General features: G+C 41.3%; 14 protein-coding genes across 29 annotated transcripts; 5 read left to right on the forward strand and 9 right to left on the reverse strand.

Moving 5' to 3' along the window:
* Window positions 1-3,072: 3,072 nt before the first annotated feature.
* Window positions 3,073-127,262, reverse strand: adgrv1 (adhesion G protein-coupled receptor V1). Its single transcript, XM_051950765.1, has 95 exons — window positions 126,795-127,262; window positions 114,419-114,603; window positions 113,561-113,710; window positions 110,563-110,658; window positions 109,181-109,285; window positions 108,852-108,965; window positions 108,327-108,557; window positions 107,818-108,167; window positions 107,426-107,696; window positions 105,985-106,311; window positions 105,303-105,479; window positions 104,717-104,940; window positions 103,227-103,353; window positions 102,527-102,712; window positions 101,962-102,142; window positions 101,314-101,477; window positions 100,533-100,656; window positions 100,152-100,412; window positions 99,096-99,222; window positions 98,739-98,962; window positions 97,877-98,611; window positions 95,902-96,275; window positions 94,981-95,160; window positions 94,367-94,547; window positions 93,966-94,162; window positions 93,709-93,838; window positions 93,300-93,380; window positions 92,233-92,372; window positions 91,779-92,144; window positions 91,416-91,659; window positions 91,092-91,307; window positions 90,784-90,999; window positions 90,439-90,683; window positions 90,152-90,333; window positions 89,529-90,027; window positions 89,140-89,446; window positions 88,756-88,965; window positions 87,886-88,016; window positions 87,462-87,561; window positions 87,169-87,342; window positions 86,877-87,040; window positions 86,506-86,593; window positions 85,444-85,522; window positions 85,208-85,346; window positions 84,793-84,934; window positions 83,750-84,015; window positions 83,368-83,543; window positions 83,072-83,199; window positions 82,754-82,935; window positions 82,475-82,621; window positions 82,282-82,362; window positions 81,871-82,135; window positions 81,090-81,212; window positions 79,609-79,831; window positions 79,268-79,472; window positions 78,927-79,073; window positions 78,438-78,693; window positions 77,649-77,851; window positions 76,880-77,056; window positions 76,463-76,645; window positions 76,177-76,356; window positions 74,647-74,811; window positions 74,367-74,487; window positions 74,101-74,224; window positions 73,866-74,004; window positions 73,541-73,726; window positions 73,173-73,408; window positions 72,796-72,944; window positions 71,965-72,163; window positions 71,638-71,857; window positions 71,301-71,540; window positions 71,050-71,199; window positions 70,715-70,935; window positions 70,341-70,620; window positions 70,084-70,227; window positions 69,277-69,448; window positions 68,793-68,934; window positions 68,109-68,677; window positions 67,728-67,991; window positions 66,286-66,403; window positions 65,987-66,158; window positions 65,551-65,793; window positions 63,827-64,234; window positions 61,701-61,873; window positions 61,293-61,539; window positions 60,954-61,093; window positions 59,925-60,085; window positions 59,580-59,680; window positions 38,605-38,721; window positions 33,294-33,472; window positions 29,726-29,883; window positions 16,923-17,044; window positions 9,951-10,136; window positions 6,743-6,920; window positions 3,073-3,565 (listed from the first exon to the last, which is right to left on the reverse strand). Exons 2-95 carry the CDS (start codon window positions 114,599-114,601, stop codon window positions 3,447-3,449), a joined length of 18,627 nt encoding a protein of 6,208 aa, XP_051806725.1. The 5' UTR covers window positions 114,602-114,603; window positions 126,795-127,262; the 3' UTR covers window positions 3,073-3,446.
* Window positions 127,263-128,536: 1,274 nt separating this feature from the next.
* lysmd3 (LysM, putative peptidoglycan-binding, domain containing 3) lies at window positions 128,537-132,443 on the forward strand. The gene is made up of 3 exons (XM_022200875.2): window positions 128,537-128,697; window positions 130,000-130,272; window positions 130,735-132,443. Exons 2-3 carry the CDS (start codon window positions 130,009-130,011, stop codon window positions 131,440-131,442), a joined length of 972 nt encoding a protein of 323 aa, XP_022056567.2. The 5' UTR covers window positions 128,537-128,697; window positions 130,000-130,008; the 3' UTR covers window positions 131,443-132,443.
* On the reverse strand, window positions 132,281-136,292 carry polr3g (polymerase (RNA) III (DNA directed) polypeptide G). 2 transcript variants are annotated; one of them, XM_022200877.2, is made up of 8 exons: window positions 135,911-136,292; window positions 135,608-135,739; window positions 134,028-134,157; window positions 133,488-133,553; window positions 133,350-133,409; window positions 133,206-133,270; window positions 132,874-132,996; window positions 132,281-132,749 (listed from the first exon to the last, which is right to left on the reverse strand). In XM_022200877.2, the coding sequence occupies exons 2-8, from the start codon at window positions 135,716-135,718 to the stop codon at window positions 132,660-132,662; spliced, it is 645 nt and encodes a 214-aa protein (XP_022056569.1). In that variant the 5' UTR covers window positions 135,719-135,739; window positions 135,911-136,292; the 3' UTR covers window positions 132,281-132,659. The 2 variants fall into 2 exon arrangements, with proteins under 2 accessions (XP_022056569.1, XP_051806735.1); XM_051950775.1 differs by having other exon boundaries at window positions 135,608-136,292.
* Window positions 136,293-136,322: 30 nt separating this feature from the next.
* mblac2 (metallo-beta-lactamase domain containing 2) lies at window positions 136,323-139,511 on the forward strand. The gene is made up of 3 exons (XM_022200876.2): window positions 136,323-136,891; window positions 138,188-138,402; window positions 138,774-139,511. The coding sequence occupies exons 1-3, from the start codon at window positions 136,450-136,452 to the stop codon at window positions 138,945-138,947; spliced, it is 831 nt and encodes a 276-aa protein (XP_022056568.1). The 5' UTR covers window positions 136,323-136,449; the 3' UTR covers window positions 138,948-139,511.
* Window positions 139,512-139,957: 446 nt separating this feature from the next.
* Window positions 139,958-196,016, reverse strand: rtkna (rhotekin a). 6 transcript variants are annotated; one of them, XM_022200874.2, is made up of 12 exons: window positions 195,467-195,944; window positions 149,864-150,125; window positions 149,208-149,261; window positions 147,400-147,517; window positions 146,567-146,791; window positions 146,320-146,414; window positions 145,638-145,744; window positions 145,349-145,480; window positions 144,121-144,286; window positions 143,856-143,960; window positions 143,106-143,202; window positions 142,334-142,450 (listed from the first exon to the last, which is right to left on the reverse strand). In XM_022200874.2, exons 1-12 carry the CDS (start codon window positions 195,575-195,577, stop codon window positions 142,444-142,446), a joined length of 1,479 nt encoding a protein of 492 aa, XP_022056566.1. In that variant the 5' UTR covers window positions 195,578-195,944; the 3' UTR covers window positions 142,334-142,443. The 6 variants fall into 6 exon arrangements, with proteins under 6 accessions (XP_022056563.1, XP_022056562.1, XP_022056564.1 ...); XM_022200871.2 differs by lacking the exon at window positions 143,106-143,202 and having other exon boundaries at window positions 139,958-142,450; window positions 145,349-145,477; window positions 195,467-195,993; XM_022200870.2 differs by lacking the exon at window positions 143,106-143,202 and having other exon boundaries at window positions 139,958-142,450; window positions 195,467-195,950.
* Window positions 196,017-200,297: 4,281 nt separating this feature from the next.
* Window positions 200,298-204,195, reverse strand: smn1 (survival of motor neuron 1, telomeric). Its single transcript, XM_022200868.2, has 8 exons — window positions 204,071-204,195; window positions 203,545-203,616; window positions 203,342-203,461; window positions 202,863-203,054; window positions 201,742-201,921; window positions 201,083-201,157; window positions 200,767-200,874; window positions 200,298-200,498 (listed from the first exon to the last, which is right to left on the reverse strand). The coding sequence occupies exons 1-8, from the start codon at window positions 204,116-204,118 to the stop codon at window positions 200,442-200,444; spliced, it is 852 nt and encodes a 283-aa protein (XP_022056560.1). The 5' UTR covers window positions 204,119-204,195; the 3' UTR covers window positions 200,298-200,441.
* Window positions 204,196-204,213: 18 nt separating this feature from the next.
* On the forward strand, window positions 204,214-207,130 carry hspb11 (heat shock protein, alpha-crystallin-related, b11). The gene is made up of 5 exons (XM_022200869.2): window positions 204,214-204,444; window positions 204,573-204,679; window positions 206,695-206,763; window positions 206,849-206,892; window positions 206,993-207,130. The coding sequence occupies exons 1-5, from the start codon at window positions 204,350-204,352 to the stop codon at window positions 207,083-207,085; spliced, it is 408 nt and encodes a 135-aa protein (XP_022056561.1). The 5' UTR covers window positions 204,214-204,349; the 3' UTR covers window positions 207,086-207,130.
* Window positions 207,131-209,024: 1,894 nt separating this feature from the next.
* lzts1 (leucine zipper, putative tumor suppressor 1) lies at window positions 209,025-226,839 on the reverse strand. Of its 3 annotated transcripts, none has more exons than XM_022200865.2 (9): window positions 226,493-226,839; window positions 217,131-217,468; window positions 216,892-217,020; window positions 214,734-214,893; window positions 214,239-214,630; window positions 213,949-214,122; window positions 213,661-213,792; window positions 212,257-212,451; window positions 209,025-211,989 (listed from the first exon to the last, which is right to left on the reverse strand). In XM_022200865.2, exons 2-9 carry the CDS (start codon window positions 217,350-217,352, stop codon window positions 211,441-211,443), a joined length of 1,953 nt encoding a protein of 650 aa, XP_022056557.2. In that variant the 5' UTR covers window positions 217,353-217,468; window positions 226,493-226,839; the 3' UTR covers window positions 209,025-211,440. The 3 variants fall into 3 exon arrangements, with proteins under 3 accessions (XP_022056557.2, XP_022056558.2, XP_051806734.1); XM_022200866.2 differs by lacking the exon at window positions 226,493-226,839 and adding an exon at window positions 219,449-219,691; XM_051950774.1 differs by lacking the exons at window positions 216,892-217,020; window positions 217,131-217,468; window positions 226,493-226,839 and adding an exon at window positions 215,336-216,855.
* A 20,178-nt stretch (window positions 226,840-247,017) lies between these two features.
* LOC110955749 (GDNF family receptor alpha-2-like) lies at window positions 247,018-295,814 on the reverse strand. The gene is made up of 9 exons (XM_022200864.2): window positions 295,432-295,814; window positions 295,095-295,252; window positions 293,367-293,723; window positions 283,507-283,593; window positions 270,624-271,002; window positions 258,460-258,572; window positions 257,277-257,417; window positions 253,372-253,514; window positions 247,018-248,237 (listed from the first exon to the last, which is right to left on the reverse strand). The coding sequence occupies exons 2-9, from the start codon at window positions 295,144-295,146 to the stop codon at window positions 248,112-248,114; spliced, it is 1,398 nt and encodes a 465-aa protein (XP_022056556.1). The 5' UTR covers window positions 295,147-295,252; window positions 295,432-295,814; the 3' UTR covers window positions 247,018-248,111.
* Window positions 295,815-299,270: 3,456 nt separating this feature from the next.
* Window positions 299,271-334,137, reverse strand: bco2l (beta-carotene 15, 15-dioxygenase 2, like). Of its 2 annotated transcripts, XM_022200862.2 has the most exons (13): window positions 333,902-334,137; window positions 332,981-333,082; window positions 306,998-307,175; window positions 306,591-306,802; window positions 305,990-306,105; window positions 305,743-305,845; window positions 304,498-304,638; window positions 302,630-302,790; window positions 302,048-302,218; window positions 301,326-301,463; window positions 300,429-300,611; window positions 300,126-300,236; window positions 299,271-299,866 (listed from the first exon to the last, which is right to left on the reverse strand). In XM_022200862.2, the coding sequence occupies exons 1-13, from the start codon at window positions 333,960-333,962 to the stop codon at window positions 299,750-299,752; spliced, it is 1,794 nt and encodes a 597-aa protein (XP_022056554.2). In that variant the 5' UTR covers window positions 333,963-334,137; the 3' UTR covers window positions 299,271-299,749. The 2 variants fall into 2 exon arrangements, with proteins under 2 accessions (XP_022056554.2, XP_022056553.2); XM_022200861.2 differs by lacking the exons at window positions 332,981-333,082; window positions 333,902-334,137 and adding an exon at window positions 309,390-309,460.
* Window positions 313,865-316,863, forward strand: ela3l (elastase 3 like). The gene is made up of 8 exons (XM_022200863.2): window positions 313,865-313,981; window positions 314,206-314,294; window positions 314,510-314,607; window positions 314,922-315,050; window positions 315,548-315,684; window positions 316,048-316,193; window positions 316,565-316,717; window positions 316,806-316,863. Exons 1-8 carry the CDS (start codon window positions 313,942-313,944, stop codon window positions 316,821-316,823), a joined length of 810 nt encoding a protein of 269 aa, XP_022056555.2. The 5' UTR covers window positions 313,865-313,941; the 3' UTR covers window positions 316,824-316,863.
* Window positions 334,138-335,211: 1,074 nt separating the features above from the next.
* fam219ab (family with sequence similarity 219 member Ab) lies at window positions 335,212-345,975 on the forward strand. Its single transcript, XM_022200860.2, has 6 exons — window positions 335,212-335,463; window positions 336,442-336,541; window positions 340,773-340,878; window positions 341,606-341,686; window positions 341,805-341,859; window positions 344,085-345,975. Exons 1-6 carry the CDS (start codon window positions 335,386-335,388, stop codon window positions 344,241-344,243), a joined length of 579 nt encoding a protein of 192 aa, XP_022056552.1. The 5' UTR covers window positions 335,212-335,385; the 3' UTR covers window positions 344,244-345,975.
* An 83-nt stretch (window positions 345,976-346,058) lies between these two features.
* On the reverse strand, window positions 346,059-351,256 carry klf9 (Kruppel-like factor 9). The gene is made up of 2 exons (XM_022200859.2): window positions 350,354-351,256; window positions 346,059-348,216 (listed from the first exon to the last, which is right to left on the reverse strand). Exons 1-2 carry the CDS (start codon window positions 350,733-350,735, stop codon window positions 347,936-347,938), a joined length of 663 nt encoding a protein of 220 aa, XP_022056551.1. The 5' UTR covers window positions 350,736-351,256; the 3' UTR covers window positions 346,059-347,935.
* Window positions 351,257-362,106: 10,850 nt separating this feature from the next.
* Window positions 362,107-509,515, reverse strand: trpm3 (transient receptor potential cation channel, subfamily M, member 3). 7 transcript variants are annotated; one of them, XM_051950767.1, is made up of 26 exons: window positions 508,934-509,515; window positions 436,607-436,686; window positions 434,164-434,365; window positions 431,722-431,935; window positions 429,137-429,261; window positions 426,043-426,214; window positions 412,681-412,855; window positions 411,996-412,119; window positions 401,329-401,401; window positions 396,079-396,179; window positions 395,607-395,741; window positions 395,469-395,519; window positions 391,187-391,327; window positions 389,232-389,261; window positions 386,514-386,806; window positions 384,396-384,624; window positions 378,747-378,914; window positions 376,358-376,498; window positions 374,765-374,893; window positions 373,850-374,101; window positions 372,637-372,811; window positions 371,969-372,097; window positions 370,186-370,336; window positions 369,254-369,447; window positions 368,379-368,511; window positions 362,107-367,822 (listed from the first exon to the last, which is right to left on the reverse strand). In XM_051950767.1, the coding sequence occupies exons 1-26, from the start codon at window positions 509,135-509,137 to the stop codon at window positions 366,199-366,201; spliced, it is 5,445 nt and encodes a 1,814-aa protein (XP_051806727.1). In that variant the 5' UTR covers window positions 509,138-509,515; the 3' UTR covers window positions 362,107-366,198. The 7 variants fall into 7 exon arrangements, with proteins under 7 accessions (XP_051806727.1, XP_051806726.1, XP_051806729.1 ...); XM_051950766.1 differs by having other exon boundaries at window positions 378,711-378,914; XM_051950769.1 differs by lacking the exon at window positions 508,934-509,515 and adding an exon at window positions 480,715-481,471.
* Window positions 509,516-526,286: the final 16,771 nt, after the last annotated feature.

Raw genomic sequence — 526,286 nt, forward strand, 5'->3', positions numbered from 1 at the left:
GGTGAGAAGAGACCAAGGACTCCAACATAAACATGTTTGTCTGCAGTCTGGTGTCTGGGAGTAAGGCTGGTGAGTTGGGACATCAAGCTGTTTACTGTAGCTGTTTAATTACTATCCCCCCTATGGCTAAGATAGGTGATTTAGATCATTTGAACACTTAAAAACAGTGGCGGATCTTCCGTGGGTGCACGGGCTGGCAGTGGCCCCCTCTGTGATCTGATTGGCCACCCCGTGAGCACCCCCAAAATTTTCATTGGAAATTTAAATTACTGATAGTCCAATTTCAGACGCTCCTGAACACAACTTCGTTGTCCGACTCCACCTGAATGCACCAATGACGTTAGTTTGATCTTTTCCTTGTATTTCGTTTGGATTTGAAGAAGCTTTGAAGACGTTTCCTGATGCCGGAGGAGAAGAGAGCAGCTTTGTACCTTTGCGAAAGAAGACTATGGCCGTTTCTCAGTGCGTAACTGTCCGTATCTGCTGCTGAGAACTAGTTGCTAAAAGTGCAGAATATTATTTCTAATTTCAGGTGTGATAATTGTCAGTAAACATTTTAAGAAGTGGAAATTGACAAGGATGTATATATGTAGTGCTGTTCTTGCACAATATTTGTCACTTAATTGCCCTCACGGATGCTGTTGTTGAGCTTACTAGTTTTACATAACAGGCAGATGCTGCAGCTAATGATGTTGTAATTCACATAAACAAGGAAATGAGTCCATCATAATTTGAATGTTAACAGTCCAAAAGGAAAAGGTTATGTACAGCTTTCCTGCTGGGTTAAAGCGCCAAAAAAAACAACATGAAAAATACTTTGTAAAAGCGAGAGGTCGGTAGCAGCTTTCAATTTTTCTTACAACTTTTTGGTGCCCCTTCCCCCCCAAAAATATCTGTTGTACCCCCTTGTGTCCCCCACTGAAATTAATCTGGATCTGCCCCTGCTTACAAAAGCTCTGTTCATCTGTTGTGAGAATCCATAAAGTACTGGAAGAAATCTCATTACTGTCTGTCACCCACCAAATCTCAAAATATCCCTTTGAGACATCCTGTTCTGAGGAAGAACCAATTTCACAGTAACCCATTATACATTTATTCATATCTAGTCCTTGACTTAAGGTTCATTCTTGACCTCTGTATGTGGAATCATCACACATCATAGCATCCCCACAATATGAGCAACAATCACCTGTGAGGCAATTTCATCAATCTGCAGTGCTTACAAAATGCATTTTACAACAAGCCTAGTTTCTTGGCAGACCCTTGGCCTCTGGCATAAGATAAGGCTGGGACAAGATGGGACAAGATGACATATATGTGGTTAATTACATAACTAAAATATGCCATAAGGGGCAATTAACTTAGATCTCTATCAGAAAGTGTTACTGCAGGTCATGGAGCATTGGTGCTTTTTTTTTTTGCTGCATATTCATTTTCCTTGTAGCTTCTAAAATTGAAGCTGGTGGTTGCACATATCTCATTAACATTAATGACAATACAGTTCACAGGCAATGCAGCAGACTAATGGAGACATAATGGAAATATGTAATGTCACATGGATGGCAGACTGCAGTAATGCTTGAAAATTAATTGCTTGCGACTTCACTGCCTTTCTTCAGTGGTAAACAGTTTAACAGGCCCCTTGGAAATGCTAGATGACAATTTAAAGTTCTTTGTGCTCTACTACAAGCTCAACCGCGGCTGGAAAAAACAAAACCAGAAGCTGCTGCCATTAAACTTTGGAGTGTTATCTTGTTAAATGAAGCAATGACTTCTTCTCCTTATTACGGCGATGTGTCTCTTTCAAATCCCTGAGGAAAGACTCCAACCGATGAGTCTCAAAGTTTCTAGGAGTGTCACACACAAAGCACACACACACAAAGCAGTTTATTATTCTTTTCTTTTTCTGTCTAAAACCCCCCCCAAACTTCTCAAAAACTTCTCCACTGTCCACAGTGGACAAAGTTTGCTCATTGTGTTTGCCTTGGGAGTCGAAAAGTGCCACAGAGGAGGTCAGAGAAATAGAAACAGGGAAAACAAAAAGTTCTGCACTTCCAGTCATGCTGTTTCTGCCACTATAATAAGCTGGATCAATTTGTGGTGTGGCTCTCAGCACACAAAAACTCCGATTCATATCCTCAATAAAATTAAACTGTGTTATGTGTAGAGAAAAATGTAATCTTTGTCTTCTCCACAGAGTCATCACCATTGCCCTGCAGGAAGGACAATCAAGCCAAGTGAGGGCTTACAGCTTTTTCTACCTAGTTCCTTTTTATCAGAAGTAGCACATTAACCTCTTGCTGCTACATCTCTCTCATTATCTTTTGGGATCATGACCTCAACCATCTTCCATGAACCTAGGAGAGTATCTGTAATGAGCAAGGTGCGGTTTCTGTTGCACCAGCGGGGATCGCTGAGGTCTGATTCCTCGACTCCAGTCTGTGTATGTTGTCCTTTCTGCGTTTCCTTCTACAAATCTCACACTCCTGCACTTTCCTAAGCAGTAAAAGTAGCAAACCCTTGTGCAGCTACGAACCAAGTTCAGAAGTTGAGTTCATGGAGGAATGAGGTTAAAGGGTTAAAGGCAAAGGTTAAGTAGACGATGGATTCCAGGAGGTTCAAAACTGCTGGCAAAGTTGAAAGTAGAATATTTGCTTGTACATTCACACCCATCAATTCTCTACAGAGTAGATCAAAGACAGCCTTTGCTTTAAAGTATGTTTTTAAAAGAAACTGATTCAAATGCCACTGAATAGCTAATAAAAGTCAACTTTTACAGTATTTGAATATTCTCTACAGCTCTGCATTTCCTAAAATTTTTCATTTCATACTCATTCTTTGCTCTGTGCAACCACCAGCACCCAGCAGACGTCTTCTGGCTGTGGGACCAGGTTGTGAAATTTCTTTGGGGCACCATCCTTCACACAGACCATCCCTCATGAGCCTGTGACCTCTGACCCCGACAAGTGACTTACAAAACCCTCAGAGAACCACCCCTTGCACCCGCCCCTTCACTTTAGGTAGTAAACTGCCTTATTTGGGCAGCAAAAATGGAAAAAGTGCATCCAAATCTAAGATATATGGTACATTATTTATTAACAATGTTACACAATCTCCATCCTCAGCAGCAGAAGTTGTGCTAAAAGGGCGCATCTTTCTATTTCTGGCTAGATCGCTACAGAAAAAAAAACTCAAAAATCCCCAAAATATACATTCAGAAAACAACTCCATCAAGAACTTTTAAAAATAAATTTAGTAAAACATATATGTATATAATGTGAACAGATGTACAGTAAAAATCACATACAGCATCAAACACCTATATGAAAACAACCTATTTAAAAAACTGTTTTAGTGCAAAGAATTGTACAATATAAAAATACTGCCACGTAATTTTTCTTTCCGATAGGAAGAACAGAGGACATGATCCGTGTGAGGTGAAAAGGTTAGAGGTGTGTGTCGGCGATGGGGATTCGTCTCAGCTCAACTATTTGCGAATTGGTTACACTTCCTCCGTCATGGCTTCCAGGGATGGATTCATTATCACTGACATTAAGGCCGGTCCCTGAAACACACACAAAAAGTTGCATTATAATTCAGTGTAAACATAACACAGGTTTCTTTGTATGCATATTTGCAAGAATTTCTGCTGTATATTTGGTGTAAGTTTCTTCATATATTATATAAAGTACACCCTACATGATAAGTTTTAGCGCCAAATGTCAAACAGCTTCATCAGTGTGTCCTTTTCATGCCAGTGTGGGACTCTGGAATCAGCCCTGCATGTCATGATGTCTGGGTAATGATACAGCACACTGAATCTGATCAGTCATGGTAATGAGATGTAAATGGAGTGGACTGACAGGCTCTAATGTAAGACAGGAACTAGGCAGTGAAACAAAGTCACTCTTTATATGTCAAAGATACAACAGGCCTGCTGGTAAAACACTGACGTACTGTTTGTACATTAAACACATGCTCAGTGATGATATGTAGTAAACATTCCAAATTACATTTCTACATTTGTGTGCAACCTCAGATTTTTCTATTTGTAAAGACTTGGGTCAATGTCAAACTCATTTTCAGTACATCATCTTTAAATGAATGTTCATGGATTTGCACTGCAACTCCCACTGGTTGACACTTTGCTGCGAATGCATTCTCAAAATGAAACATTGTGCTACAGAGTTCATGTGCACATTGATGTTGGTGCTCAGCATAAATATTGTTAAGTACACCAAGAAAGATAAGCAAGATTATCATTTTGTTTTATTATCTACAGGTTATTATCTAAAGCTCTCACTATTTTGGTGGCAACGGACCAAGAACATATGTTTATGTCGATCCAGCACCTGTTGTAAAAATCCGCTGTGATGTAACCAGAGGAGAATCCAGACCAATGATCCTTCACAGAATCACTTATGTCAAGTTCCCTCTGACACGCGTTAATGACTGACATGTTAATGATTGGCTCTCAGCGGTACTACACATGTGCTCAGAGTTCATGTATGCCTCTCTGTGTGTATCTGGTTAATGATTCACCACCAAATGAGGTGTGAAGACCCTCATTAGAGCACTACTTTATGACCATTGTCAGGTGGTGCTTTATTATGTAATTCTAATTAGCAAATTGTCTTTACCACTGACAGCACGGTTTAGATTAAACAGGGTTATGGGCTCAGTGGGACATGTATGACACAAAGAAGGTCGGAGGCCACCAGGGAAAGTGTGGAATGGAAGACTTGTGACTAATGGTGCAGAAATGCACTTTAACTGTAGAAAACAGAGGATTTTAATAGTAATATAAAATTTCAGAAGACTGTTAAGAAATGTTTGCGTTCTGTTTTCCACATTGCAAAGATCAAGCATTAGTGTGACAGTTATATTTTCTTGAGGCAATTCCAGAGACCTATGTGGAGCCAAATGCTTTGACTTAATTAAATCTTGCAAACATCTTCCGCTTTGCCACACAGAATGATCTGAATGATTACTTCATAGTGCTGAGTTTGCCGCTGAGGGTACCAATAAATTCCCAGGCTTGTTTACTTCACCCCAGAGGCTATTTAAGGTTGAACACCACACCCGCTCAGGACGGCAGGGACAAGAAAAGAGCAGATCAGAGACAACTGACCTGCTGCTACAACTGTCAGTTGACTTGGGAGGGACACACACATGTACATACACACACACACACACTCTGTCACTACACAATCAATAAGAGGGTAAGAGGCTGTCTCTGTTCAAGTTTTTCACTTGGTGCAACACTATCCCCTCAGTGTAATCCATTTATTAACACCCGGAAGTATCTTGAAGTCACACCTGCTTGGAAGGAGTTTTAATTTGACTGTCTCCATGGCAACGAGCTTTGTTTTTCTGGGATGCAAGGTTGAGTCTGATGTAGGTTTCAGGATTAAAAGCCTTCTGCGTTTGCAACATGACAACCTCCCGCGCAAAGTCAAATGAAACCCCAGGACTGTAGCTTTTAATGTGCTCAAAGTTATTAAAAACCCAACGGTGCTCAATGACTGCTAATGATTAATTCATTTTCCTTTCAAGTTATTTCTACTTCCCCAGAACCTCAGGAGGTTAACTGAGACACTCAGCGTGACCCGACACAGTCTCATTAAGTTCAGGATCTTATCAGGTTGGTCTATCTCCATTACATATTTCTTATCTCTCCCAGAGCGACCACCATTCAGAGGACCAGACGCTTGCTCTTTCCATGACGTGAGACTGAAGCAGAGTGGGACATACTTAATGCTCAAGTGGTAGCTGTTTGTGAAACAACTTAGGGGACTAACAGGGACTGACAATGATCTCTGCTGCAATAAATAACTAAAGAATAACAATCAGAAAAGATACGATTTAGATTTTAAATCCAGACCGTCTGCTTTTCTTTAAATGCAAAGGTTCACACAGTCAGACTGTGACTTCAGCGGATGACCTCCACTTCTTCACACTGCCTGTTTTTTAGGTGTGAGAAAATTACTCTGCATATTCAGACGGTGTGAAGCAACGAGTCAGTGTATAAAAGTGTGCATGTGTGTGTTTTTGTATCAGTATATCAATAAACAGTTTGGGCCCTCAGCTCATTAAACATTGATGGCAATAGAAGAAGAATGGTTTCCATGGCAGCACAGAGATTTAAGGCCCGCAGTAGAATAGCGAAACAGGGTTGATGCTAAGGGATTAATGGATGCAACAGATACTGTATATATGCATACTATGAAATAATTAAACACATGCACACATACAAAGACACATTTTGTCACTCTTTGTTAGAAGTCCCTCCTGGCCAAATTGGGTTTATATTAAACGCTTTGTTAGAAAACGTAATGACGTATTGGATTGTGGCCTTAGGTGTCATGTTTTTTGGAGCTGTCCTCACAGGATGTTTTGACAGAGAGTGTTGAAACAGGTTTGATATTGGTTTGGCCCAAACTGTAACACATTTATTTTGGTAAATGGTTTCACACATAAAAAAATGAAAGCTGAAAGTGAAGCTGTTAGAAAATCGCAGTGTCTGACTAACCATTTACCATTTCATGTGAAGTTTAATCCACAAAACGCTTACTTCAGAGACGCAACTGAATGGTCAGAACTACATTGTGTTCCTGTGCAATCCTCCGTAAAGCTCACGGAGACCTTTCTGCTTGAGCTAAATTAACGTGTTAGTGTGAGGACGCTGATGTGTGGGATACAGAAGGTTAGAAGGGAAGGTTTAGTAATTAAATCTCCTCACCAGTCTTTAAGGCAAATATGAGGTCGTCAAACTCCTGCGACTCCTCGTCTGTGGTGACCAGGTTGGTGTTGATGAAGCCTCCCTCGGTGGTGTATGACCCCATCACAGGACTGGGTTTAAACACACTGCTGGGCTGAACGGTGGGCCGCAGTGACGCTCGCTCCCAGTCTGCTGATATCTGACACACATATACAGTCCTATGAGCCCATGCACATCAGCAAATGCAACGGATACTATAAACATGAATTATTATCACTGTTGCAGACAAACATTGACTGAATGATTTTTTTTAAAACTTGACCATTATTCACATTCTTTATAACATTCTGACTGATATATTTCCTCTAAAACCTAAAAACTAACTTGGAGACACCTGATATGTGACATATTTGTAAAATATTTGATGGCATCAACATAATTTGATCCATATATTTATTTATACAGCAATTTACAAAGACAGCAATTGAATGTAAAGTATTGTGATCAACATGTAGCAAAAGTTCTAGGTAAAAGATGTGAATGGGACGCATTAGGGCTGTCTTCATCCATACTCATTAACTTTACATGAATGAAAGGCAAAAACAGGCCAAGCGCATTCTCCCGCTCTCACACACACACACACACACACACACACACACACACACACACACACACACACACACACACACACACACACACTCTTCAGGGGATGATTGTGTCTGTCAGCCATGTAATCATGTCTGTAATGGGTTGGGGTCAGGCAGAGTGTGTGTTGTCCAAGCACCCTGAAGGGTTAAGGCCAACCCACAGGGTCAGAGTGGGTCCACGGGGTGAGCGTGAGGTCAGGGTGTTTAGGGTTTCACACCGAATCTGCATCATGGAAATGATGCTGCTAGCAGAGTTAGACGGATGACTGAGTTTAATTTAGCATTTTTGGGGGGAGGAAAATCGTTTATTTAAGCTTGAACAGAGAAAAAAGACAGGGATGGTTGGACATGAAAAAAATGTCAGAAAATAGTGAAACAAAAGGAAAACTAGAGGGAACAAAAGCATACCACTGCATGTTCGTCTCTCTCTGATTTTGTCATCAGGAACCAGATGAATCCATCATCTCCTCTTGTTTTCCACAGAGTTCATTTATTATGAATGCCTCATCTGTCCATGTACACGCATAAATGTGCATGTGTTCATGTGTTGTACAAGCTTCTGAGACTTGCTGGGCTGTGACCGGTACAGAGTGTCCCAGTGAGGTGAATTAAGCACCACCAGGCACCTCAAATCTGTCACATCCACTTCGAAGGGAAGCAATGAGTAGATGACTCCAACGAGCAAGCCAACCTGTACGTCACATTTTCTGATACTATTCTAATCTCACTTCAGTCTCATTTCCACCAATCCACTCCACAAATAATCACTATCTTAACACCTCCCATTGCACTTTTTAGGGGTCTCAGTCTGCACTTTTATTTTTCTTACTAGGGCTGTAGCCGAATCTCAGAGAGGCAGGAGTGTGCTCTCATGAATAAAACAAGATTACTGGATTGCTACGTGTGGAGAGAGATTGAGAAAGAGAGAGGGAGGGAGGAGTTCCCAGGAGTAATGAAGTTAAACTGCCACCCACTCTTTTTTTCTTCTATTGCGCCCTCTCTCCAGCTCAATCCTTATAGGGCATTCTCCAGGGAAAAAGTTGCTGAGGCGACCGAGTTAGTACCAAACCACTGCGTGTGTGTGTGCACATGGTATGTTTCCAGTGCCTGCTTGCATGCTACGCACAGGAAGATCACAAGATGAGCTGATGTGGGTGATATTGGGAATTATGAAGACTGACTGTTTACACTTCCACATGATTTTACAGATGTTATTCAATGAGAATCAGTCTGACCTGAGAGTGAACGTGTATGAATGTTCTCGGAGGAATCAGCCGATGAGAGAAATGTGTGATGGGAATGAGGGCATGGGCAAAAAAGGGGGGGAGTGAAAGAAGGTAAAGCAGAGAAAAAGTTTCATATTTAAAGATGGATTCCTTTTTTACAATCTGGGTCAGTGCTCCTTTGAATAAGAATTTTTTCCTAACAGGGTTAAATGATAAACTCTCAGGGAAACAGTTATGAAAGTTCTACAAACTTGGGGTTGTGAATGAAATCCTAGTTTAGCCACATTATCCAAACCCTGTATTGTATTGCACTGGAAAAAAGTTGATGTCAGTTATAATTATTCATTGTACAGATCATCACAGGAATTGTAGGTTAGAGCTGAACCAGGAATCTACTTTGTTTTGGCAAGTCCAAATCTTCATAGTAAAAACTGTAAGCAAAATGTTTTCAAAACTTTATTTAATGAAGCAATGAAGATATGCTTAAGAACACATCGTAATTAAAATAAAAATGGAAATAAAATTAGAGCTGAAGAGCATGGAGAGGAGGGTATGGGCAATTAATGGGTCAGTCTGAATCATCAGGTATGTATGTGTACATTTGATTACACAAGTGCATCTGTTTATGTGATGGTTAGTTGTGTGTGTGTGTGTGTGTGTGTGTGTGTGTGTGTGTGGGGGGGTGATTATAGGGGTTGTGGGGACCTAATGTCCTCACAACCACAGGAAAACCAAAAGAAATGTCATTTGTGGGGACCTCATTTGGGTCCCCATGAGGGGAAACAGTGTTTTCTTGGCCATGTTGCTGTTACTGAAAAAGTAAAAGTGCAAAAACATTTCTTTAGGGTTAGGCATTGTTTTGGTCTGGGTTAAGGTTAGGGTTAGGGTAAGGGTTAGGGGTTAGATATGAATGGGAGTCAATGGTAGGTCCCCACAAGGATAGGAATACACAGTATGTGTGCGTGCGTGCGTGCGTGCGTGTGTGTGTACTTGTTTCTGCTATACTGGTGGGGACTTTGACCTGACTATTTGCTATAAAAGTGGGGACTTGTCTTACGGTGGGGACCTAAAATGAGGTCCCCACGGGTGGCAACACCGTTTTCTTGGCCATATTGTTGTTAATAAAAAATGTAAAAGTGCAAAAACGTTTGTTTAGGGTTAGGCATTGATTTGGTGATGGTTAAGGTTAGGGTTAGGGTAAGGGTTAGGAGTTAGATATGAATGGGAGTCAATGGTAAGTCCCCACCGGTATAGAAAAACAAGCGTGTGTGTGTGTGTGTGTGTGTGTGTGTGTGTGTGTGTGTGTGTGTGTGTGTGTGTGTGTGTGTGTGTGTGTGTGTGTGTGTGTGTATGTACCTCTTCCATGGCGCTGATGAGATTTTGAGTTGATTTGCTGATGTCACCCCCAACACTGGTGGGTCCTCCTCCTTGGTAGGTCGAATCGGGACCATCATGGTCGCTCATCTCCACTGTGTAAGTGGCTTTAGAGGGCCAGAAACACTGGTTGTGCATGATGAAATAAACTGCAAACACGTACAAACCCTGTAAAAAATAAAAAAGATAGAGAAAAAAGCAATAGGAAATACGTTTTACATTCTCCATGGCTCTACTTCACAATCTTAGATGATAATCAAAGCGCATTTCATACATGGAATCTGGAACACATCTGGCTCCATCTATCTGTAGCAGAAAACAGGTTCAGTGACCTATATTACAAATCAAAGAGTATTACAAGAATGCTTAAAATAGAGAAGTACATGTTTCACTTATAAATTCCTCCAAGTTATATTGAGTCACACTGTAATGTTTCATTACTAGCATGCACTGCAAAAGCTGAACTTCTTTCACATCATTAGAAGCAGCAGCATATCTTACAGCATGATTAATGATGAATTACATCATCACTAACCCATGACATCATTGGCACTCTGGTATTTCTGCTTCCTCCACTTCATCATTACCAAATCCTCTTGGTCAACAGCACTGGGCTGTGAATTACCCCAAAACACCAGAGTGTCAAATGCCACGAGGCCATCCTGTATTTCACAACACTCATCACAGAGTGGTGACGGCAGCCACAGACAAAGATGGAGCGCACAAGACAGCAAAGCATGACTGTGTGAATGTGCGTAGATACAGGTGCAGGCAAACGGAGAACCCACCTCACTCTGAAACACGTGAAAAGAGAGAATTTTTTGGGCTCCATGACAAGTTCAGTATGAATTACCAAACTTTGTTCAGACAGCAAATGTGACTAATTGACAGGCTGAATAATTAATCTACTAAATTTCCTTAAATGATCTACTTATGAACAATGGGGATTGGGCAGGAAGACGGTTCTTAAATGCCTAGCCATGAATTTTGTTTGTTCTCGGTAAGTGGCAGTAAGGACTTTCCAAGCTGGTCCAAAACTCAAATCCAACTTTTTGAAATGAAGTTTCTGTCCGTCATGAAAAACCACAGGTCGCACTACTGACAACAAATGCCAGTACTTGCCAGAAAAGGAAACAACATTACCCATATAGAAGAAGTTTACTGGCACACAAGGGGGATTTTACACAGTGCGGATGGTTACAATCAGCACTACCAGGAAGACAACAGGAACCATAACTATGTGTTTACGGGTGCACTGTAAAAGTGGAACATCCAGACTATGAGCAGGGAGAAAAGGGCTGCAAACAGATAAAAAACACGTGGAGCACCTCACAGGTCATTAGCTGTGCTTTATAGCCTGATGTTCTCTGAAAAACAAACTCTCTACGAGTGTGGTGCATCAACATAAATGCATCTACTATACAGTATGTTTCTTGCATTATTGTGCCTTTGAGGCCTATAAGTGTTCCTGAGCAGCTAAATAAAAACTTTACACCACTTCCCATAGGAAATGGGACATTTGAGCGTTAAAGGTTTGGTTTAGTGGTGTGCAAAGTGCTTGTGCCGTCATGACTTCTTGTTTGCATTTTATGTGCATCAAGATAAAGAAAAGAAAAAAAAAACGTTCCTTTGTGCTATCACATAAAACACTGAACAAGCAGCCAGTTGTGCACTCATCTCCGGGCGTGTGTGTTGCTATCCATAACTGCGGCTCCATCACGACAGTATTGTGGGTGATTAGCACAGATCATTAGCAAGCTGTGCAGCCTGAGGAACCGGCTTTACAACCGTAGGGCTGTTATGTAAGTGTTCCCTGATCACTAAAGAGGCCACGTCTTCATAGATGGAAGCACAGTGCTAAGGAGAGCACCAAAGGATGGAAGGAAGTCCATGAGAAGAAGCCTTTGGGGGCAAGAATATAAATTATATTGGATGAAATATATTTATTTAGAGAGAAAAGTAGAACACAAAAGGCAAATAAGTGTACTTGCAGTGAGACAAAGGGACAGAAACTAGAGTTGTTGATAGAAAAAAATTGAAGTAATTACAAACAATCTCTTCACTTCCTAGCTGGGAAAATAGTCCTGTGCTGCGTGCAGATAATTTTCCGTGCTCATAAAAGCAACAGTTCTATTTCCCTTAAACCTTAATTATTTCCAGGCTTCACACAGCTGAGTGCATGTGTGGACATGTGTAGACCAGGGTCTTCTTTTCCATAATAAAACCCAGATATCCTGTGTCCTATTTTTAGTTAAGTACCAAGGCCGAATGAGGAAGCAGAGGTGGAATTGAATTGTAATGAAGCATGGTGCTGCTTCACGGCTATGGATGTGACGTTACAATAAGGTAAGGCTTATCGGGAGAGGAGCCGCACAGGAGGAGATAATTAGGGGTGGTGCTGCGGTGATTCGATTATTGTCTTCTAATTCAGCCTGATGTGACACAGATGTGTAACGGAAAAAAGGAAGGATGGAAGGAGACATGGACAAACAAGAAAAAAACGGGTTTACAAGTCAGATTTTCCTCAAGATAACTCCAAATATGATCAGTTTCCCAGCTTGGTTCAGTCACATATCCTTCTGGGAACTACTGGTTGTTTTGACCATGCTCAATAGCCAAAGAGTAATGTGTGCTCTGCAACACAAACACCATCATGCACAGCTGTAACATCTGCAGCTGTTTAATGGCGTTCAGTAATCAGCAGTGGGGAGGTGTGCCACACAGCTACATCAACAACAACACCAAGGTAAATATGGAAAATTCTCCTAATGGAAAATTCACGGCATGCAGGAAACGAAAACCACTCGTTGAAGCAAAAACCTACAGTATAACAGCTTCCAGCCTCACGGCAATGAAACACAATGGAAAATGGCAGCACTGACCTGAATAAAGGATAAGATCAGATGTTTTCAAAAACAGCTAGTGGAATAACATTGATGCCACAGAGAGGTGGTAATGGAGCACCTCAGTGGGTGCCGTATGCAAGTTTAAACTTTGTTAAACTCTTTATTGACTGAATCTTTACATTCTGAGTGCAGCAATTCAAAACCTGAGATGAAAATAAAATTAGTCTGGCAGCAAAACCTGGTGATGTAAGAGACAATCCTCGCAACTTTTGGCTAAAATCTTCTTGTGCATCATTCTTAAAAAACAGAACACAAACAATCCTTCAATCACAGGTTCTTGCAGCGGTTCCAGTGTACATTAAGACAGAAATGACCTTCTTTTACATGTCTTCGAGAGCCTGCATCTGCTCATGAATCATAACGATATAATTGAGGTGTGCAGAGTGTCGGATGAGAACACCGTTTTCAGTCTTGTCTATTAGGCTCCCATTTGCTTTCATTAAACTTTCATTCAGTTTCTAATGGACGTCTCACAATAACACAAAATGTCATCCCTCTTACTGTTGCTCATTTCCCCCTCACAGCTAAATTAATTGAAGTTGCTCCATAAAAAAGTGACACATGCACGCACAAATGGAATTGCAACAATGCCTGGTACACGGCAACAGTAGCTCTATAAGATCCCTTTCGTTAGCTGTGTAAAAACTAGGTCAAAATGAGTTTGTTTACTGCTCATCAATGTCCTTGGACACAGTGTTGCTCTGGGACTCTTTACCTGTTCCACTCTGACGAATCTTTCCTCATTCCCACTGCAGACCCCAGAGGCTCCCACTTTAGGCAGAGCTTTGAGGTTGCAATGCGGGGGCCTGGATTGGAAATCAATCACCACAGTTCTTATAAAAACAACACTTTTCCTCTCTGTCACAGAACACAGAGAAGTTGTCTGTGGTTGTCAACTTATTGCCACAATGTGTCCTGACTGAAGCCAAGGACAAAGTGAATGCAATGGGAAGGAATCTATTAGGCTGGCATCAAGCCTTTTTTCACCGTATTCCCCACTCTCAGTAGAAGTGTAGCTGATTGCCATAAAACTGGCAGGAGAGATGGGCATTTCATGTGTTACTCTGTGTGTGTGTGTGTGTGTGTGTGTGTGTGTGTGTGTGTGTGTGTGTGTGTGTGTGTGTGTGTGTGTGTGTGTGTGTGTGTATGTGTGTGTGTGTGTGTGTGTGTGTATGCCTCTATGTTTGTGTTATTCGAGTCAAGGCAGACACAGGCAGCAAGAGGACTAGGAGGCCTTAGGGGCCAGAATCAAACATAAGAACAAATTAAGGAAGCTTCAGAGGGAACAAAGGACTTTTATCTGAAATGTTCCTCTGGGATTAAGGCAGGATTTTTTACCTCAGTCAGAAGAAAAAACATAAGCTCAAAAATGTGACATCAGTTGAGTTTAGTGGTGTAACACATAAATATCCTTTAAATCTCTTAGGATAAGTGTGTCACTGAAATGTAAACAGGTTTAAAAAGCTGTAATTGACATACTTGCTCATGTAACCAATGACTTTAAAAAGCACCACCACACCACCGGTCAGCTGAGGAAACTGACCACATGATGTCACCAAGTGGGACAAACTCTATTGGAGCTCATAAGCAAGTGCTAAGTGCGACATTGACCATCGGTGTTGACATCACTTCTCTTAATTAGTCACTGTACCAACAGGGGGAGTTTGCTTTGGTGCAGCACTGTTGTCTTTGGTGTGTGGATGCCACATATGACCACGGGTTACCACAGACCTCTTAGGACGCACTTTACAGGCAGATGGTGTCTCTCAGACGATGACAGAAGAGACCACAAACATTTACAGACTAGACATGAATAAAAAGAACCCATTGTGCCAAAAGAAAACAGACCTTTACGGTAACCTTTGAAAAGAAGACATTATTCAGTTGCTCAAGAAGCAAAACATTTTTAAAACTGCATCCTTGTGCCAGGAAGTTTAATTTAAAAGGCTGAGTGAAATGGAAAACTTTAAAAGTCCAGTACTAATGCTACTGTTGACATGGAGCCAAGCCAAAACATATTTCGATAGTGGAAGAGGCTCCAAAATGTAAATAGACCATTTTTATGACTGAAAGACACTGCAGTTGTCTTAAATTTTGTGAAATTCTCTCACATCATCCTGGAATCTTAAGCAATAAGCAGCCAATGAAAGAAATTCTTCTAACAAAAAATGGAAATGGCCATCAAAGGCAATGCTGATATGCACCAAATCTTTTTAAGTGTGAGGGAGTAAAATAAAAAACATCCAGTCCTGTAATTGATCATGATGTCAGTGCCACTTCAAGTCTAAAGATCAACAGACAACATACTGAGCAGTAAAATATCTCAGTCTTCTGTTGAACTTTTACCTAAAATGAGAGAAGCAAAGTTAAAATAGTCAGCAAGGTAGCAAAATCAATCTTTACATTTAGACTTTTGAAAAAAAGAAAGAACTATGTGCAACCATTTCAGGTTGCAAATAGATTCATGCATAGTAGGATCTTTTTTCACATTTAAATACTTCTGTAAGCTCTTGTTCACAACTACTATCCACAATAGAAAAACATCCTAGGGTGATGCATAAAATAATATGACAATTAAAATTTTTTGACAGTCAATAAGCCAAGAAGAGCACATCCCTGCCAAGATCTTGAGAAATTAAACATGTTAAGTTTTGTTCATTCCATTAACTTTGCTCATCTTAAACTCATCTATAAATACCTACATAATCAGGCTCCTCTGGTGCTCAGTGGTTCCTCTCAGAGTTCTTCACTCAGTAACACGAGGATCCAACGGGAATTAGGTAATGTGCCCTTACATAAATTCCATACAGCTTTTCCTGTTCAGGGAAAATAACTGGATCCTGACTGTGAACATTTTAAATTAAAACTGAGGCAGTTTTTAAAGAACGGTTTATTATGTGGTCATGAATGATCTGCCTGCTTTGTCTCGTAGTGTTCTGTAAGTGTTTTCTGTGTTTTTAATTTAAGTATTTATTGTTGAGTTTGTCTTTTGCACAGCCTCTTATGTGTTTTGTTGCTGAGTTTCATGCATTTCAAATGCCCATGTAGGGCACTGTGAAATAATCGCAGATATAAATGCCATGGTGTAGCATTGCTTTATGCTACATGCTTGTCCTGAAACAGTACAAACTATTATGTAACTCCTTCAAGTTACATACAGTAAGAATGTAAGTGATCGTGGGTTTCCAGCCATAAGGACCTGTTTAGTAACAATGTTATCTTGTGCCTCATTAACATCCTCGCTTCATCTTCACTGATACTTGGAGTTCAGGGTTAAAAAAAAAACCAAACAACTGAAGGTATTGAGAGTGACAGAGACACCAGAAACAAAAATCAAGTGGAAAGTGACGAGTGAGACAGAGAGGCTTCAGTGAGACGTGACACAGTGATAACCCTGCCTCTCTTCTACATCAAAGCTGGGCTTCAAAGTGGGATAAAGTGGCCTTGATCAAACCCCACATCTGCCCCCACTCCCAACTCAGTAAAACACCAACACACACACGTACCACTACAGGTGCCTAAATCCATGAATTTTGCAGCTGTGGTAAAGTATGGAAAGTCCTAGAATGCAATCTATAAAAGGTAAACACACTGAGCAGTGACCATACTAAAGATCATTTCAATGTTAATCCAAAAGTACACTCCTTGATGGTATTACTATGCCCCATAGCACCCTCTAATCCTCAAACTGTCAGAAAATCTAAGTTTCAGAACTGTGTGAGAACAGTGACATTTCTCTAGAGGTAAATTGAGATACGGGGCGCTTGTGGGGAGCTGCTGGGGAAAAAATGAGAGAATGTAACCTTAACGAAGATCATTCGAGTCAAACTTGGTAAATTAATACATCCAACACATTTCAAACTTGAGGGTAAATATCAAACAATTTCATAGATGAGTTTTTTTCTCCAAAACTCTGCACTGGTTACATTCAGTTCAGTCGCAGTCTGTGACTGCAAAGGAGCTGCAATATAAGAAACTTTGCAGTACAAAGTAAGTAGACAACTGAGCATGCACGAAGGCAAACAAATAAAAAGGTTAATGATCTTACCAGCAGGCAGTTAAAGATGACGTAGAGGATGAGCATCCACAGGTACCTGTAGCCCATATGGAGTCCTGCCCATAGCCAGACCAGAAAGATAAGCAGAAAGAGGTAGAGGACCAGCAGCACCTCTGGAACAGAAAGATAACAGAAGAGGATGAAAAAACAATGTCATATATACAAGTCTATAAAGTTTGCAGCACGACTGAAGTTTATTCATTTTATTATGACTGTAAAATTCAGCTACTATTCCTTTAGCTTATTTTTGAGTAAAATGCACATTTAGATTGACATTTGTTCCTCGATGGTATGACACAATAAATCCATTTATCCATCCATCATCTATACACTAAGCAGTTATGTACGCCAAGCGTACACTCAGAGCTGTACTGTCCACTCTGGGATTAAACTCTTGAGCATCTTGTTTGTGCGACTGGTGGTGATAGCTGATGTGCTAGAAAGTTTGACCTCATTTATGCATGCATACTTCAAGAGGTTACAATGGAAGGGTTTAAAATGAAACTGATTATCAAAATGGAGACACACTCTTTTCTTCTTCTCACTTTTTATCTAGAGGTGGAACATCAACATTCATCAATAAAAAAGCCATGACTACCAAGTTATCTATTCAAACTAAATATATACCGTATATATATATATATATATATATATATATATATATATATATATATATATATATATATATATATATATATATATTCTACATAATATACTGTATAATATGGTATCAGTGGTTTTGTTGGCTTCATTAGGCTGTGACCTTCACCTTGCAATGCGGTGGTTTGCAGCTGTGTGTGAAGTGACGGGGATGAGACTCAGCACCTCCGAGTTTAAGGCCATGGTTCTCTGGCAAGAAACTCGTGGATCGCTCTCTCTGGTTTGGGGGTGTTGCTGCCTCAAGCAAGAGAGCTTAAGTGTCCTGTAATAGTGTTCACAAGTGACGTAAAAATGAAGCCTGAGATGGAGATGGACAGATGGACTGGTGCTGAGCCAGAAGGTGAAGTTCTCAGTTTACCAGAGGCAGTAACTGAACGAATAAGATCGTGGATACAAGAAGCTAAAACCGGTTTCAGGTAGGGATGGGAATTTTCGACTAATTTAGGACTAGTCGCTAATTTTATTGGCGACTAGTCGGTTCGGAAAACTTGCAATTTAACCCTTTAAGCGCCAAAGTCGCAATATTGCGACAAGCAACATTGCTGAACATAACAAGCCATAGCTTCAAATATACTGCCTAGTGTGCCTCATGTACTTGTACACCAGGAGATGGCGGACATCTGGAACTTCAATCTGAGCATCAGTTGTGGACGTGTTTTCATTCAAAGTTTTGGAGTGTACAGAGTTTGAAAACCGAGGAGACGTGACTCGCCGTCGAAGCGTATCAGCGCGCAAGACGGCACATTTTAGAGTGAGAAAACTCACCATACCGAGAGGTCTGCTCAACGCTGACAAAGTACTTTGTCAAGTAATGGCCTACTCATATTCTGAAGAGGAATATTCACCCTCTGATGAAGATGTTCAGTCGTCCACTGAGACTGAAAGTGCCGCTGCGTCTGTGCGTAACGGCAGCGGGTCGGTGTGCCATGACAGTCCACGAGCAGCACATACTGGAGCCGATGCTTTGCTTCGGGGTGGCAGGAAGGGACGTGGTGGGTGTAGCTGGAGTGGTCAAAAAACCGCTAATGATGAGGGGGATAGCGGGGGTTGAAAAAAGAGACAAGCATATGCTACTGGCAGGATCAACCAGGTAGCCCAGACGGGACGAGCGTGCAGCGCACGAGCGTAGAGCGGCATGGCGGCGCCCGGTCGGGGACAAGGTGCATGATGCTTAATGCAGCATTAACCGACTAGTAAAATACTAAACATTTAATAAATGAGTAGGCGGTTAAACGATTAAACGACTAGTCGCGCACATCCCTAGTTTCTGGATTTCACAGCAGGTCCAACTGGGAGGAGACCCTGATATAAACCCAGAACTCACTGCAAGGATTAAATATCATCTGGCCTGGAAATGCACTGGGGTCCTCTAGGACGGAATGAAGAGCATTGCTGGGTTGAGGCATGCCCTGTTAAGTCTGCTATCACAACAACCCTACCCAGAACAAGAAGAAGAAAATGAAAGGATGGATCCATAGTATATTACAAATATTGATATTTGAAATGCTTAAAAAGGGGTCCCATTTTGACAAACCTTGTGGCATCTGTGGCAAGATGTCACCTCAACAATAGTCAAACAGAAAAAGCACAGCCTTTTGTAAATGCAGACCTAAAATATACTTTCACATGCATGTAACCCACTTTTGGTCACAATAGCATACAAATGTGATGTCACGATAGATTGCTTGCTCTTTTTTGTAGCTGCCCTTGTGCGCACTGTGGATACAGACCACACAGCATGCAGAGAAATGTTTGGGCATATCTTCTGTATTTGCACTGTGTCAGGAGTTACTAAGATAAGACGAACCCACCAAGAGGTCTTTCAGCACGTGTTTCTAAACTGAGCTCTACTAAAGCAACTGGTGTCACTGCTAACCTTTCTATGAGGGCTGCTTTCGGGCATACAGTACATCATGCTACACAAGCGGAGGTGAATGCTACATATTAGACTTGAGCTGTAAAAGTGAAATAGATATTCAAATTTCTTTCAGCCAGTGTCCTTCACATTACCCACAATTCATGATGAAAATCCAAAAGAACAACCACCCTGAAGCAGAGACAGACTTAACATCACAGGCCCTTCTTGATAGCACGGCTAGACAGCAGCAGACTGTGATGACTGTCAGAACCAGTCATCACAACAGAAAGAGAGGAATGCTAAATAAAACTGCTCGTTACCATCCAGATTGTTTCCTTCAGTAGGAAATAATGAGAACAAAATGGTAGCAGCTGCTGAAACAAAAAACTACTCAAAAATATATGGTGTGGCCCGTACAAAGAAAAGACTGGGAACTTTCTTTAAAAAGGTGACAAGGACAAAAACGAAGAGTTAAAACAGAAGAAGGATTGAATAAACAGTGTGAGAACTAAAAAATCTTAATCCTAGACGACATCACTTGCTATTTGTTGTTGGATCAAGAGAGAGTTTGGACCAAAGGTGTTGTTTTAAGGTTTAGTTTCAAGTTCTCTGCAAACAAACTGCATTTCTTTTTTTAAATTAAAATTGTAACACTATAAAGCGTAGACTCATCCATTAATTTACTCTATTACTGGTATGGTAATGCATTTTCCACCCTGAATAAATAACAAGATGATGTTATTAGGCAGTCAGTGCCTGTTGTGCTCTGTGTTTCCATATTTCTGTGTCTTGAGGTGTTGATCAAACTGCAGCAGAAAATGATTCCAACGTGAACGCTGAAGAACTGCAGTTCCTTAAACAGCCACTTGTGGCTCGCCATAAAAGCAAGTAAATCCCCATAAACCTCCATGTTTAAACGCCCAACTTTACAGCAGAAAAAAACATGTTTACAGCATGTTACAAAAAATAGCTTTAATCTCGAATTCCCAATTTATGACGACTGCACAAGGGGTGAACTCACACGTTTTATTGTATTCAGGCTTAAATTTATACGTATTTAAGGGAATATTCACTCAGAGGAAAACGTGGATCCTCTCATGCTCCACGTTTGTGCTCATTTTTTGAATGTCAGAGACAAACACCATAAGAGTTGGGTTTTAAATGTTTAAATCCAAAAGATACATTCTAAATTACACTGCTGAATCACTAGTTGTGGACGGCTGTTAGATGCTATGTAGGATGGAGTGTACAGTTCACTTCACAAGTAGGATGGAAACACAGGGCACAGGGCCCAAGTTTGCACAAAAATTCCTCACTTAGGTGCCATTTCCGCCACTCCATCTCTACTCTGCTCCAAGTTCTGCTCCTTATCACTAAACCCAGTTACACTTTCTTAGCAACGGTTCCTTCTGCTCCTTTTCTCGCCTTTCCCTTTCCCCTTGAAACCTACTTCCTGTAAGTTTTTATTCTTCCGACCAGTACTATGGTCATTGTTTTCCAATACTTCACTATCGTTAATTCACACTTCGTCTCAGTGTGCTTTACACCCACTGTGGGCATTCTGTCTCATGTTGGTGTATTTTTTGCTCATAATTGCAAATCTGTTTCATAAGGCCCATGTTTCTCACCATTTTACCTCTAATGTTCTTCTGCTTCTACCAGCACAAACCTTTTCTATGTACACACGTGGACAAAATTGTTGGTACCCCTCAGTTAAAGAAGGAAAAACCCACAATTCTCACTGAAATCACTTGAAACTCACAAAAGTAACAATAAATAAAAATTTATTGAAAATTAAATAATCAAAAACAGCCATTACTTTTGAATTGTTGATTAACATAATTATTTTAAAAAACAAACTAATGAAACAGGCCTGGACAAAAATGATGGTACCTCTATAAAAGATTGAAAACTATTTGACCAGAGTGACATGATTAACTCAGGTGTGTCATTTAATTGACATCACAGGTGTTTCCAAACTCATAATCAGTCAGTCTGCCTATTTAAAGGGAGACAAGTAGTCACCCTGCTGTTTGGTGAAAAGGTGTGTACCACACTGAACATGGACAACAGAAAGCGAAGGAGAGAATTGTCCCAGGACATCCGAAAAAAAATTATAGACAAACATCTTAAAGGTAAAGGCTATAAGACCATCTCTAAGCAGCTTGAAGTTCCTGTGACAACAGTGGCTCATATTATTCAGAAGTTCAAGACCCACGGGACAGTAGCCAACCTCCCTGGACGTGGCCGCAAGAGGAAAATTGATGACAAATTGAAGAGACGGATCGTTGGAATTGTATCCAAAGAGCCCAGAGCAACCTCCAAAGAAATTAAAGGTGAACTCCAAGGCCAAGGTACATCAGTGTCAGATCGCACCATTCGTCCTTGTTTGAGCCAAAGTGGACTTCATGGGAGACGACCGAGGAGGACACCACTGCTGAAAAAAACTCATAAAAAAGCCAGACTGGAATTTGCAAAAATGCATGTTGACAAACCACAAAGCTTCTGGGAGAATGTCCTTTGGACAGATGAGACCAAACTGGAGCTTTTTGGTAAGGCACATCAACTCTATGTTCATAGACTCAAAAACCAAGCATACGAAGAAAAGAACACTGTCCCTACGGTGAAACATGGAGGAGGCTCAGTAATGTTTTGGGGCTGCTTTGCTGCATCTGGCACAGGGTGTCTTGAAAGTGTGCAAGGTACGATGAAATCTGAAGACTATCAAGGCATTCTGGAGAGAAATGTGCTGCCTCGTGTCAAAGCTTGGTCTCAGTCGCAGGTCATGGGTCTTCCAACAGGACAACCATCCAAAACACACAGCCAAAAACACCCAAGAATGGCTGAGAGAAAAGCGTTGGACTATTCTAAAGTGGCCTTCTATGAGCCCAGATCTGAATCCCATTGAACATATGTGGAAGGAGCTGAAACATGCCATTTGGAGAAGACACCCATCAAACCTGAGACAACTGGAGCTGTTTGCTCATGAGGAGTGGGCCAAAATACCTGTTGACAGCTGCAGAACGCTCATTGACAAATACAGAAATCGTTTAATTGCAGTGATTGCCTCAAAAGGTTGTGCAACAAAATATTAAGTTATGGGTACCATCATTTTTGTCCAGCCCTATTTCATTAGTTTGTTTTTTTAAATAATTATGTTAATCAACAATTCAAAAGTGATGGCTGATTTTGATTATTTAATTTTCAATAAATTTTTATTTATTGTTACTTTTGTGAGTTTCAAATGATTTCAGTGAGAATTGTGGGTTTTTCCTTCTTTAACTGAGGGGTACCAACAATTTTGTCCACGTGTGTACAGTGGGTACGGAAAGTATTCAGACCCCTTGAAATTTTTCACACTGTGTCATTGCAGCCATTTGCCAAAATAAAAAAAGTTCATTTTATTTCGCATTAATGTACACTCAGCACTCCATCTTGACAGAGAAAAAAACAGAAATTTAGAAATTTTTGCAAATTTATTAAAAAAGAAAAACTGAAATATCACATGGTCAGAAGTATTCAGACCCTTTGCAGCGACATTCATATTTAACTCACATGCTGTCCATTTCTTCTGATCCTCCTCGAGATGGTTCTGCTTCTTTATTGGAGTCCAGCTGTGTTTAATTAAACTGACTGGACTTGATGAGGAAAGGCACACACCTGTCTATATAAGACCTTACAGCTCACAGTGCATGTCAGAGCAAATGAGAATCGTGAAGGAACTGCCCAAGGAGCTCAGAGACAGAATTGTGGCAAGGCACAGATCTGGCCAAGGTTACAAAAGAATTTCTGCAGCACTCAAGGTTCCTAAGAGCACAGCGGCCTCCATAATCCTCAAATGGAAGAAATTTGGGACGACCACAACTCTTCCTAGACCTGGCCGTCCAGCCAAACTGAGCAATGGTGGGAGAAGAGCCTTGGTGAGAGAGGTAAAGAAGAACCCAAAGATCACTGTGGCTGAGCTCCAGAGATGCAGTCGGGAGATAGGAGAAAGTTCCACAAAGTCAACTATCACTGCAGCCCTCCACCAGTCGGGGCTTTATGGCAGAGTGGCCCGACAGAAGCCTCTCCTCAGTGCAAGACACATGAAAGCCTGCATAGAGTTTGCCAAAAAACACATGAAGGACTCCCAGACTATGAGAAATAAGATTCTCTGGTCTGATGAGACCAAGATTAAACTTTTTGGTGTTAATTCTAAGCGGTATGTGTGGAGAAAAGCAGGCACTGCTCATCACCTGCCCAATACAATCCCTACAGTGAAACATGGTGGTGGGAGCATCATGTTGTGGGGGTGTTTTTCAGCTGCAGGGACAGGATGACTGGTTGCAACTGAAGGAAGGATGAATGCGTCCAAGTACAGAGAGATCCTGGAGGAAAACCTCTTCCAGAGTGCTCAGGACCTCAGACTGGGCCGAAGGTTCACCTTTCAACAGGACAATGACCCTAAGCACACAGCTAAAATAACAAAGGAGTGGCTTCAGAACAACTCTGTGACCGTTCTGGACTGGCCCAGTCAGAGCCCTGACCTAAACCCAATTGAGCATCTCTGGAGAGACCTCAAAATGGCTGTCCACCAACGTTCACCATCCAACCTGACAGAACTGGAGAGGATCTGCAAGGAAGAATGGCAGAGGATCCCCAAATCCAGGTGTGAAAAACTTGTTGCATCATTCCCAAAAAGACTCATGACTGTACTAGCTGAAAAGGGTGCTTCTACTCAATACTGAGCACAGTACTTATGACCATGTGATATTTCAGCTTTTCGTTTTAATAAATTTGCAAAAATTTCTACATTTCTGTTTTTTTCTGTCAAGATGGGGTGCTGAGTGTACATTAATGAGAAATAAAATGAACTTTTTTGATTTTGGCAAATGGCTGCAATGACACAGAGTGAAAAATTTCAAGGGGTCTGAATACTTTCCCTACTCACTGTATTTCTCCTTCTTCCCTTTATCTTGCACATCTGTCTACATCTCCTCCCTCCTTGGTTTGATTTTTCCAACCATGTAAGCACATTCCAGTCTGTGGACAGGGCAGAGCTCCCACAGTAAGAACAGGTTCCCAGAGCCAAATGGAGACTGGCTGCAAAATGCTGACTGACTGTTTGCTTGATAAGACCAAGAAGCAAAACGAAGCAGCACAAGTTTTCAGGAGTGACTGTATGTATGTGTGTGTGAACATGCATGGATGCATAAGCCTTTGCATAAGCATATGACAGGTTCTTAGCCTTTTTGCTGGTGGGTAGCTAAATGATGTCATGGGTATCTTTCTTTCTGGGGAAGCAAAGAAGTAAACATTTAAATCCCCAATAGTGCAATTTCTGACTCAAACAACTTTGAAGTAATTTTTAGTTTAGCATGGGGGAGCTTCTTTTCTACACAGGCAGGCAGACAGACTCCAGCTTATATTTGATCAGAGTGGGTTCTTGGAGTGAGAGGATAAACTGAGAGGAGAGCATGGGTTGAAGAAAAACAGCTGGGAAGAAACTCAAGACAGTGCTGACATGGCTGTGACAGGGAGGCCAGCAGCTGTAATAACAACAAGCTGTAATAACTGTGTGCCGAGTGCATCCACTTACAGTTGGAAGTTATGACCAAAGCAAACAAGTTACTCTCAAAATTAAAATCAAAATAATAAACTAACATTATGGGCACAGCCAAATACAGTGCCTACAAAAAATATTTACTCACCGTAAACGTTTTCTTTTTTTTAATTACTTTTCAACATTGAATTGTGATATTTTTAATTTGCCTGTTTTTTCAATAATTTACAAAACAATTGCAAAAAACCCTTCCATGTCAAAAATGAAAATTAATTTCTAGAAGGCATTGCCAATTAATCCAAAATGTTAGATGTAAACAAGCGATAAGTAAGTATTTAGCCAGTTCAAAGTGACACCTGATTCAACACAGGTGCAGCCAATCACGACTAGAAATCACAAAATCAGGGAAATGGAGATCATCTGAGTTCAGTGAATGTTTCTCAGCTGAATGTAGCATGAAGAAAGACACCTGGAAAGTCCAGTCACTGGTGAATCCGCACTCCTGACTATAACTACACCACAAAGACAAAAAGAAAACTCCAAGCAACACTATGAAAAATTATTCAACAGCATAAGTCAGGGGATGGATACAAGCAAGTTTCCAAGTCACTGAATATCCATTAGAGTACATTTTATTCAGTTCAGTCAACTGGAAGAAGATTCTTTGATCTGATGAGCATGAAATGGACCTTTTTGGCCATCGGGATTGACACTGTTAGACAGTGAATACTGCACATCCTCACAAACACATCATCCCCACTGAAGCATGGTGGTGGCAGTATGTGGGGATGCTTCTTGGCAGCAGGCCCTGAGGGGCTTGTAAGGGTAGAGGGTAAAATGAATGCAGCAAAGTGTCATAAAATCCTGAACAACAACCTGATGCAGTCTGCAAGAGAACTTAGATTTGGGAGAAAAATGTGTTTTCCAGCAAGACAATGAGCCAAAGCATACAACCAAAGCTACGCAGAATGATTTAAAGAGAACAAGACGAATGTTCTGGAGTGGCCGAGTCAGAGCCCAGACCTCAATCTAATTACAAATTTGTGGCTGGACTTGAAAAAGGCTGTTCATTCACGATCCACATGCAACCTGACAGAGCTTATAAAGTTTTGCAAAGAAGAATAAAGTAAAAGTGCAGTGTTCAGAAGTGGAAGGCTGACAGAGATCCATCTACACAGCCTCAGTGCAGTGATTGTGGCCAAAGGTGATAGTAAATACTGACTTCAAGGGAGTCAATCCTTATGCAGTTACTTATTTTATAATAAATTGACATTACTTTGTTTTCTATATTCATTAGGACACAAAAGAGTTTTTTTTCGTAAATGATTGTCAAAAAAAAAAAGCCTAATCAAATTGCTCATCATTTAATGCTGACCAGCAATAAAATGGGATAATTTCCAAAAGTGGCAAATGCCTTTAAGAGGACCTGTACATTAAATTTAATTCTTTGATGTGTGCTTCATCAACTCCATGACAACACATACAGTTTACTATATGTGAACCCGGCTCAGGAAAACTAAAGCAGGTCCAATCCACCGTAAAGAGCATCTATGCAAGAGCACCTGTGCAGGTACAAAAAACACAGAGGAAGTTATTTAGTTCCCGGCAATCAAATCTTATCAAGGACGTGCATTTGTTTATTTCTGAATTCCTTACCAATCAATGATCAAAGTGCAGTCAGGCAACATGTGGTGCCATAAAAACAGAACACTATTATTGTTGTTCATTCAGCTCTGAACTGTGGATAACAGGTGTCTGAACCTCAGGTGTCTGCAGGCTGGGAGGAACATGCACAAAGCACACACTGACACATTCGCGTGGTTTCATTGACATCAGAAGTCCTGGTATATTTCACACAGTCCTGTGAGTTTTACATGTGGGATTCCCACACACACAGACACACACACTAGACAGATTAGCCACTAGCTGTAGGGCAGAATTTAATATTCCAATATCCATTGTCAACATGGCATCAGATATCCAACAGGTTCTGTATGGAATCTAAGCTAGTTGGGAACATCAGGTTTTCACCCAGTCCCAACCCACTGTAAAGAACATCAACACAAAAGTTTGCACTTCAGTCTTTAAAGGAAGGCTATGAGATCCAATATAAACATATGCCTGTATCCAAATGAAGCAACGGCATCGGCTGAAACACAAAGCAAGTTATACAGTGCTCTACAATCAAACCTTGCCCATCTTAAATAAATATCATATTTGTTTATTTCCACATTCCTGCCCAGTCCACGATCAAAGTGCAGTCAGGCACCGAATGAAACAGAACAAGAATTTATTACTATTTGTTCAGTTCTCTGTTGAAAACTCAAAAGAACATGATGTTCTCAAAAGAACATGTCTCTCAAGGATTTACTGATGTGCTTAAGATATGCACTGTTTTAAGTTTTCTTCGTTATTTTTGTACTTTTTGCTGGCAGGCCTTATGTTGGGGCACAGCGGCAGAAGTCCAAGGTGTCTGTACCTCTGCTGTTGGCAGGTTGGGAGGAACGTGCACAAAGCACACACCGGCACACACACTCGATTTCACTGACAGCAGGTGTCCTGATATATTTCACACAGTCCTGTGAGTTTTACATGTGGGCTTCCCACACTTCTGCATGCAGCCACACACGCATACACAGATTAGCCCTTAGCTTATCATACCATTTGTCGGCTGTAGTGAGGAATTTGAAAATGTAACCTAAATATTCATTGTCCAAATGGCATCAGTTATCCCACAGGTATTGCTGATTCAATGTATAATAGTGATGGATAGCTGTTTAGCCTATTTAAAGGTATTGTGTAAAGCTGTAGAAAGTGCCTGCAAGACACATCTGATGATTAGAGCAAGGCTGATGAGACGATTTTATTTCCCAGTCATTTGTCAGGCAGCTGCATTCTCCAGGTCTGAAAACTGGTCAGGTTGAAGTGCCTGCTGCTTTTATGCCAGCTCTGACAAACTGTAGATAAGTGCAGCGAATGAGCACTAGTCTAGGTACGTGTTTAGGACAATAAAATATATTTAGTCTTCACAACCTCATTTGGACTTTGGACATATTGATACAAAGCCAATATTGACATACTGGAGAGAAGTGTACCCTGTGAACTCTGATAAAAACAACACTGAAGAAGAAAACAAGCAACTAAAGGCATGCCATACATTTTTGCGTACGTGTTCTCTGTGTTTGTACACTCAACATGAAAACCATCTGTCTAATATTGTGTATGTTTCCCTCGTGCTAAAACAGCTCTGGACCACTGGGGCATGCACACATGGCAGCGCATTCTTCACCTGTCCATAGCTGTAATGTTGTGGATGATTGGTCTCATCTGAGTACATGGATATGGGTTTGTATTCTGTCATTATGTGCCCAGACACAACACTGCAAGCAACACTGATAAATTGCTCCATGAACTTTTAAAAAGAATATTAATTTGAGCTCCAGTGCACTTTTTACAGAGCAGATGTTTTACTCAAAATTGGGCAAAAACATTCACACCTTAAGGGCCACCCACAGGTCTCAGTGGGACTTTAACCCCTGCTTTGTATAGAGAGTGTCGTGCTTACTTTGCCACTGCATTTGCTCCCTTGTTCTCTCTCTTTTCAGGTAAATAAGGAATCATAGAATATCCTGAACCCTTGTTTGTTTTCTCAATCAACATACAGTACAGTAACACGTCTTATATTTTTGTTTATCCCTCTAACTAACCCTGTCTACTCCTGAACTCTGCTTTCTACATTGTCCCCAAAGGAAAACTCCAACAAGCTAACCTTTAGCCTCAGTCTTGTTTGTGAGTGAGCAAGTGTTGCTCTCCTGTTAAAAATGTGCACCCACCTGCGGCTCAGCAAAGCACTGTTTTGGTTTCCTGTATTACTTCAGAGGCCAAACACAGTGTGTTGGGCAAACTCTCACCAGCCACAAGGCTGGCTCTAAATCAGGCTTTGCTTTGCCATTGGAGGGCCGTGACTGAGCAAAACAAGATAAAGCCTGCTGATTCTCACCGATGGCCACTGATTACAGCCATGATGATGAGGCACTAAAGTGGCTTGGCTCGGATCTACGTGTGTGGGCAAAGAGAGTGACTGCAGTGAATAAATAGCACTGACTCATTCTGGTCATAACTCAGTGATGGTTATTTCTGTGCAAACAAGAATACTGCATAGAGGAGTTGCATTCAGTGTATTCATTATTTTAGGTAAATTTAAATATGCATTCAAAGTTTAAATTGACATACATAAGATGTGGCTGAAAGGTTTTGATGTTGCTGTATAAACTCAAAGGACGCCTGAGTGTTTAGACTTTGCGCAGAGTTCAGTTCTTCTGTCTTTAAGGTCAAATAAGTGCCAGGGTCGAATAAAAGTAAAGCTGTCAGCATTATTTCATGAACAAAAGGTATTGAGAGTGTTTTGTTGCTGTTAAGTTTCTGTATCAAGGACATCAGACACAGACAGCAAGCTGAGAAAAATATGGGCAGAAGATTTTTGCCAGAAATGCAGGTGGAAGTGGTTTAGTTCCTGAGGGCATCATGGCAGCAGGTTATTTGTTTTTGTGGTGTTTGTGTGTGTGCATTAAGAAACTGTGTGATTGTGCACCTATCCTAAGCAATATTTAGTTCTTAAGTGTGTGTGCACATCTAATTATATATATTCATGTCCAAGCAAATGTGCAATGTATGAATTAATATATTTGTTTGTGCTTGTGCATTTATTCACATCCTTGGAGGTTTGTCGGTTACCTGTGCTGTTGGGCCGTCCTCGGTAAATGTCATCGTAGGCCGTCCACTGATCAGTAACTTGGTAGGCGTGGATGAATACAACCACCACTGCAACTAGACAGATGAGAGGCACTAACACCGCCGTGCACAGAGCAGCATAGATGTTTGGGATAAAGCACCTAAAGGAGGGATGGACAGAAATGTGAATGATTAGTTTATGTATATATTTAGATTACAAATAAAGCCCATAATAAAATAAAAGCCATGGTGAGATGACAAAATCAAGCTAAAAAGCATGAAATAAAGAGTGCTTCCCTCTCAGAGGTAAGCTCTACAAAACAGAAACATATTACATGCCTATACTGAACCGTATTTATTCCTAAGACTTTGTTTCTTCTCGTTTCACAAAGAGGATCTGCTCTGAGCCCGCTTAAGACTCACTGGATTGTTGCTGAACAGTCCCAGCTCAACATATATGTTTTTAACTCTTCTGCACAACCAGGTGACCCTGCAGCTTCAGCAGGATAATATCTGATAATATCCAAGGGCAAAGACGCTCAAAAATTGTTTCTCCTTTTTAAAGAGAACAAAAAGCATTTATCTCCCCCTTAGAAGGGGAGATGAGTGGGGAGTGGTTATGTGATTTATCTGCTGATCCATGCAGTCTGAGGAGAAATTTCTTTTGAAACAGATTAATACAAGTGATTAAAGGCCAAAAGGAAACTTTTTCCTTGAGAAAGTAGAATCTGTATTACAATTTTCTCATTACGATCTAATTGTTTCTCATTTGGCGCATGTTGGTGTGAGTCAGAAGTTCACCGTTTATCTGAGTTGTTTTTCTCGAGGAAATCTCTGCAGTTCTTTCCCAGCTTCCTCCAATCACACACGTTTATCTTTATTAAAGAAAACCAAGTGAAACATCTTCCTCTGGGAAAATCAACATGCCCATATGAACTGTAACTGCCAAAGAGCTAGAAAAACACTCATGTGACTGTGTCCTTTTCACAAAACAAGCTCAGGCCCTGGTTTGGTGGGAGCATCAAATACTGATAGGACCTCTGCAGGTTTGAGTAATTGCAGAAAAATAATTAGATCTTCGCTAGCCATAACACAGCAGGAAGTATGCCAAACAAAGCATTGCATCAATCTGTCCCACAAACAAAGCCAGACTATGAGACTAAATACACTGGAATATGGATATTTGTGCTGCTGTAGCCTTGTGAGCGGTTGAGATTCTACTGTACTGAAAAATCTCACAAGAAGGAGAAATCCCAGGGAGTCCTGAAGTGGAAGAAGAAAACATCCCCCAGGGGCATAATTGACTGACTTTATGGTTTGGCAGAGAAGAAATAAAGTGAGCAATTCCTTTTATGGTGGATTTTGACAGAAATGATGTCTTCTTTATATATATACAGCAGTGTGAGGCCATGAGTGACTTCAGCATGGATCTTTGTGGGCAAAACATTGAATTTCAGGTTAATGAAATAAATGAAATCTTTAAAAAGCAAACACTGAAGTCTCTGTGGTAACTCTTTGCTTACATAATATGATACAAGGTCATTCAAGTTGTCATTTTATATTTCCACAAGTGAGACTATAAAACTAGACAGAACAGTACATTTGCCAAACCAATCATGAAGCGGCGCACAGTCTGTCATTTCCAACTAAAATAAGAGCTTGTCAGACACAGCTCATTTAAATCCAGATGAGATTTGCTGCGGAACGAAAACCAACCGGGTGATGCATCTGTAGTGAAATTTTTATGACTGCTTCAGATGATCAGCTGTGCATGGGTAATGCAGTGAGTGAGAGAGGACTGTGATCTGCTTCGGTGTAAATGTTAAAATTTAACTTTTTCGTGTTTGCAATTAGAAACGTATTCTCACATCTCACAGTGGAATTGTCTAAGGTTTGAATGTTGCCAGTTTTTGTTTTACCAAAGCTTGAAATTAAGAAAAGTTTGATAAATTTAAGAGGTATGTCTACTTAATTTAAAGTTTGTACCACCAAGATGTCACTGTAAAGGTCAAAAGTCAAGGTTAGCACAAACTCTACATGAGACAGAGAATGTGAAAAATGTGGAATTAAGACAAACAGCAAGAGAAAAGGAGAAACTACGCTGTGATTAAATAGTACTATATTATTCTGCTCATCTATTTATTCTTCTTCATGAGCTTTTTGCACACTAAAAAGTAATTTAAGTGACCTTTTCCCAAAACTTAATTAAATGCACAGTTGCATGATAGAAATATTTTTAAAAAAAAAATCTAATTTACAGATTTAGATTAACTTTTTAAGTTGCTAACATTATTTTGATGGGTGTGCGTTGATATAATGATGTTGGTAATTGCATCAATTTAACAGTATGTGTCATGTAAGCTCAAATTTCTGCATTACTTGATTTTAACTAACTTGAGGTTGATGTAACCTCATAAAATTGGCTTGCTAAATTAATTTTTCTTCACAAGAGTTAAGGATCTTAAGTCCCAACTCAATTACAGATAGTTAAATAATTAACCAAAAACATGTTAAACTGTAGAGAAAAGCAAATTCTTCTACCTCAGTGTACTTTGCTGGTTGAACGGTTTCAGTAGAAGTGTTCATAATTCAAAGTGTTGCATTCATTTTTTTGTACAAAAAATATGTTGCACTTAATGAACCACTGTTTTTAAAATATAAATGATTCACATGGACACAATTACTGTCCAAACACAAAATTGCCCGATGACGTAAAGTCTGAGATAGACACTTGTTTGTGCGCAGGCAGAATGAAACTGAGACAAGAGTGGTGAGAAACAAGAAACTACCTGTTTACACTGATGAGGAGAGAGAAAGAGAGTGAAGGGAAATGAATTCAAAGGCTGCCTCATTCCCTCCAAGAGGAAGGCATGCTTCCCTGGAAACTGAATACTCCTCTGTGTCCTTAAATCTCTCATGTGTACACTGACTGTCCAACACTCGCCCACAGGAAACGCACATTCACTCTTCATCCCAAGGATAACAGCCACACCTAAGACCACTGACTAAATTTAGCTGTGATTTGGGGGGGTTAAACTTCGTCAGTGCTTGGCTTTGCTCGACACGCACACTTGTTGGAATACATGAAAGCGGGGCCTGCAGATATGCTTTTAAAGACACGCCTTTCTTTGTACCATTGTGCTGGTTTGAAAAATGATTACATCTGTTGTGTTCTAGGTTTCAGGTATTTTATATATAGATGCCAAACAGCTATATATAGCTCTGCATAGCACACTTTCTGAAAGACTCCACCCCTAAGGGAATGACTCCAGTTTCAGCGTGGGGAGATGCATGCACTACTACACTGAAAACCATTCATTCATTCATCTGATTGGGCAAGCTACCTCCTCATATGATGTCACTGCTTCAGGTGTTGTTTTTTATTTGCTCTCCTTTAGTCTGTTGTGGAATTTCCCAAAGCTTAAAAAAGAAACTAGTCACCACAAATGACCAGAGCAGTTTAAAAAAGCAGTATGAAAACAGATTACGTTAGAATCGGCTCGTTCCATATGACTGTCATCAGTTCTAAAAAGACCACTTGTGTGTGAAGTTTTGTGCACTGTACACTCACACGTCTCCTTGCACCTGTCCGTATACAGCGTATATGGTCCATCCATAGCCACCGAGCAACACGATGACCAGGATGATGATGACCAGACCGGGAAGACCCCAGCCCAGAACGAAGTACAGGAGATATAGACGGTCTGTGTGTTCGTCGTTCATCACCAGCACTTGCCAGAAGTTCGCCGCCTGAGGAGACAGTTTGAGAAAACAACTTTGTGTGAAGGAATGTGACCAGAAAGACAAAAGATACGCACAGAATGCAAACAACCACTATGGGCTTCATGGGAAATTTCTCTTAAATCTACCGCAGCCGGATGATGTTATCACAAAAGGCAAAAAGTCTAGACTTTAGAGGATTTTTTTCAGCTTTCTTTGCTTGCAAGGACATTTGGTCTTTATAGACAGTGAAAACAGAAATGAAAAGTCACACTTACAGCACACCCAAAATAGCTATGTTTGCTTTGTATTCCAGCAGGCTTTCATAGTCTCATCCATCTCACACACTAAGCCAGGCATTGTTACATAAGCGGCTTTTCTGAACACCTGTTGATTGCAACACACGCACAATGTCTCGTCTATGTATTAAGCCTGGGGAGAGCAAAGAGCAATAGTGAATTACACATTTTTCAAACCAACTGTCACTCTCCATTTTTTTAATGTATATAGGAGGGTGGGGTGGCACACTGCTTCTGTTTGCTCCATCTAACTGTTAAAACTTAACCTGAAAATCTATAGAGAATGTACTCTCCTTCATAAGGAAGAATTGCAATCCAAGTTTATGCAACAGGTCAGCAGCTATAATGAACAGCTGATGATGTTTCTGTCCATCTGTGCGCACTGAACAACACTCGTTTGCACAGGCAATGTGATGCAATTAATGACATGAGGTCAAAGGGTGCTGGCCTCTACCTCATAACTGTGTCTCAGCTATGACCATAACCATATTGTATAACCACTGACAAATGCACCACACTGCACAAACACACATATATGAGCAGAAACACACACAGGCACATACGTGCAGCACTGAAGGCTCTCAGTTGTGTAACGGCTTGACTGCACTATTCTGACACAATAAAGTGAAGGCACTCATATTCTGCTAGCCTAGCCGTGCTAGACCCAGCTCTGAAGACGCAAGGGTCTAGTTACCCTCGGTAAGCCTCGAGGCTGGATGCTCCTAAAACTGGCCGATGAATCACCATGAAGTGTAGAGTCAGAAGGCGGGCGTAACTAAGTGACGACAGAGGCGCGACGATTCTGACAGAAACAACCGGAAACAACTAGCCTAGTCGCGCTAGACAACCCACTGCAACGAATTTAATTCTCTGTCAGGGTCGACAACAAAAACGACAACAGTCGTTGAGCTCCATTAGCACTGACTCTGAATAATCTTTCTGTTAACATGTCTGTAATATACTTGAGCTTCACCCATTGACTGTATAAATAAGGCTTCACCGAACTCCCGCATCCTCTGATTTCCGGCGCTCTAGGAACTACGTCAGCCTATTCGTTGCGCTGATTGGTTGTATACCTACCCAATTGCTGCAGAGTGATTTGAAAGACAACCTTTTAGCCCGCCTCCCTCCCTGTCGAGAGTTCCTAGACCCTTGCGTCTTCAGAGCTGGGTCTAGCACGGCTAGGCTAATATTCTGCTGCTTCTTGGCTGTGAGCAGACTGGAGCGGTTATTATATTATGGGTAACTTTGTGCTGAGCTGTTCCCTCTGTAGTGGCTGCATCTCTCACCGAGTGTTGATACTAAAGCATTGTGTTTCCAGGCTAAAATGGCTGCACTACAGATTAGCATGCTTGGTGACTAGTACTGCTACCATTCTAAAGAATTGACTCAACAAAATTACAAAAGAATATAATATGTACTTTCTTTATGTAGTCTGTTGATATGAGATCATACATGCATGGGCTGACTATAATGCAGGTTTTGAAAGCCATCTTTTGACACATTAACTGAAAAAATGGTTTTCACAGCATTTCAATCATTACAGAATGCAAAAAATTTAGAACAATTTGCCTTCCCAGTAACGATGTTCTCAGTATTGTTAAGATTTGCCAGGCCTAGTATTAAATTAATATTTCAGCCATTCATGTTTGAATTGTAAATCAGTGTTGAAGGAGAATAAAATACATTAAGTTCTACCCTGAAAACAAACAGGGTTGGTTTCTTCGGTTTGTTACGTATAAAACCCCAGAAGTCAGAATCCATGTTTCTGAGACTGTCATCAGTACACCGTTTAAAAGTGGAACTGCTCAACCATGGCATTGACTCCTTATTTCACTCCTGATGTGTCCTACAGAATAATAATAAAAATAAAACCCACACGGACATGTCAACAAGCTATAAAATCAAGAACAAAACTTCTAAAATGGTTGATGATGTTGTGTTTGATGGATCAGAATGAAACTGAGAGGGAGCCAAAATCTCAAAATCTGGACCAATAAAACCAATAGTGTAAATTTTTTTTGTGGCTTGGAAAAAAAAGACTTTAAATGAGATAAAGCAGTTGCAGAGTCCGAAAGTCACCAACTGCCCGTCTGTCCACAGAACTGATTGACTGACCAATGGTGGTGTCTTGTCTGTCTGTATTCAGAATCAAACTCCATTTGTAAGCTTAAAAAATGCTGAGCAGGTAATACAGGTAATACAAAGCTGGGAATTCAGCACTCTGGCTGTTTGACCAGCAAGTAGAAACAGGGTAAAAACTCACCATAGGCCAGCACTGAGACTTTGGCAGAGAGCTGTATTGTTATGTAATACAATGTGGATTTAAAGTAAGCTGAGGTTGACTCTGCAAGCTTCTGCAGGCAAGAAATAGCCAGTCTGGACAGTGATTCAATTATTGGCTGTTTTTTTTTTTTTTTTTTGCATCATGTCAGTGCATATTCCCCTGACCAATTATTGGGCATACATACTCTCACATACACACACACTGCTGCTATTGATTGAAGTCTTCATCATGGTCTGAGACGGGCTGCTGGCGCCCACTCATATCAGCCACTTATCTGAGAGCAGCCACCTGATAGGAGGGAAAAATGAGCGGTGAGACATCAGTGGGGTCGATACGGAGACGGTGGTGAGGACAGGAGGGTTTTAGCGCCACACATCAATGAAAGCCACAGTGGCAGGAATATTTCCCTTGTCAGCTACTATAGTTGCTGACAATCAAGAAATGACCAGAGATGTTTTTTGGCAGGAGTGCTGAAGAACAAGGGCAATTTATGAAAAAGTAAGTCTCAGTGAGTGAGCGAATGAGTGTATGAAGAAAACAGCAAAATCCAAAGAGATTTTTCTTTCTCCCATCTGATTTGTATTCCTATTTGTGTTTCTTCCTGGATAAAGCATTGCTTAAGCTCAGTTCTGCTAGCACACTAACTACTACCATGTGTGTCTAAAGCCAGTTTTACGTCACAGCACATTTCATCTCGGTTCCAGTTCTCGTCATTCAAATTCTAACACTCCTTAAGCCACATGAAAGCCTTTGACCTGAGCCTTTATCCCCTAAGATATCTCAGAAGTTAGTCGGTAAACAGTCTCATAAGAAAAGCGCTGCATACTTTCAGCACGTAGAGGACTGTGTGGTTCAAGTATTACCCTATTGTGGTCAGTCTCCACTGGCTTATTCAAGAATTAATCTTATTATACTGCACCAACAGTATTGTATGTGCCAGGAGAGATTATAAACTATGATTACGTTCCTTGTAAATGTCACAGCAAATGTCAGAAAAACAACGTGAGGAAAAGATGGGAGACAGGATACAGGTGTAGCACAACACATATTTTTAGATGAGTGCCCTGTGTTTATGTGGTGGAACTCACATTTATTTCTCCCCGATTGTCTTGAGGGCATTCTTGTTAACTAATTCATAGTTGGGTGCAGAATAACAGACACAAGATAGTTTGATTTATGATGCAATAAATCACATTCTTTACTTTTTAAAGTAAAATATTATTTGGGTCAAACTTTCACTGCAGTTTCCATGTCAGTGATGATTCCCTGATTTGCTGAATTTCTACATTCAAGACATATGGCACAAACCACAAATATGATCCAAATAATAAAACATAAAACATTGTTATACTAGTCAAGGTCAATGGATCTTTTTCAACAATAAATGTTCTCATAGCTTCTCATACCATAGTTTAATCAGGCTTTTTTTATTTTTAAATCATCCTGAAAAAATAAGGAAACAAACAAGGAATTACTCTAAGTAAATACATTTGTTTTCCTGCAGTGCAGGATTTGGATGTAGGTGATCACCTGAGGTAAAAGGTCTATCCCTTGGGCAGCTGGTAAAGAACACTAGGTTACGTTCAACACATCCCTGTGCTCTCTGAGCAGGTCACAAGTCACGTATAGTCTCTCTGAAGGATTAAAATGGGCTTATATGAGATTTACACTGCCAAATTAAAACCATATTTTAGGCTTTAACGTAGAGCTAAGACAGCAAAAACTGGATTCTTTGGTGTTCAAAGTGAGTCTAGAAAAGATCAATCAGACTCTGGTTGTCAGGGAAAATGACGTCTTCATATCTTTAAGTTGCCTGAATGGCTTTGTTGTTCACAATTATGACGCAAAGTAGAGTGTAAAATGAAAGAGAGGCCAGATGGTCAAGTAAGAGGAGGTCAGGGCTGACTGGGGTGAGCTGTTACTAAGTAGTATAGTCTGAGGTCAAAGGTTTTGTCATGCAGCATTCTGGTACCTCGATCTTGGCCCTTAAAGTAAACTTACCTTGGCTCACGTGTTGTAGGAATGAAGTTTCACTACTTACATAATTACATAATAAAAAACACATGCTCAGAGTAAGGAGACCCTGTCTATGCCAAGTCACGTGGAAAATGAGAAGGAGAAGAAACATTTTATTTAGAAGGTGTCCTTCAATCAAAAAAAAAAAATGTTAAAAAAGTAACATCCTTGAAGAAGACCTATACCTGTGCAAGAAACGTCTTTGTTGGTAACCGCAGAAAACCACATTGAAAAACAAAATAATCATATTAAGTGTAGTGGACAGACACAGGTTTACACTCTGATATGGGAGAAGCAGTTAAGTCTTTCACTTTTATCAGGAAAATAGGTGGAAATAGAGAATTGTCTTAAAATATCAAAAGAAAGAAACATCTTTCATAATGTCTCACACAATGGGTACATTATAGTAAAACACTTTTTCTAACTGCCATCTGGTGTCCCTGTAGAAATCAAAAGGTAATGATAATGTCTGTACCCAAAAATGTTGCTATAATGATACAAAGGTCGAAATTTTTACTTTAAAGTCACGTGTCTCGTGCTGCTTGTCGACCTGGTCTTACCTGTACGAGCATCCAGAAGAACTGACTGAGATGGAAATAGTGCGAGAAGAGCGCCAGAGCAGCACAGCTGTCCTCTGAGAACATTCGGCCACGGAAAGCTGACACCAGGAAACAAATCTGTAGAGAGAGGGAAAAAAAAAGAGAAAATACAGATTTAGGATCATTTCCTATTGTGTGTAAATGAGTCTTTCATCTTTTACTGTAAGGAGAAGCAGCAGCAAGTTTTTACTGCAATTACTGTATGCACACCATTTATTCGATTCGGAGATCACATTGACACACACACAGGTGGCATACTTGCAGTGTCAGCAGGTCATATTGCGCATGAGGCCATGCATTTCTTATTTTATAGTTTATACATTTTTAACAGAGACAGCAGGATTCAGATACACCCCCCACCCCCCCGTCCAATGGAGAGCCATCCCATTCTGCAGACCTGTTACATCACCATGCAGCAAGCTATGCAGGCGGAAGCAAAAAAAAAACAAAACAACAAAAACATCAACAACATAAAAAACACTGACAAATATGTTCTTTCATATCGTCCTACACACACACAAAGATTTGCAGAAATGTGTGGGTGCTGCACTTTCCCTCCCCCCCCAAAAAAATAACCGAATAAAGGGCATTGCAGAATCAGAGCAGAAAACAGCTTATGGAAAGTGTGTGTGTGTGTGTGTGTGTGTGTGTGTGTGTGTGTGTGTGTGTGTGTGTGTGTGTGTGTGTGTGTGTGTGTGTGTGTGTGTGTGTGAGAGAGAGAGGTAGGGAGATGGCAAGAGAGAGATAGGAGAGAGAGTTTTGTCGTTGGAAATGCATCAGGGCCAAAATTCAATTTGTAACGGTGGACGCAGGATAGTGTGGAAAACCCATGAGGGCAGCAAAAATACTGCCGCTCTACTGTCCATCAGAGAGCTTCATTAACCTCTGGTGTCAATCCAGCCAGGCGGTTGTTGCATAACCTGCAGCTTTTGGGCCCGCTGCCAGCCAGAGGGAGGGTGAATGGAAGACAGCAGGCACTGAGGGACGTGGGAAGAATGATAAGCTGGTGTCAAATGCTACCGAAACTATACCCACTACAGTCAACAGTCAGGGGTGTACAGTAGAAGACACGGCTTCAGATTATAAAAGAAAGGTGCTCAAGAGTGAATATATTTTATTCTTAAGCAGCATCTCGACCCACATATGCTGTAATCAGGTCAGTCACATAATGCAGACAAGCAAATATCTTTTTCAGATAAGCTTTTTGTATAAAGTTTGCACTACAATACCCATTATACAGGCAGTATAATACCGGTAACAACTTGTGGTTACACCCATTTTCCTTAGCAAGAAAAGTCTCTGTAGCACCCAGGTAAGCAAGGTGAGCCGCTTTCCATATCCATACACGCAGCTTTTATTTGTTTGACATTTTTTGTGCTCCAGTAACTCTTCATAAAGAATGGTGGTAAGAGATAAACCAATCAGATGACACCGTAAACACTGCCTATTTGAGCAGGGTGATGTCAACATCATCGCTCCTCAAATGTCTTTTCGCTTATTTCGCTTTCATTTCCAGATTATTTTAAGCTTTCTTTTCTTCCTCTTTTGTTTTGTTTTCTTTTTGTTCTGTCTTATTTTCTAACGTTTTAAAAAACCTACCAGGGAAACCCAATACAGTCAATCCTGGATTTTCCAGCTCTCACTAACCTCGTCTGCTTCCTCTTGCTGAGTAAGGGGAAAAGTCAAGGCCTTTTTAGAAAAATAAGAATCATGAGTCAGTTCCCATCCATGCTCCAAGCCCTGGAGGGCGTGAGTGGGAGGAATGGCACAGGAGGAAAACTCGTGCCTGAGCAACCTGGACTTGTGCCAGATTCTGAAAGCATTTCAGGTGGCTTGTGGGAACAAGGATTATACATTGGGATTGTGTGTTTTGGGCAGAGTTAGCCTTATTTTGCCAAAGGTGCAGCATGATACACCATATATTGTCTCAAAAGCAAAACAGTGGGGATATTAGCAAGTGAGGGATGCTATACAATATATACTGCAGGACACTGAACACAGTCAAACACTACATAGACGTTTGTTTAACAGGCTCTAATTTTGTGAAATTAAACACAGGTTAAAGAATGTAACAATCACTGAATATCGTTGTAGCTCATCTAGTCCCCTTTAGTGATAATGTGTTTGATCTCATTTAGATTCTGACTGTATTTACCACACATGCAATTATACTGTCAAAGCTGAAACATTTGTCTGGATCTTGACATTGGACGGTTTTTGGCGGAAACATTTACTATAGCCTTCATGACAACCCTTAAGAGGGATTGGATCTACTGTCCCGTGGCGAGAAGCATCACCTGAGGGTAAAGAGGGCTGAAAGGAGATCGTGCAATGACTCCTCGGCAGCTGTCTTTCAGATGTGCATGAACCTGTGTGTTTGTGTCCTACAGCTTGCCCTCAGGTAAGTCTCAGGTGAAAGACACAAACCAGGCGAACCGGTCTGATGAACCATGCTAATAGGTAACAAGGTGGCTCTCGTAAAGATCTGTTTTGATTAGAACTTGTCTGGTCACCACCTGCCTTTTCAAACGGCTCTTAAACAGGCCGCCACATAGACAGGCACACACGCACACACACAGCCACACAGGCAGGAATTTAATAGTGCTTTTTGCCCATTACATAATACTCTATTGTCATTGCTCACTTAGGGCTGGTTAATGTATCACACTTCATGTCAAAGAACTGACATAACAGGGCAGGGCATGCAACTGTACACAAAACCAAAAGCTAGGTTAATTTCATTTTGAAATTTGTTTCAACATGTCATATTTGTCTGTACAGGGACAAACCGGCCCATGCTTCCTGTAACCAGAATTTGGAATCTGTTAATGAAACTACAGGCAATGCTCATTCTGAAACTAAAAGGTGAAATAGGGTGTTGTAAAGATAAGGGAGCTAATTACTGAAATGATAAACAAACTGGATGAAATTCACGAAACACGTGATGCTAACTTTAAGAGCAGAACATGAGGGAGGTGAGACATGGGCAGAGGAGGTTTTATGGCATTTTATGACAGAGGAGAAGGAAACTTCAGATATCTGTAAACAGTTGTTCATATTATTGGCTGATGCAGACTCCATGAGATCATTCTATTGTATGGGAGACGCCAGCGTGTCGTCATTTGCTATGGTCACGTGGTACAAGGCTGCTACTGGTTGGCAAGAACCGGCAGTAACATAACAGCTTGCTACGAGAACGGTATCGGGTTTGAAACAAATACGTAAAGTTATCGCTTTTCATGAATGAAATTGCACATGTATTTACCACAATGGTAATAGCGTGTGTAGTTGTTGGTTGTACGAAGCGTTTTGAGAAGGGATCAGGCTTGAAATTTCACCGAATACCGATGTCAGGAGAGAGAAGATGGCGGTGGCTTCAGCCATCAACAGGAAAAATTGTACCCCAGTAAGCAGCAGAGATCGTGTTTGTGGCTCCCACTTTCTTCAGGTAAACTATTCAACAGTTTAGCATGTTTAGTATGTCCAACTTTGAGCTTATTTACCAAAAGATATTGATTTAGTGTCGCATCCTTCGCGTAAAGCGATCTCTACACTTTCGGTTTGGTTCAGTGTTGTCATGTGTTACCGATCGCTTTTTAGGCGATGAAAGTATACTAAAGACAAATGAAGCATATTCAATAACATCTCCTTAAGCCAGCAGCCTCCTATTTGTAACCATATTTGTTTCTGTATGCGTCTAGCGATCGTTTTTTTAGAATTGTCCTATTTTCGATCACCAATGCTGTGGGTCTGTTACTGTTACATAGAAGCCATACTGCAGACAAAAAAATACAGCAACTTCTTGACGTTTCTTTGACATCTTGTTGAAGATTAACAGAAGATATTTTATTTTTAATTCATAATTTTATATTTTTGGGTGGGTGAACTGCCCAGCAGTGTCAATCAATTAAAAATAAATGCCGGTGAAGGAAATGTCCGGTCACAATGAAGGATCGTCAACCCACCCAGTCTTCAAATTGTAGGGATCTGGCAAGGTTTTACCGTTTCCCTGATATCTCAGCTTACTCATGTATATTTGTCGGGCCTCAGGTGATAAGGATTGAGCATAATCGGACAATTTCACGGAAGGATAGTTAGCATCAGCCATTGTTCCTCTGGTTCCTCTTGCCAACCAGCGCGGTAATCACGTGACTTCGTGACGTCACTGTTTGTAAACACTGGCATCTCCCATAGTCACCTATGGGAATGGAGGGCATCCTTTTATTAAATCAAACTATACCCATTTGTTATTTATTCGTGTTGATCTTGCACCCATTGCCAGATGACAATAGGTGGTTTTTCAGTGCAGAAAGTCATATCATGTGCAAAGTGGTGCCAACATTTACAGCAACAACCCCGTAACAGTGCCAAAACAACAACAAATATACATATAATAACACAACTATAGAGGGTTAGCCCACCTGTGACTGGTGATGTTTGAGTGGAGGCCGCTACTCAGTGAGGGCATTCAGAGGGGCAAAAATGGCATTTGTTGTCCTCTCCAAGTTTAATCTATCAGTATTATAACTTGCACAGCAGTTTTGTAAAGCCACTCAAAAGTATCTATCCAGCAGTAGACAGTTTTTCTCTCCCAGAAAGAGGTTCTACAGGTTTCTTGCAGACCATAACGTTACTGCAGTGGAAAACAGAATTATGATTAAAGCTATTTAAATCAAGCTCTGACACTAACATGGATATGGCTTTAGTGGAAGTTAAGTAGGTATGAGGGTCACTGTGGTTATTGTTAAATCCACTGTGAAAACAACACCAGTATATGCAACCTAGTACAGGACACATTTTAGGTGGCTAATTTGCACATTCCTTCACCCTGGAAATATTTCTGTTACTCTTTGTCACTGTTTCTTATTTATCTTGTTACACTTATTCGCTGCTTCTTATTTATCTTTTTACACTTGGAAACACTTTTAAATTACATGTCACTCTTTCACTGCACTAAAACACCAAAGTCACATTCCTTGTTTATCAAAACCTACTGGGCAATAAAAGCCTTTTTAATTCTGATTCTGATGTCAGCAGTGCAGTAATGGTGACTTGCCACAAGGGTGGTAAGTAGGGTGGGGAGTTGACAGGTGGAGTTTATCAGAGCTCCTGCTACTGCTTTGTCCTTTGTCCTCAGGCCTTTTTTCTTTTGAATAAGACACCAGGAGTCGACCTGTCTAGACCCTCAGGCTACAGACTTATTCAAAGCAGAGACTGGGAGGTGTTGCTGGGACGAGGTGCAGGATCTAAATACATCTCCTGTCTGTGAGGTGTGTGTGCTATGCCTGCTCTTGTATCTGGTAAAACAGGAATCACCAAAGCTCATATACATAATGTTTGGATGCCTGCAAATATAGTACCCCATTAATCAAAGATCAACAAGGTGCCTCATACCTACAAATTGTCCAAAACACCCAGGAAATTGCCACTAAGAAATGATAAACAAACATAGAAAGGACGATACGAAGATGTTGCTGTAGGAGACATAGGCTGTGAAAAGGCTTAGAAAGTTTGTATAAAAACAGAAGAAGAACAGATGTTCTTCCACAGACCTTACCATCAGGTCAAAGACCTTCAGCCTGAACTGTTGGTGCATCCCCTCAGCTCAAGGTCCAATCAGAGAGCTCCCCTTTGTTCAGTGGCCTTGAATCACCCAAGAGACAGTGCGTTCATTGTTGCTGTTGCTTTTGTTCCAGACATTTTGCTGCTTTGGGAATGACTTTACTTCTCTAACGACACGATGTTAGCTTCTTGTGGTATAATAAACAGATCTGAAAGACAGTCAATGCTTGTTTTTCAACCTTATCCCAACAATGGGAAATGATGCAGAAGCTGACAGGAAACAGTCTAATCTAATGGAAATGAAGAGTGTGAGCTCAAAAAAAATGTTTGAAACATGTTACAGTGAAAAACTCCACCAAACAACACGCTGCCATTGACTGTAAGGTCTAATGAAGGAGAGCAGGGAAATGCTGCAACAACAAGCTGCACAGAAGAAACCCTCTATTTTGGTGCAGCTACTTCGTGCTGCTGCTTCTGTTGCAGCTCTCATCCTCCCAGTGAGTTGTGCAGCTGATCGATAGCCCTGTGTGCTGATGCTAAGTGTACGAGTGTGGCTAAAAATAGCATCTGGCCGATGCATTACATCACTGGGGAAGTGGGGTCTGAGCTGTCCGCCTGCCAGACTATCATCTAAACTTGTGTCCAAAACACTTAACCTCCACATCCCCCCACCTCCCTCCCCCAGCCTCCATCATCCCATCTTTTTCGTCTACCCCCAACTCTCTCTCTCTCCATTCTCTGCTCCACCCTTCATCTCATCTCCCCTCCTCCTCTTTCTCCTTCCGTCTCCTTCACCTCCCCCCTTCTCTCCAACAGCTACCGGTCTGATCTAGCTTGCTCCAGCATCAGCCTGCACCCTGGGTGTTTCCTCATATGCCTTTGTTTCGAAAGAGATTGAGAGAAAAGAGAGGCAAAAAGACAAACATGAGGTTATCGTTGCACTGTTTCTTCCCTCAACATTTTCTCACTGAAGTATTGGCTCACAATGAAACCACTGCAGTTCTCCTTTCACTGCCAATCACACCACCTCTCCTCACCCAGAGCTGAGAAATTCAGGCTATTCTAGCAACGTGAGAGAAAAATGTCTAGAATCTCATATTTCTGCGTGTATAAAATACACTCATGACCACTTTTATATGAGTGACTGGCAACGGTATGCGTGTCAGTGTATGTGTGCAAGAATCCCCAGTCTCCTCACGTGTGTTATTTACGTGCTGAAGCACACGGTACAGCCAGTCGAGAGAAACGGGTCACATGGAAACGTCTGATAGCTGGGTTAGTGGGCCAGTGTGTGTGTGGAGACAAACTAGAAGTAAGCAATGTGACTTAACATTTTCTGACAAGACACATGGGGCTGTTAAAATAAATATAAGTGAAGACAAAAGCAGACGAGCCTTAAGCGAATGGAAAATGATTCATTTGTAATGGTGCCAAAAGTCACATTGTACAGTCACTTTGCTCCTGCCTCAACATTTTACAATATTTTCTACATTTTAAGCCGCACTGGACTATTCTCCAACGTAAAGAACATGGGTGATAATGAGCAGCTATCCCAAGCATTTTTATTAGCATGTCCAGTTGCGTAAGATCAGACTGTGGACGTAAAGTTCACTGGTGTTTTGGGTTGAATCTTGGGTTGAAGCAGATTTGCTGAGCCAGCTGTTGGCAAATAAACACCCACCACCCTTTGGTGTGTTATACGTTCAAACAACCACAACATTGCATCTACACTTGCTTACGTGAATACACACTGCAATACTGTAATAGCGTGTCTGTGTGCTTGGGCGAAACTGAGAGGGACGATACCAAGAGCTTTCACCACTATTCCGGGAACAATATTTCCGGAATAAACTATAAGTGGAGAGCTTGCTAGTTTCAGTGGTGTGATCTTGTATGACACGGCAATATGGGACTGTCAGTACTTTGAAGAGTTAGAGACATCAAAAACAAGCTCAAATGCTGTCAAAAACTTTACAGTGTCTTTAGATTTATTATTTTATGTTGACAAAATTTGAAAATCAATGGGGTTGTTTTGTGTACTTGGAACATTCAAACATTTCTGTGCAAATTCTGTATTCCTATTGCATTATATAGACAGGTTGCCAGATCAATGCAGAAATTCAAAAGCAATTGAAACTGTGTTTCAATGAACATCTTCTCATGTGTGCTTAAGTAGAAACCAAATCTAATGGTAATCAATGCTGAACACTCGTCTGTAACAACATTGTAACACATTACTGCTGCTAAAATCACTAATGGCATTACAGTTTCTAATCAGATACAGCTTTGCTTTTAATTTGAGGCAGTTTTGTTTACATTTAGCTTACATTACATTTACCTTAATTCTTTTTGACATTTAGTTCAGCTTTGTTTGTGGCACATTTTTGTGTAGGGCCGTTAACCCTAACAACAACCCTATCCTGTACAGTCATTGTACCTAACTAAAGAGCAAAAAAGAATATCTTGTGTATGTCCTCCATATAAAAACAAGGGTTAATGCTAATACTGTAAATGAGAATATGTAGGGTTATATATTAACTTTCCATTTAGTGACAAGAAGCACCACAGAAATAATGTAATGTAACGTTCCTTCTACAGGGAATAAATAAGTAATGCACTACTTTTTTGATGTGGAATACATGAAGTTTTTAGAGTAACAAAAAAAATCCAATGGTAATAAGGCTCACCGTAAACAGTTCCCATTTCTTTTTTGACAGTCCATTTTTATACTTGCTGTTGCTGCATCTTTTACATCTTTTCCTGCTCCACTCACACAGAGACCAGTGCTAATGCTAACTCCCCCATACAGACCATCTCAGCAGTACCACCTACATGAAGCACATTTAGCTGCATTCCAGCAGGCCTCCTTGTTCTCCCATTCAGACTTTAGTCAAAGGGTGTCAGTGCTGCTGGAAACTGGGAGCTGCTTTAGATCACAACGGGGCGACTTTCAAGAAGCCTCTTGAATTTCCTTCCTCAACATCTGGTGAGAATCAGTCTGCAGACACAGACAGAAAGACTTCTTGCAAGCCACCAGACACACGCGCATTCATGTGCACGCACACAGCTCTAAAAACATTGTAACCAGCTGTTCAGGGTCAGCTCCCTAAACTCACACACTCAATGGGCCTACTCTGCTCTGCCACAAACCGCCGTGTGTGTCCTGTGCTTTAGTGCATGCATGATGTGGGTGTGCTGCAACCCCTAAATAGACTTGTACAGTCTACTGCCGTGGTTTGACCATTAAATAGAGTTGCTTTATGCTGTGCCGGGTAAATAGATGAAATGATAAACAGCAAAACATCATAAAAAGTAGTTATGTTATTCAAAACTGTTGCTATCCAAACTGTTTCTGGTGAAATGAGCCCCATTATCAGATGCAGCTGACTCAATCAGATACCGACGGAGAGAAAGGAGGATTCTGTTCTATGCGATATGCAGCATGCCCAAGAATGCTGATATGAAAAAGATAGTGCCATATGTGTTACATCACAGGGAACCCCAGGCTAATCACAGATCTTTTTTATGGTGAACTGTTGCGTCACTTCCAGATCAGTAGAACTTTCACGGTTCAGCGATCATCAGGACGATAACGGCATGCCTAATCATACTGGTCACAAAGCCTACAGAAACCCACACCGACCTGTCTTAAGGAGCTTCACTCACTTCTGTCCAACAGCCCATCGATCCAGGAAAGCTCCTGTCTGTGAAAATTGGCTGATCTGCAGCAGCCTTCCATGTCTGTCAATAGGCGGCTGTCCGGTCAGTCAATTTGTGAGGAAGCTGCTTGAATTAAGTACATTTATGCTTCTCCTGTTAACACGATCAGCTGTACACTGTGCTTTGGGATCTCGCTGTGTAATTTAGCCTTAATCAGAACCACAGATGCAGTATCATGGATTTGATAATGCCTCGGTCGGCCTATTTATAGCAAACTTAGATGAAATAATCACAATGCTAGGAAGACACTGACGTAACCTTGTTCTTGTAATTCAGCTGTAAACTATTTTGCAATTTTTCCTCTTGCATTAATCTGCTATGGAGGCAGCGAGTTGCTCAAGCATCTCCACGTGTGAATTCATTCAGAGAAAAAGAGATGGAGGACTCAACTCTAACAATTTCCTCCTGTGCGGGAGTTTTTGGAGTGCAATCTAAAAAGGTCTAGTCATAAAAAGAGGTAGAGCTCTGGGGAGTCATTGATCAGGTACTTCATTCACAGCGACTGTTGAACTTGGCTCTGGCTGTGGAGCTACAGTGACCCCTACAGGCTTTTGAAATCGAGAACTGCAGACTCGGCCTGCGTCTGTGGTGCTACGTATGCTACATGGGGTGCAGTGAATTAAATGGGTAATTAAACATATGGACATGCATATTTGAGCATTTGATGCTTCAAACATATGCATGTGTTTCATAACGATGACATCAAGGAGCCGCCTCTGCTTCTTGACGATATCGCAAGGATATTCACAAAAATGTACACACGTGGACAAAATTGTTGGTACCCCTCAGTTAAAGAAGGAAAAACCCACAATTCTCACTGAAATCACTTGAAACTCACAAAAGTAACAATAAATAAAAATTTATTGAAAATTAAATAATCAAAATCAGCCATCACTTTTGAATTGTTGATTAACATAATTATTTAAAAAAACAAACTAATGAAATAGGGCTGGACAAAAATGATGGCACCCATAACTTAATATTTTGTTGCACAACCTTTTGAGGCAATCACTGCAATTAAACGATTTCTGTATTTGTCAATGAGCGTTCTGCAGCTGTCAACAGGTATTTTGGCCCACTCCTCATGAGCAAACAGCTCCAGTTGTCTCAGGTTTGATGGGTGTCTTCTCCAAATGGCATGTTTCAGCTCCTTCCACATATGTTCAACGGGATTCAGATCTGGGCTCATAGAAGGCCACTTCAGAATAGTCCAACGCTTTTCTCTCAGCCATTCTTGAGTGTTTTTGGCTGTGTGTTTTGGATGGTTGTCCTGTTGGAAGACCCATGACCTGCGACTGAGACCAAGCTTTCTGACACTCGGCAGCACATTTCTCTCCAGAATGCCTTGATAGTCTTCAGATTTCATCGTACCTTGCACACTTTCAAGACACCCTGTGCCAGATGCAGCAAAGCAGCCCCAAAACATTACTGAGCCTCCTCCATGTTTCACCGTAGGGACAGTGTTCTTTTCTTCGTATGCTTGGTTTTTGAGTCTATGAACATAGAGTTGATGTGCCTTACCAAAAAGCTCCAGTTTGGTCTCATCTGTCCAAAGGACATTCTCCCAGAAGCTTTGTGGCTTGTCAACATGCATTTTTGCAAATTCCAGTCTGGCTTTTTTATGAGTTTTTTTCAGCAGTGGTGTCCTCCTTGGTCGTCTCCCATGAAGTCCACTTTGGCTCAAACAACGACGAATGGTGCGATCTGACACTGATGTACCTTGGCCTTGGAGTTCACCTTTAATTTCTTTGGAGGTTGCTCTGGGCTCTTTGGATACAATTCCAACGATCCGTCTCTTCAATTTGTCATCAATTTTCCTCTTGCGGCCACGTCCAGGGAGGTTGGCTACTGTCCCGTGGGTCTTGAACTTCTGAATAATATGAGCCACTGTTGTCACAGGAACTTCAAGCTGTTTAGAGATGGTCTTATAGCCTTTACCTTTAAGATGTTTGTCTATCATTTTTTTTCGGATGTCCTGGGACAATTCTCTCCTTCGCTTTCTGTTGTCCATGTTCAGTGTGGTACACACCTTTTCACCAAACAGCAGGGTGACTACTTGTCTCCCTTTAAATAGGCAGACTGACTGATTATGAGTTTGGAAACACCTGTGATGTCAATTAAATGACACACCTGAGTTAATCATGTCACTCTGGTCAAATAGTTTTCAATCTTTTATAGAGGTACCATCATTTTTGTCCAGGCCTGTTTCATTAGTTTGTTTTTTTAAATAATTATGTTAATCAACAATTCAAAAGTAATGGCTGTTTTTGATTATTTAATTTTCAATACATTTTTATTTATTGTTACTTTTGTGAGTTTCAAGTGATTTCAGAGAGAATTGTGGGTTTTTCCTTCTTTAACTGAGGGGTACCAACAATTTTGTCCACGTGTGTATGTACGTGTCCATCTGGCCATTCCTGATTTATGTTCAATGGTTTTATAGCTTAAAAAATGATATTTTCCAGCAATCAGAATATAATCTGCTGTTGTCATCATCTTAAATTCTATTTAATAAAAATCACACTCAGGAAAAGACTGAGATTAAAGAAAAGCTAAAAACAAATTGACAAAGCAGACTGATTACAATTTGCTGATAAGAGCAGGGACAAAGGACCTTATTATAGCTGCAGCTCTCTTCAATTACACCATATGCCATTTCCTTCCTCCGTTCAACATTTCATGATTCACTGAGGAAGTTAGGCGGTTCTCATTTTCTATTTCAGGCCATTAAGCTAGCATCACAGAGCTTACTCTATCACACTTGCTCTCTCTTTCTCTATGATGGTGTGTTATCCAGCCATGAAGGAGGGCTTTAAATGGCTTTAACACTTAGTGCATACCATGTTTAAAACAGACAGCATTCACATTAATATTCTCTGTCAAAGCAAAACCTCATGATCAGTCCAACCTCGACAATCGGGGAAAACATCAGGATAGAATGGCAGCGTCACTGACCTCGACAGATTCAGGGTATGCACTTCTCCAAACCTCCGAGGTTCACTCAACTCTGCACATAAAGCTCTGCCAAGACACACTGTCAAGTTCCAAAAATAGAACAGGATACCGGGGACTTTGACAACTGTAGGCTCCCACTTTGTTTATCATTCACAATGTCAGCAGCCCTGTTTGATGAGTCCCAGATTACAAACGGAATGACCCCACAGAATTAGGTAAAAGGTAAATGTCAGTGCAGGGACAGTCTAGAAAGTACAGCACTAAGCCGATCACTAATGATTATCATGTCTTTGTAAATACTCTTTCATTTTGCCAGTTCTTTCACTACACTTTGGCCTTAAATATTTAATGACCTTGCATAATATTACAGGATTGACAGCAGCTGTTAAATGATACAGACTCTTGACTTAACTCGCTACAAGTGATTTCATACACAGATACTGACCCCTTGGTTGTATTATCTTTATCTGATGAAGCAGGCATTGAATGAAAAGTCAGTGTGTTGCAGCTCAACGGAATTAAAAGGTCATGAGTTACATTTTAATTTCTCTAATTTGAGATTAAAGATGAAATTAACTTTCTATATTACAGCGAATGAGTATTTATGACCTTTTCACAGTGACTTGTTGACTTGTGTCTCACAGCTTCTAACTATAGAGCCATGCTGTACTAGAACAGATGTTTGCTGTTATTTTTTTGGAAATACAGGGAAGTCCGAGTGTTTCTGGGGTCATCAGCTGTTAGGACAACTCACGCTTAAAAATTGTGCAACTTCCAGAGTCCACAAGGTCAGAGTCTGGGTGGCACAGCAGATGGGTAAAGGACCAGTAGCATTGCTGCATTTAACACCGCACTTGTAGACATAAAACACCAGCTATGACGGGTGCAGAAAGATACACAAACATAATTGCTTTAAACCAATGCAAAGGCATAGTGAGCTGTACTTAATGCAACATAATGCAACATGATCAAGCAGTAAGCCGTTTTCTGCAGACAGGTGGGAGTGTTCAGTCTGCACACAAGAAGATGAACAGGCTAACAACCGACGAGAGAACGTGTGCCATGTGAAATGGTATTATTGCCTGTGCAAAATGTCGACACCTTCAGAGGTTCTTGTAGTTAAAAGCCAGACTGCTTGGTGTTAAGTCAGAAGGCGTATTTACAGTAAACAAACTACAAACTGAGCAGGGCATAGACTATAACAAATCGAAAGTTGGCAAGTAGTTAGAGGTGAGTGCAAAAAATAAATGCATAAAAGAAAATACAAGCTGTCAAAATATTCCACTGTTGAAAAGAAGGCCCCACAGGGCAGCTTTAAAGATTAATTGTCATGTCATTGTTGATGATATTATTTAGTCTGTAACCAGTTTAGGGAAAAGCAGCCTTTGAAAACACTGTCTCGGGTCAAACTGATGAGTCACAGGATGTGCCGAGCCACTTTCACAGACAGAGAAGGAGAGGGAAAGGCAGAGTAGAAAAAGAGCCTTTTGTAATGTCCCAGCTCCCAGCTTAGCCAAGCAGCAGCCAGAATGATGAAGTGGACAGAGAACAGAAAGAGGGAAATTACTCGATAGTTTGAGGTTGAGAAGGAAAAAATCAGAAGAGCAGAAAAAAATGTGAAAGTAAAACATTCAAATGATGACATGAAAGAGCAAAAAATAAAAAAAATGGCAATCAGTGTGCATAGCTTAGCCTCCTTTTATAAGCAGGGAAGAGAGACAAGGTCATGATGAAAGAGAGAGAAAAGAAAGATGCTGAATTTAACAGAGGTGGATCGAATGAAGTGGAGGAGGAGGGCAACACTAGGCACTAGGTGTTGGACTGGCCAGCGGAGTGTAATGCGAGTCTCCCAAGTGGCCGTCTTCACCTCTCCACTGTGACGGCCCTGACTGCTATTTTATACCCCTCCATCACCTGCCTCCCATTAGCTCAGGCTGACAGACAGCAGAGAGATTAGAATTGCGTTAAAATCTGATCATGGATGTTCCGTATACTTTGTCTTGCTGTCCAGGCTATTTTTTGTACTTCTCTAATCCTGCATGTTATTGAAAATACTAACAGTCTGGCTACTTTTTATTCAATCTTGTTTCTTCAACCAGGATGATTTGCATGTTATCTATCTAATCTATCCAATAGTGGAAAGGGATTTTCTCCTTGGAATCTGTCAAAAAAAAACCTGTCGAGGAAGGCAAGACTTTTTGTAAGGAGCTGGTCCTCAGTTTATGTTTCTCTATGCAAAATATCAATGTCAACTGACTTCAATGACATCATATAACTTAAATGCAAAGAAAATACACTGATTAAAAAGCATTAAGAGAAGAAACCTTTAGCAGAGTGTTGATGGGCAGAGGAAAAAGCAAACACTATGTTTCCTTCTCATTCTTTCCCCTTTTTTTTCCCTTTTCTCATTTTGTTTTCAAACTCTTGTGGTCAGAAGCATAAAAAATGATAAGACAGGCATGCTGTGTGACGTCAACCAGAAACGTAGACACACGCACAGACACACACACACGAAACCTCTCTTTGTTTATTGATGTAACAACTGATTAGTCATGATGGGAACAGATAAACTTCCTCAGGATAAGCAGAGTCACTCGGTTGATTTAGGGGACTTGTGTTGATATTACGTTCTCAAGACAGGAACACGGTAATGTCTTGGATTGCACAATAACACATCTCCCCTCCTGGTGAGCTGAGAAACTTGCATGCGTGCGTTCAAAACCTAACCCCCACCCTTGTGCTTGTGCACGCTGACGACAGACGAGAACTTTTAGGAATCCTGACGGCAATCAGAAAGCTTCTGTATTCTGCCCAGAGACAGGAAGTGATGGTGGTGGGTGTTGTTTGAGGGGAAAAGAGGTTAGCGGCGTGTTTATGTGCAAGTGTTTGTGGATTTAAGAGCAGACCTCTGAATGCTGGATTTGGTCCCAGAGCTAACAGGAAATCCTTTATAACCAGGACTAAGAGTCACCTAAACACCTCCCAGACACTGAAATAAAACACTGGGACCACTTTACTGGGTGTGTGGGAATGGCTTTCTGGGACGTGGACGGTCATTTCATCACAATGGATGAGAAATTAAATTGTGTTTTGTTTGCAATAGAGAGGGAGATTAGCTTTTCCTTTCCCACATCGCTACCTGGATACGTGTGTTTGAGCACACACACATTTACTTCCCATTGTGTATTTGACAAGGCACAAGTTTTCTATAAGGAATATAACTCTTCTGTTGATAAAAAATTAGGGATACTAACATATTAATGATTACTTTCAATAGAGTAGATTTGCAATAACACATCTCTGATTATGTCAAACTGTCATTTCCAGTTTGCCAAATGATGCGACATCCACTGTAACTGCTTTGACACGTCTTCACCATCAGTTTGGAGTCATGTCCTGTTAGAAAATATTATTTCCTTCTCTTTCTGAAAGCTATTTGTCCATGGCCCAAGGTAGCCTCTACTTTTTTGTCTGAAATTTATGGCAAAGGGATGAATTTAAATGGGATGCTAAAGTCCCCGTGGAGCTAACGGATGAGAAAAAGAGAGGGCAGAGGCGAAATAAAAAGAGAAATGACACCATCAGCAATCTACTTGTGTTTTAAAGGCAGCATCTAAAAAAGTATTCATTGTGACCTTTTTCCAGCGTCATTGATTTATGTTTTAGTAATATTAATGCTGACTTGTGGAAAAAAAAAAATGGTGAAAAGATGAAATACACAAAAAGGTTTCTGAAGTTACACACTCCAATGACAGCAAGAAAACTGACAAGACATATTGGAGAAAGTTTGAAAAGTGTATTAAAGTGTATCATTTTTACTGTCTTCCATTGTTCGAGATACATATAGAAATATATCAGCAGCGACAGCATTATAATTTGCTTATATAAAGACTGCACTTTAATACTCAGTGATTTAATGCTAGTTATTCACTGAATTTATTGTCTGATCACCCAAAATAACAACAAGCACAAATTCCTAACCATAAGACCTGGAGTGACAGGACTTTCTCCTCTGTTGCCATCATCCTTTAAAATTCATCAAAATTCATTTGTCACTAACCTGTCCACATTTAAAAACTCAAAACTCACCTTTAAAGAACTGCTTTCAATGTTTGATTTTGTGCCTCTGTTTGTCTAATGCGCCGTTAGAGCGTTCTCTATTTTTAAAGTATTTACATTATTCTGCCCATCTTCAAGTGTTTTGAAAAGCGCTCTCCAAATTGAAAAAAACAAAAAGCAACTAGAAGTACCACTGTCCTTACTTGAGCTTTTACCTTTTGGATATAAATGTCAACACTTCATCATAATTCTTTTATTAGATGTTTGTGTCACAGTTAGCAATGGAATTTTTAGAGTTACCACCAAAAACTTTTCTGAGATTACAATGACCTCTGGCCACTGAATTCTAATCAGCTCATCCTTGGGTTCCAGTAATTCGGTGCCAGATGCAATGAAACTCCTTCCAGATGTTCCTCCGATGTTGTGCTTACAAGAATAGGACAATGGGAAGTCACGGTAACCTTGACCTTTGACCACCAAAATCTAATCTGCTTCAGTCCAAGGGCAGGCTAAAATTAGAGAAATTCCCTCAAGGTGTTTCCGATATATTGCCTTCACACGAATGTCTCCAGCTTTGCTTTTGTTGGCACGGAGACATACAAATTAAACATACTCATATGTGACCAATACTTTCATAATACATGAGTAAATTTCCACTCAGAGTCGAGTGGTCTTGCTTCTGGGAAGACAAAACTGCTGTTGGAGGTTGACACTGTACAACCTCTAATGTGACAAAGGACACGTGTACACACACACAAACAAGATTACAATTGTTCAGCATGAGTCCACTCTCCCTGGAGGTGGATAGGAAAAATCATTATTTTCTCTCAGTAGGAAGTCTGACGTCTGTATCCTCGGCAGTGGCCTTTGTCTGTCGCCTTGTGTATGTCTGGATACTGACACAGATCAGGTCCGTCCTGTCTGACCCTCCGACAACTTCAACAAGGTTCTAGTCTGAAATACAGTTCATATCTACCTAAAGTTATCGATATATATATCTAAGACGATGAAGTGAGTTTTACCCCCTGTTTAAGATGAATTTTAAACATTTGGACACACAGCACTCGCAATATGCTGAAGGAATTTATAGAAATATTACACTGACTTGATCTTTGGCTAACACAGGCATGTTGGAGTCTGTCCCAGCTGACTTAGGGCGAAGGCCGGGGACACCCTGGACAGGTCACCAGTCTATCACATGGCTACACGTAGAGACAAACAATCACACTCACACTTATGGACAGTTTAGAATTATCAATTAACCTCAGCATTTTTGTTGGACTGTACGAGGAAGTCAGAGTACCCGGAGAAAACCCACACATGCACAGGGAGAACATGCAAACTCCAGTCAGACCCAGGCGCACAGGCACGGATGCGGACCGGGATCTTCTAGCTGTAAGGTGATAGTGCTAACCACACATCCACTGTGCAGCCCAGAACAAGATAATGCTCAAACTATATGCACTTTACTTCCATTATGTACATGGAGCAAGTCTCTGTATTTTTCCCTCTTTCTGTCCTGTTAGTTCACTCATCGTCACTCCCACCCATGCTTCCTTCTTTCACGGTCATTTTATAACTAAATGTACTAATCTGAGTGCCCTCAAGTCTAACATTTTCAGCTTCAAAATTATAGACACAACAGTGATGGCAGTCAGAATATTGAGACAGTAATACAATCAAAAACTATGCAAACTCAACCAGAGGCCTCCACCCTCTCGTTCAACTCTTAGACTCTCTCAGAGGGGTGGGATATTATTCTAGTTCCTTTTAGTTGACTGTAGCTGCAGCAGACAGAAATTAATCAAAGTGGCAGCTTTAATTTTCTCCACACAGAAGGCAGAGTCAGTGATTAATTACAGCCACCACAGACGGAGTAGCCTCTCTGTCAGAGGTGGCTGGAGCTGGATCTGACACTCCAAATCAGGGGTGAGGCAAGAGCAAGTTTAGGAGACACTCCTACCACTAATTACTAATCTCAAAACAAAAGATACAACATTGTTTGCTTTCTCGATGAAAAATAACACTAATGGCTTCCCGGTGCCAACCTAATCTAAAAAGCTGAGGTGTGCTTCTAAATTGAAACAAGCAAAACAAGTAAAAGGTCATGCACAACTGAAAAGTGGCTTCTATCCACCAGCAACATTTCTTTTAACTGACTGTGCAGAGCTGTAGCAGCAGCCAGACGTACCAAGATGTGGATTCAGATAAATCCTCACTAACACTGAGTCTGCATGTCCTTCAACACAGTGCCGTTTTGGTTTTGTAGTTACGCATGGCTATGGGACTCTAAAGTAGAGGTATTCAAACTGATATCTGTGAATGCATCAAAAAACACAGACATTGACGCACATTGACTCTTTGTGCTGCTGATGTGCTGATGTCAAATGGAGAGAAAGCAAATGTTCGCTGCTTCCAGCACAAGGGCAACATTTATTTAAAATGTTATTTTTTTTTATTTAAAATGTTATTTTTTTACTTAAAATATGTCATTAAAAAAAGTCTGAATAATGAATTAACTTAACCACTGCCTACAAACACACTGGGTCTCAGTTTTCATTCAGTCATAAATGTAAATCATATACAGTACATTTATTAATACAGTGGTGTAGCAGAATTATGCAAATGTTTACTTAAGTAATATTTGAGAAATAAACATTAAAGCCTACAAAATTTGAATTACAAAGAGAACCTGACAAAAGCATAGTGAGAAATTTAAACTCTTCTTGCCCTCTGTGCCTAGAAATTACTGGATTCTCATTATGTACTTTATAAAATACTCCTGTTCCTTATCATACAACATTTTATGGATATGAGACAAATGATTTCCATGAAACTCAATGGCAAAAAAAAGACAAACAGCCACTAACTATACCTTCCAGTGTGGCTGTAGAGGTATTTTGTGAAACATTTTAGTTTTTTAAATCCTTTATACATCTATTGTTGTGCATCTAAGCTTCAACAATACAAAGTCAGACATTAAATAAAGCAAATTCAGTCCTTTTGATTGATGTTTTCATTGAAATGTCAATGAGACACTGAATAGTCAAACTGTTTACCACATTAATTTATGAGAATTATGAAAACTGAGCAAGAAGAAGATAGAGAAAAGAGGCTAAGGGAAATGGACTTCACAAATAAACCTGCTCCTAGAGGTTTGTATAAAGAAAGAAATTATGTTTTCCTGTTAGCCATTTCAGATAAAAGTGCACTTAAGGAAGCACAATGATGTCAATTGATCTATTTTAATAGATTTTAATACAGTGAACCCGTCATTACTTCCAAAATATTCCCAGAAGTAGCAGATGATCACTTAGAGGGAACATATTTAACTTTGCGTTTCCTTCCGTCTGTAGTTTCTGCCTTTTTCTCTCTGTCACCTCTCTGCTGCACCTTTCTGCAGGTATATCCTGCAGCATGTTTTGTGTTTGTTGCTCAGTGCTCATCTTTTCTCTCTCTGCTCTGCTCTCTCACCAACCAGTCGGGGCAGATGGCCGCCCACCCTGAGCCTGGTTCTGTCTGACGTTTCTTCCTGTAAAAGGGAGTTTTTCATCCTAACCACCGCCAATTGCTCACTCAATGGGAAAATGCTAGGTTTCTCTCTATAACACAGGAAAGCCTTGACCTTGCTGCGCAAAGTGCTCTTAGTTATGTTATGATTGTGCGATACATAAATAAGACTGAACTGAATCTTAATACCAGAGTGCAAAATCAGTTACGCCTTCAGTCAAACAGTCTGAAAATCAACCAGGCCTTCATCAAAAGGCCTTGACTAGAAGGCCAAAGAAAGACACAGAAAATGTCTAAACCACCGCACAATCTCACGAGGAAGAAGGGCTTATTATACAGTAAAGTATCAACAAGGAAAGAGAACAGGATGGAATTTTCCATCCAAAACCCTTTTAGGTTCAGGGGCTCTGCCTGGGCCATAAACAGGTTGAGTCGGAGGTGGCTAGCCCCCAAGGACTGCTTTAGAAAGGGCTCATGTTTGTCAACCAAAGAGAGGGGAGACCAGTGGAAAATTACCAGTCCCGCACTCAGTCACGCACGTGTATGTGCACACATACACACACATACACATGATCAGGACCGGTGGACAGACTAACCTGTACGCTCACCGGTTATGTGACAGCTTGCGTTTTTAATGGGCGAGGGTGCGGGGGGCATGGTTCCGTTGTCAGGACGCACCGGCCCGCAAACTACGCAACCGATGACATTCGGTGATGTGTGTTCACATCTATGCACATTTCCAAGAAAATACCTGTGACATGTCTGGCAGCTAGTGACCAAGGTTAGCAGCACATGTGCGTGTGTGTGCTGTTAAAAATGCTTTAATTAAATGTATCTAAGAGTGTTTGTTTCTTTGATATTTGAAAGTGAAGCTGCATACTGCACCCTGTACATTACATCTGTGTTGGTGTGTGTATGACACACACATCTTCTGGACTGGAGCTAGTGATCCATAGAGCACAGAGAGATGAATGCCTCTACAAAAGTTTCCAGGGCTTCTCTATCTATCTACATATAAGCCTAAACAGACAATCAATACATGCAAACTGATGAAAATGCCAGTGAAACTAATGGAGCACTTTGTTGAAACATTCTAGTATGATAGAAGAAGATCCAAACAAGTGTATTACCTGAGTTCCCAGGCAGCTCACCATCATATGAGTGAGCAGTTTGGCAGCAAACATGGGGAACCGGGAGCACAGCACATGGGCTATGATGGCCAATGCAAAGCCTGAGGAGGGAGGACATGAAACTAGAGTTAATGATAAATGAACAAAATGATTTATTTAGATCAGGGGGCTATTTATATGAATGTGGGAGAAATATGAATGAAAGGGCAAAATCTCAGGAGGGAAATGAAGCAAAGCTGAAGAAAAAAGGTAGTATTCAGTCGGTAAAAAAGGAAAACACAGCAAAGAAAGGGAAGACAGAGAAGAGAAGAAAAAGAGAAGACGTGGTGGGGAGTGAGTTTGTACCTGAGATGCAGATAAATCCTGAGGCATAGAAGGCCTCGTTGTAGGATGCAAGGATGGCGAACTCAGCGTGGGCTGCGTAGATGGACATGTGGGAGCACGCACAGTCCACATAATTCCCACTCTCTTTCACAACCCTGCAGTATTGACCATCTGATGACCAACTAGAGGAGAGAAAGAAGAAAGAGGAGACAAGCGGAGATGAGATTTTAGAAAACAACGGAACAGCACACTACAAGAGATTATATCAAATTGAAGGTGACGTAAATTTGCTCTGTGGTGTTTTGTTCTTTTAATGTTATCTACGGTGACCTTTATCCCTCAAAGATGCGGTGTGACAGACCAGAACAAAGTCACGTTTGTGTTGGATTCATTTTCACAGTTAAAAGGCTTCAACGTTCGTTCTCTCCCTACCTCTTGCCCTCTCTCCCTCAATATCACATCGATAATCTGTTTTGTTTCCTGTGATATATCGTCCAAGTGGCTGCTTTGGCCAAATCAAACCTGCCAGTTCTTAACTTGTAACAGCGTGTTCCAGCCAAGTCCCACTCCTCGCCCCAGGAATGTCCTCAACAAAATGACTCCAAGTGGGAGGATTCAGAGTGTAGCAGACTGAATGTGCAGATATTGAAAAGACGTGACTTCCCGCATGGCCACAGGGAGGCCTTACCGAGAGGGAGAACTTGGACTTTCACCCTTCACTTAGCAAACTGTTCTTAGTCACCCAGTTAAATGTGACAATGACAAATATGGGTTATCCAAGAGCTATAACTGCAGATGATGAATGTATTTACAGCATCAAAGAGAGGTAATAAATCTTTTAGCTGAGATACGTTACAGTTAGTAAAGAAAATGTAGCTGCAGAGTAGAAAAACATCATCCATTGACATTACCAGGTAACACCAAAGAATGGCTGGATTATTGAGAATAAAATTATTTTGAACATTTATATATACCTTGAGTGTGGATCATCTGTTCGTAGTTTATTTATGGAATGTTTGAGTATGACCTGGTGTATCCGTGGTGTAATACCTTGCAGTGGTCTGGTTCCACAGAAGGCACAGAGACTGTCCCGGTTTAACTTGCTGACCGGGGGTGTGGATACGATACACCACCTCATTGCCATCCTCTAGGGGTCGTGACCCTCTGCCCTGGAGGCTGGCTGAGAATACCTACATATAAACAGAGACAGCAGAAGAAGAGAGAGAGAGAGTTCAGTTACAGGGGGACTAAAAAATTCATGTCTGATTTATGTCAGGGCAATACTGCCACCTGCTGTTTCAATAAAGTTATTTTTCACAAGAATACAATGAACTCACTGTTACTGGATAAAATACCCATGCTCTGTAAATGTGCTCAGATAATCCCTACCTTCCCACTGATAGCAGTGTTTGTATCATTGGTGAGAAACCAGTGTTCTGTTCTGAACTCGGTCAGCTGAATCCTGCTGAGGTTGGCACAATCTGCGGTTGGGACTGCTGGTACGGCCAGCAGGGCATCCGGGAGCTGGAAGAAGTCTGCATTACGGCCCCTGAATTTGTATCCATTGATTTCCGTGGGGTACCGTTGGAGGGAAGAGATAGTCATAAACGGACAGGTTTCCAGGATTATGTCCTTTCTGGAGAAATCACAGAAAGAAAAACAGTTAAACTAACAAACTAACATACACTGTGAGGTAGAGTTTATCTGTAAAATACCACAGCATGTTCCACATTTTAAATCTTAAGAGAGTAACATCTCCTTATAGCTGTTCAGTCGTTTAGAAAAATTGACACTCACGTCTCACATTGGCTTCGTGGGAGGAGAGAAAAGGCAAATCTCTCAGCCACTTCAGCGAGGTGGCTGAGGCCCCGAGTGTCGATTCGGTTGGGATTGGCCAAGGCACACAATAGGTCGTAGGTTAAATTCCGGCTGTATTCCTGTAAAGGAGTCCTATTTGCCTCTGCAAGCACCTGGTCAAGTAGAAAGACAGGGTGAGAAGGACTGAGAAAGCAGCAGCACATACATGTATCTGTCACTGACATACAGTACATGTCATCTGTAAGCTTTAGTGTAATATTTATCTCTGCCAAAGCTCCCCTCAACACCACTTTCTTTAGTTTAGGCCTCAGTGCTATCAAGCTTCTGTACATTTCCTGTTGAATTAAGATCTTTCCTGTTGCAATCTGTATGCACTCCCATGTCTCCTCATGCTGTTTAACTCATTTCTACTCTGTCTGCCTCTTTAATATTAATATACAGTGGTGTCTGTGCTTGTCTGGAGGCTTAGCAAGTGAAGTATGCAGACTAACTTCAGTGACAGCACTGCTTACGATGAGTGGCAACAGAGACCTTTTCAGATGACAAACTGGTCCTTAGATCTGTCAGAGCAGTACATAAAAGATGATGTATGCCTCTTAGCATTGCTGTCTGACACACTACTACACTGACTCACTAACCTCAAGTGGTAAAAAAAAAAAAAAAAAGATCACACAGAACCAACATTTGCTATGTGTGACAATCGTGTAAAAATTCAAATAGAGATCAATCATCTGCTATTTGCACCAAGGTCTGGGAAAGACTGATAAAACGTAATAATCTCACTGATCTCATATGCTGATACAGTGTGTCAAATCTACAACATTCTAGTGATAATTGCTTTTGTTTTCCAAAAAAATCTCCTTGAAAGTTGAAACTATAACAAAATATTCCAACATTTAAAATTCCTACATGACATATTGTGATAGAACAGCTAGACAGATATTGTATCACACTTTTAAATCCACACCTTAAGCTTCAATTAAAACAAGCAAAACTGGTTTAAAACTGGCCTCCTTTACCACTCCGACATCCAAAATCTGCCAGTGGGTGTGAAAAGCATGTAGAAAAAAAATCTGATCTAGAAATTGTAAAAAGTGAAAGAATCATCACATTTTATCTTTCCAGTCATCCATGAATGCATCCTGTATGGTGCCTTCAGGAAAATTAAAGCTTAGAAGTGGGATAGTTCATCAAAATCACTTAATTTTATATGTCTCACTTACAAATTTGCTAAACTTAAACCTTTTCCGCGAGATCCAGTAAAAAACAACAACAAAACAAACAAAAAAAACTTCTAAGCTCAACTGAGACACAGTGACTGAGTTAGCTGTCACAGTCTTCTTATTTTCTTTTCATCTGTTTCCATCTCACCCTGTCCTCTGCAACCTCTTCTCTCACACCAATTAATTTAATGTCCTCTTTCACTGCATCCATAAACCTCCTCTTTGGTCTTCCTCTAGGCCTTATGCCTGGCAGTTCAAACCTCAGCATCCTTCTACTGATATATTCACTCTCTCTCCTCTGTACATGTGCAAACTCTCTCAGTCTGGCCTCTCTGGCTTTATCTCCAAAACATCTAACATGCCAGTGCATGCTTTGTCCTTCTGACCTTGATCCTGGTCACCTCCAAAGGGAAGTGTGAAAAAGGACTATTTTGTAGACGCTGTACAAATGTATGCAGTAAAATATCTGTAGCACGTAAAGCCACCATTTTGCTTCCAATACTAGCAACGCCTGTGGGAATTTGGAAACAGGTTGCACAAAGTTTTTTTTTTCAATTTTTGCAAAATAGACAATAGAAATTAAACTTTAGCTTATGTCTTGTTTTTAATGATTTACGGTGTTTTTATTTATATTTTACAAAAGACATTTTTAAATCCTCTTTGCTTTTAACTATGGCCACAGTGCTGTTTCCATAGAGGTGTGGGTTTTTTTTTTTAAATTAGCCCTTATTAATCCTTGGCAAATGAGTCTACTATTATAAGCAAAAATGTGATGGGAGCATAGAATTCCCAGAAATTGCTGGACATTCCAGTAATTGCTTAGATTTTACTGAATTTATGGAAACTATTTGTGTTCTTAATCTGCTTTTCTAACCCTCTTACCTTGCCAAGACCATCAAGCACAGCGATCATCTGCTCACGAGTGAGAGTTACAGTGACCGTATTCATCAGTCCTTGTAGGCCCTGGTTCAGTATCGTTGGGGTAAGAGGCTGATGTAATTGCTCCAGTAACACCCATACAGCTTGACTCGCTGCGTTTGACACCACAGTAACATTAGCCAGGCCAAACTGAGAGTGCACTGCAGCGCCCCCTGTGGGATTGTACAGCTCCACCTGGAAACGCTTGGGTGTGGGTAGGGATGAGGCGAGGTCAGGCGTCAGGTAAATGTCCAGAGACGTGTTATGATGACCCACATCAAAGGTTATTTGACCCTCCTGCCTAGGAAAGTCCATCCCTGCTTTAGCAGGCCAGATTATGGAAGGACCCAGCATTTCTTCTCTGCGAAGCTCCTAGAGGAAAAATCAGACATGTTTTGTGGTAAACACTGTTGGACTGATTAAAATAAGAAGCTGTGGAGTCAAAAAAATAAAAATGGAGTTACGTAACAAGCATTATATTACAAAGAAACAAAAACAAGCAAACAAAATTAACGAAGAGTAATAAACTTATCACATGAAACTGTTAAACGTCACATTTCGAAAAGCTACCATTCTCATTTGGTGTATTAGATTTACAAGGTTCATATTCAAGTTGCAGCACATGTAGATGAGTGAAGTGACAGCTGGGGTGAAACACAATGAAAACCAAATGAGGATGGGGCTTTAATCATGCAGCAATTCTATTGTCTCACAACATGCTGAGGGAGATGAAAGCAGATGACCTGAGCATGTGTCTCTGTGAAGTTTCAGATTTTGGTTGAGTGCACTAGACACTCCCTGACTTTCATCTCCAATACCAAAATGTGTGAGTGACAGAGGATACTTCATGCCCTTGACTTGGATGTAGATATCTTTAATCAGGATTCTTCAGAGAAATGGAGGGTGGCCATAAGATTAAAGAGGTGAGGAGCAAGAGGAAACTTTGCTGTCTTTGAAATTCACCAAAATTAATAAACCATTACTCTCACTATTCTATATATATATATGAAGACCATACCTGGAGGGGAGATTGAAATCAAGAGCCAACCATAAGATGAAAGCACACAAAACTATTACTAAATACAATTTTGTTTTGGGACCTCAGTTTTAAAATCTGAGTTTATGTTAGAAATGATAACTTTGGGTATTTTTGGTAAGCCTTTCTGAATTGCGCCAAAGAAGTTCACCAGTTTCGAATAACTAAATATAAAAGTTTTGACTCATAAAGTAACCGTTTATCCAAGACTGTCTAAATAAAACAATCTAATACCACGGTACAGTACATCCCATTCTGCTCAGCTGCAGCAGATGGAGCATTTAGTAGGTATTCTGAATTGCCCTAAATAAAACAGTAGCGCATCCCATCAGTATAACATTACAGTTATGCTCACTGAAGCCAATGAGCTAAATCAGGTCAAATAACAGCTTTTTTTTGTGACTGAGAAAAAAACAAAACAAAAATTCAGCTGGTAAATGATTGGAATCATCCAGGCCTAAAATGAAAATGAGATTTCATGTCACACAGAATGAAAACAGAACGATACCTCCAAGGTAAATACAACAGTGTTGGGCAAATACCAATTCAAACAACTACATATTTTAATCATTCATTTCCCAACTGTACGTATCTGTCTACAATCCTATCCATATAGTTGTGCATAATTATTGCACAATTGGTTGTTTCTTACCACTGTGTGATATTGAACAGACATGACTGAAGCTGTGCTTGCTCGTCTGTAGACCTGCAGACTGAGCCTTGTGGTCGTCAAGGTGACAACGGGCAATCTGTGGCCCACAGCGAAGTACACGAGGCCTTGTGGGTTGTCGCTCTCTGCCAAGGTGATGTTGGCAAAACGAGTGGTCTCATTAATGGCAGCTCCATCCCCCACTTGATAAATCTCCACCAGGAACCACGCCTGGTACTCTGGTTCCTACAGTAAAACAAATGAGCGATGCTGTCACTTTGTGCACCACAGCACTTCTTCTGAATATGTGGAGAAAAATCATTATTTCACTAAACTTATAATCCAGACTCGTATGAATGGGTACAGAACATTTCAAGGACAGACTGACAGCAAAATCATTTAGTGCTGCCTCTGCCAAGGTCCTCTGCCTCTCTCTAACCTCATCATCCTGGACCTCCAGAGTGAGAGCACAGATTATCTCTCCTCTCCTGCAGATCGCTGTTCCTGAGGTCTGTACCAGCTGTGTTGTTAGGTTGACTCCATTACTGACAAGACTTAGAGCTGCCTTGCTGAAGGTAGCTCTCCAGAAGACCTGCAAATCCTCAAAGGCTCTGAGTAGAGGGAGAAAGAGCACACTAAGCAATTACATACAAGCAGCAAACAAAGGAACTATTTCCAGATGACATCTTCGATTTTTAAACCAGAAAGTAATGAATAGAAAAATTATTATTATATCACCTGTTTTGTTGTCTCTGCAGGTAGAGCAGGGCGGTTCTGTTTTCTGAATCCTCATCCAGAACTTGGCCAGTTAGAGAATTAAGACTAAACCCCAGAATACCGTTATGGAGGTCACTTCCTAGTGTGGTTAGATGGAAGAATGAAGAAAGCAAAACAAAAATAAATTATAACAGAGCAGTTCTAACCAATACATAACCCACATAGTAATATATTTTACAATCAGCTGGGACTATACAGGAAGAATAGTCAAATAATTTCTGCACAGTAGTGATTATGGGAAAATACTTCCTGGAAAACCAAAAAATACAGCTGGAGACTACAGCAGCAGCAAATCAAATTAATAGTAAGATCTGAGAAGAACATTGAATCAGTGTTTAGTGTTTCCTGGAGCACAGCAGCCTTAAGACTGGACAAACTAAACATTTAGAACCACCAGGAAACTCAAACAACTAAGAGTCATCCAGAATAAGCAGGATGACTGACCAAACTGAGTAACAGACAGAGCCGGGCCTTGGATAGGGAGGTGAACAACAACCCAACAGTCGAACTAATAGAGCTTAAGACGTCCGATGCAAAGATGGAAGTACCTGCCAAAGGGACACACATCTCAGCAGCACTCCATCAATCAGGCCTTTATAGTTGGTTATGGCTCTACAATTCTACAGTTTCATTTAGCAAACGCTTTTATCCAAAGCAACATACATCTGAGAGTAGATACAGCACAAGCAAGGATCCAGTCAGGGGAAAACTACCTGGATAAGAGCCATAAAACAAGTTCAAGTGTGATAATAGGACTGTGGTGTCCACAGGCAGCACATGGTTAAATGGAGGTTCAAGGAAGTAAAAGTGTAAAACAGTTTAAAGTTTGCCAAATGGGGCGCAAAGGACACAGAGAACAAAAAAATTCTCTGGTCTCCTTGCACAGAAATCTAACTGTGGAGAACACCAGAAAATCTGCTCCAGAGTGCACATGGCCTGAGAATGGGGTGACAGAACACCTTTCAGCACAACAGTGACCCGCATAGCATAAACACAGAATAAGGACAACACCGGAGGAGCTTCAGGACAGTCTGAATGTCAGCCAAAGCCCAGATTTAAACCACACACAACTGTGGAGTGACCTAAAAATAACATTTCATGCACCCTTCTCATCAAATCATATGAAAATCTACAAGATTATATTAAAATGGGATGAATTGAGTAATGAGCTATTGGTTTATAAATTTGCAAAACTTGTTAAAGCATATTTTCACTCAGTGTTATTAGGGTGTCTCATTGGGTAAAAATCTATTTTTTTCAATGTCATACTACTAATAGTGGTGATTGTTAGAATCAACATATTTCACTATTTTTATTTGACAGAACAGAATGTGAGTAAAACAGTAATGCTGCTTATTTTTTTTTGCAGAATAAAATAAATATATCTTTTTTGAATATTTTACCAAGGATAGTGATTTTGGCAAACGGTCCAAAACCCTGGTGTGGGCTGTCGGTGATCTGTGCTCCACCTTCTGGATCACTGAGGTAGATGAAGAATACTTCCTGTCCTTCAGGCTCTGAGTCATCCAGGATGAGGAGGATGACCTCTGCCTCATTCTCACCAGCCTGCAGGGACACTAAAGTGGACTCCAAGCGGAAGTCCTGCTCCTCCTTTGCAAGCATCCCAGCAGGTTCTACAGTAAAAGGAGGAGCTGTTGTGCTTCCATCTGAAAAAAAAGCCACAGAGCAACACACATTAAAGTTAAATTGTAAACACTGTTGTAAATGAAACAATAAAATATGCTGCAATAGAGTAAAAAAGATAGACAACAACACAAACACACCTCCATATGCTTGGACGCGGACCCTCACAGCTCCAGCATTACTGTCAGACCTGCGCACCCTCAGAACCACCCTCCTCTCCTGCTGGGTTTGGTCATCTCCGTCCTCCTTTACTTGGACCATTGCAGGTCCAATACTTAGAACTCCACCAGTCACGTCGCTAGCCAGGATGGTGACAGTGGCCACGCTGTGCTGCGGGTTCAGACGAGGAGAGGTATCTGCCCAAGCTAAGTCTGGAGAGACGACTTGAACATCTGTTAGGTTGACATGAAAGTACTCATCGGGTTCTGAAAGGGAGTCGTCACGTATTGAAAGACTGAATGAAGAATTGGTTTGGTGAGGCAAACTGAAGACCAAAAGGCCATCAGGCACTGCAAAAAAGTCTTCTCCTGCTGCTGCACTGCCTGCTACTGTTGTATAGGACAGGCGGGTGGTATTGCTTCGAAAACCATAAAGTCTCTGAACATGAAGTTTTATTGCCTGGATTTCCTCTGCAATAATTAGCTGGCGGGAATCAGGGGCAAACTGGTAGATCCCCAGTGGCTCCACTTCTGCTACGGTGAAGCCTGACCTGTGCAGGTAGACAGAAAACAGAATGAGGCCATGTGATGTTAAAGAAGCAACTAGTGGTCTAAAATTCCATGTATTGACTTTGCTACAACTTACAACTAATGTACAACAACTACCTGAACTTGACAGCACCGGTTGCAGCAGAGCTGGAGGAGGCAGCAGTGAGGTGTATGGCATAGGAAGCTGGCTCTAATGGATCAGCAAGAGCTGTAAGAGATATGGCTTTAGTCCTCTCCCCATGGGCCAGGGTCAGTGAGCCTAAATATAAAGAAGGAGCACATTACAAACACAAGAGCAGGCTGCTATTAGTCCGTCATCTTAAGCCTAATACCCACATTATGAGTGTTTGTATACACACAGTAAGTGATCTATTTATTATATGGGATGAAAGAGGAAAGCTCAGACTAGCGCACTGGCATCCAAAGATAGATGATTAGGTTTCATGACTAATCAAACAAAGAAAAAAAAATAAGATAGGGACATATCAGATGATCAATTATTCAATGTTCAAATGTTGTGAAGAAAGTAGTACACATGGGTTGAGAAAATTTGAGTGTGTTCTGTCCTTTTCAGAGTTCAGTCCCTCTCTGACTGACTTACCTGAGTTTGGGATAATAACTCCACTGCTAAAGCCAGGCAGAGTTTGTCCTGAAGGATATCCAGCTTTCCATTGCACCCTGACGTCCCCAAACAGCCCCATTCGTGTCACCGTTGCCTCACATGTCCCCAGTTCTATACTTGAAACCCGCAGTGCCAGTGAGGCAAAACCAACCTGCATAACATAATTGAGAGGAAAGTTAACAACAGTGTCAACTTCTTGTTCACATACTGTATACAGTACAGCATAATATTCTGTAACCAGCTGAGAAGGGAATGAGTGACAGAGTGTAAGATCTGTCATGATAATTTTATTGATAGCAGCCAGATAAATGAATAAGGCTGTGCATAAGGCTTTGTGTCAAAAGACTTGGCAAGAATACAGTTGAACGTTCATAGAGCACTCAAGCACTCAAATTTAACTTGGTTTCCTGCGGGGAAATATCTCAAAGGCATAAAGTGCTGTGGTGCTACCAAGATTACCCTCGGATGATCGAGGAATAACTAATAATTGTTGTAGTTTGTGGATCGATTTTCTGTTAGTATGTGTGTGAATTATTCAACCCTGGCTGAAAGAAAATGGGTGCATTATACGTAATGTTTTTGCTTTCACATTTTTCATGAAAACAGGGAAAAGCAAACCAAACAAATTCTTCCTAAACTACCTGAAAAATACTGCGAGCATAACATATGCATGACTAACTTTGCTCTAATAACCAGCCCTGTAGAGGGGACTGTTAAGAAATAGCTTCTCCCCCGTAAGTAAATCCTTTACTGTATGTGTATAAAAAGTACACAACCACAACTCACCTCTGAGCTGGCAGCTTCTTCAGGTACAGTCACTGTAGCAATGCTGGCATCATGAAGGAGGCGAGGCGGAGAGCCAAGGATAGCACCGACTAGCCTCACATCAGTGAGCTCTGCTGTGAAGCCTGTACCCACGGACAAAAACACCTACAAGAAGAAATGTGGGAAGACACAGGCCAGCACACATGAGAGTGTAATCATTCAAAGTATTTTTAAGTATTTGTCTCTGTACTAGTGTCAGTAAGCGTCCTCTTTCTTACCTGGCTGCTGATGGGCACAGTGATGGTACCAAAGGTCTGTCCTTCTCTCAGGAGCAGCCTCCCCTCAGCTTGTCCTCCCAGCACCTCCCCGATGTCCATCACTTCATCTATCCCTCCTCTGATCCTGTAGCCCACACTAGCGTTGCCAAACAGTCCAGCAAGTCGTGTCACATTCACAACCAGAGCTCTGGTGACGTCAGATCCTGAACCCACAACCACTATAGACTGCTGCTCAGGGTTTAAGGAGAAGACACCGTGGGGCTCATCGTTAGCAGGCACCCTGAGGGCAATAAAGAAAGGTTAACTTCAAGTTAATTCAATCCTTGACTTTTTATTTCATTTATTTATTTTTTTAACAGAACCACAATGGCAACCTGATATTGGTTCTGATCAGGTTTGGGTTGGCATCCAGAGTAGCACCGCCCTCCACGGCTATGAGTCGGAGAACGTAGAGCTCCTCCAGCTCTGGCACTGTATCAGGCATCAAGCTAAGGACAATTTCTGCTTCTCTTTGGCCCTCCAGAATCATCACTGAGCCAGTTAAGGCCAGGAAGTCACCTGTTACATCTGAGTCACTCTGGATCTGCCAGTGCACCTGAGGCGAATGTAAGGTTGTGTTTACAAAGCAACTTTGACCACAAAGAATTAAATTCAACTAGAATGGATATGAATAATAAATGGTAAGTTTAATTTTATGATATAATCTTACCGTGATGTTACCCATGACACCCTCTCTGCGCATAACCAGCAGGGAAATATTTAATGGACCCTCTGCTTCTGTGGATTCATTGTAAACACGCTCTCCAAGTGCCTCCTCAGTAAACTGGACTATACCATTTGGGTCACCAAACTTCTCTATCTGAGACACAAACACATTAGATTTGTAATTTGCTTTGTCCAACATTCGTCACTCATTCATGATGGTAAAATCAACCTTGCAGTCATGATTCAATGAAATACCTTCAGTGTTATTGAACCAGCCTGAGGATCAACATCCATCTCTCCAGACAGAATACTGAGCTCTATAACAAATGTCTCTTCCACCTCCACTTCGCCGTGGGGGAGAATCCGCACTTCTATGCTACGACTACCTTCTTCTCCATCCGTGAAGAAGAAGGACCCGTTCACAGGCCCTTTAATGTCAGTGTTGAATGGAGGGAGGACTTCTCTGCTGTTAGGGCCACGGATGACCCAAGCAACCTGTCAAAGGGGAAACCAGTCAGAATGATAAAACACCATCAGTAAAACCGAGATCTGACGCTTATGTGGTTTACTTTTTTGGCACCACTGTCCATACCGTGGCATTGCCCACAAGGCCTCCTGCTCTCTCCAAAATAAAGCTGAGTTTCAGAGTCGAGTTGGGGTTGGCCACAGTGATCAGACTCTCGTTGAGGAAACGAACCACCCCACTGGGAGAGTCGCTCTTGGCAATGGTCACCCTTGAAACATGCTGGGGGCCCACCACTGCTCCCCCAGTAGCTCCAACCAGCAAGACCTCAAAAATCTCAGCATATTCACTGTGGGCGATGATTTTAGTTACTTTTGGTGAGAATTAAAAAAATATATTCACAGATATTGCATGCTTTTGTGTATGTATACATTTAATTTTTATTCCTCCTCTCACCTGTCCAGGTCATCTATAACAGTGACATTAATGTAGCTGGTATTCTGCCCATGGACAAACATCACTGAGCCGTTATACAGGATATAGTCCAGATCAGGGGTTGCACTCAAGCCTCTAGAAATGAACTGAGCTGAGACCAGTCCATATGAGCCCACTCTCCTTACAACTGGGATCAACACGTTTCCCACATCCTCCTCAACTGAAAGAAAGGCAGAAGAAAATAGGGATTGTGTAAGTAGTAAATAATCTTTTAATATCATATAGTCCCACAGCAAATCGCTCATCCCAGATAGCAAACTATGGGTGAATCAATGTTGAATCTATGTTGAGACCTAACGTAGAAATTATACAGAAAGTGCAAGGTTGATAAAATGTTGAGTCAATGTTTGCTTACATAGACTACATGTTTGCAAACATAGATTCAACATTAATTAAACATTGACCCGTCAAACATTTTAATGAAACCAAAATACAACGTAGATTCAATGGTATCTTTTAAACACAAACTTCAGTGTTAACAAAATGTTGTTGAATCAACGTTGATCCAACCATCAGTCTTCAACCGTAACCAAAATTCAACCTTCTTAACCCTAATTCAACATTGATTTAACATCTTTTGCTATCTGGGTAAAGTGTGATTTATGGTTGAAAAGCAAACATTGACTCAACATTTTATCAACCTTGCGCTTTCTGTATAATTTCTACGTTAGATCTCAATATAGATTCAACATTGATTCACCCATAGTTTGCTATCTGGGATAATAGCTGAGTGGCATTAATGTATGACTCAGTTGAACCTTTCCGAAGTAAAATTAGACTGTGACTGCTTACCTGTAATGTTAACATAGTCCTGCCTGAACTCCAGAATACCCTCAGCATTGTCATTCTTTAGTATGACCACAGCAAGAGATGAGATGTTGCCTATGGCTGGAGGCTGGTCCAGTTGAAGGCCTGACTCTCTCACTGTGTAGTCCACATCACTGACCAACAGAGGGAGCCACAGAATAAGGACTCACTGACTAGAACCATTTACAAGTCACATCAGTGCAGTATGTAAGTGTAGGATCTGCAGTGCCTATATTATGGATGACTACAGCCCTCTTGGCTCAGTTGCAGCCTCACTAGCTGCAGTCTTTTTGTAATAATGACACTCTCCACCAACTGAAGCCACAACTATCAAAGTTTGCACCTTATCAACTTTTCCTTACCTGATATTGACAAGCTCCACTTCCGTGATGTTGATGAAAAACATCTCAGGCCCCTCTGGAAGACTGTCGTCCAGGATACGCAGCGTCACTCGTTGTGTTGTCTGGCCTGGGGTAAATAGTATTCGTCCTGAAGCTGGAACAAAGTCCAGCCCACTGAGCGCTGTGTTGCTTGAGGTCTCATAGGTCAGCCACACACTGCCCAGACTGCCAAAGGAGCGATTAACTGTCACATTCGCCTGAAGAACAGAAAGAAAATTATACAGCTATGGGCTTTGTTTTGCAAATAATACACAGCCTCATTTGTTAATTTACCAACCCCATCTTTAAGCGGATCTACATATGCATCAGTCTCATTTCCATGACCTCACCATTCCCTCCTCTTCCGTTGCTCTGAGCTGGAGCTGGGTGAAAGAGAAAAGGCCATGAGGATTATCGCTAGCTGTCATAATGATTCTGGCATGGCTGGCTATGGGATTTATCTCCAGTCCTGAGGTAGCGGAGGTTAGAGTAAGCTGGTACTCTCGACGCTCTTCTGGAAGTTCATCATCCAACACCTAACATCAGAATAGATAGACACAAATTTAAGGAAAATAACTGGAAGCTCTTTACGATGATGCATTTTGTTCTGCAGTCCACAAAGACAGACAATGCTTTAATTTCCCAGTAAACTATAAAATCTACAATACGAAATACCTTTAGAGTAATGCTGGCAGCGGACTGTCCATCTCTCATAGTCACAGAGCCGGAGATCGCTGCAAACTCAGAAACCACAGCTGGAGTGATATTCCAGTTCACCCGGACCTCTCCAAACACACCCGGCCCTCGCACAAGGCTGAGAGGAAGCACACAAATACACATAATTCTCACATTACATTTGCAACTAATAAACTGAGGCACTGAAATGTGAAGCTCTTATTTGTGGTCTCACCTGACTGTGACACTCCCACTGTAATCTCCTTGAGGTTCTCCGATGAGAATGTTCCTGGAGGACTCTGCTATTCCAACCATACCCAGGGCGGCCTTGTCTGCTCTGATGGCGATGGTGGCCAAGCCTGAGCATGACGGATGAGGGAAGACAGGCCAGCAAAAGATAATGAATGACTATAAAATCCGTGAAAGACAATCCTGAAAATATTGGTCATTTCTTCAACTTATTGAAACATTGGCATCTTGACTTTTTCATAAAATACAAACCATTTAAAGGGTCAATGACAGCACCACTCCCAGCAGGGTACAAGCGTACAGTAAAGTGCTCGTCTCCCTCCAGTTCAGCGTCAGCAAGAGCTCTTATCATAAATGACTTCACAGACTCGGTCTTAAAAGAAGGAAGAGTACAGCAGACTTCATTAACTGTGCAATGCATAAAGTACAAATCACTCACTATTTTTTATCACATGCTGGCTGAGTCATTCAGTAAAAATGATTTAATAACAATATCTGGTGTAACAGTAATATCATGCTTTGTTTTTCGTACCTCAGTGAAGATGAGAGTTCCATTGAAAGGATAGAGGTCGTCTCTAGCTTCATCTTCCAGTTGCCACACTAGTGTCACTGCTCCCTGACCTCCTGCACTACGCAGCACTGTTAGTGTTGCCACAGCAGCAGGGTCATCCACAAACTCTGGTTCACCGACTGTAACCTTAAAGCAAAACAGTAACAAAATTGTTTTTAGACAATCATACTGAAAAAATGATCGAGTTTGTGCTTATTTTCACCACTGAATTTATTAGAGACACAATGTTTTGGAGATAATGGTAATCTGTCCCCTTTCTTTGTATCCTGAGCAGTTTTCTACACTCACTGGCCACTTTATTAGGTACAAGCTGCTAATAAAAGGTTTGACCCCTTTTGCCCTCAGAAATGCCTTAATTCTTTGTGGCATACTTTCAACAAGGTGTTGGAAACATTCCTGAGAGACTTTGATCCATATTGACATGATAGCATCACAGTTGCTGCAGATTTGTCGACTGCACATCTATGACGCCAGTCTCCTGTTCACATCAAAAAGGTTCTAATGGACTGAGATCAGGTGACTGTGGAGGCCACTGGAGTACACTGAACTCATTGTCATGTTCAAGAAACCAGTTTGAGATGATTTGAGCTCTGTGACATGGTCATGCTAGAAGTAACCATTAGAAGATGGGTACACTGTGGTCATAAAGGGATGGACATGGTTAGCAACAATACTCAGACTGTGGCGTTTAAACGATGCTCAGTTAGGGCCAAAGTGTGGCAAGAAAATATCCTCTACACCATTACAGCACCACCAACAGCCTGAACCGTTGATACGAGGCAGGATGGATACATGCTTTCATGTTGTTTATGCTAAATTCTGACCATCTGAATGTCGCAGCTGAAATGGAGACTCATCAGACCAGGTAACGTTTTTCCAATCTTCTATTGTCCAATTTTCGGTGAGCCTGTGTGAATTATAGCATCAGTTTCCTGTTTTTATCTGACAGGAAGTGGCACCCGGTGTGGTCTTCTGCTGCTGCATCGTCTTCAAGGTTGGATGTGTTCTGCGTTCAGAAATAGTATTCTGCAGTCCTTGGTTGTAACGAGTGGTTATTTGAGTTAATGTTGCCTTTCTATCATCTCCAATCAGTCCAGCCATTCTCCTCTGACCTCTCACATCAACAAGGCATTGTCCACACAGCTGCCGCTCACTGGATGTTCTCTCTTTTTTGGCCCATTCTCTGTAAACCCTAGAGATGGTTGTGCTTGAAGCTCTCAGTAGATCAGTAGTTTCTGAAATACTCTGACCAGCCCCAACAACCATGACATGTTCAAAGTCACTTAAATTCCCTTTCTTTACCATTCTGATACTCGGCTTGAACTTCAGCAAGTTGTGTTGACCATGTCTACATGCCTAAATGCACTGAGTTGTGACCATGTGACTGGCTGATTAGCTATTTGTCTTAACAAGCAGTTGAACAGGTGTACCTCATAAAGTGCCCGGTGAGTGTATATTACTGTGATGAAAAGAGTGGTATTTTAGATTCACCTCCAGGTCCTGAAATCCAAATCGTCCGAGCGGTGAGTCATTTGATGGAATACTGATGTTGACAGAGGTCACTTGTCCAAGACGAGCACCACCAATCACACGTAGCAAATTCACTCTGAAGGTTTCCAAAGACTCGACTTGTTCATCATCAAAGACGGAGATGGCAATTGTGGCTTCTCTCTAAAAACAGGTTTGAAGAAACACAAGCAAAGACTTTTTAAACTTTGTTTCTTGTTGTAATGTTGATGGCAGGTCCATTTTAACTCAGGACAATTCATCCATTTACCTGCCCGTCTTGGAAGGTGACGTTTCCAGATGTGGGGCTGAAGTCAGTGAGATCTGTAGTGAATAGCTGAGCCTCCCAGTAAACGACCAGCCTACCTATTGAACCAGCAAGTCGCACCACTGGCAGATGGACAATGTTGTCTGGTGGTGGGATCTCATAGGCAAGCACACTTCCAGGAATATCCTAGACAAGATATTCAGAAGTAATGTTTAATAATTGAACAGTATCACTTAGCAGCATAATGACGTTACATTATTCATTTAGTCTTTTCGTTGTGTCAATTTTGTAGCAGTTGAGAAACTGTTTGGAAAAACTTTCTGATGAAGCTCTTTGGGTATCAAGTTAGAGGTTTCCATGTGGCTTGATAAATTTTAATTCTGATATCACCATCAAGACTTCATCTGTATAAAGTCTCACCTCTGAAACATTGAACTGCAGAATCCCTCGGGGATCATCGTTCTCCTGGATTTTGATCTCTGCCACTTCCATTCCAGGCCTCTTCACACTGGGCTGCCCTGCTCCAACCGACCCACTGACCAGCTCCACTCTGGTGATATTTACCAAGAAACTTTCTTCCAGCTCTGGAATATCATCCTTAGAAAAAAACACAAGTACATGGAAAATAAATAATGGAAAAATCAATGATATCATGCACATACACAGATATTTTTCATATATCTAAAGGCTTACAACTGCAGTTAAATGAGAAAATAGTAATAATCTTGGATTCTGTAAGATTTATTTGCAATATATGATCTATACAATCATCAAAAAATGTCAAAGGTCACATTAATAAAGATTAAAAGGGGGAAACATAGAAGGCGAGGAAGAATGAAAGGATATATGAGAGAAGGGCAAGTTAAAGAAGGTTAAAGGCTATTTATACATCAATTGAATAAAGATGAGGCTGCAAAGTGTCGGTTTTATATCTCTACTGCCTGAGCGACTGCCTACATAAAATCTAGTCTTTGGACTGTCACAGTGCTAGTTTGTGTGTTCTGTCATGATGGCAAACACAGCAGAAAGAATACTGTCACTTGAATTCATTTCAGGTTTGCCTACACTTTGTCTTTTCCTTAGACAAGTGAATGTTAGTAGAAGCTAAAAATACATCCTCTTCCTAATGAGCTTTGCTTACCCAAGCAGATTTAATAAAGTTTGCCATGAACTAACAGCCCATCCTTACCGGTAGGATTGTGACATTGACCAGAGCCATTGTAGCACCATTTATCATAACGATGCTGCCGTCTTTGATCAGATAGTCCTCTCCTGCCGTGGCCTGGTTGGATGGAGGCTTATACAGGGTCGGCCTGGTCTCATAATAGATCGCCACCTCACCTGATGAGCCCTGCTCTCTTTCTATGGACAGAGTCACATTGACTGGAGTCCCTACAGGTTGGGATAAATGGGAATGAAGTAAAAATGTCTGCGTTAAAACACAGCAGTAAAGTGACATATCCACAATATATATGTCTATACATGTTTAAAGAACTGGACAGGGATAAAAGATGGCAATAAGAACTTGAATCAGGTAAAAGATTATCTGTAAGTAACAGAAATTTTTGAAGAACAGTGAGTGTGCGCATTGCTTTACTACTCTGACATCTCTAACACGGTTGGCCTCCAATACACATTTAAGACAAATCCTAAATACTTCACATCGTGGAAATGTCAGCAGAGCTCATTTTCAGTAAATCTCAAGGTGTGATTACTGTAAATTCTACTTAAGAACCACAAAAAAAAAGGATTGGTATTTTGTAATTTTAAAATAAAGTTCAGTATTCAGCACCAAGCTAAACTTACAGCAGCTGATTTTGGAACGAGTAAAAGCAGAACTGGGGAATGCATTTAAATAGATAAACATTACCTTTAACTAACTGCAGCACACCAGACTGCTTTGCACACCGATCCAGTAAAAACCCATATTCGCTAACTATTCATTCATTCCGCCATTTCTTTTCACAGAAATTCTTACTCTGCGGTTCTTGTGTTAGTGTAAACTGGGAGTCCAGATGCCATCCAATCACCCCATAGGGAGAACCATTTGGTAAGATGGTGAGTAGAGCTCGTGACAGCAGCTTGTCAATGACTGCAGCCTGTCGGAGGTCCTGAAGCCCCACAGTGGTGACATCCTGGAGGGTGATTGTGACACTCTCTCTCAGCTCTGGGAGATCATCTGCTACCACATCCAATGTGATGAACGCTAACGTTTGGCCCTCTGAAAATGTCACCTATGATGACAAACAACATTTGATACTGAGGCACTAATTTTTTGATGTTAATTACAGTTCTGTGTCATTTTATTTCAGTTTTCATTTCCAAACATGCTGTGAATACCTATTGAAATATGTCTCTGGTATGACAGCAGGGCAATCAATCAGTCAATCAAACTGTATTTATAGAGCACTTTTCATACAAAGAATGTAACGCAAAGTGCTGTACAACATGGGCAAGGGTCACTCACCACGCCTGAAGTGGGTTTAATATCTGGCAAACTGCCATTAGCATCCCAGTGTACATGCAGTGTGCCAAAAGTCCCTCTTCTCCTCTCCACACTGAGAGAAATCTTATTAGTTTGCTCCAACTCCTCTACTTCCATAGACAGAGAATTCTGTAGAAAAGTACCGGTAATGACAAATGATTCTAGGTTATAATAGCTTGTGTTAATGCTTAGAAGGTACATTTTAATGGTTCAGGATGTGGTAAATTAATAACTTAAGGTTCACACTGACAATAGAATGTTTGTAACATGACAACTATTTAACATGATGCAGAAATGGAGCAGCAAAAGGTTTATGTTCTCACCTGAGCAAAGCCGATGACTCCATGAGCGTCATCGTTAGTTGGGACAATTACTGTCACCTGGCCACCAAATCCAATCTCAGCTCCTCCCTTTGGATTCTTCAGGTGGACCTGGAAGTGCTCCTGCACCTCAGGGATGTCATCATCTATGATGTTCACTGCTATCTCCAGCTCACTGTCACCTGGTGCAAAATGCAGCTCTCCAAAACTGAATGTGACAAAGTGAAGAAAACACAACATGCATTAATTGCTATAATTAATTGTGCCTTGTTTCTTCTTTAAAAGAATTTTCTTCTCTGCACAAAAACTAGTTACTCTGTGAAATCTAAAAACAGCTTGGATACCTGGGGATGAAATCTGACTGATTGGAGACAGAGGTGAATTCATAAACAGCAGAGCTGTTCTCATCAGTAGCAGCCAAGAGGATCTTGGTGGTATTAAGGGATGGAACAATGAGAGAGAGGAAGCTAAGAGCTTGAGGAGCTTTTAGGATCATGGTGAAGAGGTTGACATCAGACCTCCAGGAGTAGAGTGATGAACCACTTCTTCCAGCGAGCAGGACATAAGCTATGCGAAAGAAAATGATTTAATCTACAACTGATTATAATAGCACAACAAACAAACACAGCTGGATAAATATGAAAAAACAAACATCTAAACTGCAACTTTAAGATCCATGTTTTGGCTTTGTGCTTCAGCTCGTTCAATTTGACATGAAAAAATTCCTACTACACTGAAGTACCATGTCTCAGCATTCATTTGAGCAGATTTACATCTTTCCCAGGGGTTAGGATTTTAAAAGTAACTGGACAGCTATGCATCAAGTTAAACAAAATCTTTATATCTAATATCCTGAGGAGATTTCATTGCAGTCAATGACTAAGAAACATCAGCAGATGCTTCACTGCAGACACCTCCGACTCTTTCTCATTGTTGTGTCTCACTGCTCTGGTCTGATAATGGAATCCATAGTCAGTGGAGATAAAGTGAATGATTCAGCCACTCAAGGATATTCCATCTCTTCACTTCGCTTTTATAGTTTGCTTAGAATTATTGTCCTTCTGAATGATGAAATATCATCCAAAGAGTTTTGATGTCATTTGTTTTAGTTCGAACAGAATGCTCCTGTATGTACTTTGATTCATTCTGTTGCCTCTGTCAGCAGTGAAACCAAGAAAAATCTTTCATCTTTCTTCTCAGTGCCATTCCAAATATTATATTACAGTTAAATTCTAAAATATTCATTACCGTGTCTTTGAGTTAGATTTCTAAATAGAAAAAGGAATCATTACAGTTAAGGCCTGCTTTCTTTATTTCACTCGTCCTTCTGTTTGCTTCTGCTCCGCCAAGGAATGCAGCAGACTTATGTGACGATCGGTGCTGGTTTGTCGGTCTGTTAACATTACTCAGAAACTGATTAATGGATTTGGATGAAATTTTCAGGGGAGAAATGACACAAGGCCCATCGGATTAGATTTTGACAGTGATGCGGCTTATTGTCTTGATCCACGGATTTTTAAAATATTTTTTGGAGCTGTAACCTGGTCTTTCTCCGATGTTACAGTCATGGAGTCTTTTGAAGTCATTCTCATCACTGTAAAGGAAACATGTATGCTGACATCCCGGGTTACTATATTTCACATCATTTTTTAAAATTATATTAATGCAAATCTGTACAAATTAAAGCTACTTAGCACACATGATTTCATTTCAAATTGAGAGCATGAAGAACACAAATGTGTCTGGCTAACACAAGAGGCAACTTTCCAAATCCTCATGGTCAGCACTGTATCTTTACAAAACAGTTCATGATGTTTGTGCTTACTGATCCCAGATGGAGCGGTGAAGGAGTGAATGGAGGTGAGGCCTGGGTGAGGAATGGACTGATTATGCTGTGGTGATAGCTGCCCTGCACTCCACTGAAACACCTCACAGGACGGAGAGAGACCTGGAGAAAAATACATGCGCGCAAAAACACACACGGGATTAAGTTCTTTCAGGCTGGAATAGCATGTTTATGTGAAGTAACCACCCGGCGGACTGACACACCCAGAACTGACAAATTACAACCTCCGAGTCCGTCTGTGGCTCTGCTCTGCTCCACGCTGAGCAGAGCCATAAACCCACAACAGGTCTGAACTAAAAAAACTCACCACTTGTGCAGACTCAGAGGGTTATGTCTCATCAAAATATACACAGCGTAGTATAAATATACGATCTGGCCTACATTGTAAATTTTGCTATGTTAGCTGGGACAACAGAACAAGGCTGTTTTGTACTATAATGGACACATGGATTCAGTGTGCCTTCTAAAGTATCACCAATTTATTTGTACTATCCTAACCAACATCTAACCATTGCACAACCCACTAGAAAGTACTCTGAGAATGCAGCCACAGAAAACAGTGTCTTGTTATTGCAAAAACACAGTCACCCTCTTAGCACACCAAGACCAAGTGCACTTGACTTCCATTTCATGTGTTCACTGCACCAGTCTGTTGAAAAAGCCGGTTTTCCATATTTTTAAATGCAGAAGGACTGAGACTAGTTATATGCAAAAACAAACAGCATTCAAAAATGTGCCATGTCAAAGCAAAACAGGTCACCTTCAACAGCAACCAACAGAAGAGTGTCTCCAGTTCTTGTCTTGATCGCCTCCACCTGATTGGCTGTGCCATTGAGTGGGAGGGGCTGCTTTTTATGAAATCCTCCATTGGTCCACTCAAGCAGGAAGCAGCTCTCAGTCTGTCTGTCTATACATGCCAGCAGGTAGGGAACATCTGCATGAGTGAATGGGGTAACTCCCAGGATGCCCTGTTTGAAGTCAAGAGTCTGCAGGAGTGTGAAGGAGCCTCCAGTCCGAACGAAAATCTGTGGCATCAAAGAAAGTCAATTAATAAAACAGTCAATAAAGGTTTAGAATTACTCCAGTGAGGAGCAACAGACATTTTTTTTAATGATTTTGACACAACTGTGAACAATTAAAAAGTCTGCCTAGACAGTGGAAAACTCATCACCTGGCTTGATGCTATGAGATAATCTCCGCCTTTCAAGGAGAAGTGTTTCACATCCAGAGTTTCCACACCTAAGGTTTGCTCCTGAAGAAATCAGACAGTCTCAAATCATATCCGTACAATACAAGGTAACACTATGGTGCTACAGTAGTGGAAAAAAACAGTAATGCTGTAAAATAACTGGGTTTATACTTACCAGTGTGATGTTAAGGTCCTTCTGCAGTTTGAAGATGCTGAGGTTGGCAGCAGGTGAGAAGGGAGGGCCGCTATGTGTAATGCCTATGTAGGTGGAACCATTCACTGCAAACCCAACACATGACCCTGGGTCCTGAATCCTCACAGACTGAAACCACAAAAAGACAGAGAGATTTTTTGGCTAACAACAGACTCGCTGCTAATAAGTTCCTACTGGATTTTACTCGCAAATTTATAGACATCATGCTCTGGTTCAGGAACAATGTTGTTGTTAACCTACCTCTACTGGCACGAACACACCCTGCCACCGATACAGAGTGGCCAAGGTGTGGGACGATCGAACAGCAGGTCTCCTATCCAGCCTCATGGCCAGAAAGGAAGACTCTTCAGGAAGGGAGCACCAAGCAGAGGTGGGATTGTCCACAAAGCTCTGATACACACCAATGACAGGGAGAGGACCATCTAGAAGACAAAAAGAATCACAGGTGAACTGCTTGTTTGGAGGAAGTGGAATTAAAGCAACAACCGAAGCAAAGAGGAAGATTTATGAGCATTCAGAGGGCTGACACGACTTTAAGTAAAACGTTGTTGGCCTAACCAGAGGCAATAGCTGTGTCAGACTGCATCTCCCATTCCACACTAACAGCTGACTCCAGACCATTACTGCGAGACACAGTGAGGAAGACTGCACCGCCACCTTCATCAGCAACAATTTCTGTGACAGTTCTGGACGGGAAACACACAACAAACACAGGTTTTTGCATGAGCATGTTTGTGCGCTTTCTTGTGAATTTGCATTGATCGGTCACAAATAGTATAAACATGAAGTTACATACAGAAAATGTTAATGGCATTTTAAGTTTCAGATATTTTTTAGCGCATCTGTATTGACACCTGTTGAGAGTAGGTTCAATTCGGAACAAGCCAGAGGGAGCTACGTTCTCCAGGACGGTGATGAGAGTTTCCAGCTGGTTGCCCAGCCGTGCACCTCCTGTTGGGCTGGACAGGACCAGTGTGAAGGTTTCATTCGCCTCTGGTTCAGCATCCAGTACCGCTCTGATTTCCAGCATCTGAAACAGCACAGATGTGACTAAAGAACTTCCAGTAAATCAGAAAATGTACATGCTGTTTCAGATACCAAGCTACTTTTAAAATTCATATTTATAAAAGTAGATCACTAAAATGAAATTAGTGTTAAAGCTTTAAGTGTCAAAAAAACTTTCACAAGATATGTTGCTAAATGTTTTCTGATGATATAAAATCTCCTTTCCCTCACCTTAAACCTGACTCCATTCTCTAGTACAACAATCCCGTGTGGTGGCATCAGATCGCCCTCTGCTGGGTTGCCGTTGGCATCAGTGATGGTAAACTGAACCGATACGGTGCCAAACGTGCCTTCTTCTGGGTTGCGAACCACATAGAGGATGGCCACGCTCTCACCCAGACCTGACACAGAAGTGGGCTCTTTCAAGAGGAAATGCTCGCTGGTGTTAAAGGAAATCACACCGTGCCCATCATCACTGGCCAGGATGGTCACAGTTACTATAAGAACATAGAGATGTAGATCAGGAAATAACCATGACATAGATACGTACAATATGAGTAGAACGAATTTGGCTATCAGTTCTGATTAATGTATTTCTTAATACTGATAGTGCTGTTCCAGTAAATGGAGCAGTGAAATAATTGTGACCTTTTCCAACGTAATACAATGTTTTCAATATAATATAATGTTGGAATTTCTTTCACTGACTTGACCCAAAATAAAACAGACAGGTGTCATACTTTTAGGATCAGTGCGGTAGATACCACATTTATTATTTTGTTGAAGCCAGATGAACGATAATAGTGTGTCCAAGGTGTCCTCATGGGATCCATATGCCATGAAAATCATACATAGAATGGATGCTGCATAACACAGAAAATAGCTGCTTGTGTTAAAATCCTCATTCACTTGTGAAGCGTGTTTGTGGTCAGTTTAACTCACAGCAACAGCAAGAGGAAAATGTGCAGCTGATTCAGTTACCAACAGTTTAGTTTAGCTTGTTCATTTGCTATATGTAGAAAAGGAATCCAACTGTCTGCTGGAACATTGTTTGAGGTGTCCTATACAGATCCTGTTAAACCTGCCAACTGATCACTACAAATAATTTATTTGCCACCCTTGATCCCACATGCTAATAATTCATTAAATTCTTAACCCTCTTAGGAGCTCAATGAATGGCACATTTTAACAGAATATGCCTGTCGAAGCTGATGCTTCATTCTCTGTTGATTTGAAATGTTCTAAAATCTAACTGTGTTTTTGTCTGTCCTTACCAGTCGTGTTGGTGCCCAGCTCCAGCCCAGGAGAAGGCTCAGACAGGATGAGTTGGAATCTCTCAGCTCCCTCCGGAATGGCATCATCAGTGATCTGCACTTCGACATACTTATGTGCCTCACCATCAACAAAATGGAGCATCTGGGTGGACAAAGCGGTTGTCATTTTTAGAAGTTCATGCAACTACATGTCTGGGAAGACTCACAGCTGTCCAGATCATGACAGAGGGTGAAAGTCAGAGGTATCTGAGCAAATTCTTTCAGCTTGCATTTAAAACTTCTTCTTTAGAACTGAAGAGTCCTATTGGATAATCTTGTATCACTGCCTTTGATTTTGTCCCTTTGGATAATTCTGCTATTAATTGCCTATGTCACTGAATGTGAGTGTAACATCTGAACACTGTGTATGGCTAACCGTTTCAGTGATATTGTAGTCCAGCCCCTGTTGAGCTTCCAGGTTCAGAGCACTAAAGAGAAGAGAGACATTTCCAAATGTCCCTTTGTTCCTGTAGGCCACAAGAGTCAGTGCCCCTATTGTTTCATTCACTTCAAACCTAGAAAACAAACCAACAAAAAGCATCTGGATAAGAAAGAAAATTTGATTTGTGCAACAATGTAACAAAATGTGTGATATCTGGGTGCTTTTCTTACATGGTGTTTGTCCATTCAATGACTCCTCTAACTCCATCATTTTCACCAATGGTGACTTCTGCCACCAAACCTTGGGTATCTGCAGAAAGGACCGCATGCACAGAGGAAATGTATGATAACTTCCAGGCTGTCAGTTCATCGTAACAACGGTAGTAAGTAGCAGTAATTTCTTCAGGCTGTGGCTACAGCTCAAGCACCAAGAACAAGCAGTGCAAGGGGAAACTGTTGCTGGTCTAACTTCCGTCACAGCACATTTGAGCGTAGGATTATAGCTAAGAAGCGTCTCCTGTAAGTGGCTTAGGAGGCCGGGAGCCAAGTCTTTTGGGTGGACTGATTTATAACCCCCTGAATAGTCTTCTACCATTGAATCTGTGGCCAAGACACTGGGAGGCCAGCTCCAGGTTTAGTTTGGCTTTCTCTCTCCTCACCACACAGTGCTACTCGGCTCCCACAAAATCCCCGAGCCTCCTCAGTCATGGAAAGCATCAATCTCACCATCCAAGCCACATAATGATTGCTGCCAAAAGAGCGGCCGTGTGTTTACTGTGTGTCCACAGGCAAAAGGCTGACAGTATTCTGGGAACCTCACAGTGCTGCTCTGCCTGTAGTATTCTGTCAACTCATCGCTTTCTAAAGTTACTCATTCATAAATTAGACTGTGGTTTGGATTATGCAAAAGCAGTAGCAACAACTACCAAGCCCTTTCATGGTGAATTTTGACAGTCAACTACAAGCTCGTAGTTTAATGTACCCGGACAGGGATATTTTAGGCAAAATCTGTGAGCATATGAACGCATAAATTACCTGGCAAAGTGCAATACACAACCTCTACTCATCAAACAGAGCAAATGGTGAGAAATTATAGAAAGAAAAGAGGGAAAGTGTTACATAAAAATGGCATAAAGCTTCAATAAGTATTAGTACAAGCAGATAAGAGCAATGATAGAAATCAGCCAACAATTTTACATGTGATTTGACACTGAAATTTCAAAAACGAGGTGAGTCAGGATAGAAAGATCTCAGTGATGACTGCAGTGCAGATGTTGTTAAATTTCTCCATACCGAGTTGGGGAACAGTGGCAAGGGTCGTGATGAGTACTGCTGACGTTATGTTGACCAGGAAGAACTCCTGCAACTCTGGAATGTCGTCCTAATAAAACAAGAAGCCTTAAATTCAATATTAAAACAAATCCACTTCAAGACAAAGAGAACATGACTTCATATTGGTTGACATTCTATATAACTTTGTCATCTTGGTGAATCTAGCTAACACTGCAATGCCAGAGAATGATGAAGATACACCTACTAGCAAAAAGAAGAAAGTAAAAAAACACAAATGATGATGCACCGTCACATAACGATGTGTGAAAAACAGTTTTATTGAGTTTGATGTACCCACAAATAGGAGCACAGAAGTCAGACATAGTTTTTACCTCTAGTATGGTGACAGGGATGGCAACTTTAGTCTGACCGTCCTGAAGGATCACAGAACCAGTACCAGAGATGAAGTCTAGTCCCGGCTCAGCAAGAGCTCCCTCGATCTGGGACAGGTTTTGCATAGAACCTCGTATCACCTCATAGGTGATATTCACCGCTCCTGTACACAAACATTTAGATATAATATCAGTTACAAAGTGAAGGACTACAATGTTTGCAAAGCGCAACAGAGGGAATCAAATAATCAAAAGGGAAGAGGGTTTTAGTATTCACACTTATCTTACTGACCGGAATCTCCAAACTCTCTTTTGACCCAGATGTTTATAATTTGGTTCCGTTCCTCCGTGGGCAGAGATGTCTGGTCAATTGTCAGCAGTCCGTGGGGCTCATCACTGGTGTCCACAGTCAGCACTGCTTCACTGCCTTCAACATCCAGGGCAGCATGGCCTGTCACCACAACCCCTGTGTGGAAGTCACAGAAATATTAATTACTTTAAGACTGCTAACAAGGGCTACTTTTATTTTTGTGATTTCTTTCTGCACAATAATCAACCAAAAAGTTACAAAGAGCAACTTATCACCGAAACTTTGTATGTTGGACAAGGTAACTTTATACTCTTCTCTGTCCTCTGGAGTGGCATCATTAAGAAGCTCCACGACTATGGTTTCATTTAATTTTCCCTGTAAGAGACACACCAGAATCAATAATCACTGGGAAAGATACAAAATTACAGATGTACCACTAAAACTACTCTATTTGCTAATTCTGTGAGTTTTGTATCTGATACCTTTAACCACACAGAAGAACAACAATAACTAACATGCTGATCTGTGCCAAAGCATGCATCTTCATAAAGTGCAACAAAAGAATTTAACCACCATCCCACAACAACTACTCAGTCTATTATGTGTATTTGCATCCTTAACTCATCTGCTTCAGCTTTAAAGCACTTTGGATAATCTTCTATTGCTTTCAAATATAAATAAAAGTGATTTGACATTCACCTCAGTGAAGAAAAGTGTCCCTGAGGTTTGGGTGAAGGTCCGATGTACAAGGGCTCCTTGTATAGTCCAGTCCACAGTGACATTACCCAGACCTGGAGCTGTTCTCAGCACTAATAAGGACACTCTCTCACCTGTGGTTTGAGTTGTAATGTAGAATCAGAACAACCAAAAAGAGCTGCCAGAATACATGAACTATACCTAAGCTTTCAAGGAGTCCAGTGTGTGTACGTAGATAAAAACTCAAACTCAAAATTCAAACATAGGTTTTGACAGATGGATATATTTATGGACTTGTAGTGTGAATCACTTTTCTTCTACAATAGATGACAGTAAAGGCGACTTAACATCTCTAGTTGTCTGCAGCATTCCACTGCTCATGCATATATAATTTCAAAATAATTACAACCACAGTGTCCACCTGTTGCTGCATGCTGCCAGTATTAGGAGTGCTATCCTGCATTCACGCAGAATTAGAACACTACTCCAGTGTTGGGAGGGTAGTGTCGCCAAAATTCTTCCTGAATGTTTGAGAGCTGCGAAGTCCCTGAAGAATAACAGACTCAGTGCGATGAGACAAATCTTTATACTTGCTGGCGTCATTTGTACTGAAACACTTACATCTATTCCTTTACCAAAGAGCAGCGAGAAGAAGTGTAACAAGACACAGATCATTGGCATGCCATCCACACATAGTCAGGAAACTCCAGACATAGCATTAGATTAGCCACATCAGAACAGATAATCAGACAGAGAAGATTTGATTAATCATACAGAGTCTACCATTTCTGCAGCAGTTGGAATGTATGAAATGGAGCTGACAAAGTGTTTTGGCCATATATTCACATGAAACCATCAAATACAGCTACCCACCTTCTCTGGCGACGACAGAACGTGATGCTGAATGGAATCCAATAATCCCAGCCACGTTATCGTTAGCCAGTATCACTATGGTTACAGTGTTTGAGCTGGGCAGGATTCGACTTCCTCCTTCTGTATGAACAAGACCGATCTTGAGGCTCTCATTATCCTCTGGTTCAGTATCATCTTTGATTACTATCTCTATTGTCTTCTTCAGGTCACCTGTAGACAGAGAGGAAAAAGTACAGGAACGCTATTTAAGTGCACATGTTCTTTTAATTCTCATCACAACTGGCTCATCAGAACAAGAACCCTAAGAAACTCTGGATCAATGATTACTCTAGATTAGGTGGTTGTCACATGTAATTATTTCTGATTATTAAGAACTGTACATACCATCAAAAACCAGTGTTCCTCCAGTCCCAGTAAAGTCAACATTTCGTGTGGCCATTCCTCCAACAAATCTCCACTCGACCGTGACAGTTCCCTGGTTCCCTCCTCTTCTCTCTATAACCAGGGGCACAACCATTGGCTCTTCTCGAACCTCCAGGTAGAGGCCGTCATTTGTAGCATTGGGACTCAGGCTGTAGATCAAAAAGATGCCAAATGCATCTCCATTCACCCCTATAGTGACAACAGCTGTGTCTGGCTGACCGACTGAAGGCAGGTTCTCCTGAGGCACGGTCAAATTTATCAGCTCTACCTTCAAACAACACACGATAAACCCAGTTCAATTATAAATGCCTCAGAGCAACACAAAGTATATATATATGATTGGATTTTACCTTTAATATCTGTATGGAGAAGTTCTCATTCAGTTCAGCAAATTCATCAGTTAAAATTGGGATGGTGAGGTTGGCAAACCCTGATCCATCATCCATGAAGGCACTTTGGGCACTCACAGGGGTATAATCACTTTCTGCCACAGCCAGGGCACTGTACAAGACAGCGGCTGCAGTGCTGTTTTTTACATAAGTCATAACCTGAGATGCAGAGGTCAGCTGATCAGCTGTTGAAGTCACCCAAGTGCAGGATGGTGGGGTGACACCTGATGATAGGGAGAAGGCCTGGCAGGCACGCTCCCTCAGACAAGCAGCAGCACATGCAGGCAGTGGGTCTCCCTGCCCGGTGATGTTAGCTGTAATAAGAGGGCCAGTGGCTGGAACACCTGGTTTTGGAAGGTTGTAGTACATCGACAGGTTCTGGTCATGAGCCTGTGCCCATTCTAAAATGTCAATCTCAGAGGTGCTGTATACGATCTCCAAACGACCAAAGTGACCCCCTCTGGAAAAACAATATATATAATAATGGAGACATTAGAGAAAAGACTGCAGGTAATGAAACAGGGTTTTATGTGAGCAAGACTATTATTAAAAATAGTATAATCATTACTAAAAACATTAACTACCTTCTGCGGACAGTAATATTCGCTAGATAAACTCCCTCCAGTGGCTCCTGGACGTGGTAAACAGGCTGTTCAAAGTAGACTGTCCCATATGGGTTATCATTGGCAGGCACTGTTATGTCAACAGATGTATCAGGTCCTAAGTTTCCTCCGTTACTGGCACCAGTTAGTTCCACTTTTATTATCTAGAAAGGACAGGAAGAGTGCAACAAACATTACAGCCAAAAATCACTTCAACAGATGTATCATTTCATACAATCACAATGACACTTACACCCTTAGTTTCTTACCTCAGTGATTTCAGGTACATCGTCAGCTAAAATCTCCACTTTGAGGGTTTTCGTTGTCTCTCCAGGTACAAATATCACTTCTCCTGATGTGGGTCTGATGTCCCCTTCTGCTAGCTTACCATTGACAGTGGCCTGCCATTGGACTGCCACTGTGCCAATAGTACCGGCATTACGCACAATAGGCAGTGAGACCTGAACAGAGTTAGATTCAGGCTCGTCTTTTGTCACTGGAAGAGCCTGAAACACTAGGTAGACATAAAACAAATGAAGAATTTACGACACAATTAGAAATAGATCAAAGTAGGATGGAAGGAGTAATAAATATGCTTGAAAAAGTCTCCTAACCAAAGGCACCAAAAGGGTCATCAGAGGGGAGTATGGTGATGATGGCACGTGTGAGCTCCCCCAGAAGAGCTCCTCCAGTCGTTTGGTTGATCAGCTCAATGCGAAAGGTCTCCTCCAGCTCAGGGACCATATCATTAATGACATAGATGGGCACAGATTTACTGGACTCCCCCTCCAGGAGGACCACATCAGTTGAGGCTACGCTGTAGTCTTCACCTAAAAAATTACGCACATGCACATATATACAGGGCCAGTCTCACAGACATGCCATAAAGAGAAAGATCATACTCCATATAAACAGTACTTACTGACTCTGGCAGTCAAAGGCACTGCTCTGAACTTGACGGATACATCAGCAAAAATCCCTCCTACACGTGTGACATTTATTATGGGACCCACATAGTGTTCTTCTACACTGACAGCTGCAGCCGACAGCTGGAGGACTCCAAAAGCATCGTCGCTGGCCTCCACTATCACCTGGGCTACAATGTCAGTCCTCAAGCCCAGAGAAGGGGAACTGGAAACTGCAGGGGACAGTAACAGCACAATTCAGCAAGTGCAGAATGGTTAAAGTATTATTACATCACAAATGTTTTTTAGGTAGTAACTTAGCGATAGTGTCAAAATCTTACTGATCCTCTGCTGCTCTCCTTGGATGAGTTGAGCACTGATCAGCTTAACAAACACCGACTCATCTCTTTCTGGATCCTCATCATCCAGCACTTTAAGGGTGATGTTTGCCTCAGTTTGATTGACCAAGAAGACAACAGAATTGAGGAGGGGAACAAAATCCCGCCCCTCGGTTGCTCGGCCCACTCCAGGAGTCCTGTAAGGTTCAGGATCTGCCTCATTTAGTGTCCCATACGTGACTTTTACCTAGATGAGTTTAAATATAAAAATATCATGTAATGTGATACATCCATCCCTGGAATCATAAATGACTAACATTTCCTCAGCCCCTATTAAGTTTCTAAATATTCTAAAGCTGTACTCACCTCTCCCATCAGGCCTTTCTGTCGCAGGACGGTCAGAGAGACAGTTGAGTTGGCTTCAGGAAGTCGAACAGACCTTGTTGCATTGGCGAATACAAAAACACCATAAGGATCATCACTGGCGAGTACAGTCAGAGTAGCAGATGTCTTGTTACCCAGACGACCGTGTGAGACGTTAACCAAAGACACAATGAATCTCTTGTCCAGCTCAGGGATCTCATCCTGGGCCACACTGATGATGATGTTCTCTGATGTCTGACCTACACCAAAGCTGATGTTTCCAGACCTGCTGAGGAGCTCCCCCTCAGAACTGGGATCAACCTCCCAGTACACAGTTACATTGGAGAGGTCACCAAAGGACCGATACACCTGAGAGAACAAGAAGTACATAGGAAGCAGCATGATGATGAACAATCACTTAGAATTTCCTGATATCAAAACTATATATTGCACTGACCTGCAGGACCACTGAGTCGTGTCCATCCTCAGGTTCTGTTCCATTAACAGACAAGGATTCAGGACTGAACTGAAAGACTCCATGAGCATCATCAGATGCAGCGATCGTTACTGTGATGCGGGATGCAGCCCCTAAGCTGGCTGCACAGAAAATTCCACATGTATGTTAGTATCAACCCTCGTGTCATCCTGCGGGTCAAAATTGACCCATTTTAAAGTTTGAAAATGTGGGGAAAAAGATATTTTCACAGTGAAACTTGTGATGTCCACATTTTCAACATTTTGGCAAAATCGTTTTTTTTTGTGAATGTTCTTAAATGAAATATTAGAAGTTTTACTAATATATATTTAATCACTTCAGATATTTTTAGGATTTTTTGGAAGATTTTTACTCATTTTTTGAAAATATTTACAAGGATTTTCTTGCCAAATTTGGGGGATTTAAAAAAATCTTAAAGGTAAACTTTTAAGGAATTATGGGAATTTTCTTCCTGAAAGTTTTGCAAATTTTCAGAAATTTGGGAAATTTTTTTGCTGAATTTTGTAATTTTTTTCAGACAAGGAAACCATATTTTTGGTGCCTGTACAAATGAGGACAACAGGAGGGTTAATCACAAAATCAATATGCTTCAGGTGCATTATTAGAGGTTTCGGTTTGAAGGAAACGAAAAGTACTCATTGGTCAGAGAAGAGGAAAATTGAAATTTGATCACCTTTGACTGAAATAGCCCAACAATATCACACACTTTCTTAGTAGAAATACGCAGTGTGTGGTGGTTATTTCCCAATAAGTGATAGCAGTACAATCCTAGAGTAAAATACTCTGGTATCTGAAAGTTCATGTCAACTGCTTTCCCTGTTCGGTCTCATGAAACTAGGTTTACTTTTCCCACATCCGTCTCTTTGAGCACTTCTCACGGGGGTCAGACTATAATGTAAATATCACACACATTAAAGCACACATGCATATGCACACACACACCAACAGATGTGTGAGTGTGTGTGCATATGTACTAAAGGTCAAGCGTGGGAATGGAGCAATGGGAAGTAAAGGAGGGGGATACTTACCATGGTGGTGATAGGATGGAAGGAGGAATTCATAGTCACTCTCCCCACTACCACTCCCTTCACTATGCAGAAAATGATCCACTGATGGATCACATATGAGGACCACAGAAGTGTCACCCCAAGTTAGAATCACACCAGGGGAGTGAAGATTGAAGGGCAAATGGGAAGGAGTGCAGGTAGGTAGTCACATTTGTAGGTGAGGGGAAGCACACAGGAGCACCACACACAAAACACAAAAACAGCAGCGCAGAATTCAGGGTCAGAGCAGCCAAATTAAAAACAGGTTTCTAAATACAGTTCTCTAATAAAATCTTAATAAAAAAAAAAAAAAAAGAAACTGCAGGGAAAAAAGTGCTGATCTCTGGCTTAAAATCAAAATGTGATTAAAACTGCAGCTTAAACTTCTCACCTCCACCATCAGCATTGTAGAGCTCCACTCTAAAAATCTTCTCCAGCTCAGGGACAGGATTGTCTACAATGGTCACATTGATGAACTGTAACCTGTCTTTTGGACCAAAATCCAACATTCCCTCTGAATCCTGCCAGTGTTAAACAATGAAGACATAGGTAAGTGTAGTTCATCTCTATCTACTTGTTTTTTTTATTATTACATCATCAGTGTCTATGCATGCATCAGTAAGATGACAGACATTACTGTAAACTAACCTCATAGTCTTCTGGACTGGATGCTGTGAAAGGGGTTGTCCTGTATCCTACCATAATCCTTCCAAACATGCCTTGTGCTCTGGCTACTAGCAGATGAATCTGCCCATCTTCCTCATTAACTGTGATGTGGGCCGGTTCTAATGCTGGAGAGATCATCACACCTTCTTCTGGAGGGCTCAGCTGAAACTGCAGCAGGCCTGGATCAGGGAAGGGTGTGTGTGTTTGTGTGGTGTGACAGAAATAAGAGGGAATGTAATGAGAAGGAAGTAGGAAGAGAGGGAAGGGGGAGGGGGTAATGAACGCATATGGAGATGGACAAGGAAAGCTGTCACAACAGAATTTGAAAAATAGATTACACTGAAAGTGCAACAATGCTGACTTTTAGGAATGTGAGTGAATACCATATGGATGGTCACTAGCAGTGACAGTGACAGTGTTTACAGAGTTACTGGGGTCGATGCTTGCTCCGCTGGTGGGAGTGGAGCCTGGCTTGCCATCACCAGACTCTGCTGACACAAGTGTGACCTGGAAAGATTCTGCTAACTCTGGGCAGTTATCATCCAACACCAACAAGTTCAGTACCTAACAGAAAGAAAGGCCAACATCAATTTAATTTTCTAATTCATGCTGTACCCTTGAAAAATAGTCCTCGTTCCAACCTGTATTCAGTAGCTCATTTATAATAGCTAATAATATTACAATTTGTTTTTGCTAAATGTGGTAATAGTGTCGATCTTGAGTTTCGCAGGAGTAAAGTAAACATCTGTTGACACCGGTTAATTTGTTAGAAAATTTGCTACCACTAGGTGGGGCTGGTTATCAAGAAAGATTACAACTGGGTGACTGCAAAACACTGCTGTTAAACTGGACATGTGGTATTTATTTCAAATCCATATACTGTTGTGTACAGCATGCAGTAGTTCCTACACACTTGTTTGTACACAAGGCGTGACTGCACTCTTTGGCATCCTTGTCATTCCCCAGCTTGTAAAACACTCCTCACTCTCACACACACCTCAGAGCGCTGTCCAGGCACGAACAGCACAGCTCCAGTTGCGTTAACGAAATCTTGATGGTCCGGTGTGTCACAGTCCGAGCTGTCTAGTTGGGTAACAGAGTAGTTGACATAAACATGGTCCAGAGATCCACGCATACGCTCAATCACACAAGAGATAGTGGAGCCTTCTTCAGCGGTCTATGAGGACATACAAGAGAATTAAAACATCAGTGAATTCATTGGAGGATGTGATCAATACTAAATGCATCAAGTGTAGTCACTAACTGCATTTTGTTGGCTTAATTGAGCGAGCCTGACCAAACAGCTTAATGACTGAATCGAATAACAACACAGTAATAATGTGATTTACAGAGATGAGCACTGGATAGCCCACATGTCTGTATGTTTTTTTATCCCCTGATGCTTGATGATGTGAAGAAGATCCACTTGTTCTGATGGAATGCCTTCGCCAGCCCTGCCACCTGCTGTACTGATGCAAACAAGGAACAAGATCTCCAGTTTCCAGTGATGGAACTCCTGATCCCCTTCTATAGGAATGCCCTCACTGACAGACCTGCTGCCGCCTCACCAGCTGTCGCTCTACCTGAGATGGGCCATGAGAGCCCACTCATCCAATCCATCTAAAAAGGGAGAGCATGCTGCCCCTGTTGCCAGCCACGGAGACTGATTAAATATGCAGCAGGACAGGGACTGACGAACCAATCGGCTTGAATTACACGTGTTTCAATGCATATGCTTACTGTGTAGACACAAGTGAGTGATGACAAAGGCGACATACTCTACTGTAATAAAGGTCATGTAGATCGGGGGTTATTCCAAGGATTACAGGATTATTTTTTGTTTTGTCAAAGCAATTGTGAGTGACAGGTTCCTGGAGCTGGTTTACCAAGTAAGTGCCACCAGCTTAAACACACTTACATCAGGTATGCAGGCACCGGTGAATCCAAAGAGCCCATTGGCATTGTCGCTCTTCATGACTCGTAAAATTGCAGTGGGTCTAGGGAGGGGGAGGCGAGCTCCACCGCGCACGGACACCAACTGTAGATAGAACACCTCCTCTCCCTCTTCCTCATTATCATCCCTGACCTCCACCACAAACGACTTCTTCCTCTCATCTTGCTGGTAGCGCAGGTAACCCGAGATGTTACGCAGGTCCGTTTTAGCAGGCTGAGTGTGGAGCTCGTGGATGTAGCTGCGGTTCAGCTTGGTGTGGTACAAGCGAACATCCTGGAGAAGGCCAGTGTAGCGCCGCTCGCCCTCAAGATCGGATCCAATAAACACTGTAGCAGGTCCTGGAGTATAAATGAAAACCATTGTGCACATGCAAGATAAATACAACTCAATAATAACTCATATATTAACATAAAGTAATAATTATTTTAACAACAAATAAACCAAAATAACATGCAATGTGTGAGCTATATAAATATGAAAGGCTCCAGCACAATGTAGAGGACAGGATTTAAAAATATGCAAGAAAGACTGACAGCAGATTAGTGTGGTGTTTGGTCACAAGTGGCCATACAAACTTAAAAGCTTTCATGTTTTTTTTTTAATTTCATTTTTTTTTCTGCTATGTAAATTTCCTCCAGTAAAAGGATGCATATTCTCTCTTTTAAACATTTGACAAGATTACATGTGCTTACTGAGTTTTCGTGCAACAGTTTAGCTTAAAAGCTCATTAGATATGTAACTCTCATTTTGAGTAAATAACTGCATTTGTCAACTAGTTAAAATTACTTTAAAAAATTAATTATTTTGCTTGAGTTAATTTATTTCACCCGAGATTATACAATTAAATCCACTGTTGCTTAAGATCTGGTGAGATCACAGCAACTGAATATAAACTGCATCAATTTCACATTAATTACTCATTGTATTAATTTAGTTGTTCTGGTTGGAGCGTATTGAGACCACAAATAGAATCTTGATTAAAGCCACCAAATGCCTAGGTCCGGCTCCTTCTCATTACTCATTTATACACTAACACCTCTAATGCCTATCACTTCCTTGACTTGTACAAAATAGGACAAATGCAGGAAATCTGCCACAGTGAGCAAGTACAAAACCCTGACACAAAGCAATCCATCTGCGGACCGAATTACCAGTTAGCAGACAATAACACGACATGACTAATGATTATGTATAAATCTGCTGTGACTGCACTTCGCCAAAGAGGCATCAGAATAATTCCCCTCTGGGAGCTTCTGGTCAAATACAGGCTATTGTCTCCATTAATTAGAGAAAAGAGGGAGAAAAGAAGATGCCGACTGATTCCCTTCAGCAGTAACAATGTCCAGCAGTGCGGAGGCTAAGTGGTCACTCAAGCATTGTGGAGTCCCAGTGGCCCTGAACAATGAAGTGGCAGCTGAGAGGTAGGTGTATGTGAAGGTGCACATGCATTTACATACAGTATGTGTGAAAGCTTCCATATATGAAAAATAACGTATATTTGGTATCTTTGGATAACATTTCGACATTGTAAAATTAATGTCAAAATTATTTTTTAGACCAAATGAATTAAACACTGCAAGAAATAAAAAGAACAGCTTCACCACGGTTCCACATTCAAATGAAGTGGTGATACTGTTTTTCTATTTTAAAAAAGCAACAGTGTACGATAAATAGCAGTTTTGAAGGACCACAGGTCAGCTATAGTGTTGCAATTAGGCCAAATTTCGATGCTCAAACCAAAGATGTATTGATAAACCAAAAATGATGCAGGGAATGCTGAAAATGCTCAAATGTCATCACAATCCATGCTAAACATGGACAAACAGTAGCAATTTCACAATCTGAAAGTAACAGCAACATGTGGAATATGACAGATTCTCTATGTGGAACAACCTAACCTGTTACTGCTTTAGGTTTAATAAATTTATGACAATCTTACCATCACTGATGCCCTCTCCTTTGATGCTCTTCAGCCCCCCAGGAATAGGATTCCCATCCAAGAAGAACTCAATAATCCCATCATCAACTGTGATAATGATGTGTAGCCACATGTTTTCTTCTACAAACTTCTCAGCTGTAGCCCAGGCCACCTGGGTATTATTTGAACCCGTTACTGTATAATATAGCATCACCGTTACATGAGACTCATTGGTGTGGACCTTCACTCCGTAATAGAAACTTTCATTGCTAGTTCCTTTGGACACTATGAAGCCGTCGGTGTCTGGTCTGGGCACCAGCCAAGCTGAGAAGGTGAAGTTGCCAATGGCAGCAGGCCCATCGTCAGGGGAGATGGTCCCATAAGCTCCTGGAAGCCCAGAGAAAAACCACGTGTCTGTGGCTGAGTGGTGTCTCCTAGCATGAGGTTTGAGCTCAACCTTATCTGGAAAGGAAGCTAGAAGGAGCAAATCATCCATCAGAGGAAGGCCCTGTGGGAAGTGTCCAGAAACGATCTCCCAGCCAACCCGCACATCACCAAAAGTACCCTGCTGTCGGAGGATGGTGAAGGAAGTAACATCAGACATATCATCTTTAGAGAGTACGTCTTCAGCTACTTCTTGATCCAGGTTGCTGTCAGCGATGGCAAAGACGCCAAATGGGTCATCATTGAAAGGGATACGAACTGAGGCGTTTAGGGAGGTGTTGGCCAGTCGTCCGCCCTTGCCAGGGAAACCACCTTAAAGACATTATGGAAAAGAGTTGAAGAAAGACAAGCTTACAAATTTACAATTGCTAGTGCTGAGATTTTATAGCTGATGACTCAAATAAAATGCCATGTTAAATTTTAGACCAGTTGAACTCACCTGAGATATTTACTAGTCTGAGGACAAAGTCCTCATTGAACTCTGGATCTTTATCTGAGATGGCCTCCAGGACAATAGCCTTAGTTTCTTCACCTGTAATGAATGTGATGGAGCCACTTGTGTTTGTAAACTCCTGGTTTTCTTCCAGAGGAGTCACTGAATCATTGGCAAACAGCTGCCAGAAGACTGTAACTTTGCCAAAATGGCCCCTTGCACGTTGTACACTGCAACAGGAGAAAGGGCAAGAATAAAGTTTTAGAAGGGCATACAATGATAGAAAAACCCTTAAGAACTTTTTCATTTTTTTGCACATAGGCAATTTGCAGGAGAAATATAAATTGAAGACCTGTTCCTTACAAAAAGTTGTTGGTCTTGCCCTCCTCGACGGGTTTTTCTACAGATTCCAAGGAGAAGATCCCACTGGCATCATCATTGGCCTCAATCACCACAGTAGCGGTGTCTGCTCCGTACACAACTGCATCGCCTGTATGTAGATTAACATTATTAGGTTACATCAGGAGGGAGGGAGGGAGACAGACAGACAGACAGACAGACAGCACTGGGCATATTGTGATTGCCATGTTAAATTTCATGCAGCGGGGGGAGGCTGCCTCATTAACATTGCATACAATAACTATGGCAACCAAGCCCAGGATGGCTTCTTATTCATGAAAAACCAGGGTGCAAAAACAAAGACTTTGTTTTAGCAGAGCAGTTAAACTAAACAACCACCAGCATTACATTTTACAGCATTTTTTTAAAAAATGCAAAGAGGGTAGGAACAGGAATTACAGTGATATGACATTTTGCTGAAATAGCATTCACATAGCTGCGATAACCTCCAACTAGCACATACTTTAAGTTGCCAGTCTACTATTACACTGTAACAAGCATGCAAATCTGCTCATGATTAAACAGGCAAGATACAGAAATGTCAAGGTCCCAATATGAGTTTGTTTGACTTCTAACATCAGGGTTACTGACTTTTGACACGATCCCTGCCAGGATAGTCTTGTGGCATAAACTGGAGGCTAACCCGTACTCAACTCTACTCAATGGCAATCAGTCAGCAGAAAGAGGTCAGTGGAGTGGCTGCCCTTTGTGTCTGAGGATGTTTGGAGTCTGATAATTAAGGTTCTGTTGGGGCCCACTGGCCTTTCACTCCCATCAGTGAAACACAATACTAGGATTAGGAGAACCTTCAGCTTAGTTGCTCCTCTTTGCACATCCACAACTTGTATCCAGACAAGAAGGATTAAACAGAGAAGAAGGTGTTGATGGTAATTTCAGATCAGGCATTATTGCTAGACTTGTCTAACATGAATGGAATTAATAATGAGAATAGAATTGGACCTTATAATATCCAGTGCATCCCAGTTTAAATCACTTGTTTAAAAGGAAGTCTGTACTCACCTGTGGCGTTGTAGAGAACAATGTAAAAAGGCTCATCAGTCTCTGGTATGTCGTCATCTTCAACAGCCACAGAGATGTTCTTTGTCCATTCACCCACGTCATACACCAGCAATGTGTCGTTACTCAGCAGAGTTAGATCATCTGCTGATGCGTCACCATACTCCACTCGGTACATAACTGTGACCATAAAGTCTGTTCGTCCTGCCCTCACAACAGTAAAGTTGGCCACGCCGCCTTCCCGAAGTCGCACAATGGTAGGTTCTGAGGTGCACATGACAGGTTGGAGGAAACAAAGATGTCAGAGACAAGAGGAGTGGATGGTTGTAGTTACATTATATTAATGTCAGTCATGCAGTTGATGCTTCATCTACAAACACTTACCAGTGAAGTAAATGGGGTCATCATTCTTATTAATCACTAAATTGGCATTGCGTGTGCCTCCCAGTCTTGCTCCGCCGGTAGCATTTAACAATGTGATGGTGAAATTCTCCATTTCTTCTGGGATCTTAAATTTAAAAAAACCATAAATTTAAATTCAAAACAAATAATGTAATTCCATTGTGAACTACCAACCCGGTCTCACGGGGATTCGTGAAACTGTCACGTAAGTTTTAGTTTCGGTTTCGTGCGCACCAACACGATTTCGTCATGTTTTTCGTGCCGCTCACCACGAAATGTTTTTCGCTGTGGTAATCACATCTGAAAGTGGTTTATACCGGCGGATTCATGACGATCTAAGCTGTCCATCGGCGTATACTGCTTGTGTGATCGCGTTTGCGGCCGCCGGCCGCCGGACATTCTTTAAATTCCTATGCAAATTGGTAAGTGTACCACCGGCTTATGGTTAGGTTATGGTTAGGATTATGGTTAGGGTTATGGTTAGGGTTATGTTTAGGGACGATGTCATGCAAAATATAGCGTTGGATTCGCCACGGTTTTACATTAAAAATATAATATACACATTCTTTTGAAATACGTTCTGAGTGGCACGAAAAGTCCGCCGTTTAAAATACATTGGTGCGCATTTCGTGGTGAGCGGCACGAAAAACATGACGAAATCGTGTTGGTGCGCACGAAACCGAAACTAAAACTTACGTGACAGTTTCACGAATCCTCGTGAGATCGGGCTCCAACTACATGCATTTCTGAGTGTAGTTTGTACCTCATCAGGTACAGAGAAGAGAGTGAGGTTTTTCAGGTACTCCCCCTCCTTGAAGGTGATGCTTCCCTGGAGAGGGCTGACATCTCCAGACATCGATGGCTCCAAGATCCACGAAACAGACACTTCTTCAAAGCGACCCCTGTTCCTGACTACAGGGTACACAGCTGACAGAGAACACACAGAGATTATCTATTTAGATACTGACCTCTCAGTAAATTGTGTTGTCATGCATTTTTCTTTTGATGTTTCCTTCAAATACAGACTGCCATTTTTGGTACATAAAAATAATAGTTTTGTCTCACAGACAGACTTTGTAGGATTTTAATTGTCCAGCTCCCATGCATGCTTGTTTGCTAACGTGGGTGATACATTAACAACTAGAGGCTGAGAAAATTTATTTTGTAGAAAAAATTGTGCTTTACAAGATAGCCAAAGCTCAGTTTATCTGCATTAACATTTTCTTTTGTATTACACAAAAATACAAGTGGCACAGTTCTTGTTTTCATTAGAAGCACATTAAAATCAGCTTCCACACACAAACCAAAGCTGTGTGATTCACTCCAATTAGGTCCATTTTAAGTGTCAATGAGATGCCACTTGACATGGACAAGTATTGCTATTATCTAAAGGACTGTTACTTCAAAGTACCCTGGTGCATCGCGCTGCCTTTGCTCTCATTGATGGCCACTGTCAGTCCTGATTGGATGAACTCAATGACCCCAAAGGGGTCATCATTCTTCCGTACTTTGATGTTGACCTCCGTGTGGTTGCCTAGACGACTGGGTGGAGTGCCGTAGCTACTAAGCACCACAGAGAAAGTCTCGTCCAGCTGTATGAACACACAAATACACAGATTTGCACACACAAACACACAGTTTTAATGTTTTGCTTTTTTTAAAGTCAGGTTTAAAGCATAAACTTTATAGCCTGCTGTAGGAAATACCACATTTCTTTTAAGCAGTATGTAGAACAGATGTAGGCAAATGAAAACCTGCTGAGTAATTCTGCCTTGTTTCAAAACAAGCTTGCAAAATTCCTAAACGTTCTTGTGCTATCGGAGTTACTTCATTTTCTAGGGAAGGAAATTGATTTTATGTAACCATAGGAGGTCAACATAAATTTTAAAAAAAATGAAATAAATCAAGCAAAACTTTTTTTTATCTAATCTTCTTATCACTGGTAATAATAAAAATAATAGTCTCTATGTTCTTACCTCAGGAACCATATCAGGCCTTGCCACCAGAGCCACCTCCACCTCTCGCTCCCCTGGTTTAAACTCCAGGATGCCTATAGCCCCATAGAACTCACTGCTGCCTGAAGGCTTCATTTCATATTGTACCCGCTGTGGCAGAAGTTGTCCCTTTTCTCTGACCACACACAGCTCCACAGCCTCGCCCTCCTAGATTTAAAGGGTAAAAATGTTATGAGACCAGAGAGAAATTAAGGTTGATAACAATATTCTGTGCTTATCTCCCAAAATCTCCTTGAAATGTGCACCTCTCAAAACATCAGCAAATTCCCAATCAGAGCTTCACAACTGTGAGGAAAAAATGAACAAAATCTTATCTCAGGATAAGAGACACCTGGGAGGAGTTTGAAATAAAGTAAGTCTTCTTGTTACATTCCTAGGTCAGAGTGTGTTCTGAAAAACTCTGATAATATGGCAGTAAACGCTCATAGTAAACCTGTTCTAAAAGTGTAGCTAAAATTGTCAGCTGCAGCTCTGCTAAATTTTAATCAATAGAAATGAAGTACAACAATAAAACACACACTTTAATCCTAGAAGTACCAGAGGCAGGATGCATTTAATACCATCTTTACAGGGAGCTGCAGGGTAAAAATGATTACTGCAGGTAATTTCTCAGACAAATTTAAATCAAGTCTCACAGTTGCAGTTTTACACTTTGACTCACGTTGATAACAAATGGACCTCTGGAAAGCGGGGAGAACTCGAAGACTCCACCTGGATCATCGTTTTCTAAGATGATAATTTCCCTGCTGGTGAAGTCGGCTTTCAGGATCTGATTCTCAACATTACTCCTGGGACATAAACAGGAATGCACACATAAGCACATACACAGTATTAGATTTTGATGTGAGGCAGTGCAGCAGAACACCACTCCATCTCTGACATGCAGTTTCTTGGACTTTAAGTGATGTGATTTTCTATAACCATATGACGCTCAAAGAGAGGAATAAGAGGGGTTGACTCTGTGGGAGAACTGGTGGAGAACAGAATGAGGGGCATGATGAACTCCATCCTCAGGAACAGCAGACTTCCCCTGCATGAAACTGTGGCCGCTCAGCAAAGCAGTTGCAGTGCACGTCTTCTTTCTATGCGCTGCAGGACTGAGAGGTTCAGGAGGCCATTTGTACCGACCGTGATAAGACTATACAACAAATCTTGCTAATGTCCACTTTATTACTAGTGATAGTAGCTTTTAACCTGTTATTTATCTTACTTGTTACTGTTTATCTTTTTTACTGTGTATGGATGAATCTGAATGTATGTCACACACTGTGGGCTGCTGGACACCTGAATTTCCCCACTGGGGATTAATAAAGTATCTTTATCAGCAATAAGAATAACTGCAGCTAAAAAGCTCAACTCTCTCTCAAACATCTTAATGCATTCCTTGCTTTGTGCGATGCTCCTTCTCTGTTGGCTCTATATGCTGAAGCTCTGCAGCTTAGACCTCTTTTAATAACCATGTCAATCAGCTGCATGCCTGCATCTTTATTGCTTCCCAGGAGTGTGTATATGTGTGTATGCTGAGAAAATGGAAGCAAAGCATTCACAAAATCAAGGGCATCACAAAGACATGACGGAATGAAACACCCCAAACAAACGGCTACAGCCAATGCGCTGCACGTATATAAAAACATTGACATCTTAAAAAGGTTACACAATCAAGACGGGTTAAAGAAGATCCTCTTTTTACTCCCAACAGCCACTCTCTTTTGGGTCCCCTTTTTTCACACCACGCAGAATACCCCACCCTACCCAAGTCCTCCTCATCCTTACGTTGACCAAAGACCCCAGAAATCCTGAAGTAGGCACTTCTCTGACAAACAAAGACCTGATTCACGCCACACAAAACAACCAGGCTCACTCCTAGCTGCACTTACCCAAAGTACACGGTAAAGCGTGCAGTCTCCACCCTGCAGGGGAGGAGTGGGAGGGAGAGAAAGCCGCGATTCTCATCATAATGTGAACTAACAGATGCTAACAGATACCCCCCCTCCTATTCCGCCACACACACATTTTTGGCAGTGGAACGATGCAAGGCTCTCTCAGTCACTAAGAGTTATTATGGTGCAGTTATCATATGGACAGGAGGCTCTAATAGGCCTTGATGACGCTTGATTAACTACAGATTTTCCCAGAGTTTAATGTCCCTACCTGTCCAGATTGAGCAGTAAAGTCTCGTTGACTTCTGGGACATTGTCAGCCATGATAGTGAGATTGATGAAGGCATCACTCTGGCCGGAGAGGAAGACGACTGAGCCATTGAAAGGCTTCAGGTCATTAGCAGTTACATCGTCACGATTAGCTCTGGTTGGCTGAAGGCTCCAGAACACGACAGCCCGACCGTCTGTCCCATCACGCCGCAGAGGGAGACTCACCTGAACCAAGCACCATTAGAATTAACCTCTTATATAGACACACACACACACACAAACACACGTAACACTCAATTACTCAGAGACTGTAAGGCCAAGAGAATTGTTTTAACTGCCAGCATTGTCGCTATAAAGCAAGTGCAGTTTTAAAATTGAAACTTTTTTCTCCTTGACACTGGTGATTCATTTTAGCACAAATGATGAACAGTATGGTGACAGTCAAGAAATTCATGGTCTTCACTAGAAATTGCTTTAAAATGTCCGCTGCAATTTATTTGCAGATTTCTATAAATAAATTGAGACAAGTGTAACAGAATTGATACTGTTTGTATCTATTGCTGCTGAAAACAGGAGTCATATCTTACCACACTGGCACTGATGTCCTCTGGCTCATAAACCACCACTGTGGCATTACTTGTAAAGCCAATTTCACCATTAGCAATGTCAGGGGTGACAGTCAAAGTCCAGTTTAGAGGTCCCCCAAACCTTGGGCTATTGGAGGGAATTAAGGGACTGATATCTATCAGCTCCAGTATGTTCAACTGAGGGAAAACAGAAGAAACAGTTCATCAAATAGAAGGCTCATACAGGCTCCCTAGCTAATGAAACAAAGATTCAAAAAACAAAAAACAAAGCGGTTTTATCAAAAATGGTTATATCTGTTCTGTCGCTGTCGGTGCTTCATTCACTCCATTAACATTTGTGCATGTCTGTGTTAAAGTAATGAGGCAGAAAGTGTGTGACGCCTTTACAGTTCTACAGAATGTCAAGAAGACTTTACTAGTACTTTTTGCTAGCTTTAAGGGCCCTGTGATGTTGTTAGTTTGGGCAAATCCCATAGCAACGTGCCAGATTTGAGTGCCAATGTCAAACCATTCACACATCCAAATGAGGCACTTAAACTTTGGACAGCACTCAATTGTCAAAAGAGTGCTAACACAAACAAAAAGATGGCATTCTTAGATGTGCAAAAAGCTGCAAGTTAAAAAAAAAATCAGACAATCTTGAAAACCAGGGGAAAAGACACTTTGCTTGTAGAGTTGCTACCTGTATTAAGAAATGAGCGCCGTTCTGCAGAAAGGCATCGTTCCTGATTGGCAGCGTGACATGGACCATCCGCTCACGGGAAAACACCACATTAATAGACCTGCTAACATTCAGAACCTGGTCACGGGCCAGTGCTGGGTCTATTGGACCTGCAGGAATGTAGAGGGCCGTGAGAGTCATAGAGACGTTACCCAGCGTACCACCATCTCGCACAAAATGTAGCGAAAGGAAACGGCCCTCAGGTTGACTCTGGATGCTCGGCTCCTTGGCTGGGTCAAACCGATAAAGCCCATAGACATCGTCACTGTCTTGGATGTAGAACACCATCTGGGGGAAGGAGGAAGAATGATAAAAGAATAGGAATAAAATCAACAAATCTGTGTAAGAAAAGTATTGATGAAAGAATGACCAAAAAACAAAATATACCATCAACATTCTTCCTTTTATTTGTAGCTAAATTGTCTAAGGGAGTGACTTTGGGCTGTGTGCAGTGAGAAGGAAGCTAACAGATCAAGTTATGAGGGGGTAATTGCAACGAAGCCAGTATTTACCATCAATTACATTGGAGAATTTTGTTGCCTGTGTTGTTTTCGTGTTACTAAGATTATATCTTGGTCGTAAGAAGGAAAAAGGAGAGGTGAGGAATAGAAAGAGGAAAGAAAACAAGTGAGACTCAAAGTAGTAAAACAGAGCCTGAGCTAACTTTAGAGAGGCATCCTCTTTAATTAACTCTGCTAAGACTGCTAGAGTAGTTTCCATGAGCCTTTAACTGTGGCTCACTCATTTCCCTGGAACCTACACTTGTCTCAGGCATTGCCTGGCACTTTCACAACAGCTGATTCACAGCTCAGAGTAATGTGTATATCAGTTCCTTTGTGTGCGATATATCATCTGCAGCTTCAAAAGACAACATTGATTAACTTCATGCTACAGTTGTTTGTTTATTCTTCACTGAATTTCTGCTGAGTCAACTTCTTTCTGCACAGATGGTAAACAGACCCTAAAGTCCCACAGCCTGAAGTGGTGTTCTGGTGTGTGTTTGCATGTCACATCTTACGCCTTGAACATAAACAAGACTTAGATCTGCCCACCTCTTTCACACATAGCAAAGAGGCTTGGACAAAGATGGAAGCTATAAAAATCTGTCACCATTTAAAAAAAAAAAGCCGTCAGAGACACCACACATGGAGTGCGCCTGCTGTTTCCGCTTTGTTTTGTTTTAGCCACATTAAGGGAACACCCATGGATCAAAGTTATGCGCCAAAGGGTCGACTTTTGCGGAATGTGCCAAGTTTGACACTGTACCTTACAGGAGGTCACGCACATAAACACACACATGCATAACACATGCAGCAACTTATAGATTATATGTAGCAAGTGCAGCCACCTTTTTTTTTTCGCATACAAACCCAAAACAATACAAAAACTCTTTTCAACACACCTCCATGGGTTCGTCCACCTTCGCCCCTCCGGCTACAGTATCAGGCAGCAGTTTAAGGATAAACGCCTCTGCTTCTTCAGGTTGATCATCTGCCTCAATTTTTATTGGAATCACAGCAGTCATTTGACCGTCAGCAAATCTCACCGTCCCTTCTTCTGGACTCAAGTCATCTGACACTGGTGAGCGATCACTGGAGTTTCTGCTGATGGACCAGTTTGCAGACACGTCGTCATAGCTGCCTCCAGTTCTTATAATAGTGATGCCTTCAAATCTGGGGGTGGGGGTGACAATATTGGATGTAATTGGCCTTTATTTATTTGGACATATATTTAGAGAGCATTTACAAGACACAATTGTCATCACAATTTTCTGAATATCTGTAAATTATCCACCTCATTGTCAGATCTTCATTGATGCTGATTGGCTGAATGCTGCTGTTAATTGACAGGACACCATGAGGCTCATCATTGGGTTCGATGGTCACTGTCACAGTACTGTGTGATACGAGCACAGCATCTCCTCTGATGGTCTCCTCCAGCAGGACCAGACGGAAGGATTCTGCAAGTTCTGGCATGTCATCATCACTGATGTTGAACAGCAGGCTGGTTTTGTAAACAAATGGAGGGAATGTAACTGTCGTGACATCGCATGGCATGGCGTTGCATTGGAGGTCTAGGAAATCCACAGCTGGTGTGGCGCTGCCCAGTCCTTCACCAGTCATTACCTTGTAACCTATGGAAACCTAAAGACAGTATAGCACAAAGGGTTTTGATAAATTTATCTCACACTTGTTGGTTTTTCTGCATCAAAATTCTTGATGGCACTTACATAATTAAAGTGGTTGTGCATTGTAAAAGTCAAAAGTCTAGATAAACATATGACTGGATTGAAAGAAAGGAACCTCAGTGTCAACAGAGCCAACAAGAGGCCCATCTTCAGTCAATCGACCACGGGTTACATTGAGGGCAATGACCGCCGCAGACTCTTGTACTGTCAAGACAGAGTGGGAGAACCGCAGCGGGCTGTCATTACGCCGGATTCTCAGCTGGACGCTGCTGGCGTTTTGCCTGAGGAGGGCTCCACCTACCACACCCGTTAGCCGCACTGAAAACACCTCATCGTCCTCTGGGATCTGGTCCAGAAAGGAAGACAAGCGCATTCACATACAATTCAAAACTAAACCAAGTAGATGAGTAAGAATATGACTGAAATTGTTTTTTTAAAGTAGTCATTGTTAAGTTTTGTAAGGTCTGAATGGGAAGGCACATCCAAATGTCATGTCAGATCCTTAATAATAATAATCTTTTAAAGAGCCACAGCACATTTTTCATCTACATCATCAAAGCTGACATTGTTAAAAACACTGCAGGAGAGACAGGTGGAACTAAAGCTGGGTGGTTTTAACAGTGATGAGCCAGTTCAATACCTGATCATCTTTAATGAGGATGTAGAACTGCACGACATCCTGTCCTACATCGATGGTGATGTTCCCTCGGTCTGGGCTGAGATCTTCAGAAGCAGGGTTGGGACCTTCAGAGATCTGGAAAGACAGAAAGAAGAAACACAGTGACGTTTTACCTTGAGCATGTATTTAATTTTTTTGGTTAATATGTTGTACAGTGGTATACATTTAGAAAAACACTTTCATCAAGGTAAAACTAAGCCCAATTGTCAGAAATATACGTATAACAGTCTCTGTTGAATAGGCAGTACAGTGTGTTAGTCATGCTGTTTTTATGTTCATTGCCCTCTCACCTCATAGTTCACGGTCACAGTCCCATATGTTCCCTTTTCTCTAATTAGGGTGAAAGGCACATCATGGTCCCGTCCTCTGGGTTCATCAACTACAATCTCTTCAGTCTGAGATAAAGACAGGCAAAACAAACACAACCCCAATCAGTTCAGTTTAATCAGTTTCAACACAGTTTCCTTTGTCAAGTAGAATCAACCCAATTATGAAACAAAGCAAAATGTCACATGTGGAAGACTGCAGTAACAAACCAAAACATGAAAGCAAATTCGAGTTTAAATAGACCCTAAATTATCAGAACAAATAAGGAATTAAAAAATGAAAGACAGATATTTATCAAATGATGTTAACTGACTGCCAACAAAAACAATATAACCAAGGCAATGTTTGATTTCCTTTGTTAGATTTTATTCGGACCTAGTTAACTGTTTTTGTTCCTGTGCTTTGCATTAAGTGTTTTCAATTTTGAAATTGTGTGTACATTTTTTCAACAATACTAGTCATTATATATGATAGTGACCAAAAATAGAATCCTAATTTGTTTAATTTATACATTTACTTCTTTTTTAAATTTGAAGTTTTTTTCTGTTTCTTTGTCAATACTGCTCCTAATAAATGACTTGGCTAATGAAGAAACTTAACTGAAGTGAATCGGGAAAAGTCTGGGAGCAGGAATAAAGCAGTTACACACAACTGTGCACCAAACGTTGTTTTAGTAAATAAATCTGATAAAAATCAATGTTTTTAATGTAATTCCAGTTCGATGACTGTGTCAAACTAGTTGTAAATCCAAAGAAATTTAGGACAATGCAACAAAAAAGCAAAGAAAAAAGCAAAGAAATGATAAACAGGAATACATTTAGGACATTTGGCAGAAGGCTTTTATTGATTCTAAGCAAGTCAAATCATGATTCAGCATGCAAGACCATCTGCTGCTCCTTTTGATAAGGCAACCACTAGATGGTCACTTCTACAGTCATAATACTGACATGACTGTCCTACTGTAGTACTGGTTTCTAAAGCCAACCCAAACTGTCACAATCTGCGAAAACATCAGTGGCTTTATTTTTGGTAAAACTGCTCTTAAATGCAAGTGCATCTTCAAAGTTTTGTTGCATTGGTGACCTGAGGACAAATGCCAATCTGAAGCAGCATTGTACAAACATGAAAATGCCTGCAGCAGGATTCATATATTTTAAATTGTATAGGAGGAATATATCAAGAGGTCTTGTTGGGGAGGATGATTGATTTAGCATATCTTATTGACATTTTCCTAAAGAGTCAAGTGAAGAGTTCTGGCAGCTTTGACTACCCAACAGAGAAAAATTTGGAGTTTTTGTAAATAAACAAGCAAAGACGAGACGCAAGTGGATGATGGGTTTCTTACTGAGTTGAAGGCAATTATTCCAAAGGCGTTGTCATTGGACAGGATGGTGATGGTTGCCTTGTGTGGTGTTCCCACAGTCACGCCATTAGCGGCATTCTGGAAAGAGGAGGGAATTGAAATGGTTAGATAAAACCAGACCAAAACACAGAGTATTTACATTAGCAATCCTTAACCTCTCCCCAACAGTTAATCCTGACACTTGTGCTCATGTGAAAAGTCAGGACAACTGCCTCAACCGTTATCTCAACTTCATTCCTGTACTCCCACTGAGTGACCCCGGTGAGAAGGCACAAAGACAGGAAGTACTGGTTTCAATCCAGCTGATTTGTCAGGTTAGCTCTCAGTGGGGCACCTCTTCAGGACTTGTGCTGTGCTCTGTGATTCGGCACTAAGACCTGACAAACCTAAAATCCCTGCATGCTTAAAATCACACAGTAATTTCGCAAAGCTTAACAGTGTGAGTTTATCACTTGACAAAGCCATAATCGCTGATCTGTGCAAGGAATGCTTTCGCTTGGTCTTAGCTTTACATTGTTGAAAACATTGATGAACAGGCTTGTTTTGGTGTACCGTTGCAGGGTTTGGTCAGCTTATCACTGTTCTTAAAGCATTTAATGGGTGAACTGTGCTAGCATGCCTGAGATCAAGTTTCTTGCGCAGGTATTCGCCAAAAATCCAAATTAGTTTTGCAAGAGGCAAACATCTGGACAGAGCCTCATTAGTATATTTAAAGGCATTCTGGAAAATTACCTGGTATTATAGTCTTGACATAATGTGTTAAACAGAAACATTTTCTTACCCAAAGCATTTGAGTAAGGAAATGTTTTCCATTTTTTCTGCCAACTTATTCTCCTAAGCTTATCTCCTGCATGTGTCTGTGTATGAAGATGAGAACAAGCGAAGGAGAGAATGAGGGACTAGAAAGCACTGAGGCCGGTTGCATTCATCCCTCTATTCAAACAGGGCTTTTCCTGGTTGTAACAGAGCTTTCTTTCTGATGCTGAGCTCTTGTAGCAGGTCAACTCACAGACACAGAATTCGCACGCTTTCACAAAGCCATTTCAAAGCCAGCTTTGTTAAACTCATGTAGCACTAAATAAACCCTGCTTCTGTGAACCTAATATGCTACAACCCACTATGTGTTCCTAAATTTTGTTTGGCTGCACCTGCTTTGCTCTACAACAATCCGACACAATTTCTGTGTAACATCTTTGTCTGTGATACTCAGCTTGTAACAAAGTCGGCACAACCTTTCCTATTGAAACAGGTTTCTCTGTCAGAAATGATAAATGTACCCAGATAAAGCCTTTATTTCTTGCTTGTGCTTGATCTGTGACACCCCTTGTAAGCACATTCATCCCCCAGACAGTCCTTCAGTAAGCTGATAGGCTAGCATTTGGCCAAAGCTTTGTCTCTGCCATAGTGTAAACAGAAGGGCTAAGTGGGCCTCATCTGGTCTTTCACTCTAGTGGCAGGCTAAATATGGGCTTGTGCTACTGGATTTTAACCAGATGTCACAAAACTGTAGCGTCAAATTGAAAACGATGCGGGGAAAGTCACTCCTGCTGACAGCTGTTCCATTGTTGATGTTTTGTAGATGTACATAGCTGACAGTGATTCACAACGACCTTTATCTTAGGTCTTTAAGTGAGGGACAAGATGGGCAGACAACGAGACCAAACCCCCCCACCCCCCACCCCCGCTCATCAATCAAACCTGACAGCTAAAGGCTACATGAAACCATGGAGATTGTCTCTAGGCGTAAGGCATCCTGAACTGAGATGGTAATTGCTTTGACAAGTGTTCAAAATGTATCCCAATTAAAAATCATTTTCAAAGTGTACAACTACAGAGCTGACCCATGAAAGCCTGTGCACAATAGTAAAAGCACAATAACGTGCGCAAAAAGCAAAACTTGCAGGCCATCTGTGCAACTTCTGATATTAATCTTGGCGTATCTCAGACTAGAATACAGGAGCATGTAGTACCTTGTGATATGGTGCTGGCAGTGGCAGTAAAAACTCCTCAAAGTGCATAAAATTACTTTAATTTCCTTGGTTGTGAATCCATTCATTCATTCTAACAGCTTAAGCTTTCATCTGCAATAGAATGTCAATTACAATGGTGAAGCCACAACATATCTATAAATAAACTCCATGCCTGCTGAAGTCAATAGGGATAGTAAATGAGATAATCACTTTATTCTTATGTGTGGTGAAGCTGTGGCTGTCAAAGTCAGGTCCTTTTCACAGAAGCGCTTTTTCATGGGGAACCTCAGAGACACGCACAATATCTGGCCCCACCCAGACCAGCCTAGAAAAAGTCCTACAGAGCACACACATCAAAGCCCCTGCAGCTCAGAGCCACCCAGGGTTTCCTGTGTGACGCCCCCACTCCCCACTGCTCAGTCGCTGGGGTTAGGCTTGAAGACGGTCAGGGGTCAGAGATTGAACAGTGAAACTTTGTGGGAGGAAAGTAGGAGCGACAGAAAGGAGAGAGATGGAGGTGAAGGAGATAATATGGCACATTTATTTAGACCAGACTCAAACTGAATCATTAATTTCAGAGTGGCATAAACTTGAGATCAGCTGGAACTCTGTTTTAGTGATGCTCTGGAACAACCTGAGCAAGCATGAAACAGACTGTCCCTGAGATCACGAACACACCAGTATTTACATGGACACAGTTTTAATAAAAGAAACCATTTTTTCAAAGGAGGACACTGGGGAAGAGTGGGAGATGGTTTACAGATCTGTAGAGGCTGGTGTAGTAGTGATGTGTTGAGCAGAGAGCCGGCAGAATGAATTAAGGTGCTTCAGTTATACAGCGCACTAATTGGGTAGGGTGGACTGAAGTGAAGATAGAGCTTGTGACGAGCACCGACTCTGTGCCAGCCTGAGCTAACACAAAGCTCCATAAATACAACATATATAGGTTTGCACAGAAAAAGGTGGAACAGACACATACACAAAACATCAGGCAAGCAACAGGAATTTACCTGCAGTCTGAGGCTGAAGGTAAATGTCTCATCCGCTTCAGGCAAGTCATCGTCTCTCACAGCAATGAAGACAGTCTTACTGGACTCAGTGGAGTGCAGGAAGGCCGCAGCATCAACAGTGTGAAAGTCCCCTGTGTCATCTCCCTCCAGCTGAATGAATAAAAGACAGCGCCATTTAACTAAAGAAAAACTGCTTCTTCTTTGTTGGTTTTCTATTGCAAGGATTTAGACATTCATGAAAAAGTGGGAAACTGTGAGAAACAACATGAAAAAAGATCAAAGATGGGTTTGAACCCAGGATGATGCCGGTACATGAAGTGCCAGTAGGATGCCCGTGGCTTGATGTTTCTGCATGTTTCAGCTCCTTCTTCCAGCAGAGAGCAGATATCATGTTCTTTTTTATTTACTTCCTTTCTACTTGAGCCTGTTTGATCTTGAGGTTTTGTGTTTTTCTATCTGTGCCCATTTGTTCCTGGAAGGAAGTCTGATGTTACACAGTATTTCATTAACTACTAAAGCTGCCCAGGTTTAATAGTTCATGTAGCAAGAAATATGGTAGAGATATCAAGAAGCGCAGGAAACCCCCCCAACCACTCTCCACTGCATGGCCACTTCGCCTTTCCAGACACCAACTGTGAGCAGCTGACACTGGACCCCATGAGGAGTTCATAAAGCCAAAATCTGTCAATTTCCAAAGCAGTGAACTAAGAATCTTCACTCTGTGGTAAATACACATCACAGCTAAACTTGACAGCATTATGACAGGAAATAATTTTTTTATAAGAAAAATATTTCAGTACAAAATGATTGCACACTTCAGCACACCACATAATGAGTAAGAAGTCATCAGTGTCCTACCTCAATCACAGCTGTCACATTGATCGGGTCTCCCACTCTTTCTATGAGCAGCCGGACCACTCCGTTGCTCTCGTTCACAACAAAGTCTGTCTCCCCGAGGAACCGCAGCGTGGCTGACTCTGACACGGTGCCAGGGATGGACAGAGCCAGAATCAACCCAGCTAGCAGGAGGACAGGGAGCATTCCTACAAAAATGGGAAGCATATGGAAGAAATATTGTAAAATATGCAGGAAAAACAGACAAAATGCGGGCTTTGAAAGAAGCCAGTAAGGATATATTCTGGAGAGGTTTACAAAGTTTACAAGTTTACAAGTTAATTCTTTGCATACACTAACCGACTACAGATTTAGTGCTTTAGAGATTTGTGCACAAATTGTATGTAAAAAAAAAAATGTGCAGGAACATCTCCTCATCACTCATTAAGAAAGGCAGTTTATATGACAACCTATCAGACTACACAGACACAAAAAACAGAAGGAAAAATCGTAATTTAGAGACGTTTGTGAGACAGCAGCAAGAGTAATGCAGGATGTAGAGAATTCAAAGTGAAAACAGAAATGAAGACAACAAGGAAGTTTCTTGTACATGAAATTACAGATATATTTACAAAAAAAACTGTAATCACAACTAGAAAAATTTAAACACACACACACACACACACACACACACAAAACAAACTCTTGGAAACTTTGTAAAACTGTGCGTAAATACTCGAAATATGGTTCAAGTAGAGTGGCTGTGCTATCACTAATTTAATAAATGCATCCTATATTTGTTACACTAAAGGATGCTTGTAATAAAATGTAAAAATACGCAGTCATCACACAGAAAAAAGACTTTGATTTACAGGCAGTATCGAGTGGCCAGATGTTCAGAAGGCCTGCTGGCTTTTTATAATGTGCAGCCCGGCTGGCTTGCAGGCCTGCTGGTCATTGTGGTCTAAATGATTCATGACATTATTCCATAATTCCAACTGCTGTTGTCATGTTGTCATAACTGTTGAAGCAGTCGTTGTTGAGTTAATTCTTCTTGACCACATGAAGCTAAAGTAATGTCATCCCGTGTAAATGTGCCTTAGCGACACTCTCGTCCCACTCTCTCTCGCTAATGATCTTTCCTGCTCCCCTGTTTCCTCTAATAATCCTCCCTTCCCAGTTTGTCTCCTCAACACCCCCTCTGCCTTCCACTCCTCTTGTCAGGTTTCCTCATCTCTCCTCTGGTTTTCCTCTCTTCTCGTCTCTCCTCTGTCATCTCCTGCTTAGCTCTCTCACCCAGAATAATCCTAGGCTGGATGGAGCCGCTGAGACAGTTGTCATGGTTAACACAACAAAACAACACAGCATGACAAGCGGGGTGGAGCCAGCGTAAAGCTCAGTTGCGGCCACTCCGTCCTGTCTCTTCCCCTCCTTCCCTGCTGCCTTTTACCCATCCCATTCATAATCTGCACCACACAGCTTCGCCAACAGCATGATCACGTAAGGTCTTTTCAAAAATATTTGCTCTTAATTACAAGGTTGAAACAACAACATCAGCAGCTACAGTGGATGAAGTCATGCTGTTTGGGCTCTTTTTTTTCATACACACAATTCATTTAGGAAAGTTGGACATTGAAAATATCCCATTTTTCACTTGTTCCATTACTGTTATATCAATCGGAGTTATTCTCAGTATTGGTGGGTGTTTAAATAGCAACCATCCATCAATCAGATTGTCAGCCTCAAGAGCATTAGCAGCTATTGCTTGACAAATACAGTCAGAATCAACCGATGTAATAGTGTCGATGTGACAGAGAGAAAGAGCATATTGCCTGAATGTGAGAGTCTATATGATGGACTTGAAGTCAAGTGTGTGTGTGTGTGTGTGTGTGTGTGTGTGTGTGTGTGTGTGTGTGTGTGTGTGTGTGTGTGTGTGTGCGTGTGTGCGTGTGTGCGTGTGTGCGTGTGTGCATGTGTGTGTGTGTGAGTGTGTGAGTGAGTGAGTGAGTGTGTGTGAGTTTGCATGTGTCACACACATGCCAGCGGTGGAGAGGTTCCTGGGAAAGCCATCAAAAAGGGATTTAGAGCTGGTGGGTAGCAGGGCAGGACAGTAGGGAACAGAGGGCGAGGCTAAGGCAGAACAGAGGTGAGTGTGTTGCTGGACAAAGAGGGGCCAGGGTTGAATAAATCCTGTTATTTGCCATGCTCTCTCTCCTGGGGTTGGGAACTTCCTGAATCACTGACTTAAAGCTTGAGTGCATTGCCATGAACCCTCTTTTTTTGCATCATCTGACTGAAACTGACTTACACAGTATAAGTCTGCACTGGTCTAATAATTTTGCACCTAAAAGTTCCAGAGCATATGGACACCTGCCTGCCTAATTGAGTTATATCAGACAGTTAAGGCACCTGATGTCTGTTTTGATGATGGCAATATGTTAGTGACCACAGGTTGTAAACTTTGCTGAAAGTTACCACAATTTTATCATCATTATGGCGTCCTATGACATGACTGTTCAGTTCCCAAAACAAATGGTATGACATCCCACAGACTGCTCCCAGTAAATCCTCAAAATCTCAAATCTTCCAAATGATTGCCTAACACTGAGACCATTTTTTTTAAAGGATGGAAGCAAGCATCCAGCCCTCTGAACTCCTAGCAACGCTACATCAAAACAGAAAGTGGACGGTGTTGGTGACGAAGATGCCACACTTTCTTCAGAAGGTCTCATACAAAGCAGATGCTGTGTGGATGGCACAGGTCTGTTTTACAAGCAGCGGGGTACTTTTTGTGCTGGCATCATGCATTGTGCCAACCCTAACCCCAGGAGTTAAAGAAGCCCTGCAGATCTGCCTGTCACAGCAAAGGGCGGCATGGAGAGCCTGGCGCAGACCTCTGACATTGATAAGACTGGGAGTCAGAGTTCATGCAGAGAGGTGCACAGAAAAACACACACTCACCCGTGCACGTTTGCGTACACAAATGCATTTGCCAGAGTTACCACGGTCAGCATATGCATCTAAAATGCGCCGTCTCAAAGCTCAGACAGACAGCTGGGTGACATTCCAGGATGTTACAGAGAAAACACACTGTCCATCACAAACACTCTGCGCCAAAGGACCAAAAAAATGATGGCTGGGCAGAGGACTCTGGGACCTGGCGCTCTAACAAGCCACAGAAAACACCACAACTAAAGAGACTTCACATTGTGAACATCCAAAATTGCTTTTATTGACTTATTCTGTAACTTTGACCTCAGTCAACTGACTTTTCCTCTATATTGCATTACTTTATTTCTTGGAACGCAAACTGTCCAATAAATATGTAATACCTACTATATATAGTCTTGGCGAAATATATGAAGTACATTATTGTTTTCATCCTCGTCAGAACGACGATGCATTGTCAGATGTATTATTTGATAATTCAACAAGCTCAAATGGACATTGACCTTTGGCCTCGATAACACTGAATCATTCCCCATGAAGAATAAGATACAAATTTCTAAAACTGTTGTTTAAATTGGATTATTGTCTTGTTAAGCCCCGACCTTGAACCTGTTTTCACTGAAACCATTTTTGTCCCGCACATAATAGTTCTTTCTTCCCTTTAATATTCAGAGTCATTTAGGAATTATGGTGCTCTTGCACAAGCTGGCTTTGTTTCTGCCAGGAAAGTTTCTTAGCGCTGTGCCCCAGGAGTCCACCCGTTTCACCAGCTTAGCTCAGATCAAAGGTATAAGGAACAATGTATGAGAAAGACACAAACACATATGCAAATGTACGCTCAAAACACATCTACAGTGCTCTCTACCAGAAAAACCTCCTGGAGAATATCCACCCATCAGTTCCTGACCTAAAGCTAAAGCACAAATGATTTATGCAGCATGACAATAACCCAAAGCATACAAGCAAGTTCATCTCTGAATGGTTCAAAAAGAACAAAATTAAGGATTTGGAGTAGCCTAGTCAAAGTCTGGACTGAATTTAATTGAGATGCTGTGGCAAGACCTTCAAAGGGCAGTTCGTGCTCGAAAACCAGCTAATGTGGCCGAATTAAAACTATTCTGCCCAGAAGAGTGGGTTAAAATTCCTCCATGGTGATGTGAAAGACTGCATCACAAGCTGCAACAAACATTTGACTGCCGTTATTTCTGCTAACAACCAGCTACTGGGTTCAGGGGGGCAACTACTTTGTCACAGGGGTGATAAAGGTTTACAATAATTCTTCAATAAACCATCATTTAATAACAGCATTTTGTGTTTTGTGGGTTATTGCTGTATATTATTCAAAAAATAAAAACATTACTTTGATGATCTATAACATTTTAGTGTGAGAAACATGCAAAAACAGAAGATTTCTGGAAAATACTTTTGCACGGCACTATGCTCCAAGGTAGTGTATCCCTTCACTACTTGCAATTACTGACTTATCTCCATTTCTTATCTCTCAGTCTTATCACTTCATTCTTTTTGGAGACAAACTCTTTCTGCATATCTGTGATGCATAGCTCATCGCCTGATACTTCTCAGCAAAATGAAACCTGAAAAGCACCACGGTGAGTCGCAGTGATAAAACAGAGTTGGTCTGTGGGGGTTTGACCCCATCACCTGTCAGTCCATCTTAAAGCAGCACACTGGTGTTAAGAGCCTGGTTCACAAAAAGTGTTACAACGGATCCGTTGCAGACACACACAACACACACACTCACTCACTGATCTACTGGATATCCCTGTCAAAGGTGCTGAGGAGGTGTCCGGTTGCAGGGCTGCTCTTGGGGTCAGTGCTTGCCGCTGATACCTCTAGGGTTTCTCCTGACAGTGGCCTCTGTGTCGTAATCTTTAGCATCAATTATTCACTGTAAGACTTTACAATCAGACGATGGTAGTAAGCGTGATGCTGCAAGATTCCCTGCATAGAAAGTGTCATTTGCCGGCTGCAGTAAGAAAGGTGATTGGGTAATTGATGCGGGTCTTACGATTTTGATCCCACAGGCTGTAATGTTTGACAGTGAGGCACTTTAATTCATCTCTTTTTCACGAGGAAACATGTACCAATTCTTCATCCCGTTAAATACAGCAGCTGTCATCCTTTTTCCCCACTGGGCACTTCTTGGGGCAAAATACCAGCCTCGGTAACCATAATCAAGGACTTTGCGTGTCCCCTTTCACTGAGAATACTCAGTATTGCAAGCTTTAAAAGTGGAAAGCAATACCCTCGCTTCCTTTCTGGTTGAGGGTGTGTGGGATAACAGTCTGTAGAGTTTTAATCAAGGGCTTTCCCATGCGGCATCCCTGCCCTGAGGCTTCCCTGGTCCTCAGACGCCCATGGTGAAGAGAACGTGGTTTTATCTGGCAGTTAGTCAAGTGCACATGCGTATATATATATACACACACACACACACACACACACACACACACACACACACATACACACATAGAAAGTGATCTCCAGTTGTCTGACACTGGGAGGCCTGCAGTGGGATCTCATTCATCAATCTTACAGCTCTGGTCGGTGATCTGGAGTCAGTCTGGCCACAAAAAGAAACTGCTCTGTCATTAACATCAACTAATATAACTGTTCCTGGAACATCTCTGTGTGTCCTCGTAGAAACTCATTCTAAAAACAACAACCATGCAAACAAATTGTGTAACTGATACTGACAGAAATAAACAGAGAAGTAAACAGCAGCACACACATAAGTAGATGGTGTGTGTGTGTGTGTGTGTGTGGCAGAAAAGAACAGAAAGAGGTGATAATACGTCTTAATCAGTCTTTATTTATATATAAAGTGAGAGGTTATTCTAGAGCCAATCCTTCATTAGCACTGTTAACTCTGGAATATGGAAGTGCCCTGCGGTTGGATGGCCAATTAATTATTCGAAGGTCAAACTAAATACGAATGTAATTTGAGTGTTCAATCCAAATATGTTCCAAAAAAAAGTCTGATTGTTGCTGACACCGCACCTTAAACCCAAAAAAGAACAGAACAAATAGAGAATAAACAGTAATCAGTAATGCCATTGTTTCATTTGCTGCACATAGACACAGTATGTTTCATAGAGAGGCTATGATATTAACTCAGTGTTCATGTGTCAGTCTCATGCTATGTGTTTGGCCAAAAACCGCGGAGGCTCCTCTCTTCTGTTTGTTGGACTGGTTTCTGTTTGTGCAGTGCTCCACACTAAGCGATGCCACCAGCCCAGTGTGTGTCAGGCGCTACCCCAGAAACCACCCACCGTCCGTTCTCAGCTCGGCATAGCCGCGGCTGCCATTCCCGGTCAACTCACAAGCCCATAATTGCACTTCACATGTAGTTTCAGCCTCTGGTATTTTTAGATCAGTTAATGTTCTCGCCATGCAGAGGAGTTAGGGAGAAGAAATTAAGAAACTTAATAAGCGAGTAGAGCTAAAACATACATCATTAAATCTGACAAAAGCGCTGGATTACTCACTGGGCTTATTTTGGAGAGTTCTACCCGAAAAACAAAATTTTATGTATTTTGCGGGGGAAAGAACAGAAAACTTAGTTCAGCAAGCATGGGGGGAACAGATTGTTGTGAAATCAGGATGGCAGTGTCCTGATTTGCAACCAAATTATGCCATTCCACATACGGGGACTAGAAAGCAGCTGAATGAATACCTCTCTAAAGAACAAAAATGCATGAGGTCAGCCCTCCAGCTATTGTCAGACGATACTTCTCAAACCAGGCATTTCTCCTTTAAGGGCAAGAGACTGCCAATCAAGTGTGCATTTTACTGTGAAAAAAAGAAACAGAGAGAGGGAGAGCTTTCCTGAGGTATTGTCCACATGGCCGTGGTCGGCTGCTCTTAAGTTGAGCCAACGGCATCTCGCATCCCCAACTCAAAACAAGGGTTTTTTTTCTTCTTCTTAGGAAACAGTGGAAAGCGAAGAATATAGAAGAACAAAAGTGGTTCCAATTGAGTAGCAACCAGTGCATGTGCAACTTAGAGTGTTTTCCAGCTCGAGCATTGGCTGACTGATTAGCCTGTATGACACAGAATGATGGAGGCAGACAGAAAAACACTTTCAAGGGATTAAACAAGGTTGTGCTCTCCATAGCTTCACAGACCAAAGGGCCAAATTAGAAAGGGTATTACTTCATTGCATGTAACCGGTTGGGCCTGGATGAAATGCTAATTGCATTTCAAAAGAGTTCCCAAAACAGAGAGGCAACCCAGAACGGGGGAGTATTTTCATTGGAGACGAAGCGGGACTTTACGATTCACTGACCAGCACACAATTTTAAGGAGCAGGCTTTTGTTCACTCATGCTCCTTTTTGTGTTTTGTGTGCATTTCTAACATTGCCACAGTTCTCTATTCTTTTGTTTCTCCCACTTTTTGGCATGCTGGCCTCCTCTCAACCAGAATCCAAACCATCCTATTCAGACTCCCTTCTTTTCTCTCAGCTCTACTCTATCACTTCTAAACAAGGACACGCACTGCACACACATCCTCGGTACAGTAGGTGCAGGACAGCCCCCTCTTTCAGGCCTTTGCAGTGCTGAGAAACTAAGGGCCAGATGGCAGGACTGAGGAGGAAGCAAATTCCTGAACAAGTGTGGTCCACAGATCTTGGTTTTGAGAAGAAAATAATAAAAACGCTCATTGCTTCAGTCGAGTTGGTCATCAAGTTTATTGAATCACTAATTCAGTCAAACGCACAACTGGCACACGTGTTTTAATCCTGTCAGACATTTTACCGAAACACACTAATCAAATTCAATGAATAGCTTTCCTCCTGTATGCCTTCACACAAAAATGCAGAGAGGGTTTCTATTTATTACCAAGGGATCCCAATGCCTTGAGATGTTTTACTCACAAAGCTATTGTCTGTAATGACAAGGACTGAGAAGAAAAAGTGGATGAATACATCTTTCTACAACAATAAACACACCCCGCCACATCTCAGCCGTGCACGGATCAACCACCCCAACCTACTTGTGGAATTCCTCTACCATGACCAACAACAGTACAATGAGGGAAGTGAGAGATAAACAGAGAAGGACAAGAAAAGAAAGAAAAGAAAAGAAAAGAAAAGAAAAGAAAAGAAAAGAAAAGAAAAGAAAAGAAAAGAAAAGAAAAGAAAAGAAAGAGGGGCTGGTGTAAGGGACGGGGCTGATGGGGAGGCGGGGGTGGAGATGAGTGCAGATGAAATAAAACGCGATGGGTCATACACACACACATGGGGGGATGGTGGATAAATAAGGCTGAACGGAGATGAAGAGAACTCGTAGTTGTGGAAGATTGATGACCTACATCAACAGGTTTGTTTTAAACAGACACAGAGCTTCTTTTATGAAGCTCACTATTTTTCACGCTCTGTCTCTCTCATATAGACGTGAACACACACAAAGACCCCAGTGAGAAAAAGTGGTAGCCCTAACAAAGAAAGAACAGTACCAGGATGTTCTTTTAGCTGGACACAAAGTGTGATCCGCTCAACCTGATCTGTCTAAAGTATGACGGGAAGCAGGGCACATCATTCGATGAGTTCCACGTGGCTGCGTGTGGGGTAGAAAGGCTTGGGGTTTATGGCCAGACGCAGGGATCCATGCGGGGGTTCGTATGTTTAAACAATAGTATCAATGAAGAACAACGAGGGATTTGTTCATATATCAAATAAAGCTGTAGCGTTTAGGGACAACACGTCATTCAGTGATTACTAAAATAAAAAGGAAATGAATAAATGCCTTCAGAGCTGCTTGAAACATAATTTAATTTGCACAGTCTAGCCGAGCTAATGTAAACCAGAGTACACAATCTTCCTGTGTTCTTTTACGTCTCTCTATATTTTGATATCCCAGCAAAGCATGTCGCTGTGTGTGCTTCATGCCATGGCTTTCACTGCAGTTTACATGCTGAAATGAATAATAGCTGCTTGAGTTTACTTGCATTTAAATACAAGTGCTACAGATTGTAGTGCATATATACAAAAAATATCTGAGGGCAAAAGAATGTTTTTCTTCTCTGTTGCTGTAGAATGAAAAGAAATTGATCATGCATCATATTCAGACGAACAGATAGAAAAGGCGATGAGGCTGACCTATCTGAGGTCACTGGCTTTCCTGACAACAAAAAGGTCAGAGTTCAAGTTTATTGCTTGAACACAGGAGCTAAGCAGATGAATGACGTTGTCTCTTTGGAGAACAAGATGCAACCAAAGCATGCGTGTAAGTGTACATGCACGTGTGTACATATGAGCGTCTGATTATGAGAGTTGACAGCGAGGTCATGGCCGAGGGCTCAGTGCAGCAGCTGTACTAGAATCCTCTCACCGGGAACAATATGTGGTTGGTCAGTGGCCACTAAGGCGACCTCAGGATTGTTGGCCATCACTGACAGCCCACCACTTTCCTGTCCCTCTGCTCCAAGGACAACAACTACCAAAACATGATACTGCCCGTCGTGCGTAAGCATGAACTGTCAAATGACTTTTGAAAACAAAGTAATGAAGTCTTGAGAGCATTATAAGGAACTTATTTATGACTTGAATTTGCCCACTCGTGTAATTCCTTATCAGGGCGTCCAGATTTTGTGGCATTCGATCAGATAAACAACCAGATGGCATGAATACATTAGGGCAGGTCCTGCTCACTATTGATATGGAACATGAGCTAAATCAGATTTCAGCAATAAATTATTTCCAACACCAGAATGAGACTGGTACATATAAATGTGTGTATGATAAATGTTTTCCTGGATTTGCGTTTTCTCCTTTGATTCAGTGGCTCAGTCCTGGGCTCTTCTGTCTAATGGAGTTGAAAGTCCTAATTATACCGTCTGTCCCCAGCAGTGCATTTTATTCCCTACACTGGCCAAATATCAGGTAAATGAGAAGCAATATACTGAAAAGACAGCAAACATGGAAAGAGGTGACTTAACCTAACTTATGTCTTGGAATGATAACCTGTACACCTTGCTATGCACATTATAGGAAACCATTTCAATTAACAACCAGAGAAAACTGTTTTTAAAAAGGCATGACTGCGCATGCTTGCGTAAACATTGTTCTGTTTCCCAATTTACCTCGTTCTTTATTTTCTTCATAAATGTTCCCCATACAAATTAGCAAATTTAAAGAATTTTATACTGTATTTTAAAGGCATGGGAAAATCGTACACGTCTCAGTTGTAAACTGTGCTGGCTAAAAATCTGCCCCTTCCGAGAGAATGTTTTGGGGATTTGAAGTTTGTGTTTCAAAGCTGTTAACACCTAGGGTTCAGCTTCTCCAACAAGCATTCAGTGAGCCCAGTCAGAGCCCTCCGTAATGTACACAAGGTTTAAGGTACACATCTGGAACGTTTTGCACCAAAGGATTATGAATTGCTCTTCTGCATGAAGGAAGTGGTGGTTTGAGAAAGAAATCAGGAGGCAGGCACCCACTCAAGGTGTGGAAATGAAAACCAGACCATAACTAATATGAGTTGTCGCAGGTAGGTCTGCTGGTTTTCTCTTCACACATCATAAAAAAATTACATTCAGAGAACATGCTGTGGAGAAGACAAGTTTTACAACAATTTCTTCTAAACTGAGCTGTATAAATGCGCATTGCTCGCCTCGGGCCTGAGTTTTCACCATGTGAAAAAAGGACAAAAAAAAAAACAATTAAAAAAAGCTTGTCTTCATAACTGTGATACTGTGAACCTCAAGAAGATTCAGAAGTGTCTGTAGTAGAACAGGTGTTAAGTCATGCAAAGTTCCAATTCAACTCTTCATTCAACAGATCTGCTGTGCAGTTCATGCTCCCAACAGTGACTCTTTGGCGCGCAGATCAGTCGAGGGAGGGGTGACGCCTGTTGCAGGTGGGTGAAGTGCATGTAGAGCTGTGCCTTGCTGCACTTATTCCCTCTACCAGCACACACTGAGAATGCACAAGCCCTCTCATCCCCACCCAAACATCAATCTCGTCCCGTCTGCTATGTGCAACACTTGAGCACCTTTCATCAATGAACAGGCTCTGTTTATGGCACTGCCCCCTTTTGTACTGTGCAGCCATTAGGAGGGTGAGACAGAAGGGGAGAGAGGCAGGCAGTAAAACAGTTTCCGCCCAGTGAATCACATTCAGACCCTCACACAGGCGAATGGGGGCTGACCCCTGCCAGGCTATGACATAAACAATGACAAACAAAGGACCTGAGCTCTGAGCTAGTGAGGATCTTAGAGGATCCAAATCTGCAGAAAATAAACTCACTGTGACATGTGTGGTTTGGGAATGATGGGAACAGAAATTGCAGGTCTGAGGAAATCAAACCCCATGGCAAGTTTTGCTGCTTCTTTGCACACAAAGAAAAAGAAACAAACTGACTTCAATGATTTCACCCCTTTTCTGCATTTCAGTAACAGTGAACAGTACAGGCTAGTGCTGAGGAAGAGCAGGTGTAACTGCTGAATGGATACAGAAGCAGCTCCCACCCTTGAGAGAAAGGATTTAACTCCGCTCAGGCTCCACAGAGGAGCCAACAAAAGAGATTTGCAAGAGAGGCACCGAGATGACATCATGTCAAATCAATTAGAGATAAGGAGGACATATTCAATTATTCAGAGGACTGAAAAAAACCCCACCCCATCAACTGGTGTAAATTATGGAGCCCGGACATCTGCGTAAAATACTCAAAGAAGCGGCAGCACAATGAGGCTACAGGCACCACTCGTTTATTTAACAGTAGCAGCACATGTGCGCAACTCAGAGTGTGCCAAGATTACTTATGGCCCGAGTAAGCCTATAGATTAGTCAGCGGACTCTTTATGAGAGGGTCCCCGGCTCACCATGTGTGGCAGTTGTTGTTTTATTTCAGTGGGAGAGAGAAAACCCACACAAAGCGCAGTAATCACACTGGAGATCCTGGATGTAACCATGGAAGCGTTTGTCTCCGTCCTCAATGGGCTGCCCGGCTATTCATTTACTGATTGCGTTGAATCAATATTTAGGCTTTTCAATTTTATTAGCTGCTCCAAGGGGTATTTTTGGCAAGGCGCAAAAAGAAATTAGCAGTGGCCAACCACTTTTAATCGTTTTCTTATAGTCTGGCACAATACGTCTGCTTGAGCTGTCTGGCATAATTGATGAGGAGTATCGCTACTCATTTGTTTCCTTTATTCTCTGCGCTATCAATCTGCCACCGGCAATAGACGATGAAGTCACCAATCATTTTCTGACTCGCTTACTGAAGAAAAAAATAAATCGGCTGCATTGTCCGACAGACGGCGTAACGGTGCGTCACAAAGACATCTCCTCTCATCCTCAGGTCTTTCTCCATGAAATTAATCCTTCAAAGTTTTGCTGCTCGCCACATATCCTCCATATTAGCTCGTAATCACAATGACAAACGAAAACATCTCCTCAAAGAGACACAACATAAATCCTGCCAACTTACCTGACACCTTGCTTGGCCTCTCAGTCCAAGATAAATGACTAGAATATCTTTATTGCTGTGGAGAACATCGGTACGCGCTCCTTGGATCCACAGCTCCACCTCTTCTCAAACAGCAGTCTGTAACTGCATTGTGCTTGTATTGTTCGCTTTCAAAGTCCTTGCTGGATCGGCTTTTCCTTCGGTAGCTTTTAGTTCCCGGTGGCCAACATGGGATGAAGCGCGTCTGTCATAAACGGGAATGAAATAACGGAGACGCAGCGGTCTCCGGCTCTGCTCCTTCTGCTCTCCACACTCAGCTCCGGGCTCCTGCAGCCATGTGGAAGCTGCTGCTACTGTACAAAACACGGCTCACTGTCCCAGAAGAAAGATTAGTTCGCAGCCACTCACAGACTCAAGCTCGTCTCCCGGTCGCTGACTAATGAGACAAGATGTTTTAATCCCATTTATCTCTCCAGGGTGCACAGCACGGGGCGCACCGCGAGGCGGCGGACAGCTCCACCGTGTGATCCCAACAGGCACAGCTCTGCTCTCCACTGCTGCTGTCACTCAACTACACACTTGTACTTAACGTAACTTGAAAGCTGATAAAACGTAGTAGCAAATTGGCCCAAACATGCAGTGTATGCTCCCAAATATAAATACGAACACCCACAGCTGATAATAAGTAAGCAACAGGTAACTATTTTAGAATATGCTTTGTACCATTTAGTGGTTTCAGTTGAATTTAGCAGACCCAGAGTTAAGCTGTTAGTTGAGTTTACTCTGCATACCTTCCATACTAATAAACAGTATTTGGATAATTTTGTGTTTGTTTTAACATACAGGTAGGAGTCTACAGTAAAATTGTGAGGACTTCAATTTCAACAATCATGTGACTAAATCTTCAATCAAGCATCTTGAAAAAAAAAAAACTAAAGAAACTTTGGGTCCAAGAAAGATATAGAAAGATTCATCCATGCTTTTACTACCAGTAGAGTGGACTCACTGGCCTCCCTCATAAGAACATGAGACACTTCCAATTCAGTTAAACGTAGAACTGAATTTAAGGCCCTACTTATTGAAATACATATGTTTGTTCAGAACAAGTCTTGTATCATATCTGCAGAGCTGAACCTATTCCTTTATATCCATCTTTCATTTTTTTTTTTACTTGTCAGCATTTAACTTTGTGCACCAAATCACCAATTAAAAGTAATAAAACTAAAAATTGTGGTTTAATTATTCGTAAAAATTTGAGTACACTTAAGTTGCCTTGTTTCACTATTTTCCCCTCATTTATTTAATTTAATAATGTCATTTCACTAAATTTGCTTGTAAAATACTTCAAATAATATCTATTTATGATAATGTATTGTATAAATAAACTTTATTACTTTGTTTGTTTGTTTGTTTATTAATTTTTATTTAAATGAAAAAGCAAGACTCTGGTGTCAAAACATTTTGTATTTTTATTTCCAAGGCCGAAATTGGTTTAATCTGGTTTAGTTCTATAACACTAGCTAATACTGATATGAACACAGAAGTCTGAACAAAAACAAAAATAATGAACCGACACTGAGTTCTATACAAAACTGTGTTTGTTGTTCTGGTTCTGAAAAAGTAGTCTATGCAAATAAAAAAATACATTTTAAAAAAAGGAAGGATCGTAATAATAGAGACTGTAAGGCATTACCTGGACATTTGGCGCCACCTTGCGATCACAACCGGGCTCCCATGTTTGGGTTGTCAGTGGTAACGTCATTACGTAAGTATTTTGTTGACGTGGCGTCAGCGGTAGCTTTTCAGTAGCAGCAGCAGCTAGCTGCCAGGTAACATACCGACGGCAAGGTGAGCCCGAAGATAATCCTGTGGAAAACATGGACATTACTAAGGAGAACTAATTGAGCGGTGTTCACTTTTTCAGGTAAATTGAACTTCGTGAAAACGTATTCGTCAACTGTGGCCACTGACCAACTGAACAGTACAAAGCTCACTAACGTTAGCTACATCAATATGTGGACGCTAGTTAGCGCTAGCCTAGCCCGAGCATACAGACCTCAGTTTGCTAACTTTGGAGCTGAGCTGAACCTAACGTTTCTTGTTCAAGATAAACGTGACGGTTAACTGTAATTATTGGCAGTGACTTTGTTGCGTAAATAGACGTGTCTTCAAACTTGCGTAGTTATCTCTATTAGTCAGCTACTTCGACTGCACTCTTATGGGATGACAGACTGAACTGTAGCATTAGTATGTTGTCTTAAAATAGTTACTTAGATCAATAGTAGCTAACTCTGGATTTTAGAAACCACAACTCTTTCTAAGCGTGACTAGTTAATTACAACCTTGTGTGTTTAAGACTGAAGATGATTATGAGTGTGCTTAGGGATAACGCCTGACAGTGATAGCTGCACTTTCGATAGCCAACATCATCACAGTCTCCCTAGGAAATCTGTCAGTCAGCTTTCTTTTCCTTGTAATAGCTGCGCCACAACTGTGACAGGGGATTACCAGGAATGGCTGTATGATAAGATAACGCTAAACGTTCCTGGGTGGTGTTCCCATGGCTGAACAAAGAATGCAGAGATGTTAGTAAATATAGTACTTTGACATCTAGATGAGTGACCGTACTGATCGAACTGTAAGAGGCACAGTTTGATGGTAACTGCAACTTCAATCTTCAGCACTGTCAGAAAAATGTTTTCCTTTTGTTTTCAGTATGCTGAACTTCCTCATTGGATTTTCATAACATCTGCACCTGTTTATTGGTATTTTCAGAGGAAGAAATGTTTATTTTAGTCTTATACATTGGTGTGTGTGGACCAAAATTAATTCATATTTTGTTGATATCTCTGTAGTTTATTATGCTAGGCAATAAATCTCTCCAAGGGAATTCAGTGAAGAGTTTTCTGCCTCTGCTATTCACACAGTGGCATCATAGTCACCTGCATGTATGACTAAAACTTAGAAGTGTCACAATTACGTATGCCTCCACAAACAAATTAATGTGTTGTGTGAACCTGTCATACAATGTTCCCCATTGGTTTCAAGCTATACACCCTGATAAATTAGCCCATGTCTTTGATTAACCTTTGTGAAACAGGTTATAAGTTGAAGCTACATTTTCAGTATCTGTGTGGGTAAAGTAGCCTTGCTGGTAGCGCAAAGACTGTGCTGTACAAGATCGGCATTTGGTAATCATACATATCTGTGTTTTGTCTCTATATAGTGAAGAAACATGTCCAGCAGAAGCCAGCACTATGGGTTCCAGACAGCCACCATGGTGCAGCCGGCCAATGGCGGTCATGCCTACCTGTTTGGAAACAATGGCTCGGAGAATGACCTGTCAGAAGAGGATGCAGAAAGCTATGAGCTTCGGCCACGTGGCAGAGAGAGGCTGCGGAGGAGCACATCCAGAGAGAGGATGGACATTATCTACCTGACCAGAGATATCCAGGAGGGGGACACCCTGAACAGCATTGCCCTGCAGTACCATTGTTCAGTATGTCTTTGCTGAGATTCCTAATTCAAAAGAACCCCTAATTGTTATGTGCACTCAAACCATGCCATGCTGAATGTATAACTGTTGCCAAGGAATGACTTCTCTGTATCATTGATACTTTGATTCAAAACAAGGGCACTCTGCATGTCTATATAATGAGACAATAAGACAGATTTTGCATTTTCAAAAGTCAGTCAATGTGAAGAAGTCGATTTGAAAGTTTTGATCTACTATTGATATCTTACAATTTATGTAGACACTTTGTGAAAGAGATTTCATGAAGTCTATACAGTGTTGGCTATAATTAGTGTGTTATATGCATTTGAAAAAGGCCCCACTGTAATTTAGTGGTTGACTCAGAATCTAGAATATTCAGTAGGCATTTAATTTTCCAGTATTTTGGAAGACTGTGCAGTTTGTAAGCAGTTAATTAAATTCATCTTCCTTCTGTTTGCTTTGTAGGTGGCTGACATAAAGCGTGCCAACAACCTCTTGACAGAGCAGGACTTCTTTGCGCTGCGTTCAGTTAAGATTCCCGTGAGGCGCTTCAGTGTCCTCACTGAGACTCATACCACTGGTCCTCTCAAATCTGCCTCCCCCACCTCTCCCACAGGAGCAAGACGCCTGCCTCAGATCTCACCTGTTACATCTCTCCCTACCGAGTCCTCCACGGACTCTTGTTCTTCTACGGACAGCGTGGAAGGATTCCTCCTGGAGAAGGACAAGGACATTGAGCGGCTGGTGAAATCCACAGGACCGTCTCGGAATAGTCTCAACGAGGTTGTGTCCTCCCTAACATTGCAGCAACAGCAGCCACTGCTAGGAGAAGTTGAGTATAAGCCAGCACAGAGGAAGGACCCTTATTATGGGGCAGACTGGGGCATGAGATGGTGGACGGCTGTTGCCATCATGCTGGTTGTTGGCATTGTCACGCCTGTGTTTTATCTGCTGTACTATGAGGTTCTTGTGAAAGCTGACGTCAGCCATCATAATCCTCCACAAGGTCATGGTGACATTCATAAAAATTTGGATGGCAATGCTGTGGAAACTCACATTATAGGAGACAATCCTGCTGGAGGTGGACCTGAACACGTGATTAAAGGAAACCCACAAGGACCTGTTACGGACAAAGCAGGAGGGGGTAAAGATGGAGGCCCTGACAAAACATAGCAGGGGATCATACATTTACATACTGTACAAACTGTTGCTAACTCAGAGACTTAATAAAGCTTGATGGATGTCCCCATTAATTACTACAACACAGTACGTCAGTGCAATCTTTCAAACTGGGATGTGGTGGGTACAGACATTTTAAAAGAACTGGGAGACCAGGGATACGGGTGAGGCCAGTTATTCCACATGGTTGTCCTTTTACATTTACATGCTTTTCAACAAGAAGTGTTAAAGGACTTAAAGTGGGTCCAACTCTCTCCCAGATTTGTCTGTTTTAACTGACAAACATTAGGCTAGGTTGAACTTTTTCAAAATGTATGAATTTCGGAGTTGTCATTAACATTTCCAGCAGGAATTAGGTGATGCTTTGTCCATTATCCATGCTGCTGAAGTTTCAGCTGCACACACAGACCAAGACGGATGCCAACACTAATGTGTCTCATTTGATTTAGTGGTGGATAAGTGACCACTTTCTTAGTGACTCATTTCCCCTGTGGATTTGCTTTAAATTGATTTTTACTCATTTTGGACTAGCTGTATTTTTTGCCATATTAGTAATAGTTTATTTTTCAACAATATTTGTTGGAAAAGTAAGATTGCTGCCATAGTGTTTAATTAGAATTAATTTATTTCAAGCTTGAGCAATAGTTTTTGCTTCCAATATCAGTATTGGTTACCAGTTAAATGATGTTTATGATTTTCAAGTTGCTTGAATCTGTCCTTGCTTTAGCATGCCTGGAGAGAACTGCATTTTTTTTGTAAAAACAAAACAAAAACCTCGAAGAGCATGGTGAGGAATGTGGGAGATGCACAGTATTCTCACTCATACTTGTAATTATGTGAACTTTTAGACTTTGGTATATAGCCCTTTTATTTTATCACTGTGTTCACTTGATATTTTATGACAAAGCATTACATGTTGTTGACAGTATGTGCCTTTCAACCTGTGGAATCTGTCTACAGGCTGAAGAATAAATAAATCTATTTTGAATAAATTATTGCCAGTGTGCACATAGATTTGCATTTCTTATTTACATTTTTTAAACAGAACTCACTTCTCAGATCACACAAAATAAAACAAACAAAGGCTCTCTCTTTCAAACAGTACTCCCAATGTATCTACAATAGTTAACCAACAGAAAAAAAACCACACAATGGTGGTTTAATTCCACAGTGCGCGCTCGCTTGAGTTTCAACGGCTGAGTCGCATTGTCTCAGTATGTTGCTTCACCGTCCATATTGTCATCACTGTCTGCAGCAAAATCTTCGCCATTGTCGAAATAACTGTCAATGTAGTCGTTTTCCTGCACAGAAACAAAGGAAACATGATTCCTTTGTAGTACAACATCAGGTCTGGTCAAATGCTGACAATAAGATTTTCAACAGATTTGGGAAAAACAGCTTTCAGGTTCTAATTTGCAAACTAACCTCTTCAATATCCTCTTCATCATACTCTTCTGCTTCAACTTCCTCTTCTTCCTCATTCCCAGGTTTCTTTTCAGTCTCATCATCCGATTTTTCAGGGTTTCTGTCATCATTCTTTGCCAGTGCCTGAAACATTAACATTCAACTATTATTGGAGAACATTTGCCAGCTCAGACAGACATGCACGTTTTTTTTTTTTGAAAAGCTCATATACTTTACAGCAGATTGCTGCTTTTAAACTGGGTACGCTATGGTATAAGACATTATGGATAAATTAACAGTACATGTAATACTCATTGGCTGAACATGGAGCAATAAAGTGAAGAGAAGCTTACATCTAATTTGCTCAGCATGGCTTCTGTCTCTTTGCGCGATATCTTCACTGGTTTCTTCTTGGTGCCTGTTGCATTTAAGCATTTTGTCTTTATTCATGTAGTCACAAACTGAAATCTCTTTAAATAAATAATGCGATTACATACCAGCTTTTGCACGAGGTTTTTTAGTTTGTGGCATCAATTCTTTTGGAAAGAGGTTCCAGTCTAAAATTAAGAATAGTATTCACATCATTTTTCCCCCTTAGTTTGCTCCAATTCCATGACAACATTTTGTCCAAATACCTGGAGTCCAGTCTTCATCCTCAATCTGACTTTTCTTCAGGTATCTCTCAGTGTATCGCTCCACTTCTGTTTCGTGTAAACAAGAGCAAGCTCTGACTCAGTACACTCTAAACAACTGGCTCACTTCACATTCAGAAGTTAATCAAAATCCAGCACACAATCACTACACAATCATGTGCCAGTCACAAGCAAAAATAATCAGCTGGTATAAACACGCTCTGTGACATTCGATTCATTTGACAAAATACAACATCCTGAAAAACATATTTCTACTACTTGCTATACACAGATTTAGCTCATTGAAGAGCAAGAAAACTGTGAAAGCTCTGTAAAGCCAGACTAAAGGAATTGTATTAGAGGAGGCAGCGGCTGTAACTCAGTATTCTACCATGAATCTGCTGCTCTCTGTTTTCTAGATACGACCCCAATTAAACATCTCCGTTCCTAAAAGCTGCATTATCTTCCCTCACAGCAGCCTACAGCATTGATGTAGCATTTCTATCAGATGTCAGGTTTCTAATGCACTACTCTCATCCTCACCTGATTTATTGGACTGAGGCTTGATGTTGTGCGGCAGCTGCTGCATTGTTCCTCTCATCTCCTGTTTTAAGGCCAGCATGTAGTCCTCATCTTCACCAGCTTTCAGCGGAACTGGTTTAAAGTCTGTGCTCTGGAGAAGCACAGATAACGTAATGGTAATAACTACACTTCTTTTTCGTAGGTGCATTTGTTCGGCTGTGATCAACACTAAGGACTAACAGACTACTTTTGGGTTTTTACTGAAATGCAATTACATCTGTTGATTTTAATGAAATGCTATATAGTAAAATAACACACTATGAAATTGCACCTAACTGATTCTGGCAATCAAAACACAAACCAATTTGGATTCCAGCCTGCCAAGTGAAGGTGTACAACCTTTTTGGCTTAAAGAATCGATAACCACCTCAAAACACCGAGCCCTCAATAAAAGACACAAATTAAAATTGAAAAGCAGTTGTCAGGAGGACTTGTACCACAAGCAAACTCTTGCTCAGTGGAAGAAAACTGAAGTTCTTCCCTTGATAAACATACTGTACATTATACAGCCACTCCAAATGTTGTATAAATAAGAACTGCACACAGAACATTCCGGTAGAATCCAAGTGAGGTAAATAAACCCCTGAGGGTCTTAAAAGCCCCCATGTGTATGAATTTCTGCCGAGCTGCTTTAAGAAATTACAAACAAAAAAAAGTCTAGCACGTGACTACAAAACCATACATTTTTCCTTTTTGCACCTTATATGCTGCTCTGTGCAAAAAATAACAGATGCACAACTGATAGATTGTCGGTTCTGCGAAGATAGTCTATGAAAAGGCACTGAACTTAAACAGGCATATTAAGATGACCACGAAGAAGTCTTTTTTTGTTTGCTCATTATCGAGTCATGAACTACTGAGTTTAGTCTGTATCATCTCAGGCAATGAATCAGGTCTGCACCTTGGGGTTTTTTGTGTTAAGTTACCAGCTTAGAGACTAAGTAATGGTGTGCTCACTATAAATAAGTAATGGGACATTTAAAGAAAAGTAATTACTCTTAACCAGATTGTTTCAGTTTTATTTTTTAATTATTTTGAAGTCAGGTTACTGTGAACCTTTGGCTTGTGGTTGTGTTTGTTTTGTTTATGCACATTTTCCACACATTTGGGGTTTAATTAAAGCGGGATTGTTTTAGTTTGACTGTTTCTAGTGCAGTTATTTATTTAAATGGTAAATACAATAGTTTGTTCTTCATTATAATGAATAATTTGGCTTAGAAACTAAAGTTGCTATGGAGATCCAAGAGCTAAAGAGAGTCGAGTGAGATTTATCAAAGGAGAATATGCATGTCAAAACAACTCAGGGCCCTTTCCTATATAAAATAGGGATAGGTGGGCTACATTTTATTTAGGTTTGATCAAAATACAAAGCACAGTTCTATGCATTTAATGGCTTGAATTGTACTATTTCAGAGTTTTGTGCACTTTGATGGCTTAAAGGTTAAGTTAATATACTGGAAAATGATATGTCATCGTAGCTGAGTATTTGTATTTGTATGTGTGTGTGTGTGTGTGTGTGTGTGTGTGTGTGTGGTACTTACTGGAAACAGAGGACTGGGCCCCACCCTGGCTTCTGGCATGCTGCCCCTGCCGATGCCCAGAGCCTCGATGTTGAAGGTGAAGGCTGCTACTCCTCGGCCTTTGCCGGCCATGTCCGCAGGCCTCCTCTCTACCTGCAACACACCGTCCACATGTGCCCACTTCACTTCACTGCCAAACACGTGTTGGCACAAGTTCATATACTACAGCTGCAGCCACTTATCGCTTTCAGTGTGAACTAATATACACAGAAATACCCAATAACCAGTGACACGGCTACACATACAGAAAGTTAAGATACTCACTAGAAGACTAAATTGCTCCTAATGTGGACACGTACAATCCTAGAAGTCTGACTAGTTCAGGGCTAAACATGTAGCCGTCACGGAATCTCCATGTTTTCGAGTTTACTTGTCGTTAATATTCAGCTGACCACTTTAATCTGTCTTTCGGCAAGTAAACTAACTCCTAAAATAACATAAAACACAGCTAGACCTCATTGAGATTTAAACAGCTTTGCTAACACCGGCTTGGAAACCACCACACACACACACTACAGTCAGCATGCGTAAATGTGCCTTTAACTTACCCCGCCCCCACGTGACGCTAAGGAAGGCGTGGCTAATTTACGGCCAATCACATCCCAATTTTCTCTGCCGTCATTCGTCAGTTCGCCCAATCAGTGCCCCCGTCTCTGACAAGGGTGTGTCGGCGGCCACCATCAGATTCACTTCAATGAAAACATATCACCTCCTGCTAGAAGGCCAGCAGCTATACCTCTGTGGAAACCCACCTGACAGCAGGACACCAGCTGCAGCGCACCTCGACCAGCGCATGAACTGGGATGTCTGCAGCCGACTGGTACGCTCACAAGTCGCTCGGAGACGGACTCTTCTGGATCCAGGAGCGATTCTACCAGTCGGAGAACCGGGCTAACATCTGGCTGCTCCGCGGCTCGCACCAGGACGTGGTGATCGACACGGGACTGGGCTTGAGGAGCTTACCGGACTACATCGACGGCAATGGGCTGCTGGGCAAAGACCCGCAGAGGAAGAACCCACTGCTGGCCATCGCCACCCACGCCCACTTCGACCACTCGGGTGGGCTGCATCAGTTCCAACAGGTGGGCGTCCACAGCGCGGAGGTCGATGCCCTGGCCAACGGAGACAACTTCGAGACGGTCACCTGGCTCAGCGACAGGGAGATAGCCGAGGCTCCCAGCCCCGGATGGAGGGCCAGACACTACAAAGTGAAGGCAGTGCAGCCCACTCACATCCTGCAGGAGGGTAGGTAGGAGAGACAGCCTCTGCAGATAGGATTTATGGTATGGGGAGTGGATCTGTGATCAAACACAGATCTGAAAGCACTTACCCAGGGATAAGCATCATGCTCGATACTGTAATGGTTTTAATGGGCGCGTCGAGCTCAGTAGCTGTGATTTGGACATGAAGCGCCTGACAGAGTCGTTTCTCTGCTCACAGGAACGAATTTGGCTGAAGACCAAAAAATGACTAAATGAATACACCCACAACCTATGGGGGAGACAATGGGTGTTATTTTTAACCAGTTTCCTCATGGATGGTGCTCCGAGCTTATATCATATAGGATGCCGCATTTGCTTGTCTATAAGAGGTTAGGGTTAGTGCTTGTACAGGTCTAAATGTCTCCTTACATAACATGACATGGACTCTGTAAGGAGTGCTAAGGCAACCCACCTTCAGCAGACTGCCATTTGTGAGACATTGTTTGACAAGGGAAAAATATGTTTTCATTTGTAGCTGCTGTGCTCATTTTTCCTCTATATCTGCAGAGCTGTTCTATTTTAAGCCGGCGTGCTGATGACTTTGATGGATTCTGTTACTTTCAAGAAATAAAGAAGAGCATGCAGAGTGCAGGCATGCTCTTACTGAAAGCATCCCATAAATTAGTAATACTACAGTGCACCCCACTGTTCTGTGAGAAAATGCACAACTTAATCAGCTGACCTGGAATATTTTGTACTGCCTCGTGTACAGATTACAGTGGATCGATTTCAAGGGTCAGCATGTTGTGAGCTGAATTAAAGCACGAAACAAATCTGAATTTGATCGTGGACAAACTGGCCGTACAGTTTAAAAGCACGCATCACTACTTTTCTCGAAATTGCATCATCTTTGCCAGCTGTCTAAGTCTAGTAATAGTTGTTGCACCAAGTCTTTATTGCAAATACCGCTGCATCTGTCTTTTGGCTGTTGGAGTGGAGTTTAATCTGTTGGCCTCTCTGGTATTCTTGCAGTGTAATTTCTCCTCTGTCAGTCAATACACCGACTTGTTCTGCTGTGTCAGAGCCTCTGCTGCAGTGCAGTTGGAATATCTCATTGCTTAGTGTTTCAGCTTCATCATTTTGTGCAACTCATAGCTGATCTGGACTAAATCAGCGACATACGGAATATTACAGTATGATTCCAATAAGCCAAATTATGAAGAGTGGTTCATCTGGATTCCAGTCTGTGAATTTGTTGCACACTTCATATCATGTTGGTATGTTTGAATGACTTTGAAAATATGGTGCCATCTCCCTCTCCCTCTCCTTTCTTGCCTAGGCGATGTCATCAACCTCGGCGACAGACAGCTGACAGTGCTTCACATGCCCGGTCACTCCCGGGGAAGCATTTGCCTCCATGACCGTGACAATAAGTTGCTCTTCAGTGGAGATGTTGTGTATGACGGCGCCATGATTGACTGGCTGCCCTACAGTCACGTCAGCGACTACATCAGCAGCTGTGAGCGTCTGGTCGGACTGGTGGACAGCGAACAGGTAACACTGGAACACAGTAGAGGGCAGTCTCATCATTTCAGCCCATAGTTCTGCTCTCTTTTTTTTTCAGATTAGTTGAGCTTTGATGCCACAAAACACCTTACGACATTATCAGAAAGATTTATAATGGAAATCTCACATTAGTATATTGAAATTTTGTGTGCTATTGCATGTACATTTAATACTTTTTCACTGCATCAGATGACTTCTGCAGTTTAAAAAGAACAGTATTTCAATAAAACATATAAAAAACAATAAGTCAATCCAGAATATTGCTACTTGGATATCTCACAACTAATAGTCAAGGAACACCTGAGGCATGTACTGTACATCATATAAGCGACTGAATGACCATAAAATCCATTTACCAGGTGGACCAAGTCCTCCCAGGACACTACAACACATTTGGGGCAAAGCGGCTTCATCGGATTGCAACCACATACATCAGCAGAGCTGAAACGTGCCCTGCAAAGTTCTCCACATTCGCCTGGAGTACCCTGGCTGGGGTGGCACTTCGGGCGTTCAATCCACGGAGTGCCTGCTAATGAGAGGGGTTCATGGGAGCTGGAGGAAGCACAAGTGCACAAAGAAAGATGTTTTAGTATGGAAGGCATTAACGAGGGCAAGGAGGGGAGATGACTTAATGTAACGCTGTACATTTACTCATGTAATCCAACAGAAACCATATAATTGCCAAACTTTATGTAAAATGCCCTGCATTGGGTTACATAAGTCAATAATCAGCTTCATGTCAAACATATAACATAAAGTATTTACAAGTGTGATTCTGTTATATACTGATTAATATGTATATGTTGGTCTCAATATCATTAGATGTATTGTTTTTATACTTTAAGCAGATGTGAAGTTACAATAGCACAATAATGGTACAACTCTGCATGACAAACAGAAAACAGGGAGCTTTGGGTTCTCCTCTCTGAGGCATTTGAAACAGAGTCATTATGGCCATAGCATTCCTCTATGCATATTACTACAATGCTCAGTGAAGACTCAGTGTCGACTACCTCCTATGTTTGTAAGAGTGCTTTGTACTATTGACTAATCTACAGCTTTGCTATCGAAACATTGACAATAAAGTCTCTGTTCTACCTGCTCTTCTTGATTCTTCTCCAGCATAGACGGATGCAGCCTCTAAATGGAATTGCTTGTTCAGTCGTTCACGTAGGAGTTGATCTCCCATGGGATTCGTTGCAGGAGAGAGAAAGAGATGCAGAACAGAAATGGATAGAATATGATCCATCACATGTTCAGTGTGCAGAGTACTTTAAGTGCTCTTCTGATCTGATGGAAATGCCTCCCACTGCATATGAAAGGTGTGCATGGTAATATGAGGTGCTAACACACATCTTTCTGTTACAGATTAGCTTTGGGTCTTTTATGGTCATGGAAAAATAAAATTCACGTTAGGGAATTATGCATTTTAGTCTTGCCACTGAATTATACAGATAAAAAAAACCCACAAGCATGTGACTTAAATTTTAGAGCAGTCAGTATTTCATTTGTACAAGACAAACATGAAAGAAACACAAGGGAGTTATTTGATAAAACATTTATTATAATTAATGTTATATTATTTAAACGAGATTTCCACATTTCTCGTCTTTTGTTCGCCTCCTAGGATGGCGCACATGCAGAACACAAAGCCTGCTAACACGGAAAACTCTGGCAAGGTTATAACATTCAATGTTATCTATTCGGAACAGTTAATGATCTGCACATCATCTGTTAACAACATGAGAATCAGGTATCAGTACAGCTGCATTTTTAAACAAAATAATGTAACAAAAGACAAAAAGAGGAGGTTTATTTGTTAACTTATAAAAATTAATTTACAGTAACAAATGCTGTTTTTCGAAGCATTTGACATATCTAAGTAAAAATGGTCGCTTGAGTTCCAAGAGGGCAACTGTTTCCAAAGACCACAATAAACAAAGACAGAAAAAAAGAGGCTGTACTGCACTGACAAGGGACACCGTTTCTCCTATAAGATTTGATCCTGTTTTCTTCTGATAGAGTTGGCTAAATGGCAACAAGTAACATAATTTATATTAAAAAAAAACAGCAGTGTAAATAAATTATTTAACTTCTGGTTGACTAGAGTGCCATATCAGTACTCAATTATATCGAAATATTTCCACAACCACCATAAAACCAATTCCAAGATGTCTTTCTGGGTTGCATAATAATAGTTTAGTGGCTGTTCTGTATTTTATTGGACTTTCTATAGGATCACTACACAATGAAAACCAACAATACTGCAAAGATGCTGTATAGCAGATTTTAGGTATGGCTTGGACTTTCAATAATACTTAAACTTTGGTTAATATCAGTTTATTCAGGATTTGTCCTATGTTAATGAGGATCTATTACCTGGATCTGACAGCAGCCTGTCAGGAGTGTGCAGATAAACATGTAAAAGTAAAGAGCAGAGCACAGAAATTTACCCTGAAGAGATCACAGTTGTAACCAGTACAGTAAGTATGAGCACTTGCATTAGGCTAAGCTTTCACCAGATTCACTGCTGAAATGACCTCAAGTAAGTCAAATCATGCATACAAACAAAACGGTGCATAGTCATTTTAGGAGACCCACAAAGATCAGGTATTGTGTGAATAGTCTGGTAAGTACAATGAAGCAGGTATCACAGTACAGGCAACAAACATCAACCCTTCCCTCCACACATAACAGTTTCTAACATTTGAAAACTTGTGACTTAATAAACCTTTGCTTATCTTGCATGTTCATTTTTGCCTCATGCTCACTGGCTTCCATAGCATAAACACCGCAAACCTTTGTAACATAACAGGAAACATCCAGTCAAAATAGGGCTAGTGCATTAACAGAGATGACCTTGAAAGGATATTTGAGTGGCTGATGCAGAGGACAAAATAAAACCTTTTCCAGTTTTAAAATTAGATTTCCAAAGACAGAGAGTAGGCTTAGTATGGCATGTATCTGAGCAAGTCTTTAGCTTCACTTTCTCCCAAGCAGCATGATCATCATTTCTCAAAGCAAGCAGAGTACCTTCCATTTAATTTAGTTCAAAATTGTGGCAACTCAGCAACTTACAGAGACTCCTGCAGTGATTGTCACTTGTCTTTTGTGTTAGAGGACATTCCAATTTGTCCCAGGAGGGGCTTCCATGATCCGTTCTCCACCAGGAGGCTGGCCAGAGGCATCCTCCTCGGGACTGTGCATGTAGCTTAGCAGATTTGCCTGAGTTTGGTTCACATGTGTTAAGCCTGTTAAACCACAGTTTAATAAGCACTGCTGCCTTTAGGCGAGCACAAAGCGTCTGTCAGGAAACAAGTTCACACCTGACTTTGGAGCCAGGTGCGAGGATCAAGTCTGGCCCTGAGGTTCCTGAGGCTGCGTCGAGCTGGGGAGGGCCTGGAGAAGGGGACTCCCTCAGATGACTCTGGGCTGTGGCTGCCCTCACTGTTGCTGGAGCTGTTGCTGGAGGTGGAGCTGGAGCAGGAGAGCGTGGTCTGTGTGCTGTGCTGTGTCCGAGGAGAACGAGAGGAGATGGGGAGAGGGGCGAGCAGCGACGAGGGAGGAGGCTGGCATGGGCACTGGAAGGCCCCTCCTCCTCCGTATCCCCTCCCTCGAAGGGTGCTGAGCTTAGCATCCAGCGATAGAGTGCGAGGCCTCAGGCGGGACGGGGAGGATGACAAGAGAGAGAAGTTTGAAGAAGGCTCAGGCCAGCCATGGTGGTGAGAGCAGGGACTGGTGCTACAGTGGCTGTCGCTGTCTGAGGTCAGACTGGCATCGGAGGACAGTAGACCCAGCTGTGGGCAGCGGTGAGGGCTGGCGGGACTCCGGGGCAGTCGATGAGGGGTGCAGGGGCTGTGGCCAGACAGGCGAGAAGTACAGTGACGAGTACGGCCAGCGCATTTGGCATTGTTCTCCTCAAACACAGACATCCAGGTGGGAGAGGTGCCCAGTTGGCTGCGGAGCTCCAGCTCCTGCATCCTCCGAGCCAAGATGTCCGACACAGTGCTGCTCAGGTCGTCAGATGACTCAATAACTGCAAGAAAGAAGCAGCAAAACTCCTCATTACACAGCTGTAGAATAGGCTTAGGACCAGTTGACCTGATTTAAATTTATCTTGGGGATTACATCGAAAATTTGGGATTCTTAGAAGAGGTAATGAAGTTATTACAGTTTCGAATATTCCTGAAGTGTTGATAACATGTAAATGCGAAATGTTGAAATATTCAAATCTCTCTGAAAGTATGGATCCTAAAGGAGTTTAAAGAAATGTTTGCATTTTACAAAATGTTACCTTCATACTCAAGCTGTGAAATGGCATTTCAAAATGTATCCTTGAGTTTATGAACAGAAAAAAAAAATTGCAGACGCTAAGTTGTTAGATGTTTTATTACAAACCAAGGAGCCTCTGTCTCAGTCACCTCTTCAAGTCATGCACTGTAAATCCATGTGGAATAACAATAAGATAAAGACTTCAATCTGGGTGCATCTTAATGTTCCTTATTCATGGGGAAGGAACAAACCGATCTGGTCTTAACAATTTGCAGAATCAACAAACTATCATTGATTTAAAGCAGATCCCACATTTGCACGATTCCATCCAGGATGGATTGTTTATCCAATCCAGCCTCTTGGGATCGCAACATTTACCACAACATAGCTTATACAGAGCCCTACTCCTGTTACTTCACCTGTCGTTGTAATAGGACGAGAGCAGAGCACGAATCTCAGCAGACACAGCGTTATCCTGCAGCAGAAGACCCTCACAGGAGGGTGTGGCAAGAGGGGCTGCCAAGGGGGGGTAGGAAGAGGGAGGTTTGGCAAGTGTGAAGGGATGGAGTAGATAGGAAGTGCGCAACAGGTGGAATTTGGCATTTGCGTGTTTTGATGATCATGACAGAAAAAAAAATCGATAAGGGTTGATGCACGTTTATTAAATAAATGAATATAAAGGGGTGTTGAGAGAAAAAAAAAAGGTTCATTCATGGAAGAAGGTGTTTGAATAATTAAAATTAATGGTGAGAGTTGATGAAAAATGTGTTGATCATGAATAATATATTATCACACACAGAAATAAGGAAGGGAAAAACAGAAAATGCCACGGAGTGATGGATTCAGGACACACAGGGAAAATTGAAAAGGACAAAGGGGAACAGAGAAACAGAAGACGGAGAGTGAGTCAGCGTGTCAGCGATAAGACCCGTTCTATCTACAGAACATAGAAGAAAAGCAGAGTGTGAGTTTGAGATATCGCAGAGAAAAATGTAATTGTGACAGCATCCTTCATGCTCATGCGCCCAAGGAATTAAAACTACCCACAGTCACATGCGATGCAGCCACAGCGCTCTCTTTCCCTGTTTGATTTTTCCTGTATATTTAACAGCAACTAACTATGTTTTGGATTGCACAGTCACAGTAATATAATCAGCGAGATGTCTTACCCATTTCATGGTAAAGAGAGCCCTGTTTCGGTGTGACAGGAGCCGGTTTCCTTGGTGATGGAAGTTCAATTTTCATTAAGTCATCACAGCATTGCTTCCATTGGCCTGTGTATTGGAACAAAGTGTCACCTTCAACAAGCCAGTCAGCAGATAGAGAATATACAGCATTATGTGAGAGTGTTTTGAGCAGATTTTTGTAAAATATAGTGAGTGACTGAATGTAGTGGGCGTATATCACACACACACATACACACACAGCACTTACTCATATCATAGAAGTGTTGCCAAAAGGCCTCCATCCAGGAATGTGTGTCCTCGCGGCTGTCAGTGGTCAACGTGTGGGTGACCGCCTCCCCTCCGTACTGATTACTGATACAGATATTCTGAACTTTACTGTGAGGGTCTTTCTCTGATGCACGTATTCTGGTCTCCTGAAACACAGGTGCAACAGAAAGTACAACAATCTGCCACGATATGACAGTCAGAAATAAATGGCAGCACTCTTGAATGAACAAAATTATGTGCTGCAACAAGTGATCATTATGGTAATTGCAATTGTAAGTCCCCCCTGAAAATAAGTCCTCATTAATAAATCCACCAATTAGTCCTCTTCCAAATCATTTCCCTTCAGCAATTATCCGACAAAAGGAGCAGACTCCCAATTCCCACCTCTACATTCTACTCCAAATGCGTCTGTTTATGACCACTAGATGGTAGTGTTGTTCCACTCATTCATTTGTCACATTGCACACCATCTTTCTTCTTCTTCAGGACAGTCATGACACTGACTAACAAAGGATTATGCAGACCTGATCTGACCGAATTGGTTTTAGGTCAGCGGTTTGCTGAGGGTCAGAGGTCACAAAAGACTGAATGAGTCACTATGGAAAGAATGAAAAGCCCCGCAGGCATCAACTGGCAGACACAGATACAGGAAATAAGATGAGTGATGAGAATCTGACTGGAAGACTATTCTTCACTTCAGTGCCTGGAAAGATGAGCGGATGAGAGAATTATGATTCCTGATTGGATGGAGCTGACCACTGTGTGCTACTGTGTTTAGAAAGACTGAAGAAGATACTCGGTAGATTTAGTCTTTCTATCCAGCCATTTTTCAGTCCTGCTGAACATTTCCACAGTTGCATTTCAAAAGCTGAGGAGCACAATGTACTTTTCTACTCTTGACCTCTGAGCAGACCGACGGGGGCAGCTAAGGACTAAGTACCTTGCTCGAGGAAAGCTTGAGAATAGTTAGCAGGAAAAAAGCTAATTTCGTATTTAATTTTTTAAGGTTCATAACCTACCAGTTTACGTCAGATTCCAACTGGCAGCAATCCACAAGCTTAGTTTCTTACCACCTATTCTGCTGAAGCTGTAGGCGTTGCCAAAAAAAAACAACTACGCTTTCTGGAAGGTTGGCTCAACCTCAAAGAGGTTTATATTACATTTGAAATGTATTTTTTCCACTTTTTAAACAGGACTCCTTTGCTGACCTTGTTGATGCCAATGGTAAAAGCTGGCTCGATGTTCGCCTCCACGTCTTCTTGCCGGTGGTAACAGAAAAGGCTTGTTCCTTTTAGAACAGCGTATACTTTTGTCCAAGTCTGGGGGTCACCTCCACACTGCTGCCAGGTGAAGAAAAAGCAGCGTAAAAGAAACACAAGGAGAGACGACAACATGAGACGGAGGGAAGGCGGACAAATGCAAATAAATTTAAAAAAACTTATGAAACCCTGAGAGAAATGGCTCACATCACTGCTGCGTGCACATTCGTTAACTTACCTTAACTTTCAAACATCCGCTCATCATCTGTTGGGTCATACAGTGAGGCTGCGCTGCGAGGCGGCAGCACATGCTGCCATAGAGCGGCAGCCAGTACGAACACTCTTCTACAGGGAGAGAGGAGAAGGATGGAGAAAAACAAACACGATAAATAAATTAAAAAAAACACTCCCATATGACATTCAAAATTCACACACAAGCATGTACACTCATATGCATGCACACATACAGACACACACTTCATCCCCACGTCACACTGCCCCCCTTTAACACACAAAACAAGGCACTTGGGTGTAAAAGACTGGCAGCTGCAGGGAGCGTCATGAAGTGCTGCAATGAAACTTTACAGCAGGCTGAAGGCCCAATGAATAAAACACTAGGGGCTTGTCTGTCTGAGGGTCTGGGCCCTTGTTAGCCCACATCATTACAGCTTTACACAGCAGTCACCTCACTTGCACAACCTCTATTACTGTGACCTTGACAATGGCTGTCTGTCAGAGAACATGTGGAGGAGGGGGGAGGAGATGTACCATAAGCTGGGTAAGAGGAAATTATTAGAATGCAAAGCGAATACGTGAGACAGTGGCGAGTGAGGGAAGGACACAGAAATAGACAGATGGCTGATTTGGCAGAGAGAGCAGGAAGATGGGGAGGACACAGATTGATGGAGGCTGCCACTCACCGTTGCCTGAAATGGTGAGGTCATGCGTGCGAAAGCTGTCCTGGACGTGTGACAGCGACAGGGTGGTATGAGCTAAGAGGTGGTACTTAGGGCCCCTGTCAACACACAAGAAAGGAGGGAGGCATTCTATTTGGTGTTTAAATATGCATGTTTACAGTGAGAAATCATTTCCATAAATATGTTATTTCTTTCTCCAGTCTCCCTCTGTAGAAAATGAAAACTGGTTATTATTTCAAACTAAGCTTACGGTACAGAAGGAACCGGCAGCAGGAGGGGGGCTGCCCCTCCGTTGCTAACAGGACTACACGGTCCAGGCTCCATGGCGGCCCGGAGCTTCTTGCCCGCTGATCGCCCAAGTGAGGAGCTCAGCTTGCTGGCTAGTTTCCTCGGTGTGCTTCCTGCAGAGTAGTCGTCCTCTGAGCAGCAGCTGTACAGCTCAACACGCAGCTCAAAACCTGGACTGGCTTCGCTACTGTAAAAGAGGTACACACATGATGACTGTTATCATCAGTGACATTCAAAAGCAGTGGTGGAAACTGAGTGCATCTACTCAAGAAGTATACAATACAATTTTGATGTACTTATACTTTAGTAGTAGTAGTATTTCCAATGTATGATATACTTTTCTTGCTCAACATTTCAGGCTGAAATATTGTACTAACAATTCATTTTTACTTCAATTTCACATACAAAACACACAATTAGCTAGCATGATGCACTATTATAAAAAAAAGTCCTTGCATATTCACACTGTGAGCTCACCATGCAACAACAATTAATGAAGCTGAACTCGTCCTTCAACAAAACTAACAGGGGATTGTCTGCACTAACGCAAAGCTGTTTTTTAACAATGTTTAGGGGGGGGACCTTCAGGGCTCCATAATTTAATACTCTTGATAGACCCATTTAGCATAATGAATATGATTTATTTTTTATACATTTTTCTGATAATATGTTGCCAGTATGTTACACGCAAAAGACTATTTTTTACTAAGTTTTAGTTAATTTCCACCACTGCTCCGAAGTCCTTCGTGATCATTTCAGGTAACTGTTTGGTTGCAGGCCTGACAGGTGACTTACAATACGATGGTGTTGTCAAAGCAAATATCGGTGAGTGTCCGGTCCACTATCACCATGTCTGTGTCAAAGATCTCTCCTCCCAGCTGCAGCAGGCAGAACACTGCACACCGATGAAGCTCTAGAGAGGACAACAAGGAAGGTCAGAACAGACAGTGTGGACAGAGAGGGAAAAAAAAAAAATCTTTCACTTAAAAAAACTCATTTTCGGCTCCAAAATAGCATCACTTGGAACCTTGAAATTATGGGCTGTAACAAAGTGTCGAAGCCTTGGGCTAGGCAGGGCGTATGACCTGAGCAGATGAAGCTTGAAAGAAGATCAGCTCCTTCACCTGGCTGACAAGCACTTCTGCTGTTGTTCAATGCTTAGTCTCCCTATGAAGCACTGATATGGGTTTTGCTGTTAAAACTAAACTGCATCGGTATTTAATGTCGCAGTGGTCAATAAAAGCTGGGTAACGACAGCTCTTGTCTTCGATGCACATAGCAAATAAACTATATCATGAATACAAATTTCATGTAAAGCCATAAATCCTTGCGCTGAAGAGCGACATCCTATCCATATCCCTAACAACAATATATGTAAGAAATAACACCTTCAGTATCCGTGTTGCAATATAAATACAGTGACTGAACGGTTTATCTTTCTTTCCGTGTGTGTTTCTCTCCTACTGCACAATTCAGGTGCACATTTTGCCATTTCCCATAAAAATTCAAGGTTACATCTGACGCCGACACGGTCTGCTCCAACTTATGGGTTTTCCCGTCTCTGGCACATTGACACTTCATGTTTGAACTTATTATTCGATGTGTGAGCTCGACACTCTTGGCTAAAACATGAGTGGACAAGCGAGAAAGAAACGCACTTTACTCCTCCTTGCCTCCTGGGCTCAGTTTATGTCTGGGTGTGCTTAATGACCTTGACTAACAGCCTCATTAAGCTTTGTTAAGAGTCTTCTACCTGTCTCTTGAGTTCATTTGTATGCACAGGTCATGCAGATTAATTCCATTCAAGCTGCCAAGGGAGAGACTGAGCACTGAGACTATTATAATGACTACACAGGGGTTAACCCACATTGACTTTATCAAGAAGAGGTGGGATGGAAAATAGTCAACATAAAAATTAATATTGCGATATTTTCAGGGCGCCATTGAATTCTCAAATGCCATAAAGACATTTAAGCATGACCCAGTTTAGAGTAATATCCCACAGAACAAGACTAGGCTAGTTCCTTAAATGCACAACGGATTTCATTTGTTTTCTTTTACGGAGTGCCCTACTAATAATGACCCAGTTCGGTGCTTGCATGCTTCTGCTTCTCAGAGCCAAGAGGCAAAGCCAGCAAGACTGAACAGTGGGTCAGGTTGTGCTGCCAGGAGTTTATCATATTTGAAAAAACACACACACAATTCCTATAAAGTACACAGTTATCTGGTAAAGCTGCAACAGATCAGCTCCAGGTACTGCTATAGATGGTACACTCTGTGGTTTATCTGCACATTTCAGAGAGAATCTTATAGGTTAATGTATTTTTAAAATGTGTAACAAAAAGTCCACATTGCTTTTATTCACCCTGAAGCAAGTGATAAAAGGTGATTTCGGTTCTGCAGTCATGAGGAATCTCGCAACCACCACTGTGATTTCACAAAACTTTCACCCACATTCGACATCTCTAAACTAGCCATTTCACAACTGTGTGAAGCCACAGGCGGCTCTGCTCAGAAGCTGATCATTAATAAATCCTACAGGCATAAATCATTCATGAGCCATAAATGAATTCCTTCACACTCATACAGAGAGGACTCTTCACCTCCTTTGTTCTTGAAGTACTCTGTGTCTTTCCACATGAGAGGGATCCGGAGATCTGTAATAACAACAGACAGGAGATTAGACCACAAAAATGTTAATCACCATCGCTGTCGAACTGAAATGTGTGTTTGTCTCTTTGCTTGTACTGCTTTCAGTCTGGAAAAAGTATTCGCAGCTAATTACTGACTCTCTGTGTGTGTGTGTGGAGATGCTCTCCAGCTGGGTAAAACACAATACAGCAGTGCCCCCATGACACTCCACCCACAAACACACACATTATCGCTTTCACATCCCATTAATGTGCCTTCCTTCACCTTTATTGTGTTCTCAAACTTCATAAAATAACAGTAAAATTTGCTCCTATTGTTCGCCTCCTGAACTCTCTGTAGTGTGGTGAGCTGCAAGCCGTCATGTTCACTTTGATCCACAAAGAGACGAATGAAACATCCCCTATTAGGGCATCACAAGAGCAGCTCTGCATTAAATTATAACACTAAGAGGATGCAAATAGTCTCTCTGGTTCCCCCTTTTATTGCTCTTCCTAGCCAGAGTGCCAGCTTTTCTCAAATTCTTTCAAAAATACTAAAGATGACTGTCATCCTAGCCTCTCTCCAATCACACTCCTTTCAGAAATACAAATGTTTAATTGGTACTTGCCTGAGATGGCCACTTTTCCTTTGCATGGGAGTCTGTCGTCCATCGGCCCTGCATCCGATGATCTGCGTGTGACCTTCTGCATGACCTGCGCTTCCTTCATCCTCTGCAGCTCCGACATGTAGGCCATGATGCGAGTGCTGCAGGTCTGGAGGCTCTTTGCCGCCTCCAAAGCCTGGTCTCGTTGGGAGCAGGCGGCCAGCAGTTTGCAGGCTCCATCGCGCATCCGGATCTCATGGTCAATCTTCTTCTGAATGTCACTGTCCTGCAAGGAAAAAGAGAGGTGATGGAGAGAGAAAGAGGGGAAAACAGTGAGTGCAAGGACAGGGAGGTGCAAATGATGGGTGATGAAACATTTGAAAGAATCTTGTGCATCAAAAACTGAAGGAGGTATTTTTAGGGAAGTACAGGCTCTAATAGTCTTACTATCTGTTAGCGTTACTTTTGCATCAACATAGAGATTCAAACGGGTGTTTCTGGAAAAAATGAAGGGAAGAATAAGGAGATAACAACTAGAGAGTCTGCAGTGGATCACACATCTCTTGTGGATGCATTAGTGAAATGAGTCTCTGAAAGCACTATAAAGTCTGTGTTCATTGGTGTGAGTGTGTGTGTTTGTGTGTGTGGCCCTTTTGCCCTCATTCCCCGCTGCGTAGACATGTAGATGTTGAATCATTTAGCGCAAGCTTACTTACTCACCACATACACACACACAGAGGCAACAGCGCATCGCAAGTTTGAGAATAAAGAATGAATCTGTCAAACATTTAACATCTGCAACTCAAATGAGAAGCCGCAGACACACACGTGTTCGCATACACACTTAGCGATGTCTCTTTCCTCAAACAGAATTCTCAGAGGGGGGAAAAAAAAAAAACGAAGATACTATCAAACCAAATTTGACCTGGCTCATCTGGGGCAAGGAGGCCGCCTCTTCACTGATGCAGGAGTACACAGAATGTGGACATAAGCACACAGATTCACAAGTGCAAACACGCGTAGGTCTCACTCTGGTGATGCTGTCCAGAGTTTAAACAGATCTCTAAGCCCTACTTTCACTCTGTCAGCAGCACAATAACACTATCCATAAACTTGAACTGCAGACAGGGAGAGAAATGCTTAAGAAAGACGTGAGCGAGAGGGGGGAGAGAGAAAAAAAAGCTGTCCATGAATTAAACCAACCAAAAACTTCAGTGTGAGTGCCAAAGCTCTTTGTCAAACTACAACCTGTGTTAATTACTCATTTGCACATAAACCACTTAAATCTGGGACCTACTAATCAGCAAGGCAGTCTTTAAAGGAGTGGTTAACGAAATTAGGGAAATCTAATGTTTACTTGCCATTTTTCTTATGTGTTTTTAACGACTAAATGAACAAATGGCGTGCAACATCTGTCTGACTGCTGGAATATATGCATGCCAATGGCTGTGTGCGCGCTCATCCTCTCCAGTGATACATTAGCAAGCACACGCCCTCCTCACAAATAATCTCTAATGCTCCTCTTGTCCTTCTTCTCTCAGCCTGATGAATCCACATTCCCTTCCCCTGCTCCGATATTTCTCATTTATCGTCTCTCTCCCTCCGTCTGATTCTTATGAATTTTTTATTCTTTTCATTTAAGCTTTTATACATTCGCTGCTCATTTTCTTCCAGCTTCTCTCACACTCCATCCGTTCCACTTCACTGTCCTCAATCAGCTTTACTTTTTTCTCCTCCACACTTGCTTTCTCTTTCCTACCTGATTCTCTCCAAGCATGAGCCACTTTGTTCAACAGAGAACCAGTAGGAGAGGAATGAATTCGATTCCAACATAAAAGTCCACATTTGGACACAGTTGCTTACTTGGAAGCAGTGCATGACAAAATGGGATTTGTGTGTAATTCCTGATTAACCACCAACTTGATTCATAGGATGCGGCCGCAGTGTTTCTACAGGGTGGTCAGAGTTACAGTAGCAGCTGTAAATCACACACAGACCCAACTATTCTGTCTTTAAACCAAACTACCAAAACATTACAACATTTAACAATCTGCTGGCATGCATTATGACATGATATTAAGACTGGATAAAAGTGATTACTTTGACATTTCTCCTCAGAAATACTGTCAGAGAGAAGAATCATCAAGAGTCGACAGAGAATTAAGACTGAAGATAATGAGGATAATGATCAGTGTGGAGTCCTGTCCAATCTAAAATGGCTGGTAAACACAATGTAGCTACACGAAATGAGCCTGTCATTAAATAAACACATTCGCTAACTGAAAAGCAATTACCGTGCTCTTGACTGCGAAAGAAAGGAAACCGAATTACAGCAGCAGCATAAACATGGATAGCTTTTAACTACGGGATGACTGTGAGGTGCAAGTGGAGAATTGAATTTTAAAGGTCAAGTGTTTGTTTATAAAAGTTGATGAGCTTTTCTTTCATCACAAGTGTCTCTTATTTTGAAAAGAAAATGAGTAATTTCAAACGAGAGAGAAAAAGAGAAGCGAGCAAACATTCATATTATTGATTGTGATCCAGTGGATGTGTAACTGATAGTTCTGAGGATTAATGGGACACATTTCATTGGGTTTTGACATGTTCTAGATGAAGCGAGTGGGAAAATCATTAGTTGTAATTGACAACCATAAACAGAAAGAAAGGAGAAAAACCGACTGAGAATACAGAGGGAAATGAGAAAAGGCCCAGCTCAGGGTTTTGTCCCAATGTCCTTGTCGATGGTGGTACCACAAACCATCCTCCATGCACCACTGAACCTGAGGCTGTGTCGCCAACTTTAAAGGAATGCACACACACAAACACACACACAGTGAAAGAAGCTGTCAACATAGTCCAGTTCCACACAGTGGGTCTTAGACTGACCTGCTGGGACGAGGTCCTGTATTTATAGCAGCTAAATTAACAGGCTTCTCCTTCTGGGGATCTCAATATAGAAATCAGGCTGCCTAGATCTGCCTCTAATCCACATGTCTGGCCTTATGTCGGGTTAACGAAGCAAAGCCAACTGACATAAACACTCACACTTGGGTAGATAAGAGATAAGCACATAACGCTGGTTTGTACACATGCAACAATGAATGGGTGATAAACTCATTTCCAATTTATGTTTATTCGCAAATACGCAGCGGCACGGATAAATACAACCTCACTAACACTCTCTCACAGTGTGTGCTCAGAGTGGCAGGTGTTAGACCGGTGGGCACTGCCAGAAATGCTGACTGCCAGTGATGGTAGAAGTGTGGACAGCAGCCAGATAGAGGGTGAAGGAAGGGTGGTTGGGCGACAGGGAGGCAGTGCATGTTGGGTATCAAGCAGCGACACAGAGGGGATGTGGTGCTGTCAGAGAAAACAAGGGGGTGACTTGAAGAAAAGAGTAGAAAAGAGGGAGAGTGGGAGTGAGAGAAGAACAGAGGAGATGTGGGCTGACAGGGTGAAAGGTCTGGGTGACAGATGCAGGAAGAGGAAACTGTGGAGAGAAAAGAAAAGAGACTGCAGGAGGGAGGATAGAAAGAGCAAAACCTTAAGCAAAAAAGACAGAATGCAGGGTGAGGGGATAAGGAAGGAGTGGAGAGGAAGATGAGCAAGAATGAGGTGTTGATGGGGGAAAAAACACAAGATGTGATGGTAAAAGAAAGGTGGCAATCACAATGAAGAGACATTTCCAAGAACAAGGTGGTTGGTTCTATGACTATAAGCAAACTGGCTGTCAAGATAATGAAGCATATAGCTCTGGAAATGAGCGGGCGTGGAAATAACTGGGAGGTAGAGTCATTTTCTGAGAGAGAAAGAAAAAAAACTGGGGATATTTGGCAGCAACAGTGTTTCTCAAAAACTGGGCAGCTGCACCACTGACTAAAGACAAAACTTTATAATCACAAGTTGGTGATTTACTTTGAAAGAAAACTATGACTGAATTTAGATTTTGGGCAACACACCAAACCCCAAATTGCACCCAATGTATATGTATAAACAAGACTTTAAGAGTCCAGATCCATGTCAGCAGCTCTGTGGCTATACTGAGGCACAGCAGTGCTTTGAGCTAAATGCTAATGTCACAGCTAACATGCTTGCTCTGGCAGTGCAAACATGCTAATGGCAAAAACCATACATAAAGCAGATTTCCACACAATTTCTATAGTAGGTACATCTGTTATAAAATGCTGTGCAGGCTTGATGCTGATTGATTACAACCAGACAGCAAAATACTGATTGGTTAAACTAAGAGAAGGCAGCTGAGTGCCATTTATTTTTTCGTATTGATATCATTGTCAAATAACTGTCTTCTCCTATCAAACACTGCCATGAACAACATAAAATTAACCCCACAGGCTAACATAACAAAACTTCAATTATTCTTCAAATTGCAATTGACTCTGATGGAACCTACACTGCTGGGGAGAGCGTAAAGGGTCGATGATCACATCAAGTTTCTACAGTGAAAGGTTTGGTGAAAGATTATCACATTGAGCATTTCACTTTACAAGGCTACTGAGTATTTAGTTATAAATCAAAGTGTTGGCTAAATTGCAATTTTGACTTGCTAGTGGCTAGGGGACATCAGCTACAATCAGAGGGAGACATAAATATATGTACCGGAATGATCCATTTTCCCTCAAAGATCCTAGCATGGAAAAGTCCACCACATGCAACTCTAAATATGCTAAGCCATGCAATGGATGTTGTGATATCTTAGAGGAGGAGTAACACTAACGTAAAACACAAGGGATCACTAAAGTTATTAGGCCTCATCACAAACGTTTACTTTAGGGGGGAACTTGAGAAAAGTCGGAGCATTAACAAAGTCAGTATGGATTAATATTCTGGGGACCACAAATGCATAGTACAAAAGTGTGTGGAAATGCATTAAATACAAACATGTAAAAAATTAAAAGTAAAATCCTACTTCAGGTGTCAAAGCAAGGTGTTTGGACCAACATGATTTATCCAAGTCACTGGGCCTCTACTAAAGTGAGAGAACATCACTCTTTTAACAGATGGTGCTTTGATGATGGCGGTAAGGAACACGATCTAAAACATCGATTGCAAATCTCCAAAAGTTGAGAGGGTTGAGATCGGATGACTGCAAAAGCCATAGCATATAATTCACCTTTTCACACTCATCAAACCATTCAGTGACCCCTCATGCTCTATAGATGGAGGCACTGTCATCCTGGAAGAGACCACGACCATCGGGATAGAAGTGTTTCATCACAGGCTGAAGGAATGATTACACAGAACAACTCTATTGATCTGCAGGGACCCTTCCCCCTGAAGGGACAAGTGGGTCCAGCAAAATGTCACCCACGGCACAACAGAGCTGCCAGATCCTGTTACTGTAAGGGTCAAGGGTCTAGGTTTTCCCTTAATTTGTCATCTCCCTGTAGCTGTTGAAATGTTTTAGGCTGGACCGACCAACAGACAGACAGATGTCAACATAATCAAAAATGTGATAAGTCAGTTTAGACTTTAACAACTGCTAACTAAATATATAAAGAAAGTAATAATTTATCCAACTTTTCCGCTGAATTACACATAGTTGTTTGACACAACCTCAGTAATAACAGACCTATTATGTGCTTCAAACATCAATATTTGAAGGCAGACAGTATATGTATGCTAATGTAACCTTTCGGCAGGTAATTTGATGCCTCAGTAGATACCAGATGGTCACTTCTCTGTCACCTCTCTGTCCCCGTCTGGCTGTGTTGATCCTCACTTGTGTGTCCGTGGGTGTGATCACAGACACGAACACACACACCTACACAAACACACACATACACGCTGCTCGGGGATTTGACGCCGTTGCAGATGGTGTGTAATGGTTTGTTTACGATGTGCTGTTCTGCACGAGTAACCTTTCCTGCTCAGATCACTGACCCCTAACCCCTGAACCCAGTTTCTGAGCAGACCAGACGACTGCGGTCACAGCATGGGGTCGGCCCGCAGGGTTAGGTTTAACACATAAATGATTAGTAAAAAACAGCTATGGGAATAAAAATCACAAAGGGGAGGTGAAGGAGTTGTTCCTTAATCATACTGAAATGACTAAACAAAATTATATAAATAATTTAAAGCAGAAAATACAAGGCATATGTTTTTATCATTTTTAGTCAGATCAGCTACAAGACTTTAGCAATGAAGATGCCAATTTGTCAGTCCACCTCTTTCATTCTCACTGAAGTATCAAGCGATCCTATTCAACGGATCGCCATGAAAACCTTCACAGATTTTTACTGTTAACAGGATCTGAAGTCATGTGAGAATCAGAGGATCCCTCTGACTTTGGTAATAGCCTGATTATTCCACTAATGGCACAATGAGACTAATGACACGTGTGACATTCCCATCAGCCTCAGTGGCACTATGTGCTTTGTGCTAATTAGCAAATGGTAGCGTGCTAAAGCGATAGTGAAATGTTAAACATTACACCTGCTAATTGCCATTATAAGCATGTTAACGTTTAGTTTGATGCACCACTAGGTCCAAGTGCAGCTTAACAGAGCTGCTGGCATGGCTCTGGTGTAGATTATAACAGAAGAATACAAGAATGTGCTGCATTTTTACAACACGTGCACATACACACCAGACATCAATGATGACACCAGTAGAGGAATTGTCTTTCTGCCTGTCTTCATCTGTAAGAAGGGTCGGAGGACCTCGAATAGGATGGCTGACACTGGGATGGAACCTGTATCCACCAGTTAAAGACTGGCTTCTCGAACCACTACAGAACCTTTTGTTAAAGCTCTTTGTGAACAGTCAAGATAGCACAGCTGACTGACCAAATACAAACCAGTCTGAGCAGACAGAGTGAAAGAAAGTGAAAGAAAACAGAGAAGCATGAAGAGTACAGAGGACAGTAACAGCAGCAAAACTGAAAAACTCTGAAAAAGACGAATCTTGCTCACTCATTCACATACAATAACAGACAAATACAGGAGCTTGCACACTCACAATAACATGCACAATCTGCCACTCTTCATGGTCACACGCACACTGACACAGATCTACTCCATCCTTATTGCACATACACACACAAAACCCAAGACTTGCAAATTCCTGACCACTCCCATACGCTGGGACTTTACTGACCAAACTGCTGGCTTTCAATTAGCCAGCCACAACTATGCGCCTCGCCTTCCTCTCCACCCTCTTCCGTTACTTTCCCTCTTGCTCACCCTCTTCCTCTCCCACACCCTGAGCATGGCTGTAGTTCAAGGATGGAGGGAGCAGTTGAGAATGGTAGAGTAAGAGATAAAAAGAATAAACAGATTTTAAAAAATCTCAGATTACCTGAAAAAGAGTTTGAATACAGAAGAGCATGAAAGATGATAATGATGATACTATACAAGCACAGGAGGAGAGGAAAGAATGATATATATGGAAGATGGACGAAGGGATGACCCAGTGAAGGGATTATTTGGATGTTGGAGAAAGGAGTCACATTTGCAGCCAGTAACACATGGAATATCTCATAGCAGAGCAGACAGTCATAGCACACAATACATGCCAATATATGCACAGACAACTGCCAATACACATGAAAAATGCAACGCATGCACACATGTACAATCATTTCCAGAACACAGAGCCAGGAATTGGATTAGGAGCACACAGAAAACGCACAGCAGTCCCAAACCAAACCCAAACCACTCAAAAACAATGATCCCATTCACTAAACAACATCCCCACAGTGTTTCAGACTCCAGCTGCCAGGGCACAACAACAGTGAAGGGAGCTGGTTTGGTACTGGTCATGGAAGATAGAGAGGAGGGGGAGAGAAACAGAAAAGGGTGGAGTGTGTGCTGTTGCCTTTTATTACAGCAAACCTGGCTACAAAGCAATCCAAGCTTGCTCAATGCCAGGACATACTTAACACTTGCACTCCCAGGGCTGTTTCTTGAATCCGAATGTGCTGGTGTACCCTGGTCTAGGTGCCAGCATGCTGATGTCATCACCAAAGTGATTTGTTATAGAGTTTCAACGAGGACCAATTTGCTGGCACAGCTTTAACACTGAACTCTGCCTCCTCCCGGCAGCTTATGCATTCAATTATTTGCAGACAATAGAGACCGTTTCAGCTCTGCTTGCATGGAAAACTATGTGCATATCTGTGTGAGTGCCTGTCCACATGCACTTGTGTGTGACACTGTGTCCAAGTGACTTTGCAGCCAGCTGTTCTTGCACAAAGGCAGTGTGTTCCACTGCAGCTGGGTCACTGAACACACTGGGTGGAGCCAGAGCTGAAAGTGCTAAAGAGTGAAATAATATGCATGCGTCTGCGTCCTAAATCATATTTTATGGACATTCAAGACTTCCAGGAATATGCCTGAGTATGCAAAGGGCTGCATGCAAGTGAATCAGTGCGTATTTGTTCTACGTGTGCACTTTGTGCTTCCAAGTGTATTTGTTTTTTGGCTGCAAGCCCTAAGGAGAGCAACAGTGGAGTGTGTTTCAGACTATAAAACAAATTTGTTTAGAGCTACGAGAGAGCGCAGGGAGCTTAGAGTCTGCCAAGCAGTGATCACTCCAGCAATTTATAGGCACACTAAAGCTTGATTGCTCTTACACGGCTGTGCACAGCACACTCAACCCAGGTCTGCATTATCATATAGTAACAAATTGGGAATTGGGAGAAAGAGCAGGCAGGCAAAGCAGACTTCAGAGTCATTTGAAGGCAATGTATAGGCGATAATAACAACAGGAAATATGTGTGCACCTGTGTTATTCTACTATATGACCGTGTGTGGTATGCAACCAACAGACCTGCAGAGTATAGATCTATGAAACACTGCATGCAGGTCCCAAACCAGACTTGTAAATAATGGGGCTGGAAAAGGTATATGTTGAACCTGCAGGGCAGTTTGTTATGAGTAACAGCAGCAGAAAAACACTAATAACAGCAGTACCACCTCCTGCTTCTCTTCCATTTCAACTCTAAAGGAACCATAGGGAACAACATGGGCTGCATCCAAAGTACAAAGTAATGCTACATAGAGACATAAAACTGTAAATCCTGACTGATTTGTTAGACTGAATCCAAAAGAAATACAACAAAACATATTACACTCTTCAAAGATCCAGGCCATAACAGGCTATAAAGTGCAGCCTGCTCACAAAATGTATATTAACAGCTGAATTCTTGACCCGTTTTAGCATAGTTGTGTCTGTTCACAGATATAAAATGAAAAAATCAACACCATCCACATCTTCAGATAATAAAGAAGACAGAAGGGACAAGAGTCGTCACCACACAGCTTTATTTTCTAATCAAACAGTAATAGAGAAGGTCGAGTGAGAGTAATTGGCAGACTGGATTGTCTTGGGGCTGCATTAGGTAATTAATGAATTAAGAAACAAACACACACAGCAATCCTGTAACCTCATCACTGCACTTTACTGGCACATTAAGTGTTGTGCACTGCAGTCTGGAACACAGCCACTGACTATTACACACGTTGATACTGTATTATTAACTGATTAGCTAGCTTTTCCCATAAGCCAGAAGCCCATATGGAGACGGGAGAGAAGGGTTTAGGGAAGAAATGGGTATGAAGCAGGTCTTTCTAAGCCCCTGATCAAAGACGGCTGTGATCTCTCTCAATGAGAGCACTCTGCAAGGGCATCCCTAAGTGGGCAGATAGAGTAAAAGGGATTTAATCACATTAAAAAGATACACATGTAGTAAAAAGGCACTAATGTGACATTTTAATCCGCACTGTGCAGGAATTTTTCAATGTCCTAGCAGCCTGTACTTTCTCGAACACATCAAATTGCTGTTTGAAGAGAGGTGTTAGTCTGTGAACGAAAGTTGGCCGAGTCACTTATCGCTTGGGCCGAAATGGCTGGGCGGAGTACATGGTACAACACTTTCCCTTAAAAAAAAAAATCTAATTTGACTCTCGCAGGAACCTCAATGTTTGTGCAAGTGTCATGTTGACTGACAGCTCTCGGCATGACACGATACCTCACACCTCGGATAACTGCGGAGGAGGCAGGAAGAGGACGGAGATTCAGAGACAGGCCTTGGATGTGATGCCTGCCATGTGCCCTGGCTGGCTAGCTAATATTTTTACAGCCTTGTTCACATCTTTTCTTCTGGCTGGTCAAAAGCATTACATGACTAGAGCATTTTATCAGAGTGATTTGGGCTGCATGCCTTCACTGGCAAGGCTCTACACAGCATGGACAGATGAATAATAAACCAATTTATTAATTAATTTGGCCCTACTGTTGGTATTAGCATCAAGCTCCAATAATCTTCATGAAATCCTACATCATTTCCTCATCTCTTTTTCACTTTCATGTCATCAATCAACATTGGTTTTCCTTTTATAATAAAACCTTGAAATGCAAACAATGTTCCAGTTAGAAAATGTATGAGGACATCATTGTTGCACGGGGAGGATGGGGGAAAATGGCAGATGAGGAACAGCTAAAAGGCACAACGGGGGAGCGTGGAGGGCATGGGGTCACAGTGCCGCATCTTTAAGAAAGAGAGAGCAATCCCTGCTGGGTCCCGTGCCATTAAGCTCCTTTTCATCCTCAGAGGGGGTGAGGGGTGACCAGCTATCTCAGTTGCACAAGCCAATCCTCACACTCGCTGTGCAACACACTAACATATTTGTAAAGCTCTCATTACATGACTTTTGCAAATAAATGCACCGAAAGCCCCAAACAGTTTCAACAGCCTGACACAGTTTTTGGAGACACACACACAGTGCTTGTCTCAGTAATCCCAGGCCTTCGTCCTCTGAATCAGGATGAGGAAATCGGGGCTAATTAGCTCAGCCGGCCTAACTAGCATTTAAGGCTGCCAAACTCCCCTCCCTGTTGACTTTTACCCCATCTTTCTTTGCTGTAGCACAGACACACACGGAGACATGTAGCTAAGTCCAAAGCGCATAATGTTAAGACACATTAATGCAGATAAATATGAAAATGAATTCTTCTTCTAGCCTTCTATCCATATTAAAAGTGCTTGTTTTGAAACGTGGCCTGGATGGGCAAAAGAGAGCTTTCGTAAAAATCTTAAACATGACTGTCAATCTAACATACTAAATGTGCTAATTTAACACAGTTTCTTGCTACTATCCCAATCAATGTGATCACATGTTGCTATCAGTTGTTCCCTCTATTTGTTCTGTTATACAGGTGTGCGTTCTCTGACCCCCATTTCTATCCAGTTAAAGCTACTTTCATCACTCTCCATTATTCATCACTGTTGCTACTGTTTCCTTATTTAGACTATATGGCCACTTGTGTATACATAACCGCATGTGCTGCCCCCACGTGAGATCTGTTGGAGCGGAGGTGAGGTTTTGCTCGACGCACTGGTTTAAACGGCAGAGAGCTAAAGACAAAGACACACACTAATGAGGCTCAATATACTCCATGGTGTGAATATACTCTGTGTGTATCTGTGTGTCCTTGAACCGCTATCGACCAGCGAGGGCTCTGAAGTGAATGCAGTTCATTATAATATTCATGAAGCTGCAGGATTTCTGAGCCGAGTTAGAGCAAAACGAGATATCACTAAACTGACCCTCAGCCCTTTGCCCTCGGGGTAAAATGACCATGAAAGGGGCAGATGAGGCATGGCTGGAGGCTGTGTCAGTGAGTGGGGGTGATTCTGGCTTTCATGCTAATGAGAGCCACTTATTTTGCTATGAAAAGAGTGTATCTGTTTCAGAAATGACAGCATTTAGAGCTTCATTTAGTAACTGGCATCATTTAAACACAGGAAAAGCACATTTTATTCTGAAGGATAACTTGACAGCTTTGCAGTATCATTAATTAAATGCAGACTGCAAGAGCTAAGGAGTACGGCTATCACGGGATTGTAAAAGTAGTATGTGCTTTGCTGCCTTGATTAATGACAGTCATATTCACGTCATATGGAACACATGTACGGTGAGATCCACTCCCAGTACGCTGTCACTTGGCTCTCACCCTTTGTCCACTTTGCAGCTCCTACAGTCAGCTCTGGTTACTAATGGTTCACACTAACCCTTCGAGTCTGTGTGTGTGTGTGTGTGTGTGTGTGTGTGTTGTGCATACATTAATGTGTGCGTACACAAATGTGTCATTTCAATGACAGACAGTGAGAAAATGAGCCGAGAAGGCAAGAAGGCGGATAAGGGCAACTGAGATTGAAAAGCGAAAAGAACAAGACACGCAATATAATTAATCTCAGCAATGTGTGTGTGTTTGGGCCTTATCTCTGCCCTCCAGAACATCTTTCACAGATTGGTGGTGGCAGCGGGGTGTCCACATTTGCATGCGCACACACACAAAAGTAGTGTTAAACTTCCACACTCATTTACTCAGCCATTTAGCCACACAGAGACAATGATACAGACGATTCAGCACAATGTATATTCAGCTCCAGCAGAACAATGTACAGCCTCGATGTGTCGACATAAATGTTCTACAACTAGATGAACATGAGCAGAGCCTCACGTGGTTTCACACTGAGCATCAAAGCGAACCCCATTTGTCTGTCATCTAGTGAGAGAATTAGTATGAATGAATCTGCACAGGATGAATATTCAAAACAGCACACAGAAAAATGTTGAAACATTTCAGTAAATGTGAAATTTATAAAGCTGATCAATTAAACACAGGATACTCTTTAGACTCACATTATGATCTGCAGTCATTCAGTGTGGAAGCAGATGTGACAGCCATTCCTCTAACATAGTGGTGTGTAGGAGCTGCAAATAGTATTATTGTAATTCTTGGCAATTGTATTCATAGTCATATACAAAAATCTCAAAAATTACATAATTTATGAGATCCAGACTCTACAAAAACCTGACTTTCAATTTTCAGATGATCCTCAAACTACTCCTCTGTCACATACTGTTCCACTGGAAATTTTGACTCAATTTAAGCCTAAATATGTGCTATTTCATTGAAATCACTTCATTCTAGATGTTGTACATTGAAAATAAATGGAAAACTAAAGGATTCTGTAAACAACAAAAAAATCTGTGCTTCTCTGTGCAAGCAATCACTGACTCACTTGCAACCAACAGTCACATGGCAAAAATTCAGGTTCTTTTTGACTGAACTGCAAGATGTGTTTACACAGAGCAGAGAGGAAGCATGAAAAAAAAAGAGAGCAAGTAGTAAAATACCTATAGTAGAGATGCAGACATGTTCCAGTCATACACACCTTTGGGCATTTGGGCAAATGTTGTGCATGTCGATTCCAGTTTCCCCTCCCCATTTTTGTAGCATAAATAATCAAAAAAATGCAATGTTACGTTTTATGGAATGATTTATGACATAGGTTCATGGGTTTGAATGGAGAGGCCTTCTTTGCCTTCTATAAGGTTACATGCAGTTTTCAACCCAGAAATAAAGAAGTCAGGCAACCAAGTAAATATTCCAGCACATCCTTGGCTATTGGCCCAGTCGATCTAAAAATATCAGAACTGACCCATATTGGTCAAGTTTTTCCACTGTAGTATGTATGTAGAGCAGAGGTTGGACAGCCACTCACTGCTCAATGTGATAGTATTTATAGAGGCTCCACATCAGTCTACAAAAAAACCTTGTCTGTTCACTTCACTGTTAATAGATGCAGGCCATTCCAAAGCCAGTCAATAGGTGTACACGGCGCCCCTTTCACATTCTCTTGCAAAAGCCATGAACCATGTTGTGTCCTCTGTCACGCTGCACACAAATGACCTGTTCGGTCTGCAACACCTCACCCAAACCCACAATGGAGGCATCACGTGAGTAGCATGACGCGTGCAGAGGATGTGTGGGATTCTTTTGGCGTGTGATGTGTACAGTTGTGTCTTTGATACCATGACTACAATCGATTCTATACGGCGATGCTAGCATTTCATTTGAGTGTCATGGGAGCAGGATGACATGTAGATGAACTATCCAGAACTATCCATGGCTCTAGTGCATGCAGGCATTTTAGGATTCCGCTCAAATCAGCAACAAAAGAGCAATTCCGCTAAACAAACATAACCTAATCACGGATTGGCAGCGCACAACAGGTAGCAGGTATTAGACAACCTGTCAGACGGAGCTGTATAAATGGCTGACAGCTCAGCATCTGCTTCCTCAGACACACATGATAGATAGACGAGGATCGGGCCTGACTGTGATCCGCTGCCAGCAGCTCTACGTCAGCTGCTTGTCTGATGGGCTGAGGTCCTTCCTCCGTGACCATCAATCCTCTGACTTTCTGCCTCTACATCGTCAGGTTGTCACCCCGCTCTAATCGTCCGTCTCTCCGTTTATGTGCCTGTCTTCTGTTTGTCCATCACTCCTGTCCTCATCTGCATCATCAAACCAACAATCACCATGCTGCTGCACGAATACACACACTGTCTCACATGATTTTGAGATTACACGTCTAATGTATGTCACCCAGCATCAAGCCTCTCTGTCCATTGCGAAGAGCTCATGTCAGGACAAACCCAACCAAAAATTCTGCAGCAGAGTTTGTCACAATGCTCACTTCCAAATTACAAAAAATAGGACAGAACATTACTAAGAGAGCCCTGCTATGGAATGCCGGGGCAGTTTTTGAACTTGTTTTGTTTAAAGTGTATTTGAGTCATGAAGCTTGAATGTGAAAGCAGAAGAGGAAGAGCAAAGCTGGCAAGAAGACTGTGAGAAAGCAAGAAACCCCAGGAGTGAGACTGAGCGTATATGAATAAGTTTGAGTTAAAAGACCTATAATTGGGTAGGCAGCAAGGCAATATTGTGGCCGAGCTGGGTTTAAGTGGCTCATTTTTCATGCTATTTCTAAGACAACTGGCTCAAAGAGAGACGCAAACACACACACATTCCAGCTCCACAGCTGCTGTCATGCTGTGCAGTACATAGAGTAATGGGGCTGCAGTTTCCCCTGTTACTCAGGCTGAGGAAGTCCTACCTATCTCAGTCCTTGCAGCCACCTCATGGGAAAAAGCAATGGACAATATCAGCAGCGAAGACGGAATGACCTCTACTGCAGGCACGCAGCAGCACCGAGAAGGGCCAAAGGAGGCAGCGAGGAAAAAGAAAACACCACACGTGACTGCAGAGGTGAATGAAGGCTGAGTAGGAAAGAGAACAAGGAAAGACAGACAGATACAAGCAGAGGAGACACACTGGAGATACCCGTCTTGATAGATAGACAGGTGGGGAAAGAGAGACAGAAAGCTAGGAGGACAGACAGAGAACTGACTGCAGAGAGCTCCTCTGCAGTAAGTGGTTATTGATTGTAAGACAAGGTCTGAAGGATTCCGTGGCTGGTGAACTGACACAGGATGCTGACTTTTTCCCTCCTTGCATAATTGCAAACACAATGAAAAGCAAAAGTGCAAATGCATTTAACAGCAAGGAGAGTCAGTTTAGCTGCAGCAAGCAAAACCTAAACTGTACAGCAAATACGAACAGAGCAAATCACTGCCAAACGTTCACAATGCGGTCACACTGAGGATCAGTTCTAAAACATCAGTGACCTTTTCAGGACTAATGATCAGAGATGGCTGCAGCTAAAACACTAGTAAAGACAAAATGAACACACATCACACGCTTTCAGATTTCCAGTCTCTGCGCACACACATTAAGACAGGCACAGAAACATGGACTGTACTCCAGAAATGGAAAGATCACATCTGTCTTGCTCTTTCAATCTCTGACTGATGCAGGTGACCTTTGAAATCAGCATGAGACTAAAATCTCAGCTCTAGCTCTCTCTCTCTCTCTCACGCACACGCATCAGGAAGTAGCTTTTCATTAAGAAAAATGGAGCCAGTCAAGAGAGAGAGGAATACTGGTGTTTGCTTTATCTGAACATGGATAGATATTCAGCGGTGACAGAAAAGTTGATTATAGGAAGTGATCAGAGCTACCGGGCTGCTGGTCGGACTAAGAAACCAGAATGAGTAGCCTGTCATACACATTCAGGCTCTCTGGACGCTGTTCTTAAAGGCACAGCATGTCGGGAAAAGCATTTTCTAGTAGCTGTCCTTTCTTTTGAGTATGTTTCCCCAGGTTTCTTTTGCGTAAGTTTAAGTGGAAAGCACGGCCAACTGTTTCCTGCAACAGAAATGTGAACACGTGACCGATATGTCGTGTTTCTGTCAGAACCATGAGAGTTTAGTATTTTGCCCAAAGAAACGGTGAAATACAAAATAGTCTGACATGTACAGGCATTTTCTAGTGTCTATTTTAAGTGCAGCTATTTCTGTGCTGCCAACTCGAGGCGTTTCGGAAAGATTTGTTCACAAGTGAAGGGAAAGGTTGATGACTGGGAGATGCAAGTCATTACTGCAGTAATATCCCACTGTTGTCACACCGTTCTCCTTCTGAGAGCCTGGCTGATATTCCACAGTGCTGCTAGACAAGATTAAATGAGAGTTATAAGCCCCCTACTAATGTCACCATTTAGTTCACAAAGAATATTGTTATTGAACGTGGCAAGAAAGTCATTAGTTGCGGTTATTACTGAACAGCTCATTATGCCTACAGGAGATGTAATTATTGTAACAGCACCTGTTCCCTTCGCCAAATGTCTGTCAATCGTGAGAAAGTGACACAAACCCCATTAAAAAGCCTAAAAAATGAAAAATTAGTGATCTTTAGCAAAAGTTAATAACTCGTAGCTACGATTTTCCCAATCATTAGGAACAACTCATTACTTTGGCATAAATCTTAGACACTAACAATCCAGTTATTTCATCTTTTTAGAGCTGGCTCATCAGTTTTCTTCCACATTTTGATTTCTAGACATTAAATCCCTTGTGTGATTCAGTGCAAATTCCTTAGGATGCCTCATTGATCGAGGACATGTCCTGTCGGTTCAGTCAGGGAGGCAGACTTGGAGATAAGTACGACTACTTTAAAGTGCCAGTGTTATTAGTGGTGGCATAAGCGTCTCTCCCGCAGAGTAAACAGCACATTATAAGACAGAGGAGACGTGGTTCAATCAGTTGAGCTCCATTCCAAAGCTGCTGCTCGTCTACGGCTCATTCGAAGATCACAGGCAGCTCCAGCGTGTTATCAGACGGTGACAAATCAGCCCATGAGTGTGACTAATAACACAAATTGCTTTTTCCGTTTCATTGAGAATTTAACCAAAACAACATCCTTCTTACCCTTTGATTCTTTGAGTTGTTCATCCTATCCTGAGAGGCAGCACTCCGGCTTCCCAACTCTCCAAAACTGGCAGCGCGGCGCCTTTACGCAACACCACGGTCCCGTTCAGCGTCCCACACACAGCGTGAAAGACCTCAACTCAGTTTTTCCCTCGGAGGCACCTCCATTTATAGGCAGCGAGAAACATCCAGTGGGGGGGAAAAAATCCGAAAATAGCCGCCGTTTAATGGCCTCAAGAAGTTTAATGTTCCGCGTAGAAATCACCAAACCGCGCTCTCTGTGATAGCGGTCATGTGTTTGCGACCCTCTTCCGTCGTCCTCCCTGTCGTCGTCATTGTAGTTTCAAAACGCTCCAGTCTGGACTCACACACACACCATCACCAGAGCGAGCCAGGGAAGGATAAAGACTGACCGACTGATGGACCAACCGAGAGCCGTTTCTGAGGAGGCGGGTGTGTGTATGTGTGTCCTTAATCTGTGTGGAGCTGCGCGCAAACCGAGCAGGGTGACTTGTCATTGAAGACTGTGGCTCTCAATGCGGCGTCCACCGGTCCTCCAGGAACATCACCATAATCCTGCTGCTCCACCACACATCTCTACAGTAAATACTGTAACTGAGGCGTCCTTTTGTTCGGGAGTTTGCTGCTGTGACAACACCAAGTCGGCAGCTTTCAGTGCTTCCCACGTCAATCCAAAATCTTACAAGATGACAGCAAGTTATTTTAAGCTATTTTGAGGGGGGACAACTGACATAAGAAGGGATTTGGCAGCTCAGAGTTTGGCCACAGTTTGAAGTGGGCTGAGAGTGTGTCAGTAAAAATCTACTCTGACTGCTGTGTGCCTACACCGCCCACAGTGGGGGGAAATAAAATGCTTTTTTTTTTTTAAAGTTATGACTCAACTTTTTTTCACAAGGCACTGGTCAATGTGGTGTTTGCAATGCTGCACAGTACAAGCAAAATATTCCACTTTACACGCCCTTGCTTCAAGAATCAATTAATGCATTAGGCCTCTTTCTGCAAAAATCAAGGACATACACTAAGTACATGGGATAGCACTTATTTAATTACCTGTAGCAGCAAAACCACAGCTATTTAAGGTGATGTAATTCCATTTCTACATATATATCACTTGGCACCTTTAGTATTAGTCTGCAAATAATGAAAAGGAGTCACTATTCTACCAACAGACCTCAAATTCCTCTCACAATATCTACATTTATTATGACAATTTGTTGGCTCCTCGATCATAATTGCAGTCTAAATGTTTCAATATGAAGGTATCACAGGTAACACTGTGCAGCAGTCAACACTCTGATGATACCTGCACGTAATTTTATTGACAGCTCTCTCCGTGTGTGCATGCCTCTGCTTATTGCCCGGCCCATATGTGCACACTGGGAAGCTGTTGTGCAGCGGAGCACATTGCCTTGTCTACTGGTGACGTATGAGAGTGATTTGTGGGCAGACGGAAACGGAAAACACAGATGAGTCCGGCTAGAATTAGGTGTGGGAATAAAAAAACGAGGGGTTAGGGTGAATTGGCAAATTGAGAGCTGGGTTCCAGGAAATCCACACTGGAACACTAATAACAGAGGACATATTTAGCCAACACAAGGAGGCCATTGTGAAAATAGACCTCTGCAGGAAATAAACATAAAGCATGGAACATTCTTCCCATTTCTGTTTGAATATTTTCAGTAGAGCAAGTTGGATACAATCGCAACAAAGGAGGACAAAAACACCCAACACTTGTTTTGTTGTGTGTTGTGTTGTGGGTGAGCTGGGAAGCAGAATGAGATACACAGTCCAGAGATGCAGCAGATGACGTGTAGGAGGATCAGGACGGAGGAGGAGAGAGTCTGACTGTGGGCAGTCTTGGCTAATAGCAACAAAGTCCATCTCTGGAGGGCAATGATGCATTGGTGCATCTGGCAGGTGAATGCAGCTCTTTACCTTTAAGCTGAGGACGTTCAGTGTGGGAGCAGAGGACTCTCCTACTGAAGCTATCACATACCAGCAGGAACGTTAAAAGAAAGCCGGACAGTATGCAAAATTTGATTTCAACTGTCTTTAGCAAATCTGTGTTTGCTCATCTCTCTGTGTGACTACAAGTGTGCAGCAAAACAAGATGAGCCTTGATAACTTAGGACTTAGAGCTGTAAATATCCTACAGTTAATCAGATTAAGGTTTCATCAGCGGCGAGCTGTGCCAGGGAGTCAGTCACAGAAATGCTGCGAGAGGCACATTTCCCCTCACACGTCACAGGAGGCAAAATGTGCAGGTAATATAAAGATGCTCAGAATTAACATACAAAACAGTGGAGGATTAAAATTATGCGTCAAACGGCACTGGCCAAACAACAATACATACGCTGAGTATGTGAGCATGTTCAAGGAATCTGGGTGTGAGATTAGATGAACACTTGCACAGAGTCAGCTTCAGTTTTCAGATGCCGCATAGCTCAGTGGGACCAGCTGAATGAATGATAGCATCATTCCCAGTGTCATTACACTGCATTTCACAGGATGAGAGGACATTCCTCCAGCCAGACTAACCTACTCAGCCCTCTCCCTCTGTGATTCAAGCACTTCCTATTGACTCACTTGACAACGGCCCTTTTCCCCAAACCGGCATTTCTCTTCCTCTCTGCTGCTACTGAACATCCTCAAGATCCCTTCCTTCCTACTGTAGACACAGGAGCCTTTTCATAACGTCTAATTATAGAACATTTTCCTGTTGCATTTCTGTTTAATTTGTAATCTTTTCATAAGCCTGAACAAGAATGAAATCTTAATTCCGATCATGGCCTGGAGGAGTGACTGAGCAGTAAATACGCGTAGCAAAATTCACCCTTTTGTTTGGTTTGTGGAGATGTGAATCTGGTACCGTTGTTGACAGTAGTTGTTCAGGGACACGTCTGTGTTTCTCTTTCACATATTTTACCGGCTTCTTTTCCACAGCCTTTTGTTTGAATAAAGGTCTCAGGGCTATTTCACACAGACTGACCCAAAGGAAGCATCAAGGCATACATGTATAAGCTTCAGTGACTTTGCTGCAAAGTGCCAGGAGTAGGAATGGAAATAAGTCTTTCTTTAAGTTTCTTTAATGGTGGCAGATTATTTACAATCTGTGGAATCTTTTAATCACAGGAGCTATGTGGATTACACCATGTGGCAATTTACAGAGCTTTAGAAAAAAAAAGAAGTACTGCTTCTGTTAGATCCTGAATTAAAAGTACTGATTTGTGCAATACTGTTTTATGTGCAATACCGTTTTGTAGTTGAGATGACATTGATGGCACAGCTTTTGAGTCCAAGATCAATTTCCCCAAGTGGGACAAAAAAGTATATTGAATTGAACTGAATTGAATTGATTTAAAAGACAGAAATTGGGCATAGCAAGTGAACAGTGATGGAATGTACAGCCCCCACAAAATGAACTCAAAATTCTTTGTCATTATTTGTGCAGCCCTACTGAGCATTTATTGTCTGCCTCTAATCATATGTAATCTTCATAATTCTTAATACAGCAGGATAGTTTGTTTTTTACATGGAAGGAACTATATACTCACTCCTGTGTTCAACACGTTGGCCTACAGGCCCCCTGTTGGCCATGAGGAAGCATGGCAGCCTCTACAAACACGACTTCCCTATCACAGCTCAACTGTGTCTCGTGTCTTGGAAACTGTGTCCATATTGTCATGTTCCTGTGGTGGTTTTGTCTTGCGCAACAACCAAGAAGCACGTAGAGACCTGCTTTCCAACCAGTGTCTTGCAACATTAGTTGTCTAACTTCAAGTATGCTGGGAGTGGACTATAGCCAGATCTAAACAGATACATCATCGCAGTAAAGCTTGTTAGAACATTCATAACATTTATCACCTCGTGTGGCACTGCACTTTACAAAAACGTACAAACGTGCGCCTACAGTTTAAGCATCCCATTGTGTTGCAGTATTGGAGTATAAAACAAGTCACATGAGGAGCGATCATATTCAGAGATGTATATATACGGATTGTCAATCTTTCTGGATCTCACACCGACAGCTGTGGCCACCAACTCTGAGGACCTAAGCACAGCAGTCTGGGTGACAATGTAGGCCTAAAATACTTTCTCAATAAACATACATGCGCAGTTACACCATGAGCCAGTATATGTCCAGTGACATAATGACTAACAACACCGTTTAAGAGGAGTGTGGTGTAACAGGGGTTAACTGGGGTCTTCAGTTCAGGTCACTGTCTGTCTCAGCCAATCATATCAAGCCATGCTTGTTTCCAGAACCAATAGGAATTCCTACATGGTCTCTCAGTCAATACTGTTGAAGGTAAGATGGATTAACCTTTTCATGCCCTTAGAGATGAAAAGATTAGAAACACATATACTGACATAAGCACAGCCTTCAACTCTGTATGTTCTTTTTAAATAGCTTCACTAATTAAGGGGCAAAGGAAGACATGGACGGTATCAGAGTCAAAGCAGTTTGAATGCAAAAGGGGCAAAGAGAACAAATGATTTAGATTTTACAGCAACACAACAGAGCCAAGTAAACTTCATCCAGCTTTCAATGCTATTCTATACACCCCTCCCACACATACACACCCTCTCCTAATGTGACCTCGAGCTTTTGACCTCAAGCACCAAACATGACATCATCTAGCTGGAGAGTTTGTTCCACTGATCTCATCACTGTGAGACTGAGAGGCTCTTTTTTTTTTTCTTTTTTTTGGTGGGGCTGGGGAGGATGCACAGCACAGTCATGGCTATCAACACCTCGCACCACAACAAGAGGCCCCTTTCAACAGTCTTGGCCCTCAGATCTACTTTAGATTTAAGCCCTGGATTCTGCCGGCCCGCCTCCAAACCCTGGAATTCCCCGGTGACAGTTTTCATTTAGGTTTCCTTTAACACCACAGTCATCCAACTTCTCATGGGTAGGCGTCCACCGACAGCAGCAACACAAGTCACATAAAACACAAACTAGTCGGCTTTATGTTTTGCATGACTCAAACATTTTCAGGTGGAGTGTGTGATTCTGGAAAAAGACTGTTGATATTTAGATAGATGGCATATGTTGAGAGTCAGCATGTGCCAGATATACCGTCCCTCATAATCCCTCTGCAAATTTTCCCCCCATTTCATTTCCCCCTTCCTTTTCTTCCCTGTGCTGTATGGGAGAATGAACGTGTACATGACACCTGAAATAAAGGGTGATCACTCCAAGCCACTTTCTCTGTTTCCCATTTACAGAGCCAAGGCCGTGTACCAACACCTGATTTTTTTTTTCCAGCGCACCCACAGAATAGACAGCCAGCAGACTGTGAGCAGATATTCACAGAATTCGACACCAAGTGTTCCGCATTGGATAATAATCACATACTCCGCCTTTGAAGCAGCTAACCAAATAGCTATTTATATGATGATGTTTAGTCTCCCAGACGCTGGGAAAATTAGACATGGAGACATATATTGCATCATATAAAACAAAGAGTGAAAGAAATCTCTCTTGTCCTTGATGAAAGCAGAATGAACTCTCAGATGGTCAGACAGCAGCCTCGCTAAAACTGACAGAGTTGTTCCACCTGCCAAACACACACCCACCAGTGACACCACTTCAGATGCCAGTTCAGACGCACACTACAACTCAGTGGCCAAGGATCCTGCAGAGAGCCGTGATTCAATTAGACACTTTGGCTAGATGCTTAACCACACGAACACACTCACACTTTGCCTCCAAACACACAATCTCAAGGGTTACAGTCATGCTATTAATGCTACTCTCCACTGCAGGGGGAAAGTGCACTGGGAAATGGATTTTTTTTAATGAAGGTAAGTGTTTGTTTAGAGCTGTTGCTTTGTATTTGGCACTCACATTGCACAGAAACAATGTTGAGACAGACCGGGAGATCAGAAAAGCAGAGCCAAACATATTGCATTTATTCATGCACACTTAAACCCCCCCTCACACACACATACAGTACATAAACCTCATCAAAGACAGAAATCAATAAAGTCACCGCCTGACCCTTAAAAATGCACAAAAGAATGTACACTGTGCAGCATCTATCTCACAAGTGGGAAAGCACGCAAACAGAGCACACAGACAAGCTTAAATTGTAACCATATGGACAAACACAAAAACAGCGTCGACGGGCTTAATTAAACACATTACCAAATGTTCTATTCAACACAATGCGTGTTCAAATACAGCCATCTGATAATCAGCCTGCAACCCCAGCTGCATCTGCACAACATGTTCAGATGTTTGAAATACGTGTTTAACAAAGGAATACATGAGCCTAAATATCTCCACTTGAAAACAGCGACTTGTGAGCTTGTAAACACAATGAGTCAAGCATAGCTTCAAATCCAATCTGCAAACGTGATAAATGCCTGCAGGCTCAATTCAAAGAGCTTAAGTGGCTCTGATTTACTTTGCTACTGCATAGAAAAAAGGCCTGAAACTATGAAGATCAAAACGTGCAAGTTCAGGTGAAAGCAGAGAGAGAGTAGAGGAGGATTAAAGGAAGGGGATGCTGAAGGTGAGATAAAAGTATGGAAATAATGGCCGTAAGCTGAGACAGAGGCAGAGAGAGACAGGAGATCGGCACAGTGAAAATATCAAATCGTTCCAGACAGAGAGAGTGCGGAGAGAGAAGCCAGTGACAGCGAAGCACGCCGAGAAAATGCAGGGAGGCAGGTCGATGTTCCAATAACAACACCTTTGGCTTGGTGTTTTCTCCTTCTCGCTCTCCTGGCTCTTGCCTGCTGTTTTTCAAAGGAAGCTGGCTCAGGCCGCAGCATCTAACTGGTTCCTGCTCTCACAGACTGCCTATTCAGACCTGTGCTGCTCCTCCTCCTAACTGCTGAATGGGCGACGTCTGGGGGTGAGGACTGAGGTACAGAGGGGGACACAACCCTGTGGTAACAGCTAGGGGAATATGGGGTGCCGGTGTGAGGTGGGGAGCCAGCTGATCTGGACTGCAGTCAATGGAATTGAAGCTCGCTGCACAGCTGTGGGTTCGGAGCTGGAGGTGCCGTTCCAAGAAGCAGAGGAGGGCTTGGTGGGGAGCACTGGGTGTGTGAGGTGTGATACAAAGCCCCCTTTCTCCTACACCTCACACACACACCACGCTCGCTTTTGGCATACAGCACTGGAAGAACTGGAACCTACTGTAGCAATCCATCGGGCAGATGCCAAAGGAACACTTTTAAAGCACAACACACACACTGACACACAGCAAACAGACTCAAACACATGTGCGCAACCCTTAAAAACAAATAAACGTGGCTGTTTCTTTTCATTTTCGACTACTGCAGACTTTCAAAGTCTTTCATCCAGTTCAGAACAAATGAAAACAGCCTATTAAAAAAACCTCACATTCACAGTGAAATCCAGGGTGATAAACCTAATGCGCCTAATTAAATTAAAGATTATACAGCTTACAGTACTGGATTATTGCTCTTTGCAAATATTTACTTACACACACTCTCTGAGAGGCACACACAGATGAGCTCAGTGGGGAGGTTTGTACGATGAAGTGGTCTGTTGTGGAGGAATGTGTTTTGGCTCAGACATGACTTGTGTATCTTGTATCACAAGAGAGCGCATGCAGTTAGCTTAAGCACACCTTTCATTTGGGCCTGCTGTAACTTAGGCTACCTAAACAACGTCCCAGCTGAACCAACACACATATAAAGTCACCTATAGATGCAGATAGCTACGGCTGACTGACTGCTTCATGGAGGAATACAATGAAACCGACTGCAGTGGCTAAAATGATAACGTTATAAGGAGGGAAGATTTAGGCAAGAGATGAAGACTGATAGTAAATAGATGAAAGATAACTACAAGCGAAATGAGATGCAACAAGAAATCAAGTCCAAGTGAGCCAGGGGATTGAAGCTAAACCTTACATGCGTGGGTTTTCTAAAGAATAAGATTAACTTGCTACAAATTCATCATCGGGGCAGAGATTCATGAGACCAGTTACAGAGCAGGAGAAAGTACTGGTTTGCTGTCCCAAAGCAGGCAGGGATTAACTGCTGCCAATTTGGCCTTTGCCCCTCCAAGACCTGTTCCATTTAGAAAGCAGGAGATCTGAGGGGCTTAAAGGGACCGGAGCTGAGAAATATCTGTTACCAGGGATGATGCTTTGAAGGTGTTGTATTCCGCAGGGGAATGGTGAAATGACAACAGCGTGTATTCAGGCGCATGACAAGAGTACAGATTGAATCATATAGAAAAGACATTTCTATGCAATTACTTCAGTGCATTTTCAAACAGAGGAGGCGCTGATCTCGCTGGCGGTGTTGCTTCTGATCAATCCTACTCAATCAGACTGGACAGCTTGACCAGTGATGTGAGATCAAGCAAAGAGACCCTGAATGAATACCAACCAGTGGATAGTTATGGCGGACTGCAGTGTCCAGAATCTGTAAAAATATCTGAGCCATTGCCTGAGCTAAGTTTAGGCTTTGGGAGCGTGTGAGAGGTCAAACATGAGTCCCGGGTGAGGTAGCAACGAACACCCCTCCCTGACCCCCATGCGAGCTCATAGTGGACCAGGGTTAGAAATGAGCTACCAAGAACTTGCTGGGGTCTCTTGTTGCTTAAAGTCATCTACAGAAGTTGTTCATAAAGAGAGACATTAAAGTCATAATTTAAGGTTGCAATCTGTCGGTTTACTAGCACAATATTCTGAGAGACCCCACATTATTAAAAGACATGTTTGTTGGTGGCGCAGTAAAACCAAATGAGACTTCACATGTGGTTTTGTGGTACAGGAGAATGCTTTGGGCTTTTATCTAACACACAAGTGCACATAAAAACTTGCATATAAAAATACTGATCTTTTGGTAACATAATTTTGTTTGTATACGCTTGCATGTTCAACAAACAGTGATGGCTCACAGTGTCTCAGCAGCTGCAATAACTGCAGCAGAACCCCGAAAGGGAATCTCTTTAATCTTTCATCAGATGATATCATTGGCATGATCAGCAGCAGCCAGCACAAATCCTGCCTTTGTAAGTTGGGCAAAAACACATGACCTCAGTAACCCATTTCCAAATGTCGGCATGTAACTCCGTGATCAGGGCTAAAATTAGATCAGGGCCAAAGTGTCCATCTACGGCCCTGGGGCTGTCAATGGGGATAAGGGGAACGGACAGGGGGGAGGTAAAAAAAAAAAAGCTGGAAACTAGGGGGTGCATTAGATATAAAGTAAATAAGATCAAAACGCTGTGTGTGTTTGCAATGACAGGAAATGTTGTATATGTGTTTATTAATGGCGGTGGGTTCAGTGACATCATGTTATCTCTCCTGGTGGGAAAAACAGTAATTACACAAGACCATTTCCTGTTTCCCATCAGCCACTTCTCTGAGGAAAATCCTGCATCCTGTAGTGAAAATGCATTTTACATGCAACCAAAGAGGACAGTGAATATCTTATGGGCCTCACAAGAGAGGAAGAAGAAGGAAAACAGTGCACTGGAGCCAAGAATGTAGCCGTTCCTCTTCTAACAGACTTGTTAAAACCTGAAGAGCAGAAATGCTACTTCCTACTGAGCTTGAAAATAACACAATGGCTGTTCTCGCTCCCCTCCTGACACAGCAATTATGCATGCCTGAAGAATGCTGGAGCTTCAGTATATGCACAATCTTCTCACCTTTTCATTTTCCTTCACATTAACAGACCCTCTTATCTTCTGAGATGACTGGCGCATGAAATAAAGCAGCAAACAAGGTGTACTTCTGTGTATGTGATAAAAGCATATTTACATGTGCGAGCATGCGCTGGGAGTGGTTTGCAGATATACAGAACGTTGCTTCAGGGGGAAAAACCAGAGCAGGAGAAAAGGGCTTACAGTGTAATCACTGAATGTACTGATGACCCAAAAGGGCATTTATGAAAGGCCCTGGAGCAAAAAAATATTCATACCTTGCTGAAATTACAGTTCAACTGTGGGCTGTGCGACTCAGCCACATACAAAGAATCCCTGTCTTATAAACCCACCCAGGCAGAGGAGACATGGAGGGAGGGAGGGAGGGAGAAACAAGGGAATGTTTACCAGCAAAAATAATCAAGCTTATCCAACAAACTGAAAATTCCTACCGCTTAATGCAGAGAAATGCCTCTGTGAAGCTGACCATCACGTCTGAACTCACTGTGAAGGAGGGGAAGCAACAACACAGCTTTCTCACATTGCTAAATAAAGGCTCGTTATCTTAATATACCTTTATGATTTACAAAAATAAAATTGGAACTGAGACGGCAAAATGCACAAAAATCTCGAGACAGAAATGCCTGTTACCTGCATCCCACCATAATGTCCTTAAATGTAACATTCAAGTAAAGCAGCATTGTCTACTCTGTGTCTATGCAGTAAACAAATTCCTTCATCAAAGGAGGTTCTGTGACAAACTAGTAATGTGATTAGTGCCCGATCAACTTGCTGGTAAAAAGAACTCGTGATCGCTAGTTTGTGACAGTGTTTTCCAGACTACAGGTGCTGTAAAAGCTTCAGGATATCACTTTTTACGCTTGATACCTCTGCACAAGTGGTTGTCAAGTGCAGTCAGGGTTTCAAACACAGTCCAAGAATGAGGGAACCGTTACATTCCAGAAAGTGAAACTGGGCTTAACACAAGCTGAAGTTGGCAGGAGCCCGTGTGGCTTTGTTGTCACATATCTCCTCCTATGTGATAAAAAGCCAAACACCTGGCATGCTCTGTGGCACTTGGCACAGGTAGATAAACACCTCACACGCAAAAACGAGGCCAAACTGCGAGCAGGTACAACACACCAGTGAGTGATATCAGCTCTCATCCAGCCTCCGTGTCAAACACAGATTTCAGTTGACACGGTGAGGAAAAAGCAGTCTGCTTTTCATGCCTTTAAAAACAGCTGCAGCACAGACAATATCTTTACAGACTATGGGGCCAGAAAATGAAGTATATTAGAATTCCCATTTGAAAGTCCTGTAAGGTTTCCAGTGACCATGTGTCTCCTCTTCCCTTCAGTTCTCTTAAGAATTTAATAGACACATTCTTCAGCTATTTCCTCTGAAACAGAGATGGAGATTTTGCAAAAAAAAAAACTTGGCGAGACACTGCATTCAAGATAAACCTCACATTGTGTGGACTGACTCCTTTCTCTGTCTTTCTCAGAACACAACACTAGCATACTCTCTACTCACACAGACATGCACACACACACACACACACACACACACACACACACACATACACATTCCCACTGGGACTTATGAGGCCCATATGTGCAGCTGTGGACTGTGCGTGAACCCCCGTTGGAAGGGGAGACACCGAGGCAGAGATGGATGGCATGCAGTGTTGTTTTCTATTTGCTGTCAGTGAGAGCTTTGCCATCTGTAAGGGAAGAGACCACACCAGTGTCAGCGCGACTTGTTTGTCACATTGAAAGATTCTTCAACCGGCCCCTCTGTAAACTTTACAACATGCCAAAGCACAGCTGCAGACTCAGTCGGTGGACACAGAGATGCACTGTCCTTTGAGGACAACATGTCTGAAAATAGATTTCATTTATCAGTGAGGCTGCTTGTGGTTACACTGGATCCATCAAGAAAAAGAAAGTAAATTAGTCTGACACCTAGCACACCCTACTTTGACAAAACTGATCACAACTGTGCAGATGGCAGATGCCCACTAAAACACGTGCAGAGGGTCAGAGACAAGTGGTGCTCAACTGGAAATTGATTTTTGTTTCTTTTACCTGCAAACTTAGTGCAATCTGACGGATGTACATCATGTTCAGGTCCTCCAGTATCCATAATTTTTCCTCCATGTTTGTGTAGTTATCAACTGGCATCCTTTAGAGAGATAATCACAAAAGTACTTCTTCTTGAAAGTAGTTTAGTCCAAGCTGCTACCCCGCTGGAACAGGGGAGAGAAAGTTCATCTTGGCAGTGTCCTGTCCAGTCGCCACTCGTACAATCAGTGCGTAAAACAACGCGTAAAGGCACCGCTCCTCATCCAAAACAGGACTAGTAACTCCGGGAAAGCAGACAGAGGTGGAGTGGATGACAGCATCGACTGCACTGTAGTAACCCCGTCCATAAAGTCCCCCCAACTCGTTCACGGCGCGTATTCTTCTTCTCTACTTTTCTCCGGGCAACAAAGATCCTCTCAAACACCCACAGTCAACACCCAGCGGCCGCGGGGAAAGAATGGAGCCTTTTAAAATGCAGTTCTTCTCTTTGTGTCCCTGTGTCCCGATTGTGAATGCCGTCTGTCCTCTGTGACAAGAGACCTCTCCACAAAAGGGCATCGCCTCTGCGGGAGTGAACGGCACAACTGGTCCACTGTGTGCGCCCTGACGCTGCCCAGTTCGGCGCTAGATTAACCCCTACGACGCGCCTCTGGCGATGATAATGAACTTTAAAAAAAAAAGAAGAAGAAGAAAACGGGGAAAGAGAGCGAGGGATTACTGTAGCAGACCCCACGCCCTTTTTAAACAAACAAATAGCAAATACCGCACCAGCACGCAAGCATAGCGGGGTGGGGAGCTTTGTTCTTTTTTACTGGCGTGATAATAAATGGAGAAATTATAAGCGTGTCAGCTGGCGGAGTAAAATGCACAGAAAAATCTTTTAATGCCGATCTGAATCAGGGAAAGTCTTCAAAGCATACACGAAAAGGATAAATTTGCCAATTTTTATGTCTCAGAAAAAAAAGATTCGTGCGCAAATATTTGGAGAGGGAAATTACCATCTCAGTAGGTCATTGTGCCAAAACAATTTTGCCAATTCAGGAAAACCTACAGATCGCTTCAGCCTTTCAAATATCCTTTCAAAAACATGTGCGCTGGCAACTCTTGCAATATCCAACGAAAGATTCACATCTCCAAAACAAACGTCAACTTCCAATCAGTTTTGACAAAAGTTAGATGCAACGAAAATTTGACGAAGTTATTATCAAAGAAAGACGCAAACTTGGACAAAATAAATATATACTCAAGCCGGTGTGAGCACAGTCTCCATTCCCAGTATCCCAGCTGTTTGTTGGCCTGTTTCCTTTCTGTGTCCTCAGAAGAGAGAATCCCAGAGTTCACTCCACGTGACTGACAACCAAAAACTCCGCTGATTGTTCACCTCTGGGAAAATGTGGTTTACGATGAATCTGGTTCAGCTCTTCAACTTACACAAAAACGCAGGAGCACAGAGAGCACAACAGTCATCCTGTTCTTCTCTCCAGTGCCTCAATCGTTGTTCTGATCCAGCTGTTGAATACGTGAGGTGTGTATATCCTTCCTCGTGGCGTGGGTGAGATCAAACATGCGCAAACCACAGGCAGACCCCTCAACAGGAAACCTGCGTCACATTCCGTATTGCTCACTGAGTCAGATTAATTAAAATACACACATTCTTCTGCTATTCCACAACACTGGGCTGGCTTTCAAAATGCCATCATTATAAAAAAGGAAAAAAAAGAAGGTCTATCCTGATGACAAGTTGTGTGAGATGAAGTGCATACATGTTTTTGGACCACATTCTTCCCCTCTGGACCCCTCCTCTCCACACACATGACCATATGGTTCTCCATCACTATAAAAACCTCCTCTAAACTTCTTTAACATTTGCAAACAGTGAAAACAAAGGAGCTGTAAAACCCCTTTCACCTCAGAGGGGCAGATCCAGGGGTGCCAGTAGCAAAAGCCAGGTCATTTCCCCAAGAAAAGCCTCCACCCTCAGGAGTTTAAATCACCCGGCTAATCCGTCGCAGACACCGACATGTGCAGTGAGACAGGAGATTTATTGTTCTGGAGGTGGAAAGAGAAATATCTGAGTTGAATAGTTAAGGTTATGGGTGCTCAGAAAACATTTTGGGACCCTTGTGTGAGAGTGTGCGAGCACTGAATACACAAATCACTGTGTAAACTCACACAGAATCAAGGCGCTGAACAAGTTGACCTGGCAGGCTGCTAAACTGGAAAAATATTAATTTAACAAGACTTCTGATATGCTGAACACTATGCTGAACTTATTTCATGAGCTGATACAACTTTTTCTAACAGCTGTTCTCACCTTTCCGTTTATAGAATCGCTTTGTCAAGGAAGGAACAAACAACAGAAAAAAAAATCTATTATTCCAATGTCATTTAATCCATTTAGTCTTTCTTTAGGCTCTCTGTTACACCAGCAGCAGCTCCCTGAAGCAGAACATGTTGCAGGTAAATCCCCCTGCAGTAAAACACAAAGACTGACATTTCATGACAAAAGCCCAGAGGCTGAACAAAAACAGACAGAAAACAGCTATTATCTCAATGACAGAGCAAGCTGGCAGGCAGTCAGGCAACCAACTCTAACACCGAGCATCGCTGCTTCTTGGCCAGGAGCCACAGAGGATGAGGCTAACTCAGGTACTCAGAGACAGTAGATTAGTGGTTAGTAGACAGGACTAACACTGTGAGGCCTGACTGGGATGTCACTATGTTAAATGGCAATCACCTACTGGTGGCATGGTGGATTAGCAGCTTGTGACTAATGGTTTGGTCTGACTGCAGCTGGGCCAGATGTGCTAATTGTTTGCTATGAGAACATAGTGAAAACAATGCATTACACAGTCAGTTAATCTAATAGCATCTCTGAGTTTTGAGCAAAAACACACAACCTCTGCACTCGAGTGGAAAACACTTTGGGTTCGTTTAATATGTGTTACATAAATACCGGTGATTGACTGGAAACACACGCATAAGACACACACACACACACACACACACACACACACACACACACACACACACACACACACACACACACACACACACACACACACACACACACACACACACACACACACACACACACACACACACACAGGCTGACCTTTGCATAACAGGTTCACAGAGGGTTGGACGGTTTTCAAGACAATACCCGGTGCCTTTGTTGTTTCTCAACGGATGTGTGGAGAAATATGGAAAACTTCCTGTCCATATACCTAATCAGCTGGAGGAAACATACTGCAGCCAGAGATGAGGGTCAGCTGGTGGCGCTCCATCAAAAGAACATGTACAGGCAAATGCATTTATACGGTGTTTGCAATGGAGGGGAAAAAAGGTTATTGTTAGCAAGACAAATTTAGATTTTTTATAAGCAAAAGCATTAGTTTGTCATCAATTGACGAAGAAAAGGCTGTCAAGACAAATAGATGCCAATTTGTGTCACAAAATAAATTAAAATCAAGAAAGTAAGTAAAAGAGAGAACAGAACAATGCTTCTTGTTGCAAATTAAAGATAATTCCAGTTTGATAAAATGCAAGTTCTCTATTTTTAGCCATGCTGACTCAAAGCATGATGACGTCTTGGTGGTTGGTTGTACCCATAGACTGTATATAGAGATGGACGTAGCATCAGGCTCCAGAATTGAAGCCAACCCCGAAGTGTCAAAAACTTGCAATATCACGCCGTCCACTAGGGTTGGCTCCAGAAAGCTTTTTCTCCATAGACCCCAATTCGTCACTGGAAAAAATAAAATTTGATGGACTGATTTTCTACAGCTCAGGATTTTTTTCCCGTTAGTTTTCATGGTCACAATGAGAGATCAGGTGGCCGATCTTAAAATAAATCAATACTGAATTTTAAATAAATCGTTAAAGTTGGCGGAGCCAGGGGGCGTGGCTACACTTGATTGACAGTCCCATTGACTGGTCCTGCCTCGAGTTGCTCTCCGGTCCAGTCTGTTTGATGACGCTTTTTACGTCACTGGCTCCAAAAAATCCAAAATGGCGACCAGGAAGTAGCAAAATCCGGGCTTCATTTTCTCGGCGTTGAAACCAACGGGTGACGTCACGGTTAGTTCACGCCTGGTTGTACCACTCTGGTTGAGACTGAAATAACTCAACAACAGGATGGATTCAGACCTGACCTGAAGATGCCTTTTGGATGGAAAGCTAAATGTCTTCAACACCCCGAATGAGAAGTCTGGTTTTCTACAAACAGGATGAATTCAGACATTTACACTATGAATGCAATTCCTGAGTTGTTCGAGCACCACCATGGAGTCCTCACTTCTATTTTTTATGTACAGCAGCTTGATGAATGGCCGTTACGTTTGGCAGAGAGATTCATGTCCCAGTTCTGGATTATTTTTAGTAAATTCTGATGATCTTTTGACCTTTTCTCCAGTACCATCAACAGGTCAACATTTCAAGTTTTCCAATACATGTCCCATGTTGATAGCATGTCGACATGAGTGTTTTTCCAAGCAGTAACCTTCTGTGCTGTAAAATGAAGCCAGACGTGTTCCTTGAACGCCTGCTGGGGTTTTTATTCCAAAATCAAATCAATCCCCAGAGACTCCATGTCAAAATGTCCAACTTTACAGCAGAAATAAATGCAGGAGCAGGGACAAAAAAAAAAAGTTTTTCATGTCTACGGTCAATTCTTAATTTATGCCAACTATATGAGGGGTGGGATTTAATATAACTCACCCATTTGAACTGCGTTACAGCTTAATGTTATGCATAATTAAGAGTGTAGTCAATTTGAGTGGTCGGTGGTATCTGTATCCATCATAGGATGGTCCATGGCCCAGAGGTGTTTGATACTTCAGCTTCACTGCTCATTTTTGGATTAACTAAGAGTTAGGCGGAGTCAGGCATCTGAAAAATGAAAAGACACCACACTGCTTCAAAACCATGTCAAAAGCACCAGTCTGTAAATCTGTGGGTGACGTCACAGAGGGTTCACCCCTCTTTACATTCAGTCTGTGAATTTATGGTGAAGTGTCAATGTCTCACAGAGATAAAGCCTGTATGCTTTTATTGTTGTTGTTTTTCTATGGCAAATAAATTAAATAATCAAAGCTATTTGCTGTGATCTGTAAGTAAATGAGCGACTTAGACTTTCAGAATTTATCTAAAAGATGTTAACAATCCAGCAGGTTTGCCAGATCAAATAAACCATTTATTTGGAAGCAAAAGCAAAAGTGAGTGATCTTGAAATGTCTGGTCACAGTGAAACAGAGTTGAACCAGAAAGTCTGTCCTCAAAATGTGATGAATACTTACAACAGTTTGGGTAACAATTTTACTTTTACCTTTTCTCTTCTAAATAGGTTTGATGAAAACTTGTGTTCAGATTTCTTGGCCCATCAGACTTCTATTCAGCAACACTGTGCAGTGATTCTGAATCTCAGCAAGTAAATGAAACATTACAGATAAGAACGAGGGTCAAAACTAAGAAAAGAACACACAATAAAAGCTTTAATATCCTATGTGTCATATACACTATTCAATAACAAGCATTCTACACAAGAAAAAATAAAATGAAAGAGATTTGTCTGCCACTTTATAGAGCTTAAAGTCAATAAACCTGCTGATGTTCATCATAGAAATGCCATTTCCAGCTTCACTCTTGTTGCCTTATTGCCACATTTTATACTCAGAGTCTATGAAGAAGGTTAAAAGTTGTCTTTAGTCTAACACACAGTGTGGCAGCAGAACAGGGCAGGGAATCACACAGGGGCCTCAGGCAGCCAAACCCCAAACCACAACAAAGAAGCCTGACTGTCACGTAAACCCAGTCTGAAAACCGAACCCCATCACGACTCCCACTCACTTAAAATACGCACGTACACACACACACACACACAAAGCTACACTTACATATACAATTACACATCTTGGCATAAATAGACGTAAACAGGTACACATACACACACGCGAAGAAGCTGGAGCAAAATTGTCTTAACTGCAGCTGATCAAGGTTTGCCTGTTTGTTTATGGGCAGCCAAGTAAAATTCCTCCACGCTGTTTCATACAGAGGACAAAGAAGGAAAATGGAACTAGATGACTGTGTTCTCAGTGTATTTTTACACTTTCAGATGATTGCACAAGGACGAGAACAGAGGAGGTATTTTTCGTGAGAGCTTTAGTCGCACTGAAAATGGCAAAACTGTTGTCATTAAAAGTGCATCACAAATAAGAAGAAAGTTGACAAAGGTGGACCGCTTTGTGACTAAGAGATAAAAGGAACCTTTTTTTTCCTGACTGTGAACACCTACAGAGAGATAAGCGTTCTGATTAAAGTGGGAACAGACACCAGCTCGATACAGTCTACTGAAAAAAAATCTGACTCAACAGATTTGAATATCACAAGACTTCAATTACATGGCTGTGTTACGGCAGGCGCGGGGTCACATCTGCTGAACTTGATGACAGCAGCATGTGATGAGCTGTGAAACCAGACGTCTCGTGGAGAAATCCCCCCGGAGGTCAGTTCTCAGTTAGAGAGCACGAAAAACCTGCGATGACAGCCGCAAAGTCATAACTCAGACACAGAGGGTGCGTAATGGCATTGTAAATCTCATCAGCAGTCTGCCTTGTTATTAGATGTATCAGTTTCGGTGTGATACACCTAATAACAAGTGTGTGTCAGTGATCCATCCTCCACTATAAAATTAGGTAAAGGGTAAGTCGTGATGATGCGTGTCGTCCCCGTTCTATTTTAATTACCAAACGTGAGCTATGATGGAGGTGAAATGTCAGACGCGGAGCCGTGTATCATGTAACTGATAGTTTTCCTTCACTGGAAATTCTACACTGGTGAAAAGGATGAATGAGTCACAATCCGTGGGTTCTCTTACAAAAACTGAGGGAGTCACTGGCCTCATCACAGACTGGAGGAGCAGAACAGGGAGTGTTTTTAGTGCTTCATTTGACTGGAGATCCTATTTCTTAACAGTACCCCTTGTGCTGTTGGCTGTGAAGGAAAAGCAGGCTGTAGTGCTCAAACACACACACATACCTATAGAGACAGTTCAGCAGTTTGGCTGCTTTCCAGAATCATTGCTGACTTTCAGAATCGCTACCTTGGCCGGTCACAGGAGACTGCAGCATCTCATCACTCTGAAGGACCGGACATCTTAGGGAAAGAGAAACTCACCCGCTAGTAAATTCATCTCCATTGATTTCTACCCTCTGGGGTGCAGGCTGTGCAGGATGAGTGTGGATTTAAGAGGATAAGCTTCACCCAGGCAATTCATTTGTATGTAAGAATGTGAATTTGGTCTTAAAATGGCTATAAATGACTGTACGGTGAATATAAAGTGAGCACCAAATCTGTAAAGGTGAACAAGAGGACGAAAAGGTGTGTCTCAGCTGCTGCAAAGTGTGAAATGGAGCAATGGCTCCCTCTGCAGAACAGCAGCAGGAACAGCAAGACGTGGAACCATGTACATTCAGTTGCCCAACAATTCATTAAACAAGATGAGGTAACTCTCTTTAGAATAGGGGGAAAAATGTTAAAGGACGTAACGTGCTTCCATCTCAAGCCAGACATGACAAAGATGAGTTTCACAGACATGGGAGAGAGACAGTAGTGATGTAAGAGACAGAGAACAAGATTTATTGTTCCACATATAAACAGTCAGACTTCAAACAACCAACATTCTGCATTTTATTTGCCATGTGGTCGCTTCTGCCAGACTACAACACTTATTTATTAGAGCTTAGCACCAAAAATAGGCTTTTCTGCAATAAACATACAGTATGTCTGGGAAAAATCTAAAACAAGAGCCACAGATCCAAACATCTGCAGAAACAATATGAGAATCTAAACAACTGCAGAGACATTCAGGAAGCTACAACTCAAACTGACAGCCATAACATCTTTATAGTTTAAGACTTTTTTCAGAAAGCTGTGAGGAGCAAGAGTGTCCTGTGTGGCCATTTATTCAACGAGGTACAGAAGTCACTGTAAAAACGTGTGAACTCATATTTCTACAGGGCTCTGGGTTTGAATTAGTCAAGATGTATTGCTCTTTACAATATACTGAACCTACTGTACATTTTTAAGAGAAAACCTATTAATTCAGCACTAAATTATTGTCTCAATAAAATGTTACTTTAACTGCTTTCACAAAGAAATCTTTAAAGTCGGTTTGTTATTTGGTGAACATGACAACACAAACAATTAGTTGTGCAAATCTAGCACATTCTCCAACAAACATGAGGTGATTTATTCACATCATCTCATTTTGTCCAATTAATAGTCCAAAATAAAAAAAAGTCTGTTTACAATGACACAAAGAAAAGCAGAAAACAATGCGTCAGAAAAGCTGAAATTAGCAAATAATGGATTCATTTTTTAACTAATTAACGCTTTACATAATCTCAGCTCCACATAGGTCAGTACATGGGTATAAAGATGTAAAATATTCAGTTACATACTGTAAAACACCTGTTTATTGATTCCCCACTGTTAGTGCAGTATACAACCTTGTATGTTTTGAGATTTTGATTAGATAAAATGTATTTTACCTCCTTTTGGACTGATTTTGTCCCCATCAGAGCTTTGTTAGCTTGTGCTGTTATCACGTGTGCAAACAAATGGTGGCCCCAGGCACTGAATTTGACCAGCCTATTTAAATATTTGTGTTAATATCACTACAACTGCAACTTCATTTTATCTATACTTCACATTTTGCGGTATGCCCACAGAGGTATCCACTGGATTCTTTGTACCAACAGAATGGGTGATTAAGCCTCTCAATTCAGCTGAGTGAACCTCGAGACTGATCCTTCTCTTTTCTTGAGGTAGGCAATAATGGGAAACTAGCAACAGACTAGAGGAAATAACTGCTGAGACAGCAGGAGCAACACAACAATACAACAAGATGTGACACCACACCGTCTGCTACTGGGCCCAGTAAACACACACATTAAAACACAGGCATGCTGGCAGGGACTAGTACACTACGCAGCATGCAGGGAAGGCAGACATGCATAATAGACCCATCTGCTCTCATAAAGTCCAACACCTGCTCGGCATCAACAAAACGGAGAACATCATTGGCGCTCGTGCACTTTTGCCCTCTCCTCTCCACAGTAACATCCGCGTTCTCCTGATCAGACCGCGCTGCAAAAAAGGTCCATTCATCTAAGATACAGGTGTTAATTTAGACTCAAAGCTGCGCTAAATCACTTGGTACAAATTGCAGCTCAATATGTACAACGCCTGCATTTTATTGGTTGCTACACGCAGCTCTTCAGCAGTCAGAATGGAGGCGACTTAGCTTGAACTCATCACTTTGTGTCTCAGTGAGATTGCACAAAATGAAAACAATAGCCCGAATCAGTGCAGGAATGTGCAACACATGTAACCGCCACACACATATGCCCCCTCTGAGGGTTTCACTGTATTGATTCCTCACTCAGTGCATTCCTCTCTATGAAAGAGAGGCCCTGACTCCATCTATTTCACAATAAAGTCAGATCGTTATGTGATGGATTGGAGCAAAGGATAAAAAGCCTCTTTGTACGGTGGGAAAAAAAAAAATGAAAGAGGAGACCTGAATAGAAAGAACAGCAGAAAAGGTGTAGCTCAGTGGGCTGATATACACATACCTCGTGTTCTTCAGCCTTATTGAATGTGTGGAACTGAAGGTTAATGACTTGTCCCTGGTGAGGCTAAACTTGCAGCACGACATGCTGTAATGAATTCACACAGTGTACAAAATGACTTCACTTTTCACTAGTGTCCTATTTAGCGTCTATATAAGATGTAGCAAAACAGAGATCTACCTGCTTTGTTTGTTATTCATTTACCCAACATGACACCAGCGGGATAAAAATTAAACAAACTAATCTACTTCCGCTATGATTTAGAAGAAAACAACTGAAAACTGGGGAAATTTTAAATCTCATGAGCTCAAATGTCACACTAATGCCACCGTTTCTATTTCTTCAATACTGTCCAACACAGCGTCGTAGTCGAGTAATATTTCCTCATAAAGGGTCTCATGTATCTCAGACCCCTGTAATAAAGGGGCTGATGACAAGTGTCCTGGACTGTAAATGACACCACACATTGGAATCTGGGTGTGCATGTGTGTGTCTTTGTGTCAATGTTTAACAGTATTCAATAGGGGGTCTTGTGTTCACAGGAAAAAAAGATAATGTTGGCATGAGACAGTCTGTTGGCGCTGGGCTCAGTAGGTTAAGGTTTCTGGTGGAGACAGTCCATGCGGGGAAGAACAATGAAAAAAAGATGGAGAGATAAAAGGAACATAAAACAAATAGTAATCTTCTATGGTTGTCTGGAGGAAAAGACAAAGGTCTACTTCCTTGGTGCAATCTGGATCAGGAAAGTGGGTTAGCACTGATGTACATGGCAAAAAGGACCCATTTTCCTGCGACATCTGGGGACCTGAGTCTGAAAGTCGTAGAGTGGCCCACATAATATAGCTCTCCTGAGGAGGGAAGGAGTTGAGGATGATAGATGCAGGAGAATAAAACAGTGGAAGGACATGGAGGTTAAAAGGGAAAGCAGGAAGAGAAGTAATAGCTTATCCGCAGTATGTTTCTTTAATGTCAAACATTCTTATGTAATTCAGAAGAAATTACACCATTTTACTGTAGTACTTCATTTAAGCTCTATTCTAGTTGCTTTTATACTTATTTAACTCTGCCTCAGCGCTATTCATATTGTCTGGTGCAGCTTAGCCAACAACAATGGCTGAATTCAAACCCTCCCACTGCGATCTTTTTCTCGGTACTACAGTGAAACAGGCAAGAAGCGACTTGCATGGCAACAGTTCCAGGTTAGTCAGATTCAAAAGCTTCATCCACTTTACTAACCAAGGTAGTAACTGAATGAGACAGGTTTGATGATGCATGGAGGAAGTTTCCCATCTGTGGGAGTGGGAAAGATTCCACTGATTATGCCTCCTCCATATATCTCTCCGCCTGTCTGTTAAGCGAGTCACTGGCGGTGATAGCCTCGCGCAGGACAGTGTATGCTGAGTGAACAAAAGCCCGTCTATATCTGAGAATATGCAGTGGACCTTGCTGAAGGAGACACTGCTGATTAGTCACTGTCTGAGGGTGTGTGTGTGTGTGTGAACCAGAGGCTGAGAAACTGCAGTTACCATGAATGAGTAATGACAAGCTCAAAACATAAGCTTTCATTCATAACTCTGAATTGTAAAGGAGGAGAGAGGGGGTTGTGAATGTGCAGACTTACACATAGATGCAGACATGTATGAACTGGCTACTGACAGCATGCGTGACTCACTTCCTTTGTGCGTCTTTACATAGTACACGTTTGCTATCCATGTTCACAGCTTGTTCAGACTGAAGCGCTATAATGCACAAGAATATGTATCTGTGGGTTGGGTGGGTTTTTTTTTTTTTTTTTTGCCACATAAGCATCAGACCCTCAGCTGTTAAACTGCGCAATGCCTGACACCAGTTGCCACATAAAGACACCAACCGACATTCCAAGACTGAAACACTTATATCCTCACACAAAGGCAAAGGCTGCCACGAGGACATGGAAATGGATGACTGAAAAGCATGGAAAGGCTGTAAGAAAGCTGCAAATAATGGAAAAAGACACAATATCATGGGCTAAATATGAAAACTCCCAATAAATCCTGAAATGAGATTCATATTTTAGGAACAAGAGGCCAGTTTTCCCATCTCTCCAAGTCAAGTATTAAATGGCTTGTCCAGCGTGGTCGCCCAATGGGGCTTAGATAAGATAAGGCGCTGACGAAAATGCTGTCCTTGAGTCTGTGTAGTAGACCAGTGTAGGGTCAGCACTAAAGGACATCCTGCAGCTGTGAGACTAATGTATTGCGTGTTGGTCACATAGAATAGAATAGACCTTCAGGGCTTTTGAGGCCCAACAACAAGTGAACGTATCCACAGTGCAGGATGACAGTCAGCTGATGCCTCGAACAGCTCAGTGTGAAAATTAATAAATTAGAGACTGAAAGAGATTATGACTGTAACAACAAGGACACTCTGTGAATTATAATTGATGCATAAAATTTCCCTGCAAACAAAAGGTCCTCTGTGCTAAATAATAAAGTACAATGCAACCTTGCCTTGTTGCATAAAAAGATAAGTGTGTATGTGGGTTCAATAGTGGGAAAAAAAGAAAAAGAAGTAACAATCTTTATTAAACACTTTAAACAATAAGGCTTTGTTCTCTCCATCACCAAACTTATTAGGCAAACAGTCCAGCTATTACCATGGGAACAATAGTGGGACATTGGTTGAATTTTACTCACGGCTTGAAGAAACTGAGATTAAACAATTTTTCATTTGTGCTAGTACTCGGAGGCTGTGTGGGAACAGTACTCCACAATGATGTATACACAAAGCCTGTGTAATAAGAAAAGTTAAACATTTGCTAGTTAAAATACCCCTCAGCATACCAAGAAAGCCTCCAAGCAGAAAGCTCCAGTGGCCGGGCTTTGTTTGAGAAGAAGGATCTTAGAAGGGGTAAACTTTTCCCTGGCATCTCCCCTGTACCCCTGCAGTGTTAAATATGCCAGAGATCCCTGAGGCTGAGCACACACACACACACACACATACACAACTCTATGTAGGCCAGTCTTGGCAACTTTTACACTGCAGTTGTTCAAGAAATCAAGAAAGTAGAGTGCATCCACTCTTTAGAACCCTCAGGCCTCCAAGCTCCTTTCTCTGGCATTTCATGCCTCTCAGCTGTGCTTGGTTTTGGGCTGCAGAGCAGTGATGGACTATTGTTTTCTGAGTACATAGAGCTGCCCTAAATGTGAGAGTCGGGGGACATTTTAGGACTCCTTGAAAGCAGATCTCTACTCGGTAGGTTCATGGATGGAGAGGTTTGGTCCGTGCTGGCAAAAGTGTTGCCCTGACAACATTTACATGACCTCTCTGGCTTTGTGAGAGATATGCTTCCATAAACAGACTTAGATCATCACAGTTCTCTGTCAAGCCACATTAAACACCAGCAGAAGCCACACTGAGAGGCTGCTGAACATGAGGCTGCATACAGAGCTGGGGCTGCCTCTGTGAAGTATGAACCACACATCTCAGCATCTGCAGAAAACATATTGGTGAGACAATATCTCTAACTTTGGACAAATAACAGTAGGATGCAGCAGTTTCCATTGATAAAAGCAAAATATTCCTCATCCATAAAAGTTTAAAATATGGAAAAGATGAAAAAAAACAAGTAATCTGCAGAGCTGAAACAAGTTCAGATAAGGAAACGCTGCATCACATTATCAAAATTTATAACCAACACTTTCTTTTGAGGGTGGGTAAATGTATTCTAACCAAAAGGGACCATCCATAATATTCAAAGTTTCACTAAAGCCATGACTATGTTAAGCTTGGATATTTGCTGGTGAGACTGTGTGGATCTACTGGGTGGAGAAGGGCATAGCACCAAAGCCAACCAAACCACAACCCAAAGCTGTTAAAGCTTTTACTCGACACAAATGGCAGACTCCCAGACCTTGCCATACACTCCAGCAGGCTGGGAAACAGTGTGGGTGGATGGGTGTGTCATCGCACACACCTAACCACTTCCTGGCCCTGTACAGCTGGAGATAGCCACAGCGGTGTGGACCAGTGCGGGCCATCCTTGAGATAAACATAACAAGAAGCCGTAGCGGGCATTGAAATCGAGGACATTCCATCCCCATCTCCATAATAATAACTGCACTATCCTGGGCTCCCACTGCATGCCTGGGTGGCTTCAGCTGAAACAGCAGAGCTGGTGAGGACGGCGACTGTGTACAGAGTGCAGAGGCTCACTGGTGGCCTTGTGGATCAGAGAGGAGGGATGTAGAAAGCAGATGTGTTCTCTGCTTCCACTGAGAGCAGCATGCCAAGGATTGACAAGACGGCTGCAGAATAGATATCTGGACAAATGCTGTGTGATAGTGTCACCGCTCGCTCACTTTCTCATTCTTCCATTCTCTGACCATATTACCCTGTCGATTTGTGATATGCACACAGCAGAATGATTCCACGCTGGACCTCAGAGGACATCGAGGGGAAAACACAGCAAGACAGACTAGCGGGACATTTTTTAAAGATAACACAGATACTTAAACAATATTCATACAAAAATAATATCTTTCCACCAGTGTACTATGTCTATCTGGAGGCTTTGCAGCATTTTAAACATTTCTATCTTTTATTTACATAACTGATTGCTACACTTAGACACACAGTTTGCAGAAATCCCAAACGCCTTGCACTGCAGTCTTTGTACTAATATTAGCAGAAATTTGGTTTTATAAAATCATGTTCTTATCTTAACTGGCCTCCAGGCACAGCAGCACACATACATTCATTATGTAAGTGCATCTTTAAATCATTTTACCCCATTTAAAAAGATACTACAAGTGCTTGTCTAGCAAGAAAATTATGTATTAAATGCTAAATTCATAATCATATTCGACAAACATGGTTGTCTGCTGTGAATGCTGTCTAACACACGAGCGTGCAGGGAGAATCCTAAACTGTGTCTCTTCTGCTGATAACATGTCACTGACAGAGAAATTCCAGACAAGACACCTTCACATACACACATTTACATAAGAGGCTCAAATGCTGGCACACACACACACAAACGTGATATTCCCTGGCACGGTGAAAACAGGGTGCTTTCACACAGCTTCATTGAAATGCCACAGACTGGTTCCACGGTGGCATTGAGAGAGCCCTAACACACAGAGCTGGAGGAAAGTCTCAGTCTCTGAAAGAGGATCATTAGCATGGGCAACAAAGGCAGAGACACAAATTAATCTTGTATGAGAACCAGCGGAGAGCAGATTACAGAGTTAGGGAAGCAATGATTGTTGTTGTTGTGAAAAGAAGGGAAGTCTTTACCCTGATAAATAACTAACAGAGAGACCAAACAGGAGGAAGTAATATGAGTTAGAGGTGGAATATCCATGAAGTGTGATTTAAATATTGATGTGACAGTTCAGAATCTTCTTTGTCACTCATCTCGTTTTGATTTAATTCCCTAAATGAGTTAATGGGAGCAACAAAACTACTTAAACCCTGACCCTCAGCCAACCCTGATCACAAAACAAATGTATAAATAATTATTACATAAGAAGGGAAATATAGTTCTGTCCTGCTCTCAGAAAGACCACGTGCCATTGCTCATCTCGGTCCCTCTGAGGTAAAAATTGCTCACGCTGTTTGAGCTCATCAGCTCTCACCATCTGAAAATAAACCAGCAAACATGAGATCACTCCCTCCCGTCTCAGACTTAACCACATTAACACAACTGCACCTCCATCAAGTGTCGTGTGTTATTGGCCCACGCGAGATTGTGTGTCAGAAATGAGCTCTCACCACTCAGACACCCGATCAGAGCAATTCTGACTGCGGATCGATACGATGGAGTGTGTCTGACCTCCCAAGGGGCAGTAATGTTTTCCTGTGACATGAATTATAAACAACCGGTCGACATAAACTGACAATGTTTGTGCCTGCACACACACTGGGTGAAAAACCGAGAGAGATTCTGGGAGGGGAGGAGAGACCGAATCAATACTCTGCCTTTTCCTTTTTTTGCTATATTGCACCATTAACATTCCTTAAGGATCTTCTTACAATTGAGTCTCCCTCTTTCTCCCTCACACTCTCTTCCACAACTCTTACTCTTACTTCTGTCTGGGAAAACAGAAATCCCTCGCTGAACTTCCACAACATCTTTAATGAATACAAACAAAAACAAGAGCATGTTTCTGACCAAATAACTGAAGAGCAGCACTGTAGGATGGAAGCTAATCTCCAAGCTGAGGAGGCCTCACAGGCAGGCTTGTGTGATCGGAGGAGACAGTGAAAGGAAGGAGAAGACTTTGCATCAAAACAGTATTAAAAGTGGACCGTGAGTAAAAAATAATTAGAGGTTAGATTGGAAGTCACTTCTGAGGCTGTCTGCACCGCCGACAAACAGTGGCTAATATGAAGCAGATGTTGACATGGGAGCTTTGCAGAGAGGAAAAGGAAAAACATGCAAGAGGAATATCAGGATTAACGCAGTGATAAACAGCTGAGAGGGGGGAAACACAGACTACAGCTTTGACCCAGTTCTCAACTTTTAAGGGGATGCAGTCTGTTTTTAACTATTCCCTTGGAACTGACTGTCCACAGACTGAGGCAGTTAAAAGAAACACAAGTGAGCCAGCCATCTATGTGTTTTGCAGAAGTTTTGAAACTTTACAAAGTTATTCAAAGGGTAGGTAAAAAGAAAGCTGGAATGTCTCAAGGGAGGACTTTAGATGCATTTAATAAAAATTCAAATGGGACATAATGAAAGACAAATATCAGTTAGTAACCATCTTAAGGTGGCAACATCATAACAAAAGTGAAGCATAAAGCACATTTAAGTTACTGTCAAGCCACTAAGGATGTTTCAGGTCTGTGTGGGAATATTATTGTTTTGTTGTTTAGAGTAAAGTGGTTCGGAGACGCTGCAATTAAGGGCATTAATTCAGCACAGCTCTCCAGTGCCATTTAATTAAATGTCGTGCAGAGCAAAACAGAGAACACAGTCAGAACAAGATTAAAAAGTGTGCCAAATAAGTTAGCAGAGGAAGAGACATCAGACGGAGCTGTAAACAGACAACCCCTCCTTTACTGTGCGTGTGTTTGTGTGAGACGGTGGTGATAACTGGCGCACAATCAGAGTCTACCTGTGATGTGTCCAGGAAAACGCTCTTTCTGAACTTCCCTCGTCGTATCTCCATTTCAAGGGCAGAGCCGCGGGCGACGGTCGCTCTCGCTGTTTGATTTCGGCAAAACATCGCCTCTGCTTTACTGGCAACTTCACAGAGTCTAGTCCGAGCTACTTCTTCGACTTAAACTGCGCGTAAAAGGAATGAACCGCTTCGGAAAACTTCAGATCCAGGTGGCACAGCGCGTCCACCCCCACCGGCGTAAACTCCCCAAGAGATCTGGGCAAACCCCGCATGAAAACAGAGGAGTTCCCTTCTGAAGAGGGGGCTGAGACTGGAGTAAGTCCACTAGCAGGAGCGAGAGAGAGGAAGGAAAGAAAAACGAGATTTACTCTTCCTTCACTTCACAGCTGACTTTTCATTTTCCCAAACACTGGCCCGCATGCGTCCAGCAGTGACACGGTGACACCCCATGTGCTGCAGCTGAGACCTATAACTTTGGCCTGTCCTGTAGCCGGAGACCTCTACCGGTGATGAATGGCACAGATTTACTATGGCAATATCTCAGATGGCTTCTGAAGGCATTTTTATGCAAGTCATTCAGCGGGGATGAATTATGCGCAAAACCCACTTGTGCGCATTTGGCACCAGCCACCAGTTGCTTCAGTATAATTTGCTGAGTATTTGAGAATATGCTAAACATGTACAATCTGCAGCCATCATTAAAAAAACACTCAGTGAAACAAGACTTATGGGGATGAGTTCTGTCTTTAGTTCCAGGTTCAATATAAATGGAAAAAAAGAGAAAATGTTGCCACAACACCGGCTGACATTACCTGCAAGTTCTAATAATGTTTTAAATAAAACGTAATTGTGATCTAATATTTAAAAAAAAAAAAAAACTTTCAAGGATATTTATGATTTCAATGAGGTTGAACGTGAACTAAGACAGGAACTTTTAACAGTCACAAGAAGTTTGGAGGAAATTGTAGTCTGACTATGTTACATGATAAAAGAAGAACCAACATTCAGAAAATGTTATTAAGATGTTATGAAAGCTCCAGAGGACAAAATGTTATTATTTTGAAATAAAATGTTCCTACACCAAAATAGAACATTTTGCCTTCAATATCCTGTGGATATTTGGGGATGTTGCTGTTGAAAAGCTCTTCTATAGAACATTCAATCACTGTTACATGACAAAGGAAGGACGTTCTCAATGCAACATTCAGAAAATGTTCGAAGAGCATTGCCCTTTAGAACATTCTGGGAACTAAAATAAAACACAATGCTAAAAACATGACTGGAACTTTGCGTAACTTTTTCAGAATGGTTTTAGAGCGAAACAGTCTCAAGCTGTGAGGATGTTTTCTGTATGCATTTTGCCACTGTACGCATTCACCACATGAATTTATTCCTTAAATTGTTGTTCTGTTTAAAGTTTCCCTTAAATATATTCACAGTGAACTTCACTCCTTGCCGTAGCACAGTATTCACTGCAGTAATTAAACTTGCAAACTTAAATATGTGCTTGCACAAAAAAAATTATTTAAAGACAGAAGTTGTGAATTTAATTAACACATTCCAAAAGGTGTCTCTTTTCTGACAGTTATTAACTGCAAAAAAACTTGCATTATTGGAAACATGTACAGTCTGTTTAAAAAAGTCATCATTTGCTCTTTCTTGAACTCTGGGAATTCTTTTTTCCTTAATACCAATAATGCAGCCTGTTTTGGGGGCAGTAAAGATGGGGGATATGGGCTTTACTTTCATTGTAGAACATATTTGTGTGTACCTGCAACATGCCATTGAGATCCAGCAGGAATGGGAATCATAATCTGTGGCGGCACCGGAGACTTTTCGGGACCTGCTGTGAGTGGAATTCTGAAAGGTCAGGAGGTTACAGAGGATCATTCTCACTAACACAGAGGTCACATCCAGAAACAGAGAGAGAAAGAGGTCAGCTCCTGTGGCCGAAGGTGATAAAACAACACTGCTTAGTCCAGTCATAAGCAGAGATTATCCAGATACTGTTACCCACATTCAGACCATCAGAGCTATGAACTGTTTGGCTTTTGAATTTACCTGATACTTTGTATATCTTGTCTGAAACTCCTTCCTCAGTCCCTCCTTTCTCTGATATGTTGTGCAGTTTAGATTTGATATTAAAGTTTTTCAGCAGCAACAGAGCTGCTGTTTGTTCACTTTTCCGTTTTATACATTCTCTGCTAGTCTGTAACTCAAACTCTGGCCGTTTGAGTCACCTGATACTATCCAGAAGAGAGAAAAAAAAATCCGAGATACCCGAAAGCTACAGATAAGTTGAAAAACCTAAGGCGCTTTAACTTGTTAAGGCTGAAAATCCCTGCATTGAATAAAGTCTTTATCAGTGTGTGTGTGTGTGTAAGTGCAAGTCATTGTTCGCGGTGATGTTTCCTATTTACAAGATAACTGCTTTAATATCGAATAGGCAGTTAACTGTGAAAATTCACAGTCTGACATCATGGTATCATGTTTTGATGCCATTTTCTTTGTTTGTTTTTGTCTGAAACAGAAACAGCTTGGATACTGCAATTTGTCTGCCAATCATACAATCTGAATTTCGATACTGTTTGAACACTTTCTTCCTTCTCAGAAAATAACAAAGATGTACCTGCCGATGAATTTCAAATGCTGCGTTTCAGTCAGGGTACTCAACAGGTTGGTGCTCTATGATGACTGCGAAACAAGTCTCACAAACAGTTCAAATCTCTGATTTACCTGATAGTCCAAATGTATGTTTTCCTCCACCAATAAACACTTGATCTCCTGGGCTGGGGCTAATGGTTTTTGCATTGCAATTTTCAACATGTAACAGTGTCTGCAGTGAGTGTTTGGTGCTCTGTAGAAAAAAAGCCAAGCGTTTTGCACAGCCCCTGTTTCTCTAATATCCCCCCAAGTCTCTTATTTAAAAGCAGGATGTTTGTTGATGTCGGGGCTTGAGTAAATAGCTGAAGGCGCTGTAACTCATGCAGCAATGTGATCTCACTTGGATGTCTGTCTGTTTCCTAGAAGGGGCTATGTGAAATGCAGATTATGTTTACACGCCTCATGCCGCTCTGGTCAGTAGGGGGTAGACAGTCACAGAGGGGAGCAGTGCTTTCCCAAGCTAGGTCTGACCCCCTTTTAACTCCTCGCTGGGCTCCACTGAGCCCTTTGGGCAGCTCAGTTTGCTGCAGAGTCAGGCAAGCAATGGGCTTATGTGCAGGCTTTGCCGTGGCAGATTTTAAACCCGTCTGTGGGGAAAAGATAGGGGCTGGTTTATCACCCCTCGTTTATAGTGCATATTCTATTTGTAAATCCCACAAACTACAATTTCTCCTGTTACCGTCCCGCTTTCTTCTCCTGTTTTCCCTCCTTTGCCCACACACATGCACACAAAACAGCAAAAACAAAAGTGACTGCTACACTGAAATCAAACACAGCAGTAAACACTGTCAGTCACAGTGGGCTATAAAATGCCGACCACAGTCAGTGCACAAACAAAGGGGCCGCTCTTCGCTCAGAAAGCGACGGCTGTGGAGCAACTGAAGGAAGATCACATGGCATAAAAAACAGGAGACAATCATGCTGTTACATCCAACCACAAAACCCTATTCTGTTTCCCCCTCTCTCTCACACACACGTATATACGGTACGATCAATTGCCCACCAGTTTAAAACCAGAGGAGTGGGTGTAAGCAGGCAGCAAATCGCTAGTATAGGGAATACGGGAAATCTGTTTGCTTCCCTTTCATGGAATGAAAGCACTACAGGCTCAGCAGAATGATTGTGGCTATTCCCACTGTAATTACATGTGGTTTTCTATACTCCAAATATAAACTTGCATACTGCATCTGCAACCATGGCCCTACTTCCTCCTCTGTTCTTAGGCTATTAAACCTCAAACATTCCTGCATCAGTTTTTAGGACATGGAAAAAAATAAATAATAGATGCACAGTTATCATTGTTCATTATATTAGAACCTCATGTGCTGTCACAGAGTTGTGAAATTGGAAGCGCATCTCAACAAAAAAAAATAAATCATCATATTTTCTTTTTGACCGTCTAAATTCCTTTCAGTCAGAGGCTGAATTTGTCAAGTGCAAAAGACATCAAGACAAACTATCTTTCAATGATCGTAATGTCGGGGAGATTTTGTTTAAGAATCAATCTTTATCTGCACGGTTGGTTCAATGTGTCATACTGTCTGTAGCTAAAACCATGCCTACCATCAACCTGAAATATGCACCCATCTGATAAGAGCTGAAAAACATTATGATGGATGTGATCCTATATTAGGTGGTAGACGAGGGAACACCTCAGGGAAAATAGAGAGCTTGAATGCAAGGCATACACTGGAAAGATTCACTGAATTAACTGCTTGGATATCACCAGAGGGACTTAGACAGGACTCAGGTCTCACTTGCAATCAAATTCTTAGCATGCCAAGAGACACAAGGGTACAGTGTACACAGGAATAGAAGCAGGGGGTGCGGCACAACATAGCTGTGATGTTGTTCGGCTTTAAACACCAGTCTATTATGCATTCAAACCACATTTTTTTCTATAACGTTAATACATTACACTAGTCTGACTTCTGCTGGACAGTACTTGCCATTACAATCACACGTCATTGGGTCTGTCACGTCCACAAACAAGAGTAATCCCCAGTAAATGCTTCTCTCTTTTGCCTCATTGTTAAATAGGAAAAACAGATTTCCAGTGACTGAAAGAAGTGGGTCTAATTACACACGTCTACCGTTAAACAAATGTTAATTGTGTGACAATGTAGTGTCATAAAAATAAAATATCAAGCCAGTTAGAAACTCTGATCTGATAGCCTTTATTTAATCTATTTACAACCAATAGAAAATCCATGAAGTGACATGAACAGGTAGAAACAAGAAAAACACACATCAGACACAACTGGCTGCTGTTCCATGTGAGGCCACGAGAATCTCAATAATCCTTTCATTTGTGATGCAGTTTTGTCCAATTGGCAGCTTCTTTGCGTCCTTGTTTTAACCCCTATATATATAAAAAAAGAACATTATGTGAATATAGCTCATCTTTTTTAAAGGATTCTCACATCTACATTTGAAGCCAATAAAGACATGTTTCTTACTGAGAGGCATAAGACTAAAAATGGAGCAACTTTACCCCCCCAAAAAAAGCATCAAGATTATCACAAACACCCACTGCATTTTACGAAAGAAAGAAGAGTCTGAATCTGGAAATAAAAGCTGAAAATCCCTTTTCTGGCCCAGCGTAAGCCAACTAGCCTCAGTGCACATACCAGGTAGTATCCTGTGTGGTATCCACTCATGTACCAGGAGATGAGCACGCTGCCCAAGGCTTCGTCATCCACCATGTCAGGGCTCATTGGTGGAGGTGGAGGGATCATCTGAGGCAGAAACATCAACAGCGAGTGTGATCAGCATGCAGACGCTGGAGGCTGATGATATCTGCTGCCAATCACTAATATGCTGCATCTAGTTGTTTCTTGATTTACCAGCTGGATGAGTAAATGTGTATTTTTTTGAATGATGAAACAGTGTCTGCTGTAGATTTTGCATGTGTAATCAGCAGTATGAAGATTCACTTCCACTCACTGGTGGTCCAAAAGGCATCATGGGAGGCCAGGAAGGAGGTACAGGTCCATGGCCACCAGATCGTCTGCTTCCCCCCTGGCAGAGGACACAACAGACAACTTAATGTGATCCCAGTATAACCGAAACAGCACCCGTGATCATGTTGCTTTAAAAAGGAGGCTTAAAGAACACTCATCAGTCCTCGGTGAAATTTACCTGAAATAAAAAGGGTGCAGCCTAGAGACTTTCACTTCTCGTCATCACCATAACTACCACACGTACCATATGCAAGGTTTTAGACAAAAAAAGAATTTTCAAATATTTGTTTTTGTTCATATTTAGACTGCTTTATTCAGAGAAACATCAACACAGAGTGTAGACCTATGAGGATAAATGCCAGTTAAATTTATTGCAACTCAACCCAACACCTTTGTGATAAATGCCAACTCTGAAAGGTTGTTGTTTATATTCCGTTTTTATTGTTCACTTTGTAGAGGCTTTATTGTTTGCACATCATTTTACTGACTCTAGCAAAGAGCCAACCTTCTCACAGAACCGTAAAAGTCTAAAATGATTCCGTCTCAAATGTAAATATTCCAATTAATAAAAAGCATTTTAGAAATAGTTGATTGTAAGCTTTGTTTGTAGAGGAAAGCATGTTCTAAGGAGTCTTTTCTTACCTGTCTGAAAGCGTGCATTGGAGGTGGGCCTGGTGGAAACCCAGGGAAACCAGAAGCCCACATAGGAGGTGGTTCTCTGGGAGTCTTGGGTTTTTGGCCTTTACTGTGTGCCTGATGTCTGTGTTGGTTTGGTGTGGTTGATCTGTCACTCTCCTCTGTTGATGATTCTCCTTCTTTTGCCTACAGATTTCAGAAATACATACCTTTAGTCTCAATTTGTCATGTTTAATATGACAGTGATGAAACACTGAGAAGTTCCAGAAACATCTATAAATATATTTTTAGAAGCAATGAAAAAAAAAGGTACACAACACCTGAAGAAAAAAAGAGTTATCTATAGTCAAACTGATTTATACTCCACATAGGATGCAGGAGCTTTACTAATTACAGCCTAATCCTTAATTAGACTATGAGACAGCAATTTATCCCAGTCACTGATTCCCAGGAGTTATTATCTGATAAAGATTAGGTTCTTTCAATGATGCCTACCTCACTTTGTCTCAGCTGACCTCACCTGTCAATAATTTTCCACCATCATATCCACATTCAAAAGACAAAGTAAAGTTTTTTGGGGAAATAAATGTCTTTGATTGGTTATTTTTTAATCCAGTTTGACTCCCACAGTGTTTGTTTTGTTCATTTGAAACTCATTGTGTGGACATTTGCAAAGTGAAAAGACATGTCTCTCTGCAAAATGTATCAGGAATACCCCTCTATTTCCCCAATGAATAAAGGTTACAGAGAAATTACCAGATTTGAGCTCACTGTAAATACTGTAACGCCATTCAAAGCTTGAATGGACTGTACCACAGATATCAAAATGTAAAGTTGCTGCCCTATCTATAAATGAAAATGCATGTGCAAGAGGGATTTACAAGCAATAAAAATGTAAATGCTCAGTCTGGAAAAGGCCCCCTATCTCTGATTCTGACTTTAAGAGTAGCGGTGTAACATTAAAATGATCGTTTTAACATCTTCTAAATTCAGCACAAGAGAATGATGTTAATATCCAACTCAAGAGATGAAATGTAAAGTACATCATGTGCTAAATACAGGGGCAAAAATGTTAAATAAATTAACTAGAATAAAACAAATTACTTCAATTATTTACACTACTTTACCTTGGTATTTGATTCCTCATCACCCTCAGAGATCTCTGCCAGCAGATCCTCCAGGTTCTGCTCCTCCTCGTTGCCATAACCGGTATAAACAACTACGCACGTTCCTCTATTCTCGTCAATGGAGGAGATGGTGGCTGGATAGAGCTGGCCATCCTCTGACCAGTACGCAGTGCACGAGTCCCCCACCTGCCACTGTGACACAAGTTGTAGATAAGGTCAGAGTGCTACCATATTGGGTTGCTTTATTTCCTTCATCTTCATCTCAGTAAATTACATCCAGAATTGCAAAGAGAGTGATCAAAACACAATAATTTAGATCAATGAAATGAGTTGTGAAATACATGAGTTCAACTGACTTATGTAAAAATGTGCTTCACAGCTATGACGTTAATTTCAAAGCTGCCACTGAGATAAACAATTTTTAAACTTATACTTCCTTGCTGGAAATTAATCTGCCTTTCGTAGTTTTAGTTCTTCACCTCTTTATCTGGTGGTGAGTTGGTTCTTTTGCTGCTCTGGTTCTTTTTGTTGTTTTTGCGTTTTTTTCCTGGTTGATGTTGCTTGGACTGTTGCTGATCATCTTCTCCCTTCAGGGCAGTCTGGCAAACATATGAAGAGTAGAACTTTAAGAGGCGAACATCAACATTTAACAGAGACACACACTGAAAAGCACCCAGTTTACCTTGAACGATGTGACTGCCTTGTCATAAGCCTTTATCAGTGCTGTGTCATCCCATATATCCGAATCATCACTCTAAAAGAAAGGAGAAACACACATTTAGAGCCTGTTTACCTACGATTTTTTTTTAACACTCGTTATCATTCAAAGCACGCAAAGAAACCAGACAGGTGCTTCGTGACTTTGCTACTCTCACAGTGCACCTCAGGCAGTTGACTTGACTTCTCATCTGACCTGTTTACCTTTACGTCCACTTTACGATCCAAAGATGCTACAGCAAATCAAGAAGCACCATCTATGTGCAGTTATAGTTAATTCTTGTGATCTATCTCCACCACTTTGCTTTGCAATGAGCCAATAATGCTTATTTTATTTCCGTTTTCCGTTATTTCCTCTTTGTTACGATTAGCCGAACTCAACGTTGCTTTGTAGCTTAGCTTCAAAGCTCGTTATCTCAACTGAAGCTCCAACGACCTGAAAACGTTCACACGTGTCGTCGTCTCCCACATAGAAATGCATTGTAACTCGCCTGCCCAGTTCCACGTGTGAACAGCACGTCTTTACATCCATTCGCCATGTGAAGATGTGTTGGATGCAGTGCTAACTGCTAATGTCCAAACAACTAACTAGCAACGTGCGTCGGAAAGTCGTGACGTATAAATCCTGCGACGGTGCGGTTGGCTTGGCAACGACTATAGCTAAATATCGACTGCATTTCTGGAAGACTCGTTAACAGAAGAATTGTTGTGTCTTTTCGTCTTCAACCAGACATCGCCGAACACCACGATCTTTGTTGTGTGAATTGCTTATGATGATTGATTCCACTTTAAGTTCTCTGGGTGCAAAAGTTGTCCTCGCCGCATCCAGCGATGAGAACCACCCTCCAGAAAACATCATCGACGGGTGAGTATTGACTCTGAAATGGGGGGCTTTAGTAACAATACGTGTCTATAAGATAAATTAAATTTAGGGGTTTGTTTACTGCTGAACACCCGATACTAGTTTTTGACGTGTTTGTCCTTTTTGCCCAGAAACACTAGTACGTTTTGGATGTCCACCGGGATGTTTCCTCAAGAGTTTGTCATTCGTTTTGCTGAACCCACGACGGTTGCTGCTGTGACAATGGACAGCTACAATGGTATACAGTGATTTAATTTTACTAAGCTTAAGCACCATATTCATTTTTTTAGTGGGAGGAGGTGATTACAATCCCTAAAGCAAACAGACACAAACATAAGAGTTTGTTCAAATGCTAGTGCCCTGCTATTTTCACAGCCTGCACACCCTTCCTGTTGCCAGCTCAGAATTTCCACCCACTTCTTACAGATCTGCTCTGAAATATCTTTAGGTTGTCTTGCACTCACAGCATATTTAATATCTACCTGGAGATTTTCAGAGATGTTAAGGTCAGTGGACTCACAGTGAAGGCCATTCCCACAGCTTCAGCCTGTGTTCTTTGAAGGTAGCTCATGGTGGATTTTAACATAAGCTTTGGATGACAGAGCTGTTGTAGAATCCAACCTCTTTTCAGCTTTAGTTTCTTGACTCACAACTCAAGATTTGCATCCAGAAATTGCTGATATTTATGTTAATCCATTCTTCCCTCTATCTAAGCAGTGTTTTCCGTGCCACTGGCTGCCACACAACGCCAAAGCATAATATTTCCACCCCCATGCTTAACAGCTGGCAAGGTGTTCTTTTCATCAAATGTCGCTCTTTTTTTTCCCAAGCATACCTCTTTGTGATTGTTGCCAGAGAGCCCAATTTTAGCTTCATCTGTCCTCAGCACTTGTTTACAAATTAGTCTGGCTTATTCGGATGTTGCTTTGCATACGTTAGTCGTTGATTTTAGTGATGAAGTTGCATGTGGGGGTTCTGATGACTTTACCATGAGGACATTGTTTGTGCCATCAGTGCCATGTGACAGCTCAACCTTCCCACAGCTTATTTTTCAGTCATAAGGAGAGTTCACTTTGTGTTTCTATCCTTCAAATGTGTAGTTACATCAGAAAGTTCTTTTAGTCTTCCAGTTTGTGGGTTGACTTCAACAGTTCCCTCCAGCTGCCCTTTTCCTAATGACATTAGTGAGAGTTGATATTAGAAGCTGGAAGCACTTTGATATCATTTTAATATCCTCCCCCTGTCTTCCCCTGCCACTTAGATTCATTTTCAGAACTCCCATCAGTTGCCCAAAGGAGCCCATCATTGTTGAGTGTTGCTGTGAGGTTAGACAAGTCAAAGAAATGATCAAACTCTGCAATCGTCATCAGCTAATATCTGACCAAGTTTGGGGTCACCCAGACAATTTCATGTTTCCCATTAAAACTCCCACTTTTATTCATGTGCTAACATAACTGCACACGGGTTTTCTAATCATCAATTAGCCTTTCAACACCATTAGCTAATACAATGTAGCATTAGAACGCAGGAGTGATGGTTGCTGGAAATGTTCCTCTGTACCCCTATGTAGATATTCTGTTAAAAATCAGCTGTTTCCAGCTAGAACAGTCATTTACCACATTGTTAATGTCTACACTGGATTTATGATTAATTTAATGTTATCTTCATTGAAAAGGAAATGGTTTTTCTTTCAAAAATAAGTATATTTCTAAGTGACCCCAAACTTTTGAACTGTAGTATATGTATATCACATCATTAACATATATATACAATCAGCTTTTATCTCACTTCCTTTTCATTTTGTCATATCTTCTGTTTCAATAGAAAGTGACATACAATCAATATTTCTGCCATGTCTTTAGTTGAAATAAATCTATTCATTGAAACCTATGTAGTCAGTAATGTTAGCAATCACAACCATACATACAACTATATTATAACTTATGAGAAACAGACATCCTCACTACATTTCCCCAAACCTTCACCTTCATCCTCACTACATATTATACTTGAATTAAACTGTTCCTAGACAGATTGATTTCTGATCAATTTATAGGTTGCTGGGAGGTCATTTGAAGGAGAAAAAACATGACTCAAAATAAAAATAAAATTCTGCCGCATTTTACAACATCCATTCTCATTATCAATTTCCTTTTTCGTAAAAAAAATATATATACTAGATAAATGTTTTTGTCATATTAATATTTGGTTTATTTTTGCATGTCTTATTGTGTCTTTTTTTTTCTTTTGCAGTAAAACATCTAAAGATTGAAAAGAATACATCACAAAATGCTTCTCAGTTTGAGCCTGTTACAGAGAAAGGTAAATGGGACACCTAAGTTGTTTGCACATTAAATTTAAATTCCAGAGAACTGAAACTGAGATTAACAGACTAATTGTCTTGCAGAATTTGAACACACTGAGGGACATCTTCAGTCAAATGCTATTTCAGTAAGTTAAAATGGAAATAGTCTTGTGTAAAGCCTGTGGATGTACAGAATAGGAATTCATAAAAAAAGAAACCCTGCTTGTCTTTATTTCTGTCTTTCAGCTAAACGGCAGTCGTGCAACTCATCTTCGTTTTCTCATCATCTCCGGATACGATCACTTTGTCTCAGTGCACAGAGTGAGTGTAAAAAACTGATGCATTTAATTGTGATTGTTGCAAATTAAATCCTTCTAATGTGCATACCCGCTTTGTGACATTATTTCGTCATGTTAATCATAAATAAATCTCATTATATTCTGTTTGATGCAGATAGCTGTAACAGTAACTTGAAATCTGAAAAGCATCTTCAGTGGATATTTTAGGTACATGGTTTTGGAAAAATCTAATAACGTGTGTCTAAACAAAATGAATGCCTTCTTCTTAATCTTATCAGTGAAACTCCAGCTGCAGACAAAGCGCATGCCTGGAAGCTGTGGTGCTATTTAAAATTTGCCCTCTAATTCTGATATTTACTTCAACCTCATTTGCCTGTTTGTGCTTATTCGATGCTCTGGATTCGAGTTTTTATCCCATATTCGACTGTTCCTGCTAATTTCACAAGCTGATAGTTGGCAAAGCTTTAGAATAAAAAAAGTCGGATTGTGATAAATGGTAGAATTACTTACAAAGGAAGTTTCTCTCTGTGTGCGAGATAGAGTTAATTAACTAATTTTGAGCAGCATGGACTTAAATTGGCATCCGGACAGCTTCTCCCCCGCCACCACCTACACCACCACCGCCCCCCACACATTTCCCCACGAGCAGAATATAACATCCCCACAGACATGGGTAACTATGGGCAATGTTTCTGTGTGTATGGTGGTGGTGGTGGGGGGTTGGGGGAACCAGATGGTTGCCCAGCCAACCAGCGAGTGTCTAAAAAGCGCGGGCCTATTCACACAAAGTGCTCAGGCCACCTCCTGCACTTGTATCTTTTACACACACGCTTACACACAAGCGCCAACTCCTATCTACCTCTATTGCCATTTCAAGTTGTCGGTAGAAAAGGCTTCAGCAGTATGTGAGAACCCTTTGAGACTCCCTCCCCAATTACTTTGCTGACTGTAGAGGAGCTTGGGGATTTGCAGAGGCAGTGTTTGCAATAGTCTGGTCTGCATGCAGGGCACCGAATAAACCAATAAAAATATGAAATACATGCCTGAGTAACTAGCCCCCTGGTATTTTGGAGCCACTAATTGCTTAGGGGTATGGTTTGGATGCAGCACATTTGAGTATGTGAGTGTGTAATGAGTAATGAGGGCAAGCTAGAAACTGATACAGTGTTATTGACTCATCTATTATTTACTGGTATGGAATATTTATTATAATGTTAGAGGTGAGGGTTGGGCTTTGAAATGAAGTGCAAACTCTTGGTTTATCGGAGATTTTTTTCCCCCTTCCCCCTACACAATAGTTCAGTTTATGAATTTCTTGCATTTGTTTGCTGCGAGTAACCAGAGATTCCGTTTTTTGTACGTGGAATAGGTTTGCAAAAGCACCTCCCCGTTACTAATGAATTCAGGCCCTTTTGTGCTTGACTGTCAGCCGATCAGGAGAATCACAGCAGGATATGAGTGCATTATTATCATGTCACTGCAGGGCAGGGCTAAATTATCACCCGGTGTCTTCTGATGGCTGCTTAGCTGCTGTCCAATCACACCGAGACATCTGCTCGGCCAGCAATTCTGTGTAAATCTCGGCAAAACACTGCAGCAGGGATCTGCGTTTATTCTTTGCAGCTGCGTATGTATAGGTGATACGTCTTACATGGTTATTTAGAGGAAGAAATCCCCCGTCTGCACAGCTTTGTTATTTTCTTTCATGCCAAACCAGCGACTTTGAATTTCTTGTTATCTCTTCGGTGTGGCCCTTCTTTCATGTCAGTGACAGAGCCCCCCACACTGACAATGGGCCTTAATTTGATTTCAGTTTTGATTTGGCTCAGCTATGACAGAAGCTGAGATGCAAAGAACTGTGAGGAAAGGAAACAGTATCAAAAGGCTGAAATTAGATGATTAGATGGGAGAGGAAAACAATCTTCTCGTTATTTAAGTCCAAGAGGAATGGGGAATGATAATGAGGCATTGACAAAGAGTGCAGTTGAAGACAGCTTTGAATACATATCAACAGCAGTCATATTTATTTCTGAGTCTAAATCCAGCATTTTCTCGTCAAGTTGTGTTATAAATAGTAGTATCGGTTGACATTTATTTCCTACCTCTAACACCTCTATACATTAATAACTGGAGCACAGTGTCTAGTGTGGTGTAGTTAATCAAAAGTATTCATCCATATACCTTTCAACGAGGAGTGCATTAAAGGATGGTTTGAGTAATCATCAAAAGCAAGCAGAATGTAAATTACACCAAATGATTGTTGGAATACAGATAAAAATGCTCATCCTGGGTTTTTATTTTTGGGATGTAAAATGCCTCAGTGAATAGATGAAAAATTCACTTTTACATGAACTGAATTTCAGAATAGAGGAGAGTAAATGAGCAAAAGTGTTGTGCAGCGATGCACAAATGACAAACATTTGTTGCTTTTCAAATCACCTACGCGTTTGTACCCTTGTTTGTTTGTTGGCACTCATTTCCAGTTCTATCTCAGCACACAGGCCGATTCACTGAGGGGTTTTTGCCCGAGGTAGACAAGTTCCTCTACGTTTGATTGATTTCTTTTTTAACATATTGGATTTCAAGCATTTTTTTCCCCCTTTACTAGTACCATAGTTGAAGTATTACCTGTCCTTTTGCTACTTCCCTATTTAACCACTTCTCTGAGTTTAGGCCCAGAGTAAAGGATGGAAGCATTTATCAGTCACTTGAGCCTGAGTGCCGCTGGTTACAGTACCTCACCTTAGATTCTACTTAGTCTGTCTGCTTCCAAAGTCCTCCTGACCTGCTCTGGTAATGTAACATAATGGTGAGTAGCTGAGCAATCTCAAGCAGCCTTGTCACACAGATTGCTGCACATTCTTGACCAGCGTTGCGTCTGCATATACCTCAGCCTGACTGGCTGTCGATGTGAGCCCCTGAGTACTGAGTAGGTGGAGTAGTTAAACTTTTGCTTCCCAAACTACTTTTTCCCTTGTGGGAAGTGGAATTGCTCCAAAATAGTAGAGCCAAATGGCCGGGGCTGCTGCTGGGAAGGATTGTTTGTCTCCAAGTGGAGCTGTGCCAGCTAACTCTTGCAAAGTTGAATGAACAGTGTAGGGAGAGAGATAGACACTACTGGATGATTACCCATTTTTCCTTGTTTTTTTCTCCTAAAATATTTGCTTTTATTGTATACCATCCAGCCCTCTTTAATCTCTCTCCCTCTAAACACTCACAGAACACCAAGTGAATGTCAACATTTGCCCTTGGCTTCTGTTTGAAGGGTTCTCTAGTGTATATTGCACTGCGTTACGTTTATTCTTGAATCTAGTAGGAGTGATGAAGGCATATTTCGCTTTCCAGGCTTCTGTTTTATATAAGCGGACATAAGGTTTGCTTAAATACAAACTATTCACAGTTCACTGATCCAGCATTTCAATCCCTGCTTGTGTTTGTGGAATTGCCTATAGTAAACAAGCATAGACAACTATATTAAAAATATATGTGTTCAGTGGAGTGATGTTGTTGTATAAGTTGATTTAGGACTTTTTATGGCACTTTCATTGGTAAAGCCTTGCAAGATTAATTCAGTAATTCTTGGTAACAAAACTTCAATTTCACAAGATCTGCAAAGTGACAAAAATATACTGACATTTTAATAAAATATATTAACTTCACTGTTTGTCTGTTTGCATAATATATTTAAAGGGTGAAACTGCATGAGAGCTGGACAAGACTTCTGTGTGTATTTTGAAGTGGAACTTTTTTTCTTTTTACATTTGTGTGACTAGCAATTATATTGACAACTTAAAAATAGTTTTAAAATGACTAATGAAATGGTTTTAAACTACTTTCCATGCTCTAACCCTTTAAGAACAGACAGTGTGGGAGCATACAGTGGCCAAGATTTAGGAAGCTACACTCACAATAGATGATATATCACTGTCATTTAGTCATGCTGGAAGAGACAGATGCTCAGCAACTACCATGCTTATCATGTGTTGCCATCAGACATTCATCATGGAACAACTAAGTCAGCTGTTGTCTGGTCTGTCTCAATTATCAACTAATAAATGGTGTTTAAATTACAACATCGTGGATGATTTCAACATGAAGTGATTATGTTAGGCAGCATGTTTTAAAAAACAACCTCATTTGAACATTTAATAACTTACTTTAAAATAGGTAGTAACAGTGCCTTCACCAAAAGCTATTTTTAGTACTGTTTTTGTGTCCTGGACAGAAAAACCTCTACATTATGCACATTCTATTAAATAACCCTTGTAAAACAGTGCATGAGCTCCTGTTGCTGTGATGTTGAGTGTGACGTCACGACAGATCAATTATCTGTTGTGAAAAAATAGTCAAGATCCAGTATCACTTTTACAGAAAGCATGCGAGTGAGTGCTCCCTTCAAATCTCTGTGGCAATGACATCGTCATAAGTTTGTAACCCTGAGCTGTAGGTCATGTCCATGCCGAGCTCCGGTCGGCTTTCTAGTTCAGCTGTCAGCTCCTTCAGGATCCTCTCCAGGTCCTGGTTCTTCTTATGCATCTGCAGGTAGTTGATCTGGAGCTGCTTCTGGTACTTAATGACCCTGTCTTTCTCCTTGTTCCACGTCTGCTTTTCTTGCTCGAAGTTGCTGGCCAGCTTCTCTTGAGCATTCTTCTCCTCCCTGAGCTGCTGCTTTAGTCTCTCCACTTGCCTTTGGAGTGATTCTGTGGGGATGTGTTCCCTGCTCTCCTCCGTCTGGCCCTGGTCAGGGGAGTCTGGACCTTGGATTAGTCTGTCCAAGGCCTGAGTCGGAGAAGGGGCATCGAGTTGCAAACCGTGCTGCAGCCTCTGCTCTTTGGCCGTGGCCACGTCCTGCTTCATTCCCTGAATGTCTTTCTCCAGTTTGCCCACTTTCTCTCTCAGAAAATCGGCCTCATTCTTTTTGCGCTGGAGTTCATTTTGGCACACCTGAATAGAAAATGGAAAACATTCAGACGTAGGCAGCAATTAAGAAGATTATTTTGAGTGATATAACAGCGCCTAATTATATGAAGTGTCAACTACGCTCAGTTTTTAAGACCGTGATTAAGACTGCTAAAACATGGAAATTGAGAACGCTGCACTCAACCTGTCAAATGCAGCGCAAAGCACAAGCATCCTTCCGAACCAGAAGTGTCCTATAAGTGCCTTGTGGGCAGTCTGAATTGTAGAGTGAATTGCTATCAGGAGACTGACCTCAACCTCTATGGTGCGAGAGTGGAGTTTGTCCTCATGGTCTTTATTCTGTTTCTCCAGCATTTCCATTTTTGCCGTGTTTTCCTTCAGTGACGCCCTGAGGGTGACTATCTCATTTAGCTTGTGGCTGACATCTGCTTGGCAGTCTCTTAGCTGCTGCTTCAACAGTGAGATCTCTCCTGTCTTCTGGCACACCTACATTGGAACAGAGACAATTATGAAGATGAAATAGTGATGTCTGTAATATGTACTAAACGCGCATCTAAAAGAAAACCATTTGTTACTCTGACACTGTTATATCACCTGTTAATGATGTGCATTTTCATTTTAATGAGTTTTTCACAACTGAGCCTCATTTACATTTTTCGCAATTATGAATTTTGTGCATTTTCCACAACAATACACGGGAAATGGTTGCTAACTGTAGATCTGGTTTTGAATACAGTTAAAAATGATCATTCACTCTGAAATGCTGAATGCTTGTAGTGGGCATTAAATATTAGTAAAATACATTCCTCTACCAGGAAAGCATTGTGTGACGTGGTCATCATGGGAAATAACACATTTTCATCCCATGCTCACAGTAAGCTGCTGATTTAGCAGTACAACAAATTCACAGCAGGTTTAAACATGCATTAGCTGTGCTTCTTTCTTTGGCCAAATTAGGGCAGTGCAACCAGCTGTGAACTGTGCACTGAAATATTAACGCCATGTAAAGTTGTTAGGGCGTAACGTGTCAAGAAACAGTCTGCTATTTACATCAAGCAGACACAGAATTGCAGCGCGTGCCCAGTGTTCACACTCCTTTTATCTCTGTTTTTTTGATCTCCACCAACTCCCGGGGGAAACATGTCTAGTTCTTGAGTTGGTAAATGCTGCGTCGTGTTGCCCAGGTGGTTGATAACTTTGTTTGCTGTTTGGTTAGGCGCGGGTAGCCTGCAGTAACAGTTTATCATGGCTTGTTGTTGCTGAAAGCTCTTAGTAATGGGTGAGACTGAAGTGAAACATTGAAGTTACCAAAACAGTGAGGTGAAATGTGTCAGAAAGCTCTTTCTGATAATTCTCTGAGAAACCCATTTCAGACAATTTATATATAGAAGTCTGTTTAAGGAATATATAAAATGGGTTCTCTGGAGATGTCTTTGCAGCTAGATATTGTAGCTATAGTGACAGCAATGCAAAGGGTTTTCAGTTTTAAAAAAAATGGAAATAATGCTGCAGATGTAACAGCAGCGGTGTGATTGACTTTTAGGATAGATTTCTTTGAAGTTAAACATGATGCAAAATGGTAGATTTTTACTTTGGTGATGGAAGAACGCTTGTTATGCTCCTCAGCACAGCCTTCAACTTTGTAAGGTTCCATATCCATGTTACTGTTTATTACACATGTGAGGCATGACTCACCTCCCACTGAGTTTCCTCGAGTGTCGGAGCCAGTTGTGTGCTCTGTGTTTCGTATGATCTTAGTCTGAGCTGGACAAGGTCTTTCTCTTGAGTCAACTTGAAGACATCTTCCTGAAGCCTTTCCTTCTCTGCCTGCATGAGAGTTTAAATGGCATATTCATAAAAGTGTGCAAGGTAGGCTTCTGTTGTTGCTTTGTTTCTTATGTAAAATTAAGGTAAAACACATAAAATTAATGTATCAAATTGAAGTGATATAACAGCACTGAATAAAGGCACACAGAAGTTGACCTGGAGCTGGGTGACCTGCAGCTGGAGTGTTTGATGTGTCTTTGCAGCCATTTGAGACACTTGTCGTAGCTTCGTGGAGCATCGCTGCTTCAGCCCTTCCATCTCCTCAGCACAATACCTTTGTCTTTCCTCAAACAGCTGGCAGGTGTCTGCCTCCTTCTCCTCAAAGCTCACCTGTTCAAAGATAAAAGCATCTTAGCAAGAATTTGTGACACATATGTACTAAGTACTCATGAGAAGCATTCATCTTGATTAAAAGCACATTTTTCTTTTCTGTGACAGTTTGGTACCTGTAGCTCCTGCAGTTCAGTTTCTCTCTCTAGCAGCCTTTGTTCCAAACGTTCAATCAGTGACTCATCTGTAGTAATGGGGGACCGAATCCCACCTGCAGTTTCAGAGAGAGAGCTTGGCTCATCTGTAGAGAATGGGGAGCCAGCATCCTCATTAGCCTTAGACGCCAGCCCGCTGCTGTTTAAACCAGCCCTGTAACTACAGTCAAGGTTAGTGCTGTTCCCGTTGACCCACGGAGGGAAATTGGATTGTGCTCCCATGCTGAGGCTGTTTGCGAGAGCTGAGCTGCCATCGCTGTGACTGACAGGGCCTGTGGAAGCACTTAGGCTGCCGCTGGTGCTGTGGGTGGGCAGGCTAGACATAGAGTTACGCCCGGAGTCGGAGAGAGTCCCTGAAAGGAAAAGAGACGACACTGTACTTTTCTGTAATTTGTCATTCAACCTGCGTAATCTAATTTTAAAGCAACACTTTGCCAATATAATATAGACAAAAACCTAAGGTGTCTTGCTTGTGCCTAATATTTGGACTGCTTGCTCTCTTCAGAGGATAAAGGATGTGGTCCAGGCTGTTGTGGCCCGTCTCTGTGGACGAAGTCCTTGTGGGATTCACGGGCTTGAAGGCAGTGGAACGGACCAATGACTTCTCAGCAGAGGTCTAGAAGAGTGAAATGACACACAGTCAGTCCCTATTTTTGTTTTCATATTCAGTGGCTCCTCTTAGCTGACAGCCCACACAAAAAAGCAAGTCCTCACGTACTACTGTGGAGAGTAGAAAGGGCTGAGCATGAGTCACATTCTGAAACTTAAAAATCATAATGACTGGTTTTCACATAGATAAATATTGTCACATGCTGGAAGCCTGTAGATATGAAAGGGATAGATTTTTTTCCCCCAGTGCATCTCTTCATATTAGAAATAGAAGCAGTGAAGCATGCAGAATTGCTTCACTACAAACTGGCAGTATTAAAAGCCACACAGCAGCGGCTGCAAGTAAAATCCACTAGACTGTCATAAAAGAGAAAACTCATTTCAGAGATGAACTTATGCTCTACGTGCCCCATCTGTGCTGTCCAAGAATGTCACAAGCAGCCCCATACCTTCCCTTCTTTCTGTCCTCTTCTCCCCTCTGCATCCCACATCTCTCCTCCATGTGCTGTCTGAGGGAAGATGAATAGCCCTTCTCTGTGATATTAATAATATGAGCTATTGCTGAAGTGTAAGAGGTAAAGCTTGTGAGCTCAGCATTCCTTCTCACTGACTTCATGGCTGGGATGCCTTTCCTTGTTTTTTTCTTTCTATCCTTCAAACACTCTTTGGCTCGCTCTCTCTCTCTCCTCCTCTTTTCTCCCTGATTCTGTGCTCTATCTCTTTTCAAGCCCCCACTTGCCCCCGAGGAATAAAGGCCTATTGAAGAGGATGCAGTTTGCCTACGTATTCTTGGCACAGAAATGCCTTCTCCGTGAAGATCAAGGCATTCTTAGGCCATTAATCTGGGATGAGGTGATTAATACGCTGGGAAGGTTCAACACAGGTTATGAAGAATGACTGCTACCTATTAAACTACCTGCTGTGCATGTTTTATTCTCTGGTTGGCTGTGAGGTTTTCAAAGTCTATTGCAAGTAACGCAGTATGACTTCTTAATGGTTGTAAGAATAACCATAGCAACTGTTCCAGTGAAGAAAGGCACAGGGACGGTACTTTTTTTGATGGCACGGAAATGGACATAAAAGCCTGATCTCAAGTAGTATCTGCATGCTAAACTTTAAAGAATTGTTTGAGGTTTTCAGGGTTTTTGCTGACTCTGGAACAGCAAGCACAATCTGTCAATAAAGGGAATGAGTCTGCACTACCTTATTTGAAAGGAAAAAAAAAGCATTTTCCTGTTATTTCTGGCCTTTTCATAAGCAAAAAACATCCTTGAGACTTGCTTTAAATGGTCATTTCTAATAATTTTGGTGCTGCTGGGTTTTCTTTGGTGCCCGCTTAAACTTCTTTGGGACTATATGCAGGAAGAACCCTAACTTTGGAGAATACACTTATTTACTTTTCAGGACTTTAATGACAAGATCAATAGCACTCTCATGTGTGCTACATATGAAGCTACAGACACCAGCTGCCTGGAAACAAGAGTAAACTGCTAGCCTGGTTGTAAGGAAATGTGCTCATATTAGGATCGTTTAAGTTTATTACTTAGCACATTTTTAAAGCAACAATTTGCTGTTTTACAAGAGGATATGCACTGGACTGCGTCTTGGCCGGGGATACTAGCTTCAAGGAGTCTCCACTGATTGCCTGGCGACAGCTTCCAACCAAGAAATAACTGCCTCATAATCCTTTTTATATGGTTAATTGTGCTGTTGTTTTCTTGTCTGTGGATGAAACAGACTGAATTTAATGTGTTAATTAATGAGATTGGCAGGTGTAAGAGGTAATTTTGTTACCTATGGAAAGCGTGACACTTTCTGTTTCTGATTGTTGGTTTTTATACAAAGCCAAGCTAACCATGCTGGGTCCACATACATGTTTACCAACAGATATGAGTTTTTTCAGGGATTAGTTAACTCTCACAATGACAGTAAATGTGGATATATCCCAAAATGTTAAACATTCCATTAAATCTAGCATCTAGAGAGAGAAAACATCTGGGCTCACCTTCTCGTTATTTTTTCCCGACATGAGCAGCAGTTTTGGTTGCAGTCGCCCATCTAATTCCCCATCTTTGTTCACTCGCTCTTCCATTGATCTTTCTCTGTGGTATGCTGATCTCGGTTTATGGCTCACCTTGTTTGGAACAGAATAAGCATTTTATACAAAAAGCAATATAGTAGGCCATACGTGTTGTCATCTTACCTTACTTCATTTACAGATATAATTTATACACGTGATCTCACCTTGATGTAAAAAAAGTCTTCACTTCTTCCCGAGCGTGAGTGGGAGAGGCCCTTAGAGGGATGACTGGAGCTCTGAGCGAAGCCACACTTGAGTAGGCCGTCAAGGCTGCAACCTCCGCTCTTTCTGTGGTGGTTTGTTCCTTCCTTTAACCTGTACTCAGATGCCTTGTAGTGTTTGTTATTGAGGCTGTTGCCATTAATGACGCTGCTGACACTACCCATGGTCCTGCATGCATAGGTGAAGGCAGGATGGGGCTGAACTCCAGGTGGTCAAATTACATCGAAATGAAAGGAAGAAATGTCTCATGACCCCTGAGAGGTTCTGTCAGCGGGTTCTTCTGCAAGACAAGAAAGGGAAATATGTATGAAACTCAGACAATATTTAGTCTCTGACCCTTAAAGATCTCCTACAGTGATTATCAAGTTTTTTATCTTGGTCATGGAATGTTATTTTTTTTTAAATTTGAGAAGACACACCATGAGTGAAATAAGCAGTTATCACCATGGTTGAGCCACCATGATTCATTTCCACTTTGAAGCTGCAGTTTCCTAATGACCATTTCAAAAACACAAATTTAGTCATTCAGGGTTTGTACCAAACCAAAATAACCAATTTTGTCACCTTGCAGGGTTTGGCTATCATCATTCTCATTCAGAATCAGTTTCTGGCTCAAACATGTATGGCTAAATTTCTCCAATATTACAACTTGCCATTGTGCAGCACAAATACGTTTTAGTGTTTGAGCAGAGTTGCAGGTGAGCTGGCATGCTCCAGCTGCAGCGAGTAGGAAGCAGTGGATGAGAGAGAGGCGGGGGCCTTCTCAGATCTGAACAATCTAAAGGAAGCAATTATATTCAGGACATTTTAAGGCAGGTAAGGAGTGTTTTCAAGGAAATAAAATTTCCTTTCATAAAATAACAAAGTCGTGTCATAACATATTCTGATGCCTATCAGTATTCTGTAATTATATTGTTTCCTGTTCAGTTGAGGCATGCAATGTTGAAGCAGGTGTGTTCACATTTGCAAAACAAACAAACTGAAAAAAAGCCCATCTTGGCACTCTGCCTGGCTTTGTGCGCCTAGATTTATGGCTCGACCGTTGAATTTGACAAATAACCCTTTGGGTGCCCTTCCTCTAAGCAAACTGGCAATTAGGCTACTTACTACCTACTCAACGTTTGGCTTGTGCTGCCATCTAAATAACACTACAGTATGCAATCACTGTATTTTGCTATTGTACTTGAACGTAAAACAGATCACAGAGAAATATTAGGTTTTACTACCATGATTGGCTGAAATAATGGAGTAAATGTTAAGCAAATAGAACATGAAAGAGTTTATGTAGTGAATTCTTCATGAAGGCCATTTATTGATAAACTTAGAAGCTACTAGTGTTGCTGTGTCACTGTCCCCACCTCCTTTGGTAGACAACCAGACCCCAGATGTTGCTACCATGATCTCTAACCCACAGGGGAAAAATCCGCCCAGCAGTCACTTTCAGTGGCAAAGGGCTCCATACTGGCTGATCACTGCAGGCTCCTTCAACCACCTGGTCCTCAGCCTTTAAGCATTTTATAATAACCACAGCAACAAAGCATGGGGCTAACTGCTCGCTATAAATCACATATTAGTTTACATTGCATTTGACTTGAGGTTAATCCATATTATTGGTTGCACTGTGGTATTGTAAAGAAACACATAGCTGTCATTGTCCTGTTCCAGAGTTGTGTAATGTCTGAGGAGCAAAATGCTGAATGAAAGTGGGAGCTCTGATCAAGGCTGTCACTTTTCATCACCTCCCAAACAACAATAAGTGAGATGAGACATGTATAAAGTGATTGCTTTATGATGAGGAGAATAATGGTACCATCAGTGACAGACAGAAAGTGAGACAGAGTAGTATGCAAACACAGGGAAGAAAGATTTTTCTGAGTCTGAGTGGTGACAGTGGCAGAAAATAAACACTTTTAGTCTGTTCTTGGTGAATACAGGAAAGGAAAGATAATCTTAAACTACACGAACCCTCCTAATCATAAAAGTCGTCTTCCAGCACAGCTTCGGTTTTGATTTTCTGTTTTGCCACTGAAAATGTTGAGAAATGACATATGGTGTTAAATTTGTACCTGCACAAGCACAAAGCAGAGCAGTCATCTGTGCCGCTGCAGTAAACAGTCTCTGACATGGCTGGGTCTGCCTCGGGTTTATTGTGGCTGGATGTGTGCTCCTAAATCTGAGCTTCAGCCTTCACTATCACTCTCAGATATTAGCATTCACCACTGACATGGACTGATGTAATGAAACAATAGATTTTACTTACTGCCTGGTCAAACTAAGCATCCATCTCTAGCGAGGCCCCGGCAGAGTCATCTATCCAGCCTTGAGGAAAACAAACAGGCAGGCGTTGTGCACGTCTGTGTGTGTAGAAGCAGCAACTGCAACCACTATCACCTCGGCCAGGAGGGTCTGCTAACTGTTCTGCAGAGGGGGTGGGTCTTCCTGCTTGTCTCATCGGCCTGTACCCAGCTTTGCATTATAACTGACATGTAAATTCAAGTGTGTGTGTGTGTGTGTGTGTGTGTGTGTGTGTGTGTGTGTGTGTGTGTGTGTGTGTGTGTGTGTGTGTGTGTGTGTGTGTGTGTGTGTGTGTGTGTGTGTGTGTGTGTGTTTTGGGACCTCCCATTCCTCTCAGGGGAGCCGGTGTACAACATGTGCTCCCATAGAACTGGCGTGTGCCGCTCAAGTGATTAACTCCCACCCCTCACAAAAGATCTTCTACACCCCTCCTCCTCTCCTCACAATCACCCACAGACTCCCCCCGTTTGTGCATCGACTAACTGTGTAATAACCATTCATCCTTCCCTTTCGCCCTCCCATCAGTCCCTCCCACCATCCATCCGTCCTACTTGGTTCCCTGCACCCACCCTGAACAAACAACTCTTCATCTGAGGTTAAAAAAAGGCGCTCGCCCTCTATCTTTTCGTTCTTTGTCTGTTGAAGTGTGCCCTCTTTGTGTGGACTCTCGTGTGCCGGTTGATGTATTCTCCCCAAACAGCCCAGGACCATATTTGAGTGTTAAATAAATGACTAGTCCTCACAATAAGAGGGCTGGAGAGCCTCAGTTTTAGAGCGATTTACCACCATTCTGCCTTTATGCTGTTTGTTCAGACAGACACACGCAGACTCACTCCCTAACACACACTGTTACAAGTCCACGCAAATTGCACGCACTTTCACAGTGTTGTTGCTGGAGTCCCTCTAAGGCAATAGAGCATTCAGCATCCCACAGAGCGCACACAGTTGACAAAACACCTTGTGGATGAAATACAATCACACACCACGACAGGAAAATATACAAGGCGCTGTGTTCCAAAATGAACAAACAACAGCAACAGAAAAGATATGGCCCCACTCTGCGGCTGACAAAACAGGTGTAAATCTTCCACCCCATTTTTGTCACGAGTAAACGTATACTTTCCCTTAATGTGGAAAAAACAGAGTGCTTTACCATGTTTCTAGAGAGGGAACGTCACTGATTTACTGATAACATCACATGGAAATCTGTTTAAAAAAGCTGTTTGCTAAAATTGAACTCATGACAAACTGTGGGAAGTAACCCTATGCTAAGATCTTTCAAGATGTGCAGACAAAATTGCACAAAAGTTACCATCGTATTACATCACGCTGTCTGAAACCTCTTACCATAAAGTGTTTTCACCGTCTTTTGACCCACTTATCTCTGTAGATCTGCCATAATCATTTTCAGCAGCACTGCTCCCTCATCCCTTCAGCTGACTACCATTGTTCCGCGATTAGCCCTATTCAGACCCTGAAGCCTGTTTGTCTGAACAATGATCCTGACATTTCACTTTTATGCTGCTGCTCACTTGCTACTGAGAATTGGTCAATTTCTCTTCTATTTGATGCAAATATAGAGGTGATTTAAAAATCTTTTCATTGCTCCATCACTGCAAATTTTAATAAGCAGTACAAATGGTCTGACCCCACAGCGCTTGAGTGGACAGCGTGATTTAAGACCTTTGGTGAGGCGGGAGAAGCGTGTATGAGTGTGTGTGTGGATGCATGAATATATCTAATCTTATATCTGATTGGCTGCATATTTTTCAGTGTCTGCACAAAAGAGTGTTGTGCACTCATTTATTTTGTGTGTGTGTGTGTGTGTGTCAGTGTGGGCGGGGTGTCCTCGTAGCTTTTGAGCCCCAGCTGACCTGCCTGACACAAAGGCCTGTCCTGCACAGGACCAGCTGACAATACAACCCCCTCCCTTCCCCGAATCCATCCCGAAACACACAAATACACACTGACAAAAATGCACGCACACTCACAGAGCATAGCCAATCCATTAGCACAGCCAGTGGAAGGCATCAGCGTGTTGTAAAGGTTCAGGATTTATACCTGTCTCACAATGACCATGAAACTCTCCTCTGTTCTCACTGTACCTCCACACTGCCACTGCGCCAGATGGCATCACTTTAATTCTCACTGTCTGTATGGTAATTTCTAGCAGATGCATGTGTAATCTATCTAGTTCAGTGTGTGTTTTTTTAGGTCAGACTTGGTAAGCTTATTGTTCTTTGTTCATGTGTGCGGTCTTAGGTGCATATGGAATCTTATATAATATCTCCTTCTTTGAGGGCTCGGGCTGCTTTGTGCAGTTTTTTTCGCGAGGTTAAACTTAATGCGTTTTTGAAATAGCAAATTTAAACATTTAAAATAAACTTGAAAACTAGAAAGGAAAAAAGTACTTTAATGTTTTACTCCATTAACTATAAAGTTTGGGTATTTATAGTCGAATTACTGCAGCTTGTGAATGAAAATGAGATATTTTGGCTTTTATTCCTATGTATGAGTAAAAATCCCAAAGCGCACCAAGAAAGCAGTTCTTTATACTTTCTTTTCTTAAACCCTCCATGTAAACAAAGGCTTATGCCTCAAGATTGAAATACAGAATTTCTCATGAAAAGTAAAAGTGTACAAGTCCAAAATAAACCGGATGATATCACAAAAGATAATTTATTAGGACTCTATGGAGATTGTGTAAAAATCCACAAAAGTAATAAAACAGGTTACATAGATTATGAAGCAATAGCCATGAATCATTAATGAACTGATCTTGATGTTTGAAATCTGCAAAGTTGCCTTTTAACATGAACTCCACACAATTCTCAAACCTCATTACTTAGTACTCTTGACTTTTTAAAAATTTGTCATCGTCAGAACTTCATTTATAGATTCATTAATCTGTCAGTAAATATTTAATAATATTTTTATATGTCAAAGTGTGCTATTACGGTGAGTTAATGGAGATGAAAGCACATTTTTTTCCATTTTGCAAAGGCTTCCAGTGGGATGCAAATCCTGGTAGGGATGTCTGACATCCAAGACTCCTGAATACATGCAAAAACCCGCCAAACTGACATTATCCATTATCCATGTTTGCTCGTCAACATGTGAGCCAACAGGAGGCTATATCAGACTGTGAACGCCCACAGGAATTTTAAAATCAATAAGTAAATATTTTAAGCGCCGTAGTGTGCCTTAATATTTTACTTTACAAAACAAATTTTTAAAAAATGCTGGAGTTTGCCTTCAGTTCTGGTGGAGAAATCAATCTAAAGCAATCTTTACAGTGTTCGATCCCATGAATGCTGAGCATGTTGCTTACAGTGTGATGTAACACATTAGATAACTGCAATCGATCTGTGGTTCACACAAAGTAACGAATGATTAATAGGCAATGAAGCAGGCATTTCCTATTATCGGGCATGACAGTGGAAATGAAACTCCCAAATTACATGAGGGGAAGAAGAAACGGCACACGTGTGACAGCAGAGAGTATATTTCCAGAGAGTGATGGGCTAGTAGGTTGAATTATTGAGAAGTAATACTTTGTCTCTTTCTCTGTCATCCTCTGCAGCCTGTCAGGCCGAGACTCACACACACACGCACACATAGAAACACAGAAACACACACACTTCCCCATGTTGTGTCTTACTCACAAGGCTGAGTTGTGGGGATGAGTAATGTGGCTTCCAGCACAACATCAACTGGGAATGAAGTGTGGGATAGAGACAGTCATCTATCTTTCACTTTCACTGCTAACACATCTATCTACTGACCAAGCACACACACACACTCACACACACTCTCACACACATGCACGCATGCATGCACGTACACACACACAGTGGCATCCAATAGCAGCTAATTGGATAATCCTTTAGTGCATTGTAAAGGAGATTGAGCATGAATAGGGCTTCAATGCTGAAGAGCAGAATACCAGACACTCATTACCGCCCCAGAGTAAGGAGATGGAATACCAGGCACGGAGAGGGAGGCACGAGCAGAAAGAGAACGAGACAGACATGGAAAGACAGCCTGAGTGTGTGTGAGAGAGAGATTTATATTCTGTGGAGCTAACGTTGCATTACACATTGATAACTGGCGCATTGTCCAGCGCACAGTCAGTGTATCCTCTGTTCAAAGTTTAAGCGGTCTGGATGCACAGAAAAAGCTCAATCATATGAGTAAACATTTATTACTCATTAATTTGATCTCAGTGTCTTCTCTTGGCAGCCAAGTGGCCGAATCCTTGACAAGAGGCCAGCTTTTAGTGAAGGACCCTCTGTTGAAATTAGATTGCTTTCAGATGGTGTTACGTGCATCCAAATGAGACATTAGGTCAACCAAACAATCGACCTCCTTGGGTTTTAATAGATAAGGAGGTTGTCTGCACCGCTCAGTGGGTTTGCATAGCTGGCCAACTACTGCTGCTGTTGTGCACGCATTTGCATAACCTTGGCAGTTGGAGTATAGAGGAAAATGTATTTTTAATGGAGGCTAAATGGGAGCCTTTAGTGCTGCGACAAGGATGGGAATTGATGCTCGTGAATTTAAAGAGTCCTAAAATTAAATATCTTAAATGTCCTTCTATATTTCTTTATTGAGCTGCGTTCACCCATACAAGATTGATTATTACCTTACAATATGTCTCTGCACTTTTCTATAATAATTTAAACTTATGCATTGCCCTGGAATCTGTCCAGAAATGGTTTTAAAGAGCGTGCGTCTTCCGTTAGATACGGCTGATCACCGGCCAGCGCCACAGTCATGAAATATTTACTTCTCGGGCTTTTATTCCACTCTAAAAACAGCAAGTGAAAATGCACTGCAACAAATGGAGATATTTTTAGACATTTTGAGTTATTGCTCATCCATTACCCATGAATATATATACTTTTTCCATTAACCGTCGCTTGTTTTGAATAATATGACTGCCCTGTTATTCTGAAATCTAAACTTGATGCATTGTCATAAAAGCTTTGTTGTGATGTCAGATGACGGTGCAGAAATTGAAGTTTCAACAACGGAGGCACGCCTGCTGTCAAAACGTGAAAGCTATGTCCGTAACACATAATACTGATGTCAAATAAGGTTTCAGATAATAGTTTTTTTCTTCAGTTTTGTATAAATATTACAAAATCAGATCATAAAATTGTCTTTTAAATACTATTGAGCGATGCAGTGTCACTGAATAAACCTCCCTGAACATTTCTCGCATAACCACACATAGTCATTGCACCATGCCTTAAAGCTCTGTCTTTGATACAGTATAACAGTGGGATGACACGCATAGGTAGGTGGAAAAGAATGAGGCCTTTCCTGGCACTGGGGCCCATTGACCCTGCAAGCTGAAGACTCAGTGATAAGGTTGTCATTCTTGAGCATAACCATCCTCCCATCCTCCTAATCTGCTGTGGCTGTGTGTGTGTGTGTGTGTATGTGTGTGTGTGGATGGTGTAATGTGGGAGTAAGAGAAGACACAATGAGCTCACTTTAAGGGGTCTATATCATCCTGAAAGCAGCTGGAAATATGTGCTGCAGGCGATACCTGTGCTCAGCTCCAAAATAAAAGCCCTCTGACCTTGTAATGCTAAATTGTTCGTTGTAGGGAAACTCTGTGTGCTTCTTTCAACAGTTCGAGCTGTCATATCTGATATTCACCTGCCATTCTACGTTAAGTAGAAAAGGAACCATTACTGAAAAGTTGACAACTCTGCAACATCATTATCAGCTTAGACTCACAATGCTGGTGGGATGCTGCACTACCCTGACAGAGTCTTCATTCAGGAGAGGATGCTGTATTTGGGTATCTGGGGCAGTTATTTTAGGAAGCGTTTTCTTTGGCAGGTCATGAGAGCACCGACTGATTGTCACATGGTACAGATATGGAACTGAGCATCAATTCCCACAACAAACTGCAAAAAAAATTATATAGATAGGCCTGTGAAATTAAGATACTTACATCCATAAGAGGATTTCCACATTTCACATCGGAAAATCAAATTGCTCAGCCATGAAGCGACAGGGGAAATGTCTTTGCTGCTTTTATCCTCTAAACCTTCTCCTTGTGATGCTGTCTATCCCCTGTAGCCTTCTATGCACTATAAGTTACAGCACATTGCAAAAGCTCAGCGTGCCTGAACAGGTGCCCTACACTTACCCATTCACCTTGTAACTAGTATAAATGCACTGTAATTCATGATCCCTGCAGGTCTCAACACATACCTTAGTGCAGACAGGTGTGACAGCTGGGAGGTGTCAAAAAAGCCGTACTTTTTTCAGCCGATCTCTTTCTCATGTCGCAATGACTTATGCAACAGTCATAAGAATATTTGAGATCACCAGGTCCAGTTGCTTTCTTGAATCACAGGGTGGGACATATATAGATGGACACGATTTAAATTCACTGTTTAAACACCTGCAACAAGAATTTAGTCCCTAAATTGCTGTGTATAGTATAACATTTAAATTGGGCCCCATGCTGGTCCCTATTATTTCATATTTTTCAAAACACTGATTTGTGCAGTAATGACTGTGCTGAGACTGTGTGTATGAGAGTGCATGAGGGAACATGATTAGCACTTTTCTTCAAAGAAACAAAGCTGAAAGCAGACATTTCATTCAGAGCTGGCATGTCCTCAAACGCAGAGATGCTTTTACTTTGAAATTCAGTTTGCATATTAAAAGTAGCAAAAAGACTTGGACTGCATCCACGCTTAGAAACTTTGGTTCAGTCAGAATCTTTGATTATGTAAACAACAGCCATAATTCAGTATGATTCTAAAATAAACCCAGTTTACATTTTGTGCCTTGCCTAAAACTTAATCCACTTAACAAATCGCTCGCACTCAAATCCTTGTTCATCAAACAGACTCACTCCTGTTTGCAGTTAGAAAGGCTATGAGCACTAACTTGACTTTCTACCATCATTTTTTTCCCCACCATTTCACATCCAGTCAAACAGCCATACTTCTTTCAGTCCTCTCTCGGGGTGACTTACCTCCATTATAGTTCACTTGCCCCCACGGTCACAATCACTGTCGCTTCTGCTCCCAAACTGTGGACAAACCACCCTTTAGATGGACACCAGCTATCAGTGTTTCTGGTGTGGAAATAAAGAGGTGTCTGCTTTTGTTGCTGATGTTCCCCTCCTCACACCACTCCAACACCTGGCACGGTACAATCAGTCCGTCCCATCTCCCATACACTGAACACTGTCACATTCCTCCATAAACACGCTCTTTCTCTCTCTCTCCTCCCTCTCTTTTACACTGTATCCTTGTTGCCTCCCTCCTGAACTCCCTCCCACTCCCTCCTTCACTCTGAACATTCACCACTCTGTCCCATCCTCCCTCCCTTTGCTGTGTGCAGCGTCCACCTCTTGTGTGCATTCTACATTAGTGGTGCACTATTTCTGGAGTGTTTTCTCCCTTTAATCCCTTGTTCCTTGCATCCATCTCTCTCAGCTTGTCTCCTCTTGCTTGGTTGACCCTCTTGTTTTCTCTTTAACTGGCAGTAAGTCTGTGTGTAAACACAACACCTCATCCCTGATCCATGAACTGTTTCAGTACAGTAAGTGGTCAAGTTGTCTGTGTTCGAAGGGATGCAGTGTAAAAAAAAAAAAGAAGTGGGAATTAAAAGCAGTTGCAGTCCATCCGTGTGACACTACAATCACGTGAACCTGTATACCTGTGTGTGTGGGTGCGCCAGCAAGTAAGTCAGTAAGTGGTTGCAGGGCTGATGACTCATTCATGCTGTTGCCCACCGTGCTCTGCTGCTGTAGATTTAACCTGCCTCACTCCTCCAACTGACTTTGTTGACTCACACACGCAAAGAAGGCTCTGCTGTGTTTTGGTTTATTTCAATAACAGATGATTTGAATAAAATGCCAAGGTGGTAGTGTGCAAGTTCAAACCCCGAAAACAAAATACCCATTTGACTCGCAAGGACGTCCTCCCACCTCTCCCCCTCAGCTTGAGTTTGTTTCTAACGGTGCCCATCATGTTCCTTTGTGCCCGTCTGCATGTCTTTATTTGCTCTAGCTATTTCATCCGTCTTTGCTCTTCCCTCTTTTATAGTCTAGCTTCGTCTCTCATTCTTAATCTTTTGCCCCAAAAGTCTCAACAACTGCTGCATCCCAATTAGAGACATCAAAACTTCCCGATTCTCTCTGAATTAATATAATGAAATAAAAGTTTGAAGCTACTCTGCAGGCTGTGAACAAAAAGTACAATGCTCCTCTTCACTGTCTGGGCATGCTTGGTGAAGATATTAAGACTTCCTCCGGTGTTCCTGCTGTGCTAATTTGTCTTGAAATGATACCCCCCCCCCCCCCCCCCCCCCCCTAGCCTGGATAATGACATGTAATCAGCAGCCAGGAACACAGTCAGAGATATCGCCTTTACACTCAGTGGGTGCCAAGGATGTCTCCGTCTGTATCTAACTGTGTGTTTGGGCGCTTGATACAAGCACCTACTTTTACTTGTGGCCAAGGTGTCTTTGAATTTTTTCATTTCGCAACTTCACAGTATCATTTTCCCCAATTTTTTATTTCCCGATACTGTAGCCAAACATCCGCAGGTTGCTCCTGTGTGTGTGTGATAGTGAAAAAACTAATATCTCTTGTCTTGAAAAAGTACACAATCTTCTTTGCACCTCCATCTAAAGGTGCAAAAATGGTAAACAGCGTGGTTAAAAATAATTGTTGATTCTTCACATACCTCAGCTCCCTCTTTGAGCACTTATTTGTATTGTAATATATGTGTGTGTGTGTGTGTTTTATTGTGTCACTGTAGCTCACTGCCCTTCAAACCTGCTTTAAAACCTCTAAAGATTGCATTAAAGAAAACAATTAAGAGATGTTTGTGTTTTCTGCCAGAGTGAATGAACCGGTGTGATTACTCATGTGAGTTCTGTGTTTGGTGTTTTCTCTACTTGGAGGAGCAGCTCGTGCTGTCAGCCTGGGAATGGGCTGCAGCAATTGATTGGATTTTTATGTCAAATTTGCTCTTCCAGAACGTGCCTCCTTTTCTTGCCCCCATCTTCTTCCTGCTTATCTTAACTCACCCTCACAGACACATGCGTGCGCACACGCACGCGCACGCGCACACGCACACGCACACGCACACGCACACACACACACACACACACACACACACACACACACACACACGCATAACACATGGAAGAAGATCAATACTTTGTTGAATAGTTTGTTGAATAAAAAGACCCAGCATAATGTTGTTGACCCAGCTGGCACAAGAAACTGACCTCAGTTGAGTATCCCGGTGCTGAAGGCAGGACGCAACTAAGACGCACACAGACACACAGACACACACACACACACACACACACACACACACACACACACACACACACACACACACACACACACACACACACACACACACACACACACACACACACACACACACACACAACCACTACATGCACACATATGTCACACAGACACACACCATTGTGTACGTGAAGCCATTTTCATGTGTACATGGGTAACCTTAAATACATGGAGTCATATATGCGCATGCGTATAAACCCCCTAGGATTTTGGCACACCGGTGCTTTAACAAGCATACAAAAAGCCACACACACTCACACAGACATACACACCGCTGATCTCAAAATCCAATTTCTTATGTAAGCTTGCTCAGTGTTTGCACACAGACCTTTTTGGCAGACCGGTGGATGTAGGAAGCTGAATGTGTATCCAACGTAAATCCATATAACAGCGGCGATAGAACAGACACTGTAAAGTCACGACAAAACCACACATGGAACAAACATGTACAGTAGCTGTCTGATTTACAGGCATTACTCTTAGCAGCTGGAAAGATTAAGAAATCTCTTGCTAAAATAATGTCTGACAAAAGCTCTGACAAACATTCAAGTAAAATTAAAGTAGACGAAAGCAGAGTAAATTAGTCTGACATTTTTAATCTCATAACAAATTAGATTCTTAGAAAATGAGTAAAACATACTTGAGTGATTGCTGGCACTGAAGTGTCATCTTATATTCTCACGCACAGTTGTTTCTTGTTTAATTTGAAGGACACAATAGTGATAAAAATAAATTAACAAAATTATTCCAGAATAACCATAAAAGATTTTACATTCCATCCCTTCATCTATACTTTACAACTTCCCCATAACTGTTATCTCTGAAGAATCATTTTCATGGGGAAATATTTCCAGGAGAGATTAAAGTACCAATTCCTAAAATAAAATCCAAGTCCTTTGTGGGGGGACGTCATAACGGTAATCGGCAGTAATAAATGCAAGCCAAACCTCCTCGCCACAGGAAACTGCTACTCTTTTGGGTTGTAAACAGGTAGCGGTAACATTGACGCTCCAGTTTAATTACTGTGAACTACTCCCCAGTGCTCCTTCTGTCTCTCTAATAGCGTTGCCACTGCTGTCTATAATGGTTTGTGGGTACTACACAAGGCCCTCCATCATTTAAACTGTCTTTTTGGGGAACATTCACAACCCCCAGAACTTGAATCACTCAGGCCCTCGGAAAAAATTAAGTATGCATTTGTCTGATGTAGGTGCCTCTGCACTAACAAGCTGAATGGCCTTCGGTAATCCACAGGCCTTGGTCTTTTCTTCCTTTCTGAAGTGGTCCCCCCCCCCCTACTCCTGTCAAGGCTGACAACTCCACTGTGCATTAGCATGTTGACCTGGGGCTGAGCAGAACTGCATATAGAGATAATATTGACAGAAGGTGTTGTCCGGGACAGATACATGATGCCACCTGAAAACGACAGAAGTGGAGGGAAAACCGGACAAGAAACGTAAGAAGAGAAGGAAGAAAGAGATGGAATTTGAGAAGAAAGGAGGTAAAGAGGCCAAGGTGAAGTCTGAGTGCACAGAAGTAGGGCTTGAGCTAAGGCTTTATTGATTCTGTTGGCTTTGTCTGTCACCGCCTCAGAGGACACAGTTGGCCTATGATGTATGGCTGCTTCATTCGCTGCTGCTGCAGCAAGGGATACAAGTCAGGGAGTCAGGCACTACAGGGACCTGGTGTTACGCTGCTGGTACAGCAGGGGCAGGGCAGCCCTCCGAGCCCTGTACATCACAACTCCACTGGGAGCCGGCGTGAACCAAAGACAGAGACATTCACCTGCTTGTTGACCTGTAAGAACGAGAGCTTGATTAATCTCCAGCTCTCACTTGGTGACAACAAACAATGTAAACACGCCATCAATAAATAAAAACCCATTAACAGTTTTTAGTTCTGCTCTGGTAAAAGACTTAACTTATTGTGAGCGACAGGGTGAGAACAAGCGTGCACACATACACCCACGGATGCTCACACTTCAAAGCAGTGATGGCTGTCTCTGTGGAAAGGCAATTTGCTCTCCCCAAGATCTCTCTCACCGGTAGCATATAAATAAGGCTGGCACCGAGCGGTCAGAGAGCACAGTAACAGCCTGCCAGGTTAGATGAGGACAATGAAGTTGTCTGTATGTCAGATAGACTTGGTGAGTGGCACAAGTCGAGAGTGTGGTGCTGATGTTGTCACTGAGACACTCACACAAACACATGCAAGGATTATTAGTATTGATTTAATGTACCTTGCTCAACTCCGCTAAGCTGCAGTTTGATGGGGCTTTAATTCATCAACATGCTCTCTGTGTGGAGGGTGTCGAGCACAGAGCCAGGGCATTGTCTTGACACATGAAGAAGGATTAGGTGACTTCAGATTAAAGTACAGGTGCGTAAAGATCCTCTCATCAGTATACATCTTGACCCCTTTAGAAATGCATCGACATGAGAGGTAAATGTTAAGACAGGGAGGCCTCTGGCACACACTGAATCTTTGTTTAGAGCTCCCAGCTGCTTTTTTCTCCCTCATCTTACCTTTCAAAGCAGATTTGTGCATAATCCTATTAAGTCATGGGGTTAATAAAAGAACTGTTGCTAATAATTTAACTTTTTGATGCAGGGGTGTAGAGTTGTAGGTTGGCTGTGCCTGCGTGTGGTGCAGATGGATCACTGCTAAAAGTCTCTGTCATTGAGCTCGCTTTGCCTTGCAGATGTTATGTGCACAGTATAAATACCAGAAATAAAGTCATTCATCTCTCCCCGTGGTTAACACTTCAGAGGCTAACAACAGTTAACTACTTTGAGAAGTCTTAAGCATCTGTTAATGGGGATTATATGGAGTGTAACTGAGCTATAAATTGCAACAAGGTGCACAGTGAGGTAACGTGAACAGAATAATAGAGTATACAAAACACCTCGTCCCCCCAAATATCTGTTTGCTTCATCGTGCAGTGTCAGATGATGTTAGGTCTACATGACAATTGTATTGGTTAGTTTAGTTTGCTTTAAAGATTGATGGTGTAATCTATGTAAATTGCAATAATAGCTAACCTATAACTGACTCTTTGGCCTCTTGCCAGCTCTCAACTAGTGTCTCAATTGAATCATGAAAATAGCAGTGTGTAAGCCAGTAGTTATTACTTTGCAAAGAGGCCAAGCTGGTGAAAAATGGCCTTCACTATCCTATAATCAAGCCTCTGTGAACACTAGCGCAGCACTAAACAAATGTGTTAATACTTGCTACACTAATTAAAACTGAGACCCTGCTGCACTAATGCACTTATAAAAATCCTGTATCCTGAATCACGGCAGCCTGTGATTGCACTTTATTCATACTGTGTTTTATTCTGTGCCACAAATGGCTCTTAAGCTGGTGTCTTTAAAAATAACCCCACTTCACATAACCCATTTTCCTCAGACATTTTGTCAGTCCTGATCTTTCCTCATCACGTTATCCTTTTCTTGCATAGCTAAAGCAGCTAAGGTGTACTGACAGTATGAGTGTGAACTGCTCAAAGCAGCTTCTTAATGTGTGGAAGATAAGAACAAATTTGGAGCTCTTGCAAATATTTGGCTGGGGTCTCACTTGAATGCAGACAAGTTTCTTATCAGCTTCACAAGGGGGCACTGTTGCCATTCACTTCATGCACTCAGCTCTTTTCATGCATTATTTTTCATTTTCTCCTCCTTCTAGATGATATCATACACAAAATGAAATTATGTTATTCCTTATAAGCAGGAGGAAAGTATTAACAACAGCATCCCCGTTTCTCTCCTTGGTTAAAATTAGCTGAGTGCTGATACAGGGGGCAGTTCCTCCATTGTGCCTGCAACACACTGGGTCCCTGTTAATTTCCTAGCTCAGTGGCGAGGCAGTCATTATCTGAGGATGGGCATCTACAATGGATAATTATCCTGGGAAAAGGATTTCAAACTGTGGAGAAAATACTGCTTTCAGCAAGGGGGCCCAAATGCACAAAAACACTGGCTAGCAGTTAGTCACTGCCATTACGTCTTTCTATTTGCCTTTATTCCAAACGCCCAGTTGCGATTTGGACCAACCCCTGACAAAATCATTTTGAAATCACCCTCTTTTAGTTCCTTAGTCCCCCCCCCCCCCCCCCCCCGCATAATTCTGGATTTATTGCTGTTTAAAATCTCATTTCTAAATGAGCTTTCTGGCCAGAGAGACCAGATAATACAGTGTGTAATTTAAGTAAACCATTGGGCAGAGCAGGAGATGCAAACACATACACAGGCAAATCATGTGAACACAGGTGCAGACGCACACACAAATGCACTGTGGCAGCTGTGGCATGTTTCACTAACTGTTGAGCTGATATCAGTAATTACATCCTTTCGTTTCAAAGGGAGCTTTTTGGTGGGTGGGTTGTTTAAAGTCGGCTCCACCCCTTCATGAGAAAGTATATCATCAAACATCAAACATTCTGTGAGAGAGTCCATTTATCAGCACAGACACTCTCACTTTCATGCAGTGACTTGTAATTTTGATGAATAGGAAGGCTATACTGCTGTGATAAGCCTTTGCTTCTGCTGTCAATCATTTCAACAAGTTGAAAGATAAATTACTCGACATAATGTTATGTCAATGTTATCTCACCTCTTACGTGCAGATCAATACGGTGGTCAATGTCTTTGTCTCTGAGAGAACTCCATTGCGATAGTTAAAGCAAAGGCTGAATGTCAAAGGTTTAAAGAGATTCTGGATCAGAAGCGGTGTCGAAAGAAGTTCAGTTGCCTCAATTGCCCTATGAACTGGAATCAAAACTTCTTTTTGCTGTGAACCTCTTGAAAAAAACTGCAGATATTGAATTAATGCCTCGCTGTTCTGTGTGGTAAACTGAAATAAACTCAATCATGTTAGGCCCAAAGAACATTATTAATGACTTGGAGCAACTTCACACATATACAGACAGATTTTTGTTCATGCACTCTGCTCGATTTCCTTTTCCCAAGCTGCAGCACTGATTGACCCTAGCGGGCAAGTAGGGAAGAAGCCAGGTCTTGAAAAATGCATTATATCCTAATAAGGTTAGCCCCTATGAACAGATAAAAGTTAAATAAAATAACAGGAATTCTCTCTGGATCGGGACTAAGCGGATGACAACACTGTTCTCTGATTTGTTTCTGGAGTACTGGTTTAGCTCAATATAATTGGCCATACGGTCTGCAGAACACAGGTGATTTACAGATAAGTGGGTCTGCATGGGGCCTGGTTCAGGCTAATGCTCAGCCACTAACGTCAGCAGTTGGTCTCTTTTTCGTTTCAACTCATTAGACTTGAGTGCTGCAGGGGGACGGAGCTGGGAACCGTAGAGCTGCAACTCCTAGAACAGCCTTGGAAGTGTAGATCTATAATTTCTGAAATTAAAATAGAGTGAAACTTTAGAGTGGACTCAGCTGTACTCACTTACTATCTTATAGTAACTTGCAGATGTGGGTGTTGGGGGAGTGAAAAATGAGAAGCGACAGTGAGTGAGAATAAATATCATAATAAATTTTAGGCTCTGTCACGCTAAACCCGCCGCTGTCATTTGAATGCTGTAGTTAAGGATGTTTGGATTCTTTCCGCTCTTACCTCCTCGCACTTTCGATCCCTTTCCCAAAGATGCATCATTATTCCTGTGTCAGTGGATTACATGTCCCAGTTGGCTGGAGATTAAAGCAAAGATATGCACAAGAAAGACAATTTCAGCCAACATCTCTGCAGTCTGGATATGCATCGTATAGTTTTTTTATATGTATAATAACATTTACAGTCTGCAAGCTAGAGTCTGCCTTTATATTCAGATGTACCCACATTTCTTTTAGTCACTTAAATTTGGTTCAGAAAGCCAACAAAGATTACAGATAGCTGTTGAGTGCCATGACCTTGGATGGAGAGTCTGCAGTGTATTAGCTATGAGAATACTTTGACGTTAAACAGAAGGAGTCTTCAGGCTGTCATCTGCTCATAAATCTCCCCTTAAAATCAAAGCAAAAGACAAACACAACAGTGCTGCTATTGACAGGAAGCATTTGGAGGCACCATTTATATGAGAACATATCATCAGCTTTGCATTTGTCCATTATTGTCTTCCCCATTAACTGCAGGCATCAACAAGCAGCCGTCTTCCATTTCAGTGTACTTGACCTCCTCAATTAATCACCCCTCCTCTTACGTTTTCCATGAAATGTTTTCCCTCTTTGTCTCTGTCCAGCGCTGTAACTCTCTATCTTTTCTTTCCATTTCATGGAGTCTCCAGTGATGCCTTTGTAAAAGATGGAGCAGACATCACGCCGGTGATGGAGAGCCAGCCATTTATGGCAAAGGCATGTATAAATTCACTTCATTTTGAATCTCGCCTCCCAGTCGTGCAGTTTAAACTTTAATATTTTAAGGAAATGTACTTTTATGCCTTTTGTGAAGAGTTAAATTAGAAAATCTATGACACTTTTATATGTGTCGCTTAATTTTGAGGCTATAGCCAGGAGCTTTGCACCAAGACCAAAAACAGGGCACATCAACTCGGCTGACTTTGTCCTGTAGTTACATAATATATCTACAGGCACATTAAAGCTCACTAATTAACACGTAATATATAGTTTATTTGTATATTAGATGCAAAAACTGAAGCATAAAAATGACAATTTTCCATTTTACAGGGGGCTATGTATCAGATTATTCCATTGCTGGGAGCAGTGTTGTCTCGAGTGGGCAGATTACATTATCTACAGATGGGTCACAAATTAAAGGAAAAGCCCACATAAAGTAGCTCTACAATCTGCCAGAAAAGCTTTAATACACATTGACATTGATATTCCAAGTCTCTGGAACCCTGCTGGAGGGATAAACACCATTCTTTTAAAAGGTATGCCCTCATTTGGTGTTTTCATCATAGCGGTAGAGTGCACTTTCTCACACATTATCCCAAAATCTTCCACAGCAGTTCAGCTGAGTTAGGATGGTGACTGTGAAGGCCATAGCACTTGATTCTTATTATTTTTTATACTTGTCAAACCATTCAGTGGCCCCTTGTGCCTTATGGACTGGTCTGTTGTCATCCAGGACGTGACCATTCTCATCAGGATAGAAATGTTTCATTATAGGATAAAGGTGATCGCTCTGAACAACTTTGGATGGATTTGCAGTGAATTTTCCCTCCAAGGCAACAAGTGGACCAAAACCATGCCAGAAAAATGTCCTCTGCTGCCTAAAAAAGCCACCAGATCCCCTCACCATACAGGTTGAGCATTCAGGCCTGTACTGTCCTCTTTGTGTGCATCACACATGCACTCACATACTTGTTGAGAGTCTGATTAAGGATGACTCATTTGACCGTAGCCCATTTTTTCACATCTGTAGTGCCCCAGGTTTTCTCACCACTGAACTCTGAAGCATGCCTTCATCTTAATGAAGGCTTAATGCAATGCAACTCCACTATTTTTATCACTTTTTATGTAACTGACTCAGCCCAATCCCTACCTCCGCTGACATTCTCAATCACCCGAGTAAGAGTTGCTCTTTACAGATTGCACTACAGCACATTTTGGTCACCAAATGTGCAGTCAACCCCAATTTCCAACGCCACTTCATGTCTTTCCCACAGATCTCACAGATATTTCTTAGTCACTGTTCTTGTTGGAACATCAGTCCATTGAGCGATCACACTGACTAAAGCTCCTGCCACCTGTGTCCCAACAATGAACCCTCTTTTAAAGTCACTTCGATCTTTTCCTCTTACCATCTTGATATAAAATCTGAATCTTCTAGGCCTGCTTAGCTTTTTAATACACGCCACAGAGCACGATTAGATGCTAATTGCTTAGCTGTACCATGCAGTGCGCCTAAATGGAAGCATATGCAGTAATTGTTTTTCTACAGTCATTTATTCAGGCTTTTCTTTTCATTTCCAACCCTCTGTAAAGAGTAGTTGCTTTCGACTACCTTTGTGCTAAGATAGTATATAATTGCTGCAGAGTATAGAATAGGATAATAAGATAACATACCATAGCTGCTTCCAGCCAAGAAATATTGCAGGCCAAAACAGACCAGAAAAAAGGCAAATTATTTTGTGATTAAATTTCGTCTTTGTGTTTCCTTTGTTTTCTCTTTAGATATAATGTGTTGATGTGTGAGATTTAAAGGTGCTAGTAGACAGATTTGTGAAATGAAAGTCAGGGTCAGGGTTGGATTTCTCATCCAACCCTGACCAGAAAACAAATAAATGTATTTCCCAAAATGCTGGACTCTTCCACTAACATTTCCCGGTGGAAATGTTTTGTAAGCATAATTTTCTTACATTTGAAATCAAATATTACATGTTGTTTGTTGGTGATTTAACTTAATCCTCTGGATTTCACTTAAAGCTACAGAGCACTGCTTTCTTTACACATCTGTGCTGTATCTTATCAGTATTCACTACAAAACTGGGTATAGTGGGAGAAAGATCCAGAAAACTGACTTGGTGGGGGGAAAAAAGAGAAAAAAGCCAGGTTCATGATTTCTCATTTTCTTGTGTCTTTTTTTCCTCTTGGTCTCTGCACCCATCTTTATGCCCAGTTTCCTTTTTGCTGCCTTTCTCCACTTTACACATGCACACACACCACACATATCCACGCAGTGCATATATATACATATATATATAAATATAGATATTCCTCCCCTTCCTCATCACTATTGGTAAGATACTACCCCTCCCCCACCACACCTTTTATTTTCCCTCCATCTCTCCAACTCTCTCATTATTTCTCAATGTCCGCATCTCTTCTTCCACCTTTCCTCCCTGCGCTCACCCCTCCTTTCTCTCTTATGCTCTCTTGTTCCCTCTATCGCTGCACAGCCTGATGTGTGGTTGTAAGAGGAGGTGTTTTGACCTGACATTGGGTTTGTTCGGCACGTCCGTCCATAGCTGCTGGAGGCCCTGTGGGGTCCTCTGGGGTCGGGGTTTGTTGGTTGTGGAGTGCGGTTCTCCAGCCAATAGACTCATTCAGAATACAAACCTGCTGCTCACCTCTGAAGGAGGGAGACATGGACATGAGGTAAGAGTGGGGGGGTTCAACACCGCCTCCTCTTACCTCCGTTCCTATCTCCCAACTTCAGGTCCTCTGCTTCCCCCTCTCTCTCTCTTTCTCTCTCTTACCCCACTTCTCTGTTCACCTCCCTCTCTATGCCTCAATGCATACATAAAGTACACACACTCAGGGTAGTACAACGGCCCTGGGCAAAGACCTAAAAATACAAGCTTCAACACACCCTTCCGTGAGGCTACACACACAAATGCACACACCTACATATCACACCGAGATTTCCAGGGCTCCTCTCTACCATTGCACTGCACTCTGTATAATGTTCCCCTTTACTCAGACTTTGCTTCCCACTAAATAAATCTCTGTCCGCGCTTTCTCGCTGCAGTTTTTGATCAGAGCTTAACTCTCTTGTGTTTTTATCTGGTCTACAAATTAGGCATTAAGATGTTTTACATGTCGGAATCTTTCTTTTATCTCCATCTTTGCCCCCTTTTTTTTAAAATTCATGACATGTTGAAACACAGCATAAAATTTTAGCTCCTGACGCTGACAAATGTTCATTATGATAACGCCTTCTTATCAATACTGCTTCATATGCGGGGATGTCATTTCAGTCATGATGAGTGATCGAATGTAATGACCACTTTGTTCCAACGACTCCACACCAATAAGTTTCTCTCCTGATTTTGGTTGTGCCCTTAAATATTTAGAATTCATTAATATTATTTGCAGTTGGGTATGATATGACTGTTAACACCAAGAAATAAATAAGACCACCGACACAGTTGCAGCAGATTTGCTGGAGCAGCGAAATACACAGTTTTACTGTAATTGATGAAGCACTAGCGTACAGCATTTCATATGCTGAGTAATTTTCTAATTGGTTGAGGGGTAGCTAGTTGTTGTGCAGCCCTGCAGCACCCTCGCTGAGGGGAAACACTTGCTCATCAGAGAGAAAGAAAAGAGAAAGCAATGAATTGTGAATCTCCTTAAGATATGGAGAATGAAGTGAGTGCCTGAATTTTTATTAAAAATATATATTTTTCTGAATATATGTCAAAAAAAGATGGTCTGCCGGATTATTCACTGTACCTTTTTTCCCCTTCTTTGCATTGAAATGGCAATATTTTACTTTCTGTTGGCCTTCAAAATCCTTCCCCACTGATTGGGTCTCATACAGTATTCCTGCTAGAGTATGTACAGTGCATGTAAATATGATTACAAGCCTGTATGAGACTTGCACCAGGTTAAATGCAGTGTGCACCGAACAACTGTGGAGAAGCCCCTGCATGGGGCCCCTTCAACACAGAGATATGGGTTGAATATTTTTGCATAATGGATTTTCACACTCTACAGTTTCTTAAGCCTGATGTTGGAGATGAAATTGAAGTTGTAGAAATGCAATATCATGGAAACTGTTGACACACAAGACAAATTTCGATCACAAAAGGAGCACAGAAGATGTAATGAGCAGATTTTCAAAATGGTTGCTGTCTAACAATACCTGCTTCAGAACTCATTTAGAAAAGACTGTAATCATGTAATTAAAAAATTGAAAGAAGTTTGCAAAAGCCAAATGGCACTGATAAAAACTTTTGGTTTTTTGCAGGTGCTTTGTTTTATCTGCAGAAGGTATCTTGAAGTGTCGTCTCGTCTAAATTCAAATTCAGTAGAGAGAAAAACCGACGCTTTTTGTTCTTGGGAGCTCCAAAAAAAAAAATCCAGCCATACAATTTTAAATCACAGCAGGCAGCAGGAATAATGAATCTTTCACTATGTGTATGTCATAAACATGTAAACACGTTGGGCTGGGAGGTGCAAGAGTAATGAGGAGCAGTCTAAACAGTCTGTCATCATCTATGCTTTTAGAGTGGGTCCTTTACCCAGGCTCCCACAAAGTATATTGGTAGCATTATAGCATAGCGGTCCTCAATTTATCAATAAAAGAACCAATGTGTCACTCCAGCAAACACACAGCCAGCATTTGCATTCAAGATAACCAGACCTGTCATGTGAATTTTATACTCTGTCTCCTCGCTCTGTTTGTGCTGTCCCTCTTTCTCGCTCTCTTGCCTTTCATTTTTCTTCCCTTTGGAAATTCGGATGAAAGCTCTTCCCGTGGCCACAACGCCTATTCATGTGCCAATGTAATATTCAGATTCCATTGTAGTTTATTACTGACAAATTCTTTGCGTCATGCCATTCCTTCTATTTTATTTTTCTCTTTTCTATTCTATTCTATCCCCCCCCCCCCAAATAATGCCACTTGCAGACCTCTTCCTATCAACCATCTGTTGTTGAATGTTACCTGCCGCCACTGCCGATACCAACTCTGCTTCTAGTCTTCGACTTTTTTCTGTCCAGTGTGTTTGCATGCTGTCTTTCTACTATTGCCATAAAAAAAAACTAACATGATTTCAGAGAGTGCAAACACAATTTAGCTTATAATTCAATTGCCGGCACTCTTCTGAGAGTAAAAACAAAACAGTATTAAAATACAGTAAAATGCACTGTTGACAGCCCAATTCAAGGAGAGTAAACAACAGCTACAGTGGTGAGCGGCAATATAATCCCTGTGTGTCGAACTTCATAGGGATGTGTGCATTCGGTGTGTATATGTATGTTCCCTCCACAGGACGGCTGTGGCTGTTCAATAAAGGCCAGACTACAGCTGTGAGAGAGAGACAGAGATCCCATCACTAAATCCAATAAGAGGAGTAGAATTTCATAACAGATGTTCAGCCTGGATATGACGGCTCCATCAATAACCACCCCACATGTGAGAGGCAGAGGGGTGAGCATGACGCAGTCAAAGTCGTACAGCCATGGCAGAATCTATATCGGATTGTTTCACAGTTCCACTAGCCTGAGTCCTCTTCTCCCTCCTTCGCCTCCTCCAACACTTCTTTGTTCTTGCTGATGCCTCTCTCCCATTCTCCCTGTCCGCCTCTCTTTCTTTCACCCTCACTTCTTTTTTTCTTTTTTCTTTTTGTCTTGACAATAGAAATGTCCAGTCTTTCTTCAATGGAGCAAGGAATTACATCTCAAGTGGTTTGGTTCAATACTGCTGTCCACTCTTCTCAGAAGACAACGAAGACGTTTGGTTTAAAAAAAATATGTAGCGCTTGTTTTGATTTCCATTACGGTCTCTCCCCCTCCGTCTGAGTCTTTCTCCTCTTGACTGAAACAATTTTCACTTGTCAAAAAGCGTGGCATAAGTAACATAATTTCTGACATAGCAGCTGCAGAGACAGTTTAACTGTTAGTTAGCACGACAACACAATTTAATGGAGAAAAAAATGCCTTTTTTTCTCACACAAGATCATCATTCACTGGATAGTTATGTATAGTATTAGCTGAAGTTACTAAATACTAAACTTTTTCATTACATGTTCTGTTTGTCTGTTGGTGGCTTTTATGTGTGAAGGTCTTCTGAAGGCTAAGTGGACTTCACTGGACAGTGAATCGTCACAAAAGACGGCATTGTCTGGCGGAGTTGTCATTCCATTTTAAAGTTTTTGTTTGAACAGTCACATGAAGTAATGGGAAAGTCTGAAGAAATCCAGCAATTTTTCGACTCATTTCACTTTTTCAATCGCATCAGACATTTTCATACTGAGATATCTGAAGGACTTCAGCCTTTTCTCTCCAAATAGTCTATCACTAAAAACATTTTGTGTTAAGAAATTCATCGGCTTCCTGAACACCTAACACAGCAATGACACTGATTTGACCCTCGAATCTGCTCTTCGCATTGTGAAGAGCTTCTTTTCATTATATCATACTAATGTCATTACATCATGAATGGCCTCCAACTCGACACGATTTTCTAGACGTGATGAAAATGTTTCTCAGAAGTGACATAGACAAGAGCAGATTAGACGGCAATGTCTCGCATATTTTCCATGCTGGTTATTATATAATATAAAAAGAAAGGTCACACTAAACAAATGTGTCATTTACAGTGATCAGATTTATCTTGTCATGCAAGAAGTGTACTGGAAGGGCAGACATATTTGTGCGGCCAATGATTGGTTTGCATGAGAGCGGCATATTGAAGTTCACATTTTTCAATTACGTCTCACTGCCATCTGGAACCGCCACCATTTATGTCCTGCTTTGAACTCGCCATTCGTTTTATTTAACGTGTGTTTAAAAAATACTTTTAATGGAAGCACCAGATTCCAAAATGATCAAAAAGGAGCATCCCATGTTGCCTGATTAAGATTTGGTGGTAAAATGGTAAATGGTCTGTATTTATATAGTGCTTTTACTATACCTGCAAGGTACCCAAAGCGCTTTACATGATACATCACATTCACCCATTCACACACTGATGGCGGAAGCTGCCATGCAAGGCGCTAACCACGACCCCATCAGGAGCAATTCGGGGTTAGGTGTCTTGCTCAGGGACACCTCGAGCATGATGGAGTGAGGATCGAACCGGCAACCCTTCGGTTGCAAGACGGCCACTCTACCCACTGAGCCATGCCACCCCCTCCCCCAAGCATTTGCTTCTTTTTCATTTAAAGCCTTCCTTCCTCATGGTGGTATGCAAACTTCACGGGAAAGAAACTGGTGGCTGAACCAATGTGACGTGCATGTTACTGTGACGTGCTCGGTTTAGACATGACAGATCTGCTTTCACACTCATCTCTCTTGAGTTTCCTTTTTCTGGTTTATCTTTTGAAAAAGGCCCCCCAAAAAAGTCTTCTTTACAATAGGTGCAGGCTGTCACGCTGGTGCTGCATCCGTCTTCCTCTAATCACTTTATTCCCCTAAAACTGCCATTAATATCGTGTTGCAATTTGATCAACCAGAAAGGATTTATCACATAAGGGTAAAATACGAACTGCTTCAGCGGAACAAATGAAAGCGGAAAAATAATTGGGCTTACTGCTTGTGACAAAAAGTGTATATTCTTTTTGCTGGCATTAAAGTGATATTTAATCTCACTAGGATATACTGTATACTACACACATCAATGTGAGCACTCCATTACACTGAATTTATTTGTCTGCTGCTCTTTCTTTTCTCATTTTCTCCCCGTGATTTATGCTATTATATTCACAGTACAATGCAGTGCTAAGAATACATGCTGTGGCTGGGATTTTTCCCGACCAGGCATCAAGGCACTATCCTTCTCAGCTCATATCACATTGGTTTCGAGAGCCATTAGTGCATGCCATCCATATTTATCAAGAATCAACACATCCGGGCTGCATATCGAACTTGATAAACAGGAGTTTATATCAAACATCCAGTTCTGTCAAGCGTGAAAGTGATATATTTTCAAGCACATCTCTATCTGCTCCCAAATATTCCGCCAGCAGATCTTTTTCAGCTGTCAGCCAGCAGCCTACTATACTTTTCCTTCTGCATGATGACATAAGCCACATTAACAACTTATTACAAGCGTTTACATCAGTTCCTGTGGTAATCTCCAAACAAAGACCACGATACACCCTGTGAACTCCACAGTAGCAGATGTATCACACGCTCCGCAAACAAAAACCCACTGGCTCCTTACCTAACACAGGGCATAAAGGGTCCAATTTCATCAGCTACAAACTGCTTTGGAGCGGAGAAGAAGAAGAAGAGCACCCCACAAAAACAGGTGGGTGAGCAGAGAAAGGGATGATGGGACGGCAATGGGAGCCATCTGTGATTGGAGCATTCCTAGCCTCAGTAAACCTTTCTTCTCTCTCCGCCATGTGCAGAGCGGTGATAAGAGACATCATCCCACTGACTCATTAATCAACTGTGAAATGTACAGCTACCTGCCGCTTTCTTATTCCCGTGCCCCCAAAACCTCTCCACTACCTGCCTCCTCCGCTTCTCCTCTTCTAGTAGTCTGTGAAGAAAAGAAACAAACTGGACTCCACAAGGATTCCTTTTGAGTTAAAAAAAAAAGAAAGAAGAAAATTGCTCTTCTAGCAAATTTCCTGTTTCAAGATTTTTTTTTCCACTCCCTCCCATATCCACAAGCACACAGCCTTGTTTATACGTGCATTCACACAAGCTCGAGCACACACTGCTTAAACACAGGAAGGCAAGGACATGGGACAAAAGCAGCACCAACAACTCTACTACCGGTTTGCACTTGAAAGTTGTGCAGCTGAGCACTTTGCTCGACACACACAGACACATGTCCTACGCATTTCTGTCTCAGTAGCTTAAATTATGCTCATGCAGACAGATAACCATATCATTTTGGCTTTACATCTAACATCCAAGCCCGGCTGTCACAGTTCACTTTTCCCCTTATAAAAGCGCTTTATTCTCTCTCTTTTCAGCCTGTCCCACTGCTGCTGCACCAGCACTGGTGATGTCTCCAATAATATATGTGATACTTTTCCAAATTGCGCTGCATGATGTGTTGGCCTCCTGCAAATACGCTCTCCTAAACTGTGGAGGAAATGCTGATATGCTGTCTTTATGCTGATATGCTGTCTTTTTCACCCCAAAGTCAGAGCCAGTCCAAGGAGGAGGGGTAAGAAAGGGGGGGAGGGATTTGAATTTTGATGAGTTTATTTGCATTTTCTGCATGTCAAAACCTTTAATTTATCTGCCAGTTTTGATTGCCTTTATAGGAAGCTGACCACGTAATCACTCACGGTGCGTCATCAGTTTTTTTCTGAAAAGTAAGCAACAAACTGACCAAATCAAAGTTTGATTAATAGGCAGGGAGGCGTGGACTTGATTGTTCTGGTGACAGCTGCTTAAACAGGAAGCCTCAAGAGCTTTTAGTTGTAAATTTTCTGATTGAGCAGCCGGCAAAATATACACAATGGGCCAGAAGTTCACTTGCAGGCTGCATTAATGCAACAGAATATACTCCGAACAGGTAAATGCTGCGTCATTTACATCTAAGGGGTGCCGCAGAGATGTGCAGAACTCCCTTTGGTGGAAGACCGAAAATAAAACTTTATCTTGTCAAATGGATTGAACATTAAGTGTCAGTCAGCGACTTCTCGCAGCACACAAGCCAGAAACATCACCAGGTTCTTGTAAATCCATGTAAAAATGCTGCAGTCCGTTTGCATTTCACCTTCTCCCAGTAATAATCCAGCTGTAGACTCTACTGAACTCTAAATAATTCAGACCCGATGTAAAATACATCAAGTTGTGAGTGACTGCAGGTAAAGGAGGGCCTAAGTGTCAAACTCGACAAACACATCTTGCAGTAGAAAGCTCAAAAACACGATATCCGTAATTCTTTATGAAAATGTAAGAATATCAAAATAATAAGGTTTACTTGCTATAAAAAGAACCAGTGTTTGTTAGAGAAAACCGGCCTGTGTCTGCGATGGGGTCTGGACTATATTATGACTGTATTGGATTATGGACTACTGAGGCCGTTCTTGCTGGAGAATTGACAGCTCTGCTTCATCTTTGATGGATTTCTCCCTACGATAAGAAACTCCATTTATTTATTTTTTTGGAATCTCCCACATAGAGCCTGACATTTACTGGTGATGCTGTAGATGTGTTCTAGATGGCTGATAACATCGAAGCTATTTTGCCCAATCAGACTCAGTTTGTATTTTTACTTAAGATGGTCGCATTGACAAAATTGATGTCTTGAGTGAAATACAGAGCAGCTTGTAAACTTCTACAGAGTTGCATTATCATTAAAAGGTTTTCAGCAACGCCAAGAGCAATAGCAGATAAAAAGAGAAATGCTTGATGTATGTGTGAGTTGTAGTTCAGTGTTGACAGCTCGCACAAATTACTGACGTATTCCGTGTCATTTTATCTGTCAGTATATTTTTGTTGTCTGAAATATTGATGTATGTTTTTAATGTGTGTGATTGTTTGTTACAAGGCTGGTGTAAACTCCATAAAATTGAATTGTGTGTGTACATTTAACGTCAATGTGTTGTTTCTTCTGACATGAGGCCGAGCCATCATATCAAACACGGCGTCACTGTTCAAATGTGTTGAATGTGTAGCTCGCAAAGAAAAAATATACGTTATATTCATGTCTCTGATATTTTATATTCCCAGAGGCCCAGAGCAGTAAACTCACCAGTTTAGGAAATTGCTGTAATTTCTGCCAGACCTGACCATACTGCGGTTCAGTCACAGTTAACAATAACACATTGAGCACAGTTTAATTGTACATCTGTAAACCTTTTCTAAATCAGCCGGTAACACAAGCTGTTTGGTTCTCTAGCATGCATTTATGTGGCATAACACTACGCTTGATGTGCTGCCTAAAGACATAAACAATTTTGTGGAAATATCGGTTGTAATGGTCAGCATTCGTTCACTGCAGGGATAAAATAGTGCAAGAAAAAGGATTGAAAAAAAATATACATCCATCGTCTGCACACTTGCCATTGACAGTTTAAACGTGTTGTCAGCACGACAGAGGGTCTGTTTAGAAAAGGAAAGCAACACTTCATGGGGAAGATAATATTCTTAGGGTATGATTACACAGATTTTCTAAATGAGTGCTCCAATATGATTCACTCATCTTGTTTGCAAAATGTTCTCCGACAGTGTTTTCAAAATAAATGTGGTTTAATTGAACGTTGACTCAGTCACACACAGAAATACTTTGAAGTCCTCCTAATAGTGGTCACTGAGCGGCTGAAGACACCAGCTCCTCTAGTTCAAAACTGTGAAATCTGCCTGCTGGAGACTTTGTAATTTAAATGCAACAAATTAGCCCGTGTGGAACAATTTCCAATGTGGGAGCTATTTAAAAGACAGGCTGACATTTTGTCAAGTCTACCTTAAAAATAATAATAATAATAATAATAATCTGCCTTAATAAGACACTTGGAGGTCCACTTAATATAAAGTGTATGTATAAGTTATAAACTGACTTCTTAAAGGGCAGGTTCACATTTTTTAATAATATCTTTTTTGCAATTAGATATGGTGATATATGTATGTAAAGTAACAAAAAACTGTTAACAAAGAGGGTGGGACCATTAAAATACGGAACAATATAACTCTCTCAAAGACTTAATTACAATCTGCATTATAATGTCTGCTCTCTGAAGGGGGAAAACAAACCGTCACACTGGTAATTTTAAAACGCTCCGTACAAACTACTTGTATGTAAACACGTACACACATTGTAATGAGCGAGTACACGCACTCAGCAAGCATAGCACGATATTCACACACGGGTTATGGCTTTCCAAGCAGTTTGAGCTCATTTAATCTCATCTCTGTATACATTCTTTGTGATCAAACCTTAATAGACAAATATAAATGCAGATAATGAAGGCCTTCCATTGGTACCATATACAGAGCCACCTTAGCATACAATAATGTCCTTTCAAGACACTAGATATCATTACTTTGAATGAAAGAAAAGTGTTGTTTATATACATAGAGACAGGAATATACACATGTGCAGGTGGACGTATGGCGAACACCCACAGTCACCAACAACAACATCTTAAATGACCATAGAACCATTGACTTTTAACGTCGTCACCTTAAGTTCTTTTCAACGCCTGCTGAAAGAAGGATACTGTAGCACCCAAATGAAAGATCTGTACTGTAGATTGATTATGGTCACGGATACTATACCAACACTTAGAACACTGAGTAGGCTTTACAGTTTAGAGTTTACACTATAGTGTTGAAGAGACAGAATGTAATCATCCCCCATCCCCGCCCCTAAATTTATGGTCTGTTCGTCCAAGAGAAGATTAAGTCAAGAACCAATTCAAGACAAAAAAAACAAAACAAAAAAGAAAAAACAAAGTCTCTCTTTCTTTTTTCCGCTCTCACTATACGACATTTACTTCATGCTCATTCCTTTTCTCTCTGCAACAATTTCTTTTCTGTCAATCCTGTCTCCTTTTAATTATGTTGCTCATTCCCTCTGTCCATCCTTTGGTGAGAAAAGTGCAGGAGTCTTTGACATGAGCGGCTTCAGTCGTCCATGTTTGTGTGTCTCAGTCAGGAGGCAGAGTTGTTCCCAGAGAATGGACGTCATGGCCTCTTCCACCAAGGGTCCTTTGTAAAGCCATGTGCTCCATCACAGTTGCGGTCTGCCCCGAACAATACATCAAATGAACAACAAATTCACAGTTGTAAAATTTCAATAATTTCCTCGTCTCTTGACCCTTCTTTTCCCTCTTTCATAAATGCCATTCCTGTCAACTATCCAGAGATTCAGCCTTCTTAATATCAGTCTCAGAAACAACACCTTCTGCGTTTGGGATCAGCTTGTGGGTGGATGACCTCTTTTTTTCCTCCTACTGGCGCTTCTATAAGGCATGCTGGGCCAGGACCAGAGCCAAAGCGAGGCTGGGAAGCAGAGCCCAGACGTTGGCACAGAGACAGGGAGAGTGATCCTCTCCCAGGTCCAGGCCACCGTCTCTTGGTTCAGGATACTGGGCAGATAGAGGGGACACACAGAGGGAGGAAAAAAAAATGTGTAAAGGTTAGACGTGACTCAGACACTCGTGCTGCTTTCCTGTTCTGGCATTTGATAACGGGGGAGGAGGAGGACACGGGTGGGAGGTGGCACTGGACAGGGTCAGAGCTGACGGGAGGGGAAGAGAAAACGCAAGTTAGAAAGTCAGAATAAGGTATTACATGTATCCATGGCACACCCACTTTGGCATGAACATTAAGTGTTTGATCCACCAAATGTTTTGATATGTGAAGTATATTTCAAGCCCCTGCTGCTTAGTATGCTCCCTGCTTCTTAAACAAGTTGGCAACAAAGGAGAGCTTCTTGTGAGCACTTTCTGTTTTTTCTGAAAGTCTTTTAGGTTGTGCCAGCAAGTCTCTAAACAGTTTTTAAAGCTATCATTACAGACTTTATTTACAAGGAAAACATGCCACGAAGCCAAACACACACTACAGAAGCCAACAGCAGCTGTGAATTTCTTTTCAATATTTCATAAGGCATATCTTACAGCAAGTAGAGGCTGAACAAAACAGTTGTGAGACCCCTTGTTCGACTGTGCACAATCAAAAAACAACAATGCTTTTTCACAAGAGAAAATAAACTTGTGTACAGTGTGCAAACTGAGAATAAGCCGTGCAGTTTGCCACACTGTTCACGTTATGGCAGGGAGGAGAGGGAATCAGTCCAGATATTAAATTCTATGGCCTCCAGAGTTCCACTGTTATATCCACACTACAATGGGCTTTATTATGTGCTGTTCCATAAAATTGTTAGCGTTTTGAATACTTTTTCAATTTTCTCGGATTCTTGTAACACAAAGCATAACCATTTGCCTTCAAGTTAAAGTAGTCCCGCTCAATTTGTGGAGGCACCATTTTCAGTCCAGCACAGCAATACAGAGGCACATCATAAGGAACATGAAACATTTTCTCCTCCTCCTACTCCTCCTCCTCCTCCTCTACCACCAACCCTCACCTCATCTTCACCAATGCAACCTTTGCAGAGATTGCACTTTGGTCCATTTCCCTGTACACAGAGAGGGGGGAAAAAACACCTACACAGATGCTATCTATCAGCACCTCATCTTCCACCAGAACAAGCTAACACCTGAATGTGAAAATAAATAATGAAACAAGAAAATGATGTTGAATAATATTAACAAGAGTGCCATTTTTTTAACCACTGTTAAGGGAACGAAAGAGGGGAGCTAGAGGGAGAGTGGAGATCCAAAATAGCTGCAGTTATCACAGTACCTGAGCTTGTGCATTCACACTTTGCAAAGAAATGATGGAAATGACAGTTGCCAAAAAAGAAGGGTGTGCAGAGGGACAGCAATGGGTAGCTTGACAATGCACCAAACACATCCGCGACTAAAAGCCAATTAATTAGCAAGGGCAGTGATGTGTGGCAGCAGCCTGTTGACATGAGTCCAGATCTCAGGCTGCAGCCAATAACCACACATACTACTCTGGCTGGCGCAGAAGGTGCACATACACATAAAGCAGTGGCTAAAGCACAAACACATGCATACATATGCATACACCGTGACGGAATACAGACAATGTCAAAACATGCACTCATTTGTTCACACTTTATCCCTAGCACAGAGGAAGAGAATGGCAAATGCTCCATAGTTCAATGTGTTGAAGAACTATCTCACGTGTTACTGACCAAGTAACTGCGCACGTAAACAGCACATGCTTTATTGTCAATCAGCACTATTGTCAAATTTACAGTGAAACAGAGCTGCATCTCCCAGGGCTACTTATCGAGTAACCCTGAGTTATGTGGCTTCTGTTCACAGTCAATTCCATTCAATTGAGCTGAAAATCAACAGAGGCAGTGTTACATGGAAACAGAGACGACAGCAGCTCCCCGCTGTTACGGGGTGGGTGGTGGGGAGGGTGGGGAGGAGTCACATGCACAAGTTGCTTGATGTTTTATTGGAAATGACACTCTGTGTGCAAGAAAAATGAATGGTTCACTTAAAACAATTCCTTGTTTGAGAATTTGTCAAGTGAGGGAATTAAAATTCAAATCAGGATTACCATTGTAAGGCACGCAAAATCCGTCTTATCTGCGAGACCCACGCTGACCCAGAGACTATAGCAAAGACTTCATTGGGACTTTGCAATTTTCTTCATCGCACTTCACAGAAACATATTATTATATTGGAAAACAATTGTCTTTCTCTGAATAAACAGAGCCTGTGATGGCTAACCCCTGATTTAAAGCCCTCCACACTGTGTCAAGTACCACTGAGTCTGAAGTCCAGGATGTTTGGTTAGTGCAAATGTTGCATTCTGTACATGGGCACAATATAACGATGCATGCATTTGGGAGAGCTGGAGCTGCTGTAACAAAATCTGGAAGTATAGGTCAATATCACTTGCCACTTTTCAAACATGACCCTCACTAATGGATCACTGTGGTGTCACGATGAAATTGAATGTTTAGTAAATATTTGATCTGACAAAAGCATCCAAAAATCAATCTGATAGAAGTCGTACGAATTCCAAGGTGTGTCGAGTGTCTTGCTTGTCTGTGCAAGTGTCTTGTGGATGACAAGATAAGTGTACTTAGGGACAAATCTTAAAGGTCCCATGCTATACCTCTTTAAAACAACTTGATGTTAAAAAAGTCTTACATGACCAGAATGTGAATTTCAAGTTTCAGTCTAAAAAAGCACACAGATTGTTCATTCTATTATGCCGTTGCTAATTTAAGTATGTTCCCAATGAGCTGTCTCAGTGTCTGTAGTTTTAAACTCAACTTAGCTGCTGCTGTCCACACCCCTTTTCAGGAAAAAGACTCTCTCTTTCCAGCCACTCTATTCACTGAGTGGCAGAGAGGAGCCCTGTAGGAGGAAGACATCCCAACAGCCTGTAAACCTGAATGGCTCTTTCAGAGGCACATTTTGTGATCTATGCAGGGAGAAAAGAAACGAGGGGGTGTTTTTTTTTTTTTTTCATTTTTCTAGTTCTATAGATGCACTGAGGACACAACATTATGTCCAAAAACAATGAAAACTGTATTTTTACAAGGCATGGCCCTCTCAGTGTAAACACTCTGGTGCAGTATAGATCAATCAAACCTAATCTCCAAGCGTCCTTACAATGCTGAAAGGCCCAGGCTTTAGCCCACGTTTACTCAGCGAGCTTGGGATAAAGCCCACAATGACTGACACTGACACTGTGAATAATTACACAAAATTATCTGAAAATACCCTACAGCATATAGGAGAACAGTGTAACTCTTATGAGCATTCACAAGCGGCAGATTCTCCTATACCCTATTATCCTTGTGTGTCATGGTGATAGTGTCGATCCATCCACCACAGACCTCATATTTCACTCAGATCATTTGTAGAGATGTGTACTCACACATCTGTGGCCACGTTGGCTGCCATGAGATTTACAGCTTTGGACAGTCGGTCTTTTGCCAAGAGGACTCATACCATAACAACACTCCCCCAATTTATCTGCCATGGAAGTTTGACAAGTTTTAATTGCCAAGCATAGTTGTCTGAGAACGCAGGGCCGCCCAAAATGTCCCTACCAGCTCCCTCTCTAATTATAAACTTCCTGCTTGAGTAATCACACGTCTTATTGTTTCCTAATTACCATTTTTACAATAAATTAAACACCATGCTGCAGTGAGACAGGCACTGAGCAGAGCATCAATACTGGCATACACACATAAAACCTTTGGAGAAAGCAGTTCCACCATCTATCCCCTCCCTGCCATCCTCCTTACCCCCCCACTACCTTTCCTAAACATACTCACTGTTATTGTTATCAGTGGTGCTTGTTCATTAATTCTCCACTTTGCAACATTCTTAAGGTTTTAATTTGCCGTCTTCCCAACAATGAGGGTTTCTGTGTAAAGCACAATACTGCATGACTCGGGTGCAGTGTGACCATTTAATGGCTGTGATGTGAGATGTCTTAATGGGAGTCATTCATTCAGCACACAAATTTGCATTCATAAACACTGCACGCTGCATGGCTTTAGATCGGTAATAGTCACTGAAAAATGACGCCAACAATAACATCAGCAGAAGAATGCTTTACAAAGGACACTTTTATGCTACAGCGTCTAATTCAGTCAAGCTTGGTAACTGGGTCCCCTGAAAAGGTGAAAAGCATCATTAGTCTTACACTAGAAGACTGCATGGCACATCTAAAATACATCTATAAAACACAACAATATTTCATTATGAAATAAATCAAACGAAACGGCTGGATAAAAAAAAAGAAGAAGAATCCTGTCCTTGGCCAGAAGTGCAGAGTGAAAAATTTCTGACCTGTTCAAGAAAAACAGAGAGAGGAAGTCTTTGGCGGACAATATGGTTCTGTCATCTTCACATTTATTTGAGGAAAGAATGAAGTACAGTCCCATTAAAAGACAAACACATATACATTTGTGCAGTACAGTAAACAGTGAGGTATTTTTCTGCTCCAGACAGTGGACCCAGTTATAGCTGAGTTAACTGCAGTCTTCAGAGTAGACAGTATTCAGCAGAGAACAGGCCCTGGGCCAGTATTTTAGAACCTCTAATCCAGATTAAAGCTCCCACCTCCCATTCCTTTCACTATTTCATTGTCTGAGAGAGAAATATAATATTTCATCCACATGTCATCATCTTGGGTGTAGCATAAACTGTCTTATCATAAAGCGCCTGTTTTGATGTGCCAATTGCTTTAACAAGCATAGAGATGGAATGTGATGCGAATGTGAATGATGAGGCATGTTGAGCTTTATGATTTTGCCACTGTACAAAATCCCCCTTTCATGGATGCAGGCTGGAGTGTTTTTTTTCCCCTCGTTCTCTCTGAAATAGGTCCATTTGAACAAATTTATGCAAAGAAGTTGCTGAAAAGTGATGGAAATATATGGAAATATTTGAACAGGAAAAACAAAAATCACATCTGTTCATATTTTAGACAATGAGCTGTCCTACATGCGACTCCCGGATTTAATCTCTACATTCTAAGAGTCAACCTGATTAACAAGCAAGCATTAAAATGATACCGCTGCATTACATTTTTCACATAAATTTAACATTTGTAATACAGCATGCAATGAAGCAATAAGTGCAAACCTATTACCTTTGGGATAGTGACAGAAGGATGCTCTGAGATGCCTGTTGACCAATCGGGTCCTGTCTTCGATGTCGCTGAGGGACCTGGGACGGACACGTTTTTGTTCTGTGTGTTGTCTATCCCATAACCAAAGGCCTGAATGGCATTTCCTGCAGGGACAGAGATATAAAGTCATTTGTTTTTGACTGCTGTCCCAGCAAGAAGCCAGCTAGCAGACAGACAGCTCTAAGTCAACTTCTTGGTCCCCTGCCCAATCTTTGGCAACTGAGGGAATGAGGCAGAGCGGAGTGGGATTGAGAAAGGAAGGAGTAAAAAGAGCACAGAGAGTCAGTCATTTTGCTTTGTCAGTAACCTTGAGAGTTGTGCACTAAACTAATCACAACCGGTGATCAGAAGATTTGTTTGTGAAATCTGTCACAGGGGAGGCTGCTGATTTTTTTTTACTGTCTTACAAAAATATATCTGTATATGTTTAATCTTGTGAGCTGTGTCTCAGTTTGAACTGCCTTGCATGTTTATGCTATCAATTTAGCTCATAATGATCTTTCTATAGGGGAATCATGCAGAGGCACAATGGACACATTCATCAAATACAAACAACTGCAGTTCGCGGCTCATTACAAAAACCCTTTTATGTTGCAACACCTGTTCTAAAATTGTAACAAGCTGACCAAATAGTGGCATAATGTCTGCACTTGAGATGATGAGTCCTAATTTATTTGCCGGCATGGCACGGCAATAGAATCTTTTAAAAGTAGCAAATCAATCAGTTCAAACAGAGGACAGCGGTCTGTGAATACGCATGAGCGCTTGTGTATCTGCGCCTGCAGATGTACTGTATGCATGTGTGTAATTTTGTGCCTAAGTGCATGTGTGAGTCTCTGCAAAAATGTGATAAATCCCTGTTCAGTCAGCTTTCCAGCTAGATATGGTAAAATAGAGGCTGAGTACCTTTTCACTGCTCATCCGTTTAAAACACGAGGCTTGTTTCTCTTTGTTCAGTCAGAGAGAAGGCAAGGCATGTAATTGCTTGGCAACCACCTCCATTATAAGGTCAGCATGCAGAGATGACTTTGAATAGATTTATGTGACTGATCAAATTCAAAACATTCCCAAACAAAGGAGAAATGGCATTTCCCCGCCACCACACAAAGGACAAACAGGATAGGTGTGGAATGCACACGCACATCAGATGGCCACACGGTCCCGAGGACTTCCGATGCCACAGAGATTTGTCTGTCAGATCACACACAAGTACATACAGTACATGGCATAGCAAAACATACAAAAAAGACATGCACACATGCACCCGCACGTGTAACAAACATAAAAGCCCCTTAGTGTTTTTCATTCTGGTTCAAACTGTGATTTGGGCTTCTGCAGGAGAATCACAGTGCAGAGAAGGAAGCAACTTTGGTCCTAGCAGTGAAGAGCTGGTGGAGTACTGCTGAGACGTGTGATGTTACACATCTGTTTGTCAGGGTTGGCTATAGCTAGCTATCCCCCTACAGATACTGTAAGATGAGGGAATAATGTCATAAATCAAAGGAGTTGGCTGGAGGGTCTCCATGTAGGATGTTTTACTGCACCCAAATGTTCCACTGAGTGATTAAGCTCATTGTCAATTCAATTTTTTAATGACTCTGAATAGGTTTTCCTTTAACCCCTGGGCATAGCCTGTATTGTCCTACCTGCAGGGGCTGATGAAATAAGAGATAAAGGAAGCGAGAAAGAGAGAACAAGAGGAGAGACACTGTGAGAGAAGAAGGTATCAGAGTTCAGACTATGTTTGACTATCGTTATTATTCTTTCAGCTGGAATGTTCCTGGCCTCTGCACATATTTTAGTCAAATATATATTCAGGAAGTATTCAGCTTCTCCTTTTCTTGAACTTGAGAGGAAAAATAGGGAACAGAGTCAGGATAGAAAATGATTTGTCTGGCACGTGGTTTTCATTTGCAATGTCTTTTGATTTGTCAATCAGAGAGAGAGAGAGAGTATGAAAGTGAAAGACGAGTGGTGTAATTGAGGGGGTGATAGAAGGAGCAAAATTTCTCCAGGGAGAATAATACATTGAAAACAACAAATGCTTGCCTTACTGCAAAAGACATGCAAAAGAACAGTTCTGATGAAAGCAGGAGGAAAACTACCAGCGCCATAGGAAGGGCACTAAACAAGGAAGGACCTCATACCAAGAAACCTGGCTGTGCTCAGTTCTTGACCAAAAAGCGCATAGAAAGACTAAACTGGGAATGTTTAGTCCCATTTATAGTCCCATTGATTGCATAAGAAAGGCAAGACATGCTTTAGAACAAGAAAACCATCCAACAATCGAGCATGGAGGAGGATCATCCTGCTGTGGGGGTGTTTTCTGCTGCTTCAGGAACTGCTTGACCATGTGACTGTCATCTTAAATTCATTGGAACGGCAAGTCATTTTATCGATGAATGTGATATCATCAGTGTATCAATTGAAGCTTTGGTAAAAACCCAATTTTCCAGCAAGACAATGGTTATCTTAAACATAGTCAATTAAAGTTTGGTTGCTGATAAATATTGACGGTAATGCGTGAATGATTTTGCTGTTCAGCTTGTTCTGGAGATTTTTTTGAAATTTATCTTCAATATAATTAGTCAGCTCAATAACTACATTCTCAAAACTCATCACATTTGCATTAGTAAACTTCCTTCAACTAGATGTTTTCATAAAGTGCAGTTTTAATGTCCTGCAGTTTAGGGCGATTGAATATGTATCGTACTGTATAGTGAGTTTGTGTTTCTGTGTATATCCTGCTCCCTGGTGTGTCGAAGTTTATCGCCTGTTCCCCTTGACTGCAGAGAGGAGATGCTGCATTTTGTGTTATTTTTCAAGACGCCTCCTCAGCTCCCAGCCTCATCCCTCATCCTGCACACTCAGCTAAAACGGTAACCCAGCAATCTATTGAAATGGTCAGAAAGCATTATCCACACAATGGAACATGTTAAAGGCAACGGTGTCTTGTCGCGCTGATGACACTCCTCGCTACGCCATAGCAAAGAGGGAAGCTCGCTATATTTGACTTTTCAGTAAAAAAGGCATGAGGATATTTGAAGTAACCCCTCTGTCGTGCTGCACCCTGTGTGTTACGCATTAGATGTACAGATGATATGTATTTTAGCTTTCCCTATTATTCCATTTGTGCGAGTCGGTTCCTTTTCATGACATTTTTTTCCCCGTAAGGGATAAGCCCTTTAACTCCCTCAGATTGAATGTGAAAATGACATGCAAATGGTTTCTTTTGTATTAAAGTCTGGGCAGATCTTGCCCAAAGGAGGGATGAGAGGTGATAAGAAATTACTTGCTTCTGAGAAACTAAAAATGTTTAATTCCAACTTAATCAGTGGACATGGGAGTGTACGTGGAAAAGTTGTATCTAAGTGTGCAGCAGACATAAGACATTAGAATTCCAAGTCCATTCATCCATGCATTCATCTGCAAATACTCTCCCTTAATCCTTCTGCCTTGAATTCCTATTTGCCATAACCAAATAAACAAAAAAATGTAAAATAATCAAATTAAAAAACCCCAGTTCTTATGGTATTTTATACTAAATTGTTTGAAGACTATCCAGAAGCCCCCTGCCACTAACCCCACCTCTCTTTATTTCCACATCCTGTCTCCTCGCTAATATCACATCTACAGTTATTTCACTGGAGAGCTCAACGACACTGAAAAGCAGAAACTGACATGAAACCATTAAAGTTGCATTAGATCGAAGTTCATGGCTCACTCTGCTCTTACATAGCATCTAAGAGTAACTACAGCATCGCACAGGTTGTGTGCTTATTAATATTACATGACTGCTGGACCCATATCAGTTACAAAACACATTTCAGATGGATGCAGAGTGTGCATGTGTCAGGGTGGCTCACTTAGGCATGTGTTATCGGTGAAGTACTGCAGGAAGTTCAGACATTCCTCCTCCTGGTTGCCACTACCCTTGCAGGTGCACCATGGGGAGATGGTCCAGTTGGAGAAGCTGCTGTCAACATAGTTGGGGGTCATTTCCGTCCCTGTGAGGACAAATGCACACACACACACACACACACACACACACACACACACACACACACACACACACACACACACACACACATTAGGACAAACTGTTGCAGGTCACTAATGGACAATAATGGATTACATTTATTGCAAATATTATGTAAAATGAACAACAAGATGTTAGTCACAGGAATGGTCTTTCACTGCTGGAGTTTATGGGAAGGTGAACCACTTTGTAATGCTTTATTTTACATGTAAAGAGGCCATTACGTTATAAATATTGTTCAAAGCATTTGGTTTAGGAAGTGTGTGAATACAACCCTACCGCACCAAAACATTTCACATCTCAAATGTCTCTCTGTGTCAGTGCTTTTAGCTGGAGTCATGAGTGTTAGATACATTTATTTTTGCATTTCCCACAGAAAACCAGGATGCACTGTTGCATATTATCACTTTATGCTGCATGATTTATGACACACGGTGAGAAAGCACTGACTGATACTGAAATACGGATACTTCAGCAACCATTAAGCAGTGAAAAAAACACAGTTATATTGTGTAAATTTGCCTTTGGAAATCTTTGAGAGCTCTGCCACAACATCACCTTGGTGCTGCTGGCTGAGAGTGAGAAATATGCACATACTAGCCTGCAAACATTGTTTGCTCAACATTTATTATGAGCAAACAGATGGTCATCAAGTGTTTTAATTAAGTAAACACTCTCCGAGTGCCTCTACTCCCAAATTACTTCTCGTAGTGAGCTGATGTCCAGTGTGCTGGTGGAGATACCAGGCCAGGAGGGACAAAAAAACCCCAGTCTAACTCCTCTGTCTGGTCCTCATGATAAAAGTAGACTAGACTATTGTCGCACCGTCTGTTCTTATATACTATTATAACCATCACTCATTATCTCACCATGAAGCTGCAATTTCAGAGAGATATAGTGTGATTGTGCATTCTTGTATGTCTCCCTCCATTTCACTCCCACATTTAATTTCTCTCTCATACACAGACACACTCTCGATCCATCAGTGTCCCCCACAGCCCCCTACTGACCAATGAGCCTTGCATAGGAGGCCAAGCAGGCTTGGTGATTGTCTTGATTGGGACAAGTGCTCACTGTGTGCGGGGTCGTCCAGCAGTTCATTATGTAATCAGCCAGTCTCGACCTGCACGGCAAACATGAAGCACAGCACACAGGGAAAAAAAGAGAGACAGGAGGTCAGTCATAAACGCAAAGCACATGACAGATGAACACAGTGTACATAAACAAATTCAAAGCACTGGGCCTGATTTTTTTGGCACCGTTTTTACTACAAAGCAGCTGCCAATTGTGACCAGCATCAAAGTGGGAAAGTAGATGCAACATCTGTTTCCTGGTTGCTACAACAGGTGTCCTGAATAGTAAACCGGTTTCGACTTATGCCTCACTACCTACAAGCTATTTAGCATCTTCACAGTATGCAACATGAACCCAGCAGTGCTGCATCAGCGTACAGATGAGAGAGGATATCATATGGCTCTTTTGGCCGTAGCTTCCACGCTTATCCTGGACATCTCGACGGTCTCCCGAACTCGTCTTTTCCCCACAAACGGAGGAAACTGATAAAAATAGTATGTTTTGTTTCGGTGTGTTTGTGATAAGAGCTTTAAGTCTGCCAAGGCCCCCAGGGTGGCAATGCTAATCTACTTAAGTAGGTTTATTGGGAGTAGCATGTGCAAAGTTGCTCTGTCTGTACTGTTCACATCACAGCTGCCCACTAAGTGAATCACAATCCATTGCACATCTCTCTCCCTCTGCTTTCCTCTTTCTGTGTCTCTGTCATGATTCATTCACTGTGACCCACTCTGACCATTTCTTTTTCAGCCATAAGTTCAAAGGTACTGTAATATACCTGCGGCTGTCTTGTCCTTGGTGAAGACAAACACACAAATACATAAACAGCAGTTTTTGCAGATTTAGTGAATGCAATTTATGAAATGCTTTGCCTGGTTGGTCGGGTGGTTGGATGGCAACTACCGGACAATGTATTAACAGGTAACTCTTCAGTCAAATTAAATGTTACATGTTAGACGCTCTGACAGCATTCTTTCACAAATTCAGTCTCTTGTATTTCCATTTGTTACTGTGTTTTTAAAGGCATTAGAGGAGATTTAATTTCCTACGACTTTGAACGTAGCATGCGCATGCGCACATACAACCTCTCCCTCACCCCCCTCTAACCTCCCCCCTCCAGAAACTTGCGTAGGACTCGTGAAGTTGCCTACAGCCGCAGTATAATACAATAATACATTTTACCTGTCCAGAAGGAATTTAGCAACCAAGGCATCTGTCTTTAGGTCCATTTGTTGCTTGAGCTGACGCCATCGCCCAAATGACTCGCCAATAATCACTTTTGTTTTTGCATTCCCGCGATCCAGTTGCCTTTTATTTTCTCTGACCTCAAAAAATGACTTTCTTTTACGGCTGGGTCCCCCTGGATCTTTATCTGCCATTATGTCAAAAAAGATGAGCAAAACAAGTCGCCAGCTAACTACGAAGCTATACCAAAGCAACACATACACAAAACACGTAAGTCCAAGGCGTACGTAATCTACGTAACTCGGCCTGAGCCGGAAGATTTTTGATTGACAGGAAAGGAAGCAAAGCAAACGCCTCGGTCCGAGCGCGTTGATTGGCTGATGTTTTTCAGGTCCTACCATGTCCACAGTTATTGTTTTTTATTTTTTATTCTTTTAGAAACCATACATACAAGTCCACTAAATGTCAGTATATTCATTTTATGTGAATCAGACAAATTAAACAACAAAAACATCCTCCATAATGCCCTTAAAGCAGCAATATGAGGCCAATTTTTAAAGGCAATAAATCCTTGTCACATTAATTGTGACACATTTTAATTACAATAAAGCAATAAATTGCCAGCCAGATGCCAACCACAACACCAGCAGCCTTTATCTCAAACCAGAGTTGCTGGTACCGCTTCTCACCATTATTTTAGTAAATCACACTGAGAAAACATTTACTTCTGGTATTATGATAAGCTAATGATCGCTTGGCTGCATTTTAACACTGGACAGACAGTTCCTCTCATCTAACTGTTGGCACAAGAGCAAGCTTCCCAAAATTTCTTCTTTTCTTTTCTCCAGGTCCAGAGCTTTCTTTTTTTTTTTATCCAGTCAAAGATTGTCTTTTTCACTTTGTAGAAGAAGGTGAGAGGTTTTCAAAAGAATTTTTCAATATTATTCTAACAAACCTTAACACCCTGTCTACACTGGAGTCAGGCATGTCTTACTGTAACCAGGTTTTTCATTCATCTGACAGAACAGATTGGCTTCTGTACACTTAGCTGTCCGTATCAGACGGACACACAGACTCAGTACAACTGGAGCTTCACATATGAGATTACATTTGTTGCTGTGGCGCCTTTCTTTGCTCATTGTTGTTGCTGTGCACCCGCTGCAGATAAGACACAAAGAAAAGAAAAAAAGCTAGAAGACTTCCCATGAAATTCGGGGAAAATGGATCAAGTGTTTGATGATTGTCTCCTTCAGATGATTGTCTCCTTCAGGTATGTAATTAAGTTTTTCAAAATCAATGTTCAACAGTCACTTCCTGATAAAAAAATTCCCAAGATATCTCACCTCAAAGCATATTTTCCTCACACAAAAAAAACCCCACATTACATTACAAAGTATGTGAATTATGCATTTGCACATATTTTTATATTCACATTTCACTGATTAGCAAAAGCTTAAATGATTCATTGTGACTCCTTGCTAATTTATTCACTGAATTATACTGTAGCTGGTGGGAAACTTTGACTGATGCATGTACAGAGTCGCATTTGTGCAGTGAGCAAGAGACTCTGATTAAAAAACAACAAAGTGCTGATGGTGCAAATCACTGCATACCACCATAGCCTAAAAAGGTGGAATGTTAATGTCACAGAAATTTACATAGTGCCTTGTCTTTAAATATGCATTGCATCACTTATTATACGTTCGACAGTGGCACTACTTGATCACTTATTCATCATTTTGTACCTTTTCCATGAGGCTCTAAAGTAATTGGAGTAGATGAGATGCATTGTGATAATACTGAGCCTCTACCTGCATGTTTATCTGTAAACACAGAATCAATTGTTTCCAGCAGGAAGGCACATTGTCATTCAGGAAACTTAAGGAGGACAGTAAACGCATCCAAAGTGCAGTCTGTTGGTGAGAAAGTCCCTCTGTTGTTGCAGTGACCAATATGCTGTTATGCTATGTCGAAGTCTGCAAATAAGGAGACGAGCAGTTGGCTGAGAGGGAATTTGATAACAATCTCCCTGTCCGTCTATCTGTCTGTCTGTGTCCTTCTTTCTGTGCCTTTCACCATCGCAGACATGCAGCCGGTGTGGTGTGATGGGTTTGGACCTCCAGCAGCAAACACCACTCAGACACACTTCATTACTCCATCTCCATCCGCCCTCCTCACAAATCACCCAGAGAGCCTCTCGACGGGACATGCTGCCAACATCACACGTAAAGCCTCGCTTCAGAAAACTGGACATATGCTCGCTCCACCGCTGCCGCAGAGACAGATCCACACAAACACACAATACGTATGGTACACACACAAATGCAAAGCTCTCCCTCTCAACACTTGTCCCCCTCACTCAAAGCCCTCTCTCATCCATTTCCATTCAGAGCAAAAAAAAAGCACTTGTACCCACAATCATGCTGGAGATGATAAAAAAGATACAACAGACAGAAGAGGGGAGCGGGAACGACTCCATTGTGCCTACACAAAGCCACCTTTAGGACCACCTTGTTCATTTTTCTATTTTTTACGAGCAAAAGGTCTTTAGCACTTCCCTGCTAATACAGAATGTGAAAGTCAGATTTCTGTAGGAATGGCAAAGACCACAAAAGATTAAAGAAACTGAACAAGCACCATGCTTCTTTTTGGAAGCGGTGCTCTTTCAGACAATGATGGCTTAAAAACAGTAATTTAAAGTTTAGAGAGGTGTACTGAGTGTTCAGACAATGGTGTTCCAACACCAGGATGCAGCACATTTCATGGCTTCCACGGGCTTTCCATTATACCTCGGCGAAGCGCCTCTCGCTGCTGAAATTACAGGCTGTCTAGCTCAACAGAGTTTTATGGTCATTTCAGCCACTCAGCCCCCAGGGAAGTGGCAGGGGAGCCCCCACAGAGGTAGACTTCTTTCAACCAACCTGACACTTTAAACACAGTGATTCGGCTGAGCGCTGAGTGCCCGTCCATCCAGCTTGGCAGTAATAGAAAACTAATGGCCTTTTATATGGATTCTTATTCCTATCACTTGATGCCCGTGACAAACAATGTGACTTAAATCAGATGAGTGTCAGTCTTGGAAACCATTTCATATGAAGCAGGAGAGGCAGGAAGAAAAACTGTTATCAGACTCCAAAGTCTTCTAATAGCTTCATTTCAAAAACAACAGTTCATTGAGAGCCCCGTGTGGTTTAGAGACTTCCTCTCTGCGCTCTGTCTACAAATAGATGAGTTCTTCCACGGATGATAATTTCTGTTAAATGGGAAATTATGGCTGTTCATTCTTATCACTTCTCTCAGTCTTCAGCCTGGAGAGGCTTCACAAACCATATCTCTCACTCATCTACAGAATGCGAAACAATAACCATGACACAATAGCTGCCAACATAATAACAGTTACAAGAAGCAAATGAGAAAAAAAACAAAAGATGTTGCTCTCTGCTCTGCCTCCTCCCGCCCCGACGGTGTTGTTCCTCTGACCTTATCGCTCCTCTCCTTCTTCTGCTCTCTCATTAAAATCCTGTTGTCACTTTCATATAAACTGATTGTCATTGCAGCTTCAAGTGCTCATGTGCAAACTCATGGCAAAGAGAATACGACCCTGGTTTAATCAATGGGATTCAACCTTGTGTGTCCTTTTGTCACTTGATTTTAAACCCCAAAGAAAACAATGGGGCTCGGAAAAGAACTGAGATTTCACTGTTGCTCTTTAGAGTTGTGCCGCCTGGCTCGATACATCACAAAATCTATTATGAAAATCCTAACAATACAGCACTGACCTTGTGAGTAGAGTGCTATGAATATATTTTGATTAATGTGGAATAACATCTGTCAGAGTTGTTTTCTTCTTTCCACTAAAAGACAATAGAGAATCCTCTGCTCCTGTTTTCCCACTTAAATTTCTTCTGGTAAACCTGAGACAGGATCTCTCGCTCAGGTCAGACATGATTGTCCATTTTGCCCACAGCTACAGTATTTTCACTTAAATGCGTCTGGACAGAGGCCTGCCTTTTTTGGCACCACTGTACTCATTGGAATTCCCAGTCAATACTCTAAAAGGGCAATGTGGACAGATGGTATTCAGTCAAAACACGAGTCACTTTAGCTTAGCTGTCACATGACACAACCTTTCGCCCCCTTACTCAGCAGAGAATTGAAACCAACAAAAACTGAGACAACCTCCCCTGCATTATTAACCAGAAAATCTCGAGTAAAAAGCGAGCCACAGTCTGAACTTGCACTTTCATTTAATTAAGCCACTTTTCGTTTTATTTTGAAAGACTTACTTATGCATGACTGCAGTGCTCCTTGTTTGATGACAGGAAAATTAGCTCGCAATTGTTTCTTTTATTTTCTCGTGCTTTCTATGTCTGTTTCGGTCTACACCAACCAGCTGCAGGTGTCTTACAACCCCCTACTGAATGTTGTGTCACCGGGATTAAGGCTAAATCAAGCATGCCACACACATTACCCCGCACTGCTTGTTTGGTAAACGGTGAATAGTTTGTTCAAGGTTATCTAAACTCCCGAAATACTCTCCAAACACAGCAAACAGCCATCCTCTATAGACAAAGTGTACACGTCAAACAAATGGATGAACTGTCCCCGATAAAATGACACCACCACCAGAAGGCCGCAGAACAGGAACTAGCAGTAATTACACAGCCGTTAGTCACATATGAAACACATCTGCGTTTACGGAAAGGTACACGGTGCCGCTTTCAGCCTTAAGTACTAAGAGAAGTTCAGAATAAGGATGATAAAAAGTTAAAGAGGAGGCTCTAATTGACACATTCAAAACCACACATCAACCATTCTGCAGATAAGTTTGAAGCTCTATTGATAATGTTTGCATTAATAATAGATATGGTACCATTGAGGAAGAGATTGCAAAGGAAAGTATGAGGTCTAGTCCGTAATGACTGCAGATTTCCGCTATACCATGTTCCCGTAGAGATTAGAGTTAGGAAAGTAAATGGGCATATACTAATCCATGTATTGAAATTAAATGCACAACTCTTTCTGTCCAGTTCCTGCCCCATCCCTCTCACCACCTCTCCTCCACTCTCTCTTGCTCTCCTTTCACCTCTTCTGCCGCTCTCTTGTGTAGCCAGCAAACTAAGCACGTCTCCGCCGAAGCCGATGCCTGATTAAAGCCACACACTGCAGCAAACTGTACTATGTATGAGGAAAAGGTCACCAATTGACACATGCTTTGCTTGCAAAACCAGAGATTAATACGATCAGAAAAGACACTTTGATAGCTTGTAATGTAACCAGGGAAAAAGAAAAAAACTCCAGGTATCGCCTTGAGCACAGACTTTAAAATGTAAGTGAGGAAAATCCATGAATGCTTTTTTTTGAGGACCATTTTGAGACCTTGAGAGTGAGAGCATTTTTTTGGAAAGTGAGAACAGTTTGATCCGTCCTTCTTCTTCAGCAGGGTGCTTTGTAGATAAGACTTGGATTTACCTGCATGAATGGGCTTAGATTCAGGTTTAAACCTGCATAAATCAGTAAATAGTATTTTATTAACAATGGATCAAATGATCACGTGTAAAAACTTGTTGACAGAGAGGATGTTTCAGCTGCATTTCTTCCTTCACTCACACAACTAATCAATTTTCTTTCCACTTCATTCTGAGTGCTGCCAAAACGTGTGTGACCTACACTCAATATTCAGTATTACACCTGAGCACATCCTGTATAGACATGACAATGAACTGAAGCTGCTGCTGGTTTGAACGCTTGCTGCTTTAGGCCACCTATTATGAAATGGGTAGTTAGTTGTGATGAACCCACAGAGAATTATCAGCAGACTCTGCAGTTCCTCTTAACTTTTACTGTCTTTCAGCTGATTGTTTTGTGTGACGGCAGCAACTGTACCGTTTTCATCATTGCTCTTATTATCCTCATTTCCAGCCAGTGAAAGAGCTCAAAAACCCACTCTAAGCAACTAACTGTGACAGAGTGGAGCATTTAACAGTTTCATAGTCAGATATTTCTCATAGGACTTAATGGAAAATAACTAGAAGGAAGGAGGAGAGTGAATATTGAACTTAAATCTGTTGGATGATCAGAAAATGATGCTGAATGGAAGCTAAATCTGCTCTGTAACTGCTAAGTATGCACATAGGCAGCTGTTTGCTAACTGTTTGAGTTGATCTTTAAAATATGTCAGTCTCCTGCTGCATGAAACAAACAAAAATATAAGAACAGAAAAATGTACTGATAAAGAATTCAAGTTGTGGCTCTCTATTGAAACTGGTGAGTGCACAGCTTTCCGCATATTCGGGCTGGGCATATAATTTACATACTCAGCTCCAGTTATGCACTCATATCTCTGTTGCCACTGTTTCCCGTACACAATGAAGTGGTTCATTTCCTGAGAAGTCTGTTTCCACACAGTCAAGTCTTGGTTGCTCATTAAAGTTACAGCAACCCATCGAGAACTGACCGTATACGTGAAGGAGAGGTTAGGAAAGAATTAGAGGCCAGGGAATACTCGGAGTGTCCTCAAAAGTGCACGAGCACAAAAGCGTGTGTGTGTGTGTCCGTGTGTGTGAATGTGAGAGAGGGGGATAGTGAAAGAAACTGATGATAACAGTGCAACAGCATCCCGATTTCTTTCTGCTTCATTTCAGAAGCTACAGAGTAATGCCATCCGGGCCAGTCATTCTCCCTACACTGTTCCCCCTCAGTGGAGGCTTGAGTTGTCGGATATAGCAGAGCACATTGTTGATTTAGGGTACAGTGTTTGTGTGTGTGTGTGTGTGTGTGTGTGTGTGTGTGTGTGTGTGTGTGTGTGTGTGTGTGTGTGTGTGTGTGTGTGTGTGTGTGTGTGTGTGTGTGTGTGTAAGTCAGAAGTTAACACCATGTGAGTCTTCTGTAAGCAAAAGCAGCCCAGTACAGTAAATTTCCAAAACTGGGTCAGGTTACCTGTACAGTGATCGATTGTCTCTCATCTGCCCACTTTGAAAACCAGTGGCCACAGAACTCAATCAAAGAGTACCCAGTGAGCCTGGAGACCAGGGGAAATAAATCAAAGATAGAAGTGTTGCATTGATCCTTGAGACAATCAATACAGTACACGTAGACAACTCAATGCGCTTCAGGTTCGGCTTCGTTGGGCTTGTGTTGCGTGAACTGACATGGAAATGGATAAGGAGTTTTGTCTACTTGCAAACATGGACACACACACACACTACACTACACTACCCCAAAACAGCACATCCAAATATAGCCTATTGTCACTCTATGGACTCAGTAGTCCCAACAGAATAGATGTTGGATGCACTAGAAGGATCGTGACAAAACAAGGTAGAGAAGCAGAGAGGAGAGGAAGTGAGGAAAATGAGAGAACACTCACAAACAAAGGCATGTCTGTTTTTGTCTGTACAGGATTATGGAACGTAATAATGTAATAACTACAGAAGAAACACTCCCAGATGTAAGAAATAAGAGCTACTCCATTTAATGCTTGTTCTCTGTCCATCTACAGTCCTGAGATCTCCCGAGTGTCAACAATTGCTTCTGCAGAGACCAGAAAGAAAATGAAATCTTCCAGTGCAATATGCCACCAAAGCCCAAGCCAAAATTATACATTTGAAACCCTTTCAAATATTTAGTTTCTGTCTGATTGAGCTCTGGGCTCCACCTGGAACAATCCAAACTGTCTCCAAAGGTGAAATCACAGCCAATTTGGCATCCAATGTGCTCCCAGTACAAGTCCAAAAATAAAGTATTTGAAGGCATTTGTAGAAAATTGGTGGCCTTTACCAGCTTAAAATGACCAACAACACAAGTGAGGGTGGATTTTTAAGTAGGCTTTGACTTGTGTTTTTGTGTGTTTTGAGCCATGACCCCTACTTCAACAATTCTACAATTCCATTTAGCAGACGCTTTTGTCCAAAGCGACCTACAACACAAGCAAGAATTCAGACATAAGGAAAAACCTGTAGTAAGTGCAAAAAGTGCTTCAAGTGCGATTGGTCAAAGGTGTTGCCATCAAGTTGCAGAAGAATTGCCCCCCCCCCCCCTTTTTTTTTTACTTTGTCAGCGCTAAATAAGTGCTTCACTGGAGTGTGTTGCGGGGAGCTAAGCTGGTCTTTGAGATGGGCTGCAGAGTCTGCAGCAGAGATCCATAGCTATGTGACCAAACCACTGACCTCCAACCTGCTGCAGTAGCTTTGTGGCCCAGATCGATTCTGCGACCCTCCCTCTCCTCCTCCTCCTCCTCCCCTCTCTGTCTAATTATCTCTCCCTTCCCTCTCTTCCCCTTCCCGTTCCCCCCTCTTCTTTAGATCGGTCCCCTGTGTTAAAATGAAATAGGTTTGGGCTAGCTGTGTTTTCCCTGTTTGGAGTCAGACAGGGATCCCCGAGGGAAACGGGTCTGTTGTTGAATGATCTTCTCCCTGCTGTTATCAACACATCTTATGAGAGAGGAGAACAGCATAAAGGAAAGGTTTCTTCCGGTGTTGTACTGCAGTGTGCTGTGATTTGTGCGTTGAAAAAGTTCCAAAGGGGGGCTCTTTGTAAGGTTTGTTCAATTGTGTTTATCACCAAGGTTGCACCAAACAAACCTTAATCTGTGGACTTTGTCTTCATTAGCATGGCAAATACGTTCTAAATTCAATCTGCTTGTACACCATATTGAAAGTGCAGAGCAAATTAGGAACGTAGTGTGTTGGTTAATGCATTATGTCAATGAATTATCAGATCAAATAAAACTGAGCAGATCTTCAAGGACACGTAACAGTCCTGTGATGGTGTCTGACATCAAGACAGACAGAGGACACGTTCAGAATATCTCACAGGATGGTGACGATCGTGGACAACTTATGGCAGGATAAAACCAGGATAAAATCAGAGAACAGTGTCAGCCCACCACTGACCAATCTCGCTGTAATTGAATCGCAGTGACATTCTCTTGCATGGCAGCACTTATTCACCGCAGGAGAATGCACAAACAGAGGATTATTAGAATTACGCTCAAGCTCGGAGTGGTTGTGTGAGAAGGCGTGGGTGTGTGTGTGTGGCTGCTTTAATGGTTGGTGGTCTGCTGGTGCAGAGGCGAACGTGTGTCCGTACTGCGTGAGTGTGTACACACTCATCGAGCTGTTGACCTCAGCGGGGCATTACGCAGCCACAGATAATGAGCTTTAACGTTCTATTTCATCTTTCTCAATAAGGAGGTGCACAGCAGACACCCGAGGGCCCAAAGGTCAAAGAAAGCAACTCAGCCTGAAAACAGATTACACAATGCAGGCAAGCAGGTAATTATCGAGACAATCATAAATTGGAGGAGAGGTGATAGAGTTTCACTGCTTTAGCGGTGTGGTGGTTGGATTTAGTGTTGGTGGAAAGGAATTACATTTTCGCCATTAACACTCAGACCTGAAGGCTGCTCACACCAGAAAACAGGAGGTAAGTCAACCTCCAGAGAAATACTGGGTTTAAAAAAAAAATTGTTGTGCATCATTAGATAGACTAATTAGAATTTTTGTGATAGCAAATTATTCTCATTTTTAACAAAACTAGCAGCTCTGTCTTGATTTCCAAATGAGAGAAAAATAGCACCAAAGTGGTGCTTTGGTTTCACACACAGGGTTGTTGTCGTTTTATGTCTGTTATTCAAATTGTGCCACACATCCTTTTTTTTGTTTGAATGTGCTTCAAATAATTTTCTGCCATGTAGCGGCAGAGAATTATTGTTGTGTCCGATACACAAACGTTGCCGAAAGTTAAAAGCATTTCACTGAAGAAACGTCTGTCTCTGATTTTGAGGCAGTTTCTGCATGTAACGAGCCAGGAAGGTGCCATCATCCTCCATGCCTACTGAGACTGGACAGTTACTCGCTGTATTAAACCCACAAACACTGTCCAGACCCGTCACTGATTGTCACTGAATTGTATCAGCTGCCTAATCATCTGTCACACTGGGAAATGAAAAAGTAGCTGAAAGTTTCCCTTCTGTTAATTCTCACTTCATGAGTATTATTTTTAGCTGGGTCTAACACTTGGTTGAACTCCATTAGGCTAATAAACGAGCTTTTAAATGCTTAGAATTATTCAGACGTCCCATATTTTTTATGCTATTAGACTAATTAATGCAGAGCATATCTGCTACAACCGGCTGGATGTTCAGCCGCTTGATGGCCAGACATAGCACAGGTTTCTGGAGGTAAAAAGATCTTGACAGCTGATTTGGCTACAACCGCTGTGTTTCACCTGCTCTCAGCAGCACTAACACAAGGAAACATGTCACGGCTGGGTGGGTGTGAATTGAATCTGGCCGCTTGAATCCAATAGAGGCCCCATGGAGCCAAAGTGATGCACTAATGTTTTGTTCAGCTTAATTGAGCATTGTCCCTTCAACTTAGCCTCACATCTTCATCCTGCATCTAATAGCCACAGCTTCTTCGAAAGTCTAATTACTTCACTGGCAAAGTTACAACAGAGAAATATAAAACTTTAGGATGACATGGGAGGGAGGAAATTACCATCAAACAGAAACACTCTAAAACACACAAATCCAATTTTCTTTTGTTTCCATTTTCCATGAATACGAGATGAAATTGAGTCAGCTGCGTTCAGTGGTAACTTGTCTTACAGGACTAAAATCTATCGATTAAACCAACAAAACAAAAAATCACCAGCACACACACACACACACACACACACACACACACACACACACACACACACACACACACACACACACACACACACACACACACACACACACACACACACACACACACACACAAGTACACACACTGACAAGCACAAACACACTCAGGCATGCATGGACATACATTAAATGCTACTCACACTCAACACACACAGTACTAGACATTCTCCTTCTGCAATTTACATCCCAAAGCCTTTCACTCCACGTTCATTCTCTTTCCTTCACCTGCAGAGAGGATCCTGGCGACAGATCCTACGTAGCTCCAGACAGTTGGGTTTCTCCTTATCTCTGTAGGAGCAATCAGGCACAATTGTTTGCCTGCGTCGCTCTGCGCAGCCCTCAGTCTGGCAGGGGCAGAAGAGGAGCCGGTGGCTGAACTCAGCGGGCACACGGTCCAGGAACAACCTCAGAGCCTTGTGGCAGCGCTTCTTACTGCAGGTCTCTCCCTTGTTGGGGTCCTCCTTGCTGCAGGTAGCGATGTAGGTGGAGCGCTGCCTCTTGCAGCTGTTGTTGAGGTTGCAGGCTTTGGCTGCATCAAGACAGGGGTTGCAGTTTCTCTCGGCGTCGGGACAGTGGAAACCTTTCGGTGCCACTGTGAGCATTCCTGACAGAAAATACACAAAACGGAGAAAGGGAAAGAATTCAGTGAGTTTAGTTAAATGAAGAAGAAGTTCATAGCAATTTACTGTAAAAAGCAAAAATCTGGCAGCAAGGATGCCAGAAAACTATGCAAAAACACCGCTGAATACTGTAATGCTCAAAAAAAAAAAAAAGGAAAAAAGGTGAAAATTATTGGAACTAGTTGTTAGATGGCTTAAGTACAATAATAAACTATGTACACACATTGTAAAAGGACAAATTACTTTTTGCAAAAATACATATTTGCTATGTGGGTGTGATGTGGATAGTTTGGGCCTGTTTTTTCATGTAAATGACAAAAAAAATGTTTTATGAGTTATCAGTAATTTAACAAAACAGAGAAACTCTGGAAAATTATAGTAAATTGCTTAAAGAGTTCAGCTAAAAACCGGGTGTTTTTTACAGTGCAAGTTTACAACATTTTCTGTCTCCCAACTCCTGCGTGTGGTTAGGGTTACAAAATAAAAGCACTTTGGTCTGAGTTTTTAAATGATTGTGGATTTGATTAAACGACAATAAACATGCTGTCTCTCATGCTACTGCAAACTATAATTTCACTGTTCAATCAGACCACCATCTTTTTATGCTCTCAACAATGCCTGCTGCCTGAACAGAACCACAAGAAGTTTAATATCGCAATTCTGTTGTCACTACAAGCTGATATCGCACTGGAAGATATTTACTTGTCTGTGACAATGTTACAAATTTATTCATCATAACCATATTAGCAACTTGTCAGTCACATTAATCAGCAGCATTTCCACATCACATTAGCAGAAAGCATCACTGCAGAAATGTATTCCAAGTTTCCTGCATATAAACAGAATTTCTGGTAGAGGGGGTTGTAATATTTAAGCAAACATAACCTGGATCAAACACAATCACAGCAGAAGGATACAAAATCTCTCCGGTGAGCCTCTGACTCAACATCATTAATCTGATACGGTTTAGAGTGGGTTTGGCTGCAAAGTACTATGAACAAATAAAACAATAATCCTTGAATCTCCGACTTGAACACTGAGGGAGGCTCTTCATGATCGTCTGTGCTTCTCTGTTTCTCACACCAACAGTGAGCCACCAGAGGGATGCCTGCAGCCAGCCCCATCCACTCTAACTGAATTATTGATTCAGTCCGTTTCAGACCTTGAGTGAAATATGAATGAATTAAGCTATGATTCCAAATTGGATGTCAATAAATTATTCATTTTCAGGTATTAGTATAATATGATTACCATTATATTAGTAAATAATCAAGCTGCATCAATTTAATAGAAACAATATTCATTCTGATCATTTTTATTATGTGACTTCTACTGTAGTAAACAATGCATTTCTCATTAGTTGAATTGAGGTAATGTAAAGCAAACAGTCCTTGGGAAAATATTGACGAGAAAGCATATTGACGCAAATACCAGTCAGTGGGAAACAGCACTAAATACTCTAACATCTGACCAAAACATAGCGAGCTCAAGGACTCGCCAAAGACTCAGTGTTGCGATACACTTTATGCTGTATGTTTCACTTATTAGGTGGTTCAACTACAAGATAAAATCCCTTTATTTTTTCCTATCTCAAACTGAAACACTGCAATTACCCCTCAGGCTGCACATCACAGTTGTGAGAAACAGATTTTGTTATTAGATATGTTTGGGTGTTCTGAGATACCGCAGTTGCAGTAAAAGGAAAGAAAATAAAACTCACACACACCTTTTCCTGAGATATATCAGTAATAAAGAAGGCTCATGTTCACTTGTGGCACCTCTCTCTTATATTCAGGCTATATTAGAGAGGTTAACCTCCCTCCCCTGTAGATAATGATATTTCAGAGGTCGTGGCAGCATGGTGACACTCGGAGAGATTCATCTCTTATTCAACAGAACCAATCTCGCTCTGTGTCGATCAGACAGCCTCGAGCAGGAAGAAGAACATTTGTTTTGGAGGGGTGCGCTCGAGACACTGTATTGTTTCCAAGTGGGACATTGCAAGTTATCAATCCTAGAACCGGGTATGCATAGAACATCAACAACAGAGGGAGGGGGCGAAAAAAATAAGCAGACCCCATAAAATTAACGATTTCAGATCCCATAAGATAAAACCAGCCGGTGAAGAATAGGAGAAGTAGAATATATAATAGGTGTTCATCACAGAAAGACGAACACTCGCTTCATCTAGCTCTCCGTTAACCAGGGCTTTCATTTAGATGCATCAAGGTTAATGCAGCAGGCGCTCTGATAAATGGACAGGGTGTGAAGAGAAATGTCCCAGGTTCAACAGATGGAGGTGTTCAGAATTACTGCTGTCTTTCTCAGCGCTTGTCACATGCCATCAGAGAGAAATTTTCCTTCTTTATTCAAACAATACAAGCATTAACTCCACTCTTATTAAAATAAGACATCATTGAATCATCAAAAGAAACTTGTTTATCCTCGCGCTCTCTGAGGGGAGAGGATAAACACTCAAAACAACAGATGTCTGGCAGCAGAGTATTCTCAGTCTTGTTAGTGTAAATGACAGGCAAGGCGGGCAGAATTGTGCTGGTATCATTTATTCAACAGAAGCAGCCACCAAATCCTCGTAGGCAGAACGTGAGAGAAGCGGCCGACCCCGTCAAGTCGGAGAAACTTGGTTGATCTGTGATTAACAATAACTGAAATGAGGGCTGGCTTTAGCACCAATCACGAGGAGGCCAAAGTTTGAGTAAAGTGGGCCAAGTTTGGCTGAATCGGGCCTGAAGAGGGGGCTGGGATGGTCCAGCTGGAGGAGAGGTTAGCGGGGCGGCTGTCCAGTAGTTCTGGCTACATTACATTGATGGATTGCAGCTCCTAAATCTCCCCTGGCCATCTGCAGGCTCTAATGTGGGCCACAGGGGGGGTCCAGGATGAAAAGAAAATAGGAGAAGGATGAGCTACTAAGATTTATCTGACCAAGCAGGGGCTGAAGCTGCTTTTGAGGCTGCAGCGATAGACGGGTTTTTACTACCTTTGATTGGGGAGCTGAGATTGAATTTGGTGCTCAACCCAAAAAGATGTCCTGGGGCGAACATAAGACACAAAGCCCTCTTGATGGCTCTGACGTGCTTACACACAAACAAGACGACGGTAAGAGCAAGAGCAGAGAAGGAAGGAAGCAAAGAGGTTGGAGATGGGGAGGGGAAATGTTCAGTATTGTGTTACAGAGTTATAATTGATTTTCCAAGTGCATTACAATAAAGGTTTTCAGCAAACATATTCTGCCATAATGTGAGGAGAAAGAGGTTGATAAGCTAATGATACGGGACGTACAAAAATGGAAAAAGCTTTAAGAGGGGAGAGAAGACTTGAGCAGTTGATTACAGCGGCTGATCATGACAGATAGAGCGATGAAATGAGCGGACACAGACTAACAGATTGGACAGCCACTCACAGAGACATGCTGGAGAGCTTTCAATTAATCCAGCCTAATTCAGGAAAGATGTGCGACTCTTGCTCGGAATAATTAACCCAGCTCGTCAGCGATGCAATCAACAGCTCTCAGCATCACAACAGTCTCCACATATCTATTAACTTACCTAGCTTGCTGTTGTACTATACATTAATGAGCGGCACACGGACTGAATGAGCAGTAAGGGAAGCGGGTGGGTGCACTGATTGACTATTAGAAACTATAAACACCATCAGTGTCATTAAGTGGAGGACAAACCATAAATACTGTGGGGGTTTTTTTTCCCCCTATTATGTTGTGGTACCTGTTGGTTGCAAAATAGACTAATATATAATTGTGTGCAGTGATGCTTTATGTGCGCTTTCACATAAACACACAAAGTGACATATTAATTTAATCTGAGGGGGGGGATGCAAAAGCTGAAGTCACAAAAAGATTGTTTTGTGTTGTTTAGTAACAAATGCTTGGTATGCCTTGGAAATTGTGGTCTCATGATGTTTAGTCGATGTCAACAACAGTTAAAGCACTCTCAATGCTTTTGGTGGTCTTGCTGTTTGACTGTAAATAGGCTTTTAATAGGGCTCTCTACTCTATGGGCATCATAAATTAGGCCCCACTGATGGCAGTGTAGTGGAAATAACCATCTCTTCCCTCTGCACATATAGCACACACTTGGAGGGGAACAAAGAGAGAGAGGGAGACAGGGATAAGGAGAAAGAAGCAGAGAGGTAAAATGTGAGATGGGAGACAACAGAAGAGAAACAGAATTACCAAAGACCTGCGTTTCAGTGGGGGAAAAAAGGGGAAGGAGGATAATGAAGAGAGAGAGAGAAAGAACCAGAGGTGGACATGAGAATTTGAGGAAGTGGATAAAACGTTCACGTATTCTGTATCAGGATTTTGATACGCTTTTTCCCAAAGAGTAAGGGATCTTCTTTCTCTGGTAATTGCTCTCTGTCAGCCTAATTTGAATTCTGCATTTCATATATCATCCCATACTCAGGGGACGCTGCGCTGCAGAGGGGAGTTCAGCCCAGGTTAGGAAGAGGCTCCTGGCTTTGGGTATGTTCTCAGTAATTAGGAAAGGTGCCAAAGTTTGGATTTAATACGGCCCTGGGCGAGTGTGTGAGAGCTTGTTAGGGAAGTCTTTAGTCTGGACCCCGAGGAGCATGTCAAGCATTTCCGTGTCAAAGGGCTCATCAGTCATTAGCTCTGTACTCCATGTCGCAGTGGGGTTTCCACAGGGGAAGGAAGAAGGTGCTCCGAAATCTACGGCATCATCTTCCTAAGCCTTACTGTGCAAGTTAAATGTGTAGATGTCATCAGAGGAGGAGCGGTGGAGTTCATGAGACGTTCGCGGGGATCAGCTGAATTTTGTGTCAGAGCCGGGAATTATTGCAGAAAAATGAGACAATGTTCTACTGAGAGAGAGCGTGAAGGGACATGGAAATGATGAGAGACGACTAAATATTTGTATGCGAGAATAAAATGTGTGTGCGCGGAGGTGGCAAAGGCTTGTCCAAGGAATTTTAAATCACTGCAAACACACTTCTAAATACTTGAGCTGTTTATGAGCAGTTGCCTTCGAGCAAAGTTTCCTCCTTGTGAAATTCAAAGCTGGAGCGTCTTCAGTGGCCCCCTGAATGTAGCTGTTTCCAGTCATCACTGGCAATAATGCCGAATGTATTGAAATAGTCTAACAAGATGCATATTTCAGGTCAGCCTACCCAATATAGACTCTATTATCTGCCTCCTTGTTATTTACCAGCAAGCAAGCATTAAAAAACTACACATACTAGCAAACTTAAACAGCAAACATGTTCTGTTTACCACTGTTTAATTTAAACTTGTTAAAAAAAATTGCTGACTATTACTAAGGGCATCGGATAAATGAGCTTGGAACAACTCTCATTACTGACCCGCAGAGAGACAAGCTGAGGCTGGGCTACGGGTGAAACTGAAAATTCTCACGGAATAATGAAGCATCTAAAGTAATATAGTGCACACAGGCACATTTGCATGCGTGCACAAAACCAATCGTGCTAACAAACACGTGCAAAGATGTGCTCAGATCCCTAATAAACAAAAACAAAACAAAACAAAAAAAAAGCACCGTACACATGCAACAGAAGATGTCAGTGTTTTCCAAAGTAATGGTAATTGTTATGAGGACAAGGCAAAAATGTCAAACATTTCAACTGCATGCTGAGCAGGGCTGTTGCATCGTTCCTTTTTCCTCAGCTGTGAAAACAGCTTTCTGGATTTAATTGGATGGTGGCACACTGCGCTGAGAGGTGAGAGGCTTAGTGCCGAGAGTTACAAGGTCTAACTAAGGGATGCTAAATGTAATTCCTGCAGGGACCTCTGAATCCAAGACTCTCTGCTGCCCTCTGCTCCTAATAAGTTAATTAGCTCAGCATTGGGTCAAGAGGAACAAAACACACTTCGCTTGGAGCATATTAACAATTACAGTCAATGACCACTGATACTGTATCTTTGCATTCAGCATATAATATGGAATACATCTGGGATTGATAAGGGTCTACTGTGGAGGATGGATTTTCTCCCACATCCTTCAGACATGATGTTTTATTGATCTGAGGACAGGACTATTGAGCCTCAGCTGAGAAAACACTGGTCATGTTTGTTTTTGTTTCTTTCTTTACACCGTTAGCTACACTAAACAAGACACCTGCCTGAACCTTGGGAAATATGATGAGCATTTTTTCACAAATTTCTGTCCGTTATAAACCATACCTTTTGTTAATTAATCATTAAGTAAAATGCAGATTAACAGAAAAAAAAATTAAAAATTTGTTGACATAGTAACTGTTAAGTTGGAGACATCCAAGGTGTTTGCATGACGGAAGGCATTTAACATCAAAGGTTATTCAATGGGGCGATGACACATCTGTCACAGGCAGGTGTAGAAGTGTAAAGAAAACAAATGTGCCCTTCTGTAACACCCCGTGCTTCATCTTTGTGTTTTAGTTGTTAGATTCCCACTGCTGCTCATTCCTATTTGATTATAACAGGGAGAAATATGCATTAATATTACTTACTGCACTCAACTCTTGGGTAGGGAACTGATGGGTAGAGAACTGATTATCAACAAATTGCCTCTGGGTGAGACTCACTCAGCATCCTGTATCACTTCATGATGGAGATTTTTCCAGGGGTAAAATCGGATGTGCCTTTCATCGCGCGAGGTTCAGTGCAAAACTGTTAGTGTGCTGTACATATCTCACAGTGATAAGTAAAGAAGTCTTAGTGGTACAAAAAGAGTTTGCGGTTCGGATTTTAAAGTTGGTGCAGCAACGTTTCGTATGTTTTTACAAATGTAAAAGGAGGCTAAACTATATCTTGCGTATCTTCTTTGAAAAGATTATAGCTTAAAAATAGTCTTAAAAATCCAATACATAACATATTACTGGCCAGCTGGATCTGTTGCAAGTTTTAATACAAAAAAACCCCACACACACTATTTTTAATAATTTACATAAATTCTTAAAAACTAGTGGTAAAGCATAGCTCGCCGCAGTGAGCTGATTAAAATAATTTTGTTCTGTGTTGATATTGTTAAAATCCTTCTGGTGCTACACACCATGGGTCTTGACATTGTTGTTTTGTGTTGTTGAACAGAGAGAACCTGTGAAGTGCATCGTGAAGTGCACTTTGCATGTGTCCTTTAATTTGCAGCAGTATTCTTTGCTTCTGTCATTAAAGTGGTTTTATTTTTGTTCCAGCGGCTCAGATGCTGATTTAAAAAATTGAACCTTGTCTCTAAAAGATTACATTCTTATACAACTAAACTGTATTCTCAATTATACTTTAATACCGATGTATTTTCTCTCAGATTAAGTTTGTGATTGTTACACAAAGATGTTTCTATTCAGCATATCTCTGCCATTCATTTGACTGCTTTAATGTTTCTCCTTTTCAACCAGTGGATCATATATCAAATTGAGCAAGAGTCATCACTCTGGTAACGCAGAAAATAGAAGAAAACACAACAAATGATGACCCTGCATGAGATACGAACCACAGTGCTTTCACTAAAAATCTTGTTGCTGATTTGTTTCATCTTGTTGGGAGAAAAATCACATTTCTTTCAAAATGTACATGATTCTGTGAGGTAAAGGTGTCTAAACCCTTTCCCTTGTGATCAATTGCTTGCTCAATCACTCTCTTTGTTGGCTGGATGGCATATTTTTAGTAGTATCAGCTCTTTAAATTTCTTTTGCATTTTTTTTGTGCTTTCTATGGATATGTGGGGGAAAAGCTGTCATCTATTGGTTGTTCTCGTATCCATAGTAACACAATTCCCACTAAAATGTTGTGAAGACATTTTGTTTTTATTTTTATTTCTGTGTGTTTCTTCATGTCTCACGCACAAATGGTGTGTTTGTATTAACAATAAATCTTCAGCACATAGTGTTTACAAGATATTGCTTTAACAAGGGGGAGCCACTTCAAATGAAAAACTTGACACCCGTATGAACAAAACTGCACTTCCTTTTTCAAACACAAGTTTAGTGTCAACAGCCATAGATGTAAACAGACTGCATTCACCTCAGAGGTCGCAACGACTTCCAAAGGAGAATCAGTAGCATTTTCCAAATCATTCTGACTTAATGGTAACCAGGAGCCACTTCCACTTAGCTGTCAGCACTGTCCTAATCACACATTTACTGTCCTTTAAACTCTGCTCTCTAAGATCGATCACCTCAATTATCTTCAGCGTCACATAAGCATCACCTCTGTCCTGACTCTGACAGTATGACATAAGTCTGCGGAGTGAATAACACCTGCCTGAATGCTTAAGCAGAAAAAAGTGTGCAGGTGTGTAGCAACACACCTTGAGAAAGATATTAGACTGTCCAGATCGTCTCTGGGCCAAAATGTGGCAGAATTCATCTGACACTGAACTTGTTTGATGGGATTGGGAGGAAGTTTTGTTCCAGCTGAAAGCAACGCCACATTGTGCCAAGTTTCTGGTGCTGTGTCCACTGGACTTGTCCATTTGAAAGAATAACAAGGTCCAAGGAGACAATAAACACCAAACAGATTTTGCGAACATTTGTTTAGCACAGGCGAGTATGTTTTTGTGACTTTCGAGGTAGTTAGCAGCCTGTCATGTTGCTAATACACTTAGTACCATTACAATCACTCTGTAGAGGTTAGAGGTGTTCAGCAGTGGAGGAACAGAGCTCGAGAGAGTGCCACCAAGCTGTCATCACAGCAAAGAGATCGCTGGAAAAAGGCCCACTGCAGTCAACGGGGACACTAGTCAACCCAGGATGCAACTGTGCTGAGGTGATGAAACACCGCTGATGCAGGTGCACTGTGCCAACCAAGCCAGGGCCAGAAGAGCACAATTCATCTCTGCGTTTCTGACGAAGCCATCCTTGGCTGTGCTGTCATCACTGCTGCTGAAGAAATATGGATGGAGAGAGGTAGAGCCAGTGCCCTCATTTCAGGGGACACATCCCACTGGGTTAAAAGTGCTCCTTGTCTTTTTGTGTTTTGTGTGTGTATGGCACAAGCAAATTGCAAGTGCATTCAAAGATATGCAAAAATGAGTAGCTAAGACTACACAGTCCCATTAAAAGGAGAAGAGTGTGCAAAATGGTTTTTCAGGTATCCCTTGGGGCAATTTCATTTTAACCACACTGTGAGTGTATATAGCAGTATAGAATTCTTTCCGTTTCTCTCACAACTTCTGCCCCTTATCTTCCTCCTAGACAAAAACTTTTAAAATAGCAGAGATTATTTTTCAATTTTCTACCTTTCCTCGTGGAGTGTATACATTCCCCTGTCCTCATCAACTAGCCAGATATCATATATTCCCCAAGTCTCTGTGCAGTTTAACATTTATATACATGATTATGAATACTTTTGTCGGCTTGAGTAATCGAAGTGAGAAGTATTTCCATAAAACAAGTGTGTAATTACTTATCTGTTTGCCTGTGGTTTTCTCTCAGTGCCACAATCAATTACTCTGTCCTCAGAAATGATAAATAATGAGGAAAGCTTGCGGCTAAACAGATTTTGGAGAGCAAATCCAATATTTCACCTTGGAGAGAATGGAGGAAACAGCTGAAGCAAAATGGATACAGTAATGAGTCCCCCGTTGTATCTTAATACATCTTGGTACACTGTATTGCACTCATTTTTTTTTCCAACAGGGCACGTTTACTTGCACTTCTGCACCAGTAGTCCAAATATAACGAGCTGTGCTTTTTCATTCTTGTTTTGTTTGATTGTTAGTTAGCAGGAGATCTCAAAAGGGATGCCATGCATTCAGTTTTTTTTTTAAAAAAGGGCATAGTTTCACAACCCCATTGCATTCCATGAAAATTTTAATTCATCGTTCCAGCTTACTGTAAACTCAGTTTAGACATAAGGAGAAGTCCATTTATTTGCTCTGTTTGCTCAGTTATATAAAAAAAAATCTACTACTAACTTGGGTGAGAGACGCAAGGCCTGTATTTAATAGTGACAATAAACAGCAAAATGTTCATGAATAGGCTTGCTTCACCGGAGTAATGATTATTTAGGCAGTTTAGGAAAATTCATACTCTCAGCATGTAGCTACTGCTGTTCATGTTATTCATTTCACCTCTGACTCTTTGTTCATGTTTGTCCATTTCTTGTTTTGAAGTATTTATTTCAGGACTGCTGCAGTTTTTGACAAAAGCAGATCATATCAAAGGACAAAGAACTGACACAGATACTAACTGAGCATGGGTTAACCACTTATTTGTCAGTTCTTTAAACACAGAAATTCTGAAGCTCTTGGTGATACACTAATTTACTCCACACATGCTGTTTTCATGGTATGAGCTGAAAAGGCTTTTCCATAGCTCACACTGAGGTTTCCACAACAGTTAGGAACAATTGTACATGACTTCTAAAGCCACGTTGTCAAGCAGCAGTACACTGTTATCACAAAGTCAGACTTGGATATAATATAAACACCTCACTTAAAGCCAATTAGAACATTTACTGTAAAGAAGGAATTATACTATTCTATAGCCGCTGAATTTATTTATTTACGAGTCAGTTATTGTTGCAGGGACAGTGCATAATTAAAAGTGACTGCACCAGAGTTAGCTAGCAGGTACAGAAAAAGAGAACAACCACAGAGGAATAAATACACTTCATGAAACAATACAAAACTTCAAAGTCCATCAGTGTTTGATCATAAATAAAATCAGCAAAAACAATACATATGCGGTAATCACTGGTGGTGACAACTTTGTAGACTTCAGCCAAGAGGCTGGTTTTAAACACTAAAAAGCTTCCTGAATCTTTAATGTCTGTGGAGATTGAATTCTACTTCTTCACTGCTTTAACTGAGAAAGCATATTGACCAAAAGCTGCCTTTCTGAACTGAATCTGAAACAACTACACGGACACAATGTCTCTGCATCTCAGAACTAGGCAACAAAAATGTCAGGAAAATTTAGGAAATATCGACCATGTGACAGAAAAGAACTGTTATTGGAATATGTAGCGCTGAAGTGTCTTTTTTATAAAGTATTTGATATTTCTTGCTCATCACTTGTGAACTGGATTCTATCAATATATGACACACTTATTTTGATATACACAGGTTTTTCCAAAACTATAAAATTTTGTAGTTTAAAAATGCTATTCAGTCGTTGCAAGATTCAGCATATGATCATTTTGGCTTCAAAAAGGGTCTCATTGATATTTCTGAATTTTTTGTTTGTTTGTTGTAATTTCTTGTAAATGTTTAAAATATGAGACCTTTGCATGTTCTCCATATGTTTGAAGACATTCATTAGAGGTTAATAGATGATTCTACATTGGCTGTAGATGTGAGCATGGTCATTGTTGTCCCTTTACTGGACTAGATGTGCCCTGCCCCTTGTCCCATGTCAGCTAGGACAGTCTCTAGCTCCACAGTATAAATGTGTATAGAAAATGGATGGATGAGTGTTTAAAACGTTCCATAATTGGACAGAGCAAAAGCAATATTTGGTCAAATTTCACCACGTGGGTGGTACTACAGTGACATGATAAACTGAAATGACCATAACTATACTGTCATGAGCCGTATTCACTTAATGTTCATTTTTGCACAAAGTCCAAATAAAGCTAATTATATATGAGGATCACATATGACTATAAATAGTGGCTGCAGTGACAAATTTTGAGAATTGGGCAGCCTTGGCAGAAGTGTGCACTTTCTGAATGTTTTCTAGATGAATATGTACTTCAATCAGGGAAGGCAGTTTGCCATCGTCTCTAAAAACTCTAAACCAATCAGAGCCTGTACTTTTTTAAATTCATTTTTGTTGTCTCTCCGTCTTTCAATATATCAAACAAGTGTATTTTCAAAAACAAGTGACACATTGCTGATTTCAAGCTAAGGGGATTATGCAAAAAGCATGTCTTTCTTGTACCTCCCAGTTATAAAACAAAGCAAGATACATCAGCCAAGAGAAAGGGAAAATGTGCTGTCTTCAGTATTTGTAGATTGCTTTTGGCTAAAGAGAAGAAAATAGAAGGCAACATCCTCCGGAAATTTCTGTCAGAACTGGATGAAAGAAAGCGACTGAATTTTCAAGTGACTGTAGCCTGTAGCTCTGGCAATGGACAGGCGTCATCGCTGTGTCCAATCGCATCTATTGTGCAACTTGATTCTCTGAATTGCATGAACTATTGCAGCTGTGTCTTATAATAAGAGCTACATCAATTAATGATACCATGACGATAGTACCCGATGGATTAAAAATCAGGCTATAGCTCTCCTGCTGGGTGCTTGGCTGTTTAATTAGTAAACCAAAGAGGAAATCAAACTGAGAGCAAAATCAATAGTAGGGGAAAGTGTAGGGTGGTGCACTGAGAGCGTACGGCTTACATCACAAGCTCACAACAAGCATTGTATGTCACAAGAGAAATGAAACAATAAGAACCCAGTGTATTCAAAGGCAAGACGGTTGAGTGCTGGATGACCGGTGTTTGCATCATACTCCTACTCAGATTTAGTTCTCAGTTAAGATCAAAATTATGATACCTGAAGAGATGGAAGCCAAGCGAAACACATCAGGGTGCCGGTTGGGGGCCACGGGTTCATACGGAGAGGAGTCCTCCATGTCTCCACCTGAAACAGTGAGAAAAAAAGATTCCTTATCACTCAAGCCAATCTAATAATTAGGAAACATGCATTACATGGAAAAGCATCATAGCTTCACATACATAATAAAGGTAATTGAAATGTTTATTCCTTTGAATTTCCCACAGACTCAAAAGACTCGAGTTTTTCCTTTGATGTGTCAACTGAATGCCTGTTTTGGATTTAAATGTAATATTCTACTTAAATGAGTTCTTTCCTCAGTATTGGCTGACCAACAACTGCCTCCAACGAGCGGTTTGTTTTGTTTTGTTTTTTTTTTCATATGGAAAACAGTATGTTCATCATGATCAAATTATTTCGTTTTGGAGAGAGTATTTGTTCCTGCAGTGGGTTGATTTGGGGGAGTAGCTGAAGGACTAAATCGCAAGCGATGCATCTTCCCTGCTAACAATGTGTTGCTGGAGCTGTTAGTAAAAAAAAAAAATAAATAAAAAATTTAAAAAATCAAATTAGCACTCAACTGACTGAGTCTCTCCCATGTGCCTGCTTCTCTGTGGGCCCTAATCCCACATTTAAAATTCATAGCCATTCGGTGTGATTGAGACAAACCCTCCAGTGTGTAATAGCTTTGCATTCTGATCCTAACAGAAACACAGTGCGGGTGTTGTGAGGAAAGCTTGGAGGCCCGCTGCTACAAATGAGAAAATCTGAAACCTGTTGGTACAAGACTGCGCTTCCAGGACAACCAATCAGTACAAGAGATCAATAGATAGAGTACATTTAGTTTATCAACATGCTGCTCGGATGCTTTCGAAAAAGATGACGCAAGCTGATAAGATGTTGTCTTCTAACTGTGGCGATAATAGGTAAACCTGTTGTGGAAGGAGGTGTATATGTGCATATGTGTGTGTGTAGTAGTATCTGCGTCTCTTATCTACATGCAGTGAACAAGGGATGCAGAAATTAGAAATAAAAAGGCAAAATATTATCAGCTATGTAACGATACTCAGTGGAAAAAAAACTTCACGTTCAAGTCGAATTTATTCATCAAAGTTATTCAAAAGAACACAAAACAAGCCACAGAGTAAAGAAAACCAACCTAAGACTTGTGTATAGTTTCAGTGACACTGCTTTATGTGCACTTCAACATCATCCCTTCTCATCAATACTGACAATCATAACAAAATGGAGCAGCTCAGTTGGCCATTTTCTGAGTACATATAGCTATTGACATATGGCTCAGTTCAAAGTTGTTGGTTTGAGGGAGAGAAAAAGGAGCCATGGGGAGGGACGCAAAGGAGAGAACAGAAAAGATATACAAAGACAGTCGAAATCACAGAGAGAGAAAGGAACAACACAGAGAGAAGCAGAATGATTGTTTAGAGACCAAATGACCTAAATCATCCAAGTTTATGTATATACAGTATATAGGTGTCTTTTGTCCTTTCGATTCATGTTTTTATCTCAAGCTGCGTGTGCATTCCACTCATCTGTGTTCATGCTGATCTTTACATTTCTATCAAGAGAAAGGGACTTGAGAGGCTCCAGGACTCGAGATCTGTCATTATGTCTAATTACACTTCATAAACTATAACGCTCTGAAGCTTTTTAAGAACTCAAGACTACCACTTACACGGCAAATACCCACCTTAACTGTTCTCGCGCGTCTTTTTCAGCAGCACCCACCTCTGTTGCGTGTTCCAAATAAGTGGAAAAATTTGTACTTCATCCAGTGCACCGAGAACAGTTTGTACTCCACAGAGCATCGTGGAATAAAGGATGCCCTTTCTTTGGCCAAAAGCTAAACACCTTGTTATAAGGTTGCTTACCATTTTGTTCAGGCAGCGTCTTACAGCGCTGGGAAGCTTCGCTGCACAATCAGATGGGAATCGAACAATGTTAATTGACATTAAATTTCATAAGAAGAGCTGTGCTGCCGTGTACCATGGTGATCTTATAAAACAATAATATCAAACCACAACAGTAGCTGTAGTTAATGAATTTTAAAAGCTTATTTACATGGATGTTACAAGCAGTGCTGAATCATCAAATTGCAAATCACACACGCCCCGAGGACGTGAAAAAAAGACCCACAGCAGGAGGCCTTGTTGTACTTTTTGAAAGAAAAAACTACTCTTTGACAGTCACCCTGGACCCAATTATGCATTCATCAAGTAATAGAAAACTCTTCCCAGCTGTTTAGTGATAAGATGTTTTTAGCCGCAGGGCAACAACTTATCGCTGTAATTAAGCCTCCGTTTGACTTCATTTGCTCTGACAGTATGGAGCATGACCGGCACAGCTCAGACAGACAGTCAGGTCTTTCCCTGGTTATAGCATGAGAAGAATACTGCTCTTAACTGGATTCACAGTTTGCTCCTTTGCCATAAGGGGTTTTATGAAGCTGTTAGGCACCATCACTCATCCTTTTCATATGCATTATCAATGAAGTTAAACTCCTGGGGTGATGGAAACTGTCCTATAGATTTTTCAGTGACATTCTTGGCAAACAGTTTATAGCTAGAAGCAAAGTCAATTTTAATAATTGTCATTCACCCAGTGTCTTTAAAGGTGCCTTATACTGACTGTCCTCCAGTTTAATATTTATCTTATCTTGTTGCCTATTTTTGCTGCGGGCAATGCAGAAAAACATCCACACACTCCTGCTATATATTATGTCTGATTCATATAACAGCAATATACAACACAATTGCTTCTGTTCTTACATTAATTACCAAGAAAGCTTAGCTCAGCCCAAGCAGCCTGGAGCACAGCTGGGGGTCTTTTACAAAGCCCTGCTGGCTGTTGCACAAAACTCGGCTGGTGGCAAAAGGTGATCGAGGCTTTGCTGTTTAGTCTCCCAAAGTTTACAAATGAGCTGTCAGTGGAGTTGAAGCTCGCCAGGTCAATCTGCTTTAAATCATGCCTTAAAGAACACTTGCCTTATAGAACTGTATCAGAGGAAATGCTGGAATATGGGAATTCACATTTTTATTACATTAGGATAAAATGCGTTAATCTTTCCTCTCAACTTCCTCCCATTATGTGCTTATTTCAACAACGAGAAAGATAAAGCTACGTGATACCACAAATGCAGCTCTCTCAAATTGGGCTTTAACAGAACACAAGTTGAGGCATAAATTCAGTTAACGGCTCAGCTTTTGAAGTGATATTGACATTTTAAACTCAATTTCAAAGCATACAAATAGAATATTGGATTAGCTCAGAATAATATTTCAAGTCACAATTCCAATCCAGCGTGGCGTCGGTGGGCAAACACAGCTGAGAAAATGAGTGCTGAAATTTTTCAGCCTTCCCTTTGGCTATGTGGATGTAATATTAATATGAAACTTCACATACTCACTTACCTAAATCAGTTCTGTACTGGGTGTCAGGTGCCAAATGCCGAAGAGTGATAGGTAAGAACACGGATTGCTCATTCTTTCTCTCTGCTCAGTTTGGATGCAACACAAGTGAAAAGAAAATCCCTCAATTTTTGGATGCTTCCAACAGCTTTAACAGTCAATAAGAAGCCGCTTAAATATTTACTGCAAACATGATTGTTGAGGCCATATAGATAAACTCGTAACTAAGGGACGGCTGTAAAAAATGTGTTGGACTCCTCTTTATGCTTTGAATTTCTCCATATGGAAGTCAGAATGAAATCTAAGCAGCTATTTCACGAAGCAGAGAGTTAAAGAGAGTGACAGGCAGCAAGAGAAAGAGCTCACCGACCCCAGTGGTTGACTTCTATGATGCACATTCATTCAGCATCGCTGTGCATCTTTCTGCCAGGAGTGAGTCTTAATGCCCACATCTCGACAGTATTCAGTGAGCAGAATGGCCCGTCACTCACTCTGGCCTCTGATCGAGAGCCTGAGAACTCACTCTGCTATAAAAGGCTAATCTAAACCCCACTACTGGGCCCTCATCTGAGCCGCACTGTCACACTCCATACCAGCCTCACAGTGAATGGGAGTCATCTCAGGCATTTCACCTTACAGCATAGAAAATCATTAGACAGATTTACGAGGACAAACACCACCTGTTTTGTCATCATATTTCACAGATCCTTTTCACATTTTGGGATGAAAGATGAAAGGGGAGAAGGAGGGATGAAAAGGACAAGAGAGGGAGGGGAAAGTTCTGAAAGCCTTTATTGATCTCATCTAGAAGCTATCGATAGGTTCCTTCCTCTGATGATGAAGTAGCCACCTAGAGAGTCCGTTTGGTCTCCAGCGCAGAGGGGGAGAGAGCAGAGCGGACATACTCAGCATGCAGGAGCCTGCTCTCCCTATCCCCTGACATGCGGGGCAGGCTGGAAAAATGTTCTGCTTATGACAGTGGATGGCTAAGGTAATGGCCGGTGACTGCCACCATTGCTCATAGTAATGATGGTTTCACCCAGGAATACTGTGTACCTTGGCCACCTCCCCTCCTCCTCCGTGGTTCCTCCCCATGACTCTGTCTTTCTTCCTCTCACTCTTTCACTCTTTGGTTTTCTCTGCCTCTCTCTTAAATTTCTTCTCCCTCCCTACTATCATTTATCTACCGTTCTGTCCTTGCCTCCTGTCTTCCCTCTCGCTCTCTCCATTACTCCTCTCCCCTCGTCTGTGTCTGTCACGATGTGCACAGCATTCTCACACTGTCCGGTTTCATGTAACTTCTACCAACATTATGGGCATACTTGTGGTATTAGAATGATGCAGCGACACATTCAGCAGATGACCTTTGCAACGCTGACATTCATAAAAATGGAGAAAATAAATCATTTCACAAAACTGCATGGCGTTCTAGTCCTTTCTTGTGAAGACACAGGCTCCTCCACAATGAAGAAGCTGGAACAAACTGGTGTGGAGCACTGATGGAGCTCTCCTTTCTCTCTCTGCGCTGGAAGTTAGCTCAGCTAATTAAACCGTTCTGAAAGGTCCTCACAAAAGTTCTTCGATTCCAACTTTGAGACCCAGGATGTGATTTCACAGCTGAGACTATAAAATAATGTATGTCTTAGGTGTGGAACTTATCGTTTAAATTAGCAATTGTACAGCAAACCTGCAAGGCTTTATTCACATGAGGCCCAAGGCACAACTGAAAGAGAACCACAGCCATCTATACAATATTCCAGCGTGTAGCAGCCAATATTTCTTTCTTAGTAATTACTTCTTTTTATAGATTCAAACTGCTGTATAGACCCCATTGCCTAACACTGACACAGGCCCACTCAGAGCAGAAACCACCCATTATCCATCAAGGACGGCTGCATTGAAGCATTGAATTCACCTGCCATATTCCGTTAGAAAACACAATTAACAGGTTACTGTTAGCACTGTTCCTGATAATTCAAAGACTGGCATTATAGCACCCTTTATGTGGGACTTCTAAACCAGACAGGGCAGTGCGGTAGCCTAAAGGTGGGCAATAGCAATCAAAGAGGCAATCTGAACCAACATTGTAGCTACAGGACTTTGATATTCAAACATGTTCGCATGGGTAAGGAAGGTGCTTGTAGATTTAGTGTTGCAGAACTGTAGCTGCGACCCCCTGCTGAAATGTGCCAATGTGCGCTTTCTGCTGATACTTCAAGAGGACACAACAAGCAACACTTGATGACAGTAATGAATCACACTGTTGTCACTCTGTGGAAGCACTTCTGTAAGTGTTTTTCTCTGTAGTGTTTCAACACACACGTTGTCAACTTTGAAACACATTTCCCTTGTTTGTTATGACCAATGCAATTTACAGTTGCATCTAATGGACACAGTGCACACAGCAGCTCGAGGGCCTTACAGGGAGTCTGGTTTGACTCGGTGAAAGATTAACTTTTTACTTTTGCTTTCAAGTGCATCTGGCATTTTCAGTTATCAGACTGACGGAGCAGTGAACTCTCACAGGAAAAAGAGGAGAAAGAAGTGCATGTTGCACACTTTAACACACAGCTTTAAAGCATCGACGCTGTTTCATGACTCTAAAACTCACACACTGGGAGCACAAATCTGTCATTACACTTACCCTCACACCATGTGAGGGTGCAGTGTCCTGGGAAGAAGTGCTGCTGATGGTTCGCTGCTGGTGGCAATTATCTGCAAATAATTAATTCAAGCAGACATCCGATCTTCCCTTTGGTGGAAAAAAATTAACTGAACTGCAAAAAGGAACCGGTTGAGTTGTTTTGCTATTTTTTCTGTCTTTTATCTGGTCTATGTAGATCATTATTATTACAACAACTCATTCCAAACCTAAATATGTGGTTTTACAAAACAGAACCCTGCTTTAACTAGAGTGCTAATAGAGATATTTTGTAGCTGAGTTCCTTAGGTGGAAGGGAGAAAAGATGAAGTGGTAAAGTAATGAATCTGAAGAAGCAAATCCTTTCCAGGTTGTTTTGAACCTCCGAATGATATTCTTTACATGTTAGTACAGCCACTGGAACGATTTACATGGTGAATTTACATAATACGACATGATAGTGTCCTTCAGCTGGAAAAGTCCATTTGATCTAGGAAATAAAAATCATCAAGATAAAGGATGCGGTAATCCTCTCTGATACTGACATCTCCGATTCAAGTACCGACCCCCCCAGACTTGCTCAGTGCTTGATGTTCTGGAAATGCTCTTTCCTCGATTCACACATGAAAAACGTGTGGCTTCACTGTGACAGTCTCAATTCCAACCAAATTAAAGAAGTGAATTTGAGCTAAACTTTTGCACCTTTTGGAAAGAATATTAAAGAAATGATCATACAATTATCTGATGAAGATAGTCAAAGTAGTTTAGAGCAAACCTTGATTTGCTCTAATTAAAACAACGGACAAAACTATTTTTCCTATTTAGTATTTCTACACTGTAGGCCTACATTCTCAAAGATGTGTTTTTAATTGAACCCTTTGCAACGTTCACTTGGTTTGCAATCAGAAATATTAGTGTTCACTAAGTTAGTTGGTTAAGCTTGCCTGAGGCAGCTAAGGATCTGTGAGCTGTTTGTGCAAGACTGGTATGGAAGCAGGCTGCTGTATTAAGCCCATCAGCTTCTCCTTCACAGACACAATGGTTTAGCCCTCAAGCTTGCAGGCCAACTTCCTGCCCCGCTCAACATGGGTCAAAAGAAAGAAGAAACATCTCAAGTTCCAGCTGTGGTGAGATTTCTTTATAGCCTTCTACGTTCTCAACACTATACTGGCCTTGGTGTATTGACAGAATATCTGAATATGTTTGTCCTTAAGCCATCAACGTTACAGCTCTTCATACAGAAAATATCACACTGGTAGCAACTATATAGGCTTTTTACTAGCTACTTCTTTGTCTGCATGTTAGTCACCCATCACCTTTCATTTTTTCCAGCTCCACCGCTTTCAGTCCCGTGTATCTTTTCATATGTTTTCCCTCACTCTCTTGTGCACCTTTCATCTCTCCATATTAACACGAGTACAATAAAACTTAAAAGCTACATTACACAATATATAACCTAAAAACTCTATCAAAATCTTCCAGTCATACCCACAAATGATTTTTAAAGTGGTTTAGCACCATTTCAAGAGGGTCTGCTGGGATTCAGCCTTTCGTGTTTGTTTCCAGAGATGGATGTTGTACATAGATTGTTTCCAGTTAACAAAAGCCTGCTTGACTGCACAATAGATCGTGATTAGATTAAAGCTGCACTGTAAGAGCTTTTCGTTCGTGTTAAAGCGGGTTTTATCTCCAAGGGTGACGGGGCCAAAGCGGGACAGTGCTGAGGAGCATTCTTCGGAAAGAAACGCATGCTGTGTGAAGGGCATATTGCAGGCGCAAGAGGTCTCTATCCTTGACAGCCAGACAAACTTACATTCAAACACAAACACTTTGACTGATGCTGCTATTTGTTAGGGAAGAAGAGGGTATGAATGAGGCACAGGGGGAGAACAGAAAGATCATTACATAGGAGAAAGAGTTAGAAAAAAGAGAGAAAGACAGGAGGGGAGACAGAAGGCCTGGGGAGCATCCATGTCATTACATTTCCCTTGAACTCATGTCAGGGACCCTCTGTTGCCATCAGTCTGATGAAGTGTAGCTGGTGCTATGAGCAGTCAGCCTGCCGAATCACTTCACGGATCACCACACAAAAGCCCTGAATGCTCCAAGCCCAGAGACTTTGCAACATTTCCACCATTACCCCACGTGTCAAAACGGCTGAGTACATTATGTCCTTCATGTTTACATGGACACTTGACTTCAGTCACAGAGACTTTGACCACATGTGCAAGTACGACAGAACAGCCTGTCCTCAAACCAAAAATGACCACATAGGTCGTCTGTACACACCCGTATTACGACCGAGTGTTACGTTTTGACTATGCGACCTCTGGCGGTTGAGTAAACATCGACACTCCGGTGTCGCAGGTGAAACGTCACCATGAACAAACTTTAATCTTAACACTATCCCTATCCCTTTCCCTCACCCTAACCCTAACCCTAACCCTAAACCCGTGCTGGGAAAGTGAGGAAAAAGCCATTTCGCGAGGGAAAAGTCGTTTCTCGAATTAAATCCCGAAATGCGTTCCTTTTCCCCGTAGGGGCGCTAACGTAAATACACTCTCATGGGTCGTATTCCGGTGCACGTTACATACGGCCGATACAGAATGCCACTCCTGCATTAGGGTCCCCCTTCAGGCTGATCCTATAGCTTACAGCATCTCCAATCAAATTGGGAAATTCTATGTGCTTTTTCCCATATGGATGAAACAAGAGTCAATGAGGCTTCTTTATGCTCTTTAAATGTATTGCGATGTAAAACCAGATGGTTGCAATGTTACAACAAGAGTGAGATTTTATGTCCTGCTTAAGTGGACACAGAAGGACCTGTGCGCTATACAAATGTAACGTAATTACATGGTAAAATGGAACACTTTAGGTGAAAACCAATAGGTCTACCACATCAGTTCTACCTAATGTAATCCCATTATGGCTCCATTATATTTGAGAGAGGGTGAGGAAAGTAGGAAAGCATATATTTTTCATCAGGGGCTTCTGGGTATCATTGGAAGAGGACATCAGGGAATAAGGCATCATCAGTGGGTGTGGTGTATTTGCCTCTCGTCTTTGCTCGGAAAACACTGAAAACACTGGTACTTGGAATCAAAAGATTCATTATAAAAAAATGTTATAATGCTGAAGAATGTGCAAAGTTATACAGATTAATACAAATAAAAGCATGTTGCACAGCTATGGTCACAGAATATTTGCTTCAGCAATGAACATGCAGCTTGGTGTGGGTGTGCCCTGTTCTATATCAAACATGATATTTCTATTTATTAAAATTTGTGGTGCTGCTGTGATATATATTTCATTGCCATTAGTTGGCTAATACTTTCATTTAGTTAACTATTCACTGCATGCTATTTTGTGTTCTCTATAATCTTGAGTATTTATGAGAGTTTTTAAAAAAAATAAAACTCACTTGGTTTTCTGCCTCTCCCTGCACTGTATATTCTTCGTTAATGCCTACTTGACCATGAAGCTTAAAGATTCCTGCAAGGCGTACTCAGTTCTAACATCACTGAACATCATGCAAGTTGGATTCACACCCACTGAGGGAAAACACAAAGAAACAAATGACTCCAAGGACCCGGACTGTTCATAATAAGCTGACTGGCCAAAACCTGAAAAAAGCAAGTGCTGATTTCACATGAATAAGTATGTAGTGTTGTAAAGAACCTGCGTGACTTAACGACCTATGAACACATTACTGAATGTGAAATTGCCACACAGTAAACAATGATGCATTGCAATCAGAATTTTCTGAGCCCAAGAAACCATCTGCCTCCTACCTTCAGTGAGTCCCATGTGGATGGTCCAGTAGTTCTGCAGACACTGCAGCTCCTTCTTCATGCCCCTCTTGCAGCGGCAGTCATACAGAGGGCTCACCAGCAGCACTTCCAAGGCAGCCTGGCACTCCCTGTTGTTATCTAGCATGGCTTCCTTCTCCTTGCCCACAAGGCACTGGCGCATCACCCGGTACCGAGAGCTGCAGTAAGGGTTCTGGTTGCACATGTCACTCGCCTGGATGCAATCCACCCATTCTGGCTGGGCTCCAGGCCCAGATGCGGTACTTGGGGATCCTGGAGCACCGCTGGCCAAGGACACAGACAGAGCTGAGGGGCCATCCCAGGAACTCGCTGCCTCCTCTAGGTGGGGACGAGAAGAAAGATGCGGGGGTGACAAGAGAATGTGGGCTCTGAACATTGCAAATTTCTTTGTGTGGGGGAGTTTGTGTGTGTATCTATGTGCAATTATTCATAGCTGGCATATAGTAGTTTTCACATTTGTTTTGTTCCTGCAACAAGAAGTACATGAGACCCAAACAGGTTTGATTGCCTTTTACATGCCCATACACGCTAAAGCATCTTTTGGAATGACAGGCACCTATAATCTTTCTAGCTTTTGACACTTCGATGTGGGTTCTTGTCATGTCTCATTTACTTCCTATCTAGTAATTTAACCTCCTTACCTGCATTGATTTTAGTGGGTCTAAAAACACCAAAAAAAAAAAAAAAAAAAAAAACAGAAGACAGCACCTTCTTATTAAAGCCAACCAAATGAAGGACTCAGCCATTGAAGAATATCTAATTATCTCGTGTCAAGCGAGCGTCTAATCAAGAACTACTCTTAATTTGCATCCAGATAAGCAGAAAATGAGCTTACATTGAGCAAACAGTGATGCATGGAGCAGAGACTTAGGTGTTGCCATTTGACAGGAGTCGAGATTCTAACGCACCTGCACACACAAACCTAAGTACAGAGAGTTCTGGTGAAATGACAAGAGAGACCCCTTGTGGTGATGTTGAGCACTGAGCTCAGCAGGGACGAGATGGTTCTACATCAGTCTGAGAGCAACGGGTAAGAAAAGAGTTACACGAAGTTAAGTGTAATATTATTGTATCAGTCAGATGCTTCCAATGGAGTATTGGCGTTTTATGGAAGATACCGACAATGAAAATCACAATGATGATGATGATAGATGTGATGCTGATGATGTTTTTTTTTTCCTTTCTTTTTTTTCTTCTCATATTCAACCAACCAAATCCAAGCGTAGCACAGAAAAAACAACCCTCAGGGATTTCTCTTACTGACTGAAATCTGTATTGTGTTGCTACAATAATGACCTCTTTATTTCCTCCCTGGAAGCTGCGGGTGTTTCAATGGATCCAATAGAAGCGATTGACTTCGCATAGTCCAAGTTCGATTTGTGGCTATGGGTGAAAATTAAACATAATCAAACCAGCCAACCATCCGGCTAGAAGCTGAACGCTCATCAGAATTTTACTGCACATTATAATAATAATAATAAAAGAGAGAGACAGAGAGAAAAAGGCGCAATAACCTTGTGCCCTCCGAACAACTCTTGCGTGAGAAAAGTGGCCACATACCAGAAAATTCTCCCTGACAATTACCACTGATGTGATCATTTTACTGTGACCCGCAAAATCCACAATTTGCACACAACCGCAGGCCTGTGTGTTATTTTATTTTATCCTCCTGCATGTGCCACTTCTTACCTAAGAGCAGAAGAGAGATGCAAACGCACATCCACACAGTGACAGACTTCATGTTGGACTCAGCGGGCAGAAAAGACGAGTTGGGGTCCAATTACACTAGTATTTCCACCTTTTTGGGGAAGGTTAATTCCTCTCTCCGGATCCTTGACCCAGGCTAACTGTAAAAAAAAAAAAAAAAAATCAATATCCTCATTCAACTCCAAAATAAACACATTCGATTAGAAAAATAAAATCCTCCCAACAAGATGATAATCCACAATATATTTTTTGGGATGAATACACTAAGCACGACGCAGAAAAATCCTCTGATACTGGAAAAATAATGAAAATCAAATACCAATCAATCAATCAGTCAGTCAATCCATGAAAGCAGTTTCTCAGGGTCCGTCTGCGCTGCGTTCATACCGACAAACTACTGAGACTTGATCTCTCCGCATTCTAAAGGGCTCAGACTGGCCGCTCCAAAATGCCCCTTTGGAGATAATTTGTCCCTGGAAACAGTCCTCAAACTGGCGCAAAACGATCTGTCAGCTCTCCCAATATCTCTAACGAGGTAGAAGAACTCATCTGAAAGTGCTACAGAGCGCTGACTGGATTTTTTCCCTCTCTTCTTCCCACCACTGTGCTCCCCTTCATATAAAAAAAGAGAAAAGCTGTGCGCTCCTCTGGAGGGGAGTGAACGCTCCTTTCTCACTGACTGCATGCGTGTCGAGGCATCACAGCACTTTTATAAAGAAGGAGTCCTCTGCAGGCCAGCAGAGGGCGCCCTGGGCGGTGGGTGTTCTCATTGGAAAGCGCGGCACACGGTCAACACTGTGGTCCAACAATAAATATTACCACACAGAAAAATCACCGCGATATTCTTGTAATTTTCCTACTGGGAGAAGATGCACCTGTGGTCCTCAGCATGTGGAATTACAGTGACCTCACTTGGCCTGTGTGCCGTTTCTTTGATTTCCTGTGGTGGTGCTGCTATAGGATTTTCTATGAAAGCCTATACATTTTGTCAAAAAAAAAAAAAAAAAGACTCCAGTGATTCATAATATCCTTCTTGGCTTATTACTATCTCTTTCATGGGGGAGTCTTTACACGTCTGCTCAGTATTCAGCTGTAGGAGGGAGAGAGGATGCAACTGCAACAGATCAAGGAAGGAATTAGGGTAGTGTACTGGATACTTGCACTCATAGCAGGAGCATCCAGTCAGCCGAACACAGTGAATCTTTTATTCAAGACCCCAGCAAGGTCACCATCCAATTCATTTTTTTTGGCTGACATCAGGGTTTCCTTCCCACAACCCGTAGAAAATTTGCAAATGATTCTTAGGGATAGGGTTCAAAGGTGGACTCAACGATGATGATGAAAATGTCACCATTCATTTCAGCGATATCCCAACACTTCACACAACATCTGTGGTTCCTCCGATTGAGAAAAGAAGATTCTTACAAAATAAAAAAAATAAAAAAGTGCACAATGTCTCGTATTATATTTATGCTCTGAGGAAATAGCCTAGCCCGCAACCCGCAGAATCTGCCATTTTTCAAAGTGGCTTCACATTAAACAAAATGACTTTGTTGTGCATCATCGCTTAAATAGTGCCCAGAATGTCATAAATCTTTGCAAATCTTGAAAACAAAGTCTCTATTTAGAAGCTGTGACAGTGACAAACGGCAAGGCCACTGGCTCATAATGATGTTTGACTGTCAGCCCAGCCTTCCATCCAAGAGGGAAAACAGCTCGCCCTTATAATGGCAACATCAGCCTCATTCTGCCTATATTGGCCCGGGCTTATTCTCGTCTCTCGAGTTTGAAGTTGCTGTCATTATGAGGACACTGTAAAGCATCATCCACCGTCATGAATATCCTGCAACTGTCCCGAATTAGTGCTGCAGTGGCTGCCCCGGCCCATTCTTCATGTGTTTTTAGGCTGCAGCGGATATTTCAGTGCAAAGATGGCATCCTTTTCCCTTTCAAGCATCTATTTCAAATGCCAGGCCAATTTTCATGTTTTATTTTAGCAGAGAACAAAGAGCTGCTAAATAATTTCTCACTGAAGATTAGCTACGTAAACTGGATGAAGTCAAACTGTTGCTTGAGCAGTGGGCTCAGAAAGGAGACATTTCTAATAACGCAAAAAGGCATGAAATCAAGAGAAACATTAGCTGTAAACAGAGTGAATAAAACAGCTAAATTTGCATTGTAAATTCTTATTGAGGCATCCCATTATGTCTATGCATGAATGTGCAATATGGATAAATCCTCTCCTCACATTTTTTTTTTCTCTTGTCAGGTCCGAGGTTGAATTTTATTCTTGTTGACATTGCACAATTCACCCCCTCCGTGGGTATTTAATTGCTCCATTGTGACTTCATAAAGCATCTGCAGTTTTTTCACGTGTGCAATTAGAGGGAGCCCACAGAGAAGCACACGCACTCACATGGCTCTATACCTGTACACCCTTTTAGAAATAAGCATATAGTTACTGCATGTGTGCTGGAGAGGGAGCAGGCGCACATGGAGATGCACATAATCCATATGTCAGATAACTGTGCTCCCACAAGGTGGCTCAAGACCGTGAAGATAGGAAATGACAAATCTGGATATAGGAGTCATTGTTCTCACCATTGAGGGAAATCATTCTGCGCCTCTGAGAAGTGTGTCTAATATGGTGAATATAGATGATATCATTATGAATTCATGGGATATGAAATAATGATACAGATAACAGTCAAAGTTAAGACTCTGTGCAATAACTTGTGCTTAGTGAGACAGCAGGGGGGTTTGAGAGTGAGCTCATGCTTACTCTCATGGGTCAAATAAGAGCTTAGACCGTCTGAAGCTGTCACCTTGAAGGCAGCACGGATAAACTTGCATACAAATGTGCATGCAAGTGTATTTGCGTCACAGCTTGTGTTTCCACGATGACTATGGTCATCATTCGAGCTGGACTCAAGTGAATCCAGCACAGTAAAGTGTTAACTATCTAGAATAACACCTTGAATGGACCATTGATCCTCGTGCTTAATGTTTCATCCAATCATGTTTAAAATTAAAAGAGCATCCTGCAACACTGATAAGGATTTGCATAGATTGGTTAGCACTAAATTTTTGCGTGCGATTTATTTGAGGCCAGAGGTCACTGTATCTCTCTGTGCCGTCATGCCTACTGGAAAGAGCACTAATGAACCCAAGCATACGGTATCCACACACACACACACCTACACACACCTACACACACACACACACACACACACAAGCACTTGCAGAGGTTAAGCATGACTGATTAGATTAGGAATTATGGGCTAATTAATGTGTATCTTGGGAGACCTGTACAGCATGCTTATTAGCAGACACAGCCGGAGTTAAGCAGAGAACATGACAAAAACATAAGTGTTGTTAATTCCCAGTATTAAATTAATTTAAACAGTACACTAAAGCTCTATTCCGTCCGGTTTTATTCACTTCAGTGTAATGAGAGGCGCTAAAGATGAAACCTCTGCCTGTGTGTACTGTTCAGTCATGAATTATTTAAGGCTGGGACTTGCTGTTGCAAAACATCTTTGAAACTTCGCCACTAATACTCTTAACTAAGAGTCACATTTTAAATATTCAAAAAGGCACAAAAATATAAATATATGGGTCATGATATATTTGAAACCTCTCAGCTCTCACAAAGAGTGCCTGTATCAGGTGCACAGGCTGAAGTCAGTCCATTCTAATCGATGCAAGAGGTACAATAGCCAACGAAATTAGCATCAGTAGAGTCAATTGTGGAGACGGTGGAGTGACAAGTGCAGCTGTAGGCTACTTCACATTATGAGTAGGGCCTCTGTTTTGTATTCTGCTGTGTTCTGTTACAGTCGCATGCAGTAAAACAACAATCTGCTCACATACAAGGTCTTAAACGTCAGTGTTTATGTCTGTATGACAACTTTGTTTTGGGCTGTTTCGAACGGACAACACAAAATTTCTGATGTGACCTCCACTAGACTCTCTGGAGGCTATCGACCAGTTAGATCCATTTGTTTTCCAGGCATTTCAGACATTGTCCATTTCTATCACATTACTTTGACAGAAATTGAATTTCCTCTGATGCATTTTTATGTATCCGAAGTGCTGTTCTGTTCTCGCCGGGAGTATAGTGTTTCCAGTGGTATGATGATGCAAAAACACTTTGCGTTTAACAGAAAAAAGGGGAAACATATTTTATTTTAATGTGCGTATTGATTTTAATGTACTTTTTTGGAATGCTTTCCACCTACAACATTAGTCCTTACAGTATGTATGATGCTCTGGCTGTTGTCTAAAGGGGTATTTCAAATTCTTACAAGAACACATTAGAACACAGAGGACAAACTTTGTCAGCGGGCTGATGCCATGCTGGGTTTTCTGTCTTGTTAGTCTCCAAAAAAAGCCATCTTTCTAACAGTAATGGCAGCACACAGTGAGGACACGTACCTATTCCTATCAAAGAGGCACAAACAAATAGCATGAGTCTGCAGTTTTTACCTACTCTTGTTTCTTTCCTGATGTCTTTTACAGCTCAGGATATTTTACCTGTAATGACATCAGCAGACATATTCTACTCTGTTTATAAAGTGGCTGGTTGTTGGTTCAATTTCAGCAAACTTGCCACGCAGGTACAGACAGTGGCGCTCCTAGCCCATCCCATTAAACACGCCGTGGGTCCCGTACGGGATATTGACAGGGACCTCTGCTCTGCCTAGCTCGGTGAAGGTCTTGGCATCCAGAACGAGCAGGAAAGTACTTTTCTCCTGGAAAACAGAGGCAGAGCAGATTAAATGTGTTATGTAAAGGAAAAGGTCACAGAACGCCTTTCTCACAGTAATGATAGAGCAAGTCCCAAAGCATTTATCTCCCCCATGCATGGTAAAAATATCTGTCTGTTGTTATGTCTCAGTTTTCTTGAAAAACCTCACAGTACACAGGTAGAACGTCATTGTCACCCAAAAAGTTGTTGTTACTGTTAGGATTAATTATCACTGCATTCTTGCGTTTGTGTAAGTAAATTACCTCTCTGGGTGTGATGATGACTGACAAGACAACTCCATCATCTTCCTCAGTAGCTCTGGGCGAAGCAACAAAGACAGGCTCAGACGGGAACAAGCCGGGATAACGCCACACCTAGACAGGAGGGATTACATAAACATACCCTTTTTTTACTTTGCGCTCTTTCATGTTAAGGAAAAACTAACCCAGAACCCTCTGCTGCCCTTTCAGTGCTAGCGAAAAAGAAGTAGAAACAACTTTGATGTGATAATACCCAGCCCAGTTGACAATCAGGTCTCTTTAAGTACTCTTTGATTGATAAAGAACCTTAAGCTCTTTGGTGTGGACATCCATCTTGAGCAGGGAGTCGCCGAAGACGTGTCCAAAGCCACAGGCGTAGAAGTAGCGGTAAGGTCTGCCGTTGCACTGGTCATAATTGATCTGAGGGAACTCAAGGCCGCCGTACTGCAGCAGCTCATCGTTGTGAAGCTCCTCATGGGTCATGTAAACCTGTAAGATCAGGGTTTTACTCAGATCAGCGCAACTTTTAAGATTTTAGCCAAAAGCTGAGGTCCACCGGCAGCCCTGATTTGCTCTACACCTGTGAGTGCTAGAAATCAATACTGCATTATTCTCTGAAATAGGTAATTGGATGCCTGGACATTTGTTAGTTAAGAATGCATCAAATTCTTTTAATTTTACTCCAAAAATATATGTACCTTCAATTGCAGTAACCAACCTATATTTTTCTATTTGTTTTCAGTGAGTGCGGCAGACAGCAGCACTTTTCCAGCTGCCTTTCAGTTGTTCCATGTACATAACACCACTCTCACTGAGAACTAAGACTGAGGACAGTGTCACTCAGGTAGCCATGACAACTAAAACATCAGTTTTCTTTCAGCATTTCAGCTTTTTTTCTTCTGTAAGAAAGCGGTGAACAGCGAGTGTGTGTGTGGGCCACACATAAGTACTTAAACTGCGATTGTTCTGCTGCATGCTGGACATCATTTTCAACTGCCATGTCATAAAACTACTGTCTTGCAGAAAGTAACTAAAGCATCTCTCATGCCGGATAATTGCGTAGAATGTGTGGGTGGGAACTGGCTGTATTCATCATGATTATGAGTCTTATTCTTTGCCCCATGCAACCAATAATGTGCGGTTAAACATTTAACTTTATAAGTGCAATGACCATACTGCACTCAGCATAATGTTTAATCTCACCTCTCCAGGGTTTGTCTTCTTCGCTGTGGCTTTATAGTTAGGCGGAGTGACAAGGTTTTGGTCCAAAGGAGTTTCTTCATCCACACTGAGAGGTAGGACATATCTCCTCGGGAGGTTTCTGCACAGTGAGTTGTAAAACTGCCAAAAGAAAATCAGACAGGACTGACAAGCTGTACGTGTGGCTCCTTGGAATAAAAAGGTGCGATGCAACCTTGGAACAATCAGACACAAGCAGGTACAAAATATTGACACAAAATCACATTTTTCTGTTTTGATGAAACTTTGTTTTGATTACAGTAATTTGATCCACCACATCTGAAATCGCAGAGATTTAAGAAGCCTATTGCATCAGAAACTGGCATATAAAGCCAATATCAATTCAATTCAATTCAATTTTATTTATATAGCGTCAATTACAGTCAAATTGTCTCAAGACGCTTTACAGAACCCATATGCCTGACCCCCAGAGCAAGCCCAAAGGCGACAGTGGCAAGGAAACACCCTTTTAACAGGGAAAAAACGAACACAATTGAACGATCCACACCCTAGACACAGACAAAAACCCTTCAAGTTTTTGCTGACTCATTCTCTCTTTCATTTTAGGATTAAAGGACGGGTGGTAATATTATAAAAACATACCAACTTGCAGTCTGAACAATGATGCAAACAGAAACACTAACATATGAAAAATACTTTTGTTGTAACAATCTGAATGCATTTACTTTGTCCATTTCCTCTCCCGAGTCTCTTCTGAGGTTCTCCAGGGTGAAATCCGCGATGATCTCACCATCATCTCCACAGCACATGTCCATAACCAAGAACCCATTGTCCTCAAAAGCATTGATCTGATGCAGCGTGAACATGGGAGCCGTACGATACTTCACTTCACTCCTCTGTTGGATCAGACATGTCACATAGTGAGAGCTCAGAAGCACAAAACATCAAGAAAACAACGCAGGTTTACACAGGCTGGTAGTCACATACGAAGGAGCTGGTGTGCTGTCTTTAACATTTGAACACAAGCTCCCTCCTTGGCACAGATGCTATTGTGTTGCACCTTAACATTTTGAAAGTTTGTTATTGTATGCTTAATGGGTGTGCTGTGTAATGAGATGAAAAAATTGAGAGTAACAATGTATGAGGAAAAGCTATGCCATCAGAGTGTGACTTCATCAAAATAAATAAGGAAAAAATGTCATCATGCATGAAGAGATATTTTTTTTGTTCTGACTATTCAGCAGCTGTGTGTGTTCCCTATATTACACTTTAATGTGCAAAGGAAAAAGAAATATGTCCTAATGCACCTTTCCAGTGTGCCTGTTGACCAGGTGGAAGATGGTTTCATACGTGGGATCCCAGGTCATGATTTTGTGAAAGCTCTTTCCCGCTATTCTGTACAGCATGAACTTCAGCAGGTCCAGCTTGATCGGCTGCTCAACGAACACAATATAGTTCTCTGACATGACTAGAGACAGACGTAGAAGAGACACACAAGGAAATGCACGTGTTAAAAGAGCACATGACTGGCAGATCTTATTCATCATATTTTCATCACGGCTCAGAAATAACATTTTCAAGCTTGTGTGCTGTATCTGCTGTGTCACGGTGGGATGATAAATTTCAGGGTGTAACTCATCAGTGCAATGCTGATTCTATAGTTTCATGACAGAGTTTAATGTCTGATGAAATTCCCCACTGATCAGGCTCATAAATGTTTTCATAAACATACATAAAAGAGGTCCGAGCAAATTATTGCAAGACCAAGAGACCTGTCAACAAGATTTCCGTGGTGACTTACGTTTCTGTATGTAAACAGAAAATGAGTTTCTAAGTGTTGGCAGTTAATTGGACCAGTACTGGAGGAGTAAAATGTCACTGATAATATGTCACTCTTTTTAAAGACGGCTACATACATCGCCAGCTTTAAGTTTGCACAAATTAAGGATTAACCTTTTCTTACACTTCTGAGTGAAAACAAATATTGCTCTTGCACATAAACACGTAAAAATGACTCTAACCATAACCCCCTATCTAATGTATCTCAGCTGGGGGAAGTAGCATGTGGAGCCTTGTATAACTGTACAATATGCCCCCACTTGTGGGATTTGTTGGAGCCCAAAAGTCTGGCAGGGCGGTCTGGACAAGGGGTGGTCTGCCAGATATATAGACTAAGATAGAATCAGGAAACTGGTGCAATACAGAAACCAAATGGAGTTACATTGTGTTAGATCAGCCAAAGAATGGAGTCATTTTCCAGTGGCTGACTGGAATCCGCATAATGCTTGATTATCAATGGCTTCTTCATTTACTGCTTGGCTGTCAGCTGACTAGCAATATCCAATCATAGTCTGTGTCCTTCTGTGACCCTTTGACATTTTACTCTTCAGATACAGTCATACCAGTTCAGGTTCCTCCACCTTCATGTTATGTGCTAATCTTTGAATAGTGCTGACATTACACAGATCCAGTCTTCATGTATATGTTAATTAGGGGAATAAAAAGTCTTGTTCCTGCTTCTCCTCCCTGGAGAAGCAGCGCCTGTTACACCACACCTAACTGTTAACGATCATAAAATTTTGGACTGCATTTTTTATATACAGTGAACCCTCGCTATAACGCGGTTCACCTTTCACCTTTCGCCTATCGTGGGTTCTTTTTGGAACGTAACCCCCGCGATAAATGAGGGTTCACTGTATACAAGTAAAAGCTGAATTACAACCAGATAAAATATGAAAACGCTAACACGCAAACTGTGTGTATCTTTGCAATAGTGCTCCCAAAGTTAAGTCAGAGGAGAAACTACAGTAAAAAGTTAATAGTCCATTTTTCAAACAGATTTCATGTTTCTTTTGAGAGACACAGAGTACAAGTGAAAAGTGTGTAATTTTGTGTGAGAGTTGGAAGCAGTGGTATAGACAGCGAGAGAGATAGTGAAAGCTGAACAGAAACAAAGGAACTGTGATTGACAATAAGGAGCAGAACAAGACAAGAATTCAAATTAGTAATTAATAAGTGCAGGAAAAAGTTTCAGTGAAGTAGACTCACCGTGGCGGTGCAGGCACAAAGCAAAAATCTCTCACAGAATTCATTAAATTCTCCTCAGTATATATTCAGCATGCAGACAACCTAAAGAAGGCGTAGGCTGTTTGTTATGCTGTAGTGTGTATCTCACCAAAGCTGTGATAATAGGAAGGTTTCCTGGACTCAGATGCTTGGATGGAGCAGATCACTTGGGCTCCATTCAGGTCTGCCGAGTCCTCCTTTGCAGCATTCTCCTCAGGAGGAGGCACACGGATGATGTTGTAGAAAAAACCTGCACAAGTGAAACACAAACCTGAATAAGGTGTTCAGCTTGTCCATTTACCTTCCCATACAGTCCTATAAATAGTATTCAACCCCCAGGAAGTTTTCTCATTTTATTGCTTTTCAACACTAAATCATGGTTAATTGCATTTTTTTTAAACAACTCCTTGAAAAAAAGACTGTGGCTACACAATGAAGACAAAAGAATCCTCTAAGCAACTCTGTGAAAACGTTATTGAAAAGCAGGTGAATACAAGAAAATTTCCAAATCACAGTCAAATCCACCATGAAGTAATATGGCACATGCATGAATCTGCCTAGACCAGGATGTCTTCAAAAACTGAGAGACCATGAAGGAAACAGACTAGTGAGGGAGGCCACCTAAACACCTATGACTCCTCTGAAGACGCTACAAGCTTCATTGGCTGAGAATAGAGAGACCAAGCATGAAACAACTGTTCTTCATCAGTCTGAAATTTATGGGAGAATGTCAAAGAGAATCTCGATAAGAGTTATGTAGGAGACTCTAAAGCTAATTGAAGGTTCTTTTGTCTGATGAGACCTTAATGCAGCATTTTGGCCAACAGACAAGGTGCTATGTGTGCTGGACACAAACAGACATCATCACAAACACAATATCCCCACCATGAAGCATGGTGGTGGCAGCATCATGATGTTAGGACGCTTCTCAGCAGCAGGCCCTGGAAGATTTGTAAATGTAGACAAGACAGTAACATGAAGCAAAGCCTCACAGAAATGGTTTAAAGGCAACAAGGTGAATGTTCTGGGGTCTATGAGTCTAAGCCCAAACCTCATTCCAGCTACGATTTTATGCCTGGACTTGAAAAGGTGTAAAGGATGTGAGCGCCATGCAACAAATTGCGGTGTCAAATACTGTAATCAGTTTTAAATTAATTCACAATACATTGTAGAAATCAGCTTTCACTGTGACAAGAAAGAGTCTTGACAATTCTTGTTAAAAGAAAACCGCATTATATTGATCATGATTCAATACTGAAAAACAAAGAAGCTTAAAAGGGGGATAACACTTTTTGTAGGCACTGTACTGATAAGTCAGTAAACAATTATGTTACAAAGAGTGAAGAACAGTTACCACTTGTTCCATAGGAATTGCCCATGTTGTATGTGGCTCCGTCACGGTCATAGTGTGGGTGAGCTGTAGCTGCATTGACAGCAACATACTGAGTCCAGTCCACCTTACAATGATAGATAGGGGAAAAAAAACATTCTTGTCATAGTACTTGTCATTTTTATCTCCACACCTTAGTCACTCATCTTTAACATCTGACTCTTTATCAACATTGTAAAGAGATGTATTTGTAGCAGTATTAGTGACTCACCTTCTCCTTCGTCTCCAGGCTTTGTGGATCTACTCTCCTCATGTAGTTGGTTTCTGTACTGACATAATAGTCTCCCTTGTACTTGACAAAGTTCACCATTGCGTTGTCTGTTGATTCTGTTCACACACATGGATGCCAGGGACATGTAACACCTCAGCAAAACTCATCTTTGTCACAGATTTCACAAGAAACTACTTTACACATCAATTCACCCCTCCTTAATTTTTTCAGCAGCTCTATGTTATGCTTTAGATTGTCTTTCCCTTACAGTAAACACATATGAATCCACGCTCACAAATATAGAGTTATGTTCCTTTACCTTGTAATGTATAATATAATGTAACTCTATCTTTCAATAGTCTGCAAAAGCTTTTCACAATACTACACCTACAATCAAAGAGTACTGAAGAAGAAATGTACATATATACTTTTTTCTAAGACTATTTATTTGACTTGACCTTCACCATTGGTAAGCTGCTTTATCACCTATATGCATAAATAAATGGTTTAATAATGCATTTGGTACTGCTGCTGCTATATTATGCAGCACTGAAGTGGATTACACAGGGGAATGTGCAATATGTAAAGAAGACACACATACTGGGAACCGTAAAGCGAGAAAAGAAGCGTGCAAAGATGTTCTTGCAGGGATCAGGCATGGCCAGTGTACCGAACTCAGAAACCACAATGCGATTCCTCTCTGTGTTTTGGACATACGAATCACTTCTCAGGAAGCGGCTGCTGTAAGTGACATTGCCCTCACAGATGTGGAACCGGTGCATCATGGCCATGCCGTCAAACCAGTGGGTGTACCTGAGAAAGGAAAAGGCAATTAGTTTCTCACAGGGTATTTGTGCAAGAAAATAGAGGGAGCTCTGTTGTTTGGGGAATTGGTCTCTTGTTAAGCAAATACTGAGAAGGAAAAAACCCTCATTTCGATCTGCAAGGATTAAATCTCAGAACATATGCAATGTGTAAAATGTTTTCTTCAAAGTGTTCCTCAAATACCTATCTTCTCCAAATTCAAATTTCCCAGGACCATTTCTCAGGAAGCTCCCGTTGATCCATGTTGGAATAGTTCCCTTGATGGTGGTGGTGATGGGGTCAGGGGTCTCCTCCACTGTAGACACCAGAGGGGCAACCCTCTCCAGCCCACGGGCCTGCGGACATCGCTGCCTGCTGGATACTGAAGACAAGATAGCAGATGAAGATTTCTGAAAAGCAGAATTTTGACTAATATGCACTGCAGTTCGTTTGAAGATAAAGCAAAGAAGAAATCTGAAAGCTTTACATGAGCAGAAAACGAACTCTTGGCCCCACAACCCCGCCTCTTTCCAACCAACTCTGTGTGCTTTTCCTTCTTTGTGCGTCAAACACATACAAAGGTATGAGAGGATAGTGTGTAGCTGTGAAGCATTTATAGATTTTGAACTTTGAATACGTGTGAAATAGGAAGTGGTGTTAGTTCCAGGTAGCAAATAATGTGTTAACAATAAATTATCCACACTAGATGTGATTAATTAGCAAGTTGGATCCTGTAGGAAGTTTCCTTAATTAGTTGAATATGAACTACCAGTCAAAAATTTGGACACACCTTCTTATTCAGTAGTTTTTATTTAATTAGTTCTATACATTGTAAATTAATACTGAAGTCAGCAAAACTATAAAAGAATACATATGGAATTATGTTGTAAACAAAAAAGTGTCAGTCTTCAGTATTAATGTACAATGAAGAAAATTATATAAATTAATAAAAAAGCATTAAATGAGAAGGTCCAAACTTTTGACTAGTAGTGTAATCTCAGTCTGATAATTGTGCACTAAGCAACTGCAAGTCCTTTTTCTGCCCTCAAATCAAACATTAAAACCCTATAAGCTGTTAAAGACGGTTTTGTGATAAACAGATATTTTCTATGGCAGAACACGATTTGTACTGTAACAGCTCCTGCTAGTGTGAATTCATGGCTCTCATGGGTCATGCACTATGAATGACTCCTGCACTATCTGCTGTCTTATCTGTTATTCAATAACCAATTCCTGTTCATTACCTCATATCTCTGTGAGCCTGTGAAGCATATATGAGAGTTACGTGATTAGCAAAAGCAAATCGTTGAGGTTCAATAAGAAGCCCCATGCTGAGCTTTGGTTACAATATCAGAGGTTTTCTTACTATGTGAATTGTTATTGCATCCAATCAGCAGAGCTAGAATTCCGTTCATTCCCATGACACAAGTAAAACAGACAATAAAAATAGGAATGTGCAATACAGAGATAACCACTGTAGGTTTTAGCAATCTTTTACAATGTTGACTTTGTGAGTTTTGAATGTGATTACTGCAGCATTACAAATGATGCCTGAATGTGTGCTGTCATTTTTAGGGGGGTATTTTCTGTAGTTTCCTACTGCTCCTTTCGAAATTGAGTCTCTTGAAAACAAAGCAGCAACACTGACGAGCCCAGAACTGTTGTGGATAATAGCCTCAGGTATTGCTTTTTCTTATATTTCATTTTTGGGATAATCACAATTGCAACAGTAGTTTATTTGTAACCGCTCTGTCTTTAATGAACTGTTTTCCTTGTGGCATGAACTGTATGTCAGCACACAAGTAAATGACCTTGTTGGAATTCGCTGTCGTAATCCTGCACATCTTTTTGAATTTCACTTTTTTATTTTCACTGTGAAGGAACCTTTCAGCTATTCTTTTACTTAACAGCAGAGAATGACTAAAAGCTATGCAATGTGCATATTCTTTTGCCAGCTCTAATTCAGCAGGAGTCCTTGGAGCAGGAACAATAGAAAATGCCAACATGTCTTATTATAACTGCGGCTCTGACTTTGAAACGCAGCAAAAATACCATTATGACTGGCTGAAGAAACTACATTATCTAAACGCACACCTGCACACGTGTTTTGTGTGGAACTGTATAACAGGGGTTTTGTACTTGATGCTGTTAAATTGCCTCTTTCCCAAAAAAAGGTGTACACCAACATAGAATCGTGTTATATATCTCAAGACTTAGAGTATAATTTCACTTTAGATTGTGATTCAGTTAGTCCTGCCCTTTCCCCCCAGTCAAGGGTAATAAAAGCAGCCTCTTGCAAAAATTCTTGAAGTTTTGTGGTTATGTAGAAACAGGAAATATGCCGAGGTAAGTCGCCACTTCAACTCCAAGCAATGACGTATTTTATTATAATGAAATATTAGAAAATGGCAAGGAAAATGTAGGCCTCTTTAAAGACTAAGATCATCTCATTCACAATTATCTTTTGAAATAATGTAAAATAATTAATGTATTAGAATAAAATTAGGATTTTCAGCTCAGTCTCATTTCATTCTTCAAATGTATGTGCATCTATGCACACCATTTGGCTACATATCTGAAGGAGGTGTCTACTTACCGCTGTGTGTCAGCTCTCCTGTGCTCTCAGACATAGCTGGTTGTTCTGCGGATTTCATCAGGGAAACCTGCCTGATTTATGTAAGCAGTGACAAAAACCTTTGAACCCTTGGGTGCTAAAAAACCACTTCAGCAATCTGCAAGCCGTAATACTAAGCTGATGACAAGAAAAGAACAAGAACAATAGAAGCCATTGCTTCAAAATGCAGGTCATTTCTTTCATAGCGTGACATTTTGGTGTAAATTTATTATGCTTAGCAAGCAAAAAAAGAAGAAGAGGAAGAACAGGGAAAAGAAAAAATTAATAATTCTGAATATTTGTCTGTTCTTGAGGAAAATTAAATAATTTAATCATTGGACCCATATCTCTAATCTGAATCAGAAAGCATAGACACAAAGTTATTACAATATTTTTAGCTAATGGCAGTAATTTGTGGCTATTGTTGTAAACTGGATGTGCACTGTATAAATTTCTGACCCTGCAGATGACCCTATGTATAACAAGCCCACGTATTCTGTGCACATTGGCTGCTTTTAGCTAATCTCAGCATGTACAGTCTAGGTTTACGCAGTTAGAATATGTCACGGTGTTATCAGGGTTCAGATTACATAAAATATCCATAATTACTGTAAATGTCATAACATGTAGCACTGAGGTAAACTGATCCATTAGCTTCGGTCCTGTACAGCCTCGAAATACTTCATTTAGGTGGAGGGATGAAAGTCAAATTTGCAATAAACTGCTGTTAAGATGTAGAAATAGAGAAACTTAATGATGAATTTTAATGGCACATTTCTAATTACACACACAAGATTCCATCCATGCGTCTAATTCTGACCATGCATGTATGTTCAAGTTTCATGATGTTGCATGCTACCTAAGACAACCTGTACATAGAAGAAACGGAAAGCGTTGGTCTAAAACAGTTGTACTGTTTCCAAAAGCAATTGTTCTACTGCTATTAGCAACAGTGCAGACATGCGAGCAGAACATTAATGCAAAAGAGATGAAGCTGGATTGGGGAAAAAAGTAAAAAATGACATAAAGATCAGCCAAAAAAAAAACAAAAAAACAAAAATCTTGAAACTCTTGAAAGTGTTTGAAAAGGTCAGTTTGGTAGTATGAGCCAGTTTGTAGAAAAAAGGGTAAAAAAAAAACAATTTTTTTTTTTTGCAGATAAAGACCTGAGTTTGTTAACCTTTAATTTATTTGCCACAGATATTAGCCACTAAAAATAGAAACACTGTATGACTGTACACCATTGGCACACGAACAAACCAGACACAATGCCAAAACAGATAAATAACATTTTCAAGCAGTAAGCAGTTGTTACAACATTACACCGCTACATGTGGTGAAAAAGGGCGCACCCAGTCCCACTACTCCCCTGCTGCTCTCCCCCCACTGAACATGAAAGAAACAGAAAACTGACAAGTATGTACAAGACCAGTTGGGTCATGATGTGCTTAGATGTAATTAAATTAGTAGTTCCCAACCTGGGAGTTCTCAGGCATGAGGAGCAATGAATTAAATCTGCAGTAAACAAAGACATCAAAATGAAATAAACATATGCAGCAACAATCGAAGAGTAAAAGCAGGGAAGGCCTTCTGTTAACATCAGTGCAAACAATAAAAGCAAATCAGCAGCAGACAGCCGATGGATTTACTTCAGCCCTCTGGCTCAAATCACACTGCCTGTGGCAAATGAGGCAGCCACTGGAAAATGCAGCTGTATATTTTTAAAGGCGAAAGCTTAACAATATGAACATTAGTGGGCTCAGAATGGGGTAAACATTAGACTATTGCTACAAACCAAAAGTTCCACCCCCCTGTGTATAGTCATATCACATAGCAGTGGCAGAGGTATGTGGGGGAAATGAACCGCACAGCTGGCTGCAGCCAATAGTACAGACATGGCACAATAATATTTATACATTATTGCATAATCTGTCTCCTGTTGCTCAACGTGGAAAATGGCAATGGCCAGTACAGTGTTTACTGCCCCAACATGATATAAACCAACCATAAACCCCTCACACAGTGTCATTCAGAGTTCAGCTGCTGTTCTGATAGGGAAAACAGTCTGAAGCGTACCTGTTACAAACCCCCGGGGGAGTTTCACTAGATGAGGTGTTCTGCTTTGCTCAGCCATAAAACCAGTAAGCCTCATCCCAGAACATGACAGACGGCCTCTGGCTGCACATAAACATATTTCAGTGATAAGGAGCTGATCTGGAAGATCAGAGGGTTTGAAGTCAAAACACAAAAGATTTGGCTTCATTTCAGATCAGGTTGACGTGTTTTACTACAAAAACAGAATCAGCTCAGATCATTTACTTCATCTATTTTTGTCCCGTCCCCCCCCCCCCCCCCCGTTCAGTGTAGTTGTATGAGTTCAGTGCACACCTCAGTTCATTATCTTGTGTCATCTGGCCACTATCAAATTAATGAATACAAGAGGTTTAATCAGAAAATGGGGAAGGGGAGGCATCCAGTGTGGACATTGGCCTGTAATAAGTCTAACAATGTTTTACAGATTTGAGGAGAAATTTTAATTGGATTTTAATTAATTAATTAATTAATCGATTAACTAATTAAATAATTAATTAATTAATCAATCAATCAATTAATTACATATCACAGCTGTAGAAAAGCGCACACTCACACACACCTTTGTACAGCTATCTTTGTGAGGACATTCATTGACATAACACGACCTTCTCTGCTTAGCTTTAGCCATCCGAGCTTAATGCCGACTTTCACGCCTTTACCTAAACCCAGCTGTAACCTTCACCCTAAAACCAAATCCTCAAACTGCCCTATAAACGGCTGCAAGAAAGCAGTTGGCCCAAATGTCTTCACTTTCCCAAAATGTCCTTACTATGATTGTCTATAACTCAAACTGGTCCTCATAAGGATAGATATGAAGGCACACACACATATGAAACCACAGGCTGGGGATGTCAACGCTTGTTTTCTTGCTGTAGTTGCCTTTCAAGTGTTTTTCATTCCATCGAGAATTCGCTTCACCCTGTAAACTATAAATGGACAGCTCTAACTGAACTTTAAAGCAAAACTTTAAAAGCAAAGCTGTTTTGTAGATTCAGCTGTTAGGAGTTCTACAAATTCACGGTGAAGGTATTCTCTTTAGAGTATAAGGACCTCTGACGATCATTTTCAGTGTCGAAGTTACGCCTGACCTCCTTTTCAAATGCTGCAACCCAGTCAGATTTGGGATTCATTTTGTAAATGACTCACTTTGCAAAGCTTGGATGTTGTCTTCCTGCAGCAAATGCAGCATGAATTTTGCATTTTGCTCTTTTTGTAAATGACTGTAAGTCAGTTAGGTGTCTAAGCAGATAAACTGTCCCATCTAGTGGTGAACTGGGAAATTAAATGATTCACGAACAAAATGTCCTGTTTGCAATCTAAAGCAGCCTGATGATGAAATACTATTTAACCAAGGCACAGACAAAAGACGTTGAAGCTGATCTGAGGTTCTGTCATCAGAAACATAAAGAAGATCAGCACATACCAGCCTTTTGCATTAAATTTCTGACTCTTCCTCCCAACCTGACTCTACCTGTTTACTGCACAACACCTTTATTGTGCCATGTATTATTACTCAAGAAGCCTGTGACAGATTTACAGTGTCGGCGCGCTGAGTCACCTCAGGCCTCAACACTGTGACACTTTCATACTTCAGGAGTTGTGTCTGTGTCCTCCAAGTCTCGTAACTTATTGAAGTTCTGCTCATTCAAGCCACTAACATCCCCATGATACACTGAGTCAGTGTTTTCAGCAGTACATTTAACTTTACAGCGGCAAATATAATGCATGAAAAAATACCAAGAACAGCGGAATGTTAAATAAGCTGAGAGCCATGTTTAATCATACATATAGTCAAGACGTCTCATATTCCTCACACTGCAGGACTCACTAAGGCACTGGGTAGATTGTAGCATGTCAAAAAGATTGCGGTGGAGCTATCAATATTTTCTGCCTCAATGACACCATCTGTTTCTCACTGTGCTGTTGTTATTTATCACAGTAACATCTTAGTCGGATTTTTAGTTTTGCTTTTTTCGGGGAAAACAGGGGCAGTGCTAGTAATCCAGATGTTGGCTTCCCATGCTGTTATGCAAGTATTTAATTCCAGGTTCCAGGGGAGAGGGTTTTAATATGGAAACAACAAAGGTGAGTTCAATGCAGAAACTGTTGTTAAGGGCGTCTCAAGTGCATCTTCTGCATTTACACATATTAATATACTGTGCGTGTATGGAAGCTCTTTAGGACACATCTCCTGATGAACACACAGTGATTCTAATCCTAAAGAAAGGTCATGGGAAATGTTCCAGGCACCACACCTGTGTGATCAGTCAGCCACCCAGACGCACTGACCCTCTTCGCCATTGGTCCCTTTTTGTCCCCCAGAGGCCACGACAAACCAATAGGAGCGTGCGTTGCTGCATTCAGAGCGGGCGTTGCCTCTGGTGGAAAGTTTAAAAGAGAGTGTGTGTCCTGCTGTCCCTCAGCAGAAGCATCAATCAACATGATCCCTATTGTGCTGGCCTCAGTGCTCATTGCTAGCGGTAAGAACATCTGGTATTTTCTAATTCTGTGCATAATTGTCTCTGTGCGTGTGTGTGTGTGTGCATGTGTATGTGTGTGCTTGTTTATTACCACACAGGGAGCTAACATTCTGCAATTCTTTATTGAGAAGAAAAATGGTGCAGTGTGTTTCTATTATGGGAATCAAATGTAATTTCATTCTTCTTGCGTCCGTTCCGCTCACTTCTTTCTCCTTCTTTTCCAGCCCTTGGGTGCGGCAACCCACCCATTCCTCCTGTGACTGCCCGTGTGGTCAATGGAGTAGATGCCAAGCCCCACAGCTGGCCCTGGCAGGTATGCTAATATGTACACATCTGTCAGTGTTTTCATATTCACTGGCAAATGCTATGGGTCCTGCATCTGGTTATTAGATGTCAACGCCAGTGGTTACTGAAAATCCTGTAATTAAATGTCTGCTTGTGTATTAAACCAACAAACTGTGGCACTGCTCTATGAATCCATGACCTGTTCCTTACTGCATCCTCTGTGTTGTCCCTGTTCGTCTCCAGATCTCTCTGCAGTATGAGAGGGACGGTGTGTGGAGGCACACTTGTGGGGGATCTCTGATTGCTGCCAACTGGGTCATGACTGCTGCTCACTGCATCAAGTACGAGCAGCAGCAGCAGCATATAAAGTCACCAACACAGAAACAGTCACCACTGACAAATTACATAAACACAGATCTCAGGCTGACTATATTGTTTTTTGTTTTCTGCTTCACTACCTAATTCTGGTCTCTTCTTAGCCCTTATTAATATTAAGATTTGGCAAAGTCCATACTCCAGAGGTTTAACAGTAGACTCACACTCATCCAAACCCCTGCTCATTTCAAATCCTCATTTTACTACCACCACTAATCATCAATTCAAACTGTCTTCTGTCTGTTTGGCTTGGATCTCAGTGTTCTTTTCTCTCCCACAGCGATCAGTTCTCCTACAGGGTGTTTGTGGGCAAACACAACCTGGTTGAGGATGAGTCTAACTCCAAGGCGATCCTGCCAGAGAAGATTATTGTCCATGAGAAATGGAACCCCATCTTCGTGGCCTTCGGGTAACACAACCACCACCATACAGCTGACTCTCCTACGTACAGTACATCATAATCTCATCTTTTCTGTGTCAATATGACAAAGTGCGCCAAGGCTCTGATTTCATTTATTCACCTCGGTCCATCTCATATCTTTGACAAAAATTCTCCATCTTCATTCATCGAAAAATGTCTAAAAAGGCCATTAGTTGATATGAGTGAACCAGTCTTTAGCCTTCTAATATACTGATCACCTTAAAATATGCAGCTGGACGTTTTCCCACAGCTGAAATTAAAAAAAAAAAAAAAAAGAATATTAAAAGTTAAATAGATCAATTACTCAGGATGCACAGACATGATAACAAACAGAAAGAAAGCTAAAATACAGATCACTCATTCTCATTATCTCGTCTGCATCGCTCCCATTCTCTCTGGTTGGTTCTGGAGGACGATTTTAAATTGCCTGTCAGTGCGACCACCTCCCTCAGTCCCTCTCTATCTCTCTTTCTGTCTTTTTGCAGTAACGACATTGCCCTGATCAAGCTGTCAGAGTCTGTGACTTTGAGCGACCAGGTGTATTTGGCATGTCTCCCTCCTGCTGGCACTGTGCTGTCCAACCTCTACCCCTGCTACATCACTGGATGGGGCAGGCTGTACAGTAAGTCACCGTTTGTTGAAGGGCCAGCTTGTGTTGATGTAGCTGTCATGATATTTTTTTTTTTAGCTTGGCATCTCTTATATGTTTTCGTGTCCTTTATGATGTTCAACCATTATGTAAGTGTGATGTTTGGATTTGTAACCTGCTGTGTCTGAGTGTTACCCAGGGAAACCTCCAAAGTTGGGATGAAAATCACATGCATATGATTTTAGCATAAACTTTTTTTGGGGATGGGGGATTACTCCTAAATTGAAAATTTGGGTCAGACTGTGAATTTGGAGCTTGGGGAAATGCTGTAAAGCAGCTTTGACAGCCGGCTAGTGTATGTGGATGATGGTAATAGACTCTGCCTGTGTGTTTTAGCCGGAGGCCCCATAGCTGATGAGCTGCAGCAGGCTTTGATGCCTGTGGCTGACCATGCCACCTGCTCCCAGCCTGACTGGTGGGGTATCGCTGTTAGGGACACCATGGTGTGTGCCGGCGGGGATGGAGTTGTGGCAGGATGTAACGTAAGTTTGTACTCTGTGCGTGTTTGTGGGTGTGCATGAAAGAAAGTTATTTTCAATTATGTGTTTATAATCCAAAAATCTCAAACTATTACAGTTACACTGTAAACCGTATACAAACTGCTTTTGCACTTTTGTTCTAATTTATCCCACTGATGCAAATTTGAATTTCAATACGAGTGTGCTCAAGTAAAAATGCATTCAAAGAACTCCTGTGTTTTCTAGCTACCAAGAAACATGACAAATGTTTCTTGTGTCCCCATTATACTTAGTAAAACAATGATTCTGATTGTCATCGTTGTGCTTTGCCAGTCTGCTAGTGGCTCCATAAAATGAATTAAACATAAGCCCTCCTCATCTCCTCCTTTGTCCAGGGTGACTCTGGTGGCCCCCTGAACTGTCAGAACAGCGACGGTGCCTGGGAGGTCCACGGTATTGCCAGCTTTGTCTCTGGCCTTGGCTGCAACTATGTGAAGAAACCCACTGTCTTCACCAGAGTGTCTGCTTTCAATGACTGGATCGACCAGGTAAAGGAGAAACGCAAACAAGAAACCCTACCCTAATGCTACATCTTGCTGCATTTTTGAAGTAACAACCAACTCTTTGTCTTCACAGGTTATGATGAGCAACTAAAGAAGAGGCTACATCAATAAAATGGCTCACCAAAACTACATTCACCTTATTTATGATGTGTGTCTTTTAATGCCAACCAAATCACTGTAAAACATCACAGTAACTGGTTGTGCCTCATCTTGATGTTTGCCAGAAATGGAAAAAATGTCAACAATTGTCCAGCAGGTGTCCTCATACACTCGTGATAGAAAATTGGTTGTGACAGCTTTTCAAAGAGGGATACTGTGCAGAATTTACAATGTTTCTGCCTGGAAAACAGCATCAATAAACAGATGTGATTCCCCTCGAATGGCTCACAAAAGCAAGCATGGAACACAAAGCCGCACACTGATTTGTCTAGTGACACTAAGTTGCACACTGAATGATGAACAGTAAATGTTTGTTTAAAAAAATAAAAAGATAAATGAAACAACCCTGCTGATTTGTCTTGGTGCCCTCTCAGCAGCAGGTCTTTATGAAAACCCTATTACTTTGGTGCAGATAGCTAAAGCCTAGATTAACACTTCTGTCTATTTTTTAACACTGCAGTAAGGATAAAAGGTACAAGCAGGAAAAATTAACAGCAAATTAAAAATTGAGTCTTGCTGGGGGTTTGCTTCTGTCTCCCTCCTTCCTCTCTGACACATTTGCAAGACACACACACTGATAAGTTCTGACAGGGTAATGGAGGCATGCCAACTTCTTCATTGACACTAGGCACAGTGATGAGACGTGACATGTCCTGCACGTGCAAGTAATAATGACTGTGCATGTGTGTATGTGAGTGCATGTATTAAGAGCAGACTGAAGGAGAGGCACATTGAGTTTTACTGAGTGTCCATGATTCTTTCAGGCTGTATCTGAGCACATTTCTCTGATGTGATGAATCACACATCTGAGCTCTCTCTCTCTGGAGTATCAGTCAGTGATCCGTGATCAGGATCCCATCTAAGCTCCCATGTAGGCTGCAGCACATGTGCTGCTCTAATTGAGTCCCATTTTAATAAAAAGTATTAAGATATGCTTGTCTACATTTAATATGATAATGTAACACTGAATCGACATTGAATAATTTAATTCTGCATACAGCAATTCCGCCAAGTTTAATAAAATAACCAAGTGCAAAATGTAATTAATCATGTTAATGTCACTGACTGTGTCATGACACCATCCCAACTCTTGAGAGTAAAATGTATTATCGCAATTATACTGGTGAACTTCTAACAGTAAGACGAATGTAATATAAAATGAATTTGTCATAACCGTAATTAAATAAAAATACACATATAAAAAAGTAACTGGCAGCAGTTCGATCTTACATCAGTTACATTTTTAGCTCATTTACTGAAGGCTTTAATTGCATTAAACCCTTGTTTCTTCCTGCACTGACTACACTGTCGATCACCGCATTCATGTTTAACTTATATGATTCAGGTTTTAAATATTGCTAATGTGTACCCCAGTGTGTTGCCATTTTGATTCAGTTTGCCGCAGACTGAATCGGTTCCTCCTGCAAAAGTTCTGCTTGAAGTCGGTCGTGAGGGGGGAGAGTGAGGCCTCAAAAGAATGCTTTGTCTCTGCCTGAACTCTGGGTCAGGGCACCCTACTCTTCACACACAGACACACAAACACGTGTTTCAGTCATTGTGAGGACACAGGATGCCATGCTGCATTCCCTATAGCCCTTCAACTCAGCCCTAGCAACAAATAGCTAAATGTTCAACCTAATCTAAATTTCAGCCCAAGCCCTGAAACCAAGTCTTAACCCCCAAACAGCCTTTTGAAAGCCTGAAAGAGAAGTCCAGCCAAAACTTCCTTCTACTACAATCGGTCCTCAGAAAAATAGAAGTCCACACACACACATACAAACAAAGGGAGGGAGACAGAGAGTGGAGCAGAGTCCCTCAGGGACACCCTGCTGATGTCCTGAATACAAATGAGTAAAGGAGAGGCAACAAGTTTGCAGTTTGAGTTGCCGCTATTGTGCAACCAGTTTTAGGGAAAAGAAGAAGAAGAAGAGAAAGATTCTTGTAATTTCCTGCATATCTGCCTTTAATACGACCAATAAAGTCAGTGATGTGTAGAGTTGTGAAATCAGTGAGTCCTTCTGCATTTAATTTGACTGTATTCCACATTGTGCTATAAAAGTCTTATGAACTTGAAAGCCAAATACTGCATTTTGCATTTTATTCTGAAACCATATATATTCTGAATGTATTAAAGAGTAGGAGAAAAAGCTTTTTGTAAAATGCCTGTAGCTGAATCCTGAGTATCTACACAAGGTTCAAGTAGGAGCCACATTATTGTTAGAGTGCACTGGTGTGTCTTGTCATTCTTTTTTAGTTTCTTCCCCTCTTCCAGGCCAAAAATCCTTTGAGCGTACTGTACTGTACCCCTGATGAATGACGCTCCTGCAGCGGGATGTTCCCAGAGGTGAGAGGAAAAGCCCTTGATGGGATGTTCCAAGCACGTCTTTATATAAAGAGAGCGAGTGGGAGCAGACGGAGGCAGGGAGTTGGAGGAGAGGGAGAGGGGGAGGAGAGGAGGAGGGAAAGGGGGCGGAGGGATGATGAGCAGACACACTGACAGCAGCATCTCCGCTCTGTCGCCCTGCGTCTGTCAGCAGTCACCGGGAACCGGCCGGGACACCGCCAGCTCTACTTGATTATAAAGTCCCAAAGTCCTGCAGACCTGCTGCTGAGCGACTGCCAAACGGTCGGCGAGAGTTCTGTGACCTACTTGGAGGCAAAAGTTGTGTTAAAAAAAAAATATATATATATATATATATATATATATATATATATATTTGTACGTATTTGGGAACATCCATCCACTTGCGCGCCAAGAGGAGCACAGCAACAAAAAAAAGAAAAGTCTGGACGCATGGACGGGAGACACCAGAGGACAGAATTAGGTAAGTAGGAAATGTTTCTGTGCTTTGAGGCAGTTCAGTCACCTGAGATGGACGTCACTCGATCTAATTCACTGCCAGGTGATGTATTATGCATAACCAATCGCCTGTTTTCCATGTGGTCCCTGCTACTATGACTGTGTCCCTGCATGCTCTGTCTACTTATCCCCTGCTGTAAACAAGCGTGTAGGTGCAAGTGGAATTTACATACGGTATTTGCATATATACACAAAAGGGCTTTATGTTTCACAGTGGAGCCATTCACAAATACACACACATCCAGGCTGGAGCACATATACTGTACTTGTATGTGCATGACTCCACTTTGAGACCAGAAGCTTTACTATTTTCTGCTGCAGCCACAGAGCCATTGCATAACATTGTAGTTATCTTCGTATTGAATGTGGCCTCAGGGTGTGTGTGCATGAGGGTTTAGAGTTGTGTTTGTGTTCTGACGTTTGGACCTTTAAAACTAAATTTCAAACATTTCAGCTTCCTATTGACACGTCGCTTGATTGGACAGCCACTTTGAATATTTCAATATCTGTGAAACATTATTAACTTTGACATAATTACAAACACAAACAAGCCTGATTCTCTTCTTATTTTTCAGGACAGCGTCTCTAGGACCAAGCCATTAGAAATTGTGTTCTAATTCGCTTATCTTTCCTTTTTTTCCCCTTTGAATGTTTTCCTCCAGCGTGGTTACTAAAATGTATTTATCTTGCAAAAAAGAAAAAAAGGACCCTTTTAGCTATTAATACACGAACCCTAATTATCTACTCTTGGAAATATGAGTCAGGAAAATGGGTTAGAATCGATGCTGATGAAGTAGTATGTGACTTTTCTTGTTATATGCACCAGCGATTGGATCAAATTAACTGAAGCACGCAAAAAGTCTTCTCTTTGAATACATTGCTCACACTCATTTGCGTTTTCTGTCTTTTCCTCTGGCACACACATGTAAATATTCCCCGTCACATTCCTCTGCCATCCAACAGCCGACACATTCCTCGCTTCAGCTCTAACTGAAACTCTGAAAACATTTTGTGTCGCCCAACTTCTGAGAAAAAGTTTGTTGTTTTGGATGTTTTGGAAATATTTTGGAGAAACTGTGAGGGCAGTTTTATTGACAGTAATCCCAGTTGTTCATTATGAGGGTGGTTTTCCCCACTGCAATGCTACCAGCATCCTGAGAGGGACCCATGTGGTGCAAACAAAGACCAACTGTGTTTGTCGGAGCGCAGATCAAATGCATCACTGCCACCCTCGCTAACGTGTTGCTATCCATCTTTATTTGGCTTGGTCATAAAATTCCTATAAAGGGAAGGATAACTTTGAAATGAGTTCTCAACAGCAGGCTTGGACTGTTGCTGTATTGCCCTCAGTTGGGGAGAGGAGGAAATATGTGGTCTCATTAGAAATGCATTAGAGGGCAGGGAGAGAGGTATAGAAGTGAGGAGATGAGCTCGAGTTTTTATCAGTTAAACTCTGAGAGGGAAAATATTCACACCCTCCATCTCATGCTTGAACCGGCTTCTCGCTCTCTTTCTCTTTGTGTGTGTCAGTGTCTATCGCGCACTCTCACACACACTAGTACACCTCAGTGACCCATTTAATATCAGCCACAAAACTGGCAACTATATTCCCACATGTTCCTCCTGAAAACACATTACTGCTAAGACTCATTCAAAATAATTCAGCAAGAAAAAGTGCTTACCGGAACCTTCTTTATCAGTTTAATAACTTCTTCGCTCTCTGCCCGCATAAAGGAAACGAATGAAAAAGGCTGTTGTGACACAAAACTGCAGCAGAAAGACACTTGTCCTGCAGTACTCTCCTGTTATGCACAGATTATTGGACGGAGCAGTGGCAGTGGAATGAATTTCTCTTTGCAACCGTCTGACACATTTCTTGTACATTATTAGTCCTGAAATATTATAATAATACACCATTGTGCAGTCTCATTAGAAACCTCTGTAATGCTCTGTATTTGACACTTAGTGCCTCTGAGAATAAATGTCTTGAGAACAAAACCTACTCTTGCAGGCGCACATGTAGGTCATCCCATATTTATCACCTGAGGGATAAAGCACTTTGGCCCAGTGACTAACCTGTCAGAGAGAAAGTAATCTTTACTGAGCTGACCTCACCAGTGGACCGAGAGTGTCCATGTGACAGGCAGGTTAACTGTAGCCAAGTATGCCACAGCGTGCATGTGCACGGGCATGTGCCTGAAAAATAAATTCAGCTTGTTCATGCGTTGCTTTTTCTCCTTTTTCAGGGAGAATCTGTGGAACTGAAATGACGGATGTGGCACCAGCAGCATAGCCCAGACCCAACTCCGATGTCTGATGTGACCATGGAGGATGATCTGAGGACGGGCCTGTCCGTGTGGGCCATTGTGGCCATTGTTTGCAACTCTGTGGTTGGCATCCTCATCCTCGTCCTCTTTGTCATCCTCTACAAGGCCTGCAAGGTGCCTTCACACCAGGAGAAAATGCCAGTTTTCATATCAAAACTGGAGCAAAAGAACCCCGAAGAGAAGTACATACTGACTGCAGCCTAATTAGGATCTGAAGACGCAACCTTGAGATGCAGAGAAAATTTAATTCTGGCAAACTGATGGAATTTAAAAGATGAGTTCTAGATGATCAGCTGGACTTCGGGCGCTCATTCATACAAGTCGCTGTTTTCACTCGCTGTCTTCTTTTGGGCTACGTTCTATTTTCATCTCTCCACCATCATCCCCATCTCATCTGCGCCATTCAGCAGAGCTCAGAGTAAGCTAACTGCATTAAGAGTTGCAGCAAGACCAACAGCAACAACAAGCAAGCCCAATCCTCTTATCTCTGCTGTGCGTCGTTGGGACTGTCCATCTGTCAGTTAGTTTGGTTTACTCTGCACAGACCGACCGTGATCTCCTCCTCTGCTCCATTCTTTTTCATCCCTCCGTATGAGACAGCTGAGTGGGTATGCAAGGAAAACAACAAAAGCAACTGGGCTAGAAGAGCTGGAGGTCACAAGATTGGTTGAGAGTCACAATAAAATTTTATCGGTAAAAAAAAAAGAAAAGACAGCGTGGTCGCTCGCAAGCAGTTTGATTTGCAGTTGCTGTTCTAATCATGGCAGCAGCGGAGCGGCAAACAAACAAAGGTAGACTAAAATCCGGGAAGAAGAGAGAGGTTGTTGTAGGAAGTGTGCGAGTCAAGACAGACGGAGATGAAGTTTGGTTTACATTTGGTGGGGATGATAAAGTGCAGGGGATGAATTGGAAAAGGGGATGCTTTGATGTGTTGTTGACAGAGAAGGCAGCTCGAGGGCCCTGTCTGACAGTCTCCCCATTCGACACACAAGCCTCTGCTTCCACCGATTCAACTCCCATGGGATTAAAAGTAACAGCAAAAAAATGTTAGTCATGTCCCGGTGTGCCTCTCTTTCATCCTGTGAGCTCTTCTAAAGATTGAATAAGACATTTATAGACAGGCGTCATCAGAAATCACTGACTGACAGAACTCTCACAGTCTCACACCTACAGCCAAATGCTGTGTTTATTGTGGTGAATGTGCTGCTAACTGTGTGATGTCAAGATTATGTTCGTGGAAGCGAGATGAGAGACGACAGACGTACTGACAAAACATCGAGCCCATCACAAGTTCAGCTCCTCACCATCATAATAATAAGTGGTGTGTATTTGTATAGTAGATATTTTCATTAATGAAAGGGCTTCATTTGAGAAACATCTGTTGAAATCTAATCTCAGGTTAACTTGCTTTTCAAATTCATAAAAAATATACAGGTTTTATTTTTTGTGCAGTTCTACTTAATTTACAGGATATTTCTGTAATTTTGCTCTGATGATCACTCGTTCAGTTGATTAATCAGATATAAAAATGTAAGAAATATTTGTAAAACTTTAAATCACAGTTAAGATGCAGCTTTTATGCGTGAGGAGGTTTTTTCAGTTCCATATCACTGTAAATTTAATCACTTTGTTTTTGGTCAGACAACACTTTAGAGGTGTAACTTGGTACTTCTGATCTGTTCGTATATTTTTCTGGACAAAATGATCAGTCAAAGAATATCAAACAGAAATGACTTGGGAAACAATCCTTTGTTCCAGCCTGACACTTGTAATTGCCATTGTGTTCTATGCCTTGTACTGAAGGCAGTTTATTTTTTTACTGAAAAAAATAAAAACCATTTACTCTTGTTTATAACGAACAAGGTTCACAGCGTGCGTTGTCATGCCCTCTTGGTGTATATTACTATTAATGACCCTTCAAATTCACTGCACATTAGAGCTTGAAATAAAATAACAACTGACTTTAGCCTCCTGCTCTCAAGCAATCAATGTGGAACACACTGACCGCAACGGTGACCCACATCCTGTTGTTAGTCAACTACAAGCATGTAATCCTTATCTTGGAAACCACAATCCAGCGTCATTTTAACAGCCGTATGTGGGCAACATGTGAGTGTTTACTGCTGATAATCTTTTATTAGAGTGACAGTAAACGTGATTCTACAGTGTTTCATTAATTTCATACATTATTGTTTTCAGTGTCTTCAATGCACAAGTGGTGGAACATAGTTATGTACCTTTAACCAAACAGTTCTAATAGCAAGTGCAATATTTATGTGCTCGTATTTCCATTTGATGGCATACTGAATTTCAGAGAATTTATTTTAATGCTGTAGTTATCCTGCAGGTTTCGACTTAGACATAATTCATGACAATATTTTCATCCAGTTGTCTGTTAAAAGAAAAGTCAAGAAGGAGCAGCTAGTGTTGTGGCTGATCCTCCTTTTAAAATTGTAAATGCTACATAAAAGCAAGACATTGGCTTTCACAGATTTAAGTAGTTTTGTGTTGTACTCAGGAGGAGTCATGGATTTATCACAGATCTTGTGAGATTAGATAAGGAACAGTGTCATATTTGTTTACAGTGGCACTATATCAGCTGTATCTTAAAGAAGTATGTGTTTGAGAAACAAAGTGTAAGAATACATGTATGCACATGGGTAAAACAGGAGTTTATAACACGTATGAGACAGATGGTTAGAGCCTTTAGTGTGCTGTTGATTTGAAACTGCTCATCAGAATGCCGGCTCTACAGCTCTCTAGTGTTTATCTACCTCGCTTCTATTTATTTGCCTGCCAGTTTCTCTCTCCGTGTCTTTGGCTGTCTTACTCTTATTTGTTTGTTCTATTGCCGTGTAACAAGACCAGTGCCAGACTAGTGCAAACTGGCCAGCAGCGACCCAGTGATCTACTCCACCGTGAGCCTTTTGGGTGGGAAGGTCAGCGCACTGTGACTCACACAGAGTACAAACCACCCTGGTTTTTTTCAATCAGACTTTAAGACCACTGAAGGAATTAATTGATCCTGTGTATCACCAACCACTGAAAACATTCAATAAGCATCCATGCAGTCATCCGCCTGTGTTCTCCTGACCATCACACCTGCACTGATCCCTCCACCTCAGGTTTGATACGAGTTCATCCAGTTGAGATTAGACATGGCTGCTGGAGTCTGCATCAGCCACTTCATCTCTGTGTCTCAGGGAACACATTACACAGCAACAGAGCAATTTCCCCCGTCTTCCAGTGGTAGTTGGGATGGAAGAGGGTCACTGAACTCATCGTGGTGTTATATCATGATTGGGACGAATATTACAGACAGAGAGATTACTAATAAACGTACGAGGGGCCAGTAATCTGCAACTCCATCTGCACCGCTGGAGGGATTGCATAAGCCAAATCAGGCCACACTGAGTCATTGGTAGTGTTCATTTGTGTGTGTGTGTGTGTGTGTGTGTGTGTGTGTGTGTGTGTGTGTGTGTGTGTGTGTGTGTGTGTGTGTGTGTGTGTGTGTGTGTGTGTGTGTATATATACCATCTAACAATCTATGTTTTGGACACTGCAAGCCCAAAAATGTGTGGGATTTTTGAAATATTTGAATCTTATGTAATCTATAATTTAATCTAGTGGCTCCAAATAAAGCCTTTCAAGTGCGTTTGTGTGAGTGTGTGCAAAACAGAGACATCTGTCCTTTCTGAGCTGTCTGATTGAAATTATGCAGTATAGTGAAGCACTGTGCAGGTATCTGGGTGTGTGTTGCCGTCTTACTGCCCTTGGTTATGAATAATTAATTACAAAATTCTAATCACACCAAATCAGATCTTCACACCAGGACCCCAACGGAGCCATAAACACCTGTCACAATTACATGCAAAAAGACAAAGGTATTTGATTATGTCAATAGTCCAACTCTGATGATGAAATCATTGAAATTCTGTCCAATTTAGTCAGTAGGAATTTTTAGTCTGTCAACAGAGCTCTAATTATAGCATGAAACAAGCTGAAGTAATTCCTGTGATAGGAAAAGCATCACTAAGAAAGACATGTTAAAAAACAAGGCGACATGGTGAGCTACAGATGAACAGAGGAACTGTCTTGTTTAATTTTTTTCAAATTCAATTTCATCATTGCACACAATTTTGGTCCCTCCACAAATAACCAGCAACTCACATTTGTCAAATGTAGAAAGCTTGATAAATAAGCAGATGAGCTAGTCATATCTGACATACATGCATATGTGCGGACCCCAAACCGCTTGGATTTAGCAGACTAAACCACTGCAGCCTAATTGACCCTGCACACATCTCATTGCCATTCATCCTTCATATAGCCTGATCCCTTGTTTTCTGCAGAGCTAGACTGCCACCTTCTGGCCTATACTTCAATATTTTTCTTCCCTTAGTTGTAACCGCCTGGGGCTGGCTGCAGCAAAGCCTTACTGCTGCTAAAACCCTCCTCCAGTATTGTATAGTATACTGTTGCTGCCCTCTGCTGGTGTTTAGAGGTAAGGACAATGTGCTTTCAGACAGCGAGATCCAAGGTTTTCTATCAGACCATTGTTAGCTAGTGGTTATTTTCTTGAGAATATATAATTAAAGCGCACTATGATGGTCATTTCATTGTTTCATTCAGCATATTTAAAGTTACATGATGTGAGCAAATGTTCATTTTTCTTACCAAAATGTAAAGTCCTCCACCAATAGTTAGAGGCATTCTGAACACTATATGACTGTAATTTAAAATAGAAGGCAAAATTAGTTTTATAATTAATTTACAGACCTACAGTTAAAAGGGTAATTGTTACCTGAGGTGGAAACCCTCCAAGGACATACGGGGAATGGACAGAAGTTTGAAATTGTGTTTTTTTATGACAGAGTATTAACTGTGTTTTAATTTTTCATGCTGTAGTTGCCGTAGTTAAGCGATGGAAGATAAATTCAGATCTGTTTCTTATGCATATGTAATACAGTAGTGTAAAAAATTGAGACCATTAAAAGTTGAAGTCTTGCTTTCAGAATCTTAAGTAAAACTACTGATGTGTTGTCAGTGAGGTTTAAAGTAGTCTTCATCGTGCAGTAGCCTCTGTGAGGATAACTTATTGGGAAAATGTATATAAATCAGTTATTGGGATTTTTTTCCTCATCAGTTATATTAACTTATATTAATAAGTTAATTTTATTTTTTTAAATAAGCATAAAATGGAATTATTGAAGTGAAGAACCATGTCTGAAATTCATACATTTCACTATTAGTCATAATTTATGCTACATTGACAGATGTTCTTGCATAATTGTACAGTTAGATTTATTTTTAATCTTCAGGCTGTGTTCTGCTTTTTTTCTTCTGAAATAAAATGATGGATACTACATTGAAATGCCAACTCTCAGCTTTATATGGCAGCTGATATAGAAAGTAACTATGTGTGAAATACTGATATAACCTTCATAACACAGGCTGCCCAAAGTTTATGGGTTCATAAGCACCAGGGACAGACGCCCATGAATTTAAAGTCATCATATCTACTATTTTCATTAAATTCATCTGCAGCCAATGACTGCCTGAAGTCTTCAACCCACAGATATCATCAGATACTTCGACCTGTTGATGCTCTTCCAGGCCTTCACTGCAGACACCTTCAGCTCTTTCCTGTTGTGGGGTCTCTTTTTGCCATGTCTCACCCTGAAAAGCTCTTTTGTTGTTTTGCTTTGATCAGGATCCTTGTCCTTCTAAATTATGAAATGTCTGCAATGAGTTGGTGACGCATTTGCTGAATCTGAGCAGTAAGAATGCTGCCTTGTATGTCTGCATTGATCCTGTTGCTTCTGTCAGCAGTGAAATAAACAACAAATGCCACAGTGTCAGTTCTATTGGCAGCCATACAAGCACAAGATGTACCACAACCAAACCTTGTTTACAGATGAGCTGGTGTGCTCTGGCTCATTAATTTTTCCTTTTCCCCTACCTCCTTCCATCATTTTGATACAGATTGATTTTTGTTTCATCAGGTCATAGAACTTTACCTCTGAAATACTGCTTTGTCTGTCTTTTCTCACACTGCAACATGGCCTTTCTCATTTTGTGGCTTACTAGGGGGTTGCATTTTGTTACAAATCCCATAATTCTGAAGAGTTCTCTTGATCTTTGACAAGGAAAAACATTTACTTCCTAGAAAGCTTTCTTGGCTTACAGCGCAGTCATGAGCAAAAACACTGTACTTAAGCCCAAATCGTGGAGGAAAAATTGCTGTGTAGTCATACAGAGACTTTTTTTCCATCATGCAAATTATTTTCTGGCCACCCACAAGACTTGTACTCATCTGTCTACCACGACTTGTGTAGTTTTCTAGTGAGCTCCTGCGTTTTCTCAATGAACGCAATTCATTTTTGCAAATCAGCTACCTTTGATTTGATAGATTTGACCTTTTTGAATCTAATTCTAATCTTTTTACATGGTCACCTTTTAACCTCTCATACTGAGTTCCAATCTAAATAGCAACTCTTCGTCATCTCTCAGGCACATTTGAGCTCTTTTGCTGCCCGAGACATACTCAGTAGTCAAATGACCAACTGCATTTGAACCATTGCAGTATGGGCACGATATTCCGCACACATTTCTTTCTGTATGCAGATAAACCCATTTAAAGTTTAACCAGAGCCTTAACACTTTCTTGTGGATTTCATTTTTTTTATTTTAGATTGGATGTGCTGAAGCTTAACAATACAGTTTAACTGTTGAAATACTGTTTTTACAAGCAAATCATATTGTTAAATTTGAATTTGTAAATGCAAATGTAGACGTCGCAAACTCAATGGACTAAATAAAGCAATAATTTGGAATGCATTTGATTAAAAGTGTTAAGGAGCAAAAAGTGTAAATAACTCAAGTTTCTTTAAATTGCAGGCCTATATGAACTCTTTTTTAAAGGTACTAAAAAAAATGCAAAATGATCAGCAGCAACAACTGCCAAACAAAAATTGTAAAATGAAGATGAAATATCCTTGTTCAAAGAAAGCATAAAGACAACAAATTTACAGGAGTGCTTTTTTCTAAGAGGAACACTGTAATTTTATCTATTTTTCCTGAAGTGTTAATACTAGAGACTACATATGCAGCCTATGGTTAATGCATACTCAAGATTGTTACACAGTTTTGCTATTGAGGGCAAATAACTTACAAAGTGCCATTGATTCCAAATTATTTGTTTAATTTTTTCAGAAGAAAATGTACAATATCGATTAATTATTTACAAATAATTCTGTAGAGTCCTCTGAGAGGAAACGAAAAGCTAAAAATTGTCTTTTTTGGGTCACATGCCATCTTGTGGGCTAGAATATAAAGTGGAGAGCGGCTCCAGAGCTAACAAAAATTAGAGTTTTCCTTCAATAAATAAATATTGTAAGTCGATATGCCTGCACCGTGGATTGGTGGTTCGCACTTTAGCGCTGCAGCTACAAGATCCCTGGTTTGCATCCCGGCCTTCCAGGGATCTTTCTGCATGGGGTTTGCGTGTTCTCCGTGTGCATATGTGGGTTTACTCCAGGTACTCCGGCTTCCTCCCACAGTCAAAAAATATGATGAGGTTCATTGGTGATTCTAAATTGTCCATAGGTGTGAATCTGAGTGTGGTTGTTTGTCTTCATGTGTAGCCCTGTGGTAGACTTGCGACCCATCGAGGGTGTCCCCTGCCTTTGCTAAAGCCTCATTTCCACAAGCGCGACACGCATCGGCTCGTCTTTGTTTGCGAGTGTGTCCATATGGACTAGGGCCTGGTAGGAGGCACAATTTTCTGCACCTTCTCGGCTGGGGTCCCATACATGACCAGTGCAGGCCACTGATTGGACAGGGAGTACCCTGCATTAAAAAAAAAAAAAAAACTGTTAACAGCAAGGCTGTGCATTGCTCTTCAGGGAATTCTCTGTTCTTCATTAATTTTAATATGACAGCCAGACCTGTACTGTGGGTGACTGAAGAGGTCGAGACTTTATGTCTTTGGTGGCGGACCAAAGAATACAGAGGGAGCTGGATGGAGAAAGTTTATCAGGAGGTCTCTGAGCAGAATGTATATAAACAGGACAATGAAGCAGTAGGGAGAAGCTGAAAAAGCTCAAAAGGGACTATGGGTCCACCAAGGACCACAACAGCCGGCCTGGGTCAACCAGGAGATGTTGAAAGTGGTTTAATGGACGCTATTTTCTGGCACTGCATCAGGGAGCAACAGGAGGGAGACTCTGCCGCTGCATTGGGGACGTTTGAGAACGGTGAGTGTTTTGTGACTTAAAGAAACTTTTATATCATTTATCCCATTGGTGGCAAGCTCCCTTTAGGCAAACAAGTATTAGAAAGCAACATCGTTGTCTGCTGTAGCAGACAATAGAGTTCGGGAATGGACGTCATACCGCGATGGATTATGGGATGAGCCCGCCATGTTTGTGGCCTGCAATTGTAAACAACCGAATAGCATCATCTGGTGGAGTAGATCGTTTTTGTTAAAAAGGACCAAAACAGAGGCAAATGCGCTATTATCTACCAGGAAAAACTGAACAACGAAGCGAAGCAAAGATATATGGATAAAATAGGATTAATTGATGGGATAGATCCACAAGAGCACAAAAGCTGGTCCAGTGACTATGACCTTCTGCCTAACCTAACTTTTCCGGATATTTTCGCCTATCTAGTTTGTGGAACAAGTGCCTACACAGCTCAACAGTTTAAAAGTTATAAGTCGTTAGAAGCTCACCAACTATTCTATTTGTAGCCTCCTCAAATTGTAGTGTAGGAAGTGAGCAAAATGACAGTAGCAAAGGCTACAACACATTTTTGAACCAGCTAGGAGCCAAAAACGGTCTGTATGAGAACATTGTTCTTATATTAAATTATAAATTAGAACAGTGATAATAACTCTTGCTTTCCACAGCCTCGGACATGACAACATTGCGATACTCATATGACAGTGTTACACAACCAAACGAGAGGGACTGACAGATGTTTAGCTACCATAGTGGGCTACGGATATCATGATTGATAGGCAGGAACAAGAATAGAAAGCCAAGCCACCCTTATGGAAATGCCTGGAACAAATGAACAACTTCTTGGGAATATTGTCGAAAAAGATTAACTTTAGTTTAATGGCAGCAATCCAAGCCATTCCGCGTCTTTTTGTCATTTCAGAGATGTCGCTTCCCTGCTGTCTTTTCCAAGCAGGAAAACTGAAATATTTTAGTCCGTTGGTCAATTTTCTCCCAGACCAGTGGTTAGACTTACTGTCACAACCCACCACACATCTGCACCCCATTGTTGCTGATGACCAGAAAGTTTGCGCGCTAAAAACATGTAAAAATGTGTAGGTTTTAATATGGCTGCTCGTGAGCGGGGCACAAATCCCAAGATGCTTTGCGACGTGACGTCACAATCCCGAGCTCTCTAGTTAGCCGTCAGCGCTAGCTAGTTAGCCGTCAGTGCTAACTCCATGCTTTGCTTATATTTCGTGCTGCTGTTTCTAACGTTTAGCTGGGATAGACTCTAGCCCCCCACGAGCCTAATGGGGATTAAGCGGTGTAGAGATAATGGAGAGATGGATGTAAGGTATTTATGGTACAAAGTGTGAAAGCGTAAGCAGCCATTAGAGTATAGCGAGCTGCAGCAGCAAGAGTGGGGTGACAACACAACATTCCCCAGCCTGCCACCAGGTGTGGATAATTAAGACAAATGAGCTCATGTACCACCCAGAAACTGTTGCACATGGACAGGCCTGACAGATTCCACCTCAAGGGCAGTATATCTTTCTACTCTTCAAACAATAAAAAAGTGATACATTATGTTGGATATAACCAAAAAAGTTTGATTCATCTGTATCCAGAATGAGAGTGTTCGAGTGAGAAAGTTCACACGTACAAAACTAAGTAAAATATACGAGGCAAAATATTAAATCAACAGTATAGCCATGAACCTTCGTATACTGAGGTACATATTGAGTTACTTTTTATTAATTTGTTCGGTTCAGTTTTATTGATATAGCACCAATTCACAGCATACGTCAGCTAAAGGCACATCACATAGTAAAGGTGAAGACCTTACATGAGATGCTGAACAAATACAAAAATTGCTTTAATTAAGCAGTCTTATTTTATAAAGTCTGATCTAAACTGCCTGTACCATTGTTAGAGGTTGCCTATAGTTTTACTCATGTTTTTTAATTTCTCGTATTTTGTATTCTTTATTTTGTCTGTGCTGGTTTAGTCTCTCAGGTTTAACCATCCTATAACATTACAGTGCACTTATAATAATTTCATCTCTCTGCTGTATTTTTTAATGTTATTTTTAAAATATGTTTTTATTTTTTAACCATTCCTTTTAATGCATTTTAATGAAAATCTGTGTCAGATAAGGTAATATACAAACAGAGAACAGGACAACAGATAGAAAACAAAAACTGCATAAATGAACATTAAACGGTAGTGGGTGATGTCAGCAACTGAAGTTCTTTTGTCATTTTAAGCAAATTTGTTTGGAACTGAAGAATGGAGAAATATTCTGCATAAATAATATAGCATTTCATTGTTTAAAAAATTAATAAATGTGCTTTGGGATTATTGCCATTATATTTAAAATAACTGTGGAGTTGTTCATTTTCAGGTATTGTCTGTGTGATGGCCACACTTGCAGTCATCTAACCATGAATGTTGATCACCCCAGAAATCATTTCAGTTCAGGTTGAAACACTTCAGTCATAGTGCATGTTCAGAAATACATAAAATATCATTTTAAACAACACACAATTTATTTGGCCTTTGTTGAACCACTTAAATTCTATTTGTAGCGCACAAATTTAGTTAACCTTTGTATGTTCAGAATTGGGGTTTTGTGTGTGTGTTTTAAGCTGTACTAATCGGTTCTTTGTCTTACCGGTGTAGGGTGAATCATGTTTTCTGTAGCTGTGGTCATCTGGCTGCATCTGGCTTTTTGCAGAATTCGGGCAAAAATTGTGCCAAGAGACCACAAGGCAACCTGTCATCAGAAATGATTATTTGATTAGTTTATATTTGTGATATAAAAGAAGACAATTTGAACTTTAACAGCTGTCTTTGATTAAAACTTTTGCATTCATTAATATTATATGGGGTGCCGTCTGTAAAGCAGCTCATTTTGTCACATTTAGCTTCAAACCATGTACAAACAAGTGGTGTGATTTTTTTTCTGGTGACCTTATACAACATGTTAAATATGACAGTAACATTTATATTCAGCATTTATATTTATCATTTATGTCTGATATTTAATACTTACATTAAACTATTTAAGATATTTCTAAGATGAGAAATATTGCAGTAAATGTTGTAAAAGGTCACCAGAAAAAAAAAAATCACACCACTTGTTTGTACATGGTTTGAAGTTAAATGTGACAAAATGTTGCTGTTTTTTTAGCATGCGCTGCTTTAGAGACGGCACCCCATATACTACTAATGAATGCAATGTAATACAATGAATCATATTCAGTGTTTCCTCTTTAGTCACTCAGTTGTCGTGCACCACAACAGCAAGAAAACTACCACTTCTACTTCTGCTATATCCATAAAACTCTGTAATATAGCCTCAAATGCAGCCCAAATACAATGTAAGAAATAGTTCATATTTTCAAATATTTTGACGTTAGAACCACAACTTTAAGCATGTATTACATGCAAAAAGCAACAAATATTACTGTCTCAAGCGCCACCGTTTTTTTTTAATAGAGAAAACTTTTCTTCAGAAATTATAATAATGATAACTATGATGGAAAAACAAGTCATGACAAAAAGAAGAGTAAGGTGTAGGTCTTACTTTTACCTTCCATAATATCGAGGCTGCATGAGTGCACGACTGTCCTAATCCAGCGATGCAGGAGCATCCCGTTGTCTCCACCGCGCCGCTACTGCTAACTAGCACCCGCGCCAAGTGAGTCGTACTGCTGGCCTGGCTCGGGTTCACGTCTGCTTTTAAAACATTTTAGAGCCCCTGGTGTCGCGTCTGTTGATATTTTGATGCTGTAACTCTGCGGAGCCGGTTGCCTGGAAAGGGCTGACCGGAACTGAGAAGACAAAATGTGGAACAACGCAGAATTAAAAGTGGGCGGGGCAAAATAAGGTGGATACCAGACTGACAATCGGACCATACCAAGTGCCTGCGACTTCAAGGGGTGGTCCAGTTTTACTTGATTTAAATACTACTTTATTCACTTAATTTATTTTGGATTTGTTTGTTGTTATTCTTTTGTTTTGTTTTGTGTTTTTGTTGGCAGTTTAGGTGTAGGTGTTTTGTGTTTCCCCTATTGTGTGTAACTGGTCTGATCAGCCAGTATGCACGACCAGTCAAACTTTTGGACACACCTTCTCATTCAATACTTATTTGTGTTATTTTCCACATTGTAGCTTAATACTGAAGATTAACACTTTTTTGTTTACATCATAATTCCATATTTATTCTTTTATAGCTTTGGTATCTTCAGTATTAATCTACAATGCACAAAATAAATAAATAACTTTGAATGAGAAGGTGTGTCCAAAGTTTTGACTGGTAGTGTATAAATATATTCCATGTTTGTCAGTGTTTACAGGTCTTCTACTGCATATAATCTGTTGCTTTCACCCAACCACCTTTTAGTGTTTTTTTCCCTTTCTGTTGCTCTTTTTTAATGTGCCCGATTGCCCCTCAGTAACAAATACATTTTTTTCTGATTCTGTTATGAGTTTCTTTATGGGATTGAATTTAGAATTGTTTTTTGTAACTTTCAGATTTTTTATTTATTTGTTTATATTTTTGAGATGGAATAAAAACACTGTTTTGAAGTCCACGTGCTTTGCAGGTCTGTCCATCACAGTTTATAATTTTATAGAGTTATTTATACATTTTTTTAATCCTGTGAAACTTCTGCATTATTCTATTTTTATCATTAATATATATTTATTTTTCCTGTGTAGTATAAGTTCATATTAAAACTGAACCTCATGGTGCACAAGAGCTAATACAAAGTTTTAGAAACAAGACAACATCAATTTGCTGGAGGACCGCGCTGCTCCTCTTCAGCCGGCACTCTCCAGGTCCCCGGACCCCAGCTTGAGCCTCCCCACCCGGAAGTGGGTGGTCGAGCCACCGTCACCCAACTGGTCACACCACCGTCGACATACTGCCTGCTGGGATGTAGCTCATCACCGGAGAACTACACAGATTGTTACACATCTGAGATCCGTGAAATCTGGGCGATAACTCGTCGGATCGAGCCGCTGCCTGCGTCTGGTTTGTGGGAGAAGGAAGGAGAGAGAATCGGTGCCAATATGATGGAAGAAATAGACAGATTCCAAGTGCCGAGTGCGGTACAGGAGGCGGAGATGCAGGCTGAGATGCAGCCGCTGGTAAGTCACATTTGTTGGCTGTAATTTGTTTCAGATGATCCATCAGTGTTCAGGTTGTTTGTTTATTTAAAACCACATTATAGCAGCGGTGCAGTTCCTGTCTGAGGCCTGCTGATCATCGCTTTTGACATCCTAACAAATCCATCACCTGCCATGTGTAATAATGCTGGCTGATGAACCGCCGATACAGCGTTTTCAGCAAGTTTTTTCCACCTGCTACCAGACAGTGAAACGTTAAAACGACACAGTAGCACATCACAGGATTAATCACTCGCTCGTAATCAGGCGTTTTCCGTTCCTCAGTGTGTTGTGAGCAGCGGCCGGTCTGCTGCGCAGCATCCGTCATGTCTGGCGAAAACAAGCATCCCATCATCCCAACACTGCTGCTACATCTTCAGCATCCATGCAGCAAGTTGCTCCGGCTTCGACGCCGCTTGCGTCACTTTAACGAGATTAGTGAGCCTCCCCCAGTCCTGAATGTATCCTTGTATCTGCCACGAAGTCTCTGTGTTTGGATGTAAATCTGTGGACGTGATTCAGCGGTGCGCTCCGTGGCCTGTAGCGGGGCCCTGGGTTACTGCAGCCTGCGGGGCGGCCTCTGCTGGGGCCGCGAGAGAACCAGGCTAGACCCAGAGCAGCCTGACCCTCCGCCTCCAGGGATCCCCACACACCCATTCATCAGAAAGTCTCACATGATCACCCGTTAGCAAGGCTTTGTTTCCTCCTTAGTTTCTGGTTTTAAGATGCACAGTTTTCCAACCAGAATTCAGAGACTTCTAGCAGTTCTCTCAGAGCAACATGAACAAATCAAGCAGGATTTAAGTTCTGTATTTTGCTTTTACTACTTCCGATCTGTTTTTTTCACCTTTCCAGGGCATAGTATTGTATATTAGTCTCTACCAAAATACATCAATTATTCATAGATACCTGGGTAATGCACTTTTCTGCTCATCCTTCTGTCCCGCTGTTTGTCTCCAGGACCCGGCCTCCTCCACAGCTTCAGAGGCAGACTCGGACACCAGGGAGGGAGAACCTGTTACCATCAACTACAAGCCTTCACCCCTGCAGATGAAAATAGGTGAGCAACAGCTACAATCCAAAGATGTGTCTGTGGGACTCAGTGTTCAATGGAAAGTCTTGTAAAGAAGCAGGACGTAATCCAGACAAAACAGACGTACTGTAGGGATCTGTTAGGACTGTATAACGGTGCTGTGGGACTTTAATGCACTGAATGATGGCATCTGAGCAGGAACGGGATCGGTTTTCAGAGCAGTTTCCTGCCACAAGGCTAACCAAGACTGTGCTGTTTAATCATTTTTGTTATGCTGCTAAATTACAAGTACATGCTGCTAAATTACAAGTAAGAACAACCATGCTTATTCATTTAGGGCTGTGGCTACAAAGTATTCTCACTATTGACTAATTTGTTGATTATTTTTAGAACATTTCATTCAGTTCCTACACTCAAGATGTTGTCAAGGTGGTTTCATTATATTGAATATGTGAGACATTAAATGTTACCCGCTCTGGCCTGTTTATGTTTGGAACATTGAGACTCTTGAGTTTTTGGAAAGCCACAGTTCTTAAAGGTTCATTTCAGCACCTTGGACAGAGTTCAAATGGTAAATGGTCTGTATAGCGCTTTACTATACCTGCAAGGTACCCAAAGCGCTTTACAAGATATGTCACATTCACCCATTCACACACTGATGGCGGAAGCTGCCATGCAAGGCGCTAACCACGACCCATCAGGAGCAATTAGGGGTAAGGTGTTTTGCGGTTAGGTGTCTTGCTTAGGGACACCTCGACATGAGCACGACGGGCCGAGGATCGAACTGGCAACCCTCTGGTTGCAAGACGGCCACTCTACCCACTGAGCCATGCCGATCAAAGTGAGCTGAGGTGTTTTTTATTTACTCCAACATTACAACGTTCACTCAGAACCAAACATGTGACACTACAGTCCCTTTATAATGTTACACCACCATCCATGTCAGTCATGTCATTTCCTTCAAATGTCATTTCCTGGATACTGAAAGCAAGACTGTAGCTACATCACGTCATTATAATCTGTTCGATCTTGCTGGTCGTTCTTAGTTGTGTCATGTAAAAATTGTCATAAAATTCTGTCTGAGCAAATTTGTGTAATTTTGCTTCTGTGACCTTGAGAAAAAACTCCAATCTACATTTGATGTCAGTTTAAAACTTGTTTTTTTTTTTTATGGATTAAAAAGACATTGTCATTATCCTGTGGCACAGCCTGAAGTAGATACAACATCTTCTGGTGTCACTATTGTACAAAAATGCAATTCATTGCTGACTAACAGCAATCATTTGTCAATTGGTCGCTGACGAGAAAAGGGACACATGGGAGGTTGGAGTGCTTCTGAATGAGTCGTTTATGCTTTTAGGATTTTCTATTGTGTTGTGTTACACAATCTAAACAGCCCCCTTTAGCCTAGCAGCTGTGATCAGCCCTTCCTGGTCAGCTGATCATTGAGGAGAATCTTTCCAGTGAACAGAAACTGATCTGCTCTGATGTCATATCTTGTACTCTGCTGCAAAGCCTGCACTATACTTAGTCATTAAGCTTAGTATGAAAAGTCTCGTCGAACATCACAGGCTGTTAATTGCCATAAAGCAGAATTCGGCATAGCTCCCAAACCATCACACTCGCTAATGAGTGTGTGTCTGAAATGTACCTTTTCTTCACGTCAACTGTGAGTGATTATTTTTAAAAATATTTCTGGCATTTTGCCATCATTGGATAGTTTGAGTGGAGGGAGACATTACATGTGGGGAGGGAGAGCAGTGGAATGAAATACAGTTAAGGTCCAGGATCAGAGCAGGGACTTACTGCCTGAAGGCATCTGCACCTATGTGGTGTGGCAACTAACCACCTAGCTGTCAGGTCACACCCTGAGCACCTTTATTTAAATAAAATTTGACTTTCTGAGCAGACTTTCACAGTGTTTTCAGTGTTGTTTCAGTCCTTTGTGAAAATGTAACACAATACTGTCTTCATTTCCAAATTACCGGAGCTCCTTAAATTATTTAGAGTTTCTCTCATTGATTAAACCCTAAGTTACATATTTATGCTTTTTCTCCCATAGAAATAATCCCTTCATGCATTAAAATGGCTTAGATGCGACTCTGCACTGTTGTTTCCTCTAGAATGCTCAGATCTATTACACACGTGGACAAAATTGTTGGTACCCCTCAGTTAAAGAAGGAAAAACCCACAATTCTCACTGAAATCACTTGAAACTCATAAAAGTAACAATAAATAAAAATGTATTGAAAATTAAATAATCAAAAACAGCCATTACTTTTGAATTGTTGATTAACATAATTATTTAAAAAAACAAACTAATGAAACAGGCCTGGACAAAAATGATGGTACCTCTATAAAAGATTGAAAACTATTTGACCAGAGTGACATGATTAACTCAGGTGTGTCATTTAATTGACATCACAGGTGTTTCCAAACTCATAATCAGTCAGTCTGCCTATTTAAAGGGAGACAAGTAGTCACCCTGCTGTTTGGTGAAAAGGTGTGTACCACACTGAACATGGACAACAGAAAGCGAAGGAGAGAATTGTCTCAGGACATCCGAAAAAAAAATGATAGACAAACATCTTAAAGGTAAAGGCTATAAGACCATCTCTAAACAGCTTGAAGTTCCTGTGACAACAGTGGCTCATATTATTCAGAAGTTCAAGACCCACGGGACAGTAGCCAACCTCCCTGGACGTGGCCGCAAGAGGAAAATTGATGACAAATTGAAGAGACGGATCGTTGGAATTGTATCCAAAGAGCCCAGAGCAACCTCCAAAGAAATTAAAGGTGAACTCCAAGGCCAAGGTACATCAGTGTCAGATCGCACCATTCGTCGTTGTTTGAGCCAAAGTGGACTTCATGGGAGACGACCAAGGAGGACACCACTGCTGAAAAAAACTCATAAAAAAGCCAGACTGGAATTTGCAAAAATGCATGTTGACAAGCCACAAAGCTTCTGGGAGAATGTCCTTTGGACAGATGAGACCAAACTGGAGCTTTTTGGAAAGGCACATCAACTCTATGTTCATAGACTCAAAAACCAAGCATACGAAGAAAAGAACACTGTCCCTACGGTGAAACATGGAGGAGGCTCAGTAATGTTTTGGGGCTGCTTTGCTGCATCTGGCACAGGGTGTCTTGAAAGTGTGCAAGGTACGATGAAATCTGAAGACTATCAAGGCATTCTGGAGAGAAATGTGCTGCCTAGTGTCAGAAAGCTTGGTCTCAGTCGCAGGTCATGGGTCTTCCAACAGGACAACGATCCAAAACACACAGCCAAAAACACCCAAGAATGGCTGAGAGAAAAGCGTTGGACTATTCTAAAGTGGCCTTCTATGAGCCCAGATCTGAATCCCATTGAACATATGTGGAAGGAGCTGAAACATGCCATTTGGAGAAGACACCCATCAAACCTGAGACAACTGGAGCTGTTTGCTCATGAGGAGTGGGCCAAAATACCTGTTGACAGCTGCAGAACGCTCACTGACAAATACAGAAATCGTTTAATTGCAGTGATTGCCTCAAAAGGTTGTGCAACAAAATATTAAGTTATGGGTACCATCATTTTTGTCCAGCCCTATTTCATTAGTTTGTTTTTTTAAATAATTATGTTAATCAACAATTCAAAAGTGATGGCTGATTTTGATTATTTAATTTTCAATAAATTTTTATTTATTGTTACTTTTGTGAGTTTCAAGTGATTTCAGTGAGAATTGTGGGTTTTTCCTTCTTTAACTGAGGGGTACCAACAATTTTGTCCACGTGTGTAAATCCTGGTCTCTATCTCTCATACCAGCTCACCTATAACTCAGGAGGACTGTTCAAACACTTTCAAACTACTGTATGCTACACAATAGCAAGTCATACTACTGGAGTAAATTGACACAGAAAGTCACACTCTCCAAGTTGACAGGATTGGTTTATTATTATGTATGAAACCACCGATCATTAGCACTCTGCAGTGCCAAGATGGAAATGTTCAACCATGGCATGGGCTGCTTATTTCACTCATGTGTCTTCCAGCATAGCAAAAGCACCATCTGGACATGTTAACACAGTAAAAGCTTGATTTTCTCTGAAGAATGCCATTAAAAATCTCATAAGTATTTTGCAACATTTACGTGAAGTCTTACTTCTCCTTCAAGCAGACGAGGCTGACATTAGTCGAGCCTTATTCTAACACTTTTTGTGCAGTTTGTGTGAAACCTTAACCCATATGTGTGTTGCTGTGTGTGCGTCTCTTGTGCAGAGAAACAAAGAGAGCTGGCAAGGAAGGGCTCGTTGAAGAATGGCAACACTGTAGGTAGTCCAGTCAACCAGCAGCCCAAGAAAAACAATGTCATGGCCAGAACACGGTAAGAGAGCTGTAGTTTTCAGCTAGTGGGGGAAAATGAGAGAAAGATGTCCGTTATATTTTAGCTGGTGTTGACTTTCAGAGAGATTACAGTAAATAGCACGAATTGTTTAGAGATAAACACATATAAATACTTATTGTGGTTTAATATTCCATTGTTTTGATTAGCAAACCGCATACAGGCTAATTTACTAAAAGAAAAAGGTCAAAAGGGAGTTATTGTCTACCTCTGTCTATCATGATATAATAATTGAAGCATGCAGAATCCACAAAACATTACAATTTGAATTAATGTGTTTTTCAAATTTCAGCTTGCGATTCACAAATAGTATTCCACACTGTCACAGCATTACAAAAATCTGACATCTTAAATCCACATCTTGTGTGCAAATTTTCTTTTTAATGGGCTCAAATGTATGTTTTTGTTCCTCTTGCCGTTTATTGCTTCTCTCTGTCAATAAGCCTGTAAAAATAGTTTTATTGATTTCAGATTTTTAAGATATCAGAGTTACAAATTAGACCTCTTTCATGTTTCTGTTGCTACTGTAGTTCAGCTGTGGCTCTGCCTCCAGGCCCACCTTTCTTCTCTTTCTCTGCCAGTCCGGTTCTCACTTGCCTCTTCCTGTTTATGAATCAATTGTCCCTCCTCCACCTTCCTCTGCTACACTCTCTCTCTGCTGATCATCATTTGATCATCTCTTCTCTGTCTCTCTGTTCCCGCTCTGCAGGTTGGTAGTACCCAATAAAGGCTATTCCTCTTTAGACCAGAGTCCAGACGAGAAACCCTTGGTGGCCCTGGATACAGACAGGTGAACACACACACATGCAAACACATACTTTAATGCTCTTCTTGTCTCCCTTTTCAGTGTACATAGACATGCAAATAATAACAATAATAATATACTAACTGATGTTTTTTGGTTTCAGTGATGATGACTTTGACATGTCTAGATACTCATCATCAGGATATTCCTCTGCCGAGGTGAGATCTGTTTCCATCAGTGCACTTTCTTTTCCTTACATTTTCTCAGTTTGCTCTCCTGCCATCATTCCTCCAGCTTCTACATTCGTTAAGCAGCCTGGAATAAGGCTCGTATAAGCCACTCTTGAAGCAAGCTCATTTATATCCATCCTTCTCATCCATGTTAATTCTGCTGCTGTGTGCTCCCCCTGCCAGTGCGTGATTACACTGCAGATACACCTGCACACAAATGTGTACAAGGCACAAAGCAGGATACAAATGAAATCTAATCTCTCGGTATCTGCTCCTGCAAATCTTATTTTCAATGCCGCTGCCAATATACGTGCAAATCACAGATGCATCACGATATTTATTCCCCCAGAGGAATCCCGATTCCAGCCCTTTACATCAGTCTTCTGTCTGTGACAAGTCCAGGCTTATGGATATAGTTCAGGTTATTTTTACAACCCTATGAGTCTTGATCATCTTAATGCCACCATGTGATGGGAAATAAATAGCTAATATTCAGTAAATGTTGCAGCCCAGTTTTGCTGTTGCCTCCTTTTTCTGGATCCTAGTTAAGAGCGAGTTTTTGTAGTCTAGCATATCAAAGTGTGGCTGTTGTTTGTTGTTTAGGCAGTACAGAATAGCTCACAGTATCTATAGAAGACAGTTCATTCATCCGAAGGTAAATGCTGTGATTTGTTATGGATTAAACGGATCAAATAAACACATTTATTTGTTGAAAAAAAAAATCACACCGGGACCATAGTTGTCACATTCATGACAAAGCTCAGAGTGATGATGCTTACAGCCATCTGTGAAAGGGCCGATGTCACTTCACCATGGTTACCGCTGTAACTTTTAGCCAGCCTAAGTCACAAGCACAGTGTTAATGTTTGCATGTTGTACATTGTCTACATCTCAGTCAGTGAGAGGAAAGAAGTGTTTGTTGTAACGAAGCACTCATCTAAGTCATGATAGCCGACTTTATTTGATATCCAAACACACACAATAGGCCTTTTTCTCCCCCCACCTTCTCCGAAGAAACCCATAAAGGAATAGTTGAGCATCTTGGGAAATGCTAGACTAGTTGCCAGGCAACCAGTGGAGACTCCAGGAAGTTACTGGTGCCCACACACACACACACACACACACACACACACACACACACACACACACACACACACACACTGAAGTCATTGTACTGATTAAACAAACAAGATAATTAGGTAATTACTAAGATTTAAGGTGCTATTTGGAAAATGCTGTTACCTTTGGACAGAGTCTAGCTTTGCCTTATGGCTCCAGTCTGTATGGCAAACTAAAATAAGCAGCTGCTGGTATCAGCTAGATGTTTACCAGCGGTATAGACATGGGAGTGGTGTTGGTCTTCCTGTCTAATTGTGAGTAAGCATACTACTTTTATAGGCTTACTCAAATTGTGCCATGTTAGCTTGTAGCATTGAGAAAAGAAACAGTACAGTGAGTTTAGACTGGACCCCGAAGTCCAACTGGTACTGCCACATGTAAGATCTCATTCAGAACCAAGACCTTAAGGTTTGTGTTTGTGCACCTTATCTGATATTGAGTGTTCACCGACAGGGAACATGTGATCTTACACAGGAGGGAGTTCATTAATTGGCAGGATCCGAGGGAATGGAAGGGGAGGGATGGGAGGGGGCTTGAGGGAATAGGATGAGAAGGGGTCGAATATGGAGATAGATGAAGATTTTTATACATAAAGGAACAAGGACACCTCTGGTGGTGTCATTCCTTTTCCTTATTACCCAGTTGCTGTAACAAAGGAGAGAAGATGAAGCAAAGAAAGGATGGTTGGGGAAGGGTTTTGAGAAGTAAGACAAATGGCCAGTTTGCGGTTAGACACACCTACTGTACATACCCAGGGACATAAAATTGAATTGCATGAGGCGTGGTCTTTGTTCCTGACCCTAAGTTATAAGAACTTCATTTAGCTCACCAGACTATACAGCGCTTTAACTACAGTCTGCCCTTTCTGTTCTTCTTCCCACTGGGTATTGGATATCTACTTGCAGCACTTGACGTATGGCTTACTCTAGTTTAATAAGTTCATGTGGGATTACTAGGGAGGTAAATAGCACATTAAGTTATATCTTTACTAAATATTGCAGCATCATCTTTTACTTGTGGCCCCTGTAGGAAATGCTCTGCAGCTGAGCGTTGGTAAAGCCTGCATTAACTCTTCAACTTCCTCACTTCTTCAGCAAATCAATCAGGATCTGAACATTCAGCTGCTGAAAGATGGTTACCGCCTAGACGAGATCCCCGACGACGAGGACCTGGATCTGATCCCACCCAAATCAGTCAACCCTACCTGCATGTGCTGCCAGGCAACCTCCTCCACCACCTGTCAAATACAGTAACCCTGCCCCCTCTGACCCTCTGCCCCCGGCCATTTCCACTCAACATGACCCTCCCGTCTTCATCCGCTATGAGGTTACTGCGCCACCAGAGCGGCGACAGAGAGGCATTGGTAGAATATTGTAATGACAGTTAAGTGCTATGACGATAATGACAATGACAAATAATCAAATTAACATATAGAGAAACTTTGGTTCAAGATCTCGGAGAAGGAAAATCTGTGAAAATAGTCCATATGTATTTAAACTATTAGTAAAGTGGTGGTTTCCTCCTATGGCAGGACGTACACTTGTGTTTGAGAGCTCCTCTCCTGGTGAACATGATGTAACATAATGCGCTGAAGTTAATGGACAGAAAAGAAAAGGTCAGTTCATGCTGTAAAGTGATTTCAGTTTCCCTGAAGAATAAGAGACATTATCATAACTGCTGACTCAACTGTCCTGCTTACCTGACTTCTGGGTTGCATTTTTACATTTTTCTAGTTTTGTTTTGATTTAAATGCTTACTTTTTTAACCTGAGGGATCAGTGTGATTGTATGTGTTGATGTCCAGATACCTGAGAAGTGTGGACTGTGGTCTTGATAGAGGATCTCTGGTCCTTGATTCATTGTAATGTACAGGGTTGTTATGTAGCACAGGCCAGGTCATTGCACTCATTCACACCACATTCAACATGTTTTGCTTTCTTTTTCCTGCCTGACTGGTTTGAGATGTTTCATCACAGAGGTTCAGGATGAATGTATGAACATGAATGGCTGAAGAACAAATTGCATGAAGAGCACCAGATTGAATAGCTGAATGGAAAATAATAGGCAAGTAGCTTGTTGCACATTTGATTTTTGCCTTGTTTCTATTGTGCAATGATGTGCTACTGTTGTGGCACTAGCTTGACTTGCATTGTTTTGAATTTGCACAATTTTTACTTTTTTGGGGGGGGCCCATATCTGTGCAGTCTTTCTTGCACAGAGGGGACAGTGGCTTATCTGAAATGAACTGTGTCAAACGGGAAGATTACATAGTTGCACCGACCCCCTAACATGATGCTCACATGATCCCCACCTTATCAAGGCCAAAGGAACTGGATGGAGGGATTTTAGATTAGATTTTTCAGCACAGTCTATTGTGTTACACTCTCACTTTTATCTCTTCTGAGTGTCACCGAACCTGAAGACACTCCTTCCTCCCTATTTCTATCTTCTAACGTCACAGATCATTAAGGGAGAACGCAAGCAGATTTCCCCTCTTTTCTCTCTTGCACACACACATGCATATGCATGCATACAGACATACAAAGTATAAATAATAAGTGAGATGGCATCTATTTCTCTTTTGACTCATAGGATGGAAAACGTTTTGTAATTGCAACGTCAAGGATTGTTGACTTGAACCACTAATATCCTTCATTTATGACCCTCAATCTCCCTTGAATCAGTTGTTTATTTGCAATTACAGTATGCCTTAAGTACAGAGAAGTTTAAAAGATGTGTGTATTTATTGCCATCTTGATAACTGAGTTTTTTTGAAGAACATTTGCTGTCTATGAAATTATACTTTTTTCTTTTTCCTTTTTTTTACATTTAGACACAGGTAACAAAGGTTTTTCTTTAAATTTCCTTTTTTTAAAAAAAAATGATTTTCTTGTATTGTAAACACTTCCATTACAGTATTTAACAATGTTCTTGTTATGTGCAGTGTATGAAGACAATAAATAACCACAAAGCAAATGGAAGACAACTGTTCTACCTCATGTTTTAGTCATTTATCTTAAAAGTGTCAGAAATGGGTGTGTGATATGGGAAAGGAGGAACAATCCAGAGTTTAGAAAGAAAATAATATTTTAATGTTAAATCCTTTGAGCAGTAATTATTCCACAGTTGTGTGTATTGCAATAACATGGGGTTTGCATTGACAGTCCCTGATTACAGTACAGTAGCATCAGAAGTAAGGGTTTCAACCTGAAAGGCACCAGCATCAAATCACAGTTATCATAATGCCAGAAAAGAAAAACATTTCACTTTTATAGTAGTTTGCATCTTACACCTACGCTGAACCTTACACTCTACCTGGACACTTAAATGCATTATGTGAAAAGTACAAAAAGAAAACTCATGACATCAACAATGTATCTGGCTCCTGTAGTGGATTAATAAGACCTTTCATCCCATTTAGTAATATTACAAAAGATTACCTGACAAATTGAACATACATTGTACCAAATAAAACACATATAAACATGCTACATGATGGAATTCATGGATTCACAAACTAATTAACTCCTTAAAATGCTAGAACAAATTTAAAAATAATAATAAAATAAAAGGTTTTATGATTTTCTGTTGAGTAATGTTGTGCTTCCATGTCACCACCAGGGGGTGTAATATTGATTGGCATGACCCCACATCACATTTATTCCCTGATAAAATGCAATCCAGATACAAACACAAGCTCGCTTCAGCATACAGCAACTGGCACTGTTGGTATAAGAGACAGTCATTGAACTTTAAAATATTAATGAACAGCAACACAAAGAATCCGGCAATGTTCATTCAGGTAGTATTTTCCCGAGGCTGAAAATGTAGAAATTCCCCTCTGCTACAAACCCACCAAAAGGCACAGACTTGTACTGAACATAAATCAGTGTGAGTGATCTGACACACTGAAGCGTTTGAACTGTAAGTGATAAAAAACAACCCATAAGTTACCACTTCTACCCTGTTATGTTATACTACTGACACCATTCAAGCCTGAAAAAAACAACACAAGTGTTGAAATGTATTTTTCCATGAGATTTGCTCACATATTAAGGTATTGCTAAAGTACTGTAAAGGTATGGTGGTGCATGTGCTTGCAAGTCTATCATGATGTGACAATGCTTAAGTTTCAACACGGGAGGACACACGGCTTACACCTACAAGCTTATAGCACACTTGATTATACCTGAAGTCTGTAGCCTGATATATGAAATTAAATAACCAAGCTCTGCATTTCTCTATATTACAGCTTTTCTGATTACTCTCTAATAACACTTAACTACACTATACTGACTAAATTATCAATCTGAAAGGAAGTCCATTTGCTGTATTTACATGGTAATATTGCTATACTATACATACGCTTTGCCCTCGACTGAAAAGCAACTGTTCAAGTGTGTGTGTGTGAGTGCAATATACGTACAATAGTAATATTCACTAAAGGACTATTTCCAAAACTTCTTAGCTCACTAGGAATATATCAGTCATAAGACTTTGTTTACATATTTTCCTGTTGTCTTCATCTGCAAATGAAGTCTGCGATGCAAAGTGAATATATGTAGTGTTTATGAAAACTAGATATGTACATAAATGCCACTTGGATGGCAGATTCTCTCAGAAGAAAAGCTTTACAAGTCAAAGTAAAATAATTACAAATGGCAAAACAACTAGACCTTCCTCACAGGCCCTGAATAACCCTCGATAAAACCGGTCGCCTCAGGGAAAAGAGAGGGAGATCAAGTTTGATTACAGTCAATGTTTCTGTTGCACAATGTTACATGAGTCGTAGAAAAACTCTGAATTGTGGTCTGGCTGGTTGTCTGACTTGACAGGGTTTGTGTAAAGGTACAAACGCCACACATGAGGGTGTGCCTGTGTTTGTGCATGCCTCTGTATCTACTGCATGTACCCTTATGTGTGTATGTACAGTATGTGGGTGTGTCTCAAACCCCAGTGGGGCTTTGGTCTCCAGAATCAGAGGAGGACATGGACACGGAGCAGCGGCGTCTCTTGGCCACGCTGGAGCCCTGGAGCATGCTGGGGTGGAAGCCTGCGTGTCGCCGGGCATGTTTAGTCAGGTGGTCACTCCTCATGAAGCACTTGTCACACAGTGGACAGTTGAAGCGCTTCTCGCCCGTGTGCGTGCGGTAGTGACGCGTCAACTCGTCTGATCGGGAGAACTTCTTGCCACAGTCTGGCCAGGTACATTCAAAGGGGCGCTCACCTGAGGAAACAGACACATTTGGTTTAATACAATTCTTTCATAATTACAGAAAAATGGAAGCTCTTTGTTTGTTACATTTCTTCCTTATTGCTGAATCAGTCATTTGTTTCCTTTACAGGTTTATTTTCTTCTAACTTATTGAAAGCCAGTCTGTGTACAAGAACTGAAGTGCTCACTGTCTCTTTGCAACACTAGATGAAGTCAAATTTCATGTTTAATATGTTTTATGAGCAATGTATGAACAAATATAGGGCATTCAATTCATTCAAAAATAAATAAAAAAGTCATTCACAGAGAAAGAAATATATTTAACTTCAGTTTAGGGGGAGTCAGTTAGACCTCAAAGAGGTCAAACTCCCTTTAGATTTTCTGTGAACTAAGTGTCCTCTGATTACAAAAACATCACTATTTCTGTGACAGAAACTGAATTATTACAATAACAGAGAAAGGGATTATGAGAGATAATGCAGAAATAACCGTATTTACACCAATCATGAGCAGGACGAATGATTTAGGGACTGCCACACAAGGAGGATGGCATGAATTTGTAAAATCAATGATACAACAGCTTCCCGAGGTAAGATTTTCTGACAAATTCTGTATTCTGTCATTTAAAACAGCAACATCATAGCTAACCTACTGCAAATAAATAAAATACCATTATCAGTCTTTAAGGCTAAATACCTGCCTTAATGGTGAGCTAATGGCATTATGCTACATTAGCTTGCTATAGACTAGCTAGCCTAAATCTGTCCTGTGTTTCTTTTGGAGGGGCGGTGTTAAAGGATAGCTAGCTATACTAACTGATACCTTGTTAGCTTTAATTTGCTGTTGGCTCGGCATCCCTGGCAATTTTATATATTTTTTTGTCTGGAATATAAATATTTAAGATAATAAAGCTATAGTAAATTTGTAAAATTTGTCTTTGGCCCATTAATTCTGAATTTAATAGCAACAATGTGATGAGATAAGATAAGCTAGAACTGTTCTAATTTTAACTCTGCCAAGGAATGTGATGGAGTTATCCAGAGCAAATAAAAAAACATTGCATTCCCATAATAATAATTACACAGACATGCATGTGTGCAACACCAAAAAAAAACCTTCATACTAGGTGTTTAAGGGGAAGGAGGAGGAGGATCTGTTGCAAGACAGAACGAGAATTTGGGCTAACTTGGATAAACCGAATTTTCTGTGAATAACAGAACATATTAATTTGGAAGTGGTGAGTCAAGATAACAGCTTGGCCAAGGAATAAACAACATTATGATTCCTCCCCCCTGCCCAGCTCCTCCTCCACGTGCTCCCGTGAACCACATGTCTGCTGTTGTTTACAAGCCGACGTGAGGGGAGTGGAAGAGGGTGACGTATGAGGAAATAGTGGCGCAGTGTGGGTTACCTCCGGACAAGAGCATGTGGGGACAACGGTGTCGCAGTGACCTGCATGAGAAGCATAAGTCGACATGTATCGCGCTCCAATTACAATGCGACGCGGATTCATATCACTCGCGAGATAAGCCGAGATTAAAAACAATCATCCGAGGCATTGCTTGGATAACATTGAGTGTCCCGGTGCCGGATGATTTATCACATCTCCACGCATCTCAAATATGGGCGGCGGCACGTGGTGTTCCCAGCAGATCGCGGTCTGGCTGCGTGTCAACAACACATTAAAATACACCTTTATCTCGCGCGCACACACGCACACGCCCCCCTCTCTACCACCCCCTCCCAACCAGTCTCTGGGCCCAATATGGCCCGGTCAGTCTCTCTCTCTCTCTCTCTCTCACACACACACACACACACACCCCTTACCAGCCCACCAGCAGGCCACTTCACGGGACCACCCTTCCTATAATCTGTTACTCATTTGCAATGACATGTGGCCACCTCCAACGCATCACGGTTCCCGACATTAAACACTTTCTTAAGCAATCACGACTTTATTATTATGACATCAGAATACTCCTACTTGGTCATTCTGAAAGGTTATTTATCGTCTTGAGAGGCGGAAATTACACTTTAGACATGAAATAAACAGGATGGCAGAAGTGACGCAGAGCGGTTTTTGCTGTCGTCAACAGAACAGCTCCGGTGAGTTTCGTAGGCGTGTCGCCCCGGCAGAGCCTGCACTTACCGGTATGGACCCTTAAATGGGCCTTGAGGTGGGACGACTTGCCGTACATCTTCCCACAGCCGGCGAAGGGGCAGCAGTGCCTCTTCTCAGGGGACTCCTGCCTCGCCCCCGCCTTCTTGTTCCGGGACTGTTTGGGAGCAAGCGAGCCCCGGCTGTCCCCGGCGTTCAACCGGCAACTCCCCCGCTCCATCTTCTCCTGCGCCCCGGGTTCGCATTTGCTGCCTCCGGCGCCTATAGCAGCGGGGTTGCATTTGTTCAAGTCCAGTAAAATCATTGCCACCATCAGTAAAGTCCTGTTCTCCTGGTTCTCTTTCAATATGTCCTCTGTCCGCCCTGGGGGTCGGCTCGGGACGCAGTCTGCAGAGACATCCAGCTCCGACATCACTTTAGCAGATCGGGGCGGAGAAGCAGAAACAATGTCTCTAGAGTGGTTGTATCTATGGGTTGTATCCCCTACTGAAAAACAATCGCACAAAACGGATACAGTAAAGCAATCAGAGCACGGTCCTCCCAGGAAACATGTGGTTAATCATCCACACGTGTCGTCTTCAATGTGACTGTTCCGCAAAGGCTGCGTTTTCTTGTTCAGCTTGCAGGGCGGATAAATAAACTCCCCCCCCTCAGCAAAGATAGCGGCTCGAATCGTCCCCCGTCTCCTTCTCTCTTTAGGTCCTTGTTTTTCTTCCTTCTGTACGCCGGATCAATAAGACACAGCGTTCACCGACTGAGCTATTGTGTCTGCGTTTATTCCGCCTTTCAGTGCGCTCCCACACATGCGTCAACTTGTCCTATTTTACTGCGAGCAGCACTTCTCTCAACTCCAAGAAACAATTTCGCGGAATCCCACGGTGTCATAATAAAGCGGGGCTCTGATTGGCTGAGAGGAAACGTGACTCGGTTTTTGGAATCGCCTATTCAGCGGAGTGATCGATGAAGCGACTGACCAATCACAGGCTGGGATTGGTGGAGAGCGGGCGGGAACAGACCTGTGGAACGTTCAGGAAGTAAATGTGAGTGGGAAATATGGGAGTCAAAATGCAAGATTGGTTTGGAAGTTGCAGTTCGAAGTGTAGAGCAATTACACTGATGCTTAATCCTGTACTAATCAAGTGATAAGAATTTTTTAAATTTAAAAACACAGTTCTGAAGCAGTTTAATAAGAGTCTAAACAGCAGCATTAGAAAATACTAATTCAGATTTTATTGTCTGTATTTAGTGTTTTAAAAGTGGTATCGTCCACTCCTTTTTTCTGATGCATTGACACTATTTCTCCACTGACTGGTCCTTTTATATTTTGTTGAGTCTACTGAGAAATCCATGTATAGTAATCAAGCATCTGAAATGTGAGAAAGGAAGCCATGTGCTTAAAGACACCTGTTTCCAGGCCCTTTTTTTTCTAATATCCTATCATGCACAGCAACATGTTTACAACTTTCTGTAGCAAGTGCTGGCAGATCAAGATACAGAAAGTGTTTTGTTTCTTAGCTGTAAACCAACCCAGTCGCTGTGGCCCATTATGCTTTATAGCTGCAGACAGGTTTCACTTTGTGTCCCGGTTTCACAACCACGGTATGATCTGAAATTAGCACACAACTCCACTGTCCTCAAAGCTACACTTGAACTCTTCGATGCCAAGGCAAACTCACTTGTACAATAGCTCGCGGGGTTTTGTCTATCCTGTGATTTCAACAAGAAAATATACAAAGAATGAGCACATAAAGATGTAAAATGAGCTCAAACGGTCAACTGGTCCCACAATGAATGCAGAACTTTTTCCATTTACTTTACTGCTTTGTCAACAAAAATATTTAATCAGCACTGCATGCATCATCTATAGCAACTCAAAACCTGCATACTATGCTTAATACTAATAAAACTTGCTTCCTTGCTGCAGACACAAACATGTACATTAAATGTTATGAGGTCTGTCAGTTTATATCATTATGGCATGCCATAATACCTTTACTACTGCAGGGTATGTGTAAGTTACATTTTAAAAGGTTTAAATATTAAGAAAGTTTGCCTTGAGAAATAAAGACAATTTTATACAAAGACACATCAAAAAATATATTCAGGACTGTTGACTGGAATGGGGAGCTCTGCAGTAATTCTGCAGTTATTCCCACTTTCTGTATTTTGTTATGCGCAAAGTGTTTCATAATCCTGTCCAGCAATTATTCCTTTTTATTTAACCAACAAAGCTGCAGTTTTCTTTCCTCTGTGCTTCAACACAGAAAAGAAAAGCGATGATGGGCATGGTCATAATGCTCTCTGCAAAAGACTTTAATGCAGCCAGTCACTTTAAAGTGTAATGAGACTCCCCCTGTTTAAAAAAGGAGTGTTTCCCGTGTAGTGGGTGGTTCATGCACGCCCGAAGTTCCTAGAAAATCCTATACAGCTTTGGCGAGGTTGGGATTGAGCAATGCCGCCTCCAGACAGTTTCACTTAGTAGAAACTTTGTAGACCTTTCTTGGCTACATGCTCTGCCCTGGGGCTGTTTGTATGAGTAGAAGAACCCACACATGGCGGCGTTTTAGAGCATTTCCGTGGCTCGTGATCCGAGTAAAGTGAAGTCCTTTGCGTCTGTGCTTTGTTAACAGACACACAATGGTGTATGCTGACACTATTGTGTACATTTAATGCTGCAGGACAGTAACAATGTGGTTGTGTTTCAGGTATAGCGGGGAGGGCCACGCCTCTCCTGAGCAACTGCAAAAATATCCTCGACAGTTGAGGGCAGGTCCTCTCTGCACTGCAGCAATGAGACACTACTTCAGAGCAGATTCAGTAATTTGTGTGTGCATTACTCGCATAATATAAGAAACAAACTGTTTAGGAGGAAAAGCTCAGGACGAATGCACGAACAACAACACAAAGTTCCTGTTTGTGCGGCACAGACTGAAGCGCTGCCCGGACTTTCTGTCCTATTCCAGAATGGCCCCACACTGGAACTCCGCCCCCACCTTTTCTCGAATCGGTGGCAGAACCCGCAAATTTCCAGGAAAAAAAAATCTGGGTGAAACTAGGGTCTTGGGCGGACACGTTGACTTGTACAGATAACAGCTGCCCTCCTTCTCCTCCTTCTCCTTCAGCGGAGCCCGGTAAACATTTCCGTGGAAGAGGAGGCGCTTCCTCGGCTGCCACTGCTGTTACTTCCCTTCACGCTAAAGTGCAAGAGTTCATGAGTGCACGGCGTATCTGGGTCAAGTTGTTGTGCCGACATGAGACGCTGGTTTTGGCCAAGCTTAGCCTTGTTTTTGAACGCGTGATGTAAGAGAAGGAGGGGGTGGGGGGCACGTGCTTAATCTCTGGACAAAACAAAATGTTCTGTTCTACATGCGCAACGCACCTCCGTTGGCCCGCTGTCCGGAGCGCGCACGCCCCTCCACATCCAGCAGCAGGACAGACTGGAAGACCTGGTCCAAGGGCGTCTTCTGTCAGACACACAGCGCTGCACACTGACAGGACAGACTCAACAACAACGGGAAGCCTGCATGGTTGGGCCAGTAACCATGTGAGCGCATGCAAAGCCACAAAACAGAACATGAAGTAATCAATTAGCCACACGGGAATGAATCACTGGGACCATGCACAGGGGCGGATCCAGATTAATTTTAGTGGGGGGGGGTTACAACAGAGATTTTTTTTTTGGGTGAGGGGGGGCAATTGTAAGAAAAAATGAAAGCTGCAACCATCCTCTCCCTTTTACAAAGTGTTTTTCAAGTTTTTATTTTTATTTTTTGACTCTTTAACCCAACAGGAAAGCTGTATATGACATTTTCCTTTTGGACTGTTAACATTCAAATTATGATGGACTTGTTTCCTCCTTTATTTGAATTACAACATCATTAGCTGCAGCATCTGCCTGTTATGTAAAACTAGTAAGAAGAAGAAAAAGTAAGAAAAGTATTCTGAGAGCATTTAAGTGACAAATATTGTGCAAGAACAGCACTATATACAACCCTGCCAACTTCCACTTCTTAGAATGTTTACTGACAATTGTCACACCTGAAATAAGAAATAATATTCTGTACTTTTAGCAACTAGTTCTCAGCTATAAACCATAAACATCATAGGGTTCTGTATGCTAATCAGTCTAAATAAAAATGAGTACTACCCAATACACAGTGAACAACAACAATCTGTACCCTTGATCTGTGGTAAAATAATCTTTAATTTCTGTTCAGTAATGTAAATTTTAAAATATAATAAAATACAGTAAGTAGCACTCCATAGTAAACCTAAGAACAATAATAAACAGAAACAATACTCCATATTCTTAAGTCATTTAATAGTGCACATCTCAGCAAACATCATAGTGTTCTGCATAGAAATCACAAAAAGCTGCTCTCAATAATCTTTCACAGTTTAAGTTTAACTTCTTCCCACTCTGTTTCGAACATGTTGAAGTTTGTTTTTTCCTCTTACGCGTTATATGAGTAGCATGATGGACTATTAATTGTTTTTTGTGATACATGAATTGAATGTTATTAATTACATGTTTGAAATAAATAAAATGAAAATGAAATGAGCAGATGTTCTTGTGTTGTAGGTACATGGGCCAGATGTGGCCATCGAACAGGCCGAGGGGGTCTGGCACCGTGTACTTCCTAGAGCACCTCCTCTTTTTGCATTCTTCATATGGGATGGAAACAAAGTAATGTTGGTTTAGCACATCCATCAAAGGCCTGTAGGTGTAAAGCAGGAAGCCCTCCACAATGAGGATGTGAGTCTCCTCCTCATCCTTCTTGTGGTCAGTCTTTGGGACGATCTCTGTGTCCAGGGTGTTATTACCATCATGAGACTTCTCAAATTTCACCGGGTTCTCCAGCCACGTGAAGATCCTACTCATCATGGATCTGTATTCTACCCCTCTCTACCTCTATTACTCTACCTTTCTACCTTTCCACCTCTCTTCCTCTACTTCTCTACCTCTTCTGTCCCTCTCAACCCGCCCGGCCAGCAGGCAGATTAGATGGGTCCCCCCACATAAAGAGCCGGGTTCTGCTCGAGGTTTTTTTCCCTGTTAAAAGGGTGTTTTTCTTGCCACTGTTGCCTTTGGGCTTGCTCTGGGGGTCAGGCATATGGGTTCTGTAAAATGTCTTGAGACAATTTGACTGCAATTGGTGCTATATAAATAAAATAAAATTTTATTTAATCTTGACTAAATGACAGAAATCCACAACTGCAATTTTATTTCAGGACTCAGTTATGAAATGTCAAAAAATATCCATGTGACTCAACAGCTTTACAAACTCTAAGACTAAACTCTCCACAAGGATTCAAAATAAGTTGGATTTCTACATGAGAGCTTTAATTATTCTTCATCTACTTCCTGAAAAGTTTGGTCCATGAAAAAGGACAAAAACTAATATTTTCAGCTGAACTAAAGACAGATATTGTGATTTTTCTGCTCACATGTTGTGTTGTTGTAAACTTACTCTTTCAAATAAATACCCGCCTAACCCCCTGGAAACCAGCGTTGTCCTGTTTTTGTCACTCCTCGGCAACTCTAGACAGCCGGGTGATAACGTTTTTTGAGCAACACACCATACTATGACGTTTTTACAGTGATGGTTCTACTATGGAACCAGTTTGACATGTTCAGGTGTTCTTTGTGTGAAAACTCAGAGATTTCAGGTATCAGAAGGTGGTTTTCAACTTTCTTTGTTAACTTTCTGCTTCAACTTTAAACTAAATTTCCTTCACTAAGCCAGCCCTCTGGACTTCCAGTAAGCTGTGTTCCTATTGGCTGTCCAGGTGGCTGCTTGGTGTTATCAGGAACACCTGAGCAGCTCAGTGTCTTCCTGCTTTATGTCTGCAGTAAAACATTTCCTCTGCTTCTCTTCACTGAACTGAGTTTGGCTCTGTTGCTTTAGTTTGTTCTTTAGGTATTGGCTTGCAGCTTCCAGCAGTAAAATCATCTTTAATGTGTTTCTTGGTGAGTTTTAGGGCTTTGTACTGGATAGTTGTCTTGGTAAATGTGGTTCTTTAGCCACAGTTAGCACATGGTGTTAATGTGTGCAGTGATTAGTGGATTTGGTGCAGCTGAGTTGTGTCTTTATCTTGGCTGTAGTGAGTCTTTAGAGGTTTTTGGTCAGACACATTCTGTATTCTTGTTTGTGAACCAATGTTGGTTGTCCAGAAGGTAAGAGTTCCTGTCCTGATTCTGTTTAAAGAGGTTACCTGGTAGGCTGCAGGAGACTTTAGTGTTTGGGTTGTGCTAATTTGGTTTTTGTATGGTTTCATTTGGATGACTATCTTGAAGCCCCTCCATGTGGTTTAGTGAGGGTTTCTGTCACAGTTCTACAAAGCAACCTGCAGCAGAAGAGACTTTGAGAGTTTTTAGGAAGTTCTGGAGACCAGACTTTGGAGCAGCAGAAACATTTGTCAGCAGTTTGAGCAGGAGGTGGTGAGCTTCAGAGTAGAAATGAGAAGGAAACCTTCTTGACCCATGTGGTGAGGTCCTGTACAAGAGTTTGAGCAGGTTGTGAAAGGTCTGTAGTTCTTTGGTCTGAAAGCACCAGAAGAGTTGACTCATTAAAGGAGAAAACAGGAGATATTGTTGGTTCTTCTGTCGCTCTGCAGTTTCCTTAGACTGAATATCAAGTTTAGATATTAAATGATTTACTATGCGTGCCCAAGAAGACTCCAATAAACTCCCTCCATCCCCTGGACACAATATATTTTATTACCATGTTAAATCATTTTTAAAAAAATGTTTTTGAGTTGTAGTCATAGTTTCTTTTCCCTCTTTGCTTGTTTAGTTTTGTCATCTCTGTGAAAGGTGCTGAACAAATAAAGTTAAACTGAATAACTGACTAACTCATGATTGTGACAACAGAAGTATTTTCATTGTGATTTAAGGGTTTGTTTCATTTTTAAGGTTGGGGTTAAAATCTTGACAGTAAAAAATTAAAGAAATGAATTACACTAAAAAAGCAATTAAATCAAAGGAAAAAGCATTTAATACAATAAGACTTTTAAAAAAATTAAACATTAAATACAATAAATTACATTAAACAGACAATATGTTTAGTTAATTAAACAAGATACAAAACATGAAATTATGAAATTAAACATTTTTTAATAAAAATATTAAACATTAAAGATCAAATATCTTAGATAATTAAACATTTAAAATACAATTAAACAAAGAGAATATTAAACATTAAAAATACAAAATATTTAATTAGATTATTAAATCTTTAAAAAGAAAACATTTAATTAAAAAATTAAATGTTTAATTAGAAAATTAAATCTTAAAGACAATAAAACTTGAAATAGGAATAAACCCGGAAAATAAAATAAAGCATTTAAAAAAAAACATTAAAAGGTGATAAAACATTTAAAAAGAAAAACCTTAACAAAAATTTAATCAATAATTAAACATTGGGAAAGAAAAGGAAATTTTTCAAACGAGCTGATAAAACATTTGAAAAAACAATTAACATTAAAAACGCAAAACATTTCAAAATCAGACATCAGAAAAGAATAAAAGGTGAGAAAAGAGCAAAACTTAACATTTAAGCAGAATCAAACTAAAGACAAAACATTTGAAAAGACACCAGTTAGACTTTAGAAGATCAAATTAAACAGAAGAGACAATAAAACGATCAAAAAGAGCAAAAACAGATAAAGGTCTGAAAGTGTTTTCTAGTCTGAAATGAAAACATCAAGTTCTTTCTTCAAACATTTCCTCTTTCTTTGTCCTTGGTTTGATTGTGGACAGATTTACTAAGAACTCATTTCATAAAACTGCTTTCCAGATAAAGTCTACTAATAGTTGAAGACATCGATCAAACTAATGTTACCTTCTGATCTCCACAAACTTTACTGTTCAAAGAAGAGAATCAAAGTTTGTTCAGGATTTCTAAAGAACCCACAGGTGAAGGTCTGAGAAGAACTCAGATGGATGATCTAAATGTGAAATCAAGACTCATGATCACAAGTTTTAAGGCTTCTGTTAACCAGAAAGTTCAAACTAACAGAGACGTACTGAGAAACTTTTAAATCTTCAGCCCTCAGACTGTCGAAAGGTTCAAACTGACAGAAAACTACTCAGGAACTTAGAAGATATTAGTTCTTGGACTGTCTGAAAGTTAAATCTAACAGAGATCTACTGTGGGACTTAGAAAATTTCAGCCCTCAGACTGTGTGAAAGCTAAGGTCCTGAGGACTCGGGAGGTTTTGGAAAGTCTTGGAACTGAGGGTTCAACCACAAAGACTGAAGTCCAACTTCCTGAGAAAAACGGTCGAGACGAGACTCGAGTTAAAAAAAACAAACTCGAAAATGACAAAAAATAGATGATAAATGCGCAAAAAAAAGAAGAATTAGTCTCTGAGTGAGCAGCTCAGGGAGTAAGAAGAGAGACTACTAAGTGGAAGGTAGCAGATTCAAGACCCACCACTGGCATTTTTCTTTTTGTCTATATCTAAGTTTTTCAAAAAAATTTAAGGAGGGTCTAGTCTTGAACCAGCAACTTGAAGCTCCATAAGTAAACCCTTAACTCACTGAGCTACAGATTAGATAAAAAATATGATTTCGTCGTCCCTTTGTCATTGTAGTTTCCAAGTGACCACATGGGTGGAGCCAAGGCAGAGTCAGGGTGGAGAGTAGGCAGGGAGGTGGGTGGCGGCCTCCCCCCTTGGTTTCTAAAATGTCAAACCCAAATATATTCAGTTTACTGTCATAAAAACCAAAAAGATTTATATTCATGGTGCAGGAATCAGGCTGTTTTTCACTTTTTATCTTAGGCTACGTTTATACGAGGACCATCTTAACAGAAAACGCAAAAGTGGCGTCTTGTCATTTCACGTTTAGACGAACAGTTTTGAAGGAAATCTGCGTATAGAATTCGATTGGATATGCATGCCAAGCAGCTGGGTGGCGCCGTAATAAAACTCCGCCATGTCTACGCGCATGCGTACTATCTCCCTTTTCGGATCTCCGCCGCGGTAAATGTTCATGAATGGAATCAGTACAGATTCTGCACGTTTGTTGGTACGACTCCTGTAGTGTACATAGAGCTGCCAGAGTTGCTTGAAGGTATGAAGGATGGAAATAATCACACATCTTTGTTTACTTCCTTGTACCGACTGGCAAACCAAAGCACCGGTGCACGTATGTGACGTAATCACGTACGCGACGTGGTCAGATCTCGGCAAAGTTTTGCGTTTTGCTGTTTAGTCGGAAACGTAACGGCGGAGAGTTTTCAACTTTTCCACTCTGGAGGCCGGTTTCAAATCTTTGCGTTTTTAAGCCCCCAAAACGCCATCCTCGTATGAACGATAGGGTGTTTTGTTGATATATTTTGACGTTTTTACCTGCAAGCATCCTTGTGTAAATGGCCCCTAAGTTTAGTCAGAAAGATACTTTTTAATGTGTGAACTGTTGCAACTTGTGAGCTGTAAAAGGTTTTAATCTTTGGGGCTGAGTGTCAAAAAACATTTAGAAACCAACATCAACAAAACACTCAAAGATTTGAACTTCATTAAAGGAAAATCAAACTTTTGCATGAAAATGTCTAATAAAAGGACATTTATTTCCAACGTAAATGTGTGATATTCATCCTCTGGAGCTTCTCTTCACATCGTCTTCCACCTGGACTGGTTTGGTAGCGAGCATGTGCAACAAACATTTGAAAAACTGCACTTTAACATCAATGAATGACACTGAAGTTTAATCTCTACATAAATGAGACTGAGTCTGGATGTGCTGCTCTGTCATTAACTCCTAATTTTAGGGAAAGTTCAAACAAAATAGGACAGTTCAGATAAGACTTAAGAATGAGCTTATTTTGAACAACATCTCAGACTTCTGAGCTTCAGCACCTCAAGCAAGATATTTGAACAACAAGCAACTCAAGAGATCCTAACCTAGCAAACATTTCAGACTTTTCTCTGTGAATTCTGAGAAATAATTTCCTGTTTAATGACAGAGCTACACATCTGAACTCAGTCTCATTAAAACACACTCTAATTCAGTGTCATCCATCCATATTAAAGTACAGTTATCCAAAATGTTTGTTACATGAGCTCCAACAAAACCTGTCCAGGTAGAAGGCCGCTTTAACATACAGGAAGTGGAAGATTCCAAGCAGATTTATAGAAGGGGGAACCGGACTGTACTAAGTGTGGTTGAGTATAGAGGGGTGTTTTGTGGGTTTTTAAGGCTGATAATGATTATTAGAGAGACATTTGGAGGAGATATTCATTTGCAGTAAGTGAAAGTATTTAAAATCTTGGAGTTAAATTTAGAAGAACACAAACTCTAACAGAAATCTTTGCTGATATGTTTTTGTTTTGTTTCCAGATGTTAAGTTAAAGGAGTTTTATTCGTGACGTATAACCAATCAAATCACTCCAGAAGACAGAGCGACCACAGGAAAGGTTCAGAGCCAAAGTAGCACCATTTATAAATTTATTTATTACCATAAATCACTAAAAAATAAAATACTGATAATCAGTCAATCAGTCAGCCCACAATTACTACAATTCAACAATGTATGTCTCTTTACTTTGACTGGTTATTTGTGCAATATACGATGTATATGATGGCGTTTTTTTCATCCCAAAGGCTATACTATGATGTTTTCTTAGAGACATACTATGCTACTCTGTTTGTTCTGGCCCTGGGCCGCTGCTCTCCTTTGTTGTTTTCTGGATTGTACTCAGCTGCATGCCTTCGTCCACCCAGCCTCCGTTGACTCGTCCTGCCTGCCGTCTCTGGAGCTGAAGCTGGATTGGATCAGACCAAAGTACAGTCCAATCATGATGCCAGCTGCCTCTTAAAAGGCTCCTTCATCTTGAGGCACTTCTTCTAAGCGGAAGCTGAGCTTCAGCAGAACTTTGGAGATGTGTTCCAGTGGTTGGTGGATGTGTGGGGAGATAGAGAGGGACCTTTGAACTGTTCAGAAAGGAAAACAGGAACCCATTGATAGTTTTAGTTTAGGGTGCTACTGCGGTGTATTTTTGGGTTTTAAGAGGTGAACAGGAAGAGTTTTTTTGTATCGATGATCTTTTGCTTTGTTCCTGGTCGGAATGCCCATCAATGTCAACATGAAGCTCACTTTTAGTTCTATATATTTATTTTTATTTTACTAGCACCCATTTGCTTTTAACCCCCTCACATATTGTGTTGTTGTAAACTTACTCTTTCAAATAAATACTCGTCTAACCCTCTGGAAACCAGCGTTTGGACTGTTTTTGTCTTGCTCCTCACCTACTTCAGACAGCCAGGACATAATGTTTTGTGGACCAAAGGATAAACTCTCATGTTTTTATAACAACATGCAAACTATGACATTTTTTTGTTTTAGTTTTTTTGTTGTTTTTTTAGCAACATATTGTAAGAATTTGAACAGTTTTAAAAAATACTATACTATTATTGTGCAATGAACTATTATTATATGGCATTTTTAGACCACATATTATACTCTGATGTTTTCTTGACTAAAATACTATTTTGACAATATGCTGCACTATGACATTTTTTTGAACCACATATCATACATGTCAATTTTAGGCAATATCCTATCATTTTGTGCTTTTTGAACCACATAATAATCTGTTTTTTTGCTGACATGCTATACTATGAACTACAGGCCATACTATGTTATTCTTGAACAGCTAAACAGACAAAACAGGACTCAACATGCACGTGTGATGTTGCATACATTGCTCACATGTTTTTGTCACTTACTGGCTAAAGACCCAGGTGAAGTAAAAACAGACATGACTCAGGGTACCAATCTATTTAATTGTTTATTTAACAATGCATGCCAGACATGATCCTATTCACATTTAAGAATACAGATTTGTATTTGCATCCAAATACTCACTACTTTTATTTCATATTATAATCTCTCTCTATCTTTCTCGCAGTCATCATTACAGGTCATCTCTGTACACGCTGAGTGGAAGAACTGCATGCATTTAAAGGACATCAAATAAAGTGTGACCAGTAGAGGGACAGGTCCCTTTCAGTTGAACAACATCAGCAATTATTGCAGAAAAAACATGTGCATGAAACTCTCTTTTGACAACGAGTCACAGGTTTCATAGGAAGGAAGCAAATCTGTTGATTATCATAATATGCTCATGATTCCTCCAAACTGTAAGATATAGTGTAGGAAAATATTTAAAAAATACTATACACTGAGATTCTATTGGGTTGTGTTGTGTTGGCATGCCTCCCTGTTCTTAGTGGCATCTACAGGTCTGGGTTCACACGCAAGTTATACGCACGTATGCACACACGCACACCTCATATTGGCACCTTTTACCACAGTCATGTCAACATATCACAAAACCATTTCAGAATCAAGTACATAGGAGTTTATACACGCCACGGGCATGTATGCTGTCTCATATACTCCTTACTGTAAGGATAAAGAAATTCTAAAAGAATATTTCAATTTCCTGTTACAATAAGCCAAATAATGGGGTCTAAACTTTCAGTCCAACACAGGCATCGCTTTACATACTTCATTATGAAAAACTGACTTGAGCTGTCTGACCCTTGCTTGGGTAGTGCTGTCTGTCACAGCTAAGCAAGGTCAAGTAGGTCCACTCAGCTTATTTCCATTTGGTTTGACAAAGTTAGGTTTGGTTCAGAATGTAAGGGTCAAACACAGTCCTCCATGAACTGAAAAAAATGGAAATTTAAACTTCTCTGGGTGAACAAGTCTATCAGGTATGAAGACATTCATTCATATACTATTGCCATTTCCAAAGACATTGAAACACAAAATATATAGCTTTCCTATGATCCCCGAAGATTGTGGGTTAGACTCATAAAGCACAGTGATTATAGTGGAAGGCTTCTGCTCAAGACAGACTCATATCTTTCTTGCTTTGCTTTCATTCTCTTTCTTTCAATCCACCAAGCCTCCATGATATACTTTCTGCCTTGCATCACTGGGGTAATATTGTCCCTGAGCACTGACCTGGGGTCAACTTTTCATCTCTTCACCAGACTGTAGTTTACATATTTATCAAAAAAATATGCGCAAATATGATCTTTTGCATGTATTGCATCTACAACACGCTGCTGAAGTCTTTTACTTTCCAATTTGTCCGACAAAAGCTGTCTGGTGATGCTACATCCTCATCCTTATGTCTCAGTTTCACGTGCAAATAGATATTTTCCCTTTTTTAAAGATTTATTTTTGGCCATTTTTGCCTTTCTTTTAAGGGGAACGGTGGAATGAAGACAAAATAAATAAGAGCGAGAACCAGCGAATAACAAACAGCAAGCAATCTCCAGCTAAGCTTTAGAGTCATCGATTCGCTGCTCAGAGTAAATGTGGCCGTGTAGCGTTCTCCCAAACCACTTAGGTATCAGGTCTGCCCTTCAAATATAATTTCTCTTAAGCTAAGAAACTACTATTTTTAATGAGATCTCGTGGCATTGGGGCAAGAAATGAGTGAGAAAGTGTGTCCAAACTTTTGATTGGTAGTGTATGTGTTTTGGTGATTTCAAATAAATGCCCATACAAGCAATGATACAGTCGACCAATAACGACAGAAAATAATCACTGGTATTTGGCCTCTACGGATAGAGAAGACAAAGATGAGAAATTTCACAGATTTTTTGAGCCACTTCAGTCCCCACATATTCCACCCATGCCCAAAAGGCACCCTAAGTTTGGTATACTGGCAACTGTGTATTGCCTTGTCAACATTAGAAAATTCTCATAAGCTGCTTGATAAAACATACAATAAAATCTACTTTAAATACTTTAAATATGATCGAAATGTACAGTATATCAGACAGTTCTATATTCAATAAATAATATAATACATCATTATTTAGTGCATGTAGATGGTCTTCTTTTATTAAATTTAAAAGCTTAATTAGAAAATACTTAAAATTCGACAAAAATATCACTGAGAAGATATAAATATTAATCTTGTAATTCAAACAGGCATTTACTGTAATTATCAATAATGAGCAAGAAAATGTCAATAAATAGGATCAATTTCAAAATAAATGCAACATGATTAAATTGAGTTGGAAGAGTGAGAAAATATAAAACAAACAATAAAAATCAGTAAGAATTCTATTAATTTCTCCTATTCTTATTTTTACAAGGCTATCAGAGAAAGACATCGTCCTCTCCTTCGGACTTCTTCCATTACAATGAAAAACAAAAGAAAACATTTTAAAACACTGATCTGGCTTTGATTTTTTTTATTATAATCCCATATTTCTTCATTCATGTCACTTAAAATGCACGCCTTTCTTAAATCTCAGCTAGGATGCCTATGCTTGACCGCTTTTCTAGAGTTGACTCACAAATGAGCTCTTTCTTTAGGAGCTCTCAGTGACCTTTATATAATTTATAATTGGCTTAGTCATCGAGCAATTACTTTCCTTTGAAGTCTCTTTTTGCAGTGGTTTGCTTTGAATACCATAAAAAAAAAGAGAAGAAAAGCGAAATAACAAATGAAAGACATTTATGTAGTAGATGAAGGACGGATCCATTAGTTGTGGTGGATGTAAAACCATTGCAAAATAATACCACTGCCAAAACATCCAACGGAGGAGGGCGGGGCTACGAGACAGCAACTATTCATTAAGTGGAAAGATTTTTGGTGTCTGGTGCAGGCAGAGAGAGTTCACATCAGGCTCGCCCAGCAAGCATTGTTTCTGACACTGGCTCATAGCGCCCTCTTGTCCCAATATTTTGCAACTGCTCTTGTAAAAGCTCTCTGGGATCAGGTGTGAACTGAAGCTTGTCTCCTAGTGATATGTAGGGTTTCAGTGATCATATATATGCATGTCATCATCCCCTCTTATATGATAGTTCCTTTCTTATGCATTGGGCTTCAAAGCAGTGGCTTCCCTCACTCCCTTGATACAGACGTATGCTTTCAAGCACTGGCTGACCGGAGATGCATGATAGAGTAATGACTTTTTGACTAGAGTGTGTTCAAACGCTGCCTTTTGTTTCGAACTAAACTGATAAATACAGGTTCCTGTAAGTTGTATTTTATTTTAAAACGTATGGGATTTAATCTCTGATGCTACAATATGTATATGAAAGACACTTGATATTATATTTCCTTAAAAAACTAAGTATTGATTACTTGAAAAGTGTGTGTTGTGTATCCAGAGGTAAGTTGTTGCCATGTTACAGATATCATTTGAAGTGCAGTTAAATCAAACACTTAATAATTCCTTTATGATGCAGCCAGAAATGTTAACGTCTTTCTGCCTGCTAATGCTGGGGTCTTACAAATTGGAGTTAGGATTATATGAAGAGAGGAAAACGTATTTGAAGCAAAGGCTCTGCAACAGCAATGACTCTATGCTAAGACAAAATGACAATATGAGGTGACTGTCTTCTTCCTCTCTCTTAGTCTCTCAGAGTCGACAGCGTCTACCATATAATGCAGCTAGGAGTAACAGTATACTTTGTCTGACTAGCGTGACTGATATGTGATGTAACAGTGACAGATGTCTACTTGATGTAAAGGTGGTGGGTGGAAGACATACAGTACAAATACACCTTCCATTGCCATAACACCCCATTGAGAGTTACTTAGCTACAAGAGGTAAAAACTAGTCTAGATTCATAGCTCTTTGTTTTGACTGGTGTACAGAAGGACCCCTTTATCTTCCATCCCTTTCCCCTCTGATTCATGATTCAGGGTGTAGCTGCCCTTCAACACTGACTATGAAAATCTTTTCTGTCCTAAAACTTTAAGTTAAAAAATGTAGATCTGGTTCACATCAGCATCTATGGGCAGCTTCACCCTGCTTTCTCTCTTGCCCTTGGCCCTCTCAGTTTTCCTTCCTGGTCCTAACAATGTGTGAGTGCACTGACATGTCCATGTCACGTATAGTTTTGCCTATCAAAGCTTCGGAAAGCTGACGGAGTAGCCAACTTTCTCATGGAGAGGTTGTCAGTCTTGGCCGTCTCAGGCCTTGCTCCAGACTTGCTCCTGAGGAAGGGGTTTCTGGGTCCTGCCAGACCCCGCCCTCCAGGCCCAGGCCCCCTGTCTGCCCCCAGACCCGGTCCCCTCTCCATCCTCTCACTCACCGACAGGCTCTTCCGATGCGGAGGGGCCAGCGTGAGGGAAGGATGGGAGTCGTCTGAAGAGCAGCTGTTTGCTCGCTCCAGCCTGGAGAAGGGGGAGCAGAGAGGGGCTCCACTGGGCCCGCCAAGGCCCCCTAGGCGAGGGGTATCTGGGGCTGGCATCAGGTCCTCAGGGTCCTCTGGATCAGACTCTGTATGACTAAGCTCTGCTTCTCTCTCCGGGTGAGAGGAACCAATGTCTGACGGCTTATCAAAGGGGAACGAGGTGGAACCTCCAGGTGAGTTTGAGCGTTCTATAGGGGTGTATGGAGATGAGACACAGCGTATATCGATGCAGTCAGTGATGCTGGTGTACTCTGCAGCCTTTACCTGGACTCCTGCCCCCCCCAGTCCTCCATAGCAGCCTCTTGGTGTGAACATGAGGCTGTGGGACTTGACCAGAGGAGGCTCATCCAGGAATCCTGTGCCTGCTGTAGAGAGGTAGCGGCTGCTCTTAGATCGCTCGAGCAGCCCTGCTGAAGGAGGCGGGGATGGTTCCATATCCCAAGGAGGTAAGGTGGTGTCTGGTAAGAGGTGTGCTGAGCACAATGACAAATCAGCAGCTGCGCTGTCATCAAACATAGCTCCAGCTGTTCCACTGCTGCCTGCACCGCCCTCCGAGTGTCTGTCGCCCAAACCACTGGTTGCGGCGCTGCTGAAATCCCGGCCTCCAGGCAGCACCGTCTCCATGGTATCTGACTGCAGCGAGGAGTCCCTCTGGAGTGGTGGGATCACACGGAGAGGATCCAGAAAGACCTCTGCTGGCCCCACCTCCTCAGATGTTGAGACATAGATATCAATACATGATGATGGACGGTGCTGCTGGGAGACCGACAGTGTCGCGAGTGGGAGGGGCTTAGACTCCTTGGGGGCAGCAGCTGAGGACACAGATTGTGAGCTGTTGGCTCGGTGAAGACTCAGGGAGCGCTCTTTGAAGAAGCTTTCAGCTCGTTCAGCACCACTTGCACGTTCAGCACCACGACCACCACCAACATAAAATGAGTGGCTCCTTGTCCGTGTAGCCATGCCAGTAGGAGAAGGAGGGGACATGGAGCCCTCAGCTGGCCCCTCCAGTGCCTCCTGCAGACGGTAGGCGTTCCCCTCTGTGCTATTAAAGCTGCTTTGACGGAGGATATATGCTGCTTCTGGGCACTCAGCCTGGCGGATAATGTATGCAGAGTCCGTGCAGTCAGATGAAGTCCGAGAACGCACTTTGTTGACCTCCCCGCGTTCAACACCCGTCACACGCTCCAACGCAACAGCAATTCGTCCAATAAGCTCCTCCATTTGGGCCAGACGGATATCAACAGTCTGCAGTGATGCCTTCATGAAGTGTTCCCTCTCATTGACTTCCTCCAAACGCATTGCCATGTTCTCCACCCTGATAGAAAGACAAGCAGGAGACAAAAGACAATAAAAGCATTAGATAGAGAAGAACAGCAGGGGAGAAATGTTAATGTTGTTGCACTGCTTCCAAGGAAAAAAAAAATACTGAGCACACACAAAGGAAGTTGGTGTTAAAAAAATACAAATTTAAAATTATAATTAGAATGTCAAGGCTACCGATACTTTTATGGGCAGCTTTTTATGTCAACACTAGCATTCCACTTCATATTGCATGCAGTTCAAGTCTTAAAAATAGCGAGCAACACTCAGTAATTGGCGTCCCAGGAACCATTTTCATAGTCCTTTTTAGCACTATTTCTTTTTTCACCACCTGCTAGACTACAGAATTTCCAAATGTTCTGCTGTTTTCTGCATTTGCAATAAAATTGTAAATACAGTTTTATTGCAATGTTTTCAGATTTGTGAGTCTGTCTTCTCTCTTTGCCTCTGCTTTCTCAAGCTGCAGCGTGTTTGGCTCTCTTGGCCAACATAGAAAAGGAAGGATGGAAATAGCATAGAGACATCATTTTCAGTTTAGCCAAGTGTCTGACCTTTCAGAAGTGACTCTGATTCTCTCATCATTAGAGGAGTGAAATCTGTCATCTTTCTCTCTGAAGTACTCTTCAATACATTGCTCCTCGAAATCATGGACTTTCTTCAGCTCATCCTCTGTGATGAAAAGCTCTGTGGGTCAAAGGGTTTGAGATTGTTAATGTTACAGTGTCACATTATACTAACAGCAAACATAGCAGATTTCTGTTCATCATATCACTGAAACTGAATTTGAACAAATATTTGCATGACATGAATAAATTACAACTCTAAAAACACCGCTGTTTACACGATTGAGTCCATGCTGACTTTCTCAGGCTTGTTAAAGGCATTAGAGGAGATTTAATTTCCTACGACTTTGAACACAGCATACGCATGCGCACATACAACCTCTCCCTCACCCCCTTCTAACCTCCCCCCTCTTAACATTTACGAAGAAACGCCCCCCTCCAGAAACTTGCGTAGCACTCGTAAAGTTGTCTTTTACGGCTGGGTCCCCCTGGATCTTTATCTGCCATTATGCAAAAAAAGATGAGCAAAACAAGTCGCCAGCTAAGTACAAAGCTATACCAAAGCAACACATACCCAAAACACATAAGTCCAAGGCGTACGTAATCTACGTAACTAGGCCTGAGCCGGAAGATTTTTGATTGACAGGAAAGGGAGCAAACCAAACGCCTCGGTCCGAGCGCATTGATTGGCTGATGTTTATCAGGTCCTGCCATGTCCACAGTTATTTTTTAAAATTTTTTATTTTTTTAGAAACCATACATACAAGTCCACTAAAGGTCAGTATATTCATTTTATGTGAATCAGACAAATTAAACAAAAAAAACATCCTCCATAATGCCTTAAATATATATCTGCCACTCACTCAGGCCATAGTCCCTCTCGTCATCATCATGCTTGCGCCAGCGACAACACAGATGCTTGAGGACCATAGTTATGTGACTGAAGATGATGAGGGGTGGAGGAAGGACTGGGCGTTCATGGAAGGTCATAATGAGCTGGTAGCGCTGGAACTTCCATACCTGGTTGGAGATGGACTTCACCTCGAAGAATGTATTGCTATGGACAATTACAGACAGAGAAGTCACACCAGCCGAGAAATATTATATCCACTGAAGGCTAAAATAAACTGAGGCAAGTCATCAGTGACACAGCAGATACTTTTCTATCATTTTTCGATTAATGAGCTGACTCCCTTTAGTTTGCATGCTGCAGCGCTGCTGAGCTGAGTTCAGACACTGAGAATATGTGGAGATAACGTAGAGAAACCAATGCAAAAGCCAGCTAGTGTTTGCTGCAATATGTAATTTGATTAAACCTTCAATTTAACTCTTGTTTATTCCATTGTGCACTTTTTGGTAATTACACTGACAAATGCAAAGAAGAGGATGATTGGCCTTGCTGCATGGATTACACAGAGGCACAATGACGGATCATTAGCATGATTATGTCACTGTGGAAGAAGCACCATCCCATTGTGTTAATACAATCTGCTACCCGCCTCTAATGCGTGTGGCTTATCAGCAGCTCACACAGAAACTAACATCACTTCTCTCTTTTCTCTCTGTCATGCACATACATGGAAAACACTCAGCAAAATCCTCAAAGGTCGTTACATCTGCACTTGTTTTAAACGGATTACACTTAATACTGCTATATTGATGCACCCACTTCTTGGTAATTCTACTTTTGTCAGCGTTGGAAGACAAAGAGGAATGATTTTTATCATCATGATGACAAAATAAGCGTGTTTTATGTCCTGAAGTGTCAAGTGGAAAAGCTGGGGAGTTTACGTACTTGAACACAGCTATGAGGAGGTTGACCAGCAGGATGTTGGCCACCAACAAATAGCAAGCCATGATCGCTGGGACAATCCAAGCACCCGTCTTACAGGGAGGCTGGGCCACCACCACCCCGTCGTCTAACGTGATGTTCTGCCCACAGGGAGCTGCACAGCGCCACAAAATCAATAGACACACATACAAGTTAATACAAGGGACATTATGTCTTTACATTCCATCCATCATTAAAAATATTTAAGTGGAAAAGTTGGATGCATGACAAATTTGAAATACATGCGGACACAAGTCATGAACGGAACATATATTGTCAAGACAAATAAAACAAAAAGCAAATTATATATAAACAAAGCATAAAACATTCAAAGACGTACTGTACATTGAGTAGAAGACCACAACAACAACAACAAAGAGACAAGCAGACCTGAAAATACCAAACAAAATGCATACATATTTTGCAAACAAACAAGAAGCATAATTTGCTTTTATGCTTCTTCTATAAAAGAAGGGATTGGAAAGAGTGGAAGCTATAATGGTAGGGGCTCATGTTCAGAAATGTACATCTGACAAAAAAGAATACACAAAAGAAGCACAATTGTCATGTGTCATCACAATTTGTGTTTACAATATATTTAAACACGCAGTCAGTGTTTAAAATATATTGTCACACATGTGAGCCATAGCTTCATTCCGCAATGGCTGATTGCTCTGAATCATTTGAAATGTATTTAGGATACATAGTATGTTTTTTCCATCTGTGATGGTTCAGTTGCTGTGGCTTATCAGGGGAACATTCAGCATTTGTTCTTGGTTTGTTTGCCTTTGAGATTCATCTTATCATGCTCATCATTGCTTCGATTGTTCAATTATTTTTATTTTTACACACAATGCAGCCCAAAGACAGAGAACTGAAGTAATTTTTCTATTTTTTTTTTTTAACCATCAATAAATTTGGATTTAAAAACTCTGACAACTGAACCACGTGAAAAAACAGATTACAGATGATGAAAGGTGGCTAATAGATACGTTCTGGTGTGGATGTGTGTATGCTTGCGTTTTATTTCTGCATAGAGGGATACTGATGTTTAAATTTCAGTGCTTAGTCATGCTAAATGCTTGCTATAACATGGTTGAGATATTTTGGCAATGTTGCACTTGCTCCAGTGAGAAGCTGAGCCGGCGTAAAGGGAGGGTGATATGGTTCATGTGACGGACGGTGTTACCATGGCAGGCTCACGTCTTCAAATGAAAATCATCTAAAGTCAAGTAACAAAACGAGGGGAGGAAACATCAACGGAATATCAAACGTTACAGCTTTGATAGTTCCTCTTGATGTGACAGCTGACCAAAAACTAAGACCATAAAAATACTAAAACACATTTGAAAAGTGATACTGCCATGTAACAGTGCCATTTGTCAACCAGTGTTAAAATTAGTCAGGGTAAAGTTGCTTACAGGACATGGCCTCAGGTCAAGCTACTGGTTGTTTCAATAAAAGGGTTTGGAGATGGTAGATCGTCTCATATAATCAGGCTTTCAATCACTTCAGCCCATCTTTAACTGCTCACATTTACAGAAATATGATATCCAGTAGCTGACCCAAGACACCAACACATGAGCACAACTTTAGCCTCATAGAGCGTGGAGTCGCATGCACGCTTTTTTCTCATGTGGCCTGTAGTGGGCAGGAGTGGGCATGACATGGTGGCAATGTGAGGATGATGAAGGAGAGGTGGGAGAGGTAGATGTGGTTAAATTGAGGTCTATATCTATAGATTTACTGGGATTTTGACTGCACTGGGCAGTGTGGGATGGACCATTATTACGCCAGGTTCCGTGAGTTCGAAAGTAATTTTCGACCAGCCAGAGTTTTTCATTCAGCCTGTGCTGTAACTTCCTACTATGCATATCTGAAACAAAGAATGAAAACATTATTTCAGATCTCTTCTCTTTGGGCCACTCCTCACATTCTGTACACACCATCAGATATACTACCATACAAATAGACAACAGAACAGCACACAAATACACTCTCACTCTCAGGACATTTTCTCACAGACACTTCTCACAGTCTATTTTTTTGATTTATTGAGTCTAAATGTCACTCTGTCTATGTGTTATTAAAATAATGTAGAGACAGAAAAGATCAAGACAAACTGACAGTACACATTAATGTCCTCATGTAGGAAAGATTATGCAAACATGGTGGTGTCCCCAACTCATAAACAATCTAACTGAAGGTGTAATTTGTTGTTTTTAATATATATGTGTCACAAAAAGACATCTTCAAATAATATTTCAAGTAGTTTAGGAATGGCTGCTTTGAGATAAGTGTGTTTCTGGTCAAGCTACTTGCTTCTCTCCTCAGAGTCAGGAACAGTTCTCCCCTGAATCAACATAAACTAATTATATATTCAGTGTTCATTTCACACTCTGGCCCTGAACTTACGGTCAATCTGGTCAGCAAACACCTCTCCGTAGATCATCCAGTAAGGCATGAAGAAGATGTTCCTAGCTAGCATCCAGGACGGGTCTTCGTTAGGGTTGAGGATGGCCTGACGTGCCACCCCAAAACTCATCAGCACCACCAACATGATGATCACAAAATACATCATGTCGATCATCTGACAGAAGGAGGGAGACAGAGGAGGATTGTTAAAGAGCGAAGGGAAATGCTGAGTGGTTTGAGAAGAAGGGTAAAAAAAGGTGGAGTAGCTGGTAAGAATATTAACGAAAGGAAATAATGAGGCAAAGCCGGGGAAGAGCAGGTTCTTTGCATTTTTGAATACTATTCCTTGCAGTGTGCAGTCTTAGTTGGTCAATTAAAATTTCATTTCATTTTTTGCAAATGAAAGCTTAAAATGTATTTAATTTCGTCTCATCTTAGATTAAGGAGGTTACAGCGCATCCTCCCTCTGGGCTCATTTATTCTACAGTAGCCTACAGTGTGAGACTGTCGCTCATTGTCAGACTGGAGACATGAAAGCTATTGCAGATAGAGCCAATATTTTAAAAATCAATTTGGAAGGATAGTCATGTTAAATACCTAAAAAAAATCACAAGGTACTCTACAAACTATATGGGCAGAAATAAGAAGGAACACCACTTTTGGAAGAATGCTGTTTTGTTCAATGCAAAATGTGTTTTTGCCTTTCTTCTCTGACCTGCATATGTTGCTGCAGCACCACATATGCCAATTAGTTGACTAAATCATTTAATGCCAATCCAAAACCTCTCCCCCTCTCTCTAACTAACAGCTGATTTTCATATCAAAGAGTCTGTGTCCAGTGCTACACAGCTCATGTCAAAGAGCGTTGAGCATCAGATAGATAACAGATTTGGCTCTTTGATCCCCCCCTCCACTTGTGTCTTCATGTATGTATCGGAGGCTCTGATCCTGCGGTGCTTGAGATCAAACAATATGATTAAGAGGCGCACAAGCTCCATTAAAACCTGGGCTTGCATATCACCTCCGCGTAAAACCTTTGTAATCATGGAAATCAGCGGGTTATTACAATCAGTATGGGTCATGTTGAGCAAAATCAGACGGTGAACAGATATAAATGAAGAATGGAGGGTGAAAAATATGAGCGGTACTGCAGATAGAAAAGACAGAACACCAGACACACACACAGAGTCAAACCACCCCTGCCTCTTCTCACCATCTTGCCAATCATCATCACATAGGGACCTAGGTATTTGTTGACTCCGAAGATGTCGAGCAGCCGAATGTACCAATAGATGATGTTGACGCAGTAGATGACCCGCCCATAGCTCATGAGCGGTGGCTCCTGGAGACGCAGAACCATGCCAACAGAGAATATGAGGATGGCCATGAGGTCTGTGATGTTCCAGTACTCCTGAAGCCACACCTTAACCTTCTGTAACAGCTTCCCCGGCTCTGACATCAGGATCTAGAAGGGAAATTAATAGACAAATGGAAGGAAGACGCTCAAATGCAGAAATGATGGAAAGTGGTGCTCATGAATACAGAAATTTAAGGGTAAAAATGTGGGAAAAGTGACCCTGAAAAGTAAATAGAGATGCATTTTGTTATGGCTACCACAAGAGGGCAGTATGAGTTCACCCATCAGAGAAGCTACCACATGTCTGTGGAGGGATTGTAGTGCAGCTGCAAACGATGTGACACAATGATTAATGCATTTCATACAGTTACAGTACAAACAAAGCCACAGAGTGAGGCTGAACGTATTATAAGGCCACGTATTTTCTATTTACTTTTCCTTTTACTCTTTTTCTGTCTTTGTTTTCCTACCTCCATATCCTGCCTTCATCTCCACCGCTCATCCACTACCTCTGTCTCCCTCTTTGATGTGCTCTTTGCTTCCTCTCCATTGCTCCATCAATATTTTCCCTGTTATGAGCTGTTTGATGATATGGATGTAATGCTTATCCTCTGTCCCCCAACTGCAGAACTCACTGAATTTAACCGTAGGTGACATTATGGTGACATGCTCTGTGTTTTCAGCTCACTACGGAGAAGGACTGCTGATTATTTTCAACACATTTCCGCAATTACGGTACACAGCTGCAGTCACAGCTAGGATCTGATGTACCTCTCTCATCTTCTCAATGCCGTTGGTGAAGATGTAAGCGATGACGATCCACTCCTGAGGAGAAGGCCACAGGTCCATCTTGACCAGGACAATGTAGTTAAACAGCATCAGGTAGCCCACGTAAGCCATCTGCATAGAGAATACAACATGGATTATTTCTCAGTAGGATCATTTGTATAGTTTTGTGCGTATATTTGTGTGCTTGTATATACATTAGCAAACTGTTTAGTTCTTTTTCTGTAGAAAAAAATTGCTCAAAGGGCTGCAGTAAAAAGAATTTTTGTGTTTATCTGTTCAAATTAAACACTTATTACTGACGGGCTGACCCTCATTACACCTCATTTGAATGCAGTTTTCAAGATCTGATAATAGATTCATTATGTGTTACCTGTAGCTGTATCAGTTTAAATCCATGCACACTGTGCTTACAATTTTCCTTATCTAAACAGATTTGGAGTGCTATCCAGTGCCATTAACTTAGAGCAACAACAAACGCTAACATATTTGAACCTGCAGTGTGTAACTTTTCTCTCCCCCTTCTGGCAGTGAGAGCAATTACATAAACGCTGCATGCGTGCTTCGAAACAGTGTACAGTTTCCCGCTTTCTTTTTTAAAGTAGTAACAAACAAACTCTGAACAGTTGTTTTCTGACTGCAAATCAAGCATTCCTCAAATGTAACCAGGTAAAGTGATTTTAATAATGTGTGACAGAGACTGCTCTCATTCAGTCCCACATGTGCAGTCGGTTTGTACAATGACTTTGACTGCACTCTAGAGCAGGTGACAGGTATGAATAAAAATCAGTATAATGAGCTGAGGACCATGTTTTGACTCCAACCGAGCATCTGCAGTATGAGTGCAATTATTGAAATGCGCCGTAGAATATTTTTCTGTAACCTGATGGGCAGAAAGGAGAAGTCGAGGGGAGTAAATAGCCAGAGAAGAGATGGAACAAAGCATAATGAAAATATTTTCTCAGCATAAATAAACAGTGAAATCTCTGCAGGTGAAAACGAGATGTTTTTACCATGCAGGCAAATTGAAAAAACACAAGAAGGAGGGTATGAAAGACTGAAGATCAGCTTGTATCATGTTACACAGATGCTTGTAGGCAGACACTCTACCAAACACAGAATCTATGTACCGCGCTGTATAGAAAGATGCAAAGACACTCATAGGAAACATTCACTTTCCCGTACATGTAAACACTGAAGAGAAACTTTAAATCATATTTACTTATCGCATTAGTTAATCCAGTGGCAATATGCCATGACTCAGAGGTTCTGGTGTGTGTTTACACTGCCAAAACAAACCCTCCTTGTCTGATTCTTTTCCCTCCCTCACTGCCCTGTACTTTTCTCACCAAGCTGCCTCCATCATTCTCCCCATCTCCTTCACAGTTAACTTTCCCACCCCAGTAAAGCTGGGTAATGACAGGGTGGAACAGGAGGTTAATGACAATGGAGGCAGTGTGAAAGTAGAAGCAAACGGCAGGGAACCAGCAATTGATGCTGTTGCAGGAATACAATAAGCAACGACAGAGCCAACAGGAAACCAAGTACGTAGGTGGTGTTTCTGAAGCCGACACTGACCGTATGGAACCAGAACTTGACAATTGGAGCGTTGTAGAACTCGTATATCTTGCGTCCCATGGGGATAAGGCGGTGGCGGTTCTGAACCTCCTCAACATCCTTCTTTCTGGACGTCTCTGTGGTTACCTTACCAAGCATCGCCTGGGCGAACGCAAAACCCACATGGAACGAGGGAGGAAAGAGCAAAAGGTGCGAGGGATAAAGGGAGGAGAGTGTGGGAAGAGGGAAGTGTGACGGATTGGAAAGGCGTGGGAGGAGGAGTCGGGGGGATGCAGAGAGAGGATTGAGATGAAGACAATTATTTGGAAGGGAGGAGGTGGGATGAGAACAGTCGAATAACAGAGAAATAAGGAGAAAAAAAAGGAGAAGGGGGAGAGGGTTACATTACGGGCTACAGCACAGTTTTAAATACAATAATCAAAGAAGCAAGCACAGGCAATGCCATCATTCCAAAATGTGAGATGTGTGTTTGAGGTGGAGTTTGGGTGAAGGCTGGGAACACAGTATGACGCAGACACGGACACTCATGGATTGTGTCTCAGACAACAATTAGGAGGCAGAAGAGAGACAAGATAATGACAGGAAGAAGACAGAGAAAAGGAAAGGATAAAGATAAGACATAGATATCTCATTCCAATCTGTGACACATTTCCTTATCCATGAGAGAGGGTTCAGAGCCCACTGTTTTTATGGGTCATGGTCTTGATGTCAAAGCAACACCAGATCGCTGAGGGAGGTCATTTATGGAATTGTATTGTAAGTCCAGAAGTATCGTAGACCTGGGCAAAGATAAATGTTTAAAAGCTGGTAAAAATATTATAAATATGCAATGGGGAGTTCATCTAAGTCCCAAGGCCTTTGAACAGGTACAATAGTGATAAAAACCACTGCTACGAAATCAGCAAGAAATCAAGGGAGAAGTCACTACTGGTAAGTATTGGAGGAATTTTCCAAATATGTGACACATATACAGCCACAGTTTTGTCCAAGGCACACACAGACAGGGCCTTCAGGATGAACAGATTCAGATGCCAGTGTGTAAATCACACCATGCCTTTACTGCACTGAACATGCACATTATCCGATCAGCAAGTGGACACAAGCTATCACACAAGCTCTTTCATTCATTACAGTGTGGTTTATCTAAAGCATCTCAGGATAGGACAATACAATCTCCCTCTGTGGTGTAGCACACTGTGTATAGCTGTATGAATCTTGGTGTGATTCATAAGTATCTGAAGGTGCATTTGTACAGTCAGAAGCCAAGGCAATAGGGAAAGGGCTCATTGCAAATGCATCCTCTGTCGGCAGCGTTCTTTGTTCAACACCAGAGCACCTCAAGGACTGCAGGTGTAAAATAGCCCGTTTTTGTGAACGTTCACGCTGGCTTGCTGGCTGTGCTTAATGCAGATGGAGAGTATGTACAGTGGTGCTGAAAGGCGTTCAACTTCAGTTCAATCACTTCATGGGACATCCACAGATCTAGGTTGTGTATTAAAACTGCTTCATCAAATTTAAGTCTTTCTTTAAACACACAAGCTGGATCTTTGCGTCATCACCAGAATTGACTGGATCGAAATGGAACGAGTCCTAATCCTGCTGTACATCCGTGTCTATGCAGATGGACCAACTCTTCCACTGTGAGCTGGGAGAAGGTGCTCAGACTCTGCATGATTTAAGCTCTGCAGCAGCAGGCGGACATGGTTATATAATGCAAAAGCCTGGGCCTCCCATGCTCAGCAGTCGGCATGCTGAGTGGTATGCTGCAGCAAGCCATCACTGATGGGAGAGAGTGAGGGGCAGCAATCGGCTAGCACACAGTACTGTACCTCAATCAGACCTGAGCTTGGAGAAAAAGGGAGAAAGAGAGAGAGAGCTGGGGGGGGGGGGGTTTGCAAAACAAAAGATCGAAAGCAAAAGAAGCGAAAAGAGAGAGCTGGGCAGAGAACGAGAGGGGTAGGGGAAAGCGGGAGGCAGAGAGAGAAAGAGAAGAGGAGAAAGATGGAGGGAGAAACATACACGAGGGAACCCACAAGCGGCGACAGACTGAGACGCTACAACTCCACAACCATGTCTTTGCTGGGACAACGAGAAACAGGAAAGGCCGATTTGGCTGGAAGGGTCCAGTTGGCCGGAATAGAGAAACAAGTATGTGTGTGTAGAGAACTGTGTGCATATGTGTGTGCAACATCTCATTGTGGGCAGCTACAGCATCGCTTTAAACTGGTCCACAAGAGATATTTAGAAAAGACACAGAATCTGTGGTCAGTTTTAGAATCTTTACAAAGCGTGTGTGTATTGTCTGAATATGTGTATAGGTTCTGAGATGCGGGGCTGAGGTGGGTTCTCTCACCACGGAGTTGTACTGCGTCTCACAGTAAGATCTTACTGTGAACTCCATGTCTTCCTCCTCCTTCTCCTTGACTGGTTTCTCAGGCTCCTCCTCCTCCTTCTCCTGCAGGTAGGCCTCCTGATCCTGGGGCATGTAGGACATCTCATCCTTGTTCTTGAATTCCAGGCTCAGGATGGACGGCGGCAGAAGCAGCCCTAAAATCACCTGGTTAAAGTGGGAGAGAGAAAGCGGAGGTGGAGGAAAGTTAGGCAGGAGAGTCGAAAGAGACAAATCGCAGATGTGATCAGGATGTACAGCTCCATGAGCACCGCTGTGGAAATTAGGGCACAGGGAGTCTGGAACAAACCAGCCTTCATAAACTGTCGTAACACGCACATGTGAAACTCACAAAACGCATCCTCATGAACAGCTGAATGACAAAGCTTTGGTATTTACGACAGCTCGGGCGAGGGTTCTCATTGTGGAAGTCAATTATAAAAGCATTAGTCCAGACAGGCAGCAAGGATACGGTGCGCTGCGATGGATGAGAGGGACATACACTCACAGGAGATAGAGGAGACACGCATGCTGTAAACACTTCAGATACATAACAGTCAAACAAGACAGGAAGCACTAAGTAAGAGAGGCTGTAACCACAGGGGGAAGGTGAAGAACAAGGGAAAGAAAAGAAGATGGAGAGCAGCACAATCGAGTGTCTACTTATCTCTCGCAGCAGCTGTCTCTAATTTAACAGCAACATTTTAGCTGTTTTTTATTGCAATGATGACTGTCCCCAAGGTAGGGCTGAACAATGGCAAATTTAAATAATGTAATTAGCAAATTGCAAAGACTGCAAATTAAGATATACGTCATTCTGCACTTCTGACCCAGTGTTGTGTCAGCACTTTTACAAATTCTTGCCATCCTCCCTGAGTAACAGTCAAACTTTTGATCATAACTTATGTGGTAATTCTCCATCTCCAGTTTCATTACACAGTGAAAACTGATTTCAGCTTCTCTGTAAAGGTTTTGTAAGATGAAAGTCCTTTTTTTCTGGGTTTTGTGGTTGTTATAAATTTGGAGGTATAAAGTAAAATCTTTTAAGATGTGCAAATGTTTGTTCTGCCATTCTTCAAGCCTTAACAAGGCCTCCCAGACTGATACATACCATCTGAGGAACTAATAGTCGTCTGGCTCAAACTTTATATAATCCTTCTTCCTCACTGCCTGCTGCTTGACTGGTGAGCCATTCAGAAAAAGCATCTGTTTCACAATCCGACACATTTATTTACTCTCTAGAGCTGCTTGTGCCAAATCTAAAACGTCTCAGCCACGAGCAAAGCACACCAAATGTTCTGCTGTTGGCTGCAAGAATGAACAAAAGTGTCTTCATGCACCCTCAGCATCTGACAAAATGAGAACCCAGTGATTACTTCTACTAGTTTATTTGATGTGTAGCTGAAGTATATGGAGTTAGAACAGTCTCATAATTCACAAATGCACACAGAAGAATTCACAAATGTAAACTGCAATCCACAAATGCACACAGAAGAATTCACACATGTGAACTGGGGTTCACAAATGTAAACTGCAATCCACAAATAAATTAAGAAAGTTCACAAATGTATTTCTGCATTCACAAACTGCTTTCGTGTGTGAATCTTTTTTGAGACTGCTCTGCCGTCAGCTCGATCCACAAATGCATTTTTTTCAACACGGAAGTTTCTGTAGCCAATCAGATGTCTCCCTCCTTTCAGCCAATCACAAAAACTCACCCCACGTGGGGGTGGGTGTACTGTTCAGCCAATCATATGAACGCGTCCGCACAGCGTTATACTTGACCGTGTCATTGGGCTGAAGAGTAAAGCTGCCAGTCGGAGAGACCATGGCGTCTGATGGGGACAATAGACCCTTTATTTGTTTACAAACATTGTGACGTTTTTTGTGGCCGGGGCTTATGCTGGAGGCAAAAGCTGAGCGAGAAGTCAAGCGGGACTGGGAGTATATAGTTTGCGCTGGGAGTTTGCAGCGCAAACTCGAGCATTTTTAACCCGTTAAACTTCAGTGTACCGCCGGCGGTACACTTACTAATTTGCATAGGAATTTAAAGAATGTCCGAAGACTGCAAACGCGAATATATAAACATTATACGCCAATGGAAAGCTTAGATTCTCATGAATCCGCCGGTATAAACCACTTTCAGATGTGATTACCACAGCGGGTAATATAAACACACTTGTCCGACAAACAATGAATATCCATCTATCCTTTCTCTGTACAAATAAAAAAATATGACAAGAAATACAGGGAATATTGGACGCGCATCGCGAGGTGCATTTCCTTTAAAACGACCGATTCGTGGATTATATACCGACTTCAAGACATGTTTTGGACAAAATAGTTTACTGGCTTGTGTCATCTGGATGTCCAAGGTTGGATTATGGCCGTTTTTTGTGGAATCTTTTTTTGTGTGTGTAATAATGAACCCGGAAATGTGAGTCGCGCTGTGTGTGTTGAAGCCGTGTATAGAGAACGGATGGATGAATATTTGTTGTTTGTCGGACAAATGTGTTTATATTATCCGCTGTGGTAATCACATCTGAAACTTCACTCTTCAGCCCAATGACACGGTCAAGTATAACGCTGTGCGGACGCGTTCATATGATTGGCTGAACAGTACACCCACCCCCACGTGGGGTGAGTTTTTGTGATTGGCTGAAAGGAGGGAGACATCTGATTGGCTACAGAAACTTCCGTGTTGAAAAAAATGCATTTGTGGATCGAGCTGACGGCAGAGCAGTCTCAAAAAAGATTCACACACGAAAGCAGTTTGTGAATGCAGAAATACATTTGTGAACTTTCTTAATTTATTTGTGGATTGCAGTTTACATTTGTGAACCCCAGTTCACATGTGTGAATTCTTCTGTGTGCATTTGTGGATTGCAGTTTACATTTGTGAATTCTTCTGTGTGCATTTGTGAATTATGAGACTGTTCTAACTCCATAGAAGTAAAGCAATTTTTTACACAAATATGATTTATTTTTCTGCTTTGGAGAAAGCAGTTCATTACACTGAGTGCTGATCAAATTTCAGCAAAAGTGTAAACATAAAGTTTAGCGTTATGCCTCTGACATTCCTGTTTCTTCAGATTTTTCTGCTGCAACTGAACCTCCTTTTTCTTCAAGTAGGATTAAAGAGTGAAGGGAAAAAACAGCATGTCTAATGTCAAATTTGTGTTCTACATTTTAAATTTTTTGGTAAAGTGGAAAAGTGGAAAAGTTGGAAACTTGTAGAATTTTCTAAAAATTAAGTGGCATTAATGCTCATTTCAAAGAAATAAAATAGTTTAAGTACATCTAAGTGAAACCAATAGCATAAATATTACTTGTTCATTGAATTTGGATAAAATTAATTTAATTTCGAGTTACCAATTAAAACAATTCATCTAAGTTGGGCCAACAATTCTCTGATTTCTGTGTAGCAAATTGTGCATCTAAAATGGTTAGCGTCACAATTAGCATTATTTGTATGCCCAACGGATATAGCTGTGTGCAAACTGTAAAGCTGAGGGACATTCAGAGATAATGGAAACTTTAAGACCTATTTGAAACCAATAAAAAAGGGCTGGGTTGATATAAAGGAGTGGGTGGATTATTGTGTTTTTATAACCACACCACAGAAAGTGATGTCTCTGCTCTTCTTGTCATCAGTCGTACTGAGGGGTCGAAGGCACAGACGTCAATACTATGTCAGACTTATTGACTGAAGAAAGTAACGTAGTCATCTTTACAAATCACGGCCCGTTTGTAGCCTCCAGTAGGAAGATTCTGACGTGAGTTAGACTGTTGGGTCCAAGCTGACAGCTGTTGCAACTATAGCAGCTCAGAAATGTGCACACATATTATTTTGACAACACTTTGACAACGTTATTTTGTGTGTATCATGAACTCCTGGGGGCAACGAATCTTGTTTATTCCACTTGTGGTTTCTTTTCTTTCTTTCTGCTCTGGTGATTTTGCCTCAGCCACTCACTCTCTCGCTCCCCACTACAAAGGCCAAACCATACTTAAAGCACTTGCAGTCTGCCCTGCTCTAAGAAGCAAGCCAGCCAGACCCATCATCCTGCTGCACTCGGTGTATGAATGAGTGCGATCCTAGCCTTCAGCAAATCCCAGGGCAACTCTTCATTATAAATATCTCTAACCTCTGATTTGAGCAGCTGCCTCCTATCACCCCACCACCAGAAGTCTGAGAGACCCACATGAGCAAATATCAACCACCAGTGTTAACCGAAGCCTCTCCTTTTGCTTCAAAGGGACGCTCACTACATGAGCATCAATGTAAAATTTATAGGACACAATTTAGATTCTTTTTTTTTAGTAATTAAGGTCAGTTCTTCTGTCCCCTCTGAGTTAAGAGAATGCTTTGTAGGCTTTCTAATTAAGCTGTGGCAGAAGTTCAACTATGAGGGTCACCTTTCCAAGACACTCAGCACGCTGTCTCTCCAAAAATACTATTGCAAAACACACTCCTCACCATGACAAGCAAAACTGACTTGTCAGATTTTACAGCATCATTAATTACCTTATTTCACCAATATAAATCCAACCAAATAATGAATCTGCTATAACAAGCAGTCTCTTTATTTTACTGAACTGTTTCCATGCATTTATGCTGTCTCTTTAGGCAAAAACACCCAGAGGATCTTCACATATTGAATAGCTTTCTGTTATTAAATAGAACAGACTGCAGAGAAGGCAAATCTACGTCTTAAATTATGGAATTGTGAACAAGCTGACTTTACTCCATCAGGAGGTGGGTGTGGGTAATGTAGTGTTTTTACTCTCAGTAGTGACCTGTCTACTTTTCACAGTCCAGTGCACAGTTCCTAAACCCTGGAGAATGAGTCATCACGGTCACAGTAGTGTGCTGCACACTTTATCTTGTAGTTCTTCATCAACAGAACCTTTTGGATTAAGTTCATTTTTTTCACTTGTGTGGTTTTAGGACCTAACTATTGCACTGATTGCCTACATTACAAAACATTATTTCTAATTTGGAAACTGGTTGATGTGGACGTTTGAGGTTGATAATTGTTATTTAAAAGTTTGGAATTGAGAAAAAGATTTGTGCAGATTTTACATTTTACAGAAGAAAAATAAACTTGTTCCCTGGTGAACATGTGTCAGGGAGAGTGATAGTCTTTTTGGTATTTCTGTACTAATTGTGTTTCTACTGACCAGACAATGTACAAGTCAATACATTACATGCAAGTACGTATTTTTAATCTAGTCATACCAGGAAGACTCGACTTCCAATCAAGGCATGTCATACCCAAAGCTACTTAGAGGTTTTTTGGTTTTCTTCAAAAAGATAATCAGCACTTCTTTCTCCTTCACATCCCTGTAGTTTCACACACCACAGCTGATTGTTGTCTTGTCCAACAACTCTCCACCTCTCTGCAAGCCACTTGGCAGATCCTCAGGAGTGATCTGGGCCACCTCCATGGCAGTTTCTCAGGGATGTGAGAGGGTTTCTCATTACTTTTCGATGCAGCCTCAGGGGGATTCAAGCACTCCAAGACAACTACCTCTCTCTAACACCAAAGTTTCAAGTTACAGCGAAGAGCACAGACATGATATCTGATGTAAGTATATTTTTGTTTACCCACAGGTTTGCCCAAACATCTGCCCCACTTATGCTACCTTCAGGCCTGAGTTCTTGCGCATGCGCAGGCGACCCATCCACATATCGGTCAGCAGCATCTGACTGCAGGTGTGAGCAATGAAGTCTCGGTGTTTGGCCGCTACAGCCAGCTGCAGGCAGGTGGCGTTGCTCCAGTTCTTCAGCTCGTATGTCAGCAGCTTCATGGCCATCTGCTCGTCCTGTTTATAGGACTGGTCCAGGAGCTCCACTGCCAGCTGACCAAACTCTCTGGGAAAATAAAAGCAGGACATACACAAGCACAAAGAATCATAAACAGAGGCAGTAATATGCTTTGTCAAAATTTGAGGAAGTAATTAAACTGGTCAAGACATTACGAACCATCTGGGCAAAACCCTGCGAGAGATTGGATTTGCATATAAACACTTGTGCACTCACACACTGGGATGTGAAACGCTTGTTATTTATTATCATTTATTTGAATGAGCATACTGAGCACAAAATGCTGTGTCAGGATTTCAGAGTTGTAGAGTTATGGGTCTAATAGGAAGCATGATATTGATGTGGACATATGAGAATGTAATATGGCCAACACAAACACATCTATAAACTAAACAGCAAACTGTCAAATATTCAAAATGGAAAACAAGCATAAACCACCGCCCCTTACTCCATCATTTTAATATGGCCTCTTCCAGACAATAAACACATAAATCAGTACTCTTGGATCAAGTTTCAGCCTTTGTTCAGCCAGAGTGTGCGTGCATGTCTACCTTCACAGACACTCACACTCACTCACAAACATGCAGCGCAATATTTCACCCTGCACTGAAAAGCAATCAGTTCTGTGTAGTTTAATGAGTACAACAAGGCACTAACACTGCCAGAGCTTGGGGGGATTTAAAAAACAAGGGCTTACAATGTCATAGATGCACAGCACACGACACAGTTCAACACTTTCTCTGTTTTATGAGCTACTTTTCAAATAACTCGTGTATGCATTCTTATATAAAAGGTAAACACTGCAACAGTTTTTACACCACGTCTTTGCAAGTCCCTTGAAAAGCAAAGGCTCCCACATAATGTATATATATATACTGACAGTCAATAGAAACTTTGAGGTAGAAATGTACGCAGAATTCTACTTGTATGGGCTGTTCCCAACCCACAATCAGAAGCCTGGTCCAAAGCATGCGCCGACGGATTGCTGCCTGCATCGAAGCAAATGGAGGCCATACTCGGTATTGACTGTTGTGACTGTGTTTGGCAGGTGCTGTTTTCTTTTGTGAAATTCTTTATTTTGAAATCATTCTTTAAACTTTAGATTTTTGTTTCTGTATGCCAATATGCTAAACAAATGATTCATATGAAGAAAATCCAGTTTCGGGCTTCAAAATAAAAATTATGTTGAAAAATATGGTCTCAAAGTTTTTAATGACTGTCAGTGTATATATATATATATATATATATATGCACACATATCACAAATAACACAAGCTCACATCATCCCTTGAGTTAATACAACACACACAGAGACACACACGCACAAAGACATTCGCAAACACCACAACCACAAATTATGTAAAGATTGCATGAAAGTATAAAACTGTATGTAGTTAAATGAGCTCTTCGAAGGAAGCCAGCCAAATTCTCTGTGGAAAGCACAACTCAAAATATGCCAGCTCTAAGGCTATCCTTTGAAACTGTGTTTGTGTGAGTGCTGAGGTTGGTGTGGCTGTGCTTCATTTGTAGTATCTAAAATCTTCCCCCTTAATTAACAGTTATTTCCGTAGCCAACATTTTCATATCAAGCATTACCTTAGTCTCAAATGCATATCCTTGACTAACAATGATGCATGTTGTTGGAGTTCTGTATGTATGTCACCTATGTCCCATGAGAGCCTGGAGTCATCTGAAACAGGCTAGTTTGCAGGGAAGAAGGCATGTTGGTATGCTTGTGTGTGTGCCTCTGCCTCCACATACTGGAGAGTCGCGGCTCCCATCTCAACTTTTCAGCAATCATTTAGTGCAGAGATGTTTCCGTGTTTCCAGTCCTGCTCAGAACTACAGTATAAATCATGCATACGTCACACAAGATCGGAAAATCCTAGCACAAGAGCAAGAATAAAAAGAGAGAGTGTGTAATTTTTGTCACCCACCTGGAGTTGTGGTTCAGTTCTTGGGAGATGTCGTCCACCATGTCGTTCTCGGACGCTTCGTGAGCCATGGCCTTACAGAGCTTACACGCCACCAAGGCCTTGGCCATCGCCTCCTCGCCATGCTGCCAAAAGAACAGCGCCATTTTCTGACGTTTCATGAGCACGGCCCACACCATCAGCTCGTGGAAGGGGAAAGGGAAGTGGTTGATTTCTGGGTCATCCAAATCTATGTCCACCTCTTCCTCGCGTTTGCGTGTCGTCTTCTGGCGGCCTCTGCGGATCGGCATGTCATCCTGATATAGATCCATAACAAGTGAGTGGAGAGAGGAGACAGAGATTTATGCAAGTACTCTTCTAGGGATTTTTCAGACTATATTCTTTGCTGTAGTTTCAGACAACAATGTGTGAACATTTCAGGCTGATCCTGGGCTCCTTATGGATATACACCATAGACTGTATATATAGTGGACGTAGCATCTGGCTCCAGAATTGAAGCCAACCCGGAAGTGTCAAAAACTTGCAATATCACGCCGTCCGCTAGGGTTGGCTCCAAGAAGCTTTTTCTCCATAGAGCCCAATTCATTTTTGGAGAAAATACAATTTGATAGACTGATTTTCTACAGCTCAGGATTTTTTTCCCGTTAGTTTTCATGGTCAAAATGAGAGATCAGGTGGCCAATCTTAAAATAAATCAATACTGAATTTTAAATAAATCGTTAAAGTTGGCGGAGCCAGGGGACGTGGCTATACTTGATGGACAGCAACAGAAGCCTCTGCGGTAAAACGTGGGCGGGATAAGAGAGTCCTCAGCCAATCCTGCCCCTAGTTGCTCTCCGGTCCAGTCTGTTTGATGACGCTTTTTAAGTCACTGGCTCCAAAAAATCCAAAACGGCGACCAGGAAGTAGCAAAATCCGGGCTTCATTTTCTCGGCGTTGAAACCAACGGGTGACGTCACGGTTAGTTTACGCCTGATATACACATCTAAACTGATCACCAGTCATTTTAGGAGTTCATACTTTAATCATAAAAAGTGTTCAAATGCAGTGGAAAAGCGAGATTCAAGAGGACACAAAGCACTTTAGAGGACACTGATGTCCTGCTTCTTTTTGATATCTTTTCATATAATTTTTCTGTCTCTGGAGAGATACATGCTATGAGTTAGCCTCTAAATAGCATCTCAGCAAGGCTGCATTGATATCCAATAATTTCACATTTAGCTGCTGAGGACTACTGACAGTTGGTCAATTCTTTCAATCTGAAAAATTTGTTTTGAGTGCACTGTTACTTTGAGAGAGATTATCTGGACAAGGAAACATGATGGTACAGCTGTAAATTATTCACTCATTCTAGACATCGATGCTCATTTATATTTCATTTACATTTATAAAAGAGTACGTTTGTGATTTTACAGACACTGTAGCATCATGAATGTAAATCTTCAGTAATTGCAGTTGTCTACGGTAACAGTAGATAACAGCAGTAAATTTAATGTAACTGACAGGTTGCCACACTGATTGAATGATAAATTGCTTTAGAAAATGGGAGCAAAGCATTAAGGCAAATAAGTTCATTTCAACAGACAAAAAGAAGACAGAACACACACTGATGCACAGGGGGATGGATTTCAAACAGACAGACACAGAAAGGATCGGACGGCCATGCATGTTAGATATGACAACCCGGTCTCACAGGGATTCGTGAAACTGTCACGTAAGTTTTAGTTGCGCACCAACACGATTTCGTCATGTTTTTCGTGCCGCTCACCACGAAATGTTTTTCGCTGTGGTAATCACATCTGAAAGTGGTTTATACCGGCGGATTCATGACGATCTAAGCTGTCCATCGGCGTATACTGCTTGTGTGATCGCGTTTGCGGCCACCGGCCGCCGGACATTCTTGAAATTCCTATGCAAATTGGTAAGTGTACCACCGGCTTATGGTTAGGTTATGGTTAGGGTTATGGTTAGGGTTATGTTTAGGGACGATGTCATGCAAAATATAGCGTTGGATTCGCCACGGTTTTACATTAAAAATATAATATACACATTCTTTTGAAATACGTTCTGAGTGGCACGAAAAGTCCGCCGTTTAAAATACATTGGTGCGCATTTCGTGGTGAGCGGCACGAAAAACATGACGAAATCGTGTTGGTGCGCACGAAACCGAAACTAAAACTTACGTGACAGTTTCACGAATCCCCGTGAGACACATGCTGTGATAAAAGCTTAATGCTGTGGATTCTTCATGGTGTGTATGCCATGAATGCATGTGAGTATACACCACATATTATGTAATGCTGTTTGGTCAGTCATTACCTATTTATTTAAATATAACTTAACTGCTGCGAAATGTGTTAGGAGAGATATGCAGATTTAAAGTGTCTGGAGCAATAAGCTTTGATGTGGTCTTTGAATTCATAAATAGCAGGGAAAAAAAAGGAAAACTGAAAATAACTTTGTTTTGTTTAGATAACTGCTTGACAGCAAGTCTTGAGCTGACGTGTATTCAGATTGCCAGCAAAATAAATTAAATACACCTCAAAGTCTTCTTTTCAAAGACTGTGAGGCCCACAGCAAACACTGACCTGCAATTTTCCTGAACAGATTGCACACCGACGATAGACTCAACACAAGCTACAAGTGGGAGAACTGGAGGGACGAGGGAGAGGAACAGTGAAGGAGTGATTGAAAAACAGCCTTGAGGAGATCAACACTCACCTCCATCCCCAGCAGCTTTAAGGCCTTGGGCTGGAAAAGCAACAAAAACATAAACACAGAGAACAGGATCTTGTCAAATATATTTTATAGTGCAATTGACTGTATAGCTACAACACAGCACAAACTTCGCTCACACGAGCCCAGAAATATAGTTTAAAACAGGAAATCAATGAATTTCTTCAAAAGCAAAACAACACAAAGTGATAGCATGTAGTGCTGGAGTGACTGACAGTCTACTATACATATGGCAATAATCTCTTACAAATGCATGCTTGTATGTATTAAAGCAGAGTGTTTCTGTGCATTTGGTACAGTACTGTGTATCTGTATTAAAGCGGGGCACGTATGAATTATGCATTCATGAGCCATCATCTGAGTTGGTAAAAATAACCCAGGTTTCCTGTGGGGATTTTGATATCTACATCTATTTCAAGGCTTTGTTCTTACTTAACATGTGTTTGTGCGTGCATGCACACGAGTGTTTGATCGCGCATTCAGTTCATCTAGAAAATCACAGTTAAACTGGAACTGACTCCCGTTCCCTGCCTCTCTCTCATTTTTCCTCTTTGCTCTGTCTCTGTCCTGTTTTCTTTGCTTGTGTGTTATCTGCGCCTTTCCAGCTGCTTTGTTGCTACCATGCCATCTCGTACAATGAGATAAACAGGCGCACGCGCGTGCAGCGCACACACACACACACACACACAGTCAAACGTAGTGCATCATCAAGCGGAAATATGCTGTTTCAGACACAACTCTATTTTCATTACACCTGTGGCGACAAGTGAGTTATTGAGGCAGAACGAGAGAATTATGCATCAGAACAACAGCACATGAGCATCTATCATGTAATGTGCGGCACGTGTGGTGGAAAACACACATCCACCAAACACTGTAGCATGATTTCAGAGATCGCCTCCTCCACTTTGGCTGAGCGTACTAATCAGTGAGATGAGTTTCTGTATGAGTTGTAATGAAGTGTACAAATTCTCAGGATCATCACAGCTCATGATGAAGAGCTGCGGCTACAGACGGATGATTTGTTGCACCAAGCTTGCGATGGCCTGTGTTATGACGCCACTCTACTTGATGTGAGAATGAATAAAAGAGAAAGTAGGACTCTTATGTTTGACCTCTGCTGATGAACAGCACCTTAACTGCACGAAATTACAGGTTGTGTTGACTGAGTGAATGCCCTACAATCGAAAGAACACGACTTTCTCAACATCATGTTTTTCTGAACATGCTGTGTTCGTACTCGAGTTTTTCATTTAGTATATGCAGCTATGTGAACTTATATCCTATCCCTGAGACACTAGGTAGCAGCTGCAGCTTTAATGACAGCAACTTGACCTGGCTACTTTAGGTGTACACACTATAGATTCTGGATATTGATTTTTTTCTTTACTTTTTCTAGCTATTAAGCACTTTGAAACCCAGGTTTTGCTGGCATTGTGGCAAAAAAACGGTAAGAAATAAATAAATTTTTGGTCTTACTATTCTCAAAATATTTCTGTACTGCAACTACAGTTAAAAAATATATCATCTAAAAAAGGAAGCATTATAATCTACTTCAAGTCTCAAAATCACTACATAAACAGTAAATTGTTAAATTCTGTGCTACCCTTGCTCCAAAAATAAAGCACTACACCTGGAGCACACTGCACATTAAGGGCCCATGTACTTCCTGCTCATTGACATGTCACAATCACCAACATTTATATGTGCATGCTAATTAACTACTTGCATCAGCAAAGAGGATTTTACCCTTGAGTGCACCATCCCTGATTAGCATTTTATTATTAGAATATAGTTTGCTAATATTATTCATCTTGCCCTAACCGACCAAATTTGATCATGAGGCTCATTTCACTGACACTGTTACTTCGATTAATGACATTGGCGGTGGAATTGATTAAATGACAGGATGCTAATGAAGGAAGGAGTCATTTGCTCACCCTCTTAGGTCCAAAGAGGTTATGGTACAGAGTTCTGAACCTCTTCCTGGTGTAGTTACACCGATACGCCCCGCCCATGAGGTATTCGATGACCAGTCCGATGTCGATGAGGCTGATGCGGTAGTCCGGGGGCAGGTTTCCCTAAAAACCAGACAGTGTTACCAGGCAACAATCCACAGCAAGCGATTAACAAAGGAAGGAAAACAAGAGTACAGGACAAGTCACACAGTCTTACACACTCACTTCACAAAATCCATATCAAACTGTTTTTGGCTATGAAAGAAAAACGTGATTATCGGATTCACCTTGAAGTAGATCCAACTGAACCCTGGATATTCTCGCTTGGAAAGAGCACACAATGTCAGTGAGTAAACCGCACGATAAGCAAGAGCAGGGGAAATGAGATACACAGAAACTCTCAGGCCAGATCTCTTTTCCAGTCTCTTTATCTCAACCAGACTGTGGATCAGTTTGTCTTTTTGTTTAAAGGTAGAAACTCGAGGCTATTTCTCCAGGTTCCACTAAAACCTTGGATGAACCATAAAACAATACGTGATAATTTGAGGTCCAGTAGTACTCCCTAACGCTTTCCAGTCCGTGATTTTTTTAAATCTGTGAACTGTAACATCTTCACTTAAATTCAATAAAGAAGCTAAAAAATGAGGAGGGAGTGAAATCTCAGGTGCCGTATGAATTAGAGTAATGTCTGAGGACAATTACAAAAGATGTAAAAAATTGAATGATTTGTCACAATTTGCATTAAGGGAAATAATGAGATCTTTTCAGTGAGGTTCACTGCAGTCTTGAAGAGAAGGAAAAGGGAAAGAAAGTGGAAATGAGTCATTAGCCTGGAAGAGAGTGGCAATAGCATGGAAAGATAGACAGACAGCTATTAACGCTGGAGGGGAGGATCATTATTGAAACAGGAGTTCTTTCATGTGAGGACTATAAGCATGTCGACAGTCGCTGCTCTTCCTCATGGCCTCAGCATCAACTCCCGACCCTGTAGGCATTATTCTGGCCCCTGCTGTTCCTTTGAGATACACCAGTTACCTGGCATCTCTTTTCACTCACCCTGATACCATCTCCACTTTTCTACAATCAAATATGGGATCCCTGCTCACCACTATTGGATGGATACTGCCCTTCATACAGTCATGTGAAAAAATAAGTACATCACATGGATATCGTTGGCTTTTTTTGACATATCTGGGCAAGAAAATGTCTGATCCCCTTTGAAACAGTGCCGATTAATGAAGGTGAACTTGCCTTCGTTAATCACTTACTGAAAAAAAACATCAATACAAGTGATGTTCTTCTGTGGTCTCAGAAGCTATCATTGCAATTTTCAGAAAAAATACTCTCATGTGGGTGTTTTGCATAATAAGCTACCTGTCTCCAGTATTGGCTTATTGAAATTTTTAACCACTCTTCCTCGCAAAATCAGTTGCAATATGTTTGAGCGGGTTTATTTATTTATTACATTTTTTTTTTGGCATGTGCTGCCCATTTCAAATCCACCTACAACATTTCAATGCTATTCAAATCTAGGTTTTAAGTAGGGCAAGCCATAACCTTTCCACAGTTTCTTCTTTTTGAGTGATTTCTTTGTGGATTTGCTCATGTACTTAAGATCCTTAACCTGTTGAGTGGTCCACTTCCAGTTTAACTTGAACTCTTGGACAAATGGCCTCACAGTATCTTCAAACACCCTTTGATAAGATGCAGTATTCATAAGCTGAACCTATGACATGTTTCACAGTTAGTGTGAAGCTATTCCCCTTAAAAGCTGTCTGCGGTTACTGTGGTCAAACAGCTCTATCTTTGAATTCTCCATCCAGAGTGCATTATTCGAAAAGGTCTGATCTCACATTCATGGACAAACTGGAATTTTGCTCTAGTGTTCAGTTTCATTACAAAAGATCAGGCCTCCCAGGCAGGTCAAATGGGAGCAATCACTTTCTGATTGTGAACACATGCACTGTGACACTAACACCTGAAAGAAGACTGCAAATTCTTAGATGAAATTTTGATGTTCTTAGAAAATTCTACAACCATTTTTCTGCAGGCCTTAGAGAGTTCTTTAGATCTTGGCATGATGACACCACACACTTGAAAAGTGAAAACACCAGATTGTAGATGTCAGAGGTTTAAATGAGACAGGCTCCTTCTGTTTCTTTCACAGGCAAGAAGGATCAAATATTTCCTTGTCCAAATGTGCCGAAAAAGTTAACAGTTTCCACATACTTTCACAAGACTGTACATTTTGTTCTCTAGTTTCTATGTATATGTTGCTGACTGTGCAAATACAGATAGATATGCAGCAGTCAGTGGTCGGTCCCTGTGCTGCTGAAGCTCAAGCTAATAACTTTTTATTTACACCCTGTGTGAAAACACCCTGAGAGCTTAAAATGCCGCAGTTTTAAATTTTCCAGTATAGCTGGTAAATTCAGGGTCCTAGCTGACTTACAAATGAGGAAGCTGCTCTACTGGAAAAACCCTTTACATTCTCTTCTCTGCCTCTACAGATCACAGCCCAGGCACTCACCACTATAGTTTAGACAACTTGTAATTGTTTAGGGCTATTTTTTGCCAAAACTCCAGCAAGCTGTCTGAAAATGTTTAATGTAATGTAGACAAGGTCCCTATTTCTCAATTCAGTTTAATGTTAGCTGATGACCTGTAGTTCTAATAAACTACCTAAATATTCATGCTGATTCCTGTTCTCTCAAGCAAAATTAGAGGTAAAACCATCTTTTGATCACAAAACCTTCTTCCTTCTCATCCCCTGATATGCGAGACTCAAGGCTCAAGTTGTATTGCTACCAGCCTGTGGTGACAAAGCTGCATTGTTCATTTGCTATACTATACTATTAAACTATTTACTGGAGTTTCTGCTTTGGCAGCTGCATTTCACGAGTCAGTCCCTGCATTTCTCCTGTTTCTTGATTCTGCTTTGATACAATCTATTGCCCGAACCAGATTAAATATGAAAGCAAACCAACGTTGACCCTTCCCACACAACACCTGTGATTTGAATCAAAACAATAACTGCCAAATGCTGACAATATGGTCCAACAAACTACAGAGAATGATGAGAAAGAAAGGAAACAGAGATGACATGAAGACTCTACCTGAGGGATAGCAGTTAGATCTAATTAGCATCATACCATGATACAACAAGGACACACAGACGCTCTGCTACACTACTGTAACGACATACAGCTCTGCAAAAAGAAGATGGTAACATTATGCCATGCACTGCGCTGTGTGTTCGGCATGTTAGTGAGATGGCGTAGCGAAATGTCATGTATTGGAGGCTGCATATTCTTTCTACACCAACATGAGATCAAAGTTGTGTTTTAAAGACAGGAAGGAGGTAAAGGAGGGATGATTAGAGCTTGTTCAATGACTCTCAGAGGATCACGTAGCATTACTGTAATCAGCAACATGCTAATTAATGAACACCTCTCGATACTAATGGTGATGTTGCTGACCTCTCCATCATCTCTCAACAGTGGGATCACTGCTAATTGGAGCACGGACATGTGATGAATGTAAAATCCAAGTTGTTGTCTTTTATTATCGGTAATCATCAAAGTGCTAGAGGAGATGTGTAACAAAATTTAACGAACACTACAATGTGTTGAAATTTTGTGCAGCCACGCCCTAAAATGAGAGACGATTACACAAGTTCATCGTCTCAGCACAAAAATAACACAGTCGTGCTTCTTTTCAGGGATTGTGCAGTACCACTATTAAGAGAATCCACCAATACTGTGTGTAAAAGAGACCACACTAAACAACGGTGTTAATAATACAAATAGAGACTGGGTTGTGGGTCTACTGAGTTCTTCTTCATCAGCCTCACAGCAGTTCCACTGTGGCCTCACTTTGCTCGAATTCCAGTTCTGTGTATAAAGCAATATTTAATACATGTAGTGTTTGTTTACCATGCTGGTGTGTGCCTTAGAGAAAGAACAGAGTAAATTGCTGAAAAGTCATGAAAGGGATGAGAGTCGTGCATAGCTCTAACATAGCCACTGCAGCGCGCAACTCCAGCTGAAAGAGAAAAGCCGGCCTCTATTTGCAGTCACCAGCAACTAGGGCTACCAAAATGTAGATACACAAATCGATGCAAACAGAATAACAGCACACACCACAGAAAAAAAAAAGCAACTGAAACTCTATGTAGTCAAACGTGTCTCCTTTAATAAATAACATTCCCATAGAGTGTGTCCAAACAGCCACAGAGCTAAAGGGACGGCTTTGATGGTCATACCTTTTTGACATCTCTGACGAGGTGGTACAGCGTGTTCGATGGTCCGTGTCGCTGTTGGAAAAAGGAAAGAAAAAAAATTATACGGCAGGCATTTAGAAAAATCCATGTTGTCACCACTGCGTGTACGCTTGTTATTACCGTGTTGTAGAGCTCCTCCAGTCTGGAAAGCGTGAGAAAACGGTGCATGCTGACTCCATTTTCAATCAGCAGCTTGACAAAGTCCACTCTGTCCAGAACTAAGGCATCCAGCATCGCCTGCTCCAGGGAACCAACCTAAGGCACATAGAAAAAAGAAGGCATTAAATACACAGAATTTACCAGAACCTGCACAAAAAATGCATGGAATGTCTTTCTAATAGTTTCCCTTTCATTCAAAGCACGCTGAGCAGTGTTTTTGTATGCTACATCTGATATTATTGTTACCAATAATATAATTTGCTAGTAACTTCACAATTCAATGAGGCACAGTGGCAAAACAATCTTGGGCTAAAAGACTGTTTCAAGGAGTGCAGTTCATGATATCAGTGAAAAGACAGCAAGAATAAACAAGCTGGGAATGCAATTAAATGACAGTGTGTATATTGCTGTTTGTCTTGTATATGCTTCCTACAGGCCACTGCTGTCCGTAGATGAAGATCTGACTGCGTGCGATGTCCACTCTGTTCCATGCTAGAGCCAAACTCAGCTGGTCCGGAGCTGAAGCATTGGCACCTATGGGTTGAAAATTAGAGTAAAAATTTAGATTAACTGTGAGACAGCTATAGAGAATTTCCATTTTGTAACACTTCATTAATTCAAAATTGTATTTATTGTTTAATGTTCAGCTTTTGCTGGCTTCTGTACTGCATTGTAGAGGGATTGCATCGGCTAATGACGGTCAGTTCCTTTACTGCAGTGGATGGCAATACTTCATCAAGCAGCAGCTTCATCTAACTTCAGGCTCCGTGGATCAGCGCTCTACTGACAATCTGTGTCACCCTGTCTGCTCTGCTGCTGCCTTTGGCTGTGACTGCTATGCGTGTCTGTCGAAAAGAAGATGTCTTTGCAGTGGGGAACGACAGCTTAGTCTTTGTTCTTTGATGCATCACATTATTTAAGCCTCCCTACATAAAATATGGACAACAACAATGTTCCCTCGATTTTCTGTCTGTGAGAATCATTCAGAGAACTCTGGTCCTCCAGTAATATCAGCATATCTGGAATGCAATTTAGAAGAAGAGGAAAAAGAGTTCCAGTATAAGACAAGACAAAAAAAAAATCTACCAAAACAAGAAAATAAAAACATTTATTGAATCGGAGACAAAAGCACAAAGAAAGAAAAGTACTGGGTGACACTGGGAAATAAAGTTGCTTCTCTGATCACTGACAGCTCTGCTGCGTCTCATTGCTGTTTGGTAAAGGACAGGTTGGCAGATGGAAATCTGGTGAGAAATTCACAGCTTGTAAAAACAAGTCAAAGATTTTTTTAATAAAACCCTTGATAGGTGTTCTGGGGGCCGAGTGACTGAGATGAATACTGTATACTAAAATCACAGTGTGGTTTGTTTCTATCCAAGGACATTTGTTCCCCATCATTTCCTCTCTCACTCTCTTCCCTTTTGTTTTCTGTGCCCTGCCACCTGTGCATTACAGAACAAATGCAGAAATACCAAAAATAAAAGGAAAAGAAAATTTACCCAATCAACACATTTCCATGCATCTTAATTTAATGTCCCTCTCCAGTCATTGATCAAACCAATAAAAACTCATTTCTGTATATCAAAGTTGTATATTTAGAAGTTTTACTCCTTAAAAATAGTTTCTGCCTTTAAGTGGTGTTGACGTAACGCTACACTGTTGCTTCCTTCAGAATGTGCAGATCTAATACATCCCTACTTATGTTTCCACCCATTGACCCCACTCACTGCAGCTCAGCACACCGGCTCATCTGCGACCCTTTCAAGACTGCAAAGGCAGTGCCACAAGTTACCCGGAAAGACTTGGAAATGATGCATCTAATCTGATGAGTTTGCATATCAAAAAAATGAAGAAAAACACAAAAGAGAATGCTGACAAACCAGAAGAGCAACACTGCACTAGGCTACACAATGGCGGGTTGTAGCATTGGAGTAATTCATGTCCGAGTCATACGAAATACCAGAAGTCTGAATCCATGCTTCTGAGAGTGTCATTGGTATTCTGCAGTTTCACAGTGGAAATGGTCAGCTATTGATTGTTTATTTGACTCGTGTGTCTTCGAGCATATTAAAAAGACCAGATGGACGTATTAACAATGCCACCAGATGGAGGTCTTTAAAATACTTTTAGGAAAGACCTCACAAATGTAGGAAGACAACAATACACTAAATAACAATAATAATGACACATTTTCTGAAAATTTTCCTCCCACTTTTACTCACAGAAAGAGAGTGTAAGTAATTAATTCTAAAATAAACTTCACTATTTACAACTGATCTGCATATCCCGATGTGAAACAGCTTCTTTGTAATATGTTACAAAAAGCACTTCTAGCATTTAAATCTTTCACCCTCAGTATGTAACAGACTATTGCAGTTGTTGTCAGTTCTAACCACCGTCTACTGTTGATGACAATAATAATTTACAAGAATACTGCAATGAGGAGGAATGAGAAAAATAAGGAATCAATTAAATAATCCACAATAAGAGAAAGTACAATAAGAATCCTCTGTGTGTAAATAAGAGGCTGTCACTTTAATATGCTCACCACAGTGCTGTGTTTCCTACTTAAAGGTCTGCACAAAATTAGTGGAGCTTAATGGTGGGAGTTCAGGCACCGTCGCACTAATAAGATGCAGCGGCCACTAATAAGCGCTTTACTGGAGATATGTGTATTAAAAGGCAGGGTGGTCCTGCTTTATCAAAGAGGCCTGTGACTGTATTCTGCGTGCCTTCAGGGAGGTTGAACTGAAGCCAACTCACTTCATGTACCCACTCCTGAGGATATTGACTACTGCAGACAGCAGACCATCAATTACTCCAAACTGCGCTCTCTTCCACCGTGTGTCTGTAGCTGCTGCTTCCTTCCTGCTCTGTCTTATCCCACCTCTCGTATTCCCTCTCACACAGGCTCACAGTCATCGCTTACAGTCTTTGTTTCTTACTCTTGCACTCCACGCTGCGAATTCCTCACTCTTCTGTGTTTTGTTGAGCTTCAGGCAGTAGCTTAGGTCTTTGTGCAAAGGAGTCTAATCCGGTGTTTTTAAAAGCTCTCAGGCAGGACGCAGCTGAAATCATCTTACACTAAAAGCCTTAAACGTCTTCATTCACCTAGTTGTTGAATGTGTCTTGCATTTAAAATGACCCTGATGTTGCTGACCATGAAACCTTTTGTCACGCTTTTTTTCTCTGTTTTTATCTCTAATATCTCAATTTGCTCAATTTTCATTTCCTCTTTCTTTTTAACCACTTAGCCATTTTTCTTTCTTTGATTTCAATTCTTAGCCTCAGACCTTCATCTAAGCACTGCTTCTATCACAGTATGGAGAGAAATGAGTGAAACATGATATAAAAAATAAAAAAGAGGGCTTGGATCAATAGATGGTATCAACAGAATATATGAGTGAGAAATATAGATGTAACGAAGGCAATAAAGCTAGAGGCTGAGGATAAAAATAAGGGTGTGACACTTGGGTCATGCACCTTCACTGCACATAAATTATTTGATAGTTCCTTTTTGCTCTAGTTTGGTCTTGTCGTCCCTCTGTGTGGACTGCAATCTTTCTCTAAGGAGCAATTCCTCAGATAGTCAATCATAGGCTCTGAATTGCTAAGCAGTCCCATAGGAATCACGGTTTCCTTGTACACAAAGAACCTGTGCCGTCTCTGTTCACGTATATAGAGATGTGTGTGTGAGTGTGAGAAAAGTGTGTGTGCAGACTCCAGTGGGCTGTACTCCTTGAAAAAGCGAGAGCAGCTGTGATCAATACAAGCTACTGAATAACCAATCGAAAATATGGATCCACGAATCCAGTGTGTGCAGAGGGGTGGGTATGGGAAACAGTGAAGTGGGAAACAGGGCAGAGGAGAGGGAACAGTAGAGGCGTAGTTTAATTGCTGTGTCTACACTTGACAAATTTTCAATTTTGCAACCCAGTTTTATCCAATTCATTGTGCTTATTGGTAAATGCATAAGAATTTGTTACAGTCTATGGATTGCACGATTTTGCATAACTGCTCATCAATGAGTCAAAATGTTATGGGGACTGAGTCAGAATGAGGAGAAATGGGCAGGTATGAAGACCTGAACATTTTCAAAAATGGTCAAAATTGCTTTGGACCGATGACTGGGTTAGAGGATATTCAAAACAGAAAGATTTGTGGGGCGTTCCTGAGCTACAGTGCTGAGTACGAAGAGGGACAAACTATGAACCAGCAATGGGTTCACCTTGTACCTTACAAGTGTTATTGTCTTGTTAGCAGAGATCACAGAGCACTGTCAGAAGTCTCATGTCTCTTTTTTTTAGCATCACATGAGTTACCTACAGCATGTGAAGTAGGGACGGTTTTAATCATGTGGCTCATTACTAAATCCTCTTGTATCTTTTGCTGTGCCAGCTGCAGCTGTGGGTCCTACTGCTGCCATGCTGACTGATAATTCTGTATGTTGTGCATTGATACGTGGAATGAAACCAGGAAAGGAATTGCTGCTTGCTCATCTCTGAAAAACAATTCCTTAGACAGTCATTCATAAACTCTGAATTGCTAAGCACAATGCTCACTGTTCTTCCTGTACACACAATGTTTCCCTTGAATGGCTGAGTAAGATGAGACTGTAAACCTCAAGATACACATACAGATGAGCTGCTTCTAGCCTGGACTGTTCAGCATGAGTCACAAAGCATTCACTAGGATAGTTCTGAAAAATAAAAAGCTCACATGGAGTGATAGTCTTATGCTTAGATGTTAAATCCATGCTACAAAACGGTTACTGTCCTCATGAGAAAATTAACAACTTAAACTGAAATATATTCTTCTAAAGAGACGGCACGAAAGAGACGGCCCATTTTATAATTCATAATTCACTGGGGACGGCAAGTGTCTTCCTGTAATTATTTGTCTCTGGTCACAGAGTTAATGAGCAGCTGTGTTCATGCTAATTGATGATTCTACAGGTGTTATTTTTATCTTGGTTTTATATTAGCATACGAAGTTAGACACTGGAACTCTGCCTGAAACAGCTTTAATGCTGTAGCTGGTAGGCAACTGGAGCTGTCTTACATTAAAGGAATAATTTACCAGCTACATGTGTAAATCAATACCACTCTCACATCTAAATAATAAAGATGTAGCTCAAGCCAGCATTCAGATGACTTAGCAGACAGGATGAAAACGAGTGCAGCCATGTCCAAAGCTAATGAAATCACTTGAATGCTTACTTGTTTGTTTGTTTACTCCATACAAAATCTGACGTGGTATTAGAAGTGTTTGCATGCTGGACCTGAACTATACATACAGAGGACTTCAGGATAATGCCCATCTATTATGCTAAATAAGCAGCTATGTAACATTAATAACATCAAGACAATGTCACAGGTCTGCTTTGGAGTCTTTTAGCCTGTGATGATTAACAATCTCATAATGGAGCTTTAAGAGAGTTAATAACGAGCCTGCATGTCTGTTTAATTCCTGAGCTGTGAACCATGAAAATAAAAACGTGTCTGCTTTGAACGCATACCTTAACTGAGACAGAGAGAGGAATACTTTCTAAAACAGCAACATCCTCTTTTTATGTATGGAAACGTCCAAACAACAACATTCCTTGAGGGCTGCAGTGAAATATAAGCCGCGTACTGTACACTCATTCTACAGCGCACACACACACATAAATGCACACACCCACCTTTGAGTAATGCAGTGAGGATGGCAAGGTCAATGTCCTGATGACCCTCCGACCCCATCCGGAAAACTGTTATCTGAGAGACAATGAGAAAAAGATCTCAGACATAAAGACATGAAGATTCAAAAGTGAGTGTGTCTGTGAGGAGTGAGCCTTTTTATTTTACACAAGCAAAACTGTTTGAAAGTGAATTTAGTCTTGAGTCATTCTATTGTTGTTGGAGTGAATGTATCAAGGCTTACAGCATTAAAAAAGATTGAGTCGCATTCTGAGTAGGAGTGCTCTCATTTGCTGGAATAAACTGCTTCACTGAAAACACTGCAGCTTAGGTGCACAGCGGAGCAAAGAGAGAAGAACAGAGGAATTGCTCTCATGTACTGTACTGTATCCTCCTTCTAGACTCTCTTCTGTCCTGTCTTGTCTCTAGTGCAGAGAACACTGCAAAATGACATACATCTTGTTCCTAGGAGGGAGGGTCGGAGGGAGGAGAACAGTAAATGCATGGCAAAAGAGAGAGATCAAAGGAATATGAACTACTGGTGCTCTCCATGACCGTGGACCATTCTGTTCTCTTCTCTACTGTGTCTAACAGCTTTTGGATGAGGCTTTAAGGAAACATTTTACTCTAAGGCCTGTTTAGTTCCTCATGTGTAGTCTGACAGGTCTCTTAGCTGCATATTTTATATCTTGTGAGAGATTGCGCGACGGACGAAAGCAGAAGTCACATGAGAGGAAAACCTGAGAAATGGGCAGCTTTTTTGCGAAGAATTTAGAAGTCATACATGACGTGCACGCGCCTACACACTGAGGTTAACGTGTGTGTCTGCACACGTGCTCATGTGTGTGCATATGTGAAGGGCACCTTGTGGGAGCTGTGTACGGGAGAATGTGTGTTCTGAATGCCTGATGAGCCATCCCTCTAATCCTTACAACCACCCATCCATCTCCTCCCACCTCCCTCCCTGCAGCCCATCTCCCTTCCCATCTCGCCCTGCTAAATGGCTTCATTTCGAGGAGCTCTGGGAATCTGCAGGCAAGCGTTGCTGCTACTGTTGCTGCTGCTTCCCTTGAAGCGATGCTGCAACGTTGCAGGCTAGCCCTCCTTGTTTTCGCTTTAAATTGCTCTCTTTTCACACAGGCTAAACGCACAGAAATAATTCAGTTCACATTGATGATTTACAGTAGCTGTGATGCTGGCTCATTCATCATCTGCACAGCATATGCTGAGGACATATTGTCTCCTCCCTGAGAGGAATATGATCAGTGAAACATCATGTAGCCTGAGACCTGTGTTAAAAATTACAAAAGCAATCACTAATGAGGGCAGCATTGAAATGTGTGTTATGTGTGTGTCTGCTTTTGTGCATGTGGTGCTCACATGCCCATCTAATCATCGGGTCTATTTCCAGGTGAAACAGGAGTGCAATGAGACGTGAAGGTATCGATTAGGATCTTCTTGAGTGGGGACACAGTGTGCAATTTCATCAACTTTTTTGAGTTATGTTATGTTACAGTGTGTGTCTGTGTGTGTTTTATTAGTGTGGCCAGTGGCTAGATTATTGTTTGCTAGAATGCATCCTTGTCTTCACTCTAATAAACACTAACACACATTTAGGGAGCCATCTGTTGAACACACATTACTATGGTCTAACCAAGTGTGTCACTGAGTGATTGTGTGTTTCAGAGAGTCTCTTTCAAAGAGTGATCATAGCCGTCTGTGCCATAACGTGGTGACTTTAAAAGGTCAAGCTAAATGTATGCAAAGCTGTGATCTTCTAACAAGATCACTTAGAGAAATAACCAGATGGACAACCAAAGAGAAAATGGGTCAAAGAGGAAGAGCGCAGCTACCCAGCATTTTTAAAGGTGTGTTCATTTAATCATCATCTAGTGTCACTCAATCAGTACAGAGTTCTGTTCTGACCATTTGTCCATTAAACCCTGTGGCTGTTGTTATAGTGGAGTGGAGAGTTTCCCCCCACACACATCCACATACAGGATTCTTTCTTTCCTTCAGGACTAAGATGGATTAGGGTGTGGCAGATGAAAGATGATTACAGAAGATGCTCACCATCATTTCTACCTCTCTTCTACCTTCCGCTCTCCCGTCATCTTTTCCAACTGCTAATCTTGCAGCTACCTCCCACTGGCCCGTTACCCCCCACTTCTTCCCTCCATCTACTTCCCCACTACTGCTTCGTCCCTCTTCACTTCCTCCACTTACACCCCCAAGGTGACCCCGTGGATATGTGCTACCTGTTATCACGGAACCTCCACAACTCAGAAGACTGAGCAACATATCCTCTGTGACAATGCAGGGCTGCTACTTAATCTCAACAACCCCACAGAGAACCATCAATAAGTGTGCGCAAAAGGTAAATAGAAAGCTTCTCCCTCGTCTATTTTTATCGCCTGGTACATGAAAAGGTGCTCTCAAGTACTTACTGAGAGCAAACAAGTTTAGCACAGTGGTAGACACAGCTTCAGTGTGCATTTTTTCCCCCATTTTTACTCATGGCATAAACTCACCCAGCTCTTGTACATTCCAGCTGTCTTTTGACAAGAATGAAGGACAAGAGGGGATGATAAGAGGAGGGAGGCGAGTGGAGGCAGGGATTGGGAGAGTAGACATGAAGCAGCAGGAGAGAGGAAGTGTTCGTAAAGCAAATACAATACAGAACAAAGAAGATCCCTTAATGGCAAACTGAGGATGGATATATGAAATGAAAGGGGAAAAGCCAGTGCCATCTTTCTCGGTTTGACTGGTTCTGTCGAAGGAATCCCGCGTCTTCCGAGGCACTAAGCTACAAGCTTGGAGGATCAGAAAACTGCTCTTCATACCCCAGTGAGCCAAGCTGATTGCAAAACATTCATCTTCATTTAATAGGAAAAGACCCCACTCTTACAAGACGAATGGCACACACTAACACTCATACATAAGTAGTATCTGGACCACATGTGGCTGTGCACACTTTCATAGTCCACGCAGCATCTTCTGAAGCCCATACGTTAATAATAGTAGAAGCTCTGATCTGGCAGATCTCTGCTACTGGTTTCATCTGTGTGAATTTCTGTGTAAAATGTTTCAATGTGAATTTATTTCTAAGATAAACCAGCAGTCGTCAGTGCAGCCACAACAGAGAGAAGAGGGAAATAATTCTCTCTGTTCATGAAATTTTAAACTGATAAACTGCCTCGCCAATGATCACCTAAGGAACTGTCATTTTCCCTCTCTGTCTTTGTTTGTGGCTCTCTGTTCTACCTCATTTTCCCATTTGCCATTCACCCAAACCACATTTACAAAAAAACATTTCTCCCACCCTCGCTCTTACCCTCCATCTGTCCCTCCCACTTTTCCTTCCTCCTTCTCTCTCATGGTCCATTTAAGTCACTCTTTCACTCTCCTCATCTTCCTCCTACTCGTTCTTAGTTTCTCTTGTCAGGAAGGCAGAGGAACATTGTGGGCTGGTGGTTCCTCCTCAATATTTAATCCGAATTAAACATATAAGGACTATTCTCCATTCAATTATTTATACCAAGCTTGGAGATACTAGGACAGTCATCGTGCCATATCAGTTATTCTGTTACAGAGAGGTGGGATATGTTGTATTAGGCAACAAGTGAATGGTCACTTCATAAGGTTGATGAGGTGGAAGCACAAAAAACAGGGAGCATAATGATCTGAGTGTCTCTGACAAGAACCAGATTGTGATGGCTATATGACTGGGTCAGAGCAACTCCAAAGCAGCAGGTCTTGTGAGATGTCCAGGGCTCATTGATGTGCATGGTGAGCAAAGGCTGGTGTGTGTAGTTTGATCACACAGAAGAGCTACTGTAGAACAAAGACCTCAATGCTGGCTGTAACAGAAAGGTTTCAGAACACACAGTGCATCACAGCTTGCTGTGAAAGGGTCTGTACAGCTCCAGGCAAGTCAAAGTGTCCATGCTGACCCCTGTCCACAGTCAGCTCCTGCAGTGCGCATGTGTGTCGGCGTGTGTCCCTTTCATGGGGAAGAGATGGCAGCAGGATGTAGAAGGCAAGCTGTTGGAGGCAGTGTGATGCCCTAGGCAACGCTCTACTGGGAAATCTTGGGTCCTGGCATTCATGTTGATGTTACTTTGGCTCGCATTACCGATCTCATCATTGCTGCAGACCACATACACCCCTTCAATAGCAACAGTATCCCCAGTGGTATGATGACATCGGCCACACAGAAAGTGTTTATGAATGATTGGACAAAGAATTTAAGGTGTTGAGTTGACTTAAATTCCCCAGATCTCAGTCCAATTGAGAATCTGTGAGATGTACTGGAAAAAACAAGTTCGGTCCACAGAGGCCCTACGTCACAACTTACGCGACTTGAGAGAATTGCTGCTAATGTCTTTGTACCACAAAAACAATGGATAACTTCAGAGGTCTTGCAAGTTGTGATTGGTCAGAGCTGCTTTGGTGGCATGAAATGGACCTACACAAATCTAGGCAGATGGTTTTAATGTTGTGGTTGTTCTGTGTTTGCACTGCAGCTCAGGAAACGATAGCAGCATTGCATGCAAACGTGTTCATATGTGCATGCGAAAATTGAAACTCATGCTTTCCAACAGCAACCTCTATGGGGATGAGTCTAGACAGTAAACGGCCCGAAGGGCACTCGTCTTGGCACATGAAATTTTAAAAGATGGTGGAAAAGCTGATTGGCATTCACTATTAATTAAATACTGAATTTAAAATATTATTTAGCTGGGAATACCAGGAAATATAAATGCATATCTCATAACCATCAAGTATTCAGTCAAGCCATAATATAAATAGTATTTAGTATTTAAAAAGTCTGGAGGATCCAGTTTGAATTGCCTGATGCATCATAACACTGTAGTGCTGAAGTTCTTCTCAGACTGACAGATGGAAGTTAATTGTTTTATAAAGAGACAAGATTGTATCGGGGACCCTTAGCAGAATTTTGCTTTGGGTGTCAGGACCGGCTCTGCACATTACTCACTGATTATCTTTGCAATCATTTACCCTCTGCTGTTCTTCCAGCATAGAACATAATAATCTGTCATCTACCAGAACAGACTTTTTATATAGAAATGAGGTTGCAACACTCCAAATAAAGGCTAAAAAAGATATTTGAAAGTATTGTTTGAAGCTGCAAAAAGAAGCGCTTTATAATTTCCTGCCTTACAAAACCACAGCAATGTAATGTTACGATTATACATGATAAAACTCATCATGCAGCATCTTCAAATGGCAATATAGAAGCACAAAATGGCCAGGAGGCTTGAATAATACTGCATGTCCCACTTATTGTAAAACAAATACAAAACACAGATGGTACATAAATACATTTAAATTTCAGCATGCGCACATTAAGAATCGCAGGTTTAATGCCTCTTTATAGAAAGCATAAACAGCCCTGAGAATGATAAACAAAGCAGGGGCAACGAGGAAATAAGTGAAGCACATAATGTCTACATGAATAAACCAACATCCTGAGAATAGGGGAAAAGCAAGACACAGCCTTCCTTTAGTCTTCCTCCTTCTCTTTGCTTGTCCCTTAAGTGGCCACACACACACACACACACACACACACACACACACACACACACACACACACACACACACACACACACACACACACACACACACACACACACACACACACACACACACACACACACACACACACACAGAGTCAGGCATTATCCCAGCCAGTCACCTTTAGTCCATCTCTTTTCCTCCAACTCTTTGGCTTTACTGCCGCAGAGCCAAAAAAACAATAATGAAAGCACAGGCATTCTGGCACAGAGACAAAGAGACACACACTCGCATTCTCTCTCACACACACACTTACCCCTTTCAGACTGATGCACTGAGTCAGGATAACCTGTGTTTCCTGCCACTGTGAATGAGCCAACAGATATTATCTAACCTGGCTTTGTGACCTGGCTCAAGACCTGGATGTTAAAACAACAGACATCAAGGCTTTGGTGTGTAAGCGTCAACCCAGGTAGTTAATTCACTGAAGGACACACTGGACAGTCTGTTCACAGTGTAAGGAAACATTTCAACCTTGCAATGCAAGTGGTGGCCACAAACAAGTTAGGAGTCTGTTGCTGCAGACGCCACATGGTGACATAAGTAAGGTACAGAAAAACACATGTTCCCCCTAGTGTATCAAGCAGAACAGCAGCTCTTGTGCTCGGTATGTGTCTACACTAATTGTGTTCAGACACAGTATTGAGTTGTTGTCACTTACAGTTTGGAAAACATACATTCCTTATAGCTATATATGTGTACAACACAGGAAAAAAAAGGCCTAAAGACTAAAACTGCTCTTGAGGTCATGTTAGCAGCAGGTTAATCGCGAGCCGTTATGCCATCTGTGTAGACAGCTGGACTGACTAAAACAGGAGAGTATCTGTTCTGACAGATGTCCATGAGGTGGACAACAGAATAATGCAGCTGAAACGCTTTATATTCCGTCAGCGCGAGCTGGAGCCGATAGCCCGTATGATGCCTATTAGCCTGATATATCAGAGTGCTGAAATCACCTCAGCAAGAACAGGGATGGAAAGAATGGTTCACTTGGCAGAGCTGGTTCTTTCACTTCACAAGATTTGTTCTTTTAATCACTCAGTTGTTCACTCTGCTTCTTACTGCAGGCAACTTGCTCACTATGATTTTCTATCATGAAGGCTCCCATTTGGCTGTTTCTGTTCTTCAGTGAGCCCACCTTCTTTCTCTCAGTCATTGTTCAGTACACTCAGTGCCTAGAAGCCCCTTCAGCCCTCATCGTTAATCCCAGCTCTCTGCTCAGCTCCAGTTATGTCCCCATAGTGTCAGAAACTTTGTTTATTTTCACACATCAGATATCTGATTCACAAACAGGCCTGTTTTTCCCACCCTTTAATTAAATCCTTCATAATCTTATAATCATACACACTCCCAAACACAGGAAGAATTCATCAAAAAAGATGAAAATCCATTCATTTCTCTTGCAGCATTTCTCACTCTAATAGCACATTGCTATGCTCGAATATAACCTTTGCTGTAGCCGACAGAACACAATAAAGCAATGCTCCGAATAATGCTATTAGTAAAACTCTTTTTGGGTTAAATATAGCTTCATCTGTAAAAATTCACACACCAGAAGAACATTAAAAATGCAGTGAGAATTATATACCAGGCTTTGCTACAGTCTCTAGTTTAAGGTTAGGTTTCAGGTAGCTTTAGTTTGTTCACTGCTTCCATGTTTCTACTTTCAGCTCAGTCTGTTCTTCCTGTTTGATTGCAGCTCCCAGTCTCATCAGTCTCGGTCACTCAGTCATTCAGTGAACAAATGATCAGGGAAGCGTTTGGCTCTGACTGTCCTCTCTCTGGCTCAGTTAGTCAATACAGGCAGGGGGACATCATGGCATTGGCAACATGCTGGTTTCTCACTGGCCATTTGGGGAAATGTGACACAAGGTGTGACTCAACTAAGGAGACTAAAAGACTGAATTGTTCACTTAGAAGACTGAGATCCCTCCAGGTAAAGATCTGTTCTTAACAGTTTGTTCGAGTCTGAATGTAACATCACTGTAAGAGAGGCAGAAAAGTGGCAGACAGCAGAGATGACATCTCTATTTTTCGCTTCTCCAACAATTATAATTAACAAATAACTTTGGATTTTTGACAATCTCTGCATGAAACTGGGATTCTAATGACTGCAGCATGTGTCCTTTGAGAAAAGAATGATGTTTTTATGGAAAATACCCAAGTAATGGGATTGCTGTTTCTGAATTATTAGAGTTTGCTATTAAAAGTTTTATGTCTCTGATAAATGCTTTATGGCATTGTTAAGGTTATAAACTAAACCACTGTAATATCATGCACACAAAACCAGGAGCTGAATCCTTCAAATAATGTTCTAAAACACTGCTGGATATACCTGCACCTGCACCTGAAGTGTATCAAATAAGCAACTTTACAAGCAAACTGCTACACCCTTTTACTTCTACTCGAAGGAAGTGTAGAAATAGGAAGACTTATCTGTCATAGTTCACAGTTTTGAAATTCACGACCTAATTGGTCTACAATGCAAATACGGGAATGAAAGCGTGAAGTTTGGTTGTGGGCTGAGAATGTCGGCAAGGCATAGTTTTGGCGCTCAGTTTCAATACGGCGGTGGTAATAATTTTGAAAGTTGAGAGTGCAGCAGCATGACATTATCAGGGTTGTACAGCTGCTCCTGCTGAATGATTCACACCCCATTGTTCTGCTCCGGTGTATTGTGTTCAGAAGATCCATCAATGTGAGCACCAGTCTGCCACTGGAACCCCGCTGAGGGTGCAATCAATCCACTTACACGCTGCGCAGCCTCAACCAAAGCTGGGATGTACGCAAGATACGATGTTTACTATGTGTGTGCATGTGCAGCCTGTGTGTGGCTCATGACTCACTGTTATGATTATTGTAATACGTGAAACACAAAATTAAATGATTAAACAGGGAAGACATACTGAATACCTGGTCGAGTCAACACCAGTCGTCTTACAAGATTAAGTGTGTGTGCGTATGTGTGTATGTGTGTGTGTGTGTGTGTTTTCGTGTGTGCGCGCGCTGCTATTTACAAATTTATTTGCAAAATACCACCATAGGCCAGCAGCACCAAAAGTCACTGATCTGGTAAATATGTCCTCGCTTACACAACATGTAGTACACGATGTTCAAAGAGAGTTGGGGCAGGAGCAATCAAGTAGTAAATAAGTTAGTGTTGCTGCAGAGCAAAGATACAGTAAAAGCTGCAAGCTGGGGTCTTTTTAATTCTTTTTTTTTTTGCATCCCAGAGAATGCTTCACAGTATCATGTCGCAAGTAAGCTACTGCGGTACAATTTCACTCTCAGTGTGTGTGAAGATAAACTGAGCCCTAAACATAAACATGATCTGCTTTTCATCACTTTAGAGAACAATACATTGACTTTCGTTCAGTTCTAGAGATCTTGAGATTGTCTATAAACACGTAATTCCAGAAGAGCTGGTGGAAGAATAATATTAACAACCTTAGCATCACTATTGATACAGACATTTAAGTCTATGTTATCATGTGTGTGTTCATCTATGGGGAATGTTTGGTCCTGGAAGGACTGTAAAGTTCTGGATAGCTGTTGTAATAAATGTTAAAGAAGGGAATACCTCGACCTATAAAACAACATTTTTACAATTAACACTCCTAAATCACTACACTATAGAAGCTACTTTGCTATATTTCACATCCAAGTTCACCATTATCCTTTCTATCCTATCTGAAAATACATTAAAAAAAATTATAATTTAAACAGCAAGATAAGTGTACAGTTTAGGTTGGTATTAGTCTAGTCTGAATTTGTTCCTGTTTAATCCTCAGCAGCTTCTTGATTTTTACATGATATAGGGTATTCTTAACAACAACCATTTAACCATGTAGTTTAGCCTGTAACAGTCATTTCACCATGGAGGATCAGAAATGCTCACTGTTGAATCAGTACTGGTACTCATAGTTTATGTCTATTGCTTTTGCCAAAGAACTGAGCTATGAAGACTGTAAAATGATGTCAGGAGGGACTTTTTGAGTGGAACATATTTCGAAAATGAAGCTTTTAGCCGGTGTGAAAAGATTCAAGAAAGTCCATCTGAGACAGCAAATGTTGTAATTATTATTTGCAAACCTTTACAATCATTCACAGGAGGAACCCAGAAAACCAGCCTTACTGCACTTTGTCAGAAATCGTCTTTTTCAGTGTATAGTTTCCTAACAGGAAGAGTACTGTTGTCTCCCTTAGCGAAGGGATATTGAAGAATGGTAAAAGCAGATAGCAGACGGGAGGAGAATGCTGCATTAAACACACAACCAGATACTCTCAGTCTACATCTTGGGATTCAGACTACCCCTAACATTTACTGAAAAATAACCTAATTCTAACCTTAAACCTCACAAAAATGCATGTTTCATTTTTGGGGACTTGCTTTTGTCCCCAAAGGAGAAGTGAGTCCCCACAGTGTGACTGTTTAAAGCCACTCACACCTGAAAACACATCCCCTCTACACACAGTGTTTAACAGCATTAATAAGAGGTTCATTTTATGTGACTGACAGCGCTCTAAAGGGACAAAAACTCCTCCCAGGAGGAGTTACACACATCCCACTGCCCAGGGGAGAGGGATGTGTGTGACCGTCTTGCTTGACAAGATGTGAGTCTTGACTTAAACACTGCCAAAGGGGCACAGACTCAAGGTGGAGGCCAATTGGTCCTGAACGTCATTTGAATACATTTACATCTACTTAACATTGCATGTCATACATTACAGATGCAGTAATAATTGCTTCAGTGAAAGTTTCATGATGAGAAAGCTTCATTTTACGAATCCATCTTGTTTTTTTTTTACATGTATTGTTCATTTTGGGGTTTCTTCACACACCAGAGACATCAAAGCTTAGTGGGGATATTGGTGTTATTCATGCTTTAATAGTCTGTCTGGGCATGTGTGTCTCAATTTGATTTTTTCAGTGCTTAAATATTTCTGCACATTATCTTCCTCTCTGCATTTGCACCTATATGTATGCATGTGCAAATGTGTTGTAAGTGTGTGTATTTCTAGCATTGTGTAAGTGCACATACATGAAAAGTGTCTGTAAAAGAAAATGACTCACAAGTTCCTTCTTCTTCATGCACTCCATGAGAATGATGAACAGATGCTGGGCCTGTGTGCGGCTGTAGGTGAAAGTCTTCTGGATGGTCACCAGCAACTGGTCTCTTAGAGACTCATTAATTATGCTGCCGAGGAAGAGATGAAGAGGAAGAGAGAGTGTCAGGCGTGGGGTCAGATGGAGGTAAAGAGAGGAATATGGTGACAGAGAAACGGCCAAATTGGATTTGTTTGTCGGTAAGTGGAACCAAGGTTGGCAGGGACTCTACTGTCTCCGACTCCTTGGTGAGATGTGAATTTTCAAGTTTACCTTCATCTGTAACGGGATGCATGAGACTTTAAAAACAATCCTGGATTTATATAGGAAATATAACCAAAAATATTTAACAAGGTAATACACTGATGTATCCACAAACATTCAAGCTTTGATTCTAATACCATATCTTTTTTTTTCTCAAAATGTATAACTGTAGAATTGTATTTGTAGGCAGAGCAAACCATTAAATGGCTTTCTTGCTAAGTTTTTTCACCATTCTTGAGTGCTTATAAACATACATGACAGCTGTTGGACGTTGTGATTGCAAACAGTCCCTGAAAGTCTCCAGTGTAGCACCCTTCCCAGACTGTATAAAATATGCATAAGTGTTTGTCCTTGGATTACAGCATAATGTGCACATGTGACTGCATACCCTCCCTCCTCAGAGTATTTGTGTCCAAAGGCCAAGATGTCTGAGGCTCTGCCGCTGCCGTCACACACCACCACAGGGACTGGAGGAGTGTCCCTGAGGTACTCCAGCACTATGGAGATCACATTAGGGCCTCCTTCTACGATAAGAGCCACCACCGGTACACCCTGACCGATACCTGCACAGGAAAACAAGTGGGAGCAGGAGAACCAGAGGGAGCAGAGGGGAAAACGAGGAAAAACAACATGGAAAAGGGGACAGAAATGTTAGGAGGGAAGGAAGAAGGGAGTTAAGGGAAGAAAAAAACAGAAGTGATGAAAAGGCTTCTGACATCAGCAACACTGGATCCATAAAAAGAAAAAGTGTTCTAAAATTGTTAACAAAAGGGCATAAATTTGACACCTGTGATGTCACATGACTCTTGTCAAGACACTTTCTAATAATGGAGGAGATGCTTTATTAAAAGCAGCTGTACCAAAAATATCCAGCCCACTTTGTGCTCTGTGCTCTCTTTCATGGAGACATGTGTGTCTGTGTATTCATCCAGCTGTCTTTGTGAGAGCTAGTTTGAGCTTTAGACCATCGGAGGGATGCTGTTTTGGAGAAAGTGAGGACATTTTGGCTCATGCTGAACTTTTTACACCCCTTTAAAGAGCTGTTTGAGGGCTAAGATGTGGGTCCGGGGCAAAACTTGGGTCGAGTTGTGAGGGTTAATGTTTGAGGGAGAAGTGAGGGTCGTTCAATGTGCTCACAGAGGTAGCCATACAAACTAGTGTATCAGCACAAGAAAGAGTGAAGCGAGAGAAAGTTTTGCACAAAATGGCTCCTTTTTACTAATCACAGACTATCCAGGGTAATTATGCATAATTAGCAGGTGGGTTTTCTGTACATGGTGAAACTATACATAGAAAAACTGTACAATTGAAGATTTGATTTGAAGATTTGAGTTGTTCCTTTTGGTAGCTTTAGTTTCTAGTTTCCTCTCTGCATTTTAGTCCCAGTCTCTCTTACCCCCCCTCATGTTCTTTCTCTTTTTAGTGGTCTCACTCTAAACCATATTTGAAACCCCTTCTCCCATAAATGCTGCTCTATGTCTCACTTTCTGTCTTCCTCTCTGAAGTTTTCCTTCCTGTACCCACTACATTCTCATCCTCTCCCTCCCGTTCTGCTTCGTGTGACTGCGTCTCATGCCGGGTGTTTTGACTCTTCTAATTCAAAAGCCGTGTAACTGCCTGATCTTCCCCGCCCTGCACCCTCATCCCGGTCTGCATAATTCACAGAGGAGAAAGCACAGTCTGTCTCTCAAACTCGCAGGCAGACGGGCACATACAAATGCGTGCGTACGTACTGTAAGCACACACTCACACAAACACAAGCACACGCACGTACTGGGAAGTGTAGCCACTATTACGCTTTGCCTCACACAGCTTTGTGTGGCCTTGCAACAGGGACAGTTACGTAAGGAGAATATTTTCGGGGTCTTGCCTACTTCAAAGAGGTAAAACGTCCCCGTGCCACAACACATCACACGACCATACATCAACAGAGCAGGATGTGAGAGAGGAGCAGACTAATGACTTGCGTTTTGCATCCCATTCTTCGATCTCTTTCCGATGACTATTTCTGCTGTCGCCTGTGCTTGTGTGCACGTGTGAGCTTGTGGTTGTGTCAGATCGAGCATTGTTATTGATGACTAGTGAGCTTCGGAAGCAACATCGCGGTATCTAAAGTAGATTATTGTTCAACTGAAACCCACCGAGGAGCAGATGAGGAGGGGAAAGCACAGCTGTGTCATGGCTAATTGGTATGAGGAAATTCTGCCCGTGCGCGCACACACACACACACACACACACACACACACACACACACACACACACACACACACACAGATCGACACACACACTCACACAAACACAGATCTACACATACACATAAGCAAACCACAAATGAAATAAGACTCTCTTTTTCATGACTCGTCCAATACAGCAGGCATATTTTAGGATGGCTTTTGACCTCCGCTACACAGTTTTTTTCTCCTAATTAGCCTTAACTACTGTATTTATTCCTGCGGGAACCTGGATGTTTGCGTTGTCAAAACTCTTCACACAGTCAAAACAACAGAAAACATCATGGATAAAAGTACAGATTAGTTTTCAGTGGCTTCATGAAAAAGTCTGTATATTCACACATTTGTTTTGCATCTGTTTATGTACATGCTATTGTGAAAACTGTTCAATCCACGTAGATCTCAAAACTGCTGTAAAATCTGAAACATCTGCATCTAAAAATGTTATTTTTTCAATTGTAAAAAATTAAGAGAACAGTGATGTAACACTCAGCAATTTATTTAATTCCTCGAGGTCATCCAGAACATTATGTTACTGTATGAGATGACAAGCTGTTTCACCATTTTCCTCTAGTCACAGAGTGGTTTACAGCCTCTATCCCAGCATAGTCTAAGCTCTCCATTCACCTTACTTTCCATTGCCCAACCCCACAGAGGAATCCTTTTCCTCATGAAGGTGCAAAGGTTTATGACTTCCAGCTACATGATCAGATACGACTCCTGGAGGCGATGAATCCAGGATGTTTGGACATATCTGCAGAGGATAGCAAATCGCAGAAGGACGGATCTAGCATGTAAAAGATGTGTATTTCCAGAGAGGACACACTGTAATCTGTGATGCTGATGACAACTTGTGGCCAGGATTAAGTAGCAATGTTGAATTACTGTGTATGTAGCTATCCTCTTTGTGAATGTGCATATCTAAATACGTCTGGTTTTGTATTGGAATGCTGGAATTAATTAGATTTAATTCAGTAAAAGATGTGATCTTGTTTTTGTTTTCTTTTCTGGAATGCAATCTCTGTTTATGCCAAACAGATCAATAAGTACATACCTGAACATGCATAAAGAGACATAAGTCTGTAGCGGACTGAGGAGCAGAACATTCACACAGAGAATCCAGAGACCGTTCCCCACAGCTGTAAATTAGGTAAGAAACCATTTCAGAACACAGCTAACACAGAACTCACATCCAAATGGAACATCTGCAGATCTGATGTTTACTTCAAAATGACCACTCGCAGCCCTCTTGCGGACAACAGGATGTCTACTGCCTCCACCAGAACCTGACAAGGGTCAGTTGTAAGAATAACCACACCTCTGGAGAAGAGGAAATGGCATTCTTCACTGTGACCTCCTGACCTTTTGCCTCTACCGTACACCCACAACAATGAACTGAACAGTTTTAAAAGAAATTCAGCATCAAGGAGTGATGATCCCAGCATCTGGATTCCATCTATGATACCAGGTTGATCAGGAACAGTATCGCAGAAGAACAGTGAACAGTGAAGCTCAGCACCACCCCTTGGGAGGAGCACATCCATGACTGGTTAGATGCTGATGTGAATTTGGCTCCAAAACATTCTGTATTAAAGAAAGTCACTGGAATGCAATGGGGGCTCTTTCATGATGCCTTAAAATGATGGCATGAATTAACAAAGGCCAAAACTGGGTTCTTTTATGATGGCTTAAAGAAACGTGTGACTTAACTAGGGCTTGTTACTTGAGTATTTTTCCACGCCTTTTTCATACAATTGTTCAGGATTCTTTCCTATAATTTCAGCTGGACTGTGTTTTCCGATGTTTTATTTAAAGTTGGACTTCTTAAGTTAACTTTAATTATGCAACAGCGAGAATATTTTCTTCATAAGTATAAGCATCGACTCTTAGTGTTTTAACTTTGGCACACTTTTGCAACATAAACCTGCCAAAGTTCCTCCTTGTCTCTGCATTGATGTTTATTGTCTGTTTGTTTTATTAGTTAATAAATATTTCTACATCATTATCGTCAGTTGTGGGGATTTCTTTGCTGGGAACTGGAGGTCAATGAAATCAGAGTTTTCTATTCGTGACACTGATCAATACAAGTAGATTTGATAAATTTCTGATCATTAAACCTGAAATATTATTAATAAAGGTCTCTCAGGTGACCTAGATTAAATACCTGAATGGTGTCCCTAATAAATGAGTGCACTTCTAATCATAAAGTGAGCTTCTACAATTATGTGGTGAGGCCACATTAGGTTACACATTTTTGCTACATGTAATTATATTTCTGTTACAAATGAAAAAAAAAGTGTTACATATTCCAAAGCTACCTGTTACTCATTTGCTTAGAACATTATGTTCACAAAAGAGTTACCCTGAGATGTGCATTCGGATCTATTAGTGCAATATGGAGCATCAAAAAACTGCCTGACTGTCCAGTGCTGCTCCTGCAGGCTCATGTTGGAAGTGAAGCATTAAATTTAACAGTGGTGATTCTGTGGCAACTTTTTTTTTAATTTAATCCTGCAATTATTAGAAAGTTGAGAGTCCCTTGAATTATTTCATCTCTGGAGGCGGATTTTGTGCTCTGATCTCTCCTTTTCATGAAATAAAACACTAAGTATAAACATGCAGTACGGCTACATGAGTCGGCAGAAGAATACCGTTTGTTCTCGATGGAAATTTAGGAGCTGGAGAGCCAATATGTCTAAAAACATGTAGCGAAGATGCAATCCTTCTGACTAAAGAGTTTACCAGTGAACTATCCTAAATGTGCGTCTTTTTCTCACTTCTTGTTTGCTTCTTTCTCTTTCTGTCTAAACTTTACAGTGTTTTGTTTGCGAAGCCAAGACTAAAGAGGGACTCAACTTTTCAATAATGAAGGAAGATTATAAAACTCAGTGACAAAAACCCTTGGGTACTTTTTGCCATCTGATTCTGATGATGATATTTTAGTTATGAATGGACTTGCTCTTATATAGCGCTTTACTACTCATCAGAGTACTCAAAGCGCTTATACAACAATTGCTTCCATTCACCCATACGCTCACAGTTAATCTATATTTGCTGATATCTAAGTAAGTAAAAATGAATAAACTGTACTACAGGCCCATTTAAAATAAAATTATTACATGATTTTGTGTATTACTGATGTTTCACATTAGATTTTGATCTGTGACATGATACTCAAAATAAACAGTGAAATCACTAATACCTATCCTCTCAATAATAATACAGTATTATTAAAAAAATATACCTATTTTTTCCAATATATATAATATGCTGCATGTAGACAATATATTCTACACCCCACCTTAATGTATTCAGCCCTTCCACTCCCTCTTCCTGCATCCCGACTGAATCCACGCACCATCCACACACATTCTCCAACACATCAGATAACATAATGGTCAAACCCCTTCCTTCTCTCCCTGCCTCCCTCTTCCCTCATACATCATCCATAGTTTTTACCCAGTGCCCACACGTTATCTCTCAGGAGGAAAGTTACCCTGAAAACGTGTGAAAAAGCCGAGCCAGAAGAAGAAGCAGAGAGGTGGTCAAAGGCGGCAATTTTCTAAATGCATCCATCCAGGAGACGAGGAAGTAACGAGGAACAGAAGGAATTAGGGAGGGAACGAGTAGCGTGTAAGCGAGACACACATAACATGCTTAAATGGTCTTAATTAAGGATCCGGCAATGAGTCATCCTCCGTGTGTGTCCGCGCGCGCGCGTGTGTGTGTCTCTGTGTGTGTGTGTGTGTGTGTGTGTGTGTGTGTGTGTGTGTGTGTGTGTGTGTGTGTGTGTGTGTGTGTGTGTGTGTGTGTGTGTGTGTGTGTGTGTGTGTGCGCGCACGTGGGTTTGTGCTGGTGTCTGTGAGTTTGTCCTTGTATGTGTCAAATTAGTATCAGCATGACTGGAGGAGGTGTGCTACAGTATGTGGGTCCTTGTCTTCACACCTTTCACCCCTCTATACCAAAAATAATAATAATAATAAAAAAACACTCTTTCACACACATAAATGCACACCAATATCCTAAAAAACTACTAAAGCGGACACAAAACATCAGATCTGTGAAGCCAACATGACTCGATAGACTGCAGAACTAAAGGTCAGAGTGCGTGGTACATGAAAAGGGCACAGCTTTTCTCAGACCTTACTTCTCAGTCACGTTGTCACGCCGAGACATCCCGCTGTTTCTGACCTACTCAAAGGAATTCAGATTGAATCAGACGGTCGGCACCACCTGTTTAGCCAGTAATTTGAGTCAAGTTTTAGAATTACTCACGCTGACTGGACCATTGATCATGAATGGTGTCATTGACCAGGAAAAATAAAACTGTGAAACTGGGGCTAACTCTTACAAGCCTTCATAGACAAAGAAATGCTTTGGATACAGCCAACTGCCATTTTTGAGCTTTTTCCTTCAGTCACCATCAAGTGTTGTATGTCATGTGATTTGGGGGAAGCTACTGTTTTGCCCTGGTAGAATATAAAGTCACTATCTTGCATTATCTTTGTGTAAGCACAGTAAGACATACATTGTATGATGTTACACTTTGCATGTTCGTAGCATGTGTTTGGTTGTTGACTGGCAAAGACATCATTTAATGGGGTCAGAAAGCTCATCAGTATCATAAACTGTTCACAATATGTCATGCTTTGTCCAAAATATTCAGGTATACCACGAATATTAGCTTTGACTTTTCAGGGTTAAAGTAATTTTACCTGATTGATTTGTGTGTTAACTTGTGTACCTACTTCTATGAGAGCTTTGTCCATTATAAAATCAGAATGCACTGCAGTGTGTGTTCAGAAATTACTGACATTTGCTGAAGAAATGATGAGCCCACAAAGTCAAACTAAATCATTATAACTTCAAATGGTATGTCACTAATCAGATTAGATATTAGAGATTTCCAAATCACTAACTGAAAACAGAGAAACTAATATTTAACTGGACAGACCACCTTGAGCATTCATTCTAGACTGACAAGGTACAGGTGTAAATGTGTCTGTCTCTGAAAGTTGCAAATATTTTACACCTCACAGGTGCATCTACATCAGTAACTCTTTGGAAACAGTCGCTTATAGGGTCGGTGCTGTGATAATGGCCGCTGATGTTACAGCAACAACAAAAAAAGCTAATTCCAGTGATTTGTACTCCATTGTGTAGAGTTGTTAGCTGTTGTGCAATGCAACAATTTAGTTTGTGCTTACCCTTTTTCCTTGGTTACATCTAGTTACATCTTGGTTTTAGTGTAGCCCATGAAAAATAAGATGTAAATGAATGTGTTTTGAAACATTATTCAGATACAAGCCATGTGAAATGACAGGTAAAAACGGGGTTTTAGTTTCTAACTTTAAATCTATTTCTTATATGACACAAATGAATTCAGACTTTTCCTGACCAAAACATTTTGGATTCAGCTCATGTGACTTTGATACTGCAACTAATGAGTTATATTTCTACTCAGCACTGGTTTTAAATGAGCTGTTAAAGCAGCAGTAAGTATGTCATCATTAGTGCCTCCATATGTAGCTGGCTTTTTTAACTCTCACTATGGCCAGTGGTGGAAAGAAAGAAGCTAATTTACTTAAGTAATCCACTTACTAAACATCTAACATTTTGGAAGAAAATGTTCCAGTTTTTACTCTGATAGATTACTTTGACATTCTTAATTTCCAGATTTTACAGAGAAACTAAAGCTGAGATTTTGACATTAAGATGTTAAATAACAGGCATGATTAAAAACAGTTTAGAGGTTTCCACCTATTTTAATCAGTTACAAACAGCAAATTGTTTGGAATTACAGTAGAGAGTGTTACATTTGTATGTCAGAACGTGTTTTCTCTTCTTTGAAAGGCCATTAATTACTGGGCGACCCTCAGATTTACTGGTGAAAAACCCTAAGTTGGAAACAACTGGACTGGTTCTCCATCTCAAGCAACTACAGCAGTAAAAATGCTGCTCATATAATGCTCCAACAATAACTTTCTAATACCATTAGACAGAAAAACACATCAATGAGGACAAGTTATGGCACAATATATACTTTATGGTTTATTTTGGTGATGATACGTCTGTACTTTTACTTAAGTATGATTTTGAAAGCGTAACAAATACTTGCAAATGGGGTATTTTGAAAATGCTCTTTTGGTACTGTTGCTTAAGCAAAGGATCCATGACTGACAAGCAGTGAATTATCTTAAACTCTCCTAAAGAGTTTGTAAGATATTTGTGAAGTAAGAATTTGTCAAAATAGTAAATGAATATGACAGGAAGCGATAGATATAGAAAATGAGGGGAATAAATGCTTTTTATCTCATGCCTACGCCATCTAACAGGACATTTCTGACCTTCTCATCACTCTTCGTGACCACTCCAAAAGGCATTTACCACATTTTACACCACTGATCATGCCCTAAAATTTTTTCCACACCACGTAACATGTTGTCATCCATACACATCCGTCCTCTACCTGGAACCACACCTGCAGCAAGTCTTGTATCCAACTCACCACTGACTCTGTTATCTCTCCACCACAGGGTTGAACACTCTGGCAGTTCCTGTTTATCATTTTGACATGTTTTTTGCATCCATTTACGCATGAACACACCTCACCCCCAATGACTTCAATTGTCCCCACTCTGTCTCTGTATACCCACGTGCCTGCAAATATTTCCTCTACAGAGCCACAGATTCAAACAGTGATCAATGCAGCACTGACCAGATGGACTTCTGAAAATCTAGTATTAATTTATGAGTAAGGCTTGAATAAATTTGTAATCATTTCAATGACATTTGAATAGCAATATTTGAACAGCATAATTCCATGCTTTAGAGCACAATACGTTTCCTGCTATTAGTGTGGGATTTGATGGGTCACATCCTCACTCAGTGAAGGGTGTCATTTCTAAGTCAGATTTTCAAAATAAGAAACTGCAGCTGCGTGACATATCACAAAACAACAGCTATGAAGTGATTACACACATGGACAGCGTAAAGAATGAGCGATATTATTAACTGTAATGGAAAAATCAAGATGTGTCCAAGCATTTACAGCGCTTGAACGAAGAGAACAACCCTCTTGACTTTCCAGGTAGCATAGCTTACTATAATTTCTTCTGTATGTGTATGTGTATCTGTTTCGCAGTGGAGGTCACAATGTCACAGCTAATCTGCAAAACAAGGCCTTATGGCTCCTGGATTCAATTACCCCAGCTACTTCTTTTTCTTATGCTGTGATTAATGAAACCACAGCTACAGGAGGGTCGGTGAAGGTTACACAGCAGCACACATGCCTGCACCGACATGTATGCACAGATTCAATATACTCATAAACCCATTTCTATATTCCAAGTCATTTCGGTAAAACAGAAAGAGGCACACTCAAGGTGATTTGTTCATTCTAACAGATTTTATCTAAACTTGCACAAATTGATAACTTTCCTTCCTGTTTGGGTTTGGCATGTGCATTCGGTTTTAAATGGTTGTCTGTGCAAATACACAAAAGCAACAGTGAACAGAATGCAGGCTCTTTCTTGCATTTTCTTTCTTGTTTAGCTTAATAGGAAAACATTCATGGATGAAGCCTATTATTTTCTCTCGCAGCCTTTTCACTTTTTCATCCTGCTTTTACAGCGAAGGCACCTCAAGGTAATGTAGTGTCTCACCACCTGCATCCTCCTCAGCTGATTCTCATTGCTTTTTCACTTCCCTCTCTGCCTCAAATCCCTTTTTTCTGTCTTCATTCTCCCCCTCTTGTCCTCTCTTTGAGGCGGGCGTGTGATTGAAAAGCATTATAGCTGCAGCTTCAAACACTTAAAAAAAAAAAAAGGTGTGCAGGGGTTGAGTGAATTGTGTCGAACGGTGCCAGTTGTTTTATTTATTTTATTCACTTTTGATGCTGAGAATGTCAGCTATAGCTTTAAGATTGCGAAGGAGAAGAAAGAAAAGCCAGTTCACAATTATATATGTATTTAATCACACATTGATCATTCATGAGCACTGCTTATCAGTTCTGTCCTGCTATTCTAATGTGAAGGAATGCAGGCTCATTTCTATCTCCATCTTTGTTCTATCAAGCTGGAGCACATCTGGCTGCCAAACTCACTAGAGGGCCATGAATATACAGCAGGGCAGCACTGAGCATTGACTCTAGTGTGTGAATGTCTTGGCTCCTTCCAGCGTATTTATAGCCTCTGAAGCAGAGTTTACTGTCCTAACACATGTAATATGTTTACGCCCAGCCAGAGCTGTCCCTTTGAAATTCTTGTCCACTTTCCACTACAGAAAATGCAAAACCACAGGAGCAGACAACCTTCCACAACATCAAACATACAGTAGAGACCGGAGGAGAAAGGATGCAGAGGGTAAACACGAGCTCTGTTACCAAAAGTGGTGTTAAAAGGTTTGGGAATTGCACAAACTGCACTCCAATCATGAGATCTGACAGATGCCAACGGCACTGCTGGAACTTCAGACGGAAATGTGCAAAATGACCAGAAATAACAAAATGTGGCAAGATTTCAGTAAAATGCACATTGCCGAGAATATCTGATGAGCCATTTGGCAATATTCTGTTTTTTGGAGCATAGTCAGACCAAAACACCCATAGATTTGTTCTATATGATGGATTCCCAACCTTAAAAACATGTGTTACAATATTGTGGAGCCAATTTGATTGCTACAGCATTTCTGGCAGTCACATGGTGATAGCTGTTGCATGGAAATTCACACACAGGCACAGTAGGATTAGCTACAGGATTGCCCAGACATCACAAAAATACCACAGGGGGAGATTATGCGTATCTATCCACCACACTTCTTTCATCTTGTGTTTATGTGCAGTATGTGGGACTGTGTGCTTTGAAAAAAAGAAAAGAAAAACGAACCGATGGTTACGTGTGGTCCACAAACCACATGCTAGACCATTTAAACTGAACTGTCTCTTCACTTTCTTTATCCTCCTTTCTATGCCAACCCCCTCAGGCCAAACTTGGCTCTCACAGGAGTCCTCCTGTGAGGAAAATTGATGGAGTCATCGATTGACCATGGACAGGTAATCAAATCAAGAAATGGCCCTTGTCTGCAAACCCTACAGCGGTGAATGAGGAAGTGAAAGATACCTACACACACAACAAGGTACAGTATATCACACTGAGACATACACAAACAGTGTGGGCTTGTTGGTTAGAAACGCTGCTATAAGTCAACAACATTCATGCTACAGCAGACTAGATTCGTGGTTTGCCGCTTCACATATTAAGTAGCTTAGACATATGCATTATTCATTCATTCACTTCCTTTAATTTCTTTTCAGCATCACTCTTACTAAGTTACAGTGAGTGTCAGCTGCTTTGTAATTTTACATTGGCACTGTTAACAATAAAGCATTATTTTAATTTTAAGCATGTCCAGTACTCACCCAACAAGGGGTTATGAACCAGGGGGATGATTAAATTGTCCTTAAATTATGATGAATGTTTAGATTTTATAAATCTACCAGCCACAACAGGAAAGGTCTAAGTTTGTAATTTAAAACATTACTTAGCAAAGGTGTTTGAATTTGCTTTGATTGTGGAAACAACACTCATCTCAAAGCACCACATCACTGCATCCTGTATGTATTCAAATGATATTCATTAAGTCTATGGATTCGTTTTGGCGGATGGAGCATTTCACCTCGAGGAGCGAGTTGCCAGCCTGAGTGGCAGGTTGGAAAGCCGAAGCTGGTTTTCAGTGAAATCTCACATACTGCTGAGGTTAAGGTTACCGTGTGAGACAGTGGGTGGGTGATGACTCTGTCCTGGTGACAGTCAGCAGCAGATATGTAGCACATCTGGTCCCCGGACACTTTGTTCTGTTCATAGATCCCCACATATGCTGGTGCTCACCTCAAGTCCAAATCTAAACTAAAGATAATTGCTAATAAGGATGGTATATTAGATGTTTGTGTGACAACTGGGCGTCCCTTTGCCTTCCCAGCCCCTTTTGTATGCACCCAGGCATAGGATGACAAAGGGAAGTCCATAGGTCACATGACTGGATGAACCAAGGAGGAGGTATATTCGGATGTCCAGGAACATTTCTTAAAATCCTTGGAGTGGCTCCATTGTAAGAATGAAACTGACCTCAAACATACCCTTATAAAGTCACTATCAGCAAACATCAGCGATCGGTCTGACAGTGAAGAAAACTAGCGTTGACAGAAGTGGAGTGTGGATCATTGCATTGCTCTCGACACTGCAACCTTCTTCCTGACACTCTGAGCTCTTTGCAGTTTTTAAAATAAGCATTGATGTCAAAGTGTGTGCATTCATGTCAACCAAACCCGGAGGAAATTATTATAAAATGGCTTTATGCTGACAGCCAACGAAGATAATAACAACTAAATCAAGTCTGCGAACAACATTTCTCCGGCTCTGATTTGTTCCTGCTTCATTGTAAACAATGCTGAGAGAGGCTCTTGAGAAACACATTTAAAATGTATCAGAGAGGTTGTGTTTGTGTCTTTTTGTGTGTGTGTGTCTGTCTGTGTACGAGAGGGGGAGAGAGAATAAGAGAGTGAGAGAGAAAAAGACTGGAATGCATTTTGTATTCATGCAAATCCATTCAGTTTCTAGCTAAGGTATAATTTGAAAATTGAAAACAGAGAAATGCAAAGTGACAAGAGCTGAGCGGTGGATGAACAGTCCACACAAAGCTAAGTATGCCCAGACTGGACTCACATACACACAGGACACAAACACTTATGTCTTTGCACACATAAACAAGCAATTAAGTACCTGTTATGTGCAAACGGTGCTTTTGGTGTAAGAATTTTTAAAATGACTACATGGAGAGCCATGTAAAAAATAATGAATAGCGTGACATTCTGTCGCGTTTCCACAACTGCATGAAATATTATAATATGATGCATGTTTGTGTCAAAATGTATAAAAACACACAAAATTATTAGGCCGTACTGTTGTCTGAAAAGTCAACCCAGTGGTTTAGAATGCCGTTGAACTATCATGGTCCAATTAGCTTGCATATAGTTTGCAAATATCATAAAAAATACAGTCTGATCTACATTTTGACTGTATCTGTGAGTATGTAAGGACACATTCTGTACTTGCTGGTTCAGCATCTGTAGGTGGCTCAGAACAGGAAAACAGAGATTATCAAGCAGATTCATTTGAGGAAAGGGTTCATCTGAGCTGTCAGGGAGCTTTGAAAGCAAAAATAAACCCCTCCTGAAGGGATGGACACTTTCAAAGGCTCATCAAGTTATATCCAGCTGGCTAAAAATACACTGTCTGACAGCATGTGTTCAGTACAAAGCAGGTAGTGATTATTTTAGTCTGGTTGCTGCTATAAAACAGAATAAACCCAATTAACCCACGGTGGTGTTGTTGATAAAACAAGGATTGCAGTTTCATTATGATGGTATCATTTGTCGTATCATTCGAAAATGCTTCTAATTTAGGCTAAGTAGGTCAGTTTGGCAACAGCCCTGACAGACAGATAGGGCAAATTTCACTCACGTGTGTTGATCTTCTGCAGAGAGATGTGTTTCTCGAGCTGGCGGCGCAGTTTGACCTCGGCGCCATACTTTCCCGTGGTGCCATTGTCTGCCAGGATGAAGTGTGAGTGGAGACTGTTTAGAACCGTCAGCTTGCTCAGAGGGTTGGACATGGTCTGGTATGGACGCACCACCTAGCCAAGAGAAGACAGTATTTAACAGCTATGCAAACACCTGAGAGTCACACTGCTGATAGGGTTCAATGGCAACTCGACAAAGGAGTTTTGTGTGGTATAACAAGGTTTTCTTAGCAGCCAACCCTGAGCTAAAAATGAATTAGGTAAAAAGTACACCATGTTCTCATCTCTCCTTTCAATAGTTTTAGTGAAAGAAGTAATCCACCAATCACACAACAAGTTCAATTTTCTTGTCAGGAGAGTATTACTTAGTTGTAAAGGGACCTCTGTGGCTCTGGAGGAAACTCAAAAAAGTTTGAAAAATAACCGTAATGATGTCATGAGGGATTATCTTGGTTGGTCTTGGAGGCTCTCAATGTTTAATGGTGAGACTATATCACAAATTGTGTCAAAGGATTTAAAGGCCAGAAGTGTTAGCAGGCACAGAGGGACTAACAGAGACAATACCAGTAGTTAGATTATGGGAATCTGTCCTGAAGCATGTTTGACTACTGTGCTTTAATCAGTCTCTTATGAGTCCTTCAAAAGCACTAAAGTACACCTTAAAGACATGTACACACAGAGCTTTCATCAGGTTGATTAAATATGTGATTGGTTCTCTATCAAAAGTAAATAAAAATCTGTATTCTACTATATATTTGCAGAAGATACTGCTGTCCACTCCTAAACAGGTTTCATGTATTAGTAGTAAAAAAAAAGTCACACTGATTCATTCACACAATCACTGCAAACACATACACACGTGGACAAAATTGTTGGTACCCCTCAGTTAAAGAAGGAAAAACCCACAATTCTCACTGAAATCACTTGAAACTCACAAAAGTAACAATAAATAAAAATTTATTGAAAATTAAATAATCAAAAACAGCCATTACTTTTGAATTGTTGATTAACATAATTATTTAAAAAAACAAACTAATGAAACAGGCCTGGACAAAAATGATGGTACCTCTATAAAAGATTGAAAACTATTTGACCAGAGTGACATGATTAACTCAGGTGTGTCATTTAATTGACATCACAGGTGTTTCCAAACTCATAATCAGTCAGTCTGCCTATTTAAAGGGAGACAAGTAGTCACCCTGCTGTTTGGTGAAAAGGTGTGTACCACACTGAACATGGACAACAGAAAGCGAAGGAGAGAATTGTCCCAGGACATCCGAAAAAAAATTATAGACAAACATCTTAAAGGTAAAGGCTAAAGACCATCTCTAAACAGCTTGAAGTTCCTGTGACAACAGTGGCTCATATTATTCAGAAGTTCAAGACCCACGGGACAGTAGCCAACCTCCCTGGACGTGGCCGCAAGAGGAAAATTGATGACAAATTGAAGAGACGGATCGTTGGAATTGTATCCAAAGAGCCCAGAGCAACCTCCAAAGAAATTAAAGGTGAACTCCAAGGCCAAGGTACATCAGTGTCAGATCGCACCATTCGTCGTTGTTTGAGCCAAAGTGGACTTCATGGGAGACGACCAAGGAGGACATCACTGCTGAATAAAACTCATAAAAAAGCGAGACTGGAATTTGCAAAAATGCATGTTGACAAGCCACAAAGCTTCTGGGAGAATGTCCTTTGGACAGATGAGACCAAACTGGAGCTTTTTGGTAAGGCACATCAACTCTATGTTCATAGACTCAAAAACCAAGCATACGAAGAAAAGAACACTGTCCCTACGGTGAAACATGGAGGAGGCTCAGTAATGTTTTGGGGCTGCTTTGCTGCATCTGGCACAGGGTGTCTTGAAAGTGTGCAAGGTACGATGAAATCTGAAGACTATCAAGGCATTCTGGAGAGAAATGTGCTGCCTAGTGTCAGAAAGCTTGGTCTCAGTCGCAGGTCATGGGTCTTCCAACAGGACAATGATCCAAAACACACAGCCAAAAACACCCAAGAATGGCTGAGAGAAAAGCGTTGGACTATTCTAAAGTGGCCTTCTATGAGCCCAGATCTGAATCCCATTGAACATATGTGGAAGGAGCTGAAACATGCCATTTGGAGAAGACACCCATCAAACCTGAGACAACTGGAGCTGTTTGCTCATGAGGAGTGGACCAAAATACCTGTTGACAGCTGCAGAACGCTCATTGACAAATACAGAAATTGTTTAATTGCAGTGATTGCCTCAAAAGGTTGTGCAACAAAATATTAAGTTATGGGTACCATCATTTTTGTCCAGCCCTATTTCATTAGTTTGTTTTTTTAAATAATTATGTTAATCAACAATTCAAAAGTGATGGCTGATTTTGATTATTTAATTTTCAATAAATTTTTATTTATTGTTACTTTTGTGAGTTTCAAGTGATTTCAGTGAGAATTGTGGGTTTTTCCTTCTTTAACTGAGGGGTACCAACAATTTTGTCCACGTGTGTATATACTGTAGGTATTGTATTAAAGTTGCACTAAATTGCAATGAAAAATGGGCGAATATTCATACAACAGAAATGAAAGTTTGTCAAAGCTTGGATATGGAGTACTGGAGCAGTGCCTGACAATCTGAGGTAAACTCATCTGGTCATTAGGCATACAGTTAAGACCGATCAAGCATGAAAAAAGAGCCTCAGCACTTAATCATCTCATTTCAGCCACCAACATTAATCGGCTCTGCCTGACTTGTTCAGTCAAGACTGAGCGCAGCACATTCTGATGAATTTTAACTATAACATAACACCGATTCGCCCAGATTTGAATGAGTCAGCATGTGCTCGGCAGCCTCATGCGGTTCTGCCAGCTGTCCAACTCACTGTGAAGGAGCGTTTGTCATAGATTGGATTGGCTTACTCAGCATCTCAGTTAGTTAATAAGGCGTCAAGTGCAATTTACAATCCCTGGCAATTCTGCACTACATGTGGCATGTACTACACGTATACAGTATATACACACACAGACAAAGGCTGAAGCAGCCACCTTGTGACTTACGTCTTTGCCAACAAGATCCTCTTGATTTTCTACAATGCCCCATGGAGCGATACCAATGGTGCAAATCTTCCCCCTTGACTTGGAGGCGTGGTCTTTCAGCGCATCACCCACATGGCGAATCACCCCTGTGAGTGTGTACATGGGTGTGTGTGCGGAAATGTTTAAGAGTGTTTAAGAGAAGGACAAAGAAAAAGGCAGATTTTGTCACAATCAATACACAGCCAGACAATGATACAGTCTGATGTGAAAGATAAACCAAATCTATTAAGCACAGAAGAAAACGGCGTGGCAGCTGGTCTGCATGTGCGTGCACACATGCACATACTCTGCTTCAAACACAGACAGGTTGTAGCTCTAGGCTTCTAGTTGTTGTCCTCAGGGGAGCTGCAGTCAGACCTGGAGGCCATCTTATCCCATCTCTCTTGCTGACATTCATTCTTTCTCCATCTCCACCCACTGTCCCTCCAATCCATCCATCCATCCATTATTCAGGCCTCCTTCTTCCTCTTTCTTGCCTCTGCACCCATTCTGTCACTAAACCTTACTCTCTGGTTCCTTTCTGTATTAAGTGTGTTCACTCCACAGCATCCAGCAGTGTATCGTTTCTTTCCGCCCGTTATCTCTTCTATTGAATGTTACTGTCCTATTATTTTTTAATTCCAAGACTGCTAAAATCAATCTAAGTCACAAAAAAGCTCTCTTTTTTTGTTTTTGACATCTAGCAACAATAAAGAACAACACAGCAGTAACAAAAGTAAGCAGCCTTTACAAGAACTGTAATATGAACACAACTGATAATATCTGAAGGGTAAAATGAATGAATGGCATTTTTCACATGCTATCCCAGTATTAAAGTGATTCATTGTCATTGTGCAACAAACTCAGAAATTATAATATGAATGAATATTGAATGGTAAACACTGATACTCTTACACAGTACAAAATGAGTGTGTGCCGCAGCTCAAAAACCTACAGAGATCAGAAACACAGTAGAGCTCCACTTCACTCACTGAGACTCCTTTCCATAAACATGATAACTCCATATTAATGCATAATTCATGCCCTGTCAGTCTGTCAGCTGGGTTTTCCCGATATCCATTCCCATCAATCTTATTTAATCACAAACACTGTACTACACCATCATCTTGCTGCAGTCAAACTTAGAAAAAGTTTCTTTTTGACTTGTCTTTTAGCCCCCAACTCCTAAATTCAAGATCCAGCCAACTGAGCTCCTCACCAGCCCGCTCACATATCGTTCTCCAGGTCAGATTCATTCAGTCACTCAGCATTTCCTCTAGCCTAGCCGCGCTAGACAAACCACGGCAACGAATTTAATTCTCTGCCAGGGTGGGTCTAGTTACCCTCCATAAGGCTCGAGGCTGGATTCTCCTAAAACTGGCCGGACCAATCACCATGAAGTGTAGAGTCAGAAGGCGGGCGTAACTAAGTGACGACAGAGGCGCGACGATTCTCACAGAAACAACCGGAAACAACTAGCCTAGCCGTGCTAGACAACCCACGGCAACGAATTTAATTCTCTGCCAGGGTCGACAACAAAAACGACAACAGTCGTTGAGCTCCATTAGCACCGACTCTGAATAATCTTTCTGTTAACATGTCTGTAATATACTTGAGCTTCACCCATTGACTGTATAAATAAGGCTTCACCGAACTACCGTATCCTCTGATTTCCGGCGCTCTAGGAGCCTATTCGTTGTGCTGATTGGTTGTATACCTACCCAATTGCTGCAGAGTGATTTGATAGACAACCTTTTAGCCCGCCTCCCTCCCTGTCAAGCGTGCCTAGACCCTTGTGCCTTCAGAACATGGGTCTAGCAGGGCTAGGCTACATTTCCTCCTTAGTCTTAAAGCAATCTTCTTTTTGACTGCAGTTCTTCTAAACTCTAACAGGACAACTCCTGTATTATTTTCAAATTGCTGCCATCTTTATTTAAGCATTTGAACCTCCAAAACCTCCTACAGTGGCAGCAATTGTTCTTCCGATAGTTCACACAAGGAGGAATAGTAGAAAAGTGTAAGTTTATGATGAGTCCTAAATGTCACCTGAGTTATTTCTGTCATGCAACTAATAAAAGAATAAAAACTCTGTAGTCCGTTTGAATCAAATGCACCTTTAGATCTAAAAGTGGCTCCCTCTCATTGCCCTAAAAATAAGCTGTCTAGACTGTGTGACTGTATTTTCATTCAAGATGCATGGAGTTAAAAATGAGAGCTACTTCATGTGCCTCGTCTGACTTTAAGTGTCTGTAAGTGTAATTGAGTCCTCATAATATACTTTAAAGAAGCATTTTACAGACAGATCAGGTGGTAGGAGAGTTTTAGAATCCAGGGGAGCTTGACAAATGTTTTTTGAAAGCCAATAACTTATGAAGAACAGTTGAACACACTCATCACACTCCTATTAGAAGTGTCCACTTGATTTATATAAAAAGAAGTGATGCTGCACAGTGCAAGTGAAACGTCCAGATGAAATATTCTTACATTATACATATTTATTGATACTAACATTGAAAAAGATTCTGAATCTTTAAACTCATCTTCAAAGCAAACAAATTCTACTTTACCTGTGTTAGCCCCTCCAGTGAAAATCCAAGCTCCGGTTGTCATGGCAGCCTTGATGAGCCCTTTGCCAAACACCTGCTTGAGTTTGGGCTGTAATTCAAAGTTCTGCAGGCCTCCGTGGACTGAGATGAGCAGCTTGGGCAGGTCCAGCTGCCATTCCTTGGTCATCAGGTGCAGCAGCAGGTCAGGCTTGGTGTCATACGACACTCGCACGTACTGCAAATAGTGGGAATATGTCAGTGATCTACAGCTGCACATCTGCATCACACTCAGGCTCACTTAGGGTGACTTCTGGTATGTGGACATTCACAGATGTACACACACATCATGTTACAATAAGCGTTAGATGTTAAAAAAAAATCAGTGAAGTAAAAGCAAAATTATGAAGTTGAAAAAATATCACAAATATCAGTGTTGCAAGGCTGTCTAGGCCTATGGGTTTAATTTTTCGAGTTACAAAAGTATCGAACAGATGTTTGCTATGATTGAAGGACCACATGCATAATGCAGCATCTGCTTATCTATCCAATACACCCTCAGAAATCCAACCTGACATGTGTCTGGATGAATAATTTAACACTGGGAATAAATCAGACATAATTCAGACCTAATCATCTGAATTCCCACAATGCTACAGCGTGCGTGATATGATTCTGTTACCATGGTTATCGCACACGGTGATTGTGAGAATAAAATGTACCATCCGGCTGCTTTTTGAAAGAGATTGGTTCATCAGGAAAATTTTTATCGGCTGCAGTCTCTACTCAATCGAGTCTTTAAAAGCAATAATTATATGTATTTCCATAATCATTATACTAATTTGACAACTTTTGCCGCTATCCTCAGGCCTTCTGACATGATAAATTGTAAGGGTAAGAACAAGGTACACAAGGGCTCTTGATGAGTCCTCTTGTCAAAGTCATTTTCACTTTGTATTCGGAGTGTGTATGAAATATATTAACTCACAAAAATACAGCAATTACTGTGATATTTAACCACTTTCATATAACTCCCAGCAAACTCATTAAAGTACACCACAAATCCAACACGTTCCTCTTCTCGACCTGTGTGCTGTCAAACGACATCTGTTCACCGAAGCTGATAAAAATATCTCCAGATCACACTCAGCCATTATAAACTTTTAGCTTTCACAACTATCTAAAGGTTAATGAAACTCATCCTATAGTACATTCCGTGTGAATCATTCAGTCTACTTTATCTTTGTCAACTCAAGTCAGTAAAACATGACATCTATGATTAAATCTCCATTTCTTTGCACAAGCTCGCATACTGAGCATCACTCTACCATTTTCAGACCCATGCTTACTTAGGCAAAGGAGTGTATCCATATAAACAACAAAAGTAGGTCCCAAAGGATTAATGTGTCCTCCCTTGCACTGTTTGGATGTACATATTTGGACCTCCTATGCCATTTTGTTCTTGGGCTGTTCTTTATGGCCTGAAATATGGTCCAGGCAAAATGATTCGTCCCACACAAGACAGATTTCCTGCACTGTTGCATTCTGGTATGAGCCCCCTAAAATGTCTTCATCTTAACTCAAGCATGTGCTGCAGTGTAGCTTCAGCACGGGTGCAGCTTCAGCTTGCAATAGCATGAAACAACAAAATGAATGCTGACCCCTTTCATTTGGGTTTAGCTCCGCTCAAAACCATCATGCCAACCAGTTCCATGAAGCTTCAGCTGAATTTTGTCAACTCTTCATTCAGAAAATCATTTTCTGTTTCCTCTGAATGTGACTCAAAGGTTGCACACCGCTTTGACTGTCTTTTTTCCTTTCTTCGGTGGAGTGAGCACATCACAGTCGTAAACAGACACCACATTTGTTTACTGCTGTGATAGTCCGACCCACCTGATGTGGACTGCAGGTTTAAGCTCGCACCGGCTGTGCATTTCACACAGCGTTCTCCTCCCCTTCTCCTATCTAAGTCTTAATGTTTGTACAATCCTCTTCACTTTAGGAAACAACCACCTCCAGGCTAGCATCCTACGACGCTGAAAACTTCAAACGTTGCAGAGGATTTGAATCGTGCAGTTACGCATATGACAGTGCTTGCTTTTCTGTGCACAAAACAATTCATCTGGCTCTATTTTGAGGGGGCACTGTTGCTGCTTATTTGGCTTAGCGCCGCTAAAGATGATTGTGATTCGTAAAAAGAATGCAAAGAAGCAAGTGTGTATTTTCTTTTTTACCTTCGTAAAGAATGATATTGAGCACAGACCATTCCATGCTACTGCTACATGTGACTACCACTGGAAACACGGATCACTAGATAGTAAAGGTGTAGTTTGTTCACTAAGAGTTGTGCTTTTGCACCAACTGAACCTGACATTGCAATCTGCTTTTGTGTACTTGTGTTGTGCATTTTCTACGAGGTCCCCAATAAATTGTAGTAAAACTCTGTATATATGTGAAGGGAGTCACCATGGCTTTGTTGGAGTGTCCTCCTCCCTGGAATTCGATGGTGCCGAAGGCATCAGTGGGGCTGAGCTGTGTGTGTTTGCTGATTGACCACTTCTCCGACAGGCTGTCATTCTTGGCCAGACGCTCTGCCTTATCATTCTGACTGGATGAGATGCCCGGTGGCAAGCCCACATGCTGGCCTATCAGACGACCACAACAGCACCTGAATGAGATGAGAAAGTAACAGTGGGAGTCACACTGGTATATAACATAGTGCTTTGCAGAGCATAATTGAAATCTTGAGAAGTCTGAGCCCCAAGGAAAGCTACTGTAGCACTGAGAAAAAAAAGTGGGAAAGCGACAGAGAGAGATTGTGTGTGACTGAGAGTGGGAGAGAAAAGAGCGTGAGAGCTGTCATAGTCATGTGCCTAGCAGTAAGATGTGGGGCAAGGCTGAACTGACAGCTTGTCATCCGACTTTTATCTCCTGATTGGATTTGTAGGCCCATGCAATATTCTACTGGCTCTGTCTCTTTTTGTTTTCAGCGCTTCAAACCTCTGTCTGCTTTCCCCCATCTTGTTCGCGTCCCCTTCTCCCTTTCGGCAGCTACAGACACTAGTAGAATGACGGTAATGAATGGTAGTATTCCTACATGAGTACATGCTTATTGAGATGTGCTAAATACAGCTTTCATATCCTGTGTTTTCACCTTACAGGGTGGAGTAGGAGCCTCGAGAGGAAGAGAGTCAGGAGGCTTTGATTATCACTTCATGTTTCCATCATCTCTTACCAAAGGTACTTCGCCCTCCTCTGCCTTACGCATGAACAAAGTGTTTTAGACTAAAAGAAAAATCTGATATAATCTTGAGGAACGTCTCTTTCCCTCACTGCTCCGTGCGCTCGATTTCCTCTAGTTATGCTAATTTTGCTTACCTAACAAACAGTGGCATTTCCTGTGCGTGTACGATGGCCGGCACTGCAGGACTTAGACTCACAGTTTGTTCTCCCAAGCAACAGCACCAACTTCTGACAACGTCATCGTGCAGAAACATCTCATTCCCAACTCATTGAATACAAACCCTTTATCAGGACTCCTTGGTGTCACACATTAATGCACTGGATACTTGTTCAGTAACATTTTTGAACATGCAGGGTTGTCAAATGCATTTCTGTAGAAGTCCTTCAATGGCTGATATAGACGCCATGAGACTGCAGTTAAATGGTAAATGGTTGTATTTATATAGCGCTTTTATCCAAAGCGCTTTACATGATACATCACATTCACCCATTCACACACTGATGGCAGGAGCTGCCGTGCAAGGCGCTAACCACGACCCACCAGGAGCAATTAGGGATTAGGTGTCTTGCTCATGGACACCTCGACATGAGCACAACGGGCTGGGGGGTCGAACCGCAACCCTCCGGTTGTGAGACGGCCACTCTCCCCACTGAGCTATGTCGCCCCCAATGTTCTCTGCTGCCTTCTTGCTAGGCAACAAATCAAATATTAGATGAAGTGGGACTTGTTACAGTGGAAACCAAGAAAATGAAGGAGATGCTTGTTGCAGATGGGAGAGGTTTTCCCTCTAAAATTTGACCAATGTTGTGAAAGGGTGTATTTTAAACCAAACGATGATATAAACCTCACTATTTTTGGTTCCTAAACCTTGTCAAACATTATAAACTAAAAACGGTGCAACATGAAACACAAACACGTTTCCTGAGTGAAAGTCCTGTGTTTGACCTACAGTATGAAACTCATCCAGTTGTGTCTGTCTTTATATTGCTGGACCTGCCAAGATGCTCTGCTGTCCTGCATGTTGAGAAATTATCCTGAAGGCGTAGCAAATATCTGACAGTTTTGTCCACTGACAATGTGCCACAATGATATTGCAGAGCAGAATGAGGGCAGTTCGGTTAATGAGTACAAAACCTTATCTCTCAGATCCATTTACCAGATGTGCTGTTATCATTACAAACCTATCGTACTGTTTGTATTGTACAGACACGGCCGTCATTTAGCAGTACATTCCAATGAGCTCTGTCTGTTACTATGTGGATCATTTTACTGGCCAAATGCACTACCCTGGACCTGAATTTTGATAAGAATTTCGACTCTACAGCAGACAATCTTGGTATTTGTGTTTTTAAAATGTTTAAGGTCAGGATCGTGGCTCATTAGTTTATACCAAATACCTAGATGCAAATCAAGGTCAATGTGACGTTACTGTGAGGCATGCTTTAAAGGTCAGCAGTGGCACAGAGTGGGAGTCACATCATGAGGGTCTTTTAGCAATGGTCTTATAGCAATTAATCAAACAGACAGTTTGTATACCTCTTTGTTCTAGAAACTCTCAGACTTTGACAGTTTATTTCTCTTATTCTTCACACAATTCAAATCATAACTCAGCTGGAATAAGCTTCGATTTCCCATCTTTCCCCATTTTCTCGTGTTTGTACTTACCTATGGGGGTCTTTGGCGCTCACTATTATATGAACACATTCCCGCTTGCTGAATGCTCTTTCTATCCACGATTTCTGTGCCTGCAAATAAAGACAGAAGAATGCAGTCAGTCTTTGCCAGATAACTGAGCTGTGACCTGAAGCGACAGCAGAAACAGACTCACGTCACGATGTTTGAGGAGTTCAGTGAGTCCAGTTTTTAGGAGATGGCAGGCAGAGTATACACTATGAGATGTTGGCGCTAATGTCCTAATGTGCTTTAAAGAAAAATCAGCAGATCCTCATCCAAAACTGGTTTAAGAAAAGAAATCACAGCACTTTGGAAATGGCAAGGTACACGCACACAAACAGGATGCACAGTCACTCACACATAATTCAAACACCGAAGACACTCTGACAGAAATGTTTTATGTTATTCAACGACTCCAGCCCAAACCGGATGAGATGAAGAGATGGGAGAAGAGAAAGCGGATGTTAAATGCACTGAGGCAGTAAATTATGTCAGAGTTCTCGTCCTTAGATACTTGCCAGCTGAGTGTGCGTATGCCATGCGTGTGCACCCATTTAAATGAGAAAGTGTGGATACATATTTCTATATGGGCTTTGTGTTATATACAGCAAGTGGATTTGCGGTGCATTTGTGAGACTGTGGTGGTTTGCAGTCGCATCTGCTGCAGGTGTGAGTGACAGAATGACTGACTGGATCCAATTATCCTGCCACAGACGCGACCAAGAAGGCGTTGTGGGATATATATGCAACACAGGAAATTGGAGGCTAATACACATCTGTATAGATGTTTCCACACATACATGCATGAATCCTTGATGCTGTACAAACAAACAAGCATCTATAGAGGGCACAAAGTGAACTGTTGTAACAATCTCCTCTTACAGCTAATGAAAAATGACTCTTGATCCTGAACTGCATCATAAAATTAAGAAAAATATGTAAATTGTTTCAGCTAAAGTGTTTATCAGCAGACACAGAGCTGTGGTGGTACTTGACTGGAGGAGTTCACAGTGACCTGGAAATAATAATGTTGCATTTTGACAGCAGATAAGAGTAAGCTGGCGAACAGGTACCATAAAATGCCACAAAGTGAAATACTATAACTGAATCATTCTCCGCATTTGCTGTATAAATCCCTCCCAGCATTAGCGGAATGCAGTGCTGCCTCTGTTTGTGTGTCTTTTATAACAGGTCACTGCTACAAAAGAGATAATTACAGACACCTGTCAGCATGCATTTGCATGTGAGAAAAATAAGAGAAATGTTTTGGCTCCTTAATACTGTCAGTGTCATTATTAGAACTGCTTATGTTTAAGTAACACAGAATATTACAGTGATTATAGCAGACGGCATGACAGTTTAAGCGTCCTTTCTTTGATTTGTTACATGCTAGATACACTTTATCTGTAGTCGCCTTCTCAGTTTTGTCCCTCGCTGTGCAGTTGCAATAGAATAGAAGTAAAAAACATGCATGGGATTTTCGCTTAAGAGAAAAGAAGAGGCACTGTGACAGTTTTCACCAATATACACATATTATTCTGTCTGGGTATCCAGGACATGCTGGAAGACTGTAAGTGGCAAAATCCACAGATAACACACTGGGATTTGGTAGACTGTGAATAGATTGGCATCAAAAGACAGCCTGTGAGAAGAAAATCCTGTGAGAACATAAATTCCGTCATGTTCATTTACCAAAATAGAAGCTGACTAGTAAAAAAAACAAAAACAAAAAACTGTCTCTGTATTTTATACTGCAAATGGCGGGTTAAAAGGGATTAAAGTACACAAAAAAAGTAGTAAGTGCACACTCACACACGACACATCACAGTTTAAACAGTTCTGCTTGTGTAATTTCTTGTTATTTTTGTCCTGCTCTTGTGCCTGATTTCAGAGAATATGACTCCAGTAGTAATATTTCCATCCAAAAAAGGTCCCTTTTTTGATCTCAAGAACTTATTTAAGAAACCAGATGGAAGAATAGCTCTTTTTATAAGAGACTTGATGATTTCTTGTTTACAAATCTAAGAAATTATCAATCATTTTTGGATGTTTCAATAAAACTTATTATTTGTGTTTTTTATATATATATTTCTGGACTGTCAGACAAAACAACATTCACACAAGCTGCAAGCAACTAGATTTAGGGAACTGTGAGTACATTTCTCAATGTTTTCTGATGTCTCCACATTAATCAATAACAAAAATAAGTTGCACCTCTATTTTTATTCTGTTATCAGTCACCAAACCAAGCAACTTAAACAAAACTGAAGTACTGTAAAGACCCACATGGAGTATATGAGGAACTATCCTCTAAATAAAAGGGATCTTCAATTGGTAATGGCACTTTGAAAAACCAAAGTGTTCTGAAGAACCATTAAGGAGCCATTACTATTCTGAGTGCTGCCAAAGGACCACAGACCAGGTCCAATGTGATTCATTGTTTGTCATGCCTACACTATATTTCTAAATGGTAAATCTGTCATAATGTGGGGTCCGCGCCATCAGATATCAATATCTTTGTGGTTCTTTTCTTGTCTGTTATGCTTTCATGTGTTTTTGTATGATGACTGTGGAGATAGAACCCGCCTCAGCCAAACAGTTGTGTTCTGCCTTCAGTTTGATGCAGATGTGCCTGCGTCTGTGATTATGTGACAGTGTTACCTTCTGCTATTTAAATGGAACTCTTCCTGATCAGCACTTTTGTGGTTTTGTGAAGATGCCAGAGGTCCAAAATAGGACCAAATGTTACAATGGGACATTCACTGACAACCAGGAGGGTACACAGACCAGACTCCCAAACCCACAGCAGAGGGAACACCACAGCCATGGAAACAAAAGGACAGAGCTTTTTTCTGCTTTTTGCTCTGGGAGAGCTGCCCCAGCTCTTCTCCCAGCCGGCAGAGCTGAGAGCTGCTTGTACAGGGCTTTCCCCACTGTCACGGCTACAACAACACACGCCCCATCCGCCTGACTGGCCCTGTCACACCAAGGCACGCCAAAACCCACCGCAACCGTCCACAATCAGGCGAGGCCTGCACACAGGCACACTTACCCTAACACCAGACTTCCCACGATTAACCATTACTCTGGGGGGCTGCTTTTACAAATCACCCTGGCCGCGATGACTCAGCGGGCCACAACAACGCCCCCAGCCCCATTCTTTCTCTGACATGCTGAAACTGCATATTCATCCGCCAGCTACTCACGGTACGAACTAGATCCGTCCAATTGTCGCAGCACTAGAGGTTTTTAGATTTAATTAATATTGACAGGGCAGTAGCGCAACGCAGAAAAAGTCTTTCATGTTCTCTAAAATCTCTAAAATAGGGACGACAGCGACTCTACCCCAGAGCATTGAATACAAAGAACCCTTTCCTTTTGCATCCCATCATTTCCTCTACCCTCTTTCAGTTCTGCTTTTCCTTCTTTATTTTATTGGGATATGGCACACACATTTTCTCAATCTCTCTGTCTCAAACCGTTGCATCTCATTTTCTGGCTCTTCCTCTCGCACTCTTTAGTGTTGCTTATGAGATTTGACATGGTATGATGAGATGGCACATGGGCTGCACTCCATTGTGTAATTAAGATTTATCACTGGGGCGCACTCTCACACACACACACACACACACACACACACACACACACACACACACACACACACACACACACACACACACACACACACACACACACACACACACAAACACACCAGCTGTCTGGCAAAACACTGGATTGATTCTCGTCCGTGAGTGTGTGCGCGAGGCGTGGCAGTGCAGCAAGTGAGCAGCATCTGACAGCCTGTTAGGGGTCTTGACTCCATTACACTCAACCTCCGCCACCCCCAGCCTCTCCTCCCTGTCCTCTCTCTCCCCTCCTTTACTATTGTATCTCCTCTTTGTTATTGACACTGGCAGGGAGCTGAATTGAGAACCACATCCAATCAACAGCCTAATCTCCTGGCTCTCTCCCTTTTCCTCACCCTTCTTCGCTTCTTTTTCCCTTTTACCAACACGAATGACTCTGCTTTTATCTGATCGTACAGGTGAGCATAAGGATAGCCACAAGAAATTTAATATGGAGTGTGTTTTAAACATTAAACTTACTGCCATTGCCTTTACTGCTGTGCTGCTTTAAGTCTTCCACTCTTTGCAGACTTTTTCAACTGCTTCATAGCAAATTTTGTTTTACTGCCGGTTTGCAGATGATCAAAGTAGAAAAGCACATCTGCTTCCTTTTCTGAAGTGTATTTTAATTTCTACTTTTGGTTCACTTTGATTTAATGCGCAACAAAAAAGACATTATAAATCAGGGAGTTATATTTTTAAAACAAACAGACAACAGTGATCAAGCACATGACGAAATCAAGGTGATCTAGATGAGGCCACGTTTCTATATGAGTATCACAAAAGGTGTAGGCTTTATATGGCCCATTTGATGCACTTTTAGGGCAACAAATAGAAGAAAACAGAAAAAAAAAAATCCACAGTCATCATGCATTCAGCTCCTGTTCTTATCTTAGCCACATGATTTGCCTGACTTCCAAATATTTATCATAAAATTAAATAAACAAATGAAACTAGACTAATAAAAACACTGAGAATAATACTTTTTCCTCAAACTTCCCATTAAGAATTATACTTTAGACACTCTCGTTAAAGCTGTAAAATACTCCCATATCTCAAAACAAAATCCATCCATCCATCCATTCTCTACACACCGCTTTATCCTCACTAGGGTCGCTGCGGGGGGCTGGAGCCTATTCCAGGTGACTCGGGTGAAGGCAGGGGACACCCTGGACAGGTCGCCAGTCTGTCACAGGGCTACATATACAGACAGACAATCACACACACATTCACGTCTACGGGCAATCTAGAGTAACCAATTAACCTCAGCATATTTTTTGGACTGTGGGAGGAACCCAGAGTGCCCGGAGAAAACCCACGCATGCACAGGGAGAACATCCAAACTCCATGCAGAAAGATCCCAGGCCCACCCCAGGATTCGAACCAGGGATCTTCTTGCTGCAAGGCGAAAGTGCTAATCACTACTCCACTGTGCAGCCTCAAAACAAAATATTGATTTAAATTCTTCTGACATCAATTGATCCTGATAAAAGTGTGGTTTTCCCAGTTAAAAATCCGGCTGTGTTCTCTGTTGAGGGAATTCAGCGGGTCTGTCAGAGCAAGACTGTGAAGCTCACATGTTGGATTTTCTTGACTCACCTGTGTTGTGTGGTGGGCTGCACTGCTGTGGTCTTTCCTTCATAGTCAGGGCTGATTGTGGCGTTAGAGGCATGATCCTGGCTACAAACTAAAAGCCACTAAGTCAACCTAATCGGAGTAAACCTGATCAGGCCACCTCTCCGTCCGCAGGCAACTGATCTGCCCTGGGACTATTAGCACTGCTGGAATGTGTGTGTGTGCACGTGTGCGTGCGTGTTTCTGCATACTCATAGCAGTGCAGTTGTGTGTTCAACAAGCATTTAACTATCTTTCACAGTCTCCTCCCCGCTCCCAGACCCACACAGTCAGACCAGCTGAGCATAAGCAAGCCAAAAAAATACAGTTAGAACATTAAGAAAAGCCTCTTCATTGATCTTGACACAGTTACTTGACTACGTAGCGCAACAATAGTGTTTGACTGCTCCCAAATATTCAAAAGTCTCCCCCAGAAACTGTGTGCTTAAAGATTAAACTGCTGTCCTCCAACTCTCTCCAGCGCCTCACCTGTTTCAGTTTCAAATTAAAGTCAGAGAGAGACAGTTGGTGTATTTTTGTGTCATTTCTCCGAGCTGCACCTCTGTCAGAGATCAAGACTGAGGGGTGAGTCTGAATGGCAAGAGTGCCTATTAGGTGGAGCACCGTGACATTCGTCTAGCCCGCTCACCCTCCTTATTTTGTCCTCAAAGACACATATACACACACACAAACAACAAACACACACACGCATTTGTGTTTGTGTGTTTTTCCCATTCCACTTGCTGTTTTTTTTTACACTACAAGGTTAGTTTCCTACCTGCTTTCATCAAGAGGATTAACGAAGCTGCAGATAATACGAAGCCGCTTTAATTACCAGGAGCAGCAGGAGGAAACTGGGCACATAACACTGTAATCTGAACTAAATGAAGTCTAACAATACATAATACGCAAGACGGAAGAACACCGAAAGGAAAGAGAACATACTTTCCAAAAACTGTAATCCTAGTTAATGTAAAACACACACACACACACACACACACACACACACACACACACACACACACACACACACACACACACACACACACACACACACACACACACACACACACACACACACACACACACACACACACACACACACACACACACACAAACCAACAACAAAATGCGAATTTAAGCAAAATCCAGAACGGATGTTAATGAAATCCTAATGTATTCAGTGTCATGACAGACTCAGAAAGCCTAGAGAGGTACACCTGAGTCCAAATCCAAGCCCAGATGCTGCAAGGCACCAGAGTCAGGTGTGTGTACCTCTGACAAACCTCACACAGACAGACACACAAACACACACCTATGAGCAAACAGTGAGGATGGCAAGGTCATAGTTCTGATTGTTGCCTGGAAGGGCCACACACATGCACACAAGCCAACTGCATTCGTATACAGACAGCTACATCTGTTTACATTTGAATAAATTAAAGAATGAATGCGGCTAAGTATTAATGACCACTATTAGCATATGAGCGTAGGAGGAAGTCTGATACGATGGAAAAACATAGGTAAGGTTATGAGGTGCCATTAAAAAGTTTTTATTCTAACGTCAGGCGTATCCGGTAGCATTAACTCTAATAATTCACGATTCTGTGTGAGATTTATGTCTGAATTCTTGCTTGTGTTGTACGTCGCTTTGGACAAAAGCATCTGCTAAATGAAATTGTAGAATTGTAGAATTGTAGAATTGCGTGATCAGTTTGCAGGTGTGCATTTGTGCTTTCGCCATGGATCTGCAAATGTGTCACAGTGTTAAAGTCTGCAAAGATCAATCGACAGCCAGCCTTCATTTTGAGGATGATCACTGGTGACAAGAGTCGAGTCTACGACCAGAAACCCAACAGCAGTCTGAAGAAGTCACATCAGGTCAGGAGCACATCAAGAGCATGCTCATCATCTTCTGTGACATATATGAGGCTGTGCAACATCAGTTCATGCCTCAGGGTCACGCGATCAACATAGACTAACGATAATGTCCTGATTTACAGCACGTGCATTGTCATGTTGGAGCAGCCAACTGTCATGTAAACAACCTGAACTGTGACATGATAACTGGGTGCTCCAACATGACAATAGACTTGCTCACAGCACATTGAAAATAATCAGCTTTTAGGTCGCATGAAGGCAACAGTCTTCTCCACAGACCCTATTTTCCAGATTTGACCCTCTGTGACTGTGTCATGACAAAATTCATGTTCAAAGGTTACTGGTTTCACACAGGGGATGATAACCAGTTGGCCTTACAGGTGGTGCTTGATGTACTTACAAAATGGGACTTCCAGTCACTGTCCAAAGCGTATCAGGAGCACTGGGAGCAGTGTATCACTGCACAAAAGGACAAATTCAGATCGGGTTTTGTTTTTGTTTCTTATAGGTGTCAACTTGGAACTTTTTTATCGTACCATAAATTTGTCTTTAAAAATTTAAATAACGCAGACAAAATTTCTCTTCCCTGCACCAGCCAAACATTCACTCTCTGGTAACATTTTATCAGAGAATACACAGCAGAAATACATTAGGTCTGTATGCGTACAAACTCTGAAGGCTAGATGTTTCCTTTGCCATATATGAGTAACCACCAAGCACTGAGATACTATACTACGTCATAGCTTAGTGTAGTATGTTGTTTCATTCTCAGTTAAATTCAATCTTGTCAGCCTAACCTTAAATGCCCTATACTGCACAGTGCAATCTTATAGGGAGGGGGAGTTGTTTACCACTGGTAAAATGGGTAATCTAATAATTCTAAATTAAATAATAAAACATTTCAAATTAATAGCATTTGAATGAGCATGCCTCACAACAGGATTATGTAGACATCAGCAGGTTAATTGCGGTGAACTGCAGCAATTTGTAAAAGAAGAATGAATTTTGATCGTAAATTAAACTGTTTGAAAGTGAAGTTCCTTGACACAGTGTCAGTGACAATGACACAGACATACTTGTAAAGTCAGTTGTTTCACACATTGTTCTGTTTAAAGCTTACGGAACAGTTCAGTTTCGGCAAGACATGTTATCACAATTAATTAAATTCGAATAATGAGATAAACTTACATTGCGACAACTCAAACAAAGGCTGTACAACAATGCCAGTTTAAACTGAATCCAAATAAAGACTAGTGCCTTGTTCTTCTTGTCAACACAAGGAGATGGATTTCCCTTCCTTCATATGCATGTAATACAGTATTTGATCTGTACATTGTAGGAAAAAGCCTTATCTTTCTCACAGATCTTTCCACGTCTGATCTTTTGATGTAGATACCAGTATTAGGTCTGGTGATATTAAGAGCAGTTAATATCCATTATCATCATTTAGTCTTTAAAGATTTTATGCGTCTATGTAAAAAAAAAATCAGAAAATTGATGACTGCTGCTTGTGTTGACAATAAATGCTGGTTCACATAGACCTATTGAGAACTTGTTCTGTAATGAGGCCCTAATGGACTCTCCACTCATATTCACCATGTAATGGATGAGATGAGCAGCACAGGTCATTTGGTTTGTCCCCTCATGAGTGAGCTGCTTTTATGCACTGATGAAATTTAGATGGAAGAGTGTGGGATGAGATATGAGTTGGTTAAAACATAGAATTGCAGAAAAAGTGCTGCAATGGAGGACACGTGGCACTCTACTGGCTTAGAGTAAAACAGATGCACAACACTATGTTGCTTCTGACTGGTCAGCCAGCAACCCGACTGCAGAGATGGTATTTAAACAGAACATATAATTGAACAAGCTGTTTCTAAGACTAGCATGCAGAAAAGCAGCCTTTGTGTTGATGCTTACTCTGGACGTAGGATGGCCAGAGTAGATTTTGAGCTAAACATCAAACATAAACTCAGCACAGCTATCTCATCTTCCATCTCAATCATGCTCATCTGCTTAATGTTACTGTGAGAATTTCTATCTGTTTATTACTACCTACAATGGTGAGAAGAAAACCCTGAACGCCATGACTAATCCCATAGATAGGCAATATTATATACAATGACCTTCACAAGACAGCCTATCTTGGGCAAGTCAGTGCATGTAAGCAGCACTAGACTGTAACTTAATGCTTGATCCAGCCTTGCAAAGACCACTGCCTGCTCCATGTAGTGACTGTTTGCATTAAGGATGAGGTAACTGCCTCGAAATGCAATCTTGTCAAGGGGAGGAGCCATTTATGAAAGTGAAGTAGTACCCACTGACCCGAACACACACGCACAAAAACCAGGTTTATGTTCCTGGAGGGTAGCCAGCTTGCACGAGCCGGGACCACACGCATACTCACATACATCCTCCCTCTGACTCACACACACACACCAAACAAGTTTTCGCTTGTTTCAGCATTTTGTAGCTTAAGGCAGATTTAAAACATAAAAGCCCAAGCAAAAAATGGCAGCAACGTAACAGAGCTGATTCACAGGGTCACATGTGAATGTGCCTTTTTGTGTGTTCCCATGGACCAAGATCAAACAGGAACCTCCAGCACTGAAAAATTAAGCAAACACAGATGTGCCAAAAACTGCAGTTCTTTCAATGGCCACTAGTGGGAGGTTTAAAAAGCGAGTCGTCTCCCATAGATCCCCATGTTAAACCGCCCAAATTTACAGCAGAAATAAACATGTATAGAGCCTGGTACAAACAACAGTTTTGGTCTCTATAGCTAAATCCCTCTTTTGTGAAAACTGTATGATGCGTGAATTTTTTAATGACTCACCTTTTTAAATTGTATTATGGTTTGAAAGTTATGCATAATCAAGTGCGTGTCTGTTTTAAGTGACGGAGATGGACCATCATCCAGAGATGTTTCCAAGGAGTGCTTCAGCTCAACTCATGGTCCACCCTGTGTTCATTTTTTGATTTGCCCTAAGGTAGGAGGAGTCAGGCAATGTCAAGATGGCGACAGTCTTGATAAACAGTCAAAGGTCAAGATGGCCCAGTGTGGGTATTTTGACCCAATTAGTCTTTAGCTCACACACAGTTCTGGACTTAAGAGATTGTGGATTCTCTGGTTGTCTGCTAGTAGTTTGACTCACCCGATGTAGGATGTGGGTAGACACCTGCTATTGGTTACTTGTTTCAGGCAGGAAACAACAGCAACCTCCAGGCTGGCAACTTGCCACACTGAAAATGTCATGTTTTGCAGAGGACTTGGATCATGCAGTAAGGCAGCCCTGTTAGTTTTTTCATTGGATTATCTATTTTAATCACATTGCAAATGTTCCTCCAAAACAATTCCACCCATCACTATTTTGACAAAAACCAAAGATGCATCTTTCGTTTAGGCCACCCACAATGACTGATTGGTTTTAAAGAAAGAACAAGCCAGAGTGTTTTCTTCTACCCAACAGCAGAATGATAGTGGGGTGCAGCCAGACCATTATGTACTACAGAATGGACTGGCAAAGTGAGACATGTCTGCTATTGAACACCAACCTCTGATCAGACGCTCTTCTTCAGTCTGATAGATGGGACTTTCTAATCTTCTTCACCACCCTACTGTAATATAGGCAATACACAAGACAACCAGTATGGGGGGGTTTCCTCTGGTGTGGTAAATCAGAGAAAAGCCTCACTCCCACACAGCCTTTATCATCTCTGTTCAGCAGCTCTTCTTCAGGCTGGTAGATCGAGTGATAGACGCAAATTGGTCACCACACAAGATAACCCAGTGAAGCTCAAACAAACTTCACAGTAAGCAGCACTTGTGAACTAGACACTCAGAATAATCAGACTTCTCATAGCATCAATGACAGAAAGAATAATAACCTCATCAGCTGCAGGCTTAAGAATGAGGACTTCTTCCTCATGAGACAATTGCCTCCAGTTTCATCATGCTTTCTAAGTTGTCCAATTAGGACCATAAGACAAGGAAATTCCAAAAATAGCCTTGTTAAATTCCAGGCATTAAAAAGGACCAAAGACAAACATGGAGCATTTTTTTTTAAATCTTGTAATTCATTAAGTGCCACTGGGATTCTTTGTTTTAATTACACACCATGCACATATTCACTGAGTGCGACCTTAAGGTGCTGAAAAACAAGCCTGTCAGTGGTTTTCCTTTATTACTTAACTGCACCTATTATTTTTGTCACCAACCTGCCAAAATATGGCAAAGAAAGCACTTTACACTTTAAAAATTGGCCCTTATTTCCTCCAGAGTGGTTGCTTTTGAACAATCCACATAGCAAGGCTCGCATAAATATTTAAACACATTTCAGCAATTTCATTTTTTTTTAAATAGATGAAAGGCTGTGTAATATAAGGTGATATAAACCTGTCCCTCAGTCGAAAGAGCTTATGGTGCCGTATTCACTCATTTCCAGCTCCACATATTGTAACTTGATGATCTATTATCATTCACGGCATCGATGACCCTGTAGCTGACCCTGCAACACAATGGTCTTGAGGAGACCTTGACTGAAATTATCTGGAATGGGATTTCTGCTATCCTGATGAAAGACTTTACGGCAGGTTGTGCTCAGATTTATGGAGTGACTTAAATGGAATTTATGGATTTCATAGCCGCTATAGAACGTCCTAGAAGAGTATAGATTGTAAAATCCTAATAAAATCCTAAATAACCCCCAATCACATAAATCACCGTCCTCAACATTTCATATATTAATGGCTTTCTGTGGAGAAGACGTGAGTGATTTCGCCCCTGGGAAGCATGTTCCCAACAAGTAACTGTAAATCAGCACAAAATGTGAAAAAATAGAAGCAGAAATCACGCCCTGAAGCTATGTGAAAGCAATGTAAGAGAGAAAGGAAGCTCAACTGAGAGTGACAGCGTTGCATTTATCAGCTGTAGTTTGGGGTGCATCAATCAGATTTACAGGACTGATACTAGCCCAAATACTGACCTTATTATTAAAAGTCTGGGGGTGTTTACAATATCTAAACTACATAAAGTGCACTTTTTTTGTCCAAGCAATAATTAAAACGATAGTTTCAGTCATTACTAAATTCATTCAGCCATGGTAAGTCAGTAGATTTTTGCAATCTCTGGCCAAAAATGGGTTTCCAGCAGTACGGCATACAGATGTGCAGTTTGCACAACAGGGCACACATGGTATCGGACTGGTATTGGTAGGAAACGTACATCCTTAGCTGTGGTATGCACAAATCCTTTTACACAAATTTTTACTGTGCACTGTGCATTTTTACTTATGCTAACGTATGCACGACACTGTCTTTCATGCTGAGAAATATTCCACAATACTAAGGCAGACTACAAAAGAACAGTGGAAGAAAGAAGCCAAGGGCATCAATAGATTAAAAAAAAATCCTGTTTTGCTGATTTCCTCGAAGGATAAACAAGATGTTGAAGTGCATCGCATGGCACTGAACGTGTATTTATGCATGTACGCTGCACTGTTCCACCAACAAGAAATCCCTCAGCAACAACGGGTAATTATGCAAAACGCATGTGGAGAATTACTGTTTTTACAATGTGCTTGTGCATGCATCTGTTTTCTTCTCCAGTAGACTGCTGCGTATTATACATGCTCACTTGTGCGCATGTGCATGTGTGTTGAATGTGAGAGCGTAATGAGAGAATGCTTGCTTGTTTTAGCTCCCGTCGTTTTCAATCCATCTCCTGAGGCTAGAATAAGCAGCTCTCTTTCCCACAGGCCTCCGCTAAGCCTAGCTGAGCATCTGGCCATGCGGGCTCTAATCAACACTGGCATGGCCATTCTGTCTGTGACAGAGGGGGGGAGGGAGGGGAGACAGGTTCACACTTTGGGGAGGTTGTTGGAGGGGGGGCTGATGTCAGCATGGGAGTAGACGAAGAGAGGGGAAGGGGTCAGGTAGATAGTGGTGAAGAAGGTAGCAGAGGTAGGTGGAAGGGAGGGATGAGAGGTGAGGGCGGGTGAGGAGAAAGCAAGACAGTGGGGGAGAGAAAGGGAGGATGCGGTAGGAATTGTGTTGCTGCCTGTATGAGAGACGTGAGGGTCAAATTGCCACATGACAAGTGTAATAGTGAGCAAAGGCACAAGACAGTGAGGAGTTGAGATAGTAATTCTCAGAGTCAGATGAAGTGGCCATGATTGAAAGGAGAAGGAAAAGAGAAAAAGGAGAAGTAAATCACTGAGGACTTCAAGAGAGAGAAGACCGGGCAGAGAAAGAAACAGGCTGACAGAGACGAGAGATAAATACCCATTTTGTCTATGTTGAGAGGAGGGCAGAAAAGTCAGAAACTTTACATCAGAAGAACTTAGAATCCAGGCGAGAAGGAGAGTGATCAGAGAGACAACAAGCCACAGTGAATGACAAGCGCAGCAGCCACTCAGTTAACCGCTGTCAGTCTAATAATCACTTGTCGTTTCATTTAACCCCAGTTTGACTGACGTGAGTCAAGTAGCCAGGGAGAAATTAAAGCAGACCTTATAATAGTCAGTGGCAACAGGGAGGAGAGACGAAAGACAAATAGTTGTCTGTTTTTTCAGCAGTCTGTTTTTAGGTGTGTGTGTGCATGGAGCTCCGGTGTGGAGTTTTGTCTTATGTTTGGTTGTCATGTTCTACCATGATGTGTTTGCTGTGTTGTCATATTGATTCCCAACGTGTTGTCGTATTTGCATGCTGTGTCAAGTTGGTTTGTTGAGTTGCTGTTAGGATTGTTTCTAATTGTAGAATGTGTAACCCTCAGCCTCACAATCAGACTCTTGGTTTACATCTCGTTTTGCCTAAAAAATTGTAAACCATAGAAGCTACAGTAGAGAGCAAACTGCCCATTGGTTGGCATAATACTTCTGAGGGGAAATGTTTGACATGTATACAATCGTATATATAGTCATCCAGTCAGACTTTTTGTTTATGATTTCTGCAAATAATTAGCCAAATAAATCCCATGAATGTTCAAGGAATACATCAATTCAAATGTTGTTGTTTACATCTACCTGTACAGTTTGGTTAATGCCATTCAAACTTGTCATTATTTTTGTGGCATTTTCCTGGATGTGTCTCGCTATCTGGAAATTAAAGAGGTTTAAGTCACCATTTCTAATTCTGCCTGTGGTGTTCCGATTGGTCAGTCATTGTACAGTTCTCAAAGGCTCACGAACAGCCAGCCCAAGGCAAATAGGTTGGCAGAATCAGCGGCTTCTTTTAAATCTCCCCTTAAGGCATCCTTTTATCAGACAGCCTTTCTTGATTTCACTTGAGTTTTTCTAATGTAAGTCAAGATATCGGAGATGCACACCACATTTCATGTATCCGGAGCCAGCGGTTTGACTAGGTCTGCTCTTTCTCTGCATGCTTTCATCCTCAAACTGTACCTCTGCCCATCTGGCGCTGCTGTGCCACTCATTATTCTGTCGCTTTTGCTGTTGCACAAAGTGATTCGCTGTTTACCAGAGCGCTGGCAAGAGGACTTTAGGCACTCTGCATGTCGCCACCATTATCATGAAGTGCCACATTCAAGGCCAATGCAAGAGCCGTTGCACTTCACTGTGCCCTGTTATGTGTGTGAGTCTGTGTGCGTAGAGCAGACCGGTGCCAGTGTGCTGTAATGAAGTTTCAGGTGCTGAGGTGGCTCAGACCAGCAGCTGTGAAATTGCTTCTTGTGTGACCACTACATTCTTGGCAAAAAAGGAGTCTGAAAATGTGTGTATGTGTGGAAAAGATGGACAGAAAGAGGGGAAAGCAAAGGGACACACAGCAGAATCTGGGAAAAAAAAGTGGCAAAAGTAGTGTGTCAAAAAGGCTCATATTCTTAGGCTTTGACCCTGTCCATTCACCTCCACAAAAATCACACTTTGTCCTTCCAAGTTCTCACTCTATCTTACCTCTTTCATCAATTTATAATGGATGTGTTTCTCAGGTCAAGTGTACATGGCCAATGATTCATTTTTAATATCACAACTGGCACTGCGGTCACACTGTGATTTAGACGAGGTTCCATTAGTGAGACTCTGACAGGGAGGAAGCCCGGTGTTCTGGTGGCAGATATGTCAAATAGCTTTTTAAAAACTCTGAAGCAGTCAGACGTGTTGAGAATCACAGAAGCTTTTCTTCTCCTTAATCATCGATGGCGGTTTGAAATCTAATTGGACACATTCTTGTGATCAATGGCTTCTGACGAAAACATCTGAATGTAATTGGAATAAATGAAGGCGCCAAAGTGGAAGAAAATATGCTCTTTTGTGAAATAAATGGAAGACAAATTATTTCTTTTTAAGAGTGCGCCTGTGTCTAAGCATCCAAAAAGACACATTATTCCTTCTATTCAATGCCTCGTTTTAGAAACACAAGTGTAGTATGGATGTCTATGTTTTTTTCAGTATTGTACATCTTGTATTTGTGGTTACTGAGATGAAGCTGAATTGAGCAGCTAAATCCATTTATCACAATCACAGACTCAGTGCGGTCACACAAGAGTACAAGACTCTCAGACGCACCAATAGAAATCCACACAGTATCTGTCTATTTTCTCTCTGTGTCTGTCTCCCTGTTGCTTTCGGCACAGCGGGAACAGCTGACAAGTTTCCTCTCTGGCATGCCATCAGTATTATTTCACACACACACACACACACAAAACATACACACACACACATACACCCACCAAAAAATCTTACAAAACTATAACGCCGACACAAATTCAACCCTCTGCTGCATTAAATCATCACACCTGAGTTGAATAATACATTTCCTCCTACATCTATTGTTGCTGATCAATGGCCTGATTGCTAACTCACAACTCCCCCATTTGAGAGAGAGAGAGAGAGAGAGAGAGAGAGAGAGAGAGAGAGAGAGAGTGAGAGTGGACCCACAAAAAGGAAGACAGGAAGAGAGGTGAGGAGAGGACGGAAGCACCAGCTTGTCCCCTCCAGCCAAAATGCATAATGTCAGCTTTGGCCCTGCTCCCAGAGAGCAAGGGGTGCGTGTTGGGTGTAGGGGTGAGAGCACGAGGGTGGAAGAGGCATTACATTAATGTGCAATGAACTCGCTGGTGCAACTCAAGCCACTGAATCCTGTCAGTTTTTCCTCCTCAATCCCTCCCTCATGGCCTCTGCGGTCAGTTTATTTGTTCTTTGATCCGCTGACCACAGCCCCGTGAATTCCACTATCCGCTGCTTTTTTTTCTCTCTCTCTCCCCTCGCCTTCCCATCACCTTCTTTACATTCTCCCACCATTTCTTTAGTTCCCACCTCCCTCGGTCCCCTCTCCTGTCTCTCTGCAGCCCCTCTCGGCACCGCTGACACAGATCCTGGCAGGGCAGGATGGTGTTACCATGGATACCAAAAACTAGGAGGAACTCCCCCCTCCCTGCTTCCTGTGGTCCCCTCCTGTAGCCCCTCAGGCATCGCTGGGAACTGGAGTGGTGATCTCTGGAGCATGCCCGCATGCGTCAGTGCATGGATGCAACAACACGCACACATAGACACAAAGGCACCAAAGGATAATTACACATTTGCCTAACAATATTTTTTCTGACAGGCTGACTGAAATGATATATATAGAAAACAATGTAAAAGAAATGAGATGAGTCAATGGATGAGGCCTCTTCTGTTTGTCCGTCCCTCTGCCAATCAAACGCCATTCTGCATGTCAGGTGATATAAGCCTGGGAGGACAGCTTCCCATCACACTGTGTGCAAGCATTTTTAAAATAACAGTGACTGGCGTCAAAGGAGGGGGCGCTAAAATTGAAGGTTAAAACATTCAACTTACAGGTGGTATCTTAGAACACACCAATATGTCCTGTTACTGACTGGCTCTTTTGTGAGAAAAAAACAGCACAAACAAAAGAGAAACTGACGTATCACACAAACCTTCCAGTTTATTTTTGTTCTTTTACTTAGTTCTAAAATTAATCATTGACGCAAGACTTGCCAAAGTTATGAAGGATTCTGTGAAGTTAAGTGTCCAGAAAAGGACCAATAAAAATCATGTGGGTCTCTAATTATCTCAGTTTTGTTTTTCCTACAATGCCGTCCTAAAATGCTGTCATGCAGTATTTGTGACAGTGGAGGGAGAATATATATGTTGCACAGTTATCGCATGTTGACATTTCTGAGACATGCTCTTTTCCATGGCAGCTGCACAGCGCGGTGATTTGTTATCAGCCCGAGGACCGAGCTGTCGGACAAGAAATGGTGCTGTCTGTCTGAAGATCTGGTGACATACAGCTGTGTTATTGTTTTGTGAACTGCCTGTCACATTTGATCTTTTTCTCAACAATTTGTAAAAAAAAAGAAATGCAAATGTGATTAAGAGCCCAGATGTCACTTGTGTCAGTTTTCTGCAATCACACCGAAGAACTGAAAACACACACACACATTCTAAAAACCGAACAAAGCCGTACTCCACAGATGACTTAGGGACATCGTATTTGCTTCTGCATGCTTTTCCCAAATTACATGTTGTTCAGAGGATGGAAAAGACAAAAGGCAGTAAAATATCTCAATTTCCCTGCAGAGAGCCTGTAGCCAGAAACTCGTCTGTGTGAATCAGATCTACTTTGTCTGTGTTTGCACAGAGATTCAGTAATGTATCCGTGGTCAAAGCTACACTGACACAAAGCTCTTTACTGAGACCGGAGCCTTAATCCTATTGTCCCTCTCCCAGTCTCTCTATGTCGCTCTGAGTGTACATTACCCCTTGTCTAACCCGGCATCTTGCTTTGTACATGTGTGGTGGAGAGGAACACAAGGAGAAATAGAGAGCGGGACAGTATAGGTCTGAAGACTTCACAGTGAGACAGTGTAGCAGCAGTGGTATACAATGAATTCTAAACATATGGATCTGTATAGGAGGAATTGTTTTAATCAAATGGTGCTCAATTCTGACATATACATTTAGAAAGGGTTTGTTCTCTAGCGACATCACAACCTCTGTTCATGTGTTGCGTTCATATGGTCTTCAAGTGTATGAAGAGTCCACAAACAAAACAAGACACACTATTCAGTGGATTGCATATGCTGTACATGTGCAGACACACTCTTTTTCTCTTACTTGCAACCATATATGCATTTCTCTTTCCAAAAAAAGGCTAGGAGAGAGTCTAATAAAGAGTCCTACTGTGATTCTCGCATTCAAACATCTTTGACCTTCTTGGAACTTTGCTTCAAAACTTAACAAAGTGTAGCTTTTTTAATCCCAGTGAGGGGGAATCTGCCAAAAGGCAAGCTGATAACAGCCTCTAAAATAACTGTATCTCTGTGTGTGTCTTTCTAAATCTTCATTAGCAGGTCTGTTCTTCTGGTTGTGACACTGCGGGTCAGAACGACCTCTTAGTCGGCGGGGGGACTGGACAAGTTGTCACTGAAGCTGTTGTGTATGGCTGGTAGCAGTGCTACAGCGGAAGATGTTTAGCCAGCAGGGAGGTTGTGAAGACCATGGTGATGCTTTCAGTGGGAATTAGAGCTGTGGTGATGTCTCTAATTATGACTCCAAGGTTACTGTCACTGTAGTGGTACTTGGGTAAGGCTTCATCTTTAGCTGCTAGTGACCACAGTGTCACATCCATCTTATAAGAGATTTAATCTATGCTGTTGGTGTCCTGTTTGTCACTGACATTTTTTTTCTTTTTGCAAATCACATTCATCATTCTTTGAACAGGGAATCGGGGTAAGGACTACTCAGACATGGTCTAAATAAATTTGCCAAGAGCCCTGATTCCATTTATGCCCACACAAACAACTTGCAATGTTTTGACTGGGGAAATATTACAACATTAGAAGATTTCTTGTCAGGATGTGTAGCAGCCAACACCAGAGACACCCTGAGGGGTAAAGCAGATGGGCCAGAGCAACAGGCACAGGAAAGGACATGAGAGGAGACTGCTGAGAATGGAACAGGAGAGCAAGATGACCAGTTGAGCAACAAGCCACTGGCGAGAATGAATGGGAGAAAAAAAATGACTGACTAGTTAGCAAAAAGGTAGTGTCTACAGATACAGACCCGTACCCGTAGCCTGTGGCCTATGGATACAGCACTTTCCATTTGCCAGACAGATACGGACCCGCATGCGAGACTCGCGAGTCAAGAAGCTGCTAACCACTGCAAACTGTTGAAAGGTAAGCAAAGGTTAGGGTTAGGGTTAGTGTTAGGGTTAGGTTTAGGGTCCGTACCTGTAGTACCGATGCTACGGGTCCATACCTCTAGCGTCTACCGGGAGTCACGTGATCAGATCTCGCGTATCTGATTGGCAAATGGAAAGTGCCGTATCCGTAGGCCACAGGCTACGGGTACGGGTCCGTACCTCTAGCAACAACCTAGCAAAAAAGTAAGACCGTGCATTGCATCTGCAACCAGGCAGGGCTGGATGCAGACTTGGAAATGAAGGGGGCTGAGGGAAGAGCAGAAAGCAGGAGAAAAGAGAAAGAAAGGGAATAATATGTATGAATGTCAGAATACAGATTTTTTTTCTTTCTTGTAGATATGTCTGTAAGTTTGACTCAGAAGTGAGAAAGAATCTCTTTAAAGTTTCATAGCGCATAGTCAGCAATATGGCTCTTACTTTTAGTGCTAATGTTTTTTTTTTCTCAACATGGAACGTCTCAGGAGCCAGAGATAGACGGCATGAAGAAGCAGTTGCAAAGATAACAGAAAGTTTTGCTCTGTTTTGGAGGTCATTGTCCTTCCCTGCTAATGTCCTTGTTACAAAAACAGTCAATCTTGCAAGTATTTGTGACATCAAATATTAGGAAAGTCGAGCTCATAAAATCTGTACCTCAAACACATATCAAACAGGTTCACCACACTGAGAATGAACTGAATTCTGACCCTCCATCTTATTCTTGTAATTGTTGTAATAGCTGGGAAAAGATAATTGTGCCACTTGTAGTTGAAAGCATTGCACAACTTACTGAGAATAATTTGTGTTGGAAGGTGTGGGTTTGGCTCCAGCGAACAGGCCCTTTAGGTTGCCCAGTTTCAGACTAAACTCATTCTGTGTCACTGCTGCTGTGTCTAATGAGGAGGAAGATGAAGAGACTGTGTGCAGCTGAGAAAAGGCTTAGACTGACAGCAGTATACCTGAGTTCACAGGGATGAGTCTCTGGGAGTTGAAGGGTATATCTTGCAACTGGCAACTGAGGCTTGATTCTCTAAGTAGAAGTGTCTGTTCTCTCAATCGTCATCCAGGGGAAGAGTTCTGTTAATTAATGACTCAGTAGCTTTGCGCCTTTTACATCTCCAGGTGATACTAAACCCTTTGGCAGATCTCTGGCACTAATCCAGAAGCAGGCGGACTTCTTCGGGTCAGGACAGTATTTGTTAAGGCAGGAGGGCGGATAAGCTCTATTGACCCAGAGAGAGGGGTAGCAGGTTTCTGACTGCAGGCAGCTCAGAAACATTTGTATCTAATATTGGACAAATATTAGACTGAACGTTCAGCTGTTGTCCCAGAGGCTGGAGGAACTAAACAACACAGATCACTGGAGAATCTATAAATCGGTGCTGAGGGCCTTCCACTGCTCACGTACAATGTCAAACGGGCCTCCTTTTAACAACTGTTTCTAGTAGGAGAGTTTTGACACATCAGCTCAGCACACTCGACTCACACTTGTGAAGTTACTTTCACACACAAACACACCTCCTCTCTGCTGGTCAGGCTGACTTGTTTTTTTTCAATTCTCAAGTGTTTTCTGTCCGCTCAGTGACACTGAGTACATCCAGGATGTTTTTTAAAAAAGAGATACATTTCCACTAATCCTGTTACAATGCCATAATAGTAGATATGCTTTACATGACATTTCAATATATTTTTACATAATTAAAGTTTTTAAATTTATATAAATAGTTGGGATAATGGAATAAGTGCTCTCCATTATAGAAAGTCTAGATCATGATTCTGTAATAGTCATGTTGGAAGCCTGCCAACCAAACATAGAGTAAGGAATTTACAATTTCTGCACCCTGAAAGTATATTTTTAACTTAAAGAGCTCTTTCTCTTAGCTGCTTTGTTGTGACAAATGTTTCACGAAAGAAAATCAGGAATCATAGCTTCAATTATCAGGTTCAGAAGCTCAGCTCAGAGGCTCAGTCCATCTCACACTGTTTAACTTTCTCTGTCAGTGGGAATCACTGAACCAATCGCTGTGTTCAGCCTTTCCCCACACACACTCACGACACGAGCCTGTCAGCTAAATCAAGATGAACCTTGGCCTTAAAGACAGGCTGTGGGAAGAGGAAGAATAGCGAGGCTGATTTGTTCCACCTACACTTTCAGTAGAAAGCAACTTAAGGATGTCGAGATGCAAAGCGTGTGGAAATAAGATAAAAACAGAAGCAAACAAGAATGAATGAAAGAGCAAAACCAGGTTTGCCCTCTATGATAGGAAAATTTGCTGTTTGCATGTTTTGCAAGATGTAGGTCACAAGTTAAAGTCAAAGCTTAAGTCTGTGGGAAATCCACATTATATTCTCCTCAGCCAGTTCAAGAGTAGTTGTGACATTAAACTTGAGTCCATGTCAGATGTGTCGAGTTTGCCGGTTTGTCCCTCAAGCAAAGCAATGACATTCACAAAATCACATTCAGTTAGAGGGTCATTTTTGCAAAAACTTGTTCGATCTAACCTTTTCTAGAGCATTACAACCCTGCATGACTTTTACCCTATACTTTTGTGTGATTTCTTTCTATTCATGTGCATTTGTCTTTTTTATTTCAAGCAAATACCATGACTTACTGGCAGCAAAGCTCTCTGACCAACATCAGTGTGGCAGTTAGCAGCCTCAATATGAATACACTAATTTCAGAACTCTCTCTCTCTCTCACACACAGTATTTGTGCAGCTAAACTGTGTATTACTGCCATGCAATTACATCAATATTTCTGCAATGTAAAAAGTAAATACCTCACATCCAGCTCATCAGTCCCTACACATCCAATTACACAACTTAGTCACCTGTTATAAAGCATTAGTCATGCGGTTATCCATGAATGCCAGCGTGCATGACAGTACAGCATCATTTTAATTGGACTCATTTAAACAGGTGGAGATTTCAAAAGACACCAAATTAACGCCAAAATTAGAAGATTGTCTTTTGAACCTTGTAACCAGATCCATTATGGCAGCTACGGCATCAGTCACATCTAGACAAATAACAGAATTATAATTGCACTGCAAATAGAATTCATTAGCTCTATTATGAGTCATTATAGGCCGTTTGCATGTGTGTCTCCTGTAGGCTACTGACTATAAGCAAACATGAAAACCAATCAAATGAGACATGAATCATTATGTAAATTGCCGGGCAGACCAAATTCTTGTGGCGATATTCGTATCTCTCAGTGGATTCACGAATTATCGTCTTTGTTTCTGCTAATGATGCCTTGAAAGGCGGCTTTTGGAGAAAAAAAATAGCTGGAAGAAGGACAAATGTCTCCCCCTTCTCTTTCCTGTCTGTGGTCTCTTTCCATTCATCTCTATCATGGCTAATGGAGTGTCTGCTCTTGTGTCAGTGTGCTGCGAGACTCTAAGTCTAATTGGATGGGCAGGGGCAATGTTTGTTTAACCACAGACATGACAGGATAATGAGGACAAAAACCCTGGCGCAAAATAACCCTGTATCCTCGCTGTAACACATATAAATGATGCACATGCCTTGGACAAGCCTGGTCATGCGGGAAAAATACTCACACGCACAAGTGTATGTTTACAGTATATCTATTAGACAAAGCAGCAACCTCTGGGGCTGAAAAGTGAAGCCATGCGGAAGTGTAGAAAAACTGCAGCTCCTCAAATGACCACTTGAGGCAAGATATTCCTCATAAATGCTCAAATTTTCAGCAGAAAAAAACCTGGAAGAAAAACAGTCTTGGATGAGTTAATTTCCCTATTCAAGACAACTGTACCCACGATGTCTTTTTTAATATAACTCACTCATTTAAATTCAGTTAAGGATAACAATTGTATATAATTAGGGGGAAGGCTACTTTCAGTGACAGGTGGGTGCCATTATAGGACAATCTACAAGCTGTTCCATGGCCGGATTCAGCCGCACTGCTCCACCTCTGCTTCTTTTTTGATAATATGAGTTAGGAGGAGTCAGGCACCGCAAAGATGGCAACAGGCAAATAGGTTTTCTCTTTAGGAAACCAATGGGTGATGTCATGGAGGTCTGGTCATCTTTATTTACAGTCTACGGACACCCCTATAGTTCACTTAGATGAGGTATGTATCAGCAATATAGCCTCTGGTGCAGGATCCTGGCTTCAATTCTGGCTTGTGGTGATTGCCTGCATACTGTCCCTATCTCTGCTTGGACCTTCTGTCGAGCTGTCTCTATCAGTAAAAGACAAAAGTGGCTAAAAAAGTGAAAAATTCAATGTTCAGAGTTCAGTTTACAGATGAGGCAAAGAGCTCATATTGCTTTCAAGGACTATATGTAGGCGAACATCACATTCTGACATTAACAGTAAGCACATGAGTTGATTTTTCTGCCATGGCCTCACTGTATCTTTTATTCTTCCCCTGTCTCACTCTGACTGAAGTCTGATGTTTCTCAGTAAAGGTGCATAACACTGCTCATTACATCTGTACAGTACACTGTGTGTTTGCATGTTAGTGTGAATGGTACGGAGGCAGAAGGGGTCCATGTTTTTGATATGTGCTGTACACGCTTAACTCAATCCTCTTCAAACAGTCATGATTTCTCTGCCAAGAGCATGCTGACTGCATTTGCAGATAATTACCAGTTTGCTATTTGTCCTTGCTCTGCAGGGATTTGTGTCGTGCCCTCTAATTGGACAAAGAGCAAGTGGATGGTACAGTAAATGGCCTGTATTTACACTTCATTATTGCAGCAAGAAAAATCTCCTGCAGTGAAAACATACGAACGCCTATTAATTACTGAGACAAGGAGAAAGAGAGTAAGCAACACTTAGAGAAAGATATAACAGAGAGACTTAAGTTGAGATGGGTAAAACCGAACAGAATAGAATCAGTACTTGGATTTACATACACACGCAAATTCAATATGGAGTTGCATCATAATGATCTCTGAGAAATCAAATACATATTCATGCTGTCCAGTGGAGAAAATGGTGCCTTGAGTGTCAACATTGTAATGATAAGTTGCATTATGTAATCAGTTGTATAATACTATGAGGGGTTCTTGGTGAACAGAGGTGCAACATTAACATGAAGGAATGCCATCTAGTGACAAATAGAGCAAGAATAACTATCACAGTCCTCCTTTTGACAGAGCAGTGTAATAAACAGGGTTCATTATGGAGCACACATAGTCTCATCACGTTGTCAGTGCTCAGTTCATTGTAATGAATAGATCGGCACAGAATGAAAATTGGCAACTTTAGTGTCTTAAATCAGAACTCCTGGGAGCTTTAAAGTATGGACAGTGTATATGAGAGCATTATTGTATTTCTTGTACAACTTTTAAAATGAAAGGCTAAAAGGGAGGCATTCGTTTTATGAGCATTTTATGGTGATTTGCTAAGAGTAATTTATCGAGTCAAAACCAGTCCAGTGAAATGAAGTGTCAGTACAGCTGAGTCCCAGAGGGCAGCATCATTAACTACATAGACAATCAGCACTGCCTCCAATCACACACACACTCCAGCACAGTAGCCACAGAGCAGCTGGAGTGCCATCAGTCCCTCTGTCTCCCCCGCTGTCTAGTGCACCTCACCCAGTTTGTGTCAAAAATAAAAAAACAAACAAAAAAAAACGAGCATGTCACAGTCTGATTCTACACTACATGAGCCAGCTTTACATTTTGGGTCAGCAAATTGGTAATTATCGCAGCGCTTACAATAGCCATGGCAGCTAAATGTCAGCAGAGTTTACCTGCTTGTCTGTCAACTGAGTCGGATTCTGCAGCAACACTCAAACACACAAATATACTGTAAATTGGCATTCTTATATATTATCTAATTTAGACACATTTATCAGGATGCTGTTGATAACTGACAGCAGATCTCTTTTTTAGATAAAGCATTTCAATTTCAAGCAAGATCAAGCAATATCTCTGCACCCTCGTCCCGCGGGGATAGCTTCACAAAAGCTGATATCGAATTCCACATGCTGTGTAACCAGCACAATAACTAGCAAAAGCTTGGCTTTATTGATTGGTAAGAAAAAAGTCAGTTGACTGCATATTACTGACTGTGCTGCTAAGTCAAAAGATATGAAAGAGATATTAGGTTGATAACTTGCTCTGTCTGCTGTGAAAATGCTGTTGGGACATTACAGGAGTGGTACACATACAGTAGATAGTCTAAAAATGTAAGAAATAAATGTGCTTAAATGTCCAGTAGTGTCATATTAAAAAAACTGCCATGGCTCCCTTTAAAAAAACATATCGGATATTTTGTCACTTTCTGTTAACAAATTAGGCAGTTCATGCGTTTCAACTGAATGCGTCAAATGTTGAAGAACACAACTACTGCACTTGCAATTCACGAAAGACAACACTTTTTAATTAGCAAAACAAACAAGTCAGTTGAAAGTACAGAGGGTCCTCAACTTAAGTTACAGTTCCGTGCCTACGGCCCGATGTAAGTCGATTTTCGCCATAAGTCGAACTCCGGCCAAAATGTAAAAGTCGTTACGTGCACAACAATATCAATCAGTTCTTTGGATAAGTCATGAATACTAATGAATTTCATGCGTGTATGAGTCATTTTACAAGAAGATAACAGAACATGTTGCACTGTTTTTACGACTTGATCTCGCTTGGGAGCCATAATGAAGGGCAAAAAGTTAGCGATTGTAGCACAATCCAAAGTGGCATACAACCGGCCAAAGTAAACAAAGCCGTCTTTTAGCGCCGTGTGACGATGTATTCATCCGCTCCACTCGCCAACGAGTTCTACGTAATCAGTTCTGATGTAACGATGAAATGCCATATGTTGAGGATGCCATAAACAGTGTATTAATGAAACTGTGCTTCCTGAACAAAGGTTACAGTCACCATGAGTGTTGCTCCTCCTTTGAACCTTCTTCAAAAACTACCAGGCAAACTCAGGAAAAGCCTCCATTGTTTAAGTCTCCATTATTTCACCTTCTCATTCGAGTTAGATGACCTTCATCTGCCATGTCGTGGTGTATGAAACAGGTGTGCTTCAGTCGGAACCTTGAGATCAGACAGTAACATGTGGTTGGCAGGAAAGAGACAGGCAGGTTAATCTGCAGCAGATGGGCAGAAACAATAGGACATCGAGAACTCATTTGCCACGATGCACACAGTGTCATACAGTCATCTGTCCTACGTACTTTTGTTAATATGACAGCCAAAACAAACCATGTATTTAATAACGGATAATGACAACACAGAAGCAGTCACGTTGCACCATCTTTTTTTCTTTTCTGCTCACATGAGATTTGGCACTTCTGCAGATGGGGAATCTCATCTCATCTCAGTGTAATTTCCATGGAGAGCTTTAAGACACCACATTCACACCGTTGCACACACAGTGCATAAGTCACTCCTCACCCGCCTCCGCCTGTTCCTTGCTCTCATACCATGCACAATATCTCATTTGAAATGGAAGAAGAATGATTTGAAAGGCCTTTATGTTCATTTTTCACGCCTGTGTCACGTTGAAATGACATCACATAGTCGGCTGGCTTTTACCTTTCAGCTACGGAAATGGCTCCACAAACTCATCAGCTGCCTCATCATTGTCAGTCATCAGTGAAAGTCACACTTACTAAAACCTTACTTGGTCCCGTACAAAGGGTAGCACACGAATGGGAGCAAACACATGCACACTCGCTTGCTGAAAGGCCCTCAGAGGTGACCTAAAGTGGAAACCATGCCTGACTGGTCTCTGAATGCATAAGGTAAGTGGGGTCAGTTCATTACTAATTACATGTCACTAAACAAGCCCTGTGATAAATGCAGTGTCACTAAGTAATGTGTGCATTTAGACTGCACACTCATCAGTTTCCTTCCACATTGCTATGGGTTATAAGTCACTACAGCTGAGTTCTATATCCTGACTGACTGGTGCACAAGCATCTGAGTGTCGAACCTTTTTTAAAGCTATTGTAGCTGTATGTAACCTTCACTTCCTCCACTGGGAAGAAATTCTGTAGAGCTTGACTGAGACAGCAATTATTACAATGAGACAAAGAGCAAACTGTATTATATTGTATCGTGTATACAAGTGTGTATGTTATATTTGTCTGTGTCTTGTGCATGAATTACCAACTTCAACACAGATGCAGACAGTAATGTGACCTGAACTCAACTATTCATTGCTGGGGCATACATGGATATTTGTTTATGTGTTTTCCTGTCTGTCGAGCTCGGCACGCAAATATTCCACTGAATCCAGAGATGAAGAGCCATTGGCGCTGGCAGCCGACCTCTGAGCTGATAGTACAAGGTTAGGGGTTCTTTCCAGGCAGATGGGCAAGAGCCACAGTGCATTGCGGGTACATCTTTTCCCCTCATGCCTGGACCGCCCTGATAAGGCAAAAAAAAAGGGGTTGGCTAAGGATCAGGGCAAGTGAAGCCTCTGTCTTTGCCTCACTCCTTTTCACAGCCTGTGTCTTCCATAGTCTCATTTATTACTAGGTTTTCACTCCCCATTCTGACAAGTCTCTCTCTCTCCTACTCCCCATCTTTTCCTGCTCTGTGGATCTCTTTCTAATCACACTCTTTCCTTGTTCTGTCCCTGTTTTTCTGTGCTTTACACTGGACCTCTGTACCTTTCCTGACTTACCATCTCATTCTCTTAGCCAGTCATTATGGCCTCCAGTCTTCAATGCTTCACTATTTCTTTGCCTTTCTTAAATTGGAATTTTCCCCCTCCTCTCTTTTCACTACACCTCATCACCTCCAGCTCACTAGTGCTCAACTCTTTTCTCTCACTTTCTTTGGCTTTCTTTTTCCTCTCCTCTCTAGCTGTCAGGCTGTCAGCCCACAGACATGTTCCTGTAAGACAAACATGGAGAAATAAGGACCTGAGAGGGACCGGAGCACTTGGGAATGGGATCAGTTCAATGGAAAGGGGATGGGAGGTAAGAATCTGGGCAGGTAATTTGACAGTTTGATTTAATTTAGATTCAGGCTGCTGCAATTTGGCATTCTCTGAGATGCACCCACATATTTTTCTTGTAAGTCAGTTATAATAATAAGATCGACAATGAAAAGCGAGATTTTTCATTAGCACTCTTTTGTCAGAAGTGTTTCTTGGGCGTGATAAACCTCATTAGGATTCCAAAAAGCATATGTGATTCTGCATGTAAGTACACCTCAACTACAGATTCTTCATCCACCAGATGCTTTGCTTCATTGCAATATGCAGAGGTCATTGGCTGGATATGAGTGTTGTTGGCTTCTTGGTTTACAGTCTGCTCATTGTAGGATGCAGAATCACTCAAAGTCATCAGGATCTATTTTTTTCATCCCTAGAATAAAGAAAACATCAGTGTGAAGGAGGCAACTTAAATTAATAACAAATTGGATTTGAAGAGAGCATATATATGAATTCAAGTCTGAAAATAATTAGCTGTTAAATGCACTGCACTGCTATCTTATGGGGGCTGCACAGTGGAGTAGTGGTTAACACTTTCACCTTGCAGCAAGAAGATCCCAACCTGAGCCTGGGATCTTTCTGCATGGAGTTTGCATGTTCTCCCTGTGCATGCGTGGGTTTTCTCCGGGCACTCCAGCTTCCTCCCACAGTCCAAAAATATGCTGAGGTTAATTGAGTACTCTAAACTGCCCGTAGGTGTGAATGTGAGAGTGATTGTTTGTCTGTATATGTAGCCCTGTGACAGACTGGCGACCTGTCCAGGGTGTCCCCTGCCTTCACCCGAGTCAGCTGGGATAGGCTCCAGCACCCCCTGCGACCCAAGACAGGATAAAGCGGTTTATAGAGAATGGATGGATGGATGCTATCTTATGAAACAAATAGGTCACAAGAGAGCCAGATCGATGGATGCATTAAGAGAAGTGCATACCGTATGTAAAGATGGCGTCCCCTTTTTTCATTGCAATACTGCAAGTGGCCGCTAAGAAAAAGCATCAAGGCTGACCGGCAGCACCGTAGACACCTTTCTGAATACATTCATGGTGTGATCAGACAGTAATCTCACCACATGTTTCTGGCTCTTCTGGTATGTCATAATGACACATCTCGTGGTGAGGGCTAAGCGTAATTAAGCCAGGGACTGACTCCATCCAATGCTCTGTTGCACTGCCACCATTTGACTGCCACTTTAATTGCTTTTCTTCCCCCTATTCCCACCTCACTCCCCTGCCCCATTCCATCAATCTATCCAATTCATGGGGGAAAATACCTCCATACAAACATGCAAATAAAGGCATGATGGGGAGATAGTGAATGTGTGTTTCCCTGCATGTTTGAGTATGTCAGTGCACATGCACAGTTTTGACTTGCCTTAGCCTTACACACACATAAACATCGACGCATGCACACATCCTCGGTGATGTGTACTTTGCATCCTCATGCGTACTCATGAGCTGGTGTCTGCCCATGAAATGAGTCATGTGTGTGTCTCTCTCTACACCTGTGGTGCAAAGCTTTGGAGTGTGAGGTTTCCTCAAATAGCTACTCTCATTTACAACCTCTCTGTGGTCTAGGCTTTCTTTGTCTGCCTCCCTTGGCAGTCGCTACAGTGAAGCACCTGACCCTCTTTAGTAGACGCGCACTCACACACAGGAAATACACACATATTTCAGCAGAAGAAAGCCTGCTTCTCAAGACTTGAGTGTATCAGGAAAACAGACAAGATCAGGGCTCGAGACTCAAACATGGGGTTTGCTGTAAAATCATAGAACATGGATGCACTCTCATGGGGCAACACAAGATAAAAGCATGCGTGAAATGCCATAAGGGAAGGTAGGTAATGGACCAACATTGTGCATTACGGTCTTGTCACATACCTCAGTATGTTTTACATACTACTGAACTAAATATGACCCCTCCTGAGTGACAAGTAAAAACAAGGGTTTCTTTTTCTGTTCCAACCCAGCTGCAGTCAACCATGCAGTGCTTGCCTGTCCTCCTGACCCTTTGACTTTGACCCGAAATAGAAATGTCAAAGTTTGTGTGTATTAGTGCTTTTGATCCTCAAAGAGAAAGACGGAGGACAAAGCAACAAATGGAGCAGCAAAATGAGAAGAAGCAGAAACCCTGAAATAATTTATCATTTACATACAGCCTGTATCCAGATTATGCATGAATTTTAATTGGGGTATGAGAGGAAAGTGTGTCAGGACAGAAAGTGCATTTCATCTATCTGGAAGAGTTCACCGCACGTTGGGCACTAAGGACAAGGAATGTGCCCCGTTATATTTCTAATTAATCATTATAGTTTTGATCTGAACTAACTAACATCTAAGAATAAATTGCTGTAGCAGAATTTGACGTGATGAGAAAATGAAGCGTGAGATTGACAGATTGACAGGATTCAAGCAGCATCACCAGTTGGTCTTTGTTCCAATCCTCACCTTCAGTCATGAGCTCTGACTGGTGCCTGAAATAATGAGATTGCGGGTACAAGCGGGCCAAAGTCAGCTTCCTCCATTTGGCGGCTGGTCTGAGCCTTAGAGATATGGTGGGAAGCTCAGACATGAAGAGGGATCTTAGAGCAGAGTCGCTGCTCCTTCATGTCTACATGAGCCATTTGAGGTGAGGTAATTGGGATGCCTCCAAGGTCCCTTTCTTTTAGAGGTTTTCTGGGCACATTCAACTGAGAGAAGACCCCGGGGTAGACTCAGAATTTGCTGGAGGGATTATATGTCTCATTTGTCCAGGGAATACCCTGGGATGCCCCCGATGTACCAAGAAAATTGAGGAGAGGGACGACTAGAATACTCTGCTTAGCCTGCTACCACCACGACCCGATAAACGGAGGAAAAAGGAATGGAAAGAATTTAACGTCTGATCTAAACAATTATTATTTTTACTACAAAAATACATGCAGAATAACTGACATAACAAAAATAAAGAGTAGAGGATTACATTTTTGTAATTTCATGGTTTAGTGCTCTCCTTCTGGCTGTGAGATTCTAAGCAGCCATCTTTCACTTACTGTCATTCAGACAATTGGAATCTGCCTGTAAGTAAGAATAGAAAAGAAAACATTTATTTGCTAAAATATATTAAATGTCTAATCCCACAACCAGTCTGTTATAAGTCACGGTGGTCAGTACTTTACGCCGATTAGCATATTTATGGATCAGCAACCAATCCCAGTGCGACAGAAACCGAAATGACATTTCAAGTCAAATGCACAACACTGCTCTCTTTTGAACGAGCTTCCTCTACAGTGAACCCGTTTTAGCACCACGCTGTGACTCACAGCACGAGATGTAATCTATCAAGAGCCAAAAAATGAGAAGCTGAGCAAGCAATTCCCATTCATGCTTCCCTTTAATGATCTCCAGCTCGATATTTTTTTATGGCGCTGTGCCACTGCACCTCTCGCCCTCGCGGAGTGACAGGCATGAAGCTTCATTACATAAGGCTGCTGGCAGGACTGGAGCTGGTGCTCAGTGGCACAGCACCTGCCAGCAATCCCACAGAACACCGGGCGTACATTCATCATTACGCTGACTTCCTGCATCCCATTTTCTGTATCTCCTTCTCCATCTGCTCATTCATTAATTTCCCCTCGCTAGCTATTTTATTTATTTTTCCCATCCATTATTGCGTCTTTCCCCCTCTTTGCTCATTTTTGCCTGCCTCCTCACCCCTCCAATTTTCTCTCTCTTTCTCTCTCACTGGGAAAGTGATGTATCCTACTTTCCTGCTTCCTTTTGGGATCAGGCTGAAAGGCAGGCAGGGGGAGTAGTGCTGTCTAAGTATGGATGTCCTCACAGAGTGTATAATCCTCTTGATGTTCTGCCACTGTTGTTGCACGTTCTAAAGGGAGGCAGAGTCTCGGAGCATCCGTACTGTATGTATGTTCTGCACAAAGTATTTAAGAATGAAAATAAGCGTCACATGCATTTTTCCAGAACATAATTGTGCAGATGTAGAGAGCAAGGCATGTTTACAAAATGATATTTAGGCTACATATAATTGTTTGTCCAACTGACAGCCCATTCATTGCGTCTGTGCCTTCTGTGTGCACATGGGACCAGTGTTCAAAAACAGTTCGCGCTTAAATGCCAACAAGCTGTTCCGTGAAACAAAAGCTACACAGATGACCTTCTGACTGTTTTTTTGGTTTATTTCGGTTTCGTTTCTGTCCAATAAACACTAATCTGCGACTTATCTGGTCAGCCAGAGTGACCCTCATTTCTCCTTGTATGAAAATCATTTCTTACTGCAGCTGAGGAGGAAACTGGATTATAGATACAGATTAATGTACCATAGCAGAGCTGTCTATTGTAGAAGTGGGAAAGGAAGAGATGAAAAGAAGTGGGGGGAAATCCTGAATAAACTATTGCAGAATTTTTCCAAAGAATTCACCTCGGGGGCATAACAACAGTGCTACTCCAGAGCAGTGTGAATATAGAAAATAAAAACCTGACGAGATAATGAAATATTACGCAATAAATTTAGGACATACTGAAAATCACACTTATGGATGCAAATATTTAGCAGGGCATTTATGTGTGGAAATGATTCATGAGAGGATTGCAGAGATAATTTTAGACTCTTAGAAAAACTGCTGTTTGGAAGCCAAAGTGGAGCACCTTTCAGATATAAAACGACAGCCATCCCTTCAGGGTAGGAGCTGTCACCACAGTCAAAGATGGAAGTCTGTCTGGTCCATGAAAGGTGGGATATTGAGAGGATGAACTGGTTTGAGTGGGCTGCTATGGCATGTCAGTCCTATTGGACAAGAGGCGAGAGGAGAGACATGGCTGGGAGAGGGGGGAAAAAAAGGGAGGAGTAAAGTTGGGGAGAAGGAGGGAGGGTGAGAGGAATCCAGAGCTGAAAGAGCGTGAGACGGACTGAGAGATGGATGGAAGGCCAAAAATAGCTCTATGTGGCCATGCTGTTCACTTTCATTTTCCATGTCCCAGTATCCAATTTACAGTCACATACACACACACAGGCACATATTCACACAATTTCACACATCTCCCTCTAATGTCTCCCACATACACAACTTTACCCCAAATTACACTCCCCCTCTCTCTCTCACACACACACGCACAGAAATCTATAAATACGTCTATAAAACACACACACACGCTCACCATCTCATTTACTTTAACGACAACACCGGTCTATCCCCACATTCTTTTTTACACCTCCGCATTCACAGTTTTCTCCATCCTTGTGGAGGAGCTGGTTACAGCAGATGGAAACTTGTACATAGCAGTACACTATGTACAAAGTGATACTGAAGCATAGGTGCACATATGCACACTCACACACACTCTGTCACACACACACACACACACACACAGTGGGTACAGCTCCCCAGGGTGCTGTCCTTTAGCGGTGTCCTGAGATTTAGAGCTGCTCATCCCATTTAAAGGGGACAAAAGTTAGAGTGATAGATGGAAAGAGGTTGTGGGAGAGAGATCGAGGGTGTAATGGAGACAGCAGCAGCAGAGATAAAGGCCACGATGCAGGGAATGGAAAGATGGAGTGGGAAAAAGAAATGGAGAGGACGATTTGCATACATGTGGTGTTTGTTCCTTCGAGGCCCACAGTGACACACAGGAATCCAGCCTATTTTTCACTAGATTTAAAAAATTGGGGCTTCGTGTTACAGCTGATCTTCAAAGACCCTTCATGGTCTTCATGACTCACATACATGCGTGTATGTGTGTGCGTGTGCACATGAGAGCGTGTTGTATTAGCTGGGGAAAAAACTCTCATGTCTCCACCGGGTGCAGACTCCTTATCCATTTCTTCCATCTTGCTGGAGAGGAACTGCACCTCTATTAAAAGTGTCATTTCAACTCCAAGCCAGAGAGAAAGCTAATCACACGTGTGCAGTAAAGCATGATCTAGTTTACTTGCTCTGGTTACCTGCTCGTTGTGTAGTTTTTGTTTGGGCTTCCAGGTGTGTATGTGCTGATCCACAAATGAAAGCGCAGAGAAGCATTTAGGAGGAGGCATTGCGGAGAACTAAAGCTGCCCCAACATGATTTAAGATGTCACCACTCACAGCTAATGACCTGAGTGAGATTACAAACATCGAAACAATCCACTGTGGAGCTGCGGAAAACAGTGCTGGTAGGGATAAAAAATCAAAGACTGCTGCTGACAAAGAGCAATAAGCAGAAGGGAAGAGACATACAGTAACAACAGGGAGAGGTGTAGAAAACTGCTTTTAAAATTAGACAAAAATAGTTGGAGAGAGTATAGAGAAGAAAAATCAAGAGCTAGGTGTGAAGCCCTCCAGCGGGCATCATAAAGAAGTATGAGGTAGAGTGACAAAATGCTGCTGATCCTGAGTGCACCTGTGAATGTCTGAAACACTTCAAAACTCTTATTGAAGAATGCATATTGACTGTCTGTAAAAAAAAAAAAGCATTAAGAGGAGGATATCATTCAGGTACTGTGAAAATGTGGGGCATAAAACATAACCAATGATCTGTTCCACTCCCAGTCGCCATGCAGTGCAGCAGAGCGCTGCACAACAGAACAATATCAGGACATAATTAGTTCCAAGTGCCAGAATCTAAATTAGACATTTGAACTACAGTAATTTTGTGGGCTGGCCCATTTGTCAAGCCTTCTACATTTTTCAGTTTGTTAGATTGAAGAGGAATAAAAGAATAGTGCTGCAATTTGGGAAATACACTTATTGTAGAGTCATATAGTAAAATCAGTAGCAGTAGGAGCCAGCAGTTGGATTAATCTAGCTTAGCATAAAGGCTGGAATCAGCGGGAAACAGCTTGCCTGGCTCATTTGCTTAACACAAAACAGAAATATAAAAATGGCAAACTGTTAGTTTTACAGGGGGTTACAGACTGGAACTATTTGTTGGCAAGAAACTGGGCACAGAGACTTCCTGGAGTCTTCTCATCAACATGAGGTTGCCAGGCAACCAGAAAAGATATCCAGGCTTTACAATAAACTTATAAACTTAAACTTCCCCCTGCTTCTTAAACTTAATGCGCATACATAGGAGTTGCACCACTTTTCTCGTTTAAGCTTCAGAAAAGTGCAAAATAAATGTTGAATTTTGTATTACTTGTCTAAATGGGGCTCTAAATGATAACCCTGGATGGTCAGTGAAAGTGTCAGCCTCTCAATTTATCAATCTATCTTGATTAAAGTGCAGAAGTGAGATGAAACAGTGTCTGTGTGAGTATGCAGTAGTTTCTGATGGCTTCGTTTCTCTTGATCAGTGGAGATGGAGTGACAGAGTTTAATAGTTATCAGATTGACAGTGATAGGGCCGGATGGAGAAACAGAGAGGAAATATCGAAAATGGACAGACAAAAAGCTGCAGATCAAGAGAGTGATGATGGCCAGCACTAAGGCAGGACAGACAAAGAGAGAGAGAGAGAGAGAGAGAGAGAGAGAGAGAGAGAGAGAGCACTTGGTTCCACTGCTCTCTCTCTCATCAAAGCATTTTGTTAAAAGACTCGTCCTGTCAAAAAGATTCCTACTCTTTTTCAACACTTTTCATGTAATAACAACCTTTTATTCACTCCTCTTCATTTGGCTGTCACACTGCAGCACAAGCCCTCCAACACAACAGACAAGGTGCCAGATATGCTATCTTTTCACCGAGAACAGATTATAATGCGTGCTCTTTATCTTTAAAACTTAGCAAAGTTCGTGTTTGTTAATTTTTTTCAGTGCACTGGTAAAATTCCATAACAATCTTAACAATGATGAATGTCAGCTAAAAAAATCCTGTGAAACAAAAAAACCCCACGTGTGCAGCCAACTCAAAAATGAAGGAATAAAACCTAATATAAAACACTTCCTGTTTTTATTTGAGCTCTTAAAATCCCAAACTACTTTACGTGTAACACGAGCAGAGAGATATTGCAGAGAAAAATGTATTAAATCAACAATAGCATAAAGTAAAAACAATAAAATTCATTCTTCTCAGTCTGTTGTCTTTGCATGATGGATGGCACCTTAAATTCAGCACCCATGCAGGTTGGCAGTAAAAAATAATAAAAGCTGTTGAAAGTTGAACTCCCTCAACAATAAGCTGATATGCGGCAGTAAACCAGAAGCTTGCAAAGCGCTTACACCGGGTTACAGTGTGAGGAATGTGACTCAGCCTTTTACATGCGCACAAGGAAACACACCACAATTACCAAGGCCACATCAATTATTCACAGACTACCACATGTTCGGACATTCACAGACACCTATGCCTACACATCCATCCCCATGAGTTAGTCTGAGGTTTAAGCAGATGAAACTATCAGAGCAGATTTTAATAAGGCCTTATGTGCAATCTCATGTGACACATATGGAACCTCACACTTTGCAACAGGGAGCTAAAGCCCTAATACTCTACTGGGAAAGATGTGTTATTCTATATATGAGGCTATCATTGCTATAAATGTCTGCACTTTGAAATACAATCTGCATTAGCATTGCATTTGTACTATACATGTGCTATCAGCAGCATATGATGTGATATCATGTGATTTTAGGGACTGAATTTGAATTGAATCGTGGGTATGGTGCACTTATGAATGTCATAAAAAATGTATGAGGCCATTTGTCATATTTTTCCAGGGGAAAAAAAATTTGTGGGTGAAATGTGAGAATTTAATGTTCAACTTCGAGTTTTAGGCTCCATTTTTGGCTAAGGGACTTTTGCACAAAACAATTTATTGATCGGACGAAATTATATTTGGAATCTTTTATAACTGATGACAATAATAAAGTGATTAAAGCCACAGTGAATAGCTTTGACTGTAGTGACTAAGAAGCGAAGCATGATGAGGTTGGACATTGGACTGTGTCTGTATTCAACATCTGAGCTTGGAGCCTGAGGTGCGGAGCTGTCACTGGCCATGGTGCTGATTTCGAAACTTGGACTAATCCGGCTGCATTTCACTGCTCTGTCAGAGTGGCACTGATTGTCTGGCTTCAATTCAACATGAACAACAGCTTGATTGATTACACACGCCTCGGTAACAATATGGCTGCAGCTCTCAGATGATTAGACAGCCTCTAATTTTAGTTTCCTGTACTCGGGATTTTAGTGCATTTCCCGACCTCCCCTCACACCTCAGCGTGTCTTTTCATTATCTTAACAGCCTTGACAATTAAACATGAGGGTGAGGTAATGGAAATGTATTGATTTTTTATTGATTCATTGCTGACCTATTGAAAAGCTTGCTATTGATTGCAGATTACTTCCCAAGGATGCAGCACATATGAATATCCAATAATGCATAAAGACAGCCACCACTTTGTTAAAGTGATTTATCAGCTTGGTTCTGCACAGTGGGTGCTGGTGATAAAATAAAATGTGGGGGGTGGGTCTGTAGTCATTCCTACATTAATGCATGAATACTTCGTGCTCAAAGGTTGGGCCACACCCATTTTCAAACTCAACCATCATATTAATGTCAGGTGCATTTCTGTAAAGTCTCATAACTCTCCCATGTTGACTAAATCTGTCCTCAGACAGAGAGACAGATGTATAAACTCATGCCAAATAACAAAACCACCTTTGGATTATGTGTCTTCAGGACAACATTTTGACAAGACAACACACACACATATACAGAGACTGCCAAAATAAAAACAATCTCAGATATGCTATCACAGCTGGTAATCACACCACCTGTGATCCGATGCTAACCCTAACCCAGAGCTGCAAAAGTGTACAGTTCATAACTGGTACAACAAACAAAATGGTGCCATCAAACAGTGGGGATTATGAGTATTTTTCAGCAATATCCTACTGGTTTGTATAACCATATTTTATTAAATTGCACTGGACTGAGGCTCAGCAGATCCATTATAACTGCCCATCTACAGCAGCACCAGTCAAGTAAAAAGCTGCAGAGGAGGAACAAGAGCCGGGCACACTTAGTTAACGGGAAATAGTAATAGGGTGAGTGACACTCTCCTTTTTATTGAAAGAAGTGGGAAATTTTGAAGCAAGAGCAGCCTGAAATCAATCAGTCAGCAAGTAATAGTTCTACACTTAAACCCCTGTAAAATTGTACGATGGTAATATATGTCTATTGAGCTTTAGAGGGAGGTAGGTGATTTTTTTTAACATTTAAACAGAGCCAGGCAAGCTATTTCTCCCTGTTTCTGTCTTGATGATGATCTAGCCTCACCCCAGTTTTATACTGAATGCTATCAGTCTGAGTTATATCAACCTTTTCATCTAACTCCTGGTAAAAGAGTGAAGTTTTTCAACAATGTTTATCTGTACTTGTACCAATAGAGGCATAGCTATGTTTGCAACGTTGTGAAGTTCTCTCTGGTATTCCCTATCATCTATGTCTACACACTGTGGAGTGGTGATGGTGAAATACTTCAAAGGTCAGGTTCTGCAATACTGAACGTAAACTCGATGTGAGTTAAAAGAGCCGTAAAGTAGCATAAAGTTGCACATAAAATCCAACAGTACTAAACTGCATGCAAACCTTTGCACACGTATACAACCCAAGCAACATGCACATGAATGCAGACTATAAATTCCCCTCAGCACCAGTGTCACACTTTCTAAACCGGCATGTAGGGTTCATGAACCATGAGCCAGACGATTCATGACATATCGTCCTCATACATAATTAAATAGCCCTCCATCACGACTATATATTCCCCCTTGGCAGCTTAAAGTTGAAGGTCAATGTTCAGAGTTCGCAACTATAGTGCAAGTGCAATGGATGCTGCAGCCACAAAATGGGAGCTGTGAGTGGATAGATAAATGATTTGCATTTTTGTGTAAGTCACTGATCTTTGCTACACCTGCACGTGAGACATTACAACAGTAAAAGCTGAAAGTGGTTTACCAAATTATACATTTATTCTGAAAACTGCAGCTCCTTTCAGCGGCAATTCTCATACATTATTCATCAGCTGACTGCTAGGTAGAGCCATTCTGTACTATCTGTTGCACTAATTCAGGACAAATGCATTGAAAAAAACAAAGAGCACAGACAGCATGACGACACACTGTTTCCTCGAGCTGGTTTCTCCTTTAGAGATCCAAATATTTTAGAGAGCATCAAAAAACAAATTTACCAAGGTCTTGTTTCACTTCCCATGATGTTGTGTGGACATGTGCCAAATAGGAAATATAAAGTCTTTGTGTGACTAAATAAAAGAATGAGGTGCTAATTGGCAGCTTATGTTCTCGTTTTGGCTCATTAGTGAGATAATGCTTTAATTTAAATCTCATAAATGCAGCATTTGCTGGTTAATTGAGACATAAACGAAGCAAGCTTTGAGACATCCTCCAACTCTGAGGCCTGTTTACACAAGAAGGAAAAGAGTGACAGAAAGGGGAGGGGATGCTCCCTGAGGCTTGTGTGTGACAACACATTGTTTCCTCCACTTGTCCTCAACACTCAGGAAGCATTTTTCTCAACGTGTTGGGATGTGCCAGCATGTGTGGAGGCAACAGAGAATAAGAGTGAGGTGATTTTGGGAGAAACAACACTGACCTCCAAAGCAGTGCAAAACTTTAGTGAGGAGCAGACTGGAATACTGGATGAGCGGATACTTTTATTTGCACCGTACCCACACTGAATTCCCTTCCAACTAATTTCCCTGATGTTTAATGTATGTATGAATAAACGGTGTGATTTTTATTTAGTTTTTCACTTAGGGTTTGTCATTCATTCGTTTGATTTGTAACTTTAATTTCCTCTAAGCAACATGTTATGTAACTATTTTTTATGTTTAGCTGGAAATAGAAAGAAGCTTCATTATTATCCCAAGGAACAACAATATTTAGAAGAACACAGCATTTGACATTTATTCTTGGATTTATGTTATGTGCACTTTGTCCATTCGCATAAACTCAATAGCAACAGAATGCACACAAAGAGCCGAATGTAACGTGCATATTATGGGTGTCATTAAGCATAGAAAATTTAATCAGATAATCAGAGCTTGGTAATTGGAACAATCCCTGCTGTCCCAATCTTAATGATTTATCACAATGTGTAAATGAAGCACAACCAGAGCTACACAGAGGGAGTCTGATGTAAAGACTCAGATCTGCCTGTGAAAAATCTGCTTGAACACTTTAGCTGCTCCAGCAACACGACATCTGATGTTTAAGAGCTGCTTCACATAGAGATGACATTTAGAGAAAATACTGATGAGTTATTTCTGAAGCATGCAATTTAAAGAATATGTGATACACACTAAAGGAACCCATGTTTATAGGCAAAAGAAAGCTTTATATAGATAAACTACATCTTATCTACAATCTTTGTGCTGAGATCTAACTACTTCACAACATCTACTGCAGATACAAAAATGGGTGGTGCCACCTATGGGTGACTAAATGTATTTTGCTTCTTGGTTGAACTATATATTGCTAGAATTCACATTAATAACGGGATGTTTTTTCTAAATAATAATAATAAATTGCTGTGTAAGAGGAACTCTCATACATAGACACTCCTCACAGCTAAACTAGATGACAAGCGCTGCAACAGTGTACCTTTTTATGTAACAGATTTATTTTTAGCAATAGAGAGATATATTTATTTTTTTTAGCAGCAGATTCCATCCCCCATGTATTTTGCATAAGATGGAGTGTTATCTATGCTTTATGATTATGGGACGCAACGGAATAAAAAAAGGAAGAGAGAGGAGATGGTAACCGAAAGAAAGAAAGAAGCAGAGAAAGACAAAGAAAAGATGCAAAGAAGAAACAGGAGAGGGGCTGAAAATGGACAACTTCATGAGGACAAAAGAACTCATGACATGTTAAATTTTCTTAACACAATCATCACACAGCACTGCAAATGTATAAAAAAAACTGATCTTCTAAGAGGGTGGAGAGATGAAGGAGAGGAGAGAACTGATATGAGGAGGCAGCTAAGACAACTTAATGTAGTATGATCATCAAAAGTAGGATAAAGAAAGGCACAAAATGAAAACTTGCAAGATAAGAGCTGCTGTTATCACAAAAAGCCAAAAAAACACACCGAGGTATGTGTTTGAAACAAATAGAATTAAAAGAAGTATTAAAGTCGCCTAGAGAGGATGAAGGAAGACTTGCCATTTCCTCTGATTCTCTTTCCAATATTGCTTCTCCCTTTCATACTTTATCCCGCTGAGTCTACATGAAATCCGAGGCTTAAACTTGTAAAAATCTCAGCTGTCAGTGCTGCAAATATGTGATTATTTCAATAGGAAGACACAAGCTCTGACAGAGATAACATTTTTATTAAATTTGCCCAGCAGATCGAGCACAGACCACTTTTGTAAGAGTCCAGATAAAATGTAAAAATGTTTGACTCTGTAACACATCAGATAATAGAAGAAACACTGGCTGAGGGCGTATGAGCAGGTTAGGCTGGTTGTGTGTTTGTGAGGTGAGATTGCATTACTGGTTAGTTCTGAAGGGACAGAAACATCTTATAAAATGTAGACAGTAGCAGTTGTTGAGATGTTATCTGTGTTAACAATGTCAAATACTATTAAAGTTCTCATCAAATGTACTTTTTCAGCTGCTTCCCCCCCTCTGAGCAGTCCACAGGGTTCCGATCATATGCTCACACACCAGCGCTTACACACTATTTGCTGCAGTGTGAGCGGTGCCTGTAGCGCTGCATTGTAAATGCACATACTTACTGAAAAGCATGTGCACAGGCGCAAGCATACACCTACGCACAAACACAAACACACACACACGCAATCTGTGGGACATATTCTCCTGCCCAGGGAAGACACAAAACATCTCTGACAGTCCATAAATCGCCGTCACACAGACATGAACGCACAAGCATGAGGGATGCATTTGGCAGCACGGGGCAGGTAATAAGTTGGAGGGACACGACAGGAAAGTGCTTGTGTTGCAGAAATTTCCAACAATAATGACAGGCTATTAAGTTAATTTCATGCTGACAGACTGATGTCTCCCTTGGAGAATTCATATGAGGTAAATAGACTTTCAGGAACAAATATCCTTTGTCCTGTAGCTTCTTCCATGGTGCTAACACACACAGGCGAGGCTAAAGGTTCAGCTGTCACTGCTGCCACCCACATTGCAGACTTTGGCCTCAAAACACATAATCAGCTGTTCAAATGCGGCACCGTTTAAAGAGGTCAATGTGAAGCAAAGATTTGCCCTGAATGAATATTTTAGAACTACTTGCTAATATGATATGAGTAAAGATCTCTTGAGCTTAATATACTGTGGTAATGACGCCGTCAGTCGTGGAGCTGCTTCGTAGACAGTCCTTGGACACATGGTGGGAATATTGGATGGGAACGTTTTCGGATTCACAACTAGGTGCCCTACATACAAATAAAAACAATTTGTCATCAGCCCACAGAGGGAGTCACTTATTAAGTGCATTAAATTCAAAAACCCCATTTGATGGTCCTCTACTCAAATCGGATCCAGCTTAGGGAGAAAAAAAATTCAATTGTATCTAATTTGTGGTAATTCACTTAAACTTTTGGGGATGTTTGCAATGGATTTGTTCAATGCCGTCGCTTACTTATTAAAAAACCTCCATCGTCATGTAAAGTTCCAGCACGTGATAACAGCACACACACATGCACACACAAGCAGACCTTATGCACATTCAATCAAGGATTACAATGATATTCATTTAACCAGGTTATACAAATGCAAATGTCTGACATGTGAGCCCAGGCACTCTGGTTGTGTGGTTCAACATCACAGCCACGCTGTTCTGTGAGACACTTTGATAAAGCCAGATCAAAGGAGAGTGAAGAAGAGGCATTCAAGACCTCTGACAATAGCCCTCCTGTGCCTGTAACTGGCTTATAAAAGCGCACAATTGCATAAAGATGAGGTTTTAGGCAACAAATGTCTCTAAGCAAGCATTATGAAGGTGCTGTGGATTTACAGAGGCTACAAATCAGTCATACATTGATGCACCCACACATGCTCAGATGCCCAGATTACAACACACTCATTCACACTCCATTACACACCTCTACACAGGTAATGAGGGAAAGGTTAAGTTTATAAACTGATTGCGGCCAACTTGGTCAAAATACACTAGTCCAACAGGAATTCCAAATACTCAGATGCATTTTGGAATTCATTTAACACACATGTCCTGGAATTTGATATTGCATGTGCACTTCTTTCCTAAAGCTCCTCTGTCCTGTCCACCTTAACCAATTTAACATTATGTTCACCCATCTCTGCAAATCCTGTCTTTTTGTCATATTCTGCCTTTTCGGTTCACTGTCTATTTTCTTTTACCCTCTCTCATTTCTTTTTGCCTCCTCTTTTTACCTCTCGACATTGCATGCATCCATCTTCATCATTTGTGTAACCCTTTTTGCTATTTTAAGATAGGATGCCTGTCATCAACCATCTCTTTATGTCAGTGCTCTCAATAAATTCCATGAATTATTTTTTTTTATCTTCCAACACTCTTTCTTTCTCATCCTTTCTTCCATTCCTCCATCCCTTTCTTTCTCTCCAGCATCATGTTCCCGCTTTTTCCCCGTCTCCATTTTTATCCTCCACTCTTTGCGCATCCCCTCACTTCCAAACCTTTAAGCTCCCCTCTGAGTGTGTTATGCTGGCAGCTTTGCCACACTTTTATTCATTTTCAACATCATTATTTCCTCTATCCCCTCTTAATGAGTGCCTTACATCCACTGATTTATGCACTAAGTACACACTAAAGAAACCACAGATGTGGCACAGCAGCTTCTTCAGCATTCATTTCATACCCTCACACATCTTTCTACTCATCTTCATTTGGAGAGCAGCAGGAAAGCAGAAGGGCTGCCTGACATATTTTACTACACGTCCCTGGGCATCAATTTTTTTTAGTTCATTGCCAGTCACCCTTCTCCTGTGTTCTTTTACCTTTAGCAGGCGTACAGATGGCAGGAAGGCTGCATGGCACAGTTTTCTGATGGTCCAGTTGAGTGGCCGTGGTGCATCCAGCTGGTTCATGGTGTCCACTCTTCACGCCGCAGCCACTGGTGCCCGGCAGCTTTTCCCGGCACCAGGATCAATGCTGCCCCACTAGGGGGGCAAAAGTGGGAGAGGGTCTCCAACTCCAACTGCCGAAAGGCACACAAGTCCCAGGGCATGACCCTTGACGGACAACCATCAACCACTACCGCCACCACCACTGCCACCACCTTGAAGCCTTTACTTCCCCAAGCAGATGAAGCTCTCACCTGGGCAGCTCTCTGCCCCTCTCAGCTCCCTTTGCTGCACTCTTCTCTTCTCAGGCTCAAACAGATCCAAAGAATCCAAGGCAGCTCAAACCTGGAGCATCTAATTCCTCTTCCACCAGAAGCTGAAGTCTGTTCAGCTCTGGCTGAAAAAAAAAAATCACCCAGTGTACAGTATTTTCCCAAACAATGGAGCAGAGCGCAGCAATGCACAACAGAGATAAGAGCGCGTAGCGTGAGAGAGATGCAGGTAGAAAAAGAGAAAGAGAAGGAGGAGAGATGGAGATGTGGGGAGAGGAGAGACGAGCAGTGCAGTGCAGTAAAGAGAGAGGGGAGAGGAGAGGGAAAGGAGAGCAGCGCAGAGCGCATAAACGGAGCAGCCTGACAGGCAGTGGCTTAGATTTGAGGCTACATGTACACTACTGTCTCCAAGATGAAAACAGAGAGAATGGAAGAGAGAGAGAGAGAGAGAGAGAGAGAGAGAGAGAGAGAGAGAAGGAGAAAGATCAAATAAGATCCAGTACAACTGATGAACAAGCTGAAATTGGAACTATGGAGATTGGATGGAGGAGGGAAAAATGCCTCTGCACATGGAAAAAAAAGAGGGATGAGAGAAAGGGAGACAGAAGACAAGATGGAGAGAATGGGAAGAGAGGGGAGAGATGTGAGGAGGCACTGTATGGTGGTCAAAAAGGGAAATAGGTGAAGCGGAGTAAAGGCTGTGTTTTGTGGAGGGAATTCAGCTGGAGCTTGAAGATGGAAGCACATTAAACAACTTGGTGGTGTGGCACTGGAGAGCAGTACGACCTACTTACAAATTTGCATGTTAGACATCATATTTATGCATAAAAAAACTCCAAAGTGGTTTGAAAAAAATGATAAAAACGAGACAGTTGATGCTACTGCCATACTGCATAAACTCATTTTTCATGCCTCGGAGCGTCCCTTCCTCCTCCTTCCTCATCTGATGCAATTCATTTTGCTGTATTGGCATGAATGATAAACTGCAATTATGTAATTAGCAGTAAATGGAATCCCCCTTTTCCTGTTTCTACAATTTCTTCAACCTGTATTAACAAATATTTGAATGAAGTACATTCCAAGTGATTCTCGATTGCCATTCTCACCAGAAGAAATGTAAAAAAAGATGTACACTTGTTTTATCTACGTTTAAGGACTAATACAAGCAAATCTTTAACTGTATCAAACAACATCAGTTAATTAACAGTTGCGCCATTGGTCCTACTTCTCAATTTAATGAGGTTTACAGCTTACAATATCATATCTACATTTTACACAATTTATGATCCAGAAGAACAGCTAACCAGGCTCTTCACACCCAATAACCCCTTGTTTATGAACAGTAACAACTCCATATTTTTAGTTTTACACAGTACTGCTTTTAGCACCTCACTGCCTACGCTCATTTCACATGTTAGTATTCATAAATAATATATATTTGCCATTTCTTTCTATAAAAACCTGAGATGATCAGGTTTGATTAAAGGCTCACTGATTATTCTCACTGCTTTAGGCCACAAAATCCTCCACAGAGCAGCAGGGATCCAAAATCTATCCAACATGGCAAATCTTATCAGTGTGGTCAGAAGCTTGATTGTGAAGCACAGTGACAAAAAAAGAAATGCGAAAACAAGCCATCTATTTTTGTCTCATCTCTGTTGGTCTTTATTTCTATTTTCAGACAGTCTCCAGCTAATTACTGATAAACAAAACTTAAACACAGAAACGCTTGTCAAAATAGAAGGTACGGACAAAGTTCTCTGTAAGAAGGATCTGGCATGTTTGGACTGGTTGATGAGTAAATCAGAAGCATGAAGGTGTCAGAGGTGGCGATGACAAAAAAAAGATGTTTCCTGTTAGATGTTCAACATGCTGTCAGTGTTTTAAAATGGCTCAAGTTAGTGTCACAATGAATGCAGCAGAACAAAACTTCAAAATGCTTTAAATAGAATAGAATAGAATAGAATAGAATAGAATAGAATAGAATAGAATAGAATAGAATAGAATAGAACAGAATATTCTTCATTGTCATTATACAATGGATAACGAAATTGCAGAGCTTATCCTTTTCAGTGCAAGGAAATCTTAAAGATAGTGGAAAAACAGTCTATTTACATATATACAGTATAAATAAGGGAGTGAATATGAATAACAGTGAATGAGGCAGTGGTGTATATTGCACAGTTACACTATATTGTGGGCTGGGTGTGAGACATGTGAGAGTTCAGGGTGGTGATGGTTCTCAGAAAGAAGCTGTTTTTAAGTCTGTTTAAACACACCTGAGCAACACTAACCGCACAGAGGCATTAAAACTGTGCAAATAAAAGTCCGCGTCATGATCTAATATGGACTCAAAACAGAAAAATGAGGATTTTGCATTATATTTGAGCCCTCATAAACTGGAACCCTGGGGAGACAGTGAAGCTCACACATCGTTAAAACACCTCATTCAGTGACAGAGACATCCTGGAAGCCAAATAAAAAACAAAGAAGTGAGCTGGGGGTCTTTTTCCCCTCTTTAAATGAACAAAAACACAATTGCTGCTGCAATGCAACAGTTATGACAAAACTTGAATGACACATAGCCACATTGCTCTTAAAGTGCATCTTGCTGGTATTTAGATGTGTCAGTGGTAGAACAGAACATCTCACTTTAGTTGGTAAATGTCCTAATCACACTCTTGAGTCACCAACACACAGTAGGTGTTGTGCCTTGTCAGTGAAGGACTGACATTAAGAGTATCCACCTCGCTGACCGATGGCTCCCCTGAGGACTGCTGAGACCTCTGGGAGATCAAACTGTCAACCGTGTGTGTGTGTGTGTGTGTGTGTGTGTGTGTGTGTGTGTGTGTGTGTGTGTGTGTGTGTGTGTGTGTGTGTGTGTGTGTGTGTGTGTGTGTGTGTGTGTGTGTGTATGTGTGTGAGGGAGTCAGAGGACAGAGCAAGGAAGCACAAGAGTGTATCATCCCCCCTCTAACCATCACAGTTCACACTTCCACATCTCACCCCATGAAATGGTTCAGCACACACAGAGCTCAGTGCATCACGCTGCACTGTTTCCATTCTGACTCTAGATGGCAACCTTCTAATGTGCAATACTGATCTGAGCTTCAGCCCCAGCATTCAAACATAACCTACATATAACGCTCTAGGAACTAAAGTGAGTCATTATCAAAATGTCAGCTGTTTTACTACAACAGAACCAGAAGGTTTGCCTTTTTGTTATGACTAGATACTGCATGAGTAGAGAAGTCAACTCATGCATTATCTTGCTTAAAAAAGGGCAACATACACAGTTCTACCAGAAGAGGGCACCTGCTCTACACACACTACAGAATGTCTTGTTTTTTTATTTTTTTGTCCTCTCACTCTTCATAGCTACACTAATTATCATAACGTTAAACGGTATTAAAGCTCTGGCAAAGAACAAGACCAGACAAGATGAGATTTAATTCTCTCGCAGTGATTCATTTCTCCCAGTGGGAACTTAACTTGGCAGATGATGGAGGCAATGAATTACTTCAGCGCTTCAGAGCTGAGAGCTTGTATCAGTTCATGAAGGCAAGACAATAAATATCCAAAAATGTTTTGTCACATTTCAGATGAAGTAGGTAGAGGAGTTTTATGTGGCAATTTATCTTCACAGCAAATTCAAGTAAATTACTTTTTTTTTTACAGAAAAATCACAAAAGATTATACCGTCACTTTGTACAGACACTGTTCTCATAGCATGATTAATGTGCCAACTACAGTTTTTGTGCCTGAAGATGTAAATTTGCATGGTATCATGTAGTAAGCATGTGTAAATAACAATGGTTAACAATTAACAATGGTTAATGTCTCCGATTTGCTCACAAACCACAGGTAGTCATGTATGTACAGTTACAGTGTGTGAGCACACTTACATGTAATAACACTGAGTGGGTGTTCTGTAGTCCATTTATCTCAGAGACAGCTCTGCTACAATTCACCTTGTGACATCGCCTATCTGCACTGTGACAGGAGTGAGAAAGAAACCCATTTCCACCTGTCATTCAGGTAAAATCAAGAGCCCCGAGAGCCGAAAATTCATGGAAAAAGTAAACCTGTGTTGCTGCTCTGCAAAGGATGTTTATGATACAGTAAGTATCAGTGAGTACATGTGTGAACGTACTAGATACATTTGTGGAATTTGATTATTGTATTTAGTACAAAGCATTGTAATTGAGGTCCTAGCAATACTAAAAAATAATTATGTGTGGAAGAAGAACACAGCTGCACAGGTGCCTTAAAGCCCAACATGTCGATCTACAGTGTGTATCAGCATCTCACAACTTTCAGTATTCTGTGTTGTGTTTGAACTGAAGCTCACGTATCCACAGAATGCCAGCTGTTTGGTTCCCCTGAAGGCTATGATTCAGTTGATATTAAGAGTGCCCTGCTGATTCAATTCAGTGGATTTTGTGGTGACTAAGAACAGTTAACACACTAACTGTAATGGCCTTTATGCAAAGGTGGATTATACCGAGCACAGAGTGGGATTTTGCATCCTGTTGCAGCATCAGCTTTCTTTCTCAGCGAGCACAGAACGAAGTGCTGTCATCTCTTCAGCATCTGCAGCTGGTATAAAATGCAGCTGCTTCTCTTCTAAAAGGATTTTTAAGAAAGCACGGTCACAAAACGCCACTATTGGCGTCCCCATTTCAGGACTGATTTTAAAGTTTTGTTGTTTGTTTTTAAGGTTTTAAATGGGTTGGTGCCCCCTTTTTCAGCAGAACTCTTGCAGAATCATACCAGGGTTAGCAGAGGTCAACGAACTAGTTGCTCTTGGATGTTCTGAAATCCAGTAACAAAAATAGAGGTGTTAGAGTCTTTGCAGCGGATGCCCCTAATCTCTGCAACAGAAGACCTTTTCATGTTAGAACTGCTCCGACTTCACAAACTTTTAAGTCCCAACTGAAGACCCACTGCTTTCCACTGACACCCAAACATCATCTTGTACCATGTTGTAACCCGTTTTCTTTTATTAACATTTGTATTTTACTGATGCTCTTTATTATGTTTTTTATGGTTTACTATTTAATTGTAATCATGAGAAAAAAACTCGCGGTATATGGTACTATGCAGCGCTGTGCTGCCTCCACTAAATGGACACATGCAGACGATGACAGATTTTTTTCAGTGGAACACGTGACTGAAGTTATGTGTTAACAAAGTTGTCTGTTGCAGATGGATGGCACCGAAAGCCTCTATCTAATTTGGCGTCCTCGCCCTCTTCTCTGTGTGATGCTCATACCCTGGAGGACTCTCGGTAAGTGACAGTTCAATATTCCCCTTCATACGCACTCAAACACACGTATGCACGAACACACCGTGGCACACACACACACACACACATGACTACCCCCTACTGCCCTTGCCCTGAAGAGGCAGGAAGGCTTCTGCTGAGTCGGTTACAGTCCTCCATCTGGAGAGAAGCAATGATTATTAGCTTGTGGGATGGAAACGCACGCAGACATAGGAACGCATGCTCACACATACACACTATAGTTTTGCTACTCACCATCACTCACTGTCAGCCTCTGAGTTGTCCGTACAGTCATAGTTGCGTTCATATCGCAATAACCCACTTCAGCTTAATGCTTCCTAAAATGTCTGTAATAAGCCTTCACCCTTCCAGACTCAAATGTGGAAAAAAAAGAGTTGTCACTGGCGTGTCTTCACATCCGTGAAATCAGGAGCACATTTTTCATCTCTGACATTCAGGCCTCAAGCAGCACAGCTAAATATTATCGGCAGGTGCAAACAGCTGCTGACAAACAGCAGCGTTTTGGTTAAGCCAGGGGCAGCGGAGTGAGAAGACGGCACTAATTAAAAATAATGACCTGCAGGGATTGTTCGTGCTGCAAGAACTTAGGCGACTCTTTATCACCGCTTACCATAATGTTGTTTCAGGTCAGTTAAAATTCAGTTCATCATTTAGATCCATCAGCCTGGGGACACTACAATTTGCCTGCCAAATCAAATCTGCGCGAGCATACATCCTAATCTGAGGAGACAACCTCCACAACAATGATGAAAAAAAGCATCAGTTGCAGCATTTAAGACTAAAAATACCTCAGATTTTAAATTTGTTTTTTATTCTGGGAGGCAAAAATCAACATTTGTTATAGATTTTACACAAGGTAGAACATTATGACCATTTACAGATAAAGCAAATGCAGCTGGGATGTCTAGAATACACAGTACATTAGGTGAACAGTTAGGTTCAGAAACAACTTAGTCCAAATCATGATGGCCCAACAACTGCATCAGAACATCAAATGAGACAGCAATACTTGGGGTGGCCCTAATCGGCAGCAAGTATCTACACCAACAGTCATTTTGAGGAGAGCTGAACCATGAACAAGATGTTGGGAAATGTGCTAAAACAAGTGTCATCTATGTCGGTTCCATCCTGCAACTTACTGGGCTTAAAGCATCAGCTGCTAACATATCAGTGCTGGACACTACAGGTCTTTAGAGAACCAGGGTCGGTCAGAGCTGGTCTGGCAGCATATAAGGTAGAGGAGTCCATACCGTTTAAGCTCATTATTGCACATTCCGCCACGACCTTCGCTGTCATCTTGATGAGAACATTTCACCGCCGTGATATCAGAACCACTTCACCAATCTCGATCTAACAGCTTACTTTCCTTACATTATAACGCCTGCATGTTCTGTCCTGCTTTGCATTATTATCCGTTATTTAAGCTGGAGCGCCAAGGGCAAGAGTTAAATGTCTGGTAAGAGATACACAAGTGACGCTAATAGGACAGAGGTGGAAGGTGAGGACAGACACAGCAGACATGACAGGGGTTGCTGAAAGTTGAATGGGAGTAAAAAGACAGAGACAAAGCTAGAAAGCAATAGAGGCAGAGGAGGAAAGATGGAAAGAAAAGAAAGTCTTCCCTCCAGATGAATTCAGCCTTTTAGTTTAGCACATATTACTTCACGCTGTGAGGTAGTCTGAGAAAGAAACAGCGAGAGTCAATCCTCTTTTCTCTGCTGTAGAAATTATTTATGTGGCATTTGGCCTTCCCTCTACTAGAATGTAGTGAAACCACAAATATGTCATGACTGTAACTGCAGTGCAAGGACACACACCATTAGATTTATAGTTGTAATGTTGGATTTTACACTTACCATAACCCTTGGACATGCATTCTTTAATTTCCATCGCTATAGCAGTAGCTCGTATATACGGTGGTGTTCTTGTCATATAATCTCACTTGCATCAGGCAAGCTCGCAAATTATTACAGCTTTCATAATATCAATATGAGTGGTGAAAAGTAAAGTATGTGAAATAAAATGTGACATCTCTACCCAGAAGTGTATTTAAAAGCATGTCATACACCAAATGGGAACAAACACTGAGCATTACTGCCATTTCCAAATGTGTGAAGGTTAAAATGCAGTTCACAAGGGATAGGGTAATTAGACTGAAGTTGAGCCTGTGTGTAGGTGTAAGTAAATGGCATTGAAACATTGAGTTCTATGTGCCCATCTGGAGTGTGTTTGTGTATCTTCAGCAGTAGCTAAAAGCATCTTCAAGCTGCCCCAGAACTGAGGAAGACATAAGCAGGACACAGTGTGGTGCAATTATGGGTCCTCTGTCCCAGTAATTGGCAATGAATAATGTACAAGAACGACCAGTAGTCTATAGAGAAGGAATCATTTTGTAGTACTGCAATATGCCGCCTACTGCAGCTTATGAACCATATGCACAGATTCCATTAAAACAGTTGCTGACAATTTGCAATGAATGATACTGTCCACACTTCAGTAATTAGGATGGAAGCAGAGGCTACACCTATCGGTTTGATGCTTTTCAGCAGAAGATATTTTTACTATTTAAAATGCTTATAACAGAAGAACATGTATTATGAACAAGTTTCCTGACAGCTCAGAAAATTTTGATTAACATTCATAAATAAGAAAGAGCCACTTAATGAGGCAATAGAATTTTAGAGAAACTTCAGTGTTAATTGTTCTCTTGCCTTTGCTGCAACACCACATTATATACTGACAGTCAATAGAAACTTTGAGATAGAAATGTACGCAGAATTCTACTTGTAGGGGGGTTGTAATTATTCATTGTGGATTTACTGATGAGCTAGTGCCCTGGTAGTTGAGATAATGATGAGTTGTCATTTTGTCATGATTCATTGCACATGGGTTGGTCACTTTGCAAAAGTGAACCAAATACACACCAAGCAATACTCAGTGAGTATCTGCACAATTTGAGAATGGGTTTTGAAGGCCTATATAAAGGCCCAAAAAGGCCACCATTCTTAGTCCAGTGAACAGCATCATGCCGCGTCTATCACATGAACAACGTCTCCGGGCACTGGGTATGGTGGAGGCTGGTTTGAGCTACAGTGATGTAGCCAGGCGTATGGGCTGTTCCCAACCCACAATCAGAACCCTGGTCCAAAGCATGCGCCGACAGATTGCTGCCTGCATCGAAGCAAATGGAGGCCATACTCGGTATTGACTGTTGTGACTTTGTGTTTGGCAGGTGCCGTTTTCTTTGTGAAATTCTTTATTTTGAAATCATTCTTTAAACTTTAGATTTTTGTTTCTGTATGCCAATATGCAAAACAAATGATTCATATGAAGAAAATCCAGTTTCGGGCTTCAAAATAAAAATTATGTTGAAAAATATGGTCTCAAAGTTTTTAATGACTGTCAGTGTATATTAGTATATTAACATTATTCTGCAGTTTTTCTCTTCTCTCTCAAATGTGGTATAATACTTAGACAGTCAATGAATGACAGAATACTGCTTTTATTAGTATTGTAAAAAGCTACTAATCACAGCACTCAATTACTTTACACTTTTAACACTATATATAAATATACTACTGACTACTGGGCTGAGCTCCCCGTCCCACTACCCTTCACGCTTACCCCAGTAACCTTGTCTACTGTCATGCTTTGACTGTTGCGGGTTTGTTTGTTTTTTTCAGGTTCCTTCTCAAATTGAATCTTCCCAATCTTGGAGGCTTCATTTTGTTTAATGAATCTTTTTTTTCATTTCACTCTCTGCCATCCCGAACCCAAATGTTCTCTTCTTTTTTCCTTTTCTTCAAGTCATGCGAGCCGAAAAATGGCGAAGCCTGATGCTGCCATTGGCAGGGCAGTTCGAAATCAAATTTCATTGTATATGAAAATGTGCAATGACAATAAAGTTGATTCTGATAATGTTTTTTGAGGGGATGTGATATACAGATGTGTGACAAACTAAAGGAAAAATTTGAATCCTTCAACAAGGGTTCATTACAGTAGAGATCTGGTGACTGTAAAGGCCATATCATATGATTCCTGTCATTTTCATGTTCGTCAAACCATTCAGTGACCTCTCGTGCCTGATGGATGGGGTATTGTCATCCTAGAAGAAACCACCCCCATGATAGGACAAAGGTGATCACTCAGAATAACCCTGTATTGATTTGCAGTGAGTCCTCCCTCTAAAGTGGCAAGTGGACCCAAACCTTAACAGAAAATGCCCCTCACAACGTAACAACAACCTGTCAACTGTGAAGACCTCACAATCAATCAATGAAAAAGGAAAAAAAAAAAAGTGTCCAAGATCTAACACATCCGGCGTTAAGCTTCAAGTTTCTCAAAAAGTACATTTGGGGAAGAGTTTTCAGTGTTTCTATCTTCTGTTCGATGAAGCAGGGAAGTGTGACCAGGAAACATGGTAAGAGCACATCGTTACACTCTCTGTGAGTCTGACACAGACTGAGAGGACAGAATTAGAGAGGAAAGCTTGAAGGTGAAGAATGAAGATGAAGGGGAAACTGAAAAAATGATCAAGAAAAGCAGGCAACAGAGAAGGTGAAGTAGACAAAGAAATGAAAGGACACAGCCATTTAAGACAAACATTGGGGTTTACTCATCCCATGCATATCATTGCACTAAGTTGACATTTAACATAATGCATTAAAGCTGCTTAAGTGATTCAAACCTTCTTATTAGGTTTTCCATTTGGATCTGTCAGCCAAAATCAGGCTGGGAAAGACATTGCTTGTGTTCTATTTGTGTTTAACAGCATCTACATGGGCAATTTAGATCACATCTAAAACAATGCATATTGTCTCATTTGACACCCAATGCCCATTATCATTCAGCACCCTAAGAAAGTATTCTGACCTATTGGAACTTTTCCCCTTTTACTGTTTTTAACATTAAATCATGTGCAATGTAATTTGGCATCTTTGTCAAGATTTACAAAAACACTCTTTCATGTCAAAGTGAATGCAAATTGTTATAATTTCCAAATGATGAATTTAAATTTACTTGAAAGGACATTCAATGACTTCAAAATTTTCACGTGTCCATCCCCTGACTGATGTTTTTCAACATCCTTTTCGCAGAGTCACTTGAAGTATTTTTTGTGTGTGTGTGTGTGTGTGTGTGTTATGGTGTAGCTATAGTCTAGAGGAGTGATTCACCAAGTGACTGGACTGTCCAGAAATAGGTATCTTTATACTACAATCACTTGAGACACACTCACTACACTCAGATGATCTGAATTTCACTTGTTGTGTGAGTTTTAGCACCAGCTGGGTACATCTGTGATGAATAGGTAAGTCACTTTAAAGGAGGTGAATACTTACACAAACATTTATTTAAAATGACTTCTATCTGCTTTCACTTTGACATGAAAGAGTTTTGAAAGTTTATTGAAAACTTGTGTCTAAAAAGTCAAAGTAAATTTATTGCTTTAGAGTTGAAAAGCAATACTTCTTATGTGAGAGAACAAATCTAAAAAGGAGAGCGCTACCAATAATGGGTCATTAGATTATATGAACTCCTCTTGTGATGTAAGAGAAAAGAACGATTTCTGAGACTTCAGTTGGTGTTCGTACTGGTCCCTTCAAACCAGATAGTTTTTTTTTTTTTCTGTGATTCAGTCAGTGTCTACATGTGATGTGACTCAGGTTAAAAATAAGATTGTCCCAAAACCTGCTGCACTCCAGAGGTTATCTGGTCTATGTTGGAGTCATCACTGCCAGTAGAGATGAAATTGTCACCATGAAGAAAGACAGCCACTTGAAAGCTGTGTCAGATATGTCGACCCACTGCTGGACTACTTTGTCTGAATATCAGGATCGACTGCGTCAAAAGTTGCTCTGAGGAAACTCACAGGTCGAAATACTTAGTGGAAATAAAGCAGACCTAAGGCAGAGCATTTGCACAACATTCAACCATTAGTTCAACTAATTTATTGCTTGTTGTTGTATTTGTCTGAGGAAGACAAAGCAGGTTCAACATACCCAGGATATCTTTTTGTCGTTAGGCTTCATTAAGCCTGGCAAGTGCAATCATGTCAAGTTAGCACACAGTAGAGGTTAACAAGTCATTGAGTCAACCCAGGTTTTCTGAATCTAGCTGTGTTTACATGTGATGCGATAAGGGTCAGCACCTCCAAGTCTGAGACCACGTATCTCTCCTGGAAACCAAAGGATTGCTACCTCTCAGCTATGGAGGAGTTTCAGTAGCTTATGTCCTTGTTTAAACATGACAGCAAAGAGGACCATGAGATTGACACAAGATTGGACTAGCACACGCAGCAAAGCAAGTGTCAAACTGGATCGTTGTGGTAAAGAGGGAGCTGAGTCAGAAGGTAAAGCTCTCGATTTACCAGTGAATCTTTGTTCCAACCCTCACCTGTGGTCATGAGCGCTGTGTGATCCCAGAATGAGGTTGTGGCTACAAGCAGCCAAAATGAGTTTCCTTTGCATGGCAGCTGAGCTTAAACATCCGGAGGGAGTTTTTAGTGGTACTTCGCACCTAAAGGAGGCAGTTGAGATGACTTGAACATTTGAAAAGGATGCCTTCTAGGTGCTTTCTTTTGGTGGTATTTCAGGCACACAAAACTTGAAGGAGACCTCAGGGTAGGTCCAAAATTCACTGAAGGAATTATGTATCTCATCTGGCCTGGGAATACTTTAGGATTCACAAAGAGGAACTTGTACACATTACTGGAAAGACAGACATCTGGCATGGATGGATGGATGGATGGATGGATGGATGGATGGATGGATGGATGGATGGATGGATGGATGGATGGATGGATGGATGGATGGATGGATGGATGGATGGATGGATGGATGGATGGATGGATGGATGGATGGATGGAGAAGTGAACCATACCCACCTCCCTGAAAACCCACAATTAAACTTGAAATTACCTAACCCCTAACCCCTGCTTTCTACGAGAGGTGTCTGATCACAGCAGTTTACTTTTTCCAGTCTTCATTTGAAACTTGGTTACTTCACTAGTTGTTAAGACAGTTTCGGTTTCTTGAAGGCATATTCACAAGAAAACCTTTGTTCAAGCCAATGATGAGAGAGATTCACCTGGACAGTAATTTCATACAAAAGTTAATTTGGGGGTCCTTCTGTCTTCAGGGTGACACTGTTTCTCTCTCTGTTTCTCTCTCTCTATTTTGTTATTTTCTCTCTAGACAGTAGATCCGTGCATTGCCAATCATGTAATACCTGAAACTCACAAGTCCCTGTCAGTCCAGTGCTCAAAGGAGAGATAGAGTACACACACACACACACACACACACACACACACACACACACACACACACACACACACACACACACACACACACACACACACACACACACACACCACACACACACACACACACACACACACACACACACACACACACACAGAAATCTATAAATGCCAGATTAGTTTTAGTGCTTGCCGATCTAATCTTCTGAGTCAACAGAGCAATGCAGACACGGCTCAGTGTCACAAACCACTATAATGAACAGTCACTCCTTTCACCTCAGTACTGCAGAGTAGACTGCCGTCTTCAACCTAAAGCCTTTCTTTGGCACTCTGTTCAGTATTACCAGACTTTTGATTCATTTATTCAATCTTTGATCAAGTTAAGTAACTTTTAGGGGAACTTTTTCATACTGAAAGGTCTTCAGAGGTGCATGTAAAACATATTCTAATATATTTCAGCACTCATCTACCTTCAGTAAAGGCCTACATTAATCCTAACTATGCAAATATTCATTTTTGTAATACAAGCACAAACCATAGGGCTTCTCTGATTTTGGTAAAATAATTTCCCCCTGGATGGATACACAGGAGTTTGGATAGGCTTAGTTCATGCTAGCTGTATCTGAAAGCTCCTGCGAGTGTTTCAAAATGTGTCCAGCTTGAATAGAAAAATCAAGCCTAGTGCTCAGCTGTGTGGATGGAGCCAGTGAGTTGAAACAGTTAATTGCACAACTAGTAGGTCAACCTTCTCCATTTTGTCCCTCTGTCTTTGAAATGAGCCTCCAGAACTGACATATGCACACAAATACTGCAGCACAACATGCCACACTCCCCTGACATAAATTCTGCATTAGCCATTGAGAACCTCATGTTGCCCTAGCAACATAGACGGAGTCTAATTACTGTCTTGCGGGTCGGAGTAATAAAGCTCGATTCACAGTCCAGTGGCCCCGGGGCCCCTGGTAATGGCTTTTATGGCAATCATTATTGACACACCACTACACCAGGAAATACATATGAGGATACGCTGAGCCTCAAAGCCCGGAGCTCATGGCATCAGACAGAGGAGCTTCAAAGCCTCAGTTCAAAGGGAGGGTGCAACACGGGTTTCAGATCAACAGATCTCCATTCAAAGATATCTATATTTACATAAATAAAAAATATCTGCATTTCCATAAAAGAGGCAGCATTTCCTATTATGGGGTTTTCTAATTCTAGGTTTGTGGATCACTCGGGGTAAACACAGAGGATGCTGGATAATGTCTGAATGTGCTCTACTTAATATCTGCTCCACAAAACATCGATGTCAGCAAACCAGTAAGCATACTGTGTTGAAGGTATGGCAGATTTCGATTTCCTTAAATAAAGACATGACATTATAGGAAACTGATATACTTCTAAGAAATACATTAAGCTCCAGGCAAACTCAGGGCACTACATCCCACAGCAAAAGTCAAAGAAGGTGAATGTTTAGACGGCTATTTGGTTTCTAAATTGATACGATGCGATGTGCTCGCTCAGCAGGGGATCAAACTATGATTAAACTGTACATCTACAAGATGGTAATAAATCAGTGCAAAAAAATATGAAATCTTGTCTAAAAGAACATCGTCTGTGTTTAAAGGTTCCATACTGTGCTCCTTTTCAGCCAATTAATGAAAATCCCACATTTTCAGAAAGTGTCTTTCAACTTTCAGCTCAAATTACTGCAAAGATGATTCATTTTACCATGACTGAATAACCCCAGTACTTAGTTCTGTTTTGAACTGGCTGCTTCAGTGTCTTTAGCTTTAAATGCAGATGAGCTACATCTGCCTGTGCCCCATTCAGAAAGAAGACTCTCTGCATCTGTGATTGACAGCGCCGAGCAAAAGAGCTGACCACATGGGAGTTGACACAGACATGAATAAGCATGAGATCAAGACTTCCTATGAACTTCTTCTCTGAGGGACCATTGGACATGGAAATATCGCCAGATCCACAGCACAGCCGCTGTTTTTAATCCATGCGTGTGGTGAATTTGTCAGACTTCTTGCTGTTATGGAATTAGTTGTTCAGGAAATGGCTCTGAAGTGGCTGCTGGGTAACTGTCTTAATGGGCTCTACAGGAATGAGAACAGTGAGTGTCTTCAAATTCTCACAGCTTTTACTTTATACCTCCAAGTTTTTATAATTTACAAGACACAGTAAAAACACAAGAAAAATGAATTTTCACCATTTGGGACCTTTGAAAGCGGAACATTGAGAAAAGCAGCTCTGTTTGTCACAGACGGGGGTGAATATGTGAGAAAATTTTAAAGCTCTGGTGATTTTTAGGCTCAACTTAGTTTTATAATCACGAGACGTGTTTTACCCAATTCTGTCTGCACTGACTTTAAGTTAGATGAAAGTTTGAATTTACCAGCTGAACTTCTGGCACATAGTTTGATTTGCATAGATGTATTTCCAGTAAGGAAAACGTTTAGCATCTACACAGAGTAATTCCTGGGAGTAACTCTGAAGAATGTTGTTCAGAACTGAGAAATAAACGCTGTGTGGCCAGCAGAGATCTCATCGTTCAGTCTGGCTTCTGAAATCAATACATGGCACAAAAATCAGTGGAAAAGCTAATGGTTTTTCTATGAGGAGTAAGGGAAATGAAAAACTAGCATTTCTTTCAGCATACTAAAAGGCTATAATCTAATGTGAGCTGTCTAATGAAAAGTGTGTTGGCTGAGGCATGACTGAGCATCTCTGAAACATTTCTGACTGCCTCTCTCTCTCCAGTGCTGTTCCTCTCCTCCTCTGTCTCAGCGAGGATAAATTAGCAGAAGGAATTCAGAGCGAGGCTGCTTAGAGGAGGGTTTAAAAAAGCTTTGATCAGGACCCATGCCGGTAATCTGACAAATCCATAAGGGGAGCAACTCGAATCATGTTCTTTTGTAAGAGGTTATATATTGCTTTGGCAAACCACCATGCCATGTGCATGAATATGTGTTTTTTTGATCATATCATGATAATTACAAGGATCTAATTATTTTAGTAATTAGGTAATCTTAGTAAATTGTATGTTGTGATTTTGATGATTTAGGCTACATGACTGTTTCCTTTATATGTGCATGTTGCTTATTATGTGTAGAGCACATGTGCATGTTCATGTGCAGATAAGAAAGTCCTGGTGCCACTAGTTTATAATCCGGCACTCCAGGTAGAGCAGATTTGACTATTTTTTGCACTTTGCATGGAAATGTGAGAGGATTTTGCTTCTATGTTATATGCCTGCCATTCAGAAATGGTGCGCTGGCCTAAAGGGCAAGAAGCCCAGAGTTTAATTAACTGGTTAACTAAGAACAGTAGCATGGTGAAATAATGAAAAAGATCTTCTCAGTTAATTCATTAGACTCTCACAGTGTTCTTTTACAGCTCATTTAAGGAAATGAGAGAAAGGATTACAGAGCTGTCGCAATACCTCTCATAAAGTCCTACGAAGAGAAAAGAGAGGGGATGAATGGGTCCGCAGATTAGTAAGATGTATCTGAGAGAAAGAAGAAGGGATAAATAAAAGCCCAATTAAATCTAGAATTTTGATGAGGTATGATCACATATTTTCTGACACCAATGCAAGTGTTCTTGTCTTTGTGGCATTTTCAAGACTGCAAGAGCAACGAGCAGCTCTTGATGCTGCAGGATGTGGTATTTCATCTACCCAAATCTTGTCAGCTCATTTTTTCTATTTTTAGTCATTTAACTAGACAAAGGCAGACAGTACAGGCAAACTCACTAATAGTTGGGAGCAAGTTGGCAGGCTGAAGCACAAAGAGTCAACTCGAGTCAAACGGCAGCGCTGGTGATGAGCGTTATAAGGTCAGAATACGACTTCCATCTGGCAGCTTCTCCACGTATACTCGCACCACATACACAGATAATGTCGGTAAAGTCAGCTGTAGTAGTTTCCACAGCAAGGTAAGCTGAGAAATTATCACCACAGCAACAAAAGTATGCCATGCGACCTTATCAAAGGCACTCCTCCTGCTGTCCTTTTCCCGAACTTTTCCTTTTTCATGGCCGATTCATTTTGCCATTTCAATTCCCAAGCCCGAAAAGTTCACCATCCACATCATCCCTCTGAATGGTATCTAGGGAAAAGATCTCCTAAGCTTCGACAAAAAAAAAGGTCAAGCCTCACACCACAGTGTGTGTAAGAGAGTGATAGCAAAAGAAAGAAAAGGTCAAATGAATCACTTTCAATGGTACCCAACACCCTTAGATGTCTAAAAATCACTCTATCAAGCTTCCTCCGTATCACACTCACGCTGTCCCATATGGACATTAATGCAATCACATACAAATGAATTGCTTTCAACCTCCCAAAAGATGCTTTGTCTTCTCAGCACGTTCTACCGCTACATTAACACCTCCCACCGTGTTCTCTGCTTAAACAAACTCGACATGATACTCCGGGTTGTTTCCAAGCTACTGTTGCTACGGATGTCAGTCAACACCCTCCTCTCACACACACTCACACAATCACTGCCATCAGATAACCCGCTTATTTGTACTACCGGCCTGCCACTGAAACGTGTGTTAAGCAGATTAAAATGTTGAAGTCTTAGCTGTGCTGGCATACCAGCAGCCCAGCATCAGGTATGTCATGACTCAGCCCCACCAGGATCTAACAGAAAGTGGTCAAAATAAAGTCTCAGGTGTGGCACGACAGAGAGAGACCAGGTACAAAGTGAGGACTTGGTATTCCTGGCTTATCTTTGACTCCAGGGCAGTGTGAGGACTGATGTGTTCACATTTCCCCACATCTGTCTCATTTGTCTGCAACCCACTAGTCTTTTCCAGGTGACTCTCTCAATTCCATCTTCTCAGAGCAATTTCATTTCTATTTAATTACTTTTAGATATTCACCAGCGTTCCAACAAAGTGCAACATCCCTTAAAAACTGTGATAATTGTCCAAATACCCCAAGTTTATGGACATAGTTCTCATAGATTTCATTAGATAACATTAAAATTGTATGTGATCATGTAAAACCGCATCAGCAGTTACTTTCACTATATATGAGTGCGCTCTGCATCAGTCGTAGTCTTCCTTTGCTTATGTCAGGATGGTGCTTTGTGGATTTTTCATTTTGTTTACCATTAAAAATACTAAAGCGATGACAATTCAGCCATTAATGGCATGTTTACCAAAACAGCTGTAAAAAGGCTTGGAATGCTAATTGAACTATTTTTAGAACACCTGTCTACTATTAATATACATTTTCTGTTGATTTTTCTATTTGTGATGATAGCGCTGTAATGTAACATTTCATCACAAGCAGGGTTCGAAATAGGGCTCTGCAATATAATCAATCATGATAAAATATTTTATTTCAGTTTATCTAATAAAGGTCAATAAAGGTCAGGGGGAAAAGGGTTTATCTTTACCTGCTTTAAAAAATACAAGCATAAAAATGTGAAATATAAGGAAAAAGGAATGATCTCATGTACATACATATAAAATAAAAAGCGAGTAAAATCCGGAGGTGCAAGGAGGGCGACTAGTGAAGCTCCTGCACTGCGGAGAGGTTGAGCTTTAGAGTGACTGGCCAAGAGCAGATGTCAGCGGACACAAAACCTGCACCAGCCTCCCCACGCATCCCAACATGAAGGGCAAACACCAGCACACTACAAGAGGACAGTGGTTTACAAACAGTCCATAGATCCTGTGATCCATGTTCACCCACACTGTTGACCCTGGTAGTGAAAAGGACGCCTTATGATAAAAGCAGTATTTAGAAATAACATACTAAAACATGTGCTGTTGTATAATTATTACAGTAGTTGTAACTTACAGCTGCAGAGGACGGTGTTACAGATGCAAGAATATTTGCAACTTTTCAGTTGTTTTTTTTTTTGGTTCAGAATGTGTCTTTTGAGGGCAACTAGTCAAAACAATAAACATGATTACTCTGGGTACAGTAAAGGCAATGAGTCTATATTACCTTATTTGACAGTTATTTTTGACTATTTCATTTTTTAGAAAAATGTCTATTATGCTTGAGCAAATGAGGCCCTTAACACTTATTATTATTTTGGTTCTCGCTAAAACCTCTCAGAAGGGCACCAAAAGCTTGTGTATGTGGGTAAAATCCTGCTTTAACATTGGATATCTGCCAGCACTCAGTCTGATACTATGCTGAACAATAATAGGATTTTAATTATCAAATATTCTACCACAGTGAAATTAAGAATGTTGCTACCGGGCCTGGGGCTCACAAAGGAAAGGTTATACAGCCAAAAATAACGAGCTTGTTAAAAGACCCAAAAACTCGAACAGAAACAACACAAAGTTTTACTGAGATAATAATAGCATTAGTAGCTTTCAATAAAATACAAATGTCTTCATTGGACCATCTGTACTCTGCATCCTACTTCACACTTTGGATTTAGCATTACCTTGCAGTGGCTAGACACATTGCCCACATATGTTGGTAAACTCAGCTATTGTGAGTCTCAGTATCTAACAAAGCTGCCATCTCACACAATTTCATATTTATATTCAACAAAACATTTGTTGTGCTCAATGGTGCCTTTATTTTTAGTCTTTTACAGCATGAGCCACAAGGCGGCACTCCAAGCTCTGTACCAGCAAAGCAACACAAACTGTGCATTTTGGAAAACAAAGGGCCATGGCAAAGGGCCTAAATGCACAAGTAAGGCAGCTCTAAGATTCACAAATGTGAAACTAGCTACTTTGCATCAACACCTGTGAGCAGCAAAAAAATAAAGCTACAGGCCAGAGACATACCTTTACCAAATGAGTCTTTCAACATCATTTAGGCAGTGAGGGCAGCCCTGTGGGCCTGTAATTCATCTTCATGCCATAGTGTCTTTGCACAGGAATCACACTGCCACAATCTGCACGCTGCCAAAGACCTAGAAATCTCTGCACAGTGCACAGTGGTACAGTGACACGCTTCATTTTCAAACTTTGGAGCAGAGACTTAGCATATTTTGCATAACAATAGCTGAAAGTACAGATTCAGTTAATACTTTACTCCTTTGATATATGCTTGGTTTGTCAGGAACGTACAGAAGAAAGATAGTTTGAGAAAGCAATTTAAAGCTTTCTTTCATTGATTTACTTTAGCACATAGACAGGTTACAAACCTGTATAACAGGGTAACATTTCTTGGGAAACACACATGTCAAACAGTTCTTTCACCAATAAGAGCAACAACATTTTAGATTCTCTCACAGCTGTTACAACATTTGTTTTCTGCTTAGTGTTTCTGTTCACATTTCTTACTACTTCTGAGCTACAGTCTCACTTGTTCCTCCTTAACGGTTCACGCTGGTGGTTATCTCAGTTCCTGGCGTTGGCTCTGTCTGTCAGTACAGACTGCAGCTACCTGAACATTCAAAAAGGAACAGAAACAGACACCTTATTCTGAGATAATGACAAAAACCAGCAAATACTCTAACTGCAGGGACCACCGAAGTGTTTGAAAGGTTCTTTCTTATCTGTATCTTCATCACTAAAAATAAAGCCCTAGGCCACTCGTGCTCCTGTCCACACACCATCTACAGTCTGTTTAAAATCATATTGGTCCACCAGAAATGCTGCATACAATCAGATTGGTCAACAAAGCAGTGAAAATGAAATAACATTATATGCTGCAACTGTCCAAGGACTGCCAGGTACTGCCTGATTTCGTATGTCAATAAATCAAAAAATTCTTGACAGAAAGAAAGCTGTACAGGATGGGGAAGCCTCAGTTCAGCACTCATACAGTCAGAACTGGTTTCCTCAGGGACAGCGGGCTGTTGCCACTACGCTCCGTACCCATCAATGACTGGCTACATCAGAGGCTGTACAGTTGTGCACAATTTGTATGTTTGTTTTCAGCTCTGCATGATATGTGTAACTACTGAAACAAAGAGGTAAATCTCTTGCTTGTGTGAACATACTAATAAATACTAACATTATAATGTAAAACTTAATTCCCATTCTGTAAATATGTGTTGCTGCTGTGATCAAACAGCATTAATTTGAGCTTTGCAGTTGTTGTTTCTGATCAGCCAGCAAAGCTTTAAATTCCGCTCTGTTAATATAATCCTTGTAATAAGAAAGTCGGTTGCATTTTGTTGTGCTTGACTTTTTAGTGGTTGGTGATGTTGTTCTGTGTTGTCAGACATGACTAATTGCTCAGCTGTTAGATGTCTGTCTTCAGCTGAAAGAACTGCCACAATTCCAACAAAATGTAGCTGATCTAACAATATCTTGAAGTTTTTCGGAACTAAAATATGTTAAAAGTAATCATTTTCCTGTGTGTGCTACCAAGCAGAAAAGAGCAAATGCCAGATTACCTACTTTAACTGACAGAAACACTTTAAGGTGTGTGAGCCTCTGATCTTTGTTCTAAAAGCATTCATCTAAAACAACTTGGTGAAGCATGCACCGTTTCCATAGAAACCGACTCTTTGGCTCTTTCTAACCTCTGCCACATGAAGTAAAATCACACTCGGGCTCATTATAATGAGAATTCAACACAAGCATTCACACATTTTCAATTTTGTTTCCCTTAGGAGCGGAAGATCCAAAAAAAGAACAAATTGAATTTTCAACGAAACTGAATCTGCTGTTTTTCATGTAATGATGTAGTGCAAAATCAGTAGAGCTGAGTGCACTTGTTAATTACTTATTATTATAAACGTCTGGTTTGTGGTTCAGGTGATTTTTGATTTAAAACCAAATAAAATCAGTATATAAGCATGAAAATACCTCCAGTCAATAACTAAGAAAAAATATATATATTTGAAGAAGTTCTTCAATATTTAGGCTTAGTCAACATGAGTATTTTTTCAAATGGAGATTTTTTTTCTTTGTTCTCAAAAACACAAAAAGAAATGCTAAATCTTCATCTACACGAAGGTATAGTTGAAGCACTGTCAGCAGTACGGCAAAAGAACAAACAGCAAAGTTACACTACCTCTAAAGCAATGTTGGCGAATCAGAAGCCTGAAAAAAATGCAAAAATGGTTCCAGATGGCAACCAACAATGACATCTAGAGGAAGGGAACAAATAGAGAAATTATTTCGTATGGACTGAATCTGACAATTTCTTCATCAATATAGTGAAAGAGAAATTGTACATTAATGTGTGAACATGTAAAAAGTCCTGTGAGGTTAGAACCAGGACTATTTTGGCCACACAAAATCAAGTCATGTAAACAAATGTGATAATGGCCAGCCCGGTCTCACGGGGATTCGTGAAACTGTCACGTCAGTTTGTGTTTCGGTTTCGTGCGCACCAACACGATGTCGTCATGTTTTTCGTGCCGCTCACCACGAGCGAAACCCGCTGTGGTAATCACATCTGAAAGTGGTTTATACCGGCGGATTCATGACGATCTAAGCTGTCCATCGGCGTTTGCGGCCGCCGCTGCGGCCGCCATTGCGGTCGCCAGACATCCGGCCGCAGCAAACGCCGATGGACAGCTTAAATCGTCATGAATCCGCCGGTATAAACCACTTTCAGATGTGATCCGGCCGCTGCAGCGGCCGGATGTCCGGCGGCCGCAATGGCGGCGGCCGCGGCGGCCGCAAACGCCGATGGACAGCTTAAATCGTCATGAATCCGCCGAATTTGCATAGGAATTTAAAGAATGTCCGGCGGCCGCAAACGCCGATGGACAGCTTAGATCGTCAGGAAACCGCCGGTATAAACCACTTTCAGATGTGATTACCACAGCGGGTTTCGCTCGTGGTGAGCGGCACGAAAAACATGACGACATCGTGTTGGTGCGCACGAAACCGAAACAAAAACTGACGCGACAGTTTCACGAATCCCCGTGAGACCGTGTTTGTAATGGCGCATACTATACTATCATAAGCCAAAATTTCCTTCCTGCAAAAGGAGTTTTCAGAAAGGTCTGTTTTAAGTCATCTGCATGTGGACGAAAGGCCAGAATGTGTAGAAAATATATATATTCTAAAGCACCCCTGTACATGTTTCAGTGTAATATGTCTATTACATCTGTAGTTACTCTGCAATAAATGGCAAACAAAAGTGAAGTCAGCTGAGAGAAAAAGTCAGCATTGCTTGTTTGCACTCCAATCATCAGACGAGCAAAAAATTTAAACTTACTGCTCTTTGCAATTGGTTGTATCGACAATAGCTGTAAAATACCTGCATAGGCAGATCCGGAAATACTAGCAGCAGGTTGGTCAGCATAATAGTTAACAAAATCAAGAAAAACTGGAAAGGAACAGCAGCATCGCTTCACGAATCAACAAGAATTACCAAATACAACTCATTTAACGGACTGACGTATGATCAACAAGTACGAATACGGAGAGAGTGAGAGTGAAGGATGGATATATCAAAAGATAGCAGATTAATTTAATCTTTCAAAGCCATATTTAATTTGTGGAGGCAAAAAACATACAATTGATGACATTTCCTAGGAGTCCAGGTTTTATTGACACCCTGTATAAAGTAATGTTAATGAAATAAAAAGGTCCAGGAATTAATCTTAAAGAATCTTTAGTATAAAGAACACTGTTAGAAATCCTGTCAAGAATGAATTCAAACTCTAATCAGAAATGAAAGAATTCCAATTAAATGAATTAAACTGTAACTATTACTATCATTAGTAGTTATTTAGTGAGCACTACCACTACCCTCTGCTTGCTGGAAGTTCTCTTTGAAAACCATGGAAACACAGAATTTTTTTCACTGAAAACAGCCTCCTGCTGTGACCAAATTTGCAGCCTTACCGTTTTTGAAAGGGTGTATGCTGTCTGGTGTAACTTTTAATTAGTTGTTTTTTCCTTTTTTCTAACATGAAAGGTATCTCGAAAACACATAGTGAGAGGCCATGGGTGTAATCAGAGCAACAGAAGACCTTTTAGAAAAGGAGACAACTGGGTTATAGGAGCTTTTGATAGCACACTCCCTCACCAGGGGTGATCACAAGGGGAAGAAATGTTTGTTTTCAAGACCATTGTGGTCCCACTGTGACATGAGATGAGGCTCATTACAACCGAAGCATCAGAGTGATGGTGTGAGCTGCAAGGCTTTAACACCACCATCCCATCTCAAATTGCCTCATTCTCTAAGGGAGAGTCCTCCTGACATACTGGTTCACATATTAAAACATTTACACTGTCAAGCCCACAAAACCCACATAAACAGACAGCACACATGCAATTTGAACCTGAAAAACATTTCTCCAGTCCATTTTAAAAGGACAGGGGATTTTTCTAGCTGTACTGAGCAGAAGGCCCCTGTTATCCACAGATGGCTTGATGAACTGCAGGGCATTCACATGGCAATAAAGAACGATTCAAACTGACACAAAGTGAGACACACACTTTATCACACAATCTCTACAGACTCTCTTACCCATACAAAGAAGTGAGGGTCTAGGAAGAGGAAAGCATCTTACATTGGTACACCGTAACAAACATTGCAAAATAAATACACTTAGGTGGATGGCTATATTGATTCAGAACCACATTTTTAAACCTAAGTTGTTGTGAAATTCATCAAAAATATGAAGCAACAGCTTTGCTTTTCCCAAGTCTTGGCTTGTGTGATTTCAGTGTATTTCAGTTGCTTACAATACTTGCCTTGAGCCATTCAAAGCAAATCCAGCACAGAAAAAACATCCGATTCCAAACCAAAGGAAATCAGGCAGACTGAAGTTCAAGGTTTGTAAGAATTTGGATAACACGAAAACAGCTGGGGAAATGTCACCAAAAGAGTGCAACACTTGTCCAAACAAGAATGTTGGTGGTGTCACCAAACATGAGATTCATTTTAGAAAGTGCCAGTTGCTTTAGGCTTGTCTGCATGAGCGCTAAACCCAAGGCGACTCACACCAACATTAATGTTCAATGAGCAACATCTTCATTCAGATTCAGTAAACTTTATTTGTCCCCAGGGGTCAATTAAAAAAAGAAATGTAGAGCAGGCAGTTAAAAAAAAAAAAGAGATAAGTAGCATAAATGAAGAAATGGGGATAAATATATAGACAAATGTAATGCAAGTAATATAAGAATTAAAAACGAAAATGAAAAGAAAGAAAAAATGACAAAAAACACAACTTAGTAACATACTAGTGCAAATATGACATATTTAGCCCTGCTTCTCCAGCTACAGTATTGCATTTGAATAGTATTGAATCACCAGCATCCAGTATCTCCATGAATACGCATTACTGCTCTTAGACATGTCAACATGTCATACCAGGAGAAGCACAGGCATAATCCGTACTATGAACTAGCAACTGCACTCTGTTCTGTGCTCTGATTTTACAGGTACTGCATCACTGAGAGCTCTTGCAGCTGAACAATAATTGTTTGGTTTCACCTGTTCTGCGCTGTGACCAAACAACATATCTTGCAGCTCTGTAGGCAGACGCTTTTTCCCTCTCTGGTCATTCATTTAACCCCTAAAAACACATATCTGTGAAATAAAGTTACATATTTATATATTTTTTCCAATAAATAATTCATTTCTGCTTTAAATGGCTTAAAAACGGTTGCTTTATCTACACTGTCATCTTCTAGAGTCCCTGATCGCTGCTGCTCGAGCACACCAGCTCACCTTCTACTAAACTGCTCTACATTACCCAATGGCAAGCAGCAACATTGGAATAATTAAGCTCTACATGTTTTAACTGGATACCAATTCTAAAGAAGTGCAATGATACCAAAAGCCCCGCCTCACAAGTTGATTCCTTAGGTTTGGTAATATCTGAAACCTCAGAAGACTGAATTTCTCTTTTTGAGACAGTCATCAGTCCACTGCAGGTTCAAGGTGTAAATGCTAAGCCATGGTGTTTACTCCTCATTTTGCTGATAATATGATTCCCAGCATGTTAAAAAAAAAAACACACACAAAATGGGCATGTTCACAAGCATGAAAATAACTTCTGAACTATAAAACTTTTATGAAAACAATAATCAATTTTGAATGACTAGACACAAACATCAATGTCTCCTTTCTTTGTTTGCTTTTTGCTTGTTTCAGACTTAACTGATGCAAACAGGTCTTTGTGAGGCATAGATTTCCAGCCCTGCAGAAACATACAGATTTCCACAATGGACTTTAAAGAGACACATTTAAATCTACAGTGATTCAGTGAATCGTCTTAAAGCTCTTTTAGCTCATTCTCGCTATCTGCCTCGGCCTCAAATTCTCCTCGTCTTTTCTCCTTCGCCACTATCACTGCGTAGTGGATTCTCAAAGTGCCTGTTGAGTAATTCTCTATCTCTCTCTAAACTTTCTCCTTCTCACTTTCAGTCAGTCACACACAGGATCGCTGGTGCCCTCAGTCGCACACACACCGACAAATAAAAACACACCTGTACATTAGAGAGGACTAATGATTCAAAGTGTCTAATGATTTGAGACGAGCAGCGGTGTTGCACTAGTATAACATTGTGATTCATATCCAAGCAACACAAATCCCAGAGGAGCAACCTTAGCTTCTCTTTGCACACACACAGATACAAACACATCAAGAGACAGACAGGAGAACACATATTTGTTCTGTTAGATAATATACTATTTTTGTTTTAGACATCCACATACATTTATATTTACACAGTAAACAAAACTGACTGGTAGCGACGACCTGAGAGTATACATTGCTAAAAAGGAAACTTCCTTTGGGATTTTTATATCTGAATATGTGCACAATATAAAACAGCACTGGTTACTGGGGCACAACTAAAAAACCAGAAATGGATCTTGTATCTCCGTCCGCGCATGTCTCTGTCTCCCACACATCTCCCAGCTCAGATGCTGCTGCCAAATACCGCACTACAGATTGGCTAAGTGTGATGGTCCATGAGCACCAGCTTGCAGACAGCTTTAGTTATTCTGACCTTGATCCATAAACATCAGTGAAGTTCTACATTTCAAAAATAGAGGCGATGGGACCCCAGATCCATCCAAATCCAGGCGAGTTTCATCGTAGCTGCAGCAGCTATACAGACAATTTCCCACCAGCTTGACACATGCTGCCAAAAGACAGCGTATACAAGGACCCTGGCGCTTTGAAGCAGGTGCAGGAGAGAGAAAAAAAAGGTGGGAAATGGAGTGAAATAACAAAAAGAGTAAGAAACATCAAGACTGAGTCTGAGTGTATGTGTGCAAACAGTTTTCAAAGCAATCAGAGGCTCTTCTTTCACTATTCTCTCAATGTCCAGCGCAGCTAGACAGAACATTTGAAATGTAATTTAACAAATACTAGGAACAATGCTGCATCCTCAAATGTATTTTCACAAGTTTTGCGCGTGCAGTGTTTTTCCTCCAATCTTTCAGCTTTTTTTTCAGCCTTCTACAGAACTACAGCACCACAATTCTGGTGCTGCAATTTGTTCTGACATTCAGGCCATGTTGCTTTATTTAATGTTTATTTGGCCACATTTATCCTCCAGAAAGTTATCAGTCTTGTTAATGGTAGCCATCATCTAATTCTACCTGATTCACAACTGTGAAAGAAGATGCAAACATGAACAATGCTCATTATACACTGTATTATAAAGAAATGGAACTGACAGTTGCATTTCAAAAGATGTCAGACTTGAAAATGGCACATTTCTCAGAGTCACCTCATCACCAGGTAGGTTATTTCATTGGTTGAGTCATTCTTGCATTCTACAGTTGTGTCTTCTTTTTCTTTTTTCCCCATTTAATTTCCACTGGGTGCTGAGGGTTTTTACAGACTGGCTCTTTGGTCATTTTGCTCGTTATGTACAGGAAGTACAGACACCATAATCACCAACAGCCTTTAGATAATGTGTTGTGGCTGTCCTGCAGAAAACTAGCATCGATTGTTGAACATTGTCGGACATGTAGCAGTTTGAAGCGTAAATTGGCTAAATTTGTTAGCGAAATTAAGTTTACATTACAGAATATGTGGGGGAAAAGTAAAATATAAAAAGAAATTACATATTGCTCTGATTGCAGTTCCTTGTTTCTAAGGTAACAGCTGATGAAATCTAACATTATGCAAAGCTACAAACAACTGCACAATGATTAAAACAACAACATTCTACATGGTGATGCTAGAAGTTTACCAAGAGGAAACACAGAAAAACTAATCTACCGAGGATAAGTCATGGTAAATGAACCAACAAGTTAGTCTTTCAAATTCCTCCACCCCATTTACTCCCTAATCCCTCACAGATGCTTAACTCCCTCCCAGGCAAGGTGCTAACTTGACAGCAGCCTTTCCTGTTCCATTTCCCTCCTAGCACCCAGGTCATTGATTAATCTTTGAGGGAACAAGTAGAGGGGGCCTGTGTATCCTCCAAACATCTTACCGGTGGCTGCTGAGAGTTGAGCACCCCCCTCTTGGTGGACCCCCCTCTGGAGCTGAGCCTCTTCCACGACTCGGAGAAACGCCCCCTCGTGGTGGAACGTCCCGGCCCAGACGTCCCGGACGCGACAGAAGAATCGTCCCGGGTGGAGAACGGCCGCTCCCTTCTCAGCTCCCTCCGCTCTGCCCACTTCTTCTTGGAAGCCATTGGTGTCAAAAGATTTTAGTCAAGAGGTGTGAAGTAGGGCAGCCACACTGAGTTGAGGAGGCTGTTCTTTAATCAAGCTGGAGCCACAGGTGGCATCTTCACCTCATTCTCAACTACCAACTCAACAATCTCTGAGTCTTCTTTTTTAGTTTGAGAGACTGAGCAATTTGCAATTTCTGGCTCCTTTCTCCCTCTTTCTTTTACTTTCCCCCCCTCTTCTGATCTGTTGATGTAACGGGGTTGTGAAACAGATCTTCACCTGCACGGCTGCACTCTTCTTTTCTTCCCTGTAGCCTTCCTCTGGGAGGAATGAGAGTCAGAGAGGAAGGTGGCGAAGCAGAAGGTGCTGCCTGCACCCTGTTGCATGTGCCGTTACTGTGGCTCAGCCGTTGATGCTTTTTTCCCTCCTCGCAGTGAGAGAGACACAGAGAGAGAGGGAGAGAGAGAGGGAGAGAGAGAGAGAAATAGGGGAAACAAGGCAAGAGAAAGAGAGAGGGAGGGAGAGAATGAGAGGGGGTGATGGAGGGGGGTTGGAGATATTCAGGTCTGGGTGAAAAGGGGCTTCAAGAAAGAGGCGAAATAGTAACAAGAAGGAGATGTGGGGAGAGGAGGAACAGGGAAAAAGAGCAAAAGACAGCGAGACAGGTAGAGAGAGGAAAAAAGACAAGGCTACCAGACAAGAAAAACGTAGAGAAAAGCAGGAGTCTCTGGAGTGCAGGGTTTCTGTTGAGAAGAGTGCAGAGCTGCTTTAAGCTGACTGAGAGGCATAGAAACAGACACCCTGTTCAGTAAGTCACTCTCACTGTGCTTTGAATAGCCATACTACTAAACCCTCTCCTCCTCCTCTTACTCTTGGAGCTTCCCTCACTCTCACCTTCTTTTCTGTCCCTCTTCATCTTCCTTACACACTTTATGTCCATGCTCTACAGTTCTTAAGTTAAGCCACCTGAGAATCAGTTTCTCTGCTGCAACTGAAGAGTAAAAAAATTGCGCCAAATAAAAGTGTCAGTTGAGATATTACAAAAAAACATGCTATGCTTTGGAGCTGACAGAAGGGAAGTAATTTCTTCAGGTGCAGTAAAAAAAAAAGAGAGAGAGAGAGACACACACAAAAAAAAACAGCTGTTGTGTTACAATGATGTAGAAGCCGAAATTGCTTCTAACTGAATTATGGCCAAAGAAGAATACTAAAATATTCTGGGAAAACAAGACGAGGGAGATACGGTGAGGGAGGGAGCAAGTGAGATAAAGAGATGGAGACAGGGAGACAAAGTAAGGAGAGGTGACAGTGTCCGAACACCAGGGATATTGTTGTCGGCTCTCCCAGCAACCACTCACCACCTGGGAGTACGCTATAGTGTGTGCTTATATGTGTGTGTCCATGTATGTGTGTGTGTGAGAGAGACAGAGTAAGAGAAAGTGAGAGATTGAGAAAGTGAAAAAGCAAGACAGAGATCCCCTAAAGGGTGAGTGTAGGAAGAGGGAACAAGGAGGGAGACAGGAGAGACAGTGGGAGCAAAAACACACAATCACGAGTTCTGATCAGACACAGAATGACACCACAGGGACACTGAAGTCAGCCCACATCGATGTTTTAAATAACTGACGGCCACATAATTCCTATTTTGCTATGACGTATTTGATCAGAAGAGCTAAATGGAAGTGACAAAGTGCAAAATACGGTGGTAGAATGCTGAAGAATCAAGAACAGCAATTACAGAGTCTGAGCATGATCCGCCGCTATATACAGTCTTACCACACAACACAAAGCCAATGGGAGACTATAGCAATTTGTCAATTTGCCAGTGAATAGAAAACAAAACGGCATTTGAGCAAAAATGCCAAACATTCACTGGTTCCAGCATCTCCAACTGTTATAATTTACTGTTTTATATAATTGCATACAAAGTATCTGTTTTCACCCAGTTGGTGGGAAATAATGATTGTGTTAGCTCTATTTCATGACATTTCAGAGAGAAAATAATCTTTAAACTGAGAAAATAATCACAATACTTGGAGACACTAAAATAACCACAGATGCTGCTCTATCGGAAAATTTTAATTATTAAAGCAAGTTATTTGTAAGACATATGCCTCAACAATATCTCAGAAAGGTGGTGGTTCAATCAATATTGGCTGGTTTATAAGTGAAAGGTAAAGTGTGACAAAGTGGAGTGTAGCTGACATTAAAAAGCAACAAGCAAAAGTTTCTCCAATGAGAAACTGTATGCTTCAACTACACTAACATGTTAATAAAAATGAGATTGAAAATACAACTTTGTACCTAATCCTCCTCGCTCCCTGCCAGTGTCACTCGGCAGTATTTCATCATATCTTGGTTCTATGTTATCCTTATGTAAAAAGCCTTGGTGTTATTTTTGGTTCTATTTTTAAATTAGACTTGCAGCTCAAATGAGCAAAGCCGCCAGTTTTTAACCGAGAGTTTGAACTGAAATCAAACGATTCCTTTCCTGTAACAGCGTTGATTAAGTCATTATTGTGTTTGTTACTTCTAGGCTGAACTATTGCAATTCCCCTATTTGTCCAAATGGGAGAGACACTAATGTCCCATTGTCCCAGTGTCCCATAATGCAGCCAGGCTTCTGACTTGTACACATCAACTGCAGCATATTTCACATATTCTTGTTGCTTTACATTGGCTAACTGTTTAGGATGAACTATAAAACTACATTCCATATTTATAAGATGCTTGAATATCCTAGCACCACTTTTTTTCCGAGACTTTTGCACACTTATGTCTCACATTACTTGTCATCAGACCAGAATTCTTTAGTAGTTCCTCGATCTGAACCAGCACTTCAGGCTCACCATGCTTTATTCATAGCAGCTCTTTAGAATCATTTTTTTTCAAATGTTGAAAAATAAAGATATTTCTACTTAATCCATCCATTCTCTATACACCCCTTTATCCTCACTAGGGTCGCGGGGGGTGCTGGAGCCTATCCCAGCTGACTCGGGCGAAGGCAGGGGACACCCTGGACAGGTTACCATTCTGTCGCAGGGCTACATATACAGACACACAATCACACTCACATTCACACCTACGGGCAATTTAGAGTCATCAATTAACCTCAGCATATTTTTGGAGTGTGGGAGGAAGCTGGAGTACCCGGAGGGAACCCACGCATGCACACAACACGGTCTCACGGGGATTCGTGAAACTGTCACGTAAGTTTTAGTTTCGGTTTCGTGCGCACCAACACGATTTCGTCATGTTTTTCGTGCCGCTCACCACGAAATGTTTTTCGCTGTGGTAATCACATCTGAAAGTGGTTTATACCGGCGGATTCATGACGATCTAAGCTGTCCATCGGCGTATACTGCTTGTGTGATTGCGTTTGCGGCCGCCGGCCGCCGGACATTCTTGAAATTCCTATGCAAATTGGTAAGTGTACCACCGGCTTATGGTTAGGTTATGGTTATGGTTATGGTTAGGGTTATGTTTAGGAACGATGTCATGCAAAATATAGCGTTGGATTCGCCACGGTTTTACATTAAAAATATAATATACACATTCTTTTGAAATACGTTCTGAGTGGCACGAAAAGTCCGCCGTTTAAAATACATTGGTGCGCATTTCGTGGTGAGCGGCACGAAAAACATGACGAAATCGTGTTGGTGCGCACGAAACCGAAACTAAAACTTACGTGACAGTTTCACGAATCCTCGTGAGATCGGGCTGATGCACAGGGAGAACATGCAGATTCCATGCAGAAAGATCCCGTGAAAGCCGGGACGCGAACCAGGGATCTTCTTGCTGCAAGGCGAAAGTGCTAGCCACTACGCAGCCCTATTTCTACTTAATGTCTTTCCCAATTTAGATGCAATTTCTGTTTTTTACCAGGTTGTACAGTTTTTATAATCACCCTTGTAATTTATTATACAATGATTTGGACTTCTGTTAGAATGTCTGATGGTTTGAATTGACCTGTTTGACCTTCAAGGCTCATGTGGGCTCAGTTGTGTCCATTCGCTCTGTACAACATCAGGAAGATCTGGCCCAAAGCTGCTGCTGCAGTCTTTCATAATAACACGCATCAACTACTGTAACTCCTTCCTGGCAGTGCTACCCACATCCACGGTCAAACCTCTGCAGATGATCCAGAAAGCAGCAGCACAATCTGGTTTTCTACCAGCCAAAAACAGCACGTCACCCTGCTGTTCAGATCACTTCACTGGCTTCCAGTTGCTGCCCGCAAAAAATTAAAAATTCTTACACCTGAATTCAAAACTACAAAGAAAACAGCTCCCTTCTACCTGAACTCTCTCATTCAGGTCTACACTCCTTCCCACTCACTACACTGGACAAACAAAAAGCGCCTGATACGAACCACCACTACAGGGCCGGTCGATAGCTGGACTCTTCTCCTCTGTGGTTCCCTGGAGGTTGAATGAGTTATCAAACTCTGTTCAAATCTGCAGAGTCCCTCTCAGTCTTCAAGAAAAGACTAAAAACCCAGCTCTTACCTGAACACCTTTGCACTTGACAGACTGCAACAAAAAATAAATAAATACAAGAGTCCTATTATCACACTTGAACTTGTTTAATGACACTTATCCAGGTTGCTTTCTCCTGACTAGATCCTTGCTTGTGTTTTATCTACTTGCAGTCACTTTGGATTAAAGCATCTCCTAAATGAAGTTGTAGAATGTAGAGTTGGTTTTAATTACTTTCAAAGTGTTGTATTGGTTCAATTCATCTGATGTTGTGCCGCACGTTAGTCAACATTTTGTTGTGCCTAAATGGGCTACATGAATAAATCAACTTGCCTTGACCTAATATTCAGCTTGTTAATTCTTTATAAATGAGCTACACTTACATACATGCACTTTAACACTCAAAGTCTATTTAATTAATAGCAGTTTGACAGTTATTAATACCTGTTAAATAGTGTTCAGTAATACAAGGCAGCATCAGAGGTTTTGCTTATATATGGCCTGTAACACCTAATAATGTTGTGAACAGAGTGTCCTCATGAAAACCACCTCTCATACAGAGCTGTAAGATTCATATCTTAGCCAGCTAGCAATCTAATGACAACCTACAGTAAAACTTTAAAGCTAAACAACAAATTATCAATGGCACTGAGTACACTGCCAAAAATAATCCGTATTTGTATTTTACATTTAAGTTCATCTAAATCCTAACTGTATGTGGAAGTCTGTGAAACAAACAAGAACCCTTCAGTAAAAGTTGTTCATGTGTGGTGGAAGCTCATGTCATTTGGAGCCACCAGAGGGAACATTTTCAGATCTTTTTTTAACCCCTGAGCTAAAACTGGGTCTGTGTAACACTTTCCATTTCTTTGCTCAATTCACACCATCAGAAGGAATTAAATGAAAAACTCATTACAAACTTTTACTATACATCTTTTGATAACTCTACAAATAGATGAATTGATAACTGCATTACAGATATCAATAATTGTACTTTTTTGGACAAAAAGCACATTTTTAGAGGTCCACAAAGTCTTTCATCCTTTGCTAGATGGCATCGCTTTTACCATGGGGTTCCTCATTACAGATATCTACAATTCAGCTGCAGATATCAATAATGTGAATTGAGGATGTACTACTACTACTAGACACCCGGTTCCGGGGCCCTAACACTATGACTACCATGAATATTTCTAGTCTCAGATATGTACAGTTTATTTCCGATGGTAATTTGAGTTTAAGATATCTTCAATTCACCTCAATTCAAGATATCTACATTGTAAATTAGGTTTGGACTAGTCAGGAAACCGTTGTAGACAGCTTGAACTGCAATCATAAACTAATCAAAATGATGTGGACGTACAGAATGATGTTGACTAAACTTGAACGTTTGAGTGAAAATGTAAAATGCTGTGTAAAAATGCATTCCCCAACACCAATCATATGCAAAAGTATTTGTATTTTTTGTCTCTTACACACACACACACACACACACACACACACACACACACACACACACACACACACACACACACACACACACACACACACACACACACACACACACACACACACACACACACACACACACACACACACACACACACACACACACACACACCTTACAGAATAATTTACTAATCTTCTCTTTGTCATGTATGGCTGATGACCACGCTGTCTCCCACACAGCATGGAAAGAATTTAAAAGAGATTAAGAAAAATGATAAAGCAGCTTATGTACGGCAAAAAAGTAAAATATACTGAGGACAAGATGTAATAAGAGGACATCTCGTTCCAATTATGCTAGTATTAGAAGTAAATGGCCCAACACCAAATAAATAAATGAAACACCCACAGAGTTGTCCACCTGACCAAAATACACCCATTAATTCTAGGTCATCTCATTAGACAAGAAACTTTTCAGAAAGGCTTTTTAATCATCTGATTAGCATAATGTTTTTTCTCGGGTTGTGTAAAGTGTCAAGCTCATATGTTAAGAAGTTGTATTAAAAAAGGGAGAGAGCAAAGCATGCTCTGGCAAAAGAAGCAGCCATTAACTCTGGGAATAGCAAAATACTTGAGAAAATTGTTCATTTTGTTCATTCTCCTAAACAAATACTAATTGTCAGGCTATGAGACTTTACTTTCCTGTCTTGTATTTTGTGCATGATCGAAGAGTGCCTGTTTTCATGGACATTAGTAGCATTATCGAAAGTATCTGAACACAAGTGGCACAACTGCCGATGTAAAGACTGTCACCACAACGCAACCGCATAGTTGAAAATGTTATTTCAAACATCTTCAACTACTACTACTACTACTGCACTTCAGGAACAAATAATTCTTCTGCTGTGACCTGCAAATTTATGTTTCACAAATGCAGAGCTTGGATCTTTTCTGAATGTAGATTTCAAATCATTGAACACAAAATGTTTTCCACAGTATTTCACCAAATTAAGTATTTCGCCAGAGAAGTGCAAAAGGCACTTCTCTGGCGATTGTAAAAGTAGATAATAGTTAGAAATAAATGAACCCCAAAGTGTTTGAATACAAGTAGTTGAAGCTTCATAGAATTTGTAGTTAGGCTTTTAATCTAACAACCATAAGATACACGTCGTTTGAAATTAAAATCCTGGAGTAACATCATCTCATTAAGTGGACAAATTTAACTGCTGCTTTTGCGCTTTTGAAATGCTGGTAATTAATTAATGATTGAGCATTCTGTTGAAATTAACTGCAGCTGTTCACAAAATTTTGCAAACTTCTAAAACATTTGCAGATCTTAATTGTTTAATACTATGAATATAAATTTTAAAAAGTAAATATATACATCAAACTTGTTAGACAATGGTAACACATTCTTTAAGATTGATTGTCTGCCTAAGATTTCGAAGATTCCAGGGGAACATGAGTGATTTCCTACCTTGATTTCTGTGCACAGTGGGGTCAGAACTCTTCTGTTGTGAGATTTCCTCGTCATTTTACCCTGGAGAAAAAAAGCAAGGGGACAAACAATGAAGAAAGTCAGAAATAGAAGTGCTGTTCCTCTTGACAAATATAGAGTTGTGAAATATGATCAATAAGCAGATCCATGAACTATACTGTCTCTGCCCAGCTACTTTTTCATTATCTCAGTTTCCAAATATCTAAAAATTTACATTACAAAAAAACCCATAAAAACAAAAAACAAAAAACTTTGAATTTTGGTTTCATAGTTTGCTAACTTCCCTCAGATATGGGTGACATCACATGGTGACATGCTCAGTGGAAGCCTCATTTAAAGCAGAGGTTGCTGAGACAGACAAGAAGCTCTGTGGTGGCAAGGACCAAGTGTGGATGCAGATTTGCCCTGAGATGTTGAAGGCTCTGGACATGTTTGACTGTCCCTTCAGTGTTGCATGAAGTCTGGATACAGTTCGGGTTGTGCACCAATTATCGGGGGATCACATTGCTCAGCGTCCCCGGAAAGTTTATTTCTAAGTGCCTCTTTATCAGCAGAAGCTGTCATGCTAAAAGTTGACTGCGTCCCTTCCCTTAAGTCCTCTCTGGGCTTCTTAGTGTTATCTGAATTGATATTGGTTTCTGTGAGCTGTCAGCTCCTCTGTGGTCCAAAGTGATCTGTACAGGACTGAAGCTTTTGACAATGCATGTCAAAGGCAGATCTATCCTCTCAAATGTCAACCTCTACAAGAAACCAGTAGAAAATCGGACGTTCATAGTTAAAATAGCATCCATGTTCTGCGAATAAATCAGAAACACACCCCTAAGATTGCTCTTACATGGATTCCACCATGTTAGAGAAAGAAAGGTTTGCCCAAGATCTGTTGGAGAGAGGCAATATGCCTGAGCTGAAGAAATGGTCTTGATACGAGGTGAAACACAACATGCTGCCAATGACAGACGAACACAGAAACAACTCATCAAGGCCTGTCCAGCAAGGAAGAGGAGGACTAAATAAGGAATCCCTCTAAGACAAGGATGCAATAAATGTCGATTTTAGACCCAAACATTCCACAAAAGAAGCATGAATGTAAGAAAAAAAAAACACATGCTTTACTTTAAAAAGTTTATCACCACCGTTATTATCAAGTACTGTGATTGCCAAAAGGACAAAATTAAAAAAGTCTCAGGCATACAAAGCTTTACTATCTCGTTACCAGTTCATAATCTGATTTTATGGTGATTTTTATTCATTTCGGTGGCCGCTGATGATCGCTATATTTCTCTTCTGTATGCTGACTGCATGTATTCCGACAACACAGTGAAAAATATCAAGATTTATAACTGCAAATGAATCTGTCTTCACTAAAGGGGAAAAATGGGCAATAATCATCACAATAACAAGAAATGACTGAAGACATTAAAATATTCATTTTTTGTATTAAAATGTGGTGGGTGTTTTTAAACTTTGACACCATGAAAATACCACTGCTTTCAGAACAACTTCTGCACAGAGAATGAAGAACTAAGCTGCATCCAGGAGCTCCATACTAATACCAATAATCGGTGGTTTTAATGGGGGGCAGGTGTGACAGACTCCAGCACAGTTTCAGCTCTCACCTGTCACTCCCGTTTTCTTCAAAGATTTGCCCATCATTTTCTCGAGCTTCATTACAGCCTGCTCAACTTTAGCAAGCTGCAACGACTCCCCATCCATCCACGTCTGTTTTTTTTTTAATCCATCCATACCTTTTTCCTCATTTACTCAGCTGTGAGTGCCATACTCAGTCTGGCATGATGCCACCTCACCGAAATGAGCAAATCAATGTAGGAAATTGGTGTAATGAATTACACACCAACAAGGATCCTCATTCTCTGACCCTTTCCCTTTCTTGAACCTAAACCAGCTGGATGATGTGATGAAAATTAAGGGCAATGATAAACAATACGCTGTTTTCACACATTAGTAGCTCACATACCAGCAGAATTTGTCATAAATATAAAGTACTTTATTCCAAAATGAGTATGCAGTTGGCTGTGTTTACCCTGCTGATAATTAGCCTGTGTCTCCTCTCATATCCTAACACTAATTACTGTTTCCTCTCTCTGTGCGACAGAAAGGTTGGGGATGCATTTTAAGCAGGCTGATGCTATCAATAATTCACACACAGCATTCACAGACAATATGTGTGTCTCTGTTTGCCAGAATTGGCGAACTTCTCTGAAATACTCTGTGCATCAGGTGTGTATTACAGATAATACTACAAAAACAGCACTGCAACTGCAATATCCAGTGGGTAAGCTGTCTTTTTTTCACCATCCAGCAACACAGGTGAAACCAAAGACAGGCAAATGACCCGTGCCTTCTGCTATTTCAACGTTTCTGCTGTTGTCTGTAGTGACGCTGGGAAAGCTGTCAAGCTGTCAAGCTGCAACAGATGAGCCAAAAGCAAACACAGCCTCCTGTAGAGACGTGTCACCAAAACTGTCCAAACTGTGGCTAAAACTCCTACACATCGCACAGGCTGTTCGACAACAGTCTAAATGACAGCCAACGAACCCATGATACTCTCAATATGCTTGCAAAAATGATGCATTTGCCGTTTGCTTGCCTGTGTATATATGTATGTGGGGGTTTGAGTGACTCACTAATGTTGGCTTTCCATCTAAACCACACATACACCAATGAAGGACGGCTCATCTGTGTCTAAGGACAGCCACACACCGGCTTGGAGACAAATCTTCTAATCACTAATTAGCTGCCAATTCAATGCTGAGAGAGAACTACCTAAGTGGTGATCAAAAACCACTTTTGCATCATCGAGCAGAAACACAGTAGAAAAGTGAGGTTTTAAATGTATGAAAGAGAAAACTTAACATCACACAGAACAGATGTTCATTATAATAAGCTGCTCTCTTTGAAGAAAGACTGAAGTAAAAAGATGAAAAAATACTGCTCTTTTTAGGGGGCAGAGAATACCTCAAAGGCTTGTTCTGGAGAAATGTGCTAATTCCTCGTTTTACTAACATGGTCTAGCAGGGAGCAGGCCGTTGAAGATGATTTATACATAGGGAGCATATGGTTGCTTCGGTGTCCAACGGCCAACAGATGGAGGGGGAAAGCAAGAAAGTGAGCGAATATAGGGAGACGACTATCATTTATTTAGCACACTAGCAGCCAAACACTTCTCGCCGTTGATCTGTTACTTTGGCTTACGTAACACAATTTTTATCATCATCCAATAAAAATTCATCACATGAACGAATCCCAGACAGCAATGATCCTAATTCACTGCCAAATCACTGTGGCCTCATTCCATTACTTTTCCCTCTGCTATGATTTCAACAAACTTTACAAGCATGGACTAAATCACCATTATTACTGGCCCTTTTCATTACATTTTTATTCACTTGGCTCAAACTTCATCTCGAGGAGAACATTGAAATTCAAAATGGCTGATGTCTTACCAGTCTGAAAGTCCCCTGAAGCTCCTTTGGGAACTACTGTCCTCTTGCCCTCTTACTTTGAACTTCTGAATTCTCCTCTGAGCAAAAGTTCTTCTTCCTTCCTTTAAAAAAAAACTTTAATCAGAAAGGTGCAATGCTGGGTAATATCACAACCAGATGAGCCTGATGAATAGAAGGGGAGAGAGAAACGGTGACTGTAATGAGATGGTTAGCTCCAGGAGTCAGAAACCACAGGTGGGAAAGATGGAGTGATGAAGGATGGGGCATGACGCAGCCCATATACGTGTGCACGTGTGTGTGTAACACTGTCAGTCTGTATTAAAGCACATCTGTAAGTCCATGAAGAATGCTGGCACGAGGGTGAGGATCAAGACATTCCGCAATCATCGTGGTAGCACCCAAACCAGCCAAACCTTTCTTCCTGTTAATATCATTACAGGTGTTGTAATAATATAACTGACTGGAGTTGTTTAGGTGCTTGGTATGGAGAGCCTCGTCTGTGTTTGAGTCTAAAAAGTCAGCGTTGCACCTCTATCCAAACATCTTTCGTCTAATAGGCGTGAAAGATGGAAAAAACATGCTCAAGGTGAAGCAAAGGATATCCCCTTTCCTCCAATGATGCGGCGCCTCTCCTCTCCACTCTTTCAGTGGCTTATCAGTCTGCCTTGTTTCGTGTAATAAGGTAAAAGAGACGTGTGAAAGAGCATGGAAGTCGAACTGTCAGTGAAGAAGACCTGTTCCTGCAGATCTGCCTGCTGTCTGGGCCTGATGAGCATCTGGCAGGTGGAACGTCATCAGCAAAAAGCACCTGAGTCACAGTGACTCTGAGGGGCTGCAGGGTGGGAGACTCAGTGTGTGTGTCACCCCCAGTGATCTAAACCCTTTGAGCATCTCACTGGGGCAGGTTGCTAGGTGAGGATGTTATGATGCCCATCCCAAATCCCTCACGCTACACATACACTGACACACACACACTATCACATACACATATAGCGCACAGTTTGTAGGGAGGACGGTTAATGATAGCGAATAAAGAAAAGTAAACAGCGGGCGGCTAAGAAGTGCAAATTTAGTTCTCCACTCTACTATGAATTAATGAAGAGATCACTTGGACGCCACAGCAACAGAGGGAGGAGTTGTCTTGTGAGAAAACAGCGAGGGGCCCCCTGTTGAGCCACTGATGATTTTAGGGCCCTGAGATGCCTCTCTGTTGTCTGGAAACATGAGCATGACGAAATTTCTCCCTTGGTTCAATAATAAATCTAATTTACTCCTTTTATCCCCCCTATATCTTGTTTTTTGCTTGTTTTTCTTTCAGTTTTTCCTCTTCTTTTCTGCTTTGTTGTGTTCTAATCATCCTCCCTCCACCCCCCTGCTCCTCCTCTCCTCACTTTGCCCCCCTTTCCCATCATGGCCTGTCCGCATCGATGCAGCGGTGAGATTGTAAAATGGCTCATCCAATTGTGGTCTGTCACATCAGGTACAAACTGGTACTCATTAGAGCCTCATTCATTTCCACACTGCCCTATCATGCAACCAGCGCACCCCTGCTGCAAACACGCATACCTAAAAACCTACAAACGCAAGCCTCAACTGGCTTTACACTTTCAAATAATCAAGGTAGAGACACGGATTCAAGAGAAAAGTGAGTGAACAAGATAAAGCAATTAAGAGAGGCGTAGCATTTTAGACAATAGGTCGAGATAACGGCGTACAATTTGTAATCAATTACCTGACGCTGAATCACAGTGAGTGGGTGGTTCTCGTCAACCAGCTTGTTATTACAAATACTCAGTGTAGAGCACAAATAAGAAGGGACAATGATTGTAGAAAAGGAGCTGGATGATGAGGAGGAGTTTGTGGGGGTGGATGATGAACAGTGCAGACAGTCTGAAAGAAGAGAAGGAATAAAGTGGACATTTAAAGCCGCCTAATACTGTGACCTTACGTTGTAAAACTAAAGAGTGTTTTATGGTGGACGGGTGGGTGAGGATTTAAAAAAAAAATGGAAACAATGTCACTCAACTCTCGGCAATGGACAAAATTTATTGTGTCATTTTACCTGTGAAGATAATGACTGCCTTAATAACACAGAAAATAGCAAAGAAACATCCAGAGCACCAGACAGCAGAGAACAAGAACAACTGAACAGTTACAGAAACTTGTAAAACGCACACAAATTTTTCGGCTCTATTTTGTACACAAACAAGTCACGCAAAGCAAGATGGGACAAAACAGAAAGCAAGTCTTTTCTATAAATGTGGTTTTAACAGATAGTTACACAGTGTTGGGCTTCTTCTGTGATTAAAGAGCAAGGACGCTACAGACAATCAGGTGCAAAGGAGAAAACAGTCTCAGCCAAGGAAAGGCAAATCTATTTCTAATCACAATGTGTATTAATGCTTTTGAGTCTGGCAGATGGCAATGCTGCCAACACAATCTAAAATACAATCCAGACAAATACACTCCATTTTGTCACGTATCGAGCTGGTCAGATGAAAAGATTATCAGAATAAATAGGTTTCTGGGAACTAACTGTATATTTGAACTGTCTCCTGGCTAATAGGCTAAACAGGAACTGAGCGAGCATCACAGAGGGGATTTACTCTGTCATCTCTCTACATTAGAACCTCATCCCTTCGGGGGTTGACAAAAGTTGGTGTTACAGTAGCTTGGTTACAGGATGAGATCAGATCAATGACAGCCCAACGTTTGAGCAGTCAGAACACAGAGAAATCTGGTATAATTTCTCAAGGGAACAGTGATTATCTTGGTTTGGTAGCCACATGTCTGACCTTGATTTGTCTCAACAGGCAGTTAGTTTCACAGGAAGAATTAGTCCAACTGGAGATTGAGGCTGACAGCAACAGACTTGATTGCTGCCATCACAATTATCATTTTCATAGTCATCATCATCATCATCATAATCCTGGCGATTGCCAAACACTAATGGCCTCATATGTTCACAGACATTTTGATGGCTTCATAAGAGCAGATTTAGCCAATGAAAATCGACTCCAAAAGCTTTCAGAAGGTCCTCAGCAATGGCACAAAAATGGGATTCTGTTGAAAGCATTACATTCTAGCCTGTACAGCTTCCACAATGACCCTTTACAGCTGAGCAAAATGGAAACTGCATTTTACCAAATTAAGAGAGCAATTACATCGTTTCAGAAATATCCATTCCATCAGGTAAAACAGAGTTCAAACCAGTTGAGACTTCACAAGTTTGGCTTTAAAAATCCCATGCTGAGTTTTAGCACTTAAACATCTCACAGCCCCATGTGAATCCCCAACACATAGCCACATATTAAATGAGTGAATGGTTAAAATGCAGAATAAGCACTTCTGACAATAAATAACTGCATCATAATCCTTTTTTTATTGCATTTCTCAGGCTTGATTAGCCCGTGTCGTGCTGGGTGGAAAGTACACGGCATATTTTCTCGTAATAGCTCTGGCTATGACAAGGCTATAAGCGTCATACCCATACCTCTTCCCCTACAGGTAGAGAAGGTTAATTCACTGTCTAATGGGCCACAGAATTGATGAACCATTTGATGTTAAAGGGTAATTGCTTATGTCTGAGTAGTGTTGTATGTGGGGGAGATCAGGAGGATTTGTGTGTGTGGTGAAGGGTGCATAACCCTCAGAAGTATGAATGTGTCAATATACTGTCAAAGAAGATTGTAGACATCATTAAAATATTTCTTCTGTGACCTTAAAGCTATTCCTCCCACCTCTGCATTCACTAATCAGTACTTACTGAACTTGCTTGTGGTCACTTTCAGCAATCGCTGTTAGTATTGCAACAGAGTAAGCCACTTTTGTCTGGCCTAAGTAGCATGTGATTATGCCACCTGTTGTCTCTTCTGGCCCCTGACAACCATTTTTATGTGCATGGCAGTATATGAAACTCTCCCTCGTATCATCACCAGTTATCCATCACACCTTGGCTTGCGTGACGACACCGAGCAGAGAGGAAACCGAGACCGGACGTGTAATCAAAAGCTCCCTCTGACCTCAAACCTGCATGTCTTTGTGTGGCACTTTGCTGGCGGTACTGTGACATTAAGAAGACAGGAGATTTACATTACTCCACAGGGCTGAGAGGACACTGGGAGAGGGGTTGCCATGGAAACGGACCCCTACATGCCTGTCAGAATTGTTTAATTATTCACGACCACCATCACTGAGAAACAGCAGGGAATCAACTGGAACCGCTGAACCGATTGAATGGTGAGATTAAAAAATTATACGACGTGGCAAGTTGGGGAATCCAGTAAACTTGCCTTGAATATACTGTACTGTGGGGCCACAAGGCTCCTGGGTTTACTCAGATAATGAGTATTCACAGCTCTGCACACACGATTCATTTCCAAACATGCACGCACAGGTAATCCAATAATCTAAAATAAAAAGGCAGGCAGGAAGCAGTTCTGCCTAATATTAGTGGTTGTAGCAGTTTTGGCTACAGGTGAATATTGATTTGAATATAAATGTTCTAAAGCATTTTAAAAGACCATGTGCTGTGCATACAGAATACACACAGTATACTGCTGTAGCATAAAATGTGTAATTTCCAAAGAAAACAGAAAGAAAACTGTCATGACAAAAACAGAACTACAGTCCAAGCAAAAGCATGCTAAAGCTAGCTAATGAGACAGCAGTGGCTAGCTTTGGCTAAAGCTAAATTCATCCTTGCTGTTTGCTGTAATTGAAATTTCTAAATAATTATTAACTAACATACTGATAATATAATTTATTATCTGCCATGAAAAAGGTTGGATTTGGTCATAAAGTAACACTAACGCTGCTAAAACTAGCCTAGCTTTGCACAGTAGCATTACCTGCCATCTCACCTTTAGACATTTTGGAAACAGCTAACATGTTATCAGCATTAAACTGCAATTTCATTCAAAAGTGATCATTAAAGGCAGAGTAAGCTATTCTAATACAATACCCTTTTTTGTCAAAGTCAACTATTACCCAGTGGTTTGCTAGCTGTCTGTTATGTGTGTGTGGGCTGCAAAAAAAATCCAGGGTTCGTGTACAGTCCTGGTTCTGTAAAAAAAAAAAAAAAAAAAAAAAAAAAGTAAAAAAATTGGCTTGGGCCACTAAACACAATATTTTACCAGTGTGACCTGTGCACGAAGTCAAACATGCACATGAGACGCGGAAAGAGAAGAGGGGAGACAAGATGTGCGGTAGGATGGCAGCAGGACCAAGAGGGAATCCTGCACATGCTAACTACCCGCTTGTTAAGCCGGATGCAATAGATAGCCATTTGAAGGGTGCCTTCAGATCCCAAAGGCAAACAAACAGCGAGGCACCATTGAGGGTTAAAAAGGATCTATATTCTTTCAAGTGCTAATAAAAGGCTGCAAAGCAACAAAATGGCAATTGAATAGTTTTTGTGGCATTTTGAAAAGATGACAGCCTCAGTCAGCGCAGAAGAAGCTTGGACCCACAAACAGTATGATCAGAAGGTTTATACAAGCAGAAAGGCAGCTTTCCACTGCAGGAACTTTACATTGAAGACTGCGATGTTAGAAAGGATAAGACTTTTAGCCAAAGAGGATATGGAGGGCAGAAAAATGGTGGTTGTTGGCAGAGTTTAATCAATCAGCTTTGTCTTCACGGAGTTTAACCAATCACATAAACTGGAAAGTACCCACCGTAGAGTTTTTTTCGAGGCAGTTGTTGCTGCTGGAATACACATGATTCATACCACCCCAAATCAGAACAGTGGAAGATCCCTGAGGCCATCTGAAAACATAAACTAGCTAAAAATTAACAATCATGCTCCAGAATCACACAGTCCACTTTAACAAGTGGTTCACAAATTGAATAGCATTATTTTTTAATGCTCAAACATTTTTTAAGTTAACAGCATTGGGAGTAAAGTTCTTAGGTTTATTAATCATTTATATCAATGTTTGTTTGTTTTGGGTTGTCTTGCAACACAAACAGTCTAAAAAGTAAGCAGTTAGGGCAATTTATTCTACCCATTACAGTTTACCCAGTCAGCCTAAATATTTAAACCTTTTGCTCTTCTCAGCTTAATCTTTTCTGTACTTATGCTGTCTGCCATGTGGGCAGATTAGTCTACTGATTCTCTTTTGTTTGCAGCTTCTTTATCCTTAATTTCCTCTTCTCCTTTAACCTTTAAAAGAGAAGAAGAAAATCCAGGACTGAAAACTTGTTCAAACCCATTTCAAATTTGTTTTAAAACAATTATACAGGAAATGGCTCATACTGTGTCACAATGCAGAGTGTGTTG

This window comes from Acanthochromis polyacanthus, chromosome 7, assembly GCF_021347895.1.
Source record: "Acanthochromis polyacanthus isolate Apoly-LR-REF ecotype Palm Island chromosome 7, KAUST_Apoly_ChrSc, whole genome shotgun sequence".
Classification (NCBI taxonomy): domain Eukaryota; kingdom Metazoa; phylum Chordata; class Actinopteri; family Pomacentridae; genus Acanthochromis; species Acanthochromis polyacanthus.

Bases quoted from the DNA above. Each gene is read 5' to 3' on its own strand.
- lysmd3 (XM_022200875.2), top strand. From the start codon at position 130,009: ATGTCCAGCAGAAGCCAGCACTATGGGTTCCAGACAGCCACCATGGTG. The intron at 130,273-130,734 runs GTATGTCTTTGC...TTTGCTTTGTAG, and splicing joins CCCTGCAGTACCATTGTTCA to GTGGCTGACATAAAGCGTGC.
- fam219ab (XM_022200860.2), top strand. From the start codon at position 335,386: ATGATGGAAGAAATAGACAGATTCCAAGTGCCGAGTGCGGTACAGGAG. The intron at 341,687-341,804 runs GTGAACACACAC...TTTTGGTTTCAG, and splicing joins GTGGCCCTGGATACAGACAG to TGATGATGACTTTGACATGT. The intron at 341,860-344,084 runs GTGAGATCTGTT...TCACTTCTTCAG, and splicing joins CAGGATATTCCTCTGCCGAG to CAAATCAATCAGGATCTGAA.
- adgrv1 (XM_051950765.1), bottom strand. From the start codon at position 114,601: ATGCTCCCTGTCCTCCTGCTAGCTGGGTTGATTCTGGCTCTGTCCATC. The intron at 105,480-105,984 runs GTAGCAACTCTA...GTTTTCCCTCAG, and splicing joins GCGCTCATTTCTTAATACAG to TTGAACATACTGGAGCTGAT. The intron at 94,163-94,366 runs GTATTCACTCAC...TCCCTGATCCAG, and splicing joins TGCTAGTGACCATCCATATG to GCCTGCTGCAGTTTCAGCTG.
- hspb11 (XM_022200869.2), top strand. From the start codon at position 204,350: ATGATGATTGATTCCACTTTAAGTTCTCTGGGTGCAAAAGTTGTCCTC. The intron at 204,445-204,572 runs GTGAGTATTGAC...CTTTTTGCCCAG, and splicing joins CCAGAAAACATCATCGACGG to AAACACTAGTACGTTTTGGA. The intron at 206,893-206,992 runs GTAAGTTAAAAT...TCTGTCTTTCAG, and splicing joins TTCAGTCAAATGCTATTTCA to CTAAACGGCAGTCGTGCAAC.
- rtkna (XM_022200870.2), bottom strand. From the start codon at position 195,577: ATGTTTTGCCGAAATCAAACAGCGAGAGCGACCGTCGCCCGCGGCTCT. The intron at 147,518-149,207 runs GTGAAGAGTCCT...TGTCCTCTCTAG, and splicing joins GTACTTCAAGAACAAAGGAG to AGCTTCATCGGTGTGCAGTG. The intron at 143,961-144,120 runs GTAAGTGCTGTG...TCCAATACACAG, and splicing joins GCAACACTTCTATGATATGA to GCCAATGGAAGCAATGCTGT.
- klf9 (XM_022200859.2), bottom strand. From the start codon at position 350,735: ATGTCGGAGCTGGATGTCTCTGCAGACTGCGTCCCGAGCCGACCCCCA. The intron at 348,217-350,353 runs GTAAGTGCAGGC...CTGTTTCCTCAG, and splicing joins CCATTTAAGGGTCCATACCG to GTGAGCGCCCCTTTGAATGT.
- smn1 (XM_022200868.2), bottom strand. From the start codon at position 204,118: ATGGCGAATGGATGTAAAGACGTGCTGTTCACACGTGGAACTGGGCAG. The intron at 203,055-203,341 runs GTGAAGAACTAA...CTTGTGTCACAG, and splicing joins ACTCACCACCAGATAAAGAG to TGGCAGGTGGGGGACTCGTG. The intron at 201,922-202,862 runs GTAAAGTAGTGT...TGAAATCTGTAG, and splicing joins ATGAGGAATCAAATACCAAG to GCAAAAGAAGGAGAATCATC.
- polr3g (XM_051950775.1), bottom strand. From the start codon at position 135,805: ATGAACTTGTGCCAACACGTGTTTGGCAGTGAAGTGAAGTGGGCACAT. The intron at 134,158-135,607 runs GTAAGTACCACA...GTGCTTCTCCAG, and splicing joins GGCCCAGTCCTCTGTTTCCA to AGCACAGACTTTAAACCAGT. The intron at 132,750-132,873 runs GTTAGTTTGCAA...GTTTCTGTGCAG, and splicing joins ATGAAGAGGATATTGAAGAG to GAAAACGACTACATTGACAG.
- ela3l (XM_022200863.2), top strand. From the start codon at position 313,942: ATGATCCCTATTGTGCTGGCCTCAGTGCTCATTGCTAGCG. The intron at 314,608-314,921 runs GTACGAGCAGCA...TCTCTCCCACAG, and splicing joins ACTGCTGCTCACTGCATCAA to CGATCAGTTCTCCTACAGGG. The intron at 315,051-315,547 runs GTAACACAACCA...GTCTTTTTGCAG, and splicing joins CCCATCTTCGTGGCCTTCGG to TAACGACATTGCCCTGATCA.
- trpm3 (XM_051950766.1), bottom strand. From the start codon at position 509,137: ATGGCTTCCAAGAAGAAGTGGGCAGAGCGGAGGGAGCTGAGAAGGGAG. The intron at 396,180-401,328 runs GTGGGTGTGTGC...TTCAACCCATAG, and splicing joins CCTCACTGCATTACTCAAAG to GTGCCAATGCTTCAGCTCCG. The intron at 372,098-372,636 runs GTAAGTTCAGGG...TCTTTGTTTCAG, and splicing joins GTTTGCTGACCAGATTGACC to ATATGCATAGTAGGAAGTTA.
- mblac2 (XM_022200876.2), top strand. From the start codon at position 136,450: ATGTCTGCAGCCGACTGGTACGCTCACAAGTCGCTCGGAGACGGACTC. The intron at 136,892-138,187 runs GTAGGTAGGAGA...TTTCTTGCCTAG, and splicing joins CACTCACATCCTGCAGGAGG to GCGATGTCATCAACCTCGGC. The intron at 138,403-138,773 runs GTAACACTGGAA...TCCATTTACCAG, and splicing joins GACTGGTGGACAGCGAACAG to GTGGACCAAGTCCTCCCAGG.
- bco2l (XM_022200862.2), bottom strand. From the start codon at position 333,962: ATGCTCCTGCATCGCTGGATTAGGACAGTCGTGCACTCATGCAGCCTC. The intron at 333,083-333,901 runs GTAAAAGTAAGA...TTCTGATGACAG, and splicing joins CAGCCTCGATATTATGGAAG to GTTGCCTTGTGGTCTCTTGG. The intron at 305,846-305,989 runs GTGAGTCACTAA...TATCATTGTAAG, and splicing joins GCCTGGAGACGAAGGAGAAG to GTGGACTGGACTCAGTATGT.
- LOC110955749 (XM_022200864.2), bottom strand. From the start codon at position 295,146: ATGAAGTCTGTCACTGTGTGGATGTGCGTTTGCATCTCTCTTCTGCTC. The intron at 283,594-293,366 runs GTAGGAGGCAGA...TCACTGTTTCAG, and splicing joins CCACATGGGACTCACTGAAG to GTGGAGACATGGAGGACTCC. The intron at 253,515-257,276 runs GTGAGCCACCCT...CTGTCCCTGCAG, and splicing joins CACCGATAACACATGCCTAA to GAAATGCCATTCAGGCCTTT.
- lzts1 (XM_022200865.2), bottom strand. From the start codon at position 217,352: ATGGGTAGTGTCAGCAGCGTCATTAATGGCAACAGCCTCAATAACAAA. The intron at 212,452-213,660 runs GTGAGTCATGCC...GTTCCAATGTAG, and splicing joins TCGAGGAAACTCAGTGGGAG to GTGTGCCAGAAGACAGGAGA. The intron at 211,990-212,256 runs GTCAGTCTCCTG...TTTTCTATTCAG, and splicing joins CTCGCACCATAGAGGTTGAG to GTGTGCCAAAATGAACTCCA.